Here is a 566,950-nt window from a genome sequence, read left to right on the forward strand (position 1 = left end):
ACAGGTAATGACTCAGACTGGTCCACCCTAGTTTGCCTTCTGAGAACTTGGTTGTGACCTTTTCTTGCTTTCTTTTCCGAAGGGCCCTCAGCAGTGGCTTGGCCATGACTAGTCAGTTTCGCCAGCCCCGCACACCTGTGCCCTGGGTCTGCACGGCCCGCTGCCGGCACTGCTCACCCATTTCAGAGACCTCCGCCCCGCGGTGGATGGTGGCATCCTCGTCCCTGCAGATGCCCAGGTCACAAACTCGGGGCATGATCCTGGACTCCCCTGTCACACGTGCCACATCCAGTGTATCAGTTTCTGTCTTCAAAATACACCTAGCCCCCGACCGCCCTGTCCACTCCAGCACAGCCCCGGCTCTGGCTCAGGCTGCTGCCCCTACCTCAGCCCCTCTCCCACCCTTGCCGTCTCATGCCTGTTTCCATGCAGCAGCCCGAGTGACCTTGACATAGGCTGGGAATAGAACTCAGCTTATGTTACTTCTTTGCTCAAGATACTGCTCTGGCCCCCTGTCCCACCCAGAATCAAGGCCTTTGAGGCTCTGCTGCCTCGCCTGCCCCTCCCTTCTCGCTCCCTCTGCTTCAGCCACAAAGGTCCTTGCCCTTCCCCGAAACTGCTGTGCACACTCGTCCCTAAGGCCCTTGCCTGGCCTGCCCCTCTGCCTGTTCTTCCAGGGTGTGCCACAGCTGACTAACTCTGCCAAGTCTCCTGAGACATTGCCTCGTTGAGGTCCACTCAGCACCCCCCCCCCCCAATTCAAATCCCTCTCTCCCCTCTTCCCTGGCACTTGCAAGTGCCTCACCTAGTCATCCTCTGGGTAATATGGTTTTGTGTCTCCACCTGCTAAAGCGTAAGATTCTACGAACAGAAGCAAAATAGGAGATTTTGTCTGTTTTGTTTGTTGATGCTGTGCGCCCAGCATCTAGACCAGTGCCCAGCACAGAATCAGAACTCAGTAAATACTTGCTGCATATCGACAGATCCTGTCCTGATAACACAGTCGCCCATTTATCAACCCCAACCCTGGGGGACGGAACTAACACTACTGGAAACTTCCTTTAGGTAGGCACGACACCAGGGTCTTTCAAATGTGTTGTGTATTTAAAATTAGCATGTTCAGCTTCACTGTAGAAACGGAGGCTCTGAGAGGTTGGGACTAGCTCAAACCTCAGCAGCCAGAGGCTCTAAAGCCTGGGTCAGGGCCCAGGTCCTCATTCCCCAGAGCCCAGCGGGTTTGGAACTGTTTTCACTCTGACCCATTATTAGAAATTCATCATGATTGAGTTACACGCATATACGTGCAAGAGAAACCAAAAACTTGGCATCAGTCATTACCCGCTTTCTGCTGTATTTTCTCATGAAGAAGCTGCCATTTGCAGTCCACTGAATTGCTCACCAGCCACTTCTGGGTCATGACTGGTAGTTTGCAAAAGGGTGTTCTATGCCCTTGATCTCACGCAGCATCTGGATCTTTATTGCCAGTCCCATCCAGATTCTTTCCTGTGGTTTCTCAGGCCATCTCATCTGCCCACTGAGAGTTCTGGAGAATCAAGGGCCTGAGATTTTGGGCCCTTCAGTAACAGTGTCTGCATTTAATCACAGAGTATGTAGCCAGAAATGTGCCTCTGTTCCAAACACTGGGCCTCCTCACAGATGTCAGCAAAATTCACTCTGGCCTCCACAGCAGGGTTTTCTCTGAGTCAGACTCAGGCTTGAGATTACAACAGTCAACTTTTATTGAGGGCTTAGCCTGTGTCAGACATGTATATGAGTGACTTCAAATTCCCTCAGAAACCTAGTGATCAATTTTCCCCTTTGTACAAGTGAACAAGTTTTAAGAAGTTTGTTTATTGCCAAACCCATAACCATGGCAGTTCCCAGGCCAGGGATTGAATCCGAGCCACAGCTGTGGCAATGCCCGATCCTGATCCTTTAACCCATTGCTTGGGTCAGGGGATCAAACCTACCCCTCCAAGGTGACCTGAGCTCCTGCAGTTGGATTCTTTTTTCTTTTTTTTTTCTTTTTTGTCTTTTTAGGGCCTCACCTGTGGCATATGGAAGTTCCCAGGCTAGGGGTCGAATTGGAGCTGCACCTGCCAGGCTACGCCACAGCCACAGGAACGCGGGATCAGAGCTGCGTCTTTGACCTACACCACAGCTCATGGCAAAGCTGGATCCTTAACCCACTGAGCGGGGCTAGGGAGTGAATCAGCATCCACAGGGATTCTAGTCGGGTTCATTACCCCTGAGCCACGACAGGAACTCCTGCAGTCAGATTCTTAACTCACTGGGCCACAGCAGGAACAACAAATGAAGTTTATTAAATCAGCAGAATATTTGAGTGCCTGCTGTGTGCTGAGCAGGATCTAGGTGTTAGAGGTGCAGCAGTGAATAAGGTAGATAAAAAGCTTTATGAATCTTTATGAAGATTTAAGGGTAGATAAAGACCGTTATGAAGCTTATGTGCTAGCGGGGGAAGGCAAACAGCAGGCAAAACCATTGAGTAAAAGAGTGTGAGAAGAGAAGGGCCAGTGTGGCGGGGAGGGCAGGCAGGGTGTAACGAAAGACTGGCTGCGACAGGCCCTCCTTGCCGGGAGGATGACATTTGGAGGAAGACCTGAATGAATTTAGTGAGAATGAAGCCCTGTGGCTCTCTGAGGGAGGGAGCTGCATGTGCAAAGGCCCTGAGGTGTGAGCATGCCCTGTATCTTCAAGGAACAAAATGAGACCAGTGTGGTAAGAGTGAGAGAGGCGGGGAAGAGGAGGAAATAAGGTGTAAAAAGGAACCAGGTGGAGTTCCCATCGTGGCTCGGTGGTTAGTGGACCCGACTAGGATCCATGAGGATGTGGGTTCAACCCTGGCCCCGCTCAGTGGGTTAAGGGTCTGGTGTTGCCATGAGCTATGGTGTAGGTCATAGACACAGCCTGGATCCTGTACTGTTGTGGTTGTGGCGTAGGCTGGTGGCCACAGTTCTGATTCAACCCCTAGCTTGGGAACCTCCATATGCTGCAGGTGCAGCCCTAAAACGCCAAAAAAAAAAAAAAAAAGAGAAGACTGTGGTCTTGGTGGCCACCACGAGGACCTCGCCTTTACTGCGAGTGAGGTGGATGCCATGGGAGAGTTCTGAGCTGAAAGGTGACATGAGCTGACGCACCTCACGGGATTCCGGGCTGCTGTGGGGAGAGTGGACACAGAGTAAGAAGGGAAGCAGGGAGAGTGGTCTGGAGGCGACTGCAAATCAGGGAAGAGAGGTGGGACCTTGGACCAGTGGTTGCGACGGAGATGGAGGATAAGCAGTCCGTTTGGGAGACCTGTGAAGACGGAGATGATGCCATGTGCTCTCGGACTGGGTGAGTCATGGCTGACTCGAGTTTTGTCCTGGGCACATGGTAGGCCGGGGAAGCTTCGGTGGGGGACGAAGATCAGGTGCTTCCTTTTGGACACACTGCCTTGAATGTCCCTCTTCACAGTTGGCCACGTGAACCTGAGGTCCAGGTGAAGGCTGGCCTGGAGATGCACGTGCTGGGGCGTCAGCACCTTGGCCAGGGTTCCCGGAGGGCAGAGCCAAAGCAGAGGGCTTGTGTACCCTCACTTTAATCGGCAGGACAAATCCAGAGAGACGCAGAGAGGGAGGGGGGCATTGGAAGGAGGGAGTACCAGCAGAAGTGTGCTTGGTGGAGTGGCCGTCACCAAAGGTGACTCTGAGGAGCAATGAAATGGGTCTCAGCATCATTTCTTGGTGGGGATGAAGGGGGCAGAATTTATCCACCATCTCGCTCTTCTAGTTGGTTGAAGATTTGCCATGTGGGGTGTTGACTCTGCATTTCTAGGTTGCATAGGAAAACCCTTGGGTGCCAGTTGGGCCCATGGAGGCGGTGGAGATGAGCGGGGCAGGGCTCAGGCAGGGGGTATTTGGATCAGATCACTCAGCCCAGGCAGAGCTGAAACAAAAGGCAAGTAAGGCCAAGAAGGTCTGAAGGGGTCACCCCTCCAGTTGCTCAGATCTGCTCTTGCCTCCCCCTCTGCTCCCCTGAGGGAAGGATCTAAGTCCCATCCGACAAGAGTCCCCTTCGAGGTGGTACGGCCGGTCGCTCGTCCTCCTGTGCTCTGTGTCCTTGTCCCAGCCAGAGGTGTGGCTGGTCTGGTGAGCTCATGCAGTCCTTCATCCTTGGCTGTCTTGCCCTGGGTGGGCTGTGACTGCCACAGTTGCCCCTTACTGTCACCAGTGGGTGTGGAGACACCAAGAGACACCCCAGGAGGCTCTGGACAAACCTCTGCTTCACTTTGTGCCCGCAGTCCTGACTCCACTCGGAGATGGATGGGAAGCTATTACCCTCAGCAGCACAGCAACTCTCTTCGCCTTCCCCCAGCAGGGGGCCCAAAGACCAGATGATGGTCACATCTTCAAGTTCATGGGGACCCTGGGACCCTGGTTCTCACTCGTGTCCCCTGGCAGAAGCTTCCCATCCCCAGGCCCTGGAACCTCCAACCTGACACAATCAGTGTTTGCAGGGACAGGAAATGCCAATCCCGTCACTGGGAGTACGTGGGAGAGGACCCTGCTCCCACCCTCAGCTTCCTGTCCCCATGTATTCTAGTCAGAGGGGACACAGCAGCAGGGGTCACCTCCCTGGAGAGCAGAGCTGCAGAACACGGACCCTAAGTCCTCAGCAGGACTTCCACTCGGGTGTTGGGGTCCCGGGTAAGATCAGCAGATTCTTTAATTACGTGGTCATGGTCCCACCCGCTTTGCCAAGAAAATGGGTCCCCTGGTGCAAGACATGGCCGTACTGTCATACATCAGGCAGTCTGAAGCTCTCAGGAGGCGGTATGGTCAGGAGAGCCCCTACCTGGAGTGGCATCAATGTGTCAACCCATAGAGATTTTTCCCACCAGGGTCAGAGGGGTTCCGATGTAATGATCCGCCACCAGGTCAATGGCTGGCTGGTCTCTTGGAGATGCTATACGGAGGGCTCGCTTTGGTCCTGCAGACCAGGCGTTCAGCAGCAAGACGCATCTTTGGGAAGGAGCCCAGGCTACTTCACCACCCCTGTTACCTTGGCTGCTCTGTCCCTGGGCCCACTGCACTCACACTGGGGTGGCTGAGCAGAGAACAACTGATTTTTACCACCTGCAGCATCCATTCCGGCTGGCAGAGACCGTCTCTCTGCAGCAGACATTCTCTGATGGATTTGAAACTTGAGACACAAAGCTTCGGTGTCCCCACCCGCTGACGTCATCAGTCCGTCTTCCACTTTTCCCCAGTTCTCCTTGGCTCATCTTCCGACCTTGCTCTTCTGAGATCTGACCTCCAGCCCCTTGCCACTGCTCAGCAGATGTGTATCACCTGCTCCTCAGGCTGTTCATCCCTCCTCACGAAGGAAGGATCAAGTGCACAGCTCACAGCTCTGAGCACTGGGAGGATTAACTTTCATCCTTGCCCTCCAAGGCCACTCCTGAGGGGGCGTTGTGGCGCAAGAGTGGCAGCAGTCCATTTCTGCAGTGACAACACTTGATCCTTAACCTGCTGCACCACAAGGGAACTCTAAAGCCACATTTCTGTTTATTTACTTGCTTCATACCTTTTAAACACGTTTTTTGAGACAGAATCAATATACAATAACTTCCCATGTTTAAAGTGAACAATTTGATAAGTTTTGGCCGATGTACGCACCTCTGAAACCATCACTGCAATCAATACAGTGAATAAGGAGTTTTCGTGTGGTTCAGTGGGTTAAGGATTTGGCATTGTCAATGCAGTGGCTTGGGCTGCTGCTGTGGCACAGGATTGATCCCTGGCCCAGGAATTTCTACATGCCCCAGGGGTGGCCAAGAGAACAAAAAAGTGACCGAAGCCATCATCCCCCGAGTGTCCTCATGCCCTCTCATCATCCCTCCCTCCCACCTGTCTCCAAGCAACCCCTGATCTTTCTCTCACTATAGTTTACGTCTTCTCAGGTTTTACATAGATGGATGGTACCGTTTGTCCTCTTTCCTTTCCACGCAGCATCACTGTTTTGCAATGCAAACATAGTGTGTGTGTACCTGTAGTTTATTCATTTTTATTATTGAAGAGTATGCTTTGCACAGATATGTCACAATTTGTTTATCCATTCACCCCTTGATGGACAACTGGATTTACAGTATATCTGCTATGAACATTCACACATAAGCCTTCATATGGGCAATATTCTTTCCCTGAGATAAATGCCTTAAAGTAGAATAAGTGGGTCATATACATTTAACTTTAAAAATTTATCGAGTTATAATTTACATACCATAAAATTCGCTCTTTTTAAGGGTAAAAATCAATCATTTTAGCAAATTTGTGAAGCTGTGCAGCCCTCCTCCCCACAGTCCCGTGTCGGGATGTCTTCATTACCCCAGAATGGTCCCTCAGCCCATTGGCAGTAATTCTCTGTTCCCAGCTCATATTCAGGGAATCGCTAATCTACTTTATGTCTCTAAAGATTTGCCTTGGAGTTCCTGTCGTGGCTCAGTGGTTAACGAATCCGACTAGGAACCATGAATGAGGTGGCGGGTTCGATCCCTGACCTCGCTCAGTGGGTTAAGGATCTGGCAATGCCGTGAGCTGTGGTGTAGGTTGCAGATGCGGCTTGGGTCCTGCGTTGCTGTGGCTGTGGTGTAGGCCGGTAGCTACAGCTCCGATTGGACCCCTAGCCCGAGAACTTCCACATGCTGTGGGAGCGGCCCTAGAAAAGGCAAAAAGACAAAAAAAAAAAAAAGTTTGTCTTTTCTGGACATTTCATGTAACAAGAATCATTTAATATGTTTTTTTAGTATGTATGGCTTCTTTCACTTAGTGTAATGTTTGAGGCTCATCCACGTGGTAGCCTGGGTCAGTACTCCAGTCCTTTTTCTTGCCAAGCAGTTTCCACTGTCCGGATAGCTCTTTTAGTTCGTCCATTTATGAATTGATGGACATTTGGATTATTTCTCCTTTTTTGTGGCTATTAGGAATAATGCTGCCAGGAACATTCTTGTACAAGTCATTGTGTGGACACATTTTCATTTCTCTTGTGTAGATAGCTAGCAATGTAATTGCTGGGTCATACAGTCAATTTAAATTTATTTGTCTTTTTTTTTTTTTTTTTGGTCTTTTTGCCTTTTCTAGGGCCGCTTCCCGCGGCATATGGAGGTTCCCAGGCTAGGGCCACAGCAACACAGGATCCGAACCGCGTCTGCGGCCTACACCACAGCTCACGGCAATGCCGGATCCTTAACCCGCTGAGCGAGGTCAGGGATCGAACCTGAAACCTCATGGTTCCTAGTCGGATTCGTTAACCACTGAGCCACGACGGGAAGTCCCAATAATGCCCACCTTAAAGCACATTTATGAGGCTGGCATGCACTGGGATATGGACAATACCTGGCGAAAAGTAGGCATTCCCTATAAACTTGCCCATATTTTACAGACTGAGTCTTAAGTTATCCGTGTTCATATCTTACCCACTGTCTCCACTCGCCATGCTCCAGGCAAGGACCTGCCTCCCAGTGTTTAGTGCAGTGCCCCTTGGCACAAAATAGGCACAAACATTCGAAAGAAAGTACGGAAATCATGCGTCTCTAGCTGCCGCCTACCCTCCCGCTCGGAGTTGCATTGCTTGGCTCTGGAACGCAGACAGATCCAGGCTCTGAAACTGCCGCCACTGAACACCAGCTAGCCCGCGGCCTAGTCCTGACCAATGGGAGCTCGCCTCCCCAGGGGCCCGCCCCATTCTGACCTTTGATCGCTTGTATCCGACCTAGGAAGTCGACCAATTAGTTGTTGAGCTCCGTTGTTATCCCCGCCCCAATGTTGAAACTGCTGCTTCCGAAGGCGAAGGTACATTCGCGGGAGCGTCCCGCCTTCCCGCATCTGACCAATCAGAGAGGCCAGATAGGGCCCCGCCCCGGCCGGTGACGCGTGGGGTGGGCGGGGCACAGCTCCCGGCCGCGCTGGCTGCTGCTGGCTGGGCGGTGCCCGCGTTACCTGGTGGTGAGTGCCGGGGCGGCAGGGTCGGGGATGCGGAGGAACGGCTCAGCTGGTTGCCCTCCGTTCGCCCTCATGGAGGGGCCGGGGCCCGCGATGGGAAAGAAGATGGAGGCTGTCTCCCTTTTCCCAGGGTCCCGCTCCTGAGTTCTCCGGCACCACCTCTGGTACTCTTGCTGCCCGGTTTTCCTTTTGAATGTGGCCTTCCGTTTGCGGTGGCACAGCTTTAGCTCTCCAGAACGCGGCCGGAGCTGGAGGAGGGCAGATAGGCTGTTCTCTTTAACCCCGTGCGAAAACGGAGATCCTTGAGTATAGGTCTAGCCCAGAAACACTCGGTCAGATAAGGGCGGGGGCCGGGACTCCTGGTCCTGGGAATCAGGATGTTTGCTCCCCTTGTCTGCACACTGGCGGAGTGGTTTCCTCGAATCTCCACTGCCCCCCACTTAACTGCATGGGTATAGGTGGGGGCGGGTCCAGTGTAGTCTGGCTTCTCTGCTCCGGGCAGGGCAGGTTTCTGAGAGTAGGGGATCTGACTGAACCCAGTGTTAGAAAGGAATAACGTGTACTGGGGGAGACTGAGTTTCTGGTTGGAGGAGTCTGGGCTTGGGGCTCAGAGGGAAGAGGAAGCCCCTTCCCCTAGCTTGCAGAAATCTTTTCCAGATTAGGGTGTATCCCTGAGCCTGGATGGGGTGGTGGGGGGAGGCGGCTTCCCAGGCTCCCCTCCAGGCTCCCTTCCACACTCCTGGGGAAAGAAAGGCTGGAGCCAGATTTGGATTCAAAATCTGACTTTGCCACTTACTAGCTGTGTGACTTGGGCCAAATTGCTTAACTCCTCTGAACTTTGGTTTCTTCATTTGTAAAAATAAAAGGAGGGAGTTCCCGTCGTGGCTCAGTGGAAATGAATCTGACTAGCATCCATGAGGACTTAGGTTCAATCTCTGGCCTTGCTCAGTGGGTTAAGGATCCCACGTTTCTGTGAGCTGTGGTGTAGGTTGAAGACATGGCTTGGATCCTGTATTGCTGTGGCTGTGGTGTAGGCTGGCAGCTACAGCTCTGATTCGACTCCTAGCCTGGGAACCTCCATATGCCACAGGTACGGCCCTAAAAATGCAAAAAAAAAAAAAAGGAAGAAGAAAACAGGGTAGGAGAGAGGGAAGAGTCCCTTCTGAAGTCTGATTTGTGTTAAATCCAAAAGTTATAATGCTTGGAGTTCCTTCTTTGGTGCAACGGGATCTGAGGCGTCTCTGCACCACCATGACACAGGTTTGATCCTCCACTCGGCACAGGGGTTAAAGGATCCAGTGTTGCCCCAGCTTCATTGTAGGTCGCAACTGTGTCTTGGATCTGATCCCTGGCTGGGTAACTTCCATAGGCTGGGAAGTGGCTAAAAAAGAAAAAGCTTTAATGCTTTATTTACATTTGTGGGCTTGCCCTAATTGTCTTAGATAACTAGTCATGGGAGTTCCCTGGTGGCCTAGTAGTTAAAGGATCTGGTATTATCACAGCTGTGGCTCAGATCACTGCTGTGGCACAGGTTCCATCCCTGGCATGGGAACTTCCCCATGCCTCGGGCACAGCCACAAACAAACAAACACTTGTAGTTAAGGATGTTAAAAGGGGATTGTTCTCTTTTGACATGTTAGGAAACACACCCTGGCCAGTTTAATCATAACAGCCATTTATTGAGTGCTTTCTGTGTCCCAAGCACTGTACTAAGATTTAATATGCATTACCTCTTTTCATCCTTACAACAACTTTATGATGTTAGATGCTGCTACTTTCCGTTTGGCAGTTAAGGAAACCAAAGCCCAGAGAGGTTAAATAACTTGCCTGAGGTCGCACAATTAGGGAGTATCAGAGGAGGGATTTGAACCCAGGCCTCTGGCTCCTCCGGGTAGCCTCCTTAGCACTGTACCATGCTGTCTGTCTTGGCTTCAGGTGAGAGAACCCAGCCGTGAGGACACTTTGTGACCCGGGAGCCTGTGACACCTGCCGTGGGAAGCCAGCCGATAACGCCCAGGATGGTGGAGACCAGGGACCTGGTGCAGCTGCGGCAGCTCAACCTGGAGCTCCTGAGGCAGCTGCAGGCCGGGCAGGATGCTGTGCGACGGGCTGTGGCCAAGGCAGCCTCAGAGGTGAGCACCTTGGCCAAGTCCCTGGGCAAGGGAGAATCCAGCCCTTTGGGGTCTTACAGGGTGTCCATTTTACTGATGAGAAAAACTGAGGCCTGGTGTGGGACAGGACTGGCCTGGGACCCTGCAGAGGCTGGAGCAAGGATGACGACCAGGCCTTTGTGCCTGGTGCAGGCCATCTGGCTGTGTACCTGGGCGACCTGGCCTCTCTGTTCCAGTCAAGCCGGGACCCCTGCAGCAGCAGCGACTCAGAGGTGCCATCCTCCCAGGAGACGTCAGTAGCCTTCAGGGCGGCCTGCCCACAGGATGCCAACCAGAGTGACCCCTGTGATAGATCCTGGCTTGGTGGGGCCAGTTCCAGGGTGATCTCTCTCCCACCTGCCAAGCGCCACCACCAGGAGTCCCTGGGCCCACAGAGATCCTACTCAGCTCCCTTGCTGGCTACCTCAGACTCCAGTGACCCAGAGCTTTCAGCAGAGCTGGATGACCGAAGAAGCCGGGAGGCACAGGCTCAGGGGTCCATCCTGGCTTGACAAAGCAGGGTAACTTGGGAGAGTGGGGTGTCGTCCATCGATGGACACTGCCCTAAAAAACTGAGGCCTGGGGTGGGATGGGACTGGCCTGGGACACTGCAGAGGCTGGAGCAAGGAGGAGGACCAGGCCTCTGTGCTCTCATGGGCAGCCTCCCTTCCAGGGTGAGAGGCTCCCAGGAGACACTATGAGTCTCACCCAGCTCAGCCTGAGTGCTTGATAAGTTGTGGCCGTTCGTTTCTCAGACAGCACTTGGGAACAGGATGACCAGCCCCATTATGTAGATGGGAAAACTGAGGCTTAGAGGACAGACTTGTTCAAAGTCACACATAGAAGGCAGCAGAGCAGGGGACAAATTCTTGTCTTCCAGCCCCTAAGCCCTGGGGCCCATGTCAGGGTGTAAGTTAAGCGTCAGCCCCTTTTCTGCCCGCATGGTTAGGTCTCTTGGGGCTGGGCCCGCTGGCCTAGCCCTTGCTCCTCTTCTCCCCTCTCCTCACAGGAATCGTCCGTGCCTGAGACCCCCTTCAACAAGGAGTCTCCGGTGCCAGAGAGGAGCTGGCGCCTCAGACCGTACCTGGGCTATGATTGGATTGCAGGTATGGCCCCACGCCCTGGCTCTCACCTGGGAGATGGGGGTGGAGGCCCCAGCTTGCTTGTGCACCTGCTGAGCCCCCACCAGGCGCTGTTGCTGTTCCCCCGGCTGTTCCACCCTCCTCGCTGAGCACCTTGAGTACCGTGTCTCCTCTCTCAGCCCTTGGCACAGTAACAGGCACAGAAGGTGCTCACTGAGCGTTTGTTGAATGAATGACTGAGTCAGAGCTGCCATATTTTTTTTGGCCTTTATTGTGTGCCAGGCGCCTCTGAAACGCTGTATGTGTGTCATCGCTTTTCATTTTACTGCCCACCCCCCAGCAGCCTCAGCGGCCTCCTGGCTGGTCTCCCTCTGGCTTCTTTCACCCCATTATCCATTTTTGACACGGCAGCCAGGACGAATCTGTCTTTTTTCTCTTTTTTTCTTTTTTGCCTTTTCTTGAGCCGCTCCCGCAGCATATGGAGGTTCCCAGGCTAGGGGTCGAATCAGAGCTGTAGCCGCCGGCCTACGCCAGAGCCACAGCAATGCGGGATCTGATCTGCAACCCATACCACAGCTTACGGCAATGCCGGATCCTTAACCCACTGAGCAAGGCCAGGGATCAAACCCACAACCTCATGGTTCCTAGTCGGATTCGTTAACCACTGCACCACGACGGGAACTCCTCTCTCTTTTTTTTCACTTGCACCACAGCATGTAGAAATTCCCATGCCAGGGATCAAACCTGTGCCATAGCTGCATCCAGAGCCACAGCCGTGACAGTGCTGGACCCTTAACCCACTGGGCCACAAGGGAACTCCCAGAATGAATTTTTAAACATGGGAATCAGATCACGTCACTCAGTACTTAGTAAATTCCAGAATCCTTGTCTAGACTTTTTTTAAAAATTTTTTTGTCTTTGTCTTTTTGAGGGCCGCACCCGCGGCATATGGACGTTCCCAGGCTAGGGGTCCAGTTGGAGCTGTATGCTGACTCTTTGCTCCAGCCTCTCTGGCCTCCTTGCTCGTCCTTGAAGCAGCCTTGTTCACAGTCACCTCAGGACCTTTGCACTTGCCGTTCCCCCTGTCTGGCACTACTCCCCCGGTTCTCCCTGGCTGGTCCCTTTTCTTCATGAGCAGTCAGCTCAAATGATAGGCGTGCCATGAACACCATGTCAGCATGGCTGCCTCTGTATCACTGCCTCTTGCATCAGCCATCAGGAAGTCCTCCTGTTTGCTTGGTTCCTGTCTGACTCCTCCAGTAGATCATAAGCTCCGATGGAACAGGGGCCTGGCTGTCTTTTCATTGCTGTGTTCCCAGAGCCTGAGCCTAGAACGGTGCCTGGCACGTAGTAGGCCCTCAACCCGACACTGGTTGAGTGAGTGCATGAGTGGGCGGGCCCAGGAGGGTGGTGCTGTTGCATCCTCTGTTTTACAATGGAAGGAAGTGACGCAAAGCCGGGGACAGAGAGGTCGAGTTGCTGCTCCAAGACAGGTTCCCTGTGGGGCTCCCAGACCCTGCGGTGGTCTCATTCCAAGGACTTCCCCAGCCACCAGCTCACTGCCCTGCCTCCCATCCCCGGGAGAGTGGAGGTGCCTGCCCCTGCCATCCCGTGTCCCGTGACTACATGCTCCCCTCCCCCCTTTCTGAGCTCCCAGCCTGGCCTGTCCCTGCCTTTGCCCTCTGGTTCACATCCCTCTTGGCTCCCAGAGGGTTTACTCCCTGTAGATCTCTCCTCTGTCCCTCCAGCGTCTTTCTGTCCCATCAGCGTCGCAACACCCCGGAACATCAGTGGGAACTGAGTCCATTGCGTGCCTATCGTGGGCCGGGCGCGGTTCCTTTCCTCTGCTTCGCTCCCATTAAGGCCTTGACTCTCCCCAATAACCTGATTCCGTAGATGCCGTCATGGTCCCCAGTGACAGATGGCAAGGCTGGGGTGCCAGGAGACTGAGGAACTTGGCCAAGCCTCACGCCTGCTCCGGCGACAGCTGCAGCCTGACTTCCCTCCTGATAAAGCCTCGCACCCTTTCTCCTCCCTCTGCTTCTCCGCCCATGTCCTCTGCTTTGCCTTTACATCACGACTCCTCAAAAGGGGCTTCTAGACTCCCTGTCTCCAGTTTCTCTCCCCGACTTTTTCTTAGGTCGGGCTTTAGCCGCCCCTGCCCTGCACCGCCCGCGTGTCGCCGTCCTCAGCCAGGTCATCAGTGACCCCTGCATTGCCGGCTCCCAGCTCAGGTCTCAGGCCTGGCCCTGAGCAGTGGGCACACAAAGCTCCCTCCTGGAGCTCTCGCTCCCCTTGGCTTCCAGGCCCAGGCACTCCCCTGGCTCTTCGCCCCCGAAACCCAGCTGCCCCGCCTAGGCTCCTCTGATGGACCCGCTTCCTCGTTTCGACCTCCAGGCTCCCGGGGGCCCCCACAGTGCCCAGGCTTTGCACGCTCTCTTCTCCGCCACTTTTGTCTCTAGCCTGTGCCGCTCCTCTGAATTCCAGCTCTCCTTCTCGGCAGAGCTCAGTAGGTGTCTTCAACTGGTGTCACAGCCGAAGTCGCCATCCTTATTTCTGCCCACCTGTCCCTCCTGCAGTCTTTCCTAGCCCTGTAAATGACAATTGCATTTATGGAGCTAATGGCCTTCATATTTTTTTTGCCTTTTTTTTTTAAGGGCCCTGCCGTTGCCTGTGGAGGTTCCCAGGCTAGGGGTTAAATCGGAGCTGTAGCCGCTGGCCTACACAACAGCCACAGCCATAGCATGCAGGATCCAGGCCACATCTGCAACCTACACCACAGCTCACGGCAACGCCAGATCCTTAACCCACTGAGCAAGGCCAGAGATTGAACCCGTGTCCTCATGAATGCTAGTCAGATCCGTTTCCGCTGCGCCACAACAGGAACTCCTAATGGCCATAATCTTGACATCAGCCCTGGTGTTTCCTCTCCTTTAGACACATCGTACATCCTGGTAGCCCTGCCTTCAACATATTTGTAGAATGTGGCTCCTTGTCTCCACCATGATGCCTACAGTAGCCTCCTAACTGGTGCCTCTGCCTCCCCTCACCTTGCAGCAGCCAGAAGGGGAATCCTTAAAAGGACATGGCTGATCTGATTGTGACATTCCTTGTCCCCAACCCCTTCCCTGGCTTCCCAGTGTCCTCTCCTCCACCCTCACCCCCCCCTTCCCCATCTCACCTCCTGGGTGTCCCTCAAGTGTGTATACCGAGCGAGCACACGCCTACCCCAGGGCCTTTGCACTTGCTCTTCCATCGCCTTGGATGTCCCCATGCCTCCCTCCCTTCATCAGGTCTCTGCTCAGGTGTCACCTCTGCAGAGAGGCTTCCCCTGGTGCCCCTGCCGTGCCAAGCTCAGTTTCCCGACTCTCTTTTACTTCCAGCAGGTGTCACCTTTCAGTATTTTCACAGGTTTCTTTGGTGACTAGTTCATCTGTCGCCATGTATTAGAATGTAAGCTTCACGAGGGCAGGGGTTTTGTCCAGGTAGCTGCTCTTTCCCCAGCACATAAAACAGTGTCTGGCCCATAGTAGAGGGTCTGGGAAGAATTTTTTTTCCTTTTTCGGCCGCACCCATGGCACATGGACGTTCCCAGGCCAGGGATAGAATCTGAGCCTCAGCTGTGACCTGTGCCGCAGCTATGGCAACACTGGATCCTTAACCTACTGTGCTGGGCCCAGGAATGAACCCGCACCATCGCAGAGGCAATGCTGGATCCTTAACCTGCCGTTCCACAGCGGGAACTCCTAAAAATAGTTTTTGCAGAGATGGTTGGACATGCATGAGGGTAGGCAGACACGGAGGCAAAATCAACAGCTAGATGAATGGAAGGTCCCCTCTAGGTCTGTACGAGGCACAGTGGGGGCACAGCAGGTGGCCTGGCATGGTGGCACCGAGCATCCCCTGTGTCTTGGCCACACAGCAGCTGTTCTGTGCGTTGTCTCCCCCAGGGTCCCTGGACAACAGCTCTCCTGTCACCAGCAAGCCCGAGGCCTTCTTCTCCAAGCTGCAGGAGTTCCGGGAAGCCAACAAGGAGGAGTGTATTTGCAGTGACCCCGAGTGAGCAGGGGTGGGTGAGGGGTGGGCAGGGCAGCTTCGGGGATGTGTCGCCCGGGCCTGCTCACCCTCTCGGCCTCACAGACCCCAGTTCCCAGACCTGCGGGGGAGCGGCGCTGTGGAGAGGGACCACGAATGTGAGTGTCAACCCTTGGTGGCCACCCCTTGGCCCAGCCAAGGCCAGGGGAGGCAGCAGAGGTGTGGGGGACTCGGGGAGGGAGGCCCTGGGTGGGGGAGGGGTGAGTCGAGGCCTGGCCTCCTGAGGAGTGGGGCCACCCTGTGTCACCTGCCTCACCCCTCATGCTCCTCCCAGCTGCCTCGTTTTTCCCGTGTGTCCCCATCCACCTCTCCTTTCTGCACTTGGATCGTCTGTGGGGGTGGGGGTGCCAGCTCAGTCACGTGAGCACCTGACCCCTTTGCACGTGCAGCATGCAGCGGACCTGTGTGTGCATGTGTGTGAGGCATGTTCATGCGATGCACGTGCGTGCGTGTCCTGTGTGTGTGATTACAAGTGTAGCTATGTGCCCGTTGGTCCATGAACGTGACTCTGAAGCTGTGCTTTGTGTTTGCACAGGTGACGTTTGCATGTGAAGGTGCCAGCGTGTGCACACGTGCACGTGTGTGTCATGCCTGAGTAGAGGCGGTGCTGTGTTTTGGCACGTGAGCACGCGTGTGTGCTCTGTGTGCACGTGGGCAGACCAGACCTGGGTGGTCGGGGTCCTGGCTGAGGGGGCTTCTGTGTCTCATGCGTCTCGCAGGTGTCTACTGTTACCGGGTCACCCGGCGCCTGTTTCTCGTGCCTTCGGATCCCGGCGCCCCTTGCCGCCTGTGCAGGACGCCACGGGACCAGCGGGGGCCTGGGACCCTGGCGGAGCCAGTGCAGGTCAGGTGAGTGGCCAGAGCAGGCAGGACACTGGGGGAGCTGTAGGTGCCACTGAGGAGGAGAGCAGAGCCTGGGGCCGCGGTCTTGAGGGAGGGAGAGTTGGGACTGGGGCTGCAGCCCCATGGCACCTGGAGGCACCTGCAGCAGTGTCCCTACTGTCCCTGTGCCCAGGGTGAGCATCCCGCTGTCCATCCTGGACCCCCCGCATCGGTACCGTATCCACCGGCGGAAGAGCTTCGACGCCTCCGACACGCTGGCCCTGCCCCGGGTGAGGATGGGCATGGGGCTGCCCCCCGGCTGGCCCAGGACCCCTGGGTGGGTCCAGAGGCCCAGAGGGGGCCAGGGAGTGTCACACAGTGAGGCTGGGCTCAAGGACCCAAGTCTCCAGAGTTTAGGCTGGGCCACTTGAGTCACTGGCACTGTGCTTTTCCCTGAGGGAGGCCTGGTTCCCCACCCACTCCCGGCTTCCAGGAGGGCACAGACGGGCCCCATCTCTCGTACCCTTGTGTGTTGCGTGCCGTGTGCACAGTCCTTAGGAGGACTGTCTCATGGAGCCACAGCAGCCGAGTGTCGGTTCTGCTGTTCACCCACTTTACAGATGAGGAGGCTGAGGCGGAGGGGAGGTGTCTTATCCAAGGTCAGCCAGGAGGAAGCGCTGGTATTTGAACCCAGGTCCTTAGGCTTCCGAGGTGCCTCCCATAGAGACGCCCTTTGTCTCTCCTCGGTAGAATAGGGGTCAGCAGTGACCCCACTCAGTCCCAACTGAGGCTGGGGGTGCTGGGGTTGGGGAGAAGAGAAGGGCTGCCGAAGAGTCAGTTTGCCCGTCTGTGAGGGGGGTACAGCATGCTGTCCTCAGGTGAAAGGATGAGGCGGCAGGTGAGGGACTCAGTCTCTGTTGGGGGCCGGGGGCGGGGCCTGGCACACAGGACATGCTCCATGGGAGTGGGGGTGCCCAGGTCCTGGGTCAGTAGGATGAGGAAAGGGAGGCCTGGGTAACAGTGGTTGGACATAGGCCCCTGCTCTGGGGGCAGCCTCAGTCTGTGGGGGACACTGTAGCTGTCTAAGGGGCCCCTTTACCTCCATGGGGGTACAGTCCTGTCCTAAAGGATGCTGCCATTCCAGGAGGGGGTGCCCAGTCCGCCGGCAGCCCCGCCCCAGGCAGGTGCCTTAACCCCGTGTTGTCCACAGCACTGCCTGCTGGGCTGGGACATTCTCCCTCCGAAGTCTGAGAAGAGCTCAGCCCCCAAGAGCCTGGACCTCTGGTCCTGTGTCTCCAAGGCCCAGCACCGGAAGCTGTCGGCTGCCGCCACGTCACACCTGGTACGGCCCAGAGTGCCCTGGGAGGGACAGGTGCCTGTGGCCAGCCGGGGCCTGCAGGGTCCCTGGAGGGCAGGACTGGGTAGGAGTGCCAGGTTTGGAAGCCACTCTCTGTGGGATCCCGCCCCACCCTGACCCCAACCCCTGTCACCTCCCTGGGCTCCACTGCTCCCCACTGGCTATATCCCCCTATCCTAGAGATCCAGAAGCGGGTGAGACTAGAGATGGGGTGATCCGTCCTCATGGGGGCCCCCACTGACACCTCTCCCTTCACTGTCTAGGCTGGGCCAACACGGGTCCCACCTCCCATCCCAATCTGGTCAGAACCCTCAGTGTCCCCTCCCTGTGCCCCCCGGCCAAAGCCCTGAGGACTGGCCCTTTGGAAGAGGACAGCGGCCTGGCCATCGTTTCAGCCTCTGCCCTCTGGCAGGGGTGCCCCCAAGAGGGGAGTCCTGGCCAGCCTCAGCTGGAGGTGGGCTCAGGCCCCACCTTCCTAGGCTGGGCAGGTGAATGGATCCAGGCTTGGTCCTTCCTGTGGACAGAGAAGTGGACCCCAGGGTCGGGGTGGGGGATGCTGTGACACATTTGTAAATAAAGTTCAGTGCTCCCTGCAGCGCCAGGTTCCCACATGTGCCGAGTCTGTCCTGCTGATGCCCTCAGTGCTGCAAGATGCCCTGGCCTTGGACCACCTGCCCCTCACCTGGGGAGGGGCACTCTGACGACCTGCACTGGGCGGGGTGGATCCAGTACCCCGAGTGTGGCTCTTTGTGTACTTTCCAGCTCTGGGTAGATGGCCTCCCCACCAGACAAGTGCCTTGCCTGCCTGCTTTCATTTCTCACAAGCATCCTATCTTAATAAATCTATTTCTTACTTATTTAAAAAAAAAAAAAAGCCATCTCAGCAAAGGACTTAGGATCTGTGGTTGAGGGACCCCTGGGGTCGAGGCGGAGCTGTGACGGTGGAGGAAGGTGAATGAGCCCCTCCCGTTCCTTGCACCTGACGCTGGGGTCCAGGGATGGAAGGGTTCTCTTCAAGTCCCTAGGCAAGGTGGCTCTGTCCCTCCTGTCTCTAGCCCAGCCCTAGAAGCCACGGGTGATCCAGAGCCCTGGCAGTGACACATGGGGAAGCAAAGGCCAGGAGGGGGGAGTTGGAGGCAGGATTGGCCAAGAGCCCAAATCTGCCCTTCTGGATGAGTTCTCTGCACATGTTGAACAATATGAAATTCCTGATTTGGGGGGGAATTTTTTTAGGATAACAATGGAATAGATGGGGAACGTGCCCAGGGAAAGCACATGCTCTTTCTGAGATCTCTAGCTTAGAGGGGCGGAGGAGCTAGGGCTGTGGGCTCCTGTGGCTCCCACTTGGAGCTTGTCAAGCCGAGAAAACCTTTCTCTCCCCCTTGTTCATAGCACATGTAGTAGTAGTCAGGATAAACACGGCTATGCTGCACTAACAAACTGATGCCCAGGTCTCAGTGGTTTGATGTAAAGCCTTATTTCTTGCTCACTAGCTCATACTGCCCATCTCTCGTGGGTCATATGGGGTCTCTGTTCTGATGTCTTTTGGGGACCCAGGCTAGTGAAGGCTCTACCATGGGGATATTCTAAAATAGACCCCTTTTCTGTATCTGACCATAATAAATCATGTAAATAAGCCTAGAAGGCCAGCCACAACAAGCAATTTAAAATTACTGTTATTTTGAGGGAGTTCCTGTCATGGCACAGCAGAAATGAATCCGACTAGGAACCGTGAGGTTGTGGGTTCTATCCCTGGCCTCACTCAGTGGGTTAAGGATCTGGTGTTGCCGTGAGCCATGGTGTAGGTCGCAGACACGGCTTGGATCCCACATGGCTGTGGCTGTGGCTGTGGCCGGCAGCTGTAGCTCCGATTGGACCCCTCGCCTGGGAACCTCTACATGCCGTGGGTGTGGCCCTAAAAAGCAAAAAAAAAAAAATTACTATTTTGAGAAAATCAGTTTTATAGTGCTGGTTTTAAATCTTTATAAGTTTGTTTTTTATTTTAACCATTGACTTTTATAGATTGTTTTTCAGAAGTTTAAAATTTTGTACATGTGTACATGTACACCTGTTAGTTTGGGTTCATTTCTACAGTATTTTTTTTTTTTTTTTTGGTCTTTCTAGGGCTGCAGCCATGGCATATGGAGGATCCCAGGCTAGGAGTTGAATCAGAGCTATAGCAGCTGGCCTACGCCACAGCCAAAATGCAGGATCCAAGCCAGATCTGTGACCTACACCACAACTCTCGGCAACACCGGATCCTTAAACCCACTGGGCGAGGCCAGGGTTCGAACCCACGTCCTCATGGATGCTAGTCGGATTCGTTTCTGCTGAGCCACTATGGGAACTCCTCTACAGTACTTTGTAAGAATCAGAAGTTTGCAGAGTTCCTTTTGTCACTCAGCGGAAATGAATCTGACTAGCATCTGGCCTTGCTCAGTGGGTTTAAGAATCTGGCGTTGCCTGAGCTGTGGTGTAGGTCACAGACACATCTCGGATCTGGCATTGTTGTGGCTGTGGTACAGGCTGGCAGCTACAGCTCTGATTTGACCCCTAGCCTAGGAACCTCCATATGCTGCGGGTGTGGCCCTAAAAAGACAAAAAAAAAAAAAAAAACAAAGGTTTTTTGAGCACCTGATTAAAAAAAAAAAAAAATGTTGCTTTAGCCCAGAAACGACATAAAGGTCACTTCTGCTCCTGGTCCATTGGCTGAAACTAGTCACATGGGCTGTGCCCGACAGCAGCAAGTCAGGACCTGGAGGGGGATACTGGGTGAGTGTTACTGTCGTCAGTCACCTCCTAGGCCCTGTGCAGCAGGGGCCCTTTGCAAAAATAACAAGTACTGAGAATTCTTCCCTAAAAGTCTTCCTTTGCTGCATCTGGGGTTCCAACCTCCAGTGCCTCTAGTAGGCAGGCAGGCGAGGTAGGCAGGCTCAGGGCCACCTGGCGAACATACATCCCCTCCCAAGGCTTTCAAGTTCAAGTGCTTCTATGATCCAAACGATATGTGTCTGGGCAGATGCAGCAGCAGGTTGTGCTTGGCCACTTGATTCTAGTGTCTGAAGCAGCAAAGTCGCTTCCATGCACATTTTTTTTTTTTTTTTGGTAGGGCCACACCTGAGGCATATCAAGGTTCCCAGGCTAGGGTCTAACTGGAGCTATAGCTGCTGGTCTACACCACAGCCACAGCAACGCCAGATCCAAGCCACATCTACAGCCTACACTGAAGCTTGCAGCAATGCTGGATCCTTAACCCACTAAGTGAAGCCAGTGATCGAACCCGCATCCTCATGGATACTAGTTGGGTTCTTAACCTGCTGAGCCACAATGGGAACTCCCCACATGTAATGTTTTCTATCAGTTTTTTATTTTTGGCTGTGGCAGCTTGATGTGGAATCTCAGTTCCCAGACCAGGGCTGCAGCAGTGAAAGTGCCAGGTCCTAACCACTAGAGCACCAGGGAACTCCCTTATTTAATTTTTATTTTTTTGGCCACACCTGAGGCATGTGGAAGTTCCCTGAGCCAGAAATCAAACTTGTGCCATAGCAGTGACCTGAGCCACACTGGGTCCTGCCAGGCCACTAGGGAACTCCTCCCTTATCAATTTCTAAAAATGTACGTTTAGTTGTGTAAGAAGATACACCTGGAGTTCCCGTCGTGGTGCAGTGGAAATGACTCCAACTAGGAACCATGAGGTTGTGGGTTTGATCCCCGGCCTCGCTCAGTGGCTTAAGGATCCAGCATTGCCGTGAGCTGTGGTGTAGGTCGAAGACTCAGCTCAGATCAGGCGTTGCTATGGTTGTGGTGTAGGCCAGTAGCTACAGCTCCAATTAGACCCCTAGCCTGGGAACCTCCATATGCCATAGGTGTGGCCCTAAAGAGACAAAAGAAAAAATACACAAGAAAATTTACCACCGTTGACACGTGCAGTTTAGGGGCACTAAGTCCATTTGCATTGCTGTGCAACCATCACCACCAACCATCCCCAGCATTTTCTTCCAAAACTGGAACTTCATACCAGTTAAACGTTAACGCTCTATTTTCCTCTCCCTGATTTTGGCAACCATTCCACTTTCCGTCTCTATGCATTTGACTACTCCAGGAACCTCCTCTAAGTGGAGTCATATAGTATTTTTTGCTTCTCATTTGACTTCTTTCGTTTAGCATGGTGTCCTCAAGGTTTATGTTGTAATGTGTCAAAATCGCCTTCCCTTTTTTTTGCTTTTTCTTTTTAGGGCTGCAGCTGTGGCACATGGAGGTTCCCAGGTGAGGGGTTGAATCAGAGCTGCAGCCCCCGGCCTCCACCACAGCCACAGCAACTCGGGATCCAAGCCACATCTGCAACCTACACCACAGCTCATGGCAACACTGGATCCTTAACCCTCTGAGCGAGGTCAAGGATCAAACCCGCGTCCTCATAGATACTAGTCGGATTTGTTTCCACTGCACCACAACAGGCACTCCCCATATCTCCTTACTTTTTAAGGCTGGAAAGTATGTCATTATATGGATCTGCCCCATCTTGTTTATCCATTCATCCGCTGATGGTGTCTTGAGTTGCTTCTGCCTTTTGTGATTGTGAACAATGCTTCGATGAACACGGGTGTTCAAATGTCTGTTTGAACCCCTGCTTTCAGCTCCTTTGGGTATAAACCTAGACGAGGGATTGCTGGATCATATGGTCATTCTGTGTTTAATTTTTTGAGGAACCCGCTGCCATTTTCCACAGGAGCTGCACCATTTTCCCTTCGCACCAGCAATGCAGAAGGATTCCACTTCCGCCGCATCCTCACCCACACACTTTCTGCTTTTTCAGTAATAGCCATCCAAGAAAAAAAAAGAAAAGGAGCTCCTTGGCGGCTCAGTGGGTTAAGGATCTGGCGTTGTCATTGCTGTGGTTTGGGTCGCTGCTGTGGCGTGGGTTTGAGTCTTGGCCCGGGAACATTTGCATGATGCAGGCTCACATTCCGTCCCTCTCCCTTCCTCCCCCCCCGCACCACCAAAAAAACATCCTAATGGGTGTGACATGGTTTCTCACTGCAGTTTTGCTTTGCTTTTCCCTAATGCTTAGTGCTGCTGAGTGTCTTTCCATGTGCTTATTGGCCCTGGGTATATCTTCTTTGGAGAAATGTCTGTTTGGGTCCTTTGCTCCTTTTTTGAGTCAGGTTGTTTGGTTTTTTTGTTGTTCCACATGTGATTTTAAGTCAGAGCCTGTGGGAGTTGGTGGTTTTGTTGGAAATTCTTCGGCCAGAAGGAAAAGAGAATCTGGAAGCCTTCTGCCAAAAAGTTGACAGCTGAGGTCACCTTCTAAGTTCAGCTGACCCAGAAGAGCAACAGCTGGACAAGGTAGAAAAGGTTCTCCCCCATGCAAATCTAGACTGCCGTGCCGGGTCCATTAACTCGTCAGGGCAAGTGGTTCTTCTGGAACGACAATTCTTTTTGAAAATTTAGGTTTCTGGCTCTGTCTTGCCCGTGCTACCCCTCCAGAGCCACTCCGTATGAATAGGCTTTTGGGGGAATAGGCCTTTTCTTTTTCTTTTTTTTTTTATGGCCATATCTGCAGCATATGGAGGTTCCCAGGCTAGGGGTAGAATCAGAGCTACAGCTGCTGGCCTACACCACAGCCATAGCCACGTGGGATCCTAGCCACATCTGTGCCCTACACAGCAGCTTGCAGCAACCCTGGGCCCTTAACCCACTGAGCGAGGCCAGGGATGGAACCTGCGTCCCTCAAGAGTGCTGTCAGGTTCTTAACCCCTCTGAGCCACAATGGGAACTCCAGGAACAGGCTTTTCCAAACTTAAGGGACCCCAAGGGTGTAGGTCGCAGGCAGAGAGGCCCCTGCACAGAGCTTCACGTCTTCAGCCCTGCCTCCCTCAACCTGCTCCCCCACTGTTCCAGGACTGTCACTGTACCCTCCCAGGCACTGCAAGCCACACCTAATTCTTCTGGACCTCCCCTCCCTCATGTGAAGCTGCCCACGTGATCTTTCTTGTCCCCCACTTCCACCTTCCAGCTCCTTATCTCAGCTGGAGTGTCTCGTCTTTCAAGGGGGCCTCCCTGAACCCCTGGGCCCCTCGGATTCACCCCATCCCACTGTACACTGCATGTGCCCTGTTCTGCTCCATCTCAGCCCCCACATGCCGTCACTATCAGGCTCATGGCTGAAGAGTTTCTCTCTCCTGCCAGAATTTAAGCTCCACGTGAGCAGGGGTGGTGTTTTTTTCCTTAACTGATACTTTTTTATTCTGTTTTCTCAAACATAGTGACTCAACTGTAGCTCAGGATTTGGCTTTTTCCTCCAGGCTGCTTTCCATCCGCATAATGCTTTAATTTCTCTGTGGACACCGTACATGCTCAATAATAGTGTTTTTTGTTTGTTTGTTTGTTTGTTTGTTTGTCTGCTCCAAGTATGTAGCATAAATTCCAAAGGAAAAAAGCAAGATCACCCACATCTTCCAAAACTGATGTGTCAGTCATTTGGGAAGAAAAACAGAGGGTCTTGGAAGTTCCCTGCTGGCCTAGTGGTTAAAAGATCTGGCATTGTCACTGCAGCAACTCAGGTCACTGCTGTGGTGCAGGTGTGATCCCTGGCCCAGGAACTTCCACATGCCACAGATGTGGGAAAACAAAACCAAACCAAACAGAGGGTCTGGGAGTTCCAGACCGCGGATCAGTGGAAACGAATCTGACTAGCATCCATGAGGATGCAGGTTTGATCCCTGGCCTCGTTCAGTGGGTTAAGGATCCAGCGTTGCTGTGGCTCTGGCATGGGCCGGCAGCTACAGCCCAGATTGGGCCCCCAGCCTGGGAACCTCCATATGTCGTGGATGTGGCCCCCCAAAAAAACAAAATAAAAACCAAAAAAAAACCCAGAGGGTCTGACTCTGGCATCTGTGTCACATCAGAGACACAGACCCACACAGGTCATTCATTTATTCTCATTCATTCATTCACCACATATGCATCGAACTCTTAATGTGCCAGACCAGGCACTGTGCCAGGCTCTGCGGGCACAGTGGTGCACCAGACACCTGTGCTGGAGCTAGAATGAACCCACGTATATAAATGCAGCAGGAATGGCTGGGAAGAAGGTGGGAGCAGGGCCAGACCTCTGCTTCCCTCTCCCTCCTCTCACCTCCCCCACCCCTCACAGGCCAGGCTCCAACCCTGCTGAAGCTTGTTTCTGGCTCTTAAGCCTGTTGGCTCCCCTTGGTCCCCAGGCATTCACCCACGCTATTCCCTTTGCCCAAAGCTCTCTTCACCCCCCAAACTCCTTGGCCTCAGCTCCCATGACCGCTCCTCAGAGGCCTTCCCTGACCCCACAGAACTGGCTGAGGCAGCGGAGGCAGAGGCCCGCCTCTGTGCCCCCAGCGAATCCTGTTCTGCTCAGCTGTAAATTTCCTCAAGGGCGGGAGCCAGGCCGGCCTTGACCTCAGCTCCATCCTAGCACAGCACGTGGCATAGGATGGCTGTGCCATGACTGGGTGCTGAGAGAATGAGCCCCCAGGTCTTGGGAAGATAGAGGCCACACAGCTGGGGGATCTGAAATGAGTGTCACCCAGGGGTGCGACCCCAGGGGCGCGCTGTAGCTGCCAGAATTGTTCTTGGTTTTCAGAACACCATGCTGTCCTGGGTCTGGCTCAGCGCCAGCGCCCCCTGGGCTCTCCGGTTGCCTAGGATGGGGGCCAGCTGTGACATCTGCCTCGGCCACCGCAGCTATGGGTCCCAGTCCCTCGGTGAGCAGATGCGGGGGTGGGGGCCGGTGTGGAGACAAAGGAGCCCCAGCTGGCTTCCAAGGGACCCTTCTAACTTCCCAAAGAACAGAAGTATCTGACTGCCACCTGCCCTCTAGGAGGTGGTTCTCCCTGGGGTGGGGGGGTGGGGGACCATTTCCCTCCTGCTTCTCCTCCATTCTGAGGTGGACCCTGCATGGCCCCCAAAACACAAAGCACAGAGTCTTCCAGAGTTATTTCCCCAGATGCCTCTTGAGCATGTAGCACCCTGATGTTCTGAGGATTTACATTTTGTTGCAACAGAAGTGCCTACTCAGCGCGTCCCGGAACCTGCCAGCTCATCTGGAGGGGAGGGGGACCATTGTTTTTTTGTTGTTTTTTCTTAGGGCTGCATATGGAAGTTCCCAGGGGTTGAATCAGAGCTACAGCTGAGGCCACAGCCACAGCAATGGCAGATCCAGGCTGCCTCTGTGACCCTTCACTGTAGCTCACGGCAACACTGGATCCTTAACCCACTGAGCAGGGCCAGGGATGGAATCTGCATCCTCATGGATCCTAGGTGGGTTTGTTTCTGCTGAGCCACAATGCAGGGGGCCGGGGGCGGAGGGTGGGACCAAATTGAAAGCCTGACGTGGCGGAAGGGCACAGAGCGTGACTTCAAAGAGATTGCGGTTCAGACCCCTCCCTCCCCAATTTGGCTTCTTCTTGGCTGTGACCTTGGGCATGTCGTCTCATCTGTCTGGCGCAGTGTCATTGTCTGTAGAGGGTGACAGTACCAGGGAGAAGGAAGGCGATCAGACAGGCGGAGACCTGCTCTTGGGCCGGCCCGAGAAGAGGTTGGCCCCATAAGACATCACAATTGTCATCAGCCCTTCCTGTCCCCCCATCCCACCCTGTCACAGGACCCGTGTCATCCTGACGGGCCCCATGGAATTACGTCTGTTGAGCGCACACCTTCCCTGGGGAGATAAGAGAGAACCAGAAGAAATCAAGTATCAGGGAAATTGATATGGAGACTGACTCTCCCCACCGCTCCTTCCGGCCGAGCAGCAGCGCGGTGACAGTGCCAGCAGTCTAGCACATTAGGGCTTAGGGATTTGCCCACAGGGAGGTGGGGGGCTTAAGTCAGCCAGCAGGGCTGAGGTGACCAGGGCCCTGCCTGCCACCTGCACCTCTGGGCTGTGCGGGTGGCTGCCTGGGGCTGTGCAGGAAGTCGGCAGGGGAAGCCCAGGCCCCACGGGACCACGCTGTGCCTGGTGGGGGGTGGCATGAGGTTGGGCCCTGGTGATGACTAGGTGCCTGATGATGGTTTAGGTGGCCTTTGGGGATATCCCCCTGTCGTGGCACCCGGCTGAGCCCTGACAACAGGGTTTTTCTCCCTCAGGCTCTCATTGCAGCCAGAGGCCCAGAGGCTTCTCCCTCCCTCCCTCCCCAGGAGCTCCCAGCACAGCTCCTGAAACTCAACCAAGACTCCCCCCAACCCCCGACCCCGACGTTTGGCAGGGCCCCCGAAGGATGCAGGCGCGCTGGGCCCCAGCTCCCGGGGTGAAGAGACCATCCTCAGGGACCAGGCCTCGGGAGCTTTGGCACCTCAGCCCTTTGAGTATTTTCCAGGCCTCAGGTTCAGGTGGTTTCTCCAGTAAGTGACGGATGCAGGGCTCTGTCCCAGTGTCCTCACTAGGGTGGGCCCCCAGAGGCCTGCAGCTCTGGGAGACCTGGTTGTGGGGGTGAGAATTCTGCTGGGCTGCAGTGGGAGAGTCGGAGGCCTGGAAACCACTAAGGCCCTTCCAAGAATCCTGGGGTTCAAAGTCTGGGCATGGGGAGTGGGAACATGGCCGCTGTAGGTGTGGGGGTTACACAAGCCTCCCTCTGTCTCCTCCTCTGGGGCTCTTGCCCAGATTTGGCCTTAGCCTCCCTGCCTGGCTGCAGGCTTTCGCCGAACCCCAGCCCCCGGAAGCCTGCCCTCACGGGGCCGCCTCGTTGGCCTGCATCTTCCCGTGTCTCTGGATCTTCATTGGATCTTCTCACCTTACTGGGCTGGGGGACTTCTGCAGGGTAGGGGTCCCCTGCCTGCAAGCCAAGGAGAGAGGCCTGACAAGGACCCAGCCTGGCCCACACCTGGATCTTGAATTTGCAGCCCCCAGGACAGCGAGTCTGTGTTTCTGTGGTTGAAGCACCTGTATTTGTTGGGCGTTGTCATGGCAGCCCAAGCCGACCAAGACCCTGCAGGCCAGGAAATTCCTGGTTGCGCTTGGTGGGGGTGGAGGGGACTGGGGAAACCAGTACAGCCTCCACCTGGACCCTGCACTCCAGAGCTGCCCTGGCCTGGACCGCATTTTTTCTGCCTGGAAATATGAGTCTTCTCAGGTGGACCAGCCTCTCTCGGTCCATGTGTAGAGTTGACAAGATCTCGGGCAGATGGTGGGGGTGGGGGGTGTTGGGCAGCAGACAGGCCTGGGGACAAGGTGCCCACCCCACCACACCTGCCTCTGCCCCGGTCACCCCCACACTGGGACTCAGCCTGGCCGCTCTTTGTGCCCGCAGCCAGGTTCATTCCCACACCTGACACATCTCGGGATCTTATAACCTTGGGATTCACCTGTTCTCAGAACTTATTAAATCCAGGAGCTCGTTGCTATGGCAATGAATAACGGGGAAGATTTATGCTGTGCTTATTATGGGCCCGGTGCTGTTCTGAGAGCTCTGCCTCTCTTAACTCTTTGAGTGCCCCAAACCACCCTCTGAGGCAAGGTTATTATCCCTATTTATAGGTGGAGAGGTTGAGGCACAGAGAGGTTAAGTGACTTACCCAAGGTCACACAGCTAGCACATGACCAAGTTGGGATTTGAACTCAGACCCCTATGAACTCCAGAGTCTTAGTGTCGAAACGGCACCCCAGGCCCCACAAGGACAACCATCCTGGCATGTCTTGCCTCCTGGGGCTGGCTTTGGGTTGGACTCCTGGGGCAGCTCAGCAGGGAGCAGTTGCAAAGCTCGGCCCTTGAGTGTGGTCCCCATGCTGGGGAACCCTTGCATGTGACCTTCCTGCCCTGAGCTTCACCTTCCTCCCCTGGCGACAGGGGCATCTCTGCTCTGGGGCCGCTGTGCAGCTGGGGAAGAGCCTGAATGCTTGGCTGATGGCACACCCTCACACACGTGCAGATGCACAAGCCGCCCCCGCACACACACACCCTGTGCCTGCACACCCTACACAGCCATGCACACGCACGTCATTTTTTCTTTTCTTTTTTTCGTTTTTTGCCTTTTAGGGCCACACATCCAGCATATGGAGGTTCCCAGGCTAGGGGTCGAATCGGAGCTGTAGCCGCCAGCCAACGCCACAGCCACAGCAATGCAGGATCCGGGATCCGAGCTGCGTCTGTGACCTACACCACAGCTTACGGCAACGCCGGATCCTTAGCCCACTGAGCGAGACCAGGGATCGAACCCGAAACCTCATGGTTCCTAGTCGGATTTGCTTCCGCTGCGCCACAACGGGAACTCCATGATCCTTTTCTTTGATCATGTGATACTCCTTTTTTTGAGGGTCCTCCATACTGCTTTCCATAGTGGCTGCATCAGTTCACACCCCCACCAATAAGCACACAACCGGTCCTTACTCCAGCCACACTCCCCCCAACACTTGTTACCTCCTGTCTTTTTTTTTTTTTCTTCTTCTTTTTCTTTTTAGGTCCACACCCGCGGCATACAGAAGTTCCCAGGCTAGGGGTTGAATCGGAGCTGCAGCTGCCGGCCTGTGCCACAGCCACAGCAACGTGGGATCCTTAACCCACGGAACAAGGCCAAGGATCAAGCCCACATCCTATTGGATATAGTTGAGTTCTTAACCCATGGAGCCACAACAGGAACTCCTTGTCTTTTTTTTTTTTTAATTAAAACCTTCAAAGCAATGCTTATGTAACTTTTAAAGGTTACTTTCCAGTAACAGTTTTTTACAAAATATTGGCTCCATTCCCTGTGTTGTACAAGACGTCTCTGGAGCCTGACACCCAATAGTGTGTAGCCACCACTGCCCCCCATCTGGTCCCTCCCCAGTGGTAACCACTAGTTCATTCTATCTGTGCAAACACATAATCTCCAGGGCACATGCCCTCTTACGCTTGTGGGCACACAGCCTCACTCACATACCCTCACATGCACCCTTCCACACGCACACTCGTGCACACACACACACACACACACACACGCTCACATACACACACGTGCTGTAAGGGGGCCCCGTCCTTGTCACCGCGGCCCTAACCCTTAGTCATTTAATAACCTGCTGGGCCGAGTTTCTTTCATGGAAGCCGACATTTGGCTTTTCTTTTGCAGAGATCTTTTCACTCAGTTTCTCTCAGTCTCACTTTTCATTCTGACTAGGAAGGAGTTTTTTTTCATCTCTCTCGTGGTTTTGACGGCCCAGCGCCCGCAGCTCACACCCCACACCTCCCAGCCACGCTCGGCCTGTCCGATGGGTCCACTCTGGGGCCAGGTCCGGGATGGCCCTGTCCCCCCACTGCTGCCGCTGCCGCTGCCCAGCCTTTGGGGGAGCGGAGGGGAGGGAGGCTGGGGGAGGAGAAGTGGCGTCACGGGGGCCTGGGGTTCAGGCAGACCCCCGAGACCTGGGGCTGCCCTCCCACCGCCTCAGCTGGGGGTTCTTTGAGCCCTTCCAGCAGTGCTCGGGCAGAGAGGGTTCCGAGGTCGTCCTGATGTGATGTGGCTGGGGTTGCCCGCTGATCACAGAGCTCTCTGCAGGAGGCCGACACCTGCCGGCCCAGGGGTGCCGCCCCTCCCCCAGCCATCCTGCTTGGGGTCCCCAGGCTGGCCTCCCACCCCCTTCCTGCAGACTGTGAGTCTCCTTTTTCTGTTTTCTTTCTTTCGTTTTCTTTTTTGGCCACCCCCACGGCCTATGGAGTTCCCCAGACCAGGGATCAGATCTGAGCTGCAGTCGTGACCCACACCGCCGCTGCAGCACCCAGATCCTTCCGTCCACTTTGCCGGGCCAGGGATCGTCCTGGTGCTGCAGAGACGCCGCAGATCCCATGGTGCCACAGCAGGAACTCCCACGTTCAAGTCTCCTTTGCTATTGCTGGCAGAGGATCTCTGGGCAAGGTGCTCGTGCCCTCTCGACCTCAGATCTGTCAAGTACCAGAAGTCTTACAACAGTCCCTGGGAGAAAGCGGCCTCCTCCTGCTCTGAGATTTTCAGACCCCAAGTCCCTAGGCTCCCTCTCCTTTTGGCGTTATTTAGAGTTGGGGGGAGGGGCACAGAGAAGTGTGTTATTCACTCAAATTGCAGGAAACTGTGCTATTATAATGCCTAGCTCATGGAATATAGGGGAAAATAAATGGGCTCGTGTAAGTTAGCACAGTTGTGTTCCCCCCAAATCCATATGTTGAAGCTCTGATTCCTAATGTGACTGTACTTGGAGACAGGCCTTTAAAGACGTAAATTAAGGTTATGGGATTTCCTGTAATGAACCCCACTAGAATCCATGAGGACACAGGTTCAATCCCTGGCCTCACTCAGTGGGTTAAGGATCTGGCATTGCCATGAGCTGTGGTGTGGGTCGCAGACCTGGCTCAGATCCTGTGTTGCCGTGGCTGTGGTGTAGGCCGGCAGCTGTCACTCTGACTCTACCTCTAGCCTGGGAACCTCCATGTGCCAAGGGCATGGCCCCAAAAAGAAGGAAAAAAGAGGTAAATTAAGGTTAAAGGAAACCATCAGTGCGGGGCCCATAACCAGTAGGACTGGGTACTTGAAAGAAGAGGAAAGGATCCCAGGGCTGTGTACCCGCAGAGAAAAGGCCATGCAAGGACCCAGCGAGACGGGGGCCACTAGCAAGCCGGAGGCAGAGGCCTCAGGAACAACCAAAGCTGCTGACACTTTGGTCTGGGACTTCTAGCTTCTAGAACTGTGAGAAACAAATTCCTGCTAAGTCACCCAGTCTGTCGCGTTTTGTTGCCGCAGTCAGAGCAAACTTATCCAAGGGCCAGTGTCATAAGGTCTGGCACGTGCCTAGTAACTGCTCAGTAAGCGGTCGCCTATAGTATTGCGAGGAAATAATTCTCCCCGGTGTGTCTACATGTCTCCCATCAGCTTTTGAACTGGACAATCTTTTCAAGGACGTCTGCACAGAGATTGTGTCTTCCAGCGGAGGTCCTGAGATGCCAGGAGCAAGGTGCTCCGGTGTTGAGGTCCAGGGGACTTGGGGGTGGCGTGGCTGCCGGGAAAATGGTGGCCTCCATCTGTTCATGTGGTTGAGGCCCCACTAGGTGGCCACATACTTAGAAGAGATCCTTGTCTTTGTAGGAGTGGGGCAATGAATATTTGAGAGCTTCCTGTGTGCCCAGCTCTGTGCTAAGATTTATCATCTCCTTTAATCTTTGCACAACCCTGTGAAGTGGGTGAAACAGAGGCCCCGGGAGGTTAACCAACTTGTTCCAAGTTGCTCAGCTGTGGTGGGATTTGAACCCAGCTTTGTCTGACTTTTCCAAACGTTTAAAAACAAACACAGACCTGAGTACCTTCAATTGCATTTTATAAGGATGGGGCTTTTCTTTTTCTTTTTTAAAAAAAGAAGCATTGAGGGTCTGAAAAAGACTTTCTGGATGCTGTTCACTTTAATTTTTGTTTTCGTTTTAGGGCTGCACCTGCATCATATGGAAGTTGCTCGATCCAATCGGAACTGCAGCTGCTTGCTGGCCTATGCCGCAGCCACAGCTACACCGGGTCTGAGCTGCCTCTGCTACCTACACAGCAGCTTGCAGCAATGCCAGATCCTTAACTCACTGAGTGAGAGGCCAGGGATCGAACCCACATCCTCATGGATACTAGTTGGATTTTTAATCTGCCAGCGTGGGAACTCCTGTTTGCTTTAATCTAAGTCATGTGGAGGGTGATGGGGACCCAGCTCCTGCAAGAAAGGCTGCCTTGCCACCTGGGCTTTTGCAGGAGTGAGCTCCCAGCACAGGGGGCCCTGGGGGCTGAGCCCTGCCTGACCTGGTCATTCTGAAATTAGGGGCCCCTGCGGGGAAGGATGCAGGCTGGGGAGAGCTGCATAGCAGGCTCAGAATTGAGGCTTGAGATGACTCATTTGCGGCTATTTCTTAACCCATTTCCATTTCTCAGTCTGATTGGGCTGCTCGAGGGCCAAGCCTCCTTCCTTCTGGGTGCTGAGTAAGCAGCCCGGGCGGGTCCTGCCCACCTCTGGCCTCATCTGGAGCCTGCTCTCTTCGCCCTCAGCCACACACGGGCCCCTTGAGGCTGCTGGAAGTTCCCCCCAGCTGCCCTCGTCGAGGTCTTCCCAGCAGCCCTGCTCTCTGCCGGTTCTCGTCCTTCCTCCCCAGCCTGTGTGCTCTTCCTTCAGATCGCAGCTTAAATCCACCTCCTCTGGGAAGCCCTGTCGCAATCTAGTTAGGCGGCCCCTTCCATGTGCTTCTGCAGCACCTGCCCTCCCTCCCAGCAGTCCGTTGGAGGTGATGAGTTAATTAGCCCACCCTCCCACCTCGGCTGAAGGCAACTCTGTCCTTCTGGTTTTCCAGGCCAGATCCCTTGAATCGTCCTCAGTGCCTGGCAGCGAGTCCAGTCCATTCCACCTTCCGAGTTCACCCAGAATCTGGCCCCTGCCCTTCCCTGCAGCTCTCTTCTGGTCCGAGCCTCTATCACCTTCTCTCCTGAATGCTGAGGTCAGCCTCCTACCTGGCCTTCCTGCTTTCAGGCCTCTCCCCACCACCTGTCCTATGTCCAACATGGCAGCCGGAGGGACTGCGGGAAAACCCTAAGTCGGGTCATGCTGCCTCTCTGCTCAAAGCGGACTTGTCCCCGCCCGAGGAAGGGCAAAAGCCAAAGTCCTTACAGTGACCACAGGCCCTGAACAACCTTGCATTGCTTCTCGGACCTCACCCCTGCCAGCCTCCCCAGCTGACTCACGCCTACCTCAGGGCCTTTGCACCGGCTTCTCTATGTTCCCCTCTGTCTGCCTGGCTCCCCACCTCCCTCTTTCTTCATGTTTTTGCTCATAAAATTACTTTCTCTGGGAGGCCCTTCCTGATCACTGTATTTAAATGTGTACTCTTCCACCCCAGCAGACTTGCTTTTTCCGTCCTTTTCTCTTATTTTTCTTTACAGCACGTCTCCCTTTCAAAAATCCCATGCGCTTTACTCATTTATTTTATGTATTGACTGTCTTCCCCTCACCAGAATGGAAACTCTTCAAAGGTAGAGTGTTTTGACTGTGCTTAATGCTGTATCCCCAGCCCCTAGCTCAGGGGCCTGCTACCCACACCCCTGTAGGGTTTGTTGAATGAATAAAGGAACAAAGGCAGGACAATTCCTACCACTTACCCCTCAAACAAGCAGAAATATGTTTCTTTCGTCCCAACATTCTCTTTTATTTCTTTTTCATCCTAACATTCTTGTTCCTGCAGGTGTGTTAGACCCACAACACTGGTTGGTCCCCTGGGAGGTCTTGCTGGGCACCCAGCTCTCCTTGACATGCCCCCCCAGGCCTAGATGGCCAAGTTCTGGCCCCTGGAGCACAGCACGGAGGGCACCTCAGGGGCTGGGAACATAGAGATGGCCACCAGGACCCATGGTGCTGGCAAGTCCTTCACTTGGCTCAGACTAGTGGCTGCTGCAGAGCTGGAAAGCCGTGATGGCTCAGAAAGGCCCCTGATCAGCTGAGCAGCATCCCTCCCAGCTGAGGCAGTGGCCACTCTAACTGCTACCAATCACCAGGGTGGAACGCCATCGAATGTCTGGAGTTTAGGTCTCACTGATGCCGGAAAGTTACCGGAATCTGAGTTCTTGTTTACTCAGTTGAAGAATGAACCCTGCAAACACTCAGGCAGCAGGCAAACAATGCCTTTATTACAGGAAAGCACATAGCTCCCAGGGCTGCTGGGAGTGGGGCAAAGAGCCCCCGCTCTCTATTGTCCTGCAGGGGTTTTTATCCCTTAAAGATGGGCGGGTACCAAGGTGGAGTCCAGAAAGATGTGGTTTTCTCCCATTGACCTTGCTCAATTACCTCTATCAGTTCTTGCCCAATAGGGGTTTTAGGGGTGGAAATGTCCCCTAAGTTTTATGGTTTCTTTGTCCTTCTCTTCCCTTAGACTGAGTCACCCTTCCTCATTCCTTTTCTATCAGTTGAGAAGTGGGTTAGAGATTGAGGTCCATGTCGGGGAAGGCACACTTCCTATGGTAAACAAGGCTGGTCGGGAATTACTCTCTGGAGCCCTTCAACCACAAATGTTAATCAATGGCCATATCAAAGAATGCATCAAAGCCCATGCTCCTACACTGACTACCTGAGTTCATGTTCTGCCTCATCACGGAACACAGGACAGCCGGCTCCCTTTGGGTTATGGAGGCCAATTTGAAATGTAGGGCCAGCCCCCTGATGCACAGACCCCCGGGGAAGTGGGCACGGGGCAGATAGGCGATGTCCCTGACGCTTATCCTCCCTGCAGGGTTTTCTTCCCCAGTAGCTCTTTGGACACCAGGACCGTTATTAGGTGGTGGCTGGATCAGTGGTCCTGGGTGTTTGGGATAGATGTGTGTGTGGTGCAGGTGTGCCTGTAGCCTTCAAACTGCCCGACTGCTCCTCAGTCCCTGATGTTCCATCCACCTCTGCCCACCTCCCTTGCCAGGGTCCGAAACTGTGGGGTCAAGCCTTTGGCCCCCCGTGGCAGACCTGGAGAAGGCAGATGACCCAAAGCCTCAAAGAAACACATTAAAGTAGTGGTAGCAAAGGTGGGGGGCCAGAAGCCTGGGTCTGGGGGCTGTCCCTGTACTAACTACTGCATGACTCTGGCCTCAGGGTCAGTGTAAATCTGGTGGGGGAGGGGTTGCCAGTGGGGGAGGGGCTCTGGGCCATCATCTTCTTCTTTTTTTTTTGGTCTTTTGTCTTTTTAGGGCTGCACCTGAGGCATATGGAGGTTCCCAGGCTAGGGGTCGAATCGGAGCTGTAGCCACCGGCCTACACCACAGCCACAGCAACATGGGATCCGAGCCACATCTGAGACCTACACCACAGCTCACGGCAATGCTGGATCCTTAAGCCACTGAGTAAGGCCAGGGATCAAACCCACAACCTCATGGTTCCTAGTCGGATTCGTTAACCACTGAGCCAGGATGGGAACTCCTGGGCCACCTTCTTATGCAAACCAGAAACTAGTTCATGATGAGTAGCTGGGGGTTGAGGAGGACAAATGTTGGGTTTTCACAACCCAGACTGTGGGACTTCAAGGCCTCTCTGAGATAAAACTCAAAAAGCCTCTGGGATAGCAGGAATAGGAATTACTATTGCCCCACTCATCTCATTGTAATTGTTACAGAGTTCTTTTTTTTTTTTTTTCCTTTTATGGCCACTCCTGCAGCATATGGAAGTTCCCGGGCTAGAGGTTGAATGGGAGCTGCAGCTTCCAGCCTATGCCATAGCCACAGCAATGTGGGATCCAAGCCTGCGTAATGCGGGTTGCCAAGAGGCTGGATCCTTAAACTACTGAGGGAGGTCGGGGGTCGAACCCACATCCTCACAGAGACTATGTCAGGTTCTTAACCTGCTGAGCCACAGTGGGAATTCCTGTAATCATTACAAAGTTCTTGAGCTCCCCTCCCTGTCTTGAGCAACCTAGCCTACTCCTTCCTACCCCCACTGGGTAAGGTATGTGGCCTACTCCCCACCCTGCCCCTATAGGGGCAATATATGCCCCCAACAAACCAGCAAGTGTATCATAAGACCTCTCTTTTCGCAATCAATTAGCAGGCCAGCAGATGTATCATAAGACAACCCCTCTCTCTCCTTTGTTTCTGGTCTATAAAAACAGACATGACTACATGCTCGGAATCAGCTCTCCCTGATCAGCAGAAAGTGAGCCCACTGTGTTAGCAGAGTTTCTTGCCTCAATAAACTCATCTTTTTCTTCACCCTGCTCTGAGTCTGGATATTCTTTTCCAACCTGCACACAGACCACAACACAGACCATGTCCAGGTCTCCAGGAGGAACCCATGGGTACTGGACCTAAGTGAGACCTGAGTTTCCCCAGATGGCCAGGATTTCATGGCTGGTGAGCCCCAGGTGCTCCCAGGCCTTTAAGCCTCGTGGCATCTAGAGAGTGGCGTGGTGGAACTGATGAGGAAAACCCCAGAAGGATTTCCTGAATGAACTGGGCACTCCCATGGGCAGCTCATGCCTGGAACAGGGTCCCTCCTGGCCAGGAGTGTGGCCCACTGCCCACCTGTGGTGACCGCATGGAGGATGGCGGAGGAGGGCAGTGGCACTGTTCTGGGTTTCACTTTCAGAGTAGAAAGCATGTGTGTCTTTACTCCACTCCACGCCTCTGGAGGGAGCCTCGGGAGATAAGACTTGTGTCCACCATCATCCCAGGGCCTCCAGCCTTGGTCATTCCGTCACCGGGAAATATGCATTAAGCCAAGCCTCCTTCACATCAGAGAGTCCCTAAGCTCACAAGCTCCCGTCCTACGGGGAAAGTCAGGCTACTGGCAAATACCCAGTTTCAGATGGTGGTATGATATAAACATGTCCCTTGAAGGGGATAAACAGGGTGAGGTGACGCAGGGTGGCAATATCAGCTTGGGTGGTCAGGGAAGTCTTTTACAAAGGTTTCATCTAAGCCAAGACCTGAAGGCTGAAAAGGGCAGGATTGAAGAAAAAAAAAATTTTTTTTAACAGCTTTATTGAGATGTAATTGACATGTGATAAATCTCACCTGTTTAAAGTGTACCATTTGATCCATGTTGGCATCGATATACATCCATCACCAGGACCAAGATAATGAACACATCCATTACTCCCAAATTTTCCTGGAAGGGGCAAAGGGCTGGGGGCATAGGGTTGAGGCAGAGGGACTGGCAATGGCAAAGTCCCCTGGCAGGGACAAGCTGGGTGGCCCCAGGAGCAAAAAGGAGGCCAGTAGGGAATGTGGCAGGGCATAAGGTCAGGGGTGCAGGAATCCCACCCAGGACCCCTTTAGGCATAGCTGAGAGGCTTGGGTTCGAATGTGGGCGTTCCTCGAAACCCCCTTGACTGGCGAGTGAGCTGCACGTTACTCTTTTTCATCAGACCCTCTGGTCCTCTTCTCCTCCCAGGCTCTTCTAAGAAACCAGCCCATGTCGGTCACCACTTACCAAGTGGTTTCCCCCAGAAATGATTTACATTTTAACCAGGGCCAAAGGAGTGAGTAATGGTGGAATTTCAGGCTGAGGGCAGGCAGGGGGTGGAGCCTCCATCAATCCCTCCTTGGTTTTCTGAGTTCTCAGCCTTCAAGAAAGTGAAGCTGGCTTTCAGTGTTGGAAGTCTGGATCTAAGGACAGAGCACCTTTGGCCCCGTCAAATCCTCCAGAGCTGGTCCTTCGTTGTTTTACCCGGCCTGATTGCCAGACACAGGAGGAAACGGGGACGGGGGAACCCAAGGCCAGTCCCTGTGGAGCAAATTCCTTTACAACTGTCAGCTCTGGGGGCCAAGAGCAGATTCCAGGGTGACCAGGGGGTGTGGGCTGCCTGTTGGCCTTCAGGACAACAGGAAGTCAAGGTGCAAATTAAAGCAGGGAAAACCACCACCCCCGAGAGGGGAGAGGCTCACCCTCCAGTCACAGATTTGGGTCTGAATCATGGCTCTAGAACTTACTAACTGGGTAGCTTGTGCAAATTACTTCCGTGAACAAGAGTTTTCCCATGGAATTTTAAAAAATTGTCACTTTACAGTGCCCTTGTGCCAGGTAAACACCTTCGATTCATTCATTCTGCCTTTTTGGCTCATGCGAGGCACTGAACAGGATGAGAAAATATCCCTGCTCTGGGAGATTCTTTCCCTCCCAAGAAGCCCACAGATCCTGGCCTCACTTTTTCTTTCTATAGCGCGGAGAGAATGCTTCTTGGAAGAGCACGTGGCTCATGAGGATGAGAAGGCCCCTGTGAGGAGTTCCCATCGTGGCGCAGTGATTAACAAATCCGACTAGGAACCATGAGGTTGCGGGTTCGATCTCTGGCCTCGCTCAGTAGGTTAAGGATCCGGTGTTGCCGTGAGCTGTGGTGTGGGTTGCAGACACGGCTCGGATCCCACATTGCTGTGGCTGTGGTGTAGGCCGGCAGCTACAGCTCCGATTAGACCCCTAGCCTGGGAACCTCCATATGCTGTGGGAAGTGGCCCTAGAAAATGCAAAAAAAAAAAAAGACCAAAAAAAGGGGGGGGGGCCTTGTGAGCAGTGGAGGGTAGCCCCAGGCCTTCCTGTAGGGGTACTGGGCACTGCCTTGCACAGACACACCCATGGGTACACACACTCCTCTCTTGTACCCCTGCTTGAGCGGCGGCCACCATCCGTTGCTTCTGTTTCCTTCTTGCACCTGATATGTCTGATTCCGTGATTAATATTGGACTTGGTTTGGTTTCCTGAGAGCCTAAATGACTCACCCCCATTCACAACGGCCTTGCTGAGCAGGAAGGTCTCAGGGAGACAGGACTTCGTGATGAAGACTCTCGGCCCATGGGGTCATCCCTGCCAGGCTGTAGGACTTGGCCAATTCTCTTTCCCTCTCTGGTTCTTGCGTCCTCCTCTGTCTCTCTGGAAGGTGCAAGGAAATACTGGAATACAGCAGCAAGCTCCCCAGCTACCAGTCCCAGGAGTTCATCAGGGGTCAACAGCCACAAGGCGACAGATGAGGCGAGAGGTGCTTGAACCCGAAGGCTAGGCTGTCATGAGAACGGAGGTCCCTCCTGGAACTTGGACCAAGGGACCAGGACTTCCCCATGGTGTTATTCGCCTTGACCTATTGATGCTCATGGCAATGCTACCAAGTGTCCTCATTTCCTTATTGCTTATGAAGAAACAGAGGCTCAGAGAGGATGAGAAACCTGGCCAAGTACATGCAGTTTTCGTACGTGGCAGAGATGGGGTTTGATCGGGCTGTCTGATCGGGCTGTCTGGTTGCAGAGTCCAGACCAGCCCAGGAGAACAGAGCTGGGACAGCCCTCCAGAAGCCCCCCAGGCCCGGCTGGGGGTCCTGGCCTCCTAGCTCTCCCTTTCTTTGGAGTCTCAGGACAAGGGGACTTTTTTTTTTTTTTTTTAGGGCTGCCCCCGTGGCATATGGAAGTTCCCAGGCTAGGATGTTGAGTGGGAGTTGCAGCTGCTGGCCTACACCACAGGCACAGTAACACAGGATCTGAACCGTGCCTGCAACCTACACCACAGCTCACGGAAATGCCAGATCCTTAACCCACTGAGTGAGGCCAGGGATCGAAGCTGCATTCTCATGGATACTAGTTGGATTCATTTCCACTGAGCCACAATGGGAGCTCCAACAAGGGGACTTTCAAGCCGATTGTCATACCCCAGCCCTCACATCACAGACAAAGGTGCAGAGGCCTGGGGAAGAGATGTCACAAGGCTCCAGGCAGACCTGGCCTCAAGCCGGGCCTCCTGACTCTCCACCTGGTCTTTCCACCCCAGAGCTGCTACCTACTGAGCTGGAACCATGACTGAGCCCAGACCTGGGAGCCAGGGGCCTGGGAAGGTCCCCACAGTGGCTGTGGGACTAGCAGGTGGCCTGTGCCGAGGCCCCCACCTGGCTTCACTTGAGGGGCCAGGAAAGATGTCTGACCCTCAAGGTCCGTGCCTGTGGGCCACTGCACCAGTCACCTCTTGGCGGGAACGGTGACTTCCGTCATCCCTGGGGGAGGGGAATACCAGATCGGGAGAATTTCAGCTGTGGTTCCAAAACCAGAGGCTTGGGGCCACAGCAGGGGCCTGTGCGTGGGCCCGAGACGGCAAAGCCCCTATGCTTCTTCCCTTATATCCAGAGGGTGTCCTATGTCCATTGTTTTATCCAGGGCACCCTCAGAAGGCTGCCTGGTCGTGCTAAAATCCATACCCGGCAGAGATGAAGATGTGCCCAGATGAGCCCCACTTGTCTCTGGGCACCCCCACACCTGTGCAGTCCCCCCTCACTTATTTTTTTTTTAATTTTTTTTATTTTTAGGGTCATACCTGAGGCATATGGAGGTTCCCAGGCTAGAGGTCGAATTGGAGCTGTAGCCACTGGCCTACACCACAGCCACAGCAACACCAGATCTGAGCTGGGTCTTTGACCTACACCACAGCCGCAGCAACGCCAGATCCTTAACCCTCTGAGCGAGGCCAGGGATAGAACCCGCACCCCATGGATGCTAGTCGGGTTATTAACCCACCGGGCCACAACGGGAACTCCATAAGTGGCTTGTTTTGGAAGCAAGGTCTTCACCCTGATTAAGCCTTCAGATGGCTGTGACCCCAGATAACCTCTTGACCCAAATCTAGGGGAGACCCCAAGCTAGAACGACCCTGTCAAGTCTCTCCTGAATTGCTGGCCCACAGAAACAGTGTGATACAACACTTGTTGTTTTAAGCTGCTACATTTTTAGGTACCAGGCCATAGATAACCCATACCCTCGGAGAAGAGAAATGACTTGTCCCCAGGTACATAGCCAGGCTAGGACTCCCAACTGTGCTCTTTCTCCTGGGAAAAGCAAGGATGAGAGCGGCCTAGAAAGGAACTAGAAGGCAGCTGAGACTTGAAATCAGACAGGATTGGAGCCACGTCCTAGCCCCCAAACCTTCAAGCTGTGTGACCTCAGGCAAGTTACTTAAATACTCTGAGTTTGTTCATCTATGAAATGGAGAGAGCGATGTTGAATTGAGTGAAGTCCTGTTGCCAGGCTTAAAGGTCTGGCCAAGGGCTTGAGTGATCCCCCTTGTGGGTGTGTATTGCTGGGGTTCACCCAGCCAGCTGGGAGCCCCTATTATGTTGTTTTTTTTTTTTTTTTTTTTTGCTTTTTAGTGCCACACCCATGGCATATGGAGGTTCCCAGTCAAGGGGTCCAATTGGAGCTACAGTTGCTGGCCTACACCACAGCCACAACAACACAGGATCCAAGCCGCGTCTTCGACCTATACCACAGCTCACGGCAACGCCAGATCCTTAACCCACTGAGAGAGGCCAGGGAGCGAACCCATAACCTCATGGTTCCTAGTCGCATTCGTTTCCACCAAGCACAATGGGATCTCCCTCTACTAGTTTTTTTTGTTGTTGTTATTTTGCTTTTTTTAGGGTTGCATCTGAGTTGCAGCTGCTGGCCTACACCAGAGGCCACAGCAACGCCGGATTCTTAACCCACTGATTGAGGCCAGTGATTGAACTCATGTCCTCATGGATATTAGTCGAGCTCATTACTGCTGAGCTACAACGGAAACTCTAAGGGAGCCCCTGCTATTTGCTCCCAACTGTGAGGCCTGAACTCCCTGTCTCTGGCTCTCTGTGGCCATTTTTCTTATTACCTTCCAAGGGGCCTGAGCTGATTGACCAGGATCTAGCTGGTCCTGGGACTCGAGGAGGGAGAAGCTCCAGGGGCTTGAGTTCAAGGCAGCCTGATGCTTACGGGTGAGCAGAGAAGCCTCCACAGGGAGTCCTACTTCCATCAAGGCTCTCAAGAAATGTTCCCAGAGAAATACCATTTAAAAAAAGTTTTTTTTAATAAAAAAAATGTTTATTTTTATTTTTTTTGTCTTTTTAGGGCTGCACCTATGGCATATGGAGGTTCCCAGGCTAAGGGTCGAATGGGAGCTATAGCTGCCTGCCTATGACACAGCCACAGCAACGCCAGATCCGAGCCGTGTCTACACCGGATCCTTAACCCACTGAGCGAGGCCAGGGATTGAACCTGTGTCCTTATGATTACTAGTCAGATTCCTTTCAGTTGAGCCACGACAGGAACTCCCATTTTTTTTTTTTCCTTTTTGGGGCCACACCTGCAGCATATGGAAGTTCCCAGGCTAGGGATCAAATTGGAGCTGCAGCTGGCAATCTACACCACAGCCATAGCAATGCCAGATCTGAGCTGTATCTATAACCTATGCCACAGCTCGAAGCAACGCAGGATCCTTAACCCACTGCACCAGGCCAGGGATCAAACGTGCGTCTTTTTGGTTGCTAGTCGGGTTCTTAACCCACTGAGCCACAATTGGAATTCTGTAAAGTACCGATTTTGATCAGAGAAGAAAAGTCCAGGCATTTCCCCCCGGTTTCCAGCCTCCTACCTGCCTGCTGCTACCTGCGGCACAGAGAATCCTTTTATCTGCTGAGGGTATTTTGGGGCCATTTGGGGCTGGGGTTCCCAGCTGTTGGGGAAGTCCCTGCATTTCCTGAACCAAGTCGGAACCTTGTATCTGGCTCAGCATCCCTTTGGTGACACAGGTTCCTGGTCCCCTTCGGAGAGCTTCCTGCTGCACCTGCCCTCCGCCCCTTTCAATTGAGCTGAGATGGCCCAGGCATCCTGCCTCCTGCAGGCCTGGGGGGGCTTGGCTTCCACAGCTCGCTCTGCTGGGGCCCCCATCGATCCCACAATAGGACCCGCTGCTGTGCCTCGCCGGGCGCCTCGGGACTTCCCCTCCATCTCTTCAAAGCACTTTCACACGCGTTCAGGGGTTCACGAACCACCTGAAACCTGCCGAAGGCTTGGAGTCAGCTCTGTCCCATGCCTGCTCGTCGGAGTCCCTCTGAACTGCCATTTTCCTAGGTTGCCGCAACTTCTCCCGGAGAGGCTGGATCCCTTGCCCCCACCCTGGGAACCAGCCTGTTCCATGGCCACGGAATGCCCCCTTCTCTGGGCTGGTGGGTCATTGACTCACAGCCCTGGGCCATGCACAGGGTCCCTGGGACATCCTGGCTCTCCAGGAGCTCACAGTTTCCTGGGGCAGGTGGATACATGAACCAGTCATTACAAACATGACACAGTGAGATCAATTCTAGAATTGAGGTACCAAAAAACGACAGAAACCGCCTTTCTGCCTGGGAAGATGGCCAGGGGGTGGGGGGAAGGGACGAGAACAGTGCCAGGAAAGCAACAAAGAGGAGGTGGCATTGGAGCAGGTTCTGAAGATAAACAGGAGTCGGAGGTGTGCTCCCATTGGGGGACAGGGGTTCAAAGGAGTGGGGGGGGGCAGCGTGGCCGTGGGTGTTTGGAGTGTGGGGGAGGGGAGTGGTACAAGTGAAGCTGGAGGAGTTGGACCAAGTGAGGTGGGGAAGGGCCCTGAACACCACTGGCTTTGGAAAACTCTAGCCTCGTGGATTCCCTGCCCTGTGCCTCAGTTCTTTACCTGCATATTGGGCACAAAAATTGGAACTTTTTCATGGGGTTTCATTGAGGATTCAAGGAATGCCTGAAAACTCCTAGCACAATGTAAGCACTCAAAAGGTAGCTACTATTATTAAAACAAGTAAATGATCTAAACTGCCAGGTGCTGAGGACTGCTGCAGAAGAGGTTCGGTGAAGGGTCCCTTTATGCCCAAAGAGGGGAAGGACAGGAGGAAGAGACTGATGCCCACTGCATCCCTATAGTTATCTTTTTTGATGGATGTGTAGTATTCCATTAAATGGATGTACCACAATTTCCTTAACTATTCTTTGTTGTGAATATTAGGATATTTCCAAAATTTATAAATAATCTTTTAAGAAGGATGACTATGTTTAGAGTTTTCTGTTTTCTTTTTCCTGTTAAACCGTTTCTTTAGTTTTTCTTACCAGGATGAAATTACAGAGCCACAAGTTGTAAACTTTTTTGGGGGAGGGAAGCGGGGGGCTTTTGCTGAGAATTGCCATGTTGCTTTCTGAAAAGGATTGTAACATTTACCAGCAGAGTATGAATGGGTATTCTGGTTTCACCAGAACTTTGGGGTTGGATTTTACCAAAGTTGTTTTTATAAAGAGAAAAAAAAAAAAAACCCGATGACTTAATACATCTAAAAAGGTATCAAAGTTTGCTTTAATTTGCATCTCTTCAGTTGCTAGAAAGGTGGGATTTTCAAGCTTGTAATTAATGTTAATTTGTATTTCCCCTTGTGTCAGCTGTTTTGATGTTGTTGTCTGGTTGTGTGTGTGTGCGTGTGCGTGTGTGTTGTGTTGTCTTTTTTGTCTTTTTGAGGGCCACACTATGCACATGGAGGTTCCCAGGCTAGGGGTCGAATCGGAGCTACAGCTGCCGGCCACAGCCACAGCCACAGCAATGCCAGATCTGAGCTGCATCTGTGACCTACACCACAGCTCGCGGCAACACTGGATCCTTAATCCACTGAGTGAGGCCAGGGATCGAACCTGCAACCTCATGGTTCCTAGTTAGATTCATTTCCGCTGTGCCATGACGGGAACTCCGTGCGTGTGTGTTTAACCCGTGTTTGTTTATTCAGAGCACCAGCTCTTCCACTGTAGTGAGCTCAGGACTGGGAAGCGGGGATCTGAGATCGTTCCTGCCCCTGCCTGGTTCTGTGGACCTCTTGGGGGTCAATTCCATCACTGCTTGCTTCCTCGTCTAACACAGTCTCATCTCCAGCATCCCAGTACGCTGGGCCTGGAGCACCCAGGGAGAGCCCAGAACTGGGTCTCCAGGGAGTGTGCACGACACAGGCATCTTTCTAAGTGGAATCCAGGAGTTCAAGGAGGGTCGTGGAGACTATTGGGAGGGTCCTGATGGGAGATGACTGCCAATGGGCCAAGGAGATGGAGGTATTTCTGGAAGATGGGAGCCTTACACCTTGCAGGTGCAGAAACCAAGCGTCCTTGGGCCATTCTGGGCTCAGAGAAAACAATTGACAATCTTTTTAAAATTTTTTTATTTTTATTTTTTGCTTTTTCGGGCCATACCTGCGCCGTACGGAGGTTCCCAGGCTAGGGGCTGAATCGGAGCCGTAGCTGCCTGCCAACGCCACAGCCATGGCAACATGGGATCTGAGCTGCGTCTGCGACCTACACCACAACTCATGGCAACGCTGGATCCTTAACCCACTGAGCCAGGCCAGGGATCAAAGCCGCATCCTCATGGATCCTCGTTGGGTTCGTTAACTGCTGAGCAATGAAGGGAACTCTCACCTTTAATCAGACCATCTTTAATCAGAGCACCTAGGAATGGCTACCTGTTTCTGAGCTTTGGTTTCCACGTCCAAGAAAAAAACAGACACAGGACAAGCAAATGAACCCTTGACCTGCTGCCTACCCAGTGGATGAAACAACGATATGTATGGAATGGAGAATGAAAGGAGCAAAGGACCCGTGGGATAGAGAAGCCCTGGGAGGGAAAACTCTTCCGTTGCAAATGAGACCCCAATTCAAATGAGGCTTGTACCTTTTCTTTCTTTCAGGAAAGTGGGCTAGGGTCCCTTTCTAGGCAGAAAACGCTCAGCGGGCAGGGAGACACCCATGGATTGATAACCAAATGTCTATTCTTCTCTCCATCAGTCCATCCAATAGTCAGTCTATCCACATGGCCACCCATCCATCCATCCACCCTCCCACCCATCCATCTATCATCCATCTATTAATTCATTTTACAGCAGATATTGCTAAGTGGGGATGAAGGGTGGATGGCAGCATTCTTGACTCCGGCAGTCCCTCCCCAAGAATCTCCAGGTCAGGAGAGAAGGTCTGGGTGGATGAGAGTATCAGGAGCAGGGAACCTACTCGGGTCTCGCCCTTGGTCAGTTTGATGTGGCACTGCTGTGACCCACTGGAGCCTTCCACTCCCCTATGCGTCACCCCCCTTCCCACCCAGGGGCGGGAGCTGCTCTCCCCGCCCCTCAGCCCAGCTGGGCTGAGCAACACCCCCACCCCGGAGCAGGATTCTGCCAAATCCGGGGCGGGCCATTCAAATAGCAAGAGTGGAGTGTGGCTTTCCTGAGTCATCTCTGCACGTGTTCGCTCCCTTTTGGTCTTGACCGCTAGTAGCTGCGTTCCTGGAAGCAGTCTGGGGTACCTAGTGCGCCTCGGGTGGTGGTGGAAGGGAAGGGTTAAGGCTGAACCTTCGGAGCAGGAGCGTCCACTTTTGAAGTGACTTCACAGCGCGCAGTTGGGCGCCCGCGAGGTGCGCGGGCCCAGGCCTGGCGGCGCGGTGGGTCTTCCCACGCTTGCCGGCTCCCGCCGCTGGCCCCGCACGTGGGCGCAGCGCCCTTCCCAGGCTGCGCAGGTGGGCGCGGTTGGGGAGCCCGCCCCCCCCTCCTCCCCGCCCCTGCCCCGGGATGTGCGCCCTCCGTTTGGTGCTGGGACTGTTGCTCCTGGGGGCGCTCGGAGCCTTCCCGCAGGTAAGGGGGTGCGAGGAGCCGGGGGAGGCGCCGGGGGGTCCCAAGCCCCCTTCTTGCCACCGCTGCTCTGAGCCCCGGAAAGGAGGGGGTGGTGGAGGGAGGACAGGGACGCTTCATGCCTCGTTCCCTGCCCAACGCCGGGGGTGGGGTGGGGTGGGGGGGGGTGGGGGGTGGGGGAAGGAAGGGAATGTGCGAGTATTTCCTAGGTGGGAGTTGCCTAACCGGCTGGTGGCACCTTCCCCCGCCCTCGCAGGGTGCTGGAAGGATCTTTCATTCAGTATAAAATGACCGCAGCTGACTGCCCGCAGGAGATAAGCTGTTTGTGTGGGCCAGGGCCTTGGGTAGATCAGGTGAGGACACCAGGGGTCTGGGCAAAAAAGGTGGGGTCTCCTTTGGCTGGAAGAAGTTGGTGTTCAGGCTCTCTTAAGGTCTAGTGGGCAGGGAGGGAGAGTGGAGTGTGGGTGCGGAGTGGGGTGGTGGTGCCATTTAGCTTCACCGTCTCTGTCAAAGGTTTCGGGCCTTGGAGCATGTGGTGGGTGTCCGCCCAGATAACGGGCAGCGGTGGGGTTGACATGTGTTGTGGGAAGCCCCGGAACCGAGTCTGGGGACTGCTTCAGGCCAGTACTGAGCTAGGCTCGGGATGAGGGTGATCTCAGTTTAATCAGAAGGGGTCAGCTGCCCAAGTGCTGAGTGCAGGGTCTGAAGAGGAGACAGAGGCCCTAGTGGACCCCTGCATGGAACACAGTAAGGTGTTGGGAGTTCGCGTTGTGGCTCAGTGGCAACGAACCCACCTAGTATCCATGAGGTTGCAGGTTTGATCCCTGGCCTCGCTCAGAGGGTTAAGGATCTGGCGTTGCCGTGAGCTGAGGTGTAGGGCGCAGGCGCGGTTCGGATCCTGCATTGCTGTGGCTGAGGCGAAGGCCGGCAGCTGCAGCTCCAATTCAACCCCTAGCCTGGAACTTCCATATGCTGAGGGTGCAGCTGTAAAAAGAAAAGAAAACCAAACAAGACAGTAGGCATGGCTGGGTGCCTGCTGTATCCGGGTCCAGAGGGCAAAGGTGGGAACAACTGCTGTCCGTTGCGGGAGGAGCAGGCCCACCCCATGGCATTTAGTCCCATTCACCCTACCTGAGGGCAGGGGAGGAGGGAAGTGGAGTGGGCATCAGGCCGAAAGGGAAAGAAAATGGGTGGCAAGGAGAGCAAGCAGCTGCCCCTCTTCTGCCTTCAGTGGGACGGTGGGAGACACCTCCCCCCCACACAGCAGAGGGCAGAGGGGGGCAGCTGATAGGACAGAGGCCCTGGCTCGAGAACCCCCCAGCCCTCCAAGCCCTCAGCTGAAGACTGATGACCTGGGGGGAGAGTTAGGGGTGCTAGAGGGGGATAGAGGACTGAGAGAAGGGCTGGGGGGGGGGGTTAGCTAGTGTTTGGTGGATGGAGCTCACGTGCTTCCTTTCTGAAGAGAAACCGCTCTTTAAATAAAAAAAAAGTATTTAGTGATACAAGGAATAGATGAATATATCCTTGATGCAAAAAAAAAAAAAGAAAAAAAGAAAGAAAGAAAAAGAAAAAAAAAAAAGAAACGCCACAGATAAAGCCAAGTCTTCGGGCATCTCCTTATCCTGATTCCTTCGAAGATGCAGCCACCATTATTGCTGTGGTGTTTCCTCTGCAGACCTTTATAAATGCATGCCCACATTCATGTCCATTTGGAAAAAAATATATAGGGTTTTTGCTCTACTGCACCAAATGGAACTTAGGGTTCTTTCTTTGCTTGGCTTTTGCAGTGTCTATGGCGTGTCTTGGAAAGCGTTCCACGTGGATCCTTACAGACGTAACTTTTAAAACGCTGTCTAGTATTCTCCCAAACAGGGGGCTCCATAGTCCATTCATCCGTGTCCCTGGCGGGTGGGTGGTAAGGTTCCGACCATTGCTTGTTGCTTGCTTGCTTGTTTGTTTGCTCTTAACACCGTACATCCTGCAGGGCTGCCTTGGGAGTGCCCGTGCTTCTTTCCCAGAGAAGATGCTGAGAAAAGCATATCTATCGAGGTGAGGTGCGGGGGAACCTGCATTCAGATGCAACGATGCCCCTGAATTGCCTCCCAGGGCGACGAGACACTTTGAAGAGAGTAAGAGTAGCCAACTTCCCCACATCCCAACCGACTTTTGATCTTATCGGAGTTTTTATTTTTGTCAACGTGACCGGTGGAGAGGGCCACGTCCTTGTTGGGTTCATTTGCATTTCCCGCCTATTGGAGGAGCTGAGCGTCCCTTAGTCCCTCATGGTCACGTCTGGGCAGGAATCAGAGTGCCAGTGGGGGAGAGGCTGCCTGCCCAGCTCGGTAACCCCCTCACCGCCAACCCAGCCTTCAAGCCTCCCTCTGCGTCTCTCGTCCCAGTAAAAACTGGGGAAGTTCGTTGTTAAGAAGAAAAACCTGGAGTTCCTGTCATGGCGCAGTGGTTAACCAATCCGACTAGGAACCATGAGGTTGCGGGTTCGGTCCCTGCCCTTGCTCAGTGGGTTAAGGATCAGTGTTGCCATGAGCTGTGGTGTAGGTTGCAGACGCGGCTCGGATCCTGCGTTGCTGTGGCTCTGGCGTAGGCCGGTGGCTGCAGCTCCGATTGGACCCCTAGCCTGGGAACCTCCATATGCCGCGGGAGCGGCCCAAGAAATAGCAAAAAAAAAAAAAAGAAAGAAAAACCTAACCCCCCAAGTCAGGGCTGGAATTTTCAATCTTTTTCTCTTCGCCCCATGATGTGACAGGACTCCATCATTTTGTGGTCAGCTCCTTGCGGCAGGAATGCTTTCTTGCTGTGTGTCACCTTCTGAGGAAGAGGTTTAGCCTCTGATGATGCCTCATCATCTGACCATCTCCCCAAGAGTGGTTTTGTAATGTGACCCAGGACTGTGCTGATGCAAGTCCCGTGGGAATTCACCCCCTGACTGCACCCCTCCCCCACACCACTTCTCCATCCTTTTATCCAGGCGCCCTGGGTGGAGGGGCTGGGGCAGGGAGGTTCCAAGCCACCCCCCCCCATCATCCTCCAGGCCAATGCTGAGGCTACCACAAGCCTCCCCCACAGCTGCAGCCCCCATTCCAGCTCCATTTGCCTCCTGCCAGCTGTGGACCTCTGCCTGCAGTCAGTGGTCCATCCCGCCGAGGAAGGGTCTCAGGCCTGTGTTGCTCCTCTCCTGGGGTCTAGCGCGTGACCCCATCGAGTGGAGGTGGGTGGACACGGACCTGGGATGTGCTGGCCAGAGGGTGGCAGAGGCTTTCGGGTTTTGTCTTGGAAAAGGGCTGCCCCCTCCTGCCTAAGACCAGAATGAGCGGTCAGGGCCCCTGAGGTGAGGAGGTGGAAAGAGGTAGTGACTGGGTGCGAGGCCTCCCCTTCCTCAGAGAGGGGCCGGGGCATCGGGGGACCCCTAGGGGAGCATTACTCAGCCTGAGAGCCGTCAGTGCTGGGAGAAGCGCAGCATTTACTGTAAGTTTCTGCTGTTGCTGCTCCCACTCAGATCTGACCTAGACTTGTTCTTGAGTTGATTGTGATTCATCCTTAGGCTCGTACACACCTTCCCCCACCTTCCCTTCACCTCAAGAAACATCATTAGAAGGAACATGCAGCGGAGGGGATCTGGGGATCCCCAGGAGGCCTGGGGGTCCTTGGCACAGAGGGTTCATTTAGTCCAGCCTGCACCCTGTGTGGCCTGGTGGGGCCCGTGGTGCACTGACCCTGGAGGTGGCTTAGCTGGGATCCTGGTCCCCGTTTTCTAGACGGGCATGCAAAAGCTCAGCGTGAGGGGGGCGGATCAGGCCCACAGACCCCAGGCTGGTCAGGGGCAGTGCAGGACCAGAGCCCCAGACCCGATAGACAGACTGTCCAAAAAGGCAGCTCCCGGCAAAGCTGGTTCTCAGCTTTGCTTCCTCTTCCCCCTCCCGCCAGGAGCCCTTGGGGTGATGGTGGAAAGACTTCATTCCAGAATCTGTGCTGCCTGGGGTTGAAAACCACTGGGCATCCTCCGAGGCCTTGCTGGTAGGGAGGCATTTTTTTTTTTTTTTTGTCTTTTTGCCATTTCTTGAGCCGCTCCCGCGGCATATGGACGTTCCCAGGCTAGGGGTCAAATCGGAGCTGTAGCCACCGGCCTACGCCAGAGCCACAGCAACGTGGGATCCGAGCCACATCTGCAACCTACACCACAGTTCACAGCAACGCCAGATCGTTAACCCACTGAGCAAGGGCAGGGACCGAACCCGCAACCTCATGGTTCCTAGTCGGATTCGTTAACCACTGCGCCACGACGGGAACTTCTCTTTTTTATATTCTTTTTCATCCTGGTCTATCCCAGGAGACTGGACATTGTTCCCTGTGCTGCACAGTAGGACCTCGTTGCTTATCCGGTCTACATGGAATAGTTTGCATCTACTAACCCCAAACTCCCCTCCCTCCGCCCTGCCCTCTGGCAACCATAAGTCTGTTGTCTATGTCTGTGAGTCTGTCTCTGTTTTGGAGGTAGCTTCATTAGTGCGATATTTTAGATTCCACATATAAGTGATCTCATATGGTATTTGTCTTTCTCTTTGTGACTTATTTCACTTAGGATGAGACTCTCTAACCTGATAACATCCATGCTGCTGCAGATGGATCTGAAGGGCGCAGCTGCTCTCTGCCAGGCCTGGCTCCAGGGCTTTAGTCCCTGGTTGCTCTGGTAACAGTAGCCTCTGCTTATAGGCCTCTGGCCCCTTCCCCCCTCCCGCCCCCCCCCTGCCCCCAGGCAGCTCCTACTGCCCTGGGTTACTCTGACATCGAGAAGGTCTTTGTGATGGGCTGCAGTCTAGCTCCTCGAAGCTTCTACCCATGGGTCCTGGTTCTGGAAGCTAGAGCTACATAAGCCAGATGTTTTCATCTTCCTTAGAAATTCCTCCTAATGTGATGAAGACAGTGACCCTGGGCCCCTGAGATGTCCTTGTTGGTCACAGCACCCAGGGCCCCCAACACGGATTCCTTACGTGGCATGGGTGTCAAGCCTGCGCTCACCAATTCCTCCGTTCCACAAACGTTGATCAAGCACCTCCTGTGTCCAGGACTGTTCTGGATGCTGCAGGTGCATCCAGGCCAGCACGACAGGTCTCGCCCTCATAAAGCTGACCTGCTGCCAGGTCGACAGACAGGCAGTGAACGGATGGCGCTTCCTGCAGTGGCGAGGCGTCTCACCGGCCATTGTTCAGTGTGAGCAGGGGCGGCTGCCCTAGGCGAGGAAAGCAGGAACCACCTCTCCCTGGGAGGTGGGTGCAGACCCAGGAGTGAGAGCTGGAGAAACAGGAAGGAGGCCAGCGCTCCAGGGAGCTGTGATGGGGGCATGGAAATAACACGGACCTCTGTGGACTGCAGTGGGTGGCCGGGGCCTTTTGCGGGGGGAGTGACACCACACACGTTTAACAGGTCCTTCTGTCTGCTGGGGGAGGGGCAGGAGGCCCCACTGTTGTTGCGGTTGGGGGGGTGCTGGTGAGTGGAGACACGGGGACAGAAATGTGCTTTGGCGCGAGACTCAATAGGACCTGTGGATGGATGGGTGCGGCTGAATGGTGGCATTTATGGAAGTAGGAGAACTGGGCATGGGACAGAACGGGGTTTTGGAGAAAAGCACAGGTTGTGTTTCTCTCACGTCTGGGTGTCAAGGGGGCGCTGAGTATAAGAGTCGGGGGTCTCTGTAGACCTTGGGCCCCGGATGGGGGGCTCAGGTGCCAGTGCTGCCTGGGCCGGGGCCGAGGAGCATCAGGCCCACTTTGCTTCTGCGGATGTGGGCCGATTCCCCACATCTTTGCGGGCGGAGTCACCACACTACCCTGTTGATGCCTTTCAACCCAAAGTGAGGAGCTTCCATTTGTCCTGGTTACATTTTATTCTATTTTATTTTATTTATCTTTTGTCCTTTTTTTTAGGGCTGCACCCGAGGCACATGGAGGTTCCCAGGCTAGGGGTCAAATCAGAGCTGTAGCTGCCGGCCTGCGCCAGAGCCACAGAAACGCAAGATCCGAGCCACGTCTGCAACCTACACCATGGCCCATTGTCTTTGTCATCTTTTTAAAAATCTTTTTAAAAATTGAAGTATAGGAGTGGCAGCGAATCTGACTGCTATCCATGAAGACTTGGGTTTGATCCCTGGCCTCGCTTCCTGGGTTAAGGATTTGGCATTGCTGTGAGCTGTGGTGTAGGTTGCAGACGTGGTTTGGATCTGTCGTTGCTGTGGCTGTGACGTCGGCCAGCTGGCAGCTACAGCTCCGATTCAACCCCTAGCCTGGGAACTTCCCTAGCCAAAGGTGTGGCCCTGAAAAAAAAAAAAAAGACAATAAATAAATAAATAAATAAAATGGAAGTATAGTTCCTACTGTATGGCACAGGGAATTATATCCAGTCTCTTGGGATAGAACATGATGGAAGGTAATATGAGAAACAGAATGTATATATCTGTACGACTGGGTCACGTTGCTGTACAGCAGAAATTGGCACAACCTTGTAAATCAACTATACTTCAAGAAAAGTAAATAAATAAATTGAAGCAGAGCTGACAACAGCATGAGATTAGTTTCAGGTATCAACATAGTGATTTGATGTTTATACGAAGTACGATCTGATCGCCAAGATATGTGCAGTGACCATCTGTCCGCCCACAGGGTACAGTGTTATTGACAATGTGGTCCCCAAGCTGTACACCACATCCATGTGACTTATTAATTTTAAAACTGGAACTTTGTGCCTTTTAATCCCTTTCACCTCTTTCACCCACTGCGTCTCCCCCATCAAGTCTATTTTTGGGAGACCTTATGGTTAAGTGTCAGCCTGACAAGTTCATACCCTGCTTCTGACACTTACCATATGGTGCTTCTGGGCGGGTTAAGTCATTTCTCTGGGTCTCAGTTTCCCCATCCATAGAATGGGTGTGATTATAGTGGCTATGGAAAGGATTACATGTGATAACAGATGAAAGTGCTGAGACTAGCTTCTGGCAAGTGGTAAGGGCTGTGTAAAGGTAAGCCATTATTAAGTGCCTGCGGTATGCTAGGCATTGTGGATTCTGGACGCAGGTGAACGAGTTACAGTCCCTGCCCTCGAGGGAGGCGACGTGGGACCTGGGACACAGAGGGGAGTGTGATCAGTTCTGTGCAGCCTGGGCTCCTGCCCTCCCCTCCGGCTGGGTGGGAGGGGAAAGGCTTTGGGAGGGAACTGGGCTGCAGACTTTGGGGCAACAGACTCTGCACCATGGTGCCAAGGTCCTCCCTGACATGAATCAAACAGCACATCCGAGAGGGTGTTCGGGGTGGGTCCAGGGCTTGCTCTAGAAGCTCCCTTGTCAGGTTTCACGAGGGGGCTCTGGACCCCCCCCGGGGGGAGGGGCGGAGCGCTTCTGGGGGTATCGTCGCTAATTCATTTCACACCTGCTTTGGGCAACCCAGGGCTCCTGAAATGGCCTGAAACCCCTAAACCAAACCTTCACCTTCCCAGCCGGGATACATGCTCCCTCTGCTTCTGAGTCAGGACAGGGAGCCAAGAGTTCTCTCTGCCCAAACAGCCTGGGGGGGCTGGGCCCGGCCTCCGCCACCTGCAGCCTGGGAGGAGGGGACGGTGATGGTCACGGTCTAGGCAGGTGGGGTGACTCTGGGCAGCCCAGGCACCTCCAAGAGGGGCCGGAAAGCCCGAGGACCACTTATTCTTTAACGCCATCAAATTGTCCTTGGTGCTGCTGCTGTCCCTGGGTGGCTGGTGCTGCTGGGGGCTGCCACTCTAGGGCTGGGGTGGATTTTACCACGTGGGAGGTATGGCTGGGTGTTCTCTGGGACACTCTGTAGCCCCAGAACTTTCAGAAAGACTATAATCTCCCCCGTCTGGGGTTTCTCTGGGGCAGGAGGGGCATCAGTGGGAAGTGAGGGGTAAGCAGTTGCAGAATTTGGACTCGAGGCCAGACCTTGTAATGTTACTCACCTCCATGCCATCCATCTCCTCTTGTATTAGCTGCTCCACAACCTTTAGTGGCTCCCTATTGCCACAAGCGACATTGCCCAAAGTCACCTCTGGAGAATAGTAGTTCCAGGAGGAAAGGGTTCTGTAGCCAACCAAGTTTGGGAAAGAGTTTGTCTCCCTGTACCCACCTCCCACCCCGAACCTTTCTTTGGAGAATCAGGGAACAAGTAAGCACATGAAAATCTCTGAGAAGCCTCTCAAATAGAATCCAGTGATTCTTTGTGTTTTGGTTTTTTGTTTTGCTTGTCACCTGCTGACATTTGGCAGAACCAGCATTTGGTGGAACGCTGTGTGGGAAATGAGAGTCCACTGCGGACCCTCTGGCCTTCAAAGCTCTATTCTTTCCTGCCTCGGTACCTTTGCCTCTGCACAGTCTTCTGCCTGGATGCCCTCCCTGCAAGAATCCTTCCCCAGGAGTTCCTGTTGTGGCTCAGGGGTTTACAAACCTGACTAGCATCCATGAGGACGTGGGTTCAATCCCTGGCCTTGCTCCGTGGGTTAAGGATCTGATATTGCCATGAGCTGTGGTGTAGGTTGCAAACATGGCTGGGATCCTGCATTGCTGTGGCTATGGTGTAGACTGGCGGCAACAGCTCTGATTCGACCCCTAGCCTGGGAACCTCCTTGTGCCGTGGGTCCCTCAAAAGACAAAAAAAAAAAAAAAAAAGAAAGAAAGGAAGAAAGAAAAAAATAAAAAAAAGAATCCTTCCCCAAAACCACACCAAAAATGGAGCCTCTCCTCCAATAAGCCATCATGAATCCCCCAATTTCTTTGTCTCTGCTTATCTCATGATACTTATGTTATTTGCTTTTTGGTGTGTTCACATATTTCTCTGATCTCATTTGTGAAGGTCTCCTTCATTCATTTCATGGGTTGTTATTTTGTTCTTGTTGTTTTTCTTTAAATTTTTTTTTCTTCCCTTTTCTAGGGCTGCTCTTGCAGCATATGGAGGTTCGCAGGCTAGGGGTCTAATCAGAGCTGTAGCCGCTGGACTACCCACGCCACAGCCACAGCAACGTGGGATCCGAGCTGTGGCTGTGACCTACACCACTGCTCACGGCAACGCCGGATCCTTAACCCACTGAGCAAGGCCCGGGATTGAACCCGCAACCTCATGGTTCCTAGTCGGATTCGTTAACCACTGAGCCACGACGGGAACTCCTCAAAAGATTTGTTTTCATTAAAGTATAGTTGATCTATGAGGTTGTGCCAATTTCTGATGTATAGCAGAGCGACCCAGTCATACACATATATACACTGTCTTGGTATATTCTCCATCAGGGTCTGTCCCAGGAGATTGGATAGAGTTCCCTGTACTACACAGCAGTTGTTGTTTTTCCAGAGATTGTTATTTGGTGTCTTCCGTGTGCCAGTCCTGGGAATTGTCTTCACAAAGTGTCACTGTCGAGAGCTGGCTTCTCTGTCGCCCCTAGCACCTCCCCCAGTGCCTGGTTCCTGCTGGGCCTTCGGTGACTATGTGGTTGGAAGTGACTTAGGTTTATTTGTCTTCTCAGGAGCGGCTCTGTTTTAGTTTCTTATTGCGATTGTTGTTACCATAAAATGAGTGGCTTAAAACATCACAGATTAGGGAGTTCCCTGGTGGTGCAATGGGTGAAGGATCTGGCCTAGTGGTGCGGGTTTGATCTCTAGCCCTGGAATTTCCACATGCTGCCGGTGCAGCTCAGAAATAAAATAAAATAAAATAAAAGCACACAGATGATTATCTTTCAGTTCTGTAGTTCCTAAATCCGAAATGTGTGTCCCTGGGCTGGAATCAAGGCGTGGGCAGGGCTGTGTTCCTCTCCAGGGGCTCCAGGGGAAAATCTGCTCCCTTGTCTTTCCAGCTGCCAGAGACCATCTGCACCCCTTGGCTCACCGCCCCTTCCCCATCTTCCCACCAGCTGCATAGCCTCCCTCTGGCCTTGCTTCTATCATCCTCATGTCTCCTTCTCTGACTCTGACTCTCCTGCCTCCCTCTTGCAATTTTAAGGACCCTGGTAATTACACTGTGCCCCGCCCCCCACAATCCAGGATCATGACCAAGGTCACTGATTGGCAGCTGTAATTCCATCCGCCTCTTGAAATGTGACAGTCACAGATTCTGGGGATTAGGACATGGACGTCTTTGGAGGGTCTCTCCCTTCTCGTCTTGGTCCACCCTGGGAGATACTCAGCAAGGATGGTGCTACTCTCATGAGCTTTACCTCGAGAAGGTGCTCACCTGTTCTTCCTGCCCAGGGGCTCCTGGCTCCTTCCTTTGTGGCTCTTTCTTTGCTTACTGTCTTTGCTTTTCTCTCCAGTGATGGGTCTGGGCTGCACGGAGCCATACACGCTCCCCCTCTGCTCCCTGGGGAACACACATAGGAACTGGGTCCTGCAGGCAGGTGTGACAGCCGGGAGGCAGACGGCCAGGACCAGGGCAGGGACTGTGAGCCTGAGGGTGTGTTTATGGTCTGGGAGGAAGACGACTTCAGTTTCATGGGGTCTCCTGGTCTGGAGCTCAGGTGAACCCTCAGGATGGAGGGAGGAGTTGAGGTCCCCCAGGACCAGGAGGCCGTGAAGCCCAGCCTGTTGGCAGAATAGCCTAGTGGTTACTTTACTAGCAGGGCTGTGGTCAGTGGAATAATGGTTCTTTCACAGTCAGCATCCTGGGAGTTCCCATCGTGGCTCAGTGGAAACTGAGCCTTGCTCAGTGGATTAAGGATCCAGTGCTGCTCTGCATTGTGGTATAGGTTGCAGACTTGGCTCTAATGCTGCATTGCTGTGGCCGTGGCCGTGGCTGTGACTGGCAGCTACACCTCTGATTCAACACCTAGCCTGGGAACCTCCATATGCTGAGGGTGCAGCCCCAAAAAGACCAAAAAAAAAAAAAAAAGTCTTCATCCTGGAGTTCCCACTGTGGTGCAGTGGTACAGTGGGTTAAGAATCTGACTGCAAGGGGTTCCCTTTGTGGCTCAGTGGTTAACGAATCGGACTAGGAACCATGAGGTTACAGGTTGGATCCCTGGCCTCGCTCAGCGGGTTAAGGATCTGGCATTGCTGTGAGCTGTGGTGTAGGTTGCAGACACAGCTCGGATCCCTTGTTGCTGTGGCTCTGGCATAGGCCGGCGGCTACAGCTCCGATTCGACCCCTAGCCTGGGAACCTCCATATGCCGCAGGAACGGCCCAAGAAACGGCAAAAATACAAAAAAAAAAGAATCTGACTGCAGCAGCTCAGGTCACTGCAGAGGTTTGGGTTTGATCCCCAGCTCAGCGCAGTGGGTTAAGGACCTGGTGTTGCTACAGCTGTGGCATAGGTCACAGCTGTGGCTCGGATTTAAGCCCTGGCCTGGGAACCTCCATATGCCATGGGTGTGGCCATTAAAAAAAAGTCTGACGCAACTCTGTAAATCAACTATCCTCTGCTAAAAACAAAATAAAAATTTTTAAAAAATCTCCCTGGCACCTGTGACTATGTCACCTTACGTGGCAAAGAGACTTTTGTGGATGTGATTAAGGGTACGGACCTTGAGGTGGGGAGATTGGGCTGGATTATCTGGGAGGGCCCTGTGTCCTCACATGAGTCCTTAAAAGTAGACTTTTCTGGCTGCAAGGAGAGAGATGACACCGAGGAAGAGGGAGATGCGAGAGGAGAAGGACTCGGGCCACTACTGTGCACCTTGCAGATGGTGGAAGGGGGCCATGAGCCAAGGAATGCAGCCACCTCTAGAAGCTGGGAACCCTCTTAGTTGACTCAGCAAAGAGGGGGGACCTCAGTTTTTTGTTTTATTTTGGCTGTGCTCACGGTAGGTGGAAGTTCCCAGGCCAGGGATCAAACCCATGCCACCGCAGTAACCAAAGCCACTGCAGTGACAATGCTGGATCCTAACCCGCTGTGCCACAAGGGAACTCCCAGACCTCAGTTTGAACCATGAGAAAATGGGTTCTCCCCAAAAGCCTCCAGCAAGGCTGCGGCCCTGCCCACACCTGCTGAGACCTGGCCTGGACAGGGGTGGTCAGGCAGGGGGCCTCTGAGGCAAAGGCACAGGTGAGTGAGCTCTGAGGAGGAGTTGGGGTATGCTGGACCAGGGGAACAGCATGTGCCGAGCTGCTAGAGGGAGGGAGGGAGTGGATGGGAGGGGGAATGGGAGGGGACGCCTGGGATTGCACAGGCCAGGTGGGCCAGGGCTGGCCTGGCAGGGTGACTGGGGCCACTGTCGGAACCTCGGGCTTGATGCATAGTTGAGCCGGAAGCCACCTCCTCATCTTCAATGGGGTGGAGGTGGGAGGAGACCAGACCTGTGTTTTGAAAAGGTGGCTCTGACGTTTGCACTGAGAGCGGGATGTGGGGTCGGGGCGGGTGTGAGGAGACCCAGAACGGCCATCCTCAAGTCCAGATGGTGGGGAGGTGAGGAGATACCACTGGCTTTGAGGGTAGAGCCGGGGGTTAGACAGACCAGACTCGGGACGCAGAGACTGGTGCGTGAGAGCCCCGGCCCCTGGCTCAGGCTGAATCCTGCCTCCAGCCCTGCCTGGGCCTGTGATCTGAGGCAAATTTCTTAACCTCCCCAGGCCTCACTTTCCCCATCTGGAAAATGAGACAGACCGTAGGTCTCGGTGAGGCCTGGGCTTCTGCATTTCCAGCAAGATCCCAACTGGTGCCAACGCTGCCAGCTCAGGCGCCTCACCCTGAGTGAGAGAAGAGGGGAACCCATGGCGTGGGGTGGGGCGGGGGGGGAGGCCGCACCTCTCGGCTCTGGCCCCTTTGGGTATTTTGCATCCGATCTGACACCTGCTCACCCCCCACCCCCCGACCCGGCTCTAAACTCTCGGCTCCTGCAGGTGTGGTTCGTGTTCAGTCTCTGCAGCTGTGACCAGGTGGGGGTTTTTAAAAGTGAAATTCACCAGTTTTGTAGGGAAAACCAAACCAACCTGAAAATAGGCCTAGAAATGGGAAGGTTTCAGGCCACTCTCTCTTTATGTTGATGCTACTAAGGCTGGGCCACGGGCCCCTGGTTACACAACTCATCATCCTGTGGACACCTCGCTCTGCCTCAAACCTGCTGGGGAACCCCACCCAAAAGCCCCCCTCCCAGGCCCTGGGCTTCCCCCTCCCACTCTCGCCTTTCTGACCCCCCCTCCCTCCAAGGCCGGGATCAGAGTACGGCCCAGCTGTCTCTTCCCTCTCCGCAGGGGCAGCAGGAGCTGAGAGGGCATCAGGGATCTGGGTCCTTTGGGTGATGGGAATTGGGTGGGGCCAGAACAATTCAGAGGTGGCGGCTGCTGCCTTTGCCAAGCGCTGCTGTGGGTGAAGGGCCGTGTGAGTGGGTCGTGGGTGATGGTGGGGGCTGGGAGGCAGCAGGGCAGATGGGGAGATGGCCGAGGGATGGCATGAATGGGGCTGGGGGTGAGGGCTGAGCCCGGAGGCGTGAGACTGCGCCAGCCTTGGGGGACCACAGACAGCGCTGCAAAGTCAAACCCCAGGGTCCCGATTCCAGTCCTCTCTAGCGTATGGGCTGGGAACACTCTGGGAAGATGGGGTCGTCTCCCTCCCTGGAGGGCGTTCTGGTGCCCTGCTCTCTGGCACACAGTAGGTGCTTGATGCAGTCCTGGCGTGCTCAAGTCAGCTGACCTGGACTCAGAGCCTGACATCACCACGAGGTGTGCTCCTGAGCAGGCCTCGCCCCTCCCCGAGGAAGATTTCTGTGTAATGAGGTCACACAGGGCCCTTAGGGTCAGTCACTGCTGTTGCTCCTTCTACCACCTGTGAGTGTTGCACTGACCCATTTTCTGGGTGCTTGTAAAGCCATGACATCATAGGCCAAAAAAGTCCCCAGTGTCTCTTCCAGAGAAGGACAGCCACAGGGGCCTGGGGACAGCTGGGGTGAAGGCTGAGAGTGGGGTTGAGCTGTGCCCAAGCCTGGACCCCACCTACACCTCTGTGAATAGCTAGGGGGGCGCAGAGCCAGATCAGCCCCTCTGTGGGGCTTGGGTGGGGGAAACCCCTCCCTCCCATAAGCCCACGTGGGAACAGGGGCCCCCAAGTCCTCTACTCTCCCCTCCCTGGGGCCTGGCTAAAATCCCACAGCCCTAGGGTGGGCAAGGAGGCAGTGACCCCTGGTGGCAAACCGTGGATTTACACAGATTCATTGTTTGAAAAAAGCGGTCCTCTCCTTCCTGAGCTCTCAGAACCCTGGAGGTGCGATTATTTTCACATGTGTTTTTGTATCATTGCTTTATGTCTATGTATACACAGTCTTCTTATTATTTTCTTTTGCTGAACCACCTGCTGGTTAGTTGCAGGCATTTTGATCTTTTACCCCTAAATATCTCAGCATGTTTCTTCTCCAGCAAGGACATCTCTCACGTAACAAGTTTTCAGGCATCCAGCATTGGTAGACCAAAATCAGGTATAAAGCTCACGTTCAAATGTCACCAGTTATCTCAATAGTCTCCTTTACAGCAGTATCCCCCTTCCTACCCCAATTCAGGATCCAGTCCAGATGTTGCATTCTGTTATCCTGTCTCTTTGGTCTCCTTTATTCTGGAATGTTCCACAGCTTTTCCTTGTCTTTCATGCATTGGCTTTGTTTTTTCTTTTTAGGCTTGCACCTGTGCCATATGGAAGTTCCCGGGCTAGGGATTGAATTGGCGCTGCAGCTGCTGGCCTATGCCACAGCCATAGCAACAGCAGATCTCAGCCACATTTGCAACCTACTCTGAGGCTTGTGGCAATGCTAGATCCTGAGCGAGGCCGGGGATCGACGTCTTATCCTCACAGAGACCACATTGGGTACTTAACCCACTGAGCCACAGTGGGAACTCCTCATTGGCATTTTAAAAAATTTTTTATTTTTTGCTTTTTAGAGACCCACCCGCAACATATGGAGTTTCCCAGGCTAGGGGGTCCAATCAGAGCTGTAGCTGCCAGCCTACACCACATCCACAGCAACAACGGATCCGAGCCGCCCATTCAACCTACACCACAGCTCACGGCAACACCAAAGGCTTAACCTGCTGAGTGAGGCCAGGGATGGAATCCGCAACCTCATGGTTCCTAGTCAGATTCGTTTCCGCTGCACCACAACGGGAACCCCCCTCATTGGCATTTTTAGAGTTTAGGCCATTTGTCTTGTCGAACGTCCCTCAGTTTGGGTTTATCAGGTGTTTCCCCATGATTTGATTTAGATTATGGACTTTTGGTAGGAAGACCACCAATGTGACGTGGTGTCCTTCTTAGCACATTTTTTATTTTCAGGATGGGCAACCTGAAGCCCAGAGGGGGGACGAGAACTGGAGACACAGTGAAGCTCAAAATCTCTGCTCCATGCTTAGTTGCTGTGTGACCTTGGGTGGGTAACGGCACCTCTCTGAGCTGACATTTCCTCTGTAATGTGGGTGGTGATTTGGCCTCCAGGGCTGGAGGGGCCCAAAGGAGGTGATGTGTGGCTTGGTGGGGGGTGATATACAAAACCATGGGTTCCCTCTTCCCTGCCCTTCCCACCCCTTCACTGACCCAGGGTGAGGTGGCGGAAGTGAAGGGTGGGCATCCGGGCTCCCCCTGCCCCCCACCCCCGACCCTAGGAGAGGGAGCAGGGCCGTGTCCCCCTCAGAGGCCAGGAGAGGAAAACCCAGGCCAAGGACCCCCACACTCAGCAGGCCCAGCAGGGCTGGACCCTCAACCCCCACCAGCCCCCACCAGCCAGAGGCTTCCAAGCTCACAGGGTAAGATGCTGAGGGTGAGGAAGAAGCTCGGGGTGTCCTGACAGGTCCCTGCCCCTTGAGAGGCTCCCCAGAACCTCCAGTTTCCTTGAGAAGAATGAGGTGGAGGTGGAGGCTGGGCACAGGTGGGCAAACAGAGTCCCTCAAGGCTCCGGATTCTGGAGTCCATGAGCCATACGAGTGCCGTGTGACAGGTGTTTGCAAATGTCAGGTTACGTCGACGATGTCAGGGTTACGTGGTGACACTTCGGGTGTGTAACACCCGAACAACAAAAAACCGACTGCAAATTGACACGCCTCATGTCTACTCTCCAGCCCCGCTGACCTCCTTGCTGCGCCCTGCCCAGGGCAGAAGTATTCGTTGAGTACTGTCACTGTCCTCTTGAGGGGAGAGAAGCCTAGGGAATTCCCTGGGGCTGCCAGGCCCCTTCCCGGTGGGTTGATGGCTTCTGCTTTTCTCCCCCAAACCAAGAAAGCCCCGCTGCATTCATCCAATGAGCGGCTCCCTCCTGTCTGCCAGGCATCATCTCGGATGCGGAGGATGCAGAGATGGGACCCAGCTCCCTCCTTCTCCACCTCCCTCCTCCCACCCTCCCTTCCTGGAGTTCTTTCTGTTGGTCTTCCCAGAAACCTGCCTCATGCTCCCCTCTCATTCACCAGGAAGGACAAAGCTCCCGCCCCCAGACTCAGCAGAAACCCTCCTTTCACGAACCCCTTCTAATAAAGGGGCTTCGCTTTCAAGGAGACCTGGGGACATGTGGGAAAGCTTGTAAAGATGCCTCTTGTGGAGTTCTCTTGTGGTGCAGGGGGTTAAGTATCTGGCATTGTCACTGCAGTGGCTCAGGTCACTGCTATGGCGTGGTTTGATCCCTGGCTAGGGAACTTGTAAATGCCACAGGCCCAGCCAAAAAAAAAAAAAAAAAAAAGCCTATTCAAGAAAAGAGTGTCTTGACCACCTACCTCACACCAGGCGTGAAAATGAAAAGGAAAGGTTCCATGATGCCGTGTGGGAAAATATCTAAAGGCATTGTGTGGGCAAATATTTCTTAAAAAGGACATTAGCCATAAAAGAAAAGATTGATAAATTGTACTTCATTAGAACTAAGAACTCTGGGAGTTCCCTAGTGGCCTAGTGGGTTAAGGCTTTGATCCCTGGCTTGGGAACTTCCTCATGCCATGGGAGACCCCCCAAAAAAGGAACTAAGGGAGTTCCCGTCGTGGCACAGTGGTTAACGAATCCGACTAGGAACCGTGAGGTTGCGGGTTCGATCCATGGCCTTGCTCAGTGGGTTAAGGATCCAGCGTTGCCGTGAGCTGTGGTGTAGGTTGCAGACGCAGCTCGGATCCCACGTTGCTGTGGCTCTGGTGTCGGCCAGCGGCTACAGCTCCGATTCGACCCCTAGCCTGGGAACCTCCATATGCCGCTGGTGTGGCCCTGAAAGGACAAAAGACAAAAAAAAAAAAAAAAAAAGTAAAAGACCTGAATAGTTATCTTTAAAGGAGAACATCCTAATGGTTAATAAACATGTGAAAAAGTACCAAACATTATCACCTATCGGAGAAATTCAAGTAAAAGACACAATGAGCTATACACTCACCCAAATGGCTAAAATTTAAAAAACTGGGAGCTCCCTGGTGGTCAGTGGTTAGGACTCCGCTCTTTCACGGCCTGAATTCAAACCCTGGTCTGGGAACTGAAATCCCACATCAAGTCATGCCATGCTTGGCCAAAAATAAATAAATAAATACATAAAATTTAAAACATTAAAGAAAACCCTGACAATACTAAGTGTTGACAAGGATACAGAGCAACTGGAATATATACGGTGCAGTGAAATGTCCATTAGCACAATTTAGAAAACTCTATGGAGAATCAATCCAAGCCGAGCTTACACCTGTTTTCTGACCCAGCAATTCCATTCCTAGGTATATACCCCGCAGAAATGTGTTCATATATGCACCACAGTTCCTCGCGGGGTTATTTATAATGGTCGAAAAGTCAAAATGACCCAAAGTCCATCAAGAGCAGAAATTGTTCATTGTCATAGGATGAAATACTGCAAAGCAGTGAACTTGAATGAACGGTTGCTATTTGCAACAATGCCGATGATTTGTAGCATCAAATGCCGAGTTAAGTCAGTTGGCAGCACGTATGACTCTATGTAAAGTTCAAAAGCAGGCAGAATGAACCTGTGGTGTAGAAGTCAGGTTAGTGGGGGTCTCTCGTGGGTAGAGGTGGGAAGAGGCAGGAGGGAGGGGGCTGGGTAGTCGTGTGCTGCTTCTGGATCTGGCTCTTGCTGGTGGCAAGATGTATTCACACTGTATAAATTCAGTGTGGATACACTTGAGATCTCTGTGCTTTTCTGCGTAACTGTTAGACCTCAACAAACAAGTTTACCAGTGATTTGGGTTGCTGGGTCCATGCTGGGGCCCAAGTAGGAGGCAAGTGAATTTCCAGGGAGAGGGGTTGGGGCCTGGGACCAGGTTGGGGAGGCAGGGATATTGATCCAAAGAGGCTGGGAGAATTTGCTGATGGGTTGGATGTGAGTGCTAGAGGAGCGGGTCATGGGTGGCTCCAGAGCTTTTGGTCTGAGGTATGAAAAGCTGGGGTTGCCACTACCCCCGCCCCCAAGACCCAAGGTGGAGCCGGTTCGAGGAAGTCTGTCTTTTTAAAATTTTATGGCTGTCCCCGTAGCATCTGGAAGGTCCCATGTCAGGGGTTGAATCTGAGCCACAGCTGTAGCAACACCACGTCCTTTAACCCACTGTGCTGGGCTGGGGATCGAACCCACACTTCCGCGGCCACCTGAGATGCTGCGGTCAGGTTCTTAACCCACTGTGCTGCAGCGGGAACTCCTCTGTTTTGACTTCATCGCAGGCCTGGCCTTGACAGCAAGTCAAGGGACCTGAGGGATAGGAGGGAGGGTGGGAGGTTTGGGACTTGCCTGACCTCACCCGTGTGTTCCACCCCACAGGGTCAAGCCCCCATGGATCCCTGTCCTGGGGACCCCAGCCGCTACTATGACAAGGCTGCCGGGGTGTGCTGCCGCCGCTGTGCCCTGGGTGAGTGGGGTGCTGGGGGTGGGGCGGGGTGGGGTATTGTCCTCACATTATAGTACCCTGGGGAAGCTGCTACTTGAGAAAGACTGGAGCCAGCCTCATCTGTGCCAGTGGTTACAGGGTTCTGAAGGCCATCCCTTTGTGAGTCTGTGTTTTTAATCAACCCCTGCCCCTTACTGAAGACTCAGTGTTTCTGTGCTAGTCTTGGGCCTTCACGTGCAGCATCTTCTCGGACACTCACAGTTACTCTTTATCGTTGCCGTTTTGCAGATGAGGCTGTTGGGGCTGGGGCAAGGTGGAGCAACTCACCCAAGGTCCCCGAGCTGGGAAATGGGGGCGCTGATTTGGGATGGAGCCCAGGGTTCCAAGAGCCCAGAGTCTGGGCTGTCAACACCCTCGACTACCTCTCATTTCTGGGTCTACGAGCCCTTTGCAGGCCTCACCTTTTTTCTTTTTTTTTCTTTTTTCTGGCTGCACTTGCAACATATGGAGGTTCCCAGGCTAGGGGTCAAATTGGAGCTGCAGCTGCTGGCCTACACCGCAGCCACAGCAATGTGGGATCTGAGCTGTGTCTGGGACCTACATCACAGCTCACAGCAATGCCGGATCATTAATCCATTGAGCAAGGCCAGGGATCGGACCTGCATCCTCATGAGCACTATGCTGTGTTCTTAACCCGTGGAGCCACTTAACCTGGCCTCGTCTTTTCTGCCCTGGGAACGCATGCAGCCGGGACTGCAGCTCTCTCGGGACCAGCCTCCCACCCAGGCTCCCTTCCTGGAAGGCTCACCCACCCCCAGCGCCAGGATGGGGACCCTGAGTAGACGAAGGGCTCCATCAGGATGTCCTTCCAGAACAGGGATAAGCCTGTTCTCCCACCTTGTGGATGGCCGGGCCCCAAGGTCGTAGGGCACTGCCATTCTCTGTGTTATCAAAAGTCCCCAGGCACATCCAGTGGCCTTAGCTGGGCGGGGCAAGAGATAAAGCCCAGCTGTGGCCTCAGGCCTCCGGCAACAGGGACCCACCAGGGAGAAAAGACATTAGTTATATCAGCAAAGAGTGCCAGGGGCACTGGACCTATGGACCCATTATAACTGTCTGTCACTGTGAGGATGGCAGGCCACTGGAGGTGGGCTGGGGTCTTGGGACCAGTAGAGGGTGGTGACAGGCCACGATGCACCAGGTCACCAGGAGTGTGTGAGCGGAGCTGGGCAGGAACCCTGGTCCATCTGTTCCTAGACCTGCAGCCTCTTTGCTCCACCACAAGGGCAGACCCAGCCCGTGCTCAGGCCACGGAAGGACCAAGAGGAATATTCGGGGAAAGAATGTGATATGTTTTATTTCCAAAAATGATTGTGAGACATCGCTGGCGGGGAAAAAAGTAAAACTTGATTGGACTTTCTCTCCTTTATTTTATGATTTAGGGTGGGTTTCCAGATGTATAACAGGCAGGTGCCTATGCTTTTTTCACTGCTTGGGACTCTGCGGTGCCTAAGTGGCTGGCCCCCCACCTACCTGCCCCCCCCAAGTACCTGCCCATCTCCCGAGCTATCTTTTTACCCCCGCGCTAACCCATCCCTCCCTCCCTCCCTCCTCCTGTCTCGTCCTCCCCATCCTCCCCCCCACCCCGCCTTCCCATTCTTGCTGCCACCCGTGCCCCGTGCACATACCCATCTGTCTCAGTCAGCTCCCGCTGCCATAACTCGATACTGTAGACTGGAGCGGGGGGTTGGGGGGCACCTTTAACAACAGTCATTTGTTTTCTCAAAATTCTGGAGGCCGGGACACCCAAGATCAAGGTGCCGGCAGAGTTTGGTTTCATTTCTGGGGAGAAATCTCTTCTGGGCTTGCAGACAGATACTTCCTCATGGCAAAAGGTGGGGGGAAGATCTTTTTCTCTTCTTTTCTATTTTTTTAAATTTTGGGGGTCTGGCCAGGAATTGAATCCAGGCCACAGCAGCAACCCAAGCTGCCGCAGTGACAATGCCAGGTCCTTAACCCACTGTGCCGCAGGGGAACTCCTCTCTTCCTCTTCTCGTAAGGCCGGTGAGCCTGTCAGATCAGGGTCCCGCTTCTTCTGACCTCAAAACCTTAATTACTCCTAAAAGTCCTGCTGCCAAATACTGTCACATTCGGTGGTTAGAGCTTCAACACATGGATTTGGGGGTACAGCGTTCAGTCCGTAGCACTGTCTCCCCGCCACCCGCCCTCCCCCCATCCTCCCATCCATCCCCAATCCATCTCCCACCTCTTCCCATCCCCCTCTCATCCACTCTTCCACCCGCATCCATCCAGCCGTTGGTTATTGCTCGTTCTCATAGTGAGGTCCGTTGTCACCCTTCCAGCCTTTTCTCCCTTGGCTTTTCTATGGGAACTGCTGTGCTCCATGTCCTCTGAACATACTGAGTACTGTCGGGTTCTGGGCCTCTGTACATGCCTGACGCCCTCCTCCACCACCTCCACAAACCTCACCAGCCCAGCCCTATGTGGCTGCTCACACATCACATTTCCCCATGCGAGCCGTGGTCAGGGTTCCTGAGTGGTGTGGCCTGCAGGGCTCTGTGACTTTCCATAGGACCCACAATCCCAGCGGCAAGGAGACAGACACTTTCTCCCCAGCTCCCCCAGTAACCTTGACACCAGCCTGACGGGGCTTTGATGGGAAGTGGGTGGTGAGAGAGAGAGAGAGAGAGAGAGAGAGAGAGAGAGAGAGAATGATGCCAGCCCGAGGCTCCCTCCACCGAGCGCTGTGACTTGGCAAGAGGGGGCTCCCTTCCCCCCACGTCCTCTCTCCAAGCTCAGTGACAGGGGGGTGACTGAGCACCTCATGTGGGTGTGGTGGGTGGGGCATTTTTGCTGGAGTTTTATTGACCCTGTGCTTCCAGGCATGCAACAGAGGAAAAACGAAAAACCCGCAAAAACCCCTTCCTCTGTCTCCGAGTGGGGGGGAAATTTCTGACATTTTGCCCGCCCCCTGCCATCAGCACGCAGCTGATGGGGGCAGGTTGGCGGAGGAAGGAAATGGGGAGACCTTTGAGACTGAGAAGTTGAGATGTCATCAGATCCCTCCTCCCACCCAGGCTTGTAATGCCTTTTCTAGCATCCTCGACAGCTGATCCCGCTCACACACACCCCCTGCCCTGTGACGGGGAGCTCACTCACTGCTTTGCAACAACAGCAACAATTATCATGGGTGGAGCATGTTCCACGCTAGCCACAGTGCTGAGCCCCTTGCTTCTCTTAGGTCAATGAGCCCTGATGGGAAAGCCGAAGAGGAAACTCAGATATGGCGGGGTTCAGGAATTTGCCATGGTCACAAGCTGATGAGCAACTCGGGGCGGGGGTGGGTGGGTGCTCAGACGTGGCTGTCTAACTAGAATCCTGAGCCCTTGGTCCTTATTTGACCCTAAGCATTGCAGGGGGAGGAAGCAGAGCCAGGGGGAGGGGGGCTGCACCCCTTCTTACTCTGCACCCTGCTTCTTGGGTTAGACTCACCTCCCCAGGAGGGGTCTCTCCTGCAGGTATGGGGGGACGATGTGTACCTGGTGTTAGGCGGAGAGCATCGTCAGTTTGGGGCCAGGTGGGGTACCCCATCTTGTCCCAGGAGCTGAGATTTCTCCAAGGACCATGAGCAGGAAGGAGGAGGAGCTGTCCCCTGCCCTCCCTGCTCTGGCTGAGTTGACTAGCCCACAGTTCCCTCTCCATCGGCCCTTCTTCTTTGGGGGAACAGAGGGGGACCCTGGACAGACATGTTTCAGGCCCACTTCTGAAGCACAAGAAGAAAGCCTCTGATGGCTCAGAGAAAGTGCTGATGTCCCCCTTGGTTCTGCTTCCCCCAGGCCAGGACTGCCCAGGACCACGGCCGGCGGGGACGGGGGAAGATAGGAGAGCTTCAAGGGCAGCCCGTGGGCCAAAAAGCCCTTTGGGAATATGTCAGCTGCCATAGGCGCCTAGCATGCGTGTGGGGCTGCTGGAAGGCGTGGGAACACGCTCCTGAGGGACCAGACCCAGTTGGAACATGCAGCGGGGGCTTCCTTGAGGAGGTGGCATCCAGAGGCATCCTGAGGATGAGCAGGAGTTGGCCGGGCCGAGGAGGGGAGGGGGTGTGCTCTGGTTAGAGGACACAGAGTGTGCCCAGGCCTGGAGGGGGCAGGGACGGGGGTTCAGGAACTGGGAGGGGCTCCATTTGGTGGAAGGGAGGGGGTGGGGGAGGGGAGGGCAGAAGAGCTGGCAGCCCAGACTGGGGAGGAGCAGTTCTCCGTGCAGGAGTTTTGGCTGCCCAAGCAGAGAAGCATCTGGGGCCGGGTTGTCTGATGCTGAGCCAGAGGTGAGAGGTGAGGACCAGCGCTGAGAACATCTGTACTAGAAGACCCTCATCAGAGATTGGGAGGGTCAGGGCAGAGCGACACTTGGCCACCGATCCTGAGAGGCAGCACAACTCCAGGGGCTTCCTTCACCGTTTGGTTTCAGATTCCAAAAGCGATGCTCAGGACCCGTCGTGGCACAGTGGAAACGAATCCGACTAGTATCCATGAGGATATGGGTTCGATCCCTGGCCTTGCTCAGTAGGTTAAGGATCTGGCGTTGCCCTGAGCTGTGGTGTAGGCTTGGATCCCGAGTTGTTGTGGCTGTGGTGTAGGCCGGCAACCGCAGCTCCGATTGGACCCCTAGCCTGGGAACCTCCATATGCCATGGGTGTGGCCCTAAAAAGCAACAGACAAACAAACAGAAAACAAAGACACTCAAAGTAACCACAAACGGAGTGGCTTACCCAGCAGAGATTTCTTCTCTGGAGGCTGGAAGTCCACTGTCGGTGTGTTGGCAGGGCTGTGTTCCCTCTGAAGGTGCCAGGAATGGTTCTGGCCTCTCTCCCAGCTTCTGGTGGTTCCCTGGCCTGTGGCAATTCGCTTCCCATCTTCGCATGGGTGTCCTCTGTGTGTGTGTCTGCCTCTGTGTCCGCATTTCCTGCCTTTTCCGAAGGACACCAGTCAAGCGAGTGATGTACCGTGACGCCAGGAGTCTGCAGGCAGGGGATAGTCACGTGTTATATCACAGGTGAATGGCCTTGGGGACATTCCAGCTGCCTGCTGCACCTTTGCCCCAGGCAGTCAGTGCAACCTCTGGTGTCTTCTATCCCTGCACAGTGGGAGTCAGGCTGGATTAGAAGCCTTATGGTCTAGGGACTGTGTGACCCAGTTCTTGCAATGAAACAGGACTCCCACCAGGAGTTCCCGTCACGGCTCAGCAGAAACGAATCCCACGAGGAACCACGAGGTTGCGAGTTTGATCCCTGGCCTTGCTCAGTGGGTTGAGGATCCAGCACTGCCGTGAGCTGTGGTGTAGGTCGCAGACGTGGCTTGGATCTGGTGTTGCTGTGGCTCTGGTGTAGGCCAGCAGCTGTAGCTCCAATTCATCCCCTAGCCGGGGAACCTCCGTATGCCTCTATGCAGCCCTAAAAAGACAAAAACAAACAAACAAACAAATAAAACAGAAATAGGACTCCTGCCTGAAGAGGTGACCAGGGCTCGTCTGGTGCATACCTGGTGCTAGGGACTGCTGTGACACTGGATAGTGTTTATCTTCATAAATTCTTTTATCATTTCAACAACCCTAGGAGGTGGATCCTATTATAAACTTTATTATCCAACTCTTACCCAAAAAACTGGGTTCACCTCTTGGTGGGTGTCGAGCCAAAAGACACAACCAAGCCAAAGATCAGGAGAAAGGATTTATTATTTGCAGTAAGTAAGGGGAACACCGGGGATCTTTCCCAAAGCAGGGTCTCCCCTCGTAGCAAAACTGGGGACATTTTAAACTAAGGATGCTTCCATGTTATATACATGAAGCGGTTTGAGCAGAAGAGACTTCAGCATAGAAATTGAGGCAAAGACAGGGTCCATGCTTTAGAAAAGGTCAACATTGGAGTTCCCGTCCTGGCGTAACAGAAACAAATCCGACTAGGAACCATGAGGTTTTGAGTTTGATCCCTGGCCTTGCTCAGTGGGTTAACGATCCGGCGTTGCTGTGGCTGTGGCGTCGGCCGGCAGCTACAGCTCCGATGGGACCCCTAGCCTGGGAACCTCCATGTGCCGTAGGTGTGGCCCCCCCAAAAAAAGCCAAAAATGAAATAATAGAAAGTGTCAACATCATGATGCCCTAGGTTCCCGTTGATCTGGTGGGTTCCAGTTAAATCCAAGGGCCGGCCGTGGGGTTAAATTCTGCACAACAGCTCAAGAAAGGGCTTTGACGTGATCTTTACCATCGGAATGGACCAGGAGTTTACCGCTGATTTCCTTTCTTTGCTGTTATGACGTCTCTTGCCTGCTAACAGCCATGTATTCTTTTATTTCCTTTAGGCAGTTATGTCCAAGACCTGTTCAAGGGCACGTGTTGTGGCCAGGCTTAGATCTCAAGATGGCTTAGGCCCAAATGGCTTCTCTTAGGCCAAGAAAGTCCCTCCTGGTTCTCTCTCTTCTCTGGGGACCCCCTGCCCTATCAGCTTACACAATTATTGCTCATCCACGAGGCTCCTGTAACTTGCCCAAGGCCACGCAGTTGGCAAGTGGCAGCCCTGGAATCCCAAGTCCAGGTCACCTCCCAGACCTGTGCTGCTTCTCCCGGCTTCCAGGTGGCCTTAGGCGGGGACTGCCCTCTTGAGTATTACTGCCTCCGCCTGCAGCATAACAGTTAGACTGGCACATTTGGGGGTTTGGGAGTGGAGCTGGGAGGACCTCAGGGATGAGTTGGAGGGTGGTTGGAGGTGAGGCCTTTGCCTGGAGCTTCTCTGATTCTCTTCTCCAGAGCCTTCCCTGTGCCCTCAGGGGCCCACTGACTGCAGGAAGCAGTGTGATCGTGGCTACTACGTGGACACCAACGGCCGCTGCACAGCCTGTGTGACCTGTTCTGAAGGTAAGGGCCCTGACTCTCCAGGGGCTCCTTGCCGGGAGGATGGGGAGCCTTGAGGGTTGGGGGGGGCAGGGGAGGCAGAGAACCTTGAAGGCGGAGGAGCATCAAGATTAGGTGCCTGGGAGTTCCCGTCGTGGCACAGTGAGTTGTGAACCTGACTAGTATCCATGAGGATGCGGGTTTGATCCCTGGCCTCGCTCCGTGGGTTAAGGAGCTGGCTTTGCCGCCAGCTTCAGTGTAGGTCACAAAGGCAGCTCGGATCTGGCGCAGGCCCCAGTTGCAGCTCTGACTTGACCCCTAGCCTGGGAACTTCCATATGCCACAGGTGTGGCCCTAAAAAGAAAAGAAAAAAGAAAAAAAAGATGTGGTGCCATCCTCTGAATTGTCCCCAGAGGCTTCAGTTTCCCCCCGTGGATTTGGAATTGTTATCTGCTGTGATCTTTTGCATCCATGCTTTTTTAAAGGAGAGACTTAGCTCTCATGTTTCCTCAAGGGAGGGACTCACACTTACTGAGTTTGCTCATTGCTAACCTCCTAGCGGAAGAATCTTTTTTTTTTTTTTTCTTCTTTTCTTTTTAGGGCTGCACCTGCAGCATATGGAGATTCCCAGGCCAGGGGTTGAATCAGAGCTACAGCTGCTGGCCTACACCACAGCCACAGCAATGCCAGATCCTTAACCCACTGAGCGAGACCAGGGATCGAACCCGCAACCTCATGCTTCCTAGTTGGATTCATTTCCGCTGTGCCCCGACGGGAACTCTGGAAGAGTCTTTCTTAACCCAGCTTTACTGTGAGGAATCCGAGGCTTAGGGGAGTTAAGGGCCTTTCCAAAGTTACAACATTCTGCTAAGTGGTAGCGCGGCAGCTTGAACTGCTTGTCTGACACCAAGAATTCTGTGCTTCCCCTCGGACCACGGTGGTTCCAGGAGAACTCTCTCAATAAGAGCGTTTATTGTTTAATTTCTTCTTGTGGGGAGCGAATGTGGTTTGTGTGCTAGCTCATGCTTGTATGTTGGGTTTTTTGGAGGGTGGGGTGGGGAAATTTGTTGAGATTTCTTGTGGCCTTATACATTTTCATACTTCTTAGTATGTTTAGTGGGTGAGGGTACATGTGTATTCTGTTTGTTGTGTAAAAAATTCCATGTATACCGGTCTGATCAAGCTGGTGACTTGTGTTCTTTAAAATAACATATATCCCTCATTTATTTTTGTCGCCTCCACAAAGGTTGGTTTTTCAGGTAGAGGCATTAACATCTACCTCCCAATGGTTTTTCGTCAGATTTTCATTGCATTCTATCTATTTTTGCTTCCTAAATGTCAAAGCTGTGTTATTAGGTACAATATTCATGAGTATCATGTTATCTTGGTGGGCTGAAATATATCTCCTTGTTCCTTATAATGTGTTTTATCTTAATTCCATTTTTTTTTAAATTGCTTTTTAGGGCTGCACCTGCGGCACATGGAGGTTCCCAGGCTAGGGGTCAAATCAGAGCTATAGCTGCCGGCCTACACCACAGCCACAGCAACGCCAGATCTGAGCTGGGTCTTCGACCTACACCACAGCTCACGGCAACGTCGGATCCTTAAGCCAGTGAGCAAGGCCAGGGATCGAACCCACAACCTCGTGGTTCCTAGTTGGATTCATTTCCACTGCACCATCATGGGAGTTCATTTTTGTTTTATTTTGGTATTGTCATTCTTCTTTGTTTATGTTAGCATTTCTCTGGTAATTTAAAATTTTTAAAATTAATGACTACATGTTATTTTTCTAAATTTAAAACATTTTTGGCCACCCTGAAGCAGGTGGAAGTTTCCGGGCCAGAGATCAAACCCGAGCCATGGCCGTGACCCGAGCCACAGCAATGACAGCACTGAACCACTAGGAACTCTGTGGACTGCATTTTATTAAACAAAATTTATATGCCTTGTAAAAATTCAAACACTAGGGAGTTTCCGCCGTGGCTCAGGGGTAACAAACCTGAAGAGTATCCCTGAGGAGTCAGGTTTTGATATCTGGCCTTGCTCAGTGGGTTAAGGATCCGGCGTTGCTGTTGCTGTGGCTGTGGTGTAGGCTGGCAGCTGCAGCTCCGTTTGGACCCCTAGCCTGGGAACTTCCATATGCCCCAGGTGTGGCCCTAGAAAAGACAAAAAAGAAAAGAAAAGAAAAGAAAATTCAAGCAATACATAGGCGTAAGGGGATGGGGTGAACTCTGCCCCTCCCCATCAGTGGTTGACGGACACGTCTCTGTCCCTTTATACAGAGAGAAGAAGGGGTAGGTTAGTAGCCAGACAGGCTATACACATAGAGAAAGAAGGACTCTTTAAGAGGATGGGATCATCCTATTTATGGCATTAAAAAGATTACATCTCACTTCATTCAAATATATCAGAGTGAGAAGAAACTAGGTGAAGTAACTGTCATAGAGACAGTAGTGCCTTAAAAAGCCTCTAAAATTGGAGTTCCCATCGTGGCTCAGTGGTTAACGAATCCGACTAGGAACCATGAGGTTGCAGGTTCGATCTCTGGCCTCGCTCAGTGGGTTAAGGATCCGGCGTTGCCGTGAGCTGTGGTGTAGTTTGCAGACCCAGCTCGGATCCCAAGTTGCTGTGGCTCTGGTGTAGGCTGGTGGCTACAGCTCCAATTAGACCCCTAGCCTGGGAACCTCTGTATGCCGAGGGAGCGGCCCTAGAAAAGGCAAAAAGACAAAAAACAACAAAACAAAACAAAGCCTCTACAATTAAGAAAAGAGGTTATGAAAATCCATCAGCGGCTAGGAATCCTTTAAAGAATGACTGCCTCTTGTGGCATCGTCTTAATCTCCTTGTTTCAGCGCTGGGGTAGGAGAGCATCCATTGAGTCCTTGTAAAGAAAAATGAAGTGTTTTTTTCACTCCTTGTAAAGAGAGATGAAGCTTGCAGCCTCGCTGTCCTCTCAGTCTGGGCTTCTGGTCTTCTTTTCTGTGGCCCTGAGGTCCTCGGCCCGTGTTAGCATTACTTGGCTATTGAAATTAATTTATTCACTGCACACTGTGAGTCCACTTACCACAGCTTCTCAGTCCTGAATTTTTCCTTTCCCCCTTTTTTTTTTTGGGGCTCTGCCCACAGCATACCGAGGTTCCCAGGGCCAGGGAGCTCCACTTTGACCTCCAGCCTGGGAACTTCCATATGCCATAGATGCAGCCCTAAAAAGCAAAAAAAAAAAAAAAAAAATTTGTTCAGTGGCTCTAAGGACATTCTTATTTGGGGGCGACTCTCAGCATCATCCAGCTCCGAGACTTTCTCATCTTCTCCAGTAGAAACTCTGTCCCCCTTAAACACTAGCTCCCCGGAGTTCCCGTCGTGGCGCAGTGGTTAACGAATCCGACTAGGAACCATGAGGTTGCGGGGTCGGTCCCTGCCCCTGCTCAGTGGGTTAAGGATCCGGCGTTGCCGTGAGCTGTGGTGTAGGTTGCAGACTCGGCTCGGATCTCGCGTTGCTGTGGCTCTGGCGTAGGCCGGTGGCTACAGCTCCGATTCGACCCCTATCCTGGGAACCTCCATATGCCGTGGGAGCGGCCCAAAGAAATAGCAAAAAGACAAAAACAAAAAACAAAAAACCTCTAGCTCCCCATCACCCACCCCCGGCCCCCTGCAAGCCCTTGTCAACTACCCTTCTACTCTCTGTCTCTCTGAATTGGGCTGTTCTCGGAAGTTCATGGAAGTGGAAGCATACGATATTTATCATTTTGTGACTTATGTCACTTAGCATAATGTCTTCAAGGTGTATCCCTGCTGTAGCATGTCGTGGAATTCCCTTCCTTCTTAAGGTGGAATAATATTCCATTGGATAGGAGTTCCTGTTGTGGCGCAGCAGCTTAAGAACCCAACCAGTGGGAGTTCCTGTCGTGCCTTAGTGGTTAAAGAACCTGACTAGTATCCTTGAGGATGAGGGTTTGATCCCTGGCCTCACTCAGTGGGTTAGGGATCCGGTGTTGCCTTGAGCTGTGGTGTAGGTCGCAGATGCAGCTCGGATCCTGAGTTGCTGTGGCTGTGGTGTAGGTTGGCGGCTGTGTCTCCAATTTGACCCCTAACCTGGGAAATTCCATATGCTGCCAATGTGGCCCTAAAAAGACAAAAAGAAAAAGAAAAAAAAAAAAAGAGCGAACCCAAGCAGTATCCATGAAGATGTGGTTTCGAATCCCTGGCCCTGCTCAGTGGGTTAAGGATCCCCTGTTGCTGTGAGCTGTGGTGTAGGTCGAAGATGTGGCTGAGATCTGGTGTGGCTGTGGCTGTGGTGTAGGCTGGCAGCTGCAGCTCTGATTTGACCTCTAGCCTGGGAACCTCCATGTACCGCAGGTGTGGCCTGAAAATTTAAAACAATCTCATCAGATGGATCTACCATATTTTGTTTCTTCATATCCATGAATAGGGGTTGTTTCCACCTTTTCTCTTTTTAAATTTTTTTTAGTTTTTTTTGGAAGCACCAGAGCATGCAAAAGTTCCCAGGCCGGAGATCACATCTGTGTCACATTGTAACCAGAGCCACAGCAGTGGCAAGGCCAGATCCTTAACCCGCTGAGCCACAAGGGGGCGCCATCGAGTTGGTTCTTCCTTGGGGCTGTTGGGAATATTGTCGCGGTGGATGTCATCGTCCAAACGTCTCTTCAAGTCCCCGCTCTCCTTTCTTTTGGGTATCCGCTCAGCAGCGGGATTGCTGGATCCTGTGGTTGCTCTGTGTTTAATTGCTTGAGGAACTGGAGCTCTACTTCTGACCCTCAGTCCAGGAGCCCGAGGGCCTGGGTGGGGGACAGAGAGCAGCCAGAGATGGGTGTTGTCCTCACAGGTGCAGGGGTGTACCTTCCCTTCTGTCAGATGGTTGTTGTCAGAGCTCCTGATGCCTCGAGAGGGGTGCACCCCACACTTGGGGTGTCTGCTTGTTTCTGCCACTTGGCCTGGCTCCCTGGAATTGGCAAGTCCATGCACCCTTGTCTGCCTCTGCCAGGCCTGTGATGTTCTGTGCAGGCAACTACTCTAAGAGTTTTTTCTTGAGTTTTCCATGGATGTCTACTCATTGCCTGTCATCGGCCTCTCCAGATTTTTTTTTTTTTGCCCACAACATAAGTATCACAATATATGGCTGTATCACATTTTGTTTACCCATTTATCAGTCGATGGACATTTGGGTTGTGTCTGCTTTTTGGTTATTATGAATAATGCTGTCATGAGCATTCACGTACACGTATTTGTGTGGACATGTGTTCAGTCGTCGTGGGCATGTCCCTAGGAGTGGAATTGCTGGGTCATATGGTAAGTCTATGTTTAACTTTTTGAGGAGCTGCCAGGTTGCCTTCCCCAGCTAAGTACTACTTTATTGTTATTTATTTATTTTTGGCCGCCCTCATGGCATGCAGAAGTTCCGGGGCCAGAGTTCAAGCCCATGTCACAGCAGTGACCTAAGCTGCTGCAGAGACAAAGCTGATCCTTAACCCACTCTGCCACCAGGGAACTCCACTTTATATTCCCACTGGAATTTTCTGAGGACCCCAATTTCTCCACGTCCTTGTCAACACCTGTCATTGTCTGTCTGTTTGATTCTCTTCATCCTAGTGGATACGATGTGGTCTGTCATTGTGGTTTTGGTTTGATGACTAATGGTTGGATGTCATGACTAATGACATTGAGCGTCTTTTTTTTTTTTTTTTTGCTTTTTAGGGCCACACCTGTAGCATATGGAAGTTCCGAGGCTAGGGGGCAAATCAGAGCTGTAACTGCTGGCCTACACCACAGCCACAGCAATGCTAGATCTGAGCTGCGTCTGTGACCTATACCACAGCTCATGGCAACGCCGGATCCTTAACCGACTGAGCAAGGCCAGAGATGGAACCCACATCCTCATGGATTCTAGTTGGGTTTGTTACCACTGAGCCACATGGGAACCCCAAGCTTCTCTTCGTGTGCTTGCTGTCCATTTGTGTATCTTCTCTGAAGAGTCTTCTCAAGTCCTTTGCTCATTAAAAAACTTAATAGACTTTTTGCTGTCGTTGGCCCACCCATGGCATGCAGAAGTTCCGGAGCCAGGTATGGAACTGGATCCACAGTAGTGACAATGCCAAATCCTTAACTTCTAGGCCACCAGGAAACTCCTTAATAGGTCTTTTTAAAGAGCAATGTTTGGAGTTCCCGCTGTGGTGCAATGGGATTGGTGGCATCTTTGGAGCGCTGGGACAGTTTCCATCCCTGGCCTGGCACAGTGGACTTGGCACAGTGGATTAAGGATCAGGCGTTGCCACAGCTGTGGTTCAGATCTGATCCCTGGCCCAGGAGCTTCGTATGTTGCAGGGTGGCCAAAAAGAAAATTAAAAAAAAAAAAAAACCAAGGAAAAGAAAATTTAAAAAAGGAAGAGTTTTCAATTCATAGAAAAATTGAGCATAGAGTACAGAGATGTTTCATAAGCTTCTCTTCTCCATCACTCCTCAGTTTCCTTCTTTATTATTTCTTGCATTAGTATGATACCTTGTTGACAGTTGAAGCGATATTGTTACATTATTATTATTATTTTTTGTCTTTTCTAGGGCAGCGCCTGCCGCACATGGAGGTTCCCAGGCTAGGGGTCTAATTGGAGCTGCAGCCGCCAGCCTACACCACAGCCACAGCAATGGGGGATCTGAGCCGCGTCTGTGACTACACCACAGCTCAGAGCAACACTGGATCGTTAACCCACTGAGCAAGGGCAGGGACTGAACCCGCAACCTCATGGTTCCTAGTTGGATTCGTTAACCACTGTGCCATGACGGGAACTCCATATCACCAGAAGTTCATGGTTTACATTCAGCTGCACTCTTGTGGTGTGTATCCTATGGTTTTTGACAGCTGTTTAATGTCATCACTGCTGTGCTCTCATGCACGACAGTGTCACTGCCCTAAGCATCCTCTACGCTCTGCTCGTTCATCCTCCCCCCTCCCACCTGCTACTGAGCTGTGGCCACCACTGATCTTTCTACTGTCTCTGTAGTTTTGTCTTTTCCTACATGTCACATGGTTGGAATCACAGCATGTAGCCTTTCCATTGGCTTCTTTCACTTAGAAATGTGCATTTAATGTCTTTGAGGCCCATTTTACGTTTGGGACATTAATTTATTTTTAATATGATTTTATTGATCTCCAGGGAGGTGGGCTGGGAGCTGGAGGCTGCCCGTGGACCCCACCTATGCGACACTCTTGCCCTCCGCTGGAAGGAAGGGCTGGGCGTGGCAGCCGCTCTGCCCAACAGGTCCATGCTGGACCATCCCGGGGGGGTTTCTGGGTCCCTTCCTTCCCCCTCCCTCTGTCCCTGATTGACCCTTCTCCGTGTCCCGTAGACTACCTCGTGGAGAAGAAGCCGTGCTCGTGGAACTCCTCTGGCGTGTGCGAATGCCGGGCTGGCATGTTTTGCGGGACGTCAGCCGTCAACTCCTGTGCCCGCTGCTTGCCCCACTCCGTCTGCCCCCCCGGGAAGGTTGTCAAGTTCCAGGGTGAGTCTCCCCACAGGGCCATCATCTGTGTCAATACCACCCCACCCCCACCCAGACCTCCCCCTCCTCCTTCCTGTTGGATGGATCACATCTTCTATGCAGACGATGCCCAGAGGCCCCGATGCCACATCCCTGCGCCTTGTGTCCCACGCTCAGGAGGACCCTGGTGGCCTGAGGCACCGACCTGGCTGGAGGAGGTCTTGGGTTGGTCTGAGGCCCCAGGACAGAAATCTCTGATCCCCAATAAACAAGAAAGAAACCTCAAGTTTCTGTCCCGGGAGGTTCCCCAGAAGATGAGGGCTGGTTTCCCCCCTTCACAATCGAGTCATTGGGAGTTAGAGGCACCAGGAGACTGGGCGCCAGGCTCAAGACTGAGAAATGGGTTTCTTTTCCAGTTTGCTGTGTGACCTCAGGCAAGTTCCTTGCCTTCTCTGGGCTTCTAGTTTTCTGACAGTACAAGGAGGGCCTGTGATCAGAGAGGAGATAAGGACCATAGATCCTGTGTGGGTGGCATTGGGGGTGCCTTTCAGAAGGGAGGTGTGGAGAGTGGGCGGGCTTTGGACCACAGCCCAGAAGAGGTGCTGCAGCCACACAGAGGGCAGCGGTAAGAGGGAGTGTCCACTGGGACCGCAGTGCCCACCGAAGCCTGTGATGCCTCCCCCAACTTGATCTTTTTCCGAAGCCTCCTCCTTCCTGCCTTCCCTCAGCCGTCACAGCCAGCCCCTCCCCAGTCCCGTAGATTTTGCCCCCTCGTTCTCTCTTCCTCCCGCCACCCCCTCATTCCTCCTCTCAGAGCCATCCCTGCAAAAACAAATCCAATGGGGTGAACCACACACATACCTGCTAAAACACTTAGCGTCTTCTCATTATTCTGGAGGTGAGGACATGATCCTGTGGTAACAGAGGACAGGCTTTTTAGCGGATTTTTTTTTTAACTCTGGATGCCCTTTGGCATTTCTGGGTGGCCGGCTTATTGGGCTCCAGGTCTGGGAGATACAAAGCCAGGAAAAAACCCAGGGGACTCAGCCTTTTGCCATTTCTGCGTCCCAAGGCCACTCACCTTCGGTCTTCTCACCGCCTTTCAGAGCCTCTGTTTTACTGCAAGTGCAAGGCTTTTAGCTGTACTCCGTGGGAGGAATAGGACAAAGGGTACCCACCCCCGTCTTTCTGGAAGCAGAGTGTGGAGGATGTGACTCTGTGTGGGCGGCCCCGCCTTCCTCCAGCCTCAGCTTTCGGCACCAGCCCCTCCCTTTCTGGGCACTGGCTGGTCTGCTCCATGGACCCACAGTGATTCTCCATCTACCAGGCCTTTGCACATGCCATTTCCTCTGCCTGGGACACCCTTCCCTCCCCGTTCACTTAGTCAACTTGACTCTGCCTTCAGCTCTCGGTCTAAGCATCCGTCCAGAAGCTCTTGACCTCTCACAGGTCCTATCTTCTTCCCAGCATGGATGCAAACGCTCTGTCTTGGTGTGATCGGTGCTTGTCTCCTTCCCTAGGCTGTAGCTCCGAGAGGGCCAAGACCATGCCCATCCCCCCACAGTCATCTCCCTGCTGCCCAATCCAATGCCAGGTGCAGAGGCTGCTTTGCAGAGATACCTGTTGAATGATGTAACAGGAAGATCAGAGCTGGGGGTGGGTGGGGTTCAAATCTGGCCAGATTCTCCCTGGTCGTGCAGAACCCTCCACAGAGGGACACTCAGAAGCCCACCACCTGCAAGCAGGGCCAGGCAGGGAGTGGAAAACCCTCTGGACTGGGCATCTGATACCTGGGATTTTGTAGAGCTTTGCATCTATGACGCATGTTCCCATCCATCTCTGGGGCTCAGTCTCCCCATTGTCATTTGTGGAGGGGTGACTATAAGGCCTTTCCTGGGAACCTTTCTAGCTCAGGAATACTTGTATCTCTAGGAAAGATAGCCTTGAGTTTTGTTACTCCAGCCTGTGGACAGGCTCCAGCAGACGAGGCTCTCTTGATGGGTGTTTCTGAATCTGCCACACGGTGGCGCCAGAGGCCTCTTTTTGCTGCCCTCAGACCTGCCGGCTAAAACAGTATGATCCACCCCTCCGGCCATTGAACAGGAACACTTAAAATGTGGCCAGTTACATTGAGATGTGCTGTCAGAATAGAATATGCACTGGATTTGAAATAGCGTAAAAAATGTAAGCCGTCTCATTGATCACCTATTGGCATAATATTTTAGATATATTGGGTTAAGTAAATGTATCGTTTACATTAATTTCACTTCTTTTTTCTTTGCTTTTTTTTTTTTTTCTTTTTAAAGGGTTGCACCCGTGGCGTATGGAAGTTCCCAGGCTGCACCTCAAATCAGAGCTGCATCTGTGGACTACACTACAGCTCACAGCAATCCTGGATCCTTAACCCACTGAATGAGGCTAGGGACCAAACCTGCATCCTCATGGATACTAGCCTAGTTCTTAACCTGCTGAGCCACAATGGGAACTCCCTCTTTCTGCTTTTTAAAATGTGGCTACCAGGAGTTCCCTTGTGGTGCCATGGGTTAAGTACCAGGTGTTTTCACTGCAGTGGCTTGGGTTGCTGTTGCAGTATGGGTTTGAGCCCTGGCCTGGCAATGTCCACATGCTGTAGGTGTGGCCAAAACATAATTTTTTTTTTTTGTCTTTTTGCCATTTCTTGGGCCGCTCCCATGGCATAGGGAAGTTCCCAGGCTAGGAGTCGAATCGGAGCTGTAGCCGCCGGCCTACACCACAGCCACAGCAACTTGGGATCCGAGCCACATCTGCAACCTACACCACAGCTCACGGCAATGCCGGATCCTTAACCCACTGAGCAAGGCCAGGGATTGAACCGGCAACCTCATGTTTCCCAGTCGGATTAGTTAGCCACTGAGCCACGATGGGAACTCCCAAAAAATAAATTTTAAAAAACGGCTACTAGAAAAAAATTTTCTTTTTCTTTTTAGGTCCACACTCATGGCATATGGAGGTTCCCAGATTAGGGGTCGACTCGGAGCTACAGCTGTTGGCCTGCACCACAGCCACAGCAATGCTGGGTCTGAGCTGCATCTGCAATCTTCACAGCATCCCCTGGCAACTCCGGATCCATGATTCGCTGAGCAAGGCGAGGGATCAAACCCTCTTCCTCATGGATACTAACTGTATTCATTTCTGCTTTGACACAATGGGAACTCCTAGAAAGTTTTAAATGATGTGTGATTCACATATTTTTTTGGATAGCACTGTTATAGAAATGCTCTAATCTTTGGCTGTCAAATCCTGGCTCACTTCTAGATTCCTCTCTGGGTCTTCCCACCAAGCAATTTTCAGGGCCTCAGTGTCTCCAGCTATAAAATGGAGAATAGCTTCTGCCTCAGATTGAGCTTATAGCTAAGCCTTACGCTAAGACCCAGCACAGGCTGTCTCTCCTGAAGTTCTCCAAACTCCCAAAGACTGTATCATTTCACGAAGGAGGAAATTGAGGTTCAGCGATGGCAGGTAATTGCTCAAGACCACAGACTATCTAATCCAGCCTTTGAACCTTATGCAGGGGTCTTGTCAACCCACCACAGCACAGAGAGACAAGATAAGCCAGCATTGCTCATACCTGCCTCCACCAAAACCTTCAAATTCTACTTAATTGAAAACACTATGTGTTTTATTCTTCACTTTACTTTCACTCAGTAGTCTTCAGAAGTCTTTAGCTTGCAAGTTACAAAATTTTTTGGCTCGTATAAACTTTGTGGAGCTTCAGACATGGCTGGATCCAGGAGCTCTGTCTTTTCCCAGCTCTCATCTCTACTCCCCTATGTATTGGTTTGTATGATACCCACCAAGCAGCTCCAGGCTTGCTTCCTACTCAACCCCAGAGGAAAGACAGCTTTTCCTTCGCTCATTCTCAACAGCCCAAATAAAAATTTGAAATTTCATCTCATAGGTATGGTTTGGGTCATGTGCCCACCTGGGAGCCAGTCCATCATGCGCAGAGGCATGGGGTGGATTCATTGATCCAGCTTGGTCCCACAGCAACTCCCGCAAGTGGGGATGTGGGGTGGTCGTTCGGTCCTAGCTCCTCAGCACAGACACTCAGGTTGGGAGGAGAAATTCTCCAGGGAACACTGGGTTGCTTTACCCCAGCGGGGAGCAGATGCTGGTCAGGCACAAACGCCAGAGGGCCACTGTGTTTTCCTGGCTCGTGGTGAAGGGTCCGTTCTCAGAGTCTCTGGCCTCCTCGGTACCAAGTCTGAAGGCATTACCGTCCTCCCTGTAGGCACAGCACAGAGGGACACTGTCTGTGAGCTGCCTCCCCCAGGGGCCAGCCCCGACTGCAGCACCAACCCACAGGACTGCAAGGCCCCCGCCAGGTGACGCCCCGCCCTCTCCTGCCCAAGTCACCTTAGCGTGGGGCTGTCCCACCCCACTGGATGCTCAGGGCACTGCTGGCTGGGGGCGCGGGTGGGCTTCAGCCCAGGGTGGTTTTCTGCCAAGTCCATCAGTGTTTGGAGGCCTGGGTATGTGTCCAGCCTGCCCTGAGCACACAGCAGACCCAGCAGGCCTAGAAAACACAGCCCTTGCTCCCTGGAGCTGACAGCAGGCCTGCCAGAGGCTGAGGGCAGAGGCCCTGGGACCCCGTCTCCATGGGCACGGTTCTCCTAAGCACAGACTTCCCTTGCGCCATCAGGAGAATTGCCAGTCCCATCCCTGGCTTCCTTCCCAGCGGCACCACCCCCCAGGCCAAGCCGGCCCTTGCATCCCCAGCGAGCTCCGAGGCCAGGACCACGCTTCTCAGAGGCACCACCCCCTTCGCTGGGGAAGATGCTCCTAAATCACCTCCCAGCTCTTCCTCCTCCGTGGGGAAGCTCAATCCAGATCCACGTAAGTTCTCCAGAGAAAGGGGGCGATGGTGTCTGATTGGCGGGTGACTGTGTGTGGTGGTCAGGGTCGGGGTGCTGAGCTGTGGGGAGAAGGGGGGCTCAAGGTCTTCTGGGGCCGAGGGCTTTGGGGGCCAGAGTAGGTGATGGAAGGACTCTTGGCTTCACATTCGGAGTGCCTCCTGTGTGCCAGACAGGAGGCAGATGCTGGCGTGCGCAGCCTCTGTAGTGTCGATTTCATGCCCCATTGGTTCCCATGGTGACGGACAGGGCTCTCCGTTCCCTCTTGTTTATTACCCAGCAGCTTATAGGGTCACCACACTTTGTTTATCCAAGCAGTTTTTGGATATTTGGGTTGTTTCCATTTGGGGGCCGTAATGAATAATGAAAAACATTTGCACGTGTGTTTCCTAAAACAGTAATTCTTCATTGACTCTTTTTTTTAAATTTATTTAAAAATTTTTTAAATTTTTTTTTGTTTTTTTTTTTGTCTTTTTCCAGGGCTGCACCCACGGCATATGGAGGTTCCCAGGCTGGGGGTCGAGTTGGAGCTGTAGCCACCAGCCTACACCACAGCCACAGCAATGTGGGATCTGAGCCACGTCTGTGACCTACACCACAGCTCATGGCAATGCTGGATCCTTAACCCACTGAGCAAGGCCAGGGACCGAACCTGCCACCTCATGGTTCCTAGTCGGATTCGTTAACCACTGTCCCACGACGGGGACTCCTGAACCTTACCGTTTTTATTTCTTTTTCTTGCCTTACTGTGTGGCCTACGATCCCCAGGACCAAACAAATAGAAGTTGTGATAGTAGCCATCCTTGCCTCGTTGCTGCACTCAAAGAAAAAGTGGCTTCCACAGTTTTGAGCAGGGCAGCGACAGAGCATTGAGAGGAAAGGGATAAGAAGCGGGGGATCCTGGTTAGGGGGCAGTGAGTGCTCTTCTCCTGTGTGGCCTGAGACATTCGTTCCCTTTCTGAGCCTCAGGATGCCCTCTGAATGGTTGACTGACATGTGCAGAGTTTGGGAGTTGGCTGTGGAGCTGGGCGGGGCTTCAGCCGTGGAGGGGCTGCTGGGGCCTCTGCCAGGGTGGCCTGACCTGAGCTTCTCTGCTTCTTTTCCTAGGGCTGACTCTACGGCAGCCCTGCCCTCAGGGGTCTGCTGACTGCCAGAAGCAGTGTGGCCGCAACTTCTACCTGGACAGGGACGGACGCTGCAAGGCCTGTGTGAGGTGTTTAAGAGGTAGGGGCCTGGTCTCTCCTCCGGGGGCTCCTTCCAGGGAGCAGGGGGCTTGTGGAGGAGAGGCTGAGGATCTGGGAGTGGGGAACCTTGAGTTCGGTCTTGGGTGCCCAGCCTCTCGGAGCTTGGTTCACCTTGCTGGGGTTTCTTGAGTCTAGTGATGCCCCATCATGATGGTGTTTTTTTTGCTTTTGTTTTTTTCCTTTTCTTTTCAGGGCTGCTGGTGTAGCATATGGAAGTTCCCAGGCTAGGGGTTGAATTGGAGCTGCAGCTCCTGGTCTACACTGCAGCCACAGCCACGCCAGATCCGAGCCTCATCTGTGACATACACTGCAGTTTGCGCCAACGCCTGATCCTTAATCCACTGAGGGAGACCAGAGATGGAACCCGAATCCTCATGGAGACTAGTTGGGTTTTGAACCCGCTGAGCATGACGGGAGCTCCATGATTGTGGGTCCCAGTGGCCCTGAGCAGAGCTTCTGTTCACTCACGCTTTCCTTCAAGGAAATGCTTATTCATCGCCTACCTGTTCCAAGCTAGTCTCATTATCTTTTGGACCTTTCCTATGACGCCTGGATTGTGATTGCCCCCATTTAATTTAATTTATTTATGTGTTTTTTTTTTTTAGGGCCCCACCCACAGTATAAGGAGGTTCCTAGGCTAAGGATCGAATTGGAGCTGTAGCTGCCAGCCTACACCGCAGCCACAGCAACATGGGATCTGAGCCACATCTGTGACCCATAGCTCACGGCAACACCAGATTCTTAACCCACTGAGCGAGGCCAGGGATTGAACCCCCGTCCACATGGATACCAATTGGGTTTGTTAGCTGCTGAGCCACTAGGGAAACTCCGGTTGCCCCCATTTTACAGAAGAGGAAACTGAGGCTCAGGAATTTGGGGGACTTCCAAGGGCCACAAGCCCTCGGGAATGGCTGGGCCAGGGTTTTTAAAAGTTTTTTTTAAGGGCTGCACCCATAGCATATGGAGGTTCCCAGGCTAGGGGTCGAATCAGAGCTACAGCTGCCAGCCTACACCACAGCTCACGGCACCACTGGATCCTTAACCCACTGAGTGAGGCCCGGGATCGAACCCGCAACCTCATGGTTCCTGGTCGGATTCGCTTCTGCTGCGCCACGACGGGAACTCCTCCTACATTCCTTTTCTTATGTTATCTTCCCTCGTGTTCTGTACACAATGGAAGATAATATAGGCTATAGCTCCCTGTGCTGTACAGCGGAGCTCATTGCTCATCCATTCTAACCATAACCTTTGTGATGACCCAGTCCTGGGAGTCACACAGCATAAAACCCCAAGTACATTTTGCCTGAAGCGGGGGTCATGGGTCCTCCTTGAAACATGGAGGGAAAATAAATTGTGCTTTTTGATGGGCAGATGGGGCCAGAGATATTTCCATTCTTGGAAAAACAGAAACTGTCCCAGCTGCCCTGTCAGATGGGGGAATAAGAGATGGACTCTGGGCCCGAGAATTCCTTCAACTTGCATAATCGAAGCCCTATAAGGCCATGGAGTAGAGTCTGGGGTTCAGGTTAGCTCTATACTGGCGAGCTTATAAAGCCAAGCAGGAGTTCCTGTCGTGGCGCAGTGGTTGACAAATCCGACTAGGAACCATGAGGTTGTGGGTTCGATCCCTGCCCTTGCTCAGGGTTCCGGCGTTGCTGTGAGCTGTGGTGTAGGTCGCAGACGCGGCTCGGATCCCGCGTTGCTGTGGCTCTGGCGTAGGCTGGCAGCTACACCTCCGATTCGACCCCTAGCCCGGGAACCTCCATATGCCCCAGGAGCGGCCCAAGAAATGGCAAAAAGACAAAAAAAAAAAAAAGCCAAGCAAGTGTCTTCACCTCTTTAGGACCCAGTTTCCTCATCTGTAAAATGGGCACAATCACAGTCTTCTCTCAGAGAGCTGTCCTGGGAGTTAGTAGGTTAAACTAGGTTCTTCTGGATAATTGCATTGTGGTTATATTAATAGAATAGTATGATGAATAATGAGAGGTGCTGTCATTGTCCCAAACCATCCCACTCATCCCTGAGCTGGCTCTTGTCTTTGCACTGATCACCCAAGCCATCCCCAGCTCCCACACTCTCTGGAGTCTGCAGGAAGAGCCCTTGCAGTTCCTTATCTGTATCATGCAAGGCCTCTAACTATCCTGCCTCTTGAGAAATGTCCTTATTGAGCCAGTCACGTTTGTCTAAGCTACTGATGCATCGTTCCATTTCACCTGCAAAGAGAGCATGCAAAATATTCCCAACATATATACGTGCCTTAGTATCCTTTTTCTTTTGCAAAACCACTAATAGGAGGTCCCCTTGTGGCACAATGGGCTTGGCGGCATCTCTGCAGCACCAGGCTGCAGGTTCGATCCTAGGCCCAGTGCAGTCGGTTAAAGCATCCAGCGTTGCCGTAGCTGTGGGATAGGTTGTAACTGTGGCTCAGAAATCTGACCCCTGGCCCGGAAACTCCACATGCTGCAGGGCGGCCAAAAAAACAAACGAAAACCACTAACAACTTGCTTTTTTGATTTTGAAAGAAAACCCCACTTTTCGTCATTGAATATTTCAAACATACTCAGAAGTAGATTGAATCAGGAGTGGTTACGGACTGTCACGCAGTTTTAAAGAATCATCAAGTCATAGCCAGTCTTGGTGCATCTCTCCCCACGCCCACTTATCCCTGTCCTGTGGATTCTTTCCTTCTCATTTTTCTGGCCACACCAGTGGCATGTGGAAGTTCCTGGAAGTTCCCCAGGCCAGGGGTTGAACCCAGGTCACAGCAGTGACCCGAGCCACAGCAGTGATGATGCCGAGTCCTCAACAGCTAGGCCACCAGGGAACCCCTGGATTATTTTCTTTATTTAAAGGAACTTCTATTTTATTTTTTGGATTTTTTTCTTTTCGTAGCTTTACTGAGTGGTAGTGGACATACCATAAAATGCACCTGTTTAAAGTGTGTGGTTTGATGAGTTTTGACACACGGATATAGCTTTGAAACCATCACCACGCTCAAGATAAGTTTCCTCAAGGAGTTCCCGTTGTGGCGCAGCGGAAACCAATCCAACTAGGAACTATGAGCTTGTGGGTTTGATCCCTGGCCTCGATCAGTGGGTTAAGGATCCGGTGTTGCCATGAGCTGTGGTGTGGGTCGCAGACGTGGCTCGGATGTGCATTGCTGTGGCCGTGGTGTAGGCTGGTGGCTACAGTACCAATTGGACCCCTAGCCTGGGAACCTCCATGTGCTGTGGACTTGGCCCTAAAAAGACAAAAAATAAAAAAAAAAGTTTCCTCGAGCTCCTTACCACCCCTCCCCACCATTCCCCGCCCCCACTCCCATTCCCAGGGAACCTTCTGTCACCATTGAAGAGTGTGCATTTCTTGGCTTTTCCTAGAAACAAAGCCATCCTTCCTTGTTGGCTTCTTTCATGTAGTGTAATTATTTTGAGCCCCCAAAGATCTGCTCTGCAGAACTGTCAAAGAGCCTAGGCTCCTGGGCAAATGCTTCTCTGTCCTCTGTGGGTTCTCTGGACCCCCTGCCCTTGGCAGCCCCATCCTTCCTCAGGGCCCTTCTCTGTGTCCCTCAGGTGACCTCGTGGAGAAAACACCATGCACGTGGAACTCCTCCAGCGTCTGCGAGTGTCGGCCTGGCCTGTTCTGTGCCACGTCAGCCATCAACTCCTGTGCCCACTGCGTCCCCCGCCCCATCTGCCCGCCAAGGATGGCCACCAAACTCCAGGGTGAGCGGTTTGCACCCCCAACCAAGGGGCCGAGTTCTGTGTCCCCACAGTGGCACCTCTCCCCACCCCCAACTGGGCAGATGACCTTCGACCCCAGCTGTTAACGAGGTCAGGTTTGGGCTTTGGTTTTTCTTTGAATAGTTAGTTCCGGTGAGTGGGATAAAATCCAAACTTGGCCTTTGGATGAGAGTTTCTGATGACGATTTTTAAATTGTTTTCTAATTTAAAAATTCTTCTTCTCGAAATTGTTGGGCTGGTAAAATTTTGACTTGTTTGCAAGGCTATTTTATGAACGCAAGCTAGATCTATGTACAGTTTATGAAGATGCCTCCAATTTAAATGGGCATTCGCCAGAGTGCAGAAAAGTCTAAACCCTTGACGATGGGGAAAAGAAATCAAACGAATAAAGAGTTCATCGGCAGATGAGTGATTTCAACACATTTTTAGAAGGTAGAAACAGATGGGGACTTCCAGTGTGGCTCAGCAGGTTAAGAACCTGACATAGTGTCCATGAGGATATGGGTTCGATCCCTGACCTCGCTCAGTGGATTAAGGATCTGGTGTTGGCACAAGCTGCAGCTTGGACCTGGCATTGCTGTGGCTGTGGCGTAGGCTGGCAGCTGCAGCTCTGATTAGACCCCTAGCCTGGGAACTTCCATATGCCACACGTGCGGCCCTAAAAAGCAAAATAACAACGATAACCACAAAACAGATGGAACCAAGCGAAGGAAAGCTCATCTCAGACTTCACTGCATGAGGGCTGCAGAGGAATGAGGGGTCACTTGCCCCCAAAATCTTCAAAGAGGCTCTGGATGCAGAGCAGGCAAATAAAATGCAGGATGGGACTGAAGGGGAGAACTAGAAAGTGCAGGAAGCTACAACGTCATCTCAAAAGGAAAAATTAAAAATTTGTAACAAGGCCAAACCAACCAAACAGAAAAAGCACAATCTCAAAACTAAAATAGGAGTTCCTGCTGTGCCACAGTGGATTGGGAATCTGACTGCGGTGGCTCGGGTCACTGCAGAAGCATGGGTTTGATCCTCAGCCTGGTGCAGTGGGTTAGGGATCCGGTGATGCTGCAGCTGTGCTGTGGGTCACAGAGGTGGCTCAGGTTCGATCCCTGGCCCAGAACTTCTATGTGCCTTGGGGGTGCAGCCATCAAATAAATAAATCCATAAATAAATAAAACAAATGAGTGAACATAACAACAACAAAATATGTAACAGTGATATGCCATGGGCACTGATATACCATGGGCATCTGAACAGGTGGTATCTGAGTTTTTAATTCCCTAAGGAAAATGATCGGCTTTTTTTTTTAATCTTTTTTTTTTTTACCTTTTTTAGGGCCATACCTATGGCATATGGAAGTTCCCTATGGGCTAAGGGTCAAATTGGACTACAGCCGCCAACCTACGCCACAGCCACAGCAACACGGGGTCCGAGCCGCATCTGTGACCTACACCACAGCTCACGGCAACGCCAGATCCTTAACCCATGAACAAGGCCAGGGATCAAACCTGGGTCCTCGTGGATGCTAGTCAGATTCATTTCCACTGAGCCACCACTGGAACTCCCCAAAATGATCAGCTTTTTGGCTTGCAACACTGAAGGACTAGGGAGAGCCAATTTTTATTGGCTACTCTGGTACAAAGTCTGCTTTGCTTGTGTATTTGGGCGTCCACCCTGCCAAGAGCCTGATCCTGCTCTGTCACCCTGAAGAGAAGTCTGCCAGCTCACATGACCCACCCATGAACCCAGGGTGCCCAGGCAGACCGCCTGCTCAGGAAAGAGACCCGTCGTGAAAAGGACATCCTAACACAGCAGCTGAAAAACACCACCTGCTGCTGGAATATTCATCATTGTTCTTTTCAAAAAATATGAATGAACAGTAAAGAATCTTCAGACTTATAAGGAAAAACAGCAGTAAGAAGGAGAAAGTCAAGATACACAAACGGAAGCCCTTCCAAAGACAGAGCAATGATGAACCCACGAATGGAAGAGAAAAAAAAAATTAGTGTCCACAGAAAAATTCAAGAAGTTGTTACAACCACAAAATGAGAACAGAGGCAATGAAGAAGGCACAGTGAGAGCGTAGAGGACCAGAACTGGCTTTTAGAAAGTGGGCTTGCAAGGTTCCTGTTGTGGCTCAGCAGAAACGAATCTCATTAGCATCCAAGAGGATGCATGTTCGATCCCTGGCCTTGCTCAGTGGGTTCAGGATCCGGCGTTGCCATGAGCTGTGGTATAGGTCACAGATGTGGCTCGGATCCCACATTTTTCTGGTTGTGGTGTAGGCTGACAGCTACAGCTCCAATTCGACCCCTCACCTGGGAATCTCCATATGGTGTGGGTGCAAGAAAGAAAGGAAGGGAGGGAGGAAGGGAGGGAGGGAGGAAGGAAGGAAGGAAGAGACAGAGAGAGAGAGAGAGAGAAAGAAAGAAAGAAAGAAAGAAAGAAAGAAAGAAAGAAAGAAAGAAAGAGAAAGAAAGAAAGAAAAGAAAGAAAGAAAGAGGGCTTGTTACCAATCTGTGACTTCTCAGGTCCCAGCTCACCCTTCATTCTCTACCTTTTGGCCTGGGTGTGCCATAGGGAATTGAACTTTTCAAGCCCTTTTCCTTGTGAGTGTGATGCTAAACTTTGCCGTTAAGGGGCGCTGGAGGACCATCGCGGGAGGATTTGCTTTTTCTTGCTGCATTTGCTTTTTCTTGCTCTTGCTGCGGAGTCTGTCAGGAGGGACTGTGAGTGGGGACACCGGAGGGTGTCCTGCCCCAGTCATGCTTCTAGAGTGGGCAGTGTCCTGGCAACCTCGCAGGTTCAGATTAGGCCTGGTGACCCCCTTCTATGCTCTAGGCCTCATGTCGGCAAAAGAGCAAAAGTGCCATAATTTCCACTGCACCGCCCCCACCCCAGTCACCATGAGCCTGGGGAGTTCTGCACTGACAAGGTCCCTGTGTGCTCTCACAGGGTGCTGCACTGTTCCCTATAGACCTACCTGAGCTGAAAGTATGAAAATTCAGATGGAAATGACCTTCTAGGAGCACAGCAGGATGAATGAAAATTACTCCCATCTAGACATAATAGATGTGTTCCACCTTTGTTTATCCATATTCACCAGTTGATGGACATCTGGCTTGTTTCCTGGGTAGGCCTATTATGAATCAAGCAGCTACAAACATCCCTAGCGATGGATGGCCAGGTCCCTGTGCTGGCCACACAAAATGTCTCGAGGGCCAGATCAAAGCTGGCCACCTGTTTTACTGGCGGGGGGCACCATGCATAGTGCCAGAGCTGGAACTGCACACAAAGATCCTGAGACAAGCCGAGTCCTCTACGCCAGACCACACCAGCAACGTCTTAGCTGAACAGAGATTTTTTTCTTTTTTTTTACTCCGCTAAAATACAAGAATGTTTGAAAGCAGAATAAAAACATTGTCAGACATAAAAGGGCAGAGATTCTGCTTTTTCCCCAATATCTTTTCTTAGAAAGTTACTAGAAGATGCACTCCAGTTAAATGAGGGGCAAAAAAAAGAAAAAAAGAAAAGCCATGAAATCTAGAAAGCAATGGTTCTATCTCGGGAGAGCAAGAAAGAGAAGTTCCAGAACGACAGCTGTGCTCCAGACGAGTTGACCTTCCTCAGAGCAGGAAAATGAAGGGCTCCAGGGAGTGTCTGCAGGAATGAAAGGTAGAATTGCAGTTGATTTCAGGAATAATAGCATCGAAAATCTTAAGGATTGAGGGAAGGCACATTATCCTTCTACTGACAAGGAAAAGAAAGGCAATTGAAAACTCTAGGAAAAACAAAAATCTGGTGAGAAATGTGCAGTGCAGGAGTTCCCATTATGGTGCAGTGGTTAACAAATCTGACTAGGAACCATGAGGTTGCAGGTTCAATCCCTGGCCTTGCTCAGTGGGTTAAGGATCTAGCATTGCCGTGAACTATGGTGTAGGTTGCAGATGCGGCTCGGATCCCGTGTTGCTGTGGCTTTGGAATAGGCCAGGGTCTACAGCTCCGATTAGACCCCTAACCTGAGAACTTCCATATGCTGTGGGAGTGGCCCTAGAAAAGGCAAACAAACAAACAAACAAACAAACAAAAAACATACAAAGATGGAAATTTCATCTGATTTTAAGCAATTTCTGGGTGTACAAAAAAAAAAAAAAAGATTCCATTTGACCTCAATGCTAAGACCATTCTCCTTTAAATGGCCCAAGGATCAGGTGTTTGAATTGAAAGAGAACTATTTCCCTGTTAAACAATATCTTTTTTTAGTTTCTAAATTGGGCCTACGAGCAAGCATTTCCTCATTTCCCCCTCTTCTAATGGGTCCTTACCAGAGAACACAGGTGGACGAAGTTTGATTGGGTCCCGTTTGTTTATTTTGGCTTTTATTTCTATTACCTTGGGAGACTGACTGGAAGAAAGTATCGTTAAGGCTGATGTCAGAGACCATTTGGCCTCTGTTCTCTTCTAGGAGTTTGATGGTGTCGTGTCTTATATGTAAGTCTTTAAGCTATTTTGAGTTTATTTTTGTGCGTGGTGTGAGAGTGTTCTAACTTCTTTGATTTATATGTGGCGCCAGTATTTCAAATGTAATTCCAATGCTGATTTATAAATAAATAGAAATTACCATAACACTTTGCCTGATCGCCCTTATAGCCTAAGGCCTCTGGGCTTCAATGAATTCAGGCAGTAGTCTGGGGACCACATGGAAAGAAAAAGCATCTCTTTGGAGACACTCCCCACCGCCCTCCCCACCCCCCACCCCCCCAAAAAGAGGAGAGTTCCTCAGGACCCTACTAGTCCAAGAAGAAAATTAATCCTAGCCTCATTTTATCTTCAAAGTATTTCAGGAAAAATCCGAGAGGCATCATGAAAGCTTTTTAGAAGGGAGGTGTGTGTGGGTGGGGGGTTTGCTTTATGCCACCTAAGAGAAAGGGTGCAGCTGCCAGGAACGGGGTGGGGAGGGGTGGGGAGGGCTACTCTCTCGGCATAACCCACTCCAAGTGTGGGCTGATTTTTTCCTGCCTTTGAAAAGCAGTTGATTATCAGCTTGTAGGGAAGTGCTCGGCCCCCAGGCAGGAGCCCTGGGGTCCATTGGAGAGCTCTCAGGCCTGGGACTGAAACCAGGAGCCCTGTTTTCTTGCTTTCTTTTTCTTTTTTTTTTAAGGGCCGCACCCACAGTATATGGAGGTTCCCAGGCTAGGGGTCAAATCAGAGCTGCAGCTGCCGGCCTACGCCACAGCCACAGCAACACCAGATCCAAGCTGCATCTGTGACCTACACTACAGCTCATCCTTAACCCACTGAGGGAGGCCAGGGATCGAACCCGCATCCTCATGGATACTAGTCTGGTTCTAAATCCACTGAGCCACAACGGGAACTCTAGGGAGCCCTGTTTGCTGGCTGTAGCTCTGACGCTCCGGTTCTCTTCATCTGTAAGAGGAGGTGGCTGGTCAGATCCTCGAAGGCATTGAACTGGTCCTCGAAGGCATTCTGTCTGCTTGGCACACTGACACAGCCTCCCGCCTCTGAGGCAGGTACTCAGTTGAAATGAAAGAATGCTTCCCCGAAGACTTGTATAAGAATATTCAGAGCTGCCCGAGTTAAAATAGCTTCCAGTGGGAGACAAATGTCCTTCCAGTGGTGACCAGATAAATAGGTGAAGGTGCAGCTCTACGATGGAGCCCTACTCAGCAATAAAAAAGAATGAGTTATCCATCCAAGCCACATGAATGACTCTCAGAAACATTGTACTGAGTGGAAGGAGCCAGATGCCAAAGCGTCTGCACTGCACGATTCTATCTAAAGAAGTTCTGGGGCGAACCGACCTACGTGACAGAGAGATGGTCGGGTGCCTGGGTCTGGGGAGGATGGACTGCAGAAGGACAAGCGACCTTGGCAATGTTCTAAATCTCGGGTGGAGTTACAGCCACACGGACGTGCAGTTGTCCCTCAGCATCCGCGGGGGACACCAGAATCCAAGGGTGCTCAGGTCCCTTGTCTGGAGTGGCGCGGCTCAGCCAGCCCTCCGTATCTGCTCATTCTGTACCTGCGGGACAATCAGTCTGCAGTTGGTTGAATCTGAGGATGTCACCTGTGGACAAAGAGGGCTGACTATACACGTTTTTCAAAACTCATCAAACTCTACATTTAGGGGACATTTTCCTCTCCGTAAATTAGGCCTCAGTAAAATTGATTTCAGAAGAAAAGAAATTTAAGAAATGAGGCAGTATTTACATATTAGGAGATGTTTAAATTCATTTGTCTACCTTCCTTTCTTTCTCTCTTTCTTCCTTCCTCTCTCCTTCCCTCCTTGTCTCTCTCCCTTCCTTCCTTTCCTTCCTTCCTTCCTTCCCAGCCCACTCGTGGTATGTGGGCTAGGAGTCAAATTAGAGTTGCAGTAGCTGGCCTACGCCACAGCCACAGCAAAGCTGCAGCTTGAGAACAACATTGGATCCTTAACCCACTGAGCGAGACCAAGGATCGAACCCACATCCTCACAGAGACTATGTCGGGTTCTTAACCTGTCGAGCCACAATGGGAACTCCTGTTTACATTTATGTAATCTGATTTCTCATAAATAAAATCAGGAGGTCTGGGGTCACCAGGCCACCTTTCTACATGGTCCCTGTTGGCTGGACATAAGGAGTAGCCTTTCCACTTTGATGGTTTGAAACCACATCTGATCATCTCAGGCAATTATAGCCGCAGGACTAGGAAACCCTCGCATTAGGAAAACCTCAACATGACAGCGTCCATCGCTCACTCCTCTGTGGGTCAGCCGGGTGGCTCTGCGGTCTTTCCTGGGCTTGGAGGATTTGCTGGCCAAGTACTTCTGGGACCAGCTGGAGCTGGCTGCCCACCCCTGGCACCATCTGCTTATGACAGCAGAAGTACAGAAAGGGGCAGTGGAGATCAGATGCTTCTTGGGCCCGGCCTGGAAACCCACACACTGTCATTTCTCTCCTGTTCCACTGACCAGGCAGGTCACCCAACCTGTTCAGGCATCAGTGCAAGTGGGGGACACACAGACACCTGTCTTGACCTGGAGGGGCTGCAGAGTCACCACGCAAAGGGTGTGGGTGTGGGGCAGGATGCAGCGTTGGGACTGCCATGCGACCTGCCACACGGATCCCATCCCATTGTTGATTAAAACCATCATTTTGGGGAGAAAGATCCAATGTTTCAAAACAGCTTTATTGGGAGTTCCCTGGTGGTCTAGTGGTTAGGGTGCAGCGCTTTCAGCTTTCACTGCGGCAGCCTGGGTTCAATCCCTAGACTGGGAACTGAGATCCCACACCAAGCCGCTGCGCGCAGTGGCCAAGAACAAGAACAAGCAACAGCTTTATTGAGGTGTGATTTACGTACTATAAAATCTACTAGTTTTACATGGACAGTGCAGTGGGGTTTTGTGTTTTTTTTGGCTTTTTATTTATTTATTTGGCTTTTTAGGGCCACACCTATGGCACATGGCATATGGAGGTTCCCAGGCTGGGGGGTGAATCAGAGCTGTAGCCACCGGCCACAGCCACAGTCCCGTGGGATCTGAGCCGCATCTGCGACCTACACCACAGTTCGAGGCAATGCTGGATCCTTAACCCACTAAGTGAGGCCAGGCATCAAACCCACGTCCTCATGGATACGAGGCGGGTTCGTTAACCACTGAGCCATGATGGGAACTCTGGGCGGTTTGGTGATTCTAAAGAAGGGTACGGAGCTGTGAAATTGTCAAGCTCGTGCCACCGCCTAAGAAACCTTGTGCTGGCGAGTTCGTTCATCTCATGCCACCTCCAGGCTGGACAACCACTGATCTACTTTCTGTTTCTCTAGATAGGTGTGTTCTGGGCATTTCTAGAAGATGCGTCCTTCTGTGTCTGGCTCCTTTCTTTCTTTCTTTCTTTCTTTTTTTTTAATGGCTGCACCTGTGGCACATGGAGGTTCCCAGGCCAGGGATCGAACCCATGCCTCCACAGTGACCTGAGCTGCTGTTGTCAGATTCTTAGCCCACTGTGCCACGGGGGGGAACTTCCGTAACATTTCTGAGGTCCACTGATGCTGTCGCCGTATTACTGCTTCCTTCCTTTCCCTGCCAAACTCCAGTGTGCAGACTTACTACGCTTGATCTCTTCACCAGCCAAGGGACATTTGCGTGGTTTCCGCTTCTTTGACTGTGAGGAATGCTGCCAGGACCCATCCCCACCGTCCCCTACTTTCTATTTCCTCTGCTCAGAAATCCCTGCCCTGGAGTTCCCGCTGTGGCAAAGTGGGTTAATGATCCCGCTTGCCTCTGTGGCAGCGCCGGTTCCATCCCTGGCCTGACGCAGTGGGTTAAGGATCCGGTGTTGCTGCGGCTGTGGCATAGGTGGCAGCTCCAGCTCAGATTCAATCCCTGGCCTGGGAACGTCCACATGCCATGGCTGTGGCTGAAAATGCGAAAAGAAAAGAAAAGAAAAGGAACCACCCCCACCCCCCCGGCCCCCGCCCCGCTCCCAGCAACCCTCCTCCTTAAGGAAGCATCTTTGGTCGGATGAGGTCAAGTCCACCATCACAAGGACCCCACTCATGTGACACCTGTGTCACAGCCCCTGAGCTCCCGAGGGTGGGGATCTTGTCTGTTTTGCTCACTGCTCTATCCCAGCTCCCAGAACGGTCCTCAGTACACAGTAGGTGCTCAATAAAGAGCTGTTGTGTGGCAGGAAGGGAGGCGGGAGGACGCACGCACGCGAGGAGACAGAGCCAGGGCATAAGCCTGGGTCTGCAGTGTCCTTTGTGCCCACAATGCTGCCTCCCTTGAAGTCACCAGTCCTGCTGGGCAGGACTCCTTGGCACCAATTCTGACCCACTCCCTGCAGGTACCGCCGAGAGGGACACCACCGACGAGCCACCTCCCCCGGGGACCCACCCTGACTGCAGCACCAACCCAGAGGACATCGGGGCGCCTGCCAGGTGACTCCCTGGCCTCGTCTCTCCATTTGGCCTGTCGTGCCCTGTGTCGGGGGGGCGGGGGAGGCAGCTGGCTGGGGGTGGAGGTGGGGCTTGGGCTGGATCTCTGAGCCAAGCCAAATCATTTTGGAAAATGTGACCCTGGATCTATGCTGGCACCATGAAGTGTCTGGCAGAGACTGTAGGCAGAGGAACTGGGACTCAGGCCTCCTCGCCACAGTCTCTATAGAAAGGGAATTCTCGGAGTTCCCATTGTGGGTCAGGGGGTACCACAAGCTGTGTCATAGGTCTCAGAGGCGGCTCGCCTCTGGTGTTGCGGTGACTGTGGCGTAAGACCCCTAGCCTGGGAACTTCCATAATGCCGAGGGCAAGGCCGTGAAAAAAAAATTTTTTTTTTATTAAAAAAAAGAAGAAAGGGAATTCTCTCGGAACCACACTTCTCTTTTTCCATCTCAATCTCTTCTGGCTCCTCTCCCTGCAGCCCTACCCCCTCCCTGATCTCCTTAGCTGGCAAGAAGAGTGGAGGGGGCATCACCCACGCCTGGGGGGACGCCTCCATCTCAACCAGTGCTCCCATCTCTTTCTCCTCCACTGGGAAGCCCACTCTGGTTCCAGGTAACGCTCACCCCCATGAAGCAGGACTTTCCTCTCCGGGGGCCAGAGGGAGGGAGGGGGCTTCTCACTGGGCATCCACTTGGTTGGGGGGGGGGACACCAAAGTGATGCCAGATCTCTGGCTTCTTGATCTGGGGCTGTGGCTCTGTCACTTGCTAGAGATTATTCCTTAATTTTTGTGAGCAGGGCTTTTATTCACAGCTGCATCCCCATGGCCCATAATTACTACTTAGAAAATAGTTGATGAATGATGTCATGACCTTGAATAGTTCCTACTTCCTTTGAGCCTCAGTTTTCATACCTGTAAAGTTGTAGCAGCGTATTGCACACAGGGGAGTAAGCAGTCCATATGCAGTTAGCTCATCACCCACTCCTGTTTAGACCAGGGCCATGCTTTTTAGTATTTGCAGTTCTAGTTTCAGACACTAGGTGGCAGCAGTTCTCAGACCAGAACCGCGAGCGGCTCAAAGAGGTCCCAGAGTTGACATCTGCAACTAGTTAGAAATGACCCGCCCCGCCCCAGCCTGTCAAATCAGAGTCTGCATTTTAACGTGGTCCCCAGGCGATTCGCATGCACAGGAATGTTTGAGAAGCACTTATCTGGCACTTGCTACTTTTTTTTTTTAACACGGAATTTGGAATTATTAACTATATATTGATTCTCAGAAGTGACCAAGGGGGGAGAATAGGCGAGTTAAGTACTAAGATGTAAAGAAAGACCCTCAGAGAGCAGTGAAGAGGGTGGGCTCTGGAGTCCCCCTGGCCTGGCCTCAGATGTGATTGTTACCCTCTGGGTGACTTTGGGTGTATTAATGTATGTGAATTTCGTTTTCCCTCCTTAGTAGAATGGAGGTGATAATGGCGTGGGGCTGCTGATGTGCCCATTCAGGGAACTCTTGCTGAGCGTGCTTCTGTGCAGAGTCGATGTCATGCCTACCCTCGTGGAGCTTCTGGTCTAGAGGGGAGGCTGGGAGTTTTGCTAGACTCACACCTTCACCCTCTTAAAACCGCTCTGCCTGCCAGTGGCCGGGGGCTGTGCACCATGCATGCCTCCTCCACAGTCCCCAGAGGTTTTTCTTTTGGACCTCAATTCCTTCTTCATTCTGGCTCCTCCATTTCTCACCCTTGAGAAATGATTTGCTCTTCTTTCTGCTCTTGAACCACGTGATGGGCTGCCTGGAGCCCGGCGAGGAAGGACAGTGGAATCTGTGTCCAGGAGAAGGAGGAAGTAGTCTGGGGCAGGGATCGTACTGTGTGGTTGTTGTGCGGTCCCTGGCTTGGTACCATGGTGTAGACTTTGGGGGCCACCAGTGCCAGCGTGAGAGCGCAGGGCTCCTCTGTGTTCCAGGACCTGTGCTCCTCTGGGTGGTCTTGATGCTGGTGGTGGCCGTCAGCTCTGGCTCCTTCCTCCTGTGCCACCGGAGGGCCTGCGGGAAGTGGATTCGGCAGAGTGAGTGGATATGTCCTTGGGGGCCTTGGGGAGGGCAGCGTGCTCTGTGCCAGCCTGGCCTGGGTCCCTTTCCTGCCCCTCCCGCTGAGGCTCTCTGAGCGGGCATCCTTAGCCCTCCTCCCACTGTCATTTCAGAGATCCACCTCTGCTACCCAGCCCAGACCTTCCGGCCCAAGCTGGAGCCTGTGGGTGAGTGTCCGGGGGGCGGGGGGCTACACGCGGTGAGACAGCAGCTCTGGACCCGGGCTTGGAGCTCCCTTGGGGCTCCCTCTGGGTGGATTCTCACAAGCTGCTCCTCCTTTCTGCACAACTTAAGGAGTTATCCGTGATGGGAATATAATGTGGGTGGAAACCGTATGCCATGCCCTGTTCAGCGCTGGATGGAGCACTGGCTTGAAGTGGAAAAATCCATCTCGTCTTTCATTCTTGCCTCTACCGTGCCCTCAGGAGAGTCGTTCCTGATGCCCTCCCGTCCTCTCTTCTCTCCCTCCTCCCCCACCTCCCTTTATTTTTCCCTCCCTTAACCCCCCACCCCCTGCTCCTGCTGGCATCCAAGGGCATAGGGGTCAGGAGGGCAGGCTGTTGGGGCTAGAATCCTGATTCTGCCACATACGTGCTACGTGACCTCGGGTGAGTTACTTAGTTCCTCTGTGTCTCAGTTTCACCATCTGTAAAATGGGGATGGTGGGGCCCAATTCAGAGGGTGGGCGTGTGGGTCTGTGGCGGCGGGACTTTCGAGCACTGCGTGGGGCACCTGCACTTAGTCAGTGCTCAGCGCATAGTGGCTGCTGTTGGCTGACAGGTGGCCTGTGTCTGGGGCCTTTATTCTCCCCAGAGTCCCGGGCCTTCCTGAGTTCGAGGTTGTTCTGCGCTCCTCTCTCTGACCTGGCCAGCCTCGAGGCCACCTCTTCCAGGCAGCCTTCCATGCCCTAGCCATCTGGGCAGCTGACTTCTTCCAGCTCCCCCCCTGCAGAGAGGGGAGGCTTCCCTCTTATTCCCCCCACCCCATGCCAAGTGACTCCTTTACCCTGGGCAGCCTCGTTAAAGGCAGGGAGAGTCTTCTTCCACATGCACTGATTGAGCACCTCCTGTGTACGGGTTGGATCCCAGAGGAAGGATCCAACACAAATGGTCTGAGCTTCCCTTTCTGGTTTCAAGGCAAGCTCCCGTAGAGGGTCTCGCTGCCCCAGGAGCCCCAGGGGAGGTGGGCAGATGCTCTTCACTCCATAAAGAGGAGACAAGACCCTCAGTCTGGCAGCGTGTAGGTGCCCCTGCCAGACTCAGGTGCTGTTCTTGAGATTTTGGGGGGGGGGTCTTATTTGTAGAGACCCAGCCCTGTCCCTTCTTCCTTCCTCCCCCTAAGGGTTGTCCACCACGCAGTGCCCACCTTAGAGCCCAGTGGTCAACTCAGACCTCGCGCTTCTCTGCCCAGACCCCACGGAGAGCCCGGCCGCAGCCCGGCCTCCCACCTGGGCCCCCAAACACAGTCCGCGAGGCATGTTTTGGATTTGATGAGTTTCACAAGCAGGTGCTTGTGCTCCCTTGGCAAAGGGGTGTTTTTGTGTTTTGACAGTTTCAAGCCTTTTTCCATGAGCTGTTAGGCTCAGTGTCTCATTGAAACCCGCGTTTGCTTTCTTGACATTTTTCTAGTATTAGAGTTTCCATTGCTGTCAGTTTATTTTTTTTCTTCAAACCTCCGTGATAGCAGTTTTGTCACATACACAAAAAGAGACAGAAAGAAAGACAAAAGCACCTTCCCTTAAGAAGCCTGACCTACCAGGAACTCAGCCCGGGGCTCAGTGGTGGCCACGCTGTTTGGGGCCCTTTCTGGCCTGCTGGCTTCCAGGGGGTCCGTGGGGGCCTGGTTTTCAGGCCCGAGGGGGAAGGAGGTGATGCAGGGCACAGGATGAGAACAGACTGAGCAGGGTGGATGCAATGGATGCTGGAGAGGTGCAGGAGCCTTTTTTTCATTTGTCTTGTCCTTCCTGTATCCACTAAGTGCTCCCTGGCGGTCCTCTGCTGGGTTCCGAAACTGCCCTTTTTTGGAGTTTCTTGGTGGCTCAGTGGGTTAAGGAGCTGGCGTCATGGATGTGGCTCAGGTCGCTGTAGCTTGGGTTCAATCCCTGGCCCTGGAACCTCTACAGCCTCTAACGTGGCACTAAAAAAAAAAAAAAAAAAAAGAAAGAAGGAAACTGCCCTCCCAAGCTTTCAGACCAGCATCAGTGGCCTGCAGGACTAAAGGCAAACACGATGGAAGGGTTGCCCCAACCCTCTCCGTCCCAGAGCTCCAGGGCCAGGCGAGCAGGTGCCCATGGGGTGCTCACCAGCATCTCTGAATCGATTTGACCTTGTGGTGAGTGTCCTGGGGGGGCAGGCATCTCCAAAGCACCTCCTTGTTCTCAGTTCACTGCTCCCCGCGGCCTCGTGAGGCCCCCAGCATTATCCCCCTTTCACAGATGAGAAAGCGGAGGCCCAGGAAGAGGAAGTAACTTGTTTAAGGCCACTTGGTTAATAAACAGTACAATCAGCCAGGATTGGGGTCTCACCCTTGGCATGAGTGACCTCTGGATGAGGTAATTCTTTGCCGTGGGGGCTGTCCTGTGCCTTAGAGGATGCCGGGCCGTCTCCCTGGTCTCTCGACCCACCTCCCCTCTGTGACCGCCAAAAATGTCTTCAGAGAGTGCCAAATGTCCCCTGGTGAGGGGGGGCAGGGAGCAGGGAGTCACTCCTAGTTGAGAAACACGCACTGAAATTCTTTTAACCCTTCGTCCTAAGGGACACGCACGTCGTTACTTTATCTGTTATTTCAGGCAGGTTTAAGTTGGAAACATTTTTTGTTTTGAAACCATTTCAAACAGAAAAGTCTCAAGTAGGGTACAAAGAACCTATTTTTCCTAAACCATTTGAAAGCGGAGTTACTGACGTCATGCCTTATCATCCCTGAATACTTGATGGTGTGTTTCCCATGAGCTGCATAAAAGCATCGGAATCAGAGAATTCATGTGGATGCGTCACCCCCAGGATTCGCGGACCCGTCTCCAGTGTCTCCATCTGTCCCAGGGGTGTTGTCCACGGCAGAAGAGTGCAGTTCAGAACTTCGGGTTGCATTTGGCTGTCGTCTCTCGTGTCTCCTCCACTCTGGATCACTTCCTCAGGCTTTTTCCTTCTCGGTCATGACCTTGACCGGTCATGTCCTTGCCACTTTGGAAGGTTCCTCCAGTGATTCCGTGGCTGCCCCCAACCTTGGGTTTGCCTGGTGTTTCCTGACACTTGGATTCAGGCTGCATGTCTCCAGCAGAAAGACCCCAGGAGTGAGGCATCGACCCTACCAAGGCAGGCTTTTGTCCCTTTCCTTGATTGGGGAGGTGTCTGCCAGGCTTCTGCACCCCGAAGTCCACTCTCCTCCATGGTCATTGCTAAGTATTTGAGGGGAGGTACTTTGAGGCTCTGTGAATAGCTGGTGCCTCATCAACCTTTCCTTCATTTCTGTATTTATATCCATTGGGACTCATGGGTTCCTATCTTACTCTACAGCCATCTTTTTTTTTTTTTTTTTTTCCGTGTCCATGGTATATGGAATTTCCTGGGTCAGGGATCGAACTCAAGCCACAGCAGTGACAAAGCCAAATCCTTATCCACTAGGCCGCCAGGGAACTCCTACTGCTGCCATGATTTAATCTGATGCTTTAATTGTCCCAGGTGGGCCAGTGGGGGCCCCTTCAAGCTGGCTCCTGTGTCCTTCTGTCCCCATCCTTATCTGTTTGGAGCACTTCTTTTCTCTGCCATGTTCCTAGCTCAGCGTGTATGTCCCTGCCCCATCCCGGATTTGAATCTAGGAGTGTCTGTTGCCAAACCCCTTCCTTGGGTCTGTTCTGCTTCCCAGAGTAGCTGGGACCCCAGGCCAGAGAGGGGATGGAACCAAAAGGGGAGAGCGATGGGGATAGGAGGATGGAGACCCCGGGTCCCAAACCCACAGGCTCGGCTTGAGCACTCTTAGAGCAGCCCTGGGATCCCAGGCACTTATCTCCATGCCTGGGATGCTGGACGCTTTTACGAGAAGACCGTTATTATTCCAAAGAGCGAGCAAACCCATCAATGACAACAGTGGACCGAAGCAACCTTTTTAAGGGAAAAGCACTTACAAAATCTGACCTCTGTACTTGGCATGGTTTGTTTTGGGTCTTTATCAAAGGCCACATACAGGTGGTAACACCACCGAAGGCGGAGCTTGGTACCTTCTGGATGCTGCCTCTTCACCTCGATGTCATTTCGTGCTTGTTTCCAAGAGTCTGCACCAAATGCAGGTTGTCTCCTCGGCGGGAGGGAGTGCCGAGCCCCGGGAGCGTCCAGGGGCCCCCCACGGCCAGGCAGCCTCCTGGCCCCCTTCCCTTTTTAATGTTTTCATTAAAAAAAAAAAAAATCCAAATATACTTCAGTTTTTAGAAAAGTTTTAGACTTACAGAAAATTCGAAGTTAGAGTTTCCATAGAGCCCACGCCGTTTCCTATCTTATGAACATCTTACCTTAGTGCAGTGCGTTTGTCACAGTGAACGAACCGATACTGATCCGTTACTGCAAACTAGAGCCCATCCTCTGTTCCGTTTACTTGGTGTTGCCCAGGGTCCTTCGGCTGCTCCAGGATCCCCCCCAGGACACTGCGTTGCATTTAATTTAACAGGCCGACCTCTCGTGTTGGCCCGTGACAGTTTCTAGCTTTTTCCCTGCTTTGATGACCTTGGCGGTTTTGAGGGGGCGCTGGAACGTTATGGTGTGGGGGGCCCTGCTGTTGGAATCAGTCTAGTGTTTGTCTCCGGATCAGATGGTGGGTCTGAGGGAGGAAGACCACCCAAGTTCAGGGTCATTCTCATCCCTGTAAATCAAGAGGCCCTGCTCTCCACTCCAATGGAGCCCTGGGCACCTCTACTTTTGAGATATCATTTAATCTCCATAAAAAACCCTCCAAAGTGGGCGCGATCTGGACTTCGCATTGCGGCACAACGGGACCAGTGGCCTCTCTGCAGCACCAGGATGCAGGTTCAATCCCTGGCCTGCCACCGTGGGTCAAAGGAGCCAGTGTTGCCAAAGCTGCAGTGTAGATTGTACCTGTGGCTCGGATCTGATCCCTGGCCTGGGAACTCCACGTGCTGGGGGAGGGGGCAAAAAAAAAAAAAAAAAAAAAAAGAAGGTGCAGGAATCGGCATGATCTGCCCCCTTTTCCAGATGAGAGAACTAGAGCTGGGTGAGGTGAAGGCCCATTGTGCTGGGCCTGCACAGCTGCTTCATTGTTTGGCTTCATTGTTTGGCCTCTGGCTTGTTTTCAGTTATTTGGTGATTATAAATCCGCCGCTGTGAACAGCCTCGTTGCTCTCTGTCGGGTTATTTCCTAAGGGTGTGTCCCCGAAGAGGGAGGACTGGGTGAAAGTATATGGAGCTCTCATTGCCAGATGGCTCTTGAGAAAGAGGGAACCAATTTCTGGGGCAGGAGCAGCTGTGTTCCTGTTTACACGTGTCCTCTCCAGGATTGCATTTTATCATTCATATTTATTTTGTCTTGTTAACTCTGTCGCATATGTCCCTCTAATGACTTGCTGCCAAATCATAGTTGGCTGTTTGCAAAACTCAAAATCACCCTCAATGGACAAAGATTTGGCTCCACCGCCATCATTTAAAAGAATGGGTCTCTGGCTGGGAGAGCATTTCTCATAGAAGCGGGGCTTGGGCAATGGACAGGGGCCGTCCTGTGGGAGGGAGCCACCGCCTCCCAAGGTGACCGCTCTGCTGGGACTAGCCGTTACCAGACTTGTAACCTCAAGAGCCAAGAATTGTGTCCTTTTACAAATGTGCTGCTTTTGACTGTTATTCTGATCCATTTCCCCTTTAAGGCAAATGACCTGCTGATGGTCATTTCAAAGGTACATGTAAGGGTGTCCCCTGCACTGACTCATGTCCCCACAGCAGGTGGAGGGTGCAGTTGCCCACAGGTGGGGGCAGGCAAGGCCAGGCAGCTGCCAGACCCGTCTTGGTGACATCGCTGCTCTTTTTGTCTTTGCAGATTCCAGGCCTGGGAAGACTCTGACCGTAAGTAGCCCCTCCCCACCAGCTTGTGCCCCTAAACCCGACTCCTTTCCTAGCATGCCCACTGGTTCTGAGAGCTCCCTCCTTCCCGTGGCCCAGATGCAGAGTCCCCTGCAAGTTCAGGCCGGGTCTGCCCCACGCAGGGAGGGCTGAGCACTGCGGGGCTTCGGCCCCACCCCCACAGCAGCCTCGGCTCCTGGCTCATCCCGCTGGGGACTTCCAGCAGGGCTCGCCAGACAGCGGATTTGGTTTTGGCTGCTTTGGGTGCCAGGTGTGGTCTGAGGATGGGCTGTGTTTAATTTCCCCCTTTCTCCCTCGCTCCTCCGTGAGTCTCGCTCGTCCTCAAGCCTGGGATGTCAAAATCAGTAGCCCAAACTTCTGAACTTGAGCTGTCACGTGTGGAGCACTTCCCATGAACTTGGCACCAGGCTTTGGGCTTCCTCGAAACTCTCTCGGTTGGTCCTTAGGACACGCGGAGGCTGGCCCTGTTGTCCCGTCGCCTAGAGGAGGAAACGGGGGCCCAGACAGGCAAGGTGGTTCCAGAGTCGGAAAGTAGATTAACTAGGATTTGAGGTCTGGTTTCTGTGACTCCAAGGCCGGGGCTCTGAACTGTTACGATGAGCTGCCTCCAAGTCAGACCATCCTCACCTGCCTCTGATGAAGGGCTCGCTGTGCGCAGGTGCTGGGCCGCAGGCTTCGTGTAGGTTACGGCTGATCCTGGGATGGGGCTAGGGTTGGGGGCAGGATGGAGCTCCCCATACAGTTGAGTCTCAGGTGTGTATGGTTCACCCACTTTTTTTTTTTCCCCAGTTATCAATTCTTCCTTACTTGTATTTATTCTTTCTTTTTTCTTTTGTCTTTTTAGGGCCGCACCCGTGGCATGTGGAGATTCCCAGGCTAGCCACTGAATCAGAGCTGCAGCTGTGACCTACACCACAGCCACAGCAGCACCACAACTGAGCCGCGTCTTTGACCTACACCACAGATCATGGCCATGCTGGATCCTTAACCCCACTGAGTGGGGCCAGGGATTGAGCCCACATCCTGGTGGATCCTAGTTGGATTCGTTAACCACTGAGCCACGATAGGAACTCCCTTCCTTACTTTCTTTTAACTCAAACATTCACACATGAGAAAGGTTTCCACCCTTTATCTTTAAACATAATAGAGGGAAACACAATTCAAGTTCATTTTCAAATCATGGGCGATCACATTCAAACATGCTTGGGTCAGACAAGTTGCTGTTGCAATACTGAGAAATTTCATGAAAAAAGTATTTAACAACTTGTAAGATAAATATCTTTTGGCCACATGGGCCAACACAGTAATAGTAACTTGTTTAAGACTGCCATCTTTTTCTAGTATCTATGAGGCTGAGGGTTCGATCCCTGGCCTCGCTCAGTGGGTTAAGGATCCGGCGTTGCCGTGAGCTATGGGGTAGGTCGCAGATGCAGCTTGGATCCCGCGTTGCTGCGGCTGTGATGTAGGCCAGCGGCTGCAGCTCCTATTGGACCCCTCGCCTGGGAACCTCCACAGGCCACGGGTGTGGCCCTAAAAAGACAAAAAGATAACTAATAATGAAAAAAAGATTGCTGTCTTTTGGACTTCAAATCATTTTAGAAGAGTATTGAGGATGATGTAGCTATGCTTTCTGAATTGCACAAACGCATCTGTTTTAAAGGCTGAAGGTCAGTGGTATTTACTTTGGAACTTTTCATGAGACCGCTTCTTAGCCCGAAGTAAAAACCAAAACCAACAGAAGTCATTGCTCTTTTTCGAACACATGAGGGCGATCACAGCAGATGGCTGTCCCAGGAGGTCAGGGCTGGGGACCCGGGGTGGGCCTGGAGCGGACACTTGTACACCAGGCGTGACATGTGGATTCTGAAGCGAGATGCCCGGGTTCAAGTACTGGCCTGGACATTTATGAAGTTACTTGACTCCTCTGTGCCTCAGTTTCCTGATCTGGAAAGTGGGGCAAGTGCTCCTCTTAGCCACCTGGCAGGCTGGTTGTCGGGATTATGGTGTATCAAGGGCCACACACTGGGTAAGTAAGCTTCGTATGCAATGAACTATTGTTACTTAGTTCAGGATAGAAGCAACACGGCTTCACGGGGTCACCACACACAGGAAGGGCAGACTATCTAGGCTGAGAAGCCCACAGTCACGTGTGACGGCTGTAAAGCAGAAAGGGAGACGCACGGGGGTCACTAGGGAGAGGAAGACCCAGGGGTTCCCCAGCTCAGAGACTGGAGGAGGCGGGGGCGGCCGGCATCAGCACTGCCTCCTCTGTGCCCACAGCAGGTGACCAGGAGCATATCCGTGGCAGAGCCGGGCACAGAGGAGCTGGGCTTAATGAGCCCCCCGGCTGTGAAGACCTGGCCCAGCAATGGGGGAGCCTGCCTGGAGAGCCTGCGGCTGCTGGAGGCCAGCCCGGCCAGCACCCCCCCGACCCCCACTGACCTTCCTGAGCTCCGAGGGACCACGGAGCACACCAACAACAGGATTGGTGAGTCGGCCTGGCTGAGGGTCCTGGGGTGCTCAGGAAGTGGGAGAGGTGGGCCCTGCGGACCCAAGGGGAGCCAGAGACCCTGGGACGGAAGGCCCTGCAAGGAGGAGGCGTGGGTTCCCGCACCTGCCCTCATATGTAGGAGATGCTTTCTGAGACGGAGTTGAATTCTCAGGGGTACCGTGCAGCTGGCTCCACCTCTTCATCCCAATTCAAATTTCTGTAAAATAGGTACAGCGGGAGCCCTGACCTCACAGGGCTGTTGTGAGAATTCATGAACCGATGGACATGAAATTGTCCTGGTGGGCGGGGGGATGGGTCCCCCAGCCTGCTGCCTGCTGTCATTAGAGGCAGCATGAACCCCAGCCCCCTGCAAAGAGCCCCTGAGGGGGAGGGAAGGAGATGCCAGGGTCGCAAGAGCTGGGGCTTGGCTGGCACATTCGGGTACTGCGAACATGTCCCCTTTCATCACACAGCCCTCCGAGGAGGGGTCTTTCCCTCCTTTGCACAGCCTGGCAAACAGCGTGGGAGTTCCCTGGCAGTCTAGTGGTTAGGATTTGGTGCTTTCACTGCAGTGGCCTGGGTTCAGTCCCTGTCCTGGGAACTGAAATCCCATATCAAACAGCGGCATGTCTCGGCCAAAAATAAATAAATTTTAAAAGTAAAATATTAAAAAACAAAAAAAAGAAATTTCCTTGTGGTGCAGCAGGTTAAGGATCCGGTGTTGTCACTGCAGTGGCTCAGATCTCTGCTGTGGCAAAGGGTTTGACCCCTGGCCCAGGAACTTTCACATGCCATGGGCATGGCAAAAAAAAAAAAAAAATCCACCCCCTAAAATAAATAAATTAATCTAAAATTTTAAAAAAGCAAGTGGGGGAAGAAGAAAAAAAAGAAACAACCAGTCAGAGGGGAGCAGTGATTTTCCGTGTCACACAGCTACTAAGTGCCAGGTGCAGAAACTCGACCCTGTATCTGTGGGCTCTGAGACCCTGGGTTTGTCCGCACCGGCCCCCAGCTGCAGAGCTACCCCAGACTGCAGCCACCCTCCCTCCAGGACAAACCTGTTCCCACAGGTCTCCCTGCCTCCTCTCCTTCTTTCCACCTGGAGTGCATGTTGGAATGTTTCTAGCAAAATGTATTTGTGTCCATCTTTACACCCCTGCGAAGCCCTCCAGGGGCTCCCCGTGACCTTCAGGGTGCATCCCAGGCTTCTTCTGTCAGCCTTGGAGGCTGGCCACAAGCTGCCTCTTCCCCACCAGGCTGCCTCCCGACCCCACGGGTCTGCTCCTCCTGCTCAGTTTCCTAATTTCCCAGTTTCCTCTCTCACTTCTAAGCTTCTCTGTGGGAGCTGCTTCCTCACCTGAAATGGCCAACTCCATCTCCTTGAATCGAGTTAATTCTTGATGTCCTGAGAACCCTGCATATTTGCCGCCTCCTCCAGGAAGCCTTCCCTGCCCTTTCTTCTCCTGTCCAGAAGACATCTCTCTGCTGGTCTCCCCCAGACCCTGGGTCTCTCCACCTCGTGTCCTCAGCACTGAGCAGTGTGACTGTCTCCGCAGCCCCCTTCCGCGTCCCCCCATCACCAGGAGCAGGACCTCGGGGGGCTTCATCTCTGCCTTCTCTTGAGGGTTAACCATCACTGAGAGAATACCAGGGAGGCATTTGTGATAGTCCTGTGCATTTCTGTGGCAGGCCTGGGGGGATGGAACTCTTTGGGGCAGAGACCTTAGCACAAAAATGACACTTTTGGAATTGTAGCTTCCAGGATGTTTTATTGGAAAAGAATGTGTTTGGGGGAAATACCGCTGAAGGCATCTCCTGCGGATTTCCGGAGAAGTCCTCATTTGAACGTTTGGGTCCATGCTGAGTGCAGTGCCTGGAACCGCAGGGCTGGGGCTCTGGGGGTGTTGGAGGGGGAGTGGGGGGAGGCACAGGCTCCCAGGTGGGCTGGGGCTGGGGCGCTGGCAGCCTGGCCTGTAAGCCTTGCTGGTGAGTTGGTGAGTAGGGGGGTGGGGAGGGAAGGCCTGGAGGGTTCTCTTGGGACCTCCAAGAGAGGGTGAGCCCTTGGTCCGGATACCTCGTCCAGCTCCCAAGGGAACTGGAGCCTCCCCTTTCTCCCCTCACGCCCCAACCTTGGGGCACCAGGCAGGGGTGCCCCTCCCCCTCCCCCTCCCGGACAACTTCCTTGGATTCTGAGCCCTGGGTGGGGCAGGAAGTTTAAGCAGCTTTTGGAAGACCCTCCCCCTCCCAACTGGGTGGGGTGGGGGGGTGGGGGCAGCTCTGTGATGGGGGACAGAGCCCCAGGAATCAGGACCTGAGGGATGGGAAGGGACAATAGCCTTGTCCCCAGCTTTGGCTTCTTCTGCCTGGGCAAACCCACCCTGCTTCTGTGACACTACCCCCCTGCCTGGCTCCTCTCTGTCCGTGGGTCTGTCCGTCTGTCTGTCATCTCCTCAAGCCATCTCTGGCCTCCTTTGTGTTGTCTTTCACACAAAGGGAGCCCCCCTCTCCTCCCTCACTACCACTGGTTCCCATCTTCTGCCAGCCCTTCTGCCAGCTTCCAGGGCCAGGGACCTGCAGGCCTTGATGGAGGGTGTGGCTCGAGGCCATGCTTTCTCTCTTGGGGTGCAGGGGGGCTCCCAGCCCAGGGCTTGTTTCCCACTTGTAGCCTCCCTTCTTATTCTTGCTGCTATTTTGAACGCTTCTCTCTTTCCTGAAGGTATCAAAAAGCAAACATTCTGCAATGAGATTGAGGGTACAGGGGCCCCAAGAGTTTCTTGTGGGGGGGGTTCCTCAATAAGAAGGGTGTGGCAGAGAAGCGGGGATCCCGAGCTCCCTGCCCCACCCTGGTTCTCAAGTTCCCTCTTGAGCTTCCCCATTCAGAGTCCAGAGAGGGTTCCAGGGCTGGGCAGCTGGGAGCTGGCACCCTGCCCTGAGCTCAAGGCCCTCAGAAGCTGGGCCACTGGTGTTTGGAGTCAGCTGACCTGGGTGAAGGCCAGGGTCTGCACTTCCAGCTTCTTGGGCAGCTTCCTTAGCTCCTCTGGGCAGCAGGTTGTCAGAGGACCAGGAGGGGTCGTCCCTCTAAAGCACTGGGCTGGGGGTTCCCGTTGTGGTTCAGCAGTAACGAATCCCACTAGTATCCATGAGGACACGGGTTTGATCCCTGGCCTTGCTCGGTGGGTTGAGGATCCAGCATTGCTGTGAGCTGTGGTGTAGGTCACAGATGGGGCTTGGGCCCCATGTTGCTGTGGCTGTGGTGTAGGCTGGCAGCTGTAGCTCCGATTAGACCCCTAGCCTGGGAACCTCCATACGCTGAGGATGCGGCCCTAAAAATCTAAATAAATAAATGAATAAAGGGCTGGGCTGGTTATTCCCCCAAGCGATGCACACCAGCAGCCCTCCTACGGGCTAGGCTGGCACAGAGCAACATGCAATAAACCCCAGAATATACTGGCCTCTGCACCGCTGTCCAGATCACAGGCTCTTATTGATGATTCGCTGGGTTGGGGTTTCTATAGGGTGGGACCCTCCATCTGGAGTGCACTGTACAGGTTCCTGGGACTTGGACCTTTCAGTACCAAAGTCAGGAGCCTCTCAGGCAAACGGGGACATGTAGACCCCCCAGGTTTCTGCTTTAGGCACGTGGATAGGAGCTGAAGGGCAGCCCGGCAGGGTGGAGTTTCTCCTGGGATTTCTGCTAACTAACCTGGTGACCTTGGGCAGGTCATTTAATGTCTCAGGGCTTTGGGTACTTTCTCTGTAAATGGGAAGAATAATAGACTATCTAGGAGTTCCCCTTGTGGCTCAGTGTGTTAAGAACCTGACTAGGATCCATGAGGATGTGAGTTCGATCCCTGGCCTCGCTCAATGGGTTAAGGATCTGGCATTGCTGTGAGCTGTGGTGTGTGTCGCAGACGTGGCTCAGATCCGGCGTGGCTGTAGCTGTGGTGTAGGCCGGTGGCTGTAGCTCCGATGTGACCCCTAGCCTGGGAACCTCCACATGCCGCTGGTGCGGCCCTAAAAAGAAAAGAAAGGAAAAAAAAAAAAAAAAAAGACTATGTACCTTGCAGAAATGATGTGAGAATTTGAGAGCTAAATGTGGAAAGCACTGGGCACGGGCTAAACTCACTGGCACCTCTGGTGCCAACGCCACCCCTGCTTTCTCCCCACAGCCTTTTGCTTTCCCTCCTAACCCTGATCTCGCCTCGCCTGCCCCATCCCTGCAGAAGTGTCGGGAACATCCCAAGCACCTGCTACCTATGGGCCGGTCCTTAACTCCTCAGCACACAGTTCCCGGTTGTTTTATCTCCTTGGAGACTCTGGACACCTGTAAAATCGGTCGGGCTTACTGTGTCTCAGAGGCCGTGCCACCTGCCACCTGAAGCCACACAGCAGGAGTGGCAGAGCTGGGACTGGGACCCGCCTCTGCCTCCCTGCTTCCATCAGCTGGGGCTCTGGTCCCCTTACCGCCCCCACCCGTTTGTCTTACAGAGCACATTTACATCATGAAGGCCGACACCGTGATTGTGGGGTCCGTGAAGGCCGAGGTGCCTGAGGGCCAGGGCCTGGCGGGGCCGGCGGGGCCCGAGTTCGAGGAGGCTCTGGAGGTGGACCACGCCCCCCACTACCCGGAGCAGGAGACGGAGCCGCCTCTGGGCAGCTGCAGGGACGTCATGTTCTCGGTGGAGGAAGAAGGCAAGGAGGATTCCTTGCCCACGACCGACTCTGGGAAATGAGGCCTGGCCCAGGCTGGGGCGCAGAGGGCCGCTGGGAGCCTTGGGGAGGCAAGGGTGGCGCTGGTGGCACCAGGCTGGTGGCAGAGGTCTGTCTGGCCTGAACTGAGGTTCCTGCATCTGGTGGATCCAGCCTGTCAGTGCAGGAGGTTCTCGTGGTCCGTACTTGCCTCCTTGGGGAGCCTGGGCCTGTGCAGCAGAGACAGCTAAGGGGCAACAGATGGCGGGCAGGGCCTGGGCACCCTGCCTCCTGCCACTGCCAAGATGCTCCAGAGCCCTGGGTGTCAGACACACACAGTAGAGCAGAGGCAGCGGCCATGAAGCTCCTACCTCCATGCCCTCTCCTGTCACCCCGGCCTCGGGAGCAATGCCCACCGAGCCTCGCTGCCATGCCAGCTGCCCCCAGTTCTTGTGACGTGGCCCCTGCGGGCACTGAGCCAGCCCCTGTGGTTGTTCTCCTGAGTCAAAAAGAAAGTCAAGAGATGGTTGTCGTCCTTTCCCCCTTCTTGGCTGCAGCCACAACACAGTACTCTGAGCCCACGGGAGCCCCCCAGCCTGGCCAGCCCTGCCTGGGCTGCTGGGACCACCCCCCCCACACACACTCCACGGTGGGCCCAGGGCCTTGGATCCCTGACCCTGCAGCAGGAGGAGGTGTCTCAGGACCCAGGTATCAGCAGACTCTCAGCATCAGAGCTCCTCCCGCCGGAGACCCCGCCCACCCAGTGCTACCCAGAAAGGCCTGCCTGGCTTCAACTGAGGCTTCCTCCCTGCACGGACCAGGGGAACCGTGGGCCCTTCTTGGGTCCTTGACTGCTTCGTAGGCACCATGGGCTCCATCCTGGGCAACGAAGAAGATGCCTCTTCCCCAGATCGGCCACGTGCACAGGCCCCAGTGGCTCCAGCCGCTAAGCACCCCCAATTGGGATGTGGGTTTCAAAAAAAATGGTGTCATGTCACCCAGACATTCTGTTGGAAAAGAAAGAGCATTTAGTAGTTCAATCTGGACTTGAGGATTTTTGCATTCCACACCAAGGAGTCAAGCCCCCTGACGTGGATCTGCTTCCTCATCTCCCCAGGGCTTCCAGACTCAGGTCCGCTAACAAGTGGTCTTGGAAAGTCTGTGGCCCCGGGGCACTGAGTCGCTGCTGGAATTACCCGCTGGAAGCCAAGCCCGAGAAAGCTGCTGTTTACCCACCAGCCTGCTCACTCGCTGGAGGAAGTTGAGGCTGGGTCAGGAATCACAAGGGTAGTTTCTGAAACCACTCAGATGTTTTGGGGAAAGTTGGAGAGAGGCTGGACGCCAAGAGAGATGGTTTACACAGAACCTGAAGTTTATGTGCCACGGATAATATTTGCCAAAATGCCCTGGGCGAGGGCAGTTCAGAGGCTCTGCTCCTTCCTGCCACCCCCGAGCCCCTGTGAAGGGCTCTGCAGCCGTAACTTGAGGATGTTGGCATGTGGTTAATGGATTGAAGGGTTCCCTCACCCAAGGGCCCTTCACAAAACTTTGATCCTTTAAAAATTCATAAAGTCCCTTAAAAACCAATCATAAGAGAGTTCCCACTGCGGCTCTGCAGGTTAAGGATGCGATGTTGTCTCCGTGAAGATGTGATTTTGATTCCTGGCCTCCCTCAGTGGGTTCTGGATCTGGCATTGCTGTGGCTATGGTGTAGGCCAGCAGCTGCAGCTCCAGTTGGACCCCTAGCCCCCAAATAGTTTCCACATGCCTCAGATGCGGTTGTAAAAGAAAAAAAAGAAGAAGAAGAAAAAAACAAAAAACCAATTGTAAGGCTCCAGGATATTCTCCTGCCAGAGACTGGGAGTATTTGGAGTGTCAGTAGGTATCTGAAAAGTCGTTCTCCCTCCAGGACGGAGTCCCCCCTTTACCTCTCTGCTCCAGATACCTGGGCCACCAGCCTCTGGGTCAGGGAGCCCCCCACATGCTGGGACAGCCTTTCCTCCTAGAGGCCCCTCCCTGGGGATGGAGGCAGAGCCTTCCTCTCTGTGACTCCCACTCCCTGTTGGGTCCTTGGCAGAGGTGTAGAGCAACAGGCTTTTGCCCTAAGGCTCCCTTTGCGGATGGCCAGGCGGGATCCCTGGTCCCCTCCAGGCCTTCTTCCCGCTGAGCTGGGCCCAGTAGTCCCACAGCTTGGGGAAAGGGAGTCCCAAAGTAGCGGTGTGAATGCCCCAGCCTTGGCGGGGGGAGAGCCCAGAGAGGACCAGGGATAAATGTGACCCTTGGGCTTTGAGCCAGAGCTGGCAGGGGCCCAGCTGCCTCCCTGATCACAGCTCAGGGGCGTTGTGGGGCCTGTTCCCCTCCACAGGCAGCCCCCTCTGACTGTGGCTCCCCCTGGGGAATGGAGGAAGGCGGCCTCCCTCCGCCTCTCCCTCAGGACTCCGGCGGGGCCTGGATCTCACAGTTCAGCCCGGCTGGTCACGTGGTCCATCCAAGTGCCAGGGTGAAGCTCCCTCCCCTGCCCAGTCATGAGGGGCCCCTCCTTAGCCCCTGGCTGTTTTGATGTCCAGATGGGCAGACGGACGTGGCCCCTGCTGCCCCGGAGTAGCAGTTCCCAGGCTGCAAGGAACCCGCCCACACGTGCACACACGTCTCCCTCAACAGTAAGTGACAGTAAGTGATTAGTGTCTTGCGGAAGCTGTTGCGCTCAAAGAGAGTCCGCTGTTTCCCAAGGCAGCCTTGTATGTCATAAGCTATGCTGGCTTCTTAGAATCTCTCAGGCCAGGGCTGGTCCTTAGGACAAGAGCCTGACTGTGCATAGCATCCTTTGCTGTGTCCTGCTTACCCTGGCCATGAGAACCTGCGATGGTGCCTCCAGCATCTCTGTCCCACCATCACCGGGACCTGCTTTGTGGGGCTGAACAGAAGAGAGAATCTGTGCGGAGAGGAGAGGCAGCTCTCTGGCCGCCCTTTCTTGGGTGCCTTCTCTTCTCCAGCGCCTCCTTGATCCTCCTGCCCTCTCACGTGGAACTGTGGAATCGTGGGGCAAGTGCAGGGTGGGAGGTGCTGGGGCCAGGATGGGTGAGAAGAGGGATTCACAGGCGGGGCCCGAGAAAAACGCTTTACTGTGTCAGTACCCCTGACTGGAAGCCAAGGGGAGAATATCAAAAGCTTCAAGGACAGCTCCTTGGGCCTGGGGAGAAGCCGGCCCAGCACCCCCTCAAGCTCCTGCACCCTCCCCGGGACCACATAATTGGGTCAGTGAACAAACTCATTCCTGGGTCGGCTCGTGCCCTGTGCTACCAGAAGGCTCAATCCGGGGTCCGTGATAGAGTCCAGAGGGCAGGGCCACGTCTAGCCAGGTAGTCAGGGAGGGCTTCTCGGAGGAGGTGGCCTTCGAAAGCTCCACCTGAGCCACATGACAAGTGGGCCTGCAAGCCTCCTGAGAAGGCAGGGGGGCGGTAATGCAAAGGCCCTAAGGTGGGGACCCTCCTGCCCAGAGGTTCGGGAAGCTCACCTCCAGGTGGGGGCACAGCGATCAATCGGGGTGGGGAGGAGGCGGAGGGCTCGGCGGGGCCATTGTGTAGCGCTTCGATCTTATCATCAATATCCTGAGACCATGTCTACATTTATTTCTATTTTCCTCCTCTCAGAACAATAAACATCCTGGTATTATCTCTGCAGTGTGTGTGAAAAGCAACGCCGGGAAGGAAAGGTTGTTCAGTTCTTCAGAGGGAAGCTGGGGAGAGGCAGCGCTCGCTGGTGGCCAGGAAGCAATTGGATGTGTTTTCTCAGAAAGGGCAGAGAACACGACTCCACACGCTCCTGTTTACCATCGCAGCCCTGGGCCCCTGATGCCACTGCAGCGGGTGAGAAGCCAGTTGGTCCAGGTTCCTCTTTCTCTGGGTGTCTTCCAGGAGAGTAAAAACCAAACCAAGAGGTCCTGGGGACCCAGCTGGAGGCGGTTGTGTTGTGGGGGGGAGTGTGGGGGCATCTCGTCATCCAGGCCCGTTCTTTCCTCCCCAGTCCTCTAGCGCCTGCCTCGGTTCCATGTCATCTTCCCTGGCGTCTGGAGATGGGCCCTTCTGGGTGCAACCTCCAGCCCAAAGCACTTCCCCGCTACGTGGCCTCAAGCGAAGCCCTCAGGTGCTTTCAGCCTTGGTTTTTGAATCTGCAAAACGGACATCATAATTTTCTTCCGAGATGCTTGGGAGGCTCAGCAGGGAGGCAGGTAAAGGGCTTGGCCTGATGCTGGACGGATCTCCTATTCAGGAAAGAACATTCATGGGATGCAATGTTGCATGGACTTTAGCGATTGCCCAAGCCTGTCTGCAGTCTTTGGGCTTCACGATAATCACTAAATGTAAAGAGGCTGAGGATCAGTCAGCACTGCCTTTATGACTTGTGGCTCAGAAAGGTAAAGCAACCCGCCCACTGTCACACAGCCAGGAAGAGCCAGAACTAGAGTTCAACCCCCCAACGCTGACTCAGAAGCCCCGACCCCCACCCCCTGCCCTCACAGCCGGGCTGCCTCTGTGGTTGGGGCCGTGTTTACATCGCAGCTATCTGTTATCATGTGGCATCAGGCCCTTTGGACCAGCTTCCTTTAGGCAGGGGGTCAATTTTATGCCTCTTTTATGGGGAGGCAGTGTCAGTAGCGAGAAGCTGGATAAGCCTGTCTGAGATCAAGGGGTATTTCTGGTTCCTCTGACCAGAGAGAGGGGACAGAGCTGACCCAATGAGAGCCTTGTTCCCTGAAGCTGCTTTCCTTAAAAGCGATCTGATCCTGAGGTCAGGATTGACGCAGGGCTTGCGGGGGCAGTCAGGACAGAGAGCCCATCCTGGAGAGCTGTACACTTGGACTCTTCCCCACTTTCAGTAACCCCGTGTATTTGGCTCTCTGCCCCATCCTAGGATCCCGGGAATGAAGATGGACGGGTCAAGAACAGGCCTCCCTGAAGCTCCCGTCATGACTCAGTGGTTAACGAACCCAACTAGTGTCCACGAGGACACAGGTTCGATCCCTGGCCTCGCTCATTGCTGTGGCTGTGGCCGGTAGCTGTAGCTCTGATTTGAACCCTAGCCCGGGAACTTCCATATGCTGCATGTGCAGCCCTAAAAAGCGAGGGGAAAAAAAAAAGAAGTCTCAAGCCTCCCCATTTTACAGATGGGAAAACTGAGCCCCATAGCTAAGGCCCAGCTTGTGCTCTGCGGTGAAACCGCTTCAGCTGTACCGTCTGTCTGGTTACCAAGAATCACTCTTTTTTTTTTTTTTTTTTTGTCTTTTGTCTTTTTTGTTGTTGTTGCTATTTCTTGGGCCGCTCCCGCGGCATATGGAGGTTCCCAGGCTAGGGGTCCAATCGGAGCTGTAGCCGCCAGCCTACGCCAGAGCCACAGCAACGCAGGATCTGAGCCGCGTCTGCAACCTACACCACAGCTCACGGCAACGCCGGATCGTTAACCCACTGAGCAAGGGCAGGGACCGAACCCGCAACCTCATGGTTCCTAGTCGGATTTGTTAACCACTGCGCCACGACAGGAACTCCAAGAATCACTCTTTAGGCCAAGTGAACAGTAAAGATTACTTGCGGATTCTCACTCTTCATTTTCTTTTCTTTTTAAAAAAAAACTGGTGTTAAAAGTAACCATGGTAAGAAACTTGAGTTCTTATTGACAAGGCAGCTTTGCAAGAGCCAACGTGGTCCCCATAATCAGACAGGAATATTGTAAGAAAAGGGCTTTGCAGCTTCGTGGGCATATGGCCTGTGTTCTTCCACAAGGCTCCATGCTTGGAAGGACCACGGGTTTCTTGCTCTGCTGTCATTGTCAAAAAAATTAATAATTTTTGAACGAGGGGCCCTATGTTTGCATTTTCCTCTGCCAAAATTCCATAGCTGGTCCTGCAGAGGGACCAGGAAATTGTCTGTCAGGAATTGCTCAAGGCCAAAGCCCTTTACAAACAAACATCACCACTTAACCTCACAGTGGCCATAATTATAGACGAGCTTGTTCGTCCCCATTTTTCAGGAGTATTGACTGGCTCGTAACTGCCCTTAACTGTCCTGGTTCTCTCGTGCTCCATCATGAACCACTTCAAAACTTTGTGGCTGGAGTTCCCTATGTGGTGTAGTGGGTTAAGAACCGGACTGCAGCAGTTTTGGTCACTATGGAGGTGTGGGCTTGATCCCAGGCCCAGTGCAGCCGGTTAAAGGATCCAGAGTTGCCACAGCTCTGGCGTAGGTTGAAGCTGCAGCTCAGATTCAGTCCCTGGCCCGAGAACTTCCATATGCTGTGGGTGGAACCATTAAAAAAAAAAAAAAAAAAAAATCCCAAACTTAGTGGCTTCAAACATGACCCGTTGTTTATTTTGCTCACAAGTCTGTAGTGTGGTCCGGGCGTGGCAGGGAAAGTGCATCTCTGCTCACGCTGTGCTGGGGACCACATGTCTGAGATGGCTGGCAGACTGGTGCTGGCTGTGGGTTTCTCTCCGAGGGTCTCTCTCTCCCAGGGTTGGCTGGGTTCCTAGAGCAAACAATCCTTTAGGAAGTGGAAACTGACGGGTTCTTAAAATCTGGGCCCAGCATCCTTTTGGCCATATGCCAAGAGGTCACAGAGCCCAGATTCAAGGGGAGGAGATGTAGCCCCCTCCCTCAATAGGAGTCAAAGAATTTTGAGATCTTACTGTGTACCGGGCACTGTGCGCGTATCCCTGAACATACGGCCTTATTCTATCCTCCCAATAATTCCACCATCATTGTTCCCAGAGTTGCCTTCAGGAAGCTAAATAACCAAATCCAAGTTTTGTCTCTAGAGTGTGACCCTTGGTCAGGGGGGCTGACCTGGGCATTCAGGGAGCCAGGCCATCAGAATGCGGCCGGGCCAGAATCTGTCTGGTTCGAGAACATTTTGAAATAATCAGCTGCAAAGCCCTACTTTTTCCAGATGGGGAAACTGAGCCTGCGAGGGGTCTTGTGGGCTTCTGCTGAGAAGGGGCTCAGGGTCTGACATCTTCCACGGCAGGAAGGGGGCCCCCCCTGGGGCTGCCCAGAGCCCGGTCAGGAAGTCACAGAGAGCTGTGGGCAGATTATGCAATAAGACTGTCGCAGGGACATTGTTTTTCACCGAGATGACACTTCACTCAGGAAATACCCGCAGCCTTGGCAGGTGTCGAGGGAGGGTTCCTCGTTTTGGGCGGAAGACCCCCTGTGAACAGTGGGGCACTCTCGAGGACGTCCAGGGTCCCCTGGGCCAGGTATGTCTCGCACAAGTTCCCTGCGTGGCACCCCGTGCCTCTGTGAGCTGGGCTCTGATACCAGAGATTAAGAGGCTCTATCTCTACATCCAGGAAGTCACACATTAGTTGGAAAGATGCTAAGATCTCAATGACTGAGGTTTTTTGTGCCATCTCATTTAAACCCTGCTGTGCCCTAGGAAGTGGTGGCTATGATTATCCTGACGTTATAAGCGAGGAAACCAAGGAGGCACAGAGTAGTTAAGTCATTTGCCCGAGGTCACACAGCTGCTGAGGGATGCAGCCAGGATTCAAACTCAGGCTCTCTGGCTACAGCCTGGGTTCCCAACCACCTGGCCATACTATTCCATCATAGGTCAGGCTCGGGTCACCGTGGGGCTGTGGCCCCAACCCTGGGTCCTAGGTCCTGCAGGACACTGCCCAGGCATCTGCCAGCCTCAGTAAATGAACAGGGAATGGAGTTTGCTTTCTGGCTTCCATCCAGCTTTCCTTTCCAAGGCCCAGTTCCGACCAGGCCATCCTGTCAGAGTTCCTCAGTACCTACAGGCCCAAGTCGGCCAACCTGGCCCTCTCAGGCCTGCCCTGCTACCTGCCACAGCCCCTGTCTCCAAAACCCCTCTGCCACCCCATGTCATCTGCCCAAGTCACCCAATATGGCAGGCCCTTCCCCACTGTGAAACCTCTGCTCAGGGCTCCAGCCCCAAACCTCTGTGCTCAGCTTTCTCCTCCTCCTCCTCCGGACCGCCCCGGGACCAGCCAGGACCACCCAGGACTGAGACCTCTGTTTCCACAGCACGGACTGTGAAGAGGGTCAGAGGCCTGGTTCCAGAAGCCTCACAAACACGGACTTCGGCCTGAAAAGATGAATTTGTCCCCACACTCACTCATTCAGCCCCTCTTTTGGTCACTCAAGCAACGGAACTGTACAGGCACCTACTGTGTGTCAGGAACTGGCTGAGGAATGCAGTGGGACTGGAGGCGGGTGGGGTATACAGTAGGTATGCTCTCGAGGAGCCAAAGCCCAACTAGGGAGGCTGGCCTGAAGTCAGGTGATAGCTGAGGGCGTGGTCACTGCGGTGACAGAGGCGAGCATAGGACTCTAGTGCCCACTGCACGACATCAAGTCCAGATAGGGGGGTCTCCACTGCCTCCCCGGGAGGTTGGATTTTTTTTTTCTCTCTCTCTCTTTTTATGGCCGCACCTGTGGCATATGGAATTTCCCAGGCTAGGGGTCAAATCGAGGTTGCGGTTTGACATGGCATGGCAATGCCAGGTCCGAGACACATCTGTGACCTACACCATAGCTCACGGCAACCCTGGATCCTTAACCCACTGAGCGAGGCCAGGGATCGAACCCACATCCTCGTGGATACTAGTCGGGCTGTTAACCCACTGAGCCACAACGGGAAGTCCAGTAAATTGGATTTAATAAGGACCTATCTCAAAGAGAGATTGCAAGGATTAAACTCATTCATTCATTTGTTAAATATCTATTGAGCTCCAACTGTATGCCTTGCTGGTTGTTGGGGACACAGTCCTGCCCTCATGGAGAGAGATAATGATAAAAAGTACACAAGAGGAGTTCCCGTTGTGGCCTAGTGTTAAGGAACCTGACTAGGATCCATGAGGATGCAGGTTTGATCCCTGGCCTTGCTCAGTGGGTTAAAGAATCTGGTGTTGCCATGTGCTGTGGCGTAGGTCACAGACGCAGCTCGGATCTGGCCTTGCTGTGACTGTGACATTAGACCTCTAGCCTGGGAACCTCCATATGCCGCAGCTGCAGCCCTGAAAAGCCACTGGTTTCTTTGCCAGTGGCAGCGGTGATAAAGACACTCATTGGTGTGTAGGGTTGGGTGTGCAACCAGGGCTTGGGGATTTGGCACAAGTCAGACAAAAGTCTGGAAGGTTGGAGAAATTGGGGACATGCAGGGGCAAGTGAGCAGCAGTGACTGGGGTGTCAGAAATGAGAGTGTGAGTCTGGACAAACCTCCCCTCCCCACCTCTGCGTTTGGTTCATCACTAGGTCCTGGAGGAAGAAAGGGGTGAGGTGATGGAGACAGTTTCGTAGGCAGAAATTATTCTGCAGGCACTGGGAGGGGAGTGGAAGGGCTGGGCTGGGTGGTTGGTGGGAAGTTGCAACAGCCTCGGGGAGAGTCTGGGAACTGCTGTGGAATCAGGGCCCCACGGGGGTTTCCTTTGAGTGTTGAGGGGAAGAGGGAGGCTGAGCACTTCCCCTGCCCTGGGGGAGACCCGGGGCTCCCCTCTGGGGGGCAGACTATATGGCCACCATCGAATTCTGAGTCTGCATTTCTGAGCACCGGCTATGTGCCGGGGGCTGTGGCCTCCCAAACTCTGCAACTTTCTGCTTTCCTGCAGGGGACTTATCTCCTCCCCATTCTATAGTTGAGGAAAAGGAGGCTTAGGGAGATGAAGTGATTTGTTCAAAGTCAAGGTCATGTGCTGGTAAGTGGTCTGAGCTAGACTTGAACCCAGGTCTATGGGGTGGCAAAGGTGATGCTTCCTAGGTGTTTAAAATGCCACCATTCGGAGTTCCCGTCGTGGCGCAGTGGTTAACAAATCCGACTAGGAACCACGAGGTTGCGGGTTCGGTCCCTGCCCTTGCTCAGTGGGTTAACGATCTGGCATTGCTGTGAGCTGTGGTGTAGGTTGCAGACGCGGCTCGGATCCCGCGTTGCTGTGGCTCTGGCGTAGGCCGGTGGCTACAGCTCCGATTCGACCCCTAGCCTGGGAACCTCCATATGCTGCGGGAGCGGCCCAAAGAAATAGCAAAAAGACAAAAAAAAAAAAAAAAAAGCCACCATTCATTCCTAGGGGCTAAAGATTCCTGAGCTCCTCTTTTGGGCACAAGGCTGGAGTGGGATCTCAATGCACTGTGAGTGAAGGGGCAGGAGAACTCTGTCTGGAACACAGTAGGTGCTCAATATTTATGCATGGAGTGAGTTCCCGTTGTGGCTCAGCGGGTGAAGACGCCAGCATTGTCTCTGTGAGGACGAAGCCTTGCTCCGTGGGTTAAGGATCCTGTGTGGCTGTGGTTGTGGTGTGTTGCAGCTGCAGCTCTGATTCGATCCCTAGCCTGGAAAAGGCCACAAGCCGCAGGCGCGGCTGCGGAAAGAAAAGAAGAAACTTACACGTGGAGTCTGCGGGATGGGTAGGGCAGGCCTGGGGCAGAGGGGGGGGCTCTGGGTTCCTGGAGAAGGAAGTCCCGTCCACAAACGTCATGTGGGATGAATGAGAGGTGGCCAAAGCACGGCCACCTACCTCAAGAAGGCCCCCCGCTCCTCGGCTGGGCTCTCCCCATCCCCTGCAAGCACTCAGCCTCCACCTCCCAAGTTCCCACAGGGACTGTGCCCACAATGAGTCATTCCTGCCCAGCCCTGCCCAGCTCTGGCCTGTGGACATGCAATCGTCAACATCCGAATGAGTGAAAACTGGGAAATTAGAGCGGGGAAAACGTACTTATCTCTTCCTCCTTTTGAATTGGGGAAGGGAAAGCTCACCAGGGGAAAAGAAGGCCAGTGACTTGGGCTCTGCTGAGAAGCAGGGCCTCCTGGGCTGCATCTCCCAAAGAGAGAGCAGAGTATTGTGGCAGGGAACTACCCCCTGGCCCTGTCACTCCCTCCTGGCTCCTTGGCACTCCCGCTCTGAGCCAAGTTCTCGCTAGTGAGAAAAAGATGGGCTCTTGACGTGACTGTAGGCCATCGGCGGGGGCGGGGGGGGGGGGGAGAGCAGGTGTGATGTGAGGATCTGGGCGGGGATCGTATGTGCAGGGGTTTGGGACCCCTGGACCTCAGAGCCCCACACAGCCCTTCCCTCTCAGAGCACAGAAGGGGAAACTGAGGCCTGGCGGGGTGAGCCCAAGGTCACCTCAAGAATCACTGCCTATTAGGACCTGGACCCAGGTTGCTGGTGTTTCAAAAGTTAAAACAAAATGGACATGCTTTTATAAAACAGAGAGGTAATTTTGGGGAGAAAAGTAAAAATAGGATAAGTACAGGGAAAATAATAAAAGTTATGTATGATCCCATCACCCATTATAAAGAATTTTTTTTTTTTTTGGCCGCACTCAGGGCATACGGTAGTTCCCGGGCCAGGGACTGAATCTGAGCTGTAGCCGTTGGCCTACGCCACAGCTGTGGTGATGCCAATCCTTAATCCTTAATGTTAATCCAGAGACAATGGATCTTTAAGCCACTGTGCCACAGTGGGAACTCCCTTCTTAATAATTTTTTAAAATTATTTTTTTTATCTTCAGTGATTTATTAATAAAATAAAATCTCCCAACTTTATGGTTATAATTATTATGGGTGGGTGTTCATAGCCCACTGGTAAAGTCATTGTCGCTCTATCATCACACAATTAGAAACCCATAACTTAAGACTGTCAGCATGAACCCCACCTCCATGGAACCCCCATTGAGAGGTTTCGCTTCTGGTGACTCTGAATGGAACTCCTGGAGGCCTCTTGCTTTTAGTTCTTGTTCTTTCAGGTTATTTTTAATTTTTTTTTTTTTTGGCAGCACCTGTGGCATGCAGAAGTTCCTGGGCCAGGGATCAAACCCATGCCACAGCTGTAACCAGAGCCATAGCAGTGACTACGCTGGATCCTTAACCCATGGAGCCACCAGGGAACTCCTTGTTCTTTTATTTTACATACAAGACCTGCTCCTTCTCAACATCTGTGCTAGATTAGGGAATCACTAATCAGATTTCAGATTTCAGATTATTTCCATTATTCTGTAGAGTCTGGATCACAGATCCAAGCTGTGGGATTTTAGGGTTCTGAGGCTATGACTCAGGAGAGAGCCAAGCTAGTGGGGAGCAAAGCTTTCCCAGCCCCCTTCAGCTGAAGCAGCAATGCTTGGGTCTGTCTTATAAGCTGGGTTTCCATCCTGATGCACATTACTATCGAGTGCTTAGAGTGTGCCAGGTACTTTTCCTGTACCACAGCACTTACTCTTCACACCAATCTTAGGAGGTAGGTATAATTATTATTGCCATGCTATAGAGCAAGAAACAGAGGGCTCAGAGAGGTGTAGTGACCCGTCCAAGGTCACACAGCCAATGAGTGGCAGAGTTGGAATCCATACCCAGGTAATCTGAAAAAATGAAGTTGTCGTTCCTTCTGAAATTCCATTTGAACAGAGTTTTATGGCCAAAAAAATCTTTGAGAATCTCTGGTTTAGCTTATTGCACTGCTTCCTCTCCAATGCCAGACTCCATAGAGAGAGGGCAAGAGATCCCTGTGGGCTGGAGAAATCCGGGAGGGCTTCAAGAAGGAGGTAGAGGAGTTCCACTGTGATGTACTGAGTTAAGAATCCAGCCAAAGCAGCTCCAGTCGATGCGGAGGCACAAGTTTGATTCCTGCCCCAGCACAGTGGGTTAAAGGATCTGGCTTTGCCGAAGCCTGATTCAATTCCTGGCCCGGGGAACTTGCATGTTCTGTGGATGCAGCCCTTTAAAAAAAAAAAGAAAGAAAGAAAAGAAGAGAGGTAGAGTTGGAATAGGAAGACATTTTTTTTACTTTTATGGCTGCACCTGAAGCAAAAGGAAGTTTCTGGGCCCAAGGTCCAGTTGGAGCTGCAGCTGCCAGCCTCCGCTATAGTCACAGCAACACCAGATCCGAGAGACATCTGTGACCTTTACTGTAGCTCATAGCAATGCTAGAACCTTAGCCCACTGAGTGGGGCCAGGTATTGAACCCTCATCCTAACAGAGACAACATCAGATCCTTAACCTGCTGAGCCTCCACGACAACTCCAGAAGGCATCCTATTGCAATGTGAGATTGTTTATGCCTAAGTGGGCTCGGGAAAGCTATTTTCCCTAGGAAAGGCCATAAAGAAGATGCGACAGGGATGGCCTCTGCCTCCTGATTAGGCTCGTGTGAAGAGCTGAGGTTACTGACTCAGTAGGTAGGAGCTACTGGCGAGGGGGTGGGATGGGCCCGTAATTCCACCTCCCCCTAAGGGCCAGCCCTTGTTCCGAGCCCGTGACCAAGTTCTCCGTCTGTGAAGTGGAACCTCGTTCTGATGCATGGTACAATTTAAGGGCCACTGCCTTGGGGTCTTAGAAAATCCTTTAGGAAATACACTTCAGATTTTAGTGAGATTTGCTATAGAGCGCTGTGCCCACACTCTGTTGGCTGTGTGGACTAGGATAAACTGCTTAAAGTCATGTAACTTATGGTTACCAAAGGGGAAACGTGGCGGGGGCGGGGGGATATATTAGGAGTTTGGGGTTAACATATACACACTACTATATATAAAATAGATACACAACAAAGTCCTACTGTCTAGCAGAGGGAATTCCACTCAACATTCTGTAATAACCTCTATGGGAAAAGAATTTGAAAAAGGATGGATATTTGGATATCATGAATAAACTGATTCACTTTGCTATATACCTGAAACTAACACAACACTGTAAGTCAACTCTACTCCAATAAAATTTTACAAAAAAAGAATAAAGAACTGTATAAAATTAAAGCAATTTCAAAAAAGAGCAAAAGAGAGTCCCTCTACCAGATACTAAACATTCTACAAATTTCTACTAATAAAAACCATGAAGAACTAGCCCAGGAGCAAGAAGACTGATGGAAAGAATGAATCTTTCAGCGACAGACCCACGTAATTATTTTTTTCCAGACTCATGTAATTATTATATATATATTTTTCAGGCCCATGTAATTATGATCAATGATTAAAGGATGACCTGTTTAGCCAATTGTATAGGAAAGACTGGCTCGCTCTACGGAGAAAAATGACGTTGGATCTCGAGATCATATGCATGATATATAATTGGGTTGTATAAAGCTATGAGTTCTCGTCGTGCCTCAGTGGTAACCAACCTGACTAGTATCCAGGAGGACATGGGTTCGATCCCTGGCCTTGTTCAGTGCTTTAAGGATCTGGGCATTGCCATGAACTGTTGTGTAGGTCGCAGATGTGGCTCAGATCCTGCACTGCTGTGGCTGTAGCGAGGTCAGGGGCTACAGCACTGATTTGACCCCTCGCCTGGGAACTTCCATATGCCATGGGTGCAGCCCTAAAAAGCAAAAATAAATAAATTAATTAATTAAATTAAATTAAACTAATAGAAAAATATAGGAAAAATATTTTAACATCTCATGGTAAGTAAAGACCTTTTGATTAAGGTCCAAATGGCTAAACATCTATGGATTTGATTATATTAAAATTAAAGTGTTGTTTTTCTTAAGTCAACCAAGAACATTATAAATCAGGTTACCACACTGATGACAGAATGGAGAAGTGTTTGTGATATTTTAAAATGACAAGGAATTAATATCTAGAATATACAACGAATTATTGCAAAGCTACAAGAAAAAGACAGGAAATAATAGAAATATGGTCAAAGGATATGAATAGGCAGTTCGCAGAAGGGGAAACCCAAATGAGTAAGTAATGAAGAGGTGCTCAAACCCACGAATATTCAGAGAAATGCAAATGAACAACGGTGCGTTCCGTTCAGTACCCATCGAGTTGGCCAAAATCAGAATGTTGGCTAATGGTGGGTTTGGGGGGAGGGTGAAGAAATAGGACCCTTCTGACCTTGCTGCTGGGAAGCCCTGTGGCTGGTGGCACCATCCTGGAGAAACCTCTGGCAATGTTAGCAAGCTGGGTAGGGGATTACTCCCAGAGCCATTTGGCAGTTCCCTTTCGGAACAACTCAGACGCCCCAAAATGCTACCACGCGCTTTACAAGGACCCTTGACTGGAGATTACGGGGATGGGGGCGGGGGGAGCGGGGCTAGAGGGATGGGGGGGGTAGGGTGGGAATAAAGCAAGAGACGAGGCTTGTAAGGCAAAATCTGGGGAGTATGATTCACGGAACCCGCTGTACCTGAGGTCCAAAACAAGGAGAGCGAGAGAGGTTATGCAAAAAAAGATTCCGTTCACACCAACGACCAAAGTATAAAATAACGAGGGATCGCTTACCAAAAAGGGGAGGGGCTGGAGGAGGGGCTAGTTGAGGGAGATCGGTTCCGACCAGGACCCGGGTGCTGCCCCACCCCCACCCCCGTCCCCGCCCTCGTTTGGAGAACACAAGGAAAGGCGGAGAAACTGAGGCCAGAGTGTGTCTGGGGAGAGCCAGGCAGAAGGTGGATGCCGCTTGTCGTTGGGTCTTTTAACTAGAACGTGGGGACCAGCGGCTTTTTGGCTCCTCCGGGGCCTGAAGAAGAGAGAGTGAGAGTGGGGGCTGGAGAGTGGGCTGGGTGGATGGGTGGCAGCTGGGAACGTAGGAGGGGTGGGCAGCAGGAATGAGGGCAGGGGGTGGAGGGGGTAGGGATGGGGCTTGGGTGTTGGGGGCAGGGGGACTCGCCCTGCAAAGGAAAGGAATAGGTTAGGGCCTTGGGGAGGCTCAAAGGAGGTAGGAGAATTGAAAGCCCTTTGAAAATATCACGGGCTATAAAAACAAACCCGCTGTCTAGATCAAAGGTCCTTGCTGATGTGGGCATCGGGAGGGCTCTCACCTGCTGCTGGTGGGAGTGTACAGCCCCCTGGGAGAGGAATTTGGCAGGACCTAGTGAAAATGAAAATGTGTAAACCCCGGGGGCCTGGCAGTGCTACTTTCTAGGTTTTTGACCTAGAGAAACTCTCCATCCTGTGCTTCAGGAGACAGGTGCCAGAAGTGCATAGGGGCCAGAGGTGCAAACATGGGGACAGTCAATTCTCAGGGCAGCAGGTAGACAAGGAGGGGGTGGGGGTGGGGGGCAGGCCTGTGGGCAGCACCAGGTCTGAACTCAACAACACGGAAAGTTCTCAGAAACACAGCCCAGGGTGGGGTGGGGGGAGGGAAGGGGAACCCAGGGGCAGAACAGCCAGCCTGGTATATTTATACAAACACACATAAGCACACACCTAATACTACTCCCTGTTCTTCCTTTATATGTAAAGGCAGAAAACAGATCTGAGAGAAACCAGAGGACTCAGTAATATAGTTGCCTCTGGGGAGAAAAAGAAGGAACGAGACTGGGAGTGGAGTCAAGAAAGACTTCAATTTTATTGTATTTATTTACTTATTTTGTCTGTTCTCTTTTTAGGGCCGCCCCCTTGGCTAGAGGTCTAATTAGAGCTACAGCTGCCGGCGGCCGGCCGACACCACAGCCACAGCAGCTCCAGATCTGAGCCGTGTCTGCAACCTACACCACAGTGCATGGCGACACCGGATCCTTAACCCACTGAGCGAGGCCTCATGGTTCCGAGTTGGATTCGTTTCCCCTGCCCCATGACGGGATCTCCAAAACTTCAAGTTTAATTACAAAAAAGAATTTGAGGAGTTCCCATTGTGGCTCAGCGGGAATGAACCCGAGCAGTATCCATGAGGACGCAAGGTTCGATCCCTGGCCTTGCTCAGTGGGTTAAGGATCCAGTGTTGCTGCTGTAAGCTGTGGTGTAGGCTGGCAGGTGCAGCTCCGATTTGACCCCTAGCCTGGGAACTTCCATATGCCATGGGTGGGGCCCTAAAAAAGACAAAAATAAGATAAAATTAAAACATTAAAAAAAAGAATTTGAAGCAAAAAAGAAGACAGTAAATATTTATTTAGAGCTTACTATTAAAAAAAAAAAAACCCACGATCAGGAGTTCCCGTTGTGGCACAGTGGTTAACGAATCTGACTAGGAACTGTGAGGTTGCAGGTTCGATCCCTGGCCTCGCTCAGCGGGTTAAAGATCTGGCGTTGCCGTGAGCTGTGGTGTGGGTTGCAGACCCGGCTTGGATCCCGCTTTGCTGTGGCTCTGGCGTAGGCCTGCAGCTGCAGCTCCAATTAGACCCCTAGCCTGGGAACCTCCATATGCCGAGGGAGGAGCCCTAAAAAAGGCAAAAAGACAAAAAAACAAAAACAAAAAACAAAAACAAAAAAAACCCCCACAATCAAATCGATGCCTGTGCTGTTTTCCAGGTGTTGGGGACCCAGCAGAGAACAAAACAGACAAGGTTCTTGCTGTCATGGGGGAGACAGACAGTAAATAAATAAATGACCACTTACTTCTATGAAGAAAAGCAACTTGAGTTAGAGGCAGAGGAGCGTCTCTGAGCAGGTGGCGTTTAAGCAGACTAGACTGGAGTCGGGGGGAGTCACTTGGTGTCTGGAGTGCTTTGCATGTCCAGGACCAGCCAGGAGGTCAGAGAGGTCAAGTGTTAAGGGCATCAGAGAGGAAGGAGGTAGGGTAGCCCTAGTTGTTAATGTTGGTGAATTCTGGGAAGTGGGAATATGGTGTTTCTTATAATAGGCTTTAAATTTTTTTTAATTAAAAGAATCAAGGAGTTCCCTTGTGGCACAGTGGGGTAAGGGTCTCGTATTGTCATGGCTGTGGCATGGGTTGGGTCCCTGGCCCAGGACCTTCTGCATGCTCTGGGTGGGGCCAAAAAACAAAACAAAACAACAACAACGAAAAAAAACCACTGTCAGGTTAAAAGACAGATGGGTATAAAATGTAGCTGCGTGGTTTGCAGTAGGATGAAAGAGAGAACCACTCATCATAGAAGGCCCTGCGTGGGATCAAGGGTACGTCCCCCTCTGTGCTGTTAAAAAGGCCGTGGGTTAGAACAAGCCTCCCTTCTCCCTCATCTTATGGAGTCAGAATCCCCTTTTTTTTTTTTTTTTTTTTGGCTGCACTCGCAGCATGCAGAAGTTCCTAGGCCAGGCATCAAACCCACACCACAGCAGCAACCCAAGCTGTTGCAGTGACAATGCCACATCCTTAACCCGCTGAGCCACAAGGGAACTCCAGAAGTCGGAATCCTTGAATTGTCCGTACAGGATGGCACTTGGACCTAGTCCAGAGCTGACAGAGACCAGGTGATCCGCTGTGGCCACCCCCTTCTGGACCCAGGCCATACCTGGCTACTTGGCCAAGCATCCTTTCTTGCAGAGCCCATGTGCAGGCTGAGAATCCTTCTCCACACTAAGCCCTAGGCAGCCATCACCAAGCAGAGCTGGCACGGAGGCTGAAACCCGCCTGCCTCCCCTGACCTAGTCCAGCCCCCTCATGTTCCAGATGAGGGCCCCCCTCCCCGGCCCTCTCACCGGGAGGGGGCTAGGATGGGAATTCCCCTGAGTCTGAGCTGGCCCCACTTGCTGGGCTTAGAAACTGAGGGTCTTCAGGAACTTGGGGACAGTTTGGGGGACTGTTTCCAGCAAAGAGGCACTCAGCGCAGGGAGGTTTCGGTGGGGGTGGGGGAGGAAGAAGCCTGCCTGTGCCCTCTCTGGGCTCTCTTCCCCAAATTGCCTGGGGTCATCTTTGAGGGCTGCGGGGAGGGGGAGCCGCCCTCCTCTTCTTTGGAAGGAAATGGGGACAGGGACGGGCGGGAGCTGGGGAGTATTTCCCGGTCCAGTGCCCTCCGCCCCCAGCTTGTACGGCCAGCTCAGCCCAGGACGTGATCCTGGGGATGGTGGGAGGGCAGGTGGAAGGGACAGTTGAGGGAGGTGGTTACAGAGCTGTGGCTCATACTAGCGCTACTTCCTCTTTGTGATTTGAAGGCATGAGTCATCAAGGAGCTGGCCCAGAGCATCAGGGCGCTGACACAAGCAGGACAGAGGGATGAGAGAAAACACTGCTTGCCCTGGCCCTGGGCCAAACTGGGGGAGGGGAGGGGGAGGGGGTCCTGCTGGCAAAGCAACCTTCACAAGACGGGACACCCCCCCACCCCCTCCCGCCACCCCGCAACTGCCACCTCTGCCGGAGCCTAGGTCACAAGATTTGAGGGCGGGTTCTGAGACCTCCCCCCAAGTGTAAACTGCCACTCTCAGCACCCCTACAGCTACACCACCCTCAGCCACAGCACATGTTGCAACTGAACCCTTTGACCAGTGTTTCTCAAAAGGTGTCTGTCAGTCGCCTGGGGGCCCATTAAATAGCCAGAGTGTCAGGCCCTCAATAGATTTGGGAGGAGGCCCAGGAATCTTCCTGTTTAACAGATCTTCCAGATGATTCTGATGCTGGCTGAGGGTGCAGAGCTATAGGTCCAAATGGACCACTAGAACACCCAGCACAGATAAGACGTTCAATAAATATGGGTGGACAGACGGGCAGTTCTTTGCACGATGCCTGTCGTGGCTGAGCCTTCCTCTACACCAGCTCGCAAAGCACAGGCGTCAGCTTGCTGGGGTGGTGTGTGCCAGGTGGCTGGTGGGGTGCTCTCTGAAGGCTCTGGGCTGCACTGGGAAGTGAGGACAGGCTCCCAGGAGCCCCAGGGTTGAGATACTGCAGCCCCTGGCCTGGTCCCCATCATCAAGGAGCAAGTGGGCTTTTTCTGCATTGCGGGGCTAGGGGTCCAAGAGATGCACCAGCCTGGGGGACCCAGTTGAGTGCATAGAGCCTGGGAGAGATTGGGCCGGACTGGACTCTGGGGCTTTGATCCCGACATTCCCTCACTCGTTCATTCATTCACTCCTTTACCCTTTCTCGCCTCCTGCAGACACCCATCCTGAATGTCTGCTCATTCACTTCAACTCTGAGCCCCTGCTCCGGGTACCACCTGGTCACCAGGGGAATAGAGGGTCCCTCTGCCCTCACAGTCTGGCAGCCAGCGGAGCAGAGCTCCCTGACCATGTGTTTGAATCCATTTGCCTGATGTTGTGAGAGTTTAGGGGTCATGAGGCTGATGGGAGGGTCTCACCTGCTTGTGAACAATTAAGTGCCCAGCATCCCAGGATTGGCACACAGCAGGTGCTGCCTAAAGGTCGTGACCTGAGTTGGAGACTGTGGCTAGAGACTGGGCTCCAGGGGGGAAGCCAGCCTTGGTCTGTCTTTGACCTACAGTGCCTCCAATGGAGGGAGGAGCCCTTAACAGGAAAAGCCTGGAGGAGCCCCACTCAAGTAGGGGACAAAGGGTTTTATGGTCAGTGCCCCTTAATGGCCATATTTGCTCGACCTCTCTGTTGCAAGACAATGTCTGTTAAGTCATCCGGCCCAGAGGAAACACCCAAGACCTGCAGTATCACAATTACTAAGAGAGGAGAGGGGACAGTCATTGGCCACCCATCCGGAGGCAAGTGTCATGCTCTGGAGGTGAGTGTCATGCTTAAGGTCTATAGAAGCCCCAAGCTCTGCTTGGGTTGCTGGGATGTGGTTAAGGGCAAGTTTCACTGAAGAGAGAGAGTTGGGCTTTGACTTAAAGGACAGCAGGTGATCGCCGAGGAAATAGAGGGCCAGGACATCCCAGGCAGAGGGAGGGACCTGTGTGGACAAAGGCGTGGAGGTGGGGACTCGGGATTCTCCAGGGAGTCCAGGGTGGTTAGCATGTGCAGTGGGGTTCACACTGCAGGAGATCTGCTGGGCAGGCGGGCTGGGCCAGGGCACGAACGCCTCCAGCATCTCAGCGAGGAGGCTGAACTCAATTCTGCAGATTCCCCAAGCCATAGGCAAGGGCACTGGTTCTCAGTCTTTGCACTTTCTTTCTTTCTGTCTTTTTTTGCTTCTTAGGGCCGCACCCGCGGCATGTGGAGGTTCCCAGGCTAGGGGTCCAATCGCAGCTACAGCTGCCGGCCTACACCACAGCCACAGCAACATCAGATCCAAGCCATGTCTGTAGCCTACACCACAGTTTATGGCAACACTGGATCCTTAATCCACTGAGCAAGGCCAGGGATAGAACCTGCAACCTCATGGTTCCTAGTCGGATTTATTTCTGATGCGCTGCAACAGGAACTCAATCAATCTCAGCACTTTCAACGTCTGGGACCAGATAACCCTCTGTCCTGAGGGCTGTGCTGTGCTGTGCATAGCAGGATATTTAGCAGCACCCAGGTCTCTAGCCATGACATGTCAGTTGTACCTCTCCCCTGCAATCGTGACAATCCCAAATGTCCCCAGGCATTGCCAAATGCCCTCTGGAGGAGGGGACAAAATCATCTCTTGATTGAGAATTGCTCAACTGGAGGGAATGATACGACTGCCTCATGCTTTTGAGAGGTGGCCCTGGCCACACCATGGCAAACAGATTAGAGGAGCAGAGCCTAGAGGCCAGGGGACCAGTGCAGAGGACATCAGAGCATTGCAAGTGAGAAATGGCCAAGGCCAAAGCCATGGCCAGGCTGTGGGGCAGGAAGAGAGAGGCCACGTGATCCAGACGTGGGATCCCCATGCTGTATCTGATTCCTCGATGGCAGGTACCATGTGATGGGCCCTAAGATCAAACCCCAACTTGAAGAGAGAGACCTGGGCCACTTTCAACAGGTCATGCTGAAAGACTGAATGTCAAATGGCTTAGCCAGCGTTTGCCATTGTCCACCCCCAGCCGAAACAAGATGCCAGGTTGGAGGAGCCAAGAGAAAGGATTTGCGGGGAAGGAGTCACCATGGTGCCGAGCCCCCCCTGCTGCTTCTCAGCAGAGAGGCTAGGCTGCTTCCCCTTACCCGCCTCGGGCCAAGCAGGAAGGGATATGGGGTCCACTCTGAGAGCTTGATTTTGCAGGAGTTTAGGGACCATAAGATGATGGGAGAGTCTCTCCTGTATGTGCACTACTAAGCGCCCAGCACCCCAGGGCTGGCCCCAGGCAGGTGTTGCCTAAAGGTCGTGACCTGAGTTGGAGCCTGTGGTTAGATGGCCCTGAGGTGGCAGAGCTCGGGCCAGACAGGGGGTACGGGTGTGAGTGGGGTTGCTCCAGGTATAGGGCATGGGTTCCAGGGAGGAAGCCAGCCTTGTTCTGCCCTTGACCCATAGTGCTCCCTGTAGGGGAGGAGCCCTCGGCTGGAGAAGCCTGGAGGGGTCTCCTGTAGGAGACAAGGGGATATGGAAAGCCCTGGCTAGCAGGAGGCTCAGGCATCTTTGGCGCTGGAAAGCCACCATCAGAGGAATCAGCAAGAAGGTCTCCTAGACACCTGCAAAGGTTCCCGAGAGAGAATGAGCCAGAAACTGCCTCTTCCCAGAGGCCCCCGGGGTGGGGGGTGACAACTGTAGCTGCCATGAAACACTGTACCCTTTTCTCCTGAAATCCTTCTCCAACTGCACTCGGCAGAGTCAAGAGAGGAGTCACTGGATCCTTCGCCTTCAAGGCAGGTTCCAGCCTGGGACCTGTGGGAGAAGGGGAGGAGCTCCATCCTGGATGAGAGATGCGAGCGCTACTGAGAGCCCAGGGCCACACCGGACTCTCATTTGAGAGATCAGAGAAGGTTGTTTCTGGACTGAGAACGCCTAGGACCTGCCCAGGACCTGCCCAGGATTTCACGCAGAGACCGAGAAAGGAAATGTTCCCCAAAGCAAATTTAACAGGGAGTAAGACTTTCTCCTTAGACCTGCTGCCTGTTATCTGCCTGGGCTCAGCTCCAGGCCTTGCCATGGTGCCCCCACCCCGCCTCGTTGTGGTGGGCTGACCCCCAGAACGACACTGCCCAGGTTCCTTTGCTAAATGGCTCCTGTTTTAGGTTTGGCCAGTGGGAAGCCCTGATGGGAGACTGGAGGGTGGGAGGAAGGGAGAAGCTGGGATAGTTCCCTCCCTTCTGCTTCACACGAGGTCTCCAACAGTGGCTCTGTCTCTGCTACCCATCCAGATTGCCCCAGATGCCCCGGCTCCTGGCTTTGGTAATGTCACCTCTGCCCCAGGTGATGCCATGTAGGCTGTGTAGGCTGACACAATGTAGGCTACAGAAGCCACTTGCACGGCTGTGGCTTCTTGCAGTTGCTAACCTCAGCGTTGTCTCCCCTTCCCCTAACTGTTCTTTAAATTTCTCTAACATCTTTACAACAAGTTCCTCTGTGTTAAATACAAAGGACCTTGCATAGAGGGTTTGCTTTTCTGCTGGCATGGCTGTCACTCACCTCCTGGAGTCCAGTTGGTGGAGTTGGGATGGAAGATAGGGTCCCAGGAGGACTCTCGCATTTGGTGGTGGGGGGGCATTCACTGGGATGGGGAGCCATTGGAGGGGAGTCAGTGGGACCCACTGGGTTTGAGGTGCGTAGGACACATCCATGGAGAATGGTTTGCTTCTCCTTTCACCGGGTGACACCCTACTCCGGGCCTTTGTTTGTCTCTCTTATGGATCGGGGAGTCCTCCATACTGCTCCCAGACAAGATGGGTAGGGGCCAGAAGAAATCTTCAGGGTAGTTTAAAGGCTGACCCTCTCTGCAGAGTTAAGGTTGTGGGATGTGCTCGCCTCACCCTCAGCGTGGCCCATGGCTCAGAAACGTGTGGAAACCAGGTAGTTTCCCAGTCTCCTGATCAGGAGGTGGGATTTTCCATCCCCCAAGGGTCACTTCCCAGTTCTCACTCAGTGCCTAGATGCATCATCCTTGCTGTCTCCATCACAGAGGTTGGTGGCCCAGAACAGGGGTCCCTGGACCTCTTGTGGCAGCCCGCAGCGAGGGAACAGAATAGCCTCCTGCCACCCTGGCCACCCCATCCCTCAGAAAGGCCCTGTGTCGTAGAGGACTATGTCCTGGTCTTACAGGTCTAGCCCTGGGATTAGAGTTGACGCTCAGAGTGAAGGGGGTGCAGCTGGCGGCAGGAGTGGATGCTCAGTCATTGATATAAACTCCAGCAAAACCAGCCCTCTTGGGTCTTGGTCTGGGCCAGCCGCCCTCTGGGCCCCCACAACTTTCTGGACAGATTTCTGTCCCAGCCTCTGTTTATTTGTCAGCCACCTGGAGGAGGGACTCAAGGAGATCAGGGCAGGGTCTGGCTCACTCTGAGAAAGGCGTGGCGAATGTTTAAGGATAAATGAACAAACGAATGAGAGTCATAACAGCTAATATGTATACAGAGCTTATGAAGTCACTTCTATACTTGGCAAGTATACTTACATAGATAATATATATACGTGTATATATAATCTAACTTGCAGTCTTCAACTATCTCTATGAGGTTAATGCAGAGATTCAGACCCAGGTGGTCTGACTCTAAAGTCTAAATAAATGAATAACCTAGAATGTCCCCGTGAGCTAGTGTCAGCTTTGTGGGAGGTTTCCCCAAATTTGTGCCCCACCCACGCGGGAGTGGGGAGCCTGCGGGAGGTAGGATGGGTCGGTGGACACGGGGCAGGTCGAGAGGCCCAGCCTCGGGGAGGGTGAAGGCTCTCGGAAGGCTGGCAGTGGCTGGCACTGGAGGTCTGGGCTCCGCGCTGGGCTGGCAGGGCTGCGAGTCGGGGTGGGGGTGGGGGCCGGGGGGCGGGGGCGAGGAGGAGGGAGGGGTGTGTCCGCGCCCCGCCCCGCCCCCTTCCGCCCCGCCCCGCCCCGCCCCGTCCTCTGCTCCAGGCCTTTCTCCCGCCGCGCGCCGCCTTTCGCTTTCAGTCCCGGGCGCCGGAGGCAAAGGCAGCGGAGCAGAGGCGCCGGCGCGTGAGGGCGCGAGGGGAGGGCCGGCCGGACCCGCCCGCACCCATGGCACCCACCGCCCTCTGGGCCGCGCTGACCGTCGGACTGCAGCTCTGGGCCGCGGGGCGCGCCGTGCCCTCCCAGGTGGGTGACGCGCGCCGCCTTGCACCCACCCATCCCGGTTGGCGTGAGTCCCTTGCCGGGATGCCCGAGGCGCCGTGATAGGGGTGCGGGGCTCCTGGCCCCCGAGGCTTCGCGCCACCGACACCTGATCAGACCCGCGCCGCACTCCGCTGGACAGTCGCTGGGGACCCCGGGTTTGGCTCACGTGCGCCCGGGGCCGGAACTCAGGCCACCGCGGCTGGGGTCGTACCTGTCTCCTCCGCCAGCCCAGGCCGGGGCTTCGGTGGCCGGCCAGCCGTAGGTAGATCCCAGCTAGACTCTGGACCCCAGCTCTGGTTACCCTTGCGACCGCCACCACGGAAGCCTGTCCTCTCGGGGCGTCGGGGCTTGGGGGGTGGGGCGGGCGTAGGCAGTGATCTCTACTGGGGCACCGACCCCACTGCCAATGCGGGGCGCCTTCTTCAGAAGATTTCGTCCTCTCTGGGCTATGGTTTTCCTCTTTCTTAGAAATACTGAGGCTGCGCGTCTGAAAGAACGGTGCCAGGTGTGCAGTAAGCACCTAATAAGGGCACAGTCAGACTGTGGGCTGTCTTCCGTGCTCTTTGCCCAGACCCCTTCCCCAGAACCCACCGGGAGTGTCCAGTGGCCACTTCGGAGCCTGTTCTTTGTGGACTCTGGGGCGATGGGGAGGAGACAGTGTCCTCCCTTTCCCCTGGGCTGACCTCCCCCTCAGCTCTGGGAACAGGAGGTGAGGGAGGCCTTCTAGGCTAGTTACCCAGGCGGATACGATCTCTCAGGGGCTGCAGGAAAATGGAGAGGGCAGAGTCCTTGGAGCTGTTACTCAGTTCTAACTGCACCCAGCACCCTGGCAAGGAGAATATACCACCCATTGCTCCCCCTTTGCCCCTTGTGGCTGTCTCTGTGGTCTGGTGAGGCAGAGTAACCCCATTTTACAGAGAAGGAAAACTGAGGCCCGGTGAACTCCTTGCACTCATGGAAGGGCATGGGAGGTGCTTTTCCGTCAACAGGGACAGCTCTTCCTGCCCCCCTTGGAGGGAGGAGTGTGCTTTCATCCCGTCCTCTTGACTGTACCCTGACAGATGGGTGTGTGCTGATCCATCTGGACATCTTGACCGTGGAGGAAAGTGGGAGGTGGCGTTGACTCATGTGAGGTGATTCACTGGCTGAGGCTAGAAATGCTTTTCGAGTCTAGTTCTCCAGGACAGAGGATGGAGGCTGTTAGACCAAAACTGACCCAACCACAGAGGGCCAGGGTGGGTCCTGGAGGGGCTGCCCCAGCGGTTGTCCTGTAAACAGAGGAGGTCAGGAGAGTTCAGCTCTGAGACCTGAATGTGGATGCTGGCGGCTGTGGTCCCCAGCCTGACTGCAGGGTTCTGCCAAGACTTGGGCTCCTAGGGTCATCCTCCAGCCTCAGCCAACCCCTGGGGGAGGAGGCGTGGGGCTTCTCTGTGGACAGCAGCCCCTGGTCCTGAGTTGTTGAAGGGGGGGGGGGTCCCCTGAGTCTCTCACTCCCCCATCCTGACCAGTTCCCATGTCAGCTCAGGTTCCCTCCTCCCAGGACTGTCTCCATAGCCTCTTGGCTGGTCCCCTGGCCCCTGCCCCCTCTCCCACTGATTCTCTTTGCTGGCATCGCTGGAGCAGCCATCCTCAAATGTGTGTGCTTTTCTCCCTGCCTGGGAAGCAAAAGGCTCCCAGCGGCCAAGGCACAAACTCCCCCAGGTGCCCCAGGCCAGAGCGAGTGAGTTATCCAGGTCCTTGCCGCCATCTCTCTGCATCTGTCCCCATACCCTGTGAGACTTGGCTGTGGTGCATCAGTGTGGCCTGTGCTGTCCCCTCTGCATGGTACGCCCCCTTCCCCGCATCCTTCGTGGCCTTGTGCACACGTCTTTCCACTGTCCCAAGGAACGCTTTCCTCGCTGTCCTGGTTGGATTTGATCCTCTGCTCTTTGAATTCCCAGCCCTTCAATCCTTGAGGACAGACTGCATTCTGCTTTTTAATCTGAGTGTGTTTATCCACCTTAGTATATGCTAAGTTCCTTGAGAGCAAGGACTGTGGGATCTTCCGTCTTATTGGCCCCACAATTGCAGCCGTTTTTTGGGTTTTATTTATTTATTTGTTTTAGGGCTGCAGATGCAGCATATGGAAGTTCCCAGGCTAGGAATTCAATCAGAGCTACAGCTGCTGACCTGCGCCACAGCCACAGCAAGGTCAGATCCGAGCTATGTCTGGGACCTACACCCCCGCTCACGGCAATGCCAGATCCTTAACCCTCTGAGCAAGGCCAAGGATCTAACCCACATTCTCATGGACACTGGTTGGAATTGTTTCCACTGAGCCATGACAAGAACTCCTAGCACCTGTTTTTTGAATACCTACTAAGTGCCAGGCACTGTGCTAGGACTTGACTACGATAACTGAAACCTTTCTTATAGCAATGCCTAAGAGGTGGTGTTCCCGTTATAGAGATGTGGAAACTGAGGCCCAGAGAGGGAATGACATTTCCCAGGTTAGAGAACTGGGGGTAGGAGGTGGGGAGGTGGAATGCAAGTCTGCCTGATTCCAAAACTCCTTTCACTCTGCCCTCCCTGAGCCCATAGCCCCCTCCTGCCACCAGCGGGTCCCTGGCACTCCGTGGATGCTCAGTTATGTTGGCTACGATAGACAGTATTGCAGAAAGAGCCGCAAGGAGACCTGGGCTGGCCGCAGGTGTGGCAGAATTCCTTTGCCAGCAGGGCTTTTGCCTCCTTTCCAAGCTGTATGTGCCAGAGTGCCAGGTATAACTGGTCATATTCATTCAATGATGAGTGAATTCATCATTCATTCAACCAGTCATCTGCTCATTTGACAAATAAATGCTGGTAAAGCTGGCAGGATAGGTGAACATGGGGGACCACTTCATGGGGATCGGCGGGGCCCCAGAAGTCTGGATTTCTGTTGTTGCTGGGGAGCGGACTCCAGGGAGCCCTACCTGCTGGGTCTGCCTCAGCTTCCCCGGAAGTCCTGCAGCTGAGGAGTTGCTGTCTGCCTCCTCATTACCCAGGGGCCTGGGGCCAGAGCAAGTTAGGGGAGCAGTCGAGGGCTCCCACTTGGCCTGAGGACATTGGCCTTTGGTGGAGATGGGTGATCTTGGGTACCTGCTGTTCTGGGATGTCCCTCCCCCCCCCCCCGTCTGAGATCCCAGAGGGGAACCTGTTCGCTGACTGAGGATGTGGCCCTCACTGCTGTCCTGCGGCCTGGCCAGCTAGCTCCTGGAGCACTGTCCTTTCCCAGGGCTGGGAACGATTTTTATGGCCCCAGTCATTCAGTGCTTCCTGGAGGAGTAGCCAAGATGGTTGGAAGGGGAGTTTTGATGCCCTCTGTAGGGTGTTTGTGTGTGTGTTACATTCAACTCGGTGTGTGTGGCGCATTCAACTCTACACATCAACTTAGTTGGCAGAGCTATGCCATGCTGGCTGCCCACGCCCCCCCCCCAACCCCCGCCTCAGGGCCTTTGCACTGGCTTCCCCCTTCACCTTGAGTGCTCCCCCCACGGATATCTTCTGGTCTCTTTCCTGCCCTCCCTTCTGCCAAGTGAATTCTTCTCAGGGAAGCCTTCTTTGGCCATCCTGCCTAGAAAAGCCCCCTGTCCGGTCCTCTCACTCCCTTGACCCGCTTTGTTTTCCTGTGTAATGCTCACAACCTATCCTACATCTTTCATTTGTGTTGTGTCTTTCTACTGGCAAGTAAGCTCGGTGAGGCCGGGGGCTTCTTCACTGCTGTCAACTCGTAGCCTAAAAAAGGATTTTGCTTTCTCAGTACCTTTTTTTTTGTCTTTTTGCTATTTCTTTTTTCTTTCTTTCTTTCTTTTTTTTTTTTTTTTGGTCTTTTGTCTTTTGTTGTTGTTGTTGTTGCTATTTCTTGGGCCGCTCCGGCGGCATATGGAGGTTCCCAGGCTAGGGGTCGAATCGGAGCTGTAGCCACCGGCCTACGCCAGAGCCACAGCAACGCAAGATCCGAGCCGCGTCTGCAACCTACACCACAGCTCACGGCAACGCCGGATCGTTAACCCACTGAGCAAGGGCAGGGACCGAACCTGCAACCTCATAGTTCCTAGTCGGATTCGTTAACCACTGCGCCACGACGGGAACTCCTCTCAGTACCTTTGACGTTCAGCTCCTGTGGTTGTTGTGGGGGAGGCCAGTAGCACTGGCCTTTCACTTGTGACAATTAAAAATGTCTTCAGATACTGTTAAATGGCCACTTGGGGGGAAATTGCCCCAAGAGAGAACCACTGGTTTAGAACAGTGCCTGAGATGCTAAAAAAAGTCAAGGTCCAGAAATACTCATCTGACCTTTATCATGACCTTGTTTTATGGGTGAGACAGAAGAGTCTGAAAAGCCAGTGGCGGCAGGGCTGCGCTCCAGTTTGGTCTCCCTCTCTCTCTGGGATATTTCTCTGGGCGCTTCCTCTACTGTATTGGGTTTACTGAGGCTTGCGGTGCTCTCCCCACAGGGCTCACCCGCCCACATCGCTGTCCCGGCTCGTGACAGGGCCACTCACGGGCGGTGACTCAGGCCCCCAGGAGGCATGTGATTTGCCCAGCAGGCTGGAGGGGGTGGGGAGGGGAGGGGTGCTGCCAGGGAAACAGGAACAAAGCAGAGATGCTGTGGCTCCCACTTCCGACATCCCGCCAGGCCCCTGGAAAGCCGTTTTGATGACTTAGAGGAAGAGCCCTGGCCTCGGAACTGGAGAGACCTTGCTCGTGTCTTACCTTGTCGTTTATAGGCTGTGTGCCCTCAGCAAGTCTGCGTTCCTGTCTGCGAAATGGGAATGATCCCTACCTTCCCGGGTGGCTGTCAGGTTAAAAGTGCTTCAGAGGCTGTGCAGCCCATGGGCAGCTGTTTGAGCATCCCCGGCTTTGCAGGGCCTGGGAGTCCTTGTGGAGCCACGTCCCCCGTCTCCGAGTGGCAGGGCCCTAAGGCGGGGATGGCAGAGCTCCAGTTGCCCAGAGCTCCTGCCCTGCGTCCCTAAGAACGGTCCCCTCTCGCCCACCTTCTCCTTGATGAGCTTCCTGCTCCACAGGCCCCCTTCCTGGGGCCTCTTCCACCACCTGCCCAACTGCCTGGCCTTAGGAGCTCAGCATGTGACCAAGGCTGCAAGGCAAGAAATCCTCCCCTCTCCCTCCCCACTCCTTTCAGTGAGTAACAGGTGCTAGCTCTTGACGGTGAGCAAGGGGTACATGTGGCATCGTGTAGCAGAGTCTTGTGACCTGTCTGCAGAGGGGATGCAGAAGGCCTCGGCTTTCCCACCTGCACAATGGGCACAGGCTCGTCCCAGACTGTCTCGAAAATCTCTTCACCTCTGACCTCTGACCTCTATGACAGTTCTGTTGACTCATAACCCTGAGAAGGGGAAGCCCCGTGAAGGCTCTTCTGAGGTCTTGCGGTCTACTCCCCAGCCTCCAAGTGACTTCCAAGACAGGAGGGCCCCAAGGCAGGAGCACTGGCCTGGGGGTCAGGAGACAAGTGTTCCCATCTGTGCACTGTGGTCAGTGGCTCACTGTGTGACCTTGCTCAGGTTACATAACCTCTCTGGGCATAAGCAGCCCAATCTACAAAACCTAAGAACACCAATCCTAACACTCCCGTGGAATGTTGGGGAAGTGTCAGCTTTGTGTGTACTTGACAAAGGCCATAGACTTGGGGGTGAGGGGGTCTAAGAGTTTTCCCAGGAGGGAGAGTCCACTCCTCCCTACCATTAATGTTTTTGCTTCCCAGCCTCTCTTCTTGCCGACCCCCATCCCGCTTGCTTTGGCTGGGATGACTTCTTTGACTCAGGCCCCAGTAGCATCGAATTCTCGACTGCCCATCAGCTCATGTCCAAGACAAGATCCAGAACCCTCAGGTACAACAGGAGTCATGGGTTTCCCACCTCCCTGACCCTTACTGCCTAATTAGCACCTCTTAAAGTTCAGACACCGGACCCTTTGGGGCACCGAGCCCCAGGGAAGTCTGTGCTGTGGGCTTCTCTGCCGGGCCTGCTGCCTGGGGCCCCACAGGTTCGGGGAAGCCTTGGGCGGGGAGGGAGGGGTTCCTTGAAGAAGCCTTTGTCACCTGTGATGGGCACACAGCCCTCCCCCTGGCTCCAAGTCCCAGGGCTTTGGGCGTTTGTACCCCTCTGCTGAACTGTTGACTGTGGGGCTGGGACTTGGGAGCCCATGGTCATTTTTCCACCGTGTCATGCTGTGAGGTCACAGGTGGTGGTGACATCACTGTGGTTTGGGGCACTCGGGGTGCGCACCCAGGAAGAGGAAGTGTCTCTTCACCGACGGGGGGTTTGAAGGAGATTTCCATCTGCCCCAAGTGTGAGCAGGGCTGGGCGAGTTGGGGGCAGGCAGCTGTCCAGGAGGCCCCAGACCCCAGCTCTGGCCTGTCTGTGCCCTGGTGTCCTGTTGACCGTGACAAACCACCCCACGTCTCAGCGTCCACGTCCTCTTTGCAGTGGAAGAGGGGTGGGAACAGGCTGCATCTCAAGGGACCCCTGCGGAGGTCAAGGCCACAGGACTGGATTCTGTCACTAGAACAAGAAGACCTGTGAGCCCACTTCCCGGGCCCCCCGCGGGCCAGCTGCCCTCCTGCTCCTGGCAGCAGACACTAAGTGGGCACACGTGGGGACAGTTGGCAGTGTTGGGGGACTTTGAGGGACATGGGTGCATCCCTTTTGAGGGACAGCAAACCCCTGCTCTGTCCCGGGCTTCGGAGCCAAGGCCCTGGGTTGAGGCAGTGCTCTAACCAGAGACAGGGCAGAAATCCCCAGGGGCTTTTGTTTGTCTTCCTTTGCTGTCCAGACAGTGGCCCACCTGTCTGTTTCATTCTGAGCCTGGCCCCACAGGGGGCATGGCTGATGTGGCCGCAGAGCAGGGAACCGAGTGCGCCCACGGGTGAGCGTGGTGCTGGGAGGGCTTCGGGGCAGGGAGGCCATGTACGGGCATCTTCTGGGTGCTCTGTGGAAAGCCTTCTCGAATGCCACTCAGGAGAGATGCCAGAGCTGCAGGAGTGACCAGAGGGTGGGCCTGGGGGTGGGAGTGGGGTTCCCAGGCCCAGCCCTGCTCGGCCTCCAGCTGGGGAGGGCTTGGCCACTTTCCTTCTCGTCTCTGACCCTCAGCTGGCCCAGCCCCTCTAGAGTGGTAGACTGCAGGTGGTGGCGGGAAGGTGGGTGATTTGGGACGGGGGTGGGGTGGGGGGGGTGGCATGTAGCTCTGGCCTCCACAGGGCTCTGGATGAGAAGGCCCAGGTCTGGACTTGACGGTGACTCTCGGGGAAGGGCTCCTAGCCCTTGGCCTTAGTCAGCAGGACTCCCTCTCCTCTGTCTTGCTGAGCCACAGCCCTGCTTCTGTCTGCCACATGCAGAGACCCCAGGTGCTGCCTGTCCCTGGCGAGCCCGTCACCTGCTGCTCTGCATTCCATCTGCTCATTCCTGTCCTGTCGTCCCAGCTCTCTGGAGCCCCGCCGCCCCCCACCTCATGGCATGACACCCCCCCCCCCCCCCCCCCCCCCCCCGCCTCCCAACATCCCATGGCTTCACTTTCTTCCTGGCCTGGCCCCTTGGTGACCTCCTCACCTTTTCTTGTCACCTTCCTGACTCCGTCCTCCACGTCGCTCTTCCTGCAGTGACTGCACAGGGATCTTTCTAGAAGCTGAGCCCTGGAGGGTGGGCAGGTTGGGACTGAGGGGCTGCCAGAAGGAAGAATAGCAGGGGACAGTGGCTAGGCCATTCTAGCTGGAGCACAAGGCTTATTAGGGGGCAGGGATGGCACTTGAGGCCAGAAGCTATTCAGGACTCGTTTCTGGAAATAGTAAATAATTGAAAAATTGAATTGAAAAATGGTAGCAATTGTAGTTTGGGGAGAATTTGCTAAAACACTTTGCGTGTGTTATCTCATTTAATCCTCACAATGGTCCCATGAGGTATATCCTGTTATCAGTTCCGTTCTACAGATGAGAAAACTGAAGGTTTTTAGCCTCATTTATTTAAAAAACAAACCAACAAAGCAGCAGTTCCCTGGTGGCCTAGCAGTTAAGGATCGGGCATTGTCACTGCTGTGGTGTGGGTTCAGTCCCTGGCCCAGGAACTTCCATGTGCTCTGGGCAAGGCCAGGGGGAAAAAAAAAATCTCACTATCTATCTATCTATCTGTGTATATATCTAAATAAATAATAATAAACAAAGCAAAACTCCTTTGATGCTGCCTGCCAATAAGAGGGGAGTCTGTTTTTGTGTTTTGCCTGCACCCACGGTACGTGGAAGTTCCCAGGTCAGGGACTGAACGCACCCCAAAGCAGTGACCCGGGCTACTGCAGTGATGACACTGGATCTTTAACCTACTGTACCACGAGAGAGCTCCAAGAGAGGAGCCTGGATTCAAAGACAGGCATCTGTATTCCAGTGGCCTTGCTTGCGGCTACTCCACTCACGTCCTATCAGGAGTTGAGGCAATGGGGAGCCACTGCTGGTTTTTGAGCAAGGGAGTGAGCAGAGCAGAGGGTGTGTCAGGAAGACCGCTCGGGCCTCAGGGGAAGGACAGATGAGGTAGAGAGACTGATGCAATGTTTTCGGCAAGAGCTCTGGGCTGAGCGAGAAGCAGCAGAACAGAAAGAAAGGATCAGAGGCTTGAGGGACAAGGAGGTGGGCTTTCGACCATACCAAAGACCTGGGGTGGGGTCAGAGGCACTCAGGGGGAGGGTAGTGGTCCCTTCCCACCCCATCCTACAGCGTGAGGCCCCCCTGGCCTCAGCCCCTCCCTTGCCACCTGATTGTGGACAGTGTCAGCCTCGTGTGTTCCTAGCGCGCTTGTGGTCGGCTGCAGGGTGAGCACGTGGCCGAGTAGGGCCGGCCCGCGCATCTCTGACGTGAAATGTGATGGGTCCCCCATGGGCAGAAGGGCTTCCAGGGGGCCTGCCTGACTCTGCTGCCAGAGCTGTGGGACCTTCTCCCTCAGCTTTGCTTTTCCAAAACCAAAGAGGGGATCAGAGGGCCCCTCTCTGTCCCCTCTCTGGGGGCTGGGAGAGCGCAGTGAACCCCGAGCTGGGACTGATGTCGGTGGTGCTTCGCGGGTGCCAGAGAAGGGTCTCATGCGCTCCACAATCCGCGTGCCTTCTGTCTGCCAGCCATGTGGTGGGAGATGCCATCTCATAGGATGTGCATCCTATAGAAGAAGCACACGAGGTGCGGCGGTTAAGCTTTGGGCTCAGGCGCTCAGCTCACTAGAGACAGAGCCAGGATTCCACCCCAGGCACCAGCTCCAAACTCTGTGCTGAAAGTACCGACCGGATATCGTGGTGGTCGAAGTGGTTGTGAGTGGCTCTTAGCTGAAAGCTGCCACTCTGGGGACACCACCCTTTCTCCTGCTAAGCCCATTTCCTGCCCAGTTCTCATGCTAGCCTAGCTCATTTCAGCTAATTGGAAATGAAAACTTTGGTTCCTGTGAAACAATTCAGCGTCTGTTAGGTACCTGCCGTGGGCTGGCCCTGGGCTGGGCGTTGAGCCATGAGTAATAAAAACCCAACGAGTAACGCTCAGCTCCTAGGGCTGCCATGCACAGCGCTGAGCCCTCCAGACGCCTTGGCCCAGTGAATCATAACAGTCCCATGAGGTGGGCACTGCTTTTGTCCCCATTTTAGAGAAGGCAAAACCGAGGCTGGCGAATGGCAGAGCTGAGACCGGAACCCGGGTGTCTGGCTCAGAGCTCACACTGTACAGGGTGCAGACGGGGACCCACACGGAAGCAAATAATTAACCAAAAAGTCGCCTGTGCCTTAGAGAGCTATACCCGGGTTGTCACTGGAACCCTCGGGGGTGGGGGGGACCTCTGACCCCATCTGGGGTTCTGGAGAAGGTTTCCTTGAGATGATAGTGGAGAGGGCTCAGCTCTGCATGGCAGGGTGGGCAGGATATTTGGGCAGAGGGAACAGCAGGAGGAGGCATGGAGGAGAGTAAGGGAGCCAGAGGGGGGGCGATGCAGGGTGAGGTGAAGACGGGGTGAGTGACCTGCCTGGGCCCCAAGCTGAGGACCCTGATCTCGTGCCTGAGAGCCAGACTCGGTGTAGGAAGGTGGTGATGGGTCCATCTAGAAAGCCTGGGGACCAAAAGTGAGGAGGCCGTAGGTGCGGGGAGGCGGGAGATGCTGAGGGCGGGGAAGCAGGGCTGTCAGAGATGGAGGAGGTGATACAGACCGGCCTCGGCGTGTGTGTGGGGGGGGCAGGATGGGGGGCAATGGGAAGGGTTGGGTGTTTTCTGCAACTAGACTGAGGGATTCTGGGGGTCAGGGACCACGCCCTGGTATCCTTTCACCCCCGTGCTTAGCACAAAGCCTGGCCCTAAGAACCGGATAACAGCCTGGGCTTCCTGTCCGCCCCCAGCTCACTTCTAAAGCGACATCACAGGCAGCAGCAGGCTGGGAGTGGGATGTGTCACCCCGGGCCGCTGCCTGTGATGTGGTCGGTCCCCCTGACGCAGATGTTGCTCCTCTCCGTGACGGCAGACGAGCCTCCGTCACCTGGCCCGGCGTCATCCCTGTGTCGGCTGCACCCGGCCGTCCGCTGGGCTCCCGAGAACCCCCTAAGATCGAGGCCCAAATGGCTCTGCCGCCTCCACTGTAGGCGGGGGCCCCAGGGAACTGCCATGGAAATGATGTGGTTTCTCTATTGCTTGAAGCCAGTTTTGGCTGATGGGGGTCCCTGGGTCCTGGGGCAGATGTCTCTGAGCCTTCCCTGTGGCCGCTGCATCTGCCCTGGGATCCGGGAGAGACCTCCGCCTGGGAGAGCCACTGAGCCCACCCACGCCTTGCTTACTGTGTGTTCTCGGGGGAGTCATTTGCCCTCTCTGGGCCCCACTTCTTACAACGAAGGCCTAAGAGGAGATGGCAGGATCTGAGGCCGTCAGAGGACACTGAGGAAGGGGTAGCTGGGACGAGTTCTTTCTGCCCCTCGCTGGCTACGTGGCCTCAGACCCAGTCCGGAATCTCCGGAAGCCTCCGTTTCTGCCTCTCTAAAATGGGTGATGCTGACCTCGTTGTGTGGGTGTGGAGGTAAACTGAGAGAAGAGAAAGCACGTGAGCGTGCCCGGCACATCTGCACACAGTAGGTGCTTCCCCGGGGTCTGAGCAGCCTCTGTCTCTCCCGCCCTGTGAAAAGGGAAGGTTTGAGAAGCACCTGCTACCCCCCAAGCCTGAAGCTTCCCCGCTCTGTGGCCTCCTTCCCACCGCATCCCCTTCCTGCTCTCACCCTGCCCAGGGGGAGGCTGGGAGCGGGATTCCCTCCCAAGATTACTGGTATCCAAAGTGTGTGGGGGGGTCCGCGGAAAATGACAACACCTTGGAACCCCCAAAGTGCTGCCTCAGTGCCAGCAGGAAGGGCCGAGGTCTCTGCAGTGTTAGTGCTTTCAGATGACACCAGCTGGATGGCGGCCACTTCTTCCTTCTTCCCCAGGCCAGTCCTTCTTTGCCTTCCCCTCTGGCAGTCTATTTATAAATAGGAGAAGGGACTGAGGGCCCCCGCCTTGGGGTGCAGGCAGGGTCTTTGTCGGGGAGCAGGGAGGCAGGAAGTCAGCTGGTGCGGGGTTGCCCAATTCCCCGAGAAAGGCTGACTCAGGCTCCAGAACCAGAGGGACCTCTCTGGTGCCCTGGCCCTGCCGCTCACTGGGTGCCCACCTTGAACCAGTCTCTCTGCCCCGCCCCCGGGCTGCTGGCCATGGTTTCTGGTCCTCCAGGGATGGAGGGGAGGGGAGGGGAGGAAGCAGCGGGTGGGAAAACTCGAGCCTGGCTCACCAGGGAAGTCTGGTCTGGCTCACCTGCTTTCAGGGACTCACTGCCACATCCTTGTCCCTTTTCCTGGACACCGTGTCCTCCAGCCATTCCATGGATCCCTGGGCCCTGGGTTTTGGCCGCTTGCTTAGATTCTTGATTTGGGGTCCCCTCACCCCTCCGGGTGTTTCTCTTGAGTAAAGTCTCTTGGAGGCCCCCCAAGGCCCCTAGCCTAGGAAGCCCACACCTGCCCTGCAGGCGTCCCCCTCGCTCTGCCTCGAGGCCCCCTCCACGCTCCCCGCAGCTGGCGTGCCTGGCTCCTGACCTTAGGCTTCTTGAGGAATGGGCCTGGGGCCAGTATGAGGGTGACCCCATAACGCCAAGGGCCCCAGGTCAGCTTCCGCAGACTTGCTCTTTAGGTGGGAGGGAAGCCCCTCCTTTGCAAGGCCCACCTGGTTTGCCCGGTGCCTCGCTAGAGCTGGGCAGCCTGCTGGCAGCGGCTTGTCCTTGCCTGTTCTCAGCTGAAACCAAGGCAGAAAGAGCCCGGTTCTAATATTCCATCCGACACAGGTCCACACTGTGTCAAGGCCTTTGCAGACTCTTAGAGCATCCCCACTTCCCCACTGGTCCCCTGGGAATTTGGGAGATGATAGACTCGAGACCCCTGCCTTGGCACCACCAGCAACTTGCGGAGGCAGGACAAGGGGTTATATCACCCATTTTACACATGACACTGTGGAGGTTTGGAGATAGGAAGAGATGTCCTCAAGTCACCTAAGAGCAGCCTTTGCACCCGCATCCTCTGAATTAAGTCTAGTACCCTTTCCGGTGATGCCAGGTGTCTGTGTACCTGAGAGGGTAGACACTTCCGGCCCCTCTCCTCCCAGAGGCCACCTGCTCAGGCTGTCCCCACCCTGGAGGGGATTTGAGGGGCAGAGCTGGGGCAGGAAAGCCCCACCCGCATCCACCCTCGGCCTTGCCTCACCCCCTGGTCCCCAGGTCATTCAGTTTTTCCACCTCTCATGTGGGTGGGCCACCCACCCACCACATCCTCCTGAGGTCTTGGGAGGGGGCCGTGCTTCTTGACACCCTTCTTTAGGAAGCTAGAGCTGGAAAGGGCTTAGAGCCTCAACCAGGCCATGCCACCATTTTACAGATGAGGAAACTGAGGCACAGAGAAGCCAGTTACCACGCCCGTAGAGGAGACGCTGGAGTCTGGGAGGGAGCTCCTTGGGGTGGGCCTGAGGGGTTGAGATCCAGTTTTCCTGGGGGGAGGAAGAAACATGGGGGTGGAGGCAAGGAGACCTCTTTGAGGCTCCGTCTTCTCATCTGTGACTTGGGAATGAGCATAGCACCAACCTCGTGGCGCTGGGATGAGGAATCAGAGACGGTAATGCACGGAAGCAGCTCTGCACAATGCAAGCTCTTAGGAGCGGGTGCGCCGTTTCTGTCCCCTGGCCTCCTTGTGCTCGCCCACTCTGGCCCTGGCCCAGGGTTGTGCACGGAACCCACTGGGCACATCCTCCCCGGGGCTCCTGGCCTTGGCTTGCTTTTCCCCTTTCCTCAGCTCCTGCTACCCCCTCCTGTGTCCCCACTGGGCATCTGTGTCTCCCCCGCTAGACTGCAACTTCCCAGGGCGGAGACTTGCGTGTGTTCTGTGAGGAGCGCCCGGCACCCGGCACCGCAGGTGCTCGGTATGTTTGTTGAATGAAAGACTGCGTGTTTCCACCTTGGCCCCGGTGTTTCTCCACCTCTACGTGGAAGGTCATCTGAGATGCTCTGTAAGGGTCCTACCAGCCCTGAGCTGCCACGCCTCAACCTTGCCCCCACCTCTGGGCGCCGTCCTCCTTGTCATCAGCTCCAACTTCTCCCTCCAGGACTTTGCACGGCTCCCGATCCTCTGGGCCCACCCTCCCTGCTCACAGATGCCTACCTTTGAGCCTTTGCTGCCCAGCTCCTGCCTGCTGAGGAGCTGCCAGCTCCTGAGAGGTCTGCCAGCTCCAGGCAGCTCTGGGAAAAGCCGGGTCTCAGATGCCTGATGTCCCTGCCTGCGGCAGGAGACAGGCTTTTCTGAGATTCCTGGCTGTTCACCTGGGGGGTCAGGTCGGAGCTGATGTCAGAGGAGGCTGGTCTGCGGCTGAGAGGGTCCCCTGTGCTGGGGTGTGTGTGTATGTGTGTGTGTGTGAGAAAGAGAGAGAGGAAGAAACAGAGAGAACCCATGTCAGCCAGTGCCCATTCCCGCTCAGCGTGGAGGTGGTTGGATGGGGGCTGGTGGCACGCGGAGATGCAGGGAGAGGGCAGATCTCAGGAGCTGGCCTGAGGAGGGGACCAAAGATTCGCCAGTGAGACCAGGGCAAGAGTCACATCCCAGCTCCACCTCCCCCCTCCTAGATGACTTTAGACAAGTGCCTTGATCTCCCTGAGCTGTGACGTGGGCACACGGCCTTCTGCTTGGGAGGTGGGAGTGGGATTCTATAAAGTGCCTACAGCCTGGCCTGGCAAATCCTAGGTGCCTAGTGAATATCCCCCCTCTTTTTTGCTTCCTTCCCAAAGGGCCACAACTGAGAACTTGAGTGACTGGGGCCTCATGGTGGGAGGAGGTGCTGAGTTTGGGGCCCGGGGTCTGTGTCGAGGGGACAGGAAGCTTGGGCCCCCACGAGAAGGGAGGCAGGCTGGGGCAGCGGGCTCGCAGGTCTTCTGGTGTAGCCATCGGTGCGTTGCTTCAGCTCTCTGAGCCCCTGCGAACTGTTGGTGGGGGTCTCTATCCAATGGTGGGTCCAGCCCAGACGGTTGCTCCCGGGACGTAGCAGATGCTCAGTGTGTGTCAGCTGCTCTGAAGGTGTGTCCCTCCTGTCTGGGGAAGAGGGAGCATGGCGTTGAGGAGAGAAAATGGAGCTGCTGCCTCTGATGTGAAGCAACTGAGGCTGAGAGGGGTTCCCTGCACTGGTGTGTGTGTGTGTGTGTGTGTGTGGTGGATGAGGAGTGGGCCCTGCTGGCCCCTTGTGCACAGTCCCCCATCAGCCTTTCACCAGCCTGGTATGGTGCAGAGCCTTCAGGAGACCCCCGGGAGGTTGCGTTTACTTCCTTGCGTTTCCATTTCCCCATCAGCGAAATGGGCACAATCAGATGTGCCTCACAAGTTGGATGTTAGATTCATCCTTCCTTCCCTTTATCCCTCCCTCTCTCCTTCCTTTCAGCTATCATCTCTCTCCCTTTCTTATCTATCCATCCATCATCCACCATCCATCCATCATCCTCCGTCTATCCATCATCCATGCATTATCCATCCATCATTCATCCGTTCACCATCCACCATCCATCCATCCATCCACCATGCATCCACCATCCTCTGTCTATCCATCATCCATTCACCATCTGTCATCCATCCACCAGCCTCTTTCTATCCATCATCCATTCACCATCCACCACCCATCCATTCACCATGCATCATCCATCCATCTATGCATCCATCATCTACCTTCTCCAGCCTCCCCCACCCCCTTACATACTGGGTCACAGATTTCCCACTTGTTAAATGGGAGGTTTATGCTCACCAGTGATTTCCAAATTTTTACCCGGGGACACTGTGTTTTGAAAGATTGGGTCTGCTGAGCATGCTGAGTGAACCCTGAACTACTCAGTTCAGTTCCTCATTTTAAAATGTCAGTCAGAGCTCCCCTATAGGTGGGTGGCGTGTGGATCTGAGCCTCCCTGACACCAGACAAAAGACCTGGAAGCTTCCATAGTCCTGCGTTTCCCGGAGGCTGCTCATTCTGGGGACCTCCAGGGACCCTTGGCCTGTATGACTCCTTTGCTGACCTGAGGCCTGGCTCCAGGGCCATGCTTTGGCCTGGCCTCTGCTCTGATGGGCAGGGCAGTGGAGGGAGTGACCTTTTGTCCTGCTCTGCAAGGGGCTTTCTGTTCCTCATTGTTTAGTGATGACAGGGCTGAGGGTTTTTTTTTTTTTCTGTCCAAGAGGATAAACAGGCCTCCAGATTGCTTAAGGGGGGCTGACCTCCTCTGCCTGCTGCCAGCAGCTGGGGCCTGGAGTCACACAGAGCAGCGGGCAGGAGTGGAGGGAAGGGGCTTCAGAGCAAGATTCTGCCAGGAAAAGACCCCAGTGGGAGGCTGAGAGGCTGCCAGGCAGTGGCCCGGGGACCGTGGGGGTCCGGCTGCCTGCCTTTGTCCAGGAACCCTTGCCCTGTGGGTGGAGAGAGAGCCCAGACTTGGCCAAGGCAGGGCCTTTTCCCGTCAGGTCCTTTGGGCCCTGACAGGAAATCCTTCCCCAGGCAGGGCAGGCGGTCCTGGGCTGCACCCTGGGGGCTGCCGGGGGGGGGGGGGGTCAGGGCCGGGGGGTGGGGTGGGTGGGACACTCTTCTTCCCACCAGGACCTGCCTGGCCCTGGGGCCCTCAGGTCCCACAGATTGAGGGGCTCTTTGGCTACAGGGAAGGGGGCCTGGGGGGAGGAAGCCTACTGCGTGCAGGTCTGCGAGGCCTGTGCCGACTGCCCTGGGGGACTGGGAGCTTGGGGGTGGGGGGGAGGAGGCACGGCCCTTGCTGCTGGCAGAATCCCTTGGGCAGGTTTTTCTTTCTTTTTTTATTTGCTTTTTAGGGCCGCACCCGCGGCTTATGGAGGTTCCCAGGCTAGGGGTCAAATCGGAGCTACAGCTGCCAGCCTACACCACAGCCACAGCCACGTGGGATCCGAGCCACATCTGCAATCTACACCACGGCTCACAGCAATGCTGGATCCTTAATCCACTGAGCAAGGCCAGGGATCGAACCTGCCACCTCCTGGTTCCTAGTTGGATTCCTTTCCACTGTGCCACGATGGGAACTCCCTCTTTTCTTTTTTTTTAAGAGTACAGCTTCCTAAGCCTGCGCCCTTGGGCTTCTGGCTGTTGGTTGGGGTGGGAGTTGGCATCATAGCAGACCCCCGGGGGATTTGAACACAGGCAGTGAGCCCCACCGCACAACTGTGAGGAGCCCCGAAAAGGGGCTTTGCTCCAGGACCAAACGGGAAGGGTAGAAGGACTGGGACTTAGTGTGTGTGTGTGTGTGTGTGTGTGTGTGTGCGTGTGCGAGAGCATGCTCGTGGATATACACACATGTGCACACACAGGCACTTGTGTCGGGTGCGAGGACAAGAAGGAACCCCATTTCAGCAAATGGGATGGTCATTAGAAGGGGCAGATCCTGTGTTGTTCTTTTTTTTTTTCTTTTCTTTTCTTTTCTTTTTGGGCTGCACCTGCAGCACATGGAGGTTCCCAGGCTAGGGGTCCAATCACAGCTACAGCTGCCGGCTTACACCACAGCCATAGCAACGCCAGATCTAAGCTGTATCTGCGACCTGTGCCGCAGCTTGTAGCAACACTGGATCCTTAACCCACTGAGCGAGGCCAGGGATCGAACCCACATCCTCATGGATGCTAGTTGGATTCTCAATCCGCTGAGCCGCAGCAGGAACTCCCCAGAACCTGTATTTAGAGAGAGCCCAGAACTGGAGGAAACTGAATCAGCCTGGGAAAGCTTCCCGTGGAGGCAGCAGTCCGCTGGAAGGATGAAGGGCTGATTCTCGGGTGCAGGAGGAAAGGGGAGGTAGGCTGAGCACAGGCCTCTTTGAGCTGAGCTCTGCGGTTCTCTCTGACCAAGGCCACTGCCTTCTGAGAGGCCCTCAACATCCCCCACCTTTCCTGGGTGCTGCGAGGAGCCCCCCTGCCTCCAGCCTCCTGGCTCTGGGCCTCCACCTGCGGACACGAGGGAGGGCGAGGCGGTGGGAGAAGGCACAGACTACCCCTTCTTCTACCTTTACCCCTACGCCCCGCAAAGGGAGACGCCCCCACGTCGAGATCCCAGCTGGGAGAAGGCCCAGCACTGGCACAGGATGGGGATCTGGGCACTGGAGTGGCAGAATCCACCAGTGGCTGTGCTGATGGCTGTCCTTCTGTCCCCCCTTTCCAGGCCGTGTTCATGCCCTATGCCCCGGAGCCCGGGAGCTCATGCCGGCTGCCCCTGAAAGAATACTATGACACAAAGGCCCAGATGTGCTGCAGCAAGTGTCCACCAGGTGAGGGGAAACCTCTGGGGCCCTCACCTTCAGCCCGGCTGGGTCCCTGGGGGCCAGTGCCCTGAAGGGTGTGTATTGGGTTGGGGGGTCAGGGTCAGGGCCCTTGACTTTTACTGAGCTCCCCCTAGTTCTGTGAATTGACCTCATGCTCCCTCTTGCTTCTGGGCCTTTGCACATGCTGTTCCTTTTGCCTGGGGCGCTTCCCAGCTCTCTTCCCCTAGCTCACTCCTTTTGACCGCTTATCCTTTTGACCGCTGCCTTGATGTTCTCCTCCTCCAGGAAGACTGCCTGCACTGCCAGGCCAGATCTAACTTCTCCTTTGAGCTCCCAGTGGCCCTTGACAATCCCCACGACAGCAGCTCTTTTTCACGCTGGGTGATCATGGCCTGGCTCTTTTGTGATCCCCACTGTGTGCCTCTTAGAATAGGGACTGTGGCTTGTTCTGCGCTGAATCCCAGCACCTGGCACAATACCTGGCACATAGTGGGTGCTCAGTGCATATTTGACTGAATCAGTGACCACCTGCTACCCATTTCACAGATGGTGGACCTGAGGCCTAACTCAATTTAGGAGAGCCAGGTGGCCCAACTCTCGGTGCTGTCCATCCATTTATTTATGTATATGTACATTCCTACAATGGTTTTTTTTGGCATCCATGGCATGTGGAAGTTCCTGGGCCAGGGGTTGAACCTGTACCATGGCAGCATCCTGAGCTGCTGCGATGGCAATGCTGGATACTTAACCCGCTCGGCCACAAGGGAACTCCCATTCCTATAATGTTCCAAAAGTATCTGCTAAGTATCAGGCACTGTTCTGAGTGCTAGGAATACAAGAGAAAGCAGGCAGACAAAATTCTCACCCTCGTGGATTTTGCATCCTAATCAAGGCATATACAAATAAACCAGTAGAGGTTCTGTGAGGTTCTATCAGAGAGTAAGTGCTGTGAAGGAAACAGGCAGATGGAGACAGAAAGAGTAGGACATGCTATTCTGTATGGAGTGGTCGTGGAAGGCCTTTGTGAGGCATTGACGCTTGGGCAGAGACATGCAGGAGGTGAGGGAGTGAGTCATGAAGATACAGCATGTGCAAAAGCCCTGGGGTGTTACCCTGTTTGGTGAACTTGGTGAACAGTGAAACCAGTGCGTAGCCCAGGGTTAGTAGGCAGAAACCATAGTTTAGACTTTATTCTTTGGGGTCCAGAAAGCCATTGGAGAGTTTGGAGCCGCTAGCCTGAGACACGAGCTTGTGCATATGTATCCATCACCTTCCATGGCTGTTTTAAGAGACCTCATGGGAAATGACTCTTCTTTCTTCTCTTAACTGGAGCATTCTCTGTAAGAAGTTACTAGATGAGCACAGCCGTGGCGATGGCGGGATAGGAATGGGGACAGGTGCTCAGAAGAGCAACTTCCTAAATGTTTGCCTGGGTGTTTCGCCATCCCTTGGGTTGCCCTCTCCGCAGGCCTTCAGGAGTCCCATGTTGTCATCCTTGCTAGGGTACCAGGGACAGCCACTGCTATCTTTTTTACCTTTCCCAGATGGAGAGTTTTAGCCAACTCTAAAGAAGAAGGGAGCTGGCAAACCAGTTCTTGCTAAAGTGTTATTGATTAGTAAGATTGAATTTCAATGGTGGAATTCCAGGCATCCGAACAGAGCAGAGAGAAAGATATTTTAGGAGCACTGGAAGGTTTAGCGATGGAGTGACAGCTGGTGCATGCTGGATGGGAGATGAGTTGATGTAGGAGTTGAAACTCCATCAGAGCCTTCCCAGCCGGATCTCAGAGCTCTGGGGCCCCGGGGGAGAGAGCATGAGCCACAGCCACCCCCTCCATAACCCTCGCCCACCCCGTCCTCTGAGACTTCCCACCTTGCTTTCTCAGGCTTCCGAATACAAACCTCATGCAACAGAACCTCAAACACTGTGTGTGGCTCCTGCGAGAGCAGCACATACACCCAGCTCTGGAACTCGGTTTCCGCGTGCTTTAGCTGCAACTCCCGCTGCAGCTCCGGTGAGTGGCCCCGGGGGTAGGGGAGCACCCAACATCCTCCTCTGTCCACCATGCCCTTCAGCCCCTTTGCCTGAGGGCTGGCCAGGATCATCCCAGACCGGCTGCTTTCATGCTCCAGGGAACATGTACAGCTCTTTGCAGGTTATCCGTGGTATTGTCATCCTCTGTCTCCATGGCCTCCTGGGGCGGGCAGGCCAAGGGCAGCAGTGGGAAAACTGTGCCCATTTTGGAGTTGAGAAAGCTGTACCTCGGAAAGCAGGCCTGCTCGCTTATGCTGTGATGGAGACTCTGTTAGGTGGTCTTTTTGCCCCGTCCTGAGGGCGGTTTAGCATCTGCTGGCGATCAGAGCTGGAGCTCTGTGGGTGGGAAGACAGAGTGGGCAGGGCAGTGGGCGGGGCTGGTGGGGCAGGAATGACCCTCTGCCGGCTTCTTGTTCCTTTAGACCAGGTGGAAACTCAAGCCTGCACTCCAAAACAGAACCGCATCTGCTCCTGCAAGCCGGGCTGGTACTGCACCCTGGGGAGGCAGGAGGGGTGCCGGCTGTGCGTGGCATTGCGCAAATGCAGCCCCGGCTTCGGCGTGACCAAACCCGGTATGATGCCAGGGCCATCGGTCCTGGGGGACCCCTGTGGGCCTCTCCTTCCTAGGAACTTTGTCAGTGGTGGCCAGGTGCCCATGATCCATCTGTTCACCTGTCCTGATTCATTGTTCCGCCCAGCACTTTGATCAGGTGCCTGCTGTGTGCCAGGCCCTGGGGAGCCAGAGGTGGATCAAATTAAGCCCCAAACTACTGGCAAATCGGGTGGTACCCCAGAAAGATGAAGTCGCTAGAATTAGTTAAGGACGGACTGCCCATCTGTGTGTGTGTATGAGTGGGTGGGGGTGTGTGTGTGAGTGTGTGTGGATGTGTGTTTCAAGGGGTAGAGGTGCAGACAGAACCCCATGGACTTCCTTGAGGGCTCCAGTTTCCCAAGGGCCAAGGTCTCCCTGTTCCACGGAGAGTACCTGGGTGGGTGACTGTTTCCGATGTTTCCTTGAAGGAACTGCGACATCAGATGTGGTGTGTGCGCCCTGTGCCCCGGGCACGTTCTCCAGCACACTATCGTCCACGGACACCTGCCGGCCCCACCGGATGTGAGTGGCTGAATCCTTTGGGTCTGGAGGAGCGGGGAGGGACTGTCCCTGGGCGATGGGGAGGCCTAGAGCTCAGAGCCGCTGGGCCGCAGTGCCTGGAATCCCTCCCTTGGGTGGAGGCATTGCTGAGCCCTGTCCAATGCCAGGATGAGTCTATCTGACGGTGGGTGGGTCCCCGGACAGCAGGCAGCACGGTGACCAGGAGCCTTGTCCTGGAAGTCAGGAGTGGGTGGGGAGCATGGGGAGGGGTGGGGCGGCCACTGGAAGGGCCAGTCTTGAAAGAGCGCGTGGCACGTGAACTTGCTCTCCTCCTGGCCTGGCCCCCACGAGGGAGCCCAGCCACCCTGAGCCTCTGGTCCTCTGTTGCCCTCTGACCAGCCTCCCTCTCCCCCAGCTGTAGCTCGGTGGCCATTCCTGGCACCGCAAGGATGGATGCAGTCTGCGCATCTGAGTCCCCCACCCTGAACGTGGCCCAGGGCCCAGCCCCCACGAGATCACAACGCATGGAGCCAACGCCGGGGCCCAGCGTAGCTCCAAGCACCGCCCCCCTGCCCCCGATGATCCCAAGTCCTCCAAGTCCCCCAGTTGAAGGGCTCAACACAGGGAACATCTCTCTTCCAATTGGTAAGTCACCGGGGGGCCCATTTGTCCTCCCTCCTATCTCAGAGTCTTACCTAGAACCTGCTAGGGGCTGAACTCTGTATTCCATCCTGGGATGCAAGTAGCATTTAAACTTGTTTTCTTCCTGGAGTTCCTGTCATGGCTCAGTGGTTAACGAACCTGACTAGTATCCTTGAGAACTCAGGTTCGATCCCTGGCCTCGCTCAGTAGGTTAAGGATCCAGCATTGGCGTGAACCGTGGTGTAGTTTGCAGATGTGGCTCTAATCCTGTGTCGCTGTGACTATGGCATAAGCCAGCAGCTGCAACTCTGATTCGACTCCTAACCTGGGAACCTCCATATACAGTGGGTGCAGTCCTAAAAAGGCCAAAAAAAAAAAAAAAAAGGCCAAAAAATAAAAAAAGAATAAAAATAAACTTGTCTACTTCCAAGACTAAGTAATGCTACCAAGGATTCCTGGGTGGGGAGAGGTAGGGTCAGTGTTTTATCCGAAGGTGGAGATGGTTTTCTGGTTGCTGTTTCTGCTGAGCCCATTAGGCTGTAGAGACAGTGGGCTGGGTCAGGTCACCTCCTGGGCTTCCCTTCTGGGGTCAGGACTGTATCAGGCCCGAGTTCTCAAACGCATGGCCCTCGAGCTACATGAGGCCCACAGACATGTTATGTGTGGCTCACAGTTTTGGTTTGATTGTTTTGTGAATTGAGTTTGAGCCTCTCTGGACTGGGTCTGTCCTTTACCTGTGACAGCCCCAGGCATCTTTGGTCACTGGCTTACCCCCCTGGCCCCTGCTCCATTTGAGTTTGCATTTTGCAGCTGTTCTGAGCTTCTCTTTTCCTTCCAGGACTGATCGTGGGTGTGACAGCCATGGGTCTGTTAATAATTGTCCTGGTGAACTGTGTCATCATGACTCAGAAGAAAAGTAAGATTCCATCATTTCTTTTTTTCATCTGTTTATTCACTCATGTGTTCAGGAAGCTTTTCTGGGGCACCTCCTGTGAGTCCAGCACTGGGCACGGCCTTAGGGGTCAGACAGAGCTGGATATGGCAGCCCCTCTTCTTAGGAGCTTAGAGCCTGGGATGGAAGGCACTGCTACCAGCTTAGCGATTAAAAGGCAAGATGCCATCAGGGCTACCCAAGGGGGAAGGAGACCAAGATTCTTGTCTGGGAATCCTGAGGGAGTGAGGCCTTCTGGAGCAGGTGGCATCTGAGCTGGTCAAGGTTTTGATGGGGGCGGGGAGAGCCCATTGTGGCGCAGCAGAAATGATCCGACTAGGAACCATGTGATTATGGGTTCGATCCCTGGCCTCGCTCAGTGGGATAAGGATCTGGCATTGCCGTGAGCTGTGGTGTAGGTCACACACGTGGCTCAGATCCTGTGTTGCTGTGGCTCTGGAGCAGGCCGGCAGCTGTAGCTCCGATTCCACCCTTAGCCCGGGAACCTCCTATGCCACGGGCGCAGCCCTAAAAAGCAAAAAACAAACCAAAAAAGATTTTGATGGGGATATGAGTGCAGGAAGGAATGGGCATGCAAAGCAGAGGGCACAGTATGAGCAAAGGGGCGCAGGCTGACGACGGCTGCGGGTGGTGGAGGGGAGGGGAGCAGTGTTGGGCAGGCTGGAAGGGTGGGTCAGGGGGCTTCTGTGTACCTTGTCTGGTAGGTCATTGCTCTCCCCAGGGCCGGGCCTCCTCGGACTGCTTCTGCTCAGGCCCCATGCCTCCTCCTAGTCAGGACAGACATGGCCTGAGGAAGCCACTCTCTCTGACTTGCCCCCTCTCTCCTCTTTGCAGAGAAGCCCTTCTGCCTGCAAGGAGACGCCAAGGTGGTGAGTGTCGCTCTGCTTACCACCCCCCCCCCCAACCCCCACCTCCCTTGGTCTCCTTCCTGCTGGGCTGGGCTGTCCCCGGAAGCAGTGAATTCTCCAGGTTGGTCTGTCCCGTGTCAGCCACGTGCAGAGCCCTGGAGGCTGAGGAAAGGCTAGCTGGGGTCTGTCGTTGGGGGTTAGGCCGCCCTCGTGGAGTAACAAAGGAGACTGTCAATGTGAAAGGTCACATCAGGGAGCAGAGGGGTTAGTGGTGTCTGGTCATGGCCCCATGGGGTGACCTTGGGCACTTGGAGGATTGCTCATCATTAAACGAGGACGGTGTCTCCTGAGCCCAGTTTTGCAGGGCTGTGCCTGTCACCCAACTGGCCGTAATTCTCAGCATCTCTGGCCTGTTTATAAGCACTTCCTCATGGAGCAGTGGTCTTCGAACTGAGTGCTGGTCTACCCCAGTGTTCCACAGAGACCCTGCCAACGAGTCATCTCTGGGGTTGAGGTGGAGGCCAGGGGGCTGGACCCGCCCGGGTCCTCCTCCAGCTTCAGCCAAAGCAGCTCTGATCTCTTCCATGAAGTCAGGTCTGTGCGGGATTGCTGCTAGAAACGGAACACGGACGCGGTATTTCATCACCGTCAGGAAGGCATTTCCCGCAAGGAACCAAAACCTTAGGGGACTTAAAAGGGCTTTATTTGCTGAAGCCGAGAGGTTGATGGCTGTTGGAATGCTTCGGTCGCATCCTTCTGTGAGACCAGCAGGAGCCCAGGCTCTGCCGTCTCTAGTGTGTTGGCTTTTGTTTTTGTGCTTGTGGCCTGTGTCGTAAGGTGGCAATCGCGTATGCATATGACATCACCACTGTCTACATGACCGTGACCGCCAGGTTCAGGCAGGAGAAAGAGGGAGAAATGGCCAGACAGCTGTGGTGTCTTTTATAAAAAAAATCACTTTCCTGGCAGCCCTGGGTAGACTTCTCCTTTTGTCTCATTGGCCGGACAATGTCATGTGACTGACTGTAGCTGCAAGGGAGGCTGGGAAGGTGAGGTGTGGGCAGGGCACCTTTGCTTTCCTAGCCTTTGTGGCGGAGGAGAACTGGGAGAGGCTTGGAAATGGGTGTGGGGGAGCCAGCACACGGTGTCTGCTGCAGCCCCATGCCAGGTGGGCAGGGCAGGGTTTTTTTTTAACCCAGTTTTACAAGATGAGGAAACAGAGGCGTTCCCTTCATGTTCCCTGTCCTGCTGGGGCAGGGTTTCTCAACCCTGCCTGATAATCCTCTGTCACAGGGGCTGTCCTGTGCATTGCAGGCTGTTCATCAGTATCGCTGCCTCTCCGCACCTAGTAGCACCGCCTCCCAGGAATGAGAACCAAAATGCCTCCAGATGTTGCTGAAGGTCCCCAGAATCACTCCTAGTTGGGAACCACTGTGCCAGGGGAAAGCTCAGCCCTGGTGGCCCTGTGCCCAAGATGTCCACAGGGTGTTAGACTTGGGAGGAACCAGAGATTGATTTCGTCTCCCGACTGTGCTGATAAGAAAAGAGGTACAGAGAGGGAAAGTGACTTTCTCAAGGTCACACAGCATAATGTCTCTGCACGCCTGGCCCAGTGCTCCTGGACCTGCCCTGTATTATTTCAACAGACAGAAACACTGGCTTCGGGGTTCAAATCATCTCTCATCCCCCCAATGTGCAAATGCCACTCCCCTTTTTCTGGCTCCAGTTCATTGATGCTGACAGCTGCTGCCTGGAGGCCCATGGAGCAAGCGCACCCTCTAAGCTCCACTCCGCTGGCCTAGCTGCCACTCTCTCTTTCCTGACTGGTTCCCAGTGTTCAGGGCAGTAACCTATCCCAGGTGTGGCCCGAGCCCCCACCACCCCTTTCCCTTCCCTGAGTTTTGTGAGCAACTCAACTGCTGTTTGTTGAGAGCCATTGCATGTAGAGCCCAGGAGTGAGCTGGTCGCTGGCCCACCAGGTGGGAAAATAACCCTAAATCCTGATTTGTGGTGTTTGCTCTAAACACTCCCATCAAGGCCAATTTCAAGCTACCCAGGCCTTACTGAGTGTGGAGCTGGAAAGAAACACGTACAGATCTGAGCTGCTTCCAGCAGACCCCTGGCTGAGCCCCAGGCCAGGCCCTGCATCCTCCCACACCCCTCATGAGGAGACCAGGGTCATCAATCCCATTTCACAGATGGAGAAACTGAGACTCAGGAGTTCCCGTTGTGGCTCAGTGGGTTAAGAACCTGACTAGTATCCATGAGGATGCAAGTTCAATCCCTGGACTCACTCAGTGGGTTAAGGATCCCGTGTTGCTGTGGCTGTGGTGTAGGCTGGCAGCTGCAGCTCTGATCCAACCCCTAGCCTAGGAACTTCCATGTGCCGTGGTGTACCCCTAAAAAGACAGAAAAGAAAAAGGGAAAAGAAAGAAACTGAGACTCGCGGGGTTCAGGTCCCCGTGTAAGTTTAGACTACTTGGTGAGTGGCAGAGCCCACGTTCAAAACCCAGTCTGAATCTGCAGGCCTTGTCTTTACCCACCATCCTGTTCTCCCAGGGCAGCCATTCAAAACTGTTCCAGGCACCCCCAGCCCCAGCAAGGACAGCCCTCAGAGGCTGGCACCTTTCCCGGTGCCCTTCAGTCCCCAGGCTCCCACCCCTGCCCTCAACCCTGCACTCAGCTGCAGGCAGTGGTCCCTGCTTCCCGCTAACGGCTGCCTTGTAACACTCCTGGCCCAGACGGCTGGGGTTGGAAACTCAGTGACTCAGCACCGCCCTGTCCCTCCTGCTGCAGAAGTGACGACAGTGGCTTCCCTTTATTCAGAAAAGGCCAGTGTATCCACGTGTGTGTGCTCACCCACAGACACCCGCACAGACACCCTTACACCAGGCTCTTGTTTCATAAAGAGGGCGAATGTTTACCAGGTGCTGAATGTGGGCCAGGCAGGCACAGCACTGAGCATTGTTCAGTCTCACAGCTGTGCTCTGACACAGGCAGTAGGATCATTGCCTCAGTTTTCCAGCCCCTGCAGGAACCTTGGGCTCAGAGAAGTTAAGTAACTTTCCTAAGGTCACACAGCAAGTGAGGGTGGCCTGAGACACAGACCTAGGAGCGCCTGTCTTCATCACCTCCAACACACACGCTAATGGCACCACTCATGGACATGCACACGTGCCCCCACACATAGGCACACGTGTGCACACCTCACCCCCCCCCACCTGTACACACAGGTGTGTGAGCCTCAGGAACACACACCCAGACACTCAGACACAGGCCCAGCCCGCGACTCTGCTGTAGTCTTTGCTTCTGCCCATGGCAGGACCGGGCGGGGAGGTGAGCAGGGCTGGCTGGGATCCTGTTTGTTGAATGCATCCCTCGGGTCTCCCGGTCCTGGGGTCCCAGTCGAAGGAACAGGACTCAGAATGCCTCTGCCCCACTCAGAGCCTGCCTGAACTTTGCAGTTTGTGGCTTTGGAGGAGGGAGGCAGGCTGTGACCTTTGTGGGTTTCTGTTCTGCCCGGCCCCAGCCTCCAGCAGAAAAGCCCCTTCTCTGGGGGCCGAGGTGGGGGGTGAGGAATGACATTTGGATGCTTCCCCACCCCATCGCCTGTCCCAGCTCAGAGCAGGGCTGGGGGTGGGGCCCAATACCAAGGTCAGACCATCGGAGCAGAGATGAACTTGAAATGAAATGCACTTGAAGTTCCCTCCGTTCCTCCAAAGCTGGGGCTGGTGAACCAGTGGGGCAGGACTCAGTGGGAAGTGTGCAGCTCCGGCACCTGAGCTGAGCTCTTTATGCCCTGCCATGGGCCCGGCTGTGTGATAACAGCAGGGGACTCACCCTCTCTGGGTCTCCGTGACCTCACGGGGACTGCTTGAAAAGGATCCTTCCAGCCCGGAAGGAGACTCAGTAAGCTGGCCTCAGCATAGGGAGGGCTCAGGGGTTGCTCAGGCAGGGCTGGGGGCTGTGGGATTGGCAGAGCTGATCCATCTGCCCAAGGACCTGGTACTCCTGCCAGCAGTGCTGGGATTATGGTTCCCTCAGGAGTGGGGCCGGGGGGTGGGGGGTGGGGAAATGTCTCAGCCTTTCCCAGGGAGGGGGCTAACATGCCTGTGTCCTGCATTTCCAACCTCTCCCCACCCACCGCCCCCACTGTGCCAAGCCTCGTCCCTTCACTCACCTCAGTTTTCATTCTATCCTGGACCCTCTCGTCCCGGGCAGGGCAGTGGGTGAGCACGTGGCCCCTCTGTCTTCTTTCTTCCTGGAATCCCGCGATTGCCCAGACGCCAAGGCAAGGGCCTGTGGGCCAGTTCAGTTTGTGCGGACAGGCAACTGAGGAGTGAAATTTCTAGGTGTTCCCAGCACAGGTATCTGGAAACAAGGCACCTTGTCTTGAGGCTCTGGGGCTGAAATCCCAGACACCCAGCGCTGTAGATTTTAGCCCAGATGAACCGCATCCTAACTGTGTGACCTTGGGCAGGTGACCAACCTCTCTGGGCCTTGGTTTCCATATCTGCAGAACAGGGATAACCCTGGGCTATTGGAAGGATCAATACAGATCGTGGCTGGAGAAACCGTTCTTAGCTCACAGCCTGTGCAGAAACAGCGGCAGGCTGGACTTGGCCCGTGGCAGTAGTTTGCTTAGCCCTGACATAGCAAAGCCTCGACCAACATTTACTATGTAACAGGCCCTGTTCTGAGTGCATTGCAAAAACTCAGTGCTTTGCTTTTTACAGGAACGCTAGGAGGGAGGTTATTATTCTTCCTATATCGATGAAGAAAAAAGAGGCACAGAGAGGTTAAGTAACTTGTCCAAGGTTGCAGAGCTAGGGTATGATTTGCATGTGGTCTGGTTCCAGAGTTTATGCCCTTGGCTGCCAGGCTGGGCCACCTCACCCCGTGCTGCTGTGGTGACTGTAGAAAAGTCTCTGTCTCTTTCTCTGGGCCTCTGCTTCCTTATGCAAAATGCGGGTGAAAATCCTGGCCTATCTCTAACTCTTTGGTGCAAAGGGCCATGTGGTTGCTCCTCTTAGGCTCACAGTCCAGTAGGGCAGCGATGCTCATCACAGAAGCCACAGAGACTCGCACGTCCTGAAGGTGCTGGGTGTGGCAAGAAGAACGTAGGCGCGGGCAGAAGGGCCGTGTAAACTGGGAAGTGCTGCTGGTGGTGAGCAGGAAGAGGGGACCAGAAGCCGGCTGATGGGCTGACCGCCTGGCCTCCTCTCCTCCCCATCCAGCCGCACCTGCCCGCCGAAAAGGCCCGAAGTATCCCCGGTCCTGAGCAGCAGCACCTGCTGACCACGGCGCCCAGCTCCAGCAGCAGCTCCCTGGAGAGCTCGGCCAGCGCCCCGGACAGGAGGGCACCCACCCCGTCCCAGCTCCAGGCACCGGGCGCGGACAAGACCAGTGGGTCTGGAGAGGCCCGGGCCAGCTCCAGCAGCTCAGGTAAGAGGCGGGGGCCCACCTGGTCCCCCCTCCCGCACCTTTCTTCCTGGTTTCTCTCTGAGCCATTTCCCCAGGGCCTCCCTGCAGGAGGAGGCCTGAGCCCCTGGCGGGACATGGGAGGCCTGTATGCCAGCCTCGCCTCCCTCTGCCCGCCGCAGGTGCCACCGCACCATCGCCATCAGCTTCTTTCTGTTCTCAGGCTCACCAAGTCCCTCCCGCCTTGGCCCTGCGGTTTCTCTCAACTAGGAAGATGCTTCTAGACCATCTCAGCTTGTCCTTTGAGTCCCTGATATGCAGGCAGGGAGTTTTCCTATATATTATAATACATATAATTCCTAACATGTAAAGTAGCATGTAACATAATATCATATATAAGCATTATATTATTTATTAAATATATATTATGTAATATATATATAATTATTAGTATCTTAAATGTAATATATATAATTATTAGTATATTACAACATAAAATATATAAGGTTATATTTCAATATATATAATATACTACTAGTTTATTTTAACTAGTAGTTAAAATTATGGTCATATATTATATGGAACATATTATATGTTATAATATATCATAAGTTTATAATATTCATTATGCATTATTTATTACTATCCCATAGTATTATTATATTGATACCTGTTATATTTCCTTAGCTTATCAGTGGTTAAACAGCTTCCTCAAGGGCATGTCTAGTAAACAGAAGAACTCAGGGTCCAAGATCCCGAGGCAAAAAATGATGAGTAGATGACATCCCGGGGGCTCCACTGGCTGTGGCTTGTTGCGTGGTCCCTCTGGGCCTGAGGCATCAGGACTGCGGGGCCTGTGTAGGGTCTGAGGAGCCCGTGCCCTGTTTACACAGTGTGCATTTTTCCCTGGACCTGGTGTGTGGCCACTGCCACCCCTGGCCACACCTGGTCACATTGAAGGGGCCCCGCTGCGGTCCCCCGCAAAGCCCAGGGCTTCCTTGAGCATGTTCAGTTAGAGAGAGGCCAAGTCCGCTGGCCTGCATCTCTCCCTCTCACCTGGCAGCGCTGGCCGGTGGGTCAAGGAATGACCGTGGACTTGGGTCATTCCCAGTGCCCTCCCAGTCGCTCTGGTGGTGAGAGACTCTGAGCAGGCTCCTTAACCCCGCCGAGCCTCCATTTCCCAGGCTAGAAACGAGCGTGGCAGCTCCTTGGCAGGGCTGCAACTGCTTTTCCTATGCCCCGTGACTCAGGGAGGGGGCTGGGGGTCCCACTTCCAGTTTCCCATCATAGCCCGCTCTCATCTGTGGGCTGTCTTGTCGGTGCCCCCCACCCCAGCCTGAGGACTCCCCAAGGAAGGGCCTGGAACACAGCAGGTGGCCCTAAATATTTGTCGAATGAATAAATGAGATCCGAACATAAACTCTTGATCTTTGTCCAACTCTCAGATCTGTCGGCTTTCTTAGCGACCCCTCTTCTGCCTGCATCCTGGTGTGGCTTCCTCCTTGGCCCCCGCCAGGTGGACCCCTGACTATGTCCCCCACCCCTTCTTCCCTCTGTCCATTCTCTTTGTTCCCCACCTGTCTCTCTGGCATCTGCTCTCCCCTTCTCCCCCCCCCCAACCCCACCACCAGGTCTGTGCCCCATCCTGGTCCCTTCTCTGCTCCCACAATGTCTGGTTCATGCAAAGGCCGTGGTGACTCTGGTTGACATTTGGGTGGAGGCACAGAGTGGAAATTTCCTTCCGGCCCCATGATTTCAGCCCCCAGCCACCGCCTGTTTGGGACTGTTCCGAGCAGAGCAGCTCTGGAGTCTGGAAACAGATTAGATTGGAAAACAAATAGCCGCCCTCCCGGCGCCTCTGGACACTCAGGTCCCCAGAGTAACAGCAGCAGCAACTTTCACTTTTCGAGGCTCTTATGTAGACAGCCCTCTACATTGATCTCAGCCTATCCATCATTCAGCCCCCACCCGCCAACTAGTCAGGAAACTCAGACACCCCCTGCAGGGCTGGGAGAGGAGGCAGGGCTGAACCTGAGCCCTGAAGCCCTTCCCGCCAGCTGTGTTCAGGTCTGTGGGTCCTGCATAGCCTGGTCTCTGCTATCTAGCTCCCGAGGGAAGCTATGAATCAGACTTTTAAAATGTAAACTCCTGAGTTTTAAAAGTCTGTGGCTAATTCACTTAAAAACACTACCTCCACCAAGGACAAAACACGTAGGGGCTGGACTTTTTTTTTTTTTTTCTTTCTTTCATTTTTGGCCAGCCCATGGCATGTGGCGTTCCCAGGCCAGGGGTCAGATCTGAGCCACAGTCGTGAGCTAAGTTGTGACCTAAGCCACAGCTGGGGCAATGCCAGATCCTTAACCCTCTGTGCCAGGCCAGGGATCGAACCTGTGTCCCAGTGCTCCCAAGACACTGCTGATCCCATTGCGCCACAGAGGGAACTCCTGTGGGCTGGATTTTATTCATTTACCTGTGTTTCTGTTTTAGGCAGGAGGACCATAGCAGGGGATGTTTGGAAAGCCCACCTCCTAGGCTCAGGGCCTGGTGGTCAGAGAACTCAGTGAGAGACCCCAAAGATGGATTGTGCAGTGGGGGAAGCTAGGAGGCACTGGGGATCATAGCAGAGGGAGGGACACAGCGAGTGATGATGGATGAGAGGGAGTGAGCCTCTTTGGAGAGGGAAGCCTTGGAGGGTTCTTGGAGGAGGTGGCTTTGGGGCTGAGGCCTGAGTAAAGAAAGGAATGAGCCTTGAAAATAGGAAAGAGTGTTCCAGGCTGAGCGAGCCGCGTGTGCAAAGGCCCTGAGGCTTGGAGGGCTCAAGGAGCTGCAGGGAGGTGAGTGTGGCTGGAAGGAACCTGGCCAGGGTCCTAGACCAGCAGGAGATGAGGCAGGAGAAGGCCAACCCCAGGAACTGCAGGGCCTCGTGGGCCGTGAGGAGGACTGTGGTGTTTGGAGCAGCCAAGAAAGTGACCTGCGAAGTCTGAGGGGGCTGGCTCTGCCTGCAGGTGAAGAACAGACTGCAGAAGGGCCGGGTAGAAGCCAGGAGACAGGTGGGGGCTGTTCACACTGGTCCAGGTGGGAGCGGAAGGAGGTACGGGCGGTGTGCAGGAGAGGTGAACTTGAAGTCTCTTTGGAAGGTGGACCAGGTCGGAACTGCTGGCGCATTCCATGTGGACTGTGAGAGAGAGATGGGTCTGAGGCTTTAGGACTGAGCATCTGGGTGGATGGCACTGAGATGAGGAGGAGCAGATTGGATGGGAGGTGAAGGTGGGAGTCAAGGTGAGGTGTAGAAGAGGTGGTTGGATACTCGGGCTCAATTTCAACACCTGTTTCACTGAGCCTGTCACTCCATCTCTTGGGGCCACGAATAGGACAGAGTCGTCCTTACCTCAAGGAGATGGAGAGGGTCATCATTAGACCCATTTTACAGCTGAGCAAACAGAAGCTCCAAGAGTCGAAGTGACTCAGCTGAGTTTATGCAGGCAGAGCAGGGATTCGAACCCAGGATTATCAGGCTGCAGAGCTCCGGACATCCCGGCCTCAACAATAAGGACAAACAACCACCCCTCCAGGCCACCCTCGATTTCCAGATTTATGAAATCTTAGAGGCAGTTACACGTGGATGAAAAAGATGTGCCGTGAATGAAGACAAGTTCAGGGTCAAGGTTTAATTGCCATAAAGGAGCAATTTCCAAGCCTTTTGGTGTTGACTCCTTGATATAGAGATGATGAGCCAGTGGGATGAGATTCTTGCCTTTTCATAGTGGCTGTAGCCAGGCTGCCAGTGCGTTCCTGCAGTTATGGGAAAGAATCCATCTTCACTGCCTGACCAGTATTCTGTAATAGATACTTCCTATCCAGGCCTGCTTCTCTGATTCTCGATGGGAAGTGTGTTTTGTTCTTAGAACCCCTTCACATGCTTTATATAATTGGTTCTTTCCATCTGTGGGGTGCACTTTTTAAAAAAAAAAATTTTTTTTTTTCTTTTTACAGCCACATCTGTGGCATATAGAAGTACTCAGGCTAGGGGTTGAGTCAGAGCTGCAGGTGCTAGCCTATGCTACAACCACAGCAGTGCCAGATCGGAGCCACATCTGCAGCCTACACCCCAGCTTGTGGCCACGCCGGATCCTTAACCCACTGAGCGAGGCCAGGGGTTGAACCCACATCCTTATGGATTCTATGTCACGTTCTTAACCCACTGAGACACAACGGGAACTTGGGGCAGGGTATTCTTATGGGACAGATGAGGAAGCTGAGGCACATGAGAGTTTAAGGGACTTGCCCAAGTTTACACAGTAGAGCTGGGCTGCAACGGGGACCCTGGGCTCCTGGGCTCTTTTCCATGACGTATTCTGCCTCTTGGGCAGGAGACAGGCTGGGAAGACATCCCCTGATCCAAGACCCCGGCTGATCACCCTCTCCCATCTTGTGTTTGGCAGAGTCATCTTCCGGCAGCCACGGGACCCAGGTCAATGTCACCTGCATTGTCAACGTGTGCAGCAGCTCTGACCATAGCTCCCAGTGCCCCTCCCAGGCCAGCTCCACGAGGGACACAGATGCCAGCCCTTCCAGCTCCCCCAAAGATGAGCAGGTCCCTTTCTCCAAGGAGGAGCGTCCTTTTCAGCCCCAGCCGGGGGCTCCAGAGACTCTACTGCAGAGCCCAGAGGAGAAGCCCCTGCCCCTGGGTGTGCCTGACGCCGGGATGAAGCCCAGTTAACCAGGCTGATGTGGGCTGTGTCCTCTGGTCCTTCTAGGCCCCTCCCCCGCAGGACTCTGGCTCTTTCTGGGCTAAATTCTTTTAGTGGCTTCCAAGCCCCGGGCTTCCTCTCACCTGCAGGCGGAAGCATGAGGCAGGGAGAGTCGTGGTGTGTCCTCTCCTGGTGTGTGTCTTTCTTGGAAGGCTGGTGGACACGGATGTGCTGGGCAGCCTGGGGCAAGCCACCCCCTGCCCCAACCTCAGTCGGTCCTGTGGGCTTGGCTTCTGAAGCCCTTGTCATGTTTGTGTTTTATTTTTCTTTTAATCCTTGGGCTTTACTAGGCTCTGGCTTCCTTCTGGGGACGAGGGATGCTGGGTGCATCATTCGAGGACAAGGGGCAGTGGAGAAAGGGCAGGCCGTTAAATTAACCTGGATGTGAGACTGCAGGACAGTCCCAGCAGGGGTGGCAGGCAGGTTGCCGTCAATCAGATGGTTCTATGCATGGAGAGGGTGGCAACCCCTGTAGGGGACAGGAGTCCTCCAGGTTAGCTCAGGACCCCTGAGAAGCTGCATGTCCAAATCCACTCCTGCGAGCCCCATCTCTTGTATCATGGGGTGAAAACCAGATGCCCAGGGAGCCCAGACAGGCAGCCCAAATGAGTGCTGTGAGCTGGTTAAAATGGCAAACCTCTAACCAGCAAACCTCTAATCAGTCGGAATCTTCCAGCTTTGACGTGGTAATTTAAAAACAAAAAAGTAAGCACCATACAGACAAACAAGGCAACAATGTAACAAAGCCAAAGTCTCAAAGTTTGCATCTGGTGCCTTTGATCTTCTCCCCGCCCCCGTTTACCCATAGCTCTAACCTCCCGACCTCCCCCACTGTCTGGGGTTGGGCTCCAAGGCCACACCTTTTCCTATCACGAACCGGAGGTGACTGAGGCCCCTCAGCCATCTCCTCCTACCTCAGCCTGGACCTTCCTCCTTTGCCTCCCAAGGGGGTGCTCCTGTTTCTTCCCACCCCTGCCCGCTGTTCCTGGAGTTCCAGGTCCCAGTGGATCCTCTGAGCCACTTTGGTACTGTGCCCTCTGAGAGCCGGAGTGGACGTGAGATGCTGAGAGCCAGTCTTGTGTCTGTGTGTCTGTGAGTCTGTGTTGTACCTTGTGGTTCTGTGCAGTCCGTGTTGTTAGGTCAGTGGCCTGCCAGAAGCAGCTGAAGCCAACACTTTTGCCGAGGGATGCTTCCTCGTTAAGGAGCCAGCCCACTCCCCGCAAACACCCGCCCAGGCCCTGCAGGTGGTGGACCAGTGTGGCCTTAACTGGATGTGGGAAGGAAGGGGGATGGGGAGCTCCTTGAGAAGACAGGTCCCAGGTACTTGGATCCCTTGTTGAAAAATTCCACTGGACTTGAACTTGGCAGCTGAACTCTCGGAGGGTGGGAGAAGCCCAGCCATTAGACTGGAATGAAGAAAGGCATCCCACCCTGGGATCCCTGACGACATCCCTCTGGACTGGATGGCAGGCAGCTGGGGTCTCTGCCCACGTTGGACCCTTTGTGGCCGTGGAGCACTTCTGCCCCCTGGCGGACAGTGCTGGGAAGACCTCAGGTCTCCTTGCCATCGCCCCAGCAGAAGCCGGAAACTTTGGAAGGAGACTTTCCTGGCAGTGGACTCATTTTGTTACTTTGTTACCAGACTTGCCAGCCAACAGACTCTTGCTCAAAAGATGCCAACCTCTCTCTTGAATAGGAACTAACACAGACCTTTCAGTTATTGGGTCTGGACCCAAGCCATAAGAAGAAAAAGAAAAAAGAAAAGGAACCAACAGAAACCCAGATGGTGATGAATCTGACCTCCCACAGGTCCCCGGTCCCATCCTACCCTGATTTTACTCCATGAGCATATTCAATGACAGACCTCCCGGTGGCCGTGACCAGAAATCACTAACTGAAAAAGGACAGGAAAGAGGTGACTCCCTCATTTCCAGGAAAACCCTGCCTCTTTTCCAGAAAACTGATGCATTTGTCCCCAGTCATTAGCCTCACTCCTCCCCCGATTGCCTTTACTCCTTAAAAGCAAATCCCTCTGGCCGTTAAGGTCAGAAATTGATTGATGAACTTAAGTTCCTGCTTCTCCATTCTCTGGTCATTGAATAAAGCTTGCACTGCTTGGAGCTGAGCTTCAGTTTTATCTTGGGCTGTGCGAACCCCAATGGAAAAAGAGCCTTTCCCGCCGAGGCAAGGGGCCAGGCTAGGGCCCAAGTGGGGGGGCGGGTCTCTACAACCTAATTCGGTAATAAAATGTTGGCGACTCTGCTGGGATATTGGTTCCTGATTGACTGTTTTGTTTGGTGGACGCAGGCAGGTTTTTCTCTGACAAAAAGCTGGCCACCAGAGCAGGGCGGTGTAGCCCTTGTCCTCAACCTTTGAGTCAGAGGGCGTCGCTGGATTAAGTCAGACTGAAGAGCCGTCAAAGGCCAGGTGGAGGGCTCCTCACGGAAGCCCCCTGCCTGCTCCATCCTTGATGGAGATGCCTGTCACGGAGTGGACGTGGCCTGAGGATGCCCAGCACAGGGGGTGCCGGCCCCACTTTGGCCAATAAGCCAACGTGGTCTTCAGGGGTTGGCTGGCCAACGGGAAGGATCCTGGCCATCTGGTTGGGGGCCCGTCCTCTGGTGAAGGACTGGGCTGGGCCACTGGTTGTCTAAATTGAGCTGACCCCTTGTTAGGGGGTGAGGTGGGACAACTGAGTATCAAGTTGAACTGGTTCCCAACAAAGGGACTGGACTAGATGGGAAGACCCGTCAAGGTCACCCTGCAGTCAGAGCATCTCTTTGTTTCCTGTCCGAGCAAGCCTGTCTTTTTGGGTTTATTGCATCTGTCCAACAGCTTTTAACGTCTCTGCTGCATTTGTCAGCACGGGTGGAGCTCTTAAGAGTCGCTCACCACTTGAAGACACCTGTGAGAGGGTAAGTTGGTGGCTGATCAGGATAGACAAGCACTGGGCACCCTGCTCATCTGAAGCAAACCTCTGTGTTTAACTAGAAACACTGTAAACCATTCACAGCCCCAGCCCCCATGGCACGTCCATCTTCAGGATATAATCCTGAGTTCAAGAGCTTGTCTTTAATGTTAATCTATCTCTCATCTTAATCAGTGAATTTCTGATCTGCGTGTATGTATTTTTTTTTCTTTCTTTTTTTTTTTTATGGCTGCACCTGCAGCATATGGAAGTTCCCAGGCTAGGGGTTGAATCAGAGCTGCAGCTGCTGGCCCACGCCACAGCCACGGCCAACACCGGATCCAAGCCACATCTGCAACCTGCACCACAGCTTGTGACAACGCTGTGGCACAAGCCGTGGCAACCCACTGAGCGAGGCCAGGGAGCGAACCTGCATCCTCATGGATGCTAGTCAGGTTCCTAACCCACTGAGCCACAATGGGAACTCCTGCATGTCTCTTTGGGTTGACTTTTCCCTGTGATTCTTTTTTTTTTTTTTTTCCGTACTCAGCATCATTATTTTTATTTTTTATTTTTTATTTTTTTTAATTTATTTTTTTTCCCACTGTACAGCAAGGGGATCAAGTTATCCTTACATGTATACATTTTTTCCCCCACCCTTTTTTCTGTTGCAATATGAGTATCTAGACATAGGTCTCAATGCTGCGAGGATTTCCTTGTAAATCTATTCTAAGTTGTGTCTGATAATTCCCTGTGATTCTTCACCATTGGTCTCTGGGACTTCCCTTCCTTCCTCTGGGACAGACCAGAACCCTAAAGACATTTGGTTCTAAATTGAGCTCAGGAAAAGATGGCTTTAAAAAATAACACTGTGTGGCCACAATATTCTTTAGACCCTGGAGAAAACTGGCTAAGATAAAATTCTTTTGAGATTCCAAAACTTGTTCTTTTTACATATGCAGTTAGAGAAAGCTGGGAAAAATTTTTTTCTTCAGAGTTTTGACCTTGAGACAATAAAAATAGGAGTTCCCACGGTGGTGCAGTGGAATTGGTGGCCTTTCTACAGCACCAGGACGAAGGTTCAATCCCCAGCCTGGCATGGTGGGTTAAAGGATTCGGAGTTGCTGTAGCTGTGCTGTAGGTCCCAACTGTGGGTCAGATCTGACCTCTGGAACTCCATATGCTGTGGGGTGGTGGAAAAGAAAAAGTATTCCTAGGAGAAAACTTGAAATTATCATTCTTATGTTCTTGAAAAGCTCGCATTGTCTGAGACTTTGGCCTTGGGTTAATAAACAAAACTACAAAACAAAGGGGAGAAGGGGGAAAGGGTCTTTTAAAAATCAAGTGAGAGAGTTCCTCTTGTGGTGCAGCGGAAACGAATCCGACTAGGAACCATGAGGTTGTGGAATCGATCCCTGGCCTCCCTCAGCAGGTTAAGGATCCGGCATTGCTGTGAGCTGTGGTGTAGGTCGCAGACACAGCTCAGATCCTGCGTTGCTGTGGCTGTGGCATAGGCTGGTGGCTACATCTGAGTCGACCCCTAGCCTGGGAATCTCCATATGCTGCAGGTGCGGCCCTAAAAAGACAAAATAAACAAATAAATAAATAAAAATAAAAAAATAAAAATATTGAAAAGGAAGGGTTTTAAAAAATAAAATAAAATAAACATTAAGTGAGTAAACAACTTATTCCAGCTGTTATTTATAGACTAATAAGATTTATATTACAACACCTGATTCATAAATAAGCTTTAAAATGAAGCTATGAGATCATTGGCTGGCTGAATGTATGTATGTTTATGTGTACATTATAAATGCATGTCTTTATCTTTGGATGGTATTACAAAAATTAATTTGTAAATGAGCTCAATTTAATTGGCTTAAAGGAAAGTAAGTGATTACAAATCAAACACTTCTAAATAGAGCAGAAACCACTCAAATGAATTTCAGTTTCATGTTATTTGGGAATATTCAATATTAATTTTTAATATCTGATGTTAAAATTTATTAATTAAAACATTTCTTTAGAGTCATCAGTATTATGTGTAAGAGTTTCTGCTATGGCACAGTGGGTTAAGAACCTGCCTGCAGTGGCTCAGGTCACTGCAGAGGTGTGGGTTCAATCCCTGGCCCAGCACAGTGGCTTAAAGGATCCACCATTGCTGTAGCTGCAGTGTAGGTCACAGCTGTGGCTTGAATTCAGTCCCTGGCCTGGGAACTTCCATATGCTGTGAGTGCAGCCATAAGACAAAAATTAAGTGTAATGTATTTATTGTACCTAGGTTTACGGAAAGTCCATACGTTTGTATTATACCTGTTGCAAAGTTTGTCAGTGAGAAAACTGGTATGATAATATTGTCATAAGTAATAAAATGGAAATATACGGTATAAAAGCTTTTAGATGACTCCTCAGAAATAATTATTTTTAGTTCTCTCAGATTCTTACTAAATCAAAACTTTAGAGTTTTGCTAAAATAAATGATGAAAATTAATTGAAAGTCCATGTCATTTTAGGTTAGAATGAAAATACTAGAAAGCTGATTGATAGATAAGTCTAAGTTTTACCTACCTTTGCCTAGAGAGAAAAACTAAAGATTTTGAATTTATTAAATATGCATCTTGTACCACCTTAAAGAGAGAAATTATGCTATAAGAAAATTTTTTTTAGAGGGTATAGAATATTTTTGTAAGTTTGCCAACCAAAAAAATGCTGGTATAACAAACAATTCAGATACTTGCTTCTTGGATTTTGTTAGAGATTAAAGTTTTTAAGGGTTAAAAATATAATGACTGTAATTAAAACTACTAAAATAATAAGCTGAATATTTCAGTCTGCCAGAAAATTAGTATGTGTGTTTTCAGTTAAAGAAGATATGAAACATGGAAATACATTTGTTAGGAAAAAGGTGAGTGATTTTGTCCTAGAGATGGTTATTTCTGGATGAAAAAAAATTAGGGACAAACTAATTGGATATGGAAAGTTATACAAAGTTTTTTTAAAAAGAGTTTTGTCTGTACTCAGGACCGACTAAGATTAGATTGAATTTAATTAAATAGGTGAATTTTGTCATTAGCATAAGCTGGTACAAGACTGGAGTTTGGCTTTCTCTCTCTGTTAGAAGAACAAAGTTTTCTTGGAATGTGGCTTTTGATAGCAGATTGTATGAAATTTTTACACCTTTGAAAAAAATCTGTATTTGCTTTTGAAATCTTTTGTCACTTTGGTTAAGTGAATAAGTATTGTTTCACAGCAACGTGTGATCCTATTTAACCAAGTGTTTTTTTTTTTCAACTTTTTGATAACTTTGACACACTTCCTACATATCAAATTCTAATTAAAGTCCTTTTTTTTTTTGTCTTTTTGCTTTTTCTGGGGCCACTCCCTCGGCATATGGAGGTTCCCAGGCTAGGGGTCCAATCAGAGCTGTAGCCACCGGCCTACACCAGAGCCACAGCAACGTGGGATCCAAGCCCCGTCTGCAACCTACACCACAGCTCACGGCAATACCAGATCCTTAACCCACTGAGCAAGGCCAGGGATCGAACCTGCAACCTCATGGTTCCTAGTCGGATTCGTTAACCACTGAGCCACGAGGGGAACTCCCTAATTTAAGTTCTTTTGACCTCCACTAACTTTGAGATGCTTCAGAGGCCCCTGCGGCATCTCAGAAAAAATATTAAACTGATAGGATTATTTGGTAGATGAAGTTACATAGAAAGCATTGCCAAATAATAATGAAAAAATTCTTAGGCGATACTGTCTAGGTAAATGTCATTAGTACAAGTGTTCTAGAAATTATATGATGTCCCTAAAATGTAAATATGTCCTGGTGTTATTTTATCCGTCATTCTTCTAGTTATTATCTTTTATTTTGTTCATTATTATCTTTGCTTTTTAGGGCCGCACCTGTGGCACGTGGAAGTTCCCAGGCTAGGGGTTGAATCAGAGCTGCACTAGCAGGCCTACACCACAGCCACAGCGACTTGGGATCCAAGCTGCGTCTGCTACCTACACCACCGGTCACAGGATCTCCAACCCACTGAGCGAGGCCAGGGATTGAACCCACATGCCCATGGATACTAGTTGGATTCGTTTCCGCTGTGGCACAATGGGAACTCCCTAGTTATTATCTTAAAATATTGTATGTCACAGCAATTTATTTCTTTGTCAAAAACATTGTAATCAGATCTTTAACCTTGCCTTTTAAAGTCTTTTGTCATTTGTACACAGTTAAGCTTGTTTTTGCAGTATGCTTCATCTTTAAGAAGATTCATAAAATGTACTTTGAAACGAGTATAGGTTTCTGATAACTTTCAGATCATACCATTGACCTGGGTAAAGAAATTAAAGAATCGTATTGGAGGAGTTCCCCTTGTGGCTCAGTGGTAACGAACGCAACTAGGACTCATGAGGATGTGTGTTTTATCCCTGGCCCCACTAGTATCCACGAGGATGTGCGTTTGATTACTTGATAGTGGGTTAAGGACCCAGTGTTGCTGTGAACTGTGGTTAAAGTCACAGATGTAGGGAGTTCCCATCGTGGCTCCGTGGTTAACAAATCCGACTAGGAACCATGAGGTTGAGGGTTCAATCCCTGGCCTCGCTAAGTGGGTTAAGGATCTGGTGTTTCCGTGAGCTGTGGTGTAGTTTGCAGATGCAGCTCTGAACCCACGTTGCTGTGGCTCTGGTATAGACCACCGGCTACAGCTCCCATTGGATCCCTAGCCTGGGAACCTCCATATGCCTCAGGTGCAGCCCTAGAAAAGACAAAAAAAAAAAAAAAGTCACAGATGTGGTTCAGATCTAGCATTGTTGTAGCTGTGGCGTAGGCTGGCAGCTGCAGCTCCAATCTGACCCCTAGCATTGGAACTTCCATATGGAGCAGGTGCAGCCCTAAAAAGACACACACACACACACACAAATCCTAATGAAACACTGATAACTTCATAAATCTGTTAACAAAAAGGATTTGTTACCTAGGACTGAGTGAACTGATGAATATGGTTTTAATTTGGGGGTTTTGCCTGAAATATTTTAGTTTCAATCTAGGTTTTAATCTATGTTTAAATCTATGTTTTAATCTATGTTTTCCAGATATAGAGAAACCTTTCCCCTTAAGCTAATTATGATTTATAACAACTTGGTAAATTATACCTTTGTAAGTATAATTGAAACGACCACCTTTTCTCTCTACCTCGTTCCTCCGAAAGTTGGAAACTCTTGGGTTCCCAGCAGCCTTATCAGGTAAATAAGAAAGGCCACCTCCTGACAGATGCAAGAATCTCAGGCTATTTGGGGACTCTCCAGAAGAGAAAAATTTACCCAAATCTGTAGACATTACAGGCAGAATCTGTGGCAAGCCCTTGGTGTGGCTACCCTGGCCTTGAGAGTTCTTTTAAAAGTTCAGTTTGAGATTCCTTATGAAAATTTCCATCACAGCCAATTTAAAATAACTTATGTGAGCATTTAACCAGACTTATTTTGCAAGCAGATTAGTCTTAGTTTGGCTATATTTGGTAAACATGAGGGTAACTTTAGAGAGAAAAAGATTATGTGTAAATGAATATTAAATTTTAGTTTTGTTAATTGAAATCAGTATTTACTGCCTGAGACTTGCCGAGGCCAGCTCAGCAGGATGGGGCTGAAGAACGGGTGCTGTGGAACTTAAGGAAAAAAGTTAACATAAAACAAGACACAGAGACATTTATCTTAAGTAAAGGTGGGAACCGGGGGACTCAAGGTCTCAGGGACCCAGAGCCCTGCCTCAAGAAACCACACTGCTTTTATTGTGCTTTTTAGATGAGATCAAGTGAGGAGGGGCTATGGGTGGATCATATAGGGTTTGTTTACTATTATATAAGTTCTTTTACTGTTTTAAAAGCCACTTAGCTGGTAAAAGGTTAAGCTCTTACTCTGACCTCTAGGCACATAACTGTTCTTAAGCTTAAGTCATTTACCAGCACTGTGACTGTTTTTCAAGCAGGAAGATGGGATAAAGTAAAGGACAAGATGGAGTTTTCAAAGAAACGTGTCTTGCAGCAGAGACTCACTTTTTTTGTTTGTTTGTTTGTTTTTTGCTTTTTAGTATTGTACCAGTGGCATATGGAGCTCTCCAGTCTAGGGGTCAGGTCGGAGCTGTAGTTGCTGGCCTACACCACAACCACAGCAACACAGGACCTGAGCCACATCTGCGACCCACACCAAGCTCACAGCAATGCCAGATCCTTAACCCACTGAGCAAGGCCAGTGATCAAACCTGCATCCTCACGTTTTCTAGTTAGATTCATTAACCACTGAGCCATGATGGGAACGCCTGAGACTCACTTCTTAAATAGCTCCTTGTTGCTAAGTTACATTATTATAAAGTTATTAAGAAGATACTCTAAGCTTGTTTCTAAGCCAATCACAGTAATCTATCTTTGGATAAAGACCAATGCCCCATGATCTACATCCAAGGAATCAAGCACATTGGAAAAAACATCATTTAAAGAACAATTTCCAACCTAGATAAAAGGACCCTTGTCAGGTAGTCTTAAGTATCTCATGCACCATGAAACTGAAGGGAACTGAGTCTTTTCTTTTTTTGGCTTTTTGCCATTTCTTGGGCCGCTCCCGCACCAAATGGAGATTCCCAGGCTAGGGGGCTAATCAGAGCTGTAGCCACTGGTCTACGCCAGAGCCACAGCAATACGGGATCCGAGCCACGTTTGCAACCTACACTACAGCTCACTGCAACGCTGGATCCTCAACCCACTGAGCAAGGCCAGGGATCGAACCTGCAACCTCATGGTTCCTAGTCGGATTCATTAACCTCCTAGCCACGACAGGAACTCCATGAAGGGAACTGACTCTTGAATTCCTGTTTCTCACTTAAAAAGGGCTTCTGCATTGGACTGGTCTATAAAGAGTCTGCTGACCACAAATGACACCCATGCCAGGATGAGAAGAAGATGAGAGCCATGGTAGGCAGCTGACCTAAGAATTTGGACTAGGCCTTTAAGGCCTATCATTACTAATTTAATTGAAGTGTTTACCAAATGTTTGTCTCCCTATTAACATTGCAAGTTTTTCCTTCTAGCCATTCTGTTGCCCCCCAATGCTTAGGATGGAAAGATAAGTAGAGCTGTCACAGACAATTCACAGACTACTTATGACATGGGGCACTACCTGCTTCGAGCCTACTGCTTGAAATACATACAGTGTTTGACAATTTAGTATAATTGATAAAGTGAATGGCCTATGAAATACTTCCCCACCAATATACCTCTGTATTTATTTACCATGTTTGATTAGTTTTCTCCAATGTGGATAACTAGGCAAATACATATAAGAACAAAAAGGTGGCTTATTGTGTTGCTGTGGCTGTGGTGTAGGCCAGTGGCTACAGCTCTGATTCGACCCCTAGCATGGGAACCTCCATATGCTGCGGGTGTGGGCCTCAAAAAAGACAAAAAGACCAAGAAATTAAAAAAAAAAAAAAGGCAGCTTAACACTGAGGGACACGATGGGCCTAAGGAAGGCAGCAACCACCCTGGCTTAGAAAGTTAAATATTTTGATTATCAATGCTCTCTATCGGAAGATTTACAATCACAAGGGGAAAATGATGGAAAAAAACTTCTCACATATTGAGGTATGGGAAAGTCCTTCTAGCTTCTACATGATTTAATTTGAACTTTAGGCTAAACAAAATAGCCTGTTGGTGGCCTATTGATCATACCCCATCCACCTGCTTTAAGTGAAATAAGTCAGAAAGAGAAAGACAAATACCATACAATAGCCCTTATATCTGGAGTTTAATAAATGGCGCAAATGAACCTGTCTATAGAAAAGAAACAAACTCATGGCCATGGAGAACAGACTTGTGGTTGCCAAGGGGACAGGGAGAGAGTGGGTTGGACTGGGAGGTTGGGGTTAGGAGATGCAAACTATTGCTGCGGTATTGGATCAGCAATGAGATCCTGCTGTATAGTTCAGGGAACTATATCTAATCACTTGTGATGGAGGATAATGTGGAAAAAAAGAATGTATGTAAATGTATAACTGGGTCATTTTTCTGTACATCAGAAATTGACAACATTATAAATCAACTATAATAAAAATTTTTTAAAAATCGAAATAAGTAACTGTGGATCAGGCATCCCAAATAGGGTCAGATGCCCACTGTGGGCATGGTTTCAGACATGTTCCTTTATTACTGAAAACTTGAATTTTCAGAACTGTACCAAACTTGAGGGCACCACCAACCATTCTCCAAATAAGATCTGCTAGCAGCTGCCAACTGCAACCTTCTGGTTCCAAGGTCTTCTCTAGCGATGAAACCTTCCTCTTACTTTAGGAATAATTGTGACAAACAGACCTCTCTGCCTCCTGTATCCTAAACTGCCTCACATCTTTTATTTTTTTCCATGTCTGCAGCCATGTGGAAGTTCTTGAGCCAGGGATTGAATGCACACCATAGCAGCGACCTAAGCCACTGCAGTGACAACGCTAGATCCTTAACCCGCTGTGCCACAAGAGAACTCTGTGCCTTACACCTTTTGTTTCAAAATGGTTAGAGGCCATTGAGCTTCAGATGGCCGTAATCAAGAGTACAAATTCGCTAAACTGTCTCTTAAAAATGCTTAAGATAATAAATGTTTTTTATTTAAAAAAAAAAAAAAAAGAGTACAAAATCCCCGCGCAACAAGTGGGCGACAACTGGGCTCATCTCAGAATAGCTAGGGAACAGTTTGGTTCTTCTAGAGTAGCCCACAGGTCCTTGCTCCCGACCAATAGGAAATTCTACATCAATGTTACCAATTAAGTTGAGGTAAGTGCAGGAAATCTTCTTACAATTGCAGCCTGGCTAGAAGAATACGGAAAGGACGTTTTAGCAGCCACCATCTGGGAAGCTGAAAACGGAAAGGCTACGCCAAGCTCTACTTGGCTTCTCTAGGCCCATTAGTAAGTATATTCCTGATGGAGTTGCCATCGTGGCTCCGTGGTTAACGAATCCGACTAGGAACCATGAGGTTGCGGGTTGGATCCCTGGCCTTGCTCAGTGGGTCAAGGATCTGCCGTGAGCTGTGGTGTAGGTTGCAGACGAGGCTCGGATCCCTCGTTGCTGTGGCTGTGGCGTAGGCTGGCGGCTACAGCTCTGATTGGACCCCTAGCCTGGGAACCTCCATATGGGGCGGGAGCGGCCCAAGAAATGGCAAAAAGACAAAAAATAAAATAAAATAAATAAAATGGGCAAACGATCTGTAAAGACATTTCTCCCAAGGAGATATACAGATAACAAATAAGCTTATGAGAAGATGCTCAGCATCATATGTCATTAAGGAGTTGCAAATTTTAAAAAAAAAGGTAATTACATTCCTGCTTCTAATTTTTGGTCCAGGCTTGCTTACTGTGTTTGTTTCTTTTGTTAGCAGAAGACTAGGGTCCATTAAACTACAGATGATGATGACCCTCGGGTATAGGCAGCTGGGACTGCAGCCACGTGACAACCAAACCTACTTTAGGTTAGTCAGGCATCACGGAGAAATTAATCAGCCGATTTAAGAAAGAAATGCTAAATTTTATTGGAGCCAAATCGAGGCTCATAACCCAGGCACAGCCTCTCAGAAAGCTCTGAGCGCTGTTCCACCTGTGAGAAGTCAAAACACAGTTACATCAGTCTTTTTTTGAGACAAAGGTCTGTACATTAAGTGACGTATTATTGGCAGTTGACACAGGCCAGATGTAAGCGTCAGCCTGGCCCCTTACAACATCAAGAAGGAATGTTACCTTTAAGGAGTCGTCTTGCTGATGCTGGGAGAACGTCACACTTTATGGTTGAGCAGGTATTTCTGCTGACAGGGGAGGTTTGGTTGATGCATAAGGCAGATACGCAACGCAACGCAACGCATCCTAGATGAGATGGTGGAGGCCAAAGGGCAGAAAAAATTTCTTTTTTCTTTTTTTTTTGTCTTTGGTCTTCTTAGGGCCACACCCGTGGCATATGGAGGTTCCCAGGCTAGGGGTCTAATCGGAGCTGTAGCTGCCAGCCTACTCCAGAGCCACAGCAACGCCAGATCCGAGCCACGTCTGGAAACTACACCACAGCTCATGGCAATGCCAGATCCTTAACCCATTGAGCGAGGCCAGAGATCGAACCCAAAACCTCATGGTTCCTAGTTGGATTCATTTCTGCTGTGCCACAGCGAGAGCTCCGAAAATTTCTTATGTTTATGTTTTTCTTGTCTCACCATAGAATATGAATTTTTATTTCATGCAGTGAAAAATTCCGCTCCCCTAACCCAACGCGTGACAACACCCATGTTTAGCAGGAAGTAGCTTCAGAAGACAGACCTTTGCCCTCTGTAAACCACGTGAATGGATGTGCTATTACCCAGGCTTTGTTGTCGCATTTATAGAGCACAGGCAGAGTAGGATTTAGCATAATTCTTCAGGGCCCTAGGATTTTCAGAAGGGCAAATGAACATTGGCTTCAACCTGATGTCACCGATTGCATTGGCCCCTAACAGGAGAGTCAGCCTGTTCTTTGAAGCTTTTGAAGCGAACCATTGACTTCTCCTCTGTAGCTATGAAAGTCCTAGATGGCACCTGCTTCCAACCTAAGGCTGTTTCATCTACCTTGAAAATCCGTTGTTTAGCGCAGCCACCTTCATTCATTGTCTTAGACCCATCTTCTGGATAACTCGTGGCAGCTTCTGCATTAGGACTTCTTGCTTCCCCTTGTCCTTTGATGTTTAGAGACAGCTTCTTTCCTTCAACCTCATGAATTGGCCTTTGCTGGCTTCAAACTTTTCTTTGAAGCTTCTCACCTCTTTCAGCCTTCGTCATATTGATGAGAGTCGTGGCCTTGATCTGGGTCAGGCTTTGGCTTAAGGGAATGTTGTGGCTGGTATGATCTTCTATCTAGACCACTAGAATTTTCTCCATATCAGCCAATGAGGCCGTTTTGCTTTCTCATCACGCCTGTGTTCACATTTCCTTTCCTTCAAGAACTTTGCCTTGGCTCTCAAAGCTTGGCTGGCTCTTTGGCACAAGAGGCCTAGATTTTCGCCTGTCTTAGCTTTTGACATGACTTTCTCACTAAGCTTCATCATGGCTAGCTTTTGATTTAAAGAGACATGCGACTCTTCCTTTCACTTGAACACTTAGAGGCCACTACAGGGTTTTGTTAGCTGGCATCATTTCAATACTGCCGTGTCTCAGGGAGGAGGGAGGCCGGAGGAGATGGCTAGAGACATGGAACCAAGCAGAATGCAGACAACACGGATCAAATTCCTCATCTTCTATGGGTGTGGTTTGTGACGGCCCCAAACGATTACAATCGTAGCATCAAGTGATCCATCACAGATCACCATTGCGAATCTAATAATAATGAAAACGTTTGAAATATTGTGAGAATTACCCAAATGTGACGCAGAGACACCAAGCGAGCAAATACTGTTGGAAAAATAAATGGCTCCGATAGACTTACTCAATCCATGGTGGCCACAAATTTTTTTTTTTTTTTTTGGCTTTTTGCTATTTCTTTGGGCCGCTCCCGTGGCATATGGATGTTCCCTAGCTAGGGGTCCAATCGGAGCTGTAGCCACCGGCCTACGCCAGAGCCACAGCAACGCGGGATCCCAGCCGCGTCTGCAACCTACACCACAGCTCACGGCAACGCCGGATCGTTAACCCACTGAGCAAGGCCAGGGACTGAACCCGCAACTTCATGGTTCCTAGTCGGATTCGTTAACCACTGCACCACGACGGGAACTCCCACAAATCTTTGATTTGGAAAAAACTCAGTGTCTTCGAAGCACAATAAAGCAAAGTGCAATAAAACAAGGTGTGTCTGGACTTAAGGCCACTGAACTGTTCACTTAGGAACGATAAAGATGGCAGATCTTGGGACTTCCCGGCTGGCTTAAGGGTTAAGGATCTGGCGTTGTCACCAGTATGACTTGAGTCACTGCTGTGGTACAGTTTGATCCCTGGCCTGGGAACTTCCACAGAGAGGGGTGGCCCCCAAAATAAATAAATAAAAGATGGCAGATCTTATGTGCATTTCCCTAGATTACAAAGAGCAAAAGACTTTTGAAAACGAGTCTCCCTCCAGTTACTGGGAGATTTCTCAGCTACACTTTATAGCAAAACATAGAAAATGTTGTCTATGGACATTCTCTGTCTGCAATTCCTCTTCTCCCATTTTCTCCTGCACGCACTCCAGTGACGCTGTGTCCATCTTGCCACTAAAACTCCTATTGACCAGGTTGCCACTGAGGCTGACCCTGCCACTCGATTCACAGAGAGCCCCAGGGCTCCTCTCGCTCCCAGTGTGGACAGCATTTGACCAGAGTGAAACATGCTCCCTACAACCCACTCCTCATGGGCTTCCAGGAACTCACACTCCCCTGGCTCCCCTTCCATCTCCAGGCTCCTGCTGCCTCCGCCACTGCTTCTTCCTCCTCTCAGCCCTTGAGCATCTTGTCCGTCTCCCATTCCCTCCCCTTTGAGTCCCATCCAGCTTCGTGGCTTTAAGTACCACACATACATCCTGCTGGCTCCCAGTGTTTGAATGGACGCGTATCGACCCTGCTGCCACTTCATGGCAGGAGATGCTCTATGGGCTGGGATAGAGCAGACACTAAAAGAAAATGGGTGGGAAGAGAGGCAATAAGAAAACACACAGACAGCTTATAGCAGATGGTACAAGTATTAGATTAGGAGTATTAGATGCTTCTTAATAACATCTGATCTACTTTTTCTTGGAGCCAGTCCACATCCTAGGGTAGAGTTCTCGCTCCCACTCCTGTTCAGGGAGTACTGCTCCGAAGTACAGTGCACCTAAGTCATAGCTGCCCTGGCGTCACTGGCATTAACGAGGAGTCGTGTTTTCTAAAAATGGATTCATGCACACACCCAAGCCATGTTAAAATGTCAATGTAGAGTTTCTACAAAGTCTGTTTCCTTTCTATATGAAGAAAATGAAGCTGGACACAGAGGACCGAGGGCTAGGGTGGGAGGAGGTCCCCTTCTGGAGCAGGACATCAGGAAAGAGACCAGACTGATGATGTGGAGGGAGGGACCGAGCATGACCTGGGACCAGGGTTGGGTGCAGTGAGTGGGAAAGAGGGGGCCCATGTCTAAAGGGCTTCTACTTTCTTGCAAAGGTGGGTAGTGGGCAAAGGGACACACTGAAAACTGGAGAGAGACAGGGCCAGACCTGTGGGGTTTTTTATTACGTAATGAATTTTATTACATTTATAGGTGTACAACTGTCATCGCAAACAAATTTTACAGCATGTCCATCCCAAACCCTCAGTGCCTCCCCACCCCCAACCTGTCTCATTTGGAAACCATAAGTTTTTCAAAGTCTGTGAGTCAGTATCTGTTCTGCAAAGAAGTTCACTGTGTTCTTTTTTTAGATTCCACATGTAAGTAGTAGCATTTGATGTTGGTGTCTCACTGTCTGACTGACCTCATTTAAGCATGATAATTTCTAGGTCCATCCATGTTGCTGCAAGTGCTGTGGTTTCTTTCCTTTTACTGGCTGAGTCATATTCCATTGTGTAGATGTACCACTTTTCCTGATCCACTCCTCTGATGATGGACATTTAGGTTGTTTCCATGTCTTGGCTATTGAAAACAGTGCTGCAATGAACATCAGAGTACATGTGTCTTTGCGAGTCATGGTTTTCTCTGGACAGATGCCCAGGAGTGGGCTTGCTGGATCAAGTGGTAGTTCTATGTTTAGTTTTCTGAGCAATCTCCATACTGTTTTCCACAGTGGTTGCACCAATTTGCATTCCCACCAGCAGTGTACTAGTGTTCCTTTTTCTCCACACCCTCTCCAGCACTTATTGTTTGTAGACTTTTTGATGATGGCCATTCTGGCAAGTGTAAGATGGTACCACAGAGTGGCTTTGATTTGCATTTCTCTAATAATTAGTGACGTTGAACATTTTTTCATGTGTTTTTTGGCCATCCATATGTCTTCTTTGGAGAATTGTCTGTTTAGATCTTCTGCCCATTTTTGGATAGGGTTGTTTGTTTTTTTTGGTATTGAGCTGTAGGAGGTGTTTATAAATTTTGGAGATTAATCCCTTGTCAGTTGATTCACTTGCAAAGATTTTCTCCCATTCTGTGGGTTGTCTTTTTGTTTTGTTTAGGGTTTCCTTTGCTGTGCAGAAACTTTTAAGTTTAATTAAGTCCCATTTGTTTATTTTTGTTTTTATTATCATTACTCTAAGAGGTGGATCTGAGAAGATGTTGCTGTCATTTACGTCAGAGAGTGTTTGGCCTATGTTTTCCTCTAAGAGTTTTATAGTGTCTGGTCTTATATCTAGGTCTTTAATCCATTTTGAGTTTATTTTTATGTATGGTGTTAGGAAGTGTTCTAATTTCATTCTTTTCCATGTGGCTGTCCAGTTTTCCCAGCACCATTTATTGAACAGGCTGTCTTTTCTCCATTGTATATTCTTGCCTCCTGTGTCATAGATTAGTTGACTGTAGGTGCATGGGTTTAATTCTGGGCTTTCTATCCTGTTCCACCGATCTATAATTCTGTCTTTATTCCAGTACCATTTGGTTTCGATGACTGTTGCTTTGTAGTATATTCTGAAGTCAGGGAGCCTGATTCCTCCAGCTCCATTTTTCTTTTTCAGGACATCTTCGGCTATTCTGGGTCTTGTGTGCTTCCAAACAAACTTTAAAATATTTTGTTTGAGTTCTGTGAAAAATGTCCTTGGTAACTTGATAGGGATTGCATTGAATCTGTAGATTGCTTTGGGTAGTATAGTCACTTTGATATTGACTCTTCCAATCCAAGAGCATGGTATGTCTTTCCATAAGTTTGTGTCATCTTTGATTTCTTTCATCAGTGTCTTATAGTTTTCAGAGTACAGGTCTTTGGTCTATTTAGGTAGGTTTATTCCTAAGTATTTTATTCTTTTCCAGACTTGTGTTTTGGAAAGATGTCTCCAGGTGCTAGGGGGCGAGTATGTTGGGGAGTGGGGCTACTGGGACAAGGATGCTCATCTTGTCCTTGGCTCTCATGCCCTCTTGTTACTGGGAGATGAGGAGGTCCCTCCTGAAGCTCTTTGCTCTGGCTGCTTTGGGGGGAGGAAGGGCAGGTTGGAAGCAAAGAGACCAGGGATGTGCTGGTTGTGTAATAGGAAAGACAGAGCTGACTCCATATTGGATCCCTCCCTCCCTCCCTCTCTCTCTCTCTCTTTCTTCCTTCCTTCCTTTCTTCCTTTCTTTCGCTTTTTTAGGGCTGTACCCACGGCATATGGAGGTTCCCCAGGCTAGGGGTCGAATTGGAGCTACAGCTGCTGGCCTTCCCTGACAGCCACAGCGACGCCAGATCCAAGCCACATCTGCGACCCACACCACAGCTCATGGCAATGCCAGATCCTTAACCCACTGAGCAAGGCCAGGGATCGAACCTACAACCTCATGGTTCCTAGTCAGGTTCATTTCTGCTGTGCCACAATGGGAACTCCTGGATCTGTTTCTTTTATTTTAAACTCTGTAGTCTATTGCTTTTGCTACAAGTTAAGAATGTTGCCTATAGCCTGAAATATACAAGTTAGCCCATTCTCAGCGCTCTGACCTTTAAAGGTATAACTCTGGAGCTCTCTTCATGGCTCAGCGGTTAACAAACCCGGCTAGGATCCGTGAGGATGTGGGTTCCATCCCTGGCCTCGCTCAGTGGGTTAAAGATCTGACATTGCCGTGAGCTCTGGTGTAGGTCTCAGCTGCGGCTTGGATCCCACATTGCTGTGGCTGTGGTGTAGCCGGCAGCTGTAGCTCTGATTCGACCCCTAGCCTGAGAACTTCCATATGCCGCAGGTGCGGCCCTAAAAAACAAGCAAATAAAGAAAGAAAGAATAAATAAATAGAAAAAAAAGGTATAACTGTTTTCCATTCGTGTAGAGATCAGAAGTTGTAGAACAGAGAACAACGTTTGTTTTGGTGGAGGTTTATAGGAACTCGATGGGACCTGTTTGGACAGCTGGGAGAACAAAGGATTTCGGCACTAGGAAGTTCGCACCAACCAACCACACCCCTTCCTCTTTTAGTGTAAAATAAACTCGAATCCTAACCCAGGGAAAATGGTTCTTTGAGACATTAGTCTACCATCGCCTTGGTCTGCTGGCTCTCTGAATAAAGTTGCTCTTCCCTTGCCCCAACAACTCTCTTCTCAATTTTCTTTTTTTTCTTTTTAGGGCCCACCCACAGCATATGGAAGTTCCCGTGCTAGGGGTTGAATTGGAGTTGCAGCTGCCAGCCTACACCACAGCCACAGCAATGCAGGATCCGAGCAGCATCTGTGGCCCATGCTGCAGCTTGCAGCAATGCTGGATCCTTAACCCACTGAGCAAGGCCAGGGATTGAACCTGCATCCTCATGGACACTAGTCAGGTTCTTAACCTGCTAGAACTTCAATGGGAACTCCCTGATCTCTCAACTTTTTGGCTGTTGTGCAGCGAGCAATATGAACTTGGACTCTGTGATAGTTGTTCTCCAGTCACACCTCCAGTCCTCGATCCACTCAGCTACGTATCCTGGGAAGCGGCTGCCTTCTGCAGACTGAAGCCCCAGACCCTGGCCTGCCAGCTTCCAGCAGGGTCTGCCTCTGGGAAGGCACAAGCAGAAGGAGCATGGGGCAGGGGTGGGGAGAGGGAGAGCCGTCTGTATTCCCTCCTCCCCACACCCATCCAGTGGCTTCTACTTATGCCCATGCTCTTGCCCTGTTCTGCTGCCGCCTCGCCCCCATTGCCCCAGCAGCTGCCCATCACAGCTTCTCCCTGTGTGCTTGTCAGTACCTATGGGTTCTCTGAATGCTGCCCTCTCCTCTGCAAACTGTCCATTCCCTCGACTTGCCCTGGCCTGTTTCCTTCCAAAGGGCATCACAGCCCTGACAGCTCGCCGCACATTTCTTGAGCATCCACTCTGCAGGGACTGGGGGTTCCTAAGTTCCCAGCCATGGTTCAGTTTTCCCAGCCATGCAATGTGGGTGGATAACAGGCGATTTTGTGTGAGGGCGTGGAAAGCAAACCTTCCTGTGTGTCTCCTCTACTCTCAATGCTTCTGACACTTCCGGTCACTAAATGCAGGTTGTTCCCCCGCGGCCACCAAGGAAGTTGGTGACACCAGCTGGGTGTGCTACAATTTAACGCAATTCTGACACTGTCTACCAGGAGGTAGCATCAACTCCCACAGGTTAAAGGCTCAGTCCCTCCGGACTTGCTTTATGTCACACAGCATTCACAGGACCAGGTTGTCACCTGTGCTTCTGACCGACCTCTTATATGACCACCAACTTGGGTTTGATTCCTTGGCTAGAGTGGCTCATAGAACTCAGGAAAACCATTTACTTATTAGTTTGCCAGCTTATTATAAAGGATACAACTCAGATTCAGGAACAGCCAGATGGAAGAGATGCCAAGGGCAAGGTTTATGTGAGAAGGGGCCAGAGCTTCCATGCTGTTTTGGGGTGCATTGCCCTCCCACCAGCTTCACCTGTTTGGTAACCTGGAAGCTTCCTGAACCTTGTCGTTTAGGGATTTCATGGTGGCGTCATTAATAGCCATGATTGATGAATCACTGGCCATTGGAGATTGACTCAACCTCCAGCCTCAGAGGTAAGGCATTGGGGTGAAATTTCCAACCCTTTAATCACCCGATTCATTCCTACTGGCAACCAGCCCCATCCCCAGGGACTTCCCGAAAGCCACCTATTAGTACAAACTTAGGTGTGGCTGAATGGGGTTTGATATGAATACTAAGACATGGTTTTCCCTCTATGGCTCTGGGGCTATATCAGAAACGAAGACTTAAGGAGTTCCCGTCGTGGCGCAGTGGTTAACGAATCCGACTAGAAACCATGAGGTTGCAGGTTCGATCCCTGGCCTTGCTCAGTGGGTTAAGGATCTGGCGTTGCCGTGAACTGTGGTGTAGGTTGCAGACGCGCCTCGGATCCGTCGTTGCTGTGGCCCTGGCATAGGCTGGTGGCTACAGCTCTGATTAGACCCCTAGCCTGGGAACCTCCATATGCTGAGGGAATGGCCCTAGAAAAGGCAAAAAGACAAAAGGAAAAAAAAATAAAGAAAAAAAGAAATGAAGACTTGAGGACAAATACTAGGAGTTTTCATTGTGGCTCAGTGGTTAAGGAATCTGACTAAGAACCATGAGGTTTCGGGTTTGATCCCTGGCCTCGCTCAGTGGGTTAAGGATCTGGCGTTGCCGTGAGCTGTGGTGTAGGTTGCAGATGCAGCTCGGATCCCTCGTTGCTGTGGCTGTGGCTGTGGCTGGTGGCTACAGCTCCGATTAGACCCCTAGCCTGGGAACCTCCATATGCCTCAGGTGCAGCCCTAGAAAAGACAAAAAAAAAAAAAAAAGAACACTTACTAGAATAAAAGATGCTCCATTGCTCTTATTGCTTGGGAAATTCCAAGCGGATTTTAGGAATTGTGAGCCAGGAACAGAAGATGAAGTATATATATCTTACTATAAATCACAGAACCGCAGTGGGTATGTATATCTGGAGCACTGAAGGCAGCCACCTGCCTGATGGGTTGACCAGTCGAAGCCCCTCCTGCCTCTTTCTTTTCTTTAACTGAGATGGTATAAGCGGTTTCACTAAGGCAGGGTTAGTGCGGATGGGAAGGAGTGACTTTTGGAATCCTCTTCATCTCGTTTGCATCCATGCATGCTTGTCATGGAGAACCCTGGCGATGAGCACAGAAGCGTGGTGGGCTCTCGAAGCCCACCTTTCCTGATGTGAATCCTGGTTCTACCACTTCCTGTCTGTGTGACTGCAGACAAGTTAATGAGCTTCTCTGTGCCTTACTCTCTTTATCTCTAAAGATAAAGGTTAAAATTTTATTTCCCAACAGAGTGAGGGATTACATAAGTTACGACCTATGAAATACTTGGAACTGTGTCTGGCACATAATAAGTGCCTAGTAATAATTACTGTGTGTGTGTGTGGGGGGGGGGGGACCCTGGGGATGCAGCAGAAAGCAAGACAGGCAGGTTCTCTGCTGGAGTTGGCATGCTGGGGGGCTTTGTAAGGAAAGATGTGGAACACTGGTCAGAGCGGCCCTCATTAAAAAGTCTACAAATAACAAATGCTGGAGAGAGTGGGGAGACGAGGGAGCCCTCCTACACTGTTGGTGGGGATGTAAGCTAGTGCAATCACTATGGAAACAGTATGCAGTTTCCTCCGAAAACTAAAAAGAGAATTACCATACGATCCAGCAAGCCCACTTCTGGGCAAACACCCAGACAAAATAATGATCCAAAGGGATATATGCACCCCAGTGTTCACTGCAGCACGACTCACAATAGCCAAGTCTTGGAAACAACCTAAATGTCCACTGACAGATGAGTGGATTTAGAAGATGTGGTATAGTTTCCTTCGTGGCTCAGTGGTTAACGAATCTGACTAGGAACCATGAGGTTGTGGGTTTGATCCCTGCCCTCACTCAGTGGGTTAAAGATCCGGTGTTGCCGTGAGCCGTGGTGTAGGTCGCAGACGCGGCTCGGATCTGGCATTGCTGTGGCTCTGCCGTAGGCCAGCGGCTATAACTCCGATTCGACCCCTAGCCTGGGAACCTCCATAGGCCACTAGTGTAGCCCTAGAAGAGACAAAAATTCCAAAAAAAAAAAAAAAAAAAGGAAGATGTGGGTCAGAAGCTCCTTTGTGGTGCAGTGGTTTAAGGATCCGGTGTTGTCACTGCAGCAGCTCAAGCTCACCTCCTGGCCTGGGAACTTCCACATGCCTCAGGCCAAAAAAAACCAATGGCACATAAACACAATGGAATAGGACTCAGCCATAAGAAAGAACAAAACGGTGCCATGTGTAGCAACATGGATGCAACTAGAGATTATCAAACTAGCGAAGCAAGTCAGCAAGCGAAAGACAAATACCACATGACATCACATATACGGAATCTAAAATATGGCACAAATGGGCCTGTCTACCCAACAGAAATAGACCCACAGACAAGAAGAGACTTCTGTTGCTAAGAGGAAGGGGAGCAGGAGAGGGGCGGCCTGGGAGCATGGGGGTAGCAGATGCAAACTGTCGCATTTGGAATGAATATAAAACAAAGTCCCACTGTACAGCACAGGGAGCTATGGCCAGTTCTCCTGAGAGAAACCATAATGGAAGGGAGTATTTAAAAAAAGAACATCCAAGTTCCCTTGCGGTGCAGCAGCTTAAGAATCTGATGTTGTCATTGCTGTGGAGTGGGTTTGATCCCTGGCCCGAGAATTTGCACATGTCATGGATATGGCCAATAAATAAATAAGAATGTGTATATGTGTAACTAAGCCACTTGGCTGTACAACAGAAATTAGCACAACATTGTAAATTAATTATTCTTCGATTAAAAAAAAGGAAGAAATGTAGGTTATGCCAGTGGTAGGGGCTAAGAAGAAAAATAAAGCAACGTAAGGGGACAGACAGGAGTGGGGGTGCTGCTAGTTTGTAAGAGGGGGTTCCTCTTCTCTGAGGTACTGGCATCTGAACAGAGGCCTTGGGGAAGGGAGGGTGACTCCGAGGACAGGACATGAGGTTGGGAGGGTGGCTTCAGAAGCCTGGGAAGGATGTTGGGTTTTATTTCCTGCAGGATGGGAGGGGTCTGAGTCAGGGAGGGTGAGAAGCTCCCAGCATTGCCTGGTCTAAGAGTTGGGAAACTGAGCTTCTGTTATTTTATCTCCATAATTGCTCTGGGAGATAGGAATGGATAGTGTGCTATCTGTGCTGTGCAGAGGAGAGGCAGGCCTGGCTGGGCTCCATACTTATCTAAGGAGTTGAGTTGGGCGGACAGTCTGTTTACTGTAAGAGGCTCCTGATAACTGGCTCCTGCGAATGTCACACAAAGTCAGTACAGCCTGGATTTTAAGGGGAAGGGCTCTCTCTCCCTGGGGACTTCTTTGCCCTGCCCTGAGCTCTGTATTCAGAAACCAGCAATGAGGGCAGCATCTGGAAACCCAGGAGATTAGGCTGAGAGGCTTCTTGGGGCCCATATCAAGGGTTAGGAGTCCTGGGATTGCACCAAGCTCTGTCTGTGTGAATCTTCTGTATGAACTTGAAGCGGCCACTGTCCCTCTCTGGAACTCAGAATCCCTCTGTAAGATGACGGGGCTGAGCCCTGAGCTGAGGTCTGTCCTTGGTCCTTTTTCCCACAGAGTGACAGTGGCACAACAGAGTCATTTTCACAACAGACTCTGGACCTGCCCTGTCAAATACAGAAGCCACTAGGCCTGAGTGGTTATTGGGGCCTTGAAACATGGAAAGTGCCCACTGAGATGGGTGAAATATGCCTCGATACAGACTACGGAATTTTGAAGACAATACAGAACATATATAAAACAGTTCAGTAGTCGTTTTAATATTGATCATATGTTGAAATGATACTCTTTTGTGGGGAAAAGAGAGTCCCTTCAGCAAATGGTGCTGAGAAAACTGGGCAGCTGAATGTAAATCAGTAGAACTGGATCACACCCTCACACCAGGCACAGAAAGAGACTCAAAATGGCCTTAAGACTTAAACACAAGACATGACACCATTAAACTCCTAGAAGAGAACACAGGCAAAACATCCTCTGACATCGACTGTACAAATGTTTTCTCAGGTCAGTCTCCCAGGGCAATAGAAATAAAAACAAAAATAAACAAACGGGATCTAATCAAACTTACAAGATTTTGCACAGCAAGGGAAACCATTAAAACAAACAAACAAACAAAAAAACAACTCGAGTTCCTGTCATGACTCAGCGGTTAACGAATCCGACTAGGAACAATGAGGTTGCGGGTTCGATTCCTGGCCTTGCTCAGTGGGTTAAGGATCCAGCATTGCCATGAGCTGTGGTGTAGGTTGCAGACGCGGCTCAGATCCCCCATTGCTGTGGCTGTGGTGTAGGCTGGCGGCTACAGCTCCAATTGGACCCCTAGCCTGGGAACCTCCATATGCCGCGGGAGCGGCCCTAGAAAGGGAAAAAGACAAAAACAAACAAACAAACAACAGCAACAACAAAAAAAACAAAACAAAAAAACCAACTGAAAAGACAACCTACGAAATGGGAGAAAATAGTCACACATGATGCAACCAGCAAGGGCTTAATCTCCAAAATATACAAACAACTCCTACAACGCAACAGTAAAAAAACAAACAACTCAATGGAAAAAATGGGCAGAAGACCTAAATAGACATTTCTCCAAAGAAGACATACGGATGGCCAGCAGGCACATGAAAAATTGCTCCACATCATTAATTATTAGAGAAATGCAAATCAAAACTACAACGAGGTACCATTTCACACCAGTCAGAATGGCCATCACTAATAAGTATACAAATAACAAATGCTGGAGAGGCCGTGGAGAAAAGGGAACCCTCCTACACTGTTGGTGGGAATGTAAATTGGTACAACCACGATGGAGAACAGTACGGAGGTTCCTCGTACATTTGAATGTAGAACTACTAGCAAACCCACAATCCCACTCCTGGGCATATATGCAGACAAAACTATGATTCAAAAAGATACCTGCACACGTATGTTGTTCATAGCAGCACTATTCACAATAGCCAAGACATGGAAACAACCTAAATGTCCCTTGACAGATGAATGGATTAAGAAGAGTAATACGTATATAGACACACCACAAGGAATAAAAAGAATGAAATAATGCCATTTGCAGCAACATGGATGCAACTAGAGATTATTATATTAAGTAAAGTAAGTTGGGAAAAAATTACCATATGATATCACTTATACGTGGAATCTAAAATATGGCACAAATGAACTTATCTACAGAGCAGAAACAGACCCACAGACATAGAGAACAGACTTGTGGTTGCCAAGGGGCGGGGCGTGGACAGACTGGAAGTTTTGGGGTTAGTAGATGCCATCTATTACATTTAGAATGAATAAGTAATGAGGTCCCACTTATAGCACAGAGAACTATATCCAGTCTAGGGACAGACCGTGATGGAAGATAATATAAGAAAGGGAATATGTATATGTTATGTATGACCAAGTCACTTAACTGTACAGCAGAAATTGGCACAACATTGTAATCAACTATACTTTAATAAAAAAAATAACTACAATAAGAAAAAAGATATGATACTATTTTGGAAATATTAGATTAGGTTAAATAAAACACTAATATTAATTTCACCCATTTCTTTTTTTTTTTTCACCCGTTTCTTTGCACTTTTTTTTTTTGGCCTTATAGGTCCACACCTTCAGCATATAGACATTCCCAGTTTAGGGATCATATTGGAGCTGCAGCTGCCAGCCTACACCTCAGCCACAGCAACTTGGGATCCGAGTTGCATCTGCGACCTATACCACAGCTCATGGCAACACCGGATGCTCAACCCCGTGAGCAAGGCCAGGGATCAAACCTGAATCCTCATGGATACTAGTCAGATTCGTTTCCACTGTGCCACGATGGGAACTCCCTTTTCGCTCTTTTTAATGTGGCTGTTAGAAAATTTAGAATTATGTATGTGCTTTGCATTGTATTTCTATTGGACAGAACTGCCCTGGAAAGTAAAATGCCTTCCAGATCTGATTAAGTTAATTCATGTTTAAAAGTAGAGCTCCCTCTCCCCTGAGATTGCTACCTCTCCCATGGGACTCTTAACACTGCTTATCACCTTCTCAAATACTGCATAATTTATGTATCTGTTATATTTACTGCTCACTCTCTGCTCCTCCTGCTAGAATGCAAACTCCAATAGAGTTTTTTTATAGACAAAAAAATCTATTTTGCTCAGTGATGTAGCCCAAAGTGCTTAGAACAGTGCCAGGCATATAGTAGGTGTTCACTAAATGGTGAATGAAAGAGCAAATGAATGAATGAATGTAAGCATAGGAGGGTGGGTGGGGCTCTACTGTTGCCAAATTTTCTGATTTTTTTTTTTTTTGTGGCTTTTTAGGAACACACCTGCAGCATATGGAGGATCCCAGGCTAGGGGCCGAATCAGAGCTATAGCTGCTGGCCTACACCTCAGCCACAGCCACAGGGGATCCAAGCCGAGTCTGCGACCTACACCACAGCTCATGGCAACGCCAGATCCTTAACCCACTGATCGAGGCCAGGGATCGAACCCGCAACCTCATGGATGCTAGTCAGAGTCGTTTCGGCTGTGCCATGATGGAAACTCCAAATTTTCCAATTTTTTTCTAAAGAAGCTCCAAATGTAGATTTTCATGAGTATGCTCCAGCTTTTATTTATTTTTTATTTTTATTTTTTGTGACAGACATTTATTCCTCTTTCCTAATATGCTCCAGCTTTTAAAAAGTGACTAATTTCAATTATTTTAAGGCTTTGTGTGGGCCAAAAGGAACATTTCTCCAGCAGTTTTGGCTGACCAAACAAACCTCAGCCTCTGAGGGGAACAAGGGTTGAGATTCTGATGGGTTGACCCCATCTCAAAGGAATCCGGGCCTTGCTTGGGAATGAGTCAGCCCACAGCTACCTTCATTAGCTTAGCATCTTGAGGGTTGATAATCATTATGGTAAATATATACTCTTGCAACCTTGCCAGGCCGTGTCCTGCGCCTTCTGACTTTTATGAGCCTGAAGTGTTCTTCCTGCCCTTCTGGTGATAACCCAAGGTAAATCCTTCACTTAGCACCTTTTTCTTGGGCTAGGCCATGTCTAAGTACTGAAGGAGCATTTGCGAAAGTTAAAATTTCTGCTTTCAGGGAACTTTCAGGGTGAGGAAAGAAGACCGTATTGGTATAAATGAATAAATAAGATAATTTTATCTCAAGTAGCATTAAATGCTGTGAAGATACTATAACAGGGTAATGGATGAGGGGAGCTGTATTTATTTTTATTTTTTTTCTTTTTTTTTCTTTTTTTTGGCCTTTTCTAGGGCCACTCCTGCGGCATATGGAGATTCCCAGGCTAGGGGTGTAATCAGAGCCACAGCAACATGGGATCCCAGCCGCGTCTGCTACACCACAGCCCATAGCAACGCCGGATCCTTAACCCACTGAGCGAGGCCAGGGATCAAACCCGCAACCTCATGGTTCCTAGTCAGATTTGTTAACCCCTGAGCCACGATGGAACTCCTGGAAGCACTTTTTAAGCAAGTGGAATCATCTGAGTTACGTTTTAGCAAACTCCTGCACCTGCTTAAATGGAGGCCCGACTGAGGGCGAGCCGTAGTAAGAGGAAGAATCCTGGGTTCCAATAAAGTCTGAGCCGCTATGGCCTAAATATTATCCTCCCAACCTGCAGCCCCCTCCAGGGGACTGTTTGGGCCTTTCTCCTGCTTCATGCCCAGCACCTGCGAGCCCTGGAGGGGCGGGCAGTTCTGCAGCAGCGGCCGCGGGCGCCAGGGGGCGCCTGCTCGATGATTCGGCGCTCGGCTGGCCAGGCGCTGGCGCGTCGCCCGCTCGATTGGTCGGGTCGGGGCGGGCCTGAGCCACCGGCCAGCGCCATTGAGGAGCAGCGGAGGGGAAGCGCCGCGCATTGCCGGGCTGGGGTGGGCGGCCCGGGACAGCGACAGGTACGGGCCGAGGCGGGGTGGCACAGGGACCCGGGCAGGGCCGAGGGCTTCAGGGAGGGTGTGGGCCCGCGATCGGCCGCTCCCGCTCCGCTTCAGACCTGAGGGCCCGGGCCCGCCTGTGGGGAGCGCAGCGCTGGGAGACCGGGGACCCCGGCGTCCGGCCCTCCGGCCACCTGAGCCCCTTCGGGGAGCCTTGGGGCGTCCGAGCCCCCGACAGCCCCGAGTGCTCTGCCCTGACCCGGACCCCTGCGTCCGAGGCCCCGAGGGCACCCCAGCCACAGGTTCGGGCGTCCCGAGCCTCCTGGGTCTCCGGCGTCTGTGTCCTGGGGAGTCCGAACCCCTGCCCGACCCCGCACCCTTTCCAGGATCGGGGCTGCCTAATGCTCTGGGTTCAGAGGGGTGTTAGCCCGCGTCTCCCCGCCAGAGACTCTGTCTCCACGCGGGAGCCCAGGGTGTGAGCTCCCCCGTCTTGTGCCCAAGATCGAGGCTCCAGAGTGTCTTAACCACCGCCTTCTCCAGGTTTCATGCTGTGGGGTGGGGACATCAGGCCTCAAACCTCGCTTTACCCCTCGCTTCCCGGGGTCACGCCCTGGCTGAGCCTGGGACCCCCGGCGCCGTTCCCTCCAGGCTCTATCTGGAGGTGGGGTCTACGGCCCATGGAGCGCGGACATAGGGTTCCGAGAGCCAAGAGGCGGCGGGCGGGCTGGGGGAGACTCGCCTGCTGGGCAGTCTCCTTCCTGCGGGACCCCGGGCCTGGCCCCCGCCCCTCCCCGGCCTCCGAGCCCCGAGTGCCCGCAGCCCTCAGCGCCGTCGCCTCCGCGCCCACGTCCTGTTGCCAGCCCTTCCTACTCAGGGCTCCAGCCGCCCCTCGAGGGAGCTGCCTGGCTCAAGGTCATGGCAGGCTGTCTGCCTGCCCGTGGGCTGAGCACTGACCCCCCAGTGCCACCTGCCCCACCAAACGGGGGAGGCCACTTGGGGGTTAATGCCAGGCAGCTGCCTAGAAGCCCTGATGGACCGGAGTGTAAACACTGCGGGATTCGGGCCAGTCTGGCGGCTCTTCCTGACACCGGATTCCTTCAGGGAATCCTTGAAGTGGCCTCATGCCTGGTGAGATGCTGAGCGGAGCTAATGGATGACGTCGGGCTTGGGCCTCTATGTACTGCCCAGGGCGTCTTCCAGTTCTCCTCACTCCATCTTCTTTTAATCTGTGCTCTGCCTTCGTCCACCTTCAGGGGAAGTGGGGTTGGCCTGATCTTCTGTACCCACTGACAGTCGTTCCCTGCTGTTGGGAGAGCACTTGTAGGTTGGCCGTTCAGAGAGTTTGTTGGCATTTAGGACCGGAATCAATGGCAGTAACTTCAAAAATAAAGAGTACTCGGACTTTGGCTCTCTGCCTAAGTGTGTTTGGAGTCTACATGGTGAGACTGGATGAGGGGTTCACGTTTTGTTTTCACAGATTTACTAGTTTAAAGTTATAATAAAGAAGTGTTTCCTTTCCTCAGGCAGTTAAACATTTCTTTTCTTTTTTTTTTTTGGTCTTTTTGCCATTTCTTGGGCCGCTCCCGCGGCATATGGAGTTTCCCAGGCTAGGGGTCGAATTGGAGCTGTGGCCGCCGGCCTACACCAGAGCCACAGCAACACAGGATCCAAGCCGCATCGGCGACCTACACCACAGCTCACAGCAATGTGGGATGTTAACTCACTGAGCAAGGCCAGGGATCGAACCTGCAACCTCATGGTTCTTAGTCGGATTCATTAACCATTGCACCACAACGGGAACTCCTAAACATTTCTTATTTTAAGAAAGTTGTTCTTGTCATCTATTCTTTAATAAAGCACCCAATAATTTTTAGAAGATTCCTGGTTTTGCATACAATTTAGCTTTTTTAAAAAAAGGTCTTGGGAAAGGAATCAGTATTTTGCCAAATGCTATTTATTTTCTTAAATGTTTTTACTGTCATTGTAGACAAAAGTTAATCTTGTCTGGGAATGTAAAACACTGTTGACAAATAACAGCCAATTTCTCTTGGAAGTTAACTCTTTCAGTTGGGATAAGAGCATCTTCTGGCATTAAGATGAATCACTGGTGTTCGTGCAAAGGGTTTGGGAAGAATCCTGAAAGGGCCATTTCCAAGTGAGAACAAGGTGCAGCAAACCTGGAGGGTCAGGCTTGGCCGGCTGGCGTCTGACATGCTTGGCTAGAGCAAGATTTGGAGCCCACCGTTCTAGCTAGGACCTGCTTAGCTGAGCAATCTCGGAACCCGGTTAAACTTTTGTGTCTCAAGTTCCCTCAGGTTAACTTTTCGTGGTACTGAAAACAATCTACTTTTTTTTGTAATGCTAATACACACCAGCTATAATGGGCAGTAGTAATTCAGTACTGAATATTAATGCTGTAACTGGAAGCAGAGGAATTCTGCTGTTTCTAATTCCTGGCTAAGGTAGTTCATTTTATCAGCATCATCTGGCATCCAGGTACCAGTAATGCAGTTGCAGGACATTGAAGAACAGGGATAAACTGCTGCTGCCTCCCTTCCATTTATATTATTTTATAGATGGTCCTCCTGAACTAATTTGCACAGTTGACTTTGGGAAGCCTTGAAGAGGATAAGTGCAGAACGTGAAGTTAACTGATACAATCTCTTAGGCCACTTTGCCTTAATCTAGGACAGGTTTTCTCAACCTTGGTACGGTTAGCATATCGGTACCATTAGCATATTGCTTTGGATAATTCTTCGCTGGGGGCAGGGGGACGATCTTGTGCATTGCAGCAAGTTTAGCAGCTTCTATGGTCTCTACTCTTCAGTACAAGTAGCAGCACCCCCACCCCCCATCTCATCTAGACATTGTCACATGAGAAGCTCTGATCAGGACAGAGTACTCCCCTCGTCAGTTATCAAAATCAAGCACTTTAATGATCAGTTACATCAAAAAATTTTGAGATTTTTGTAGGTAATTTTCGGTAAATTTATAAGTGACTCTTCCTTGTAACTGTGTCAAAATGCAAATGTATTGGTTTGGCCCTTCATTTATTACTAAGGGCATCTTACAGTGCTTTTCATCCCGTCTTTCTTCTTAATTAAAGTATAGTTGATTTACAATATTGTGTTAGTTTCAGGTGTACAGCAAACTGATTCAGTTGTATATATACATTTTAGATTCTTTTCTTTTGGTCTTTTTAGAGCCACACCCGCAGCATATGGAAGTTCCCAAGCTAGGGGTTGAATCTGAGTTGCAGCTGCTGGTCTACACCACAGCCACAGGAACACTAGATCCAAGCTACCTCTGCGACCTACACCACAGCTCATGGCAATGCAACATCCTTAACCCAGTGAGTGAGGCCAGGGGTTGAACTTGCATCCTCATGGATGCTAGTTGAGATCGTTACCGCTGAGCCATGACGGGAACTCCCTCAGATTACTTTCTGTATAGGTTGTCATGCAATAATATAATATTGTTCCCTGTTATATAGTAAATCCCTGTTACTTATCTATTTTATATATAGTAGTGTATATCTGTTAATCCCATGCTCCTACTTCATTCCTCCTCTCCTTCCCCTTAGGTAACTATAAATTTATTTTCTATGTCTGTGAGTCTGTTTCTGTATTTGTATTATTTTTTAGATTTCACATATAAGTGATATCATTTAATATTTGTCTTTCTCTGACTTCACTTAGTTTGATGTTCTTTGGGTCCATCCATATTGCTGCCAATGGCAATGTTTCATTCTTTTTTATGGGTTGAGTAGTAGTCTAGTGAATCTACATATACCATATCTTTATCCAGTTGTCTGTTGGTGGACACTTAGTTTGCTTCCATGTCTTGGTTGTCAGTAGTGCTGCTATGAACATTGGTCACCCCATCTTTTCTGCATTCTTCCACCTTCAGGGCAGGTAGAGGAGTAAATCAGTTTGGAAAAATTGTCTGGTGTTTCTGTTCGTTTCATTTTTTTTTTTTGTCATAGATTCTTCTGTGACCATGAGAGAGAGAAATGAATGATCCATGAGCTTTAAACACCTTGTCTTGAGGATATAGACATGTTGGAAGGTCTTGTAGCCTGGGTCCTCAATACCTATCTGGGGAAATACGTCAATAACCTGAACACTGACCAGCTCTCTGTTGCCCTTCTGAAAGGTGAGTACATGTGTCTTCTTGGTAAAGTATGCTTTGTAGATTACATTTCTATTTTTTAATATTCTTTTTGTTGTGTTGAAAATAATAACCCTGGATGGCCAGATGGATTTGTACTAAGTAGTGTAAAAGGAAATAATTTTTTCCCATATGACACCGCTTATTATTACAGGGTAACTTAAGTGTGTAGTTGTTTTGTTGTAGATTTTAGGCAACTATCAAATATTAAAAGAAAAAAAAAAAAAGGACCATACTACTGGTGACTGTGCTTTACCCCGGTTAATTTTTCAGTTTTATAAAGCTTTATGGGGGCAGCCAGGATTTCGTGAGAATTGCATTGGATTTGGCCTCAACTCCTGTGTGTCACTGAACCTGAGCCTCAGTTTCTCTGGAAAAAGATGGTGATATACCTCTACAGAGTTGCTATAAGGATCACATGCAGTGACTGGTAAAGCTTCTGTCCTGCTGGCATATAATAGACACCAGTAGAAGTTTTAAAGTATGTTACTGTGAGATCTTGCAACAGAATTCTTGAGGTCTTGTCCTGCTGAGTAGTGAACTACCTAAAGCTTGAGAGATTTTAGCTTTTATAAGCCGATACTTGGTAAATGCAACCCAGGGACTTGGTGTGGGGATTGGGAAGCTGCTTTCTTCTCCTTCTCCTATGTTCTCTTTGCTCAATTCGAGATGGAATCCTTTAACAATCTAGAGAAAGACAAGTCAGGTTGTAAACATGTGGTTCCTACACCACAGCTCACGGCAATGCCGGATCCTGAACCCACTAAGCAATGCCAGGGATCGAACCTGCAACCTCATGGTTCCTAGTCGGGTTCGCTTCCACTGTGCCACGACGGAAACTCCACCAGCTCTGTGATTTTTAAGCGAGTTGCTTTTCCTCTAAGCCTCATTTTTCTTATCTTAAAAATGGAGAAAATAATAGTATTTCCTCATTTTTGTGAGGATCAAATGAAATTTATATGAAGTGCTCGGCATGTAGTAAGATTGCACTAAGTGAAGCCAGTCTCATCACCGTCGGTGTCATCACCATTATCATCACCTCTGTAGTCCCTGCCCCCAGTGAGCCATTGGCCTGTCTGGGGGACAGAAATAAGGGGACTGTAATACAAGGCAGTATACATATTAAGTTGTTACACTAGAGACACAGGCCTAACGCAGTGGGAAGAGAACCGTTCATTCTGTCTCTAGGACTCAGGGAAGGCTTTCATGGAGGTGGCTTTTGAGTGGGTCTTGATTTTATTAGGTGGCTGGAGTGGGTGGTAACTACAGAAGGATGAAACCTGCAGGGCATGTTTGGGACAGTTTGGGGCTGGAAGGTAGCAGTCTGAACTCTGGGCTGTGGCCATACGTTTAGATTCCCCCTGCTTTTTCTTTGTATAAGCTCTGAGCCTCAGGTTGGCCCTTTAAATGATCTGGAGCCGAGGGAAGAGGACTGAGTAGTCATTAGCTATTACTCTAAATTCATCCTGGCTCTAGTGATTAGATTTCTTTTTCTTTTCTTTTCTTTCTTTCTTTCTTTCTTTCTTTCTTTCTTTCTTTCTTTCTTTCTTTCTTTCTTCCTCTTCTTTCTTTTTTTAGTATAGTTGATTTACAGTGCTCTGTCAATTTCTGCTGTACAGCAGAGTGACCCAGTTATACATATATATGGATTCTTTTTCTCACATTATCCTCCATCATGTTCCATCACAAGTGATTAGATAGACTTCCCTGTGCTGTACAGCAGGATCTCTTTGCTTTTCCACTCCAAATGCTATAGTTTGCATCTCCTAACCCCGAACTCCCAGTCCATCCCCTCCACTCCTTGGCAACCACAAGTCTCTTCTCCATGTCCATGAGTTTTTTCTTTTCTGTAGATAGGTTCATTTGTGCCATATACTAGATTCCAGATAGAAATGATATCACATGGTATCTGTCTTTCTCTTTCTGACTTACTTAGTACGAGAGTCTCTAGTTCCATCCATGTGCTGCAAATGGCATGATTCTGTTCTTTTTTTATGACTGAGTAAGTATTCCACTGTGTATATGTACCACATCTTCTTAATCCATTCATCTGTCGATGGACATTTAGCTTGTTCCTGTGTCTTGGCTATTGTGAGTAGTGCTGCAGTGTGATTAGAGTCTTGTTAATCTGATGTGAAGAGTTTTTGGATGAGAGAGACATGCATACATAAATCTGCAAGTTACCTGCCTGGAAATCAATGAATGTTATCATCTATAAGCTGCCCACCTATGCTGGGCACTCTGAGGCCTGGTCCCTGGGAGGGGCCTTTCGCAGCAGAGCCTGTTGTGGGTACATGTCTGTGTGGGTGGGGAAGCCTTTGGTCTGTGTTGTGTGATGCCCTTGTTTTTGACTTGCTGTAGGCTGCTGTTTCTTCTCATCCTTTCTTCTGGGTCCTCTCCTTTCTAGACCACCTCCTCTGCTCTCTGTGCTTCTGCTGCTTTAATTTTTTGCCGCGTGGATTGCCTATAGTTGCTTCTACTTCTTCGAGCTGGGCAGCAGCCAGAGACCTAGGGCCATCTGCCTTTGTGACAGATTTGGGTATTGAAAAATAGGGCACGTGATTCAAGTTGCACATGTTGCTCTTCAAAAGAGGAAGAAACTCCATACTTTCCTCCCTTTAGTTTCAACTGATAAGGAACATGTTTCGTGTCCGCCACCCCCCCCCCCCCCGCCCCGCCCCCCAAAGATCATTTTCTCCCCAAGTGTGGATGCAGGGTTGTTTCTGGGCTCTCTGGGATATATTGACTTCTCCTTGTAGTTAGTCTTAAGGTATGTGGAGCCCCATGTGGACAGATGTTACTGCAAGTCTGTAAACAAATTGGGTGCATTTGCTCAGAATCTGCCAAAATGCTAGCTTTGGATACCTCTTTAGATGCCGGTAACTCGCAAGTCTTTAAACAGTCATTCAAATGGAAAAATCATTACGTTGCCCATATTAGTTTATCTTCGGAGGAACAGAATTGCTTTCCTTTCTTTTGGGTTCTCTTACCAGTTAATGATTGCTGGGTGGCCTCTGTCTGTACTCCCTGTTCCTGTTCTTTTTTTTTTTTGTCTTTTGTCTTTTGTCTTTTTGGACCACATCTGAGGCATGTAGAAGTTCCCAGGCTAGGGGTCAAATCAGAGCTGTAGCTGCCAGCCTACACTACAGCTACAGCAACACTGGATCCAAGCCACTTCTGTGACCTACACCACAGCTCACAGCAGCGCCGGATCCTTAACCGACTGAGCCAGGCGAGGGATGGAACCCACATCCTCATGGTTGCTAGTTGGGTTCCTTTCCGCTGAGCTACAATGGGAACTCCTTGTACTCCCTGTTCCTGATACCATACTTCAGATGGATTGAAGTGACAAGGAAATTGTATTGCACACACAATTTTGTAAAACTGTGGTCTCCCTGCTCTTTGAGGATGGAGACCCTGCCTTTTTTATATTCCCAGCGGCCAGCACAGCGCTTAGCACAGGGTCAGGGTCAGTCCATAAGTGTGAAGGGCTGGTTTCCGTAGTTGGGAGAGTCCGAGACCTGGCTGTACCCAGCCTGACTGTTCCTTCAGACTGCTCTGGAGACATCTTGTCCTTCTGAGTTTCAGTGATTACAAAAGCTGGTTCTGAAAAGGGCCTTCAGCAGTGGTCCTGTCCATGCCTTTGCTGGCTGATTGCTTCTTACACCTGCGAGTGGAGGCGCAGAGGAGAGCATGGGGTGGTCTCCGGGAGAGAGAGGATCATGCCTCCCGATGACCCAGTTTATTGACCTCTCGTGGGCTCTCAGACCTTGTGTCGAATATACCTGTTTGGGGGGTAGGGGAGGAGAGCTTGTTAATAATTGCAAATTTCTGTTTTAACCCTGGAGATGTCAGGGCAAGGGCCCCAGGAGTCGGCATGTCACCCCAGGTGATTCAGATGTTAATGGACCTCTGAATATTAGTCTAAACAAGGGATCTGTAAATGGGCCAGCTGGCCAGATCCTTCTGCAAGCTGAGGATGGCCTTTCCATATTTAAAGGTTTGTAAAACAAAACGAAAAGAGAAGATACAACAGAAGATGTCAGGCCTAATACATTTACTGTCTGGCTCATTAGAGAGTAAGTTAGATCCCTGACTAAGTCCTTCATCTGTTGAAAGGCTTCAGACCTGATGCGGAAGAGCGGGCTGGTCAGGAGCTTAGTACAGAGCAAGCATGTTGGTGTAGCCTGGGCCGGCTGGGAGACTCTCCCTTTGCCCGTCACTGATTTGCACAGAGAAGGCACCTATTGCATATGTTGGATGAACATGTTACGGTGTTTTTATTTTTTTAGGTGCTGTTGAATTAGAAAACTTGCCTTTAAAGAAAGATGCCTTGAAAGAACTGGAATTACCATTTGAAGTCAAAGCTGGTATGTGGAACAAGGGAGAGGGAGGCAGTTTGGAATGTTATGTTGTTTGGGACATGAAAACTGAAAGTCCTCGGGTTTGGTTTTGTTAGCCTGGAAGAGACAGGGTAGGAAGGGGATAGAGTTCTTTTTTTTTGTTTGTTTTTTTGGCTGTGCACATAGCATGTAGAAGTTCCCAGGCCAGGGATTGAACCTGTGCCACAGAAATGACAATGCCAGATCCTTAACTGCTGGCCAACCAGGGAACTCCAAGGGTAGAGTTTAGATCAGTCTTCAAGTGCGGACCTCCAGGCCACCAGTATCAAGATGATCTTCAGGGTGGCCCTCAGACCTCCTGAGTCAGAACCTCCCAGGGAGTGTTGTTGAACCTGCATGTTTGGGTTTTTTTTTTTTTTTTGTCTTTTTGCTATTTCTTTGGGCCGCTCCCGCGGCATATGGAGGTTCCCAGGCCAGGGGTCGAATCGGAGCTGTAGCCACTGGCCTACACCAGAGCCACAGCAACAAGGGATCCGAGCCGCGTCTGCAACCTACACCACAGCTCACGGCAACGCCGGATCCTTAACCCACTGAGCAGGGGCAGGGACCGAACCCGCAACCTCATGGTTCCTAGTCAGACTCGTTAACCACTGCGCCACGACGGGAACTCCTTTTTTTTTTTTGTCTTTTTGTGGGTTTTTTAAATCCGTATCTTTAATAAGTACTCCAGACGATTCTTATATTTACTAAAGTCTGAGAACTTCTGTTCTAGATAAACGGGGGGTCCTTATTTTGAAATGTAACAGAAGTTATATTTTGTTGTCATATAATTGTCCCTCCAATTAATTTATACTAGAATTGCAGCTGTGCACTAATTATTGTTAAAATTCTTTGTTGTGAAAATTGGTGTATGGTTTCAGTTATGAAATAAATTTTATTGGGAGTCCTCTTGTAGTGCAGCGGGTTAAGGATCTGGCGTTGTCACTGCTGTGGCTCTGGTTGCTGCTGTGGCACAGGTTTGATCCCTTGCCTGGGAATTTTGCATGCTGCAGGCACGCCCCCCCATACATGTATACATATTATATATATACATATAATATAGATATAGTTGTAATACATATGTAATATATACAATGTATTTGTATGTGTATATATAATATATATGTATTATATATATTAAATGTAGAAAGCTTTCATTTTGCTAGATAAGGTGAACACTAAAAATTTTTTTTTTAATTATTTGTTGTAAAGTTTCTTTATTTGTTATTGGATTACCCACCTGATCACTTGATCTTAAAGATACTCTGTTATCTTAAATATAACCTATTGATCCTGCTCGAATTCTTGATCTTAGACAGTAAGGATCACACTCTGATAACATGTGCTGCTTTCAGAGGCAGACCGTTAGTTGGGATCTCTGAAAGATCCGTTAAGACAGTTCACACACACACATATATATATTTTTGTCTTTTTTAGGGCCTTACGTGCGGCATGTGGAGGTTCCCAGGCTAGGGGTCAAATCGGAGCCGTAGCCGCTGGCCTGCACCCCAGCCACAGCAACACCAGATTTCGAGCCGCGTCTGCAAGCTACACCAGAACTCATGGCAACGCTGAATCCTTAACCCACTGAGCGAGGCCAGGGATCAAACCTGCGTCCTCATGGTTCCTAGTCAGATTCGTTTCTGCTGAGCCACGACCGGGAACTCCCAGTTCTCATATTCTTATGCATTATTTCCTAGTGCTGATTTGCCTCTTGTTAATCGAATTTAAAGAAGGCTTGTGTTCTAGGAGGCTTGGCTGGAAGTGGTAGAACTTGAGAAATACATGTCACCGTTCTACCAGGCCATTTAGTGTTCCTGTCAGCCGAGTTGTCATGCAGAATCGGAGTTCTTTCCCCCTAGAGCGCCGCTGCGGTATGGCTTATGTTTCGGATACTGTGATCAGGACTGGACACATTCTCAGTCTGCTAACTCCCAATAAGTACCTATCGACCAGCTAATTAATCATGAACAAGAAGTGAGTTTTGTGCCCACGGGCTTGTGCAGGTGCCGTGGGAAGTTTATGATGTAGTCCAGTTGGGCAGAGGTCGTTTCCAGAGGGGAGGTGTTGCACCTGATATGGTAGAGTCACACGGACCTTTTTCCAGCTTCTAGTTTATCATGCCTCCTTCTTACAGAGCTCAGCCTACTAACATTTGTGTCACATGTGTGAGCACCTGCTGCTTGCTTTCTTAAATTAAAAAGTAAATGGTAAAAATAGTAATACTCCTTAAAACTGGAAGAATATGGAAAAATAGAATTTAAAATGTGTGCAGGCATTTAACAAGACTTTCCTTTTCCCAGGCTTAATTGGGAAAGTAACCCTTCAGATTCCCTTTTATCGCCCCCACGTGGACCCCTGGGTGATCTCCATCTCCAGCCTTCACTTAATTGGAGCCCCTGAAAAAATACAGGATTTCAATGATGAAAAGGAGAAGCTGTTGGAAAGGGAACGCAAGAAAGCTCTCCTTCAAGCCCTGGAGGAAAAATGGAAGGCAAGGCAGAAATCATTTTGCCCGTGGAGCGGTGGTGGTGAGACTCACCAAATGAGTGAAGCACTAGCTTCCACTAACACCTGCTCTTTCCTTCGTAGAACGAACGCCAGCAGAAAGGGGAATCCTACTGGTATTCAGTGACTGCCTCGGTAGTTACCAGAATTGTGGAGAATATTGAAGTAAGTCCTCAGGGCTTTCGGGAACTATGAACGCAATAGGGATCGCTCAAGCCGAAATGATTTCACGTCTTGGTTGCTTGCTTCCTGTGGGTTTAACTGCTAACAGGGTGTCTGCAGAGCTCGCTGGCTGCTCGGGAGTGCCTTTCCTCGGGTGGTGCCACAGGGAAGACCTGAAAAGCAACTCCAGCTCTGGGCAGACACAGGTTTTTCTTGCTTCGGTTAGTGTGAGTAGGAGTTTTCGTTTCACTGACATTTCATTTTCTTTTTGAATATTCAAATCCCACTCGCTGAAGGATTAGCCTCCTAAGAAGCCAGGCCACCCGAGTCTTCATCACTGTAATGTTTCAGGGCAAATCACTTAACCTCTGGTCTCAGTTTCTTCATCTGCGAAAGGGGGGAGGTGGGCTCTGTGGTTTCCAGTGTGTTGTGAACAGCCTAAGATACTTAATCTCTCCCTGATGTATGTGGGGGCAGCTTGATAGTTACAGTTCCAGGACTGTTGGCCATATTTTCTGCTTTAATGACAGTTTTGTTTGTCCCCAAAAAACCAGATCCAAGTCCACAGAAATTTTCACAAATGTCATGAGAGTTAGCCTGTACCTATTACCTCCAGGTTTTCTTGCAATGCCAAGGTGACACAAGCCTTTTTTTTTTTTTTTTGTCTCTCTTTTTAGGGCCACACCCATGGCATATGGAGGTTCCCAAGCTAGGGGTCAAATCAGAGCTGCAGCTGCCGGCCTACACCACAGCCACAGCCATACCGGATCCTTAACTCCATGTTTTTAAGGTATTTCACTTCCCCCAAAATGACAGTCTGAGGTTGTTGGCTTTATAAGTTTCATAACGTTGGTAAAAAAATCAGTACATTTGAGGTGGTGACTGCTTTGAATTCTTTTTCAGACAGTTTATTTTAGCTGTCACTGATTTAAAAAAAAAATCCTCATTATTTTAATTTTATTTTTAGTAATAGCTTTATTGAGATTTATTTCACATCCCATAAAGTTCACACTTTTAAAATGTACAGTCTAGTGGTTTGTTTGTTTTTGGGGGGCATATTTACAGAGTTGTGTATTGCTCACCACTGTCTAATTCCAGAACAGTTGCATCATCCCGCAAAAAAAGCTCCAGACCCCATTAGCAGCCACTTCCAATATCCCGATCCCTCCAGCCCCTGCAACCGCTGATTACTTTCTCTATGGATCTGCCGATTCTGGACATCTCATATCAGTGGGCACTGTGCGGCCTTCTGTGTCCGGCCTCTTATCATAATGCTTTCGGGGTTCATCCATGTTGTGGCATGTGTCAGTACATTATTCCTTTGTGTGACTGAGTAATATACGCCATTGTATGGACTGCCAAAGAGGAACAAAGCTGGAGTGAAGTTAAAGTGGTGAAAAGAGATTTTATTCGGTGACTGCCGACAGTAGGGGACAGAGTAGAGCTCCATTCCAATTTGTACAGAGGTCACCAGGCCTTTTAAAGGGAGAATGAGGGGGTGTGTATGTGGGGGAGGGGCTCAGGTGAAAGATTACAAGGGCTGGCAACTCGGTGTATAGGTGTGATTAGGCCAGTGGTGTCTGCTAGCCACGCCCCCTCCTCCCAGGAGACCAGAGACGGGCCCCTCCGACCTGATGCTTACCTTTCAGGGAAATGACTTTTAGGTCCTCGAGTTGTAGGAGATGTGTGCCCATCCCACAGGGCAGAGGAAGGATGCTCCATAGTGAGCCTTTTTCAGTAAATGCTGAATAAACAGCTCTGAGCTTTTCTAGACAGGAGCTCAGGACTAGGATGGAATGTCCCAGGGACACAGCCTTAGGCTGCTAGAAGCCAGGTTAAAATCTGATCGAGTCTCTTAGTGTAGGGATTTGATGGGAGTGCTCATACCTAGAGTTTTTACAATTCTTAGGTTATACTACATTTTGTTTATCCGTTTATCAGTTGAGAGACATTTGGGCTGTTTTCACTTTTTGGCTGTGAGGAGTATTGTTCTATAAACATTCATGTATACGGTATCATGCGAATATATGTTTTCGGTTCTCTTGAGTATAAACCTGAGAGTGGAATTGTTGAGTCATATGGTAACTATAAGTTTAATTTTTTAATTTTAAAAAATTTATTTATTTGTGTATTTATTTATTTTAGGGCCACACCTGTAGCATGTAGAAGTTCTCAGGCGAGGGCTCGAATCAGAGCTGCAGCTGCCGGCCTACACCGCAGCTACAGCAACGCCACATCCCAGCCGCTTCTGTGACCTACACCACAGCTCTCGGTAACGCTGGATCCTTAACCCACTGAGGAGGCCTGCGTCCTCTGGAATACTAGATGGGTTCATCATGGCTGAGGCATGACAGGAACTCCCTAATATTTTTTAATTCATTGAAGCAGAGTGCCCTTTGTGTAGCCCGCCTTGGGGGCAAAGGAAGTAGATAAGTGCAAAGGGGATGTGCCCTGCTGGTGGTCCTGTGTCCAGGTTTGGGGACACAGGAAGATTAAGATACCATCAGGGAGGGAGGGCCAGTTATCGACTACTGTTTCAGGTGTCTTCTGAAATGATTTTATTCAAAGTATCTTAACTCTTTTCTGGAGATGGCAATAATTACAAAGAAATGCCATGCATGTCCAGTTTGTGATTATAACTCTCTTTGGAGCTTAGAGTATCAGATAGGTGTGTGGCGTTTGTATAAAATGCCTGCCCTGGTTTTTAGTGCCTGAAGGGCAGTTTGACCCTCACCTCTGGTATTCTGCCTGCAGCAGGTATCTAAGTGTGTGGTTTTTCTTTCCCCCTGCAGTTAAAAATTCAAGATGTCCACCTGCGCTTTGAAGACGGCCTTACCAACCCCGCGCATCCTTTCGCGTTCGGTGTCTGCATTAAGAATGTGTCCATGCAAAATGCCGTGAATGAGCCCGTGAGTACCAACTAGGACTGCCACCTGGGAGGAAGGCGCTGGGTCTGGGGCACTGGCGCTCTGCCCATTGTCCTTTCGTGTTATGTCGGTGAGGTCACCTTTCCCCTGTGTACTTTGCTGGGTGTGGATGTCTCTTGTCTTTTGCTGAATAGGGAAATAGTTAATTTTTTCTGACTTGCTGTTATTTCACTTATCCATTCAGTGTTGGTGCATTTTACACACAAGGAAACGGAAGTGCAGAGAGCATTTCATCTTTGGTTTTCTTCTCACGCTGTGCATCTTCTCGGGGGTGGGGAGGGCACTCATTCTGTTCAAGGTTTCTGCTGCCACCTGGAAATATTTGCCAATGGCATCCACGTCTTGAAGTCCATTCTCCACCCCTCTTCTGACCTTCATATTCAAGGTCTCGAACTACCTATAGGGACGCTTTTGTGGCATTTTAGGCATGTCATAACCCAAATGACCTCATCTGCCCATTTTACTCCCCAAAACTTTTTTCCTTTATTCTCTAACATGTTAGTAAATGTTTATTAAAAAAACAAACACTTGAAAACTAACATCTTTAGAGCCCTTTTGTGTGCCAGGCACCGTTCTCAGTGCCTTCCGTGATTTACCTCGTTGAATTCGCATTGCTTTTCCCCATCACTGTTATCCTTGTCCTGCAGCCAAGGATGCAAAGCAGCGAAGGAGGGAGTGAGTGGCGGAGCCAGATCTCGAATCCAGGTGGACCTGCTCTAGATCAGGCAGACTGTGGGTCAAATCCAACCCTGTCTGTTTTTGTAAATAAAGTGAATCACTGCCACGCCCCTGCATTTACACATTGTGCTCCAGTGGCAGAGTGGAGTAGCTACGCCAGAAACCCTTTGGCCCACAAGGCCTGAATGTTTGCCATTTGGCCCTTCCCAGAAGAACTTTGCCGTCCCTGCTCTGGAGCGTGTTCTTACCCACAGCACCGGTTTCTGCAAGCCTGTGCTCATGCTTTCACTTCTCATTCCTCAACGTCCATATCCGTTTGTTCACAATCTCCTGCCAGTTTTTCCTGCAGAATGTCTCAGATGTGGCTCTTCCTGTCGTCCTCACAACTGTCCAGGTTCAGGACCCTGTATCTGCCTGGGTTGATAGAGTCCTGTCTTCCGTGACCTCCTTGCTTCCATCCCAGGCTCTTGATTCAATCTCTAGCAATGATGCTTCTCAGCCTTTGCCACGTCACGGCACAGAGAGAAGGAGGATGGTACTTGGCCAGGACCCTGGGGCCAATGGATGTGGCTGCCAGGGGCTGGAGGTGCTTAGCTCAGAGTAACCAAGTACGGTGGACCCTTGAACAACGTGGGTTTGAACTGTGTGGGTCCACTTACACCCAGATTTCTTTCATTAAGTATATGCTACAGTGACAAATGATCCTCGGATGCAGAACCCGGGTTACAGAGGGCTGACTCTAAAGTTGTATGTGAATTTTCCACTGAGGGGAGGGTGGGTGCCCCTGCCCCCACGTTTTTCAAGGGTCACTATATTCCTAAAATGTCACGATCCTATCATCTTGCTCATTATCTTGACACACTCATGACTCAGGGGGGCAGCTCCACTGTGCACGGTTGCCAGGGTTGTTTCTAAGACACAGGCCTGACCCTGGTGCGTGTCCACATCAAGACCCTCAGCGGCTCCCTGTGCCTTAGAGCATGACACCCAAACTCCTTAGTGTGACACACTTCTTAGTGTGTTAGTTTCCTGGGTCTGAGATAACAAATGGTTGGTTTAAAACAATAGAAGTTTATTTTCTTTAGTTCTGGAGGCCAGAGTCCAGGATCGAGGTGTTACCAGGGTTGGTTGCTGCTGGCAGCTCTGAGGGAGGCCCTTTCCCACGCCTCCCTCCTTGTTTGTCGTGGCTGCCTTGGCCTTCCCCAGCCTGTGAATACGTCTCCGTAGTCTCTGCCTCCATCTGCACACAGCCTTCTCCTCTGTGTGTCTCTTTTCTCTTTTATAAGGACGCAAATGATTAGACTGGGACCCACTCCAATCTAGTCCAACCTCATTTTACTTTCATTACATCTGCAAAGACCCTATTTCCAAATAAGGTCCCATTCACAGGTTCGGGGGTGCAGGAAACTAATCAACTTAGCACCTCGTAACATCCCCAAGCTACTTTCTTTTCTCAACCCTTCACCAACTCTGCCCTCCAAATATGTGTCCACACGCCAGGCCTGCCCCCGTGCCCGAGGGCAGTGGTCCAGTTACACGATGCGTTCGCCGTCCTCTGGGGCCACAGGCCTTTTGTGTCATTGGCCCTGGTCTTTGAAGTGCGTCCCAGTCCTTCCCTCCCCTCCTTTGTCTGAAACTTACACGGTTTTTGACACTCATCTGTGCAGTGACATTTCCCCTTTGTTTGCTTATAGCATTTTCTATATTCTGCTGCTGCGGCTTCCCTCTGCCTAATTGAAATCGTCTGCATCTTCGTATTTCCAGTTAGCTAGATTCTGGACTCTCTTTAAGAGCGAAACCATGTTTTCATTCAGTTCTGTACCCTCAGCACCTTGCCAAGTGGCCGATGTGTGATTCTCCCCAAATGGCCCTTTGAGTGGATTGAGTCCATTTGAGAATAAAGAATCTTGTTTTCCTCCCTGTCTTCCCTCAGGTGCAGAAATTAATGCGGAAAAAGCAGTTAGATGTGGCAGAGTTTAGCATCTATTGGGATGTCGACTGCACTTTATTGGGGGATTTGCCTCAGGTGGAGCTGCAGGTATGGTTCTGGCAGGGCTCTGTTACGATCCAACACCAAAGTGAAGGGGGCTGAGATCACTGCCTCTTACGGTTTGTTCCCTGCGTCTCTGTCCCCATTCTCACCCCATCTCCCTCCATAGGCACACGCCCTTGAGTATGTTTGCTTGGGGTACTTGCTCTACGTGTACCTCTGAACAATGTATGGGGTTTTGTGTATGTTTTACATTTATTATAGATTATAGTGTATTATAGTTTCTTTGTTTCCCTTATTTCACTTAAAGCTCTATTTTTAAGGTGGTTCACAGTGTTGCTGTTTATACTTCATTGCTTCTGACTACTGCATGGTGTTCCACTGCCTGCATTTAACACGTTAGAGTTCTCCATGATCTCTACCGCCATTGTACTGGGCATCCAGATAATCAAAGAACAAAGCACCAGATCTGATTCTTAAAGGAGCAGTTTCTTAACTATGTTTTGTGTTGAAATTTCACCTCTGGTGGCCTTTCTTTAAGAAGTACTTAGAAAGGAGTTCTCACTGTGGCGCAGTGGGTTAAGGATCCAACTACAGCAGCTTGGGTCCTGCTGTGGTGTGGGTTCAATCCTTGGCCTGGCACAGTGGGTTAAGGATCTGAGGCTGGCCCAGCTGGAGCATAGGTCAGTTGCAGCTCTGGCTCCGATTTGATCCCTGGCCTGAGTGTGGCCAGAAAGGATTTAAAAAAAAAAAAGGAAATATTTAGAAAGTCATTATAAATCATTGATTATGAAGTGTTACTATTTGTGGAGGATATTAAAACAAGATCTCAGTTTAATCTTTTTGTGAAGCAATTGTAGATGGTTTAAGTGAAATGGAGAAAACGGACTCATCTCCTCCCCTCAATCACGATTATCTTTGGCTTGCATGCTATTGTGCAGAATGGTTTTTGTTTTGCTAACTTGACTAAATAAATGCTGTGCATCCATACAGTAAAACAATGTGTAACTACCAAAAAATAAAGGCAAAGTTCTTTATGATGAGCATGCCATAGCCTCAAAGACATAGCATTCAGTTTCTCAAACCAAGGCAAAACGGCCTGTATACCGCATGTGTAAGAATGGCTATAGAACCAGAAAATCATGGATTTGCCGGAATATGCAGAACACCTCTGGTGGAATGCATCAGAAACTGGAATCACTGGTCACCTCTGACTTGGTGGCTGGAGGATGGGCATAGGGAGGGAGATTTCCCTTTTTTTTGTCCTTTGAAGTTTTAAACCACGTGAGTGTATTACCTAGTAAGAAATAAAATAAAAGAGCTTGAGAGTCCCAGTTTTATCCTGGTTTTAGATTCTGATGCGCGCTGTAGATTAGGTAACGTCCCCACGTGCGACTTAATCCTGCAAACACGTACTCTAACGACGGGCCTTCTCGTGATGCTCAGGAGGCCATGGACAGGAGCGTGGACCAGCGCGATCATCACTACATCCTGGCGCCTGTGTGCGCGTCCGCGCTCCTGAAGAGAAACTGCTCCAAAGAGCCGCTGAGGTCTCGGCACGCTCCCCGTATCGAATGCGATATTCACCTGGAGACCATTCCCTTGAAACTCTCCCAGGTACTCTCCTCCTGTGGCGGGTGCAGAGCCCACCGTCCTCAGACAGTTGGATCGGCGGCGGGGGTCGGGGGCGGGGTCCCCTCGGGTTAGTTGGGACCTGCTGTGTTCCGTGCTGAGCCCAGAGTACAGGAGCCGGTAAATGTGAAAGCCTCACCGACGGTGGTTCAGGGAGAAATGCCCCTCGAGTTTGCTCTTCCAATTTGTGCTGGATTTCAACCCAGTGGGTTAGCTGATACGAATTGTTCCTGTGATGTATACGTTTTAACTGAGCAAAAGAAACACACTGCTTCTAACCTGTATCTCTTAACCTCCAAAAAAAAGCTGCAATACCGGCAAATCATGGAATTCCTCAAGGAGCTGGAACGAAAGGAGAGGCAGGCGAAGTTCCGGAAATGGAAACCCAGAGTGGCCGTGTCTGAGAAGTAAGGCTTGTCAATCAAGCTGTTGTGTCTGAAACGCATTTTATAGCAGGTTCTTTATTTGTACGTAGATGGGAATGTGCCTCGCTGTCTTTTCAATGTGGTTGGAGATAAAAGGACAGTCGAGGAGCTCCCATCGTGGCTTAGCAGTAAGGAATCCGACTAGTATCCATGAGGAAGCAGGTTCGATCCCTGGTCTCGCTCAGTGGGATCTGGCATTGCTGTGAGCTGTGGTGTCGGTCACCCATGCGGCTTAGATCCTGCGTGGCTGTGGCTGTGGGGTAGGCCGGCAGCTGTAGCTCTGATTGAACCTCTAGCCTGGGAACCTCCATATGCTGTGGGTGCTGCCCCCCCCAAAAGGAAACTATAGTCCATTTTTCAGTCTTTAAAATACCGTTTCTGTTGCTTATCATCGTTGATGTTCTTACTGTATGTTTATCTGGTGTCTCGGGTTGTAGCCTTAGGTCGGGGTGGTGGGATGGAGAAGGACCTCTTGGTCTCACTTAGCGAGGACACTGGCATTGCCCTGGTGGGATCTAGTTGTTAGTCAATACTTTGCAGCACTCTTGAACCGACTGCTGTCTGTCTTTCCTCCAAAGCTGCTTGGTCCCCATTTATAGAGCACACTTCATAACACCTATGGCAAAAATACATCTTTTCATGGAGGTGTGATAAACTTGCCTCGTCAACGTATTAAAACTTTTTAAAGACCCTGTGTGTTTCCAGTCCTTCCTGAAGTATTTCATTGAAACCTGACATAGTTGACTTGTTGCTGATTATCTTGCGGTGGTATTTAGCATGTAGCCACAACTTGATTTTCTGGCAGTGGCGACTTGAGACCAGTTGAGTAATGTATTATTACTGGAGTATAAATTGGGGATCGGTCATGGCGATGTGCTTTGCCAGTAGATTCATGTCCACGCACGCTGAGGTGAGCCTGATGGTACTTGAGTTCGAGGCGTAAACTGCTGGCAGGCAAGAGAAGAAGGTGTCTCGGAGTGGGAGTGGTGTGTTGTGGGTCGCCCTGGGTCGACAGCATTTTTGCCCCTTTCTCGGTTGGTAATCGGACGGTTCTGAAATGTTTCAGCTGCCGAGAGTGGTGGTACTTTGCTTTGAACGCCAACCTGCACGAGATCCGGGAGCAGAGGACGCGCTGCACGTGGGACTTCCTGTTGCACCGGGCCCGCGATGCCGTGTCTTACACTGACAAATACTTCACCAAGTTGAAAGGAGGCTTGCTGTCGGCAGACGACACGGTGAGGGGCTGCTGTCTTGTCTCCCATCAGAGGATAAGAATCTCTCTCAAAGGCAGAAGAAAATGGACTCCGTGAAGAAATCAGGTCTTTGTTAGGGATCTTGTTTTAGCCTTCCTCGGCGAGAACTTCTTGGAAGGCTCGCTTTGTCTTGACAGGAAGCATCTCCCACCTTCTGTTGCTTGAGGAGAGGCCGGCTGTGGTCCTGCCAGGCCTCTGGGCATGCTCCCCACCCCCCAGCTCTGCGTGCAGGGCCCAGAGAGGTTTCTCCTCTTGTCACTCATGTCTCCTCAAAGCCTGATCCTAACTCTTTTCCTCCAAAGTCTGTACCTGATCTCTATGGACTTTCCTAATTCCAGTAGACTTGATTGGATTTGGGGTTTTGGAGGCAGAGGCCCGGCAGAGGGTGTGAAGCGGGAGGGAGGCGAGCCCCTGTGTCACTTAACTGCAGGACCAGACACTCTTGGAACTGGCAGTCCCCAAGTCCCAGCCTGGAGCCCCCTCCTGTCTCTCTCTAGTCTCTCTGCCTCGGTCTCTTCGGGAGGGCAGTGGAGAGTGCTTTCCTCCTTGATTTGTTTCAGTTTTGTGAGTGTCAGTTTTCTCCCATAGCCGTTTAGACTGTTTCCTGTATTTTGCCGTGGGTGCTGTCTCTTCATTAACTCTTTCTCTAGGAAATCCTTCTCAGCTTCCCTCTGGCACCTGTCTTAGCTCGGGTTGCAATACCCGTTCCACCGACTGGGGGCCTTCGCCGGCAGACATCTGTTTCTCACAGTTCTGGAGGCTTCCAGGTCCGTGATCAAAGCACTGGGGGAAGACGGCCTTCCTGGCTTGTGGGCAGCCGCCACTCCCTGTGCTCACCTGGCCTTTCCTGGGTGGAGGCATCTTTCTGCCTCCCCTTCTGCTAAGGGAACTCAATCCCATCTGATGCTCCCACCTCACCACCTCATCTAAGCCTCTTCACCTCTCAGGGCGCCTTCAAGTCCCATCACCAGGGAAGGTTAGGGCTCCAGTGTATGAGTCTGGGGGGGACACATGCAGCCTGAGAGAGCACCCTGCTCTGGTCCCCAGCAGCAGTGCGAATCCCTGGGTGTTCTCACCGCTCCTCACCCAGTCACTTGGCTAATGCTTTTGTCCCCAGGGTCAGGCATGGTCACTGGCACAGAGACCTTATGAAAAGGGCGGAATAAACCAGACCTTTTGTTTTGGCTGATTTTCTTAAAGGCCCAGGCAAAGACATGGAGGGAGAGGAAACTCGAAATCACAGCTAATTTATAACACGTAAACACATATGATCCTCTCTTTCCCAGTGGTAAGGTGGAAGGAACCGCTGGGGCAGCTGACTCTGCTTTGCATCTGCATCTAGCTGGCCACCATTGCTCTCTGCTAACTAGCATAAAGCAGATTAAAATGGCCACCTCCTTGCTCATGAAACAGAAGGGAGCTGGAGGCCCCCACACTTACTGTGTCAACTTGGTCCTCAGTTTCCTCATCCGAAGGGGGAAGAGTCATAGAATAACTAGCCATCTTGCTGACTCAGGTGAGGTATGGAGCACGTGAAGTCGCTCAGTAACCTGTCATTTCTGTGCAGAGTTGGGATATTCCAGCAGCACTCGTACGTGTCACCCATTTGCAACTCAGGGCTCCCTCTCTCGTCACCAGGAGTCTCAGAGATCACGTAGAACCTGCTGGGGTTACATGGAAAAGCTCTTTCAACCAGAACCGTAGCAGTGATGGAACTTTGTATCTGCATTGTGTTTTGGCCTTTGAAATGTTGGGGACCACACGGGTTCCTTCGCGGTATCGGGGTGCTTGGGGAAGCTGTCCGCCTCCTCTGGAGCCGTAATACCTATAGTGCTTGTTTGTTTTTATTTTCACCCAAACAGGAGGAAATGTGTCGGATTGAAGAGGAGCAGAGCTTCGAGGAATTGAAGATTTTGCGTGAGCTGGTTCATGAACGATTCCACAAACAGGAAGAACTGGCCGAGGTACGAGACGCTTTGTGAGGAGAGGTGCCCGGGCCCAGCGTGCTCTGAGTGCCTCTTTGGGGGACAGAGAGCGAGCAGAGGCACTCCCCTCCCTGTTTCTGCCTCTGGCCCCTCATGTGTGTTCCTTTTTGATTGATATAGAGCCTGCGGGAGCCTCAGTTTGAGTCCCCTGGGGACTCTCCCGGAGACCCGGAGAGTGGTGGAGGCGGTGGGATGCTGCAGTACCTTCAGTCCTGGTTTCCTGGCTGGGGCGGCTGGTATGGGCAGCACAGCCCTGAAGGGAGGCCAGGCGAAGGGCTGACAGCAGAGCGGCAGGCGCAGTGGACGCCCGAGGAGATCCTGGGTAAGGTGGGAGCCGGCTGTCCCTTGCCCTTCTCCGCTGCGGTGAAGGGGACACTTGGTTCACAGTTCACTGCTATTTGTGAAACATTTCAGATAAATAAGTAGACATTTGTGAAGCAGTTTGTCTCTTGTTCCTAGAGGCAGGGGAATTTTCAAAAGAGACTTCGTTTGCATCTCTGTTACTGAATGTGAATGTTGGTGTGGCTGCTGGTGGGTCTGAGTGGCAGCAGTCCTGAGAGAATGAAGTCTGAGCAAAAGTCTCAAACTTGGAGCCCTGAATACAGTCCAGAGCCACCTTTAGACCCAGGCTGTCCAGTATGGTAACTGTAGTCACAAATAGCTATTTTACTGTATTAAAACGAAAGGAAAAATTTACTAGCTCAGTTGGCCAGCCACCGCCTTGGCCAAAGGGCTCAAGGCGCTGTGGTTAGTGGCCGCTCGTCGGGATGGTGCCACGTGGAACATCGCATCGCACTGGCAGGGCTGCCTCAGGCTGAACTCGATCGGGAGTTCAGCGTTGTCCTTTGATAGTAAGTTGGTAAGAGCCCTTATAAAGCAGTTCGGTTGTTTTACGTTGATGAGTAGATGTAAATAAACTCCATGACCTTGGAGTTCTTCTCTAAAAAACGGGAAAAATACGTAGTGTCACCAGGACCATAATTGGAGGCTTTTAAACTTTCCCATGTTTTTTTTTTCTTTTCTTTCTTTCTTTTTTTTTGCTTTTTAAGACCAAACCTGTGGCATATGGGGGTTCCCAGGCTGGGGGTCTAATTGGAGCTACAGCTGCTGGCCTACACTGCAGCCACAGCAACGCCAGATCCCAGCCGCCTCTGTGACCTACACCACAGCTCACGGCAACACCAGATCCTTGACTCCTTGAGTGAGGCCAGGGATCGAACCTGCAACCTCATGGTTCCCAGTCAGGTTCGTTTCCACTGTGCCACAATGGGAACGCCCTCCCATGTTTTTTCTTCAAGTCTTTTCTTCCTCACATTCAGGCTCTGAGGAGTTTTTTGACCCCACTGCAGACGCCTCTTGTATGAACACGTACACAAAGCGAGACCATGTCTTTGCCAAACTGAACTTGCAGTTGCAGCGAGGGACCGTGACTCTGTTGCACGAGGAGCAGGGAGCTCCTCAGACGAATCAAAGTGCTTTCATGCAGCTCGAGTTTTCAGGTACTGCCCCAAAGAGCTACCTGTGCTCTTTATCACCTGGGTACCAGTGTCCGCCTGAGTCTCACTGTCTGTGGTAGTTATGTTCTAGAAAGTTGCTGTGAATGCTGAGTTGTTGAATACGCAATCATGGCCCCACTTGGTTAGGTGCCTGTAAGCCTCTGGTCATCACGTTCCTCAGCGGATCAGTCTATGAGCTTCTTAAATGTGTGTTTGCTTAAAGGCGCCTTACTTATATGTCGTATTGATTTGTTAATTGCACGGCCAGCGGCACTGTAACTCCTGCCTCGGTGAAGCTTATCCACCACATGTGTTTCCTCTGGAAGGCACTTCAGCACAGTGCTTGGCGGCTCTTTAAAAGTGCAAAAAACTTGGCACTAAACGGACTCCTGTGAGCTGAAATGCGAAGGCAGAGCGTTGCCTTATTCAGCTCCAGCTGGAAACATGGACCTCAGGGGACTCAAACATTCCGCTGCTCGGCATCTGTCTGCAAGGCACTGCCTGTGTTCTTTTGGGGTGACACATGACGTTTAGTGAGTAGGTGAATTAGCAAATATGGAATCTGTACATTTTGAAGATTGTATTTGAATTTGAATTAAAGGTATACAAGTAAATACTCAGATGTTGGTTTTCTCTTCTCACAAAGAGTTTTATTGCAGTTCTTAAAATAGGCCCCTTATCTGAGGTTCGTCAGTAAAGGCAAATGACCCCCTAAAAAAGCCAGAAGTTTTGTTTTTGTTTTTGTTTTTGTCTTTTTGCTATTTCTTGGGCCGCTCCTGCAGCATATGGAGGTTCCCAGGCCAGGGGTCGAATCGGAGCTGTAGCCGCCGGCCTACGCCAGAGCCACAGCAATGTGGGATCAGAGCCGCATCTGCAACCTACACCACAGCTCACGGCAACGCCGGATCGTCAACCCACTGAGCAAGGGCAGGGACTGAACCCGTAACCTCATGGTCCCTAGTCGGATTCGTTAACCACTGCGCCATGACGGGAACTCCTGTTTTTGTTTTTTGAGAGGCCAAGTGATAGGCAAGATCTAGATTTATTAAGATAGGACGCTTGTGAGAGATGTAAGCGGGCGGGCAAGGAAGCTCTGCCAAGCCAGTTTGTTTTAGACTTCAGCATCTTGCGAGCTGGGAAATCACAGCCTTAGTGTGAGTTAGCAGACTGCTTGAGCTTACCTGTAAAATGCTCTGTTTAAAATTCATTCTGTTGGGAAACTTTGAATATTTCTTATACATTTACATAGATAGATGTATAGGTATGTAGATAGGGTTATTCTAATTTCAAGGAGAACTAGGTCATGATATCTGATAGTCTCCTGTAAAATATTAATGTCTGATACTTTTAAAATACTCAAGGCTCTGACGGCGTATAATCAGCTCTTAACACTTATTTTCTGTAGGTGTAAAACTCCTCGCCGAGTCTCTTCCTCGAAGGAATTCCTCCTTGCTTCTAGTCCGCTTGGGTGGCCTGTTTCTTCGCGACCTGGCTACGGCAGGAACCACATTTCCTCTCCTGGTCTTCCCCAATCCGGTATGTACCGCACTGGGGGCTGATCCATCCAGGGTGTCGGTGAATTGTGGTCTGTTTTAGGCAAGTAGCATGTAACAGTAATTTGATTTGTTCTAACAGTTGATCATTTTGAGGCAGGCTGATTCAGATCAAAGTGGAGTTAGAAATGTCTTTTTTGAATGTGTCAGAGAGCAGGGGGGTAGGGGTGGGGGGATTTATGGCAGTGCCTCCTTCCCTTCCTGTGTTAGACCCTCCTTGGAATAGCTGCTCCGATTTGGAAGATAATGCCGTAAGCGCCACCATTTTCTGCATTTCAAGGTCAATATTTGAATTTCCACTGTATCTGGCAGTGATTTTCATGTACCCTGACCCTTAGTCACTGATAGGATGTGTCATCTTTCCAGAGTTACAAAAGAACCGCCTCGTGTTTTCTAGATATGTGTAATATTTTATGCATAATATTCTTTTTCGATTAGAAGATCTGATCTAAAAGTTGGCAGAGACAGTATCAGAACAGTTGAATCTTTAGCCCCTTGTTCTTCTCATAGTTTTTTGGTGTGGGGGATTGTGGAGAGGGTGGGAGGGCAGAGAGAATGTTAGAAAAGCCACACACCTTTGGTGCCCACTGAGCAGTCATTTGTTCTGTGTGTGGCGTGCAGGCTAGCGCACTGCCTATGCAAGCCTGGGAGAAAGGCATGGGCCGGTGGGCTCGGCCTGAGGGTCTGCGGTCACCTGGTGTCAGACACGTTCTGATTCGATTGTGCTAAGATGAGTGATGCGTAAGGTGAAAATGTGAGAGTGTGTGTGCCCGGCGAATCGGCCCCTCTTGCCCTAACCTTTATGCATTTTGTGTGGGTTCATCAGCAAAAAGAAGTTGGCAGAGTCTCACAGTCTTTTGGTCTCCAGACAACATCTGCAGATAGAAGTGATCATTGCCCTGGTGAGTTGTCATATGTTCTTAAACTCATCCTTAAAAACACAATGAGGGGAGTTCCCGTCGTGGCGCAGTGGTTAACGAATCCGACTAGGAACCATGAGGTTGCAGGTTCGGTCCTTGCCCTTGCTCAGTGGGTTAACGATCCGGCGTTGCCGTGAGCTGTGGTGTAGGTTGCAGACACGGCTCGGATCCAGCGTTGCTGTGGCTCTGGTGTAGGCCAGTGGCTACAGCTCCGATTGGACCCCTAGCCTGGGAACCTCCATATGCCGCGGGAGCGGCCCAAGAAATAGCAACAACAAAAGACCAAAAAAAAAAAAAAACAGAATGAGGGGAGTTCCCGTCATGGCTCAGCAGAAACGGAAACGAATCTGACTAGTATCCACGAGGACGCAGGTTTGATCCCTGCTGTCGCTCAGTGGGTTAAGTATCCGTGAGCTGTGGTGTAGGTCACAGATGCGGCTCAGATCTGGTGTTGCTGTGCCTGTGGTATAGGCCAGCAGCTGTAGCTCCGATTGGACCCCTAGCCTGGGAACCTCCATGTGCCAAGGGTGTGGCCCTAAAAAGCAAAAAAAAAAAAAAAAAAACAAACAAACAAAAAACAAAAAACAAAAAAAACACAGTGACCATAGCTCAGTAGTCTTGGTCCGCAAAGAGGGTGCATGTCCTGCTTTGTGCCCTGTGATTTGCTGTGTGGCCCCGTGTCTGATGTGGAAACTGCCTCATGCTCTCCCCCCACCCTCGCCTCGTGACTGGGGCAACTCGCAGGGCCTCCAGGTCCTGGGTTCCATAATGGGAGCAAGTCCGACAACCCAGCCTGGGTGAGTCCTGTTGAAAATTAGAGCCAATCTTCATTAGGTTCTCTGTTTATAAAGTTGTCATAAGTGAGAACTAATTGGAAAATAATTTAGACAAATGTCTTCCCCTCCCCGCAGAAGTTCCTTGCATGTTATCGAAAATAAGGTAATTGTTTTGCTATGTTCCATTTTCTTTCTCTGGTTCTTTCCTTTAGCTGCAGACCCAGACGACCCAGTTTTTGAGATGCTGTACGAGAGGAACCCAGCGCACAGCCAATTCGAGAGGCGGCTGCATGTCAGCACGAGGCCCTTGAACATTGTATATAATCCCCAGGCTATTAGAAAAGTAGCCGACTTTTTCTACAAGGGAAAGGTTCATACCTCAGGTTAACTTTTTTGTTTGTTTGATCTTATGTGACTTTCTAAAGATCGCTTTCTTGTATTTCTGGTGGACGGGGATTCTTATACATTCAGATGACCTGGCAGTGGTAGAAAAGGGCTCAGAGGAAGTGGGTAGGCTTGTCCTCTGTCACTCAATTGTCCTTGGAAAGTTACTCTTTCAAGAGGAATCGGTATCTGTCATAGTTTCTCTTCCTTTGCCTTCATTTAGCCCACATTTAAAAATACTTCTCATTCCATTAGGATGGTGGTTTCCTTGGCTACCCGGGGTTTTGGGGCAAGTGAGTTTAGGAAGGATGCTCAAGAATTTCCTTCTGGACGACAGCATCAGTGATCTGTTTTACTCGCTTGTGTCCTGCAGAGTCCATCATCACACGCTTCTGTATCATCCTTCATTTAGTTACGCCTGCCTTTGTTCCCCCCAAAGATTTGAGATGTTCAGAAAAAGCCCTTCTATGGACAGGGAAATGGATAAGACAACAGCACTTTCCCAGATGTATCCTATCTCTCCCTCTTGATAATGAGTTGTCTGAGTTTTGAGTCCATTGTTTGAGTCTTTTCATGGAAACAGTAGCCATAGATATCTTGGCCTCATTGCCCTGTCACTGATGGACGATAGAAGGCATATCCTTCTCAAGTCTAATTTCTCTTCCAGTGTAATGTCATGCTTTTAAGGATGTTGAAATAGAATAGTTTGGAATCTTTCAGAAAATGGTTTGAGAAATTCTAGTAAGTTAGGGACCCTCCCCTCGCACACTGCCTCTCTCCCTGTGGCTGTCTCTCAGCCACCTCTGCCTCTTTCCTGTTACCTTATGTAGCACCAGGGTAAGTACAGTACGGAACTCTTGTGGTACAGACTATTTTGTGGCTTTGGTGGAAATTCCCGGTTAGCATAGGTGTAGCAATGCTCTCTTTCACCTGGCCACTTGAAAATTCTGACTCTCTGGCATGTTTCTTATCTTGTAGGTTTTGGTTATCAGTCTGAACTTGAGTTGAGAGTGGCTGAAGCTGCCCGAAGACAGTATAACAGACTGAAGATGCAGACTAAGGCTGAAATCCGACAAACTCTTGATCGTTTGCTTGTGGGTGATTTCATAGTAAGTGGGCGTAATACATACTCTTTTTAGGGGGTGGGAGAAGCGAAAGCCCTTCTTTCTATCAAGTTCTTTACATGCTGTAGATAGACATGCTTGTATCTGTTTACAATAAGTAAACTGAACCTATGAAATACTTACCAGCTGGCCAAAAAAAAAAAAAAAAAATCCAGTGTTTTTATCGTTGGAGTTTAATAAATACTAACAGATGATCGGACTACATCACATTCTTCCTTGTTCCCCTCTTGGAAGACTCTCAAGGCCCATCTTTGCTCCATTTTCTAGACCTGACATTTTATAAGTATTTAAGATCATCTCCTTTCACGTACTGTTATCAGAAGAAAAACAATTGGAATGACACCCCAGCTTTGATTTCTGGGGATGATGATCACTTTGTGATGCTAAGTGACCAGCTGACATGGGGTTAAGGAGATATAGGAGAGCCAAGAAACATCTCAACAGTCCAGCACACCTGGGTCTCTGACCCACTGGCCTGGAGGTGCACTTCCAAGATACAGCAGTAGGTGGAGCAGTTGAGTGCAGTTTCTTTTGGACAGCGGGGAGCTTAAGGGTTGGCAGAAATGTTGAGAGGAAAAGGTATATGGTATGGCATGGAGAATGAGTCTTGATTTTTGTTTTTGTGTGTTTGTATCAACACAAATTATAACATTTAGGATCTTTTGATTATCTTAGACCAAGAGGTTTTTTTGTTTGTTTGTTTGTTTGTTTTTGGCTATGCTCGAGGCGTGCGGAAGTTTCCCATGCCAGGGATTGAACCTGTGCAGTGACAATGCCAGACCCCTTAACTTGCTGAGTCACTGGGGAACTCCTCTTTTTGATAACTTTTTTTTTTTGCTTTTTTAGGGCAGCACCTGCATATGGAGTTTCCCAGGCTAGGGGTCAAATCGGAGCTGTGGCAACCAGCCTACGCCACAGCCACAGCAATGCCAGATCCTTAACCCACGGAGCAAGGCCAGGGATCGAACCCGAAATCTCATGATTCCTACTCGGATTCGTTTCCACTGCGCCACGACAGGAACTCCCTGATAACATTTATATAAATTTGCTTTTACCAAATATAATTGAGACAAAGTTTATTTGCAGGGAAAAGCTGTTCACAAATTCATGAATTGGTGTTTTTTTTTAATCTCAAATGTCACAGCTTACATTTTTCACTAAGATATTTTGGCACGAAAGTTCAGAGTTAGCAATGTCCATGAATAGATAAAAATATTCGGATTTCTACATTTTTTGAATTCCACGGTTTCTACAATAAAGTGTTAAGTCCTATAAATTTAGAAATGTTTAAATCATTTAAACTTATTTAAATGTTTAAATGGTTTCTTAAACCACTGATCATCAAAATCAAAGCGCAGACAATTCCCTGAACCACTGATTTGCACATTTTTTTTTTCCTCCCACTGCAGACATTTGCCTGTGGTGATATCTCAAATCCTCAAGCATTCAGATCCACTTTGGTTCTAAACATTCTGCTGTAATTCCATAGACCATCCGTGACCCTAGCTAGTGTGGCTTTTAGGGAGCCTTGAACCCCCCTTGATGAAGTTGCCCACCGTCAGCAGTTGCAGGTAAAAGTTATTTGTCATTCTTTTTGCAGGAGGAGAGTAAACGGTGGACTGTACGACTAGATATTTCTGCCCCGCAAGTGATTTTTCCTGACGACTTCAAATTCAAGAATCCCGTGTTGGTTGTCGTGGATCTAGGAAGAATGCTGTTGACCAATACCCAAGGTAGAGTGTGAACGGGAAGAAGTGAAGCCGTACCTCGGTTGGACTGACCCTCTGTGCTGAACCCAGCAAAGCTTAAAAAGGATTTTCTTAACACTTTTTAACTCTGAAGTTCACTGGTTACTTTTTAATAATGGCTTCATTGACGTATACTTGAAAATGTACAATTTAGTTGTTTTCAGTATATTCATAAGATTGCACAACTCTGTTATCTAATTCTAGAACATTTTCATCATTCCATGAAGAAAGTCTAACCCATAAGCAGTTAATCTCTATTACCACCTCTCCCAGCCCTTGCCAACCACTAATCTTGCCTTCTCTGTGGATTTGCATATTCCCAACAGTTCGTATGAATGGAATCATGTAATATGTGGCCTCTCATGTCTGACTTCTTTTACTCAGCATAGTGTTCTCAAGGTTTATCCATGTCGTAGCAGGTGTCAATACTTCATTCCTATTTTCGGCTGAAGAACATTCCCTGTATGAGTATGTTGCATTTTATTTATCCATTCATCAGTTGGTGGACATTTGAATTGTTTCCGGTTTTTGGCTCTTGTGAGTAGTGCTGGGATGAACATTCATGTACAGGCTTTTGTGTAGACGTATTTTCCGTCTCCTGGGTTTGTTTCAGTGTGGACTCACTCGGTCATATGATGACCTTATGTTTAACATTTTGAAGAACTGCCAGATTGTTTTCCAAGGAGGCTGCACCATTTGCCTATCTCACCAGCGTTGTATGAAGCTTCCAATTTCTCTACACCCTGGCAACACTTGTTATTCTCTGTCTTTTGGATTCTAGCCATTTTTATGACTATGAAGTCATATCTCACCGTGGTTTTTATTTGTAGTTCTTATGTAATGTTTTGTATTTTAAGAAACATTATTTCTCAGTACATAATTTTAGGAATAGAGATTTAATCTATTTAGGAATATTGGGGACATATATAAAAAGGCTCCTGGAGTGTAATTCCCTTACTATTATTAGATTCAAAAAGTGTTCATTGTTTACTTTGAGATGGAAGGGAGGAAGGAGGATTCATGGGGTAAGAGAGGTCGAGGAAGCTCAACCTTATGTTACTTCACGGAAAGACCCAGAAGAGGAGAAGAGGGTAGGATTTGAGCTGGAGTGGAATAGTTTGGCCTAAGCGGAGTGTGAGAAGGGAATTGCATCTGGAGAAAAGGATTACACAGCCACAGAAAGCACCTACTTGAATTTATAAAAAACAAACAGGGAACAGGGACATAGGTGTCCAAACCCAGTGATGTGATTTTGTGGTTGTCTTGGCGCTGCTCCACAGGAGAGGGGTTAAGAGTGTGAACTCTGTGGCTGCAACGTGACGTCTTGAGCAGTTACTGCTTGCCAAGCACTGCTCTAGGCACGAGGGGTGTTGTGTCGAGGATGGCAGAGCAGACCTCTGTTCTTTTGGAGCATTCTAGTGGGGGGAACAGAATGAACATAGACGAATCCAGGAAAAGGCAAACAAACATGGAGAGTGATGTGGGGGTGCTGGTGCTGGTGGCTCAGGGCAGCGCAGCTCAGGTGGCGGGAGGCAGCTTCCTGCAGCAGGTTGCTGGTTTCCGCACCCTGTCGTGTGTTCCCGTGTCAGCAGGGCTCCATCTCGTCTCATGTTCCTATACTTTGAGTCTTTATGTTTTGACGTCCAGATCAGCAGGTGGGGTCACACTGAATAAATGGTAAATACAGAAGATCATGCTTAAGAGTTTTTATCTATTTTTTTTTTTTGTAAATTGGGGCTGGTCGATTCTGTACATCCTCATTTTTTAAAAAAATGTAGTTGGTTTACAATGTTGTGCCAATTTCTGCCGTACAGCCAAGTGACCCAGTCATGCGTATACATACATTTTTTTCTCATAAGATCCTCCATCATGTCCTGTCCCAAGAGATTGGATACAGTTCCCTGTGCTGTACAGTAGGGCTCATTGCTTATCCATTCTGAGTGGAATCGTCTGCATGTACCTTTCTGAATCGTGACATTAAGGGAAGAGGGAGGAAAGAGCAGACATGTACTTTGAGTCTCCTCTTCTTCCCTCTGCAGATGACACCAAGGGGAAGAGCGGGGATGGCTCAGCATCCGAAGAGAATCAGTTTAGTGATGATGAATATAAGACCCCTCTGGCCACACCTCCGAACACCCCACCCCCCGAGACAAGTGGCAGTAGTGGGGAGAAAACACCTCCGTTTTCTGGAGTTGAATTCAGTGAAGAGCAGCTTCAGGCACAGCTAATGAGCACGAAGATGTATGAGAGGTACTCGCTGTCCTTCCTGGACCTCCAGATCATGGTGGGACGAGTGAAGGACAACTGGAAGCACGTCCAGGATATTGACGTGGGACCGACCCACGTGGTGGAGAAATTCAACGTTCACCTCCAGTTAGAGCGGCGGTTGATTTACACTTCAGATCCCAAGTACCCCGGAGCCGTGCTCTCAGGCAACCTTCCAGACCTAAAGATCCACATCAATGAAGATAAAATAGCAGCTCTGAAGAACTGCTTTGCTCTCCTGACCACCCCAGAAATGAAGACTTTGGACACTCAGTTTAAAGAGAAGATTTTCCCCCAAGGCGGGCAGCGGGGGAGTTTGCAGGACTCCGTGATGAATTTAACCCAGAGCATCGTGACCCTGGAGCAGCACACCCGGGAGGTTCTGGTGGAGTCCCAGCTCCTGCTGGCTGAGTTTCAAGTGAACTGCATGCAGCTCGGCGTTGAGAGCAACGGCCGGTACATTTCTGTGCTGAAGGTGTTCGGTACCAACGCTCACTTCGTGAAGAGGCCTTACGATGCCGAGGTCTCCCTCACCGTCCACGGTTTGCTCCTGGTGGACACCATGCAGACATACGGTGCTGATTTTGATCTTTTGATGGCTTCACACAAGAACCTGAGCTTTGATATCCCAACGGGGAGCCTCCGGGATAGCAGGGCCCAGTCTCCTGTCTCTGGACCCAACGCGGCCCACCTCACCAATGCTGCCACACTAAACGACCAGTCAGCCACGGGTATCTCTCTGGACAGAATTCTCACCAAAGAACAAGAGTCCCTCATTAAGCTGGAATATCAGTTTGTGAGTTCAGAGTGCCCATCGATGAATTTGGACAGCACTCTTCAGGTGATTTCACTACAGGTGAACAATTTGGATATTATCCTAAATCCAGAGACAATTGTGGAGCTGATTGGTTTTCTTCAAAAGTCCTTTCCCAAGGAAAAAGATGATTTGAGTCCTCAGCCTTTAATGACTGATTTTGAAAGAAGCTTTAGGGAACAAGGAGCCTACCAGTCTACCTACGAACAAAACACTGAGGTCGCGGTGGAAATCCACAGACTTAACTTACTGCTCCTGCGGACCGTGGGGATGGCACACGGGGAGAAGTACGGCAGGAAGATTGCAACGGCGAGTATAGGGGGCACCAAGGTCAATGTTTCCATGGGCAGCACGTTCGACGTGAACGGTTCTCTTGGCTGTTTGCAGCTTATGGATTTGACCCAAGACAACGTCAAGAACCAGTATGTTGTCAGCATTGGGAATTCCATAGGCTATGAAAACATCATCAGTGACATCGGCTACTTTGAGTCTGTATTTGTCAGGATGGAAGAGGCAGCCCTCACCGAAGCGTTGAGTTTCACCCTTGTTGAGAAATCGAAGCAGGAATGTTTTCTCAGCCTCAAGATGGCTTCCCTGCATTACAACCACTCTGCCAAATTTTTGAAGGAGTTGGCATTGTCCATGGACGAACTGGAGGAAAATTTCCGAAGTATGCTGAAAAGCGCCGCCACCAAGGTGACCACGGTCCTGGCCACCAAGACGGCCGAGTACAGTGAGATGGTGTCACTTTTCGAAACTCCACGGAAGGCCCGGGAACCCTTTGTCTTAGAAGAAAATGACATATATGGGTTTGGCCTCGAGGCCTCTCATTCTGACACTGTAAAGCTGATCTTGAACATAAACATCGAGTCCCCAGTCGTGTCTGTCCCTCGGAAGCCTGGGAGTCCCGAGTTGTTGGTAGGACACCTGGGACAGATCTTCATCCAGAATTTTGTGGCGGGAGATGATGAATCCAGAAGCGATCGTCTGCAAGTGGAAATCAAAGACATTAAGTTATATTCTTTGAACTGCACCCAGCTGGCAGGCAGAGAGGGTCCTGGGCCTGAAGTAACCCGGGCGTTTTGCCCTCCTGCTGGGTCCGCCAGTGCCAACAGTCAGGAGGAAGCACATTTCACCCGACACGATTTCTTCGAGTCTTTGCATCGAGGTCAAGGTGAGGAGCGTGTGTCTTTTGCCTCATTTTGTTTAAACATTCCGTGCCCAGCTCACGCGGTACTTAGCTTAAAATAACAACAGAAACCTTTCTTAGAGGTATCCCCAGTTAATATTTAAGAAATCGAAATAGAATTTCAGTGGGATATTTGATATTAGGTTGGTATGTTTTCAGCTTTTTCCATTGAATAGCATATTTGGCAAAGTAAGAAGTTTTTTTGGCCATGTCCGTGGCATGTGGAAGTCCCCAGGCCAGAGACAGAACCTTTGTCACAGCAGTGACCTGAGCTGCTGCGGTGACCATGCCAGGTCCGTGACTGCTGCATCACAAGGAAATTCCTAAAAAAATTTTTTTTTAAGTGGCCCCCTTGGGTGAGTGCTCATTTACAGAGATGCTTCAGTGAGTCAATTCTGTTAGAGTATTATTTAATTCGGTCAAATACATTTTTATTTATTTATTTTTTTGGTCTTTTTGCCATTTCTTGGGCTGCTCCCTCGGCGTATGGAGGTTCCCAGGCTGGGGGTTGAATCGGAGCTGTAGACGCTGGCCTACACCAGAGCCACCGCAATGCGGGATCCGAGCCACGTCTGCAACCTACACCAGAGCTCGAGGCAACACCGGATCCTTAACCCACTGAGCAAGGCCAGGGATCAAACCCGCCACCTCATGGTTCCTAGTCGGATTCGTTAACCACTGAGCCATGACAGGAACTCCTCGGTCAAATACATTTGATTTTTTCATTCCTAAGCTGTTGCTCTTTCCTAAGTGATTTTTTTTTTTTTTTTTTAGGGCCACACTTGCAGCACTTGGAAGTTCCCAGGCTACGGGTTGAATCGGAGCTATAGCTGCTGGCCTATGCCACAGCCACAGCAATGCAGGATCTGAGCTGTATCTGTGACCCACATCACAACTCACGGCAGCGCTGGATCCTTTAACCCACTGAACCCTTGACCTCGTGGATATTAGTCGGATTCGTTTCTGCTGAGCCACAACGGGGACTCCCTGATTGAATATTGTAACCTAAGATACCTGGAGAGGTTGACAGAAATAGAATGTGAAATTAAGTCTCTGAATGTTATGTTCTCCTTTTAGTATTCGCCTGTTTTCTGTAATGGTTTGGTCCAGGGTTCTAGGAATAAAATCCCTGTATTTGTGGGTTTTTTTTTTTTTTTTGTCTTTTTAGGGCCGTACCTGTGGCATATGGTGGTTCCCAGGCTAGGGGCTGAATCAGAGCTGTAGCCATTGGCCTACACGACAGCTACAGCAATGCTGGATCCGAGCCACATCTGCATCCTACACCATAGCTCACAGCAGTGCTGGATCCTTAACCCGCTGAGGAAGGCCAGGAATCACACTCGTCCTCATAGATACTAGTTGGGTTTATTACCACTGAGCCATGACGGAAACTCCTGTGCTCTTGAACCGATCTGCTAAAACCAAACAGTTCAATCTATTAGTCTTGGCATCTGCAGAAATCGGGTAAGCGCTAGATGACGTTATTGATTGGTGGATAAATTAATGCCTTTGAGTACTTCCCCTGTGGTTCTCAGATGTTAATTCACTGAGTCATTTACATGTTTGCCAAGAGATTGTTTTCTCTGTTTGGGATAAAAGTTGTTCACTTAGGAGCTCCTGCTGTGGTGCAGTGGGTTAAGCATCCATCTACAGTGGCTCGGGTAGCTGTAGGGGCATGGGTTCGATCCCCAGCCCAGTGCAGTGGGTTAAAGGATCTGGCATTGCTGTAGCTGTGATGTAGCTTGCAGCTTCAGCTCAGATTCAGTCCCTAGCCCAGGAACTTCCATATGCTGTGGCTGCAGCCATTCAAAAAAAAAAAAAAAAAGTTGTTCCCTTAGAATCTTGTATTGTCCTTGATTCTGGTTTAGGCCCAATAAAAGGGATCAATCTATATCTGAAAGCTGGGTGTAGATGAACAATTTGGTTTGGAAAAATGCCAGCTTGGGAGGCTAAGAGAAGCTTAATGTGGATCCTGACCTGGGTTAATGTTCACCACACTGTTTGTTTGTTTGTTTGTTTTTGTCTTTTGTGTCTATAGGGCTGAACCCATGGCATATGGAGGTTCCCAGGCTAGGGGTCGAATTGGAGTTGTAGCTGCTGGCCTGCACCACAGCCACGGCAACACGGGATCAGAGCCTCATCTGAGACCTACACCATGGCTCATAGCAACGCCAGATCCTTAACCCACTGAGGGAGGCCAGGGATCAAACCTGCATCCTCATGGATCCTAGTCAAATTCGTTTCATTCTACTGAGCCATGACAGGAACTCCAACTGCACCATATTTTAAAGCCACCAAATGGAGCATGTCATGAAAATAGTGTTTCTTTTTGTGTATAAGTTTATTTTGCACCTCTGCTTGCTCTGAGTTTTGGTCTTGGGAATAGTTATCGCAGTTTGTCCTCAGTCATAGGCCCCAGGTGCCAGGCTAACCCACCCTCCTGGTCGAAGAGCAACTCCTGGGCTTTGTTTTATGCAGCCTCCACTTTATCAGCAGGAACGCAATAAGTATGAGTGTTTCCAGTCTGTCATTTCCTCTCTTACACCAGCTTTTCACATCCTGAACAACACGACCATTCAGTTTAAATTGGAGAAGATCCCTATAGAGAGAGAATCTGAATTGACTTTCTCCCTTAGTCCAGATGACCTGGGAACTTCTAGCATCATGAAGATTGAAGGAAAATTTGTCAATCCAGTTCAGGTAAACAAACACCTTAATGATGTTTAATCAGGACAGTTGAAGTCATGTAATTGTTTTACGTTTATGTTCTATAAACATGTTTTGTTATATGTTATATATATAAAATGTTGGAAGGAAAAATATATAAATTCAAAGAGGTCATTCGTGTATATTAATGTCGATAACTTGTTCCAATAAACATGGAATCCTTTCACCGTATCCTTCTATCACTGTTCTCCTTCTTCCTGTGGAGGGGGCTGAGTTCTGCAGAGGAAGAGAGGAAATCCTTGATTCCATTGCCATTCGGAAGCGAGGAAAGTTATTGTTTAAAAAGTCAGAGCCTTTCTTTCCCAGGAGGATGTAATTCTTGTCACACCTTTGACATATCTGGCCCAGCTGATAAAACAATCTGATTATCTGAGCTGTTGACAGATCCTTTCAAGGCAGAATTAGTCTTGCCCTCGTTGAAATGAACTGGTCCGGGGTGTGTGTGTGTGTGTGTGTGTGTGTGTGTGTGTGGTGTGTATGTGTGTATATATCTGTCATCCTTTCTCCTTCAAAAGTGTCATTTTTCCTGCTTTCACAGGGATGAGAGCGAAAAGCATAACATTGTAAAACAGCAAAGACAGGCAGGATCTTAGGACGGTGGACCCTGACCTTGGGCACTGATGGTCACTAGTCTGGCAGCTGCTCTGCTGCTCATGACATGTGTACCTTTTAACATCAGTGCTTCCTGGACGTGGGTCTCTGGGTGAGAGAATTTTCCCCGCATCTCTTCCTTTTGGGCTTTTAAGCTTTTGCCTTGTCAGTGGTGGTTACTTCAGATGAATTTCTTCACCTAGCGCATAATATGAATTCTGTTGGGTCATATTGACTTCCTATTTTTATGGTTACCATTGACTTAACTTACCACAGTAAGTACCATTTTTTGCTGAAAATCTTAAAAAATTGTTGAAAGTAATTCTTTAAATTATTATGTAAATCTTAATTTAGTAATTTAAATAATTACAATATTTTATTTTGAAAAATTAAAAAAATAGACCAAAGTAGAATAGTCTAATAAACTCATGGTCCCATCTCTGAGATTCCATAGTTACCAAGACTTTGCCACATTTGTCTTGTCCATCTTTTTTCACCCCCTTTGGGGAAATATTTTAAGGCAAATCCTCGACCTCATCTCATTTTTAACCCTATGTTTTGGAATGTATCACTACAAACTATGTGCATTAAAAAAATAACTATAGGGAGTTCCCTGGTGGCACAGCGAGTTAAGGATCTGATGTTATCACTGCTGTGGCTCTGGTCACTGCAGGGGTTTGGGTTGGTTCCCTGGTCTGGGAACTTCTGCAGCCTGCAGGCAGGCATCGCTGAAAAAAAAACAACTTATAGTTTATATAGTACCATTATATGGTATTATCATGCCTTACAAAATTAATGAAGATTCCTTAGTATCATCTGAATTTTACTCCATTTTAGATTTCAGAGACATTTTTTAAATGTCTGAATCATTTGTTGGAATTTGAGTCATGATCCAAACAAGGTTTTCCCATGGCATTTGGGGTGATACATCTTGTGGTCTCTATTCATTTAGTTTCTCTCCCACCCCTCACCCCTCCATTCTCATTATTTTATTGGGAAAACCAGGTCAGTTGCCCTGTGGGATGTCCCACATTCTGGATTTGGCTGTTAGTTTGTGGTGTCACTGAACCTGTCCCCCCCCCCCCAGCCCCCCATTTCCTGTGCACCATAACGTAACTCTGCAGGTTTACCTGGATTCAGGCTTTTTTTTTTTTTTTTTTGGCCAGGACACTTCAAACGTGGTGCAGTGAAAAAAATAAATAAATAAGAACATCACAGACATGACTTGGATCTGGCTTTGCTGCAGCTGTGGCGTAGGCCGGCAGCTACAGCTCAGATTCGACCCCAGCCTGGGAACCTCCACATGCTGCGGGTGTGGCTGTAAAAAGACAAAAGACAAAAAGAAAAGTGGTGCAGGGTACTTTATATTGTATTATATTAGGAGGCAGATAATGTCTGATTGACTCCATCAGTGATGCTGAAACTGTTGATTGCCTTCAGGGGGCAAGATTGCGGATCCCTCCATCTTAAAGCTCCCTGTCAGTCATTCCTAGAAGGGCTTATCCACTGGTAATTGTAGTGGGATTCATATTTATTTAGGGGTTACAAAATGATCACTTTCCAGTTCTATCTTTTCTGTATCTGTTTGGCATTCCTCTGTTAAAATAATTGTCCTTAAGTAAATAAAAAACTTACTGAAAAAATTTTTTTTTGGCTCTTCCCATGGCACGTGCAAGTTCTGGAGCCAGGGATCGAACTTGAACCACAGCCGTGAACCGAGCCACAGCAGAGACAAGGCCGGGTCCTTAACCCTCTGTGCCACCAGGGAACTCCTGAAAATATTTTTAATAAAATTCTAATTAAAAACAAAATAAGGGAGTAACATAAGTCATCATGGATCATCATTATTATCATTAAAAAGTCCTCTATGTTTGTTCAGCTGTACTAAACATGGATCGTTATACTCATTGGTGGTGATCAGCAAGTTTTATAACCGTGAGTCTTATCTCTCAGTCCTAAGGTGTAACTACGTTGGACGTCTAGCAGTATTCCCTTCAATTTCTGTAATTGTGTTTGCGGGGTTAAAACCAGAAAGAGTGCTTTTGGTGATTCAGGCCTACAATTAATAGCACTAATTGGACATTCACTGTGCGTAGATAATTTCGTGAGGTGCCCGGGGAGGGCCTTGAGTTAGTCATGGGTCAGAGAGGGGTAAGGACAGAAAAGAAGCAAAAGAGATAGTCCTTGCTCTCAACTAGTTTCTAGCCTCTCGGGGCCAAAGCCGTAGAAACCTCCGTGGGTGGTGTGCGTGAGTGCCATGGCGAACGGTGGTGGAAGAACTCAGTCTTTCTCTTTGTGCACAGGTGGTGCTGGCGAAGCACGTGTACGAGCAGGTTTTGCAAACGCTGGACAATCTCGTGTACAGTGAAGATCTGAATAAGTTTCCGGTCAGCGCTGCCTCCTCGCCTTGCCCGAATTCTCCTCTGCCTTCCCTCGGTTCCTGTGGCGAGCCTTCCGTTGAAAGGAAGGAGAATGGATTGTTCAGCCACGCCAGCCTCTCCACCTCTTCTCAGAAGTCCTTGTCCGTGAGGGAAGTCAGATCCTTTACCCAGATCCAAGCCAACTTCTGTATATCAGAGCTTCAGGTGCAGCTCAGCGGAGATCTGACTTTGGGGTCCCAGGGTCTTGTGAGCTTGAAGTTTCAGGATTTTGAGGTGGAATTCAGTAAAGACCATCCTCAGACTCTGTCCATTCAGATTGCCCTGCGCTCTCTGCTGATGGAAGACTTACTGGAGAAGAATCCGGACTCCAAGTATAAGAACCTGATGATGTCTCGGGGCGCCCCGAAGCCATCTAGTTTAGCGCAGAAGGAGTATCTCTCGCAGTCTTGTCCTTCCGTGTCCAACGTGGAGTATCCGGATATGCCGCGGTCTCTCCCTTCCCACATGGAAGAGGCGCCTAACGTCTTCCAGCTGTACCAGAGACCCACCTCGGCCTCCCGGAAGAAGCAAAAGGAGGTCCAAGACAAGGACTGTCCCTTGACCCCACCTCCTTCTCCAACAGTAGACGAGCCCAAGATATTTGCGGGAAAGAGTAAATTTGATGATTCCTTGGTCCATATCAACGTATTCTTGGTGGATAAGAAACATCCAGAATTCTCTTCCAGTTATAATCGAATTAACCGGAGCATCGACGTGGATTTTAACTGCCTGGATGTGCTGATCACACTGCAGACCTGGGTGGTGATACTAGACTTTTTTGGAATCGGGTCCACCGCAGACAACCACGCAATGAAGGGACCGCCCGAGGACGTCCTGCAGAATGTGAAGTCAGAGACAAGCACTTTGACAGAGTCTGAACTCCAGGATCCCGTTAACACCAAACTGGATCTCAAGGTATCAGTTCCCTTTGGCTCCTATAAGTTCTAAGAATGCATTTGGACTTGTTTACCTAAATGCGTTTACTCTAGAAAATAGATCCTATTGGCAGCGGGTGTATATCATTTTTCTGGATGTCTGTTCCAAAAGGGTGGACGATACTGTTTTAGAAAAAGCTTTAGCATTAATCCCATCAGGAGGCAGGGGAAATACATGGTGTCATTAACTTCCTGTCTTTCCTTTGGGCTGTGTAATTCAGTGGAATTATTTAGCTTCTCTCAGGCTGTTTCCTCATCTTCCATCATCTAATTGAGATCGCTGAACGAGGTAATTGTGTCACACACCTCGAAAAGTGTCTAGTCTCGAGTAGCTACTTTAAAACTTGGCTTTTATCATCATCTCCCTCTCACTCACAATACTATTGGCTTTTATTTTTATTTTTTTATTTTTTTGTCTTTCTTTTAGGGCCACACCCACGGCATATGAAGATTCCCAGGCTACGGGTTGAATTGGACCTGTTGCTGCCGGCCTACACCAGAGCCACAGCAATGCCAGATCTTAGCCTCATCTGTGACCTACACCACAGCTCAAAGCCGGATCCCTAACCCACTGAGCAAGGCCAGAGATCGAACCTGAAACCTCATGGTTCCTAGTTGGATTTGTTTCTGCTGCGCCACGACGGGAACTCCCTATTGGCCTTTATGAGGGCAGCAGTATGGGTGTTAAGAATGAAGTCTCAGGAGTTCCCATTGTGGCTCAGAGGTAATGAACCTGACTAGTACCCATGAGGATGCAAGTTTGATCCCTGGCTTTGCTCAGTGGGTTAGGGATCTGGCATTGCCATGAGCTGTGGTGTAGGTCACAGATGTGGCTTGTATCCTGTGTTGCTGTGGCTGTGGCGTAGACTGGCAGCTGTAGCTCCCATCTGACCCATAGCCTGGGAATACCGTGGGTGTGGCCTTAAAAAGCAAAAAAGCAAAAAAAAAAGAATGACGTTTCAAATGTCAGCTGCCTGGATTTGAATCCTGGCATTTTGACTCTTTCTTCCTCAAGTTCATCGATAACCAGAGGGTGTTGAATGGGGCCGACAGCACATGAGGGCTCAGCGAGCTGATGTAGGTCAGAGCGCATGGCACAAAGTAAGCCTTCAGTGAACGAACGGTCCCTGTCATTCCTTTTACTAGTCTGAGGATTGTCACACTTGTAACTTGTCCTCGCTACTCCTAGATGTTTAGAAAACACTTTAAAGACAGCAATTGAATTCCAGGCTTCTTGCTCTGGAGAGCGTCGGCCCGTTGAAGGTGGTACCACTCTAGAGCTCTGGGCTGCCTGTGTGTGCCGAGGATGTACAGCTCTCAGCGAACGTGGACTTGCACCTGCTACTCGCCAGGAGTCAGGAAGGAGAATCATGTTTTATCCAGTGGCCGTTCTTATTTCCTTGGCGGGCAGGAGGCTTTATGCCCGCAGAAATGGAAGAGAGAGCTGAGCAAGCACGGGTTTCAGGACCGTTGCAGTGCCTGTGGCTGCTGCAGCCGGGTGCGGTGAGATGGCTGGGAACTGCAGAGGTTTCCCCATTCCTTTGGACGTCGTGTGTTTGTACCTGGGTTCTTGGGGTGCCTCAGGAACCCTTTGGTGTCGGATGTGGAGTCCCCCGGGGCTTCGTGTGGATAGACGGAGCTGGCTTCACAGGAGAACCAGGACTGGATAAAGGCCCACCAACAACATACTTTTTTACAACAAGAAATTTTGAAAACATTTTCATTGTGAAAAATGTCCATCATATCAGTGTAATGAACCCCCACATCCCTAACCGGTGAGCTTCATCACATTCACCTAATCCACTCCTCACCCCCCCCTTTTTTGGTGTGTGAAAACATTTTAAAGCAAATTCCAGAGAAATCAGTTCACCTCTACATACTTTAGTATTTATTTCTAAAAAATATGGCATTTTGGAGTTTGCTTTGTGGCTCAGCGGTTAACAAACCCGACTAGGATCCATGATGATGCAGGTTCGATCCTTGGCCTTGCTCAGTGGGTTAAGGATCTGGCGTTGCCGTGAGCTGTGGTATATATAGGTCACAAGGTGGCTCAGATTCTGTGTGGCTGTGGGAGTGGCTGTGGTCGGCAGCTGTGGCTCCGATTTGACCCCTAGCCTGGGAATGAATCTCCATATGCCGTGGGCGCGGCCCTAAAAAGCAAAAAAAAAAAAAAAAAAAAAGGCATTTTCCTGCATACCCACAATGCATTGTCACATCTAACTAAATTAACAAGAATTCCTTGGTTTTAGGTTACACCCACCATCCCATAACCAGATTTCCTTGATTGTCTCAGAAATGCTCTTTTATAGGTAGGTTGTAGAGGAACAAATGATTTAAGAAACTTTGTCTCTTCATTGATCTCTACAATTCAGTAGAATACTTTGCTCTTCTAAACAGTGGTTTCCTTTTCTACAAAATGAGCAGAATGACATAAAATGATGTGTGAATCTTTTGAATGGGGATCCAAATAAGGCTCATGTGTTAATTTGCTGCCATGTCTCTTAAACCTCTTCCCAGCCTTTTGCCTCCCAGGCGGTTGTCTGGGGGAAATTGGCTGGGTCCTGCCTGTTTCCTCATGGTGCCGTTTGGCTTCTTTTATCTTCTGATTTTGGAAATGGAAGTTAGCTCTGGAGACTTGATCAGATTCAGGTCCGACTACTTTTTTGGGAGGAGCACCTCATAGGCGGGCAGAGATCTTCCTGCTGCATCATACCAGGAGGTGTACAGCATCTGGGCATCCCACTTCTAGTGTCCCCCAGGTTCATGCTAAGAGTAGGCTTAGGTGGTAACAGCCGGGTTCCTCCAAGCAAAGCATTTTTAGACCCATTTTATATGTTATTTTGGTGATTAGGTGCCTAGAGGTTTTTTACTTCCTCCTTCGTGATAACCTCATTCCTTTGCGATCCTTCTGTCGTCTGTGTCAGAGACCACTGCAAGGGAAGCTCTGTGGCACTGGAGTGGTCCCCAAGGTCATTGCTCCATCTGTAATAGTCCCCTCCTTTTTTCTTTCTCTACAAATGTTCTTTCCCCTTCCTTTCTTCCTATTATTTTCTTTCTTTGACCATTTTCTTTTTCCTTCTAATCATCCATTTGTCAAACATTTACTGAGCACCTACTTTGTGGTGGGCATTAAAGATAAAGGGGGGGAGTTCCCGTTGTGGCGCAGTGGTTAACGAATCCGACTAGGAACCATGAAGTTGCGGGTTCGGTCCCTGCCCTTGCTCGGTGGGTTAACGATCCGGCGTTGCCATGAGCTGTGGTGTAGGTTACAGACGCGGCTCGGATTCCGTGTTGCTGTGGCTCTGGCGTAGGCCAGTGGCTACAGCTCCGATTCCACCCCTAGCCTGGGAACCTCCATATGCCGCGGGAGCGGCCCAAAGAAATAGCAAAAAGACAAAAAAAAAAAAAAGATAAAGGGGGGAGTATTGCTGGTCTCTGCCCCTTGGGAGCAGAGTGTGAATTGGGGTTTGAGCTGTCTCCTCTTCTCTCCTTCTCTTCAACCAGTGCATTATCCCCAGTGATGACACCTGGAGGTACCTGCCTCAATAATCAGTCTTTTTTGTAGTTAAAATGACAGTCTTACAATACAGGATTTATTTGTTTCAAAGAATTCTCTTCCTAAGACAGAGGATTTTAGTAGTTTTCTTCTTATTTATAGTTGTCTGGGGGAAAAAATCTTCGATTATGGTTCTTTTTTTTTTTTTTGGTCTATTTAGGGCTGCACCTACAGATGGAAGTTCTCAGGCTTAAGGGTTCACGGCCTGCGACACATCCACAGCAATGCCAGATCCAAGCTGTGTCTGCAACCTACACCACAGCTCACGGCAATGCCGGATCCTTTAACCCACTGAACAAGGCCAGGGATTGAACCTGTGTCCTCATGGGTACTAGTTGAGTTTGCTACTGCTGAGCCACAATGGGAACTCCCGATTATGGTTCTTAAGTGAAGTCCCAGTTGGTCAACAGGGAAAGTAAATATTTATAAAGATAAACGTATTTATTGTTTTGCTTTGTTAAACTTCTTAGGGCAGATTTTACTTAATGAATCTGTATGAGGAGTTCCCGTCTTGGCGCAGTGGAAAAGAATCCGACTAGGAACCATGAGGTTGTGGGTTTGATCCCTGGCCTCACTTAGTGGGTTAGGATCTGGCGTTGCTGTGAGCTGTGATGTAGGTCACAGATGCGGCTCAGATCCTGCAAAACGCAACTGTCGCTGTGGCATAGGCTGGCAGCTGTAGCTGTGATTTGACCCCTAGCCTGGAAACCTCCATATGCCCTAAAAAGCAAAAAAAATAAAAAAATAAAAATGGATCTGTATGAGTGGTTACAGAATAGTGCAATATTAAAGATGAATGCAAAAATGAGAAAAACTGTTTTATAATGTAACAAACATTTCACTGAATAGATGTTTCATATCTATTCATAGAATATTTCATATCTATTCATAGAATAGATGAGGCAGCCATAGAGAAGACACCACAGAACCTGGGTGTTTGCTTGTCCAGTTGAGATCCTTTCTTTCTTTCTTTCTGTCTGTCTGTCTGTCTTTCTTTCTTTCTGTCTTTCTTTCTTTTCTGCCATTGCTTAGGCCACTCCCGCGGTATATGGAGCTTCCCAGGCTAGGGGTCAAATCGGAGCTGTAGCCGCTGGCCTAGGCCAGAGCCACAGCAATGTGGGATCTGAGCCGCGTCTGTGACCTACACCACAGCTCACGGCAGCACCGGATCCTTAACCCACTGAGCAAGGTCAGGGATCAAACCCGCAACCTCATGGTTCCTAGTCGGATTTGTTAACCACTGCGCCACGACAGGAACTCCGAGATCTTTTCTGATCTGCATTCTCTTCTTACGGTTTGGCTGGTGGGAAAGCTGAAATGAAATTGGCATCAATAAAGTAAAAGCCTTACCTTCAGGTTTCCTGAGACTTTGAGCATCTTCCTTGATACTGTTTGCCTGAAGGACACCTTTTTCCTCCAGTGAGACTTGTCCTGCTTTACCTCCTGTGTTCTTAGGTTCATTCGCTCTCTCTCGTGTTGAATAAGACCACCAGTGAGCTCGCTAAAGCCAACGTGTCCAAATTAGTGGCACACCTGGAAATGATTGGTAAGTGGGGAAAATCAAGATCTGGGAGGAATTAAGGTCCTGCTCGCACTTCTGATTGTCCTCGCAGGCTAAGTAAGGGGTGGCTAAGTGGCTTGATTGTGATTATTGGTCTGGCAGGGATTTCTGGCCGTGGTTCCCAAATACTGGTTTATGGATCAGAATCGTCTGGGGGGCTTGTTAAAAATGCCGATGCCTCATACAACTCCCTTCTGGCCCAAGAATCTGATTCTGTAGGTGGAGCATCTATTTGTGTTTTTTTTGAAAAAAAGAAAAAAAGAAAACCCTCTGGAGTGACTATATAATTTCTCTGTACAAAATTGGGACATTTTTGAGCATGAAAGGGGGCATTATTAATAATGGGAAACACATATCAGAGGGCTGTCCCTGGGAAACCAAGGTCTATGTTCACTTTATTGCCATAAATAGAGGGAGCCACTGATGGTGGCATGGTTTTAGGCAGGGGGGATATTAGAGCAAAGCTGGCATTCTTTCTCTTGGGACTGTGTAGTTTGAAATTCTTAGGAGAGCACAAGCTACATCATGTTCTAAATCAGAGGAATTTATAAGTCCTTCCTTAAGCAACTCATAATGAAATAAGATTACAATGCTCAAATGTTGGCTCTGTAGTAAAATAAGAATGTCTTTTGGGGAAGGAATGAACTGAAATTGAGGTTTCATGCCTGGCATAAATTAATTTATAAAAGCTTCCTCCCGGGGGAGTTCCCGTTGTGGCTCAGCAGAAACAAAACTGACTAGCATCCATGAGAATGCAGGTTCTATCCCTGGCCTTGCTCAGTGGGTTAGTGATCTGACGTTCCTGTGAGCTGTTTTGTAGGTCGAAGATGCGGCTTGGATCTGGTGTTGCTGTGGCTGTGGTGTAGGCCATTGGCTACAGCTCTGATTCGACCCCTAGCCTGGGAACCTTGATATGCCATGGGTGCAGCCCTAAAAAGACAAAAAAAAAAAAAGTTTCTGGAAGAGATAGGTCTTTAGAGTTGGGAGAAGCTTGGGTATTTTTGTTAGAGGACATTAGGAGTCAAAAATAAGTATGTGTCTTCAGTTCATTGGGAGCAAAACTAGCCTGCCAAATATATACCCCTCGGTCATTGTTTTATAATACTAACCAACTATGATGATAAAATTTGTTTTATAGAAGCAGCAGTTAAAAATATTCCTCCTCCGAATCCACACCATGTTAAGAATGACTCATTATAGGTTGACATCCCAGGTGTACATGTTTCAACATTTCTTTTTTGTTCTACCCACCTTCCAGAGCTTTACTTGTGTTATATTAGTTCCAAATCTGTGTCTCCAGTGTCTATCTCATTAATTTTTGCCTTTTAATGAAGTCCCTCTAAAACCCCGATGCAGTGCTGCTTGATTAATTGACATATATCTGACACATCTTCCTTGATTCTTTTATCTATAGTGCAAAATAGACCTATGATATTTCACTAATTCTAATTAGTGGTCTGATCTCAGAAGGGATCACATTTGTAAATGTTTTATCCTTTAAATTGTGTGTGCTTTTAATTTCTTTACCCTTATAAATATTAAAGTGTGATGTTGCTATAGTATTTCAGTCCTTCGATCTTCTGTGTTGAGACTCTTTGAAATAGTACATAAAATATCTTCTTGTGTGTATTGGAATATGACCATTTGCTTTTGACATTTAGTTTTATTAAACAATGTCAGGTCTGAGGCCTGTGTATTATCGATTTTTGTTCCAGACAAATTTAAGATGTGTGACAGAAAAGAGATACCTAAGAATGTGTTCTGATTTTTACCATTCCTAGAGGGAGACCTGGCCTTACAGGGCAGCATCGGGAGCCTGTCTCTAAGTGACCTGACATCCCATGGAGAGTTCTACAGAGAACGGTTCACTACAAGTGGGGAAGAAGCACTCATCTTCCAGACTTTTAAGTAAAAATATTGATCTTTTGTAACATTGTGTCATAATAGCTTGCTTTTTCAAAGTCTTACTGGCTAAACAAAGAAGTTTTTAAAAATCTTAACTTCTTATGTAAAATTGATCTGATGTAGTTGTGAGGAATCCTGATTTATATTAAAATGGATCTGCCTTGAAGTGGGCTGCTCAGCTTTTTAAATAAACGGGGCATAATTAAAATCATTCTGAGCCTTGTTATAGTCCAGTTTCACACCAGCTTGTTAGGTGATTTTGAGCAAGTTGCTTAATCTCTCTCCATCAGTTTTCCCACCTAAATACTGAGGGGATTAAATTAGATCAATTTCCATTTAGCTCTCAAAGTTCTGGAGTGATTTCAGCCTGAGACAGTTGTTGAAGATATAGGTTAACATTGTTCATTTTTCCCCTGTATAAACACAATCTGTATTGAATCCCTTTAATGTTACAATTTAGAAGGCATCTTTGGGTCTGTGTAGTTATTAGAGAATTTTCTCAGAAGGGAAAAAATGGTGTTTTTTTCCAACGTTTTGGGGAGCTGTTAGAAAATATATCCAACTTTGTCCCCAAATATTCTGGTCAGTGGTAGCATTCTTTTTTTTTTTTTAAACTTGCCAGAGTGATTCTAGTGTTCAACCAGAGTTAAGAAAAACAGTCCCTAAAGATGTCTGAGGACTTTTTCTTTCATTTCCAGAGGGAGTATAGCCTACTCTACTGAGAATTTAGATGGATTTTTTTGTATTTTACCCATCACAGTGTCATGTTCTATAATAAATGAGGTAATTAATATAAAACTCTTAACTCTCTGTCTGGCACAAAGTAGGTGCTCAGCTAATATGCATTCCTTTCTCCAGTGACTATGTTTTATATAATAATTTTTTATTATGGTACCACGTTCCACTAAATTAAATTGAAATCCATTTTTAAAAGTTTTCTAATTTATCTCTGAGTGTAGATGCTAAAACTCTTTGGCTTGCAGTTCATGGAGGTAAAGAGCTTTCTGCTTCCAAAGGACAGATTCCCGCAGAAACATGGATCTGTTGCCTAAATTTTTTTACTCATTGTTTCATGGTCTTATTTTTATTATCTTTCAAGCCCATATTGTCATGGTCGTTGCTGGAAGAGTGAGCAGGAATAATCGCTTTTCCTTCAAGGCAGGGAAAGAGAGGCTCAGGTAAAAGGTCTGAACCACGGGTGGCTTCTGAGTGAGTTCTGGAACAGCCATGAGTTCAGCGCCCAGAGCTGTCCCCCTGTTTATAGCTCTGGGATCACCCCAGACTTTCATTTAACATCCTGGCCTGATGCGCAAGCTTAGAAAGGAAGTCGTTACCAGAGTTTACTTTCTAAGACCTGATTGTGGATTTCCATTTTAATGTGTAGAGCTGTGTTCTAGGGAAACTGCCACAGGCAGCCCAGTTTTCTTCTGTTACTGATTTGCATCTGGCTGCTTCTGGCCCTTCCTCACAGATACGGGCGGCCGGACCCTCTGCTCCGGAGAGAGCATGACGTTCGCGTGCGCCTGCAGATGGCCTCCGTGCAGTATGTGCACACCCAGCGCTTCCAGGCGGAGGTGGTGGCCTTCATTCAGCACTTCACTCAGCTGCAGGACGTGCTGGGGCGCCAGCGAGCCGCCGTCGAGGGCCAGGCGGTGGGTACTTTCCTTCATCCATGATGCTTTCTCAGTTCGATCAGCAGAACGTTTAAATCTCTGGAGATCAATCTGGGAAATTTCCCTGAAAAAAGTAAAGATAATCAGGTCATCTTAAGCTTACTGGCGTCCTCCGTGTAGCTGATTACAGAAATTTCACTGTAATCCAAGAGCTTATGTTCCTGACTCACCGTATCTTGTTTTAGTTACCTTTAAAGTTTAGCTTTAGCTTGCTCTCAAAAACATAAGCAGAATTTATGGATAGCACTTGAGACTTCTGGTCCCGAGAGTTCCCATTGTGGCTCAACAGTAATGAACCCGACTAGTATCCATGAGGATGCGGGTTTGATCCCTGGCCTTCCTTGCTCAGTGAGTTAAGGATCTGATGTTTTTGTTTTTTCAAATATAGTTCTCAAACTTCTTAATTCATGGCTCCTTTAATGTCTTGGAAGTTTTTCTGTGATACATCCTAGGCCAAAGGAAACACCTAATGGTCTTTCCACTTTGAAAGTAATTAAGTCTAAACCTAATATGTCCATATGTCCTAACTACTCAGTAGCTCTTTGAAGAAAATAATAACACGTAAGTGAAAGGTAATATTTTTATTTCATTCTTAAATAACCATAATTACTTCCTAGTAGGATGTATGTGCCTCTTGAGCCCTGAACAACTTCTCAAACTTGGAATCAGGTTGGACATCCCAATCCTCATTTCCTGTTCCATGTTTATTTTCTCATGGTCCTTGGTTTTTAATCACAGCAACTGCTGAAGACCCGGCTTCACAAAGATGTGACGACATTGAAAGGAATGTAGCATGAGCTAACATCGAATGTAAAATACTTCAGGCTAGTAGTTTGTGCCAGCAGATGATGTGTTTCCCTCAAAAATTTAAAATGTCCTTGCAGTGCACCTGTGAGTCTGAGGCAGCCCCCGTGGTGTCTTGGCACACAGTTTGGGAACCACAGAAATCGATTACAATGTAGCTTTTTGTAAAACTTGTTATTTGGTTATTTTTAAGCTTTATCCAGTAAAAAATTATAATTTAAATCTTTGGAGTGGCAGCATTTAAAAATGTTATGTTTTGGAGTTCCTGTCGTGGCTCAGTGGTTAACAAATCCGACTAGGAACCATGAGGTTGCAGGTTCGATCCCTGGCCTTGCTCAGTGCATTAAGGATCCAGCGTTGCCGTGAGCTCTGTTGTAGTTCGCAGACGCAGCTCGGATCCCACGTTGCTGTGGCTCTGGTGTGGGCCAGCGGCTATAGCTCCGATTCGACCCCTAGCCTGGGAACCTCCCTATGCCATGGGAGCAGCCCAAGAAATGGCAAAAAGACAAAAAAAAAAAAAGAGTTATTTTAATTAAAATAAACTTGAATATGTTAAATATGTTACATTCATTTGAGTACAGAATCAAGGTGAAAAAGGACATTTGGAGGAAAGTCTCCTCACTTGCCCTCAGCCCCCAATTTCTATCCCTGGAAGCAACTTATGTTTCTGATTTCCTGTGTTTCTTATAGAGAACGCATTTTTATTTATTTATTTTGCCTTTTTTAGGGTCACACCTGTGGCATATGGAAGTTCCCAGGCTAGGGGTCCAATCGGAGCTGCAGCCGCTGGCCTACGCCATTGTCATAGCAACGCAGGATCCCAAGCGTGCATTTTTAACTCCCAAGAGTGCATTTTAAATATGAAAGTACTATAACCATATTATAGGGAATCTGGAAAAAAGAATCAGTCTAATCAGTCTTCTAACACCATCGCTATGTTTTAATTTATTTTTGTTGTTTTTAATTTTTTTTCCTATACATGTCTCTTTGATTATAGTTATGGAGTACACAGCCTTTTTTCCTCTCTTTAGAAATCTAAAAAAAAAAATTTAGTGTTTGGTACATATAAAAGAATATCTGTAGCATGTATGTAAGTTATAAAGTATGATGATAGAAGGAACATCCATGAACCCACCACCAGAATAAAAACTGAAACATTACTATTGTCCTTCCCTTGTCTCATTCTGTTGATGGCTCAGGTAACACACTCCTGATTTTGGGGCCTGTTAGTGTCTTTAAAATTAAAAATTTCTGTGCAATATCTTTTGTTTTCCTTGTCTGACCTTTATAAGAATGGTGTTGAGCTGTCTTCAGTGTTCTGAGCTGCTGTTTTTCCCCCGGGGTTAGTGTGTTCATAAGGTTCATTCAGGTTTATATGTGACTGCATTTCCTTTGTTGTCGCTGTTGTTATTTCATTGTGTGTAACACAGATGACTTAGCCATTTCCCTGTTGAACACATGGGTTGTTTACAGTGTGTTTTGCTGTCGGGGGCTGGATCTCACTAATGCACATGTGTAGGAGCTTCTCTGAGATGTTTAGGAGTGGAATTCCCGGGCCCCGGGCGTATGCACGTGTTTCTCTTTACACGATCATGCCAGGCTCTTGTCCAGAGTGGCTGTCTCAGTCATACGTCTCCATCGGCAGTGTGTAAGAATGCCTTTAATTCCTATCTTGCCAACACTTGTATTGTGAACCTTATTTATCTGGGGCCAATTAATGGGTATAAAATGGTATTACATTTATGGTCGACACATGCTTTTCAAGAAAATGTTTAAACTGAGGAGTAGTGTATAGTACATACAGTATAGCACATGAAGTGTGTTGATTTTATGCCGACGTCCTTGGAATCCAGATTTGTTTCTTAACCTTTGTTTGGTATCTTCAGTAGTTTACTTAACCATTTCCTTCTCTCTTTTTCTTTTTTTTTTGCTTTTTAGTGCCGCACCCATGGCATATGGAGGTTCCCAGGCTATGGGTCTGGGAGCTATAGCTTCCGGCCACAGCCACAGCCACAGCTACATGGGATCTGAGCTGCGACTTCGACCTACACCACATCTCACAGCAAGGCCAGATCCTTAACCCACTGAGAGAGACCAGGGGTGGAACCCACAACCTCATGGTTCCTCATTGGATTCTTTACCCACAGAGCCACGACGGGAACTCCCATTTCCTTATTTCTTAACATTTACAGTGCTTCCAGTTTTTCATTCTTATGAGGAAAGCTTCTTTGAATATTTTTGTGTGCATAGTTTTTTGATTCCTTGAATTATTTTTGTAAGATTGGATCCTATAAGTGGTATTGTTTGGTTAAATTTGTGAAATTTTTTGTGAGTCCTAATATAGCTCTGCTGGATGTTATGCATTAGAATTGTTTCATACATTTAAAACAACTATTTTTACATGTGTGACTTAGATGGTAGTTATCGTGAGGAATCCTTCGGGTGAGGAAATGAGACACGGTGCCTTAGAATTTAACTTTCTGGGGTAAGCAGAATTAAATAGATACGTTTTTAAAATGTCTTGCTTTATCAGATTATATAAAACAAGTAGAGGGTTAAAGGAATGTTTTTCTATTTTGAATAGGGCTAAATATGTGGACTTTTGAAGAAAAGCTGATCTCAAGGATCTTTAATCCTGGTTGTTTGAATTACTTAGATGTGTGGATTTGAAATTACTTTTATTTATGGAGAGAGCAAGAGACCTATTTTTATTTGCTGATAAGAAAATCAGGCTGTTTTGAAGTTTCAATTCTTTTCTCCAAGAAAAAAAGGGTCATTGGAGTTCCTGTCATGGCTCAGTGGAAACAAATCTAACTAGTATTCATGAGAATGCGGGTTCAATCCCTGGCCTCCCTCAGTGAGTTAAGGATCTGGCATTGCTGTGAGCTGTGGTCTAGGTCACAGATGCATTGTTGTGGCTGTGGTGGCTATAGCTGCGATTTGACCCCTGGCCTGGGGACCTCCATATGCCACAGGTGTGGCCCTAAAAAGGCAAAAAAAAAAAAAAATTAGTAATGATGTTACCTAATGAGGTATAGTAGGCAGGTGGGTTATTAACATTTTATAGGTAAGGAAACATAGAAACTATTACCTCTGATTGTCTGGGATGCTTAACCTTGGTTAGTTCAGGATTCAGTGCTTTCCCTATTAACATATACCTGCTAAGGAATGTTAAAAGAGTAAGAGCTATACAGTATGCCAGTAATAGTTTATCCCTTTTGAGGCTGTAAGTTAATATGTTAAACTTTTAAAAATTAAAAAAAAAATGGTTTCCCCCTGTCCACGTTCAGTTAGTTGTGTGTGTACTTGCATAGGTTGAAAGGGTCTGCTGTTCATGTGCTAATAGGAGCTATTAGATAATCACTTTCAGTGGTTTAGTTCTGTTTCACTTAATCCTAACAACAACTCTTGAAGGCAGGGCCTATCATTATTCCCATTTTTCAGATAAGGAACACCCGCGAGCTGTTACGTTGGTTGCAGATGTGGTTTGGATCCCGTGTTGCTGTGGCTGTGGTGTAGGCCGGCAACTGTATCTCCCACTGGACCCCTAGCCTGGGAACCAAAAGAACCCGTCTTGTTCTCGTTGTTTGGAATCTATATTTTTTACAGCTCAGTATATGAGATACCTTGTATTAGTACAGTATACTTTTGTCAGCTCTTTTGTGGTATAGTGCTTACAGTAAAATTACCCGTTTTTAAGTATAGAATTCAGTGAGTTTTAACCATTGCATCCAGTTTTGTAACTATAGCTACAGTCAAGGTTTAAGACTTTTCTCTCATCCCAGAAAGTTTGCTTGTATCCCTCTGCTAATAGTCGCCCGTCGCTAATCCCTGCTTTCTGGTGGCTGTTGGTCAGCTCTCTGTCCCAACAGAATATAGCCATGTCCATTCATCGTCAGGGGATGCTTTTACAGTTGTCTTGCCTTGCCCCAGTTTGTTAGAGATTTTCGTGTTTACACGTCTGAGGGATATTAGTTTATAGATTTATGAAAAGAAAAGAATACCTTTTTCTGGTTTTGGTAACTGGGCAATGCTGACCTTGTACAATGAATTGGGAAGTGCTCCCTCTTTTGTTTTCAGAATAATTTGTATAGAATTGACATTATTTCTTCCTTCCTATATTCTGGACACAAGTCCTTTGATATATGTATTGTGAATATTTTCTCCAGTTTATGACCCCCCCCCCCCAATTTTCTTTCTTTTTCTTTTTTTTTTTTAGGGCCTCACCTGCGGCATATGGAAGTTCCTGGGCTAGGGGTGGAATTGGAGCTGTAGCCGCCAGCCTACATCACAGCCACAGCAACGCAGGATCCGAACCGTGTCTGTGACCTACACTACAGCTCACGGCAACGCCAGATCCTTAACCCACAGAGGAAGGCCAGGGATCGAACCTGCAACCTCATGGTTCCTAGTCGGATTCATTTCTACTGTGCCACAATGGGAACTTCCCCCCACCCCATTTTCTTAATATTGATTTTTGAAAAGCAGAAGTCTTTCATCCTGATGAAGTTCATTATTTTTTTTTCTTTTATAGTTAGGCTGTTGCATTTTGTCAAAGAAATCTGCTTATCACTGGGTGGCGAAACATTTCTCTTTCTTCTTTATTTTTTTAATTTTTAAAATTTTTTTATTTTTTTGTCTTTTTGCTGTTTCTTTGGGCCACTCCCGCGGCATATGGAGGTTCCCAGGCTAGGGGTCGAATCAGAGCTGTAGCCCCCGGCCTATGCCAGAGCCATAGCAACGCGGGATCCGAGCTGTGTCTGCGACCTACACCACAGCTCACGGCAACGCGGGATCGTTAACCGACTGAGCAAGGGCAGGGACCGAACCCGCAACTTCATGGTTCCTAGTCGGATTCGTTAACCACTGTACCACAACGGGAATTCCTCTTTCTTCTTTTAGAAGTTTTATCATTTTAGATCTCCTCCACTTTGAGTTAGTTTTTGTGTATTTTGTGAAGTGAGGGTTGCGATTTTCTTTTTCCTTGTGTGTGTGTGTATCCAGACTATTCTTTTCCTATTGAATCACCTTAGCACTCAACAGAGTCCACTGATCATATAGGTATGTGTGTATTTCTTCATTCTCTCTTCTGTTCCATTTATTTATTTATTTATTTATTTTGTCTTTTTGCCATTTCTTGGGCTGCTCCCGCCACATATGGAGGTTCCCAGTCTAGGGGTTGAATCAGAGCTGTAGCTGCTGGCCTATACCAGAGCCACAGCAACTCGGGATCCGAGCCACATAGGATCCTTAGCCCACTGAGTGACGCATCCTCACAGAGGCAGTGTCGGGTCCTTAACCTGCCGAGCCCTGATGGGAACTCCTCTATTTAAATTTTAGAATCAGCTTTTCTGTTTCTACCATAAAGTCAGCTAGGATTTTGTTGGGATTGTGCTGAATCCGTACGTCTAGAATTTGACATCTTCGCAGTGTTGCGTATTTGGATCCCTTGTCTGTGGTATATCTCTCCGTTTAATGAGGTCTTCTGTTTTTCTCAGCAGTGTTTTGTAGTTTTGACGTTCTTAAACATCTTCTGTTAAATTTATCCCTACATGTTTCATGATTTCGATGCTATTGTGAATTATATCAGTTAAAACATTTCAATGCCCATTTGTTTTTTGGAAGTTTAAGAAATCCTGGGGCGCAGTGGCTGCAAATAGCAGCCTCGTAGGTAGTGTATGCAGCCTGTTGCCTGCATGGGTTGTCCTAAGGGACCTTGGAGACAGCCCTTTCCAATGGACATTCATGTCTGGCATGCTGTCCCAAGCCTGGGTCTCAGACAGGTATGTGTGGTGCCTTCAGAAAGACCCAGGGTACAGTGGCCAGGGACAAAATAAAAATAATTTTCCCTTCAGTAGCAATGTCCCAAACTCTACCACTCATCGTCGTCATTTTTGTTTCCTTCCTTCCTTCTTCACTAATATAGTAGAGGTTTATCACTTTCACAAATAACCAACTTATTGAGGCATGTGTTAGGCCTCTGCATACTCTTAGCGAGTGTGCTCTGTGCGCTTGAAAAGAATGTAAAGTGGCTGTTGGGTAGAGTGTTCTGATTTTTTTCTCTGTTGTTGATCTGTTTTCTAAATAACTGCTTTCTGCTCTTAATTATTTTCTTCCTTTTCCTTACTTAGCTTTATTTTGCTTTTCCTTTTTCTACCTTCCTAAGCTAGAAGCTTTGATTATTGATTTTGTCTTCTTTTACATAAACATTCAATGCTAAACATTTTAAAGTACCCTTTAAAGTGCATTTTATGAATTTTAATGTGCTTTGTTTTCTTTATCAGTAAGGTCAAAGTATGTTTTTATGTCCCTTATGATTTTTTCTGTGACCCATGGGTTATTTAGAAGTGTATAGTCTAATTTCCAGATATTTGGGATTTTCCATTATCTTCTTGTTACTAATTTCTGTTTTAACTTCTTGATGGTCATAGAATGTATTTTAGTTGTTTTATTTTATTTTTTTTAGTGTTTATGCATTTATTTTAATTTTTTATTAAAGTATAGGTGGTTTACAGTGCTGTACCAATTATTTTTGTTGTTTTAGATGTATAAATTTATGAAGCTTTTGGGAACTTGAGGTTATTTGATTGTAAAATGAGGGAATTAATTGAACCTCTGATTTGGTTTTCCTCCTTCTTTCAGGTGAGAGATCAAGCCCAGCGTGGTTCACGGGTTCTCCTGGATATTGAAGCTGGTGCTCCTGTGCTTCTTATCCCAGAAAGTTCCAGATCAAATAATTTGATTGTAGCAAATTTGGGGAAGTTGAAAGTCAGGAACAAGTTTCTCTTTGCTGGTTTTCCTGGGACCTTTACTTTACAGGATAAGGTGAGCGGTCAGCACCCACTGCCTTTGCAATTCACCTGGTATTTGAATACCAGTCCAAAAACTCAGATGTTGCCATAAGATGATTCCTAACTGCTTGAAGAATATTTTTTTGGACATTTTGCAGTATGGGTGGCTTGAAGAATATTTTTTTGGACATTTTATTAATATTTCAATTAACCATTTAATATGGTGTAAATTATAATCCTTACTAACTGGATGTAGTAAATTATTTTAGCAAACAAATCAATAGAACTGTCTTTATAATGCTTTCCTCACAGGCTGAACTCATAGTATTGAAACTTTTTATGGAGTTCCTGTCGTGGCTCAGTGATTAATGAATCTGACTAGGAACCATGAGATTGTGGGTTCGGTCCCTGGCCTCACTCAGTGGGTTAAGGATCTGGTGTTGCTGTGAGCTGTGGTGTAGGTTGCAGACTTGACTCAGATCCTGAGTTGCTGTGGCTCTGGTGTAGGCTGGCAGTTGCAGCTCTGATTCGACCCCTGTCCTGAGAACCTCTGTATGGGTGCAGCCCTAGAAAAGACAAAACAAAACAAAACAAAACAAAACAAAAAAAAAAACTTTGTGCATTCTTTGGCTTTTTTAAGAAGAAATTATTTGGCCCAAGGTTTATTTGAAGCCATTCTAAAATCTCTTAATAAAATCTTATAGAGCATATTGCTTTATAGTTTAAAACTACATTAGCACTTACCTCGTATAACATGTTTGGGGGCAGTTGGGATGAAGAGTGTTATTTTCATTATCTGTGAGCCTGCTGCTTTGTTATTATATTCACTAGTTTGTTGTATTTTTTGAAGACCTCATATATAAGTGATATCATGAAGTATTTGTCTCTTTTATTGCACTTGCATAATGCCTTTCAAGTCCATCCATGTTTTTGCAGATGGCAAAATTTCACTCTTTTTTAATGGCTGAGTAGCATTCCACTGTACTTATGTGTATATGTGTATGTATATGTACACATACCATTATGTATACACATATGTATATATGTATGTATGTACACACACACAGAGCATATCTTTAAACATTTGTCTGTTGAGGGACACTTAGCTTACTTCCATTTCTTGGCAATTGTAAATGATGCTACTCTGAGCATTGGAGTGCATGGATCTTTTCAAATGAGTGGTTTTGGTTTTTCAGGAGTTTTATACCCAGGAGTGGAATTGCTGGATCATGAGGTAGTTCTATTTTTAGTTTTTTGCATACTGTTTTCCACGGCAGCCATGCCAGTTTCCATTCTTACCGACAGTGTACTGGGGTTCCCTTTTCCCCACAGTCTAGGTGGGTTGTTTTATTTATTTACTTATTTATTTTCATTTTTTAAAACTTTTATTGACGTATAGTTGATTTACAGTGTTGTGTTAATTTCTCTTAGACAGCGAAGTGATTCAGTCATACATATACATACACATACCCATTCTCATATAGGTTGTCACAGAATATTGAGTGGATTTCCCTGTGCTATAGAGCAGGTCCCTGCTGACCATCTATTCCATACGCCAGGGTGTGCACATGCCATCCAAGCTCCCAGTCCTTCCCTGCCCCCACTCTGGGTGTGTGTTTTAATGAAACTTCACTAGTTTCCATGGCAGCCGACAAGAATAGTGATGGAAGTAGCCAGTGTTTTTTGGATGCCTGTTATCAGCCTGTGCTAAGCTCTTTACATTTTTGTTCATTTTGTTCTCCTTAGCAACCTAAGAGGTACCGTTAACACCATTTTTCTCGATAAGAAAATTGAAACTTAGAAGTTAAGTGATTTCTTTTGGGTTAACATCTAGTGAGGAGTACAGTGTGGACCTCAGACTTTGGTGTTTCTGCCTTGAATACTCCATGCTCTTAACCATGATATGATTTTATCCCCCAGTATTAGGATTAGATTTCTGTGGGGGAAAGTGAACTGGCAAAGGCTATTCCTGTCTCTCTGGCCCTTTCCCAAATAGCTCTAACTCTTTTGAGTTCCTTAAATTGACTTGGATGGACGATCTCCAGAGGTCGTTACAGAAAAGATGTAACTTTGAGTAGTTCCTGTGCCCTCGCTGTGTATAGGAGGTAAAGAAAGTGGAAGAGAGCTGAATAGGGTGCTAGTCTTGCCAAGCTTTTGAAAGGATCTCAGCTCAGGTAAGAGTAGTAGGAGGAATATATTGTTGGTAATGTCTAAACTCAAGTAATTGTTATTATTTTCAAATGACTGTCTCTCTACTTTTCTTAATTTGTCTTACTTCTCACTCTTCTTTTGACTCATTACTACTCACCTAAACATCCCGAACCAAAACCATTTGATTCATTGAGTAGGAAGGGGTGGAGTGAGGAGGAGAATGACGACGAGGCAGTGAGAACCACGGGAGCCACATTCACGTGTCATAACCTTGGGCTTAGGACCCAGAGTGGGGGTTTTTGGACAGTGGGTTAGAGGGCAGCCTGACCCCTCACTTACAGCTGCCCAGATAAACCAGACTTAGTGATCAGAGCACAGGGCGAGGCCAAAGCGGGAGTGATGAGCGATGCAGCAGGGAGAGCATCACCAGTTCCCTTGGCTCCGTGGCCGCACCTGCAGTCAGCTGATGGAGGAGAACGTGCTGGTTCACCTTCGCTCAGTAGCCCTCCTGTTGGAATAGTAGCCCCTCCGGCCAGAGGGAGAAGTAGGCGTCCGCTTATGTATAGTTTTTAAGACAGTAAAAATTAGATGAATCAGCCATTGGTCTTTCACAGTCGGCCTAGTCTTAATGAAGAAAATCTCTTCATAGTTACGTGATAAGCATTTTGCCCTTAAAGTGGAAATAAAAGAAACATCTGTTTATAAAAAGAAAGGTTGGTAACTGCTTCTTCAGTTTCTTACTTTTCCTTACTGTGAGTGTTTGTAATTAACATGGCCGGGTAGTCAGCAAACATGTCCGAGCTGGTGTTTACACCTGAATGTTGTCCCCGTTGTCACCTCAAGATACTGCACCTTTGTTCCAGCTCTGCTGCCCTCACTGCCCAAGGGAGAGTTGCCTTCCTCCTTGGGAACCATCTTTTGAGCCTGTAGTCAGTTCTTAGGCCTGTATTTGTGTGTGGAAAATCTTTGTTTTAGGCCTACGTTTTTAGGAAGAGATGTTAGAGCCAGAACGAGTGATTGAGTTCATTAATACCATTTGTTTCTCTACGCATTAGAGAGAAGGTAAAGGACTTATTTTCCAAATCAGATGTACCTATGTATGGGCTTATGAGTTGACTCTGAAGTTAGCTTCTGGAGAAGAATTGCCAAAACATTTCGAGAAATTTTTGCAAAAGCATTTGTTTTGTTACTTGGGTCACATGTTTGCTGACTGCCCAGTCATGTTAATTATAAACACTCACAGTAAGGAACCAAATAACAGCGCATAGTTTATAGCACTTTAATGAAAACATTTCCCTGTATTGTTTTTGAGGATTTGATTTTAAGTGGCAGTGCGTACAAGGATGACTTTTTCTTCAAGGTATAAGTATACTTTTTTGCCTGCTGGTTATTTGGAAAAACCTTATGGGATTCAGCAGTCAATTCACATTCATATGCTTAAAAAAGAAAATTTAAAAAAATAATCTTTTAAAATATTTCATTACTTGGGAAAGCCTGCTTATCACTGTCCCCACCCCCCTTTGGTGAGTCACTTACCTACTGTGTAGAGAAGTTCGTAAGCACCATTAGAAGCAATTTCCCCCTTCCTTCCTTCCTCCCTCTCTCCCTTCCTTCCTTCGCACTAGGTAGTACTTTTTGGATGGCCTTATTTTCTTAAATCCTAGAAAAGCCTTGTTTTGTTACATACCAGTGGTTGTTCTGCAGAATTCCGTAAGGGCTGCTTGGAGTGTGTTGCTTGTTAAAGTATTTGTAATCAGGTAAGCTTACCTGTGAAGCTTACCTCTCCACAGGTACAGTCAAGTTCCATGGATCTAGGCCTCCTCGAGGTTGAGTAATTACTTTCTTCGTTGAAAATCACTTTGCACTTACATTTGCCCTTTAATGCATTTGCACGTGTGAGGTTTGTCTAGAATGCATTCCAGTGGTTACAGAACAGGAAATAGTCTGAAATCAAAGCTTGCAGAGGGGTTATTTGCCTTTGAGTTCTGTGACGCCTGTGTGTTTGGAATTGTTTTACATAAGTCCATGTCTTAATGAGTGAGGTTTGAGCTTTTTACATATGCTTTTCCTTTCATTTTTCTCAACCAAAGCTTGTGCTTAAACTGTAATTTCTAAGTCTTTCAAAAGCTTTGAGTTAATCTCCTCAAGCCATTGATTTATTTAAACCAACCACAGAGAGGACAGAAAGATGAATCAAATGAAAGGGCAACAAATACTCTAGAGTTTAAATAAACTAAGCAAGGGGGAAGGGTCTTAATGTCAAAATACTTAAATAATAGCATTTACCTATTAATTTGCCTTGCAAATAAGAATTGCAGAACATAAGAACTGGTTTCTTTCACTGTTACATGTAACGACCATTCAAGATCACTCTGCAGGCCAACAATATTATCATCTCCTTTTCACATGCTGAGAGGAATCCTCATATAAAGCAGTGCTGGAAGGAAAACCTTCTCCCGCTCCTTCCACCTTGCTGGTGAGAAGGGATAGATGAGAACAAACTGACGGTGCTGCGGCAAGCCACGTAGATGCGTAGCTCTGAGCTTGGGTGAAGAAACCATGGGAAGTTCAACGTCAATTATTGAGCCGTTCTGGTGAAAAAGATTTACCCCATTAGCAATTAACTGAAAGTATTAAGTATGTAAGAAATGCATGTGGTATTTTCAATAGAATTATAGAAATAATTTTACACTGTAGTTGTCCTTAATTTTTATGCCCTTGACCAGAAGCATAGTAGAAATGGCTTACCTATGTTTTCCATTTTGCTTTCATTTGCATTTACTTAGAAAGATGAGAAACATCCCACCCCACGAGGGGAGACTTCCAGAAGTGCAAACACATTGCAGTGGCTTAATTCCATATTACTGTTAGGTGCATTTTCTTAGAACAATAAGCCCTTCCTCTCCAGCAATGGAACAGTATATCAAATGGCTGAGAGATTTGCTCTTGTTGTTTGTGACCTTGATTAAACCACTAGTAATTAGTATCTTGACATTTGATTTTAAACCAAAAGGTAAAATGTGTTTTTGCAAAAATGCTACAGTTTTTAGTAGGTGCTGAATTATATGTAACATCTCTGCAAATAATTACATGTGGCAGAAAGTGTCATGACCTGGTTACCCTTTTGTTTATGGGATCTGGGGGCTTGGGAAGTACCAGGTGGTGTAGAGTCTTTGAAGAGTCCAGGGACTGGGGTGGCATTTCCAGGAGAGTAGGTATAGTCACCCCTATTCCTGCCTTCTAGATCTCCTTTTTTTTTTTCTTCTTCCCAGGAGTCTGTGCCTTCAGCTTCCCCAACTGGTACTCCCAAACACAGTGTGAGGAAAATGACAAGCATGGAGGACCCGAAAGGGACTCATTCCGAGGGGCTGTTCATGATGCCTCCTGCTGGAATGAGTCTAGGCAGCCTGAAGAGCGAGTTTGGGCCAAGTACCTCGACCAGGCAGCAAGGACAGCAAGCCACACCTTCTGTCAGCCAGGTTTCGAGTAGCCCAGGTAAAAGAGGAGAGAGGAGCTGCGTGATGAAGGTGGGGAAATTCATGAGACCTTGCAGGGACCTGAGGGGGCATGCATCCCATACAAGCAGGTGCCCACCCCATGGTCGCATGTCTTTGGTGATAATCTGATTTTGATATTGATGCAGAAGGCTTAAGAATCTTAGGATGTAGATTTACCATTGGGTGACTTCTAAAGTAGGGTTACATTAGCAAGACCCAGGAAGGAGAGAGGTTTAGATGGTCTGTTAGGACTTGTATGTCAAGATATTTGCCATCAGATGGTGATAGTATATAGGAGAATTCCTGCATCCCTAAATACATCCTTGCAAGTCACTATCCAGCTACTATCCTTCTGTCACTATTTACTTCTAGAAAAACGAAAAGAACTCTGAGAAAATAATAGTGTGACTTGGCTAACAACAGAAATGCTCTAAGGAACAGTTTTCGAAAGACAGGAGCCACCCAGTTATTCGTGCTCTTCTCTAGAATTTTAAGAATGAGTCATTCCAGATGAGAGTCCAGCCTTCTAGTTCTTAGCCGTGTTCTGGATGGGTGATGGATTGGGTAAGGGAGGTGTTGCCCCAAGAAGTTTGGGAAGCCGAATACGATTAGCCACAAAAATCAGTGGATGAAAATCAGTCCATTATGGTTGGATGTCAAGAGGTGTGGGAACTAGTGGAGGAAGGCTACTGAATGTCTTCCATTAGATGCAAGGAATAGTTAACTCCTTGTCGTACCTCATTGTCCTAGAGGTGACAGGGAAGTGGTTTATGGTTCCATTGGTGATTAAATGAGATGATTGTAATCCTCATCAAAAGACTGATTGTTGGGAGTTCCCGTCGTGGCCCAGTGGGTTATGAACCCTGCTAGCGTCCATGAGGACGCAGGTTTGATCCCTGGTCACGCTCAGTGGGTTAAGGATCCAGTGCTGCTGTGAGCTGTGGTGTATCATTCGCAGATGCAGCTTGGATCCCGCGTTGCAGTGGCTGTGGTGTAGGCTGGCAGCTGTAGCTTTGATTTGACTCCTAACCTGGGAACCTCCGTATGGCTTGGATGTGGCAATACAAAGCAAAAAACAAAAAACGAAGAGACTGGTTGTTGGACATACTTACTAGTGCCAGACATCGTGGCACATTCTTTCCTAAATTATAGCATTTTATCCTCATAATATCCCTATAGCGTTTAGATGAAGAGACTAGGTTCCTTGCCCATACTTATGCTGATGTAGACAGTAAATGCTAGAATGGGCCTATGAACTTAGGCAGTCTGACTCTAGAACCTGAAGTTTTAACCTGCATGGTATTGCCTGTGCGTGTGGATAAAATGAATGCATACAGCATGGCCATCAAAAGTATATAAAGAAAGAGGGTTTTGATCTCTCTTGGTTTTTCTTTTTTAAGGATTATTGAGGTATTTTGTGGGCAGAATGGTTTTGTGAGGCAGACTGGAATTTTACGGGTCTGTCGGAGGGGAGTTTATGTGGTCTAGGCAAGAATGGAGGTGGCTTGGAATGGATCAGTGGCAGTGGAAATAGTTACGTGTGCTATTTACCTGGAAAATTTTGTAAACCTTTGGGTAAGACTATCTCTGTGGGAGACCCCTGTGGGATATCCTTGGGAGGGGTGCCTAGAGGTCCTTTTATTTAGAGGCCCTTTTGGTCAAGGCCTCAGGGCAGCCATGCGACACGGAGGGGGGCGTGGCACGGTTTGTGCTTGTGAGCAGGGAGCAGGCAGGAAGTGAGTGTCCAGCACACGCAGCGTTGTTCAGGGAAGGTCCTGGTGCCAGAGCGAAGACTTCTGGTCCCCCAGCTTTCTGAAGCAGGTACTTCTAAACATTTTCCAAAGACAAAACGAACTTTTTTTTGGCTTTTTAGTTCTGTTCCAGGCCAGCCTTTCCGGGTCCCGTTTTCTTCACTGTCTCTCTCTCTCCTTGGCTCCTTCTAGAAGACCACGTCTGCCTGCTGGATTGCATTGTTGTCGATCTACAAGACATGGACATCTTTGCCGCGGAGAGGCGCCCGCGAGAGTATTCCAAGTCCTCAGAAGCCAGTAGTGGAGACCTGCTCTTCCCCTCCTATTTCGTGAGACAGACAGGAGGAAGTCTCTTGACTGAGCCTTGTAGGCTAAAATTGCAGGTGGAAAGGAATTTGGACAAGTGAGTGGTTTATACCCATATCCCTGTCTGTTGTAAGTAGAATCGTAATAGCTTGGAAATCAGTGCTATGACACCTGAAAGGGCATAGGTATTCACTTATTTTTTTCATCTATGTGACAAATATGTATTGAGTCCCTACTATATGCTGGACGTGAGGGCTCCTATGAGGGAAGAAAAAACTTCTGCCTTCGTGGCGCTTGCAGTTTCATTGCGGGATATAGGAAGGTAAGTCAGTGATTCTAATTCAGTATTATAGTCTGTATTACAGGATCGCGACAGGTGCCTTGGCAACAAAGAGGAAGGGACATGAATTTAGCATGGATTTTGGTGGGAGTAGGGTGGTAGTGGTGGCAGGGAAAGTGTTTTGGAAGAAGTGACGTATGGATGATAAGTTCCAAATACAGTAGATTTGGGACCTGCTGTTGCTCTTTATCTTGGAGCTGCATTTCATCAGAATAACTGTTTAGGGAGTTCCCGTCGTGGCTCAGTGGTTAACGAATCCGACTAGGAACCATGAGGTTGCGGGTTTGGTCCCTGCCCTTGCTCAGTGGGTTAACGATCCGGCGTTGCCGTGAGCTGTGGTGTAGGTTGCAGACGCGGCTCGGATCCCGCGTTGCTGTGACTCTGGTGTAGGCCAGTGGCTACAGCTCCGATTGGACCCCTAGCCTGGGAACCTCCATATGCCTCGGGAGCGGCCCAGAGAAATATCAAAAAGACAAAAAAAAAAACTGTTTAGATGCAGCTTTTTCCATTTCACTCCATTAAGCTACCAGAAGGTACATCATAAAGACTGAGGAACTGACTTTAACTTCCCTTTTCACTGGCCTCACAACAGAGGATGATTAATTTCTGTATTTTGGAGCATGGCTTCGGTTGTCATTAGTTCCACATCTGGCTGGGAAACTTGCTGAAAATAAACATTCCCAGACTCTACCTGAGACTACCTGGCTCTCAGTGTATATTAACCCTCAAGTGTATAAACCTCAGGCATATGTATTTTTCATTTTTATTTGCTTTTTAGGGCCGCACCTGCAGCAGCATGTGGAAGCTCCCTGGCTAGGGATTGAATCGGAGCTACAGCTGCTGGCCTACACCACAGCCACAGCAACACCAGATCTGCTCTGTGTCTGCAACCTATACCACAGCTCCTCACAGCAACGCCAGATGCTTATTGCACTGAGCGAGGTCAGGGATTGAACCTGCATCCTCATGGATACTAGTCGGGTTCGTTACTGCTGAGCCACAATGGGAACTTCCTAAACCTCAGGTGTACATTAGCAAAGTCCTCTGGTGCTTATGCTCGCCTGGCCCCTGCGCATGGACTGGGAGCTGCAGCTGCAGTGTGTGAGGTCTCTCAGTCTGGGGCGTTGCTGTTGGAAAAAGCAGCGACATCTGCATCTCAGCTCCAGGAAAGAGGAGGCTGGCTGTCAAGTAAGGAAAGAGATGTTCATTGGTAGCATTTTGAAAAGCAGCGTCACCACTTGTCTAGGGTGTGATTTTAATCCCTCTTTGGCCTTTCTTTCCCTTTGCAGTTCTTGGGCTTGGGCAAGTCTTTTAATGTCACTTTTTTGTTTCTCTCTGGATTAGTGATACATGTTAGCCACTCTCACTGGGATTTTTGCGTCTCTTTCTTAGTTGTTATTCAAGTGCTCCCTGGCTGGCGTTCAGTCATGGTTGGCATGAGCTCTGTTTGGTTTTACTGGCTTAGAAGTCTGAGGAGAGCTTCATTATTTAGAAATCAAACATTCTGTTTTCTTTTCAAGTAATGCTTTCCAAAAAAAATGCGCTTTGTTACTCTGCTTATCTAAACTTGACCCACTTCTATCCGTGTTTATGTGCAGATAATTAGACTCTGTTTGTCCAGATAGAAGGTGATGACTGAATGCAAGGTATTCTATCAGTTTCTCACACCATAGACACAGGAACCCAGGTTCTTGGTAATCCTTTCCTGCTTTGTTAACTGCGTGGCTGGTCTTTTTTCACCTTCTTCTCTGTAGGTTGCTCTCCACAGACAAAGTGGTTTACTGTATTCCTTTTCCCCTTCAAATCCTAATCCTCTGCCTTATACACTCAGAGCGTAGTGTCTGCAGGACCCACTATGCCCTGCAGAGAAAAGGCTCCTCGCTGTTGGGACAAGATATATTCCCCTCAACCTGGGCATTTTCAACTTGACCCCTGCCCATCCCAGCTGAGTGACTAATTCAGGTTTTCGCCTCATTTCCCATCTGGGTTTATTCTGAAATGCTGGTTTCTTCCATTAGTTATCCCCAAATGAATGAAGAGCTTGTCATCTTTTTTATTGCCATGTAGCTGTTGTCTCTGTTAGTCTGAGGTTACTACATAGTGATCTGACATTTTGCATATCTTATGGAACTGTCACCACAACGAGTCTCGTCACCATCTGTTTGCATACAAAGTTATTGCAATGTTATCGACCATATTCTTTATGCTCTATAGTGTATCCCCATGGCTTATTTATTTTATAACTGGATGTTCGTACCTCTTAATATCCCTCACCCATTTCGCCCCACCCCCCACTCCTCTGGCTACTACCTGTTTGTTCTCTGTATCTCTTCGTCTGTTTCTTTTTTTTGTCATCTTGCCTTATTGCTTTCCCAACTGTAATGTTTAAGCTTCTTCTGAGCCTCATGAGATTTTTCTTTATGAATTGATTATTTAGTTAACTCAGATTAGATTTGTATATTTTGGGAGAAAAGCAGCCTTTTTTAGCTGAAGCTTGATACTCAGTTGTACTAACTTGCTTCATTTGGACCCACGAGGAATTTTTGTCATCGGAAGGTAGAAATTAATTGGTTGGTAATGTAGGAGGGCACATTTTGGCACTTAGAGTTGGGTGTGAGCCATGTTAAGTTAGTGATTTGGCTGTAGAAGTGACCTTTTTTCTTTCTTCTTAGAGAAATAAGTCATACAGTGCCAGACATCTCTATCCACGGCAACCTCTCCTCCGTCCACTGCTCTCTGGATTTGTACAAATACAAGCTGATCCGGGGTTTATTGGAGAACAACCTTGGGGAACCCATAGAGGAATTCATGCGGCCTTATGACTTACAGGACCCCAGGATTCATGTGAGTGGGACGTTCGGTTCACTTCTAACGCTCGTGGTCTCCGCCGATGGTCTCCCCGTGTATCTGTTCCCCCCAGTCACCTGCACAAGAAGATGAAACAACAAGCAAAGTAGATTTCATGATATTTACCCTCTATTTAGATTGCTATCACCTATGACTTGATCCATGTTTTCCTTTTCCAGACTGTTCTGAGCGGAGAAGTGTACACGTGCCTGTGTTTCCTCATTGATATGGTGAATGTCAGTCTGGAGCTGAAAGATCCAAAGGGAAGGGAAGGTGCTGGGTCCCTGGCCAGGTAGGCTTTCATTACACTGCCTTGCTGTTAGTAACGGTGATACACATCGTACGTACATTTTGTGTGAGCGTAGAGAAGAGGCTGCAGGGCGATGATTCACAGCTAAAGGCGGTCGGTCTGCAGAAGACTTTTTGGTTGGTCTGCACGGTGCTTTTTCAGAGTTTAAATTCATCACTCCATCAGTCAGGAAAGCCGAGGTTCTGCTCTAGTAACCGGCCCTCGGAACACCAGCGACTTACAACAGTGATGGTGTTTTTCTCATGTCTCCTGTCCATTATGGTTCTTGGGCTGCTCTGCTTATTGTGGTTTTCTGGCTGACAGAGCATCTGGGTGTGCCAGTGAGAGAAACAGGAGCCCTGCAGTGGTCTGGATTGGCAGTTGAATGCCCTGGTAAGCCCCATGGGGCTGGAACATGGTCTCACATGAGCACAGCCGAGTCAGGCAGTGGTCTGGCCGTGTGTGTGCATTTCGGGGGCCCCAGGGCCATCCGGGGGGCAGCTGTGATGATGGCCTCACTGGCCAACATTTGAAAATTGAGGAATTGCACATAAGAAGGTTGGATTTCGGAGTTCCTGTTGTGGCTCAGTGGCTAACAAATCTGACGAGGAACCATGAGGTTGCAGCTTTGATCCCTGGCCTTGCTCAGTGGGTTAAGGATCTGGCGTTGCCATGAGCTGTGGTGTAGGTTGTAGACACAGCTCGGATCCCGCCCGAGTTCTGTGGCTCTGATGTAGGCCAGCGGCTACAGCTCCGATTAGACCCCTAGCCTGGGAACCTCCATATCCCGCAGGAGCAGCCCAAGAAATGGCAAAAAGACAAAAAAAAAAAAAAAAGATGGTTGTATTTCAGCTTCTTTTGAAAAATTGGAAGCTTTGGCGTTAGTGGGCCCATGTTCTCAATTGGAAGCATCTGAAAACCGAGTCGTAAGGTGGGCAGCCTTTAGAGAAGGTGTGCGCTTACCTAGCAGTTCACTTGTTCATGTCATTTTCTTGGTTAGTGGAGATCAGGGACTTGTGATGACTGGTAGAAAACCCTCAGGAGTGCACTGTATTTTCACACTTCTCATCTTCCTCTCCTGGCAGCCATGTAAAGCTGGGCAGGTGTCAATCCTGTTTTCCAGACAGAGTTTTTGACTAGTGTAAGATCGTATGGCTGGAGAGGTCTAGAAATCTTTCCACAGAAGCACTCCATCTTCTATTTTGCTTTCCCTTGAAAAATTCATCCAGGTCCATATCTAATTCAGCCGATGCGAACTTGGTATATGGTGGGGCGGGGATCCAAGATTGATTATTTTGTGGGTGATTTTTTCTGATGACTGGTCATGCCCTGAGTTTTTTTCCAATATGCAGGAACTCTGTGCAGAGATTATCACGATGGTACTGAATTGCCCATGGCAGTTTTCTCTGTCATGTTAAAAAAAAAACAAACAAAAAAACAAACAAAAAAAAACGAACAACAAAAAAAACCAAAACTGTTACAAATGCAATTTTCTTTCTGTTGGTGGACTCAGGTGCATTATTTCTCTGTATGAAAAGTGTTATTTGTTGTGGCAGTTCTGTGGAAGCTCGAGTGGTCTTAAAAATTTAGCAGATTCTGGAAAGAGAACCCTCTAGGCAGGCTAGGAGTTGACAGAGGAAGGACTAAAGGGACCTTTAGTACCCCTTGGGGATGGTTATAAATATATAGCCTTCCCTTGACTTGGGTGAAAAATGAGAATGCTAAGGAACCAAGAATATAATAAATATTTGATATTGTTATTCCTTATGAGGTTCCTCTGGATGAGACCATCTCCTTAGACATGGAAAGTAAGATTCAGGAGTTCCCGTTGTGGTGCAGCAGAAATGAATCTGACTAGGAACCATGAGGTTGAGGGTTCGATCCCTGGCCTCGCTCAGTGGTTAAGGATCCAGCATTGCTGTGAGCTGTGGTGCAGGTCGCAGAGGCGGCTCAGATCTGACATTTCTGTGGCTGTGGTGTAGGCCAGCAGCTACAGCTCTGATTGGACCCCTAGCCTGGGAACCTCCATATGCTTTGGGTGCGACCCTAAAAATCAAAAGTAAACAAAAGAAAGATACAAGGCATAGTGACACTAAATCCACTTTGAGGAGACTGTTTAAAATCAGTGGAAGATCTCAGAATGAGTCATTCTCCTTCATGGAACTTAGAAATATTCGTGATTTTGTTCTTTTACCTTAAGCATACATACTTTTGTAAAATGGAAGAGTTCAATGTCTTTTCTGCTTTCTCCCTTAGATTTGACTTCAAGAAATGTAAACTGCTTTATGAGAGCTTCTCCAACCAAACCAAGTCCATTAACTTGGTTTCCCATTCCATGATGGCTTTTGACACCCGCTATGCTGGGCAGAAGACCAGTCCTGGCACGACAAACGTATTCACCTGTATCTTCCAGCCGTCTAAGAATAGCAGCACTACCCAAGGATCCATTCAGATCGAACTGCATTTCAGGTAGTAGACCCAGCTTCCTTCCATCCTCCCTTCTTCCCTCCCTCCCTTCCTTATGGAAGTTCCCAGGCCCAGCCTACGCCAGAGCCACAACAATGCAGAATCAGAATCTGAGCCTCATCTTTGAGCTATATCACAGCTCGTGGCAACACCGGATCCTTAACCCACTGAGCGAGGCCTAGGATCGAACCTGCAACGTTTTGGTTCCTAGTCAGATTCGTTAACCAGTTAACCACTGACCCACAACGGGAACTCCTTTCTGGGTTTTTTTTTGTCTCTTTGCCGACTTCCTCTTTCTTTATCAAGACTTTTCCTACTGTGGTCAGGGGGCCAGGACTGCTTTGGCTTTAGAATATCCCAGGACCGAGGAATCATTGAAAAGATAAATGGATAATGCCTTATCAGTGCAGTGTACTTAGTATTCCTATAACCATGCACTTTTATTTATTGGCCAAAAGATGTCTCTGTTGCCTTAAAAAGAAAAGTAGTTTAGAACTACACCATATTCTTAAAATCAGCCTCCCTGTCAGCTATATATTGTTTTAATATGTAAAGCTACTTGGGGAAGGAAAAAATTATTTTTGTAAGGGGAAAAACGGTCTTTTGGTCTATAGAAGTAATAGAGGGAAAGGTGATTTTGACTTGCATTATCAATTAATCTATGCGAGTATTAATGGACTGACTTCTCTGTGTAAAAACAACTTTAGGAGGTCCTGTCATGGCTCAGTGGTAACAAAAACTGACTGGTATCCATGAGGACTTGGGTTGGATCCGGCCTCGCTCAGTGAATTAAGGATCCTGTGTTGCTGTGAGCTGTGGTGTAGCTCGCAGATGCGGCTCAGATTCAGCTGTTGCTGTGGTTGTGGTGTAACCCGGCAGCTGCAGCTCCGATTTGTCCCCTAGCCTGGGAACATCCATGTGCTATGGGTGTGGCCATAAAAAGACAAAAAAAAAAAAAGAGCTTTAGCCTCTTTGAACTGGATTATGTTTTTCTTCCTAGTATTATGGGAATCAGTGTTGTGTATTAAAAGAGCATGCTTTGGAAACATGTAGATCTGGCCTCAAAACCTTGATCAACCACTTTCTTGTAATGCCTCCTAGGACAGGTTCCTAATCTCTTTGAGCTGCTTTTTCAGCTTCTATAAAATAGAAAAGAATAACTTGTATGCAGCTCATAGGGTGGAGTTAATAGTAAAACAAAATAATTCTGGCATACTGCTTGGCACAGATGGGAGCTGTTATTATTATTCCTGATGTAGCTCATGTTGTTTTATGATACGCTCCTGCAAGATTTTATAACATTTCAGGCATAGACCTGAAAACTGAAAAATTAGGTCTAATTGACAGAAATTCAAAAGGAGGCCTTTGGAACCAATGTCAGTTTCATTCTATTAGTGCTTAATGTCATCAGATGTGTCATAAATATAAACTAGTATGTAAAAAGACTGGGAAAAACTTGGTTAGGCAGAAAAGGGAAAAAAATTTGTCAAGATTATTCTTGCATTTATATGCCTGACATTTCAATGTGCTGTACAGTGAATTCCTCAGTGTTGAGATTTTTTTTTTTTTTTTTTCCTTAGGGAGGCTTGTGATCTCCCTATGCCTTTAGGAAGTCTAGCAAAGTAGATATTTAAACTTTTGCATGAATTTTAAGAAAATGCAGTAATAGGAATGCCACTTGCCTTTTACTGAGCCATGCCGTGGGCCAGGTTTACTGACCTTTAATTCTCACCCATCTGTAGAGTGGATTTCTTCTTCCCCGTTTTACAGATACAGATAGAGAAGCTTGGAGGGGGTTAAGGAACTCTTGGAAGGCCACACAGCTAGTAAGTGAGGTAGTCAGAACTCAGACTTAGGCCTCTGATTTCAAAGCCCGCGTCTTTTCTAACAGTTGTCAGGCCCACCACATTTTGGAGACTGGGCTGATTGCAGTCAGATGATAAGCTGGCTGTGATTTGCAGCTCCTTTGTTTGCAGATGATGTTTATTTGAACGGGAGGCTTGCATGTATTGGGTCCATCTGCAGAAACAGTTTCTTTTGGGGTTTGCTTTGTTATTGACCTGGCTTCCTAAATATCAGCTCCTTGTCCCACCTGTCATATTTTTAATATACCAGGAGCCTTTAAAGTATTACCGTGTATACCAAAGGTGTGTAATTTCTTGGAGGCTAATGATAAAGTCCTACACCTTGGCTCTTGCTAACAGAAATACCATCGTTGGTGAGAGGGTTAAAATGTTCTCTTGATTGGAACTTTTGAACGCTTTCTGTGTCTCAAGAAGAATTGCTCTTCTGTTGGGATTTTGTGTGTCAAATATAAATCACTTCCCAGTGTTTAAAGACTTGAAATATTTTCCAGAAAAGGGATCAGACACACTTTGACTTTCCAGTTAGTTCATAGCTCTGATGATCTATGTTCAAAATGGGGCGGAAAATTTTTACTGAGGGCAACATTTTTTCTCTATTACAAAAGGGTAAAGTGTTTCTGTGAAAAACGCTGTGTCTGTATGAAGGAGACATGCACCATTGTGCCCTTTTTCTAGAGGCAGTGAGCCAGGTTTAGTAGGAGAAACAAGAGACTGGAGAAGCCAGCCTAAAAAATATCTCCGAATCCGCTTTTCCTGAGTAGAAGTCCCCTTTAGGGCAGGGAAGCAGGTCCATGTAGCAGTTGGAACCCCAGAAGCCATTTGGCGCTCATAGAGCACAGTTCAGCCCAGAAAACTCTCCCGGGATGCCCCTCCCCCATTTGCCCTCTATCTTACCCATTTCCGGCTCTAATAGACTCACAGGCCTGGATAAGCCCCTGCCCACAGCATAGCCTGCGGCCAGGCCTGCGAGTGCTCCCTGATTTTTCACCTCAAATAGAGAATTTGGGGTAATGAGGGCGACAAATCTGAAACTCTTAGTCCCTCTCCTGCAACTCTGCTCCTAGGGTGCTTGGGGTTGTACCCACAGTAAGTGTCATCCTCTTTGTCCTCCCTCTTTGGCTAAAAGATCTGGACTCTCAGGCCAGTTCCAGTTAGAGAAGCCATCTTGTACTAGGATGTCAACTTGATGTTTGTTAAGAAGTGATCCTAGACATCCGAGAAAGGGTGCCTCATTGAACTGACATGTATCAGGTACCTGTTACGTGCTTTCTCTCTTTCAGTGTTAACATCTCTCATTTTAGAAGTGAGGAAATGGGCTCAGAGAAGGTAGGCGACTTGTCCGAGATAATATACCTTATACGTGATAAGATTTAAGCCCGTGCTCCTTCTACTCCACCAGGATTTCTCAGCCTCAGCACTGTGACTTTTGGGGTTAGATGACTCCATAATGGAAGCTGTCCTGTACACACACTGTGGGGTGTTTGGCCGCATCCTTGGTTTCTAAGCACCCGATGACTCTAAGAACCCCTTTAGTTGTGACAATCCAAAGTGTCTCCATTGCCAAATGTCTCCTAGGGGACAGAATCACCGCTCGTTGAGAACTGCTGGATGCCATACACTTTCACAGGGTGTATTCCTTCTTGTTTAAAGATAGAATTGACTTTCGAAAGCATACGCTGAGTGTTTTACTCAACCAGGGTTCAGAGTTTATTGATACTCAAAGCGGTCAGTTTAGAAAACACTATAGAGTACCTGCCCAAACTGAGTAATACTTTTGCAAGGTCCTATTTCACGTATAGAGTTCTATTTTATTTTTCTGACCTTTCTTTCTTGTAGGTCTACAAAGGAGTCCTCCTGTTTCACAGTAGTTCTCAACAACCTCCGTGTGTTCCTCATATTTGACTGGCTGCTGTTAGTCCACGGTTTTCTCCACACTCCCAGTGATATTAAGAAGCAAAGCAAGGTCACTCCTCGTCACCGTAACTCTAGCAGTGAATCTGCTGTAATTCCCAAAACGGTGAAAAGTGGAGTAGTTACCAAGCGGTCTTCCCTTCCTATGTCCACTGAAAGGCACCTGGAGGTCAAGGTCAACGTTACAGGTAAGTAGATGTAGTTGTGAGTCACTGAGTCTTATTTGGGTGTCAGGCTCAATATTTGTCTTACAGGATGACTTTGCCATTGCTTCTGTATTTTGACACTTAAAACATTTGCATTTTTTGCAGACCGACAGGCGTTGAAATTCTTGACTTCCATTTTCAGGTGTGAATTGCCTGGCCCACAGTGAGGGCTGCAGGGCCTAGTTCCTTTCCTCTGCCAGCCTAACGCATATGCCCAGCTTGAGTACCCGCTTGGGCAGTGGTCTTTTTTCTTAGCGTTAAATCTGGCTTCAGTTTTCTGTTCGATCTCCAGGGCCTCAACAGATGTGCCTCACTGCGTTTAGGCAAATGTGGTTTGTGAGAATCTCAGTGTAGAAGATACATGAGAGGAGTGTTACTTTCTTTACAAAAAGAGTATTTTGCTTTACCAACAAATATATCATGGTTTTTTAACTGGTAGACTCATATAGTACATCTGGATGTAAGTGTGTATTTGTTATGTGAGGTACCCTATCTACTGCTCAGTGGTTTATTTATTTATTTATTTATTGTCCCTTTTTTTGGTCTTTTTTTTTAGAGCCGCACATGTGGTGTGTGGAAGTTCCCAGGCTAGGGGTCAAATCAGAGCTGCAGCTGCCGGCTACACCACAGCCAAAGCAATGGCCAACTCTGAGCCGTGTCTGCAGCCTACACCACAGCTCATGGCAACGCCAGATCCTTAACCTACTGAGTGAGGCCAGGGATCGAACCCACATCCTTATGAATACTAGTCGGGTTTATTACCCCTGAGCTACCACAGGAACTCCAGGCTGCTCAGTGGTTTAGAAGAAGCTGGGTAGTGCCTTTGAAATAGTTTCAGTTTTCAAAGTTTGATTTATACGTGTGTTTTCATGAAAACAGAAAGCACATGTACCTTGTACAGGTGAAGAGAAAACTGTCTGCATCTACTGCTTTCATTAAACTGGTCCACATTCTTGGTAATAAACAACTTGAACAGCTCCGGAGATGACCTGGTGCTTCATGCTGCCTGACCAGCATTAGAATCGGAATCCACTTCCTGGGATTTTAAAACAGGTCATCGCTTGGAGGAGGGATGGTTTCCTGAGCTCCTGATTGTCTATCTGAGCTGCCTCCCAGAAGACCTAGCTTAAAACTATATTCTAGAGAGAAGCCGTCTCCCAGTCTTTCTGCCTGTGCAGTGCTCTGTCGGCTCAGCTGGGCCTGGCCAGACGCAGGGACCCTGTTCAGGGCGCAGTGGAGCAGAGTGTCGGCAGGCATCTCAGAGACCAGATCTTTCGCGCCGATGTGTCATCCCTCCCCCCCAGGAAATGTGGGGTCTGGCGGGCGACAGCCTGCTGCTTTCCGGCCTCCCAGCTCTGGCTTAGCTGACAGTGCTGTCCTTTCCAGGCACAGAGTTTGTGGTCGTGGAAGATGTGTCCTGCTTTGATACCAATGCCATCATCCTCAAAGGCACCACAGTGCTCACCTATAAGCCCCAATTTGTCGATCGCCCCTTTTCAGGAAGTTTGTTTGGCATCGAGGTAAGAAGTCTGTATGTTTGTTGATTGAAAGACTAATGGTTTGGCTCAAGAGAAGAGCATCTGGAAGAGCGTTTTACCTTCTAAACTTTCATTCGGGAAAATAATGGGATTGGAGGACCCTTGCCCTCTTCTTTTCATTTTTTTCCTCAAAGCTACTAGGTTACACTGTCATTCGCAGCAACATGGATTGACCTAGAGAGCATCATACTAAGTAAGTAAGACAGACGGAGAAAGACAAGTAACATTTGCTATCACTTATATGTGGAATCTAAAAAAAAAAAAAGATACAAATGAACTTATTTATAGAAATAGACCATAGACGTAGAAAGTAAATTTTTGGTTACCAAAGGGAAAGAGGGGAAGATAGATAAGGACTTTGGGATTTACATATATATACTACTCCATATAAAATAGCCAGTAAGACCTACTGTATAGCACAGGAAACTTTACTCAATATTTTGTAATAACCAATAAGGGCAAAGAATCTGAAAAAGTAGATTTATATATATTATAGATTTCGTATATGTGTATATATAACTGAATCGCTGTGCTGTACACCTGTAACTAACACCACATTGTAAATCAGCTATGCTTCAATTTAAAGAAAGAAGAAATCTACCAGGCTATTGTGACATGTGTATTCAGTCCCCCAGGGTCAGGCTGTGAACATGCAGAGGGACACTGCCTCTTTCTCTCATCCCCCCCCCCCCCCCCGCCTTTCCTCGGAAGGTTTCAGGAAACTTTTCTAGTCCTACTGCCCCGTCAGGCTCTTTGTTGTGTTCTGTGGTTCTGTAGGTCCAGGCCCCAGTGAATTTGTGAAGCTGGGAAGGGGGTCCTCACGGCTCCTAATCCCCTTCCCCACATTGAGGGCTGTCTCTCCGGAGGCCAAGGGCTTAGTGGTCCTGGACACTTGTGTATAAAAGGTGTTAGATAGCAAAAAAAAAAGAAAAAAAAAAGGAGTTCCCGTCGTGGCTCAGAGGTTAACGAATCCGACTAGGAACCATGAGGTTGCGGGTTCGGTCCCTGCCCTTGCTCAGTGGGTTAACGATCTGGCGTTGCCGTGAGCTGTGGTGTAGGTTGCAGACGCGGCTCAGATCCTGCGTTGCTGTGGCTCTGGTGTAGGCTGGTGGCTACAGCTCCGATTCGACCCCTAGCCTGGGAACCTCCATATGCCGTGGGAGCGGCCCAAGAAATAGCAAAATAAATAAATAAATAAATAAATAAAAGGTGTTAGGGGCTTCCGTAGTATCCTTCTGGGAATATCTGATCTATAAAAGAGAGTCAGGCCTCACCCAGAGGAGGGAGTCTCTGCTAGGGATGCTCAGGGCCCTCGTTTAATTTCACGATGGAGATAATTGGCACTGAGGTGCCTTTTGTAGCCTGAAAATTACATTATATAATATTAGGCAAAAACTGCTCTGCCTCTTTTTAAGTCATAATATGTGGAGACAGAAGGAGAAATGAGGCAGATTCTCTCTAGCAAATGTTCTTCATTCACTGATCTCAGCGCACATTCCTCTTGTTAAAATAGAAATACTTGGTCAGGGTTACTCATCGTTTCCTTCCCATGTATGATGACACTTTCTCATGCCCTGCTCTTTCCAGTGGTAGTTCAGAGGTTGAATGAACAAAACTTATTTTCACTGTCAATAGCATACGGTCCTGTTTTTTTTTTTTCCCTCCTGTTCAGAAATAGCTGAATAAAACCCATGGAGATTTTACTTCTCTACCCCTTGTTTTGCTCATGTAAGAGGCCTCAGTGTGAGAGGAAGGATTTGCATGCTGGTGTGACGTGAGTTGGTCATGAAATAGCAATTCATCTGCTTTCCAATCCATCACCATACCAGCTTTGAATGGAAAAGTTTGCTGATTGATTAATGAACTGTCAGGTACAGTTGGGTTTTGTGTAGCAGAAGTCCCCGAAGAAAGACAGAAAATGAAACTTTCCTGCTCCAGAGTCTTAGAAAAACTACATGGCAAAATATTTGAGCTTCCTGGAAACTCTTTTCTGTCTTGTTCTTCAGGCAGCACAATTGGATCTGAATTTTAAGACCACTCTAATACATTCTTTAATAAATCCTTGCATTTATAAAGAAAGCAGAATGAGTTAATTTTGAATATGACCGAGGACCTTGGTGTCACAAGTTTTCCAGTAGCACTAGAAAATGCCATAAAAGGGGAAGGAGCAAGGGAGACCAAAGCAATGCTTGCTTTCTTCTCTGGGGCCCAGGATGGGAGTCCTGCCCCACCTCTCTGTCCTCATAAATATATTCTATTTTTTCATTATAGAACATTTCAAATATATACAAAGTAAACAGAATAGTATGAAATCCTGTGTGCCTTTCCCTTAGCTTCAATGATTATTTATTTTCAATTCTGAAAGTGACAACTATTTAAGGAAAAATCACCTATGCCACCACACATAATCTCTCTTGACGTTTTTGCATGTTTCTTTCCTTATAGTTATGACAAAATATTATTTTGATTGGGCTGCTTTTTTAAAAAGTATTTTCATTTTTTTATATTTTTTGTCTTGTTTTATTGTTGTTTTTTTGTCTTTTTGCCTTTTCTAGGGCCACTCCTGCGGCATATGGAGGTTCCCAGGCTAGGCATTGAATTGGAGCTACACCCCAGCTGCAGCAACTTGGGATCTGAGCCATGTATGTGACCTACACCACGGCTCGCGGCAACACCAGATCCTTAACCCACTGAGCGAGGCCAGGGATCGAACCTGCAGCCTCATGGATCCTAGTCAGATTTGTTTCCTCTGAGCCACTCCGGGAGCTCCTGGGCTGCTTTTTCACATATCTGTTTTGTAACTGTCTTCCTATCATGGGGTCTTTTTTTAAAAAGTTTTATTTAAGTATACTTGATTTACAAGGCTGTGATAATTTCTGCTGTACAACAGAGTGATTCAGTTATATGTGTACACACATCCATTCTCTTTTAGATTCTTTTCCCACATAGAGTATTACAGAATACTGAGTAGAGTTCTCTGTGCTATACAGCAGGTCCCCATTGGCCAATCATTCCGTTTACCTCAGTGTGCATATGCCAGTCCCAAACCCCAAGTCCATCCCCCCATCACCTGTCCCCTTTGGTAACCATAAGTTTTTCAAAGTCTAGGAGTCTGTTTCTATTCTGCAAATAAGTTCATTTGGATCTTTTTTTTCACATTCCACATATAAGTGATGTATATATTGTCTTTCACTTTCTGACTAACTTCACTTAGTGTGATAATCTCTAGGTCCACCCATGTTGCTGCAAATGGCATTATTTCATCTTTTTTATAGCTGAGTAGTATTCCACCATACATATGTACCACATCTTCTTTATCCATTCTTCTGTTGATGGACATTTAGGTTGCTTTCATGGCTTGGCTATTGTGAATAATGCTACAGTGAACATTGGGGTACATGTATCTTTTTGAATTATGGTTTGCTCCAGAGAGATGCCCAGGAGTGGGATTGCTGGATCCTGTGGTAGTTCTATTTTTAGTTTTTTGAGGAACCGCCGTACTGTTTTCCATAGTGGTTGTACCAGTTTACATTCACACCAATAGTGTAAGAGGGTTCCCTTTTCTCCACATCCTCTCCAGCATTTATTGTTTGTAGATTTTTTTATGGTGGCCATTCTGACTGACACATGGTGTTTTTTGGTTTTTTTAATTGCTTTTTAGGACCCATGGCATATGGAGTTCCCAGGCTAGGGGTCTGATTGGAGCTATAGCCTCCGGCCTATGCCACAGCCACAGAAACGCCAGATCTGAGCTGTGTCTGCGACCTATACCACAGCTCATGGCAACCCTGGATCCTTAACCCACTGAGTGAGGCCAGGGATCAAACCCTCAACCTTATGGCTCCTAGTCGGATTTGTTTCCTTTCTGCCATGATGGGAACTCTGACATATGGTCTTTTAAACTGTTACTTTTAAATGGCTGCAAAATATTTTGAGTAGATGTGATAAAACTTTGGTTGCTCCTTTTTTTTTTTAGGGCTGCATCCATGGCATAGGAAGATTCCCAGGCTAGGGGTCAAGTTGGAGTTACAGCTGCCGGTCTACACCACAGCCACAGCAATGCCAGATCCAAGCCAAGTCAGTAATCTACACCACAGCTCATGGCAATGCCAGATCCTTAACCCACGGAGTGAGGCCAGGGATTGAACCCGCAACCTTATGGTTTCCAGTCGGATTTGAGCAGGAACTTCTCGTTGCTCTTTTTTTAAATTAACTGTTAAATAATTGTCCAGTGAATTTTTCTATATTTTGCATTATTTCCTTGGGCTAGTTCCTAGCAAGAAATAAGCTTACTGGATCCAGGGGTGGGAGATTTTTAGCCTCTTGTTATATGCACGGTTAAACAGCCTTTCCCACGGCTGAGCCACTGTGCTCTTGGCAGTGGGTGAGAGCAACAGCTGCCCTCTTCGCAAGGTTCATTTCAGCGGTTGTTGTGGGTCTTTTGATATTATAGGGCCGACTGCTTCCGAGATAGTCTCTTTTTCTCCTGATGGTTTGACTCTCCGTAAATCAGACATTAATTCTTGCCATATTACATTTCATTCTCTAGGTGTTTTCATGTCGACTGGGGAACGAGCAAGACACAGCTCTTTCAATTGTTGATCCAGTACAAATTCAGGTGGAGCTGGTGGGGAATTCTTCTTATCAGAACAGCTCAGGATTGATGGATGCATTCAACAGTGAGGATTTTCCACCAGTCTTAGAGGTATTGCTGCCAACCTGTCTGACCCTTCAAAGCATATTCGCAAACATTTTCCTGTGCCTCTACTGCTTATTTACTCTGCCAAACCCAACATTTTGGTTATTTCAGCAAATACAAAATAAATATGACATTGTCTCTGCCCTACAAGATTTTCCCGTCTTATGGAGGATAGGAGACCTTTCAATTGTCAGGCATAATTTTGAAGTTCTATGAAAGTTTACAGAAAGCAGAACTCCATGTAGTTGGGAATGTTGATTGTGAGTGAAACTGAAGGTGAGTGAGTCTGATTGGAAGGAGAGAAGGAGGGGTTTCCAGGTTAGGAAACAGCAAAGTCAGGGGCGGGGATGGCCCAGCAAATTGGAGGCTGAAGGAGGTCTCCCTTGAGGAAAGAAGTCTATATAGGGAAGTGGGGCGCGGGGGGGCGAGGCGGGAAGGAAGGCCTAAGACTTTGGTGTCTTATTTCTGTGGTAGAGGCGAAATTAATCAGTAATCCGTTTGAACCATAGGAGATTTGAAAGAGAAAAGCCATTCTGACTTTTGAGCCTCAAAAAAATTTACAACAAGTAATAAATAAAGTGGTATACTCAGACATTCAAGCACACAACCCATTTTTTTTTCTTTTCTTTTTTTTTTTTGTCTTTTGTTGTTGTTGTTGTTGTCGTTGTTGTTGCTATTTCTTGGGCCGCTCCCGCAGCATATGGAGGTTCCCAGGCTAGGGGTTGAATCGGAGCTGTAGCCACCAGCCTACGCCAGAGCCACAGCAACGCGGGATCCGAGCCGCGTCTGCAACCTACACCACAGCTCACAGCAACGCCGGATCATTAACCCACTGAGCAAGGGCAGGGATCGAACCCGCAACCTCATGGTTCCTAGTCGGATTCGTTAATCACTGCGCCACGACGGGAACTCCCACACACAACCCATTTTAAAGTGGTCTTGTGTTGGTGTCTGTACTGCTTTCCCGGTGGTAGCCAAATTGCTCTTGCCTGAGGAAGACTGTATTTTCAGATATATTAATGTGGAACCTGATTCATTTAAGATTTTGTTTACATAAGGAAGAGATAAATTTTGTTGGGTGATCAGTTTGCTTCACGAATTTAAAAGATTAAATGAACCAAAGCAAAATGGATCAACAGAGTGTTGCTTATAGGCTATCTTGTCTCCATCAGAGTCATTCTGTGATCCTCTGCTTTGATAATAAATATACTTGTATGAAAAGCATTCTTGGGAGTTCCTGTTGTGGCTCAGTGGGTTGAGAATCTGACTAGTATCCATGAGGATGCAGGTTTGATCCCTGGCCTCGCTCAGTGGGTTAAGGATCTGGTGTTTCCGTGAGCTGTGGTGTAGGTTGCAGATGTGGCTTTGATCTGGCGTTACTGTGGCTGTAGCGTAGGCCAGCAGCTGGAGCTCTGTTTCATCCTCTAGCCTGGGAACTTCCATATGCCATAGGTGCAGCCCTAGAAAGAAAAAAAAAGAAGAAAAAAATCGTTCTGCTGACATAATGCTCTAGTAATTTTCCTCACTTAGTATTTTTTATTTGGTACAGTTTTACAACATTGGACCTTATAGCTGAGATATCTTACCTCAGGGCTATTAGTGTTTCATGCCACCAATTTCCCCGTCTTCAAAATGAGAAACTTAGTGTAGTTGGACTGCTGGAACTTGAATTAGAGCGGTACCTGTAAGAGGTATGGATACGAAAGCAAATGCAACTTTCAAAACTGCCACCTTTTAAATTTTGTTAGATTCACTTACAAGCCCTGGATATCAGACTCTCCTATAATGATGTTCAGCTGTTTCTTGCCATTGCAAAATCCATCCCAGAGCAAGCAAGCGCTGCAGTGCCAGATGCAGCAGCCCTGGAGGCTCCCTCCTTGAGCGGTCACCTTCCCAGTGCATCTCGAGGTGGAGAGGAGATCAGAGAAGGGACGAAGCATACCTTAGATCCTGTCTTGGGTAGGTATTTCACCATAAGCCCCACTCAGTCTTCCAATAACTCCCCTTCTTCTTAACTTGTAGGATTTTCTTTTGCACAGTGTAACTGTTCAAAGTATAATAGTGTGTCATTAAGAGTAATTTTAAGTCATGAGTCTGACTATCTAATTTTTTTAATTAAAGAAAACATCCCAAACCAACCGTTCTAGCCTACAGTGTTTTTCCTTTTATAATTTCTTCCAGAGATATGAATAATGCTAAGGTTTAGTTTTAAACTTCAGTTAACCTCCAGAGTTATATGGCTAATACTCAGTTTCAGTTTTAAGCTTTTAAAACACAGCCAACATAGAGAAAAGACTTAAAAATTTTGGGGTACACTTGATAACAAGTTTCTAACTAGGAATTTGTTTTGCCTATAGAAGGAAATGTTTGTCACTGGTTTCTGAATTTCTTTTTTTTTCCTCCTTCAATTAGCCTGTAGGTTGATTTACATTACATTATTTATATTTATATACACACACGCACACATACACATTTTTGTTTTCCTAGAGTTACAACTGGCTAGACTGCAGGAGCTGGGATTCAGCATGGATGATTGCCGCAAAGCTCTTTTGGTGTGTCAAGGTAATTTGAATAAGGCTTTCCATGCATCTGTCGTTTGCCTCGAATAAAAGGCTGCCTTTCCATTTCCTCCCCTAGGCCCACAGGGAGCCTTGTAAGTTGGTATGTATTTTGAAGACCTTCGGCGGCTTTCTGTGGGCTGAATATAGTCTTGGGCCAGTAATAATAATGTGGCCAGTAATAATAATGTGGCAGAGTATTTTAGAGCAGATACAAATAATGTTCTCGGGAACTGACTGCCTGGCTTCAGCTCCTTGCTCTCGACTGGCTGCTCGTTAGTGACTTGGGCAAGTTAACTTCTCCATACCAGTGCTTCCTTATCTGTGCCCTGAGGACCCGAGGGCCTCCCGCAGAGGTTTGATATAAAGAAGTCATCTGTGTCCCCCTCATGTCAGTCCTGTAAGTGGCTGCTCTTGGGTACAGAGACATCAAATACCTTGCCCAAGATGCGATGTCCCGTAAGTGCCAGGACTGGAAGCAAGCCCTCTTGCTCCAGAGCCGGTGCCCTTAACCACTGTTACACACACTGGCCTCTGGCAGTTTATACGTATGGGGTTGCATTGCTTTTCTCTTCTCTTTTCCGTTCTGTTCTTCTTCTACCAATCTAGTTGTGTTCGGGAGGCTGTTACTTAACAGTTTTGATTACACACATGGTTGGGAAGACAAAGTATGTATAAAGTAAGAGGTTTGAGAACAATTACAGAGCAGCACATCAGTATCTGCAAAACTACATGGTGAGGACTCAGTACTTTGGTACCGAGTGGCACCTGGAATTTGGACCCTTCCCTTGGCTCTCCTTGCACACAGTTGTCGCGGTAGAGGAAGGATGGCTTCCTGGAGGCCTTTTGAGCCAGCTGATGAAAGGCGCTGTGAGCTTGAGTGGAGGTGTGCAGCACAGCGGGCCTTGTTGTGTCTGTTTACAAGCAGAACTCCTAATGTGGGGCTCTTTTTTCTTTTTTGTGTTGGAGGCTGCCTCTGGCCTCAGTCTGGGGTTCTCTTGGGCTGTCCAAGAGGTCTCTATCAAATGCATTTCTCTGTTTGCTCTCGAAATTGCTCGAGTAGCTCGGGGGACGGGTTGAACGGGTTACCTTTTAATTTCTTGCAAGGTCAACTGAAAAAGGCAGCAAGCTGGTTGTTCAAGAACGCTGAACCTCTGAAGTCCCTTTCCCTGGCCTCTAACAGCCGAGAGAGCCAGGGGGCTGCGCCGGCCCGGCTGCTCTCGGGCGTGGAGATGAAGGCTGAGAGCGTGTGCATCTGCTTTATTGACGACTGCATGGACTGCGACGTCCCTCTCGCCGAGCTCACCTTTTCCCGTGAGTGCTCTCCCGGTTCTCAGGGTCCTCTCGGAGCGTTTCCCTGACTGCTGTCTCTCTCTCTCTGTTTCTTTGGTTATTCATGCTCTCTTGTACTTAATTGTATGGGTGAAATTTAGATAATGGTTTTACATATGTTTTCCATTATTTGGTATTTTAAAGAAATGTGTATTTATTTGCCATATGTGGCCTTCAAACTGTGGCTTGGGAATAAAAGGAATTGTCATTGATGAAATTTCTGTTCTATTAACAGCTCTAGTTAAATAATTCCTGATCTCTCCATTTTGTTTATGTTCTCATGTAGCTAAAGACTGTAGGGAATACCGTTATTAAAGGAATTTAAAAGATAAGCTTAGAAAATAATGCTTTCATGCTCTATGTCTTTTGAAAATTAAAAAAACACAGAGACTTATTAGAAAGCCCACCACAGAGTCCCTTCCTCCGTAGGGCAGGGTAAGAGGTGACACACGGTCCCTCCGAGAGCTGTCCTTCAGCGGAGATGAGGGTAGAAGCACGCTATCCTTATCCGTCCTCGCAGGCGGTGTCGCGTGAGGCTTCTGAGGAGAGGAAATGAAAATCTCGCTGCCCTGTGTACTTTTAATTTTCCACCCTTTTTTTCGGTCTTGCTAAGCATCTTTTCCCTCCCAGGAAAATTTGGTTCTGGGGATTTAATTTGACCTTTACACCTTTTAGAGGTTTGTGTCTTCACTGTGCTTCTAGGCACCATAAGGACCACTTGATTAAAACTAACAATTGGATTTTGACTGTTTTCATGAATATATTTTCTGCAGAGAGTAATGATTTGTGTTTTTTGTTGTTGTTGTTTTAGGGCCACACCCGTGGAGGTTCCCAGGCTAGGGGTCCAATTGGAGCCGTAGCTGCTGGCCTACGCCACAGCCTTGCCAGATCCGAGCCATGTCTGCGACCTATACCGCAGCTCACGGCAACGCCGGATCCTTAACCCACTGAGTGAGGCCAAGGATCGAACTTGTGTCGTGGATACTAGTCAGATTCATTTCTGCTGCGCCAGGAAGGGAACTCCTATTTCTGGTTTGTCTATAGTAATCTTAAAATTTTGCGCTAATCTTTATCAGGGCATGGCTCTTCTCATCACTCCACCTTCTTTTCAGATATTGAGGTAAAAGTATGTTTTTTATGTTCCCAGGCTTGAGACACACCTGGGTTCCAGGACTGGGACTGGTGGGGAGGTGCATCAGGCGTTGACCTCATTTGCAGCATTTAAAGGGGTGCCAAAGAACTCGTAATTAAGACAAATGATATTTTAATGCAGTGTCCTTAAGAAGCAGAATTTGTGTCAAAAAAGAACCCCCACGATGAAGAGAATATCAAATTTCTGTGTGCTCTCCTCTAAAATCATCGCTATTAGCTGTAACCAGCATCTCTTAATTTTATTTTTATCAAGGTACCTCATTTATAGCACTGTGTAAGTTTTGTGTGTAATCGTTATATTTCTGTGTATATATACATTGCAGTGTGTCCACCACCAGAAATTTCTTTAGTGTCTGTTCATCACCACACAGTTGATCACCTGCACTCATGTCCCATCCCTTCCCTCTGGTAATTACTGCTCTGTTCTCTGTATCTATGTGTTTGTTGTTCTGGTATCTCTTAAATATGATTTGTCAGCAAAAGAAAGTTTTGGTTGTTCCCGCCCCACCGTCGCAATAAGATTTGTTTTCATTGCAGGCCTGAATTTCCTGCAGCACGTAAGAACTAGCCCCGAAGGCTACGCCCACTTCACCCTTTCTGGAGATTACTACAACCGTGCTCTGTCAGGTTAGTACAGTTATTACGGGATTTGAAAAATACATGTCAGCATTTGCCTGGGCTTATTTCTTCATGAATTTTACATGAGGGAAAGGGGGAGGAACAGAACGGGGAGAGATGAAAAATAAGTTCCCTGGTGGCTCAGCTGGTTAAAGATCCGGCATTGTCACTGCTGTGGCTGGTGTTGCTATTGTGGTGTAGGTTCAGTTTGTGGCCTGGCAATTTCCGTGTGTCACAGGTGCAGCCCATATAGATATATATATACATATTTGATATATTTCTACTGAATTATTTACAGTTTTGCTAATTAGTTCTTTTTGATCCTGGACTTTGGCTCATTTCAGAACGTGAAGTTGCTCAATAGTGAAGGATCATTTGTCTAGCCCTGATAGTAGCTAAATTTCAAGCCCATAAGCATTTTAAACTTCAGGCTGCCTCACGCCCTACTGGACTCGTTTCATTAGCGTCGTACTGAGTCAGCCACAATGTGTAATCTGCCATACCTACTCCCTCAAGAGAATGTGATTGGTCAGGGCAGGCTGCTTTTCTGAAGCCATAAAGCCTGGAGGTACTGCATGGCCTTTTCAGGTTTCTTTCCTTCCAGCAGCAAGACCAAGGTAAGGGCCTGTACAGATGGACATTAAGGAACCATCCTATCCCAGGGCCAAGCAGTTTGTGCTGTGAGCTTCTTTGCCTTAAGAGAGTGCTTTGCGAGTGTGGACAGAGTCAACCGAGTAGTGCTGTGGAGTCCACCGCTTAGGGTCTTAGGCCGAAGAGTGGTTTCTCCCTTCGATGTCAGAGGAAAACCAGGCTTCAGTGTGTTTTGCTCTGCCGCTGGTTCTAGAGTAGATGCCACACGCGGTTTTCTGGGTTGATTAACATTCTCCCCTTTCTCTTCTGGATTCACGTAAGGCTAACACTCTTCTTTCTTAATTGTTCAAAATATTTAACTTTAGAATAATGGCCCAAGTCTTGCTAGTTGAGGGAAACTTTTACAGGGCATCTGGTAGCTATTTTTCTTTTCTTTTCTTTTCTTTTTTAAATCATTTGTTTTACCAGAGCAGATATTGCTTCCTTTTCAAGTTGTGTGAATACACTCAGGTTATGAGGTGCCAAATGGTGGGAGGAGAAGACTCTGCCTGCGTTGTGCTGGGTTAGATGTGCTTTGCATTGGTAAATCACCTCATCTGTGGCTGGCTGAGCATATTTTAGAAAACTGTTAGAATTTAAGTGGCCTTGAAAACTTGATCCTTTTTTTTCCTAAACTCAGTGAATTTTATTACATTTATAGTTGTGCAGTGATCATCGCAACCCAATTTTAGAGCATTTCCACCCCCAGCCCATCCCCCCACCCCCAACCTGTCTCCTTTGAAAACCATACGTTTTTCAAAGTCTATGAGTCAGTATCTGTTCTGCAAAGAAGTTCATCGTGTCCTTTTTTTGGATTCCACATGGAAGTGACAGCATATGACACTGGTGTCTCCCTGTCTGACTTCACTTAGCACGATAATTTACAGGTCAGTCCATGCTGCTGCAAACGCTATTATTTCTCTCCTTTTAACGGCCGAGTAATATTTCCTTGTGTGTATGTACCACATCTTCTTTATCCACTCCTCTGTCAATGGGCATTTAGGTTGTTTCCATGTCTTGGCTATGGTATATAGTGCTGCAATGAACATTGGAGTACATGGAAAACTTGAATCTTTAAAAACCCACAGTGAGATACCATTTTTCTCACCCAAAAGACTGGCAAAAGGAAGTGTGACACTACCAAGTATGGTGAAGATGTGAGACATAGATCTTTTTTTTGTCTTTTTTTTTTTTTTTTTTTTTTGCTTTTTAGGACCATGCCTGCAGCATATGGAGGTTCCCAGGCTAAGGGTCTAATTGGAGATACAGCCACCAGCCTACGCCACAGCCACAGCAATGCCGGATCTGAGCCGCGTCTGTGACCTGCACCACAGCTCATGGCAACACCAGATCCTTAACCCACTGAGTGAGGCCAGGGATCTGAACCCGAGACCTCATGGTTCCTAGTCAGATTCGTTAACTACTGAGCCACGACGGGAACTCCTAGACCTCTTTTTTTTTCCTTTCCTGCAGCATATGGAAGTTCCCTGGGCCAGGGGTCAAATTGGAGCTGCAGCTGAGGTCTACAGAGCTGCACGGCAGCTCTGGATCTGAGCCGCATCTGTGGCTTATGCCGCAGCTTGTGGCAATCCGGATCCTTAACCCACTGAGCAAGGCCAGGGATCAAACCTGCCTCCTCAAAGAGACAACTTTGAGTTCCTAACCCGCCGAGCCACAGCCGAAACTCCGAGCCACAGAACCTTTGTTTCCTGTGTCAGAATTGTAAATTGGGACAACTGCTTTGGAAAACAATACGACCTATAAGTATACAGGCAACCCTGCAATATACTTCCTCCAGATCTGGAGACGCTCCTGCCTGTGTGTGCTAGGAAACAAGTTCAAGACCACTGTTAGTAGTGGTCTTCCTGGAACCAAGTGAAATGACTCCTGGCAGTGGATGGATAAATAAACTGTGGTTATGTTCATAAGTGGATTACAGTTCAGTGGTGAAAATAATGGCCTGCAGCATATGGCATCAGTATGAGTGAATCTCAAAGACATTTTATTGAGCAAAAATAGAAACTTGCACAAGAACACATACAGTTGGATCATATTTGTGTAAAAATCCTCAACAGGACAAACTAATCTACATATTCTTAAGAATATGTACATGTGTGGTAGAACTGTAGAGAAGAACAAGGAAAGGATTAAAAATTCAAGCTCATGGAGAGGTTTGGTGAGGAGTGATAGGTACTGAGGGGCTTCAAACACACGTGTCATTTTCTCTTTCCCATTTCTAAAGCTGAATAGTGGGTACGTGAGTGTTTCTAGTAATTTTATTCTTTAAACCATACATATATGTTGTTTATACATACCTTTTGTACATAGGGCATTTTAAGATTAAAAATTTTGATATATTGATACCAAATATACTTGGTATATTTCTGAGTATATCTATGTATTTAACCAATGGATTCTTGATGTAAGCAGGATAATCAAACTTAGTAGTTACTTCAGGCCCTGACGTGATTTTTCCAGCCTAAGTCTGAGATGCTGTTTTCAGTCTTGAGGATGTAAAAAATCGATGCCGCTCTTCAGCAGCAGAGGGCACGTACATTTCCTGCCTGGCTTCCTTCCCTCTGGAAGACCCCGTTGGGGTGCATACATGCTCTTCTACTCATGTGCTCTAGAAGCACAGACATCTGTGGGGTGACCTGCAGCTAAAGATGGTACTTTTGCTGTGAAATCAAGTTGGAAAGAGAAAGCTGTTAGCTGTTAGTTTGCCCTGGCTGAGCCTTCGTGAACGGTGTTCCCCTAGAAACTCTTGATATCTGCTCAACAGATGTCTTATTTCCTGTGTTCTTTTAGGCTGGGAGCCATTCATTGAGCCATGGCCATGCTCTGTATCCTGGCAACAACAGGCAGCCAGCCGTCTCCATCCTCCTCGACTGAAGCTGGAAGCCAAGGCCAAACACCGTTTGGATATCAACATCACTTCTGTACTAATGGGTGAGTGGAAAGTTGTCTTTAGAACATGGGTACCTTTCTGGGCATAAGTGCTATGTCTGGAAGGCTATTAACCCTGGCGTAGCAAATACTTGGGTCCATACCAGACATCACTTACTCATCATGGCTGCTTGCCTGATTATCCCTAACCTGGCCTCACGATGCTTCTCAACCCATTGCTGGCTGTCAGTGATCAGCCGGGAGCCTGGACTTCATGGGAATCATCAATGTCCATGATGGACTTTCTCCCCGCGGTGCTTGGTCACTGGGATTTATTCAACATCCTATAAGTGATCTCAGGCTCTTCATAGAATAATTCTTAAAAGGTATAATTTGGGGGAGTTTTCTTGTGGCCTAGTGGTTAAAGATCTGGCAGTGTCACTGCTGTGGCTTGGATTGCTTCTGTGGCTCAAGTTTGATCCCTGGCCCGGGAACTTCTGCATGGTTTGGGCACTGCCCAAAAAAAGGTATAATTTTGATCGTCTTATAGTAGGGTGCGTTGCCTGTGCTGTTTCCCATCAAGTATCATGTTGACCTAACTCTGAAAACCACTGGGTTAAAAGGGCTGCCAAGCCAATGATGTGTGTTCCACAAGTATCTCTGAAATGTACATTCTCTGGCGCGGTGCGTCAGAACCACACTGTGCTTTTCTTTACATCGAAAGAAGAGTAACGTGACACAGTCAGGTAGCCGACTTTCCCTATAAAACTTGCTCACTGTTTGCATTAGTGATCTCTACAATCTGATTTTTGATAACATTGTAGTTCTCTTTGAGTGACAACATACACTAATTGTCCTCAGCATCCACAGGGATTGGTTCCAGCAGCTCCCCTTCACTCCCCCCACCAAACCCCACCACCATCACCAAAATCTGTGGATGCTCAAGTCCCTTATATAAAATGGCCTAGTACAAAGAACACAGTTGGCCCTCTGTATCTGTGAGTTTTGCCTCCCATCTGCAAAACTCATTCTATACTGCAAACCTATGAACTCCCTTCAGTGTGTGTGTTGGAGTAGTTCATAGAATATCCATTGGCTCATTCCATGTCAGAATAGGATGGAGAGACTGTATTGTGAAATGAGACCGTAAGTTTATCGATCCCCAGATTTTAAAGCCACTGTTCTACATTGGCCTATTTCATCCACTAATTTGCTGGATATTAATATCACCTAGGTAATAGGAAATTGACCTTATGAGTTTATACTATTTTGGTTCCTATGTTGTTTTTTATGTAGTAATTTTTATTTTAAAAAGTGTGATACTAGTTCCCTGATGGCCTAGTAGGTGAAGGACCTGGCGTTGTCACTGCTGTGGCTCAGGTTCGATCCCTGGCCCGGGAATTTCCACATGCCGCAAATGTGGCCAAAATAAATAAATGAAAGTATAATTAGTATAAAAGGTCTTTGTCCAGGTGTGGTGCATAATTATTTTAATCTGCTCTCCCAGTAAAAACCACTCCTGAAGAGTTGTCAGCTGGATTTCAGCCTCCTGAATTTAGTGGTTTTTTTATAGCCTCTAACTGGTCTTTCTGTCTCCAAACCCTGTCCCTAAGTGTGGCATGCCATGCCCTTCACAAAGAATATTGTTCTCTTTTCTAGACTTCTTTACCTCAGCATTTGAACCAGAGTCACACAAAGTGTTGTGTTCCCTAATTGGGCCATGTGCTTTCTTCCTTTTTTTTTTTTTTTTTTTTTGCTTTTCAGGGCCATACCCTTGGCATAGGGAGATTCCCAGGCTAGGGGTTGAATCGAATCAGAGCTGCAGCTTCTACCTGGCAGCACAGCCTCAGCGATGTGGGGTTGGGGCCACGTCTGTGACCTACACCACAGCTCGTGGCAACACTGGATCCCCGACCCACTGAGCAAGGCCAGGGATCAAACCCGCATCCTTATGGATATGTGGACACTAGTCGGATTCGTTTACTCTGAGCCCCGATGGGAACTCCTGTGCCATGCACTTTCATGTCTTGAAGTCTTTGCACATGCTTTTGTCTGTGCCTGGAATGTCCCTGATTCTGTAATCCCGTTGGTAACCCTACCTACTCTTCCAGACCCAGAACGAAGGGCCTCACCTCTCTGAAGGTGGCCGCAGGCTTTGATGTGTACTCCGTCACTTCTGCCGAAGCAGAGTAGATCTTTCCCTCTTACGAGCTCCCCGTAGCGTTTTATTTGTATCTTTGTTTTAGCTCCTTTCACGTTGTGGGATGGTTTTGTGGTGATGGTTGTTTTAACATTAATTTCTTCCAGTGGAGTATGAGGTTCTTCAGCGGCCAGCTTTCTCAGAATCTAGCATTTATTCAGGCACTTGATAAAAGCTTATTTTGCTGAATCGAAATGATCTGAATTGAACCCTCATCTTTTTTCTTCTTCTGTTCTTAATATCTTTGTGGACTCTTTTCTAGACCAGTATGTAAGCACCAAGGAGTCATGGATGGCAGATTACTGTAAACAGGACAAGGAAATAGATTCAACCACGTCGGAAGACTGGATGGGCTCCTCAGTGGATCCTCCATGCTTTGGACAAAGTAAGATTTTTCCCTACAGATGTTTGACGAAATCACCTTTGACTTAACGTTTCCTTGAGAAATGCAAATAGAACCCTCCTTTTCTATGGAAAAACCTATAGGAAATTCTGACTGTCTTCTGTAGTTCTATTTTAGTCTTTGCAAGGGACATTTTTCTGTCACAGAATGCTGAACTTTTAATACAAGCTCTAGTTGCAGCGCTGTGGGAGAGGAAGGGTCTGCGGTCCCACGGTTCCTGATTCTGGTCACATTGCACACGAACCGGTGCGTCTGGAGATGCATCCGGATCAGCTGGTGGTCAGTGTGTGTTTTTCTCAGCAGAGCATTCCAATTGCTTGGACTTCTGGACTGGATTTTTAAGGGCATCTTTTTAGTTTCCTAAGTCTAGAGATAGTTTGGATGTATTCTTGAAGCGAGAGAGGGCAGGCTTCCATGTGGAAACAATTGTTTCAGGGAGGGGTGGGCTGTACTGTTAGTAACTTATAAAAGAATCGAATACCCAGCCTCTTGAAGAAAGAGGATCCAGTTTGTTCTCTGTTAACAATGTTTTCTTTCCTTATTTAATGCTTCACCGTGGAGCTCTGGTTTCCTCAGAGCTGGGGAGATTCTGATGGCCAACTGCATGGTCCTTAGTTGTTCCACAAGCCATCGTCATCCAAATTCAGCTCAGCCCCAGCTCTTTCAGTGTGGTTTCTTTGGGGAGTCGTGGCTGGACTTCACGTAGCTCATGAATGCTTAGCTATTCCATCTGGTCTGCAGACGTGTTGCGGGGAAGATGGATTTTCTTAGTATACGAAGTATTGGAACCGGTTCGTCTCTCCTCGGTGTATCAAAGGACTGTCTCTCTGCCTTGTACTTCTAGGAGGAGGGACAAAGACATGTCAGCTCTGCTTGCTCTCTGTCTCCCCAGGCTTTGCTTCCGGGTCTCAAGGCCTTTGCTTAGGAGCCAGGGCTTTTCAGACATCATCAGGTTCAATTCTGGCTCCTCCTCTAACCTCCCCAATATGTGTGTCGAGAGAATGTGACACAGTCTCCCCAGAAGACTCTAAACAATCTGTGTATTATGTAATGCATCCTAGAGAGTGTGTTTCTGAAAATTGTATTCATGCAGAGGGATCTTAAATCCAGACTCTGTGCAAACACTAGGAAGGCCTCATCTTCAGGGTTCTGATGAAAGGTTTTTCTTTTGTCCCTTTCCCACTGCTCTCCTCCCCATTTATTTTAAAGTCTGCTCTTTATTTATAGTTAAGAAATAACTGTATTAATATATTATGGTTAAGCTACCTTATCTATGTTAAATGCTTGTGCTAAATTAAAGCTGGATTTTTATTTACCTACATATTTTTATGGTTCCTTCGGCTTACAAAGGTGTAACAGGTCTTTTTAATTAGGCATAAGCAAATATACCTAAATTTCCAAACCTCTGATTGAGAATTTCTGGACTGTGGAATAGCAGATTATATATATATATAATATAGCTTCTTACTAGGCCTACTAAAATATTTGTTTTGAAAGTCAGTAGGTTTAAATCTTGTTGAACTGATCACAAACCTTCAGCCTTTATTCGAGAATATTTAGTCACATCTCCCTCAGATGTGTGCCTTTTATTCCTATTGACTAGCTTCAAAATGAGCCCTTGAAACAGAGCTTCTTCTTTTTTTTTTTTTTCCTTTTAAATGAAATAGAGGTTCTTACTATGAAAGTCAACCTAAGGAAGCTGCTGATTTCTCACTGTGTCTTTAACAGGGGAAAGAAAATAATGGCCTCATTTTTGGCAAAATTGTTGGCTTTATTCAGTAAGGGCTGAGACTGCAGGTAAACCTGCAGTGACACCTTCCTCAGTTCATTTGTTTTGTATTCAGGGACATTTTATGGAAATACCGAAACTAAATATTCTGAAAATGTCCTTGTTTAATTTTGTAATAGAAGTAATACCATGAGATAACGCCTTAGAGATTGTTTCAGCTTGGAACACAGACTGACTCTTTCCCTGGAGTTTTTGAGACCTGTCAGGGATTAGCATTGTGCTACTGCCTCTTCCCGTTGGAACGGAACAGCTTCCACTAACCTCTGTACTGACTGTTCTTGGTGGCGTCTCTGTGCCATGTAAGAACATACATGCTTTAGGTTAACAGTCCTCCAAAAGCTGGTCATTCTGGCCGAGTGAGTGTGAGTATGTTTTCTTTCCCTGATTGAGAAGAAGGGGCATGTGGTCTGTGGACACAGCCTCTGCCGTGAAAGCCAGCACGAAAACTGTCTCGCTCACCGCATCCACGACCTCCTTAGCTCTTGGGAACCACTGCAGGGATGATCCTCTAAGTGCGTGCTGCTTGCTGTTTTTGTAATGTGCTCTATTTGTGCTATGTTTTGGAGATGAGTCTTCTTTTTCACTGTACTTATGCTCCCCTCTAACTTTGTCTCTCCTGTCTACCAGGCCTCCCCCTTGTCTACCTTAGAACTAGGAGTACAGCCAGTCTGACTAACCTAGAGCACCAGATCTATGCTAGAGGTACAGTACAGCCAAGCGAGGGCTTGCTTTATTTTCCTGTTTTAAGAACTGCCTTGTACATCGATTTTCTGTGAATACGGGAGCTCAGTGGGGATCCACCCAGTTTTGAGAACGGCTTTGCTGGAGTAGCAGGAAAGATCACTTCCAACTAATGGACAACGTGGCGTCTTATATCAGAAGGAAGCGATGTGCAGAGTCTTATTCTGTCTCCTCCGCTGCTTTAAGTCTAGCGGAAATGGAATCAACTCCATCGTGTGTGATGCAGAAACATCCGTTGTCAGTTAGAGGGGATGTCTCAGATTGAAAACGGAAGAAAGCCATTGTCCATCAAGCAGTGCTGCACATCTTTGTCCATAGACTACGCAGTGAATAGTTCTTCTTTTTTTTTTTTTTTTGGCTGCGTCCAGAGCACGTGGAAATTCCCGGGCCAGGGATCAACCCATGCCACAGCCATGACCCAAGGCACTGTAGTCGCAATGCCGGATCTTTAACCCTCTGTGCCATGGGAGAACTGCAGAATAGGAGCTGTAATGATCAGGAACAGAGCTAAGAAGAATTTTTTCAGTAAATAATTGCTTAGACACAAATCTGAATTTCTTTGGAAATGAATTGCGATTCTTGGGAGGTAGAAGAGAGAACAGTCTGTGTTTCTACCTCTGACCCTTTACGGTTCCTTGAGCATTTGCCTGGTAAGTAAACAGGAGAGAAAAACATCACAAACTTCAAGGAGTGCAATTTAATCTGAACGATTCGTGTTTGTCCTTGGCTCACACCACCAGGTCCTGGGTCATGATATATTTTGTGAAAAAGGCCTCTTGAGCTTCCTTAACTAGGCGTTTAGAAGCGGGGGTATTCCTACGTGGGGGCGCTACTCTGTGTTTTTGTGGGAAGGTCTTATACCAGGATGGATGTTTGTGGGGAGGACTCACAAAACCCATGACTGATTGCTGGCTTAGTCATGGATTTCTGCTTCTAAGCTTTTCTGTATCTGTTATTTAATCTTGGGGGCTAAGCAGCCATTACTCCTGTTTAGCTAATGGGGGCAGAGGCTGGGAGAGACTGAGTACTTTGCCTTCACTCACGTGACTAGTTAGTAGCAGCCCTGGGACTCAATCCATTTCTTGCGATTTACAAACGAGGTCCTTTCTGATGGACTGAGCTGCTTAGCATGAAGACTCACCCTGTTTATGATAACGGCCAGACCACCCTGGCGAGTGGGTCCACAGGGTGAGACACTGCCTCGGCCGGAGCCTTTTAAGCTGAACCTGAACGTGCGGTGCTTTGGGTTCTTTGGGCCTGTGAATCGCTTAGGTCTGGTCACTAGAGGAGGTTTCCTGAGGCCAGGCCACCAGGGAATACTGTTCTCTCGGGCAGACTTGAGAATTTCGTTCTCTGCTGCTGTGCCCAAGGCATGTACGCCGTTGACTTGGACCCTAGCGTGGAAGATGTCAGACCTGTCACCGGGTGTTGACTTTGGATTTGTGAGCCCTCCGCGTGTTCTTACCTGAGAAGTGGGCTGCCGAAGTCCCTGCTGCTGTGTGTAATCAGCACAAGCAGCTCCAGGACCCTAGCAGCGTGCCTGCCCCGGGCCGTTTAAATGCAGAGCAATCTACCGGCACTGTCTTTGTACAGACCCCTAGCACTCTAGTCTGTGTTACAGCCCGATCAAAGCCATTTGCCACCTGTTCTTCTTAAATCTAATTTGCAAATGGAAACTTAGAGTCTGGCTCACAGTGGGATATGAAAGCACATCTGGCTTCTTTTCCTCTGGGGTCCATTTTCTACTGTAATAAAGCCGCTCTCTCAGGGAGAGGGAGGTGCCTTTCAAGGTGCCACAGTGAGTACTGTTTACCCTGCAGACAGCTCTTAAACTCTCTCCTCCCCCTCTGCTCTTGTCAGCAGCCTCACAGCTACTCCTTAATTTTCAACTTGGTGAACTCTTTTTTTTTAAAATGAAAACCTTAGGAACTAAGTGAGGCCATGGGGATGAGAAACGGGCCTATTCTAGGCAGAGGTTATTACCTTTAGACATATCTGGGGCATTTCTAAAAGCTAATCATGAAACTGTGGGAACACACTGGAGACTCAGAGGAGGAGCAGGTGTAGACGCCCTGAGCCGTTGTCCTCACCAAAACAGAACTTGCCTTAACCTGAAACGCCTTGTTGTGCCATGTCCAGTGCACCAACTTCTGACAACTTAAGGAGCTACAAAGGGAAGACAAAAGGCGGATTACTTTTAAGGCGTGACACCGACTTAGGACGTTGCCCGTGCCATACGTGAGAGGCGGCTCTGGGGCAGCTTGCCTTCCTGCTTTTGCTGGCAGGAAGCATGTGGTCCTGGAACTGAGTGGAATCGTGCCGGAGTGCTCTCAGCTGGCAGTTGTGGTCACCTCTAGATGTCATTTTCTCCGCAGCTGCAGACCGTTTGGGTCCCGGTCTTTCTCAGGCTGTCTTTGTGCTTTAAGTCTGGACACAGAGGATGACACCTTTCTGTTGGTGGGGCATGTGGTGGAGCAGGTGTGCCAGGAGGCTCCCAGCCCTGGGTGGCTGCTGCCTTTGTGGTGTGCGCTGCCACCTCCCTCTCTGTGTGGTCCTGGTGGGAGCTGGGAGCTCTGTGCTCCCAGCGCTCTCTCCCACATCGGAGCGAGGCAGGTCCCTAGCAGCCCGGGTGCTTGGAGGCCCCCAGTCCCTCCACACTCTGATTGCTTACAGTTGCACAGTCAGGTCAGACTCTCCCTAGACTTCGATTCCTTAGAGTCTCGTATTGATCAGTGTGTCTTTCCAGTTTCCCTGACGAGAAGCTCTTTGGTGAGGGAAATCATGTCTGTGCTCCTTTTGTCGTCCCCACGGCACCCGCCTCCTTGCAGCCGGTGGTGATGTCTGTGTTAGAAAAGAAGAAAAAAACCTAAAAAGTCCCCTTAAAAAGCTTTGGGACAGTGTATTTCTGATCTTCCAGGAAGGAAAGCCTACAACCATTCATATAAAAGCCTAGGAAAGCACGTTTTTGTTAGAATGTGTTAAATGACTCAAGTGTAGCTCATTTAAAGGGAGGCATCCTTGAAGTACAGGTGCTCTGGACGGAGTTGAAACCAGCATGTGTCTTGCTGAGTGCAGGTTATCGATCTAGGGTTTGTTTCCCGGCAGTCGTGGGGATCCACTCCTCTGTCCTTCTTGGTGCCAGCCATGGTAGGCCTGATGCCCTCTAAGACAAGGTCCTTAGGGTTGGAGGAGGCCGTGGGGTGGGAGTCGTCACACGTCACAGCCAGCTGCCTGGGGACCGCGTCTCTCGTAACAGGAGTGGGGGACGTGGAGATGGCCCACTTGTCCTGTCAACACACCTGCGCTAGTTCCTACCCTTTTCTCTCCACCTTCAGCCCTTTGGCACGAGGCGGTTTGGGGGCGCTGTCTCCAGGGGTGGGGAGGGTCTCTGCCACGCAGGTCGAGGCGCCTGCTGATGGCCTTCTCTTTGCTCACAGCAGAGATGAAAGCGCCCAAACGCCGGCAGCCGTTCGTGCCTTTTGCCCTAAGGAATCACACCGGCTGCACTTTGTGGTTTGCCACCCTGACCACCACGCCCACCAGGTAAGGAACACTTCATCAGTCACCTTGAGCTATCGCTGCCACCCCTGGTGCCTGTGTACCAGGCCAGCAGAGCACGGCAGGCTCTTCTGAGTCTCTTGGGATTGAATGCTTTGCATCGATAACTTCACTGTCTTGCTGAGATGTATTATGGAGGTTCTGGTTCTCTGTAGAATCTGTCTTTGGAGAAGTAGGTCCCGAGTATGAAAATCCAAGTGGTGATCTTGATCCTGGTATCCCTTGTCTTTAAAGCAAAAGCCGAGCAAATTAAGGATGGGAGGCCCAAGTCATTCCGTCATTTCTCCTTGGTCCCCATTCCGCCCCTCCCCCCCTTTTAAAATTTATTTTTAATTGAAGTATAATTGATTTACAGTGTTAGTTTCAGGTGTACAGCAAAGTGATTGAGTTTATACACATACGTAAGAATATGTTGTCCATTCCCTTTTAAAAGAATTTGTGTATGGTTATGAAACCAAATGTTTTGCCCAGTTTTCTTCCAAAACTGCTTTGAAAACACCTCATACCCACCTCTAACACACACACACACACACACACACACACACACACACACACACACACACACACACACACACACACACGTATTATCTTCCAAACTGAAAATAGACCTCAGTCCAGATGGAACTGGGTGGAGTTGGGAGAACACATGAGAGTTTACCTAAGCCAAGTGAGGACGCCTTCTAACAACTTCCTGCCTGTTTAGACTTTGGCTCCATTTTCCAAATGCAGGCTGATCTTTCCAGTTTAGGTAACAGAGTGTAGGAAATGAGTAACAGAATCAGTGGATTTGAGACTGTATTTCTTTTGCCTCCACCAAGTACAGTCATGCTCTGGAGGAGACATTTTTGTTTCTTAAAAACCATGCAGGTCTCTTAAATTCCAGGTAGTCCTTAACTACTATTGTTAAAGTCCTAACTTAGTTTACACAGCCGCCTGTGTACCAGACTCCGCTGCTGGAGGCTAGCGCCTATGCAGTGACAGCCTTGGCTGGTTCTGAAATTTCCAGTACGTTGTGATGGATCGTGCGGATAACGCGAGTGGCTGGCCTCTTCCATCCTCATCTTTGGTCCCAGGTTGTGCAGCCTTTCTGCCGTGAACTGCCTTCTGAGAGGGTTTCTGCTTCCAGCTCCAAGCCCTGGGTGAGAGGGAGGCGGAAAGAAAGAGGGACCAGCTCGTATCATCTGATTTGGTTCCAGGGCTGCACTGTCTCACAGCGGAAGTCCAGGGATGGTTCCAGAAGGGGACGGAACACTTCTGGACGATGCTCACAATGTTAGCGAGTGGCGGGAAGTCCTCACGGGTGAAGAGATTCCCTTTGAATTTGAAGCAAGGGGAAAGCTGAGACACAGGTAAAGCATGGTCCGGCCCAAGCCTTGAGGAGAAAATGTAGACGTAATAGGAGTAATGGTCCCTAGCTAGCGTCTTGCCTTTTCTCTTTCCTTTGTTCATGATGTTGTTAATGTGTTGTTTTTAAAAGGTGTGTAGAAAACAAGTCTTTCCTTTAAAACAAGATCCTAGCGGTCTTGCTGTCTTGGAAATGCATTTCTTTCTGAGAATCATCCCTTTATTTGACACTGAGATGGTACCCGGTGTGTTCCATTACTGTTTGGTTGAAGCACAGACCAGTCATAACACTCCGGTTCATTGTATCCTAGCCTGGTTGTCACCGTGTGGCGGTGACATGGTATTCCCAAAAGGTCAATCGAGGCACGTTGATTTCGATTTTAAGATACCCATGTGCCACACAGCCCTTTTAGCAAGCAGCTGGTTTCAGGAAACAGAGCCCGTGGTGGTCAGATATTAAGGAGGATAAGAAGAACTCATCTAGGGAGATGGCTAACTGATCCACTCTTAAAACAGCCAGCCAAAGGACAGGGGTAATTGTGCCAGGACGTCGTGTCTGGTTCCCGAGAGGTCATAAAATGTGCAGTAAAATGTTCTTTTATTTGCAGACATTTTTAAGTGGAAGGGCTGTCCAGTGGATAGTGAATAGGCTAAGATTTTAGCCTCATGATCTGAAATTAAAGAGACTAGCTTCAGCCCTCTGTGTCATAGGCGTTCACGGTGCTTTAATTCTTGGTGGGCAGACCCGCTCCCAAATCAGACACATCTTACTCTACATACGCCCTGCACCGGCGTGCATCCTTCCCTGGTGGCAGGAGTTCTGAACTCGTGGGCCTCCAGTGATTTTCAGGGAAAAAATGGTTTAGGAAAAAAAAAACCCTCTCTGCTGGGCACGTACCTGGAAGCCACAGTAGAATTTCCGGGGATGAGTGCTGAGCATTTTTCTGTTCCACCAAATTCCTGGGGAAGCTAATTATTTCTTAATAAGCACTGCCTCTGTGGTATCAGAAGGGGTTTGGCCCTTTTGTCCTTTCTGTTTTAGTTTCTATGTTTTAACCCATTTCAGGTCGCCCTGTTCTGCTTGAATTCGTCAAAATAAGTGCCGCCTTCTGGCTCTTTCCCCCGCCCCTTCCTTTGGCACATGGTACCCCGCTTCCTGCCTCCCTCCCCACTTCCCTTCCTGTCAGCCTCAAATCGAGTTCCCCATTTCAGGCTTCTGGCTTGAATTAGACAACATCTAAAATAGAAGTAAATGTGCAATTTCCTCCCGTTCCTCCTGTTCTGTTCTGCCCGCTGCCTTCCCCTGCGGTTTCAGCCAAGCGCTTCAGCCCTGCAACTCCGAGGGCTCCGTGTCTCATTAACTTTCTGTAGGACGGAAGCCCAGTGACTGTGGTTCTCAGAGAAGCAGGAGGTTCCACAAAAGAACCCAGGAGCAAATGTCATTTTAAGCATTTCCAAGAGTGTGGTTACATGATTAAATTGCTAGTACAGCATCGTTACCACCCCACTGAAATGCTTTTCCCTGGTGTCATCATTTTATAAAGGTTGAGGTAGAGGTCGTTGGGGTAAGACCTGAGCTAGTTCACAGGTCCACAGGGTTGTATGAGGAAGGGCAGTGCCACTCCTGCTCAGGCTTTGTCAATCTTGCAAAGTATACGACCCAGTTAAAGCATTCTCTTGATTTCCCTCGCATTAGGTCATTGCGAAAAGGCTTAGCCGCCTTGGTTTTTACATCATTATGTAGTAAATCCTGTTTCAGGCCTTGTTTGTACTTCTCTTTCCTTGATAGGATTGTGCTTAATGTCTCCCCCCCCCCCCCCCCGCCCCCCCTTCTGCCCGCCAGGCACACCCATGACCTCCGGATTCATCAGCTGCAAGTGCGAGTAAACGGCTGGGAGCAAGTGAGCCCTGTGTCTGTGGATAAAGTTGGGACTTTCTTCCGATACGCTGCGCCGGATAAGAACTCCTCTTCCTCCACGGTGCGTGGCAATGGGAGAGGTGTTTGCTAGCACTTGTGCCCTGGCCACACCCCCTTAAATCCAGGCAGTCAGATGGGCCTGTAATAGCTGTGCTCTGGCGAAATTTTCTTGTTATTTCTCCCAGCACTAGGAAGAGTATCTAAGATTATTTGGGGCCAGTCACAGGCACTGGCTGTCACTATGTAGATGAGCCAGAGAATGCTGATTTTTAGTAGAAAAACCAGATCTAAATTGGCATTAACACTTACTACCCCACCTGTGCCAGTGCATTTGATACTCATCTGTGCCAGCCGGCAGATTAAGCGTTTGCCCAGCATATATTGGCTTCATTTGACGTATCATTATATTTCCTTTATGTACTGTCTCCCTGACAGGGCTTATAATGCTGCTCCTTGGTCTTTCTAGCTCTGTGTCTCCAGATCCTCCTCCCTGGCCTAAAGACAGATGTCCACTGTGGGTTATTGACTGGCCTTGCATCCTCTCACAGGCCCTTATCCTGGTTTTACCCCAGCCTGCGTTCTAGGGGTAGAGGGCCAGCCTGGGCCATGCTAGCGGGCAGCATCCGTGACCAGAATGTGCAGGTGGAGGCTGGCATCGCAGCCAGATTCTGCCGTCCTTCCTGGGGGAACTGCGCTCATCTCTGCGTAGCCAGTGATGACTAGGACAGCGCAGACGGGCCGCGAGGTTGTAGCTTTCCTCAGGCTTGCTGGCTTCGTTAAAAATATTCCCAGAGAACAGTGTTCTTTGCACCGTGCCTCTCTTGTGCCCCCAGTTTCTCAGAAAAAGACTCTTTCAAGATTACTTTTCTGCCTAAGTTCGTGCCCAATAATAAAAGGGCTAATTCTCCCCAGAGATACCTTTCTATAGTATTGATGCTTTCCGGAGAGATTTTCTATGTATTGAATGGTTGTAAAATGAATATTGCTTTTCTCCTATCTTCCAAAGTGTTTTCTCTTCATAGTAGACCACACTTTACCCAAGAGTGTTTATAAACACCACCTTTTCAAGCAAAGTACACTGTCATTGAATTTAACGATGCCTGTTCTCTTAGGTCTGTACTGACTCTCTGGCTTTTGGAATCTTTTAGATCGGCAGCCCAGGCAGCAGAACAAATATTATTCATCCGCAGGTTTATGTGAGTATGCTTCTCCTGTGTCGCTGTGTTTATTGGGTGTGCACACTGTGCCCGAACCACATATGCACAGATAGTTCTGGAGGCTCCCTGGACCCTAGGACTGGACCTGGTCTCTTCCTTTTCTAGTAATGATGACCTTCCTTTTACAAGAAGCTCACCTAACTTGCTGTGTGAGGCTGAATACTACAGGGAAGGAGAGAAAAGGCAAAAGTTTTGATCCAGGATCTCCTTTTCTTTCCAACCTTTGTAGGGCTGTTCATCTCTTACAGGTTTTATTTAGTTCAAGGGTCATGAACGTAAATGAGAATGAAAAGTACTAAGATTCCCCCCCCAACCCCGCCATTTGACTTTTGAAATATCACCACAAGATGACATTAGAAAGCTGTTTTCAGATTTGTTTTTTCTTATAAGTTGTCCTCTCCCCCGCGTAGTAAGTTTTAAAATGTGACATTTCAGATAAGCTGGGAGGCAACGAGATTGGATTGTAAATAATTGTTCTTGGGCCTTAGCTCCTCCCAAGTGTACTTGGCTGGGTCAGTGGAAGCTTTGGTGATGGTTCTTGTCCCTCTAAAAACACACTAGAAGGAGTTCTCTTTGTGGCTCAGTGTTGACGAACCCAACTAATATCCGTTACGGGTTCAGTCCCTGGCCTTGCTCAGTGGGTTAAGGATCTAGCATTGCCATGAGCTGTGGTGTAGGTCGCAGATGCAGCTCGGATCCTGCGTTGCTGTGGCTCTGGTGTAGGCCGGCAGCTACAGCTCCGATGAGACCCCTAGCCTGGGAACCTCCATATGCCACGGAAGCGGTCCTAGAAAAGGCAAAAAGACAAAAAAAAAAAGAAAGAAAGAAAAAGAAATAATATTTCCAGACACTGTCTCTTTGGTATACATATGTGGGACTTTGTACTGAAAAAATGCCTGGCACATGGTAGCAGCACAAAGTGTGTGTTGAACGTGTGAAGGACCATATGGAAGAAGGAAGCGGTGGCTCCACCCAACACAGAAGTTATTTCCCTCCATTGTCTTGAGTTTCTCAGCGTGGATGTCTGGTTCATAAAAAGAATGATTATTGAATGGAACTTAGAAGATTATTGTGAAGAAGTTTGTTTTTAAAGTTCTTTGAAATATAAATGGGTTTTTTTGGGGGGGGAAGCTTGTCAATATATAGAGTATAGGCAAATTGAGTAAATTGTGTGACATTTAGAAAAAAACATTTTTTTTTTCTGTGAAAGGCATACCAATACAAACACCTGTCTAGTTGGTTGTTCTAATAGTCTGTATTTAGAAGCTATTCACTCCCATTGAAGCTGAGTGGTTTTAGGTTTAATGGCTCATTTCACAGAAGAGCTATATTAATAAGACACCGTATCTTTTTTTTTATTTTTTAAAAGCTGCACCCGTGGCATATGGAGATTCCCAGGCTCGGGGTTGAATCAGAGCTGTAGCCGCCGGCCTACACCACAGCCACAGCAACACCAGATCCGAGGTGTATCTGCAGCCTACACACAGCTCACAAAGGCAATGCCAGATGCTGAACCCCCTGAGCGAGGCCGGGGATCAAAGCCACATCCTCCTAGGTACTAGTCGGGTTCATTAACTGCTGAGCCTCGATGGGAACTCCAAGACACTTTAGATATAGACCTTCTTATCAATATTGTTGTAATTTGCATATTTTCAAAAGCACAACTACGCCATTTCTCGTTCTATCTCTCTCTGCCAGTTCTCTTCCCTCCCGCCTGTCCGGGTGGTCTTCGCAGTGACCATGGAAGGCAGTGCTCGGAAAGTGATCACTGTCCGCTCGGCCCTCATTGTGAAGAACAGACTTGAGACACCAATGGAACTGAGACTGGACAGCCCATCAGCTCCAGACAGTATGTCCTACCTTCTCCTCCTTTTCTCCTGAGATGGGCTGTGGGGTGGGCCACCGTGCCTGGCAGTGCTGACCCGTGTTTCCGTGGCAGAGCCCGTGGTGCTTCCTGCCATCATGCCCGGCGATTCGTTTGCGGTGCCGCTGCACCTCACCTCTTGGCGGCTGCAGGCCCGGCCCAAAGGATTGGGGGTGTTTTTCTGCAAGGCTCCCATTCACTGGACCAATGTCGTGAAGACTGCCGAGGTCAGTAGCAGCAAGCGAGAGTGCCACTCCATGGACACGGAGAAAAGCCGCTTCTTCAGGTATGCCTGGTGCAGGAATGGCTTGTAAATTTTGCCTTTTTTTGTTCTTCATTCTTTCTCTAAGAACTCTTAATGATTCAGTTATGCTTATTTAAAACCCTTAAGTTCTTTTTTTTTTAAACTCTTTTAATGATTTTTACCTTTTCCATTATAGCTAGTTTAGTGTTCTGTCAGTTTCTACTGTACCACAAAGTGACCCAGTCTCTCTCTCTCACACACACACACACACACACACACACACACACACTGTTTTTCCTCACTTTATCCTCCATCATGTTCCATCATAAGTGACTAGATAGAGTTCTCTGTGAAAAACCCTTAAGTTCCTTTTCCTTAAGTTCTTGTGTTGAGTTCATAAGAACTCGGGGGTTAACCAGCAACTCAAGGGTCGTTGCTCATCATCTGATATTTATGGGAGAAACAACCAGCAAACCCACTACTCACACACCTATGGTTAGAAATGTGTCTGACTGCATCAGGATGAGAAGACATGCAAGGAGGGAAGAAGAAAGCAGGACCAGTTCCCTTTCCTAATTGGGAAGTGAAATCCCAGGGCTGGGAGTTTTTCAAATGACAGATTTCAAAGGAATTCTGGTGAGGATTCATGTACTGAGTAGAGGCTTTTCTTGGGGACTTTGACAAAATTATCTTATCCTTTAGACTCCTCTTTGCCCCTCCTGAAGAGTGTTAGTGATATGTTACTCCACACAAGGTTAGAAAAAACTTAGACTTTATACTTACTTGGGTTAGAGATGATCAGCTTTAGTTCCCTTTATAGCCAAGATAAGCATTCGCTTAGTTTAAACTTACAGAAGAGTTTAGAGAATAAGTGAGCTTTATCTGGTAATGTAAGATTAGCTCAACATTTAAACATTGATAAAAGTTTTAAATTGACCGTATTAATAGACTAAAGAGAAAAAGGATCGGGTCATCTCCATAAATGCAAAAAAAAAAAAAAAGACATGAGACCTAATATATTTATCAAGATTTCAGGATTCAAGACCAGCTCATAAAAATCAATTATATGCTTGTATTCTAGCCATGAACAATTGGAAAATGTTATTTTAAAAATACCATTTACAATAGCATCAACAAATTTTAATCAGGAATCAGTCTAAAGAATGAGGTACTAGTCTTCTACCCTAGAAATTACAAAACTGTGCTGAGAGCTATTAAAGAAGACCTAATAATTAAGTGGGAAGATGGTTATCACCAAGGTCATGGATTGGAAGTAGTGTGTTGGGATTTCCATTCTCACTAAATGGATCCGGAGATACAACCCAGTTGGTTATCAACATGATAATGAATTTTTAAAAAATGGTATATTCACCCATTGGCATATGAATGAAATACTGATCATATAACATATGGCTGAATCTTGTTGAAACTTAATGTTTTGCAAAAAAACCCCAGACACAAAGAATAGTACATACTGTATCATGTCCATTATATGCAGTTTGAAAACAGGCACAACTAAGATATAAAGAGAAATATTAGAAAGTAGTTGCTTGCATGATGGGAGAGAATATGATTGAAAAGGGATTCAAGGAAACTTTGAGTAAGAGAAATATTCTCTAATTGGTTTGGAGCGGTGGTTATAGAGGTGAATATAATTGCCAAAATTCATCAAAGTGAACGTTTAAAATCTGTACTTTTTTGTGATTTGATTATGCCGTAGTAAATGTGTTTGGATTGAAAATTGCCAGTATCTTAACTAAATTATTGTACCATTTGAATGTTATTGCTCATACTCAGCCACGGAGACCATTCAAGCTCTTCATTCAGGCTGATGTGTTTACACCATTTTGTCATCCTAGGTTTTGTGTGGCCATAAAGAAAGAGAATTATCCGGATTACATGCCCTCCAACATCTTTTCTGACAGCGCGAAACAGATTTTCAGACAGCCTGGGCATACCATCTATCTCCTGCCAACAGTGGTCATCTGCAACTTGCTGCCTTGTGAACTTGATTTTTATGTTAAAGGAATGCCGATTAACGGGACACTGAAACCTGGCAAGGAGGTGGCTCTCCACACAGCTGATACGTCTCAGAACATTGAACTGGGTAAGGACTTAGTCTGTTATTTGCAATAATTCTGTGAAAGTGTCCGTGGCTATTTTGTGACTATCTGGCAAACATTTTGGAGAAATTGCAGCACATGTCGTATCTCAATAAGCCAGCTCAAAGGAGCAAAACTAATATAGAAAATCATCGAAACAAACAAAAAAAAATTGAGCAAAATCAAAAGATTTACAGAGTAAGCACTCAACACAGCCTTTTTTCTTATGTTGCTCACTTGGTGTGTGACTAAAGGAAGTCATTTTGTCTTTTCAGACCATGCTTTTTACCAGGTGTGGAATGAACAAAATCATCTGTCTCTCCTCTTTTCAGGAAAGGGGGAAATGTTTGCTCAGCTCGTGCTGTGTTCCATGCAGTATGTCAGATACTTTCACACACGTGAGCTCATGTAATTCTTATGCAGTAGTTATGTGTCCCATTTTATGGATGGGGACGTTGAGGCTTGGAATAGTGAATTTTCATTTGTAGGGAGGAGTGAAGTCCAGACAGAGTCATTGTCAATATATTGATAGCACTTATAGCAACAGGAAACTTCTGGATTTGGGACCGGAAGTATGTTTCTTTAAGGCTGTTAAGAGACATAAGGCCTTAGATATGTACCTTTTCACTGCATCATCTCATTTGATCTTCATAACAATGGATGTTTCAGGGAGAGAGACAGCCGTCATCCCCGTTTTACTGATGAGGAACCTGAAACTCACTGAACCTCAGCATTGTGTCCCATGGTGATAAGCTTACATTTTCGAATATGAGCCTAATTTAGAAAAGAAAAATAGGCCAATGCTAGTGGTCTGTTTTAAAGAAAATAAGTCTTTGCTCTGACCTTTAAATATTTCTTCAACAACTATTTATTGAGCCCCTGTGTAGGTGGAGAAGTCCCCCCATCCCATCACTGTGCACCCACAAGCGCTCCTCAACTTCACACTTGTGCTTTACGTGGATCGTAATTTTTAATAAGAAGCCCACGAAGTAGGTACTGTTGTCATCCGCATTTGACAGATGAGACACAGGGAGGTTAAATAGCTGCCTTACATCCCACAGCTGTAAGGACAGACTCGGAGTTTGAGGCCAGGCAGTGAGGCTGCAGAAAACCCTAACTCTTAGCCTATACTTGTCTTTACTGGGTTCAGATGCCCAGCTGAGGGCCTGATGTATAGTAAACTCTTAATAATCAGAGCTGTACTTGATAACTCCTTGGTGCTTTCATTCTTCTAATTATTATGCAGTCCAGCCTCCCTGGTGTGACTTCTAGACCATCTGGTTTGCTTCATATTTATTCTCATCCCAGCCAAAGGAAGATGGCCATTCTAATGAGATTTCTGCTGGTTGAATACAGAGTTAGTGTTTTTCCAAAAGGAATCCAGTTTAATTTGGCTGTGGGCTGTTTTGACGATCAGAAAGACAATAGCTTTTATCTTCTTTAGGGGTGTCTCTGGAGAACTTCCCACTCTGTAAAGAGTTGCTCATTCCACCTGGAACCCAAAACTACATGGTAAGAATGCGACTCTATGACGTCAACCGGCGGCAGCTGAACCTCACCATCCGGATTGTGTGTCGAGCAGAAGGATCTTTAAAGATCTTCATTTCTGCTCCGTATTGGTTGATTAACAAAACAGGTACGTACAGAGGCTGCTCAAGTCGGCCTTCGGAGGCGGTCGTGGGAATTCAGATTTATTCGCTCAGCTAACTAAATGGAGCCAATGCAAACAGATGACCTCAACCGTATAAGCTGCCGAAATTTTCCTGCTTCGCTAAGAAGTGCTTAATCATGGTCAAGACTGTCCTTTTGGACAATGACCGAGCCCACTAAATACATTCAATTTTCATCATCTTTCCCTCTTGGTGATTTTTTTTTTCCTTTCAGTATTTATATCTACCTTGCATATGCTGGGTGGGATTGATATAAACTTTTCCCCTCCTTCCTAAAGGGCTCCCACTGATCTTCAGACAGGACAATGCAAAGACAGATGCCGCAGGCCAGTTTGAGGAACATGAGCTGGCTCGGAGCCTGAGCCCTCTCTTATTCTGCTACGCTGACAAAGAGCAGCCAAACCTGTGAGTACAGTTTTTTATGGGAAGGGGAAATAAGCTCCTCGGGAAGGGAGAAATTAGCAGAGGCTATAGTATCCCCGTGTAAGTAGAAATATGCCGTAGATAACAATCCCGACTTGGCAGGAGAATAGGACCGTGACTTAATGGGATTTCTTCGGATCTAATTTCTGTGTTATTTGATATTGAAAATAAACCATTCAGTTGGTTTCTAATGAAAACCAGTTTTATTTTCCATGTGTGGAAGTAGTGCTATTCATAACTCTGCCATTGGAGAGAGACCTGCGCGTTCTCCCTATCTGCACGGTTTCTCTTCCTCTGGAAGCGCCCGGTGCAGGCAGAGGAGCTGGCACCAGAGGGAGATGGGCTGGCCCTTTGGTAAAGCCTCCACCCCATTCATCCAATCCAGGGTGTTTGTGTAAGGTTTTGAAATCCATCTCTTTTTTGGGGGGTTGAAAGAAAATGTGCCATTTCGAGGTCTCAGAGCACTCATTGCACGTTTAAAGGCAGGGAAAAGCAGCGATTGTGAGGCTTAGAGGACCTGTCCTTTGTAACATATGGCAGGGCGTTAATTCTTGTTTGTTCTTGGTTTTGACACTCTGCTTTTTACAGCCTTCATCCAAAAATATGTAGGCATACCTGATACTGCTAAAATGCCATTATCTGTAAAATACACTGTAAACGGCAGAGGGACTAGGGAGCATTACACACTAGTGTACGCAGGTGCGTGTCTACCAGGGAGGGCCAGACTCCAGATTGGTGCTGGAGTCAAGAGAGAATTGGCCAGGGTGCTTGCCAGGTAGGAAATACAACAGCCGCTTGATATGCTCAGCAAGCCCAGTCTCACTCTTTTCCTGAAAGGATTTTGACAGTTTTAGATCTAAGACTTGACATTCGAAACTGTTTTATCCAGAGAATTCACAGTTCCCAAAGCATTTCCACATGGACCGTCTTATTGGATTCTCCTGTCATCCTAATGGATTTGGCAACACAGGAAATCTTGTTTTGTTTTGAGATGAGGAAACTGAGGCTCAGAGTTACCTGCCCACGGTTACAGTGCCTGTTAGTGGCAGAGCCGGAACACGCGTTTAGAACGTAATGTTTCCCGGATCCATAACAGGACACTGGCCAGCGACATGGTGCTTTGCCATTAAACCCCCAGCCTTTGAAGGAAAGTGTCATTAGCTGTATCTTCTGTACATACTTTGCTTGGATGTTCAGAGTATTTCACGAACCCTTGAAACACCCTGAGTCAGGAAAGGATCAGTTTGCTTTTAATCTTTGTTTTTCAGAGGAGTGATAGACACGGTACCATTTTCCTCATGTTTTAGGCTCGTAGAATCAATATTTCTCCTAAAACGTCTAGTTGTAGATCTTAGTGTGTTTCACATGTTGTTCAGTGAGGTCATCTCTGAGAGTTTTGACCGCTGATTAATTGCCTCGCCGTGTTTGGCAATCACAGAGAGGGAGGAAGAGTCAGTGCAGAGTTCTGCTTTGGGGTGGTAGCCACGGCACTGATTCCCGATTCGGGCAGGTCGATAAGCTTGGTGTACGGATGAATGTCTACATCTTTGCTTTTCTGCCCCACAGCTGCACGATGAGAATCGGAAGGGGGATTCATCCTGAAGGCATGCCGGGCTGGTGTCAGGGCTTCTCGCTGGATGGTGGGAGTGGTGTCCGAGCTTTGAGAGTCATCCAGCAAGGAAACCGCCCAGGGCTGATCTATAACATTGGTGGGTTATATTTGGGGCAGCGGGAGAATTGAAAGCATTGGCCGATGACTTCAGGCATGGAGGGATAAGCTGGCCATACATTTGGGCCTCGCTGCAAGTGCTGATTTTCTCATTTGGCACTGGGTCAGGTGTCTGTTCTCCAAATGCTAGATTGATATCAACACAGATCTATTCTCCTAGGAATCTGAAGAGCCACCTAAACACTGCCCTTCTGAGGTCTGGGGCTCTGTTTAATTTAAGGCTTACCTGTGCAGGAAAGTACCAGTTTGGCTTGAATCCTTGTTTTTGGTGGGAATAATAGGAACTCTTAGAATGCTTTTCCTCCTCCAAGCATTTCCCATGCATTTGTTGAAACTGGCAACCCCTAAGAGGGTAAGAAGCATTGTTCTCCTTGAAATTGAAGCAGAGAGGTTAAGTGGCTTGTCCGGAGATAAAGGAGAAGTCTGGGTTAGAAGTAGGACATGACTGGGGTGTCCACATTTGAGGCCAAAAATGTAAAATGCCCTTGGTGGTTAGAGTAATTAGAAGCCTTTAAGCTGGCTTCGCCTGAGGAGGTGCGGGGTGGCGAGGGAAGGGGAGGCTGCCGTGCCTCTAGATGGCATCACCACCTGGGGCACTCCAAAGGTTTCCCGAAGGGTTAAGACCAATTTGATAAACATATCTCAGGTTTAAAATGGTAGCCGTGCCTCCTTCCTTTAGTATGTAATTTCCAAGGATCTCAGGGCACTGCTTAGCAGTGGATGTTGGGCAACCATCCATTGGCCTCTCTGCACCGATGGAGATGCTGGTTTGTACTGTCCAGTACGGAGGCGCTGGCCACACGAGGCTGCTGAGCGCTTGAGAGTACATGCCTGAGAAGTGTGGTAAGTGTGACAGAGGAATCAGATTTTTCACTTTATTTCGTCTCAGTGAATAGAAGTGGTCATGTATAACTGGTAGTTGCTCTTTTGGACAGTGTAGACGTAAAGAGTCATGTTAGAGACAGAAAATTTGAGATGGTGTCCTTTAGCTGTTGACCTTGAATCCTGTGGAGGCAGGGATATGTTTAAGAGTTTGAAGGTTTATTAGTAAGAGTCTCTTCCAAATATAGTTTGCCCTTTGTGCTTTTTGTTTTAGATACGAATTTGCATGCATTCTCGCTTGACAGCAAAGCTGTGGTTTTTTTGTTGTTGGTTGTTTGTTTTTCACAGCTAACATTAAGATGTTAAGAGAAGAAATATAAACTCCATCCGATCCTCCAACTGAGGATCCTTTGCTTTGCTTTTTCTCACATTTGTTTGCTCCACCCTTTGAATAGGCACAGGCCACCTCACGCTTAGTTTGGCTTTCTGCTGGGGTGTCTTGTCATGTTAGAGTTTTCAAAGCCAGGTGGTACTCCAGGTCAGCTGAAAGCTGTAGTTGGGACAATTGGAGGGTAAATGGTGTCTAGGCCTTTGAAAGCAGTTGGCACTAAGGCACCGCACAGAATTCTTGCAGATTGAACTGTCCAGTGGAAATATGCAGTGGGCATGCATTCATTAAAGATTATTACTTTTAGGGACTAGGCAGAGATTCCAATTTTGTTTTTACACCAAAGAAAGGAATAGAGAGGCTGGGCCAAGATGGAATTTTATGACTCCTAAGGATCAGGAGATCTTGGCATTTATTATCAAGGGAATTTGTGGAATCTCTTTATATGAATATTTTTGAAGGACTGGTTGGATAACTAGCTCCCTACCAGGAAAGTTTAAAGCACAGTCCTAAGTGGAAAAGCCAGCAGGGCTTTGCCAGTTATCCTTACATGTACCTCCAAAAGGAGGGATTTTGTGCATTTTGATTTTATCAGCTTTTCATTTCTTAGGGATTTACCAAGACAAGCCTAGATGAAAAGGGAAATAAAAAAAAATCAGTCCCCCCCAAATTCAGTCTTGATACTGTAGCCTCTTTTAATAATATCAAATATATATATATATATATTTTGTCTTTTTTTGTCTTTTTGTTGTTGTTGTTGTTGTTGTTGCTATTTCTTGGGCCGCTCCCTCGGCATATGGAGGTTCCCAGGCTAGGGGTCGAATCGGAGCTGTAGCCACCGGCCTACGCCAGAGCCACAGCAACGCGGGATCCGAGCCGCATCTGCAACCTACACCATAGCTCACGGCAACGCCGGATTGTTAACCCACTGAACAAGGGCAGGGACCGAACCCGCAACCTCATGGTTCCTAGTCGGATTCGTTAACCACTGCACCACGACGGGAACTCCTCAAATATATTTTTTATAGGTAGATTTTGATGAGTTGAGATTGGCTAGCTATGATAATGTTGATTTCAGAGTTCCCGTTGTGGTGCAGCAGAAACAAATCCAGCTAGGAACCATGAGATTGCGGGTTCCATCCCTGGCCTCTCTCAGTGGGTTAAGAATCTGGCATTGCCGTGAGCTGTGGTGTAGGTTGCAGACGCAGCTCGGATCTGGTGTTGCTGTGGCTGTGGTGTAGGCCGGCAGCTACAGCTCTGATTCGACCCCTAGCCTGGGAACCTCCATATGCCACAGGCGCGGCCCTAGAAAGACAAAAAAAAAAAAAAAAGTTGATTTCTGACCATTAATACCTTTCTGTATGGCATAGAAAAGGGACAGGATGCATCGCCCTGTTCCACTATCTCTTAGTATTTCTTAATTGCAGAGTTTCAGTGATTTTGTTTTTGTGTTTTGCTCAGGCTTTCAGCTGTTTTTGAGACTTAAGTAAACACCAGTGGAAGTGAATTATGGAGTTAACAGAGTGGAGTATTTATCATTGGAATTGCATTGGGATATCCAGGACACCTAGTTGTCACATCCTAAAGTCTCTTCTCTTTTTATGGTCCTTTGATACTTGACTGCTGAGTACAGTCCTTGTATTTGTCCCATCACCATATGAGCAAGGACTCCCCAGGAAGGCTGCCTGTGTTTGAAGCCAGCGATGCCACCTACTACTGGCTGCGTGACCTAGGGCAAAGTACCTACTTTCCCCGCCTTAGTTTCCTCATCTGCAAACATGAAGGAATGAAAATACATAACAACTCATAAGGTTGTTATGAGAATTAAATGTTGAGCCTTTGGATTAAGAGTTCAATAAATATTATTATTTCTACCATAATGTTTTTATCATTGTATAACCAGAACTCAGCCCAGTACTAATGAATATAGCTGTTATATTCATTGTCTGAATGAATGAATGATTCATCCACTGAGTTTCATATTTTTAAAAGTTGTTATCAGAGTTTCTAAAATAATTCAACGCTATTTTCTTTTTCTTTCTTGGGACCTGATGTTTTGAGATTTCCTTTTGATTTTTTATGACGTTCTCTTCTTGGTATGCATTTCGTTTGCTATTTTTGATTTCAGTACCTAGTAGGTGCTAAAAGCACTTATTTTATGAAGGAATAAATTCTATAGTATTTACTGTTATGTTTGAGCTGAATTCTTGGACAGTGGGCTTAAAGAAATTACTAGAAGAGTCCACTGAGTTCAGGGAAGTCGCAGAATCCAGTTAAGTAATAAGAAATTTCTAGTATATTCTGTAAAAGGGGCAAGTTCTCTAGGAGGAAATTTCATGTCCCATAGATAAGCAGAAATGTAGCAAACTATCTTAGTAGTCAGCTTCAGAAATGGAAATCCAACTGAACACCTATGTGTTTTAGTGGCTATTGTGGTTTTACACACTTTCTGAAGAAACTAGCAATTATGGGGATATTGATGTTGCTATAGAGATTTTTTTAAGCCATTAAATGGGAATAAAGAATAATAATTTGAGGGTAATTCTGTTTTTACTCCATTCTTAGAAGGCTTGGCAGCTTCTCTGGGTGCCGTGATTGTTTTCGCAGAGAAACGAAGTAATCGTGAAGCCTATTTAATTATTTTAGGCCACAAATTTTTTTCCTTCTGACTAATTCATGGAACTGGTTCTTGTTACTTGTAGGGATTGATGTCAAGAAAGGCCGAGGTCGATATATTGACACCTGTATGGTCATCTTTGCCCCCCGTTACCTGCTAGACAATAAATCGTCTCACAAGCTTGCATTTGCGCAGAGGGAATTTGCCAGGGGACAGGTAAGCTGTTTGCCTTTTTTTTTTTTGTCTTTTTGTCTTTTTGCCTTTTCTAGGGTCGCTTCCAATGGCATATGGAGGTTCCCAGGCTAAGGGTCTAATCAGAGCTGTAGCCACCAGCCTACGCCACAACCACAGCAATGCTGGATCCAGGCCGCATCTGTGACCTACACCACAGCTCACGGCAACGCCTGATCCTTAACCCACTGAGCAAGGCCAGGGATTGAACCCACAACCTCATGGTTCCTAGTCGGATTCGTTAACCACTGTGCCACGACGGGAACTCCTAAGCTGTTTGCTTTTGAAGAATGACTAGTACTTATTTAACAGCACAATGAGTTTAATGCCCCAGCTTATCTCCCCATCAACACTAAGTCTTTTGACGTGAATAAGCATTTTGTGCCTTTGGTACCCTAAATAGCTCCTGGTAGAAGGCAAGGCTTAGAGTGAAATGGATACTCAAGTAAACAGTTTCTGTCTTGACTCGTTGACCAAGGCCAGTGGTCCTGTGTGTTTCAGGGAACAGCCAATCCGGAAGGTTACATTTCCACCCTTCCTGGTTCCAGCGTGGTGTTCCACTGGCCTCGGAATGACTACGATCAGCTGTTGTGTGTCAGACTGATGGACGTCCCCAACTGTATTTGGTCTGGAGGCTTTGAAGTCAACAAGAATAATTCCTTCCATATCAACATGAGGTAAGTTCAGAGATTATATTTAGTCAAAACGGTACATTTGAGGTGCAGTGATGTAAGTAGGAAGCTGTAAATACCAAATACATTTCAAATAGTTATAAAGCTGTCAGCAAATAATAAGACTACTTCTTCATGAAATGGGCACATTTATTTCTGGCTCAGATAAACGTCTTTCTTAAAACTACAAAGACCAGGTAAACATGGTGAACATTTGGCTGGAATGAGTTAGATGGAACATTGACAGTTTCGACCATTGTGCACATGCTCTTATCTGAGGTCACGTGTTCAGGGGGTAGCATTGAGCTCATGATTGCCGCATCTGCGGCATATGGAGGTTCCCAGGCTAGGGATCTAATCCGAGCTACAGCCACCAGCCTATGCCACAGCCACAGCAATGCCACAGCCGAGCCAGGTCTGCAACCTGCACCCCAGCTCATGGCAACGCCGGATCCTTAACCCACTGAGCCACTGAGCGAGGCCAGGGATCGATCCTGACCCTGATGGATACTAGTCGGGTTCGTTTCCACTGTGCCACAGTGGGAACTTCCTATAAATATATTTGTCTTTTCTTGCACACTGTACAAACTCTTCTCTTATTTGATACCATTTCAGTAAATCACCTGGCCTTTGCCTAACCCAGTGACCCTCAGGTTCTTGTTAAGAAAATCTGACAAAATTCAGCCTCAACTAGCACAAGATGATGCTCTTCTCTCTGCTTTCATCCAATGATTTTTTTTTTTTTTTTTTTGCTTTTTAGGGCCATGCCTACAGCATAGGGAGGTTCCCAGACTAGGGGTCGAATGGAGCTATAGCTGCTGGCCTACACCACAACCACAGCAGTGCAGGATCTGAGCCGAGTCTGTGACCTACACCACAACTCAGGGCAATGCCAGATCCTTGACCCAGTGAGCGAGGCCAGGGATAGAACCCGCAACCTCATGGTTCCTAGTCGGATTCATTTCCACTGCGCCACGACGGGAACTCCAGCGATTTTTTAAAAAAATGTATTAGACTTTTAAAAATTGTGGTAAAATACACATACCGTGTGAGAAAGGTGACGTAAAGACCTAGAGGTTGTTCTGTGGTCCTCAGGCATATAGCATAAAATTTGCCATCTTAACCATTTTTAACTTCACTAGTGTTAAGTACATTCATCTTTCCCAACTGAAACTACACCCACTAAACAACAACTCCTCGTTTTCCCTTTCTCTGACCCCTGGCAACCACCCTTCTCCCTTCTCTATGAATTTGACGAACTCCCTCAGAGAAGTGAAACCCTCCAATATTTGTCTTTTTGTGACTGGCTTAATTCACTTAGCATAATGTCCTCAAGGTTCATCCATGTGTCAATACGTCATTCCTTTTTAAGGCTGAATAGTACATTCCATGTATGTAGCACATTTTTCTTATCCATTCATCCACTGATGGACACTTGGGTTGCTTCTACCTCTTGGATGTTAGCAATAGTGCTGCCGTGTATATGAACGTGCAGATATTTCTTTGAGTCCCTGCTTACAGTTCTTTTTGGTATATATTCAGAAGTAGAATTGTTGGATCATGTGGGCATTTTAATTCTTTGAGTAACTGTTACATTACTTTCTTTCTTTTTTTTTTTTTTTGTATTTTTGCTATTTTCTTGGGCCCCTCCCTCGGCATATGGAGGTTCCCAGGCTAGGGGTCGAATCGGAGCTGTAGCCGCCGGCCTACGCCAGAGCCACAGCAACGCAGGATCCGAGCCGCGTCTGCAACCTACACCACAGCTCACGGCAACGCCGGATTGTTAACCCACTGAGCAAGGGCAGGGACTGAACCCGCAACCTCATGGTTCCTAGTCGGATTCATTAACCACTGTGCCACAATGGGAACTCCTGTTGTATTACTTTCTGTAGCACCTGTACCATTTTTCATTCCTGCCAATAGCATACCACGGTTCGAGTTTCTCTACAGCCTCACCAACACTTGTTATTTAATTTAATTTAATTAATTAATTTATTTATTTATTTGTCTTTTTGCCATTTCTTGGGCTGCTCCTGCGGCATATGGAGGTTCCCAGGCTAGGGGTCCAATCAGAGCTGCAGTCACTGGCCCACTCCAGAGCCACAGCAATGCAGGTTCCGAGCCGCGTCTGCGACCTACACCACAGCTCACGGCAACACCAGATCGTTAACCCCCTGAGCAAGGGCAGGGACCGAACCCGCAACCTCATGGTTCCTAGTCGGATTCATTAACCACTGCGCCACAATGGGAACTCCTGTTATATTACTTTCTGTAGTGCCTGCACCATTTTTCATTCCTGCCAATAGCATACCGCAGTTCGAGTTTCTCTACATCCTCATCAACACTTGTTATTTTATTTTATTTTATTTTATTTGTCTTTTTGCCTTTTCTAGGGCTGCTTCCTGTGGCCTCTGGAGGTTCCCAGGCTAGGGGTCGAATCGGAGCTGTTGCTGCCAGCCTACACCACAGCCACAGCAATGCCATATTGTGTGTATAGTTTTAAATTTTGGTGTAGTCCAAGTTATCTCTTTTAACTTTTGTTGCTTATGCTTTTGGTGTCATATCCAAAAAATCATTGCAAAATCCAATGTCATGAAGTTTCCCCCCATGTTTTCTTCTTAGAATTTTATAGTTTTAGCTCTTACTGTAGGTCTTTAATCCACTTTGAGTTAATGTTTGTACGTAGTGTGAGGTAAGGGTCCAAATCCATTCTTTTTTTGTGGATATTCAGTTGTCCCAATACCGTTTCTTGAAAAGACTTTCCTTTCCCCGTGGAATGATTTTGGGGAAAAATTATTTGACCTTATATGTGAGAGTTTATTTCTGGGCTTTGTATTCTATTCATCTATATTATGTTGTTATGCCGATATCACACTGTTTTAATTACAGTAGTTTTATAATAAGCTTTGACATTAGGCAGTGTGAGACCACCATCTTTGCTCTTTTTCAAGACTATTTTGGCCATTTGAAATCCCATGAGATTCCATCTGAGTTTTAGGATGAATTTTCTATTAATTGGGAAAAAAAACCCTAGGAATTTCGATAGGGGTTGTGTTAGATCTGTGGATCCACTTTAGTGGCATTGACATCTGGACAACATGAAGTCTTCTAATCCATGAACATGGGATGCCTTTCTGCTTCTTTCTCTCCTCTTTAATTTCTTTCCTCAAATGCTTTCGAAGGTAAAGACTCTGAAATCAGTGTTATTTCAACATATTTGGGAGCAAAATTTAATCATTTATGCCTATGGTTAATCCTCCATGGAGAACACTATTGTAAGGGAACATTAAAAATGGCTAGTTTAATAATAGTGACCTAAAACAGTGTTTATATTTGACACAGACACAGACACACACACACACACACACGTTATGATCACATTACTGATCTCCATTCTACAGGATTCTTCCTCACCTTCCCTCATCCTACAGAACCATCCATGTTTATCAATAACATCAATGTATTAGTTTAAACCATATAAAATTCCTCTTTTCTAGGTCAAAAATAGTCCAATATCAACTTTTACGTAGTTCACCCCATATTGACTCATTTGCTGCACTGACACAATGGCCTAAAACAAACCCACTGGGTAATATGTGTAGATCTCACACAGTTATGACGCACTGTTCAGAATGAATCCTTTTTGCTTGAATGAATTGTTTTTTACTATGTGATTATACTGTCAATTTCTGCTTGTCTAATGTGGTCAAAGACACAGTGGTGAGTGAGAGACATAGGAGAGGAAAGTGAACCGAAACTTGTTCCCTCCATTTTTTGCAACCTCTTTTATTTCCTTTTTCTGCAGAGATACTCTGGGAAAATGCTTCTTCCTGCGCGTGGAAATTACTCTGCGAGGAGCTACTTATAGGATCTCATTTAGTGATACAGATCAGTTACCCCCACCTTTCCGAATTGACAACTTTTCTAAGGTATCAAGGGAGGTTGAGAGCCAGTTGGGCTGTCTCACACGTGGGAGAGTGGAGTAGGTACTGCCCTTAAGATAATAAGGGAATAGTACATTGTTAACACAGGTTTAAAAGAAGCTGTGCGGGAATCTTAGAAATCCTTGCTACTGGGAGGTGGTTTCTGCCAGTGATTTTGATTGCTGGGCAGCCTTGTCCAGATGTGACTTCTCAGCTCCCAAAACTTATTTTGACTAGATTGATTGGTTGGCACAGTGCCCTCCAGAGACATTCCATGTAAACAGAGGACTCAGAATCAAATTGACAAAGGCCAGTAGAATGGGCATTTCTACTGTTGCTTAGTTACAGTGAGCTTTGTATAATCTTTCAAGTAAATCCAATATGGAAATCATTAGATTCTATTTTAAATTGTGCCTTTGAATAGCAGTGTCTTATAATATGTGATTTTCCATAGCCAAATTCCAAAATTTTTATTCCTTTCTCTATTCAAAGCATATTCCAGGGGGGCAAGGGTAGACCAGCTGCCATTGATCGGACAGGATTGCTTCCTCTAGGTATTTGGCGTGGCAGAGCTGCTCAAAACCTTTTACCCACCAGGCCGTGGCCTGTGTCCCTTAATTGGTGGTCTTTTTGCAATTTTGAAGATGATTAGAAAGGCCTTTGAAGAGGCCAGCTGATGAGCCTCACATGTGGTTATGCCCTGTGTAGGATTCATTTGGGAAGGCTCTGGAACTTCAGCCTGGGAGGCCCTGAATCACTTGCCAACAGCAGCACTCTGAATGGACGTCCTCTTTATCCCCTCTGCCCTTATTCTAGGTCCCGGTTGTCTTTACTCAGCATGGCGTCGCTGAACCCAGGCTCCGGACCGAAGTGAAGCCCATGACTTCCCTGGACTATGCCTGGGACGAACCCACCCTGCCACCTTTTATCACTCTGACTGTTAAAGGGGCAGGCTCCTCTGAGCTCATCTGCAACATGAATGATTTCCAGGATAACCGGCAGCTTTATTATGAAAATTTCATTTACATCGCTGCCACGTATACATTCTCTGGGTAATTCTGGGTTCAATTACTGTTCTTGTAAGGCAGAAAGCTCTAATTATTAACTGGTTTTAAATTTTAAGCGGTTCTCAGGAAGCTGAGGGACGAAGGAAGATTCCTTCCATTCTTTACCAAATCCCAGGCTCAGGGTCTGTCTTGAGAGGTCTTTAGTCTAAACCCTTGTCTTCTGGCTCGACTAAAATTTATTCAAAGAGACAAGACTCCTCTTTTTAAAGATCTGTCTAATAACCCATTCTGGTATGGAACAACTCCTCTCCTGAGCTGTTAAATTTCTCTTGCTTTAGAGAAATTTCTTATGTATATTTCTTATGTATTTTTTTAAAAGTTTCTTGCTGCTATTTCTGTTTTACCTCTTTCCTCATTTGAAACTGATGAATCTTCACCCGTTTTACCGCTATTCTGACTCTCTCCTTGAAAATACTGATTAAACAGACACTTCAGGGTCTATCTTAAAATTCACGTAAAGGCAACTTGACAATAATTCCAGTTGCTTAGAATTATGATCTTCACTGTTGTCTGACGAGTTAGTTGTATTTAGAAAGAAAAACCAGGTGAGGAATGGCAAGCTTATTCTAATTCTGTTTGATTGGTACGTGGAGATTCAAAACGTTGGGCTTTCTGAAGGTAGTCATTCCACCAACATGTAAATGCAGTTTGTTGTTTCTGTGCTTGTTATAGGGCCAGTTGTTGAAGTTTATCCGCGAGGAAACTGGGAGAATAGCTGAATCTTTCACATTCCAAATATAAGTCCCCTGATTGAACGAAGTCATATTCTTCTCCAAAGTGTTCTGAATGATTTTGCTTATGAAATATTTGTGTATGTGCCTGAGGCCCGCAGAATAAGCTCTGAGTCCAGGGGGTGTCCTTCTCATCGGCCTAGACCCCAGATTTCACTAATAATGTGTTGAATGGGGCATCTTTGCTTAGAATAGCCCTTCTTTTCCTTGTTTGTTGCACTTCTTTTGATATGCTTAGAATAGCCCTTCTTTTCCTTGTTTGTTGCACTTCTTTTGATAAAGATGGTGCTGGGCTACTTATTTTAATTAAGTCAATCATGTTTGTTTCTTTTTAAAGATTATGGCACCAAACGCTATGACATGCTTAAGGTTTTGGTGCCTGAAAAACCAGTCCTTAATCTGATTGCTTATCACGGTTTTTTCCTCTTTACTTTCTTATGTTAAATTCCAGTAGTTCAACTAAGCTTTTTAACTGAAGAATCCTAATGGAGAATTATGAGTTTAGTAGGTTGATCGGATATGGGTAGAGAAAAAGAGAAGCTCCTGGGAATCTTAGTATGCCGAGAGGTTAAATCATATTTTGGTGTGTAGTAGATCCTGTTTCTTTGCATTTTTGGAGCGAACTTTGCATTTTGGCGGTGAATGAGACTGGTTTTGTTTTTGTTGATTTTTTATTTTAAATTGAGGTGAGGTTTATATAACATGAAATTAACAATCTTAAAGTGATCAGTTCAGTGGCATTTCATTTATTTGTGAGATTGTGCAGCCACCAAGCTATCTAGTTGCAAAACGTTTTCATCACCCTAAGCTGATTAAGTAGCTACTCCCCATTAAACCTCTTCTCCCAGTCCCTGGAAACCACCAAGCTGCTTTCTGTCTCTAAGGATTTACCTAGTGCAGATAGTTCACATAAATTATCATAAAGTATGTAAGCCTTTGTGTCTGGCTTCTCTCACTCAGCATAACGTTCTCCAGGTTCGTCCACCTCATAGCGTGTATCAGCATTCATTCCTGTTATGACTAAGTAATATTCCATTATGTGTCTGTTCCACAGTTTGTTTGTCTCCTCATCCTTTGAGAGACATTTGTTTCATCTCTACCTTTTGGCCGTTGTCAACACTGCTGCTATGTGCATGTCTATACGTGCATTTGCTGAAGTCCTTGATTTTAATTTTGTGTGTGTGTGTATACCTAGGAGTGGAATTACTGGGTTCCATAGTAATTCTGTGTTTACCTTTTGAGCAACTGCTATACTATAGACTCTTTTCCATAGCAGCTGGTGGGAATCATTTTACATTCCCACCAGCCATGTGTTAGGGTTCTGATTTCTTTACTTCTCAGCAGTGCTTGTTGTTTTCCACTTTTTTTTCTTTGCAGCTACCCTGCTGGGTAGGTAGAAGTGTCTCACTGTGGTTGGGTTTGCATTTCCATAATAGCTAATGAGAATGAAGATTGTTGTCATGTGCTGATTGTCCACCTGTATATCTTTGGAGAAATGTCCCTTCAAATCCTTGGCTCATTTTAAAACTGGATTTTTTTTTTTGCCTTTTTATTTTAATTTTAATATAAGGCATTTTAAAACACCTTATATCATATGGATACAGATCCCATATCAGATATATGGTTTGCAAATATCTTCTCCCATTCTGTGGATTATCTTTTTGCTTTCTTGATGATGTCTTTTGGAAGGACGAAAGCTTTAATTTTGTTGAACCCAAATTTTTTTGGTCACTTGTGCTTTTGGTATCATGAAAACTAGATTTTAACTCTGAATTTATTAGTCCCTTTTTGATCATAGAGATTAGTGGAAACAGGAGAATAATCTAAATAAAATCTCATCGAAATGCTCTAGAGTATAGTTAGGCTGCAACATTCCTAAAGTTTACGGTTTTTAAACCCCAGAGAAACACAACAGGGTCGAATTGGAGGAATGTGGTATGATGAACCTTTGTTTTCTTTTCGTCATTAAGGGACTTCTGATTTCTTGCTAGGACTTACAGATGCAATAATGCTGATTATTTTCCTGGCAGAGAATAGAGCTGATTCTTGGACCCTTGGAATGCCTGGCTTAGTTTTTGTCTTGTTTTGTTACCCTGAAGATATATAGTCATCCTTTTATGTCTGAATTTTAAGCCACTGAAATTATCAGGAGGGGAAATGTCAGTTTGTCTTCTGACAAATGAATCTTTGTGCAGGAAAAACAACATAACCTTGATCTTCTGCAACTTGAGTCAGACTCTTTTTTTCCATAATTAAAAAAAGAAAGTATCATCTTTATAGCGTAGGTTTAGACCTTTGCTTATGAGTACTTGCATACCTGCATGAGTACACGTGTATGAGCCATGCATGTCTTCTGATTGTTACTGTCTTTCCACCTCTAGCTTACAGGAGGGGACAGGACGGCCTGTGGCTTCCAACAAAGCCATTACCTGCGCAGAGCTCGTCTTGGACGTCTCACCAAAGACACAGAGAGTCATTTTAAAGAAGAAGGTAAGCGAGCTTAGAATTTGGAATTTAGAAGAACAGATTTTTAGCCCTGGAAGGGACTCAGGCCATGGATCCAACCCCTCGTGTTGCAGATGAGTAAATGGAGACTTAGGCCCACCCTTCGGGTGGAACTTGGATGTCTCGACTGCTCCGATTTGTGTTCTGACCCTGTCCCGTGGTACCTGCTCTGTGAATTCCAGGCCTTTCTTAATGTTCGATACCTTTTTAAGAGAACTTAATTCTTTTTATTTTTTTATTTTTTGGTCTTTTTAAGGCCACACCTGCATATAGGGAAGTTCCCGGGCTAGGGGTTGAATCGGAACTGCAGCTGCCAGCCTATGCCACAGCCGTAGCAATGCCAGATCCGAGCTGCAGCTGTGACTTACACTGCAGCTTTTGGTGACACTGGATCCTTTAATCCACTGAGTGAGGCCAGGGATTGAACCTGCATCCTCATGGATACTAGCTGGGTTCTTAAGCTGCTGAGCCACAACGGGAACTCTGAGAACTTAATTCTTGAATTTATTTTTTTTCACATTTACAGTTTGTCATTGTCATTATTCTTTTCTCTTTTAACATTCCCCTCACCTGCTCTTCCCTCAACTCAATGGAAAAAATGATCAAACTTGACAATATTTTCCACTTTTATGACAACGTTCTTTTAAAATTTAATTTAATTTAATCTTTTATGCCAACATTCTTTTTGAGTCAATTTAGGGCAATTTTTAGGCTAATAGGCCTAGATATTGAGAGAGAGAGTAAACTTTGATCAGAAATATTATAAGTGACAGAAGGACTGGTAATGAATAGTTCAGGCTTCAGAATGAAAGATGTTTGAGAACGCAGGTGCAGAAACCATTCAGAGGAGATAGATCACCAGCTGTAATTATTTCATGTGCTCTGTTTGTTTTCAGTTTCAATGTACATTAAAAACGAACAATAAAAAGTAAAAACTGCCATACAATTTTTTTGTTTTGTTTTCAATTTGTTTTCAGTGCCAGTGTAAGACCAACTGTAATTATTTGAAACACATTTATCTGAGGGGTGTGTTCTGGAAAATTTTGCATAATATAAATCATATAATCCAAAAATAACCCTAAAAGAGGATGTGTGGCCCTAATGCTGACAAAGGATGTCCTTTGATCACCTAAGGTGGTGTCACATGTGACAGGAATGTCTCTGGTTTGTGCTTCATTTGGCTTTGAGGTTTATACAACTCATCACATTTTTATTTTTATTTATTTATTTTTGTCTTTCTAGGGCTGTACCTGAGTCATCACATGTTTAATTGTGGGGGTTAGATTCAAATCATTTCAGACTTTGCACATCAAAAGGAACTTTATATTTTTAATTCAGTTTTATATTTTTAAATAGCTTTATTGAGATGTAATTCTTTTTTTTTTTTTCCTTTTGTCTTTTCTAAGCCTGCACCCACGGCACATGGAGGTTCCCAGGCTCCGGGTCTAATCGGAGCTGTAGCCGCCGGCCTATACCACAGCCACAGCATTGTGGGATCCGAGGCGCATCCGCGAGCCACACCACAGCTCACAGCAACGCGGGATCCTTAACCCACTGAGCAAGGCCAGGGATCAAACCTGCAACCTCCTGGTTCCTAGTCGGATTCATTAACCACTGAGCCATGATGGGAACTCCGAGATGTAATTCATATACTATACAAATCACCCATTTAGAATATACAATTCAGTGGTTTTTAGTCTATCCATGGTATGTACACCCATAGCCACACTCAATTTTAGCACATCTTCATTACCTCCAGAAGGAAGCCTGTATCCTTTCATGATCACCCCTACATTCCCTTCCCAGCCCTAAGCAATCATTAATCTACCTTCTGTGACTATAGGCTCCCCTCCTCTGGGCTTTTATATGCGTGGTCTTTAATAACAGGCTTCTTTCACGTAGCCTAATGTTTTCTTTTATTCTTTTTATTTTATGATTTTTATTTTTCCATTATAGTTCTATCAGTTTTTACTGTACAGCAGAGTGACCCAGTCATACATATTATACATTCTTTTTCTCACATTATCCTCCATTATGTTCCATCACAAGTGACTAGATACAGGTCCCTGTGCTCTACAGCAGAACGTCATTGCTTATCCACTCCAGATGCTATAACTTGCATCTACTAACCGCAGACTTCCAGTCCATCGCACTCCATCCCTCTCCCCCTTGGCAATCACAAGTCTGTTCTTCAAGTCCATGAGTTTCTTTTCTGTGGAAAGGTTCATTTGTGCTGTATATTAGGTTCTGGATATAAGTGGTATCATATGGTATTTGTCTTTCTCTTTCTGACTGACTTCAGTTAGTATGAGGATCTCTAGTTCCATCCATGTTGCTGCAGATGGCATGATTTTGTTCTTGTTTATGGCTGAGTAGTATTCCATTGTGTATATATATATACCATATCTTCTTAGTGCATTCATCTGTCAAAGGACATTTAGATTGTTCCCATGTCTTAGCTGTTGTGAATAGTGCTACAGAGAACGTAGGGGTGCATGTAGCTTTTTCAATGAAAGTTTTATCTGGATATATGGCCAAGAGTTGGATTGCTGGGTCATATGGTAATTCTATATTTAATTTTCTGAGGTACCTCCATACTGTTTTCCGTAGTGGTTGTACCAATTCACATTCCCACCAACTGTGTAGGAGGGTTCCCTTTTCTCCACACCCTCTCCAGCATTTGTTATTTGTTGGGTTTTTTTTGTTTTTTGTTTTTTTGTCTTTTTGTCTTTTCTAGGGCCGCTCCCACGGCATATGGAGGTTCCCAGGGTAGGGGTCTAATTGGAGCTATAGCCGCTGGCCTATACCACAGTCACAGCAACATGGGATCCGAGCCGAGTCTGCGACCTACCCACAGCTCAGGGCAACACCGGACCCTTAACCCACTGAACAAGGCCAGGGATTGAACCCACGACCTCATGGCTCCTGGTCGAATTCGTTAACCTCTGCGCCATGACGGGAACTCCAGCATTTGTTATTTGTTGACTTGCTAATGATAGCCATTCTGACAAATAGGTGTGAGATGGTACCTCATAGCAGTTTTAATTTGCATTTCTCTAATAATTAGTGATGTTGAGCATTTTTTCATGTGCTTGTTGGAATTTATCTTAATGTTTTAAAGTTTATCTCTCTATTAAGCTACTAATACTTCTATGTGTATTTTTACATAGCAGCAGTTGAATGTCATATAATTCAAGTTTGCTTAAAATATTATCATATACATTTATTTATTTATCTTTTTAGGGCCACATCTGCAGCATATGGAAGTTCCCAGGCTAGGGGTTGAGTTAGAGCTGCAGCTACCAGGCTCTACCACAGCCACAGCAATGTGGGATCCAAGCCGTGTCTGCGATCTACACCACAGCTCATGGCAACACCGGATCCTTAACCCACTGAGCGAGGCCAGGAATCAAACCTGTGTCGGGAACTCCTCAGTGCCAGATCCTTTAACCCGCTGCACCAGGCCAGGGATCAGACCTGTGCTTCTGCAGTGATCTGAGCCGTTGCAGTTGAATTCTTAACCCACTGCACCACAGTGGGAACTCCCTATGAAATAAGATTTGTGAGTGGTGATGAGTAAAGCGACTGTGAAGCATAGTAATTAAAAGTGAACCCCTTTTTTAGACTTTTATTGAACATTTTGAAAAAGGAAATTTTGAAAGGCAATAATCTAAAAATAAAAGAGTCTGGTAGAAATCAAGTTAACTGGGGGGGAAACATGCAAGGGCCCTTGGAAATGATGTTGCAGGTGACCTTCACAGGATGTTCAAGGTGATGAGGATGTTAGGGTGACTGAAAACCAGCTCGGGAATCACGTGATTTAAAAGTGGGATAGGATCACCGGGTGTGCTCAGCAAAACACGAATAATAACTATACATGTGATTTCCAAAGGCTGGGTGACGGTTAAGTAGACAAAAAAACAGATTTTTTTATTAAGGAGCAAAAAATATTTTAAGTAAAATTTCATAAATTTTTTTTTTTTTTACATACTTTCACAGTTGTTAATGTCACTTAATGAGGATGAAAACTGGCAAATGGAAGGGTGGGTGATAAATGAATTGTACTGACCTCTAAAACTAGGCAGAGTTCTTTGCATTGGCCTTAGGCAGTGGACCTGGGCGCTTGAGTTAGAAACCAAGAGTGGAAGTTTGATACCTTATATTTTTGTTTATTTGTTTGCTTGGTTTTTCTTTTTTTACTTTTTATTTTGCAAGAATCTCAAATTTACAGGAACGTTGGCAGAAATTCTGTAGAAGTGATGCTGTCATTTTGATTTGTCCTGTTGCTGGAAATAGTAACTTTAGCGCTTGCTGCAGGTGGGTCTGCCAGCCTTCTCACTGTGAAGGGAAGTTTTTCCTTTCCCTTGCTTTTAGTAAATATTTTGTGGAGTGGTCCTTTGGGACCATGTGAGTATCCTGTTCCACATCACATTGTCTACGTGTGTATGTGTGAGCACGCGTGCATGTGCATTAGCCTGGGTTTCCACAACCAAATGCTGTAGACTAAACAGTGGGAATTTACTTCTCACAGTTCTAGAGCCCGGGAGGTTCGGGATCAGGGTGCTGGTCAACTCGGTTCCTGGAGTGGGTCCTTTGCTTGCTTTGTGGACTGCTGCCTCCCTACTCTGTCCTCAGGTATTAGAGAAGAAGTTAGGGGGCAGGGGTGAAGGGAGAGGAGAAAGCAAGCTTTGGCACAAGGGCACTCATCCCATCAGGAGAACCCCTCACTTTTGACCTCCTCTAAACCTAATTGTCACCCAAAGGCCCTGCTTCGAGGTACCATCACAGCTGCCGGTTAGGCCTTCAGCGTAAGAATTTGACGGGGCGCAGTTTGGTCCATAGCTTTGCGTATGTCACTGTGGCTCTCTGTGTTACCTGTGACCGTCAGGATTTCTCTTTATGCTCAGTTCTCATATTCGGCCAAAGGGAGCATCTTTAACCTTCTGTGTCCTTTGGACATTTGCCCCTCATTCCTTGAGCATGTTCTGACTTTCTGACACAGCAAGTTATTCAGGGCCCACTTTGTACTTGCCCTGCAGCATTCTTGGAATTTGCCACTTCTTTCAGGAGTCTTGGTCCCTTTTATCAGAGAATGGAGTTTAGAAACGTAAAATAGGAACACCTCGTTGTGGTGGTGCTGTTCCCAGACTCTCAAGGGACAGACTTAGGGATTTTTTTGGATACATGACACATATCTGCACACACACACTTGCACATACTGTATCTGTGTATGTGCATAACATGTATGCATGTGCAATACATGTCTTATGTGTGTACTTATTTATTACACATTTCTCTCTCTCCTCTTTTTAACGGAAGTATGGTTGATGTACAGTGTTGTGCCAATTTCTGCTGTACAGCAAAGTGACCCAGGCATACACATATATAATTCCTTTTCTCATAGTGTCTTTCATCATGTTTTATCCTAAGAGGCCTCCGTATGTTAAAAACCAGCAATTCACACAATCGTTCTCATTCCACTCCAGCATCATAAAGTTCATTCTGATTTCTTCCCTCTTCGTATTTGTGATTCCTTTGTCCAACACTAAGAACGTCTTTACGAATTTGATCAGTTCTCCCGAACACAACCCATCTTCTCTGGCCCCCGTGTGGACACACCTGTTACCGGCATAGGCTTTGATCTCCAACGTGCTGGGCAGCTCCCCTTCCAACCTCCACCCCTTGCCGGGTGGCCATCGCCATCTCTCTTTGTCTCTGACAACCACACAGGGCCCGCCTCCCCAACCCCTTGATAGGGATCATCACCCACCTTGGGTTTCAGCATCGCACTCTGGGCTGGGCCCCCATGGCCTTCTCCCTCCCTCAGTTTCATCTGAAGGGTTTAGGACTCAGTCATGAGGGGAGGGGGCAGGGGAAGGGAGCTAGAGGAGAATGGTGGATCTCAGATATTTAAAAGGAGGTTTGGGTAGTTTCCAGCAATGGTGAGCCTGTATGTCTGGGCAGGAAATAGAGGGATCTGTGGTTTGATTCCTGCTCTGGAGCATCTCCAGGAAAATGGAGTTGCTTTTCCATGCGGTTTTGGTGCTGTGGGTAGATGTATTCTCTGACTGTGAACAGAGAAGTAAAGCTATGGGGATCACAGGTGTAGAAATGCGGCTCAGTTTCATCTCTCTTCACAGACGTAGGAGGCAGTAGCACAAGTAGAAAGAGCACCGTATCTTCTAGGTTTGAGTTCTGGCTTTGCCACTTAAAGATTATGCTATCTGGTATTTCACGTTCCTCCCGAGCCTTGTTTTCCCACACTGTTCTCCCAGGTTTGTGAGGAGGATCAACTAAGACAGTGTACATAATGTGCTGTGTAAAGAGATGTAATCATGATAACATCGCAGGCGTTTATTTTTTATTTTTTTATTTTTTTGTTAGGGACGCACCCGTGGCACATGGAGGTTCCCAGGCTAGGGGTCTAATCAGAGTTGTAGCTGCTGGCCTATGCCACAGCCACAGCAATGCCAGATCCGAGCCACATCTGAGACCTACACCACAGTTCACGGCAACACCGGATCCTTAACCCATTGAGCAAGACCAGGGATCGAACCCTCAACCTCATGGTTCCTAGTCGGATTCGTTTCCACTGCACCATGACAGGAACTCCACAGACGTTTATTGAGGCATCGCCCTGTGCCAGGCATGTGCTAAAAGTGCCTTGTACTTACTAGACATTCTGTAAGAACCCTAAGAGGTAGCTTCGTTTCCCCATGTGATAGACCAGGAAACAGGCTCTGAGAGATTTAATACCATTTCCAGGGTCACTTAGCTAGCAAGCGATGCAGCTGGGTTTTAAATCCCAGCATTTGTCTCCAGCATTCACATTACTTTGTAGAATGTAATTGGGAAAGCTGTCTCCACTGCAGGGCAGCATGTGGATGCATCTGTGGTGCCCAGAGGGTCTGCTGCTCCAGTGGAGCTCCCACCTGGCGAGAGAGGATGTGATCCTGGAGGGTCTAGCTGGAGGATACGTCCCCACAGAAGGAGTGTTCTCAGTGGTTAGGTGTTCCTGAAATGAAAGTATATGGGTTGTGTTTAAAAAAAGAGAAAAAAGATAGGGTAGCAGAGTGGTTAAGCATGTGGCTCTGGACCCGCGTTGCAGGGACTCACATCTTCCCTCCGTCACCTGCTGGAGAAGTTTCCTTACCTCACTGAGCCTTAACTTCTTCATTTGTAAGTAAGAGTAATGACAACATATACCTCATTGGATTGTTTTGGGGGATCAATGAAATACTACGTGTAAATCACACCGATCCGTGCCTGGCGCAGTAAATAGTCGAGGAGCGTCATTACCGTTGTTATTATTACTTCTTGTATATAAGGGATTATGTAGACTTTACTGGATTGACCTGGAAGTCCAAGTGCTGTTTGTAAAACTGCTCCTAAGGAGAAAATATGTTTAGAATCCAGAGCAATCTGTTTAGTTTGATCTGTGAACACAGTCAGCTCCATTGAACACAGAAACTATCCGAATACATGCTTCCATTATAAACACGGAATGGGGGAGAGCTCTGGTAAGTTCTGGTTGTCTCCCAGCTATGGGGATAGCCACGTATGGAGAATATCATACATACTTTATGTAATTGGATCACCCTTTCAGGTAAGAGGGTCACCATCCGGAACAGCAGTTATCTTGGGCCCAGAGCTAGTGGAGGAGATTATATTGAACCTTGACTAATTAGTATGCTCAGAAAGTATGACGTATATGAAAAAAATAAATTTTTTCAAATTTACAGTATTGTCATTTGGAGTGGTTTGGGTCAAGCGTTTAGCCTTTCATCCTAGGGGCAACTAGAGATTGACTACACTGAAAGTTTGAATTAGCATTTATATGATGTAGAAAATGTCTTTTAGCACAGTTCCTGCTTGAGAACTTATTCAGCTCCTGTATGAAGCTCTCGAAACCCTGTGGCTGCACACGAAGCCCTCTCTGTCTCTGTCCAACAGGAACCGGGGAAGCGTTCCCAGCTGTGGAGGATGACTGGCACAGGCATGCTGGCCCATGAGGGCTCTTCCGTGCCTCACAACCCCAGCAAGCCCTCGGCCGCCCGCTCCACCGAGGGCTCTGCCATCCTGGATATCGCAGGTCTGGCTGCGGTCACTGACAACAGGTAACGTTCTAGGCAGCTTTTGAGTCCGGTTCACTGGCTTCAGATTCAGACCCAAAGAACATTGACGCCAAAAAGCAAGAATCTATAAGTGAAGTACGAATTCTCATTTTTCTTCACTGACAGAAACCTGTTGTATTTCTAACGATGAGTGTTGGATTTCTATTTTATATTTTAAAATTATTGTGGAAATGCCCATGGGGATTTTAAAAAATATCAGACAACAAGAAGGATATGTTATGAAAAGTGAATGTCTTTTCACCCAAACTTCTATCCACCATTGCTCCCTAGAAATGAATAGTTTTTTTTTTTTAAATCTAAGAATTCTGTTAAATCCTTAGAAAGCAAGAATAAACTATTAAGAGAATAATCAAATGTGTTTTTATGACTAACTCCTTGGGTTGAAATGAGGTTTTTAACTTTGAATACGTTATTTTATCAGCCTGTGCCTCAGTTTCTCTATGAAATCAGTGTTTGTTTTCAGTTAATAGCTCAGGTACTTTCAGAATGATGACTTACAAGTTAAAACTCCATATAAAATAATAGTATTTGGAAATAGAACAAAGTTTTTTTCTTTCCTTTTTTTTTTTAATTGTCTTTTTGTCTTTTCTAGGGCCGCACCTGCACCCGAGGCACGTGGAGATTCCCAGGCTAGAAGTCAAATCGGAGCTGTAGCCACCAGCCTACGCCAGAGCCACAGCAACGCGAGATCCGAGCCATGTTTGCGACCTACGCCACAGCTCATGACAACGCCAGATCCTTAACCCACTGAGCAAGGCCAGGGATTGAACCCGCAACCTCATGGTTCCTAGTCGAATTCATTAACCACTGAGCCACGACGGGAACTCCCGAACAAAGTTTTTTTCAATTTTATTTCATTTCATGTAAAACATTTAATTCTGAAGTTTAGTTGGTTTACAGTGTCGTGTTAGAAAAAAGATTTTTGAAAATATTTTAAATACCCTTCTCATATCGCATGACAACTTGGACAGCTTGTCATTGTGAGGGAGTAAGACCCTGTATCACACGCATTAAATTATAAATCCTCAAAATATTAATACTTGTGTCCTCGTTGGTTTCCATTTTGTTTTATTCTCTCCTCCCTGAGCGGTGCCTAGCTGCCGTCAGAGTCAAGCTAACTGCTCATTAGATTTTAAGTGCGGAGGAAAGAAGAATAAAACCACTATCCTGATACTCTCTTCAGGCCTAAAACATTTGACTCGGAGGACTCAATACATTTTCCTTTCTTCCAGATATGAGCCACTGATGCTAAGAAAGCCCGATCGCAGGCGAAGCACAACCCAGACCTGGAGTTTCCGAGAAGGCAGACTGACCTGTGGGCTACACGGCTTGGTTGTCCAGGTCAGTAGTTTTTGACACCCCCAGTTGCAGCAAGCAGTGGTTGAGTGTTTTTTTTTTTTTTTGAAACAAAGTCTCGATTAGGATATACATAGATGTTGAATGGGAAAAAAAGATAATTTTTTCTTTTTACGTATTATTTCATGTTAGTCAGGAAAGCCACTTTGGTCGTGCCCCCGTGTGTGTTTACACGGGAAATGTTCCTGAAGGTGAAGTGTAAGAAACGTACCAGGGATGGTCCCCTCTGAGTGGTGGCTCCTCCCCCGCCCCCTCAGCTTAATCTGGAGCTTTTTTTTTTTTTTTCTTCGATGAGATAAATTGCCTATGTAATTTTAAAGAGAAAGAAAGAAAAATGTCAGCTAAAAGCCCACCACTAAGTTAGACGGATTCGTTTTAGACCTGGGGAGTTAAAATAGTCTTTTATAAAGTGTTCAGGGAGATGGTGAGCCATCATCATGGGCTCACGGGCTCTGCATGCTCTAGATTTGTTTACTTCTGCCTTCTTAGTGGTGTTCACATTAACATTTAATTGTTGTAGCAAATGTCAAAGTGAAGATTGCTCGGCAGTTTCCCCTGCCTTTGACTCAGCCAGTCCACCCCATGATAAACTCCCAGGTACTTTATAAGCAAATGGGTGTTTGGAAAATTACCAGGAGTTTAGATTTTCTGTCCTTCTGGCTTCAGGCCAGGAATGAGACCATGGGTCTGAGACGAGAGGGTCGGAAGAGGTCTCAGAAGTTCAGGCACGGAGCAGAACAACACGTGTGACTGTGTGTGCCGTTCTGCCTTAGCCTGGGGTTTTACCCAGAAGGAGACACTAGAACGTCAGGCCCAGGCTAGAGAGCCCTTAGCATGTTTGGCCCTGGTGGAAACCAGGCAGTCTTTCCATAATGGAAGATTGTTCTCCAGGGCAGCGAGCAAAACTGTAAGGAGCCTCTGACTGCTGCTTGGTGAGATTTATTTTCTTTATCTCTCTTGCCCTGAGCTTTTTTCATCAAAGACAAGCTGCTTACTTATTGGAGGCACACATCTGGAATGGATTTGGGATTTTCAATTAGCAATGCAATTCAGACTTCTAGAGGCAAAGAGGGCTTGTCGTGATAGTTGGGTTCCGTGTCTGACCCTGACTTGACTTCTAGTTTGTTTCTAAAGCCCATGTAATTCCAGTTCTCTTGGAGCATCATTGCCATCCCACCCCCGAAAGAAGTCCCTTTCTGGTGTTTGTTGTTCCTCGAATCGATTTCATCATTTCTCTGGTTGTAAGCGACCCTATAACAACAGTATTCAGCAGAGCAGAATGTGTTTTGGTTAGGGAAATAAGCTTGTTGCAGTCTTATTATTCTGAATAAAGTAATTGAAGGCACTAAAACATTTTCTGACACTGCCCTTATAAGGTTGAGTAGGCACTTTCTTTGTAAACTTGAAATAGTCGTAAAAGCTTTCTCCATGTTGAAATCTGTACTATAAACCCAGCTCAAATTTTCCTTTTCATTACTCACTATTTAAAACTAACAGAGGGGAGTCCAGACGCTCTAGCGATTGTCTCCTCTCGCCCTGTATTCCGTCTCCCAAAGGCATCATCCCACAGAGCTCCCTTGTACCTGGGGCATGTAACGAGAAGGTGCTTTCCTCCAAAGGCCTGTATAACTGGCTCTCAGATGCCATTCACAGTTCCCTATTTCATTCTAGAGGAGGCACCCTCTTTTGAATATTTGAGTTGATTGTCCCGCCATATGCCTGTTCAAGGAGGTTTTCAGCTCTAGAATTTGCTTTTTCTTGGAAAACTGAGTGACAGTGATAATTTTGAAGTTTTCAGATTTTTAAGCATGCCCTAACAAGAATACTCAGAGACATGGGGCTTTTCGTATATATATTTTTTAAGCTTATCTTAATGACTAGAAGTTATTACTAAGCCAATATACTATATTCACAGAAATTTATCTTATCCAGAACTCCCTAAGTTCATTTAGTATAAAGTTCCATCTTGCTCAAGTAATCCTACTATTCTTTAGCATCTGTAAAGCTGAAAAAATAGTAAATGCTTTGCTATATATTGACAATCACCCATCAGAGGGGAATTTAAATTTGGTAAACTCTTTCAAATAACATGTTACATTGTCGAAGTCAATGCCTTTGCCTTTGCCTTTTCTTATACACTTTAACTCTGTCTTTTAGGCCAAAGGAGGGCTTTCTGGCTTGTTTGATGGAGCTGAAGTTGTTCTTGGTCCTGACACTTCCATGGAGCTTTTGGGGCCAGTTCCGCCTGAACAACAGTTTGTTCACCAAAAAATGCGGCCTGGTTCTGGAATGTTATCCATCAGAGTCATCCCAGATGGCCCAACTAGAGCCCTCCAGGTGATAATTTATCCTACGATCTGACACGAATCTCAGTGTGCTCTCCCCCTGCCGTGGTTAGCTGTGCAACAGACATTCATGGAACTGCTTGTGCTGGATATAAGGATATGGTGTTCTTCTATATAAAATGTGGATGAAACCCAACTCATGAAAATGTCATAAGAATTAAAGTATAAGTAAAACGCAAGATGATATTTTTGAAAAATTTAAGAGTTGAAGATAATGCCAAGAACAGTATATATTATTTCTATCAGTGTCGTATATATTTATTATGTAAATGAATAATTGATCTATTAATGACGTTAACAACAAGAAGACAAATGAGGTCTCTAATCAGACACTTGAAATCTGTGTTAGGAAAGTAGGAGTGGTGGAAGTTATGAGGCATATACAGAAAGGATTGTATCCCTGTATTTGGAGACTGGCAGGGGCTTTCCAAGACGGAAATAATGCTTTAGCGGAGAGCTCAAGGTTAACTGAAAGGAGTTAGCCAAGTCAGGAAGCAAAGACAGAGGGGCTGTGCCCTAAGAATGAGAGTGTTCATTCAACAGTTACTGAGCACCTATTAGAACCAGGTAGGGTTCTAGGTACTGAGCCTAGACTAGGGAACAGACAAAATTCCCTCTGTTTATGGGCTTATGTTCTAGTGGGGTAGACAAACAATAAGCAATAAACAAAATTAGGCAATTATGTATATTTGGAAAGCTGATAAATGAAGGCCTGGAGGTAAAAGAGAGTGATCCAATTAGCACATGGAATATGCTAAGAAATTGGTGGGGAGCAGAAGCAGGGGCCAGATCCTTAAAGGCCTGATATTGCTAAAGATTTTGTGGTTTTTCTGTGGCAACACAGAGTCAGGGTGTGACATGATCGGCAATGTGTTTTAAATTGCTCACTCTGGCTGCAATGTGGAGGATTGGAATGGAGTAAACTTGGTGATGAAGAAAGACCCATTAGGAGGGAATTGGATGCGATTATGGTGACCCGAATTAGAATAAATGGCAGGGGTGGGCCTGAGGAGGTTGGGGAGAAATGACTAGAGATGAAAGCTTAGTAAGGAGTAGAGGCAGTCAGACTTAGCAATTGATTGACTATGGGAATGAGAGTGAGGGAGGCCTCAAGAATGGACCTCAAGGTTTTGGTTTGGGTATCTAGGAGGATGGTAATCTCCATCAGTAAGAGATGGACACAAAGCAGACCTCTGGAGGGAAACGAGGAGTTCGTTTTGGACTTAGTAAGTGTGTGATATCTGCATGAAGGTGTCCAGAAGTCCATGTAAATGTGCTTTGGGTCAGGGAGAGGTCTGTGCTGGCGATACGGATTTATGAGGTCATGGCGGATTAGAGCGCTAAGTCTAAAAGAAAGGACGGTGGTGGGAACAGTGAATCTCTGAGATAGTGCATCATAATCCACACTGCCTCTTTCAAAAGTACTCCTCTTTTAAGGCCAAAAATGAATGTCATGATCCTGAGGTTTGGATAGTTGCCTTGAGCTCTGATTCCAGGTCACCCACAGAGGCCTAATCCCCACTGTGTGCATCTCTCAGGATCTCCAGCTTGGTGTTCGTCATACAGACTCAAAATCAAGTTGACTTCGTTTTTTTATGAGTCTTACCTTAGCAGTGCTTTGGAAAGCATTAACTTGCATAGGATGCTTGAGCATACAGTAACTTTCAACTCATACAGTTGGTGTGGGTTGGGTTTCACTATGGAAGTCTGCGCCCTCTCAGTTAAGTCGTGCTTTATTGGACCTCAGATAACAGATTTCTCCCAACGAAAAAGTGACCGTTCATCATATGAAGTGGATGAACTTCCTGTTACTGAACAAGAGCTGCAGAAATTAAAGAATCCAGACACAGAGCAGGAATTGGAGGTAAGTTTTAACTACTGCAAGGCCATTTCTTTTTTTCTTTTATTCTTTTTTTTTTTTGTCTTTTTGCTTTTTCTAGGGCCGCTTCCCGCGGCATATGGAGGTTCCCAGGCTAGGGGTCGAATGGGAGCTGTAGCCGCCAGTCTATGCCAGAGCCACAGCAACGCTGGATCTGAACTGAATCTGCAACCTACACCACAGCTCATGGCACCGCCAGATCCTTAACCCACTGAGCAAGGCCAGGGATCAAACCCGCAACCTCATGGTTCCTACTCGGATTCGTTAACCACTGAGCCACGACGGGAACTCCAAGGCCATTTCTTTCCTACAAACTTCTTTAGAATTTTGCTCTTTGGTTTTCTCAGCTTAGACCTTCTCTCTGCTTTCTGCCCTCTCTGACTTCTAGGTGTAGGTGTTATTTCAGAGTACTTAATGTTATCGCACCATGACTGTGTGAAAATGTTAGTTCAGTGACAGCTAAAGTCAAGGCAGAATGTAACAAAGGTTGCTCAAGTAAGATGAAAATAAAGAAAACTAAACTCTTGGAATTTAGATGGGACTGAAGGTTGAGAATCAGCAAACTTGGTTTTATCTTTTTAGTGCCCAGTTGACTCTAACATCTTCCTTCTGCTCTCCCTGTGTGGACATTGGAAAGAAAGTGCAAAGTTTGAAAAGGAACATGAGATGAGCATGAAAAGGCAGACTTACTTCGTATTTATTCAGTCATCCTAAAAAAAAAAATGTGTGTGAAGCACTGTTGGATGTTCTGGAAATTCAGTGAATAACTTAAGAGCTTGCCTCCCAAACAGGGAGAGAGATTCTCCAACAGCTCTTTTCCTGTAATGAAATGCAGAATGCCCTCAGAGCTCTGGCAGAGGCACTGGCAGAGGCACTGTCGTGTCACCGTGGAGTTCTGGTGGGGGAAGGAGTGTGCCCGGGGAAGAAGGCTTCTAGCGAGATGCTGGGATTCAAGCCGTCCAGGTGAATAGCACGGCTCTCCTAGGTGGTTTTCATCTGCTCAAAGGTCCAGTGGAGGGATTTAAAGCCATCATTTCCTTGTGCTTGCGTGGCTATTTTGAGCTCTATTTTAAACTGTCAGTGTGCCATATTCTGTTTTCCTTTCAGGTGCTGGTCAAGTTGGAAGGTGGCATTGGGCTGTCTTTGATTAACAAAGTCCCGGAAGAACTGGTCTTTGCAAGCCTCACGGGAATCAGTGTGCACTACACGCAGTTGGCCACTAGTCATATGCTTGAACTCAGCATACAGGACGTTCAGGTGAGGGGAGAGGTGCAGAACTTGTTGATCCCCTGGTGTTCCTGCTGGGCAACTGACCAGATCCACTGCCTGATGCTGTAAAAACTTTAATGCTTCGGTGCAAATTTCTTGTGGCCTTTAGAAAGTCATTGTGTGAAAATAATTGTTCCTACCTATACTTGTCTTACTAATTTTTCTGTACAGCAGAATTCTGAATATAGTAGCTAGTCTATCCATAGATAACTTAGTCAAGGTGGCAAGAAGGAAGGTAAACCTGTGGTTCCCCATTCTTGCCAAGAGAACAAACAATGGGAGTTCCCATCATGGTGCAGGGGAAATGAATCTGACCAGGAACCATGAGGTTGCAGGTTCGATCCATGGCCTCTCTCAGTGGGTTAAGGATCTGGCATTGCCCTGAGCTGTGGTGTAGGTCACAGACGCAGCTTTGATCTGGCGTTGCTGTGGCTGTGGCGTAGGCCGGCAGCTACAGCTCCGATGAGACCCCTAGCCTGGGAACCTCCATATGCTGTGGATATGGCCCTAAAAGGACAAAAAAAAAAAAAAAGAAAAAGAAAAAATAGAGAGAGAACAAACAATGGAAATCATCTATCATTTTGAGGAAATAAAGTTCACCACATGGAGAAAAACAGTGGAAGTGGACTTGGGCTTCTAACCAAGATGGAGTAACAGGGACCAAATTTACTCTCCCACCTGGAACAACCCTCAAATCCAGATAAAATATGGGGTCAACAGACTTAAGACACTGCACATTATGCAACAAAGGACAGTGACCCCTTAGATGTGGGAAACAGAAGTGGGGAGCCCTGCAGTCACCCTAGCCTCTGCCGTGGAAAAGTTTCCAGGTCATGACCCTGGGAGGAAAGACTGAGACAGAACCCAGCAGAGTGGATGAGCTGAACAAGCAAGGCTGAGAGTCCTTGGGCCCAGGCAGCCAGAGTTCCTTGCACAGCAGACCTGGGAGGAGCACACTGCACAGGAGGGAATCTTGGGAGATTTGCAGAGGGCCCCGTGAATATTCAGCAGAGGACAGATGGGTGGTCTCTGTGGGGAAACTACCATCCGAACTATCTAGGAGGGTCACAGGGACAGTGCCTGCTGCTCACCCCAGCCACACTGGGAAAACTAATAATTTATGGGACTTTGGGACAGTCTGAGGCCTCTGTGGTGAGCTGTGAGCTCTAGGCTGAGCACTGTTCCAGCCTACCTAACCGGTCAATCATATAAAAGGAAGCTCTGAAAGGATCGATCTGTTCCCAAGTAAATTAACTGTATCCCTGAACAAAACTCAAGATTTAATGGAATACAGAAACATCCAGCACCCAACAAAGTAAAATAACAATATCTGGCATCCTATCAAAAATTACCAGATGTGCAAAGGGGCAGGAAAACATAATATATAATGAGGAGAAAAATCAGTCAAAACCGACCCAGAACTAACACAGATGTTAGAATATTCAGAGAAGGATGTTAAAACTTATTCTAACTGTATTCCATTCTAAATGTTCAAAAAGTTGAGACATGGAAGATATAAAAATCTCAAATCAAACTTCTAGAGATTAAAATGAAATGAAAAGTACACTGGATTTGATCAGTAGCAAATGACAGTACAGAGAAAAGATTGGGATTAGTGAACTTGAAGCATTCATAGTAGAAACTGTCCAAATTGAAATACCCAGAGAGAAATAATCTAAGAAAAAAAAACCCAAAACACACAGAGATCAGCATCAGTGGCCTATGAGAGACTCCATGTAACCTCATGTATGGAAAACCAGTTTCTCCACAGGATAGAAGAGAGGAAGGGACAGAAAACAACATTTGAAGAAATTTTGGCCACAATTTTCCAAACTTAGTGAAAACTGTAAACAAAGTACGTCATCACCAGTGACTCAAAACCAGTGACAAAGCGTCCAGATTAAAAAAGCCACATTTCTGGCAAGGAACAGAGATGAGAGTGACACCTGCTTTCTCCTTGGGAGACACCATACGTGAGAAGACAGGAAGCAACATCTTTCAAATGCTGAAGGGAAAAAAAACCCTGCCAACTCAGAAGTCTGTGCCCAGCAAATATATCTTTCAAAAACAAGGCTGAATTAAAGGTGTTTTTAGATATTCAAAAACTAAAAGAACTCATTTCCAGCAGATCCACACCATAGAAAATGTTAAAGGGTGTCACTGAAGCAGAAGGAAATTGTGCTTCCATCCATGCGGGGACCCATTTTCAGGAGAATTTTTCCTTTATCATATTTCACAAATAGCAGAGTTTGGGCTAATTGACATCCCACTCGTTTGAGGACAGATTCAAAGTTAGTATGTGCCTCTATTTATTCGCCTTTTTTGGTCTTACAGAGAAGATCCTGGGAGTCTTCTGCTCTTCATTAATTTCATTAACTTTTTACTGTAACCGAGAAGTTTTTCCTATAATACTGCTTGATTTAATGCATGCTGTTAATTGTAGCAGATAAACAGATTTGAGAGTTTACTGTGATTACAGTGCTATGAGGAAGAATTTCTTTCAAAAATAGAAAATATCAGAGTTCCCGTCGTGGCTCAGTGGTTAACAAACCCGACTAGCAGCCCTGAGGACGTGGGTTTGATCCCTGGCCTTGCTCAATGGGTTAAGGATCTGGCGCTGCCGTAGCTATGGCGTAGGTCGAAGATGTGGCTTGGATCCTATGTTGCTGTGGCTGTGGTGTAAGCCAGCAGCTACAGCTCCAACTGGACCCCTAGCCTGGGAACTTCCATATGCTATGGGTGCAGCCCTAAGAAGACAATAAAAACAAAAAAAGTGTGTGGGGAAAGAGCAAAGAAAAGGTCAGGATAAGGTGGGACTTTATGGCCATTTCATCTGTTGGCTGTGACAGGTGACTCATTCAGTCATTAATTCTTACTGAGCTGTAAGCCAGGCTTGGAGTCAGGCTCTGGAGATACTGCCATGACTCAGATGAAGAAGCTACTGCTCTCTGAGCTGACAGCCTAGGTAGGGAAGAAGCCAGCCAATAGATGAGCAAGCAAGCAAGCAAATAAATAATTACAGCCTGGGATAACTGGTCTGAAGGAGTAAAGGGGGTTGATGCTGCTTTGGGTAAAGTGCCCTGGGAGGGCTTTCCTGAGGAAGTGAGAGCTGAGCTGACCTTGGAGGAGGAGAACGGACAGCCCAGAGAGAAGGATACTGGGGGTGGGGGGACGGGTTTTTGCACTGGGGGGAGGTTGGAGAGGCAGGCGGTGTCCGGATCAAGTGGGTCCCAGGCCCCGGAGGCTGTGCCCAGAAGTGCAGTTCCTGCCCTAAGGGTGAGGGGAGCCGCTGCAGGGCGCACAGGCAGGAGACAGGGCTTGATGTGTGTTTTGGAAAGAGCGTGTTGGCCGCCCTCTGGAGAGCACGTGGCAGGAAGCAAGGACGGGAGTAGAAAGCCATGCCCTAGAGCCAACAGGACGGCCTGCAGCCACTGACACGAGGGTGCTGAGGAAACTCAGGCTGCGAAAGAGAGGCCAAGGGCCGGGTGCCAGAAACACCTGCATTTGACGCCCGCCTCTCCCGGCTGCCCGGTGAACTGGGCAAGGGAGGACCTCTGCTGAGCTCCTTACTGGTAAAATGGGGAGGAGTAACACCTCACCTCCAGGGTCGAGGTGAGGGCTGTGTTCGGCCGGCGACGTGTGGGAAGCCCACTTGCGGGTCCTGGACACGCGTCCTCCTCCTCCTCCTCCTCCTCGTGTGGGCCGTCAGGGTGACGCGGGACGTGGAGGCGGCTGCTCCCTGCAGGGAGCTGTGCACGTCCGTAAACTTGCTGAGTGTTGGGGGGCGCTCCCGTGATGGTGATGGTGCTGCCGGTGCCATGCGTGAGCCCTTCCCCACGCCACCGCTGTCATCCCATTTCTGGGAGGGAGCTGACTTGAGGGTGCGCAGCTGACGCCATTTGCTGTGGCTTCTCTAGGGTTAGTTTCTTCAAGGAATTTGGAGCGAGAGAGAAGCCTTGTGGTTAAGAGCGCCAGCTTTGGGGACCAAAGGATGTCCTTGTCCCGTCACTGACTGGGCGCACAGCCTTAACCAAGGGCCTCTCTTCCTTGTCTGTGCCAGGAGAGGGATGTCCTGGGGAAGGTGGTGGCGAGGGTGCGACAGAGCCCGAGTGTGGTGCCTCTGACACCCTGGCTCTCATGGGGCTTAAAGAGATAAAGCAGGTGAGGGGACTCGCTTGGTGGTTGGCACACAGGACTCACCAGATAAAGTAGAGCTCCTGCCGTGGTCACTGCTATTATGACTGCTGCTCTAGTGAGAATGTATTTTTCCAGAGCTACTTTCCAAGTGACCTGCATGCTGTGGGACCCAGTCAAAGGGAAAAATAAAAACTGAACAACTTGTCTGTTTTTGTTTCTGTTTTGCTGCTTTTTTGTGTCCTAGGTGGACAATCAGCTCATTGGCACCACTCAGCCCTTCATGCTCTATGTGACTCCGCTGAGCAACGAGAACGAAGTCATTGAGACAGGCCCCGTCGTGCAGGTGAACGCGGTGAAGTTCCCCAGCAAGAGCGCGCTGACCAACATCTACAAGGTAGGCGGGTGGGCCTGATGGGATGCGGAAGGTTGGTTGGCTCTCCCACAGCCAAGGCTCAGAGCAGCAGTGCAGGCTGCAGGTAGCGTCCCGAGAGGGCAAGGCACAAGTGACTCGAGGCATTATGTCGGGACGTTGATGGAAACTCCTCTTCAAACGTGCTGTTCTCAGTCGTGTTGTTGATGACTCTGCAGGTGACAGTGCTAGACCCACAGGGGCCAGAGTCTGTTATTCATCAGTGTTAAGTCTCTGCAGGAAAGCATAGCATCTTTTAGAATGAGCGTGACCAGGCACGATCTAGATATATTGTTAGTAATGATGCAAGACTACCAGAAAAAGGGCACGAGGGGCTGACCTTGGGACAGACATCCTCCTGTGTAAGCTGCCACACTGTCTCCTGAGAGCAGATCATTCAGAAGGGATAAACTTTCTTCTCTGGGGAAGTCTTTGTGTACGAGCTAACGTTACGACACTGAATTCTGGGGAAGTGAGAGCTAAGAGGTTGCTTCTCAGATTTCTGGTCCTTTGTCCCCAGCTCCAGTCGGGGCCAAGCCTGCATATGGTCCTCAAATTCATAACCCAGTTCTGCTCCTTAAGCTTAGCTGCCCTCTCTGTGAGCTCAGCCCCATAAAGCTCATCCACCGCAGTGCTTCTGAAAGTGTAATCCTTTCTAACCAGACACAGATGCCCCCAGAACCAAACAGTAGGCTGGTGACTCGCCTGCTAAACACCTTCTGGAATTTTTGGTTTGTTATAACAATGTAGAGAGAGACAAGCCAGGAAAAAATTGGGAATATGATTGTGAAATCACCTAAGTAAAGAGACCATGTCATATCTTTGGGACCTTCTTTTGGAATGGATGAAAGTTCCCCTGGCGTTCACACTGTAAATCAGAGTTTCTTTGTCTCTAGCATCTGTTGGTCACGGCTCAGAGATTCACGGTGCAAATTGAGGAGAAACTGCTCCTCAAGCTGCTGAGTTTCTTTGGCTACGATCAAGCAGAATCAGGTAACGTCGAATGTTCTAGGTTTGTATTTGGGAGTTGGCCTGAGGTTGGCATTTTTGAGTCTGCTTGTGAAAATAGGTAGCCTCTGGATCCCTGGCCAGCTCCCTTTCCATGTGGTAGTCTGAGCTGGGAGGCTGTGGTTTGTGGTTCCGTTGTCCTCTAAGTATTGCTGGTCGATGGGTATTGAGGGTTTCTTTGCACGAAGGAGGCTGCTCCGAGGGCTTCTGGATCCCAGAACACCAGGGGAGGCCTTTGGGAAGCAGTATACTGTTCCTCTTTGTTTTATGTTTTTGACTCATCTGCTTCAGGACAGCAGAAATGCTGTTTGTCATGCAGCAAACCACTTCGTTTCCTAACCCTTGTTTGTTTTTTTTGTTTGGCTTTTTGCTATTTCTTTGGGCCGCTCCCGCGGCATATGGAGGTTCCCAGGCTAGGGGTCGAATCGGAGCTGTAGCCACCGGCCTAGGCCAGAGCCACAGCAACGCGGGATCCGAGCCGTGTCTGCAACCTACACCACAGCTCACGGCAACGCCGGATCGTTAACCCACTGAGCAAGGACAGGGACCGACCCCGCAACCTCATGGTTCCTAGTCGGATTCGTTAACCACTGCGCCACGACGGGAACTCCGTTTCCTAACCCTTGTTTGTTAAACAGAGTCAGGGCCAAGAACCAGAAATCCCTTTGGCAGTTCCTTTGGTTCGGTTGAGGAAGAAAGTTGGCTCGCCCAACTCCCTAACCTCCCTTCGTCCACACCCGTGTGCCCGGTGTCCTGACAAAGGTTTCTAGTGACTTTACTCTTCTTCGGAGAGGGGAGTAGGAGAAGCTGTTGAAAGACCTAAAACTTCCAGCCGTGCTACAGAAACGATTTAGCTGTTGTCTCTTTATTTTAGATTCCTCCTCGTGGCCTTTGGGAAACTGTATATACAGCTTAGAATGAAGTCAGTAATGCTTAGTCTTTTGAAGACTAAACTAAATATTGGGCCTGAAGAAATGATAAGATAGAGACTTTTAATGTTTATCTGCCCATGTTGGCTAGAGGGGGGGAAAAATCCCTCGGGACCCGTGTACATATGTGCATATGTGCCCACAATGCAAGAAAAATATTTTTGCTCTTTTTATCCCAGACGTAGAATTTAAGCTTTAGTGTGTGTGGAGCAGGAGCACAAGTCTGTCTGTTGAACGCTGCGTTCACCACTCGGGGCTGGGTACGCCAGTGTTTATTTGTATTTGTGCGGCCACTTGAGCCTGCCTGCCAGGTGTCTGTTCTCCTTTGGTACCTTCCTGGGAAGTTTTACTTTAAATTCGATTGGACACACTTTTCTTGTTACTCTGAATAAATTTCGCCCCAAGCATTGTCTAGTGGATTTAGCCTTTGGTCAAATCCTTGCCTGCCTTTCATTGAGGAATCTCCTCCGTGTTTCTCTAACTATTCCTGTTCCCTGAATACAGATAAGCCTGTCTCTGTTGCAGTATCTTTTTTTTTTTTAAAACCAATTCCCTGTTTTCTAGAAATAGAACTCAAAAAGCTTTCGGTATTGACCTATTTGCTGTGTGGATGTGTACAGTCTCTGGTTTCGTTTCAGAAGCAGGTGATTCTAGGCAAATAAGCTGCCCACATGGGTGTGGGGACAGCATCACGCTGACGAGCACATGGCTATGTATTAGCCCACGTTCCTCCTCTTTGCTTCGGGAGACAGCAAGTGAGAAGCCTGTCGCCACTGTGCTGTTGAAGCGATGCCCACTCTTTGAGAGAGAGCGACCGCCACGTGTCATGATGTCGGTTCTTTACGGCCCACAGCCTCTCTCTTTCTAAAGCATTCTGTTCTGCTCAGATCCCCCATTTAAATGGTCGTGTTGTCCATTATGACTCAGACTATGCTCTGAATGCTTATTTGGATATCATTTTATGAAATAAATTCAGATGATCTGGGTCGTTTATAATAATAACAACACGGCTGTGTTGCCAGCAAGCACGCCCGTGACCTTTGGCTTTCCCACCTGGGTCGTTTTTTCCAGAGATGATATCTGCCAGATGGCATAGAGTCGCAACTCAAAAGATTAAGCTATTGTACTTTTTTGATAAACAACATGAACCAGATCTGCTTTTATAAAGAAATGGCATCAGGATACTGTACGTATCACTGAACCCTGAAAAGCTAAATTTAGAGGAGTGGATGTTTACATTTTTCTGTGAATTTTTTTTGCAATGCGAATAAAAGTATTTGAATCATGTGACTTCAGGAGTTTATTTTTCAAAAACAACGCTTCTGTCTTTGTACCAGAGGTGGAAAAATACGATGAAAACCTTCACGAAAAGACAGTTGAACAAGGTGGGACACCAATTCGATACTACTTTGAAAATCTCAAAATCAGCATCCCCCAGATCAAGCTGAGTGTGTTCACCTCCAACAAGCTACCCCTGGATCTCAAGGTGAGCTGACAGCTGGGTAAGTTTGAAAAATGACATTTTGGAGCTCCCGCTGTGGCACGACGGGATCAGCGGTGTCTTGAGAGCCACGGGGCACTCGGGTTTGATCCCCAGCCAGGCACAGTGGGTTAGGGCCCTGGTGTTGCCGCAGCTGTGGCTTAGGTCTCGACTGTGGCTCCAATCTGATCCCTGGCCTGGGAGCTCCATATGCTTCAGGATGGCCAAAAAAGACCAAAAAAAAAGATGACTTTTCCATGGGAAAGAATGAGCGTTTACTCCTTGCTTTTTCTGTCCAGCATCATCATTTGTAGCAGATATTTTTACCGGTTTCGTTTTTTGACAAGGTTTATCAGCTCCCGTGTATATGTCCATGTCTACAGCTGACCCTTGAACAGGGAGGGGGTTGGGAGCTCCGCCGCTCCTCACAGTCAAAAATCTGCACGTGGGTCACAGTCAGCCTTCCATGCGTGTGGTTGTGCGTCCAAGGGCCCCATGGTAATTACTGTTGGGGAAATCCACCTGAGTGGACCATGCAGTGCACACCCGTGTTGTTCAAGGGTCAACTGTGTATTTCCTTTTTTTTTTTTTTAACGTTTAAGTACGACTTTGCTGAAGACTAAAGAGTAACAAAAGCGAGTAAACACAGAATACTATGTAAAGCCCCATGTGCCTTCTGCTTAGCTCTTGGTTCTTCTCAAAGAGGTGAAAGCCTCCTTTCCTGGGGCCGCTCCCAGACTCCAGACACACGCTGCCACCCAGCTGTTATCTTCCCTTTGCGTTCCAGACCTGCCTGCCCTCCTTCTCTCCCCCTTCTTAAGTAGCCACCTCTTCTCGAATGGTTGGCAGTAGAAGTGTCTGCCTGCTTCGAGGATGGGGCCACTGGCCCACTGAGACATGGCCTCCCCGACGCAGGAGGTGTGACACTCCTGCAGAGCCTCTGCACGTGCGCTTGGCAGATGCAGGTGAACACCGTCTTTGTTTTCTGCCGTCCAGACAATGGCAATTAAGGGGTGGGGCTGGACTTGAAATCCAAGCCTGTCTGACTCTGAAGCCCATTTGTCTTTCTCCCTTTCCTGCGGTGCCCCCCAGAACCTAAGGAATGGGGAGGTGAGAGCTCAGTGAGTCCTTCAGCATCCCCTCACTTGGTGCCCAGGATGTTGGAGTTCTCAGGGTTTTGTCACGGATGCCTGCGGAGACAGGTCATGATAGGAGCAGGAGTAGAACCAGGGGGTTTTTGGGGAGTCTTTGCGTAGGTGGAGTCTACACCTGCCCCCCTGCAGCTCGCACCCCTTCCTCCCGGGTCTCTCCTCCATTGCACTCGAAGACGGTTGTCGAGGCATTCACCTCCCCACTAACCACCAGCCCAAGACTTGCCCTCTGCCCATGCTGCCTCCTTTAAGATGCCTCAAGGTGCTGTCTCTTTCTGAACAGGGATAGCTCAAGCCGTGCACAGATAAGTGACAGACGTGCCTCCAGGGGCTGGGCCAGAGTGCCAGCCAGGGGGCCTGGCTGCAGAGTGCCCTCGCTTCACCTGAAGGGGGCAGCGCAGCGCAGCTCCAGCCAGCGTCTCAGGGTAATGGGAGCCCAGTGTTGCCAGGCCTTTGGAATTTTAAAGTGAAGCCGGAAATCTGGATTTTTATGTGGAATCTCCTGGTTTTAAATGTTGGCAACCAATTCGAATGTTTTTATTTTTGCTTTTAAACCTTGTGGGCCTAACAAAACCCATGTGTGGGCCCCATGGGGCTCACGGTTTGCCACGTCACAGCTTCTAAACTAGACTTCCAGGTAACAGTAGTCTGGTCACCATCAGCTCATATTTGGATGAGAACAGGGCGAGGGGGACTGCCTCCTTAAGGCAGCACACAGGACGGGCAGTTGGGAGTGCTGGTCAGGACCAGGGAGAAACAATTGCTTCTTCGACCATCCTGAGAACTGTGCCTTCTCGACGGACTGTCCTATCTTCTTAATTTGCTTTAACTTCATGTTTCCCAGGAGACTAAATATACTTATAATTAGCATGGGAGTGGAGGGAAAGCCATGGGAAAACCACTATCTTGCTAATATCCACAAGTATCCACTTGACTTGTGTGACCCTTTGGAATGGGTTTATTTGATAAAGTGTATATTCCCCCCAGAACACTTGGCACTCACCCAACAAACCAATGTCAAGCATTTCCTGAGAGCTAAGGACTTCTTGTTTTTTAAATCAGCTTACTAAGAAACGCAGACACCTAACCATTCCTCCCAGACTGCTCCCAGTAGAAAACATACCCCTAGACTGATGAATGCGGCATGGTTTTCCACAGTCAAAACAGCTCCGGGTGTTCCCATCTTGGCTCAGTGGAAAGGAATCTGACTAGCATCCATGAGGACGCATGTTCAATCCCTGGCCTCACTCAGTGGGTTAAGGATCCGGCGTTGCCGAGAGCTGTGGTGTAAGTCGCATATACGACTTGGATCCCCACATTGCTGTGGCTGTGGCTAGGCCAGCAGCTATAGCTCCAGTTCGACCCCTAGCCTGGGAACCTCCATGTGCTGTGGGTGTGGGCCTAAAAAGACAAAAAAATTAAAAATTAAAAAAATGAGAAAAAAGAAACAGCCAGACCCCCAGTTACATGGTATTGATGTTTACATGATATTCTGCATCGGATACACTGGGACTCGTTTAGGCTGAATGTTTCACTTGACACTATATTGAAGGGACATCGTCAAGGCGTTTTCCAAACGGCTGCTAAACAAATTCAGTGGAGCAGCCACGTTCTGAGGTGTGGGACGGGGGCACCCTGGGTGTGGCACGTTCCTATTTCACCCAGGGTGCTGGGAATTGGGACATCAGGGTGAAGTTCTCAGCTTATGGAAGTCACCGTTTTATCGTGTCTTGAGTTCTCCTAGTGGAGTCTGGGACTCATAAAATAATGTCATTTATTCAAAGAGTTTTCTAACAGAGTAATATCCCTTGATTAGTAGCTCTTAGGAAGAGCAGTCGGCTCCTTGAGATGAATATGTAATGGCTGAAAGTATGTGCTTAGGAAATGGAATCCTGTCCCAGAACAGGAATCACAAGAGTCTGACTAAAAGGTAACCATGTCTTTGGTGTTGAAGGAATAATTATCTTGATTCTCTTGACTCCAGGCCAGAAGCGGGGCTGTCAGAAACCTCAGAGGGAAATCTCTTCAGGTTTACGCCGAGGGTACGCTATTGCCAGATAGAGTGTCTGTTCAGAAGGACTCAAAGCAGCTTCACGTCTGCTCTCTCAATTGGATTCCTTACTCTGTGCTGGAAGGAGAGGGAGATAATAGTTCCATCTCACAAATGCAGAGACGAGAGCATCGATTCCAACCGCCCGCCCCCCCCCGCCTCCGCCCGCCCGCTTCTCCATTATTCTCCCGAGGTTGCATGTTAGAGAGTAGCAGAGTAATATTGAAAATGCCAGGTAGTTTATATGCTCTTCTGGCTTTTTTTTTTTAAAGATCAAAAGCGTCCAGGAGCCTTTAAAAGGTTTCACAAGGTGGCCTACAGCAGTCCTTTTCCCATTTAGAGCATTGGGGTATTACAAAAGAAGGGCTTTAATTGAGCAATCTAGTTTGGAAGAAAACCCACATTTTAATGGTCAGAGAGCAAGAGGGTGGGGGTGAGGGGGAATTTCAGACAAAGACACTATTTAAAAAGCCTAAAACTGTCTTCTCAAAGGCTTGAAATAATTTGTTGGGAAACTTCAGACCCTTTACTTTTTTCCTCCCCTCCCTAAATAAAAACCAGATTTGTTAAAAGGAAAAAAGATTCAGTATTGTTAATTGTATTTCAGAAAGTGCCAGAGAGGGAAATATCCCTGTAGTTTTAAACACTGTCCCAAGAGGGAAATGGGCAAATACCCTGCTTCACATAAACAGTCTCTATGTACCATAAATAAACCTTTAAAGAATGAATTCCAGACAGTTTTGTTTAGTGCAGGATAAACTAAGAAAGGAAAGGACATGGCCCAGGGACTAGCTTGTGATCCGAGACCTGATGCAATATGGGCAGGTATTTCTTCTTTCAACTCCATAAAGTTTCTGGAAGACTTCAGCAGGTTTTTGTCTGGCGGAGGTAGGAATGGACAGTTTCCTATTTTTATTAGGAACTTAGGAGCACAGATTGCTTTCTCCAGAATCCATTTTATAACAGGAAACCGTCTGCTACTTGAGTAAATAGGCATCAACTTTGTATACTACTGTATTTGATTAGTCATTTAGTCACCACGAGAAAAAGCCCTGTTGGGTCCTTCCCCTCCCTCCCTTTGACTCGCCAAAACAACCTGAAGGTGGCAGAGTAATTCACAGCAACCCGTCCTGTCTCAGCGTTTTCAAATGCGGGAGGCCCCAGAGTGGCACCAGGTCAAGATCGTTTTCTACCGAAGGGGCCAGAACATCTCTGTGGTTCAGACAAAGCGCAGCCACTCAGAAAGGGGCCAGTGTCTTTCCTGAGGGTTTTGACCGCTCAGTGGAGGTTTTAAAGTCATTGTATCACTTGTGGCTCTTCTTCCTCATCTGGCTGCAGGGAGGAAGTTGGGGTAAAAGCTTTGGCCTTTTGCCTTTGTTTTCATCTCATCTCCTCTTCTCTGAGAAGAAAGTAATGCTCCGAGTTGTACCGACAAAACCAACAACGGCTGAACTGATGTCAGGACCTGGCTTTCCCAGCACATTTCTTGTGCGACTCTGAGCAAAGTGCTTAAGGCTTCAGGGCCTCAGTTTCTCTGTCAGTCCAGTGGGGAAGGTCGTGCCTGCCCCCCTCGTCATGCACCATGTGGCTGGGGGAAGCATGCAAGAGTGAAGAGCAGCGAGTTTTCCAGGAGAAATAAAGTAATTCTCTAGTCTGGTCTTCCTGCCTTCCACCTAGTAGGTAGTTGCTGTTGTGGAAACGAGCATGTTCAAGTCCAGAGTCTACTCCTAACTCCTAACTAGCTGCAGGGATTTAGGCCTGCCACCTAACATTTCTCTGGTCTTATTTATTTAAAGAAATGGGAGTGTTAGGCTGGATTAATTTGAGGATGCTCGTAATCTTTGAAATGCTTTGTTCTGAAATTGTTTAGTAGGAGGTTGCTAAAGACTACCCAGGGCGCCGGATCCAGCGGCCTATTGGCTCATCTCTGTAGGGTCCTCAGCTGTATTGGATGTTGCCGGCCTCCCTGGTCTGGATGTCTCTCCTTTCTGGTTCTTCTGTTACTTTTATGTTTGTTTTTTCTCTTCTCCTGACCACATGTTTATTAAAAAGGGCCTTTTTTTTTTTTTTTTTCCCCTCTGTGGATAAATTGACTGGTCATATAGCATGTCCTTTTCTGTTTTTTTTTTTTTTGGCCACACCTGTGGCATGTGGAAGTTTCCAGGCCCGGGATCAAACCTGAGCTGTAGTTTTGACCTGTGCCACAGCTGCAGCAGTGCCGGACCCACTGCGCCTAAGGGAACTTTCCACTTGCACATTTAAAAAATCATTTTATTGGTCTCTTACCTAATTTTAGAAGCTCTTTATATAAGTTTTGTCTTTGATATAAGTTTAGAAGACAAATTTTAGAAGCTCTTTATATAAGTTTCGTCTTTGATATAAGTTGCAAGTATTTTTTCTTTGGTTTTTCATTTGTCTTTTTATTTTGCTTTTGGTGTGTGTGTGTGTGTGTGTGTGTGTTTAAATCATACAAAAGTTTCTTATTTTAAATTGTAAAATGTATCAATCTTTTGCCTTTTTTGATCTGAATTTTGAGTTACAACAAGATTTTTCTGGGAGTTCCTGCTGTGGTGCAGTGGGTTAAGAATCCAGTGTTGTCTCTGAGGCAGCTTGGGTTCAATCCCCAGCCTGGTACAGTGGGTTAAGGATCCAGCATTGCTGCAGCTGTGGCATAGGTTGTAGCCATGGCTTGGATATAGTCCCTGACTGGGGAACTTCCATATGCCACAGTTGTGGGAAAACAACAACAACAAAAACAATAAAAAGTTTTCCCGCTCTTATTTTAGAAAATTTCATCTATGTTTTCTTCAGTTTCTTCAACTAAACGTGCTCGTGTTCCAAAAGAATTTAAGGCAGACATGCTAAAGGATTAAAAAATAAGTGAGAAAGGAAAAGAGAAAGTCTATTAAATTGCCCATGAGATTTTAATGTAAAGACACTTTAATTCACTGGGAAATAAATAGATATTTTAATAAATGCACTTAGACTAGCTAGAGAGCCATATGAAAAAATAGAAAATTAAGTTTTTATTTGCACTCTACATAAGGATAAATTCCAAGTGGATCAGAGACTTACTAACATTATTAGCATGAAAAAGTGCTTTTCCATTCAAAAAAGATCATTTGGCATGCTCTCTAAAATCCTTCAAATGTTGACCATGTTAAATAAAAATATAATTGAAAACTAGACTGTATCCATAAATGGTTAACTGGCTTATAGCAGACCCAAACCAACCGAAAACTGAAGAGAAAGCTAGATTGAAAAACCCCAAAAAGTCTGTTTGAAGGTATTGGAAAGCTACCAAGACAGCCAGTACTTGAGGGTCCACGATTTATGAGAAGAGGGAAACTTGATAAGGTGAGCCCAGCATTTGCTCTGATTTTATTTTTGAGACAGTTGTAATTTGTAAGTGGTGTGAGGAGAAAGGTAGAGAAGTGAAGCCGAAAGCAGCTGCCAAAAGCCAGAATGTGAGTAAAGCTTTGGGCAGTCTCTTGAGGCTGGGAAAGCAGAAGTGAGACTCCATTGCTGTTAAGAGAGGTGGTAATTTAAGGACTCATATCTTTTTTTTTTTTTTTTTTGGAAATATAGTGGATTTACAGTGTTGTGGTAGTTTCATGTGCATAGCAAAGTGATTCAGTTATACATATGTATATGTATTTTTTCATATTTTCCCGTTATATGTTATTACACGATATTGAATATACTTTCCTGTGCTATGCAGTAAGACCTTGTTTATTTGTTTTATATATAGTGGTTTGTATCTGTTAATCCCAGACTCCTGGTTTATCCCTTCCCCACCTCCTTTCCCCTTTGGTAAACACAAGTCTTTGAGTCTGTTTCTCTTTTCTAAATGGGTTCATTTGTATCATATTTTAGATTCTCTACATAAGGGATATCATAGGGTATTTGTCTAACTTGCTTTACTTAGTATGATAATCTCTAGGTCCATCCATGTCACTGCAAATGGCATTATTTCATTCTTTTTTGTGGCTGAGTCATATTCCAGGGTGTGTGTGTGTGTGTGTGGGTGGGTGTACGCGTGCACACACGCACATGTGCACCCATGCGCACACGCCCAAGCATATCTTCTTTATCCATTTAGCTGTTGATGGTAATTTAGTTTGCTTCCATGTCTTGGCTGCTATAAACACTGAGGTGCATATAGCTTTTTGAATTAGAGATTTCTCCAGATATAGGCCCAGGATTGGGATTGCTAGATCATATGCTAACTCTGTTTTTAGTTTTTAAAGGAACTTTTGTACTGTTTTCCATAATGGCTGCATCGGTTAGTTTCGCACCAGCCGTGTAGGAAGGTTCCCTTTTCTCCACACCCTCTCCAGCATTTGTTATTTGTTGACTTTTAATGATGGCCATTCTGCCTGATGTGAGGCAATACCTCATTGTAGTTTTAATTTGTATTTCTCTAATAGTGATTTTGAACATCTTTTTATGTCTTTTCATGCCTATTGCCATCTGTATGTCTTCTTTAGAGAAATATCTGTTTAGATCTGCTGCCCTTTTTTTTCGTGTAAGGTGATTTTATTGATAGGCTGCCTTGCTTTCAGTAATTCTTTTCTTTTACTGTGTATTATGTTTTCTTTCCAATTAATATGGTTCTTGACCTTTCATTTATTTAAAAAATTTTATTAAAGGATAATTGATTTACAATGTTGGGCCAATTTATGCTCTACAGCAAAGTGACTCGGTTATATATATTCTTTTTTATATTATTTTCCATCATAGTCTATCCCAGGAGATTGGATACGGTTCCCTGTGTTATACAGTAGGATCTTGTGGGTTATCCTTTCTAAATGTAGTCGTTTGCATCTACTAACCCCAAACTCCCAGTTTATCATTCTCCCCCAGCTCGGCAATCACAAGTCTGGTTTTTTTGTCTTTGAGTCTGTTTCTCTTTTGTAGATAGGTTCATTTGTGTGATATTTTAGGTTCCACATGTAAGTGATATATGGTGTTTGTCTTTATCTTTCTGACTTATTTAACTTAGTATGAGAATCTCTAGTTGCATCCATATTTCTGAGAATGGCATTCTTTTGTTCTTTGTTATGGCTGAGTAGTATTCACTGTTATATGTACCACATCTTCTTAATCCATTCATCTGTCAGACAACCTTTAGGTTGTTTCCATGTCTTGGTTATTTTGAGTGTGCTGCTATGAACACAGGGGTGCATGTATCTTTTTGAATTGTAGTTTTGTCTGGATATATTCCTGGAGTGGGATTGTGAGATCATATGGTAGTTCTATTTTTAGTTTTCTGAAGAACCTCCATGCTGTCTTCTATAATGGTTGTACCAACTTACATTCCCAGTGTAAGAGGGTTCCCTTTTCTCCACACCCTATGCAGCATTTGCTATTTGTAGACTTTTAAATGAGGGCCATTCTGACTGGGGGTATGAAGTGGTTGGACCTCATTATAGTTTTGATTTGCGTTTCTCTAATAATGAGTGATGTTGAGCATCTTTTCATGTGCCTACCGGCCATCCATATGTCTTCTTTGGAGAAATGTCTATGTAGATCTTCTGTCCTTTTTTCGAGTGGGTTGTTTGGTTTTTTTGCTGTGGAGTTGTATGTGTTGTTTGTATATTTTGGAGATTAAGCCCTTGTCGTTTGCATCATTTGCAACTGTTTTTCCCCTTTCCTTAGGGTTTTTTTTTTGTTTTGTTTTGTTTTGTTTTGTTTTAGGTTTCCTTTGCTGTGAAAAAGTTTGTAAGTTCGATTAGGTCTCATTTGTTTTTGTTTTTATCTCTGTTGTCTTGGGACACTGACCTAAGAAAACATTGGTGCAATTTGTGTCAGAGAATGTTTTGCCTATGTTCTCTTCTAGGAGTTTTATGGTGTCATGTCTTATGTTTAAATCTTTAAGCCATTTTGAGTTTATTTTTGTGCATGGTATGAGGTTGTGTTCTATTTTCACTGATTTACAACTTTCCCAGCACTACTTGCTGAAGAGACTATCTTCTTGCCTCCTTTGTCAAAGATTAATTAACTGTAGGTGTGTGGGTTTATTTGCAGGCTCTCTTTTCTGTTCCATTGATCTGTATGTCTGTTTTTGTACCAGTACCTATTCCATTGATTCGTATGTCTGTTTTTGTACACACTGTCTTGATTACGGTAGCTTTTTTGTATTGTCTGAAATCTGGGAGAGTTATGGCTCCTGCTTTGCTTTTTTTCTTCAGGATTCCTTGGGCAATTCTGGGTCTTTAATGTTCCATATAAATTTTTGGAGTATTTGTTCTAGTTCTGTGAAAAATGTCATGGTTAATTTAATAAGGATTGCATTAAATTTGTAGGTTGCTTTGGGTAGTATGGCCATTTTAACAATATTAATTCTTCCAATCCAAGAGTGTGGGATATCTTTCTATTTCATTGAACCCTCTTTAATTTCCTTTATTCATGTTTTATAGTTCTCGGTGTAATAAGTCTTTCATTTCATTCATTGGCCAGGTTTATTCCTGTTCCCCCCTGCCTTTGGTGAGTTTTTAAAAGGTACTCTTTTTTTTTATTTTTTACATTCCCTTTCTGATATTTCATTGTTAGTATACAGAAATGCAACTGATTTCTGAATGTTAATCTTGTGTCCTATTGCTGACTTTATCATATCTAGTAGTTTTTACGTAGCGTCCTTAAGGTTTTCTATATATAGTATCATATCATCTGCATAATAATGACAATTTTACCTCTTCCCTTCTTTTTTTTTTTAATTATTTATTATTATTTTTTTCCCACTGTACAGCAAGGGGGTCAGGTTATCCTTACATGTATACATTACAATTACATTTTTCCCCCAGCCTACCTCTTCCCTTCTAATTTGAATACCTTTTATTTCTTTTTCTTGTCTGACTGCTGTGGCTGGGACTTCCAATAGTATGTTGAACAGAAGTGGTGAGAGAGGGCATCCTTGCCTTTTTCCAGATTTTAGCAGATTTTAGCAGCTTTTCTCAGTTGAATATCATATTGGCTGTGGGTCTGTCATAAATTGTTTTTATTACATTGAGCTATATTCCTTCTATAACCACATTGGTAAGAGTTTTTAATCGTGAATGCTTGTCAAATGCTTTTTCTACATCTGTTGAGATGATCATCTGGTTTTTGACTTCTGTCTTGTTAACGAGGTGTATTGATTGATTTGTGTATGTTCAACCATGTTTGTGATCTTGGGATGACTCCTGCATGGTTGTAGTATATGATCTTTTTTGTGTTCTTGGATTTGATTTGCTAGAATTTTGTTAAGAATTTTTGCATCTATAGTCATCAAAGATACTGGCCTAGGAATTCCCTTGTGGCACAGTGGGTTAAGGATCCAACATTTTCATTGCAGAGACCTGAATTGCTGCTGTCATGCAGGTTCAGCCCCTGGCCTGGGAACTTCCATGTGCTGCAAGTGCAGCCAAAAAAAAAAAAAAAAAGACACTGGCCTATGATTTTCTTTTCTTGTGGTATTGTCTGGTTTTGAAATAGGGTGATAGTGACTTTATGGAATGTCTTTGGGAGTGTTCCCTCCTCTTCAGTGTTTTGGAATAGTTTGAGAAGGATCAATATAAGTTCTTTGTGGAGTTCCTGTTGTGGCTCAGTGGTTAACAAATCTGACTAGGAACCATGAGGTTTTGGTTTGATCCCTGGCCTTGCTCAGTGGGTTAAGGATCTGGCGTTGCCGTGAGCTGTGGTGTAGGTCGCAGACATGGCTCAGATCCTGCATTGCTGTGGCTCTGGCGTAGGCCGGCGGCTATAGCTCCGATTCGACCCCTAGCCTGGGAACCTCCATATGCCACGGGAGTGGCCCAAGGAAAAAAAAATGGCAGACACACACACACACAAGTACATATATACATACATATATATATATATATGTGTGTGTGTATATATGTGTATATATATATATGTATATATATATGTATATATATGTATATGTGTGTGTGTATATATATATATATGTATGTATAAGTTCTTTGTATATTTGGTAGAATTTGCCTGTGAAGCCATCTCATCCTGGACTGTTTATAGGGAGTTTTTTTGTTATTATTATTATTATAGATTCTCTTTTACTTCTAGTGATTGGTCTGTTCAAATTATCTATTTCTTGATTCAGTTTTGGTGGGCTGTATGTTTCTAGAAAGTTGTCCATTTCTTCTAGGTTGTCAAATTTGTTGGCATATAATTGTTCATAGTATTCTCTTATGGTTTTTGTATTTCTGTATATCAGTTGAGATTTTTCCTTTCATTTCTTATTTTGTTTGGGGGAGGTTCTCTTTTCTTGGTGAGCCTTTATGCCCCTTTTTGGATTGGGTTTTTGTTGTCGTTGATATTGAGTTGTATGAGCTTCATATCATATTTGGAAATTCAGTCCTTGTTGGTCATATCATTCACAGATATTTTCTCCCAGTGCATAGGTTGTCTTTTTGTTTTGTTTATAGTTTCCTTTGCTGTGCAAAAGCTGAGAAGCTTGCTTAGGTCCCATTTGTTTACTTTTGCTTTTAGTAATTCTGTTGCCATTGGAGACTGACCTAAGAAAACATTAGTATGGTTTACGTCACTGAATGTTTTGCCTGTATTCTCTTCCAGGAGTTTTATGGTGTCATGTCTTATATTTAAGTCTTTAAGCCATTCTGAGTTTACTTCTGTTTATGGTGTGAGGTTGTGTTCTAACTTCAATGATTTACATGCGACCAGTACCACTTGCTGAAAAGGTTATCTTTTCTCCATTTTATGTTCTTGACTTCTTTGTTGAAGATTAATTGACTACAGGTGTGGAGGGGCTCATACCTTACAGAGAAGGGACAGGTAGAACAGAGATCCTGATAGTCTGAGCTCTTTTATTTCTTGAGGCTGGTGCCAATTTCTAAGCAGTCTGAGAGAAGCCATGCAAAAAGTAGCAGCCAAGAGGCTAAAAAAAATCTAAATAGATCTTTTAGTGGTTTTATGGTACCCTGGAGATTAAAAGTGGAGGAATGGAATTGGTCTTCAGTTGAGACTGCTGAAGTGTCATTCCAGACCTTATAAAGACTGAAATAGACCAATATTTACAAAGACTGAAATCCAGCCTTAAAAGTACTGATTGGATTAAGCCCATTTAACTGCCTGCTGGAAGCTACAAGACTCATTTAAACTCTGAGTTCTTACACGAAATGCAGCATTTAATCACAAATTACCAGGCCCATGAAGAGAATAAACATCCGCTAGAAACAGACCCACAGTTGTTGACATTATCAGACACAGAATTCTAAATAACTGTAAATTTGTTCAGGAATTTTCCAAGAAAACTATTTGTATATTTTGAACACAAATAATAAGGGAATATTATAGAATAGAATTTTTTCATGAACATAAAAGAAAGAAATTTGAACAAAGTGTTATCAAATCAAATATAGCAATATATAAGGAAAATACAGTTGACCCTTGAATACCATAGGTTTGAACTGCATGAGTCCAATTATACTCAGATTTTTTTCAGTAAAGACATACTATGGCACTACATGGTGATGTTTGATTGGATCTGTGCATGTGGAGGGCTGACTACAAAGTTATATGAAAATTTTTGACTTCGTAGGGGGTTGGCACTCCTAGCCCCCATATTGTTCAAGGACAACCGTACATCGTAACCAAATCAGGTTTTCTGAGGGTGTAAGTTTACTTTATCTTTCCAAATAAATCATGTCATTCTCCACAACAACAAAAGGAATTTTAAATATGATTATCCCAAAAGTTTCCCAGAAGTCTTTAGACACAATTCAGCATCCACTTTTTCCTTTTTAGGGCCGCACCTGCAGGATATGGAGGTTGCCAGGCTAGGGGATGAGTCAGAGCTGTAGCCGCCGGCCTACACCAGAGCCACAGCAACACCAGATTCAAGCTAGGTCTGTAACCTACACCACAGCTCACGGCAACGCTGGATCTTTAACCCACTGAGCAAGGCCAGGGATTGAACCTGCAACCTCATGGTTCCTAGTTGGATTCTTTTCTGCTGAACCACGACGGGAACTCCTGCATCCACTTAATGATAAGAACTCAGCAAACAAAAAGTAGGGGATCTGCCTTAATCTGATAAAGTGTCTCCATAAAAAAAGCTACCCCCAACATTATTCTCAGTGGTGATACATTGAACACAGAGAAGGATGGCCATTATCAATACTTCTATTCACTATTATGTGGGAGATTCTAGCCAGTGTGATAAATAAAAGAAAGAAAAATGATAAAAATAGGATAGGAAAATGCAAACTTTATTATTTGCAGAGACCATAATTATATAGAAACTAACAGAATGTATAGCTAAATTATTTGAATGAATAAGACAATTTAACAAGGCCACTGAGGACTTGTACAAAAATCAGTTGTATTTCTACATGTCAGGAACGATTACAGAGAAAAGGAAAGTCTGAAGGATATCATTTATAATACCATTAAGAAAACATTAACTAAAATATCATCTTCTATTACTGTGTAACGGATCACTCCAAAACTAAGTCGTTTAAACCAGTCATTTTCTTTGTTCACAAACCTGCGGGTCAGCAATGTTGACAGGACTTAGCTGGGTGCCTTGTCTTCCGGACTCATCCGGTTATTCATGTGGCCTCAGTCATCTGCCAGTCAACTGAGACCACATGGCATAAGATGACCTTATGTGCATGTCAGACTCTCGTTGCTGCCTGTCGGCACAGCCCCCTCCACACCGTCTCTCATCTTCAAGGAAGCGAGTCGCAGCTTCTTCGCATGGTGGAAACATCAAAAAGGGCAGAGCAGAAGCTCCAAGGTGCTTAGAGATCACACAGTGTTACTTCCGTTGCACCTTATTGTTTGAAGCCAAGTATGAGGTCAGTACAGATTCAGGTGGCGAGGAAATAGACTCTTCTAAGGACGGAAGATGCAAAGACTTTGTGGCCGTTTTTCATGCACCACAGAAATCTAGAAACAAACCTGACAAAGTGGGTTCAAGACCTCTACACAGAAAGCAGTTAAACATTATTGAGAGAAATTTTAAAAGGCCTAAACAGATGAAGGGACACACCATATGAATACACTGGAAGATTCAGTATTGTAAGGTTGTCATTTCTCCTCAAAATGATCTATAGATTCAGTGTAATCTTGATCAATTCTGGCAAGTTTGTGGGTGTGTGTCATATTGACAGGGTGATTCTAAAATATTTTTAGAAGTGAAAAGTATAAAGAGTACCCAAGGTAATCCTGAAAATAAAGAACAAAGTTGGAGAATTTACACTGTTAGACTTCAAAATCATTCTAAAACTACAATAATTAAGACAGTGTAGTCTAGGCAGAAGGCAGGACAAAATGAAACATGAAAGAGAATCTAGAAACAGGCACATAAGTATAGGTACTTGACATATGATGAAGTTATTGTAATGCAATAAAGGAAAGGATGGTCTTTCAAGAAATATTATTTAGGCAATTAGATATCCATCTGGAAAAAAATGCTTCTTGGTCTCTGCTTCACAGCATATATAATAGTCACGTTCAGGTAGGTTGTAGATTTTTTTTTTCTTTTTTTGTCTTTTGTCTTTTTAGGGCCACACCCACAGCATATGGAGGTTCCCAGGCTAGGGGTCTAATTGGAGCTATAGCCGCTAGCCTACACCGCAGCCACAGCAACACCAGATCCAAGCCGCATCTGCAACCTACACCACAGCTATGGCCACACCGGATCCTTAACCCACTGAGCAAGGCCAGGGATTGAACCTGCAACCTCATGGTTCCTAGTTGGATTCTTTTCTGTTGCGCCACGATGAGAACTCCCAGGTTGTAGATTTAAATGGCAAGAGTAAACGATAAAAATTCCATAAGTAAACGTATGGGAATATCTCTATGACCTTAGTGTAGATAATTTCTTATCTATTAACACAGAAAGTTCTGATGATAAAGAGAAAGATTAAGTTAGGTTTCATTAAAACTAAGAAGGTCTGCTATAAAAAAAATAACCACCAAAATGTGGTAAGACAAGTCACAGCATTGAAGATATTTACAATATTCATTCCACAGAAGACTTATATTCAGAATGTTTAAGAAAAACTACAGAACAGTAAGGAAGAAATCAAACCATCCATTAGGAAAATAAGAAAAAGACCTGAGTAGGCACTTAAAACAAAAAAGTACATCCACGAGGCTGATGTGAGTATTATCGGCTGCTTAATCTTGACCTTCAACAAGAAAATGGAAATTAAAACCACCCCGAGTTACCATTTCACGCCCAGCAGAGTATTTCTTTTTTAAAAAGCTATCTTTACCAAGTGTTGGCGAGGCTGTAGAATAACAGGAAATGTCACAGCCTGCTGAAGGGAGCATAAACCAATTCAGCTGCTCTCGAAAACTCTCTGGCAGCATCGGCTGAGGTTGAACATGTACATTCTTTATGACCCAGCCGTTCCACTCCCAGGTAGATACTCGAGAAAAATGCGTGCAAATGTGCCCCAAAAGGCCCATCCAAGAAGCAGCGTTATTCATAATAGCAAAAAGTTCGAAACAGCACAGCCCATCATCAACAGCGGTGGTTAAATTGTCTTTTACGGGCGTGTTGGATACAGTGTAGCCCTGACAGCCGATAAACTGCAGCTGTGCAACAGCCCCGCGGCTCCCACAGACTTACTGTTGATGTAAGGAGCCGGGTACAAGCAAATACAGGCTGATGGCTGCCTTCAGATAAAAGTTCAAAGCAGGAAAACTCGTCTGTGATAGAAGTCAAGATACTGGTTACCTTAGGGGAAGAGGGAGTGGTGGCTGGGGGTCGACAGAGGAGGGCGGGGTGCTGCCAAGGTGGGGATGCTAACTGACTTCCGCTCTGGGGGTCGGTCACGCCGTTTACGCCGAGAAAAATCACCAAACCCTCCATTTGAGCAGTACATCTTTCTGTGTGTGTGGTGTGCCTCAGACACAAAGTAGAACATGACAGTCATACAGATAACAAAACAGATCAGAAAGACTTTCGCTGTGAAGCTAATAGTGTTTATGTCTATCCTTTAATATAGCTACATATCTATAGCTCTACAGATAGTCCTCATGTTTTGTGTCTGTAATGACTGAGAAAATCCTTGTTTGTAACTGTCATAACCTCGAGTCTCGTGGAAAGTTAACGTGAGGTGTGGCTTTCATGGGATCCAGAATCACGGCACCCGGGAAGGCCGTCACACAGCTCAAGTGCATCCTTTCCTCTCTTCCCTAACTAGGCCCTAAAAAGCACCTTGGGATTTCCACTGATTCGGTTTGAAGACGCTGTGATTAATCTGGATCCATTCACCCGCGTACATCCCTATGAGACCAAGGAGTTCATCATCAATGATATCCTCAAACACTTCCAGGAGGTGAGCTTTGGAGACCTGCTGGGTGGCTGCAGCATAAGCAGCATGTTTGTCGTAGTCGTTGGGCAATCTGGTCCCTAAGACAATACTGCCGAGTTCAGCTCTGATGGCTGTGATACGGGTCGGGTCACAGCCCGTGAAGTCCACGCACGTCGTGAAGATCCCCAACCTGTATGTTTGATTTGTGAGATGTCAGTCTTGTTTCTCACAGCTAGTCTCGGGGGCTACCATTGGATTGGTCACAACTCCCAAGGGTTAAGTCGATGCTTTAATGAGAACCCAAAGCCTGGGAACTCTGTTTACCAGGCACTGGCCTACGTTCAACCACCACACCCGTGTTCTTGGAGCCAATGAGATCCAGCCAGAGAGTTGAACTTTAAATTTTTTTTTATCAGGTTAGGCATTTTCCATTTTGTTATGCATCATCCAGACGACAAAGACCAAGATGCAAAGCCAGGGCATACTCTTCAGTGAATAGACAGGTCAAGATCATACCAAATGTATTGGCTGCCCGAGTTAAATATATCCTATTCTTGTTCCTTCTTGCCCCCCTCCCTCCCATCTCCCTCTTTTCTGTCTTTGCTTCCTCCCCTGACTCCCCTCATCGGTGGTATGAGGAGGGTGAGATCGTGGGCACGTGGATACCACCGGGGCCTGGAGGTGCATGGAGAGTGGGGTCCACTGGGTGTGTCCGAACCCCCCTGCTAAGGCGCCGTACTTCACAGACTCAGGGCGCTCCACATCTACCCCTGCTTTTCCTTTAAAAACCCTCCCTGCTGCTGGTTGATCCCCTACTTGCAGGATGATGGAAAGTGCGACATATACACTAGTAAATATTTGTGAAGACTCTTCCCTGCTCCCTAGCTTTTCTTCTTCAGGACGGCTTTGAAGAAGACTAATGAGGCTATTGAAAGTCATCTCCAGGATGTGTGTATTGGCAGAGGGTTAGGGTGGCGCTCATGGAAGGGCAGGAGCTCACATTTGATAAGGGTTAAAAGGTCATTGTTGGTGGGGGTGGGGTGGAGGGCAAGACAGATTTCTAACCCTTTCGCCGGGGATGCTTGATGTGCAGATATAAACAGGTGCCGGTTTTCTTCTTCTCTCCTTGCTCCATTCTGACAGGAACTCCTCAGCCAGGCAGCTCGGATCCTGGGATCGGTGGACTTCCTTGGCAACCCCATGGGGCTCTTGAATGACGTTTCCGAAGGGGTTACGGGGCTGATAAAGTACGGAAATGTTGGTGGCCTTATCAGAAATGTTACACACGGAGTATCAAACTCTGCTGCCAAGGTAAGGACATAGAGGTGAAAGGCCACTGAGATTCGCCTCAAGAGACCTCTCCGTTGCTGGGAGACCCCTTCCAGTTAATAGGTTATGGGGAGTTACGTCCGTGGCTTGTGCTCCTTCCTTCTCCCTGTTACCGCCGCCTTTGTCCAGGCCCTGGTTCTCATCCCTGGGCCACTGTCGTAGCCTCCTGCCCGGTGGACTTCGTTGCAGCTTTCACAATGCCACCAGAATGAACTCACATTTTAAAACATAGAATTAGGTCATGCCATTCTCCTGCCTGCAATCCACAGCTTCCAGATAAAGTCCAAACTGAAATAGAGCCTTCTAGAGTGAAGCAGCCCTTTATGTCATCTGAGTTCAGCGGTGGAAGGACAGTGGGGTCCTGTGTCTCACTGTTTAGTTGGCTTTTTTGTTTGTTGGCCTCCTGTTTGGTGGACGTTTTGTTATTCCATTTTAGGCCACACCTGCAGCACATGGAGGTTCCTAGGCTAGGGGTCTAATCAGAGCTATAGCCGCCGGCCTACACCACAGCCACAGCAACACCAGATCCGAGCCATGTCTGCGACCTACACCGCAGCTCACGGCAATGCCGGATCCTTATCCCACTGAGTGAGGCTAGGGATTGAACCTGCGTCCTCATGGATACTAGTCGGGTTTGTTACTGCTGAGCCACAAGGGGAACTCCTGTTATTCCGCAATGTAATTTTTGGCAGGAGCTGATTTTGTCTGAAGCCGAAGGTGAGGGTCGTCGAAGGGGGGAGTTGCTATTTGACAACATATAAAACGCATCCAAAGACTCTGCCTTCCTCCCCTTCCTGTCAGCTTGCAAAGTTTTCTTCTTGAGATTGACCTTTTCGTAAGTAAAGCGGGATCGGAAGAGCATCTGTGCTCCCGCTTGCTCACATCAGAGCGTTTGTTGCGGTGAAATCGGAGGTGTGCTTGTGCCGTCGCCACCAGGATGTAAAAGGGATGTTTATGCTGGCACCTAGGAATTTATCCTGAAAAGCAGGTACGAAAGTGGACCTGAACAGCAGCATTTCTGCACAGCATGGCGTTCTCGGTAATGATGCGTGAAAATTGACAATTTATTCCTATTTTCCAAAGTAGAAATGAGATGACGGTGCTTTCGTCAGAACAGTTTATTCAGTACAGACATGCCTCCTTTTATCACGCTCATAGACACTGTGTTATCTTTTTTTTTTTTTTAATATTTTGTTGTTGTTGTTGTTGTTGTTGCTATTTCTTGGGCCGCTCCCGCGGCATATGGAGGTTCCCAGGCTAGGGGTTGAATCGGAGCTGTAGCCACCGGCCTACGCCAGAGCCACAGCAACGTGGGATCCGAGCCGCGTCTGCGACCTACACCACAGCTCACGGCAACGCCGGATCGTTAACCCACTGAGCAAGGGCAGGGACCGAACCCGAGACCTCATGGTTCCTAGTCGGATTCGTTAACTACTGCGCCACGACGGGAACTCCGACACTGTGTTATCTTACACATTGAAGGTTTGTGGCAGCCCTGCGTGTCAAGCAAGTCTGTCGGTGCTGTTTTTCCAACAGCATTTGTTCACTTCATGCCTCTGTGTCACACTTTGGTAATCCTTGAAATATTTCAGGCTTTTTCATTATGATTATATTTGTCATGGTGACATGTGATCAGTGATCTTTGATGTTATAATGCAAAAAAGATAATGACTCACTGAAGCCTCAGATGATGGTTCACATTTTTTAGCAACAAGGTTTTTTATTTTTAATTTTATTTATTTTTTATTTTTATAGTTTTGCCTTTTAGGGCCACACCCGTGGCCTGTGTAAGTTCAGATCCAAGCTGCATCTGTGACTTACACCACAGCTCATGGCAACACCGGATCCTTAACCCACTGAGCAAGGCCAGGGATCGAACCTTCATCCTCATGGATACTGGTCAGGTTTGTTACCACTGAGCCATAACGGGAACTCCTAGCAATAAGGTTTTTAAATTAAGGTGTATATGTTATTTTTTTGAACGTAGTGCTGTTGTGCACTTAAGCAACTGCAGTGTAGTGTAAACATAACTTTATGTCCACTGGGAAACGAAACACTTCCTGTGACTCCCTTTGTTGCAGTATTCACTTTATTGTCATGGTCTAGAACGGAAACCACAATCTCTCCTATACTGGACTTACAATGGATGGGACCAAAGATACTGTTTGGCTTGTGAATAGGCAGCACTCTTACTTTTAGAGAAAGGGCGGAAGGTAGGCAAGAGGCTTTTTCTTTTCTTTTTTTTTTCTTTTTGTCTTTTTTTGCTATTTCTTGGCCCGCTCCCTCGGCACATGGAGGTTCCCAGGCTAGGGGTTGAATCGGAGCTGCAGCCACCGGCCTACGCCAGAGCCACAGCAATGCTGGATCCGAGCCGCATCTGCAACCTACACCACAGCTCACGGCAACGCCAGATCGTTAACCCACTGAGCAAGGGCAGGGACCGAACCCACAACCTCATGGTTCCTAGTCGGATTTGTTAACCACTGTGCCATGACGGGAACTCCAAGAGGCTTTTTCTAAATCACAGTGTGGAAGGTGAGATTCCGGGTCACCGTCTGCATGAATGTGCTTATTTCACACCTTGAATCATTTCTTCTGCTGCCCCTAGACCTTTACCCTTGATGCCAAGTAAAACATCACATTAGTTCTTAAGCTTGATATAAACAGATGAGCTGAAACTATTTAGTTGTAAACACCCATCGCTTATGTCAGGTACGTCACTAGAGTTCAATAAAAAAATTTAGCTGTAAGTTCCCAGCTTAAAGATTTTATTTAATTTTATTAAATTCTAATTAACACCAGGACAGACTCTCTGGTTTTGAAACTCCTCTCGCCCTTGGGCTTTGTTTTAGTTTGAAAAATGAAAGCACTTAGATTTATTGAGAGGCCTTCTGAAACCTGGAATATGCATTGACTTTATAGCGTACTGTGAGAACAAAATGAGGTATGACATTTTGAAACATGTGGACCAAACAAGAGAAATAGGTTTTCACTTTGACTGTTCTATTTGCATCCGTGTAAAACGTTCAGACTTTAGCCACCAGGAAACCACGAACGCCCTTGAATGGAAGCCGGTGTATTATAATCCCCGCAGGTGGTATGTGTCCGGCTCGAGGAGTGGCACATTCCAGCTCCCTCTGGGCCGGTCTGGCTGTTAGAACCCTGGAGGTAGCCTTGCAGGTGAGAGCAAGGACACTGGGCCTTGCCTGTGACCTCTCCACAGGTGGGACCTTGGGTGGGTTTCTCCAGAGTTCCCCTGCAGTACCCTGGTGGGAAGGGTTGGCCCTTTCTTCATCCCCCCTCATTCGTGGAAGTCTCCTTCATCTCCTGGTTCTTCTCTTTCCCTTGGAAAGCTGTTTCTGGGCATGAAAGTATAGCTTTAGCCGAAAGAAAGGGCAGGATGCTCCTCCTCTCCCTCCCACCCCCCAATCTGGATGAAGGCCGGGGTGACAGGGATTGTAGGTTTTGCTGGGTATCTTGCTTTTGGTTGTTGTTGGATTTGCATAAGGCTGCTGTTTTCTAGGACCTGAAGTCTCGTGGGTGGGAACCCTGATCCCCCTGTGGCTGGCGTTCTTCTTCATGTATTTCTCTTGCCTTTAGTAAGCTAATTAGTATTGGTGTCACAGACTGCCACTCAGAGGAATTTCTGTGTAATTTATTTTGATACCAAGAACCCTGGATGTGTTATAACAATTATATATCTGTCATGAGAAAGCAAAGAAACTGAAAATTACCACTTTAAATGGAAATGGTGGTACCAAACGCCAGGTCTATCAACTATATACCCATTTGGGTCATCTGTGATTCTGCGTATATGTATTTTGGCTAAAGGTCTCCATTTTCTTGTAGCTTTGTGGGTTGAAACCAGACCTTTAATGTTGCTTTGGGGGCATGTTTTGTTTTGCTTTTCTCTGCACACAAGAAGAGTTTAAGGAAGTGCAGATGACCACAATAATCCGCTGTCGGCCTGTGGGAAGTACTCCTTTAAAGAGGGCCCGAATTGGTTAAAGAAGGAGGCCAGACGATATAGAACTGTATGTACCTCACCAAGCCCCAGCCAGCCAGCCCCACTTGGCTGCAAAGACCAAAGGGCTTTGACAGAGTGGAGAAGCTCCATAGACCTTTTGAAAGTTAATTATAAATACTGTGTATGTGTGCACTTTCCTGGAGCAAGGATCTAGTTTTTGTTGGATTATCAGAGAGGTTCATGCTTCTGAAAGAGCCCAAGTCATTGTTTTAGGCACGGGTTTGAGCACTGTGGGCACTTGGGGCTGGTAGTCAAATACCTGGGTTCTAACCCCATTCCCACCTTTAAATAAGCTTTTGTAATTTGATCTTGAGGGATTTGGTTTTGTTTGTTTGTTAAAAAAAACCTATGGAGGGTGATGGTAATTTCCTTTGTCCCGCTGATCTGAGGAGCAAAAGAGATGACAATATGAAAACCCAGTGTAAAATTAAAAGGGAATTCATTCATAAGAAAGTAAGACTTGGAGTTCCAGTTGTGGCTCAGTGGAAACAAGTCTGACCAGCATCCATGAGGACATATGTTCAATCCCTGGCCTTGCTCAGTGGGTTAAGGATCTGGTGTTGCCGTGAGCTCCGGTGTAGGTCGAAGACATGGCTCGGGTCCCACGTTGCTGTGGCTGTGGTATAAGATAGTGGCTACAGCTCCAATTTGAGCCCTAGCCTGGGAACCTCCATATGCTGCAGGTGTAGCCCTAAAAAGACAGGAAAAAAAAAAAAATGAAGGCTGAGATTTTTAATTTCAGGTGTGTCATATCCACTTCTGGAATTTCTCATTACATTTTTAACTGTTATTTAATTTATTTATTATTAGCATCAAGGAACTGCAAGTAGTAGGTAATCTATGCCCTTTGTTCCCTTTTTTCTTTAATCTTAGCCTTTCCTTCTGACCTCCACCCCCACCCCCAAGAAATCAGCTTATGATTCCAGATCTAAGGTGATATGATTTAGGGATTAGCTCTCAAACTGTGAGCATCTGTCCCATGACCCCTTTGCTTGGATCTTGGGAAAAAGACTAAGACTTTGAGTAGAAGCTCAAACATTTGTTCCTATTCCTAAGGCCGTGGCAAGATGCTTGCTCCAAGAATCTTTTCTGGGATTGTGATTTATTTAAGAAACGCATAGCATTTCAAATTCCCAGACTGTGTCAGGGGAACAGGTTTCTCTCTGCAGCATGAGTTGGAAAAAAGCATACCTTTCCCTAGTTGGGTGTTATTTGAATATCCACAAGATCCTCTTTGAAAGCCAGAGAATTGAGGAGATAGATGCCCACTGAACAAATTCCCTCTCATATATATGCTGTCATTTCCCTTCCATCTCTGATTATTGTTTGATTATTTTCATATTTACAGGAAAATTACATAGTTATTCTTAAACTAGGAAAATAAGTTCTTTTCAAACTTAGAAAATCTCAGAAGTTAACAGTGGAACAAATGATTCCATTCCCTTTCCTGCCCCTGTGGAAACTCAGTGTTTTCTCTGTACAGCTGTCATCTGGTCTTCCTGAGGGAAGAAAGCCAACAGTGTACTTGCTTTCTTCCAGCAAAGGAGAGGAGCACTTGTGATCCTCGCTAATGGAACCTTTGCTCTGTTCTGTCCTACTTCCCACCCCCTCTGTGTCTTTATCAGGCACTATAGGATGCTTTTGACCTCGGGTACTTTCTTGATCCCAGATATGTTTCGACTGTAAGCTTATGAATGCAGACATTTTAATAATTCTCCGTGTTTTTTCATCAGAGTCCATTGTTGTTCATGGCATTAGAATCCATGGTTCATTATTTGGTAAATGTTCATTTTACTGATAAACTTTTGCAGTTGTATGACAGGCTTATTTCTTTCTCTTTGGCTTTCGAGCATTTATTTCTACCAAGCCCAGGTGTCCGAGCTCAAATTCTGTAGATTTAAATTTTTGTCAAGAATATAAAAATTTTCTATCAGTTTTAGTTTTACTTATTTATTTAGTTTTATTCTGTGTAGTTTTAGCCCTTGTTTCCTTGGTGCAAATATGTTTTATTTATGTGTGTAAGGCTTTCTTCTAGGCACTGTGGAGAACGTGAAAAACTAATTCCTGCTAACTTCCCATCAGAAGCCTATCATTTGACACCCCTTTGTTAGCTTTGTTGTCGCATCATCTGTGTCACAAGGCAGAAAGCAGGCCCTCAGGCAGTGGGGCTGGTTGGGTCCTTCTTGGGTTGGCCATCACCATTAGCAGCTCCTTTATAGACAGTAAGGACTTTGGTGATTGCAAACATGGTTTTTCACTCATGCGGTAGCACTTGATCATAGAATAACCGGGTCAGTAGATGGGACAGGCAGTATTAGGCCCAGTACGTAAATGAAGGAACCGAGGCCCAGAGAGGCAAGGTGACTTCCCTAGGGTCGGCCAGGTAACTGCGGAGCCAGGACCTGATCTTCTGCACTAATGTCTCAATTTTCATTTTCAGTTACGCTTTGAGATATTGCCAACTGCTTGATTTGTTCTAGACATGCCTCTGTGTATGTTAAAAAAACCCAAACCAAACAAAACAATGAGAGAAACAAAAAACCAACAAAAAGCCCTGCCTCCACTCAGAATCAATTTCGATAGCTTTTAGGGAAACATCTGAAGATAAAAACAAGCAATTTAAGTGAGGAAGAGTGAGAGGGGAATTGAGACTGACTGGATAATTCAATGGAAAACCTAGCTGGCACTTGAGATAATATTATGTCTTTGATCTCTGTTTGGGCGACTGTGTGTGGAGGAGCCACTTCTCTTCTAAGAGAACCTTTTGCTGGCCCTTTGTGCCCAGGAAACCAGGTCTGAAACATAGCAGTGATCCAGTAGAAACTGGCTTTGTGTCCCTGTAGCCAGAGCTTCTCAGCCAGCCCCTGCCACTTGCCAGCCCCCTGGCATATATATTGTGACCTGGTTGAGGGCCAAGGGGTCCATCTGCCTTTTGTTTAAGATAAACAACATTCGTTTGTATTTGTTTTGTAGGTAGTATATCTATCAGGCTCAAATGAGACTAGGCCACTGTTTATTCAAGGCAAAAGTTTTACCTTTGCACAAAAGAATGTACCGAGTACCTGCCTGCACGGCATCTGAAGGGGAGAAGGCAATTTATGACTTGTATCTGTTTTTGTCATTATGTATGACTGCTCCATTTTATAGTTGAGCTGATTATCCCCGTAATAGCTTTTCCATGTACCTATAAGCAAGTAAGAAGCGAATGCCTTCTTATAAGCATTGGGGTTTTAGTGTATTTAAGTTGGCACAAAACTTTAGGTTAAATGAAATTCACTTCAGACAGTGATCTATCCCTTAGAGAATGTAGAGTTTTCTGTTTTCCAGAAGACTTTGATCCGAAATAAGTCACCCAGGGGATTTCTTTTCCGGCCAAGAGGAGGTGCCTTCAAGTTGTTGTATGTAGAGAAATGACTCAAATTCTTGGCAACAGAGTTTTTGTTTTATTTTCCTCTGATAACCTTGAATACTAAAATGATTCCCTCCGTCTGAGCTCTTTTTGGTTAGAGGCAAATTTTAGATGCTGCATGACCCAGCAGTGACCTACCCTAACTTGGTCAAACCTCAAGTATCTGTGGGAATTGGACGTGTGCTGGGCGCAGGCGGGGGCCTGGGGCAGGGAGTGGAGTGGAGGCATGAGAACCCCACGAGTGAGCAGAATTCCCAGGCGCCCCCACCTGCCCTGCTGAGCAGCCATGAAGGGGCCTGGTGAGTGGGGCGGAGCTGTCCTCTCCTTCTCCCCTCATCGGGTAGCTCGGTAGCCAGAAGTAGCAGGAACAGCACCACCAATGAAGCTCTGATTTTGAATCAGAACGGCTGGAAAAGTTTAATATTTGTCTTCATTTCCTAGTAGTAGTTCAATTAAGAATCCATTCTTTAGTGACCTTCTTAGACTGAGCATCTCATGTTTCAGAGGAATTCACTCTATCTTTCAAAACTGCCGTCCACACTGGTGGAAAAGTATGTTCAGTTGCTAAATCAAAAAGACAGGAAATATTTGTGTCCCCTGAAGAGCAGTGGTTTTCTGCCCCAGGATAAACATGGTGAGTCAAAGAATAACAAGTTCAAGCTTTGCTTAGGTTGACCAGTTACCCCAGAGATGTGGTGGTTCATCCCCTTTCTGCATTTCAGTGTTATTCACATCAGTGTCTGGCTTTTCTTGAACTACTGGGACAAATGTAAGGTGAGAGAAACCATAACCCGTTTTATAAACCCATGACATTAGAGGTCAAGTGCTAATTCTTGGCTGTAAAAGCCCTCTTTCTGCCCTGTAATTGTTAGGTCTCTCTCCACTTTTGAATAAACGCTAAATCAAAGTGTTTTCTTAGGAGAAAAAGGGGGTTCCGTGAAACCTGAACATATATTGGGTAGCTCCTGAATGTCGGGCCAGGAAGAGCTAGGAGCTTACAAGTGCCAGCTCATTTCATTTTCACATGCCCACCATGAGGAGGGAAGCATTGTCTCCATTTTACAGACGAGGAAAAGGAGGCCAGAGTGGTCACTTACCTTGATTAAAGTTTAATACAGAAATGTGACTGATTTCCGATTAGAGTTTAATAATGAGTGCATGTTGGAGCCTTAAGTTTTAGGAAGAAGTGATTTGGGAGAGTCTTCCTGGGAATTTCTCCTCCACATAATAATACAGCTTCTCAGATATAATCTTCTACCAAACCCAAACCATTGTAGACGCTAAAACATAAGTGATCTGAAACAACAGCATTTTAAAGTAAAGCTCAAACAGTTTTCCATTCATTCCCAACTTTTTCCCCCCCCCTCTGTGCTATCTCAGGATTTTCCAACTGTAATTTCTAGGCTTTCTAAATTAATATTTTTTGTTGTTGTTATTGTTTTGGGTTGTGGTGGTGGTTGTTTTGCTTTTTAGGGCCACACCTGCAGCATATAGAAGTTCCCAGGCTAGGGGTCAAATCAGAGTTGCAGCTGCTAGCCACAGCCACAGCCACTCAGGAACCGAGCCACATCTGTGACCAACACCGCAGTTCATGGTAATGCTGGATCTTTAACCCACTGAGCGAGGCCAGGGATTGAATCTGAATCCTCATGGACGCTAGTCTGGTTTATAACCTGCTGAGCCACAGCGAAAACTCCCTGTATTGATCTTTACTATCTGGGAATCCCTAATTTCACATTAAAAAAAGATTGAAATGGGAAAAAGGATTGAAAGAGTTTTCCTTACCAAACAGAAAATGACTCAAAGGCATTGGAGGAAGCTGGCTGTACTTTCTCATATACCTGATGTGCTGAGCCCAAGATATATTCAGATTTAAATAATTTGATTTGCATAGTCAGACCTTTCCTCCTGCTTTGCCCAGAGAACAGACCAGAGCTTCGGGGTGTGCATTCGCATGGCCAACTTCCTCCAAATGTACATCTTAAACTGTAATTTCCTTAAGCCGTTTCCTGAACTTCACTGCTTTAAGGATTTCTAAGCAACTAGGAAGTCATTTAAAAATCCTAAGCTTTCAGCATAGAGTTTGTGAAAAGTAGGGAGACTTGAGCTTTCCCACTATCAATTGATGGCTGAAAATAAACTCATTCTCTCCCGTAGCCCTTTTCTTTCCTGGCTCACCCCCCACCCCCCAGCTCTGTAGTACAGCCTGTCCAATTTAGGGGAGGTGTTTGTGTCTGAGTTCTGCTGCCACACTGGTGTTCCCATGCTCAGGGATGCCATTGGTACAGCTCGGAAGCTGGATGGAGAATGCTGGGGACAGTGTGTTGCTGCTGAGAGCTGCAGGGTTAGTTCTGTTGTGCCGACCTGGCGTTTGCTTCCTGGAGGAAAGGAGACGTAATATTAACTTCATAGAGTTTAATCATTCCTTATTAGGACAGTCATAATATTGCTTTATATTTGTCTCGAATTTTAGTAGTTGCTGAAGCTTTTCTGTACCTCTGATCCCTTCTGTAAGCCTGAAAGCAGGCAGCTGATGCTTTTGTGACCACCACCACCTCCTCCCCATGAATAAACTGAAGCCCAGTGGAAGGAAGTCACTGGCCCAGGATGACCAAACGGAAAGTGGTGGTACTTTGGGCTTCCTCCTTGGACTCCGACTTCCAGGACCTTGCTGGACAGGACCTCTTCAGTCTTACCAGATACTGTGGAAACCCGCATCTCCACGTCAGTCTTGGTTTTCTGTCGTTGGTACTGTGTGAGCCGTCCAGCATGCCTTCCCTGTGGAGTGGGTACCAGCGAGCACGGGTGGAGGAAAAGATTGCTTTCCTGCAGAGGCTTACTGACTCATCCATCATCCAGGGTGCTGTTTGTGTGAAATATTTGCCGGCTGACAAACACAAAGCGTGATGCTATCAGTTCTTGGAGCAGAGTGTTTGGTAGAGTGGAGGTGGTGGGGAGAAACGTTTAAGCTTATACACCAAGGCATTAAGTAATTTCTGCCAGGAGGGGATTGGAAGTAGGAGAGACCACGGAAGAAAAAAGGAAGATTGCTCCAGAGGGTGAGAGCCTGGCTTTGCCCTGGCCTCCCGCAACCAGACGAGGCCGTGTCCAGGCCTGACCCTCAAGGGGGCCCAGCAGGCCTTGAAGCAGCAACCTGGAGGCCCAGCTGGTCAGCCAGTCGTGGCAGCGGCCACCGCACTTAGGTCAGACCGGCAAATGGGGGTGACGGCCTCTCATTTCTTTTCTACTAAACACCAGCGGGGAAGCCCTCCTGTGTCATGTGTAAGAACAAAGGAAAGGTCCCAGTTGGGCACACGAGGAGGGCGGAGATAAGCCTCAAAACTAGGAGCAAACTGAGGGGAAAGTGGCCGACAGCTGCTGCCGGGCCGTTTTCCGCTTCCCCAGCGGGGCTGGTCCTCGCCTCACCTCCGAGCTCTGCTCCTGACTTGACCTTCTTGCGAGGCTCTTCTCCCACCTCCGGCCAGATGGCTGAGTGTGTCAGGTCCAGTCCCCGGGCCCCTGAGGGTCTCCTCGCTCTGAATTCCCTGGCACTCTGTGCTTCTGTTAAGGCCACAGCCGTAGTTTTCCTTGGAAACTAGTTCCCATCAGGTGCTCGTTCCTGTGGCAAATACTTAGGAAGGTAGGACTTAGAAAAAAATGTTTTTGAGGGAAGTAGAACCGGTAAAGCAAAAAAGAAGTGCATAAGCATAATAGAGAGAGAATAAGTAGTGAAGCTGGGGTCTGTGCATGGTGTTTGCAGTTTCCTGAGATAAGTGCTGTGGGGGCCAAGGGGACAGAACATTCTATTCTGCTCAGGGAGGAGAGTGGCTTGAAAGGAAATGTTTGATGCAGTTATCTGTGTATTCTTTTGCATCCTGGAGTAGACCTAAAGCTCCTGGAAGGCAAAGACCAGATCTGTCGCCAGGCGTTGCCACCGACCCCTGTAACCAGCCGTGTTTGTTGCAAGAGATTTGATGTGATCCCAGCGGTGCCCGTGTGGGCTCTTCTTTATCCCGCGCAGCATTTTCACCTGGTGCACATTCAACAAGTAGTTATTAAATAAGTGAGATAACGGCTGGATTTTTAAATTATACTTTATGGTTTTATACAGAATCAGCAGAAACTTTGAAAAAGTTTATTTGTGACTTTCCTCCCAGATAGATTTGTGCGCTGCCTGAGATGCACAGTCATGCTCTGCATGTACAGCGCAGAGAGGGAAAGGCTCCCGACTTTCAGGATCCTCTCCCTTCGCTGCCCACCCCTCATATCTCAGACACTGACCTGGATGGAGTGAGGCCAGGCGTACGTTATGGGATCAGGGCCAGGCTCCTCAAAATAGTAGGATGCCTTGGGAAACTGTTAGAGGGGAAAGAAGGGAAACCCCAGTCCCTCTTAAGGTAATGAATTAAAATAAGATTTATGGGAAATATCTGTTTGCTTTATTAGAAGAAGATGTTGAAGTAAACATTTCCTGCAAGCTATTGAATTTGTATCGCAACATGTTAGTTTGGAAGCAGTGACTTCAGAGTTTTCCCTGAAATGAAAATTAAGGAGATCCTACTTCCAAAAATGACCCATTGTTTCAGCTTTGCTGTCTTTGTCATGTTTTAAAGCAAGATATTTTGGCCAGCTGGATTATTTTCTCTTTATTGGTAACTTGGAAATTGGCAAGGATGATGCCAAAGTTAGTTATAAAAGAAGAGCTATGGAGTTCCCATCATGGCCCAGTGGAAACGAATCTGACTAGCATCTATGAGGACGTAGGTTCGATCCCTGGCCCCCCTCAATGGGTTAAGGATTCGGTGTTGCCGTGAGCTGTGGTATAGGTCACAGACACGACTTTGATTCCCGCCCGCCTTGCTATAGCTGTGGCGTAGGCCTTTAGCTACAGCTCTGATTAGACCCCTAGCCTGGGAACCTCCACATGCCGCAGGTGCAGCCCTAAAAAGACAAAAATAAATCCATATATAAATAAATAAGCTACTAATAGCTCCTTGTAGTTTTGCAGAAATGTAATCTTTGTGGCACACAGTCTACGGCAGTTTGATCTTCACAAACATGTATAGTGAGGAGTACGAGTATTATCACTGCCCCTTGGCAGAAGAAACTGAGTTACCGCAAAGGTAACTGACTCCTGGAGGGTCAGCAGTTCAGGACTCAGGGCTTCTTTACAGCCCCAGGCTCTTTCCCATAGACCCACTGCCGCTCTAGAAAGCACTCTTTCCCCCTCAGGAATTAGAGCACTTGCACATCTGTGATGGGAAATTCAGCCATACGAGTTGAATGGTTTTGCCAAAATTGTATGGTCAGTGTTGTCACCAGTGGTGCCCAGAGGTCAGAAGTCTAAGCTGCTGCTTTTCCTGCTGGGCTCAGGCTCCTTCTCTGATGTGGGCCGACAGCCCTGGAAAAGCCCTACTTCCGAGAGAGGGCCTTGCTTTTCTGGCACCCATGCTAAGTTGTGGGAGTCGCTGGTCCTAAAAATCTCGAACGAACATGCAAATCCTAGTCCCAGGATCCCTGAGGAACAAAGCCAAAGGGGCAAAGCCAGAGGGATTTTATCAGGCTGCTTCTGGGGATGCGCCTACCTGTCTGTGTCCAGTAGCATCAGCAAGGGAGGTTTCCTCGCTTGCTGCAGTACTTGCTTAGAAATCAATTGGCAGGACAAACTGAGGGGCCTCAATGAATCAGTTATAAGCAGAAAAATTCTTAGGATTAAACACAGCGAAGAATTTGCCCTTTATTTCTCTTCACAAGTTAAAACAAACAGCGAACAATGTCTAACCTCGGTTTTATTTGCTTTTAATTGTGCTCTATGCCGAGAAGCCTCGTTTGAATAATGTTTCACGTGGTAACTTAACCCTCTAACCTCTCCCTTTCCATCCAAGCGCACCTTGTATTCTCCTAAGAGAGGTCCCGAGCCTAAATCTCTTCTCACTCTTTCAGAATAAACTTTCCCAGGTTTGGACTCTGAACTGAGATACTCTTGTAGAGACTCTTAGGACCCAGATCTGGGGAAGAGTGGGAAGATGAGCTTTTCACCCTCTCAGATTACAGACGGAGAAACGAGATCCCGTGGGGTTCGCACAGCTGACTGGTGCAGGGCCGGCTCTAAAACTCCGGCCTTCTCGCTTCAGATCTGATGCCATCTTTGAGAAGGGTCGGCAGCCCGCTGTGGCTACCTACTCCCTGTCCCTTCGGAAACAAGGGAGAGAAAAATCAGTGGGGCTGTGGTGTGTGCAGGACCTCAGAATTCTTTATCTTGATTGTATCTGTCATACGTCTGTGAACAGGGGACGAAGTCAGAGTCACCTTGGTACTTTGAGCCCCAAGCACCATGTGCCTGGTGAGGAGAAAACCCTCCAGGGCCTGCTGAGCTGAACCAGTCTGTTTTGGGCAAAGGTCAACCCACCTGAATGGGGGGGAGTGTCGCTCCTTTGAAACACCTCACCTGTCCTTCACCCTGTCACATCCAACCAGTCAACCCCTGTGAGACAGCACCTTGGCTGAAAACAAAACAAGACCCACCCTTCCCCCCCTCCCCCACAGGACAACCAAGCAGGAAGTCCCTCCGTAATTAGATGTAGGTGAGGAGAGATGGAGATAAATCTTTGATGGACACACAGTCTTTGGTTAAAGCCAAAATCAGCATAACTCTCCTGGTTAACATTTTCAAAGTTTCTGCATGTGTTTATATGCTCATCTGCATGTTACTAATTACGGTTGTTGTCATTGGGTTTCCTCTAAAGTTCTGGGTGCGTTAAGAGAGAGAAGAGAAAAGAAAAGGGAAAAACGGGACCCTCCTGTACTGGGTGCACCTAACCAAGGGAAGGAAGGGCTACTTGCCATCCCCTTGGGGAGCCCCGCGGATGCCAGGCTCCATGGCCCCTTGGCCAGCCCGCCCAGAAGAACTTCATTTTTAGAACACTTGGGTTTGAACTTGTGCCTCCCTCTGCTGAATCCTCCTTCCGACAGTGGCTTGCACGCTGACCAGGGTGAGTGACCGAGTTTGCCGGGATAGGCCAGCCAGCCTGGGGGTGCGGGCTGGCACCAGCCTCACTGGAGTGGGTGCATGCAGTCTTGCCTGGTGCCTTTTTACTTTAACCCGGAGCACTTCAACATGACGGCTGACCAAATGGAGCCTGAGTCCTGACCCTTCGCCAGGCCAGATGAAATCCCTGTCCTTCTGTCTCAGACTCTTCATTTGGGTCCAAACCCTCAGCCACACAGTGGAGTCCCTCCACTTGGTTGTCGGAGGAGCAAGATTGCAAAGAGTTAACACTTTTGCTTTTTCGGAAAGTTATCTGTGAAGAGTATTAGTTGTTTAATAAAGCGTGCCTGCCCTCCCGGTGAACCCGCCAGTCACTCTGCAGCTGGGGTCATTCCAAGTTCACGCGGTGGACTTTTGACTGCCTTCTGTGTCTGTGAAAACAGTCGGCAGCTCCTGCGGGGATCATTCATTCAGGCCTGTAACACAAAACTATTGCCAATGGGCACCTGCTGGGGCGGCTTCCCAGGAGGCCTGGGCGGGAGGATACCAGCTCTTCAGGCGTCTGCGGAGATAAGAGCAGCAGGGGATCCTCTGGGAGCTTCAAATCGGGCTGCACTTAGGCCCCTCGGCCTGGCCCGCAGGCTGGCGTCAGGATGTATGAGGGAGCCCTGGTCCGATAGGATGTGAGCTAATTAAAGGCGGAGGGGAGAGGAGAGTGCGAGCAGGAGGAGGGAAAGGAGGGTAGGTGCACATTCCCCAAGTTTCCAGTACATTCTTTAATTCCTCCCTTTTATCCCTCAAAGGAGAAGAAAACAAATGGAAAGAATCTAAACGTGGTTATTTCTAATCTTAAATCGTCTTTCATTCTGCCTGATACTATATTGTTTTTAGCTATGTAGAATTACAAAGACCGTCAGAGGTATTTGCCACATTTTCCCCAGAGACACACTGCTCCTGAGACACCTGGCTGGGGAGACCCGCTGGCTGGGGAGACCCGCTGGCTGGGTCGGCTGCTTGAATTTTGCTCCCCCTCCCGATCCATCTGAGCAATAAGTACCTACCGTGGCCTGGCCTAGGTTTTCCCCTTTTCCTCGGAAAATCCACTTGCCAGCTGTGGGGGGTGCTGCTGGGAGGATTAGGGAAATTAACACGCAGTAAATGCTCTCGTTAAGCGCTGGCCGGTGCGTTGGTGCGACGGTGCGACAGAGTGGTTTGGAATGTCAGCCAACACCGACTGGATGTTGTGAAGTTCTAGCTTAATTCACATCATAGCCCCACTCGTGTCAGGAAAAAAAAGGTCACCTGAATATTTACCTGCTCTTTTGTTGACTTAGCCTGAATACCTTCTCTTTCGTAACAAGCAGTAAAGTAACTTATTTATAGACCTAGGGTACTTTTACATCTGTGGTATTTTCTTAATCTGCCTGGTAACGAAACATTTCTTAAAAGCAGTTTTGTTCACACACAAAGCCAAGCCTTTATTATATCACTTCTGATACATTTCACATAAGCGTGACTTTGTGCAAAGAAACACTTAGATTAATCCTGTACAACATGGTAACAATCCGAGGAAATTCCAATCAAGAGCCAGCAACCTGTTTCCTTCATTCTGGACTGTTGGTGTATCTGGCTTTGTCTGCGTTCTGATAAGCAGTGACCACAATGTTAATTTTGTATTTCCTTGCCTTTTGTCTCACATAATCTGTTCTCAAAGCTGACCAGGAGGCTTGTTCACTGTCATGCGATCTGTGAAAGAGCATCCAGTAATGAGCTTGGCCGTGTGGAAGAAGTCCGTGTGTTATGTAAAAGTATTTCAAATATGAACTACATGGATCTTGATTCCTCAGTGTTGCTGTATGGAAAACATGGCAGAGACGCTATACTGATGGCACAGTTGAGGGGAGCTTTAAATTTAAGCTAACACTGACTGACTCCTTCAGTGGGTCCCAGGTACTGTTCTGAATCTTCACAAATGGACTTATTTAGTCCTCACGAGGTGCTGGTCCCATTTTAGACACGAGGACACCAAGGCTCGGAGGAATTAACTTGCCCAAGGCTACGCAGAGAGCCGGGCTAGGATCGAGGTTCTCTGACTCAGAGCCTGTGCTCCTAGCCCCGCCCGGTGCCACAGTTGCACCCTGGACGAGGCTGTAATGCCATATTTGCAGGAATTAGCCATGTCAAGCTGCACTCTCAAGGGGGTGCCAAGAATTTGAGTCACCGGTTAAAATCCTTCCGGTAGTAACCCTCTGCTGTATGATGAGCTCTTTTGTAGATGTTGCACCGTCCAAGCCAAAGCCTGTGGCTGAGAACAAGGAAGTGCTCCAACCCTGTCCGAGATACTTAGTGAAGGCATTGTAACCTCGTTCTGGCTCCACACCCACAGCTGACTAAACCTAGACTTAGGTGCAAAAAGCATAACCTCAGATTAACAAATCTGTCATTTATCGAGCCGACACAATAGGTTCACAACTGTCTATGAACAACTAAAAACCCTAGGCTCTCAGTGTGAGGCACGGGGAAGACAAACAGGAATAAAACAAAGGTCCCCAAGCCCCACACAGGTCACAGTCCAGCGTGGGAGAGGGTCCCGTAAAGAAACGTGTGCGTGAGGTGTTCCCGTTGTGGCGCAGCGGAAACGAATCTGACAAGGATCCAGGAGGATGCAGGTTCGATGCCTGGCCTCACCCAGTGGGTCAAGGATCCAGCGTTGCCATGAGCTGTGGTGTAGGTCGCAGACACAGTTTGGATCCCATGTTGCTATGGCTGTGGTATAGGCTGGCAGCTGTGAGTCGACCCCTAGTCTGGGAACTTCCATATGCTGCAGGTGCAGCCCTAAAAAGACAAGAAAAAGAAAAAAATTAATGTGTACACGCAAGTGCCAGGTTCCAGGACAGAGGTCAGCGGGGCTGGCAAGGCACTAACGCGGGACTGGGCCTTCACACCTGGGGAAGGAAGGCCTGCACCAAATCTTAGAGTCAAGGAGATGCTTGCCACGTGGACAGGCAATGGTGGGCACAGGAGGGCACACAGGACAGCCCAAGCAGGAGGGGCTGAGGGGTGTGGTGCAGCAGCACTTGGGGAGGTGGCTCTGTGGCACCAGCGCCGAGGCAGTGGGCCACTGGGACCAGAAAGCATGCCACTCCATCAGCTGACCTATCTGGGAGAAGGTTGGCCTGCCCCTTCCTCTCCCCTCACCAATTATAAGTGAATTTCAAAGGGAAGAGACTAACTGACTTTTTCACTGTTTAAGCCTAGTGTTGTCATGATCTGATCATAATCTGCTTACATAAAATATTAACCGTTAATTTTTTGCAAGTGTTTCTATGTATGTGAGTAGAATAGTTGCATCTCTGACAGAGAGGGCCAAAACAAAATCAGCAGCCCCCAGAAAAAAACAAATCAGACTCGCTTTTTATATAATGAGAGCTAAAACCAAATCACAGCCTATTCATAGCAGGTAGATTGCAAATCCAGCCAAACCATTCTTGCTGGCCAGTGACGGCGTCTAGTACAAGGTCATGGACGGCCTCCAGCCTCTCCAGTTACCCTGATGTCTCCATCTAGAGGTAGCAGAGAATCACCCTCCCGGAGCCTAGACAGACCAACTCAGGGTTCTTGTTTAGGGGAAAGGAGCTGTTTAGATCCCCACTTAAAACAACCGGGCTAGAAAGGCAGGGAGAAGGGAGGTGTTAGGCTTGTTCTTTATGCTTTGCTGCATAATTTGGAGCTGGGCGGATGGAATGTTGGCCATTGATCCCCAAACCATGTTTTAGGAAGTTCACTTATCTGACTCCCCTTGATCAGTCCATTAAGCCGTTTCCTCATTTTCTTTAGACAGAGTATAACAGGCATGACCTAAACTGTGAGGGAAGAACACGTTACATGCCGGAGTGCGTTTCCCCCACCTACCCTGCCCCACCCCCTTTCCCTCCCCCTCCAGTCCGTACATCTTTCCCTGAAAAGCCCCCCCACCCGCCCTTCTTGTTTTCCTTCAGGCAAATGAGTGTCCACATCTTGATGTGGATTTTAGTTTTTCGTGTGGGATTCGCACGGGCCATTTAGCTTGAGGATGGCACGGCCACGCGTCTCCCCCAGGGCTCTGATGCGGCGGCCTAGGTCTCCCATCGACGCTCCGGCTCGGGTTCTCCCTCCGCTCGCAGTCCCCGCGCTGGACAGCGTCTGCTGGCCTCCCCGGGTGGGAGACGGTTGGGGTCCTTGGACTCAGGATTGAACTCAGCTTGGGCTGCCTGGCAAGCGTGGTCAAACAGAGGCCCTTTGAGTGACACCTGATTAAAATGTCCATCAGGAGCAGCATCTCCTGTCCCTCTTTCCCAGCTCACCCTGTGCCTGTCCTGTGGTGGCTTCGCCAGCCTCGTCCTGCAGAGCTTGAGCATTTGTGAGCTGCCCCTTGTGTCCTGGCCTCGGTCACTGGGTCACTTTCATGGGGGTGGAGAAGTGGACAGATGACACAGAAGGCTGTTTCTCTGCAGTTTTCCTGGGTTCTCACCGCGTGGCTCATTGCTCTTGTCCACGGACGCTTTCTGTCAGGTGGGGAAACGTGCTTCTGCGACCAGCACCCTCTGACCACGTGAAGGCTGGCATCGCACCCCCTCATCCCTGACAGAGGGCTGATTAGAGGATGAGATGCACCCCATCTTCTGGTGGACGTTAATCAGTGTTGGGGTGTTAGCACCGTAGAGCCAGCTGCCCGGTATGTTCTCCTTTGACTTTGCTCTGCAGACACTTCCTAGCGTTAGTCTGGCCTCCCAGCCCCATTTTGGGTGCCCGGGCTCTGAATCGGCACCAGAAGTTTTAAACGTAAAGGACTAATATTTGGTCACTTGCCATGAACCGGACCCAACGCTGGGCCCTTTGTGCCATGGTGACCTTTCTAATTCATTCTCCCCTCTGCCAGTCGCTCACATCCCTGGGGGTCATCCTTGACTGGGCACCTCCTGGTTGCACCGCCTATGAACACACCCATGCCCCCCCCCGCCTCCCGGCCTGCTGCTGCCCCGCCAGTGCCCAGCCCTCCCATTTATTGTACGGCTTCTGGGACGGCCCCCCTTCCTCCCCCTGCTCCTCTCCTGGGCCCCCAGTGCAACAGATATAACTCAGGATGCATCCCTTGTCCACTCAGCACCCCCCACACCCCGGCCCGCCCTGGGCTTCCCATTCTGTGCAGTGATTTATAAGGGACAAGTGGCTTCTGCCTCTGCCCCCACCCTGCCCCATGCTTTTCTAAGCTCGTCTTTTACACACATGCCACTCCCCACCCCCATCAGCTCCCTCACACCCACCTGCTCGCAGGTGCTCAATTCTCTGCCTCAGGGCCTCTGTACCAGCCATTCTCTCTGCCTAGAATGTTCTATAACCACATGGTTTTCACCTGCATTCTCTTCATCCAAATGTCACTTTGTCCCGTGAGGCTCTTCTGGTGCCCCCACCCCCCAATCTAAAATCGCAACCCTCTCGGTCAATACCCTTATCCTCCCTTCCTGTTTTATTCTTCACTTAGCATTTATTACTGCTTTCATTTGCTGTATTTATATTGTTTATTGTCTATGCAGCTAGAATATCAATCCCCAGAGGGCCACACATTTTGTCTCTCTTCTTCACTGCTGCAGCCCCAGCCCTTAGAACAGAGCCTGGCACATAGTCGATGCAAAATAAGATTTTGTCAATGGGAGGGAGGAAATGAAAGGAGGAAGGAACAGACAGACCCTGGGAGTCAGACCTCATCTCAGTCTGCAGACAGGACACTGAAAATTACTGAAGACCACACAGCCAGTGAAGGAAGCCAGAATTCACCCAAATATGCGACTCCAGAACTCTGGCTTCCTCTCCTGTTTTCCTGGATGTCTCAGCCTTGCTGTGACCATCATAAATATAGACTCTGAGAATAACGTGCACAAACACAGCAGCACAAACACATTAAAACCCGTCAAGAGAATACTTGGCCTATGTCTCTTGGTCCCCTTGATATCCGCCGGCGCTTAATATATAGAACAGACGAGCTTTCAACCAGATGCCCTCAACACGAGAAAAGAGATTGGCACCCAGAGCTGCAGGGATGGAAAGGAGCACGTTTTAGAAACAGACTTTCACGTCAAAGCGGTGAGCAATCTTTTGGGTCATTTATTCCTGAAGCTCCTGTGGGTTCACTTGGGTTCGCTCGCGAGACCAGCACCTGTCTGTTCCCAAGTTGGCTCTGTCGTGTGTGTATCCACACGCAGGCCCAGGCCCCGTCCCCGTCCCTAGTCCTGGGAGACGGAGGTGGGCCGGACAGCCCTGGGGCCAAGCGTGCCCTCAGTGAGCTTCTCTCCCCTCCAAACGTAAAGGGCTCCTTTCAGGGAGCTCCTAGAGTGGGTCCCCCCCACCCCAACAAGGAACAGTCTCCCAATTTTATTTTCTCATCTTGTTCCATAAAGTTGTGAAGTTCATTTTCAGTCCATTCGACCCTCTTCTTTTGCTAACCTAGGAAGTTGAGTCATTTATCTGAAGATTGAGAAACATCCAAGGCAGTGAAATCCTGTTTTCCTGTCTCCCTGACCCTTTGGTAGACTTGACAGCAGTTGTTAACCTTCAGGAGCTTCTGAGAGACCCCCCACTTCTTGTGCATTGGCAAAGCTGCAGGCACCCTCTGCAAAGACACAGAAGCGGTTCCATCCATCTCCGGGAGTTCTGTCTGTCTTGTTTCCCACCTTTTGCCTTGGACCCTAGATGGTGTCCGTTTTCTTCCCTAGATGCTGGATATGCCCTTAAGCTCATGTTCCACCTGCAGCCCAGAAACATACCTGGGCTCCCCCTTCTCTGAGAGGTGCTAAGAAAGCGGTCATCTGCTGCTACTAATTATGTTCCCCTAAGTTTCCAGTTAGGCCCAGCATATGGACACAAAGGGATACCGTTATATGTCTTGATCCCTGATTGGTGTTATTTGCTCTAGGAACCTGCCTTCAGGACCTTCACTTAACACAAAAAGAAGCAGAGGTGGCAAAAAGCTTACAGCACTCTTTTGAAAGATACGGCAAAAAAGGGAAGAAAATGGATGAATGATGCCTTGAAAGGAAAGGAAAGCGAAGGAAGGCATTTTTAGGTTTGAGCAGGTTCGATTGTATTCTTCATTCTGAGAGGAAGAGGCCAGAAAGATTGAAGATGCAAGAGAAAAGCTGATTGGGCAATATCCAAGACATGGCCTTTTAAGCACAGAGGCAGGGTCTAGATGAAGGAAATCGTTGCCCACTTACTCAGGTTAAGGTGGGGAGAAAGAAAGGTTTTGTGGGGGTTTTTGCTTTTTCCCTCAGTGAAGTAGAATCTTAGCGTTTCTGTGAAGTGGGAATGGGGTTAGGTGCTAGGGAGTTGAAAAGGCGTGCAAAGCAGATCTTTATTTTGCTCTAACAGTGTCCCAGGTGGTGATGGTACAAAGACAACCAAACCTTCGTGGCTCCCTGTCACTAGAGCATGTGCGCCAAGCCTCTTAGTGTGGCCTGCTGCAGTCCACACAGCCTGTGAGGAAAACGGATGCAAGCGTGTCTGCATGACAGACACATGCTGATAACGCTACACTGAGACACATGCTGATAACGCTACACTGAGACGGCGCACAGGAGCGGTAGCCCTGCGGGTTTGTGAGCCGGGAGAGGCCGTGCCAAGGCTGCAGAGGCATCCGTGACTGCTGACCTGGCCTTGAAAACTCCTAGGCTTGGAGCCATTCCTGCGGTTGGGGGAATGATAAGTGTCGAAGCTGTTGGGGGTTTGTCCCTGCAGTTAACTTTCTACACACCTTCCTACTCGGTACTTCCAACCTGAGTAGCAAAGGCCTTTCTTCCTAAATCCAAACTTCTGCCTTCCATCTATTATTCTCTGCTCAAGGCGAGAGCAGCCATTTGTAAGATATTATTGGTTGTCTAGGGATTAACCGAAGTTTAAGACTTGGGTATCCTTTGAGTTTAATTTTAATTTCATAAGCTGTGTCGTTAAACATTTTATTTTAGAGTCAAACCTCTTAACCAGCACTCTTCAACTGAAATATAACTCAAGCCACATTTGTAAGTGGAAACGTTCTAGTAGTCACAGTTATAAAAGTAAACAGGAACAGATTATTTTTAATATTTTTATTTAGCCCATCATATCCGAAATATTATCATTTCAACTTGTAATCAATATGTAAAAATCGAGATGTTTTGCATTCTTTTTTCCACCTCAAATCTTTGAATTCCAGTATTATTTCATCCTTAAACCATAGCATAACTCCTCCTGATCACATTTTAAATGCTCGGTAGCCTTCGGTGGCCTGTGATCACCCTACTGGATAGTTCAGCTCTAAACTAAGAAACGAAGCTAAAGTCGTGTGATGCCAACTTGTGTCAAGTGTTTGAAGAGGTTCTTTCAAGACTTGTAGTTTACTTGATTATGTGACTATGCAAAGCTCTCATTTCTCTCCACCCCTTTTTTTTTTTTGGCTGTGCCCACGATATGCCAAAGTTCCTGGGCCAGAGATTGAACCCTTACCACTGCGGTGACAATGCTGGATCCTTAACCTGCTGACCACCAGGGAACTCCTTTCTCCACCTCTTTTTAGTCAGCTTTTTGTCCTTTTGCTGAGCGGTTCGTTTCTAAGATGTTCCTTGCTTTTTTTTTTTTGCCTTTTTGCCTTTTTGCCTTTTTGCCTTTTTGCCCTTTAAGGGCTGCATCCATGGCATATTAGAGCTGTAGCTGCCGGCCTACGCCACAGCCACAGCAACGCCAGAGTCTTAACCCACTGAACAAGGCCAGGGATCGAACCCACAACCACATGGTTCCTAGTCGGATTCGTTTCCACTGCGCCACAACGGGAACTCCAATGTTCCTTGCTTTTAAGGGAGGAAGGTAGATATTAAATTGAGAGAGGACATTTATACAGTTTGCTTTTGTCTCCAGCATTGCAGTGAGAAGTTTCCCACAAGATTTTAATAAATAGCTGTCCAGATTGTCTTTATTTTTTTCCTTAGGTTGTTTCTTTCTGCTTTTTCTCTTTTCCTGCCTGCTTGTCAAAATTTAGAAAACATTCTGGTTTTTATGTTTTTGAAAATGGTGGTGTTTCAAATACATGCATAATTTTTTTTTTCCTTTGTCTTTTGTCTTTTTTTTGTTGTTGTTGTTGTTGTTGCTATTTCTTGGGCCGCTCCCTCGGCATATGGAGGTTCCCAGGCTAGGGGTTGAATCGGAGCTGTAGCCACCGGCCTACGCCAGAGCCACAGCAACTCGGAATCCGAGCTGCGTCTGCAACCTACACCACAGCTCACGGCAACGCCGGATCGTTAACCCACTGAGCAAGGGCAGGGACCGAACCCGCAACCTCATGGTTCCTAGTCGGATTCGTTAACCACTGCGCCACGACCGGAACTCCTAAAGAAGAGGTAATTTTTTTTTTGTCTTTTTGCCTTTTCTAGGGCCACTGCCGCGGCATATGGAGGTTCCCAGGCTAGGGGTCTAATCGGAGCTGTAGCCACCGGCCTACACCAGAGCCACAGCAATGCGGGATCTGAGCTGCGTCTGCAACCTACACCACAGCTCACTGCAACGCAGCCAGATCGTTAACCCACTGAGTAAGGGCAGGGACCGAACCCGCAACCTCATGGTTCCTAGTCGGATTCGTTAACCACTGCGCCACGATGGGAGCTCCTCAAATGCAGGCATAATTTTTAAGAAGTTAATTTTTATTTTTAAAAATGAATTCTGCCTTTGGTGGCATACTTGGAAAACAAGTTCCATAAAAAACTTAAATTTTTTTTAAATTATAAAAGAGTTAGTATATGGAATATTATATAGCATATGTACACTTTTAATACTAGGACCTACTGTTTAGCATAAGCAGTGTGATATACGAATAGAGCACACCAGAATGTTATATTAATAGAATGTGATATATTAGTACGTTCAAAGCTTCCCTGATCCCATTTCCTTCCTTTACTTCACACCCTGAAGTAATCTCTGTCTCCAAGTTGGTGTTAGTATGTCTTTCTTTTCTGTACATAGCTTTACCATATTTGCATGTGTCACCAAACAACATATTTATAATTGTGCCTGTTTTGAACCTATATACAAAATCATACTAAATCTATCCTAATGTGACTTTTTTTTGGTTCAACTCAACATTACATTTTGGAGATCCATTCACGCTGATAGGTGTGTGTCTGTAGTGCATTCATTTTCGTGACTGTATCATATTCCATTGTGTGAATATGTCACAATTTATTTAGATGTTTGGACTGTTCTGGTATTTTGCTATTATGAACAGTGTTGCTAATAACGTTCTTACTCATGTTTCCTGGCACACGTGTGCAGTCTTTCCATTAAATACTGAGGAGCAGAGCTACTGAGTCATAGAGCATTTGTTTGTCCCGTCTTACTCTGTTTCTTATACAGTATTAGGTCCTTATAGCCCCCCCCCCCGACTTTTTTCCCTGAAAACATCTTTATTTCACCTGTGTCTTTGAAAGGTATTCCTACTGAATCGGAAATGAGGATTGGCAAATTTCTTTCAGCCCTCGAATGATACGGTCCATGTCGCGCCATCATTCTGTTGAAACAGCTGCCAGTGTTATTGCTGCTCTTCTGAGGGTGTTAGTCTCTTTTCTTGTGACTCCTTGTCTTTTGGCTTTAATGATAATGTGCCTAGGTATGGTTCTGCCTGGGATTTGTACAACTTCTTGAATTTGTAGATTGATGTCTTTTGATGATTTTGGAAAACTCCTGGCTTGTGTCACTTCAGATATCGCTTCTGCCTCTTTCTCTCTTTCCTTCTGTGACGCCAATTAAATGGAAATTGGACTTTTTGTAACCACGTCCCATGTATCTCGTACGCTCTTGTTTGTCTTCATGCTTTGATCTGGATATTTCTGCTGACTTACTTTCTTGTTCACTGATCTTTTTTTGAGTTCTTGGGTAAAATCCTAATTTGAGTTCTTGGGTAAAATCCTCCCAACTTTCTATAAATTTTTCGAAGGGTCCTATCATTTCTATTTTAAACTCTACATTTAATAACTCTGATGTCCAGATCACTGGTGAGTGATCCTGTCTGGGATTTTTTTTCTTAGGTTTTGGTCATTTTGTTTGACTTGCATATCTGGTCATTTTGATTGAATGCTGGGCATTGTGTAAGAAAAGCTGTTGGGGCGCTGCCTGATAATTCTTCCACTATGGAGAGCATTTCTATTTCTTCTTCCTTCTACTTTCAAGTGCCCAGTGCTTGGATTTCCCCTCATGTCTACCTCCCTGCATAGCTCATGTTCTGAGCTTTTCATTCGCAGGGAGGGGTATCTGACAGCAAGAATTTCCCAGACGGACTTATATTTCAGTAAAGATCAAAGCTTGATGCTTAAAGAGAAGAACTGTGGGGAAGGCTGGACTGTAGAAGAGAGCGTGTGGGAGTAGAGGCAGTATCAGCCTTAACCACTAAAATTATAACAGAGGTCCTTGAGGAAACTTCATCCTCAAGAATCAGGTAAATCTTTTTTTTTTTTTTTTAGCAAACAAAGCTTAATTAGCTCTCTTCTAAGTAGAAAGTATAGTGAACTAAAGCCCCTATTTTTCTATCTTTCTAGTAATTGAAGGTTTCTTTTAAAAGCAACACAAGACATCGGAATAGGCCCATTAAGGCACCTTTGAAAGGGCAGCTTTTGAGTTAAATGGATTGTGTTTTCTTCCTCATTCCAGGACTTGTTTTTTAGACCTGAAATCTGTTGACCTGGGAATGCCTAATTGAGCAGGCTTTAAAAACACCAGAGCTGCAGGAAGTACATGGGTGTGAATTCTAAACTCCCAGGTCATCCTTTGTGCCGTTGGAGGGTAGCAGAGGTAAGACTGCCCACTGAAAGGCCAGTAAGGCATCCAGGGGGCACCCCAGGAAGATACTAGAGGTTTCTGAGGAGCTAAACTGTGGTTTTTAAATATCAATCCATCTGAAGGGTGGGGACATTTGAGTCTGTTTTAAAAAGGACCTTCTTGTGGCCTCTCATTTGAGCCTGGGATGGAGCCAGGTCTCAGGAGAAATGAGATAGGACTTAACTACCCTGGAGCTACACTGCCTTTGTTCACATCCCAGCCCCCCAGGAGAGGCTCAGCTAACCTTGTTCTCACTCCCAGAGGATGAAGATCAGTTCCCAGTCTCCATCTCCTCTAGCACGCATCTCACTTGCTAAACACCCACCCTCCACCCCTGACAAGTGAAGTGTTGGCCTTGGTTTATCCAGCTCCATCCCACCCTCCTCCCCCCATACAGTTAGTTACCCCCAAACAGAACCTTCATGTCCCCTGTGAACCTTCCTAGGTAGGGAAGGTGGGCTTGGGGAAGAGCAGTCGGAGCAGTCAGAGCAGTCGGAGAGGAAGGAATGAAGCCTGAGCTGGATGAACTGTTCTCACCCCAGCAGCACTGTTGGGTTTTGCCCCTTCTCTCGCCGGAGCCCTCTTTGCTTTCGCCACACATCAGTCACGGGTACATGAAACAGCCCGGCCAGAGCAACACCTTCTTGCTGCAGTTGGATTTGCTTGACCAGAAGTCCATCTTTTAGCTTTAGTGCTCTAAGCTTCTGCAGATCCTTCCATGAGAAGGTGGGTGGGAGGGTAGACCTCTTTTGGGGCAGGAGCTCTTGACATCACTGGTCCCAGTCCCCACCCCAGCTCGGCCTCCACCTTTCTTCCGCTGTAAATGGTACCCCGAGCACTGTGACCTGGTGTGGTATAAGGTGACCCACACAGTGGGTCCTCACAGAACGTCCTCGTTACCCAATGTGAGGGTGAGAGCTTTGGGGGGAACGGGGAGGAGGATTTAGGTCCCTGGCCCAGGGCAAAGCATGGGCGATGGAAAGGCTAGGGTGGCTGAGTTGGGGTTTGATCAGGAAAGGGGGTTGGAGCCTGACTTTCTTTCATATCCCGGGATGTGCATGTCATTTTTGGGAAACATCTGCACTTCTCTCAGCTTCCTTGCATGGTCATCACCACTGCTTGGCATGGAAGGATGTCTACCTGGGCTCTCTAAGATTTTCACTGGCAATCAAGAAGGGATTTTCCACAGAGACAATAACAAGAATCACAGTTGGGTTGTCTCCATCGATCACTCAGTGTCAAGCGTGTGTAGATACTTAGCGGCTTAGCAGACTTTTGTTGGAGATAATCATGGTCTTTCTAGTTTCTTTCTTTTTTTTTTCTTCTTCCAGTTTTATTGAGATATAATTGACATATGGCTCTGTGTACAGCATAATGATTTGGCTTACATCATACAATGATTACCAAGTAAATTTAGTGAGCACCCATCATAAGACACAAAGTAAAAAAAAGAAAAATCATGTTTTCCCTGTGATAATAACCCTTAGGATTTACTCTCTCTCTCTCTCTCTTTTTTTTTTTTGTCTTTTCTAGGGCCACACCCTCGGCATATGGAGGTTCCCAGGCTAGGGGTTTAATCGGAGTTGTAGCTGCCGGCCGACACCACAGCCACAGCAAAGTGGGATCAGAGCCATGTCTTCGACCTACACCACAGCTCACAGCCACTCCAGATCCTTAACCCACTGAGCGAGGCCAGGAATCAAACCCGCAACCTCATGGTTCCTAGATCAGATTTGTTAACCAGTGGGCCACGACGGGAACTCCAGGGTTTACTCTCTTAGCAGCATTCATATATATTCTACAGCAGTGTTAATATATGAACCATATTGTATGTTACATGTCTGGTACTTACGTGTCTTCTAACTGGAAGTTTATACCTCTTGACACCTTTGTCCAGTTCCCTCTCTCGCCACCCTCTGCCTCTGGGAACCACAAATCTGATCTCTTTTCCTTTAAATTTGTTTGAGTGTTGGCGTGTAATTGACGGTTCCTGGTGTACACCACGGAGATGTGCTCTTTCTCTGCATTTCAAAATGGTCCCGTTCAAGTCTGGTTATCATCTGTCACCACAAAGATATTACATGATTGACTCTCTTCCCCACGCGGTACCTTTTATCCCTGTGACTCACTTATCTTGTAACTGGAAGCCTGTACCTCTTCACTTCCCTCTCCTGTTTCACTCATTCCCTCCACCCATGGTCTTGCCAGTTTCCTCTGTACAACTGGGTAATAATAGAATCCGCTTCATAGGGTGGTTGTGAGGGTTAAACTAATAAACGATTTCATAGGTGTCAAAGCCTTAGAACAATGCCTGAGACCCAGTAAACACCGCTGGCCTGTGCTTACAGTTCTCGAAGTTATCCTTTGGCCTTCAGCACGTTGAAGCTCTCCTTTACCTGGTCTGCTGCGTGCTCACTTAAAACTTCATTTATTTGAAGAAACCAGTTAGGGAAAGACTTCTTTTCTAAAAAATCTTGTCAAGATATTTCAAACCCTTGGAGTTCCCATCATGGCACAGCAGAAACGAATCCGACTAGGAACCATAAGGTTGCAGTTCGATCCCTGGCCGTGAACTGTGGTGTAGGTCACACATGTGGCTCGGATCCCATGTTGCTGTGGCTTTGGTGTAGGCCAGCAGCTGTAGCTCCGATTAGACCCCTAGCCTGGGAACCTCTGCCTCAGGTGCAGCCCTTAAAAAAAAAAAAAAAAAAAGATATTTCAAACCCTTGAAAAACACAACCTGACTCTTTTGGTAAGAAGCTCAGCTTAAACGGGTGCCTGGCATCTATGATTACAATTTATGATGTCACCCTCTCCTTTCTTCCCAGCCTTTGGCATTAAAGAGAATATAGCTATTCATTTGAAATACAGCGTGCTTTACAAGAATTAAGTCCTTGTGACTGGGAATGAGATAAGTTGGAGCTTCTTTTCTATTGTGAAATGTTCCGTCTCATTTCTAAATTTCTGCATTTTGAGATGTTCGTCTATTTATAATTGACTTCTTTATGCTTTTGCCTTTGTTCCAGAATGGGTGTGAGGTGACTCCTATATTACAGGATGAGACATGCGGGACTCAGCTGGGGAGGGCGGGGAGAGGAAAGGAAGAGATGTGCAGGAATAACCCTTGACATTTGCACGTGGCTTTGTGCTTTCTCCCCCCAAGTATTTTTAAAACCACGGTCTCTGAATTAACCCGGCAACACTGTGGGTGGCGTCCTCCTTGTCTTAGAGATGAAGATGCTGATCCCTGTCGAGAGTGTGTGTTTTGCTCAAGTTCACCTGGCTGATACTGGGATCTGGACTCCTTACTCCCCAAAGCCTGTGTGCTTTCCTAGTGTTGAAATAACTCATCTGCCAAGTCAGGCGTGTGTATAACCATCCTGGAGAGATTTATCCCCCCGCGGCACGGCCCCTCTCACGCTTCAGTCCTGAGCACAGGCCATCTCTGCCCATTGGACCTTGTTGGCAGATGGAGGCCATGTGGGGTGGGAAGGTGTATCCCCTTGACCAGCACCCATTGTAGGGAAAGCGCCTCTGACCCTCCCTCCCCGCCCCACACCCCGCATGCTTCTCGGGGTTTTCAGCTATAGACAAGCGGATGCTGGCTCCTCAATGGTCCCCTTCCCCTTTTGGGGGGAAGCCGCAACAAGGCCTGGCTGAGTAGAGCTAAAGCCAGGACACCATCACACCCACAGCCAACTTAGAGATCTGTCCTTCCCACGCAATGCTGCATACCCAGTGTGGGGAAAACGGGGAAAATTGGACTTGACTAAACCATGACACATGTCTGTTGCTGAAAATCAGTCTTCCTGTTGCTACCTGTGTGTATTCTATTTATTTCTGTGCCTTTAGCCTTACTGCAAACTCTACCAGTCCTTTTCAAAAAAAAGCAAAATCCTATTCCCAGAGTGCTTCAAACCACTCCGAGCTTCTAGATTAATCTGAAACAACATCTGAGTTCATAACTGGGTCAGCATTGCAGAAGAACAAGAGAGACTTGCCAATTCAGCAGGCGTGTGTCTTGGGCTTGTTAGGAACCGGGACTGTCTTGAGGTCTGACTTGTTGCTTATGTTTAGACCTTGTGTGCTGAGATAATTCTGGGTGGTTTAGGATGACTTTGTTTCTTAACTGAAAAGGAGTGTCTGTTGCCTGATAAGTGTTCACCCGTGAAATAGCAACATGGTATATTTCTTAGGGTAGGAGGGCTTTTTAGATCTCCAGAGGCAACCCCCCCAACCCCCTGCCACCGGAAAAAAAAACAAAACAAACCCAAGGTCATTGGCTTAGGCTATTAACTGGAGTAGAATGCCAGTCCTAGCTTTAAAATGTCCACCATTCTTATTCAGGGTCTCTTTGGGATTCTTTCTTATTTCTCTTTTTACTCTCAGGACTGTACATCATTATAACCAAGTAGAACTGAAAACAGACAAACCTGCCCTACTTCTAGTGGATAGAGATCTGGGGTCCAAAAATACCTCTTTCTTGCTAAATCGCAACTTGTGCCATGCCTTTTTTTCCCTAATGCCAGCCCCTAGTCCCAGCGCGCCCCTCCACCGTTAGCTAAGTGAGGACCAGCTGTTTGGTTAACCCTGTGTCATCAACAGACAGCCACTGCTTGTTGGATCACGTTCTCCTTTAACCCTGCCCTGATCACAAGTACCACCAAAAGGGTTTTTCGATGTCAAGGCAGAACTCACATTTCCAGAATCCTTTTAAGCTTGAATATGTTAACAATATGTGTGAAGTGCTGAAGACATCAGTTTTGAAGTGACTTAGATCTTACATGACTTGAAGGAGGTTTTCCTACCAGTCAACTGGCAGAGTCGAAAATGACTCTGAAGTTTAAGCCTCCAGATTGCTTGTAAGAAACTTGGGACAATCCCTGACCCCATGTGTGCTAGACACTGTGTGGGCATTTTGCATGATCTCCTTAACCCTTCAAGGCAGCCCTTTAGACTCGTTTTTTCAAAACTGCACTGAGGTTCCAATAAGTTGAGCAGCTTTCACCAAGATGCATATTTGGTAAGTGGCAGAGGAAGAACCTGACTCTTTGCCCCTGCCTTTGTCTGTATCCGGGCAGCCCCCGCAGAGTTCTCGTCAGTGGACTTCCTTCAGGCACAGGGTCGCTAGGGGTTCTGGGTTTCCACCTTCTAGCATCTCTTGTTGCAGGGGATGCTGATCAGATTTGGGGCTATGCTGGCGACTGAGTCCTACGGCTGTACAGCCTCCTGGAAGAAGGCAGCACTGTCCCTCACAGGCAGACTCCTATCACTTCTGTTCTGTGGTCACATCTGCCCTGGTGACCAGAAAGATGCTGTCACCAGCAATTCCTCATGGAGCAAGGATACTAAAGAGGAAATTTCCATTAGGTAAATAACTGAAAGAAGAACCCCAGAGCTGGGGAGAAATTCAAGCCCAGGCTCCTGTGACACTGGCCAAATATCTTTGGCATCTCATGCTTGCAGAATATCCTAAAAGGGCCAGGGAAACTGATAGGACCAAACAGAGGGACGCAGTGTGAATTTTTTTCTCTTGCATCACTCCAGCATCTCCTTGAATTTCAGTTTTATAAATCACCTGTTCCGAGCCAGGTCCCAAACCCAGGCTAATTTGTCGTGGCTCCATTTCTGTAGGCAGTGGGATTATTTTTGGAAAGGGGGGTACTGATCGTAGCGTGTGTCAGCTACACAGTAGAACTGGCATCTTGAGATATTTTTGAGATTTTTACCCCCTTGCTGAAAATATGGCTTTACAGAAATTAATGGCTTTGGACTGTGGCCAGAATTCACAAGCGTGGTATGTGCTAAAGCGTCCTTCAGTGGAAGAAGGGGGAAATCAGTGCTGTCTTTGCCAGGGTAATAGCAGGCCCTCTGAAGGACATTCCATTCCTCGGAGCCTTTCACTGTAGCTAGGACAGTGTTCACTTGCAGCCTTAAGTTTTTTTTGTGGCCTTGAAATTGCTACCAAAAGAGCTCTGTTGACTTAGGTCCCTGCAAACGCTCCTCTGGTGTTGAGGTGTAGTTCATACCAACTGGAGTTACAGAGCGGCTACAGATTACCCTGCCATCACTGGTCCGTGCTCTCTGCTCTGGTGCTTTTACACCCACTTGACTGGGCATGCACCTGCCAGAGGCTCTACCCGCCCATCCTCTCACTTAACCCTCACAACAGCCCCTCGGAATCTGACTTTACCCACTTCGCACAGGAAGAAATTGAAGTTCAAGTAACACAACACCATTTTTATTGACTGCCTCTTGTATCGGGCTCTGTGCTACGTGCTGCACGTGTATGATCTAATTCTCACACATCCCTGTGGATGGCTGTTCTCACTCTCGTTTGACGAGTGAGAACAGAGGTGAAGTCACTAGTCTTGCAGCTATCAGATGTCACAGTCAGAACCCAACTCAGGTGTCAGTGTCTCACTGTTAAGCCACATACCCATCTTCCCTCCTTGAAGGCGGGAAGCAGAAACCACTTCTGATTTATGCTTCTCATTCACGAGCCTGCCACAGAGCAGGGGTTCCATTCGTGTGTGACTGATTTGCTGATGGACGGGGTGCAGAGCCCAGTTGTACTTGCTCGCATCCTGATGCTCTGCAGTGCCTCTGGGATTAGTTTGCGTTTGTCTGAATATCTGCCTCCAGGCCTCGTTTCCCATTTGGAGCATCTGCTGTGAAAAAGTTTCAACACGAGTTTGATTTTCAGCACATTTTTTGGCTATTCTTTTAAAATGCAGAGGCAGAACTGGGACGAGGCAGTGAAGGATGGCCTGCACCGGTCCCTCCCCCATGATGACATAGCTCTTACGGGGATCTCTGCTCTGCTTCCATGATCATTTTCAAAGTCAAGGACGTGGGTAAAACACTTGCCAGACTTAGGGAAGACCAGTTCCGGAGGGCACCCATCTAGGGTGCTTACTGGAGTCACCTCCCTCTCCAGCCCATGTTTTCTCACCCTGTCTTTAAGGGAGAAATAAGATGCAGGGTGTGATTTCCTTTCCACCGAGGTGGGGAATGAGAGATGGCATTAAGGATGACTAAGTGCTCCCACAGTGAGAGATGGCCACAAGCTTGGTGGTGCCCTGGATTCAATACCCAGAAGCCCGGTGGACTGGCCTCAAGCCCAGCCTTTGACTCTTCATCTGACTGGCTTTGGCTTAATTCCTATAAAACATCTCTCCCCGTAAAACCTTTTTAACCTCTCATCAGAACGGGTTTGGTTGGATCACAGATTTCTCCTTTGTCACAAGTTTTCCACGTTCTCAAAGTCACATTTTTAGGGGTGAAGGCTTTTGTAGTCGTTTCCTGTTAATACAATATCTTCGTACTCTTTACGTCCACTCCCAAGAGGCCAAGGACAAGTTCAGTTGGCCTGCACAGTGGTGGTTTAATAGACGAGAGGTGGGCATTCAGGCGGGGGTCCTGGAGTAAGCTGAGAAGGTTAGGCACCTTCCCCCGCAGTGGTGAGGGCCCTGAGAAGCATGTGGGTGAAGCCCCCATTGAGAGGGAAGAGTGGTCTCTTAGGTCATCTTATCCCATCCTCCTGAGGTCAGCGTGGGTTCTTGTACGAGAACACCCAAGACCAGTCGGTGCTGGGAGTGTCATGGAGGCCTTGAGGCATGGGCTCAAGCGTTGGCATGGGCTCACTCATAAGCCTTGGATAGTAAACTTGTTTTATGGATGGACAGGGGGCAGTTAAGGCAGAGGGGTTGGTTTGGGGCAGTTTGCCTAGATTATTCTCCCATGTTCTCTTAGGGGAAAAGGTATTATGAGGTCTTTAACTTCATTCTGGTCAGCTGCCGGAAATAAGTAGACAGGACCTTCACTTAGTATCTCTCCCAAGAAGATGCTCTCTTCTCCGGGAGAGTGAGAGTTGAATCATCCTCTCACCTCCTTTGTGATGTCAGGGAGAGGCATTTTCGTCTGGCTCTTGAGTGAGGACCACGGCACCCTCCATAATCCCACACGCACAGAGGCGCTTTCCAAAACAAGGCCCGCGTGTCTCCTTCCCTCTCGATTCCCAAGGGCGTACGGTACAGTTTGCGTCCCGGGCTCTCGGTGCTGGCTGTTCTGTGTATGGCCTTGTTATCTCCCCATGAGGCTGTCATCCTTAAGAATGGGTCCGAGGCTGCTGTTGTTTGTATCCTCTGCAGCACCTACATCTGTGCGGGGCCCAGAGAAAGTGCTTAAGAAAGACATTCTCACTTGGACCACGGATCACAGGCTTCAGAGCTGGAAAGGATTTTGGAAACCACCAAGTCCAACACTCTGATTTTATAGATGGTCCCACTCCACAAATTTACTTTGGAGGCTGGTGTTTATCCACTGGAAGGAGAGGGGTTTTTGTTTTTTAACGTGAAAGCCTAGTGTAAATGAGCATAATGCTAAACCTTCGAAAGGCTTTCTTCAAATGGTGCGGGATGATCCTCCTTGGACTGGTAGCTGACTAATAATGACAGTAGGAATGCTAACTAGATTCCATACCCTGAGCCACTGTCACTAATCCTTTCAGCCACGATGCCGTACCTCCAGATGCCGGGAGGGAGGTACAGCAGCCGGCCCCTGGCTCAGGGTCATGGAGCTGCTGGGATGGTTGAGACGAATCCAGTTTGGCCAGACGCCTGAGCTCATGGCCCACAGTGCCCCTCAAGTGGGGTCCCTGCAGAAAGCCCCTGCTTGACATAAAATCCTGTGGTGTCTCTGTCCTAAAGGAAAGTATATAATTAATTTTCATTAACTTCAGTTCTGTGATTAGACAAGGAGTGACAGGGAGGACTAGGCAAAGAGAAAGGGACGCTAGGGACCGCATCCCCAGAAAGGTCCGTGATCACTACCCTAGATGGTGAAAGCATTTGGTCAGAGTAAAGGGACCGAGCTCCCGTGACCTGCTCCAGGGACCGTGGCTCTACATGGAATTGCTGGTTCTTCCTCTGGTCTCTCTCTGTGCCCGGAACTCACCTTCCCTCATCCCCAGGGTCAGAAGCCTCAGGATCGATGGCTTCTGGGGCAGATCGGTGTGCCTCTGCTCACTAAACCAGAGCGAAGTGGCCTTCCCCTGGCGAGGCCACCAGTGCACCGGGTCTTCGCGGCGGGCTGTTTGCCCTGAATCTTTCCTCTGAGCTTAATATCTAAATAACATTCCTGTGAGTTTTCGAAAAGGTTAGTCCTGGGTCATTGGCACTTAAACCACTTGTTTTGGTAGATCCTTCCCGAGAAGGTTAATTATATATTTGATATCCTCCCCTTTCTGTGCCTGAATGATGAGGATAAGTACCCTGTGGTTTATTAACTGTCACGTTAAACCTTTTCAAATTGTCGTGTGACAAAACAGAGTTTTATGTCCTTTTTATCCAGCCTTGATGGATGAGACAGCCTCTCTGGTTAAAGTAAGCCAGGATAAATAAAATCTCTCTGACTTGTCGGGGAGGACTTTGCACTTGAAGTCATGAGTTCAAGTCCGCCACTTCATATGGGCGGTGACTTACCTGTTAACCTTTCCAAGTAATTCATTTTTTCTTTTGACAAGCGGGGCTGGGCACCTAGGCACTTGGTAAACTCTTGAATAAGTGAAAGAAAAGGCATGACTTTGGAGCGGTTCGTATCTCTAAAACTTTGGATGTCAGGTCCTAAAGCAGCAGTTCGCCACATTTCCTATTTTGAATCCCGCTTTTTTGGGAGTGAAGAGCCTCTTTCTTTAGCGTTACAGAACCCAAAGCTCACCTCTCCTCCCCCGGGCCACTTGGTTATACCCTGACTTTTTCAGTAAGGTTTCCGATAGGAAGGTAAATGTTGTCGTGAATTTTTAGTAGTTGTTTGCAAGTCCACCAGTAGTTGTAAACATCCCACAATTCGATCTGTATCCAGTGCTTGAAATAACACTCTTCTGGGACGCACGGTGTATGTAATTTGGCAGTTAATCTCTCTTTCTCAGCCAGTATGTACTGAATCCCAGCTAGAAGCAAGGGCAGGTATTTATTTAAAATAATTAAAACAATCAAAAGAGTGCCAGGGCTTTAAAACTCATTTCCGTCTGTCTTTCGTTCACTCCAGTTTGCAGGGACGCTCTCGGATGGCTTGGGGAAGACGATGGACAATCGCCATCAGTCGGAGCGGGAGTACATCAGATACCACGCGGCCACGAGCGGTGAGCACCTGGTAGCTGGCATCCACGGCCTGGCCCACGGTGAGTCATGTGACACCAGGCTGGAGGAGACAGGCTCTTTGGCCAGGGCGCCTCCGAGGCGCCTCACAGCCTGCCCAGTTGCAGGAGGAAATCCTAGCTTGGTGTCTGGGTGTGCCTGCCAGCCTTCCAGCTTCTCTTGCAACTGAGATGTTTCAGCCTGTGAGGACTCTTCATTCCTTTTCAGACTGTTGTGCACGTTGCAGTCCCTTCCTGTTCTCTGGCTTCTGTCCCCAAAGAGTCCTGAGGTGGACTCATCTGAACTCCTCTTTAGCATGTAGGACTGCCGCTTCGAGGCATGCCTTCTGCTTCCCCATCATTCCTTCCAGAGAAAGCCAAGCATGAAATTGGCTGCCAGGTTGGTGGCCCAGATGTTGTTGAGTCTTGTATAAATGTACATTCACAAGGATTATAAATCCATGTGCCCAAAAGATGGAGGTGATGGCATGGAAAGAAGTCTCTCTATTTGTCTGAACTTCTGACTTCGAATGCTTTAATCTGACTCATTTGCCTTTTGTTGCGGCAACAACTTCTAAGCCTTGCGTTGAAGGCCCTAGGAAAGTAAACGCCACCAGCTCTTCCCGCCCATGTCCCCCAGCTGCACTGTATTTCACCACCCAGAGCTGCGTCCTGCTCCCCAGACACGCCTCCAGGTCCTTGCCCACCCACGTTTCTTCTGCCATCCCCTCCTCTGCTTCACAGCCTTGCCTATCAAAATCCTGCTCAACCCATAGTTCCAACACAGATGTCACTGGCCAGCGCCACTGTCCCCAGCTAGAATCAGTGCTGATGAGAGCACCCAGGGCTCTGGGTTGTGGGTGTAGCCAGCTGGGTGGGCTCTGCTCTCCTGATAGACAGTGAGGCCAGGAGAGCATGAAGACCATCTCATGTCCACCTTGCTACTTGTGGTACCTCACCTGGTAACTGGTATATGGCTCATGCTCAGTGTGTGGACCAGATTCTTAGGCATAGTTTGGAGCTTATCAGAGTTATGTCAAGATTAATTAGTTAATTAATTAGGGTTTGGGGGGGTGTTTTTTTAGGTCCACACCTGCAGCATGCGGAAGCTCCCAGGCTAGGGGCCGAATCAGAGCTATAGCTGCTGGCCTACACCACAGCCACAGCAACACGGGATCCAAGCCGGATCTATGATCCACACCACAGCTCACTGCGACACTGGGTCCTTAACTCACAGAGTGAGGCCAGGGATCAAACCCGCATCCTTAAGGATATTTGTTGGGTTCGTAAACCACTGAGCCACGACGGGAACACCTGATCAAATCTTGATTATCTGACCTTGGAGGAAGAAGGAATGTACATAATAAAAAAATCATTTTTTTTTTCTTCATGCTTAGGACAGAGTTTTTGTTTATCAAATTTCCTAATGGTGAGGTTTGGATCAAAGTGCCTCTGCTTTTCCTAAGCCTGCCCAACCAGAAAGCACGGAGACATTGAGCTACAAGTAAAATTTAGCTGAAATTAATCTGTTTATGGACTTGAAAAGTTGATTGTTGCACAGTCATCTGGAATAACAATTTAATCATTCTTCCTAGTAACTGTAATGATATGCGTCAGACTAATAGAGGACTGACTTTGAATGACTTTTAAAGTGCTTTGCTACGTGTAATTGCCTTTATCTGTCCCACACCCTCATGGTGCAGAGAAAGCCCGGCCATCCTCACTTTTTAGATGGACGTACCAGGGTGCAGGGAAAATGGGTGACGGGTTTGAGGTTGCAAACCCTCTTCCAACCAAGAATCTCCCAGATGATATGTGCAACACCTCCAGGTTCCTAAGACCAGGAACCCGTGGCATCATCCAGGGAGGACCCCTGGGCTCTGGGTTATACGAAAGCAGCAGCCTAGAGTGAGATCCTTCCTTCAGGATGAAAAAAAACCCCTTAAAAGATAACAACCAGAATCGGTTCAATCCCTCTGGTTTAAAGATTGGGAGTCAGGCTTCGTTCTCTCTGTAGGCCCTGCTGGCCCCGGGTTCAGTTACATTCTGTCTCTATCATCAACTTTGTCCAAAAGTTTGGGAAAGGCGTGTCGCCTCACTGGAGCAAATGGACCCAGAATCCAAAAGAAATGCTGTGACTTGTTAGTGCATTCTCGCCCAAGGAATTTCCTTTACCAATTTGTCTCACTAGAGCTGAAGAGTCTAGAGAGCGTCCTCCTCCCCCCACCGGCAAAGGGTAAACATCCTGTGAGTGTCCCTGGCACAAATCCTGGAAATGCATCTTCTGTGCAGCGCCTGTGTCCTCTCCAGCCTCTGCCCATTTCTGGCCGCTTCGAGGCTCTCTAAGGTCATTGCTGTCAACTCTCAAAAGGGAATGTCTTCTTGACCTAGTCTAGTCCTTTGGACCGATCCATCGAGGGTCCCGGCTGGCTCTGGCAGCTTGGCGTGAACCCTTCGTCAGGGCAGCACCCTTCACTCCAGTTGCCTGCACCTGTCTTAGCAAAATGGGCAGTAGCTTCTACTCCATCTCAGGCATTTGGTGGTGGTGGCCACTCACACAGTATTCCTTGAAAACTGACGATTTATATTTAATTATCTCCCTGCCTTATATTTTATAGGATCCCAGCTTTCCCCAAGGGCCCTCTTTGCCAGTCTGTTGATTTAATCCTACATCCGCACCCTCTCCTGATTGCCCATATGCTGTTCAAGCTCTGGAATTAAAAAGTAGCCACTGTGAACCTCTTAGCTGTCCAGAACACTTTACTTCTGACTCATTTGTACTGTCCATTCTCTAACTCTAAACTCAGTGGGCACATCTGCACACCTCCCTATCTTGAGTTGGCCCGCCTGTGGCCTATCAAGAGAGGGCCGTTCTGCCCCTAAGTTTACCTTGCTGGGTGCTTGGAATTGAGGGGTTTGGCTTTACATGCTTTTGCTTTTGTCCTTGGCCAGGTTACAGTGGCCCTTGTCTTTTTTGCTAGGTATCATTGGTGGACTGACCAGTGTTATCACCTCGACCGTGGAAGGTGTGAAAACAGAAGGGGGTGTCAGCGGTTTCATATCTGGCCTTGGGAAAGGGCTTGTTGGCACTGTAACCAAGCCAGTAGCGGGCGCCCTGGATTTTGCATCAGAAACAGCCCAGGCGGTGAGAGACACAGCCACACTTAGTGGCCCCAGGTCAGTGGTCGTGGGGTGGGGAGTGGCTTTTGCAGTTTCCAGCCCCAGGTCTGCTGCCTCGCCTAATCCATACTGATGTGTTTAATCACACACTGTCTGACTTAATGATGGGATTTTTAAAAGTTTTAATTCATGTAACCTGACCTGCCTAATGTAAATACATGAAAAATCTGGCGTAAATGTTTCCAGATCTATACTTAGATAAATCTGTATCTGTCTATCTGTATCTGCATATACTGGATATACGTGTGCGTGATGTCATTTTTCTTCATCAGAGGAGTCTGAATTCTGATTGCACCCTTACAGACCTCCCCTGTTCACCAAACCAGCTAGACCCTCATGCGCCCATTAAGAAACTCCCAGGCCATGGGCTGTGTCTTGCCCACACAGCTCTGGAATCCCCACAGTTGCGGTTCACCACGCGGGTCTGTCCCTTCTTGGTTCTCCCTCCATCTGAAAGGGCCAGAAACTCCCCAAGGACGCTGGCAGTTCTTCCGTGGGATGCTGTCTTGCCTGGATACCAGCTGAGACAGGAGATCAGCGACAGCCCATGTGGCTCCAAATCCCATAGAGTCCGGCTATTTTAACTTTGCTATTTGTGTTAGTGGCCTATTTTAGCCTCCCTTTTTCCGAGTGACTAATTGGGGATCTCATCAACAAAGGGCATAGTGAATGTTACAGTCCCCGGCCAAGCTGGACTCCACTTAAGCCCAGAAGGATTTTGCTGCTGCCTGGTGAATAGATATTCCCTGAGTGAGTTAGTGAGCCTTTTTCAAATGCCTCGGGCCTGGGCCATCCACACCCTGTCGCTCCTGCAGATAGAATTTGAAGCAAAGTTGTCCCCAATTAAAATGAATCCATTTTCTGTCACCAGGAAACCTTCCTGGTAACACATTGCTGCAGTAGGGGAAATGCTTAGGATTGTAGACTGGGACCACGTAATATGTTCTGCCAGAATGTCTTCCATCTGGAAGCAGCTGCTTTTAAAAAAAAAAGGGTCTGTAGAGTTTACTTTAGTTAAGCTACATTCTATTCTCAGACGCAGAACTGAAACAGGGCTCGCGTATATTGTGAAGCATTTATGAAGCTGGGGAGAGGATCAGTAGTGAGGCTTCAGAAGTATTTCCAGTTAATTTTTCCACGTCTGCTCAAAGCTCAAGAAGTCCACCTCTAGTATTTGGTCAGGACAGTAGGACCCTAATGAGGCATGAGCAAATCCAGGCCCCGAAGAGACTCCAGAAGATCCATCCTTATCCTTAAAACCCCAAAGTGGTCAAGGAGCTGAGTGATTTGTTTCCTAAGGGGGTTGAGGTATACCAGTTAAGTTTTAGAAATATTAAATATTATTATTTTGTGCTGCAAACTTAAATGATGTTGAGCAGAAGGCAATCACTTGCATTTTATACAAAGTCAGTTTGGAAGTCTTGATAAAGCTTTGTTTGGGTTCTTAAGAGCCACAAGAATGGCACAGAATGGTTGCTGCCAAAAGAAAGGTGTTATTGTCATTTTTGCCAGTTGTCCAGCTTTGCCACAGAAGGTTCTTTTTGGTGTCAGCCAGTGTATATCCATCACACTTTCATTTTCAGTTGGTAAATATCGATGGGAAATTGCCTAAGAACTCGGGGCTGGGAATATAGCAGAAAGCAAGGCTGTCCCTGGTCTTAAATAACTTCCAGTTGAGAAGCAGCAGACATAAAGCCAGCAATCACATGAATAATTATTTGCTAAAACTGTGATAAATGACACGGGAGATTTACAAAGTGCTGTGAGACTCTAGGACTGCAAAAGGTGAGGAGTTGAAGGAGGTTTGCTAACGTCTGGTCATTGGGGTCAAGAAAGCCTTTTCTAGGGAAGTGATGTTTGAGATGAAACCTGAGGTATAAGTACCAGTTGGCCGGGTGAAGGAAGAAAGAATCACGTTCCAGGCAAAGGGGGACAAAGCAGCTCTGCAGCTCGCCTCAGAGCAAACAGCCATCAGGCCGTCTAACTGAATTTGCTAGAACTGCTATCTTCCACTCACTCCTCCTAGAAACAAAGCCATAGTGATGAATGAGGAGCAGCCAGGTAGCCATGGACCTGCGGACATGGAAGCTCAAAGGCAGGGAAGATAAACTGCCGCCTCTCCTCTCTGTTCCTGGAGGAGCCGGAAGGGGGAAGCCATGACCGCAGTTAGCACGTGCTAGACGCAGGCTAACTGAGGGCCTCTAAGAAATCTGGCCCTTTAGCCTTGCACTGAAAGGCATTACAGAGTCTTCTGAAACTCTTTAACCGATTTCCCGTAGTCCATTCATCTAGGTCCAAAAGTAGGGTTATTAATGAGGCATCATGCATTAGAGAAAAAAGAACACTTGACCTGGAGAACAGTAGCACTGGGTCCCAGCCCTCTTGCTTATTAGCTTGGGGCCCTTGGTCAAGCCTCCTAGCTGCAAGAAACCTCAGTTTTTTCTCTATAAACTGGGGATAAATATACCTGTTTATTTATTCTATTTCTGAGATATTTAAAGCCCAACCAGGAGTTCCCATCGTGGCACAGTGGTTAACAAATCTAAGAACCATAAGGTTGCAGGTTTGACCCCTGGCCTTGCTCAGTGGGTTAAGGATCCGGCGTTGCCGTGAGCTGTGGTGTAGGTCGAGGATGCAGCTCAGATCCCGCATTTCTGTGGCTGTGGTGTAGGCTGGTGGCTACAGCTCCGATTAGACCCCTAGCCTGGGAACCTCCATATGCCACAGGAACGGCCCTAGAAAAGGCAAAAAGACAAAAAAAAAGCCCAACCAGAGCTCTTTTAATATGGAAACTATAAAGAACTATAACATGCTGGGTGATATTACTTTTGAAAGTCACATTAGAGGAGCACAAAGAGTTTTGCAGGTGGAAAAATGTTTCAGTGCCTTCAGGGTTTGTTCTGATGACACTGTGATCTCTTAGAAACGTACTGGTTCTACCTAGGGATAAATCACCCTGATTTCTTGGAAGTGAGTTCTAACCATCTCCAACCATCCCAGTTGATTGAACAGGATCCAGGGGTGTTACTCAGGGTTTTTCCCCACTGTTTAGACAACAGGGACTAACAAATGATTTGAAGGGATTAGAAGTGAGATTCTGACCGAGGGCTGACCTGAGCCTAGGGACTGAGCCAGGGATAGAACCCAGGAGTCCCAGGGCTCAGCCTCCAAGTCTGCTCTTGGAATGAGACTTTCTGCTTCCTTTGTGATATTTCATCCAAGTGAAGGCTTAGATCTTAGCATCTATGTTTTAAATGACCCAAATTTTAAGCAGATGATAGCAAAGTGAGCCATAAAACTGTGAAAGACTATTCCTTCCAGTAATCCCTCTGAAAAGTGTCCTTACAGGAAATATTGGCTCCTTTCTGTGTTTATTTGAACATGATTTTATTTATAGGGAGTTCCCCCCCCCAACTTGAGTTCTATTCGATTAAAATACTTCCAGGTTCCTCTCCCTGTTGGAGTGTGCAGGCGTTCCAGAAAGACAGCCACCTAGCTTTTCCCCGAAATTTCCACGCCATCTAACAGTCCTCGGGCAGGCAGGTGGGGGTGGGGGAGAGGCGAGGGCGGAGGACAGCAGAGCCTTTGGCCTCAGCATGAATGCTGGGACCAATATCCCCTGCTGCATTTGTTAACCGTGCAAGTATGTGTGGTTTGGAACTGAAGTAGGAAGCCTTTTCCAAGGCAACGTTCTGCTGGCTCAGGTTGCATCTTCTCGTCTACGTGTATCAAGCCACATTTGTCTGTTCCCAAGGAAAGTTTATGAAAATGGCACAGACACAGCCACACTCGCAGTGCCACTGAAGCCATGTAGAAAAGCCCGCCGCCCTTGACGAGACCTGGCCAGAGCAGGGCAGCCGTCGGCCTGCACGTCCCATTCTCAGCTGGTGTGGTGCTATTTGCTGGGAGTCTTTGAAATGATACTTCGTTCAGAAGCTGCAGAGATCCAGGAGCAGCCATTTCACAATAGGAGGCACCAACACCGTGGAAAAGAGAGGAGGGCCTGACCCTGAGCTGTGTATTTGCTTGTTTATTTCTCTTAATACCCTGCACGGTGGACTGTGGGTCATGTGCCATTTCAAGGAAGTAGTAGATGAGGATTTATGAAGCCGAGACCCTGAGGTTTCCTCCAAAATACTTCTTCACCTTTTTCGTCAAGACCCAAAAGAGGAGGGGAGAAGTGGGAGTTGGCAGGACTTGAAATATTTAAACTAATTTAGCAAAGCTCAGGAGTGTTGGAGCTTATCTCATTATTTAAGTTAGATAAGGAGGAAGGGGGACTCTGAAGGAAAAGGACAGATCTGTCTTTACGAACAGAGCCATCAGACTCTGAGAATGTTCTGGAATCCCAGGACCCTTGTACGGTGCACGTAGACGTCAATCCCCGTTGCTCTGAGAGCTATGGAGTAACCTTTTGGTTGCTCTCACAGAAAAGACTGATGGTGAGCATATTCGATTTCTTCAATGAAAACACTCCCAAGATGCCACCAAAAATTTGTTGGAAATTAATGGAGACTTTCCACTAATGGCCTCATAGATGTGAAAATGAAGTGTTTTTTTTTTGTTTTTTTTAAGGAAAAGCCCTTTTTGTTACCCTGTTTGCATCTTACCCAAGATAAAAGGGTTAAGACCCCTATGGGTCATCAGAGCCTGAACGCTGTCAGGCTGGACAGGTGAGAAGGAAGTCAGCAAAGGGATTTAGGAAAGGCATCCCCTGCTCTTAGTCCGGCAACCCTGCTGCTAACTGTTCTGCTCTGAAAGCAGCCATTTATTTGCTCTTCTTGGTATTACATGTACCACATCAAGCAGAATTGGTTTGAGTCAAGCCTATAGGGAACTTCCAAAAGTAAAATAACTAATAAAAATTCACGTTTGTTATGATGTACAGTGCTCTCAATTTTTTCCACCAGTGTTCCCTCTAAGGCAGAGGAGGGTGGACTGATACCCCACATAGCTGGAGGCCAATCAAGTTCATCATCTCTTGGAAAGTGTCTCTTTTATCTTAAAGCTATAAGTGAATTTTACAGTTTATCCCATGTTGGTTTTAATAAGGTACTATTTCTCATTGGCGCCCAATAAAATTATCCATTCAGAAAGATATACCAGGTCATCCCATAGCCACTGCCTCTTGCTCATTTAAGAAGTACAGGATACCCTTCTAGATGAGTTCCATAGACCCTCGTAGCACTGCTATAAAGACACAGTTATTGGTCTGGGTGAAAAGCAAGAGCCTAGCACAGGTTCGACCCCGAGGCTCTGTTTCTCATCTTGGGGTGCATCTGTCTATCGGCTTGGTCGCCATCTGCTGCTGGGGGCAGCCAGTGCATGAGGTGACATGTCACTTTTATCACGAGAAGGAATTCGATTTCAGTGAAACTGAAAAATGAGTTTTGCATCCGACTGAAGGGAAGGGACTGTTTGTATCTGTCCTGTTGTCCAAAGGGGGCACCGTGGCTCTAGGGGAGCCCCTTTGTCCTCTCCTCCCCCCTGGGTGTGCGCGAGGTGAGGGCCCCGTGTTCTCCTGATCTCGCCACACCAGGCCCTTCCCAAGAACACTGGAAGGCAGATGGACCCTTTCCCCCGCTCCTCCTGGCAAACCCAGAAGCCACAGCAGCGCTCAGAGCTGTGTTAATGGGGTTCAGTGCCTCACTCGGGCCTGATGTTAAGCTGATGAAGTTACAGGATACGGTATTTTTAAGAAACATCTTAACAATCCTTCCTGCCTTTTAAGTTAAAATTCCTGTCACAGGAACACAAGCACAGAAAGCTTATTTAGTAAGACAGACTTCTTCCCTCTTGCTGAACCCTAAACACTGTGCTCCCCTTTCACTCAAAGGCTCCAGACGATGCATTGCTCATTATAACTTATGGAAAGCTCAAATCTGTGGATGGGAAAAAAAAAAAAAAGCGTGTGTGTGTGTGTTCCTGCACACACATATTTGAGAAAAGCCTTTCCATTTCTGAAATCCCATGACTCATTTGTATGCAAGATTATCTGTTAGGGAAAAAACCACTTTTTTGGTCATGGTACATTATAATCGTTTCTAGAAAGGAGAACGTCTATTTTTTGCCATTTTTGGCTTGCAGACATGGCTGGCTTTATGAAAACAGCACTATCCTGCTTCCAAAAGTAAAAATAAATTGAATTCAGGCATGTACATTTTTAGTATACCATCCTGGTATCTCAACTAGTAGGTCTTGGCTTGAAGACAATAGACTGGAAATTGTGATGGTTTTCTGACTTTGGTTTCTTCCACTTAAAAATGAAAGCGTCTAGCCCTTGAACATGTAGTCACTCCTTCCTTGTTCAGTGACTTGATTTTTAAAACTCTGGAATGGCACCCAATCTTACCTATGTAAAATATGCATTTGAGATTTTTGCTTTGAACTTCAGAAGAAACAGAAGAATATTGCTCCCTGAGAAAAATGTGTATTAGAGAAGAACGAAAAGCCACTTACTGTTGGTAGAATTCCTCTACAGAGGCAGTGGGTCTTGATGGCAACCCTATGTCTGTCGTGGTTTTCCCTTATAAAATCTTCCTCTTTGCTCAGGATGAAATTGGGGTCTCCCTTAAAGAGAGGGTCCAGGTTTCCGTTCATATCCCTGGCTCCTGGAGCGCTTTGACAGTAAGAGGATTCTGCGCTACACAGAGGCCAGGGGGCTAGCGGAGAGCCAGACAGCAGAAGGCCGTAGCATTGTTTTTCAAATAAAGCGTTGTGGAGTTCCCTTGTGGTGCAGCCAGTTAAGGATCCGGCATTGTCACTGAAGCACCTGGGGTCACTGCCGTGTGTGTGCAGGTTCAGTCCCTGGCCTGGGAACTTTCACACGCTGTGGGCACAACCAAAAAAAAGAAAAAAGAAAAAACCAAAACAAAGATACAAGTAAAGCCTTGTAATCTTCGGTGGAGAAAAATGTAGGTGTGAGTGTAATCCAGCCTGACTCTCTTGGCCCCTGTACCTGTATTTCGTATTCTTTTGCCAGACTGCCTCTCAAAGACAGACTTTTGCTAAGTTTCTCACTAATTTGTCAAAGGGAGGGGAAACGAGATTGAGTTAGGAAAACATTTTAATCACAGTTGACCCTAGAAAAAATGTTTTATATTGATTGGGCTTATAGAACTCAAATCAGGTTAACAGTGTTACCAATCTATATCCTTAGTGGATTTACTGTAATTCATAGAGGAAGCTTATTTCTAATTAGCACAAAATTTATACATATGGATCCTTTTAGAATGGAGTCTCTCAAGATATGATCTAAGGACCCCTGAGGAACCCCTAAACCTTTCAGAGATCTGTAAGGTCAAACCTATTTTTATATATTTATATATTCATTCATTCATAGATAGATAAACAAGTATTTTTATAATAATATTCTCTGATGAATGCACAGCAGAGTTTTCTAGAAACTATACAATATGTGATATTGCAACAGATGGGGTGTGGAAGCAGATAAGAGAATGCAGCTGTTTTCTATTAAGTAAGACTTAAAGAGATTTTTCAAAGATGTAAAACAATGCCACTCTTTGCACCTTCTGTGACCCCATGAATATGCCACTGGCCAACAAATACCTGTCCCTGGTTCATTTCCCCGACAGGCTGTACTGTTTGGAGCTCTGGTGATGATCTCTCACCCGGCTGATAAATGGCACATATCGGCATTGGTGGATTAATGTGGATTCAACTGTAGGAGCCGCTGTCATGTGATGCTTCACTTTGGCTTTCTGCCAACAGTTGTCAGCCCTCCTGGTTTGCTCCCAACTTTTACTGGGTTTCTTGAAGTAACAATTGGAGAGATTTTATCACGCATCAGAAAGACCTCTCACAATCATTTACCTAATTTAATCCTTCACCTTAACCTACCATCCCAATAAATTTTCACTTCAGCAGCAGGTGAGTGCACAGCAGATTACTTCAAAGCGCAAAAGGTCCATCTTGTCCAAAGGCCACCTGGTTGTGGCAGCAGTGCCCTGAGTGAGCGCTCGCAGGAAATCGAGAAGGTGTATCTCTGTCAGAGTTGACTTGGCAAAACCTCCGTTTTTCACCCTAGCAAATTAGGTGGAGCAGGATAAAGCCTGACTATTTGGATAAGCTCCTTTGAACTCCTTGTGGAAAGTGGTTTTTATGGGGCAGTTGTTCTTTGTTAACACCAGAGACAGCTCCTCGTCGATTTTCCCCAAACATACTTCAAACATAGATAATGGCCGGGGTGACCCAAGCTGTATCATAAAATCCCAGGGGCCGCTGAAAACTTCAAAGCAGAGTCGGAGCGAAACTTCTCATCTCATGATGAGGGGTACAGGTCACAGGAGTCCTGGCTCACCCTGGTGGGTTGGGGCTGGTTGAATCCAGTGTGACCTCACTGAGTACCTCCGGCCTGGACAGAGGACAGGGCTCCTTGGTCCGCAGATTGTACTGAGCATCCCCAGCAGCACAGTGAGGGTAGTAAGACTGGCACCTGCCCACTTCCCAAGGCATCAGAGGCCAAACTACCATGGATGAACGCTTTCATATCCTTACTGAAAAGATGCGAACCTCAGAGTTTTGATGTTTTGTTTGCGCTATTGAGAGGCCCCACTAATTCAGCGGAGCCAGTTTTGAACTCGTGATATTCTGACCCGATTGCTTGGTGAGCTCAGTGGTTCATACGGAGGTGAACTGACAGTAGAAATTCATCAAGCGGTGAAGTATTGACTGCCTACTGTATTCCAGGCATATAATAGGTATCCGGTACGGAGAAGATTTAAGTACTAGAGGACAGACTGCTTTGAAGACTCTTCTAGATTTCTGAGAATCATCAGGCTGTTAGTGGTTAATATTCTTAAGTTAGTCTTATCCGTTCATTAAAGCAAGTTCCCTATACCTTTCTTGAAGTAGCCCTTTATTAGTGCTTTGACTTGCTATTTGTTCCTGAAAGCAACAAAATTCCGTTTGTATGGTGGTGTATATTGTATGTGTGTCTTGATTGGTGTCTATTTGGTACTTACAGGCATTTTTTCCACATTATTAGGTCCCCCACAGCCCTTTCAAAACAAATCATTGCTGTTTGACCAGTTGTTTACAACTGGCTAATGACCTCTTGATTTTTCAGTTGTTCTCTCACTGTTTACATATTTACCAAATATTCTTTCGTTTCTACAATTAATAAGAACAGTGTTTTTAAAAAATCATTTTGACCATAATGTTCTCCCTGTACCCATTTTTTTTGTCTTTTTTTTTTTTTTGTCTTTTTGCTATTTCTTTGGGCCGCTCTCACGGCATATGGAGGTTCCCAGGCTAGGTAGGGGTCGAATCGGAGCTATAGCCGCCAGCCTACGCCAGAGCCACAGCAACGCGGGATCCGAGCCGTGTCTGCAACCTACACCACAGCTCACGGCCATGCCGGATCGTTAACCCACTGAGCAAGGGCAGGGACCGAACCCGCAACCTCATGGTTCCTAGTGGGATTCGTTAACCGCTGCGCCACGACGGAAACTCCCCTGTACCCATTTTTAATCTTTTCTAAATTTTATTTTATCAAAGTAAATCCATAGACAGACACACTTTTAGAAGTCGAAAACTTGTGTGTCTGAAATAAAAAACCAACTGCCAGTGGCCCTGTTTCCTACCTCTGATTCCTGGGCCCCTAGAGGCAACCGCCTTCAGCACCTTGGCTGTTTCTTCGGTTTGGAGGCATTTATCTCCATGTTCCTAAACAGGGGGAAAAAATGAGGATAGTGCTATTTCTTGACAACATTTGACTTCCTATTGCTCTATATACACCCCTGCCCCACTTTTCAATGTACTGTGGTTATATCATCCTTTTCAGGTAGATCAGGATTCTGTTTTTTCGCAGTATTGTGACTACGTAAGTGGCATTCACAGAGAAGCCACATAGGGTTACTCTGACTATGTTTCCTTTTTGGTTTAACTTTCTAGTTTGTTTTTTCTCCCTGGAATCAGTAACCACTTTAAAAAAAAAAAAAAAAAAGATTTTTCCTCTGCCTGTTACTGATACATCCATACACTCTTCTTTTTGCTTTTTTTTTTTTTTTTTTTTTTTTGCTTTTTAGGGCCACACTCATGACATATGGAGATTCCCAGGCTAGGGGTCGAATTGGAGCTATAGCTGCCGGCCTACACCACAGCCACAGCAATGTCAGACCCTAGCCTCATCTGCGACCCACACCACTGCTCACAGCAACACCGAATCCTTAATCCACTGATCAAGGCCAGGGATCAAACCTGCAACCTCATGGTTCCTAGTCAGATTCATTTCTGCTGCGCCACAGTGGGAACTCCCATACCCTCTTCTATAGGTGTTTTAAAATGTATTTGATGGAGTTCTCTTGTGGCTCAGCAAGTTAAGGATCTGGTGTTGTCACTGCAGTGACTCGGGTCTCAGGTTCAATTCCTGCTCCAGGAATGTCCACGTGCTGTGGGTGTAGCAAAAACATGTGTTTAGTAATTGATCTGTTACATCTTTTCCTTTGGAAAGTTATCCCTAGATGCCCCCTGCCCTCTAGTTTCTCTGCGGAGCTAGCACCCTCGTCCTCTCCCGTTAGTTTTTTTGGTCTTTTTCTTTGCTGCATAGAGACAGTTCCGAGATATCTGGTGCTTCTTGACTGTCCATTCTCCTCCTATTTAAAACTGAGGTACCAATCAGCACACAGGGTTGGGGGGAGAGAGGGGGGCTCTCTCTGGGGACCCTGTTGATGCTTGTCTTCTGCTGGAGGGCAGACTGCGGGGGTAGGGGGAGAGGAACCTCAAGTCTCACTGCTTCTTCTACAGACTTTCAGCCAGTCCTGCTGCTTTCACCAGCTCACCGCTTGCCTCCCTGGTCCTCCCTGATGCCCCAGGCCTTCCCAGCGCCTCGGTGCCTCCTTCTTTCGGGTTAACACGCTCATTGGCTCACTGTTTTGCGGCTGCTACTCCCTCAGGCTTACATCTCAGCACCGCTTGTCCATCTGCTCTTCAGCTTCTGAAATATTGTTGACACCTTCTCTTTATCCTGTTGGATCCGTGCCATTTATATCCCTTTGCTTTCGCTTTAGAGGGGTCTCTGGACTCAATCTGTCATGTTTAATCAGAAGTCCTATAATTTAGATTTTTCACTAATTCATTCATCTTTTCTTGATGTCTTTTCTCCTCCACATCCAACCAGTAGCTCTGAATTAATGTGGCTCTACTGAAATCCACATACGTTGTTTCTGCTAAAAGATTCTTTTCGGTTTGATGGCGTTCATAAATAATAACATCATTGTGAACATTTTTAAACCTTTACTCTGAGTGTTTACGATGTTCTGTGTTCTTTACCCGCATTATCTCATTTAATCATCAGGACAACTTTTGAATGGCATCCGCTTAGGTGGTCAGTGGCCCTTCTTTCCCGGGAAGATTGAGAATGCATCTGGAGAGAGGTAGTTGCTGGTCCCAACCCCAGCTTTAAGTCTGGTACCAGTCTTTAATCGCTCATTCTGTGTGTTGTAAAGAAACAGGTTGTGGAAGGCTCTTGTCAGATGCCAGGAACATGAAAGAAATAGCACACCCCACGGTAGTGACATGTCCCTGTCACCACCCCTCATTGAACCATAAAAGCTATTCAGAGGGGCCGGCAGCTGGTGAGCAACTGTACTTAGATCCTGGGTGCTGATGGGTGTTTTGTAGTTTCCAAGGGAAGTTGCTGAAAGTTTTCTTATCTTGACACTCCAAGGGCAAGAGGTCCTTCTTCAAAGGGAAGCGCTTGCTTCAGAAAGACGTGGAAAGAACATAAAATCACCGGTCTTCCCCAGTTCTGGAGAAGAAACAGGAAGGAGCCTGGCGGTAGCCAGGGCAAAAAGAAAGCAAGCATTCGCAGGGACCAAGAAGGGGCTCCCACAGCACTGCCTGCTTCCCATGTCTGCAATGCGAGGTCAGAGGGCAGGCCCCGGGCTTGAGTCATCTCGCTGCTATTTCTTAGCTATGGCCTGGAGCATGTCCTTCCCCCTGCTGTCTCCGAGGTGAGATTCCTTTGACTCGTGTGGAACAGGAATAATAATGCCCACCTTAGTGGGGGGGGGGGGGTTCCACGGATTCGATGACATAATGTGTATAAAGCCCTTGGCATGACATGTGGTGTGTAATCAGGGCCCCCGACATGACATTTGTGTCGGTGTTCTCTCTGAACATGGGGCGCTGAGCATGAGCGAAGCGGGGATTCTATCTTTACCTCTTACTTTTACCCTTTTCTGTGAAAACTTGCCGACCCCTTGCGGTCGTGCCAGGACGGGGAGTTCATGTGCTTTGTCGGGCTTTTGTCTTTCCCATTCATTCTCTTTCTTTGCACCAAAATAGCCAGTTAAATTCAGGCCTCCAAACCTGTGCTAGTCACATGGTTGGGATTCTGGGTGGAGGAACCCACCTGGGCGCTCAGGCTTTGTGGATGAGAACCTCACTGGAAAAGGTGTGTGGAGGCCACGAACTTGCTCTGAACCCGCTTGTGAAGAGCAGGTGATCCCAAACTATTGTTAGTGTCTGCTGTAAATGATATGCCTCTGGGTTCGAGCAGAGTTCAGCCAAAAGCCCCACATGACATGGAAATCTGTCCCGGAGCCAGGCTTGTCGGGTAAAAGTTATGTAGCGAATGCCTGCAAACATTGGCATCTGTTGTCTGCCAGAGGCCGGACAGCCGAGAATGATGGAGCGCTTACGGAAATTCGGATGGGGCATGCGACCCTGTAGCAGCTGACACACTGTTTCAGGCCACTCTTGCTCATCCAGCTCTTTTGATAAACAGCTTTAAAAGCATTACGTGGTTTGGAAAGCATTCTTCAAAAATGGTTATATTTTCCAGACGCATGACAGTCCACTGTTTAGTATTGTTGAAGGGTTTTGAATTGTGGAATCAGATCCCCCTTCAGTGGGGCTTTTGGAACTGCCGAGGGCTTATCTGTCTGACTCCCGCGAGGACAGGTTTCGCAACAGTGTTATCATGTAGGTCCCAGTCCCCATCCCTGGTCCCATGGGGTCTGCTTTAAAAAAATGCTCTTGGGTTCAGGGTAGAGTTTGAAAGGAAAAACGCCTTTGTTCATTTCTAGCTCGGTGTGATGAGCTCTTTGAAACATTGTTCTCAACGTGCACCCTTTATTTCATGGTTTCCGCATAAGGAAATTAGGAGAGAACTTTGGCTATTATAAAGCTTTAAGTCTTCTTGGAAATGAGTTTTCTCTAGGTTGTAAATGTTCATTTTGTAATTCATTTAAAAACTCATCTTCCCATCTGTCCTATTTCCAGAAATTTAGCTCCTTTAGGAAATTCTGGGTGTTGCTGGGTGAGGGAGGTTACCCAGGCTGGGCTGTGCATTTGGAACTTAGACCTACGCTGACCATGTGATAAATAAAAAGTGCTCTAGTGACAGATTTTTAAGATCCTTTAATCGAAGACACTTTTTAGTTTTCAAGACACTTTTATTTATACCATGGGTCTTTTTTTTCTTTTCTTTATGTTTGGAGATAGGATTCATGGGGTTTTATTTTTATTCCCAAAGTGCCCTGGTGGAGCTGACAGAGTTGCCCGGCACATCTTTCTGATTTATTGTGTTGAAGGGATAGCAGCTCGCATTCTTTTGCTCCATCCGTGTAGGATCAGTTCCTCTTTGACACGAGCCTCTGTGATCAAAATAACCTATCTGTATGTTCCCTTTGGGTACTGGATTATCAGCTATGAGACCAGAACCCTGATTCCACCTCTGACACTGCTTTGCTTTGTGGCCTCCTGCAGATGGCTTTCCATCCCCCCCCTCAGCTCCATCTTCCCACTTCAAAGGGAGTGAGGGTCAGCCTGGCCCTGGTCAGTCTGCGTGGCTGAGGTGTAATGCCCTGGAGGAGTGGCACCAGGGGCTCCGCTGGGGCCAGGCTGCACCCTCAGGAGGAAGCTGGGCACTGGGACAAAGAAAGCCCAGGCCAGATATATGAAAGCTTGATGTTTTCTAAAAATAAAAAAGCAGTCGGTGAGTCTGAGGCAGCATGTACCTAAACTCTCCCCAGCAGCCATTTGCTGGTCCAGCCCCAGCCCAGCTTGGCATAGCCCCATTTAAATTGGTTACATCTCATCCCCCGAGGCATGAAATCTGTGGCCAGGTCTGCTCTGTCACTACCTCAGCCCTCCCTCTCATTTCACCTCTGGGGAGACTAAAGGGCCCCTAAACGTGACAGGCTGGCTCACACAGGGTGGGAAGACTCGAGGGCAGCCTCCGTAAAACCCTTTGTCAATGGACCACTTCCCACGTGCTCGGCACTTTAGAAGAACTTGAGTGTTCCCAGTTTCTTCTAGCTGATGGCCAAGAAATCAAGGTTTAAAAACAAAACAAAACCAAAAAGCCTTGACAGGCCATTTTGCACCAAGAATGGGCGTGTATGGTGTGAAAAAGCACATGTCAAAACCTATTTCCTGGGAGTTCCCATCGTGGCCTCAGTGGAAACGAATCTGACTAGTATCCATGAGGACACAGGTTCAATCTCTGGCCTCACTCTGTGGGTTAAGGGTCTGGCGTTGCCGTGAGCTGTGGTGTAGGTGGCAGACGTAGCTGGGATCTGATGTCGCTGTGGCTGTGGCTGTGGCTGTGGCTATGGCCAGAGGCTATAGCTCTGATTTGACCCCTAGCCTGGGAACTTCCATATGCCGCCCATGTAGCCCTAAAAACAGACCAAACCCCCCATGTTTCCTTTTTATTTCCCAAACTAGCCCTTCTTAGTCCTGCCCTCAATGCTGGAGGAAACAGCAATGCCAAGTAGCTCATGGAGAAGGCAGTCCGGAAAACATAGGAGAGAAGTGAGCATGGCCAGTTCTGGGCAAATGTATCAGCTGTCGCAGCTACAACCTTTTTTGTAAGGGACGTGTACTCCTGGTTCACTTAGGATTTCTTTGTCCCTGGAATATGGTCATCAGGGTTACCCTGAGATGGAGAAAATCCAACAGGAGGTGGGGGCATCCAGGTCATTGTCCCTTAGTTCTCAAAGTCTGTCCTGGCCTGTAATAGGGTCCCACTCTCAGGAATAGGTCTGGTTTTCCAACTTTTAACATATCAATGATTCTTGATGCCTCTGGGCTCACGATGGGCCAAAACTAAGCCTTCAGGAGCCTTTCTATTATGCACTGACCGTCGGGGAGACTGGACTCCTTTATCAGTATCCGGGAAGCTATGATAAGTGTGTGCAAGCACTCTGTAGATTGTCTGGGAGATGTGAGGTATTGTTGTAACCAAAGACTTAATTGAACCCACACTGGTATGTGAATAACTAGAGACAGATTAAACGGATTACACATTTTTCTTGGGGATTTCCTAAATTAGCCTACCTAGCTTTTTCTTGCCTCTTCTTTCCTGATGTTAGTGGTTCTCTATAATGTGTGTGTGTGTGTGTGTGTATAATCTATACATACATACATTTGGCTGCACCCAAGTCATACAGAAATTCCTGGGTCAGGGATTGAACTCAAGCCACAGGTAGTGACAACACCGAATCCTTAACTACTAGGCCACCAGGGAACTCCTATAAACCTACATTTTTAACAAACCAGAACAAATAGTACACAGTAGAAGAATTCATAGAGAAGAGGGACTCTCCATAGCAAGAGATGATTTTCTACAGCCCATTCATTCCATGGCACCTCCTATCTTCCCCCACAAAGGTGCTTGAGACTTTGGAATGACATTCATTGCCGTATCTTTTAACATCAACTCGGTGGATAAGGGAGCCTTCTGAGGAAAATGCAGGAATTTACAGTTTCCATTCAGAAACCGTGGCTACGTTGAGTCGGGAAGCACCATTTTCACCTGCAGATTGAACCAGGCTCTGATTGGAAACAGGCCACTGGCTTCAGAAGACTCAATCAAAGAAGCCCGCCTCTGCCCAGAATCGGAAAATGCTTTAGTGCAGGTTGTACTGGTTTTATTTTTATAAACTAGCTTGGGCCTTAGACTTGTGTTCCTAACATGGCTTACAAGACTGAACTGACAGGAAAGCGCTTACAACGTCAGCAGTGATGCCTCTCAAAGGCTTACCTACCGGACCTTCTCCTCTTGTCTTCACTTTGGGGTTTGCTCTCTCTGTTCCTCATGCTCCCTCTCCGTCGTGCTCGGGCCTTGCCTGGAGAAGTTCTGGTGATCATCCCAGACTTCCACAAGTCAGCCCAGGAGCTTCGTTTCATGGCTGGGCCGCGAGGCACACGAGACGTACGCGGTGAACCACGGACTCACAGCTCCTCCCGTGGGGAGCCTGGTCTCAGCTCCAGGATGATGCGCCTTTGCAGCCGTCGGATGGCATCGTTTGGAGCCAGCTGCCCACGCAGCCCTCGAGAGCCATTCGTGGATCACACTCCTCGTGGGTTAAACTCTAAAACTAAAGTCAAGTCCCGTCCATCAGGCTGCTTGTTTAACCCTCTGTGCAGCAGTCAGAGGGACTGAAGATCGCAAGTGAAAAGCAACCGGGCCGACTCCGCGGGTCTGTTGCTTCCGGGAGACCCAGTCCTCTAGGGACGCCGCCCCTCCACGTGCGCATGCGCACACGCACATTCAGCGAGGGCACTGTAGCCCCCTTGAAGCCAAGACTTGAAAATACATTTACTTTTTTCTGTATGAAGGTTAAAAATGATCAGGTACTAATCAGTGCAGTATTCAGAGCCCCATCCCCCATGGGACCTGGCAAGACTGGGGGATGTTGCCCAACCATGGCTCCCTTTGCTTTCTTGGCTGCGTTGGGGCCAGCGTGCCTGCCGGTACCCGAGAGCCCACAGCTTCCCGCGAGGTGCGCCGCAGGAGGGCCTGGCTGCTGCGCCACCGTTTTATCAGAGAGCAGGCCAAAGAGCCTGCTTTTGTGAGCATAGCGTGCAGCCGTCCATTCAGGAGCAGCTCAGGGCCAGTACGTAGGGGCCCAGGGCCTGCTGGGATGGGGTTTTACACTTGGGCTGTCCTTCTGCCCTTCCACTGAACTCCTTTCATTTCAGTCATGAGCAAACAGTCAGTGCCTGAACTAACAACCCTGCAGCCCTCCGAAGCACGGCTGGCTTACAGTACCGAACAAAGGGAGGGAGGGCCGCGTGGGCCGGCCCAGGCCGAGGAATGCGGCTTCAGGGTTCTGCTCCATAAATTTAACCAGCACGACGAAAAGGAGATAATATGAGCCTTCGTGATGATCTGAAGGGGGAGGTTCTGTGTCCCATTGATTGCGGTCTGGCCCAGGGCCAGGCCCAAGCCTGACCGACAGTTGAACCATATCGTTAAGGCGTGTAATACAGCTCGAGTCTTGTACCGCCGCCAATGAGTACATATCCACAGGGCAAAAGTTTATAAAGAGTTGAGGCTGTCCTGTTTAACCCTCTCACACTGCGTGTAATAGACCCAGCTGCCATTCAGAACTTGCCCATCTGAGGTCATAAAGGAAAGCCAGCACGTTTCTTGTCTTCAAACAGAGCTTTTCAGGACCGGGAGAGGGAAGAAGCGCCGTCTAGAGAGGTCACGGCGCGGCGATGCTTCTCTCCGGAGAACTGGGGAATCGGCGGTGCTCAGCCTCCTCGCCTCCTCCCCTCCTCCCCGGCCAGAAACAGGACACCTTAGAGCTTTATTCAAAGTAGCTCTCTGTTTGCAGGATAATGTTGCTGAAGGAAATGGGGCTGACACAACAGGAAACCTACCCGTCTCCGTGCTGGTGGCAGAGGCGGTTGGATGCCGCCGGCGGGGCGTTCTTGTCGCGTTGCTGAGATCAGGATGGTTCTGTCTGCTGTCCCTGCCGCCCAGCCTCCTCGAAGGCTGGTGAAAGCCTCATTTTCTGGCTTTCCACAGCCGAGCCTAAGTGCCAGACCAGAGCAGGGGGGAGGTTGGCCCACGGAAAGCCTGTTAGGTCAGCAGCAGGCTGCCCTGTGGGGCCGCTGCCCCTTCAGGTCCAGGAGGGCAAGGCCTGGAGGAGCCTGGTTCTCACAGCAGTGCCACACTGAGTAAACGGACAGACAAACAGGGCTTTGGCTTAAGTACAGGCAGAAAGGACGGTCTGTCTTCGAGGACCTTAGAAGAAAAGTGGGCTAAGGAAGGGTGCAGCCTATTGTGTCCTTTGACCAAACTGGGAGCCTACCTGTCCTTTGTCCGTGCTGTCCAGGAGGACATGTATTTCTGTCCCTCCAGAGAGCTGCTTGTCCACAACAGACAAGGCACTTTGGGTGACACTCCAGATTTTCAACATGTACACATGCCACACACTGTTTAAGCATTTTGTGTGTATTACTGCTTCATCCTCCAACATGTCTTTGAGGTGGGTGCTGTGTTTTCCCCATTTTAAAGATGGGAAAGTTGAGGCACAGAGAAGGTAGATAACTTACTCCAGATCTCAGAGGCTATCAAAGGGGAATCAGAACTCGAACCCTGGCAGTCTGAACGCAGAGCACCCACTCCTAACTTCTCTGCCATTTCTGCATTAGCTCCTGGTCTCTTCTATCAAAAGACCTCATGATGGGTTCCCCTTGTGGCTCAGCAGTAACAAATTCGACTAGTATCCATGAGGATGCAGCGTCAATTCTTGGCCCTGCTCGGGGGGTTAAGGATCTGGCGTTGCTGTGACTGTGGTGTAGGCTGGCAGCTGCAGCTCCAATTTAGCCCCTAGCCTGGGAACTTCTGTATGCCATGGATGCAGCCCTAAAAAAAAAAAAAAAAAAAAAAAAGATTTAAACCTGAGGCCTCTTACCATGTCTCACTCAGATCCACTTTCTTTTGATTCTTGGGTGTGGAAGGTGGGAATCGCCTCCCACCCTCCTATGACCCAAAAGATTTGGGAAAAGATGCCAAGGCAGTTGGTGGGGAGAGGTGCCGTCAACTCTGGACCTCGCAGCCTGAAGGGTGCTTGTCGCATTCTTTTACCTCTGCTGGCTTAACCCAGAGGCTGCAGACAGTGTTCCTGGAGCACCAGGCCACTGAGCGCTCTGTCCAGGAGCTGTGCTGTGCCCGGTCCTCTCTTTTGCATCCCGACTCCCAGCCCTGGTTGCTCCCCAAATGATCAATCACTGTATCCTTCCACTTTCAGAATTCTCTATTTTCACAAAATAGCAGTCACATGTGTTGGTTCCAGCTTGTCTTTTGCCATCCAGCCAAGGCCATCTTCCCCAGCTGGTGGCCTGAGAACTTCGTTTGGGACACAGTACAAAAAGCCTTGGAAGGAGAAGAGAATGTCCAAATATGTGCTGAGTGTGCTGTGACCTTCTTTTGATGGCCAAGGATATCTCCTGTTTATTTTGGTGCTGGGGGGCCTGAAGGAAGGGTTCGAGAGAAGAGACTGAAGGGCTAGCTGCCTCTGAGATTGCTAGTTAGTCTTCTGCAGTCAGGGGGTTTTAAGAGCCTAGAAGTAGGCTCCAGTAGTCCCTGGAGGCAGCTAACTCCATGCTTTGGAGTCCAGGAAATGATTCTAAACCCAGAGTTTAGCAGACCTTGGCACTGGGTATCTTTTAATGGGGCACCTGCTTGGGATTTCTCTTTGTCATTTATTTGGGCTCATTTGGCATCAAGGAGCTATGCTATGGCTAGTCTTTTGGGATGCGAAGAGAGAAATGCTTGGGGGAGAGTGAGTGGTTAAATTGTAGAAAGAAATTCTGCTATTCTTTTGACTCATTTTTGTTCTCTTTAACAATGATTAAAGATGCCATGAGGTAGCCAGATGATCCACAAACCAGCCTTTATAGAGATTCTTATCTGCAAAAATTTTAAAGCAGCACTAGAAAGTTCCAGGGCTTTATGTCACATGCAGAAGGAAGCCTGGTCAGATCTGCTTGCATCTGAGCCATCCTCCAGAAAGGGAGCAGTGAAGAGCAGCAGCCCAGACTCATCTCTTGCCTTGTGTGTGACTCTCCCTCCTCTGTCAGCATCAGGGCTGTCCCCGGCCTACCTGTTTCTCTCCCCTCCAAGGAATTTGTTCTCTGGAAAAAGCCACATGCTCACCCTCCCTAACTGCCTCTGCCCCCTGGGTCCAGAGGGAGAGACAGACAGTGCCCCGGCTGATGGGAGAGGCTAGAGGTGAGGTCTCATGTTCACTGTTAACATAGCAGGAAGCACTGGAGGCCTTTGCATGGGACAGGCTCCCGGATGCACCTGCTCTTTCCAGAGGCACAGTGTGGCCCAGGCAGGAGGGCCAGCGCGGCTGTAGGCTTGCGTCCCAGAACCCGGGGAGGCTGATTGCAGAAAGCACGTGTCGGAGCATGAGCACTGGCTGGCACCAGGCCTGGGGGGCTTTCTTCCGCTCCCTCCTCAGTCTATAAGAGTCTAGTATCTTTCCCCTCTGCCACCTCGGCTCTCAAGTTCTAACCCGTTTGGAATCCACATTTTTTTCTCCTCCTGTAGAGGAAAGCCCCAGCCCAGCCACTCATGTGGATTTAGTCTCACTGGCTCTTGTTTCCTAGGAGGACAAGTGCTCTGAAGGTTCAGCACCAGCTTTGACCAGGGCGAGACTCTGATTTTTATGAAGGCAGAGAAATGCACCTGAGATGACCCCTTTTCTTTCTTTTTTTTGACTTCTCACCACCTGGACCATTAATTCTGCTTTCAAAGAGGGATCGGGAAAGGAGAGCATTTCAAAGCCAAGCTGATTTGGGCTCTGAACCAGCTTGTCTTCTAGGTTGTACTTCACCCTGATGAGAATCAGAAAGGACAGTCTGTAAGCCCCTGAAATGCAATTTCCAGCGAAACACGAACTTCACTCTAGTGGCTCTGCAGCTGGAGAGCCTCGCAACCAGGTCCAGATGTTCTCTCTCCCTGGGTGAGCAGGAAGGGGATTTCAGGCAAGCTGGGAGGCAGAGTGCTTTTCGCTTTTACCCATTCGTGGAGGTACCCCTTTTGCAACCGGAGTACCCCTTTTGTAGTTTGGGTCTTGCCTCCTGGGGCTCTTTAGGGTAAATGCTATGAGCACCCTGGTCCCTTTTGGCCCTGCTTTAGCACCCCCCACTCGTTGCTCTGAGCTGGCCATTGACTGCAAGCAAGAGAAGACCTGGCTCCTGCGGTGCAGGTTCAGAAAGCCAGACAGTGCTGGCAAGGTGCATCAGATGGCCTGGAAAGGAGGCCTCCCTCAGAGACCCAGTGTAGCATGGGACCATGCCTCCGGTCCTTGGGAGAAGCAATAGTAATGGTCAGTTTGTGGCCCTTTCCTTTGGAGAAATCCTCGCTCAGATCGCCCCTTATCAGTCGACAGCCATTCCAGACGAAGTCTGCCATTCTCAGGCCTTCCCTAGTCTGCGCCCACCTGTGCTTGTCTATGCTATGTCATCATGGGAATTTGTACTCTCTGCTTCTTAAGTGCGCTGTAAACATTTGGGTGTTTGTGCCTGAATGCTCCCTGAATTATCTTTTTAAAAAGTAGTTCTAGGGGTTCCCTGGTGACTCAGCAGGTTAAGGATACGGCATTGTCACTGCTGAGGTGAGGATTTGATTCCTGGCCGGGGAATTTCCACATGCTATAGGTGTGGCAAAAAAAAAAGTTCTATTGTGTGAGTGTAAAGTTATGTACAAATGTGAACTGTTCTGAAAATTGTAACAACGTGTAAGCACGTAGAGTGTATAGTCAGTGTTCCAAGGAACTTGCACAAATTCTTTCATTCTTACAGCAAGTCAACAAGAAGGGTACTATTATTTTTAAAAAGAAAAGAAAAATAACTCAATCCCACTGGCCATTCATAATCACCAAAGAGGTGGCTAATAACCCTACCAGATATCTCCGTATGCGTGTATATGTGTGTGCACACACATGCACGTAAATACAGTGTGTATGTATGACTGTGCATTATCTAGGCACAACTACCGATGCCTAAAAAGTGAATTATTTTTAACATTACTGTAATGTTAGTAAGTCATTTTTAACATATAATATTAAATTGCACATATACAACAACATCCTTAACTAGCCCTTTCTTGATGGATGTTTCCAATATTTAGCTATCCTAAGCATCTTTTACATACATCTTTGCTCCTGTGTCTAATTCTCCCTTTAGGGTAAATCTCTAAAAATAAAATTTCTGGGTAAAGGGTAAATAAATGCATTTCCTATTTTGAAACACATTACAAATCACCTTCTAGGAAGCTTCAACAATTTGTACTCCCACCCAGGCTGCTTGAGAAAGACCATTTTCTCCAGCCCTCCCCCAGCCCCCCTTCCACCTGGCCATTCATTGAGAATTCCATGGAGAATGTTAAGTAGATACTCTACTAACAGCAAGGCGTTGTTACTCTTTGAAGTCTCTGCCCATCTGAGTGAATGTTTCAGTGCTAACACTTGCATTTCCTCCGTAACTAGGGTTGTTGTGTCATGTTTTCATATTTTATTTGGCCCCTCAGAGTTGTTTTGTAAATTATCCTTGTATATTCTTCACCCCACCCCCTTTTAAACCCTTGAGGTCAGCATTTGTCTTCTTCCTCATGTATTTGTTTTTGTTTATTTGTATCTGTCTTGGTCCCTACCCTTCCAGGGGTCGTAATTTCATCAGTTTCTCATCCACATTAGTACCTATCTTTCTTCCACATGTTAATAAAATGTGGATTAGTCACTTGGTGAATTCCATTCATGAAGTTAATGTCTGCAGCATGACTATAAAAGGAGAGCTGGCACTGCTTACAATTCTACATTCAATTGCTTTAGCTTTAGGAATGAGGCTTTCTTTCTTTCTTTTTTTTTTTTTTTTTTTTTTTGTGTGTGCTTGTGACATGTACAAGGTCCCAGGCCAGGGATCAAACCCGTGCCACAGCAGTGTCAATGCTGGATCCTTAACCTGCTGAGCACCAAGGAACTCCAAGAATGAGGCTTCAATTAGATGTTTTTAGATTATATGTGATGTGGTCTGTTAACCGGCTTTTATCTTATTTGTTTCCTCCTTTTTTATTTTTTGCTTTTTTAGGGCCTCACCCATGGCATATGGGAGTTTCCAGGCTAGGGATCGAATTGAAGCTGCAGCCACTGGCCTATGCCACAGCCACAGCAATGCAGGAGCCTCAACCCACTGAATGAGGCCAGGGATAGAACCCGCAACCTCGTGTGTACTAGCCGGGTTTGTAACCTGCAGAGCCACAACGAGAGCTCCATGTTTCTTCCTGTTTCTGAGTATTTGTCTACCACTATTTCCCATGGTAGAACCAGGCAGATGAGTACCGATGCTGTACATTGTTGTCATAAAAAGCTTGTCGTGCCTTTTGGCAGGGCCGAGCTAGCCTTCCTAGGAAGCCCGTCTTGCCCTCTGAGCGTGTAGACCTCCTTAGCTCTTGCGTCACTGACACGGGGTCTAGGTATCTTCCCAGTTGGATTGCAAGTTGCTTGAGCACTCGCTGTTGCCTTCAGGTCCTCAGATTGCTTAACACAGCGATGATCTCAGAGGCCTTAGTAAAGAAATCTCCGTCAACAGTCATGCTGATAAGAAGTTCACTGTGTCCAGGAGAACCAGAAAGACCCAAGATCAGGTTTGGCTTTGCCACTAACCTGCTGAATGGCCTTGGACAAACTTCCTAATCCGAGGCCCGGCTTCCTCCTCCGTGACGTGCAGTGCCAGTGAAACATATCCTCTATAAGCAGTGAGGCTTAGAGAGCCAGGGAGTAGTCGCCGCTCGGTAAATGCAGCTGTAGAGACAAACTGTGTCCCTGGTGACCCAGTGCTCTTAGTCCTGCTGTCTTTTCGCCTCGAGTTGTAAGAAAGCGGGTTGAGGTGGCCACATGCTGTCCTTAGAGGCTCACATGCTCCTCTACTTCAGGACTCTTTGTTGAGTCTGAATCTGTTTTTTTCCAACATGGAGCCTTGTAATCATCCAGAGACTCAGCACGATGCCACAAGTTTAAAATACACTAATTTCTGTCTTATGCTCTGCCAGTTTTTCTTAAATGGTCAGTATGAGTGCCTGCACGCATGCATACACATGTGCGTGTATGTTCCCGCGTGCATCCGTGCATGTAAAATGCTTGGAAGAAATAAAGAAGGGGTCACATTTTGCCTGGCACAGCAGCTGACGTCTCTGGTAGCCTCGAAGCATTTTGCCAAATGGACTTAAATTGGTTTCCTTCTGTTCTATTTTTATTTTGTCATCATTTAGTATATAGGGAGCCAACTCCTTCAAATGAGACATTTTGTTATTCAAACATGTTATTTAGTTTAACTGCCACGGGCCCAGCTTCACTGACATTGAGGACTGAGAAGGAGGGTTCTGAGCCGTGGTTCTCTCATGACCCGGCCAGAGCCGTGACCCTCCAGTCTGCAGTGCACATGGACCCAGACCGAAGCAGGCTGGCAGCCAAGTGTCGTCGGCATTGTGGGCTCAACTTCTGCCCCTCCGAGCCTGCCTTCGGTGGCACTCAGCCTGCTGTGGCATGTGGCATGAGAGCACTTCTGGCCCACGTCACCCCTGTGTGCTGATTAGACAGGAATCCGCAAATCTGTTGAGTGCGTGTTTAATGTGACACAGATGTGGGACATACTGCAGATCTTTCTGCTTTACAAATTTTCAGCTTTTTGCGTTTCATCAGTGTTGCTTATTATTTACAGAATGTAACTTGAGACAGCAGAACAGATTGTAATTTTTAAAAAAGGTTTGGGGGGTGATGAGGCCGCAGGGGATCTGGGAGGAAAAAAAAAAAAATCCAGTAGTGTGGAATGTTGTTTGCTGTCCAGACCAAACAAACCAGTTTGCCAAGGGTTGATGGCCTAGGGCAACCAGTCCCATTCGTGTTCACACTGGCGGCACTTAACTATCAGGCAGCTTGACCTCCTTATCACCAAATAAAGAATCCTCTCTTGTCACCAGGTTGAATGTCATAGCACCAGGCAGAAACATACCTGTTGTTGAGGCCCTGAAGGGTATCACTTCGCTGCCAGCTCGAGTTCTGTTTCCTTCCTGCCCAAGAGAAAGGACCCCATTGAACCCAGTCCCCATTCAGACACACGGATGTTCTCTTTGCCTTATTCCTGCCCTGACTTTACACTCGGGCACTGTGACAACAGCCAGAACAGAGAAATCTCTTCTTTTGTCTAAAAACTCCAAGGTCCTCTTGAGAGCATTGGAACCATGGGCTGGAGCTGGTTCAACCCAAGTTGGAAGGGCAGGTGCTGTGTCTTGTTTGCAGAGGACAGATTCGCCCTGAGGTGGTCTTGGCTTCTGAGAAACCTCAGCCATAGGTTCAATTTGAGGACACACAATAAAAAAGCACCAGCTGATCAGAAGAAAGGTGAGGAGGAGTGGGTGACTGTGATTCCCTTAAGTTTCTAGGTCCAAAGAACCTAAAACTTGGGGCTGAAAGCATGCAAGCCATGCAGGAACCCTCCTTTGGAGAAATTCTCCTTGGAGCTCAGGCTAGCGCAGAGATCTGATCACCATGGTCAGAAGGTTCCGAGCTGCTCAAGTGCTGAGTGTCATCCCTGGACTGGAGCATCCCTAGGGAGCCAGACCCCTGAGCGTTTCCAGAGTTCACCCCCCCCCCCCCCCCCGCTCTTCTCCCTCCTGGAAAAGTGCAGGTGGTGCAAGTTCCCCCGAGGCCCCCAGGCGGCTCTTCACTGCCCCGGGAGAACATCGCCCAGGTCAGTAAGTTGCTAGTGTCCCTCCAGGATGGAATGACCAGCATTCCTGTGCCCCAGGGGTTCCTGAGTTCTTACCAGCTCCCCGCCCTTCCCCCCCGACCGGTTCTGGAGGAGGAGTTCCACGGCGGCCTGCCGTGGAACTCCTCCTCCTCCCCTCCCTGGGCTGCAGAAGCAGCAGCTCTGCCTCTCCTGCCATCGGTCCTGCCTGGCCTTTGTTCTCTTCGTCTGTTGTCTGTGTAGTGAGCACCCACTGGGTGCTGGGATGCAGCGATGCGTACAAGACAGAAAGCCCTGGCTCCTCTTAGCTTCCATTCGACTCTCGCCACACTCCCCAGGCCGTGGCTTGGTGCAGAATGCGAGGCTCCTCCCGTTCTGAAGAGGTTGCTGGCTGGAAAGAGGATGCATGCTATGTCGCTGACACTTCCAGGGCCTCAGTTTCTCCCGCTACCACCTAAAGTCTAACCTCCGGGCCTGAGATAGATCCTGGGTGCAAGGCTAAACTCTCTTTCTCATGGCAGCTGCTAATTTTCGATGCTTTCCGTTTTTGAAGTATCTTCTCTTGTTCCCTCTTTTTCCTTTTCCATCTCATCTCCACCTGATAGTAAGAGGTTGTGTAAAACTTTCAGCCTGATGAATAGGTGATCTTGAAAAAGCAAACAAATCCCAAAGCAGGCAGGCTGTCAGAGGACTGCAGCACCCACACCTGCCTGGCTTTGGTCATGGGTCAGGGTTGTGGGGGGGGTGGTAAACCACTTTGCTCCTAAATTCCATCCTCTTTTAAAAGAGATGAACTTTTGGAGAATGTGGATAACGTAGAGATTAAAAGAAGAAATGATGTAATTATTTGCCAGAAATCAATGGGAAAATAATCGGGTTTATTTCATGTAATCAGCTTGTTATCATTAGACTTTGTACTTCATAGCTACAGAATCACTTTACCAGGAATTGTGTATTTTGGCACATGGGAGCTAACTTGGGATCAGTATTTTAGAGGTGACAAGGTTAGCGAGGAGACTGACCGTGGCTTGAGTGATTCCTATACACACTGCACTCTCTGAATCAGAATGGTGTACTCAGATCATAAATGAAGCTTTGCATTTGTAGATGCCTGGTTTTTGGAGGGATATTGAAAGTTGCAAGCCACTTTATAAATACAATTTATACTATTTTTTTAAAAAACAAAGCAACCCCAGAATGCATGCACAAGCTAGGCCTTTTAGGAAATCCAGGGCCATCAGGCTGTAAGCTCAGGATAACATTATCCACTTGATTAGAATTCTGTATGAAGCGAGTCTGCCTCCCCCTCCCCCCAGCTTCACGAACAAGTAGTCTCACCCTGAGGCCGTTAGTTGACTAGGAACAAAAAGGCTCTTCATTAGCTTTGTTCTTAGAGTTGAAATCCCAATAGGCATATCTGTTGGCATTAGTCCTACCAGCTGTCACAGTTGCAATGTCATGGGGTCCCCCAAACATGTGTTAGGTTATAGGAAGCCTTGACCCCTATAAACAAGTCAGGTGTGAATCCCACTGACAGGAGAAGGCCCAGCCCAGGAAATTCCATCCCCACTGCAGGATGTCCCATTACTAAAAACTTAGCAGTGATACTAATATAATTTCTAACAATTTTATGAATCAACATCTTTCTCACATCTTCAGTTGTATTGTTGGGATTTTATGTGTCGTTACTCAGATGACTTCAGAACTCTAGGGAGGGGTAAGTAGAATTTAACCAGAAAGCAAAAGAGAAAGTTTGAAGCAGTTTCCCCGATAAGAAAACTGAGAGACAAAGACTGAATGTTAGATCCTAGCCTATCTTGGCTTCCGGCCACCCCGGCTAAGTTAAGTTAGGGCCCTTCCGGTTCACCTGTGACACCCTCTGCAGAGACCACATCATCATGGTTGTCATCAGCATCAGCAGCATTTTATTGAGCACTTATTATGAACCAGGCACTCTTATAAGCACTGTACATGTATTGGCTGCCCTACTCCTCACTGGTATCCCCATTTTATGGATGAGGAAACCAAGGTTCCAAGAGATTACACAACTTGCCATAGGTCACAGTTTGTAAATGGTGGGTCTGGGGTTCAGATCCCAGCAGCCTGGCTCCAGAGCCTGTCCTCAGCCATCACTTTGCACGGCCTCCATCCAGGCCCCCTGCTGCATTGCAGTCGCCCGTTCTGTTTATCCTCCATTAGCCTCCAGGAAGCTCCCTGGCAACTCGATTCATCCCTGTTCTTCTTAGAGGCCTGGCATGGCCCATGCTCAGGAAGAGTTCGCTGAATGGGGTGGGGATGGGGAGGCAGAGGCAGACACGAGCCGGCTCAGGGCTCTCAGTGTGCTTCCTCCGTCAGCACTTTCCCTGAGGAACCAACGGCTACTGATAGACAGTTTCTTTCTGTCCAACGTTTTTTTCCCTCCTTCTTCTCACGTGTTCAACCTCCAGACTGTCATAGTAGATGTTTGGTACAGTTTTCTTGGTTCAGGATTTAATGCAGCCAGAGCTCAGTGGTTATTAATTATTAAACCTCTGGGTGGAATATTATCTCTGAGTAGGTTCTGGAAAGTGGGATTCTGTTTGTCAGGGGACTATGGGGAAGAGTTTCTCAGGTAAACTGGGCCAGACTTTCCAGGATTCCATCCTCTGCCCGCGTCTTTGATTGCAGTCTGCGCTGAGGGGAGTAAAATGTGTTTGTGGAGAAGAGCTTTTCCACTTAGTCTCTGCAGGTGGATGCAGTCGTGAGGAAAGGGCTGCAGGTCAGAGGTCAGGCTTCTTGCCCATCCAGACACTGCGTTGCAGTGTGTCTCAAAGGAAGTTGTAACCAATTCAAATACTCCGGTGCAGAGAGCACGGTTTAGATAGATAGACTGTTGAATTCCTTTTAGAGAGCTGCCAAATGTTTGATCTGAACCATTCATCAAGAATTCTGGTATCTGGTAGCTGTCATTCATTAGCAGGTAGTATTTAAAGAGACAGCCTAATTGTTTGTGCTCGGTCGAGCACAGTACATATCAGTAAAAGATTTAATTGAAACAAAAGTCTTGGACACACACACACAAAAGTAGATGCAAGCACAATCCATCACTTTGTTGGGGTCAGGACACACAGCCCCTAAGGAAGATGGCAGTCATCAGGTGAATAAACATTCTGTTCTGCTAGGAAGTCACATGTTTGACACACACGCTTTCTCCCCATTTACTGATTGTTTTTGAACCTCGCTTGGTTGATAGACATTGGCCATGACATTCCTCAACCGACTAATATCTTCACTCAAGCTGTGCAGGGGTACGTGTATGTGTGTACAACATCTGTCTTCAACTAATAGAACTATGACATAGTTACTCATCATATACGCGAAGAACAAATAATAGCTGGCCAACTGTTAACCCTCGGGCTGAAAGGCAAGATCAACCAAGTGGAATTGGTTACATCTCCCTGGTCACCTTGTTTGGATTTATTGTTGCTTAAAGAGAATGACATGGGCTGTTTTCATTCCTCCGATCTTTGGTTTTGGCCCCCAGCGTACGTCCGACAGCAGTGGCCAGATGCAGCCGCGTTCTGCATTGATCTCCCCGACTCGGTGCGTCTCTGCAGTGTATCAGCCACTGTATCAGCAACCCCTTCCCCAGGGGGAGAGGCGTCCGTGCCGCACAGCCAACTCCCTGACATGTTCATGGAGTTCAAAGCTCCAGTTGGGTTGGTGCTGACATTTTGGATTAGCTGGTTGACTGGAAGGCCTGCTTCTTTCTATACGCTGTGAAATTTATAAACCGCAGCCGCCGAGGGCTTGAGAGGGCCGACAGCCCCGCAGCTGGCAGCAATTACGAACACCGCAGACCTCGCGCCAAACAAAGGTTCGGAGGCGGTGTTGCTGCACAGGCACTAAACAGATGCATGCTGTAAACTCCCTTTTATGTCGAGTGTCAGTGAGAGATGCTGTCGATGAATGGGAGGTGAGCGGGTGAAGTTTTGCCACCTCTTGTTTAATGACCCGTTGTCCCCAGGATCGGGGTACCAAGACCCTGCCCAAGAGGCAGCACGTCTTGACAGTGAAGGTGATGATGAGAAAAGGAGCAGAGCAAGCGGGGGAAGCCCGAGCAGGATCCAAGGATGGTCCAGCAGTGATGGGCGGGAGCAGCTTGGAAGCAGACCTTTCTGCTCTGGCACCCATGGGCAGGCTCCATGTCTGCTCCACTTTTTTAATGTATGAATACACCATACATTTTTTCAATGGATTCCTTAGGCTCTCGGTTGAAAGGAGAAGGTGGGCATGAGAAGACGGATCCTGTTTTATACCCATTTGAGCAGCAAAAATTGAAGAGACTAGACCAGCGCTTTCTAATACGCAATTTACATTTAAGTTAATTTAAATTAAAAAGTTTAAATTCAGTTCCTTAGTCACGCTAGCCACATTTCAAGTGCTCAGTAGCCACGCGGGGCCAGCGGCTATGTACTGAACAGTGCAGCCCCGGACAATACCGAGTGTTGGAAAGGACATAGATCACTAGGCTCTCTGAGATGCGGTGTTGGTGGGAGCGTAAATTGGCCCAGCCACTTTGAAAACAGTTTGAATTATCTTTGTTAGGTGAACACGTATGCCCTGTGGTCCAGCAAACACCTCCTAGATAAATACCCAAAGAAATGCTTGCCCAGGTTCCCCGGGAGACGAGTACAGGAATGTACACTGCAGCGTTTGTGATGGCTCAACCTGGAGATGATCCTTGTGTCATCAGCAGGAAGATGGATGAATGATGGTACATTCATCCAGTGGAATAATTATAAGCTGGTACAATAAATGAATTATAGCTGCACACAAAAGAATGGCTGAGTCTTAGCAATATGACTTCGAGGAGGAAGAAATGAGTCCTAGAACATAAAAAGGCAGTGCCATCCTTTTTCAAAATCCCAGAACAGTAAAAACCAGAGAATGTAACCAGGCTGTATCAGAGCATACTTTGACATGTGATAAGACTAGATGCAGAAGAAAAGTAAGGGAATGATAAATACAAGCCTCAGAGCTGGAAGAGGATCAGGGAGGGGGAGGGAAGCGCCAGAGGACCACACAGAGTCCAGTTATGGTCGAGTGGGGTTTCTGTGCTAGGAATAGTGGTTTCACAGATGTTTGTTCTGTCATTTAAAATAACTAAAAGGCCAATGATGGTCGTGACCCCTGAACTGAGGATAATGATGAGTCTAGTCCTAAAGCCCAGTTTAAAGCCAAAAGGAACAGAGTGCTTTCCTTCCAGATGCTCAGAGGTTCACTGGAACACACATGAAAGCCACTTCAGAACGGTCACTTGAAAGTGGACACACCACTTTACTGCATCACAGAGTGAAGAAATTTAGGATTGCCGTCACATAGAGTCAGACTGCTTTCAAAAGCCTATTTGAAGTTTTAGTTCCATCATCCGTATGTGAAGAAAACAGGTCCCTCACGCAGTGGTGTGCTCTGAAGTGCATCACTTTTAAACTCTTTGCTGGCTTCAATTTGGGATGAAACTTCTTCGCCTATAATGGTTTTAACCCCCACACGCCCCAACCTCCCAACTTGGACTTCAGAAGTTCACATTTTAGTTGAGTTTTGGAGAACTCACAGTCTTTTAAGTACCAACAATGATAAGGCAGTAGGAGATTGTGGGAAGAATTCCTTCAGTCCAATTCTGTTTCTAGTAAGATATACCTAAATCACTCCTTGTAGAAGCAGTCCCCATATTTATAAGACTACAAGAAACAGCAAGGTCCTACTGTATAACACAGAGAACTATATCCAGTACCCTGTGATAAACCATTATGAAGAAGAATGCATAGGTATAACTGAGTGGCTTCGTACTCAGCAGAAATTAATACAACATTGGAAATAAACTGTACTTCAATTAAAAAAAAAAAAAAAGGGATGGAGTTTCTGTTGTGGCTCAGCAGAAACGAATCCAACTAGGAACCATGAGGTTGTGGGTTGGGTCCCTGGCCTCGCTCAGTGGGTTCAGGATCCGGCATTGCCATGAGCTGTGATGTGGGTCAGAAGATGTGGCTCAGATCCGGAGTTGCTGTGGCTTTGGCGTAGGTCGGTGGCTACAGCTCCGATTAGACCCCTGGCCTGGGAACCTCTATATGCCATGGGTGCAGCCCTAAAAGGACAAAAAGACAAAAAAAGAAAAAAAGACTATAAGAGAGATGGCATTTCCTTTTATGGTACAATCGAGCTTTCTCTCCTGGGTCTGTGTGACCAATGAGCCTTGAAGGCCACAGTGAGCTCCCCCGGGCAGCAGGACCTGACCACCGCATCCAACTTTCGCTTGGTGTGTGATCAGTCATGGAGCGAGGACCCTGGAAATGGGAAGATGGTCTGCAGCCTCTTGGGAAGACAGACGAGAAACTCGATGAATAGGCAGTGCATGCCCAGGAAGGAAGAGCTCTGCTTCTGTATTCCCTGCTTCTGGGTGGGTTTACAGATTGCAGGTTAGAAGATAATGCATTAAGAGCGAAGATGAGATTGGATCACGAACTTTTTTGGGGAAAGTCTGGAGGGAGGCCACTGAGTCAAGAAACAGCTGTATGCACCAGGGAGCTCTTGATAATGTGCCAGTGTGGGCCACGCTGACTTATAGTCGCAGCAACTCTGTAGTTGTTCCAGGATGCGGGACCCAAGAGCTCAGGTCCAGAAACTGGTCCTTGGCTGCTCTGGCTCCCTTGGATCTCACCAGAGGAGGTAGGACTCTTACTCAGCTTTCTCCTACTTGGTAGCGTTCCCCCCCCCCCCCCCCCCGTTTTGGTTGCTAACGAAGATGATTTCTTTTAAGGAAAGTATGTGTCAACAGAGATGTTAATGTCTTGTCTTGGCCTTCATGCCCCATCCTTTGTTTTGATCAGTGGACTGGACAGACACACCCTTGACCTTTCTGTCCAGAAGTTGGGATTTTAGCTGGTTCACATTTTTCTTTAACTTTGTTGACTTTCCAAGTCCAGAATCTGTCATCTGTAATCTCTCCACCAAAGTTTGCGTGTCACCATTCCTTCTTAGCTCAATAGTCCAATGGTCTGTGTATCGCCAACCCCCTCCCCCATCCCTCACCAAATACCTCCGTTCATTTATTCAACTCATATTTATTGCTCCTCTACCATGAACCCAGCAGCAAATGAAACAAAGTCCCTCTTCTCATGGAGCTTACATTCCAGATGGGGAGCCAAGCAATAAGCAAATATTTTATCTAAAATATTTGGGATGTGAAGCAAATGTGTTTCGAGCTCATGACCAGTTTCATCTAACTTGTTTTTGAAAGGATCATTCTCACTGCTGTGAGAAGAACAGATAGGCGTGGAAACAGAATAAGTTGTAAGATGATTGTAACAGGCCAGCACAAATCCAGAGATCATTCGTTAGTCGTGAGAAGAATGGAGAAGTCAGTGGATTGGGGGTGTATGTGGGCGAACCCCCCAATAGGTTGGGGAAGACGTGGGGAGAAGAGGCAGAATGAAACTGTATATTGAGGACGAGGAGGGGGCAGACCTGGGGGGCTCGGGGCTCCTGCTGCCATGCCCCAGTCTCTTCCGAGAGCTTTAGGGCTGACGGAACAGTAGGACTGTCTTGAGGAAAAGATGCTCTTTGGTCTGTCCTGGGTAGATGTTTCCCTGGGCACAGAGATAAGAACAGGACTCACCTCCTTGGAAAAGTACACGACCCTCCATCCCCTAGTTCTTAAAACAGCAGTTGTCAGGCTTCTCCGAGAGGGATTAACAGCAGATCCCCTCACTGCCCTCCCTACTTCCAGCCAGTCGTTGGGGTCTCAAAAGCCAGCAGGGGAGTTCCCATCGTGGCGCAGTGGTTAACGAATCCGACTAGGAACCGTGAGGTTGCGGGTTCGATCCCTGCCCTTGCTCAGTGGGTTAAGGATCTGGCATTGCCCTGAGCTGTGGTGTAGGTTGCAGACACGGCTCGGATCCCGCATTGCTGTGGCTCTGGCGTAGGCTGGCAGCTACAGCTCTGATTTGACCCCTAGCCTGGGAACCTCCATATGCTGCGGGAGCGGCCCAAGAAATGGAAAAAAAAAAAAAAAAAAAAAAAGTCAAAAGCCAGCAGGACCTGAGTCCTGGAGAAGGAATTGAGACTGCACAGCAGGAGTGGGCGACTAGATGATAGCAATAAAATGGTTTTTTTACCCAGTCCCTTAGCACAGATTGCCAAGACTTCTTTTTAGTCTTACTTGAAGAGCACAACAAGTAGTACTGGAGGCATCCTTACTACTGAACTTTTAAAAAAAAAATCATCCCTGGATTTCTGGGTTTCCAGCTCATGGCAGACGTTACCCAGGCCCGAGACTTGGGAGAGCCTGGCCTGATAGGCCAAGTGCTGACGTGGGTCCAGGAGGGCTCTGAGTCGTCCCAGTTTTGCAGCTAATCCACCCTGTGGCCTGTGCCACGTTTCTGACTGTTTCTGTGCATATTTCTACCCTGAAATGCCCCCAGGCCCCATCTGCCCCTGCAGGTAAGTCTCCATACTGCTGTGAGCACCCGACTCTGGCTGCTGATTCCGGGTGTGAGCCTGGCCATCGCTTTTAGATGTGTCTAGAGAGGGTGTTTTGCTTCAGTGGAATCCAGGAACAAATAATGAAAAGTACACCAAGTACAAGGCCTGGGACAGACCAGGCACACTCTTATCAGTCATCTGAAATATGCACAGCCTTTCCAAAACAAATATGGACTCCTGTTTCTAGGAAAACACCAAAAAGTACTTATCCATTACCCTGTATATGGTTTGTGGAAAAAGACAACACCAGCCTACCCTGAAAGCCATAGCAAAGCAGATTCCTTTGGGCAGCCGACAGCTGCGGGCCACGGCTTAGAGCCTCTGCAGCATCCCAGGCTGTGGCCTGGGACCCGTCCAGAGAGCCTTCTTCTCCCTCCCCTGATTCTGTGCCCCTCATCCTACACCCAGGCAGCTGAGCTCATCCTGGAAGGAGTGGAGACGCTCTGTGTGTGCTTACTAATGCCCAGCATCCTTCCCTCTTCCTCCCGACCCTTTACAAACCCAGAGGTGCCTCTCCCAAAGGCATTCCTAGAAAATAAAGTGTGGCCACCTGCAAGTCCAGTGGTAGGAACAAGGACAAGAGCCACCGTTGGTGGGCAGCCCACCTCTGTCAGCACGGGCTGGATGGGCAAGATTTTATTTGACCTCACAGCACTCCTGTGAGGCAGGTGTCATCACCCTGTTTACAGAGAAAACTGGAACCAAGGGTTGAAGACGCTAACTGACGTGTCCATGGTCACACGGCTGGAAAATGGCAAAGGCCAGATTCCCGTTCACAGCCGGAGTCCTTGATCACTTTCTTACCGTGTGCTTTAAATCCGGTCACCAGCTTTAGAGTATGTCCTATGTCAGGTGTGCTTTCGTCTCACACGAGGAGGGACGGGAAAAGGCTTTAACGCTAAGCCCTCACCTCTTTGCTTTTTGTCCCTCTCCTCACCTAGGACTCAAGCCCAGAGGGTCCGGAAGCCGCGCTGCTGCACCGGGCCCCAGGGCCTGCTGCCCCGCTACTCCGAGAGCCAGGCAGAAGGCCAGGAGCAGCTCTTCAAACTCACAGACAACATACAAGATGAATTGTAAGTCGGAGCCACAGGAAACCAGGGCCTTGGGTTCACCAAGTTGTATTTGCTGTCTTTGAGTCTGAGAAGTTTCTGTCTGATCCAGGTATCATCATGACTTTCAGACCTTGGAAATGGGCCCAGATTCCTCAGCCCAATTGTTTTATGGATTTAGATGGAACAGTGATTCTCAAACTGAGCTCCATAGCAGGATCTTAATGTTGGCAGTCTCCTAATTAGTTCAAAGAGAGAAGAGAAAAGGTTCTCACTCTCTAAAGGGTTTTTGCCCTGTAAAATTTTCCTGAACTCTGGTGTTCTGTTGTTTGCTGGTAAAACAAAACAGGTAAACAAATAACAAACAACCGGTTCCTGAGAATTTTGGAAATGCAGTTTCCTTAAGTTTGTTTTGTTACTCTTTGAATGTGGAGGCTTAGATACTTGGGATCTTGTTGTATTTTCAATTAGTGAAGTTTTTCCTAGCTGATGTGGTAGAATTCAGTATATCACTATTTTAGGATAGCCTACAGAGACCCTTTTAGCGTAAAATGCTCTGTAACCTAAATAGATGTTAGAACCACTAGGCCAGAGAAGGCAATTCATTATGGCTGATAAACAGCAAGATGCTAGTGTAATTTCTTTCACTGCTTATATAGCTCCTTTAAAATAAAGCAAGCTAGAGAGGGTTCAGAGGCCCATGAATGTGTTTTGGTTGGTGGAGGAGTATCTGCAGTAGAGCTTAGCTCTGAGAATAGCCCTCGGCGCAAAGGGTAGACACAGTGTTAAGCTGACCTCACCTGTTAGTATTCGAATGGGGCTGTCAAAAGCTGAATCTCTAATTCATTTGGTGCTTGCTGCATAGGATGACATCTTCCTGGAGACTCCCTGCAGTGTTTCTGGAAAGTCTCTTAACGATGTCCTAGTCAGCTCAACCTGCTGTAATGAAATGCCATAGGCTAAGTGGCTTAACCAAAAATTACTTCTCATCGTCTTGAGACTGGGAATTCCAAGATCAGGGCACCAGCTGATTTGGTTCCTGGCGAAAGCTCTCCTCCTGGCTTGCAGGCCGCCTTCTGGCTGGATCCTCACGTGAGCAAGATCTCTGGTGTCTCCTCTAAGGACACTAATCCTGTGGCCTCATGGCCCCACCCTTATGACCTCACGTGACCTCAGTCAGTCCCTTACTTCAGATAGTCACACTGGGGTGAGGGCTTCAACAGGGAATTTGGGGCGGGGGGGGTATAATTCTGCCCAGAGCATATATCTGTCTGCTCTCTTTGTCTCTGGCCATGAATCCAATACCCAGGATCACCAGCACTTCACTTCAGGGAGGACTTTATGTTCCTGGCCGCCTTGGGCTAAGGATTGCTGCCGTGGCCACCCTTTATACTACTCTGTTGATGAAACTTTCAGCCTCTGGATCAGAAGCCCAGAGAGTCGTTCCTCAGGTCCAGCAAGGCCTGGTGCAGAGTCTGCTAGAATGGCAGCTTGACGAGGGCTGGACTTTTTCTCTGTTCCACTCACTGAAGAATCCTCAGTACATGGAACAGTGCCTGGCACATACTAGGCACTCAGCGAACATTTGTTGAATGAATGATTGTTGGATAGTTACCGTACATTGTACTTTTAATTTTCTCCCCGACTCACCCTATTCAAGGCGAACCATCTCTGGTCCTTGTGAAATTCATTTTCAATCAAATGGCATATGCCAAAAACCCAGGGAGAAGCTGTGTAGCACAGCTCCCAGTGGAATGGCCTGCATTGAAAACAGAGCCATGGAAAGCTGAGAGCTGGGATCAAAATGAAGTCCGTAAAAAAGAGTTCATGAAACTCTTGAAGTTCGTATGAACATGGAAGAGATACTGGCATGAGGGACTTTTGATGCTAAAGATGAAAACCATGTGACTCTACCCAAGTTAGTGGGTTCAATCTTGCCAGCGAATGTGGAAGGGGACCCGTGACCACGGCCTTCCCCACGGAACAGCGAAGAAGTCACCGGGAAACCTGGCAAATGGTTCTCCGAAGTAACCTCGGGTTGTCAGGCTGGGTCCTCACGGCGACGTGAGCACTGGGTCTTGGTCATTTGCAAGAACGAGGTTCTCAGGAAAAGCGCAGGAGTGCCATGTTATACCTCTGACTTTTATCCTAGAGTTGTAATTAAAAACATGTTTACAGACCTAATTATTTGCATATTTTCCTGCAGAGTTAACCCCTTAAAAGGACTTTAATACCTTGCTCTACTGTTCTAACTAAATGTTTCCACATTTTTTTCCAGTTAGACTCACTGTTTCACTTCAGGAAAATACTGTGTAATTACTTCCTGATGTAGTGAAAACCCCACAAAGTCCCCGGTGCCATGGTTACTTCAACTTTGTTCTCCCAGATCAAGTTGCATTTAATTTTTTATTTTATTTAATTAATTAATATTCAAAAGATAGCTACTGACATATGATTTAAAGTCTGGCCAGCTGAAAAGGCTTCCGTTTCAAATGAATCAAATATTTCTCTGATATGTTGCAAAATGGCCCTGGCTTTCCATTTTTCTTAATTTGGGCTCTAAAATAGTATCCTGATAAGATGATATTAAAGTGGAATTTGTCCTATTTGACTAAATTAATAATTTTCTTGGAGTTCCCGTCGTGGCGCAGTGGTTAATGAATCCGACTAGGAACCATGAGGTTGCGGGTTCGGTCCCTGCCCTTGCTCAGTGGGTTAACGATCCGGTGTTGCCGTTAGCTGTGGTGTAGGTTGCAGACGCGGCTCGGATCCCGCGTTGCTGTGGCTCTGGCGTAGGCCGGTGGCTACAGCTCCGATTCAACCCCTAGCCTGGGAACCTCCATATGCCGCGGAGCGGCCCAAGAAATAGCAACAACAACAACAACAACAAAAAGACCAAAAAATAATAATAATAATAATAATTTTCTCTAAAACTAGTGTCTAAGCTGTAGCTGGAAACCTCATTTTCCCTAAAAAAAGAAAAAATTACCTGTTTTATTTCTAATACACCATCACAGACCAAGCTACATACTGGCCATGTAAGCACTAGAGCGGCATCTTACCTTTCCAGAAAAGTCGCTTATGCATATGGCCTAAGTAGCTGCCCTAACATACTCCTTACTTGACACCTAGATTATATTTTTTAAATGTAGTTTTAGGAAATTACGTTTATGAGGGTTTTTTAAAGATGTTATTTAATGCTTTAATAAAGGAGCTTTTAGGGGGAGTTCCCATCGTGGCTCAGTGGTTAACAAACCCAACTAGGATCCATGAAGACATGGATTTGATCCCTGGCCTTGCTCAGTGGGTTAAGGATCTGGCATTGCCGTGAGCTGTGGTGTAGGTCACAGACATGGCTCAGATCCTTAGTTACTGCAGCTGTGACCTTTCATATGCCGTGAGCATGGCCCTAAAAAGACAAAAGACAAAAAAAAAAAAAAGCAGCAGCTTCTAGGGCGTTCTGCTGTGGCGCAGTGGGTTGGGAATCTGACTGCAGTGTGTGGGTTGCTGCAGAAGTATGGGTTTAATCCCCCACCCAGCGCAGTGGCTTAAAGGAGCCAGCATTGTTGCAGTTCAATCCCTGGCTTGGGAACTTCCATATGCCATGGGTGAGGCCATTTAAAAAAGTACTCTATCAAAATTTTAAGTAATTTTTTTTTTTTTTTTGCTTTTTGGGGCTGCACCTGAAGCATATGGAGGTTCCCAGCCTAGGGGTCCAGTCAGAGCTACAGCTGCCGGCCTACACCACAGCCATAGCAACACAGGATCCCTAACCCACTGAGCAAGGCCAGGGATTGAACCCACAACCTCCTAGTTGGATTCATTTCCCCTGCTCCACAATGGGAACTCCTTAAGTAATATTTGCATAAGTGTATTTACACAGAATTGATTTCCCATGTCAACCTAAGTGTTTTATTTTATACATTTAAAAGGAGCATTATTCTTAGAAAGGATCATGGGTCTCCCCAGAATGCCATAGTGGGAGTCCTGGATCCACAAAAAGTTCAGAGCTCCTGTTCTAATTGCAAATTGGGAGCCTTTTTAGATGTTTGAAAATTTTAATTATTAATTATTTTTTAGTATTGTGACTGTGCTGACAAGAGAGCTAATCCTTTAGAGAAATATGCTGGTATATTTACAGATAAAAGGAAAAGGGATGAATTACCAGCAACAGCTAAAAACCCTTGAGGGGCAGCAAGACCTGGGAAGTGGCTCCACATGGCAGGGTTCCTGTGCGAGACCTTGAAGGTGGTGTTTGCCTTTTGGCAAAACTTGAAGGTCACCACTGTGAGACCACTTGAGTCTAGTCAGTATCTTGGAAGATCCCATTGGGTTCCTGGGTCACTGGATCTCAGCTGAGCCGGGCAGGTCCCCGGTCCCTTTGGGTTACGCACTGTTTCCATCTTTTGGAGGCTACTCCCCTCTTTTTCTTTTGTCTTTGTTGAGATCTTTTTTTCTTAACATGGAAAAGTATGAAAAGGAAAATAAAAATAGCCTATAAATCCACCAGCCAGATTAGTCCTTTCTCTTTCTGATGGAATAAACTCATGTGCACAGTTAGCAAAATTCAGAGTACAGAAAGAAAGAAAATCAAAAGTAAAATTCTCCCTTCTTGCCCCCTTTGTAAACATACCGTTTGCGGTATTTTGTATCTTGTCTATCCTTGAGAAATTGCAGCTAGAGATAGAAATCAGAATTTTTTTCTGAGCATGGGTTGATTCTATTTCTTTTATTTTTTGACCACCCGTGGCATGTGAAAGTTCCTGAGCCAGGGGTCAAACTGAAGCCCCAGCGGTGTCCTTAACCACTACCACGAAGGCATTCCTTTAGCTGATCCTAATAGCATATCATTGTAAATAAAAACCTTAAAGTAACATTTGTAGTCTCAAAACAAAAGCAAAAGACCCGAACTTTTGAGGAGTGGGATAGAATCTATTGGCTTCCATTTTCTAAACCAGGAAATATTCTCTTAATAAACACTGACCCTTGGGAAATTGGACGTTCTTCCATAGACCCGTAAATGACAACTTTCATTTGGTCATTTATCTGGCTCTTCAGAGAAGAGCTAATGGCGTGTCTTTGCTGTTCCCTTGAAGGTCACACAACCTCGTACATCAGCTGCATTTTAGCTAAAAAGAGAAGAAGGGGAGTTCCCGTCGTGGCTCAGTGGTTAGCGAATCCGACTAGGAATCATGAGGTTGCAGGTTTGATCCCTGGCCTCGATCAGTGGGTTGGGGATCCGGCGTTGCCGTGAGCTGTGGTGTAGGTTGCAGACGCGGCTCGGATCCCGCGTTGCTGTGGCTCTGGCGTAGGCTGGTGGCTACAGCTCCTATTCGACCCCTAGCCTGGGAACCTCCATATGCCGAGGGAGCGGCCCTAGAAATGGCAGAAAGACAAAAAAAAAAAAAGAAGAAGAAGAAGGAAGGGGTGAGAGAGAGGAAGGAAAGAAAAGAGAAGGCAGGGAGGAAGGAACATTGATGGCTTGCTAAATCTTTAATAAGATAAATGAAAACTTCCGGGAGAATTTTTTTAACTTTACCACTGGGTGAAATAAACACCCAACACCCAAAGTCACTTGTGCCCTGGTAAATTCCACTGGACCCCGCAACATAAATGCATTGCTATTTTCTGAGACTACCTAACCCATGAACTTACTGAATCCTGCTCTGTGCCAGGACAGGTTCACGGTCTAGCAGGGGAAGCAGGCTATGTTACTAACCATCTGTAAACATGTGATTGCTTTAAAAATATGTGTTCGGAGCCCACGAGGGCAAGTGATTGATTTGTGCCTGGAGAGTGAGGGAAGGCTATGGATAATTGAGCTGGTCCTGCAGGATGAGGAGGTAGAAGCCAAGGAGAGAGGAGAGGGAGGCGTGGCCTCAGAGAAAAGTTCGGGCAAAGGGTGGAGGCGGGAGTGTTAGCGACATTTCCGGAGGGTGGCAGGTTAGTCGGGGGTGGTGGCAGCACGCATGTGCGGGGGGAATGGGGGTCGGAAAGGTGGGTTCCGAGGCCAGGTTTGCACACTCAGTGTACAACCCTGGTAGCAGCGGTGAGATTTTTGCAGAGGCTCCCCCTCAAAATGACATGAAAAATGTAACCTTGACAGTAGCAGAGAGATGGATCAGAGCTGCAGGGACCGCAGGCAGGAAAGTAGATAGGAGGCCCCCGGAGTGGTCCAGGTCTGACCTGGGATGGTCTCAGGTGGCCAGGCCTGAGGGCAGGATGATGGTGAGGAGGAGGAGGGGACCAGAAAGTGCAGCAGAAAGGTGCTCAGTACAGGCGGAGTGAAGAGCCGGCTGGAGCTGAAGGTGCCGGAGGAGCAGATTCGAGAGGCGGTGCTGGGTGTGAGGGACCCTGGGGATGCGTGTGCCGAGACACTCTGCAGGACACCGGGCTCGCAGATGTGGGGTCACGCATGGACTTGGAGGGGTGACAGCAGGGGAGGAGTCTGTTCTAGAAAGGGGCTCTTCTGATTTTGAAATGTCTACAGAGTGCAAAAAATATAGATATATAAAATAATAAAGCAAAAAATAAAAGAGTGGGAGGAAAAAAAGCAATCAGATTAAAAGAAAGGGGTCGTTGAGGAGTCCCCATTCTGGCTAAGCAGGTTAAGGGCCTGACATAGTCTCCGTGGGGCTGTCGGTTCAATCCCTGGCCTCGCTCAGTGGGTTAAGGATCCAGTGTCGCTGCAAGCTTTGGTGTTGGTTGCGGATGCAGCTCAGATCTGGTGTTGCGTGGCTGTGGCGTTGGCCTGCAGCTGCAGTTCCGATTCGACCCCTAGCCCGGAAACTTCCATATGCTGTGGGTGTGCCTGTAAAAGAAAAGAAACAAGATGGGTCATTGGAAACTCGGGCAGATTTCTCTCTCCCCAAGGAGATTGATTTGTCCTGAACCTGTTGCCTTGCGGCCTCTCAGAGGGATACTGCTTTCTCCATCCTGCTGAAATGTGGGTTTGCAGACTTGCACGAGGCCCTTCCCCACAGGATCCGGATAACTTGGCATCTCTTCTCCACAGAAGAAAGACATAACAATAGGCACCATTGTTCGAGCATCTTTTCTGTGTTGGGCGTGGAGATCGGTTCTCGTGGTCACAGTGGCCCCATAGAGTAAATACGGTGATCCTTGCTCTACACATGGTGGCAGGGCTGCTCTGAGCCACGCCACGTGGCTAGTGAGTGACAGGCCGAGCCAAGGGGCACCTGGGATTGCTGGGTTCCAGTGGCACGTTACCACCTGCCACAGAGCGAGGGGTTGAGCTGTTTTGATAAGGCCGATGGTATTGATGATAAAGCACCATGGTTCATGATTTTGGATATTGTAAGTAAATCTTCTAGCCAAAGTCTAAAAATCCTGTTTCTTATAGAATCATTTACAGTGTTTGTGGAACAGCGGGTGGCTTCTCTAGTTTTCCATATTTGAAGGGTGCAGCTTATCCAGATGCTTTGTGTCTCAGGCCACATTTTTTCATTCTTCCTCCCTCTTGAGTTCATAATAGGTCAGAGGGTAGAAGGATGCACTCAGGAGCCAGCTGAGACCACGTGGCCTTCCTCCTCTGTGTCCTCCCACGAGGGCTGGCAATGGTCCCTCCCTCTCGGGCCAAGAGCAGCCCTGTGTGAAGGTTGGGGATTCAGGGGATGAAGAGCAGAAACCCCATGTCTAGACTCAACTCGTGTGCAGCCATGGCCACCGCGGTTCTGGTGGCAAAACCCTGAGCCCCTCAAGCAAAGCAGATGAAAGCCTCCTGCAGGGTCGGCCAGGCAGGGAGGGAAACGCACAGGGATGCCCTGAGCACTGCTTTGAGCTGGCCTCTCGTCACCCCGGCATTTGGTTCCTCTCTGAGTGATGAGTTTGGGATTGGCCTTCCTTATACAGGAGGGACCCATAATCCGGAGCTCAGTGTTACTTATTCTTGGTTTCCAGATTTCATTTTTTAAAGAAGTATTCTATGGTGAAGTGCCAAGCCTTGGTCATTGGTCACGGGAGTGCTGGGTGGTGTCAGGAGGAAAATGAAGAGACAGCTGTTTGCTTAGTTTTTGCTCGGACCCTGGCCCTCCCACTGAGACCTCACTGTCTCCCTCCTCTTGGTTATATCCTTGGCTCTGATCTGCTTCTGATTTGAAAAGACTAGAACATTTCCTATAAATGTCCAAACGGTACCACCTGTCTGAGCTTCAGGGTGTGGGGCCCCTGGGCTCACAGAATAGAGCCCTGTGCATGTTCACAGACTGCTCCTCTCCCCTCATTTCTCTAATGGTCATGCAGTTCTTGGACTTTGAATTTTGACCATGGATTTACTGACTTTGTGATGGAGTCTGGCAGGTAGTATCATCTCTATGTAAAGAAACAGAGCCACAAAGACATCAGCCAGTCCAGCCTGGTGGGTCTCCCTGGCTGCTCATGCGGGCACCCTTCCGTAGATCATCCCAGCTCCGAGGCACCTGCCTCCTTCCTCCCGCCCGGAACAGAAGCTGTTGTGGCTGATGGAGGACTTGCGCCATCTGCGGCCTCTTGGAAACGAGTCTATTTTCAAGCCTATGAAAGCGGTCCAGGGTGGAGAGGGCACTGATGATGTCGGCCACTCAGCCCCGGTGCGAGAGCAGCTGCCTGGATGGAAAGGCCGTGACCCTTTTAGAGGCTGTGCTGGACAGCGACATGGCGACAGCGGGGGCACGGGTATGGAGGAGAAGCACCCCATCCTGTGCTGCTAGAGGACAGAGAACCGGCTCCACTGCATTGTTAATGCACGTCCTGCTCTCACCCCAATGTTGGTGGCCAACTTGGCGGGGGGGGGTCTCCTTTGCGAGCCTGTCACGGCCTCAGTAGCCATGCACCCAGCCCACCTGTGCTGAGAAGCTGTGGGCCATTTTCCATTTTTAAGCTAGTTGCCCAGCAAGTTGCAGCTGCCCTGGGACGCTTTCTCTCTGTGCCAACCCTGTGTCTGTCTGTCTCTCTCTGTCACCTTCGCGTCCCCTGGACCAGCTATTTCAGATTCCATTTGGTCTCTTGAAGGGAAACCGCTGCCCCTCTGGTACTGTCAGAGCCTGGGAGGGGAGCTTCTGTGCTCAGTGGCCTGGACACCCAAAGCTGCCCGGCACTTCTAATTTGGGCATTGAGATTTCACAAGACTACATTCTTGGCCTTGCCAACCAATTGGAATAGAACAATAAACCCCAATTTTTGTCATGCGAGGCTGTAATTAAAATGGCACCTGGAACCAGGCGGGTTTTTACTGAGTACTGAGGAGGTGGCCAACTCCGCGGGTGCTGACTCGGGGGTGTGGGGTGTGGCCCCCACCCTTACATCAGCTTAGTCAGAGAGCTGAATACCCATCCAGGAAGCAAAAAGAGAACAAACAGGTGCTTGGCAGTGCTCTTGCAGGTAAGCAGCGACGCATTCAGAGGTGGGGGCGAAGCTGGAGGGTTTCTGGGGATGCTGCCCAGGGAACTGGAACTCAGGCTGGGGAAGACGACCTGCGGTATGTTCTGAGCGGGCCGGGGGCCGGGGGGCTCTAAGCAGAGAAGTGGGGGGGCCTAGCCTGCGCTCGGAGCTGAAAGAGAACCAGCCTGTCCCGCAGCAGCAGGCGGGCCTGCTCCATCCCCTCAGAACTTTGCAACTGCTGAGCGGGAACAAAGATGCCCTGGGACCCGGCCCGAGCCGTTCCAGGGGAGCCGTGGCTCCCAGCAACTGCCGTGTGGAAATTCCTCTAGGACATCAAGTCCCAGGGGGCCGGGGCATGACAGTCAGCTGTTAGCATCCTTGCAGTCATCCGTTCTCCTTCGCTGTCCCCCGACGTGGCCTCCCCGTCGTGGAAGGCTGTCTCAAGATGTGCGCAGGCAGCCAGGCCTGGGAGAGCCATCCTGGAGGGTTTTCCGGGGTCACCGTCTCCATCCACTGGCCAGGCTGAGAGGTGTGACGCACACAAATTCCCACCTTAAGTCCGGGTGTCCAGGAAGAAGAGGTTTTTTTTCCTGAGTGGCCCAAAGCCCCTCAAAGTGATGACTGTGAGTTAGGCACATCGAGATTACAGCTTTACTGAAGAAAGCACCGTGGCTCAAACTGTGGCAGTTCTCAGAGCACAGTGCGGGTCTCCTGTCAGCCCCCTGTCCCTGGAGGTGTTTCGCTGAGACCGGCGACCTCTTATTAGAACTGGGACCAAAAGGAAGTAGACACAGTTGTGCAAATGGAGAGCGCGAGCCGTGCTTACACGTCATCCAGTTTGCGGACTGTTTATACCGCCCCCTCCCCGCCTCCATCACCCCTGCCCCCTCCGCCCCTCCGCCACCCTGGGGCACCCTTCTCAGCGGCTCCTTTAGTCTGCACTTAGCACCGTGCGCCCTTCCTCTCTTCTGCCCGACGGCGCGCGGTTACACTTTTCCCTGAGCCTTGGTTTGTGTAAAGGCCATAAAACGCGGTCCCTCATGGATGCAGTTAGTGGTGTTTGTGGAACCCCTGTCCAAGGGCCGTGGGCTTTATACCCCGGCCTCTCAGCCGCCCGGAGAGGCCACGGTCACTTTTCTTGCTGATTTACAAACAAGGAGAGGCGGCTCAGAGTGAGCGGACCGCCTGCCCAAGGTGTGGGGAGTGAGGGAGGCTGGGTTCAAGGTTGGGCGTCTGGCGAGCGGGGCCTCTGCCTCACGGCCCTCTCTGTCTGCAGCTTCATAGCCGTGGAGAATGTGGACAGCTACTGCGTGCTCATCTCCTCCAAGGCCGTCTACTTCCTGAGAAGCGGAGACTACATCGACCGAGAGGCCGTCTTCCTCGAGGTCAAGTACGACGACCTCTACCACTGCCTCGTCTCCAAAGACCACGGGAAGGTGTACGTGCAGGTGACCAAGAAAGCCGTGAACTCGAGCAGCGGCGTGGCCATCCCCGGCCCTTCCCACCAGAAGCCGATGGTGAGCGCGCCCTGGCCCGAGTTCCCAGCACCCTCCGCCCAGCTTATAGTGGGAAAACCTTCGCAGCACTTCAGGCCGAGGCCGGGCGCTCCCGAGGCCCCGGGTCCGGCCAAGTCCCGAGTGTGCGCAGAAGGCACCCCATGTGTGCTCCTGGAGCGATGCCGGCCTCCCAGCCCCACCACCAAGGGCCCCGGGCCACACCTGGGCCTCAGTTACCTGTCCAGGTAGCGTGGGCAGGAATACCTGCTGTAAGCAGTTCTCAGGACCAGGTGATGGGATGCATGCAGGTTTTATTCCTAAAATGGGACTCTGGGGCGCACTGGGTCTAAGGAGGTGTTAGAGCAGACTTTAGTTTCTTCATTGTTTCCCCTACGCAGCAGTTGGAAATCGGTTTTCTGCACAAAGAAGCAATGTCTAGCATAGGCTCCTACCCAGGTTAAAAGCCCAATAAATATGTGTAAATAAAACTTATACTTTGCCTTCAAAGGGTACAAGATATTGTTATAACAGGACCTTTAAATATTAACGTTCCAGCTAATAACCAAGATTCACTGAGGGCGTGCCATGTGCCAGGCTGGATTCTAAGTACTTATTTAATGTTGTACCATTATTGTCCCCACTTGATGGGGAGGGAGGCTTGGTGAGGACAGGTGACTTGCTCAAGGCCGTGCGGCCCACACTGCACGCTTCTCACCTGGTACACCGGGATTTTCAAGCCTGTATTTGAGAACGATGGGCCCTTCAAAGTGGCTCTGCCTGCCTCAGTCTTTGTGCAGCTCAGAAGCAGCAGCCAGCCTTCGTGGGCCTCTGTCCCATGACCTTCTCCCTGCCAGGAATGTGCTTGGGTTTGGTTTGGCTTGTGCAGGCTCCCCTGGGGTCCCTGGCTTGGGGTAGGGTGGTAGGTTAATTGTGTTAAAACCCAAAAAGTCTGAGTATGTCCACAAGTTCCTTTTGGGGGTGGGGAGCCTTGCTCGGCTGCACCTTTGCCCTTTCAAGGCAAGGGACTATCTTGATGAGAAAGCCCTCGAGGCATTTGTGTGCTTTGACCCGACTTCAGATTCGACTCCCCGCTCTTTGTTCTCACCCTTAGTCTCACCTTGGCTGCACCTCACCTTGGAGCTGAAACTGCTTCTCGATCACAGGGAGTCCCAAAGGTCAGGTGTTGGTGGGTTGGCTACACAGTCACCTGGGGAATAGATTAAAGATACGGACTCCAGGGATCTACCCCAGACCTCAAGTCGACATTAACTAGGAGTGGGGCCCTGGGAATCTGTTTGTTAAAGGCACACCCATGCCGTCCTGACCCGCAGCCAGGCTGGGAGCTGCTGCCGGGGTGAATGTCAAAGCCCGGGGTCCTGTGACTCTGCCTGGTTTCCCACCTCGGGGGCAGATTCCTCATTCCCTTCTTTTCTTCAGGTCCACGTGAAATCAGAGGTCCTCGCTGTCAAGTTATCACAAGAAATAAACTACGCAAAGAGCCTTTACTATGAGCAGCAACTCATGCTGAGACTCAGTGAAAACCAGGAGCAGCTGGAGCTGGACTCCTGAGAAAGGCCAGCTGCTGGAGGGCCGCCCCCGGACGCAGACCCCAGACCACTCAGGAGGAGAGAGGCCCGAGGGCTTGGCTTCAATGAGAGGAAACCAGAGTAAGGTTGGGGTTGCTATCAGGGAACCAGGGAAGGTAAATCCTGATGAGGGGGGTGCAAACGGTATGAATTTGTGGGCAGGGGATTACTTTAGATTATGGGGAGGTAATTTTTCAAAGGCATTGGTTAAATAACGTTTAAGAAAAAACTGTCCTGAGATGACTCTAATTTTAGATCACCCCGTATTTTGTTAACGTGTATATATGTACAACTGGGTGTTTGTAAATACCTATGAGCGTTTCCGACCAGGGCCTGTGATGCGTGTAAAGGTTTGGTAACTGTAAAGTCATATACAATTATATTGGGTCTTCTATTGCACTGATCCTGCACATCTACTTCAGGGTCCTGTCTGTGAAAAGGGACTCTGGCAAGTGGCAGAATGTTCCGTCCAGCTGTGGGAACCAGTGTTCACAGTCCCGGGGTCGGTGGTGAGGGGCAGGTGCCCTTGGAGCCTGCCTCGCCAGGACAGAGCCGTGCACCAGAGTGTCCACACCCAGAGCTGGCCCTCCACGAGGCGGAAGGGGCCAGCCCGGACACGGCTTTTATTGAATTGTCACCCCGTTTTAAAGATAGTTCTCAGTGTGTCACAGATTATTTTTTAGCGGCCTGTCTCTTTGGCTCTCTCCTGACTAGTCTTGCCACTCTGAGGTAAAGTTTGGGGCTGTGTTCACTTTCCACGCACACCAGCCTTAATGTGTTTCTTGAGTTGTTATCACAGAAGTCAGTTTGAAATGGTAGGTTCTGGTAACTCAGAAGGAAAAAAGAAAAAAAACCCATCGAACTGCTTAACAAATCAAAAATCCACAAATGTATCAAAAATCCTGAATGTTCTCCCTCCTGAGCAGCAGTGGCAAGAAAGGCCCTAGGACCACCTTCCTTTTCACAAAGCCCCAGGCAGACCCCCAGCGCCACAGCCCGGGAACCGTGTCGCGGTGGTACCACTGGGATGAGACAGGAGAGCGAGGGCCTTCCCGGGTCTTGTTTTTGTTGTTTCTCCTTTCCGTCAGGAACAGCCAGGTGTGCGGGCGGGCAAGGGGGTGGGGGGGGGTACTCACTTTAGAAGGAATGACTAGCCTTGTGATTTTTAAATTTAAAATTTCCACTTTTATTTTAATAAATCAAATCAATTTCTACAACCATGTCACCTGTAGCTGAGCTCTGAAAGGACTCAGGGGGCCAGCAGATGTGTGGAAGGTTTTGGTGTTTGTAACTCATGACCCAAATCCTTCTAAGACACAGATGAAGCTCCCCTGTCTTTCTTGCCCTGCTCCGTGTGTTTATGTGTGTGTATGTGTTTATGTGTGTGTGTGTGTGTGTGTGTGTGTTTATGTGTGTGTGTGTGTGTGTTTATGTGTGTGTGTGTGTGTGTATTTTCAAAGAAGCAGGAAGGGAGCTTTAACACAGTGCTTAGTGTCTGGCTAAACAGTGTTTTCTAGGACCATCTGGAACTCCAAGGACAGTCTTCACTGAACTCTGTTCGTGGGTCACACCGTGGAAACCCAGCCTTTCAAGGGTTGGGGGTGTTCTTGGTCACTTGGCGAGGGGGCAGTTGCTGGGCCGCAGCCACGATGCCAGCTGCTGCTCCTATAGGTCTCTCCTCTTCCTCACCAGCCCTCGAGTTCCCCCCCGCCCCCCGCGCCCTGCACCCCACAAGCTTGGCTTGTGGGTCTTGTCATCAGTAACCCACTGCCTGAGATCACCATCTCTTAAAGATGGGATTCCCAGAAGGCTGGACTGTTTGGGTCCGTGAGCCTTCTGTCACCTTCCGGAATGAAGTCACTCGGAATTTCTGTTGGATGGAGGAGGAATTTCAAGTTGGCATACGACCAAGACAGCCTGCGTTCGGCCCCCAGTAGCAACTAGTATTCTCTGCAGCTCTGCCCACAGGAAGCTGGTTGAGGGCTGCGCTGTGGAATGGAGCTTCCAGGAAGCCTCCAGAGGGGTGTTCTCATGCCTTTCTCCCACCTCCTCTCTAAATTCAATCAGCTCTCCAAACAGTCACTCCTGTCCCGATTGCAGGACCCCTCTCGGCCGTTTGCACCTTAGAAGAGGCAGACATTGACATGGGATCCACAGGCCAACGGGGCCGGGGGTCGGAGGGCCAACTCAGAGCTTCTCAAGCTCCCTGTGCCCGCGGGGCCCTCCTGCCAGGCGTGGTCATGAGGTTTCAGGGGCCTGGACATGTTTTCCTGGTTTGCCAGGGAAAAATCCGAAGCTTTGGAGGACGCAGGCCATGGCTCTGGCTCCTAATTGCCCTGTTCCTTTTTAAATTGGTACTTACAGAGTTCCCTGGCGGCTCAGTGGGTTAAGAACCCGATGTTGTCACTGCAGCCGCTCAGGTCACTGCTGTGGCTTGAGTTTGCTCCCTGGCCCACATGCTGTGGTGACAGCCAAAAAAATAAACAATTGGGGTATTTAGCCAGCCAGGGAATAAGGGGAAATTGGGCAGGCAGAAAGCAAAGCCAGGTTGATTCCCTGACCCAGCATAGCCGGCCGTGGCGCTGCCTGGCTGCAGCCGCTTTGCTTCGCCCTCTGGAGGGGCTGGTCTGAGGCCACAGCTTCTCACACCCGGGCCCACTGGCCACCTACCGAGACACAGCAAAGCACCTCACCGCACGGTAGGGACTCACCTCGGGGTTCGGAAGGCTCCTGGGCCCCTTTGTTTTTAAGCATCATCTGTGCCTCAAAATATCCTAGTAGCTGCTTGATAAAACTCTGAGCATAAAGTATCTGGGTCTCCACCACGTGAGCACCCTGACAATCACCAGTCTGTTGAGACTCTTGGATCTGGTTCTCATGTCAGAGTCGTTATTTTTCTTCCTGTGGAATAAAAATACTCTGTTGACTTCCAAACATGTTGTTTCCTTTTGGTTTCTTGCTGTCCCATAGATTCTAGAACTATCGCCAATGACAAATGCCAAACGGATTACAGCCTTCGCAGTCCCACGCAGCCTTCCCCTTGCGCCGGGGAAGCACATTCTGGGCCAGCCCTGCACCCTGGGTCTTCCTTAGCTTCCCTTCCGCCAGGGTTGGGTTTTGTGCTGGCTGCTGCTCGCCCCGACCCGCCTGGGTCACTGGTCCCGGCCCTGGCAGGATGGAAGTTGTCATTTCTGAGAAGGGGACTCCAGGAGGAGCAGCTTTGGAGGGCACCTTGGGCATGTTAAGTTCAAGGTGCCTACCTGATGTCACTGGACAGGCCGAGAAGGCGGCTAGGCGTTCGAGTCTGGGGTTGAGCCATGAGTCCAGGCCAAAGGTTCAGGGTTGAAAGTCATCATGTGAGTGACAGGTGGGGCCTGGATGACATCTTTGAAGGACTATGGGAGGACAGCAAGTAAAAGTGGTCCAAGATCTGAGTCCCAGGGCTCCTCGATGTTTAAGAGTTAGGCAGGTGGAGAGGAACAGCAAAGGAGATGGAGCAGCAGCCTCCAGAGACGGCCGTGCAGCCAGGAGGCCGTGGGTCCTGGAAGCCGAGAGCATTTCACAGAGGAGGGGGATTAACTGTCAAAGCTGCTGATATGCAGGATGAGGACCAACTGTTAATATTGGATGTACAGCATATTTCTAAGAGCCAGAGTCAGGAGGGTGAAGGCTGGATACATAGATTCAAGAGGTAAATGTAGAAAGCTCGGAAAAAGTGAATGTCGACACCTCTGGAGTCATCTGGCCGTAAACAGGAGAGACCTGGCCGGTGCTTCAAGGGAGAAGGGGTGATGGTCATGGGGAAGGGGGAGCCCGCCGGCCGGGAAGGTGGGCAGATGAGGTTGAAACTGCAGGGGATTCTCATTGGCTTTCTTCTCTTTGCCCAGGGAGGCCAGCAGAGAGGGAGTCCAGGGACGCGGGTGGGGGTGGAACGGCGATGTGCAGAGAGGGGGAGAAGCAGAACACAGTCATGCAGGGGAAAGGGAGAGGGACCCGACCTGGGAGGTACAGGATGGCTGCCAGGCACCACGCGGGCCCATTCGAGGCTGTCGATCAGGAATTTAAAGTAAGACCAGGCAGCCTGTGGTCTTTTCCTCCAGCCACATCCAGCTGCACAGCCCTGCATGGAATAGACAAAGAATTAAATTTAATCAAGAAATGCCAGGAGTTCCCATTGTGGCTCAGCGGAAACAAACCCAGCCAGCATCCATGAGAACTTGGGTTTGATCCCTGGCCTCGCTCAGTGGGTTAAAGGGTCCAGCATTGCCATGAGCTGCAGTGTATGTCGAAGATGCGGCTTGGATCCTGTGTTGCCATGGCTGTGGCATAGGCCGGCAGCTGCAGCTTTGATTTGACCCCTGGCCTGGGAACTTCCATGGGCCGCAGCTGTGGCCCTAAAACAAAACAAAACAAAAAGAAAAAAAGAAAGAAAGAAAGAAAGACATGCCCCCACCACTGTTCAAATACCCCATCCGCCACGGCCCACTTGCACCCAACAGGAACCAGTCAGAACCAACCATCAACCAGGAATCTATGCGCTTTGAGACAGGAGGGCCTGTACTTTCCCCAAAGCACTAAATCTAAAGAAGCTGCCTCTTCTAAGTGGGAGGGACCTGGGGCTTACACCCCGAAATGAAAGCACAGCTAGAATATTTCAGGGGCTCCCTGGGCAGGGAGCAGCATCTGGAGACAATTCAGAGTTCAGAGGCACTGTGGGCACAGAAGGGGCGTGGGCACGCTCCCCCAGACTCGGACACGGAGTCACCGGGTCCTGAGTCAACCAGGTGCGGATCCAAGCTGCGTCTCTGTCGAGGCAGCCGAAGCAGTGGTAGACACCGAAGAGAGAAGAAAGGAACTTGCTGCAGAATAATCCTGTTGAAACGCTTCAAAATCAGATTTTACTTTTTTTTATACAGATGCAAACCAAAAATGTAATTTCATGGGTATGTTCTATGAGAGCAGCTCCTGCAGTATCTTCCCCTTTGTGCTTTTCAATATCGCCCCTCTCGACTCCGTCTCGAGACCAGTCCCCTCGTGGAGAGCCTGCATTCTCCCTGTGCCCGTGTGATGACACACAGGCATGAGAACACAGATTCAGCCATTGTTCCCCCCCGTCTGTTTTCATATAGTTGGAATCATCTACTTTTCTGCACCTTCTCAGTGTTACCTTTGAGTTGGTATAGCTCTGTTCTCTTAAAAAGCAGCATAAATGGTGGTTTGAATGTTCTCTGTGGACTCAACTATTCCTGTATGGAAGGCCATTCACTTCCTTCTCAGCCCTCCCCTCCCAGCCCCCCTAAAAACAAGGCTACAGTAAGACACCCTCTATTTATGTGCTTAGGTACTAGTTTTATTTCTGTCATAATTTCACAGGAGCCAGTTGTCTCCAAGGATACATACAACGTCTCTTTCCAAAGATGCTGGTGGGGCTGTGGATGGTGTGGCCCCCCTGGGTGCCCCCCAGCCCCTGCGCTTCCACCAGACACATGGACCCATCTAATGGGACCAAGTAGCATCTCATTCTTACTTCCTTTTGCATTTCCCCAGCAGTGAATCTGACCAGCTTTTCATTTGTTTGTAGGGATTTAAATTGGGAATGGCTGCTGAGTTACAACAGAAGCCCTTTCAGCATCTATTGTTATGACCATAGTGTTTCTTCTCCTTTAATTTTTAAAAAATATGATGCATTATATAGATAGGTTTCCTAGCATGCCCCCCCCCACCCCCGAGTCCCTGGAACAATCCTTATTTGGTCATAATGTGTTAATTTGTTGTTCTTTTGATACATTTCCTGGTTCTTTTAGCTGGTATTTTGAGTCTTTGCATCTTTATGGGGAGAGCAGGTCTGTAATTTTCTCTTTTCATAGGATCTCCATCAGATTTTAGAATTAAAATTATGCTGCCTTCCTAAAATGGATTGGAGAACTTTCTACCATTTTCCATGGCTTGCAAAACTTAAATTGCATTAGAATTTCCTGTTGTGGTTGTTAAAAATTAGATGAAAATAGGCCACAAACCCACTAGATTCTAGACTCTTTTTTTCAATGACTCCCTTTAATCATCACCGCCCATGCCCTCTCTGCTAATTGGAATATTTAAGTTTCCCATTGCTTCATAGGTCACTTTGGGTAGCATATTTGGTTTTTAAAAATCATCCAATTCTATTAGGTTTTTTGTTGCCATACACTTGTGTATATTCTCTAAAGATTATTTTATTTTAATACCTTCTGTAACTGGTTATTTCTCCTTTCTCATTCCTAATCTTGCATATTTTTACCCCTTTTTCCCCCATAACTAACTTTTTGAGGAGGTTGCTATTCTTTTAAAAGAACTAGTTTGGGATTGGTATCTCTTTGCTGCTTTGTTTTTAATATTCTCTTGATTGTACCTTTAATCTTTTGTTCCCCCACCTGCCTTGTTTTGATTTATCTTTATTGTTCTTTTCTTGCTTTCCAAGTTAAGTATTTAGTTTCGTTCTGGTTTTTTTTTTCCATCTTTTTGAATAATGATGACATTTAGAGTTATAAATCTTTTTCTAAATACAGCTTTTTTTATCGCATTGATTTTGGTATTAAGATTTTTGGTTCTTCAATGGCTGTGTCTTTTTTTTTTTTTTTTTGCTTTTTAGGGCCACAATCGAGGCATATGGAGTTTCCCAGGTTAGGAGTCAAATTGGATCTGTGGCTGCCAGCCACAGCCACAGCAACACAGGATCTTAGCCGCGTCTGCAACATACACCACAGCTCACAGCAATGCCAGAATCTTAACCCACTGAGTGAGGCCAGGGATCGAACCTGCATCCTCACTGATGTTAGTCAGATTCATTAACTGCTGAGCTACGTCAGGAACTCTGCTTTCTGTGTCATTTAAAATTGACTTTTGATGTCTTCTTTCCTCTAAGAGCTACCTGGGAATGTGTTAGTAACTTCTAAATATTAAAAAGAAAAAAAAGGAGTTCCTGTTGTGGCTCAGTGGTTAGCGAATCCGACTAGGAACCATGGGGTTGCGGGTTTGATCCCTGGCCTTGCTCAGTGGGTTAAGGATCCAGCGTTGCCGTGAGCTGTGATGTAGGTGGCAGATGCGGCTTGGATCCCACGTTGCTGTGGCTCTGGCATAGGCTGGAGGCTGCAGCTCCACTTCGACCCCTAGCCTGGGAATATCCATATGCTGCGGAAGCAGCCCAAGAAATGGCTAAAAAGACCAAAAAAATTATCCTCCTTAGATTAGCTGTTTTGAATTTATTGGATTATCCTCAGCAAATGTGACCTGAAGGTTTTTACATTTTAAGAAAGTCTGATGACATTTTCTTTCTGTCCAAGTACTTGACCAATTTTTGTAAGTGTTCAATGAGCCTGTGAAACTACAGTGTATTCTCTTTGAAGCATGTAGAGAAAGGTAGGGAGGGAGGATAGAAGTATGGACGGACGGACGGATGGACGGACAGACAGATGGGTAGACAGACACATACGTACTTAAAGCCAGAAGTTCATAGACTGTATTAATCAAACCCCATGTGATTTTACCTATTTTTCTGCAAGAGTTCTGACCTACATCATCAGAGTGGCTAGAGAAGCAAGTTCTTGGTCCTCCTAGAACAGCGAGTAAAGTCAAGTCGAAGAAAGGAGAAAACACAGTAGCCTGAGCCAAGCTGCCTCCAGGTGCTCCAGCTGGAGCTCGAGAAGGGTTTGACCCAGGCAGAGCGGCCACCCCGCGCCCACCCACTCCATGCTCTGAGACAGGCCAGGACCTGTGCGCCCACAGCTCTTACCCAGGCGGCACGCCCAGAGGAAATAGTTCCAGGGGGTCGTGAAGCTTCACGCCTCACGCTCAGTCTGCTCGGACCCCAAAGCCTAAAAAAAGCAGGGGCGCGTTTTGCCTTGGAACAAACGTGAGCCCTGATAAGCCTGGGGAAGGGAGCCTGGGCAGGGGCTGGCCTGAGACTCCCGGGCAGCTGGGCCAAGCCTGCAGAAGCCTCTCGCTGCTCTGTTTGATGTTTGTCCACAGAGACCCCTGCCCCCATCCCCAGGTGTTCCCAGACCACGCTGGTGACTGCTGCCAGAGCCACTAAGCTTCTGTCCCTCCAACCACAAGGAGGCCGTGAGCATCTACGTGGGGCCCAGGCTCACAGGTGATGAGTAGGGTGACATGGTCACTGCCCTCCCTGGGCTGGTGGACATCAGGGTGGGCCGGGAGTCGGGGCAGTCTGAGTCCAGATGGACCGAGGAGAGCGAGCAAGGCAAAGAGGAGTAGGCGGGTGCCCATGACATCCCGGAGGTGAGGAGCTGCCGGCACAGGAAGGGCCATCTCCGGATTGGCTGCAGAGCAAAGAGACGAGGCTGGAGAGACTGGCCGGGGCCTGGTCCTGTTGGACTTTGCAGGCCCTGTGGGGACAGGCTGTAAGCAGGGGATTTTACTAGGGTTGGCATCTCCAAAAATACCTCTTTGGCTGCAAAATGGAGAATAAGCTGAACGAGTGAAGCAGAAGGCGGCTGCAGTCGATGTCTGCTTGAGAAGCGATGGCGGCCTGGACCGGGAGGTGTGGGGGGGAGTGGAGAGGGGTCCATAGAGCTGGGATCTGTTTTCGAGGAAGGATGGGTGAGACGGAGGGGTTGATTTAACGTAGAGGGTGAGGGCAAAAGAAGTTTGCTACCAAGGGCCATTCCTAGGTTTCCAGCTTAAGTGACCCGGTGACTGGTGAGGTGATGACCAGGAGGGCAGAACATTGGAGGAGGAGCTGGGTGTCTATGGCTGGTGTCCGTTCACTGAAAGTTCCTTATTTGTTGAAGGACAAATGAATAAATGGATGTCTTAGGGTCTGGGCGTATTTGGTTTGAGATGTTGGTGACCTGTTGAGCGGAGATGATAAGGGGGCAGTTTAGAGACTGGGGAGTTCCCATTGTGGTTCAGTGGGTTAAGAACCCAACTAGTATTCATGAGGATGCAGGTTCGATCCCTGGCCTCGCCCAGTGGGTTAAGAACTCAGCGTCGCTATGAGCCGTGGTGTAGGTCGCAGATGCAGCTCGGATCGGGTGTTGCTGTGGCTGTGGTGTAGCCCAGCAGCTGACAGCTCCAATTTGACCCCTAGCCTGGGAACCTCCAGATGCCGCAGGTAAGACCCTAAAAGACAAAAACAAAAGAGAGAGAAAGAAAGTGCTTGCTCGTGAGTAGTGTTTGGCGTGATGGGAGTCGATTCGACTCTAGTGAGCGCATCACGTGAGAGAAGAGGGGCCAGACCAGGCCTGGGGATGCCAACATTTAATGGGCAGGAGCGTGAGCCGGTGGAAGAAATTGGGAAAGAGCGCCTGGACACGTGGTGGAAAAGTAGAATGTTTCCAGAAAGAGGTGTGGTCAGCCGGTCGGATGGTGGCGTTGGATCCAACGGTGGGGGGGGGGGGGCGTCGCCTGTAAGAAAAGTTTTGTTGGGACTGTGGAAGCAGAAGCCAGATGAGAGGGTGGGTGAGGTGTGGGTGGCTGGTCAAGTAGAGACAGTGAGTGTCCTTCCATGTGACAGAGTGGCCATGGAATGGTCACCTCATGACGGTGACGTGCTAAAAGTAGGGGGTGGTTGCCTAGCTGCATGCAGACAATTAAAGACCCATCAGGAAATTAAGTCTAAAAGCCAGTCTGCTTTTTATCACCATGCATTTGGCAATTCTAAGCATGATCTGTGATAAAAGTCTCCACGATCTTCAGTGGGTTTGAGTTCTGTTGAGTTTTAATAGTATATCTGAAAGCATCAATTGAGTGCTTTTTTTTTTTTTTTTTGGCTTTTTAGGGCTGCACCCACGGCATATGGAGGTTCCCAGGCTGGGGATTGAATGGGAGCTACAGCTGCCAGCCTCCACAGCCGCAGCTACAGCAGATCCGAGCCACGTCTGTGACCTACACCACAGGTCACAGCAACGTGGGATCCTTCATCCACTGAGCAAGGCCAGGGATCGAACCCGCAACCTCATGGTTCCTAGTCGGATTTGTCAACCACGGAGCCAGGACAGGAACTCCCAATTGAGCACGTTTACACGACTGACTACTTATCCTTTAAAGCTTGAATTCTACATGGAATTAATTAATTAATGCTGCGAATCAGGTGTGCAGTGGGCCCCAGCGCACACAGACTCAGCCTCACCCCTTCACTTGGAGACGAAGTTCTACTGATTTGGAGCAGTTCGAGCCCCACTGTATGGGGCAGAGTTCAGGTCTCTACCCTGCATATCCCTGCATTTAAATAATGCATTGGAAGCAAATGAAAATAGACCGTGATTGTAAAAATGAAGCAACAGAACTTGAATTGCTCCAGCTCTGTCCTTCTGGGTACACGCTTGCAGTTTTTATTGGTATTCAAAATTGTAGGAGTTCCCATTGTGGTTCAGTGGGTTAAGAACCTGACCTTGTCTCTGTGACGATGCAGGTTCCATCCCTGGCCGCCCTCAGTGGGTTAAGGATCCGGTGTTGCCGCAAGCTGCAGCATAGGTCGCAGATGTGGCTTGGATCTTGTGTTGCTGTGGCTGCGGTGCAGGCCTTCAGCTGCAGCTGCCGCTCGACCCCTGGCCCAGGAACTTCCCTATGCCATGGGAGCAGCTGTAAAAAGAAAAAAAGAATAATAAAATAAAAATTTTAAAAGTGAAGGAGAGTAGATGATGAGGTGTAATATTTTTGTTTAGAAAGTGTAAATTTTAGCTCGGAGTGAAACATAAAAGCATGATAGACAATTTATTGTTGCCCAAATTGTACCTTTTACAGATGTCTTGATTGTATTAAGATTCACATGCTATTTACTAGACAATTACTTAAACATTTTTATATAGGCTTATAATCTAATCAAAATTAAAACTATTAGGCAAATGTATACATATTACATACATATAAAAAAATTAAGTAGTTGTGCCCCATTTTGTACTACAATACTTATTTAATTTTTACTGGCATAGTTATGTGTTTTTAAAGTTCAATAAAACTTTTTCACTGTCTGTATTTCTTGTTGCTATTATTTCGTTCATAATTATTGCTGAAGATGATTTTGTCCTGTTGAGGAGGGAGGTGCTTAAAAAAACCACCCTCTGGGAGTTCCATCATGCCTCAGGGCTAACAAACCCAACTAGGGTCCATGAGGATGTGGGTTTGATCCCTCGCCTCACTCAGTAGGTTAAGGATCCAACATTGCCGTGAGCTCTGGTGTAGGTCGAAGACGCAGCTTGGATTCTGAGCTGCTGTGGCTGTGGCTGTGGCTGGAGGCTGCAGCTCCAATTCGACCCCTAGCCTGGGAATTTCCATGTGCTGCAGGTGTGGCCCTAAAAACCAAAAAAAAAAAAAAAAAGATATTCTGGGTTTCAAGTACACCAGGTACACACCAGCCCAAGGTCAGGATGCTCAGAGATGTCCAGCTCTGCATCTGTGCAAACGGCATAGGAGTTGGATCTAACTCCCAGGAAAACCCGACTCAACCAAGGCCCTTAATGATGCTAAGAAGAGATCACTGAAGGGAGTTCCCATCGTGGCGCAGTGGAAACAAATCTGACTGGGAACCATGGGGTTGCAGGTTCGGTCCCTGGCCTTGCTTGGTGGGTTGAGGATCCGGCGTTGCCGTGAGCTGTGGTGTAGTCGCAGACATGGCTCGGATCTGGCGTTGCTGTGGCTGTGGTATAGGCCAGCGGCTGCAGCTCCAACTGGACCCCTAGCCTGGGGTCCTCCATGTGCTGTGGGTGTGGCCCTGAAAAAGGACAAAAAGGGAGTTCCTGTCGTGGCTTAGCGGTTAACGAATCCGACTAGGAACCATGAGGTTTTGGGTTCGATCCCTGGCCTTGCTCAGCGGGTTAAGGATCCGGCATTGCCATGAGCTGTGGTGTAGGTTGCAGACACAGCTCGAATCCCGTGTTGCTGTGGCTCTGGTGTAGGCCGGTGGCTACAGCTCCGATTAGACCCCTAGCCTGGGAACCTCCATATGCCATGGGAAGCGGCCCTAGAAAAGGCAAAAAGACAAATAAATAAATAAGGACAAAAAGACAAAAAAAAAAGTTCACTGAAGGATTGAAACACGTCTACAGTGCAGCCTGAGTTGGGGCAGGGAAAGGCATGATGAGAGAGGTGACATCTAGCAGGAAGGACTCTGACCTGAACTTCGTACGACTTGAGTGAACTCTTTGCCATCCTTTGCCCCATCAGCCCCACCCCACACCAATCCTGTCCACAGAGGCCACCACTTTCAGCTCTTCTCCAATTTCTTCTTGTATTTACCTCCATTGTTTCAAATACCCTGTTCCTACCACCTGTCGTTGATGTCTGTCCATCAGAGGTGTTATCTCCTGACTTCCTACTGTGGACAATTAGAATTTGGCTCTTTTCATCTCCCCTGACCCCCTCTCCCCAAAACTCCACAGTGAAAACAAAAAAACGACATATCACAGATCCCACAGACATTGAAAAGATAACAAGGAAATATTATGAATAACTTTAAAAATTTAAACCTGACAACTCAGATTTTTGACACATTTCTTGAAAGGCACATTTTACCAAAAGGGATAGAAGAACTAGAAAATCTGAATAGCCTTATATCTGTTATAGAAACTAAATTCATAATTAAAAACCTTCCCACAGGAGTTCCTGTCGTGGCGCAGTGGTTGAAGAATCCGACTAGGAACCATAAGGTTGCGGGTTTGGTCCCTGCCCTTGCTCAGTGGGTTGAGGATCCGGCGTTGCCGTGAGCTGTGGTGTAGGTCGCAGACGTGGCTCGGATCCCGCGTTGCTGTGGCTCTGGTGTAAGCTGGCAGCTGTAGCTCCCATTCCACCCCTAGCCTGGGAACCTCCATATGCCACGGGAGCGGCCCTGGAAAAGGCAAACAAACAAACAAACAAACAAACAAACACCTTCCCACAAAGAAAACTCCAGGCCCGGATGGCTTCACTTAGGAATCCCATCAAACTTTTAAGAAAAAGTTAATATCTATCCTGCACAAGTCCTTTTAGAAAGTAGACGAGAAAGCGCTTTCCAAATCGTTTTGGGAGATAAGCATTACTGATGGCAAAAATAAACAGAGCTTTTACATGAAAAGAAAACCAAAGACCAATAGGCCTCGTGGACATGGGTGAAAAATTTCTTAATTTATTTTTTTAGCAAATTAGTACATCATGAAACCCAGTTGAAAATAAGCAAACATCTCAACAAACATTCACTGAAGAAATACAGAGGGAGTTCCCATTGTGGCACAGCCATAACGAACCACACCGGTATCCATGAGGATGTGGGTTGGATCCCTGGCCCCATTCAGTGGGTTTAGGATCTGGTGTGGCTGTGAGCTGTGGTGTAGGTCACAACTGCGGCTCAGATCTGGTGTGGCTGTGGCTGTGGCTATAGCCGTGGCCGGCAGCTGCAGCTCCAATTTGACCCCTAGCCTGGGAACCTCCAGATGCCACAGGCAAAGAAGGAAAAACAAAGATGGACTTCTATTCAGCAAGAGACATGAACGAACTACTGACACACAAAACCACAGGGATGCATCCCTGACAGCATGAATCCTGACATCACGCTGAGCGAAAGGGTGATATCCACGCCAGGCTTTCGAAAGAGAACTATTGGCGATCTCTGGCAGCTCAGTGGATTAAAGATGAGGCATTGTCACTGCTGTGGCTCGAGTGGCTGCTGTGGCTCATGTTTGATCCCTGGCTCAGGAATTTCTGCATACCATGGATGTGGCCTAAATAAATAAATCAAAATTAACTAGAGAGACAACTGTGTCACTGGCGTGGAGGATGGATGGAAGGAGAGTGACCAGAGGAAGGTCTCCCTCGGGAACTAGTCCAGGCAAGAGAAGATAAGGGAGTGAACTAGGTAAACTAAGGAAATGGAGGGAAGAAGAGACTTGGGAAAAGCATCCACCTGATACGTTGACGGGGGTACGTGCCTGGGAAGAGGAGGGTTGGGGGTGATGGCGGCACGTCTTAGACGGGACGGGTGGACGTCAGCCTCTGTTGCCCAACCAGGATCAGCTCTCCCTGGACTGCGTATGATCCACCTGCTGATCAGGACAAAGCTCTCCCTGGGCCCAGGGATTGGGCGTAGAACAGGTACGTGGTCCCATCAGAGGGAGTCCAGAGACTTGGGCAGAAGTTACCAGAAAGAGAGTCTTTCTTTCTCCTGGACTTGAACCTGCAAGCTAGGAGCCTGGTGCATCTGGGAACTAGAGCGTGGGGCGAGCCTGCCACGGAGTGAAGCAAAAATGGAGAGAGGCCAGGTCCTGAGGACACCCCCTGAGGCCCTGAGCTTTGCCCAAGTCTATTCAAAGGGCCAGTTACTTGCGTAAGTCACTTGCATCCCCTGCCCATCTTCTCCCAGCTTTCCATCTTCAAGAAGTGTGGTCAAGACCCTTCCTGTTACGGGTTCATTTTGGACACACTGAACTCGGACCCTGGGGGCCCCCCAGTGAGCAGGGTCGGAAAGTGAGAGATTTGGGAGTCATTCCTCGGAGACATTGGTTTAAACACAGGGTGCAGGAGATGACGGAGCTGAGAGGGCGGGAAGTGAGGAGAGACCTGGGCTGGGGCCGGAACGGGGGAGACTCGATGGAGGAACTGGGAGAGGAGGAGGCTCCAGGGAGGGTCAGGCAGGAGGTGAAGATGACAGATCGAATGTTCTGGAGGGAGTCCCGGCCATGGTATCCAGCTCTGCTCTGAGGTCAGGTTGAGCAAGACTGAAAAGAAGCCAGTGGATTTGGAAACTAGGCCTCAGGTAACCTGCGCCCGGCAGATGCAGGGGCGGGGGTGGGGGATGTGGAAATAGGACCCAAAGGGGAAGCCATGAGTATAAGTCACGTTAAGATTTGTCTGTAGGAGAGAAAGAGTGAGGTGTGAGTGTGGGGAGGTTTGTTTGTTTGTTTCCTTGTAGATGCTTTAAAAACAGCAGGGAGGTGGGTGTGCTTACGGCCAAGAAAGGAGCAGGTAAAGGGGACAGGGGGCCAAAGGGTGGAAGTGGGATCTTAGAGGCCTGGGCAGAAGATCTGACAGCCAGGAGCAGGCCTCCTGCTTCCCACGTGTGTCCAGTTGTATTTTGACACATTAACCAAGGTGTTTTGTGTTCTCCGTTTTGTCTTTCGGGGTGTTTTTCTTTCTTTTTAGGGCTGCACCTGCAGCATGTGGAGGTTCCCAGGCTAGGGGTTGAATGGGAGCTACCGCTGCCGGCCCTACACCACAGCCACAGCAACTCGGGATCCAAGCCGTGTCTGCAGCCTACACCACAGCTCAAGGCAACGCTGGATCCTTCACCCACTGAGCGAGGCCAGGGATCGAACCTGCCTCCTCATGGATACTAGTCTGAATCTTAACCCGCAGAGCCACAACGGAAACTCCTCCAGTGTTTTTCTCCCAATCAAACTAGGCCGAGGCTTTGGTGCCTCTGGAGGGCGGGGCAGCAATCAGTGGAAGCAGAACCTTGGGGTTCTTAGGGGATCGGGTTGTGTCACGGGAGTCGTGGTGGTGGGAGGAGGCCAAGGACTAAGGAGGGGCCTGGGGCCTTTGGAAGGTTCTTGGCTCTTAGCAGCTGCCCTCTGAGGGTTTGCAGCAAAGTGTCTGGGGTCTTTGTCACCGAGGCGGCTGTCTGAGCTGAGAGCTGCCTGCAGGACAAGAGCAAAAACTGACTGACGGTCAGCAGTCAGCTCCCCAAGGTCTGTCTCTCACCACCTCAGCCTAACAATGACCTTGAAAGCACAGTGGCGCTGCTCACACTTACCTCCCAAATCTCACGCACCCTCCCTTTGAGCAAATCTGCAGGAGGCGGGGTCCAAAGTTCACAGCTCTTAGTGCTACCCAGCACTGCCCCACAGAAATACAGGGCGAGTCACATGCATAAACTGTTCTAGGAGTCACATTTTACAAAAAGGAAGAAGACTTTGAAAACGAATTAGATTGAATTAGTGATATATGTAACCCCCACTGTCCAAAACAGTATCATTTAACGTGTGATCAGTGGACACAATCACTAAGGAGCTACTTTGAGTGTTCTCACTCGGTACAGCACCTTCAGTGGAGACAAGACGCAAAATCTACTGTTTTGGTGCCTGAACATTGCCTCTTACTTTGCAGACCTTGCTATATTGGCTGTCTTGTCCTTCCTGGGCTTTAGGGAGCTCCTGGATGAATATACTAGACATCATGGGCTTTAGATGGGAATTTGCACAGCTTGCGTTGTAATTCTTTGGTTCTTTGCCCTTTCTTCCCTTTTTTCCTTCTCCCTCCCTCTCTCTCTATATCACTCTTTCTTTCTCTCTGTTTGCTTTTAAGGGCAATACCCGAGGCATATGGAGGTTCCTAGGCTAGGGGTCGAATGGGACCTGTAGCTTCCGGCCTACACCACAGCCCCAGCAACTCGGATCTGAGTCGTGTCTGAGACCTATGCCACAGCTCACGGCAATGCCAGATCCTTAACCCATTGATCGAGGCCAGGGATGGAACCTGCCTCCTCATGGATACTAGTCAGGTTCATTACCACTGAGCCACAACGGGAACTCCCAGTTCTTTGCTGTTTCTAGTAACACATAGCATGTTTTTCTTTGGCTGCACCCATGGCGGGCAGAAGTTCCTGGGCTAGGGATTGAACCCACACCACAGTAGCAACCCAACCAACTGCAGTGACAACACTGGATCCTTAACCACTAGGCCACCAGGGAACTCTCATAGCTATAATACCAACCTACCTCCACCGCCCCTGCCAAAACAAGTCTGGCATGTGTTGTACACTCAGCATCTCGGTTCATATTAGGCACAGTTCAGTAATCACGCTAGCTGCAGCTGCCCCATGGGCCAGAAGAGGATGGTAGCACAATCCAGCATTGGCCTCACACAGAAATACAGAGAAAATGCTTCCGAAGTGTCCAGACCCTGGGCCCTTGGAAAGCAAGCCTGGGACTTCATGTGAGGAGTGGGTTCACGGCCTCCATCTGTGGTCCAGGCTGAGGAGCTGCCTTCATTCTTCTTGGCCAGCACATCGCCGGCTCCCTGTCCTGTCTGAGAGAAACCAGGGGTGGCCCAAGACGGTGACCCTACCTGACTCCTCACCTGGTCATCACCCTTTAGAACAGATCAGGACACTCGCAGGCCCCTCAAGATGGATGTGATACTGGACGTGGGGTTGGGGGGGAGGTGGTTCCAAAGGGCACGGATGCCCTTTCCTTCTCTGGATGGAGCCGAACCAGTGGGACAGTGGTGGGTCCCAGAGTTTGGACAGAGTCTCATGGGAAGGCTCCTCTGTCCCAGGCCTGCCCGGGTCCCCAGCCATGACTGTAAAGCCCCCCATGGAGTTTCAGGCCTCTGAGTTAAGGCCTTGGCACTCGGGGAGTTTCCTAGTGGACAAAGGGCAGCTTGCCTTCAGATGTTCCCCTTTGGTTTGCAGGGTCCTGCATCTGTTTCATTTGGGGGCTCTGTGGGAACACACATCTGGACAAGAACTCTCGAGAAGGAGAGCCAGGCTGCCAGGGAAGAACACGAGGCCACAGGCTCCTCGTTGCCAGGGCAGCAGACAGCACCGGGAGAAGGAGGGCGTGGAGGCCAATAGGCAGCCAGCTCCCAGCCCACAGGGTGCCCAGGCCACCCAAGCAGAAGTGACCCGTTGTCTCATCTGGACACCCAGTGTGGGTTGGCCTGGCCCTGCTCCTTCCCCTCTGAGGACTCCCCGTCAGCGTTAGGGAAGGTTAGTTTAAGTCTGTCTGACCATGAAATGGTGGGAGCGTCTCCTGGTGCTTCTTGGGTCCGCTGGGGTCAGAAGAGGCCAGAAGGCCTCTGTTTCTCGCTGGTTTGGCCTCTCAGATCCGGGCTTTGTTTCTAAACACCAATGTCAGATTAGGCAACTCTGCAAGCAAAATCCAAGGCCCCTGGCCGGCTGCGCAGGGCACATAAGGTCCCAGGCACAGAGGCCAGAGGTGTGCATGTGGGCACATCCCACATGACACAGGGCGGGGGAGGGCAGACCGGCCCAAGGCCTTGGTGGCCAGCCGGATGCAAAGGCCCCCACCCGGGCCCATCTGTTCTGGGGCATCACAGCCCTGGACTTGGCTGTTACTATCTATCATCTGTCTTTTTATCTATCCAGGGCAATTACATATATATCTATAGACTTTCTTCACTCTTTTAATTTTTCATTTTTAAAAAAATTAGCATGCTACTCCCTTACCTTTTTTATAACATGTCATGGGTATCATTCCATATCGACACATAGAGAGTTTCTGCATTTCTTAGAGAGCAACGTGATGGCCGTGGCACAGACACACCGTAATTTATTTAACAATCCCTCACTGATGGTCATTTAGGTTGTTTCCAGTCTACTTGCTGTGACAAAACTACAAAGAATCACCTTGCTCAGACCTGGGGTTTTTTTGGTCATATAAGTTAAAGTCCAAAAGAGGAATTATGCACAATCATAATTTTAATAAATGTTGCCCAATGACCTTCTTTTTGCAAAAAATTGAAGTGCATTTGACATACAATACAATATTGGTCTCATCTGTACGACACTCATCTGTGGGGATGTGACATTTGTAAACAGGCGGACCTCAGAGATGGTGCAGGTTTGGTTCCAGACCATCACAATCAAGTGACAACTGCAATAAAGCAAGTCACACCAATTTTTTGGTTTCCCAGTGCATATAAAAGTTACATATCTTCTGTACTGTGGGCTCTTCAGTGTGCAAAAGCATTATGTCTAAAAAGATAATGTAGACCAAAAAAAGAGATCATGCAAATACCTTAATTAAAAAGTACTTTACTGTTGGCCTGCCTGCTGTGGCTCAAAGTGTTAAGGACTGACTGCAGGGGCTCAGGTCGCTGCGGAGGTGTGGGTTTGATCCCCAGCTCAGCAAAGTGGGTTAAGGATATGGTGTTGCGGAAGCTGTGGCATAGGTAGTCACAGCTGTGGTTCAGATTTGATCCCTGGGGAACTTCCATATGCCCCGGGTGTGACCATTAAAAAAAAAGGACTTTGCTGTTAAAAAATGCTAACTGGAATTCCCGTCGTGGCGCAGTGGTTGACGAATCTGACTAGGAACCATGAGGTTGCAAGTTCGATCCCTGCCCTTGCTCAGTGGGTTAACGATCCGTTGTTGCTGTGAGCTGTGGTGTAGGTCGCAGACACAGCTCGGATCCCGCGTTGCTGTGGCTCTGGCGTAGGCGGGGGGGCTACAGCTCCGATTCGACCCCTAGCCTGGGAACCTCCATATGCCACGGGAGCGGCCCTGGAAAAGGCAAAAAGATGAAAAAAAAAAAAAAGCTAACGAAATCCCATCTCCGTTGCCTACTCAGGGACGATGCACCTGCAACTGTCCATTCACGGTCCTGCATCACCAGTACCACCCCAGCCCCCTATCCCCACTAGAAGCAAGCGTACTGTTATTTCTCCCATCTTAATCCACCCTTGACTTCAACCAGCCCCTGCTCAAGTCTCTGCTCTCTTTAAAGTAAAATTTCTCAAAAAATTCAGATTTGTCTGCATATCCTCCTCTTACATTCTTTTTCAAACCCTTTTATGTCCATATTGATTTGTTATGTCTGCTTTCTGTCAATGTCTCAGAAAGGAGTATTAAAATCTCCAATTATTGGAGCTCCCGTCGTGGCACAGTGGTTAACGAATTCAACTAGGAATCATGAGGTTGCAGGTTCGATCCCTGGCCTCGCTCAGTGGGTTAAGGATCCAGCGTTGCCGTGAGCTGAGGTGTAGGTCGCAGATGCAGCTTGGATCTGGCATTGCTGTGACTCTGGTGTAGGTTGGTGGGTACACCTCTGATTCCACCCCCAGCCTGGGAACCTTCATATGCCGCGGGTGCGGCCCTAGAAAAGACAGAAAGACAAAAAAATAAAATAAAATTTTAAAAAATCTCCAATCATCACTGTGGGTTTGTCGATTTCTTTTAGTTCTGGCAGTTTTTGCGCATGTATTGACGCTCTATTATTAGGATTATTAACGGAAAACAAGATTATCACGTCTTCTTGATGAACTGACTTTTCATTATGCAAAGTCCTTATTTCTGGAAATATTCTTTGTCCTAAAGTCTTCTTGGTTTTATATTTACACAGCAACCTCGGCTTTCTTTTGATCAGTGTTTCCAGGGTAGACCCTTTTCCCGTCCTTTTCCCTGTTTCATCCATTTACATTTAATGTAATTATTGGTGTGGGTGACTCTCAGTCTAGCAATTTTCTTTTTGTTCCATCTGCTCTTCTTTTCCTTTGTTTTTCCCCTTTCCTTTCTTCTTTTGGATTGAGTATATTCTAGAATTACATTTTATCTCCTCTTCACTTTTTAAAAAATAGATTTTATTTTTTAGAGTAGTTTCAGGTTCACAGCAAAACGGAGGGGAAAGGGCAGAGTTCCTATATACCCCTCTGCCCCCCAACATCCCAACATACACAGCCTTCTTCGCTATCAGCATCCCACTCCAGAGTGGTGGTTTGTCATAATTGATGAATCTACATTTACACGTCATCATACTCTTGGCTTTTGAAAAACTGATGTATAATTGACTTGAACATTCTCTTCATTTCAGGTATACAACGTGAACAGAGTGATTTAATATTTTATGCATTAGAAAGTGATCACCAGAGTTCCCACCATGGCACAGTGGTTAAAGAATCCGAACAGGAACCATGAGTTTGCGGGTTTGATCCCTGCCCTTGCTCAGTGGGTTGGGGATCCGACATTGCTGTGAGCTGTGGTGTGGGTCGCAGACGCGGTTCGGATCCCACGTTGCTGTGGCTCTGGTGGAGGCTATTGGCTACAGCTCTGATTAGACCCCTAGCCTGGGAACCTCCATATGCCACGGGAGCAGCCCTAGAAAAAGGTAAAAAGACAAAAAAATAAAAATTAAAAAAAAAAGAAAGTGACCACCATCTTCCTTGCTTTTAAACTTCCTTTTTTTGTGTTGCTCTAGAGATTATAATATTTATCCTTATCACTTTGAATTACTATCGATCCCATCTCCTATTATGCAAGATTTTGGACAGCCTAATTTAATTTATACCTTTCCTTCTCTTTGTGTTATTGTTGTCATATATTTTATCTTTACATTTATTATAAATACCACCATACATTGTTATTATTTTTGCTTTAACTCATCAATAGTCTTTTCTTTTTTTCTTTTCTTTTCTTTTTTTTTTTTTTTTTTTTTTTTTTGCTTTTTAGGGCCGTACCCGCAGCATATGGAGGTTCCCAGGCTTGGGATCCAATCAGAGCTGTAGCTACTGGCCTACACCACAGCCACAGTAATGCCGGATGCAAGCCAAGTCTGCAACCTACACCACAGCTCGTGGCAAGGCCGGATTCTTAACCCACTGAGCGAGGCCAGGGATCAAACCTGAGTTCTCATGGATTCTAGTCAGGTTCGTTAACCACTGAGCCATGGCAGGAAATCTCTTGTCAATAGTCTTTTAAATAAACTTTCATCAACACCTACATTTTAACCATTTGTGGTGCTCTTTTTTCCTTCCTGCAGATTTATGATTCTACCTGGAATCAGTTCTCTTTGGTCTAAAGAACAACCTTTAGAATTTGTTGTAGTGACAGTCTACTGAACACAAATTATCTGTTTGTGTTTTCCTTGATAAAGACAATAACTTTGTCTTGAGTTTGATGAGTTTGTGTTTTCACAAAGAATTCTAACTTGGCATTCTTCCTTCGGTGCTTTTAAGATGTCATTCCAATTTTTTTTTTTTTTTTTGCTTCCAATGTTTCTGATGACAATACAACCTAATTCTTATTTTTGCTCCTATTTTTAGAAATTTATTAATTTTCTCTTGAATGTTATGCCTCCCTTTTTTCTCTAGCTAATTTGGAAGAATGTTCTCTTTATCTTTGAATTTTAGTGGTTTGACAATGATGGTGTAGGTATGATATTTTTGTATATATTCTCCTTCAGTTTGTGCTAAGCTTCTTGAATCAGTGAGTTGTTATCTGTCATTTATTTTGGAAAAGGTTTGGCCATTATTTCTTCAAATATTTTCTCCATCCCATTTTCTCTTTCATTCTGGAACTCCAAATATATTAAGCCATTTAACATTGCCCTAGAGTTCTCAGATGGTTGTTCTCTCTTGTTTCAGTATCTCTTTTTTTTTTTTTCCACTCTGTGCTGTACCTTAGTTTGGATGATTTCTGTTGACTTGTCTTTGAGTTCACAGACCCTTTCGTCTCTATGTCCAGTATCTTGTTAAGTGATTCCAAAGAATTCTTCGTTTCAGATACTATATTTTTTTCAGTTCAAGAATTTCTATGTGAACATTATTTTTCTATGCTGAATTTCTTCATCTGGGCAAATGTTTTGCCCATGTTTTCCTTTAAATCCTTTAATACATTTATATATTTAAGTTTCTGCCTGCCAGTTCCAACATCTGGAATACACTGAGTTTGCTGCTATTGACAGTTTTTTCTCTTGATTGTGGGCCACATTTCCTGTCTCTATGTCTAGTAATTTTTAAAAATATGTTGGACATTTTGAACATTACATTTTGGAGATTCTGGATTACAATATCATCCCCTGAAGCGTGTTTTTTTTTTGTTGTTGTTGTTGTTTTCAAAGTTCTGGTAGATAGTTAAATAATGGGAGGATGATCTCTATCTTACTGAGGACTGATTTTAGACTCTGTTAAGATGAGTCTATTTCAGTTTTACCTTTAGTCCTAGGGTGAAACCTTTACTTCTAGGCTGTAGTTCTTACTGCAAAACTAGCCTTTATGGATTCGCAGCTGAATTCTCAAAGTATTCACAAAGGTCTCTTCTCTTTGGATGACTCAGAATTCCAATATCACTCCAGCACTGAGACCTCTGAATTCTCTAATCAGCCCTCATCCTCCAAGCATATTTTCTGCTTGGCCTTGTGGAGTCTTGCCCCATGTGTGAACACCTTAGGATTCAGTTATGGACCTCAGGGAATCCCTGTGGAATTTTGGGATTCCATCTCTGCTGTTTCTTCTCTGTGGTTCCTTCTTCTTCGGTCATCTCCCCACAAATTCTGGCTGTCTTAGCAACCCTGACACTCTCACCTCTCTTGACCACCCATTGAGACTCTAGCTCTTTGCTTGGAGTCTCCTTCTATTTGCCACACTTTAAAAATTACCCCAGGCAGGAGTTCCTGTTGTGGCTCAGCAGGTGAAGAACCTGACTATTATCCATGAGAAAGCAGGTTCAATCCCTGGCCTTGCTCAGTGGGTTAAGGATCTGGCATTACCGCAAGCTGCGACATAGGTCTCGGATGCTGCTCGGATCCCAAGTTGCTGTGGCTATGGTGTAGACCTGCAGCTCTGGTGGAACTTCCATACACTGCAGGTGCAGTCTTAAAAAGAAAAAAAAAAAATTAGCCCTGGCAGAAAGCCTCATGAGCTTCCCTTCTCTTCAGGATCATAGCCTTACATCGCCTGTGGTCCAGTGCCTGGTAGTTTGTTTCATATATTTTTGTCCAGTTTGTTTCATACTCATTTATGATAGGTAGATAAATTCAATACCAGTTACTCTGCAATAGGTAGAACCACTTTTCTCTGAGTCCTTTCCAATTAAGCCTTTATCTTTAAGGCTCCACCCGTTTCGGCATCATAATTGACCTCCACTTTGCCAACTCTAATCTTTATTATAAGGTCTCTTCTAACCTGCAGCATTCCCCATTGTTGCTCACTCTCTTTTTTTTTTTAATTTTTATTTTTTAAAGCAGAACCCGTGGCATATGGAAGTTTCCAGGCTATGGGTCAAATCAGAGCTGTAGAACCTGGGTCTACACCACAGCCACAGCAACTTGGGATCTGAGCCATGTCTGAGACCCACACCATAGCTCACAGCAGCACCGGATCCTTAACCCCCTGAGTAAGGTCAGGGATTGAACCTGCATCCTCATGGATACCAGCCGGGTTCATTACTACTGAGCCATAATGGGAACTCCAGTCTCTTCTTAAAACACTTTTCTCCCCCCACTTGGCTTCCAGGAAATCATTGTTTTTTGCTTTTTCTCTGACTTCAGTGATGGCTCCTCTTTGGTCTTCTTGGCTGGTTCTTCCTCATCTTGGCCTCTAACTGTTGGAAAGCGTCAGAGCTCACAATCAGATCTCTTCCTACCTCCATCCACACTCTCCTTGGTTATCTCATTGAGTCCCTGGGCTTTAAATACCCTCCACATGTTCAAAATTCTTAAGTGTATGTCTCCAGCCTGGATCGCTGCCCTCCAAGGCAGGCTTGGATTTCCAAATGCCTTTTCAACATCTCCACTTAAAAATGAAGCATTTTCAAGAAAAGCATCCCAAATTTAACACGTCCAGAAGAGAACTCATGATTTCTTCTTCACAAGCTTGCCTCTCCCTTGGTCTTACTCCAATAAATAACTCCAATCTTCCAGTTGTTCAGGCCAGCAATTTTGGAGTCATCCTGGGAATTTGTCTTTTACTCAAGCCCCACATTGGATCCACCAGAAAATCTTGTTGGCCCAACCTTAGAAACTACCCTCCATCACCTCTCTTCTGAATTACTGAAATGGCTTCCTAAACATCTTCATTGCTTCCACCCTTGCCCCCTGAATCCGTCAGGGGCACAGGAGCAGGGTAGAGGTGGCACACTCAGAGGATACACTTTCAGACAGATCATCAAAGGAGCTGATTACAAGCTGTGGGTAGTGTCAAGGGTACCAACAAGAGATGGTGAAACATCCTATTACCACCCCTAGGACAGGTGAGAGTTACAGAAGCGAAAAAGGGCCATCTGATTGAAGCCATGGCCTTTGCAGAAAAAGGCAGTTACTGCCAAACTACAGCCCAACACAGAGAGAGCCAGAGGAGTCTCTGACTGCCTGCTGCTGTCTCCCATTGGCTGAAACTGACTGCAAGCCAGAGGGTTGGGAGTCCTTTGATGGAGTCCGTAGAGGTTAGCTTCCCAGAGCCGAGAGTAGGGTGGGGAAAGGGACAGTGATTTAAAGGGCACATGGGGGAATATCTCTCCAAACCCATTTCCCCCACCGACATACGCACACACCGTGGCCCATTCTCCACAGAGCAGCCAAAGTGATCTGTCCACTGTGGCCAACACCAGAGGGTAGAGTGGAGCGCCAAGATGGACAGAACCTGGGTCTACGAAACACGAAGTGGAGCACCGCTGCCTGCCAACCAGGAGGTCTCACCTTGATTACATCAGCGAGAAAGAGACCTCTGTTCGATTTGAGTTAAAAAATATTTGAGAGTCTATTTGCTTCAACTGTTTAGCCCACTTAAACTGATACTTCTATAAAACAAAGGTCTCAGGAGTGCCATCCCCATAGGGTTGTTGGAAAAATTAAATGCAATTGCTCAGGGCAATGCATGGCATGTTGTTAGGTTCTCAAGTCATGGTAACAGTGGTTATTTAATATTTGAAATGAATACAAAATCACCCTGTCCATCATTTAAGAAAAAAATGCCTTGTTATAGGGGATTTTTCTAGAGAATGGATGAATTGTGGAGGGTGTGTGTATAAATGGGAGGGGAGAATTGCAGCGTCCCCCCCACCAAGACGCTCCTAGCCTCCTTGGCCTCCAGGCAAGGACCCCAGGAGAAAAGAGAGTTTGTTCCACCCCTTGCCTGAGCCAAGCAACCCCATTGGGATCATGCTGTGATAACCAGTCTCCAAAGATGGCAGAGAGGGACCACACCTCCCAGCATCCCCTCCCCCAGTGTCCACTCCCACTTTTTCTTTTTGGTCTTTCTGTCTTTTCTAGGGCCGCACCTGTGGCATATGGAGCTTCCCAGGCTCGGGGTCTAATCGGAGCTATAGCCACCAGCCTACACCACAGACACAGCAACACCAGATCCGAGCGGCGTCTGTGACCTACACCATAGCTCACGGCAACGCCGGATCCTTAACCCACTGAGCAAGGCCAGGGATCGAACCTGCATCCTCATGGATCCTAGTCAGGTTCGTTACTGCTGAGCCATGACGGGAACTCCATCCCCTCCTACACTGGATCTGGGCTGGCCCTTGATTCACCTTAGGATAAGGTATGCCTGCTCCTGGTCACAGCCTCAAGAAGGACCAGCATCCTCCTCTTTTGCAATTTGGGGAGCCCTAAGTCATGGTAAGCAGGGCAGCCACCTTGTGGGAGAGACCACGCGGAGGGGTCATGTGGACCGGGAGAGACCCCGAGACTCTGTAAGGATGGAGAGAGAAGGCCAGTCATCCCAGTGAACCAGGTGAGCCCAGCCTTCCAGGTGTCCCCACGAAGGTAAGAGATTGGTGCACAAGCCATCCGGAAGCTCTGTGGCCCAGGGGGGCCCCAGACAGTGGCCACCCCAGCTGGCATCACACAGAGCAGAAGATTCACCCCGCTGAGCCCAGTCAATGCTCGGATTCAAGCGGTAATAAAATGGTGGTTGTTTTAAGCTGCTCGGTTTTGGGTGGTTTGCCAAGTGGAAGGAGGTACCCACGAGCCACCCAAGCTGGCCCACGTGAGCAGCACTGGCTGCCTTGAGTTTCCAGCTCCCACAGCGGCTCTCAGGGCAGGGAAAACGGAGCGAGATGTTGCAACCAGAGGCGGGGGATGGGGTGGAATTCTCCAGGCGCTCTTTGGTGGGGGGGGGGGGAGTCTGGATCCTGCCCCCTCGCTGGCCTGGCCCGGCTGGCTGGGGAAGCTGGGCTCCCCTGCTTGTCGCCATTCCTCTTCTTGATTGGCACTTTAATGAGGGCAGAAGGGGCTGACCCCCTGCCAGGGGGCCAGTTCATGCCCCGTTTATCTCACAGCTCCAGGAAGACTAGAACAACACTGCAGGCGAGCGGCCGGCCAGGAGCCCCCGCCCTCGATGATGGATTGAGTGACCGCGGCGAGTTGGCAGCTGACGTGTGTGGTGGCTGCACCGTCCTGTCAGCGTGCAACAAAGGAGCCCGGCCTGGCCCAGCCTGGCCCGCCCGCTCGCCGCCGGGCTGGGGAAGAGTGACAGCAGCTCCCAGGGGCCCCGTTCCCTCCGCCTGCCCTCCCCCAACGCCAACGCCAAGTTTCAAACGACAGGCCTGGGGATGGAGCCCAGGATGCTGCAGCAAAAGGGTGGGGGGTGGAGGTGGGGCGGGGAATTCTGGGCTGGCAGGATTGTGCAAAACTGCCGCACAAAGCATCTTCCTCCCTGGCTCCTGACCTCAGGTTCCAAGACTGGGCTGGTTCTCAGCTAACGCCCCCCCGGCTCTTTCACAGATGGGCCCCAGGGTCCGACAACCTGTGGGGGAGCCAGGTTGGGCCTTTTGCCCAGCTGTGCAAACGTGAGTGAACTCGACACCCTCTCTGAGCCTTAGAGCCCGCATCCACAAGAGGGTAATTCTGCTTCTGCCTCCATCACCACAAGGTTCTTGTAGGGACGACATGAGGCCTGTGTGCAGATCCTCCTGCTAGAAGACGGGGTCCCACTAGCCAGGCTTCAGTTGGCCTGGTTTGGCCTGAGACCATCTGCCTGGTACCCAGAGCTGCGCTGAATGCCCGACTGAGAGCAGCCGTGGATGGCAAAGCACCTCTCCTTCCTCCGAGCTCTGTCAGGAGCCGTCACCATCCCCAGGGGCCATACCCACAGTACCACACCCCACAGGGTAGGGATGAACCCATTTTACTTATGGAGAAACTGAGCCTCAGTGGATAAATCCACCCAGCATGTGGCAGAGGATAGAGACGGGATCAGGGATTCCGAGCCTGGGTTGTCTGGTGCCAAAGCCCATGGAGATGTTGCCAAGCGCCTGAGTTATGGGCTGGAATTTCCCGGCCAGGACAGATGGGAAGCCAGTGACAGACCCTGCGCGCTTGCAGGGCCAAGAGCCACAGGCCGGTTCTTAGAACAGGGTGTGGACACGGACGGTGAAGTGTCACGCTCATTGTCCTGGTGCCACGGTCTGTACCTGGAGGGGAGTGGGGGCTGCCCAGGGAAATGCAGCCCCTTCAGCTCAGGGGAGTCACAGGAGCCTGGATTCAACCCCAGGGTCCCTCGGTTTGCAGTCCTCCCACCAAGCTCATGCCCAGGACAGGACAGGCCTGGGACAGGACAGTCCCCAGAGCCCCAGCTTCTTGGTCCCTAGAGCTGTGGAGGAGAGAGGATGGAGCTGTGTGGACGGCTCTTCAGATCCCAGTGAAGCCTGGAAGGAGAGGAAGGGGCCTTCCCAGGCCTTCCCAGGCCTCCCGGGAGGGGAAAGAACCAGCCTCCGTTTGGAAGAAACTTCACCTCCCCGTGAACTCGCCAAGGCGGGAGGCCAAGCCCCAGCTGAGGTCAGAGAAAGTAGCAGGGTGACTGGGGGCCCCACATGGCCCTCCCTGCTCTCTGCCACGTGTCCTCCCAAAGTGGGTGTCGGCCTTCTGCTCTCCTGACACCTCTCCCATCCATTAGGTTAAGAGAGGAGCTGCCCAGGTGAGGCAGGAGCAGATGAGGCCCTAAGGGTGGGCTGGTTCAAGATCAGGGTCCCCTCAACCCTGACCCTGCCTTTCAGTCCAACTCTGACCCAGCAGAGTGGAGGCTTAGAACTGCTCTTCCCGGAGTTCCCATAGTGGCGCAGCGGAAACAAATCAAACCAGTATCCATCAGGACTCACGTTCGATCCCTGGCCTCGCTCAGTGGGTTAAGGATCCGGCGTTGCCATGCGCTATGGTGTAGGTGGCAGATGCAGCTCCAATTCGACCCCTAGCCTGGGAATTTCCATATGCCGTGGGTGCGGCCCTAAAAAGACAAAAGACAAATATAATAATAATAATAATAAATGAATGAATTTGCTGCCAGAGAAAACAAGAAGCAAAAACAACCACCACAACAATATCAAAAAAACTTGACCTAGACGGGGGCAAGACTGCCCACCCCCCCAGAATGAGGAGATTCTGAGGCCTTTCGTTTCAAAAGAATTATTGCTCATGCTTCAGTAAGCCCAGTTCCCAGGGAAGCTGACATCAGGAAAGGTGACTGAGCCTGCAATGAGATCAACTAAATTACCGAGACTGGTAAACCTCCAGACCCGCACTTCTGTGCACTCGGTTCCGGACAGTGATGGGGAAACGTGAGTCTAATCCCTCCCCACCCCCAGGACAACGCTGATGTCAAAAATCATCAACTTTTCCCATAGTCTAAATTTTGTGAACAAAGTAAAACGCCAGGAAGCATGAGGTTAAGGAAGAAGGGCTGCAATATATAAAGAGTTCCTTAACATAAACAAGAAAACATCAAGAGCCCAATACATGTGAGCAAAGAACATGGCAAAGTTGTTCACATACAAAGCAAAACCCGAGGCAAGCAGTTGGCATGAACTGAGCACTTTAGAATTTGCCCTGTAACAGAAGTACAGCAAGAAAGTCCTACCAGCCAAGGCAGAGTTTGGCGACGGTGACATGTTCCTAATTTTTTCTAGATCATCTGCGAAATGCCGTAATCCTTTTGGGACAATCTTTTTGTCCCAAGAAGACTCTAGCATTCCTGTCCTAATTAAATCTCTCCCACCAAGCAGGTTTCTGCAGGATATAATCCTTGCGTTCAGGTGTGAAAGTCTAGAAACTATTTACATATTCACAAACCCGACAGCTGTGTCTGGAATAAAATTCATTTCTTTCTGAGTTGTCTGGGTTCTGCAGATTATGTAATTACAGGCATACCTTGTTTGATTACACTTCACTTTCCTGCACTCCACAGACACTGCGTTTTTTTACAAATGGAAGGTTTGTGGCAACCTTGCATTGTCAGGTGATGGTTAGCATTTTGTTTTAGCAATAAAATATTTGTATTCATTATTTATTCATTTATTTTGGCCATTCCCAGGGCATGCAGCCATTCCTAGGCCAGGGCTTGAACCTACACCCCATCAGCAACCCAAGGCACAGCAGTGAGAATGCCAGGTCCTTAACCCAGTGAGCCACCAGGGAACTCCATAATAAGTTTTTTTTAAATTAAGGTATGTACATCATTTTTTTAGACATAATGCTATTGTGTGGGAGTAGACTACAGTTTAATGCAAACCTAAGTTTCACATGCACTGGGAAACCCAAAGTTCATGTGACTTGCTTTATTGAGATATTTGTTTGATTTCAATGGTCTGGAACTGAACCTGCAATGTCTTGGAGGTCAGTCTATATTACTGTCTATTCAAGCTACCCTTATAAGACTCATTTAGGGCAGTTCTGAGAGATACTGGAAATATGAAAAGAGATTGTAAGCTCTCTGGGCAAAGACCATGATTTTGATATTTGGAAACTATTGCCTGTGCTCAAGTTCCTATAAATATGCAAATGAAAAGAAAATAAGGGGCTGAATTAGGGGGAAAAAAAAGAGCACACCAATGCCATGAGGAAGTGGTGTGACCCTGTTTACGTCTGAAGGTGTGGGGCTCTCCTGCTCTGAACCACTGTGTTGGAAAAGGTTTATCCTCACTGATAATCTAAGAAGAACAGATTAAGGCAATACCTCAAGACTATGTTTATTAAGTTAGCAAAAAAAAAATGTTTCAAGGCCACAACCAACTTGGAAAGCACGCAGAGAAATTCATGTCCCTACTCTGTGGCCGATGGCATAGCAAACTGCTGTCACCCTTTCAAAAAGCAATGTGATGCCACTCAGAGAAAAAGCATAAAACTATTTATGTTCTTGGGTTATATAACCCTCTATTGGAATTCATCCCAAGGAAAAGGTTTAAAAGATGCAAAAGCTGGGATGCCCGCTGTGGTGCCCTGGGTTAAGAATCCAACTGCATGGGCTCAGGTCACTGCAGAGGTTCGGTCTTTTGGGTTTTGTGGTTTTTTTTGTCTTTTTCTAGGGCCGCACCTGCGGCATATGGAGGTTCCCAGGTTAGGGGTCGAATCAGAGCTACAGCTACCGGCCTACTCCAGAGCCACAGCAACGTGGGATCTGAGCCATGTCTGTGACCTACACTACAGCTCACGGCAATGCCAGACCCTTAACTCACTGAGCGAGGCCAGGGATTGAACCCGCAACCTCATGGTTCCTAGTCAGATTCGTTAACCACTGAGCCATGATGGGAACTCTGAGGTTCGGGTTTGATCCCTGGCCCAGCACAGTGAAATAAAGGATCCAGCATGGCCACAGCTGTGGCGCAGGTCATCACTTTGGCTTGGGGTTCAATCCCTGGCCCAGGAACTTCCATGTGCCCAAAGTGCAGCCATAAAAAAAAAATGCAAGAGCCACAGCTGCTAAAATATTCATGGTTGCATTGTAGTCCAGGGTGAAAAATTGAAGACAACCTATATGTATCTTAGAAAAAGAACTTACCAAAAATATGGGCGAGCCATATGAAGGAATAGTATAAAGCCATTAAAATGATTTTTTTTTTCTTTTTATGGTTGCACTTACGGCATGCAGAAGTTCCTGGGCCAGGGGTGGAATTAGAACTGCATCTGCCAGTCTACATCACAGCTATAGCAACTCCAGATCTGAGCCTCATCTGTGGCATACACCACAGCTTGCGGCAATGCCTGATCCTTAATCCACTGAGCAAGGCCAGGGTTCAAACCCACATCCTCATGGACAGTATGTCAATTTCTTAACCCGTTGAGACACATTGGGAACTCTTAACGTGATCTTTAATGGGAGACATTTGAAGATTATCTAGAAATTCAAAAAACATCTCTTAAATTGCTAAGAAATAATTGTAAATTATAATTTAAAAAACCTCTGATTACATACAAATTTGCCTGTGTCAGGTCCCAAGTACCATTTGCAGGCAAGAAAATAGTACTTGCACAGGCAGTGGGTAAATGCCCAATATCTATTTGTTTCATCTTTTTCTTTCTTGTCACGACATCGTCTTTTTAATCATACTCAATAAATATTTGAAAACAATGAGCCCATGGACAGACCATCTGCTCTGGGAAGCCCCTGGCTTAGGAACTGTGAGAAAGGCAGGAAGTAGAAGGTCACCAGGCCCCAGGGAAATCCCGCTGCTTGGCAGGCCTGGCCTGAAGGGGAGCCTATTTCTTTGGGGGGCAGGATGCTCATGGCCACGATAGCCCATTTTTAAATAATTAGGCCTTTTTGACAGATCCTAAGACTGTATGCCCTCATTCACCCATTCACTCCCTCCCTCCTTCAACCTCTCGGAATAGGGCATGTCTCCTGGGACAGTGCCAACTGCCATGGGGCCACCAAGGGAAGGCAGCCCTGATGTAGAGAGATAGCTATTGAGACCTGAATGCCTTTTATGTATTTATTTATTTTTGTCTTTTTGCCTTTTCTAGGGCCACTCCTATGACATATGGAGGTTCCCAGGCTAGGGGTCTAATTGGAGCTGTAGCTGCCAGAGCCACAGCAATGAGGGATCCGAGCCCTGTCTGCAACCTACACCACAGCTCATGGCAACGCTGGATCCTCAAGCCACTGAGCAAGGCCAGGGAATCGAACCCACAACCTCATCGTTCCTAGTCGGATTCGTTTTAACCACTGAGCCACAACAGGAACTCTGAGACCTGAATGCCTTTTAATATCACTTTAGTTTTTAAAAATAATGAGTACATATTATTTTATAATCAAGAAACACAGACCTAGGAGTTTTGTTTGGGGCTCAGCAGGTTCTGAGACGGACTAGTATCCATGAGGATGCGGGTTTAATCCCTGATCCCGCTCAATGGGTTAAAGAATCCAATGTTGCCGGGAGCTGTGGTGTAGGCAGACCTGGATCAGATCACGTATTGCTGTGGCTGTGGTGTAACCCGGAAGCTGCAGCTCCAATTCCACCCTTGGGCGGGAAACTTCCATATGCTGCGGGTGTGGCCCTTTCAGAAAAAGCAAAAGAAAGAAACAAAGACAGATCAAATTTCACATGGGAAGACAAAAGTAGGGTGATAGTTCATAGAATGGCAGAAGGTTTTCCTGAAATGGGGGTCTCTGTAATGTAGACACATTTTTATCCTTCCCACCCTGGGCCCAGTTCCCTGGCCCAGGTCCATGGTTCTGGTCTGGGATTATGGGGGATGCCCCTGGGGTCCATCCCCAATAGCTCCCTGTCCACCAGCTGCCAGGCTCCCAGTCCATCCCAGAAGGACAGGAGGGAGGGAATGACTCTGTGAGCAGATGTAGCTGTTGGGGACCCATCTTAAAGGGGACCAGCTTCTTGACATGATTGGACCTGAAACTGGATCTGTTTGTTTAATGGGAAACACAGCTGTGGGTCCAACAGAGGAGCAGGCAGCTTCTTAGAGTCCACAGTCACAGACAGATGCCCGTCTTCCCTTCCTAAGAGGCCTCAGGCGAGAAGCAGACACAGAGAGCCGGGGCCACAGAGAGCAGGTCCCACCGATGGCAGGGACCAAAGCACTCTGGTTTCCATCTCCTCCACGGGGTGTGGACCGCGGTCAAACATCTGTGGTGACGCGAAGACTGGGGGGGGTTGCGTGAGGTTGTGGGGGGCAAGGGTTCCAGAGTTCCTGCCGCCGAGCCGCAAGCTCACGTCTTCCCATCTACCCTTTCCCCAGAGATGCTTCCTCCCCAGGCAGCTGCCTTCTTTGACTCTTCCTCAGTCTTTGACAAGGTTGGTATGGGCTTCCCATTGGACAGAGACAAAAACCGAGGCTCCGGGGGCTGAAGTCAGGGGCCCACACTGCACAGACGGCAAGCGACAGAGCCCAGGCTCCATGCGGACCACCCACCTCCTACAGGGCTTCTCATTTCCTGACCCTTCTGCAGTGGGTAGGACCACATGGGGGGCCCGTGGGGAGGCAGACACGCAGAGGATGACCCATCAGGAGGGCCAAGGGCAAATAGAAGATTGCAGCCTTGACCTGGGCTCTGACACTGCCCCTCGGTCTTGTGCTTTGGATGTCCAGCTCTCCACCTCACCCCACACCACTCCCCTTTACAAGGCTGTCCCCTCCTTATCATCCTGACCTCAGCTCAGATGTCACCTCTTCCTTGAGGCTGCCCCTGACCCATCTCCTCACTGCTCTTTGCCCTGTGGTTGGTCTGTGTACCTGTCTGTTGGTTCCCCACCTCTGGCCATCTCTCTGTCTCACTGACCATCCCCACTCTAGCTCTGCCCCGCGATGGTAGGTCCCCCGCCCAGCCCACTCTCTCTGTGTCTCCAGCACCAGACCCAGTGCCCAGTAGGCAGCAGGCATTCAGTCCAAACGTGCCATGGATGGAATGAATGCCAGGCCACTTCCAGTGCTGCGTCCCAGCTGGAAGGCTTGTCCTCCGCCTCCTGGTCCAGCCCACCCCACTCAGGCTGTCGGGCCATGCATTTACTCTGGACGCTACCTGCGTGTCCAGGCTGGGCAGCCACCTGTGACCAGAACCACGGGACTGAGTGACTTGGCCTTGGGAGGTCCCCCTGCTCTCCTGCAGACCCTGTCCTGTGACCTACCCTGCTTGTACGCACTTTGGACCCTGATGGTGTGAGGCCACTTCTGTCCTTGGGGAGGCTCCAAGAAGGCTCCTGTGACTGGCCCCTGCCACTGGGGACCCCTCGAGCCCACTTTGCCAGAGGGAGGGCCTCTCCCTCTGCTCCCTGCAGATGGGGCTGGCCCCCTGAGGGGTGGTTCAGGCTGGAAACAAGCAAAGACAAGGTGGGCTGGGTAGAGGGTCCCTATACCTCCAGGGCCACCTCCAGGTAAGACGACTGCCCCTCTTCCAGAATTGTGTGTGCCCTGCCTGGGGGGAGGGTGCTGGGCGAGGGAGGGAGGAGGTGGTTGGTCTGTCCGTCCTGCTCGAGTCTCATCTTCAGACTCAATAGACGTCGGCCCCCTCCTCGCCAGGGCCCTGGACTCGACCTGGGTGCTCTCTATCTTCACCCTCTCACCTGGGGTGGCAGTGGCAGTGGTTGGGGAGGAGGCAGGTGACAACCCCCCCGAGAGGTGACAGCCTCAGGGCGGGAGCTGCTGCCACCTGAGAGTGGGCGACGAGCAGGTTAGCGGGTGAAAAGTTCACCGCGAGGGGAGCTGTCTGTTTCCCTGGCTTAATTTATCCACTATTTGGCTAACCTTGCTCTGAACCCAGGCCCCGAGACCCCTCTCCCCTCTCCCCCGCCTTCCCACCGGGCTTCCGAGCCTCGCCACCAGACCTCCCGCCCTGCGCCCAGAGGCGGGGGCCACGCTGGCCTTGAAGAGGCCTCGGGCCTGTGGCCACCCCCAGGGGAGAGGCTGGCGGCCTAGCCAGGCAGTTATTTATGACCAGAACCTTCCCATCCTTAGTAACCAAAATAAAGTCCGGTTGCCGGCGAGGTCCAGGCTCCCCAACATGGGCCAAGAGAGCGCTCAGAAGGCGCCCCACCCCGCCCGCCTCTGCCAAACACACAACTGCTTCGGGGACAGTGACCTTTCCTTGGGGGGCCATTTGTCATCCTGGCCTGAGGCAGGAGCCGGATGCGAGCACCAGCGGGTCGCAGAGGGGGGGCCAGCCTCCTGCCCTGGCCCTGGGGTGGCCCCTGGGTCCTGGCCTTCCACTCCTGGCCTTCTGCCTACCCTGGCCTTGCTGGGGGCTAGTCACAGACCTTCCTCATCCCAGCTTCCTTCTCATAAGGGGTGAGGACGTGGGGGAGGGAAAGTCAGGGACGCTGCGGGGAGAGGACAAGACAGCCATCAGGGCAGGAACAGCCACCCCCCACGCCCCGACCCGCGCTTCCCCAGAGGGCTCTCCCCACATCCACGTGGCAGCCCCCTACTCGCGGCTGAGAAGACGGGCTGGGATGGCCCGAGGGGTCCTCCAAGCTGGTTCACAGCAGAGCAAGGATTCCCGCTGGGGTCACTCTGACCCCAAAGCCAGTGCCTTCGACCGCCGCCGCCCTACTCTCCCTTTCTCACTTCTCATTCTTTCATTCAAATCCCTTTTTAGCAACTATAAAGGTAACACGTGCTACAGCAACTGGTGGAAACACGAAGATGAAGATGCGTAAGGAATGAAGCGTCCCACCCAGCCCTCCCCCTACCAGGGGGTCTGTCCTCTGCCATCGCTGTCGTGTGCGCAGACGCACAGCGACTCGCAAGGCATGGGCGTCTGCGCATGCGTGGGCTGTGAGCCGACCGAGAATCCCCTCTTTGTGCGATGACAGCGACGTCACAGGTACGCTGCACGCTATAGCTGCTGTACTGACAGTACAGAGTGGGGGCAGCGCCTGTCTGTCCACCCCCGGCAGTGCCTCAGGTCACGGGCTTCTTTCTATACCCTCCCACCCCCGTCCTGGGTCACCTTCTTCCTCAGCCTGATTGCTGAAGCTCCCCGCCTCTGCCGGTGTCCCTTGCAATCGGTTCCCTCTGGATCCAGAAGGACGTTTCTAGAATGCACACCTCCTCACCGGAATGCCCTGCTTTAATGCTTCTCCCTTGGGAGAAGGTCCCAAATCCTTATGGGCCCCATCATGTCCCCTACGGTTTGGCCTCCTTGACTTCCAGAACCGCTGTGGTCCCCACCTGTGTACCCCGCACGCCAGCCTCCCTTCACTGCCCTAAGCGCCCTTTAGCTGGGCCTTCCCTCCCTGCTTCTCCAGTGGGAGCCTCCCCTGGGTCTCAGCTTACACCTCAGCTCTCCGGACCATCACGCCCACCCCGTCTAACACGTCAATACGCCAGCCAGGCCCCTGCCCCATGCGCTGAAATCTCCGTGAGGAGAAGCCCTGGCAGTTAAGTTCACTGCCACCCACCGGTGCCTGACCCATGGCTGCCTTTCAGAGTTATTTGTTGGAAGTTGAATGACACCAAATAAGCAGGGGGAAGCCCCCACCCATTCTAATGTTTCCTGAACCCCGTCATTCCAGGACCACTGCCCCCTGGCTTCCAGAGGGCACTATTGGTCCCAAATGGCCATTTGCTGCCACTGGACAGAGGCTCCTGTCACCACGTGGGGTCAAAAGCCTTTTATAAGTTGCCCCAGACTCCCTCTCCCGGGGTGGGGGCGAAGGTGCCCCCAAGAAGGGGCGGAGGCGGGGCGGATGGTGTCGACCCCGCGGATCTCCCCTCCCAACCTCAGGCAGCCCCGTGACGGGCTGCCAGATAGGATTGGGCAACTGCCAAGCACTGCGCCGGCCGACTGCCCACTGGGCAGCCCGCTGACTGCCAATCAAAGGCGCCAGCAGTCAGGAAGGGGCTGCCAACTGCCTGTCACCTCACCGGCCAACTGTCAGTCAGGAGAGGCCAAAGCCCCGCTTGGGAACTCAGGACTGCCCATCAGCTGCCACTGCCCAGGGGCAGGTCAGGGAGTGCCCCTATAGTCATTCTGGTGACAACTGTTCTTGCTACCCAGGGTCCTTACATCCTTCTCCTGGCCAGGGCACCTCACTGGACTTTTAGGGAGCCACCCCTCTCCAACTCTCAGCCTAAGTATTTCAATGGGCTGGATTCCATCCCTGACTGCAAATATAGATCACATGATTCAGGACTGGCCAATCCGAGTACAGATTTCTTCTGGCCACTGTGATTGGTTCCTGCGATCCAAATCAAGCCAACCATAACCAATCTGAACTAAGTGGGAATTCCATGTGGCTCAGCATGTTAAGGATCTGGCAGTAGTCACTGCTGGCTCAGGTCAGGGTTGCTACGGTGGCACAGGTTCAGTCCCTGGCTGTGGAATTTCCACATGCTATTGGTGAAGCACCCCCCACCCCCAATGAAGAACTAACTCTGAATGACCAAGGAGAAACCCTCTCTCTTCTTTTCTTTTGAACCTGGAAGAGTGTGAGGCTGGAGCTGAGGAGCCAACTTATCATCATTAGAACAAGCTATATGAGAATGAAGCCAGCCCAGAGGGGTGTGGAATTGAGTGACAAACGGGGCTATGAACCAAGTTCTGGAAATGCCGATTGAACCTCTGGATCCAGCCATACCTGAAACCAGTTATCATTGGGCTTCCCATTTATTTGAACCAATAAATTACCCCATTTTGCCTAAGCAAGAATCATTATGGGTGGGTCCAGTAACCACTCAGGGAATGCCAGTATCTCGTGCTAGTCAAAGGCACCAGCCCTTTTCTGAAGCTCAGAGACACCTTTGTCTGAATGACAAACAGTCTCTATATTTGCTTTCCCTGCTCTGGCTGCCGAGGTGGGTCATGGCATGATGACTCTAACAATCGTATGTTCCCCTCAGCCTTTGCCTCCTGCAAGCGAGACAGAGAAGTGGGGTGGGGGTAATTTCCTTCAATGGTGGCAGCAGCAGGGTAGCCCAGGAGACTTCCTGTGGCAGCATCTGGGGGCTGGGGACCATCTATATCCCATGGTCTCTGTCCAGGTTTTAAGCCCAGGTTTTGACCTGCCAGGTGGCATTGAGCTCCCAGCATCTGCTCCAGAAATTCTGCAGGTTGAGTCTTGTGTCTGTTGCTGGGGACTTGGACAAAAGAAGCCACTAAGCCTTTGTGCTGGGGACTGGGATAAACACAGAAATGCACCCCAGCTCTGGGCTTGTAGATTCCTGCCTGGTTCGCCACTATTCACACCCTAAGCAGGCACTTAGTCGCTCAGAGCACCTGGCAGAGTCCTGGGACCATTTTATGACCTCAAAAATTGGTTAAGGCGGAGCAATCCGCCCCTAAGCCCCGACTTTGTGCCCCTGGGGCTAGAGTGTGTATCTGAAGAAGGGCTGGAGTGCCAAAAAAATCCATGCCCCCTCCCTCCCTTCCAGGCCCGTGGTCAAGAGGGCAGGGCTGACCCCAGCAAGCTCTGAAAGGAAACCCCTCACCCTTTGAACAGGTCTGATTCTCACCTGAGGCTGGTCTACCTTGGCCCGCCTGCAACCGGTGTGAGCAGCTGGGCCAAGAGGTGCTGGAATCTAGCAGTGACAGGGCTGTGGATCAGCCAGGAAGAGGCCTGGCTGCATGGCCAGATAGCGATGTTGGTGAATAATAGCAAGCATCATACGCCACCCTTTTTACACACCTGTCATCCCTAAATATCCACGGGGAATCGGTCCCAGGACCCCATGGACACCAAACTCCTTGGGTGTTCAAGTCCTTCCTATAAAATATTGCACAGACCCTACGCATATGCTCCTGTATCCTTTAAATCATCTCTAGATGACTTATAATACCTAATACAATGTAAATGCTCCATAAATACTTGTAAATATAATGTAAATACTACTCAAGTAGTTGCCAGGCATAATAGCAAATTCAAGTTGTACTTTTTGGAACTGTCTGGAATTTTTTTTTTTCTTTTGATCCATGGTTGCTTGACTGTGGGGAACCACAGGTTCGGAAAGCCAGTGGTTATTCCAGAAACCAGGAAGCCCAGGGGTTAAGCACAAGGGCTTTGCAGCTAGACCCTGGGCTTCCCATCCCAGCTCTGCCATTCGCGAGCGGGGTCATAAGCCTTGGGCGGATGACCGTGTCTGTCCCTGTCTCTGCTTCAGTGTTGTTAGGTCTTAAGGATTAAATGCATAGGAAGCCCTGAGGGTCTCTCGTGTACCAAGCACAGACACTCTATTGCATTTATTATAAAATACATAGCATATAAATTTGTTAATTTACTTGGTGTTTATTTATTTGCTTTGTAGGGCTGCACCTGTGGCACATGGAAGTTCCCATGCGGGAAATGAAGGCCTTCCTGATTTATTTTTGCACTCAGTATCATAGAGCATGCTGGGGCTGTTCCCACCAAAGCCCATGATCCACCGGAGGGTGATTGTGTGTGTTTTCACATCTTTGATCTCAATTTCCAGAGGGTCTGGGGCTCTGTGTGGTCAACAGAAAACTCAGGATGAGTTCAAACACCTTTGAGACTCAAGACACAAGTGGAAATGCAGAGTGTGGCTTACGAAAGCTTCCTCAGCTTTGACACTGGCCAAAAGTTGTTTTTTTTTTTTTTTTGGTCTTTTTTAGGGCTGTGCCTACAGCATAAGGAGGTTCCCAGGCTAGGGGTCTAATTGGAGCCATAGCTGCCGGCCTACACCACAGCCACAGCAACGTGGCATCTGAGCCATGTCTTCGACCTACACCACAGCTCATGGCAACGCCAGATCCTTAATCCACTGAGCAAGACCAGGGATCGAACCTGCGTCCCCATGGATGCTAGTCAGATTCATTTCCTCTGAGCCACGATGGAAACACCAGATGCTGGCCATAGTTTTTTACCAGGAAGTATTTTTTTTCCCTAATCCCAATTTAGATGGAGAAATGTCACTTTTCCAAAGTCTGCCAATTCTCATAGCACTTATAAAGCTAGACCAAACCTGGAGGAATTTTTATTTTTTTCCTTTTTAGGGCCACACCTGCGGCATATGGAGGTTCCCAGGCTAGAGGCCCAATCGGAGATGAAGCTGCCATCCTACACCACAGCCACAGCCATAGCAACATGGGATCTGAACTGCATTTCTGACCTACACCACAGCTCATGGCAACGCCAGATCCTTAACCCACTGAGCAAAGCCAGGGTTCAAACTGGCATCTTCATGGATACTCATTGAGTTCGTTACTGCCGAGCTGCAACAGGAATTCCTTGGTATTTATTAATACAAAACACACAAGCATTAATTATTACTTTTATTACTACCTTGAATTTCACAAACAACTCAGTAGAGGAGAAGGCTATTGTTCCCATCCTACAGACAAGGAAACTGAGGCCCAGAGAGGTTAAGCTACCTGCTCAAAGCCCAGGATTTGGAATCTCAGCCCCATAGGGCTGGCTCCAAAGTCCAGCCTCTCACCTTCTCTGCTCCCTCCAGGGCTCTGGCTCCCCGAAGCTTGTGGCTGGCCTTCAGCCAGTGCAACCCAGCTTGGCCAAGATGGTGGGGGGCAACCGATCACCCAACCGGGAGCCACTGCCACGGGCAATACATTATGGCACTTGGGGGGGGGGGGCGCTCTGCTTCGTCTCACTCTGCAGAGGACTGTGTATGTTAGCATGCCCCCCACCCCAGCCCTGGGGTTTGGCTCTGCTCGAGGTTCCTGGTGTGACCCCCCCCAACCCCCAACTCCCAAAGAAGGATCCAGTTACATGGAAGCTGCAGTGAAGGAACAAACACAGCTTGTGCTTCCTCCGAGTGATTATTTCCTTTGTTTTGTGAACATTGAAAAATGAAAAGAATGATAAGGATTTGGTGTGGGGGGGGGTAGGCAGCCTGGAAAATTCTGCAGCATTGGCTCAACTCGCCAAGAGGGTGGTGTGAGGGAGTTTTCAAACCAAGGAAAGAGAATGTCAAGTGGCAGCAAGGCCAGGGGAGGGTCCAAGGCCTCCTGGGTCCCTGGCTCCCGCGTGGGGGTCAAGGGCCCACCCCTGGGGGCAGAGGCTTCTGGTCTCGGTTAGGCTGCCTGCCTCCCCGTAGTCAGGCCCGGCACCCCGGCCTCAGACTCCTCTGCTCTTCAATGCCAGTAATTCCGGCTCCCACTGCTCTAGATTGTGATGAAAAAGAAATGAACACATGTGTATAGACCCTGGGGTTCTCTGCTAGGGGCAGCTCAGCTCCCTGGGGATGGTTTGGAAATATCTTTGGTTGTCACAACCGAAAAGGAAAAGCCATATCGGCGTCTTGTGAGTAGAGACCAGAGTGGCTGCCAAGGGTCCTACAGCGCACAGGACAGTCCTCTGTCGAGGACTGATTTTTTTTTTTTTTTGGCTTTTTAGGGCCACACCCATGGCATATGGAGGTTCCCAGGATAGGGGTCAGATCGGAGCCGTAGCCGCTGGCCTACACCACAGCCATAGCCATGCCAGATCTGAACCAGGTCTGCAACCTACACCACAGCTCATGACAGCGCTGTATCCTTAACCCACTGAGTGAGCACAGGGATCGAACCTGCATCCTCATGGACACTAGTCGGATTTGTTTCAGCTGAGCCACGATGGGAATTCCCTGACTGAGATGTTGATGGGACCACAAGGCAGACGCTGGGGCGGTCCCTGAACGCTTCATCATAAGTGCTGGTTCGTTATTCAGGGGGCCCGTGTGGGTGTACCTGGGACAGTGGCTCGGAGAACAGCCTGTGTCGGGATATGCTGGCTGCCTCTGACAAAGGTCCTGCCCCTTCTCACTCAGATGCAAATTTTATTATTATTATTATTTTGCGTTTTAGGGCTGCACCCGAGGCATATGAAAGTTCCTAGGCTAGGGGTCCAATTGGAGCTGTAGCTGCTGGCCTACACCATAGTCACAGCAACTCGGGATCCGAGCCATGTCTGTGACCTGCTCCACAGTTCACAGCAACGCTGGATCCTTAACCTCCTACATGAGGCCAGGGATCAAACCCGAGTCCTCATGGATACTAGTTGGTTCTGTTACTGCTGAGCCACAACAGGAACTCCCAGACATAAATATGCACCGCTCCTCAAACTCTGCTAGGTCCTGAGAGAAAGCGGACCTGCCCCTGGGCTCCCGGAGTGGCTGGTTGAGTGGGGAAGAGGGAGCCAGACAGGCCAAGAGAGCGAGCAAATGACAACAGCCTCGATGTCTTTCGAGAGTGAGGCCCGGGGAACGGATGTGGTGACACATCCAAGGAAAGACGGTTTTTGCTACACAGAGGAACAGAGTCCTGACACAGGCTGCAGCTCAGAGGATGAACCCTGGAAACATTACGCCAAGTGAGAGAACCCGGGCAGCAAAGACTGCATCCTGTGTACATGCTCCAGAAGCTGTCCTTGGTGACGATGCCACCATGCTATGAAGACACTAAGCGCCGTCGAAGCGTACGCGGTGTCTGAATCTGACCTCCATAAAGCTGCTCTGGATGAGAATGACAGTCAGGGCCAGTGGTGAGACAGGTGATGAATGAAACGGGGGAGGGCTGAGGCGGAGCAACCAGGCCTCAGTGGGCACGTGGGGCGTCTCCTGGAGGCCAGGCCTGAAGGGGGCAGGTGGGGATGGCAGGTGCGTGCAGAGAGCCTGTGTGTCCTGGTCTGGAGGGGGGTCTTGGGCCTGCTCGTGCCTGCTGGACCTGGTAACCTTGGCCTTCTGACCCTGGAACTCAGGGCCCTGCAGAAATACTGCTCGCAGCTCCTTGGGTCCAGAAAAGTCAGTGGCCAGCCAGGTCACCCTGTGAGTGAGTTTGCGATGGTGGCTCTTTGAGGCTCCTGCCATCCACCCAAGGGGATCCTGTGTCCAGTGCAGCTTCCCAGCAAGGCAGTGGCCATCCTGCCACCCCCTACCACCCCCAGCAGTGCCTGGGGGCCTTCAGTGTTTATTCCCCTCCCGAGCCACGGAGGGCTTGGGGTGCAAAGGGCCTGCGCAGAGCCAAGAATGATGGGAGGTGCCAGAGAAGGGTCACTGCCCCCCCGCCCTGCACCTGCTGTGTGCAGGTGGACAGGCCCCTTTGCTCCACCCTCCCCCCAGGGCCTCCCCCAGCCCCTGCATCCTCTGCCCATGTTGGGGCCTCCTGAGCCACACTTTCCTCTCACCCCAGCCATAGGGGAGCCAGCCAGATTTCAAAGGACGCCCCTACCCCAGGCCAGGCCAAGTCTGTAACCCCAAGAGTCCTGAGGGGCAGCCAGGTCCTGGCCGGGAGCCGAGGGAGCCACCAAGGCTCGCAGCCTCCCCTGGGTTTCCCAGCCCAGGAGCCAGGAGGGCAGGAACATCTGGTCCTTTCTGCAGGTTGGAAAGGTGACGTCACACACAGGCGGTCCCAGGGCCAGTGGGCTACAGAGCCTGGACTTCTCCCCCACATAGCGAGGTCTCCCACTCCTGGGGAGCCTCCTGTCCTCAAGGTGGCCTGGGATAAGCTGGGACTCAGGGGTCTGCTGGGTTGGTGGAAGCTGAGGGCCTTGTGGGGGGCATGAGGGGTGAGTGACTAGGGCACAGTGGGGCCCTGCATGGCTGAGGGCTGGGGCTGCCCAGGCCCGGGCTCTGGTCCACATCAGGTGGCCTTCGGTTTCCGAAGAGAAGTGTGTTATGGACTGTCAATAAATCGAATTGCAATGTAACAGCCCTACTTGAAGGGAGGGCAGAGCTGGGGTGACTACCGGCTGTTCCAGGCCGTCCTTGAATTTCAATGGACACTGTTACCTCCTGGCTTTACCATGAGGCCAGGGATGTCTCTGTACAGACACTCTCTTCACAGAGACCTCTGGGCAGTTATTAATGATTCCCCCCCTTTTGGAAGGCCTTTCCAGAATGTTCCAGAAGACCCCTCAGAATTCCCCGATGTGTGTGGTGGGAGGAAGTCCCTCCTCAGGGGCTCTTTAATGACCCCCCCCAGTCCCCACTTCTCTCTTGCAACTGTTCTTGTCCCTCTATGCTGCTTGGCACTTGGGCTGCAGGATTTGGCTTTTGTGTAACCTGGTTCCTTTTCTTGTCCCCATCAAACTGGGGTAGCCCCATGGGCATGGGCTGTCTGCCCCAAGAAGGGCTGGTGGGTGGGTGGGGGCGCTGGGCTGAGTGCCACGATCAGCCAGGAGCATTTGGACACCCTGGTCCCACCCCCCACACACACCCGACCATGGGTTTGGCCCGAGAAGAGAGTCCACTTCTCCAGGCTTCCGGCCCCGGGAGCAGGACGGTGGCCACAGGATTCCATTCTTGAGCACTCGCCAGGCCAGATCGCCTGGTCGCCTGGAGCCGTACCGGGATGGGCTCGGGTCTGGCGCCTCCCCGGGCTCCATGCCCACCTCCACCTCCAATCTGGTTCTCTTTGGAGATGAGAAGGAGCCCCAGGCAAGGCAACTGTGTCCTTTCCCAGGGCCTAGGTCGGCTTTGTCGGGTTGGCACAACCTGTCCTGCCCCGTGGGGGGGTCAAGGTGCCAGAGTTCAGGGCTTGTCCCTCTCCTTTGCTGGGCGAAGCTCAGGGACAGAATTAGCTCTGTGCTTTCATTCTCCAGGCTCTCCCAGTGGCCAAACCATCCGGGGGAGGGACCAGGCCTCGGCCTCCTGGGAATCCGCCCAAAGGCTTTTTCCCTGGTTCCTCTGGGAAAAGATCCAGAAAAAGACTGATTAAAGTATCCCAGCGCAGAGGGAGGGGGCAGGGGAGCCCAGGCCCTGCCCAGCTGTCAGGAGAAGCCCTTGGGGCTCTGGGAAGACACGAGGTCCCACGGCAGCCAGCACAGCCCCTCTGTCCCCAGTGGGCCTTGGGGAGGGCTGGCGGGGCCTCGGCGCTCCCAATCCCCTCAGACCCCTGAGCCCCTCCCTCCCTGTGTGCCTGGCCTGCCGGCCAAGTGCCATTTCACGGGAACCTCGGGAGTCAGATGCTCTCTCAAACTGTGAGCCAGGCTGTGAGCGTGGAGATGGGCTTAGAAAAGTCGGGGCTCAGCAGACAGGACCCCTGCCCCTTCCTCATTTATCTGTGCCCACCGAGAGATGCCACCCCCAACCTACCTCCCATGACCACCAGTGGTGGGCACCTGGCCTGTGACACCGGGACAGCAGCCCGGCTGGCCATGCCCGGTGGACCCACCCACGTTGTGTCCACAGGCCAAAGTGGGGTGATTGCCTGAGCATGGACTTTCTAGGCCCGACCTCCAGGGGCTGGACCCCTTCAGCAGCTCCCCTCCCACATATACTTTGGTGACGTGTATCCTCAAGGATGAAAGTGAAAGGGACAGGTCTTAGCTCGGAGTCCCCATCACTGGCTGCAGTGAGTGAAAGGGTCAGGTAGAGTTAGGGTCAAATTCTAGTCTGGGGCCTACAGCCTTACAAGCGTGGGCAGGCAATTTCCCGGCTCTGAGCCTGTTTTCTCACCTCTGAAGTGGTCTTGCTAATACCAGCTCCCCCCACTCAAAAGGTCAGCATCTCTTTGAGGCTCTGCCAGAACCTGGAGTGTATCACCTGGAGGCCACCCGTCCCAGGGCAGTGTCCATCTGTCCCCCTCCCTCCTCTGCCTGCATTTCCATGTTTCCTTACATTCGTGTGGACAGCTCCTTCCACGGTGTGGCAGGTTGTATTATTGTTCAAAATAACTGACCCCTCCTCCAAGGAGATTGCTTGCGCCGTGGTGTCCTTGGTAGACTTGACTATGGACCTGTCCTGGCCAATGGAAGGTGAGAAGAAGTGACGTGAGAAGTGACAGCAACAGAGGCGCGTTGTTTCCGGGCAGAAAACGTCCGAGCCAGCGGGGGTTCCCAGGTGGATCTACTTCTGCCCTGAGATGACATCATCCAGACCGAGGCTCTTCCGCAGCTGGGGTCCCAAAGGGAAGAGGACACAGAGCAAGTTGCAGCCACCCTCCAAGGACAGGTGACAGTCATAACACAAGCTCCATTGCTGGAAGCTATGGACACCTGGAGGTCATATTTGGTCTGATACATATTGTGGCCCCTGGAAGTCTTTAAAGGGGTTCCGGAGAGCTGACTTTTGGTCTTCAGATGCTGCTGGGTGCAGTGAATAATTAACAGTTCAAATGTTATTCCTTGGCACCGGGCGGCCACTCAATAAACAGGTGCTCAATAAACAGGGGCTGTAATTGTGATTGGGCATTTTGGCACACTCCAGACTGAAGACCGTTTGAGCTTCTGGGCTAATCTTCCTTTCCTGTGAGCTGTGTGAAGGTGCAGGCTTTGTGTAACCCTCCAGCAAGCTCCTCCATAGAATTCGTGCCTGAGGCCTTCTCCGTCACCTCCTGGAACCACCGCTTGCTCTCCTCCGCCAGCCTGCCCCCCACTTGCAACAGAGGTGCCTTAGATGAGAGTCCATTGTCCACCTGTGCCCTGCGCCAAGGTCAGGTTTATGGAGCTTGAGTAGCAGGGGAGAATGCACACCAGGGGGACCCTGGGGCATCTCTCCCCGTGTCCCCTTGGCCATAATTCTTCCCCATTGACTGAGCCCACGTTGAGGTCCCCTCTGCCCTTTCAGACTTCTGGTTCTCCTCTGCTATTTTGCTTCTATCCTGTGTCATCAAATCCGGCCCGGGGAGTCCACTGCACCCCTTTTAGCCCTGGCCTAGTTGGGCTGGTGGTCTTTGAGTTGTGGCTTCTCAGCACATTCCCCTCTCAGCACCCAGCACATGCTAGGTAGACACCGGGGCCTCCGTAAAGCCTGGTTCTGCTCTCCTGAGTTGGTGGCCTGGTGGCTTGTAGGGCTGTGGCAGGGCAGAGGACAGCCCTCTGCAGACCAGTTCATGATGGTCCAGCCAGGGATGCAGGTGGGAAGGCAAAGTACCTCCCAGCCTATGACTGGGCTGGCAGGAAACCATGTCCCCTGCCTAGGCATGGGCTCCAGTTTATCTCCTGATCTCTGCCTCCTTCTCACCCACTCCACTTCTGGCAGCTGGGGACCCCGAGGAGACCAATTCTCTCTCTCTCTCTTTTTTTTTTTTTCTGTCTTTTTAGGACTGCACCCACGGCACATGGAGGTTCCCAGGCTGGGGATTGAATTGGAGCTACCGCTGCCGGCCCTACACCACAGGCACAGCAACAGCAGATCTGAGCCACGTCTGCGACCTACACCACAGCTCAAGGCAATGCCGGATCCTTAACCCACTGAGCAAAGCCAGGGATCGAACCCACAACCTCATGGTTCCTAGTTGAATTCATTTCCACTGCACCACCACGGGAGCTCCAAGACCAATTCCCTCTGAAAGGGTGGGCTGCTATGGTTGGGCCAGGTTCTCCCCACACCCACTTGCCCGCTAAGGACCAGACATCAAGGATATCAACAAAGGAACTCGCAAAAGCCATCTCTCTTTATTTTGTGTTCCTGCTGTTCAACCAGTTTGCACAAGCTGAGGATGCGTGGATTTTGGAGGGGGAGGAGGAGCACATGGGCACAGAGCCTCCTGGAAATGTGCATTAGACTCGAGAAGCAATTTAACAATAAACTCTAGAGAATCAGAAACATACAAAAGTGTCAAGGCGGCTGCTGGCTGGTTTCCTGCCTCCCCACGGGTGTCAGAGTTATGCCCATTGGTCCTGTGCAAAGGTCCTGGGGCTGGCCTGGGGGTACTGCCGGATTCTTCCCCAGGACAGGAGCAGTCCTGCTCACCCAGCAGAAGTGTGCCAAGGGGCGGGTGCGTGGGCGTGCGCCTGGGTGCCCAGTCCCTGCTGGTTCCGCAGCTTTCGAGCCCGTCCCTGCGTTCTGCTTTTAGGTGCGCCCTTTGAAAGTGTTCATGCAGGTGTAGGTTCCTGAGAATCTGTGGATCTCCTCGAGGGCAGCCTGTGGGAGTATGCTGGGGAGGGGGAGGGAGAGGAGGAGATGGTCAGTGGGGGACCAGTGGCTGGGTAGCAGAGTGACAGGTCCCCTAAGCCTACCGCATCCCCTCTCCGACACACACCAGGTCCCTCCACTACCCGCCCCCCTCCATGGAGGGAGGGCTTTCAAGTAAGTGGATAAATAGCTGTTTACAAGGTACAGGGTGGGTGATAGAAACAAGCTTTCAAAGCCACATTCTTTTTTTTTTTTTTTTGTCTTTGTCTTTTTCTATGCACCTGCAGCATATGGAGGTTCCCAGGCTAGGGGTCTAATCAGTGCTATAGCCGCCAGCCTACACCAGAGCCACAGGAACGTGGGATCCGAGCTATGTCTGCGACCCACACCACAGCTCACAGCCACGCTGGATCCTTAACCCACTGAGTGAGGCCAGGGATCGAACCCACAACTTCATAGTTCCTAGTCGGATTCGTTAACCACTGAGCCATGACGGGAACTCCCTCAAAGCCACATTCTTAGCATTTTAAGGCCCGTTAGGTATCTCAGAGCTCAATTAACTCCAAATGCCACTTATTCAAACCCTATGTATTATGTGGGCCTGAGGAGTTAGGTACTGGGTGTCACCTCCTCCAGGGATACCTCCCGGACTCACCCCTAGGCCTTTCCTGTGCTTCTCAGTGAGCCCTGGGGCTGCTGTTTGTCAGCCCCTTGAGTGCCTCTGGGGTAGATATTTCACCTCTGACCCCAGCCCTCAGCACAGGGCCCATCTTTTGAGTCAAATTGCACCCTAAGTGCAGGATAGGAAAGCCTCATTTCCAGCTGGAGTGATCTGGAAGGCTGCCCGGGGGGTGGTGGCACTAGAGTTGAGCCTGCAGATTTCTCTCGGGGGAGGTGACGGGGCCCAGCGCAGGCCATGGGGAGGAAGTGGCCTCTGTTTCCTGTGGGAAAGTGGTGTGGGTAGAAAAGAAATGTAGGCTGAGGTTCACTGCGGAGACTGCTGAGGTGTTCTAGGCAAACCAGCTTTTTTCTAGAAGGTTCCCAAAGGCATCTAAGAAGCTCCCTGAGGTGGACGGTCAGCTTGGCTTTGGTGAGGATCCCAGTCCCTGGACTCCTAGAGGCTCCCGGAGGCACACAAGGAGCATCTCAGCAACAGTCAGGATGCGCTGAGGGAGGCCGAGGAGTCGCCTGCATGCCCGGGCCTCCTGTCCCCACCAGAGGGGAACCTGGTTTCCCGGGGGCTGATATCTGATAAAGGCACTCGGGTGCTTCACTTCCCGGAAAGGCCTTTCAGGTCAGAGGGGTTCAGTCAGCTGGGGGGTGGGGGACCCAGAGGAGCCAAGAGACCACGGGCACTCGGGGCTCCAGGCAGAGGCTTTCCTGGCAGCATGAGAGGCCCAGGGAAACTGAGCTTGGGGCCCCTGGAACGGCCCCTTCAGTGGGGGGCTAGAACGTGCAGGGGTTGCTGCCCAGAGTCTGGAACATTCTAGGGAAGAGATGCTGGGCAAATTCTGGAGGGTGGTCTCCTGTGTAAAGCCCACCTCCCAAGGTGGCCTGCCCTGGAAACCCCCACCTGACGAGCACGGCGACCTTTCTGTGACTCCTGAGCCTTTGACATTGAGACCCCTGTCCTCCCCACCCCATTCAACTTGCCAAGGCCTGGGAGTTCGTCTCTAGAACAGTAGTTCTCAAAGTGTGGCCCAGGAACCCTTGGAGGGTACTTGAGATTTCTTCAGAGTTCTGTCTGTGAGGTCAAAGTATTTTTGCTTTTTTTTCTTGCTTTTTAGGGCCAAACGTGCTACAGCTGCCAACCTACACCACAGCCATAGCAACGCGGGATCCAAGCTGCGTCTTTGACCTACACCACAACTCACAGCAATGCTGGGTCCGTGACCCACTGAGCAAGGCCAGGGATTGAACCCACATCCTCATGGATACCAGTCAGATTCAGTTCCACTGTGCCACAACGGGAACTCTCAAACTATTTTATTATAATACTGAGATGGGATTTGACCTTTTTTTTTTTTTTCCTTTGGCCTTGCCCATGATATGCAAAAGTTCCCTGGCTAGGGATCAAATCCCAGCCACAGCAGTGACAACACCAGATCCTTAACCCAGCGAGCCACCAGGAAACTCCGGTTTGACTTTTTTACCCTCATTCTCTCACAAGTATACAGTTGAGTTTTCCAGAGGCTCCACAACCTACAGCATCACAGACTAAAATCAGAAGCAGATATGAGCATCCATTTGTCTTCAATTAAGTCAGATAATAAAAAGCTTTGCAAAAAATGTTCAGCAATGTTATTCTTTTACTACATTCTTTTTTGAGAGGGAAATATACTTACTTTTCATAAAAATATCACTTATATTACCCCTGAATAGATTCATGATTGCTACTTACAAGTGAATAAATGTATAAATCCTATAAATCTTTTTCTCGGTTTTAATTTCTAATGTAATAGGTACAATTCACATACACAAAACTCTTTGGGTTCTTCAATAATTTTTTTTTTAATGGTCGCATCTGTGGCATATGCAAGTTCCCAGGCCAGGGAATGATTCCGAGCCACAGCTTTGGCAACACTGGATCCTTAACCCACGGCACTGGGCTGGGGATTGAACCTGTGCTGCCACAGAGACAATGCCAGGTCCTTAACCTGCTGAGCCACAGGGGCAACTCCCAGGGTTCTTCAGTAATTTTCAAGATGGTAAAGGGGTCCTGAGCCCAACATGTTTGAGAACTACCGCTCTGTTGTAAGGACAGTCAATCCATGCCACACAGGCCGCCGCTCCTCTTTTTCACGCCCACAGCAGACATGACTAATTGATCACAGGGCACTTGCTCTTGCCCAAGGCCTCTTCTCCACCCGAGTCTGTGTGGAGCAGGGGAAACGGCCAGCACGAGCCTGACCCAGCGCTTCCTCCCCCGGCCCCGTACCTTTTCAAGATAATGAGGACATGCATGGTCCACGGGAGCAGGAGGAGGGTCTGATTGAGCTGCACAGCTTCCACCGTCCTCCGGGCCACCGTCTCCGGCTTCAGGGGGGGGAAGAGGTTGGGGAACCTGCCCGCAGGAAGAGACAGTGTGGGTTTCTCCTAAGGAGCAGGTGCTCCCGCTGTAAGACCCCCGAGGCGCCCATGTCAGGGTCATGGCTCTGGCTGCTCCCGAGTGGGAGACCTGAGTCTCATTTGGAACACTCTCCCTGCTCCCCAGCCTCCCCCAGACATGTCAGGAGCCTCTCACCCCTCCTCCCAGGGAGTCTCCCCTTGAGGCCTCCCAGCCCACCCACCCTGGCTTCTCAGAGCACTTCAGAGGGCTCCTTAAGGCCCCACTCCTCCTGTCACTGCCCTGCTCCCCCCGCACCCCCTCCCCGCCACCCTGTCTTCAGCCCTTTTCCCTCTGGGCCCCACTGCCCTTCTCACTCTGCCCCAGCTGTCCCGGCCTATACTGTCACTTAACATCGTTCCCATCTCGGGGCCTTTTGCCAGTTGTCCCATCACCTTGGCTCTCTCCTGCTGTCCACTGAGAGTGGCCTCTGCTCTTGTCCCCGTGATAACAGGGACGTATCACATCTAGAATGACCCTGCCTGTCTGCTTGTTTCCTGGGAACGGCCTGTCTCCCCCAGCAGCCCGTGAGTTCCCCAGGGCCAGAGGTCTGGTCGGTCTTGCTCCCTGGTGTGCGCCCTGGGTCCAGGACATAGCAGGTGCTCAATAAATGCTTGCTGAAGGGGTGGAGGACGTGGCGTTCCCCAGCTGTGTCCGCCCCATCCTGGAGGCTGGGGCTCTGCCAGGGACACCCTTTTCTGCCCTGCTTGCTGGTTCACACGCTCACTCCTTGATTCATTGATTCATTCACGTATTTGCAGAGCGTATCCCCGGGGGGGTGAATGAATGAATGGCTGAATAAGCAAACACTGGGGACTTCTCACACCTGTTCAGAGGCATCTGACCTGATGCCCAAAGGGGATGCTCCCTCAGTGCCTCAGTGCCTGGGCTAAGTGCTCAACAGGCATCCTTTGCTCCAATCGACAGAGAAGGAAGCTGAGGCTCTGGGGAGCAGGTGGGGGACTGGGGATTCAAACCAGGTCCAAAGGAGCCCCAGTTCAGTGCTGTCCCTGCCCTCCCCTGCCTACTGCTTGTCCCGCCCCTCCTGGACCTCCAGGTGCAGGGCTGAGGCTGCCGGCTCCGACCTTGGTCCCACAGGGGCTGGTCAGCTGCTCTGCACCAGGAGGACTGAGGCTGAGGAGTCCCCTGGGCCTGATGTCGCCCTGAGAAAAGGCGACTCCGGGACCCCTGGTGTGAGCTGGGTTGGCCTTAGAGTCCATGGAGCTCACCCTCCACGCTGGGCTTCCTTGGCTGTCACCATATGCTGCCAAGACGCCCAGGACCTACCGTCGGCCACGGCCGGCCTTGGGGGTCTTGTGGTGAGGAACGTGTGAGGCGATTCATGACACAGGAACCCCATAGACACCCTGGACAGTCTGGGTTTCCAGCCCCCACCTGGGCCAGTCCCGCTGCCGGGGGGTCAGGAAGACAAGATGGAGAGACCAAGGTCCCTGGGTTCAGGGCACCCTTCCTGGTAACCCCTACCCCGGAGAACCTAACCCAGGGGATGCCTTTTTCCTTTCTCTTGGCAGTGGGTGGGGTGTCTACACAGGGAACTGGCAGAGCCATTAACTCCCACAAGGCAGCAGAGACCCCTGAAAGAGTGCACTCAGCCGGTGTGGCCTTGAGCAAGTAGCCTCAGTTCCCTCATCTGGGAAATGGGGATAAGGGCTCTCACAGGGTTGCAGGTGCGGGTTGAGGGAGTGGGAAAATGCGGCAGGGTTTGTAAAGCTTTGGTGTGGCTGGAGCATAGATGATCAGTAAACAGCAATTTACAAAGAACAGCCCCCTCCAACATGGCCACCCTTGCCAGGAAAGCCCATCGGTTTTGTCCTAGACCTCTGCCTCCCACCCTCAGTGCTGGGAAACAGCTGAGCATGGTTGGGGAGGAAGCCAATGCTTTGTTTTGCTTTTCCTTTCCTTTCCTTATCTTATTTATTTATTTATACTTATTTTTATTTTTTTGCTTTCTAGGGACGCACCCGCAGCATATGGAGGTTCCCAGGCTAGGGGTTGAATTGGAGCTGCAGCTGCCGGCCTACACCACAGCCACAGCCACAGGGGATCCGAGCTGCGTCTGCGACCTACACCACAGCTCATGGCAACGCCGGATCCTTAACCCACTGAGCGAGGCCAGGGCTCGAACCCGCATCCTCATGGATACTAGTCAGATTTGTTTCCGCTGTGCCACGATGGGAACTCCTCTTTTCTTTTCTTTCCTCCTTTCCTTCTCTTTTCTTCCTTCAGGAGGAGTTGGCTAAGCAGTTGATTCACACCTAATCTGTGAAGCAGGGGTACTGTTATCAATCCCTTCTTAGAGACAAGGAAACTGAGGCACAAGAAAGCCAAGGAACTTGCCCAAGGTCACACAGAACTGGGATTCGGCCCCTACAATTTGGGCCCACATGCTGAACAACTGTGGAAAAATGACTGCAGGTGGGTGGCCCTCGGATTTCCTTCTTTTTTTTTTTTTTGTCTTTTGTCTTTTGTCTTTTCTAGGGCCGCACCTGCGGTATATGGAGGTTCCCAGGCTAGGGGTCTAATCGGAGCTGTAGCCACCGGCCTACACTGCAGCCACAGCAATGCCAGATCCGAGCCGCATCTGCGACCTACACCACACTGATGGAGAAGAAACTAGGCCAGAAGGTGAAACGGGAGCAGGGATGAGAGGTCTGTGAATGCCCTTCCCACTTCTGTGCTTAGGGTGCCCAATTAGATCCACGGGTCGCCACTGCTGCACTCCCATCCAGTATGCATTTATTGAGCACCCTCTGTATTCTCAGATGAAAAGAAAACAAACCAGGACCTCACGGGGGAGAAACCAACATGGAACACGAATCCAGCCTCCTCTAAATTCAGAATCTATATGCTTCCATGACAACCAAAGATACGTTCTGCCGGGGAGATTAATGACATATGTGCTGATGAGGATGTTTATTGTTAGTTAAAAATAATAAGAGCAACAGTTCGCTACTGAGTATCTCGAGTGCCCTGAGCTTTGCACTAGATATGTTACATGTGTTATTTCTAATCCTCCCTATAATCCTACAAGGTAAATATTATTTCCACTGTTACAGATAAGCAAAATAGAGCTCAGAGAGGTGACAAAACTGAGTCAAGATTTCACAATCACACGGTAGTTGAGGTGTGATTCAAAATTTGTCTTTTTAGTGCTGCACCTGCAGCATATGGAGGTTCCCAGGCTAGGGGTTGAATCAGAGCTGTAGCTGCCCGCCTAGCGGGATCCAAGCTGTGTCTGTGACCTATACCACAGCTCGAGGCAATGCCGGATGCTTAACCCACTGAGCAAGCCAGGGATTGAACGCAAGTCCTCATGGATACTAGTTGGGTTCATTACCGCTAAGCCACACGGGAACTCCAAAACCTGGTGTTTTGATTCTTGATCAGCAAAACCACACTCAGCAATAATAACTAAGGTATACCGAGCAATTATCACCTGGAGAGCTCTGTTACATGCCTTCCACCAACTGTCTTATGAAATTCTCACGATGAACTTTCTACGCCATCCTCATTTTTAAAGAAGCTTAATGCACATAATTTAGGAGGCCAATTAATAATGTATGTTGCTGGGAGTTCCCATTGTGGCTCGGTGGTTAATGAATCCGACTAGGAACCATGAGATTGTAGGTTCGGTCCCTGGCCTTGCTCAGTGGGTTAAGGATCCGGCATTGCCGTGAGCTGTGGGGTAGGTTGCAGACGTGGCTCGGATCCTGCGTTGCTGTGGCTGTGGTGTAGGCTGACGGCTACAGCTCCAATTGGACCCCTAGCCTGGGAACCTCCACATGCTGCAGGAGAGGCCCTAGAAAAAGGCAAAAAGACAAAAAAAAATGTATGTTGCATTGCAAAAAACAGGGAAAATAGTTTTTGGATGATTCCCCATTTTCATCTATCTGTAGCCCCATGCTCCTTTACAAGTGCGCATCATTAAAGCACCCTTTACCGGGAACATACTACGTAGCACATAGGGAGCTGCATGCCTGATCCCGTTTCCTCCCGATCACGAAACTCCAAGGGTAGACTATCTCGTCATCATCCCATTCTACAGATTAGCAACCGAGGCTGGAGCTCGAACTAATTGGATCCGTGGTCACATACATCCCAGGGGCCTGGCTTCAAAGCATGAGCTATAAACCAGTGATTCCCATTCCTTGGATTTAACTCATCTGGAAAAGGCATGGTTGGGCTTTGGTATTGCTTTAAACTACCATAAATATATGATAGTTTATCATATATGTATAATATATATAGAGAGAAAGCTTTAATTTGCATACAGCAAAAGGTATACATCTTAAGTGTACAGTCTGATTAACTTTTACCAAGGTAATCCCCATCAGATCGGGAAGAGAGAACATTCCTAAAAACCTAGAAGGTTCCCTGGTGCTCCCTGTCAGGCTATGTCCTCTTCTCTCTAGGGGTGGCCGTCGTTCTGATTTCTACCCCCTCAGCCCAGTTTTGCCTGTTCTAGAACTTCAGAGCGATGGAGTCATGCAGCAGGCACTCTTGTGTCTCTGGCTTCCTTCACTCAGTGTAATGCTTTCGAGATGCATCTATATTGCTCAGGTATCAATGCTTTGTTCTCTTCTTATAGCTGGCTAGTGTTCCACTGCATGCACTTAGCGTGGGTACTTTGTAAAGCCCCCTGACCTGAGAAGCGGACCCTAAACCACTAAAGCATCCCACTGCCTCGCAGATGGAGAATGAGATAGGAGACCCAAAAGCCAGAGATAAAGGGCTTCTGGGTTGTTGTAAAATGTTCTCTCTCTCTGGGTGTATAAGAGCCTTCCCCTGGTCCAATCGGCTGGAGGACTTGGCTCGGGGCAGGGGAGCGGGGCCCCTCCCACTGACCTGACCCTCATGCCCTGAAACATCTCGGTGCTGGTGTGGAAAGGCAGCACGGTGGTGGCGCTGACCCCCGGACAGTCCAGCAGCCCCAGGGTCAGGCTCTCCATGAAGGCGAAGGCTGAGGCCTTGGACGTGCAGTAGTCGATGGCACCGGGGATGGCAGAAAGCGCCAGCACGGAGTTGAGACACACGATGTGGCCGTTCTGCAGCTCCAGCATCCGCGGCAAGAAGGCCTTGGTGGTCTGAGGATGGGCGGGGAGGTCAGCGTGCAGCAGCCGCAGCTTCCAGCAGCCCCTCTGCCCGCTCTCAGGGAGAACACACCATCCTGGACACATAACCTACTCTAGCGACTGGGTTTTCCTGGGATGGGAGGGGCAGGGGCCCAGGACACTGAGCCCCACATTCCAGAAAGTCCAGATGCCTTCTGAGCCGGCCTGTCATTCCTCTTGTCCAGCCACCCTACCCTAGGACAGTCCCCCCACCGTCCCAGCCTGAGCCCAAGCCCTGGTGAGCCTCACTCCATTACGGCTGCCAGGCTCCCCGGAAGTAAGGAACACGTCACTGCCACGTCCAGGGCCGGCTCTGGCTCAGGACAACCTTACCCAGAACTGGCCCAGGGTGTTGATATGCTGGGACTTGAGAAGGGCATCGTCGTCACTGTCCATCAGGCTCTTCCCATGGACCACAGCGGCATTGTTCACCAGGATGGTGATGTCACCCACCTGTGGGTGAGAGAGGGCCATGGGGCCGTTAGGGCAGCCAGCCCCAGTGGTCTGCACCTGGAGGGGAGGGACCTGGCCTCGGGCAGCCACATCACCTCTGGGAGTATCAGTCTTCATTTGTAAGATGGGAGTTCCCATTGTGGCTTGGCAGAAGTGAACCTGACTAGTATCCATGAGGATGCAGGTTTGATCCCTAGCCCCACCCCAGTGGGTTAACGATCCGGTGTTGCTGTGAGCTGTGGTGTAGGTCACAGATGCGGCTCGAGTCCCCGCATTGCTGTGGCTGTGGTATAGGCCAGCAGCTATGGCTCTGATTTGACACCTAGCCTGGGAACTTCCATATGCTGCGGGTGTGACCCTAAAAAGATTAAAAAAAAAAATTGGAAGATGGGGCTAATAACCATACTAGGGTTGTCCTGAGAATCAGAAATAATGTGTGGCACATAATACACACGGCACAGAGCACATCTGTAATAAATGAGCTAATGGCTACGTAAGCACATTTAACATTTACCACGTGCCAGGTAACCAACAGGGTGGTTTCTGCTCTCTTGGAGCTCACTGGCACACTCAGTCTGAATAGATGGTTGGAACTGGGTGGATTTTCCCAGAAGGCAATAGGACACTTGCCACCCACGATCTAGGACAGAAACTAACAAGGTCTAAACTTCCAAAGGAGACAACAGATGACTAGTCCTGTTGTGTAATCAACTATGCCCCTAGTCCCTGCCCCCTGCAACACACACACACACACACACACACACACACACACACACGCACACGCACACATGCAAACCCAACTTGGGCCAGCTTCATAGAAGAACCCCCCCTCCCACCACACACACACAAGATGCCCAGCAAACAGCCATTCTGCCATAAGCAGAGTTCTCTCCCAGGCCATGTGAGAATGCTGTCTTTGGCTGGCATTCCCCTATGTCCAGCTGAGCTGAGGCCAGACCCTCCCAGGCCACTCACCTTCTCCCGGACAGCTTTGGCCGTCTGGTACACCTCTTCCCGGTTGCCCACGTCGCAGATGAAGTAGTGGCACTCGGTGCCCATCTGCCGAATCTCCTCCGTCGTCTCCTTCAGGCATTTCTCAGTCCGGCCCCAGAGAACAATCTGGAAGGAGAAGAGAGCAGAACTGAATGGGCGGTCAGTAAGGAAACCATCGTGATTCAACGATGGCCATCAGAAACGCAGTATTTCAAGTAATTCGCCCCAGGACTGGCTTCCCTGATTCCTTGCAAAGACAGAAGGCAAAGCAAAGTTACAATGTGATTGTTTTCAAAGGGATACAGCCTATTCTGAAGGGAACCAAGGGTTTCTGAGCCCATTTACGACCCATTTCATTGATGGATGTGTCCTCCAATTGCAAGACATTCTTAGGTATTCCTTCCAGGAGGACGTCTCCTGCCAGCCCAAGTCAGAGTTTTTTGTGCAACGTTCCAGAACCCTCTCAGCTAGGAACAAGCTGGCCTTCTCACCAAGGCGTCTACAGGCATGTTTACGAATGGCCTGCAAGGTTCTGGCCATGAGATGCCTGGAGGCTGAACAAAGCCTGCCCTTCCCCCCAGCGGTGGTCATAGGCAGGAGGAGGAGGGCCAGGAAGACAGGACCCCACGCTCCCAGTGGGAAGGAAACACGAACTCCCCCTGCAGCTAATAAACTCAGGACATACTTCGCCAGGAGGTGACCCTGGCCAGCCCAGGAATTTTTTTTTTTTCTTCTCTTCTTATGGCTGCACCCGAGGCATATGGAAGTTCTCAGGCTAGGGGTCAAATCAGAACTACAGCTGCTGGCCTACACCACAGCCACAGCAATGCCGGATCCTTAACCCACTGAACGAGGCTAGGGATTGAACCTGCATCCTCATGGACACTAGGTCAGATTCTTAACCCGCTGAGCCACAACAGGAGCTACAAGACATGACTTCTTAAAGGAGTCGGACAAATTTATGAATGTCTGGCCATTCAAGGTGAGAGGCTGGTCTAATTTTCAGCCTTGACCTCTGGGAGATGACACCCCTTGCCATGACACATTGCTGGGTCCCTAACCAGGGTCGGGTAATGTGGAACCAGGAACCCAAACGGAGGCCCAGCTTAATCAGCACAGAGGGGGCTGGAGAGAATCAGAGACGGAAGAGATAAAAGCCTCCTTAGGGATTAATCTAATGGGTTTCTATTTTTGGTTCTTCTCTTTCTTTTTAAAATTATCAATGAAGTTCCTCCTTTCAAAAGAAAACCTGACACAGAAACCCCAATATGTGAAACCAGTCAAAGGAATAAATTACACGTCCAACTCCCTATTTGCTTACTCTAAAAGTGACAGATGAGAGCAGAAAGGCTAAAGGCTGTGCTGGGAAGGCAAACATTTTCAAGGGAGTGGGGGATATAACTCCACTCACACCAGACCAGAATCTAACTGATTTCTCTCTTTTGCTCTGGGACTCGGTACAGAGAAAAGTCACACAGATAAGCAGTTGCTGGTGATAACGGTTTATCAGTTGTTTACCTTGAGGTCTCTGAACTTTCACATAATCACGAAGGGCACAAAATGGGTGGGACCCACAAAGGCGTTGGTGGCCCCCACGATTTGACTTTTTTTTGTATTAGTTTTTAAAACTTTCAAAATATTTCTTAAAGGAAAATAAAAGTGTTCTTTCAAGCCCTGAAACCTCTCTAGGAAAGACCAGTTTGAAAACCCCCACCTTGCCTAACTGCTTGATTTCTTTTAATTGAAGTCTTGAAGTACAGGAAGGGCTTTAGAAGGGAGAATTCCATCAGCCTCTCTCCATGACCACAAAAATCCGTCAAGAGCAAACGGACTGCAATTAGACAGGCTCCAAGGGACACTTTCTTGTCTGTTGCACTCACATCAGACTTAGAATGTGTTCCCCCAGGTGAGGCTGGGGCGATTCCCTTCATGGAGAAGAAGGAAAGAAAATTCCGTTTTAGGAAGGCAATTGGGGATAAGAGCCCACTGTTGCCATGTCATCATTGTCACCCAAGTTTCCATCCATCCTCCTTTGTTGGTTTGTCTACTCCTCCTTCCCCACATCCATCTATCCCCCCACTCAATCCATTTTTTCTTCCTCTCAACTTTCCATTCATCTATCCACCCATCCGTTCATCCGCCCACCCACCCATCCGCTCATTCATCTATTCCTCCATCCACCCACCCACCATGCATCCATCCACTCATTCCTCCATCCACTCATCCATCCTTCTATCCATCCATCCACCCACCCATCCATCCACTCCACTCATCCATCCATCCGTCCACCCACATCTACCCACTCATCCATCCATCCATCCATCTGCTCATTCATCCATCCACCCACTCACCTGCTCATCCATCCATCCATTCATCCACCCACTTATCCATCCATCCACCTGTTCATTCATCTATCCACCCACCCACCCATCCACCTATCTGCTCATTCATATATCCACCCATCCACCCACCCACCCACCCACCCGTCCATCCACTCATCTATCCATCCTCTCATCCTTCTATCCACTCCAACCCACCCCATCATTCATCCTTCTAATTTCTGAGCATGTCACACTGAGGTGAAGGTCCTTTCTCCTGCTTTGGTCCCTGCCTAACCCCATCCTGCCTCCAGCTCATATGGGAACAGGACCCCAGGGTTTGTATGGCTCTGGCTGACACAGAGAGGTGCCTTCAGGGCTCTGAGGACTCATGGATAAGTTGGAGGAGAAGGGAAGCTTAAAGTGGGGGTGGCCGCTTGTTGGATGATGTGGGCACCCAGACGCCTGGGAGCATAAGGAAACGGCAGACAGGGGCCCGGGGAGGCAAGCACTGTCTGCATGGCTGGAAGGATGCCCTGGAAGGGGAAACAGGGGCTGGAGTGAGACTGGTGAAATGAAGGCTGTACCCCTCTGTTATCCGTGTGTGGGGAATTCACTCAGGCAGAACACTGAGGTTTGGCCATTTCCTTTCGGAGTCTGTTGAAAATGCCCCTGGCAGTCTGGATGACAGGCCTCCTCATGTGCTCTGCTCAGAGCCCCCACCCGTCCCCGGCACTGTGACAGGTCTGCTTTCTGTCCTTCTCACGCCACCCCTCTGAGCTGGGAGCTCCCTAAGGGCCTTGATTCTGCCTTCTTCATTTCATATCTCAGTGCTGTTTGTTGAGTGAATGAATGAAAGTTCAGGGCTGCAGGTGGCACAGGGTGGGAGGTGGTTAAACAGCCTCTCTGAGATGGAGATAGGCCCAGTTTCCTTGACTGAGCCATGTAGAGATCCCGAACCTTCAATAAAGAGGCTATTTAGAACAAGAGTCAGTGAGACCTGAAGTTTCATCAGGGCCCCAGAACCAGCCTGGGCGGAACCACGAGGACAAGAAGCCAGGTTGGAGGCTGGGACCCTTGAGGCAGGGCAGGGGGTTAGCCTCTGACAAAAACAGGGTTTAGGCTAGTGTGTGTGTGCCTCGCCGTGTGTCCCTTCTGTGCGTACATGTAAGCTCGTGTGTGTGTGTGTGTGTGTGTGCACATGTGCAGCCTTTGCATTGCTGTGCATTTCCTCCAACCCCTGAGGGCTGCTCAGAGTCCTTGGACATGTTCCCATCTTAGGACCCAGGCGCTTCTCCATGGTGACAAGATGACCAGGGCTGGGCACCTTGACGGATCCTTCAAATAACTGAGCCATTGGGGTGGGAGCCGAGGGAGAGAGCCTAGTGGAGGGAATGGAGGCCCTTCTTGGGTAGGTGCTGCTGGGCTGGAGCTGCTGCAGCCACTGTCCCTCTTCCTCCTCCTCCAGTCCTGTGCCCAGACCCCTCTGGGCACCCAGAGTCACCGACCAGGAAACGGGTAGGTACAGCTCAGCAGGCCTAGATGTGACCCCACACAGCTGACAGGACAGGAGTCCCACCTGGTGCCTGAACGGGGGTGAGGGCTGGGCAGGCGGGAGGCAGGGGTCTGAGAGGGGCATGGGGTCAGCAGCCCTCCCGGGGAGGGGACAGATTTATGAGCCCTTGGAACCCAACACGGAGGCCTCTTAATTGACTCCCAGGACAGGGAGCAGCTGGGGAGGGTCAGCAGCCCAGGGATTTACTCTTAAGCCAGGTTTATAAAATAAGAGCTCAGGGGGCTTGACACCTCCTGGCCTCTCCTCCCCTTGGGGGCAAAGGCTAGCTTCTGTCCCCGTGAGGAGGGAAGGGGGACCCCCCGCAGGCGGGAGCCACACTGGACACGGCTGCCCTGCCCAGTCGGGGGCTCCTGGCCAAGATTGCACCCTCTTCTCCCTCGGAGCTGTGCCCAAAGCTGAAGGCTCTCATGATCCACTTTTTGCGGCTGAGGACACTGGCTCAAAGGAGCTAAATTCAGTTGTCCCAAGTCACACTCACTGGGGGGCAGGGGGCTGGAGACTTTGTCCTCCACAGATGCACCCCTGAAACCCTAGGCACCATGGGATTTTTCTTCTGAGCTTTGGGAATTCTGCTCCCAAATCCCAAATGTCCTCAGACCCATGTTTATTCCCACCCATCCTCAGCTCCTCTCCCTCCAGGTCCACAGCCTCAGGTGTCTGCTCATCAGCACATGCTGTGCCCTTGTGGGGACTTCACGGAAGACAAGACAGATACAGCCCTTGCTCAGGGAGGCAGCAAGGGAAGGAGCAAACAAGATGAAGAGTAAGTGGGGGAATGCCGCTGAAAGTGAGGCGTTTCTGAGGTGGCTATATCATGGCCATTGTATATCTAAGGAAACTGTACCTCAGAGAGGCTAAGCAACTTGTCTGAGGTCACACAGCAATCAAGGGGCAGAGCTGGGATTCACAGTCCTCTCTTTATAGGGTCTTGTGGGGATTAGCATGCAGAAGCGGTCACCCACCTAGTGTTCAGCATGTGCTTTCTGTTATCATGTCTCATGGAGAAGAAGAGCTGAGAAAATCACAGCACAGCCCCTTCATATACTCGCTTCTGCAGCCACTAGACTGCTGAGAGTTCACGCCACGGCAATAGGTCAGAAGGAAAGGAGGCAGCATTATCCGTGGAAGATAATCTCTGCTCTAAAAGCGTAAAAAGCAGGTGGATGTCACCGGGGTACATAGGAACAGGGGTGGTCTCTGGTGGGATCAGAGTGCTGCTTCGCTACACTTGTCTAAAGGACAGGTACCATCACTGATGTTCTTTTATTTTTGCATTTTTATTTTATTTTATTTTATTGTCTTTTTGCCTTTTTTAGCGCTGTTCCTGCGGCATATGGAGGTTCCCAGGCCAGGGGTCGAATCGGAGCTGTAGCCGCCGGCCTTCACCACAGCCACACCAACATGGGATCCGAGCCGCGTCTGCGACCTACACCACAGCTCATGGCAATGCCAGATCCTTAACCCACTGAGCAAGGCCAGGGATCGAACTTGCAACCTCATGGTTCCTAGTCAGATTTGTTAACCACTGCGCCACGATGGGAACTCCCATCACTGATGTTCTTAAAAAAAGAAAAAAAAAAAAAAGAGGACAGAATAAAAGCTACCCACAGGTCATTTCCAAAACAGACCACTTCCACATGGGCGAGCCAGAACTGTGGGTCCAACTCCCACTTGCTCCCCAGGCCCCTGGCAGCGCCTCTGCACACCTCCCATCCATCGTGAGGTAACTGTCTGCTTGCAAGCCCCTCCCCAGGGCTGAGTGAATGTATGAAGGAGCTCTCTGGAGCTCCAGGCTCCCTGGTTTATATGCATTCATTACACACTGCTCTTGGCCCTGTCTCACCATTGTGAGTCTACATTCTGTTCCTGGGAGGGCAGGAATTAAATCTCTCCCATCCCAGGTTCTCTGCCGCCCAAGCCAGTGCCCAGTACAGACTATTTTTCTCTGTTTCAAATGTCAAGGCTACTTGTGGACTCCTATTCATCCCGCAGAACCCCACTTGAATGCCCCCTCAATTCTGAAGCTTCCCTGGCTGTTCCTTCCATCACCTCTGCAACAAGAACACCACTATACAATGGCTAACATCTACTGAGCCCCTTTCATGGGGCAGGCACCGTGCCTGCCAAGTGTTTTCTCCTCTTATCCTCACAATCCCATGAGAGGTATGATTACTTCTTCCAATCTACAGGTGAAGCTCAGACAGGTACAATGACTTGCCCAAGATCATACCGCTTCTAAGCAGAGGCGCAGTGTGACTCAGAATTCATGTTCCCAAGTGCCAATGCCAACCCTTGTTCATACCGTTAATAGTGCACAGGTGTGAGTGTGCTGGGTCTGTTTGTGGACACCCCTGCCTCCCCCATGAGCTCGAGAGGACCTCCAGAGGGTCCTCTTCATCTGTAACCTCGGCATCCAGCTTGGGCCAGGTACAGAGTAAAAGCCAACGAGTGCTATCCCATGGCACTGGCCCCAGGAGACCTCTAGAAAAACCTGCCGACCAAAGAAAACTGAATGCCTCCACCCGCCTTGATGTTATCACCCAGAGGGGCTCACGCTAATGCCTGGCCCTGGCACTCACGGCTGGACCTCAGCTGTGGCGTGTAGTCCCACCAAAGACATGAGCTGCGTGGTCTCTGGGCAGGTCCCAGGAGGAGCATCTGTTTATAATTGGCAGCCCCTGAAAGATCCAAGTCCCTGGATAGGTTGTCCCACGGGCCCCGTGCTGGGAGCAGAGCAGTGCTGAGTTGGCTTCTCAGAAGGAAAGTCCCCACCAGGGACCCCCCAGCCATGGCAGGGTGGGTAGGGGTGAGCAGGTCACAGCCTGGAGGACAACAGCTCTCCTCCACGCTCAGCACCTCCAGCAGGAGGATGCGAACAAAAACCCATCCCGTGGCCAGATGGGAAAAGCACGCAGCAAAACCGATGCATGTCGGCTGAAAGCAGAGCGGCCACGAGGAGCTCAGTGGACGTGCCTGAGGGCGGGCAGGTGATATGTGAAACACCAACACGCACGTGCTCAGCAGGTGTGCGAAGAGTGTAAGTTACATCCCGAGCTTTCTCCTCCTTCGCATCCCTATGTACTTCCAAAAAGAGACCTCCCTCTCTCTCTCTCTTCCTCTTTCCCCCTCCTAGAATGAGTGGCCTAAACATCGGCTCAAGGGCCAGACTGCCTGCCTGGGTTAAATTCTCTGATCTACCACTTAACACAAACTTGGCAAAGCCATTTAACGCCTCTGTAAATTAAGGTGACAAAGCCCCTGCTTGGAAGGATGGCTGGGAGGATGAAGGAAGGACCTGATAAATGCTGGCTATTATTTTCAGTACTACTGCTACTATTATTATTAACCTAGGAACAGAACTAGATCCCCCTTTGCTCGCAAGAGATCCCATTAAACTCCACTAAACTGGAGTCACAGGGGTGAGGGGTGCCTGGAAGACCCCACCGGGGGCTTCTCTGCGTCGCCTGGGGACACAGGCTTAACCAGGGCTGAACTCCAGAATCTTGGAGACCACCCCATTCCTGTCCTTCTATGGGACTTAGAAGACCCCCCATGGTCCACACTGTTGGCCCAGGAAGGAGGAGACCAGCATCAAAAGTATCCAGCTGCAGGAGCTCCCTGGTGGCCTAGCAGTTAAGAATTGGGCACTGTCACTGCTGTGGCTCGGGTCCCTGCAGGTCACATCCCTGACCCAGGAACTCTGCATGTGCGTGGCCTAGGAAAAAATGCCCAGCCGCAGAGTGGGCTGTGGGTCCCCCGCTAGAAGGACTTCTTGCGGGGGAGGTTTTTATGCTGAGATCCAGGGACCCTGGGGGTTCTAGTGAGGAGCCTCGGGGGCATCTGAGGGGTTTGGGGCTTGGTAGATGGCATCTCGGCCCATCCCACCCTCCAATTCTCCATCATCTAGAGCAGCGGCACTTTCATCAGGCTTCTAGAATAGTCATTGTAGTCATTTCCACAAAGATTCTGTTGCTCAAATAAGTAAAGTTTGAATGCTACCGCTCACAGCCTCGTCCTCTCTAGGGCAGAAGCTTTTTTCCCAGCATTGACCCTCAGCTGGACACTTCTAACTGTCACCCACTGGGAGGGCCGGCCTGTCACCCCCGCATCCCCATTAAGCCTATCAGCATTTTTTTCTTCCAAAAGAAAGATTTTTCTTTCAAAGATTTTTTTCTTTCAAATCCATGACCTCGATCAAGTACCATCTCCAGCTGTCTCCTTCGAGGACCTTCTTTCTGCCTTTTCTCCCAGGTGCCCTGTGTCTAGACTCTACAAGGCCTGCCTCTCTGCACCCTGTCCTTGGAGCAGCCTCAGATTCATTACCTGTGTCCTGCTGTTGACCTGTGACCTCAGCAGGTCACCACTGGGCCTCTCTCTTAGGGTCGTAAGCTGGAGCCCATCCTCCCCTCCTGTTCCTGCACTGCTGAGCTCCCAGAGCGGCAGGCAGGGCTTCCCACGGGCCATGCGTGGTTGGAGCACACTGGCTCGGCTCCTGCCTGCGCCTGCCGAGAATGTTCTGGCTACTGCTGGCTCAGCTGTTGGAGAGGACTGTTTTGAAGCTCCTCAAATTAGATCACCCAGCGGTGTCCTCCTCTCACAAGTCGCTGACCACAGCCTGGGGCCGGGCAGGGACTTCCAGCCGCTGTCCAGCCTGGAGCCAGTCCCTCGGGAGGCACAGGGAGGACGGCGGAGTATTCCAGACCTGCCCATGCCGGTCTCGGCACCTGCCGCGGTCTCTCACCTCCGCCTCTGACAGCTCTAGGAGGGGCCGTTGTACTCATTTTGTCCACGAGAAAACCGAGGCACAGACGCCTGTGCGATGCACCCAGTTACTCAGCCTGTAGGCGGCAGAGTTGGAAGCCCAATCTGTGCGGTCTGGTGCCCCCTCCTGTGCCCTCCGCCTCTCTGTCTTTCACTGGCAGGAACACAGCGATGCTGTAAAAGGACAGATCCATTCATTAACTGGGTGTCACTGAGCACAGGCCAGGGGACAAGGACTGGACAGCGAGAGGCCCACGTCCTGGGGAAAGATGAAAAGACGCCACCCTGTCCTGGTACAGTGCCTGGCCTTGCTGAGCAAGTGTTTGCTGTATGAGTGACAGTGACGATCCTCCCCCTGCTGCTAGGATCCTGGGGGTCTTCAGAAGCAGAGGTGGAAGAACAGGTGGGGACAGGAGCTGTGCCCCTGGGCTCCGGCTGGCCTGATGCCCAGGCTGGTGGTTGCGGGTCTGTGCCAAGAGCATCCTCGGTTCAGTCGTCTCCTCCATTTCTGCTACCACAGGCCTCTCTGCTTTGACCTGGGCCCCGACCGCTGCCTCAGTCTATTTTCAACACAGCAGACAGAGAGATTCTTCTAGAATGTAAGGCAGGCCCTGTCACTCTGCTCACAACTCCCAGGGGCTCCCAATTTCACCCAAAGTGAAATCTACATTGCTGACTGCGACCACAGGCCTCTCCTGCTGTGAGGTTCTCCCCTCGGCTCTTCCCCCCAGGGCTGACCTATCACCCCAATGGTCTCCTACTTTGCATAACCACTCAGCCCACTTCTACCTCAGGACCTTTGCACCAGCTCTTCTCTGTCCTCTTGCCCCAGGCAGCCCTCTCCCCAGCCCCTCTCTTTTTATAGGTTCTGCTCGTGTCTTTTTTTTTTTTTGTCTTTTTGCTATTTCTTGGGCCGCTCCCTCGGCATATGGAGGTTCCCAGGCTAGGGGTCTAATCAGAGCTGTAGCCACCGGCCTACACCAGAGCCACAGCAACGTTGGATCCGAGCCGCGTCTGCAACCTACACCGCAAGCAGCTCACGGCAACGCTGGATCGTTAACCCACTGAGCAAGGGCAGGGACCGAACCCGCAACCTCATGGTCCCTAGTCGGATTCGTTAACCACTGCGCCACGAAGGGAACTCCTCAAGTGTCTCTTTATCTGCAAAGCCTTCAGGTAAATCCTCCTGGCTCCCACAGACAATTGCTCCCCAACACCACCCCTGTGTTTTAAGATCATTTAAAATATATATATATATATTTTTTTTTTTTTTTTTTTTTGCTTTTTAGGGCCACACCCACAGCAAATGGAGGTTCCCGGGCTAGGGGGCTAATCGGAAGCACAGCTGCCAGCCTGTCCCACAGCCACAGCAACGCAGGATCTGAGTCCCATCTGTGACCTACACCGCAGCTCATGGGTACGCCGGATCCTTTACCCACTGAGAGAGGCCAGAGATTGAACGCTCAACCCCATGGTGCCTCATCGGATTGGTTTTCGCTGCGCCATGACGGGAACTCCCTAAAATTGTTGAAATGAATAGCCTTTAGGGTAGTTTGAAATTCATAGCAAAACTGAGCAGAAGGTACAGAGTTTCCATTTAACTCCTGCCCCACACCTGCACAGCCTCCCCACTCTCAACACCCCCACTGGATCGGTACATCTGTGTCACTGATGAGCCGACCTTGGCATGTCATTATCACCCCCAAGTCCCTAGTTTACATTGAGTTTCACTCTTGCTATTGTACCTTCGATGGGTTTTAACGGTGTAGGATGACCTGCAGCCACCCTCGTAGTATCAGAGAGACTCGATCCACTGCCCTAAAATCCTCCTGCATTCCCCTCCCTCCCCCACCCCCTGATTGTTTCAATTTTCACAGTTTGGTCTTTTCCAGAACGGCAGATTGTTGGGATCCTGCAGTCGGTCTGATGGGCTTCCTTCCCATAGTGACATGCATTTGAGGTTCCTTCCTGTCTTTTCGTGGCTTGAAAGTTCCTTTCTTTTCAGCACCGAATAATATCCCATTGTCTGAACGTTCCACAGTTTATTTGTTCATTCACCTACTGAAGGACTTCTTGGTTGCAAGTTTTGGCGATCATGAAGAAAGCTGCTATAAACATCCGTGTGCGTCCTTGCTTTTGTAACTTCCCAGATCTCTGCTTTTTCAGTCACTGAGACACACGTCTCTGTCGGTGATGAATGCCTCATGAGCCCGAGGACAGAGGGCACCCTCCCTCCGCCCACCAAAAAAAAAAAAAAAAAGCAACCCTAATAGGGCCACCTGCCAAGAACCACAGCTCGGACACCAAGTGTGACAACTCAGCTCAAAGTCCCATCTCAGCCCTGAGCGCGATTCTGGTGAACCTTTTTGGTTTTGAGACCACTGGGAAAACCCTCCAGGGAAAGTATCTCCAAGGCTGACGCTCTAGGAAAGCAGAATAACTTCTCACATCCAGCCAGAAGCCCAAGGGCTGTGCCTCCCCTGTCTGCCCTCAGACCACACTTGGCACAACGTGGGGGCGGGGAAACTGGGGCCAGAGTCACTGGGCGAAGCCTGTGACCGCTGCCCCAGTTCCTCCATCTGGATCTTCTGCTGGAGAACGCCAGGTGACCTCAAGGTGGGGGTGCTGAAGAGGGGAGAGGAGAGCCAGAATTTGCAGACCACCCTCCATCCAGCCCCGTGCATGTTTTCAGTATTACCATCCTGAGAAATGGGATCACAAGTCCAGGGGCTGCCTAAGGCTCAAACAGGCTGAGTAGCCTGGGCAGGCTGGACAGCCAGAAAAGTTTCAGAACAATACTTGAACCTGGACACCAAAGCCAAGCTCTACTCCCTGTCCTGCCTCATTCCCTCGTTTGTTCTCACTCATTCACTCAGGAAGTATTGACTGGGTGCTGACTGTAGACTGGGCCCTGCCGAAGGCCCCGGGAAACAGGAGAAAAGAAATTCACCCCACTCTCCTGGAGTCTGCTTTCACGTGTGTATAGGAAAGAAGGGACACAAGAGACAATAAACAATTGACCATACACTATATGAAGGTGGCTTAAAGTGTCTGGAAGGAACGGGAAGCTTTGCAGGGAAGCGGGATGGAGTGATCATGGGGTGAAAGCGGCATTTGGATGGGAATGGGCATTTGGGGACAGGGAAAGCCTCTCTGATAAGCTAACACTTGGGCAGAGACTTAGGGGACGTGAGGGAGGGAGCCATGCAGACACCTGGGGAAGGAGCATTCTGGGCAGGGGAATGGCCAGTGCAAAGGCCTGGGGGGGGGGGGTGTTGGGACGGCAAGGAGGCCGAGTGGAAGAGCTGAGTGGGAGAGGTGAGGTTGGGGGCTGCAGCCCTGGGTGCGGGTGGGGTTTGAATTCTACCCCCAGTGAGATGGGAAGTCCTTTGGAGGGTTGTGGGCAGAGAAAGGACAACTCTACTTGGCTTTTGGAACGAGGCCTGGCTGCTGCACTGTGGGTATGGCATGTTGGGGGTGGGGGTGGGGCCGGGGCAGTGGACCAGGGCTGGTTAGGAGCAGCTGCTGTACCCGCAGGTGACCCCTGTGAGAGATGGAGGGGAGCGGGGCTGGTGCACTTGGCAGAAGCGATGGAGGAGGAGGAATTCCGCACAGCTGCAGGTTTGGGGGGCCCGGAGGGGCGCCAAGAGGACCCTAAAGGGTTTGGCCTGAGAAAATGCAAGAACAGGATGGCCAGGAACCCAGGCGCGGAGCCTCCCTCCCCTGGGAAGGCGGGCTGTGGCAAGTCCCAGGTATGGGGAAAGCGAGAGATCCTGACTTCTATCCGCAGATCCCTTCAGCTTCCAGAACACTCGGCTTAAGCAGAGGGAGGGGCGGGGCCCGGAAAGAGTTCCAGGTGGCAAGGGCGGGCTGGGCAGGAAGAGGGTGCCTGGATGCGGGCCGAGCAGGCCAGCTACCCACCTAGCGCGCCGGGGTAAACACACCAGTTTCCAATAACAAAGTGGCGGGCCAACCCCGCCCGCTCGGAGCCGGGAGGCGGGTCTGCGCTCACATGATGGGGTGAGGGGGTGGCAGGAGGAGCCGCCGCCGGGGAAACCTCAACGGATCTGGCAGGAGGCTCCAGGAAGTCCTTCTGAAAGTGGGCCCAGGGACAGGCGGAGGGTGGGGGCCCGCGGGGGTCCCGGGAGGGGGGTGGGGCGGGGCCGGGCTGGAGTCCTGGGTGGGGATTGGGCTGGGCTCCCATTTGGCGGATGGGGAAGGGGTAGGGGGGGGCGGGAGGGAGGTCGATGGGGGGTGGGTGGGGCGGGGCTGTGTCCGGAGGTGCTGGGTCGAGAGGGCTGTCGCGTGGAGGTTCCGGGCGCAGGTCGGGGGTCGTGGGGTGAAGATGAGCGACGGATTGGGGGTGGGGTCGGGGACTCGGCAGGGGCAGGGGCAGGGGGCAGTGGAGAGGAGAATGGGGTCGGGGCGTGGATGGGAAGGGGAGGGCTGGGGGCGGGACGCGGATGGGGCGGGGGCCAGGTTGGGGTCCGGCGCCGGTGGCGGGGTGCGGAAAGGGTCCCCTCCCGCGGCAGGGACCGCCCGCGCTTCCTCCCTGCGGCGGCCGGGCGGTAAACAAACGCCGTGATGTCACCCGCGCCGCTGACCTGCGGCTGAACCCGGAGCTGTAAATGAGATGCAAGGTGCCAGCAGCCTCCAGGCCGCGCGGCCTGCGAGCCACACACGCTCCTCCGCTCCGGCCCGAGGTTACCCCAGCTGCGCACACGGACAGGATGCTGCAAACGCCACAAGACATTGCAACACGCAGCCAGTCTGCTGGCCGCAGCGTGAACCTTCCCGCCGCCTCCTCCGCCGCCCCCTGGGCAGGCACCGGCCCAGCTGGAGCGCGGCCTCCCTCCTCCGGAGCATCCCTGGGGGCTGGCAGCTTCCACTTCTCAGGCGTCAGCCTCTCCCCTAGGCACCCATCCCTTGCCTCCCCAGGGGGCCTCCGGACCCTAGAGCTGAGTGTTCTGGGTCAGATTTGGGCTTTCCGCCCAACAGATTGGGGAAGTGCCTGCCTTTGCTCTCGGCTTTCTGGGAAGCTCATTCTTCTTCTGCGAAGCCTGGGCGCTGGAGGCCCTTTTAAGCAGATGTCAAAGTGTCCCATGGCTGCCCACCAGCCACTCCCCTACTTCACAGGGCAGGGGGCCACCGTGTCTTCCAGAGAGCTCCCAGCGCGGCCCTGGACTGCATGCATCCCCTTGGCAACCGCAGGCTCTGAAGTGCCCTTGGGAATGGAAATCAGCTTGGCTGGGCCAGGCAGGCCAGCACCCTGCTCTGGAGTTGATTTGCTGTGTGACTTTTGAATGAGTCACTTGGCATCTCTGAGCCTCAACATCTCCCACTTGGGGAAGTGGGGAGGGTTGAAACTGGCCTCCTTCGCTGGTGAGGGGAAGGTCAAAAGTGCAAGGAACCCTCATGGGGCTGCCAGCGTTGGTTAGAAGCCTCAGGTGCAGGGCCTGGCCTGGTGAGAACTTGGAGCTGCTCAGAGAATTCAGGGCCAGCCCTCTCCTCACTCCTTTTCCCCCAAACTCAGCCCTCAGCCTTTACTTCCCACCCAGAACTGCCCAGGGAGGCCCCCTACTGGCTCCCCTACTTGGACCCCACTAACTCAAGTCCTTTTAGCAAGTCGGGGGGGTGTCTTTAAAAAACACCCCAAGAATGCAGCAGGGCCCAGCTAAACCAGAGCTGCTTCCAGCTTCCCTTTCACTGAAGTTGATATTTAAACCTCTCTCCCTCACATGATCCTGTCTTCGTTTTATTTTATTTTTGCTTTTTAGGGCTGCACCCGTGGCATATGGAGGTTTCCCAGGCTAGGGGTCGAATTGGAGCTGCAGCTGCTGGCCTACACCACAGCCACAGCAACGCCGGATCCGAGCCATGTCTGCAACCTACACCACAACTTATGGCAATGCCAGATCCTTAACCCACTGAGCAAGGCCAGGGATCGAACCTGCGTCCTTGTGGATACTAGTCGGGCTCGTTTCTGCTGAGCCACAACGGGAACATCCACCCTGTTTTATTTTATAGCAATTTGTCACTATCTGAAATTGTAATAGTTATTTGTTGTTTCCTGTCTTTCTCCCTCCCCCAGTGCAACGACACCCTAAAAATGCAGACTCACTATGAGTTCCCAGCACCTGGCTTGATAATCAGTCGCCTCGTGTGTCATGTTGCCTCCCCTGCAAAACGGGCCATAACATCCCTGGAGGGGACCTTGGGAGGGATGAATTTGACAACCCAGGTAGTATGGCTTCCATGAAGACCAGCCACATCATTTGTGAGGCCCCGTGTGAAAGGAAAAGGCGTGGCCACCAGTTGAATAATTATTGAGGACTTCAAGATGGCAACGGCAGGGCCTTAACAAGTGCAGGAACTTGCTGAGCAAGGGGTCATGTGGGACAGCTTGGGTCCCACACCTAGGTGGAGAGTGTCGGGCAGGGGAGACTGAATGCCAAGTCTCAGGCCTTCCGCGCCTTCCTGGGATCCAGCAGAGGCGCTCCTGCTGCAGAATGGGCATCACATCCCAAACAGACAGCTGCCAACAGCCAGTTAATGGAGGGCTGCCTGGGGACCCACTGGACACATGCAAAAAAGCCGAGGCAGCAATTCAGAGGTATCGTAGATTTAGGTAACAAAATAACAGTCATCGCCGGGGTTAGTGGTTATTCAGGAGTTTTCTAAGGTGCTACAGTGAGGCCCACAACCCCTTAGCTTCACATCCAAAATCCAGAAAGCTCTATAATCCTTTTTCCACCCTTCAATTGACCCATGCACGTAGGCAAGTCCTCAGGGGCTGTGGACCTGAGCTGTTTGCCCATTTTAGAGATGAGGCACTGAGGTCCTAGGTGTGTCAAGGCTACCGCAGGGAGGCCACTGAGCTGGGACCCCCAACCCTGGCAACGCTTCTGAGAGCTGCTGGGGTGGAGGTGAAGATATAGCTGTTGTTTGGGGTAAAGAAAGACAGTTTTTTAATCAGGGTAACTAGCATCTCCTTCCCACCCCGAACTGAAGCTCGAGGCCCTTGAGCTGGTGTGTCCCAGGGAGGCCTTCAGCTAATTAAGTGTTATTTATGGACCAACCTCCCCAGGACAAGCTTTAAATTACTTGCAGGCTGTGCCAAGGCAACTATTCTACAGGCTATTAATTAGGAATCGGTTGAATCTCTGCTGGACGAAGGTCAAACGCTATGGAGTTGACCCTTCCGGCTGGCTGGCGTCGCACTATCAGCCTGGGGATCTGGGCCCAGAGGGCTGGGGGGCTCAGGGGAAGTGACAGGACATTGCAACAGGAAATGACCTGGTCAGCACATCCTGCAAAGGCCAGGATGCTGAGAGCAAACCCACATGAGCCTCGGCCCAGGAAGCCAGGCGAGGCGGGGTTTCCCTTTTACACCAGCCTGGCAGAAAGTTGATTTCGGGGTCCTCTGAGAGTGACCCAACTGTCCAACATCAGAGACGCCTGAGGGAAATTCAGGCTTCCCTCAAATGCCGTTAACCCAGTCTGGTCAAGCATCCTGGGGGAAACTTCTGAGGTGCCTCCTTAGCGTTCTTCGAATCAGGTCTGAACTCCACCCCTCGGCTGCCAAGCTCCCACCACTCTCCCCTCGAACCTCTGCTCTAGGCTAGATTCGCTCTTCCCCTCTGCCTGGACTGCAGCCTCCATGTCATCCTTGATGTGTCTGTCACCTTGGACCCTACTCGTAGCCATTGCCAGCCTTCCTTCCCCAGAAGCCAGGCTGCCCGGGTTCAAATCTCAAGACCGTGTGTGCTGGTAGGCGAGTATCTAACTGTACTGAGCCTTAGTTTTTTTTCTCTCTCTCTTTTTTTGGCTACACCCTTTGGTACATGAAGGCTCCTGGGCCAGGGATAGAACCTACACCACAGCAGTGACTGGAGTCATTGCAGTGACAACGCTGGATCCTTAACCTGTTGCGCCACAAGGGAACTCCTTAGTTTTCTCTCTCTTTTTCTGCCACATCAGAGGCATATGGTAGTTGCCAGGCTGGGTATTGAACCCACACCTCTGCAGAGATTATTAATCCACTGCAGTGAGGCATGAACTCCCAGTTTTCTAATTTTTATTTATGTATGTATTTATTTATTTATTTTTGTCTTTTGAGGGTTGCATTCACAGCATATGGAGGTTCCCAGGCTAGAGGCTGAATCAGAGCTGTAGCCGCTGGCCTATGCCACAGCCACAGCAATGCAGGATCCGAGACGCATCTGCGACCTACACCACACTCACGGCAATGCCAGATCCTTAACTCACGGAGTGAGGCCAGGGATCGAACCCGAAACCTCATGGTTACTAGTCGGGTTCGTGAACGACTGAGCCACGACGGGAACTCCCAGTTTTCTCATTTTAAAAGTGGGGACAGTCCTGATGTTTCCCTCATTGGGTTGCTCTCAGGAGTAACTCAGATTGTCCCTGGAAATCACTTACTCTGTAGTGATTCACAGCGATGGCACAGACTGCTTGGACCCCGCCCTGTGCTCACAACTGCTTCCCACCACAGTTTGCTCCATCAAAATACCGTAGTGTCACTGAGTCACATGCCACAGTGTCACTGAGAGTCACAGGTCCATTTTCCTAGCCAGATCGAGGATGGGACCCGGAACCCTGTGTATTTTTTCCCTGCAATGCCACCTGGTCCCCGTGACCTAGGAGAGGCCCCCTGCACGCCCCTCCCTGCTGTCAAATCTACTGCTATGAGAAGGCTTTGGGAAGGACCCCATGTTTCTGTGGAGCAGCTGCCAACCCAGTGCGGGGTCAATTAAGGTCCCCTGTTGCTGTTTCCTCTCCAAGGACAAACCCTTCAGAGGACGATCTACTGCCTGAGGTTCTGTGGCAGGGACTGTGACATCTTCCATGCCTGGTGACTCTGGGTGGCATTTGAAACAGAGTTTTGCATTCAGGTGGTGCTCAGGGCAGATCCAACCAGCATTTTCTGAGCCCCTGGCCAGCATGTTTGATAGTCTGGAATCCTCCCAATGGCCCTGGGAGGTTGGGAGCAGCACTGTCACGTGAGAAATGAGAGACCGAGGCTCAGAGAGTGTGACCAGCAGAAGAATGGCCTCCCCCCAGGACGCCCATGTCCTAATGCCCAGGACCTGTGACTCTGTTAACGTACGTGGGAAAGGTGGACTTAAGGCTGCAGATGGCATTACATTTGCTAATCAACCGACTTTAAAAGAGAAAGATTGACACATGCACCCGAATGTTCATTGCAGCTCTATTCACAATAGCCAAGACATGGAAACAACCCAAATGTCCATCAGCAGATGACTGGATTAGGAAGATGGGGTATATACACACAATGGACTACTACTCAGCCATAAAAAAGAACAAAATAATGCCATTTGCAGCAACATGGATGGAACTAGAGACTCTCATCCTGAGGGAAGTCAGTCAGAAAGAGAAAGACAAATACCATATGATATCACTTATACCTGGCATCTAATATACAGCACAAAGGAACCTTTCCACAGAAAAGAAAATTATGGACTTGGAGAATAAATTTGTGGTTGCCAAGGGCGGGGGAGTGGTATGGATGGGGAGCTTGGGGTTAATAGATGCAGACTACTGCCTTTGGAACAGATTAGCAGTGAGATCCTGCTGTGTAGCACTGAGAACTATGTCTAGTCACTTATGACGGAGCCTGATCATGAAAAAAGAATGTATACATGTTTGTGTAACTGGGTCCCCTTGCTGTACAGTAGGAAAAAAAAAGTGTACTGGGGAAATAACAATAACAAAATTAAAAAATAAAAATAAAAGAGAAAGATTATCTGGGTGATCCCAGTGTAATAATGAGGGGCCTGAGAAGTGGCAGAAGGAGACATGAGAGAGGGAGAGGGGACCACAGAAGCCGGGTCAGCATCACTTAAAACAAACCCTCTGTCATAAAGACATGCCCCAGGAGCTTGTGTAGAGAGTGCAGGAGCGGGGTCACAGCGGAGGGTCAAACATGATCCCTAGCCTCACCGGCATGGCCAGGACTCCCCGTGCATTGTCTCATGGAACCCTCACTTTACAGATGAGGAACCCGAGGCTCAGAGAGGTCTAGTAACTTGCTCAGGGACACTCAGTAAGTGAGTGGGAGGGCCAGCATAAGAACTTTAGTTTGTTGACTCCCAAGCTCAAAGTCTGAATCACTGCTCTATACTGGCTCCTTGAGAAAAAACAAAACAAAGCAAAAAACCCAGGTGCGCAGGTGCGCGTGCACACACACACCCCCTTGCTAAAAGAAGGCTCAAGAGGTGGCCCCCAAAGCAGGAGTGTGGGTCAGCTAGCCGAGGAGGCGTGAGCCCTGAGGGCACATGGCATTCCCTGCCCACACTGCCACATGCCCCTGGCCAACCAGGAGGACTGCCATCCCCTCTGCTGTGGGGTCAGAGGGAAGGGGCCTGGAGACCTGAGGCGAGCCTGCCCCTTTGCCAAGTGAGACATGGACACGGCATGTGGGAGCCAAGGGTGGCCTGACTCCACGTGGCTGTGTCTGGCAGGACTGCCTGCCTGCAGGAAGGTCAAGCTGCCCTCTGTGGTCACGCTGGCCTCAGCTCCCCATGATGACCTGCAGCGGGGTCTGTGAGAGGTCAGGGTAGGCTGGGCTGGCCAGCTGGATTCGAATGCATCCGCCAGGTCCTGGGAGTTCTAACGGGACCCAGAGACGCTGTGTCCCACCTTGGAAGGACTTGGTATCGGCTTCCTCTGCCGACCCTCCTGCAGCCAGAAAGGAGGGAAGCTGGCCTCTCACACCGGCAGCACCACTGTGAACAGTGATCTAGCAAACAGGCTTCCTCTACTCCCCTATCCAGGGGCCTTAAATCCTCTAGAAGAGTTTACAGAGAAAGTCTGCTGACAACCTGCTCGACCACTTTGAGTGGCTGTTCATGTTACCTTTTGAAGTACAAACTCTCTGAGGGCAGAGCAGTTTCAGCTCAAGCCTGAAAAGTCCATTCTGTCCTTTAACTGGTGCCAGTAAATGACCTGATAAGGTCTGCAGAACTAGATGTAGGAAAACTGGCTAACAGGCAGCCCTGGATCTCCTGGAAGTTTCTGCCTGAGATGACAGAGAACTGGATCCATCCTTCCACAAGGAGGAATAATAAACTTTTGCTCCTGACCCCCTTGCTCCTGGTAACAGCAGCCCAATGTCAACTTTCACACACTGTGGCTTGGCCTGCGGAGACAGGCTTGAGACCCACAGCGGGCCAGCCAATCATTGAGCCAGGGATTGCTTTGGCCCAACCCAGTCACAGCCAGAGGCACCATTTGAGCCCTGAGTGTCAGCTGGAGTTAGATCCATCCAGGACCTCCTGGTCACCCAAGTCCATAAACCAGGCTAAAGGACTCTCCGGACTCACTGCCGGAAAAGTTTGATCCATTTAGACTCCTGGCTGCTATAAGCATGTGCCGCGCTGACTCTGCTAGGGGCTGTCAACGTGATCTAGTGTGTTCTGTAGAATGATTAACTGAGAGGCAACGAAACTCAGTGGTTCAAGGGTGGATGCCCCGGGTTCAAATCCTACTTGGTCACTCACGAGCTGGGTGATCTTGGTATTGACCCTCAGAATCTTGACAGGTGAAAAAGAGGCTGGTAATAGTACCCCTGCTAGAGCCCACTGTGGGGAGTAAATTACTTTATGACACATCAAGTGCGGGCACACAGTAGGTGCTCAGGAGACACAGGCTCTAACTAGTTAAGATGGGTTGGTCGTGCCTTCGCTCAGGCACCCAACGGTTATTAAGTGCCTACCGTGTGCCAGATACTGTGCCACATGCCTGGGACACTTGGTGAGTCCGAGGACGTGTCCCCTGCCTCCCAAGGACCTCACAGTCTTTTGGAGGAGACACATGGCAACGAGCAGCCACAAGCATGGGGAGTTGCCATGGTAACCCATGACTTTGGCCTCACCACAGCCCAACCCTGACCAATTGAGCTACTTGGATGCAGAGATGAAAATGACTCATGGGGACACTGGGTGGCTGTCAGGGGAGTGGGCAGCCAGGACCAGAGCAGAGGTCCGGCCCTCCACCAGCCTCTGTGCCTCCGCTGGACAAATGCCTGCATCAGACCAGCCCCTGTCCGCCAGGCTCTGAGCCCTCCCTGTGGGGGGAGTGATTCCTGCTCACTGATTTCTAGAAAGAGTCAAGAGCTAACATTCTCAAGGGCTTCTGTGGCAGGGACAAATTCACCTCTTCCTGTGGAATCCCGGAACCAGGCTGAGTCTGGCCAGAGGGTTCTTAGCCTCTTGTCCTTGTGCCCAGCAGAGCACCCGGTCCGATAAACACCAGGTGCAGAGCTGAGGCTGGGGGGTGTCCACTTTACCCTCCGCTCCCACCCTGACTGGCGGGAACCATCGTTTCTTGCAAATGCTCTCCTGCTGAATTGGGTTTACACAGGTTATTTCCCAGGATGTCCATCCCCTCATTTTTTTCAGATGGGGGAACCCCAGAGAGATCCTTACTTGTCCAAGGTCACACGGCCGGTCGCTGGGAAACCTCCTAGGATTGGGGGATTAGGAGCTGGCTCCCAGCAGCCCTGGCTGGCATTAGGAACTGCAGGAGTGCTCTGACCAGTGGGCTGGCCTCTACTATATGAAAGAGCTCAGTGGCCGTGACACTGCCCATGGCCAGCCCTTGCCTCTGGGGCTGGAGTGGCCAAGTCGCATTCTCCCAGGGCCGGGAGCTGAATTTGGGCTGGGTTCCCTTTTGGAGGCTGTCTCAGTCCTGGTCGAGTAATTAGGGCTGTCAGCTCCTGGGTTCCCTGGTGGTGGCTGAGGGTTGGAGTGGAGGTGGGGGTCAGGGTTGGGGGGGCCTCTCCCGAGGGGCAAAGGCACAAGCTAAGAGCAGGACGCTTCAGTCCACAAGCTTCCTCATATTGGGGTAAAGAGCCAAAAGCTGAGAACCCCGTAAGATGACATTCGGCAGATCCAAGTAAGGTGAGCGGCTGGGCAGAGGTGAGTGGCTAGAGGGGCCCCCTGTGTTGTAAAGGAATGAAATACAACTGTGCTGTTTTCCTGCTTATCAGTGAGTTGTTATTTCCTAGAACAGTTACTTTCAGGCCTTTTTTTCCTTCTTTTTAAGGTAATGACATTCTTTCAAAATGTACACAAACATCCTACAGGGAATGCTAAGCTCCAAGACATCAGTGAACCTGATCTGGTTAAACAGAGGGGAAGGGCCCTCGGAACCCAACCTACCCCACCTCCCATAGGGTCCCACCGTCTTGGAACCCCTCAGACACTCTGGAACCCAGTTTGAGAACTTAGCCCTAGAACTTCAACTGGTGGGGCTTTCAGGGCTCAGATAGGCCAGAGATCTGTAAGAAGAAGGACATGCCCACAGGAGACAGTTCTCTATAAATACCTACCAGGAGTAGGTTTCAGTGTGGACAAAATAATCATATGGTTCATTGATCAAACTGCTGTTCCAGCCCTTTCCCTGCAAAGCCATTGCAAAGGGAATTCAAGGTTGAATTCCCCAAAGCAGGACATGGCTGATGGAGTCTGGAAGGCTTGGGCCTGGTGGCCTTTGCCAGGCTGACTCTCATTGGCATGAAGTATCACAGGCCACAAATCTGTACTGTGCACCCTGGTTTGGCTGTAGTTTTGGGTCGCAGGACACCGGAGTCCCCTGCCTCTGACATAAGCATCAGTCCTAGGACTGAATCTGAGGCTGAAGGAGTCAGATGGTTTTGATTGCATCTAGTCTAAAGCTTCTTAACCTGGTGTCTATGACAGGCATCGAGGGGCTGGGGTCCAAGGACCCCTTGAAAATTTAAAAATGTTTCTTGTTGTGCATTCTTCTGAGACAGAGTTTATCCTTTCTTCAGATCCTCAAAGGGCTCCACAACCAGCAAAAGATGAAGACTTCCTGCAAACCCTTCAGTTGCCACCTCCTTCGAGAAGCCGTCTAAGGTTTCCGTAACTTAACAGGGATCCCTCTCTTCTCCGCGTTATCAAAGCTCCCAGTCACCTGGGAGGGGGAGGATCCAGCTTGGTGACCTGAGGTTTAGCTGGCAGGAGCCGCCACTCACTCCTGCCTCCAAGCTGGCTCCACGCTGGAGGGGCCTCCCTGTGTTGTAAATGAATGAAATACAACTGTGCTGTTTTCCTGCTTTATCAGTGAGCTGTTCAAAGCAAACCCTGATAACCAATGACTACCTTATTCCTTTGGCAAGTATCCCACTCATTGTATGCAAACACTGCTGCTGGTGCTTAAAAAATGTTTGGGGGAAGGCAAACTTAACTACATCCTGTTGACTCTTATCAACCTTTTTTCCAGAACCCTCTGTGTACTAAGTAGTCCCCATTACTAAACAGCTTGTATCTTGACCTCTCCATAACCCCAACCGGGGGAGGCCAGGCCAGGCTGAGATTAAGTGACCCAGGGAAAAAGGATTTTGTTTTGAAGTTAAAATCCTGGGTTCAAAATCGGCTTTAGGCCAAGCATTCTGGGCAACGCACTTCACTTGTGTCTTAGATTTGGGCTGCTGGGAGTTCCCTGGTGGCCTAGGGGTTTAAGGATCTGGCGTTATCACTGCTGGGGCTCTGGTCATTGATGCGGGGCAGGTTTGATCCTGGGGCTGGGAACTTCCACATACCATGAGAGTGGCAAAAAAAAAAAAAAAAAACAAACCAAAAAACCAAAAAAAAAAACAAACAAAAAACAAACCAAAACTCGAAAGAAAGAAAAAAGAAAGAAAGAATGAAAGAAAAAAAGAAACAGTCTACTGATCACCACTATGGAAAATAGTATGGAAGTTTCTCAAAAAATTAAAAATAGAACTACCATGTGACCCAGCAAGTCCACTCCTGTGCATGGATCCAAAAAAAACCCCAAAACACTAATGTGAAAAGGTACACGCACCCCAGTGTTCACAGCAGTATTATTTTATAATTGCCAAGACACGGCAGCAACCTGAGTATCCGTCCACAGAGGAATGGTTAAAGATGTAACACACACACACACACACACCAGAATACTACTCAGCCAGAAAAGAGAGTGACATTTTGCCTTTTGCAGCAACATGGATGGGCTTGGAGGGCATTACACCAAGAGCACTAAATCAGACAGAGAAAGACAAATACTACCTATGTATGTGGAATCTAAAAAAATACAGCAAACTAGTGAATGTAGCAAAAAAAAAGAAGCAGACTCACAGATATAGAGAACCAACTAGTGCTTTTACCTGTTGGGTGGAGGGGCTATACAGGGGCTGGGGAGTGGGAGGCACACACTACTGGGTGTAAGACTGGCTCGAGGATGTGCGGGGAATAGAGCCAATATTTTGTCATCACTGTCAATGGAAATTGACCTTTAAAAATTATATAAAGATTTTTAAATTTTTTAATGGGAAAAAAAAAAGAAATGGGCTGCTGATCGTACCTGCCTCTGGGCCTGGGCACGACGATGAGTGTGAGAAAGCACCGTACAGTCTTGAAGGTACCACAGTCGCGTGGGGTATGGACCACAGTCCCCTGTTGTATGAAGAGCCCAAGGAAGCCATGAGCATCCAGCTGGGGTCTAAGTAACTAGTGACATTCAGGGTGAAGGATGTGAACATGGGCCTGGCCCGCGCCCTCCCTCCTCCTCCTCCTCTCCCTGGTGCCTTAAAAAAAAACCAGGACAAAGGAATAGCCCAGCCGCTGAAGGACACCCTGAGGTCAGGCTGAAACATTTTAAGTGTTGGCTGTTTGATGCTGGTGGTGTATCTTCCTCCTGACCCCTGACCTCGTCCGGGTCACGGTCCTTGCGGTCATCCCTTTGCTCATCATGATTCACAGAATCTAAAGGTTGGAAGGGACCCAACCTCGCCTGAGGCAGGAAGCCACAGCCCCGTCACTGCAGCCCTGCTCTGCAGAAAGCTCCAGAGGGTGGTAAGACGACGTTGGTACCGACCCCTATAACCTGGTGTGGTCCTTCCACCCCACCTGGAAGGCAATGTCTCCAGCCCCCGAAGGGGTCCACCAAACGCTCACGGGTCTGCCACCGAACCTAAGTCATGGCTTCTTGTCCTTGTCCTTTGGGGCCTACACCCTGGATGCCCTCCAGTTACTCAAGGACCCACTCAAAGTGTTGACCGATACTGACCACAACGCTCCAGAGGTCCTTCCACCAAGTAGGACAGAAAAGCATTCCTTTCACTCTGGGCACCAATACAGTTCCTTTTTTTTTTTTTTTTTCCTTTTTAGAGGAGTTCATTTTTGTTGCCATTAAAGTCATCTCCCTGGAGCCGACTCCTGTCCAAAGCGTCAGGGACTTTATCTGGAGTCGGTCATCACACCGGGTCCTAAGTGCCACCAGAGAAAACCTTGTGATGCCCTGAGGCTGCTCCAGGCCTCGCTTGCTGAACTGATGAAGGCATCTGGCCTAGCCACCATTACCCCGGAACTGTGTCACCCTGGAACTGGCTGTCATTTTTCACCCAAGGCGTCAGCAAGAGCAGATCACGACTTGGGGAGCACGGGTCTCTCCAGTTGACTCTGAAGCCTGGGTCCCGGACGACTTGCACCCACCCCTCCAGGGCCACACCAGCCTACCCAGATCCCCCTTCGACCCACACACTTCCACTGGACTGTAGAGACACCAGAGGGGACTGGCAGCATCTTCTAAAACCCACGCGCAGAGCTGAGAGCAGGCCCCGAGCTTTGGGATGCTCTCAGAAGACGGCCCAGCCAGTCTGGCGCCCTGTACTCAGGGGAGCCTCTCCTGCCCCTGGCCTGACACCCCCACTGTCTTCCCATCACAGCAGCCAGGTGACCCTGCCAAGACTTAAGTTAGATCATGTTCTTTCCAGCCTCAGAACCCTCTAACAGCTCAAAGCCAAAGCCAGTTCTAGAAATTATTGGGTCCCACCTGCCCGACCCTGCTCCCCCCACCCATCGCAGGCACAGCGCTCCTGCCCCTTGCATCACTCACCCCCACCCCCACCCGCTGCCCTCTTCCTCTTGGCCCTGGCTCACTCTGCTCCAGCCACACTGACCTCCTGGCGGTTCCTCAAGCATCCCGGGTACGCCCTCTCCTCAGAGCCCCTCACTCTTCCGGCTGCTTGGACCACTGCTCCCTGCACTCCTACCAGGTCCTCTCCTGTCCCCTGGCTTGTTTGCTCCTTAGCACTTACTGCAATCGAACGGGCTCTTTTCTATATCCTGTTTATTATCTGTCTACCCCACCAAACTGTCAGCTCTACATGGGGTGGGGACTTCTGCCTTCTTTGCTCACCACTGTATCGCCCCTGTGCCTAGAACTGTGCCCAGCACACAGAGAGTGTGCCGCAGATTTGAATGAAGGAACGAATGAATGAGTCCCACCAACCACTCATTTGCTAAACTGTTGTGGTATCTGGCACTCTTTTTGGAGAATCCAGAACTCTTGAGATGTCACTTGTTTTAAGGGACCTCACGCATCTCTCAGCCGATGAACGTGCCTTGAGGAAGGCTGGTGTCTAAACAGATCTGCTTGTCTTCTTTTCGTTTGGATTCAACTCTTTTCTGACCTTTGTGGTTCACCTGAATAATGCGTTTCCCTTTCAACTCTCTTATCCACGATATCAGCCTTATACACCTGGAGGGTCTTTTCGGTGGTGTCCTCTGAAGGCATCAAGGAGAACCTCCCCTTACAAAGGGGAAGGTGTGGCTGTGCTTCTGCACGAGGATACAGAACAAGCTCGGTCGGAATCTTTCCTGCACAGGTGCCCAGAACCAAGAGGGATGCTGACAGTGGCGTGTTGGGTTAAGGCTTCCAGGGACAAGCTGCAGTGGTTGGAACCACCATATCTCTTTTCCAGGGGGGTGGGAGGGAGGGCTGATGCCTCCCTTCTTAACAATAGGGCTGAGATCCTCTTCTCAAAATGATGAGAATCATTTTCTCAACAAGTCACAGGCTGGAGACAAAACAGAGAAAGCAATTCTCTTGATAAAGGGATCACACGGGCTCTGTGTGGGAATAAACCGACAAACAGTCCTGCAAAGCAGACAGAGCAAAAGAGCCTGGAGTCCGCACAAGAATGAGCCGACTGGCAGGTAGAGAGATGATGGGCTTCCTGACTCAGGCTCAGTACTTCTAGATCTCGGGAGCCTTCTCAGGTTTGGGGATAAAAACCGGAAGTCCCCCTGGACATGCTAGCTGGGAAACATGGGCCTCTCGTCCCCTTGAAAGCTACAGGTTGAAGACACCAACATCTCCTGCAGCAGCTGAAATAAATCCATGGCCGTCAGCTACCTGGTGGCAGGAGGTGGGGAGGAAGCTGTTAGAAACGGGCCTGGGGCCTCCTCTGGACTAAAGGCACGTTTTCCGGCTCCAGGCTGCCTCTCGTTTGTTCAGCGGGATCTGCTGTGCAGCAAGAAAGGCTGAGACCTGCAGCGATGAGGACCAAATTTTTTTTTTTTTTTTTTTTTGACAGCAGTCACCTTCTCCCAAAGCAGAGAGCTTGGCACTCGGTTGCTGTCCTGGGATGGCTGAGCCATGATATGAGAATTTTAGGGATCCTAGGGATCCTTCTGCCCCTCCCGCTTTCTGGGTGTGGTTCTTCGCGGCAGCCTGGAGAAGGGGCAGGGTCCTGGCGAAGTCAGGTCTGGAACCCAGGTGAACCAGGCCACAGGGGGTGTGGCCCCAGATGTGGGCGGCTTTGTTCCCCCGGGGAAGGGGGGAGGCAGTAAAAGGGCGGTGTCTGTCTACTCAGGAGACAGCCCCAACCATAAAGCCCATTGTCTAAAGCCCATTGTCGGAAACCCAAGGCTGCCAGCTGAGACTTTTCCTAGAAGCCACAGGCAGGACAGGTAGCCTACCTTCTTGCTCCCAGGCTGCTTCACATGGGAATCTGGTAGTTTTCTGAGAAATTCCCAGCAACGGCTACAGTCAGGGTGGGGATGGAGGAAGGGAGCCGCTGCTGCCTCCCGTGCCACCCCGGCTTCGTGACTTTCATCAGACATGAGTTGTTTAGCAGCTCTTTGGGCCTGATGAGTCTCTGAACCCCAAAGTTACCTGTCTAGACCCTTCTCCCTTCTTCCTCCTTTTTCCTGTTCTCCTCAGTACTGACCTAACTCAGAGTCTGAGATATAAACCGCTTATCTCCCCTGACCCCCAATCCACTCTGCATCATTTCCGTTCTCTGCTGTCTGCCTCCCTTCTCCAAGCAGCAGATGGGCATGTTGGCGGTTTCTCGCCCTTGGGTTGCCCGTCTCCCATCCCTTCTGGATGAAATACTTGGCCCTCTTCAAGGCTCACTCAAATGCCACATCCTTCATGAAGACTTCCGTGCACCTTGGGATAGCTAAATAGCTCTGGGGTGCTTCTGTGTAGCACCCACCCCCGCCCCCCCACCCAATTCATATCTACCTGGAACCTCAGAATGGAACCTTACTTGGAAATAGGGTCTTTGGAGATGTAATTAGTTGAGGATTTCAAGATGAAGTCCCACTGGATTTAATGTCTGCCCTAAATCCAATGACTGGTGTCCTTATAAGAAGCCAAGAGGCTGCAGAGACACAGAGAGACAGAGATGACAGGCCCATGAAGATGGAGGCAGGGCATAGAGTGATGGAGTGATGCTGCTGTGAGCCAAGGAACGCCCACCAGGAGTCCCAGAAGCTGGAAGAGGCCAGAAAGGAGTCTCCCCAAGAGTTTTGGGGAAACTACCAACACCTGATTTCAAATTTCTGGCCTCCAGAACTGTGAGAGGATCCATTTCTATTGTTTTGAGCCATCAGGTTAGTGGTAATTTGTTATGGCGGCCAGCAGAAACGAATACACATAATAACAGTAATTTGTGCCCTGACTGTAAGCACCCAGCCGTGTCTCTGCGCCTCCTTCGTCTTTGTTGTACTCACCCCGCTCCAGGCCCAGAGTTGCATCAAACACCTGTCAGGTACCTGGGGCAAGTTTCCCGGACTGGGTCTTTCAGAAATGTTTGTCAAGGGATCGTTGAGACCCCGACGGCCCCAGTGCCAGGGATGTAAGGATATGGAATTTGCTGACCAGATAGGAATTTGCAGCATAGGACGACACATCTCCACCAGGGGCTAATTCCTGGTGAGCTGCTTGAGGAACAAGGCTACAGCCCCACAGACGGTAAGTCCACTAACAGCAAAGCAGGTGCACCTCTGAGCCAGCTTGCATACCAGCTCCCTGAAATGCGTCCTGAATTCCAGCTCCACCCCGCCTCCACGTAGAGGTGTGTGGCCCCTGGTGTGTCGCCCCTGCCTCCAAGGGGTCTGTGGTCATGGTCCCGGGCTCTAGGCTAGCTGCTGGCCTCATACTGGACCAGAAGCTGGAACAGCCACTGCAAATACTTCCAAACAAACAGTGCACATCTCTCCTCTGGGGGACTCCTGCTCAAACCATGTCAAGGTCAACGACCGGAGGCTGGGCCTGCCACTCACCCACCGGCCAGGAGTCTAGCTGGGAAGAGGAGTGGGCCCAAGCTCTCTGAATGCTTTCTGGAAGGAATTCCAGGAGGACTTAGAAAATAAAAAGAAGAACCAACTACCCAGCAAGAGCCTTCCCCTTAGAGACCCTGACCATGACTGGCCCTGCCAGGTTAGCCTCATACATGGGTTGGGGGGGTGGTTAAGCACAGTGAGAAACTGCCAACTCCTGGAGCCTTGGTGCCCCTTTGAGAAAAACCCTCATTTGGGTCACCTTTGCAGCCTAAGGTGCACCACGGCCCATAAATACGGCCAAATCCTGTTTGCCGCAAGGTGGTTATGGGAAAGTAGGTTCTCTCTCCCCCCAAAAGTAAACAGACTTCTTTCGGATGTGCCAGCTGTTGCAGAGACTCTGGTTCTCCTCCCCTCTTTCTTTTTAGGGGGTCTTTCCCCTCGGGTCCAATCCTACCCCAGTCAGAGGCAGCCTCTCCCTCCACCAAGGAGAGGAAGAGTTTCCTTGGGGGTCCACGGAGGTGGCCCATCTCACATTGCTGTGGGCTGTGGGGGGGTGTCACGCTCCGCAGCTCTCTCTCCCCAGCTGCTCCAGGACCACCAGAGCCCACCATTCACACAACCCCCTCCCTTCAGGTCCCCACTCCACGACACGTGGCCTTTTGTCCCCAAGCCCACAGGCCTCCAAATGCTCCCTCCCAGCTCTGGGGGGTTGTCCTAGGACTCTCTCTCTCTGGGCTCCAGAAGAACCTGGGCAGGAAGCTTTGATTCCAAATTCCCCACCCTGACTGTGAGCGGAAAGCTCATTAAAAAAGTAGCTCCAGTAATTGGTCAGATAATTACAATTTATAGGGAGCGCGACTGGTCCTCCTGATTGGTCCAAGGGATGAACCCAGGGTGAGCAGCACTGGAAGTTTTACAGGCCCCGTGGATCCTGTTTCCTGACCTGATACCAATTTCAGACATATTTCTCATTGGCCCTGAGTTTATCTGGATGAGGCTATCCCTTCCAAGTGAGATGGGACATGGTGCCCCGAGTATGGACCTGCAGGGTGTCACTGTCCACTCTTCTAACCCCTCCCCCCTCCCGCGATACCTTATTCTTCTTTCAATTTAGGCTTGTGGATAGTCAGTCAAGTTTTTCTAGATTGACTGAAAAGAGTTCTTCATATGCCTACTGCAGCCAGTGAAAGAGCAGTGAAAAGAGATCCAGGACTTGGGCCAGCTGGAAGAGTCGGAAGAAAGTTTCTGTGGGATGCAGACAGCTAAGGAATGACAATGACATGCGACTGTCCCAAACCCTACATCCCCTCTGCAGGCAAGGACATCCCCCCCACCATGGGGCATTGCCTCGAGGAAACGAAACTGCCAAGAACCACTTTTTACTTCTCCTTTTTCGGTGTGTCCAAGGGTTAAAAACAGTTCCGAACTTCCCTTCCAATTGCAAGGTCAAGCAGCTGTCCAAACCACCCAAGGAGAAGCAGGAGCCGGGGATGGCCGACCCCAGCAAGCTTAGCCTTGACAGCCCCCTACCCCTCCCCATCGCCGGGCCCCGGGGAAGGAAGAGTTAATCGGCAATCGGCTTTGGCCGATAGTTCAGGCTCCAAAGTTCAGTCCCAGTCGGAGCCACCCCGGAGGAATTGTAAATCTCAGGGCAGCATTTAACAAAACAAAAGCAACCTGGAATTACATGCAGGTTTGGTTTTCTACAGTACATATTTACTTAATCCCCTAGGTATGTGGCTCCGTGTCAGATCAGCTGGCTCTGCCGGCCCCCCCTCGCCCCGACCTCGCTCAAAACAGTTTAAATTTCAAACTAATTCCCTGTTTTTGCTCTTCCTCTTCACAGGGCTGGCTGGAGACAGCCCAGCCTGCTGGCCTCAAATCTCTCTCTCTAATGCTCTAGTCACTGGGTGAGTCAGCCCGACTTGGGTAGGAGTTGGGTGACAGCTGGCTCACCCTCCCCACTCACAGGCACCAGGTCTGGGAAAACTGGAGGAAGAGCTTCTGGGACTACCAAAAAGTGAAAGGCAGCGCTTGGGTGTTGTGGGCGTGGGGGGGCTCACCACGGGGTCACCCCCCCCCCTTTAAAGGGAAGAGATCCTCTTTGAGGCTGGATTTGGGGTAGGGGGCAGAGGCAGCATTGAAATGAGAACAAGGGCTCTTTATCAGCAGCTGGTCACCCCTGTCCCTTCTTTCCAGATTTCCAAACACCTGGGCCTCCGAGTGCCTATCAGCTTAGGCTAGACCATCCAACACTGCTTCCCCCTTTTCAAACCCAAATCAAGTAGCCCCACTCTTCCAGCCTCCAGAGCTGCAGCCGCCCAGGTTGGGGCTGGGAAGCGAGCTGCCAAGGAAAATACGAAGCACCAGCTCGCAGGCGGCTCTCTGCTCTACCCAGGAGCGCACACACCCTGCATTCACCAGCGTGGCGGTAAAAGAGGGAAAGGCGAGAGGGAAAACACACCACCTTCCTTCGGGAGGGAGGAATGTGGGAAACGGGTGAGTCTGCTAAGTTTCGAAGCAGGGCTGAACAGCCAGCTACAGAGCCCAAAGGAGCTGGTCAGCTCCGGACCTGCCAAAAAAGACTGGCTGGTGCCCGGGGAAATGTACAAGGTGAAACTGACTAGCTCAGCACTCGCGGGTGGCGCAGAAAAGTAGGGTGGCCGGCGACTTTCAGACCCTGCTCCCTGGTTCTGGCAGAGGCGGCAGGTGGGCGCACCCTCTACCCCCGAGGTCGCCCTCGCCTTCAGCCCCCACCCCCTGGAGTTGCGGTGCCCCGGTACCTTTCTGGCGCCGCGTTCTGCGAACTCCCTAGCGAGCTGGCGCCCGATGCCTCTCCCGCCGCCGGTGATGAGGACGTTTTCCCGCGACAGGTCCCGCAGCTTGGCGGGCAGCACCAGTCCGATGGCAGCTTTCACCACCAGATAGATCATCTGCAGAGGGAACACTACCAACGCTCCCAGCCATTTCCACACCATCCTCCGCGCCGCGGAGCCGGGCAGGGGTGGGGGGGCGAAACTCCCCGGACAGAACAAAATAGGACTTAAAAAAGAAAATACCCCCCCCCAACAATAATAAATAAACCAAATAAGGGGGAAGAGAGGCGTCCCACCTGGCCACTCTAGAAATCACCTCTTCCCAAATGCAAAGCAAGCATCGGGTGGGAAAAGGGGAAAAAAAAAAAAAGAGAGAGAGAAAGAGATAAATCCTCGGGAGGAGAAAAAGCGTCTCAGAAGGTTGGGACAGTAAGAGAGGTGGAGGGGAAGCCGGAGGTGGAAAGTTCTAACAAGAACTTTCTTGCCCCAGCAGCCGTTTCGGCTGGGGAATTCTCAGGTAATGTTTACAGGCTGACAGAGGAGTTTAGGCAGGGAAGGAAAAAAAAAAAAAAAAAAAGCACCAACCACACGCGCGCACCCTGCTACAGTCCCGCGGTTTCAAAGTGCAAGACTAAAAAAAAAAAAAAAGAGAGCCGTTTCCAAATTGCAGCGCCCCCCACCCCTTCTTCAGGGGAAAAAACAGTGTGTGTGCTGGGGGGCGGGGGGGGGGGAAGTGCTTGTAGCTCCCAATTTCAGTCCGCAAAAGTCTCCCGACTCATTGCTATTCTTGGGCTCAGGAAATTGCTTAAAAGCGATCTGATTGCCAGCAACGTGCAGGAGAAGTGGGGGGTCCGGGTGTCAGTTTCTTTACGTGCATGGCTCGCCCTCGCGCGCGCTCGCTCTCTCCGGCTCCCTCCCTCCCTCTCTCTTCCAGCGGAGCCTGGGAGTTGCCGCTCGATTCGGCTCCCTCTCTCTCCCTTGTAAGCATTTATTGCCTTCTTTTTGTCCTTTCCAACTTGGAGAGGGCCCGGGTGCGGAGCGCGCGTGGATCGGACTCCCTCTTCTCCGGCGCCTTATCCATTCGCTCCCGGGGCAGCCGCGGAGAGGAGCAAGAGGGCGCCCCCCCCCCCATTTTTTAAAATACTCCATTAAGTCTGATTGACAGTTAAAGTTGTTCAGAGGCTTCACTACCGTTCCTGTGAGTGGCTGCCGCGGGCTCCCCTCCCCCTACGCAGTCTCGGGGCGCGCGCGCGGGCGCGCACTCGGGCTCGCTCCGACTCGCGCTCTCCCCCGGCCGGCTCCCCGTCTCTGCAGGCCAGGGCTTGCCGGCAGTGTCCCTGAGGGCTCGCCGCCGCAACTCACACACGCCGGAAACGACTCCTGCGAGCCGGCTCCCTCCTTGAGACATTCCTCCCTGCCTGGGATGCGATCTTCCCGAACAGAGGCGCCTGCAGGCCAGGTGACCCCCTCTGCGTGCCGGGCAGGCCCAGAGGAGCTCGCGCTTGCCTCAAGCCATCAGGTCGCCCAGGGTTTATTTCAGATCCTTTGACCATCCCCTGCTTCCAGGTAGGACCAGGAAGCCACTTCCGACCTTTGCCCAGAGGCCTCCTGTCTTAACTTTAGAGTGCACTTTCTAAACATGCCCCGAGTTCTTCAAGTAGCTGGGGTGGGGGGGAGCAGCTGGGGAGTAGGGTTTTGCTTTGAGGGGCAGGGGGTGGGCAGGGTAAAGGAACCTCTGCCCCCAAGGTGCCAATAAAATCCCCGAAAGATTAGCTGGGAGCGTATTTATTGCTCATCTGGGCTAGAATTACCTTGACTGACAGCAATTTCCTTAATAACAAAGGCCTGTAAACAAAATGTGCTAAACCTGTGCCCCCTGTGCTGTGCAGGCAGCAACTCCTCTCTTTGGGGCACCCACCTTGGCACCTCCTGTTTTCCCCCCAAACAAGAAGGTCTCCTCTGTTGGGGCTGGGCCCGCTGGGGTGTGTGTGTGTGTGTGTGTTGGGGGGACCTGACTCTATTTAGAGTTGTCTGTTGCAGGAAGTCTGGGAGGTGAGTCACTAAAAAGCAGTCCCAGCTAAAAGTGCTGATGGGACTTGCCTCCTGCTGCCCCTGATGTCCCAGGCCAGGAGGAGAGAGGGTGGGCCAGGCAGCTGCCCTGTAATCTGGGGCAGCCCTTCTCCAGCAAGAGGCTTGTTCAGACGCGGAGTGCTGGGCCTCACCGTGCCCCAGACGTTCTGATTCAGCAGTGCTGGGTGTGCTGGAATCAGTGCTCTGCCTGCACGATCTGCTGAGCATCTGGTGAGAAAGGCGTATTTGGGGGAGGGGGTGGCTGGGGTTTACCTCCTCCCTGGGCTGCAAAGACCCTTTAGTTCTCGGGCCTGGTGTGAGGGGGGGTGTTCTACAGGCCGGCTCATCCTTCCGGGTGAATTGGGAAAATCGTTATCTGGACCACTGGAAGAGCTAGAAGGGTTTGGAAGAGGGGCTGGATGAGAGACTGAGGGCTTAGATTCTGAAATTTAATCTTCCCACTAACCTGAAAGGGGTATCATTAACCCCATCTGCCAGGTAGTGTGGGAGAGAGGGATCCAAGTCCAGACCGGATTCCTCTTCCCACCCCACCCCACTCGGGACCCTCCTGCCTCCCTTCTCCTGCCTCCATGCAAGCCTCCAAAAGTAGGACCGAAAGGCAGGCCATGAGCTTCAGACTCAGGCCACCGCTAAAGGCTAAAGGCAGGACTCTGTCAAAGTGATGGCCTCCTCCCCCTTTGGAGGCCTGTAAAATGGGGAAAAAAAAAAAAAAAAATCCCAACCCTGGGGAGACAGGCTCTTCCCAGCCAGTAGTGGCTGGTGTCTGCCCCCACCTCCGCTGCCTAGAAGACCACTGGTCGAGTCTGGAGCCGGAACCCCTGTGCTCAGCCTGTTCTCATATGTTATCCTCGCCGCCGCCTAGTGGTCTGGATGCGACACGGCGCCTCCAGCCTTCTGTGTTCGTACCAGCTCTCATTTTTCTTCCAGGCTTTTCTCCCCACCTAAGGTTAACACTCCGAGCCTAAAAGGGCTTGTGAAGATGATGGCTCTACCTCTCCACACACTCGCGGCTCCGTGGAGGAGGAAATAGAAGCACAGAGACGTGAAGCAACTCCTAAACCCACAGCCTGCTGCTCACTTAAGTCCCCCTGATCCCCGACCAGCCACCCGAGCCTGTTCAGAAGCCAGACCGGCTGGGTGACCCCTAGGCCCCACTTACATTTGCCCTGGGTGTGAGTTTGAGTCGGAAGGGGTTTGGGAGCCCACACTGACCTTCAGCATATCAGGCCCTCAACACATATTCTCACTTGATCTCAACAACCTTTGAGTGTGGGTGCCACTGCCCAGAAACCACGGGTCCAATCAGCCGTCTAAGGAACTGACCCAAGGCCACACAGGGGGCTCCCCCGACCTCTCCCAAACAGCAGATTCGGGGTGAAATCACAGTACAAAGGACCATGTCAGGCAGCCCTAAGAGGTTTGGGGTTGGACTGCGGCTGGGAAGCAGACACCTGTTTTCTCTTTATTCTACCTTCATTCAGGATGTGGGTTTTTTGGCCCGGCATCCCATGCGGCTCAGGCCTCTGCCATCATCAGCTGCCCAGAGAGATGCTGTCTGTCACCACCTATGTCCCTCAAGTTCCCTGGGAAGATGAGACGGGGAGGGGAGGCGTTGGTGGGGGGGGGGAGCCAGGTCCCTGTGACCTGGCTGCATGAGAATGACATGGGTCATGATAGACATGGTGCCCTGCCCCTCTTCCCAAACCTCCCCCTGCCTGTGTTTTGCTCTTGGTAGCCACCCACCCCCCTTAGCTGGGCGCGCGGGGTGGGGAATTTAACTCCAGGGAGAAGTTTGAAATTTCACATCCCAGCCTGGGGAGAGGGCCCCACAGTTTTCTTCCTGCTCCTGAAAATGTGAAAGGAGCCTTTGTGGACTTGATGGAGGAGGGAGGTGAGCTGTAGCCTAAAGAACTAACTTTTTCCATGACTCAGCCCTCCTGGTGTGGGGCGGGCTCAGGAGGTGCGAGGACTCAGCAGGGCAGCCTGGAGCCGCCTTCCAGCCCAGAGCCAGTGGCCCAGTGGTAGAGATGGGTCCCCAAGAGCACTCAACTGGCCCCACAGGGGAACTTGCTGGCCCTGGATGGGCCACCAGGCTGTGACTGCCCCTGATTCTCCAGACTGAGTCACTTTTTTTTGTTTTGTTTTGTTTTGACCAGGTTATATGTATTTTTTTTAAAACTGAAGTGTAGTTGATTTACAGTATTTCAGGTGTAAGCAAAGTGTATATTTATACTTTTTTTTTTTTTTGGGTCTGTGCCCATGGCATGTGGAAGTTCCCAGGCCAGGGATCAAGCCTGAGCCACAGCAGTGACCTGTGCCGCAGCAGTGACAATACTGATCCTTTAACTGCTAGGCCACAAGGGAACTCCATATATATATATTTTTTTGTCTTTGGGGGCTGCACCTACAGCATATGGAGGTTCCCAGGCTAGGGATCAAATCAGAGCTGTAGCTGCCGGCCTACACCACAGCCACAGCAATGCGGGATCCAAGCCATGTCTGCAAACTACACCACAGCTCACGGCAACGCCAGATCCTTAACCCACTGAGCGAGGCCAGGGATCGAACCAGCGACCTCGTGGATACCAGTCGGGTTCGTTAACCACTGCGCCACGACGGGAACTCCATGTTCTTTTCTCCATTATAGGTTATTACAAGATATTGAAGTTCTCTGAGCAATACAGCAGGTCCTTGTTGTTTTTCTATTTTATACATAGTAGTGTGTATCTGTTAATCCCAACGTCCTAATTTAACCCCCCCACCTTTGCATCTTCAGTGCCAAGAACACAAATGCTCCTGTAGAATCCTTTTACCAGGAACTTTCCTCATCACCATCTCAGCTGAGAGCTGGAAATACAAATTGGTCTCAGGCCTTGCCTTCTATTTATCTAAGGCTTAGAGAGTCAAAAAAAAAAAAAAAAAAGTCACTTAAGATCACATAGCCAAGAGATGGAGGTGGGATTTGAGCCCTGGTCAAAGGCTCAGCTCCATCTGCTTTATCCATGGATATCTTCCAGAATGTATAGGATCACCCAGGGGACGTGTCAACATGCAGGTTTCTGGGCTCCCAGCCTCGATGTTCTAAGCTAGCATCTTGGGGTGGGGCCCCAGGAATGTGCATGTGGGCCGGTGCTGCAGAGCCTCCCCGTGCCGCCTCTCCACAGCCCCTCCACACCCAGCCCCTTGCCTTTCCCACCACCGAGCGCTTAGGCTGTGTTGTGGCACCGAGCCCTCACCCCTGGGCTGCTCAGCGCAGGTGGTGGCTCCACAGGTACCCGGTGGGGAAGGAGACAGAAGCTGGAGAAGCAGGGGGAGGCCTTCAGGTAGTTGGTGATGGACTGTCTCCCTGGGCCCACCCCTTGCAGGGACCACGGGGTTGGGGGTAAGGCAGGATGGGTCAAAGGGGAGCAGTAGGGTGGTGATCCTAGCTTTGGGGTTGGGCAGCTCCAGTTCAAATCCCAGCTCTGCCCTTGCCCCTCCCGTCTCCAGTTTGCTCATTGGTAAAGGGAGGATGATAATGAGGATGAGATTGGCTGCTCATAAAACCCCATCCCAAGAGCTCAGTAAGTGCCAGCTCTCGTTTCTTTCTTTCTTTTTCCTTTTTTTTTTATGGGGGCGCGGTGCCTGCCTGCTGAGGATGGAGATGCAGGGCTTCCGTGAGTGGGGTTCCCAGATGGCCCCAGAGTAGGGCTTCTGGACTAGCCCATGACAATTGGCCTCAGCTGGAAACTTCCTCATGTCACCCAGTCACCCCCCACTCCCCCCATATCTGCCAACACACTTTCTTCAGGAGCTTTTCTCTTTGGTCTGGTGAACCCCTGTTCATCTTGCAAGGGTTCCTTTAGCTCATGCGTCGTTTTTTTCCAGGGAGCTCTTCCCAGCTTCGCCCCAGTCCCCAGGGCCTGCCTCCCCAGCCAAGGCTGGCCCAGGGGGTTCTGCTCCTGGTCCTGGTTTCCCTCCCTCCCAGCACAGTCGCACTGCCAGCAACTGCTGGTTTTCTCTGAATCTCACGGAGCCCTGGGAGCTTCTCAAAAGGAGGGGCTGGGCCGGTGTGGGAGGCCTGTGACCTGGGCAGTGGAACAAGCATGGGTTGATGCTCTGCCATCCCCACCTTGAAATCGGTCATTTCGTCTTTACCTTGTGTTTGGGGACCTGCTCTCCCTGAGTGAGGAAAGTGAGTTGCTGGCACAGAACCTTGGGAACGAAAGCAGTAAAATATTTCAAAAGGGTCCTTCCATTCAGTTATTCATTCATTCATTCATTCATTCATTCACTAAATATTTATTGAGCAGTGACTTGGTGCCAGGCTCTGCTCTAGATGGAGAGACAGCAGTGAGAAGGATGGCAAAGTCCCTGCCAGCAGGTGAAGAGGGCCAGGAGGAACATAGGACAGAGAAGGATGGGGTGGGGGGGAACAGAGAGAAGGGGTGGGGAGATGGGGGACAGAGAGAGAGAGATAGGGGTGGGTTGGAGACACAGTGTGGGTGGCAGCTGTTTATGTAGGGTGGCCAGGGAAGCCCACTATAGTGAGTGACTCTGCAGCAGACGCCTGATTGGAGTGAGGAGGAACCCAAGGAGATCTGGGTGAAGAGCTGGGTGGAGGGACAGGAGGTACCATGGTGGGGGCGCCTGGTGGCTGGAGCAGCGGGGCGGGGGGGCAGGTGGGGGGCGTTGCTCACCTGGGGCCTCCATGCTCATTGTGGTCCTGGACTAGCAGCATCAGCACCCCCCGGGCGTGTGTGGGAAATGCAGAATCTCGGGCCCCAGCTGGACCTCCCAAGTCAGAGTCTGCACTTTATTTATGGGGACCCCCAGGTACTTTTTGTGCAGGCTGTGACCCTTGAGTCTGCAATAGAGGGACTGTATGGGGACAACAGTGGGTTCCATTTTCAGTATGACAGGAGCAGAGGGGAGACAAGGTGGGTCTGTATTTTAGAAACAGCATCCAGAGCAGCCTGTGGGGAACCAAGAGTGGGCGCAGGGTGAGTGGCGAGGAGGCCGTGGGATGTTAGGGTGTGAGGTGGCTCCAGCTCAGGTGACAGTGACACCTGGAGGCTCTGCTGCCTTGAGCACCAGCACCGGGACCTTTGGGGAGGTCCCTGCCCTGCGAGGGACACTCCGGCTGAGCAGGGTTTTGACCAATAACTTGGTTTATGGACACAAGGATACACACATAGACATACACACACATATGGCGACACACAGATGCAGAGATACAGACAGAGATACGCACACACACATACACAGACACACGTCCCTACAGACACAGAGGCCCAGAGACACACATACATACAGGCACACCCCCCCCCACACACACACACAGACATACACGTGACTTTATTTGAGAGTTGGTGACTTTGCCCCAAGCAGAAGAGCTGGCAGCGTTGCCTGAGGGGATTGGATCCGGAGAAACTTCGGTCAAGTGGAAACCAGGGTTCCATGGAGTTCAGCTGGGCTGCTGCAGGGGGGCGGGGGCAGGGATTTCATGGAGGCAGATGCCCAGGAGGGCAGGGACTTGGTGAGAGGGCCCTCTGTCTGCCCAGCCAGAGGAAACCAAGAGGGGGAGGCAGGCCGCTCTGCGGGGAGGAGGTACTCAGAAACCTCAAAAAACACCTCCCATTTCTAATACAAAACGTTTGCCAAGAGGCGCCCTTTTCTCCTTGGCCAGGTCTAGCTCATAGGATGGGAATTTTTTTTTTTTTTTTTTAAAGCAGGTATTAAGGCTCCTTTCAGTTCCAGAAAAGCTCTCCAACACAGGTGAATGTTTTCTGTGGACGCAAGTCTCTCGTCCCGTCCAGGGCCACCATCCACACTTGCCCCCGGGTTTTCCTTTCCATCGCTGTCTTGGAGCCCAGGCTGTGGCCCAGGGAGGCGGGTTCTGGGGCTCCGTATGAGTGGACGCTGGGGCAGGCCGTGTTTACTCTGGCTGCCAGGCTTGGGTGGAAACGCAGGCAGGAGCCAAGCCTGGGAACATGGTAGGAACACAGACCCGGGTGGGGTGGGGTGGGGTGGAGTGTACGCCGAGAAAGCTTGGGCTGAGGCCAGGAGAGCGCCCAGTGGTCCTCACCTGCCTCCCTTCTGCCTCTCATTTGGTGGGTGAAATCGTTCTAACTTGGAGTGTGGGGTATTACGTGAGGGGGCTCTGAGGTTGGCAAGGCTGGGTTCAGACCCAAGATCTGCCACTTATTAGCTCTGCGAGCATGTTTTTCCCCTTTCTGAGCCTCAGTTTTGTCATCCCTGAAATGGGAATTCTACCACCCACTGAGATGACGTCTTTGAATGGCCTGGCGTTGGGCTGCAAGATGATGCTCGCTGCTCGCCCTCCTCCTGGCTTCATGTCCCCAGGGAATATGCACTATCTGGGGGGTGGGGGTGAGGAGCCTGAATGACGAGGGTTCTGTCTGGGAACAAGAGCTGGATGGAGCTGGGGCCATAGGAATGCTAAATCCTCACCCTCGGTCAGAGTTGGCGAATCTTTTCTGTTAAGGGCTTTGCGGGAGTGTGTGGTATCTGTTGTGCCAACTCAAATTTGCTGTTGTAGCAATAGATGCTATGTTGATAAAGACAACATGCAAAGAGCTGATCTGTAAATAGGCAGTATGTAAATAACATGTAAATAGCGTGTAAGGAGCTGTAACACCCCCTCTCCAGGGAGCAGGGCTGTGTTCCCATAAAACTTTATTTATGGACACTAACATTTGAATTTCAGGTACCTTTCACACATCCCAAAATATCATTCCTGTCTAATTTTCCAACCATTTAAAAATGTAAAAACCCTTCTTAGATGGCCCACAAAAAGGCAGTGGGCCAGTCTCTGCCTGTGGACTCTAGTTTGCCAACGTCACCACCATCAAGCCCGCATGAATCTCTCAAGACCTCAGGAATAACTGATGTCTGAGCTTCAAAAAAGTAGGATCTGTTTTCTTGCCCTCTTTCGGGAACTGTATTCACAGGGACTGACCCAAGGTCACGTCCTCTTTAAGAAGCGGAGGGTTTTTGGAGAAACCAAGTTCAGTGAGAAATTAAATAAATCAAAGCAGTAAGACATGAAAGTCTAATGATGGATTGAAGTCATCGGGACAGAGTGACATTTACTGAGTGCTCACCACACCCTGGATGCTGTTTCCAGATTCTTTAGTCCTCACAGCTGGGCCAATGAGACCTCAGGGGTGGAGTCACCTGCCAGAGGCCGCAGGCTGGTAAACATTCCAGCAGGAGGTAGAACCTACAGGGTCTAACTCAGCATCCCAGTGACTACCCTTCACTGCCTCTCGGCAAAGAACCTCCCGTGAGGTGTCTTTCATCTCTGCACCTTGTTAGGACAAGGAGAGCCCAGACCCCGCCTTCAGGTGGGGAGACAGACAGGAGGCCCCCTGGCTCTTCATGTGCATCCAGACTCTGGGGACCCCTGGCTCCTTTGCCACATCTGGCCTGCTGTCTCCCAGTGGGTAGATTCGCAGAAAAGGGATGCCTGCCAGCTCTGGCTCCATCACTGAACAGCCCTGCTTGGGCCATTATTTCAGTGCGTGTTGCCTTAACCAGTTTCTAAAAACAAGCAGGAAGCAGACAAATGAAAGAGTATATAGTTAACATATGAAGATCATGTCTCTTCAATGTAAGACACTTAATAATACTTGTTATTGTTTTACCTTTTACTGAGCACTTATTAAGCACCGGGTCCCACGCCTATGGATTCCCTCTCATGGCCATCAGAGCCACCTGCTGAGGGGACATTGTTGCATCCTCATTGAACAGATGAGGAAACGGAGGCCCAGAGAGGAGGAGTAATTTAATGAAATCGTGCAGCTTTAAGTGCTGCTGGGAGTTCCCTGGTGGGGCAGTGGGTTAAGGATCTGGTGTCACTGCTGTGGCTCTGGTTACTGCTGTAGTGCTGGTTCGATCCCTGGCCCCGGGGGACTTCTGCATGTTGCCAGTGTGGCCAAAAAAAAAGGGGGGTTGGAACACAGAATAATCTCATCTTCTGGATGTTACACATCTGTGGCCTCCTCAGTCAGGGGCTAGTTAAGCATGTCAGGGGCTAGTTGAGCATGTGCTGAGTGGTCAGTTAGAAAGAAAAGATTACAAACCAAACCCCCAACGCGTGTGTACGATATTGACAATACACTACATCTTTAAAGAGAGCGAGATGTAATTGGGAACTTTTACTTTTTTATTTGGGCTTGATGGGACTAGATGTCTGTTTTCCCACAGTTAAAGCAGAAAAAAACCCTTAACGTGTTTAGGATACAAATTTGTGTCACTAGGATGATTTCACTTTTGGAAAGAAAAAGCCTGAAGTCCATCTTCATATTTATTTAGTTACCATTTGGTAGGGATTAACTGAGTGTTAGGCAGCAAACTAAGTGCTTCATATTCATTTAATTTAATCCCATTTAATCCAAACTGCTCCCTTGAGGTAGGATCTGCAGTCCTCATTTACATCTGTGGAGCCAAAGGTCCAGGAGCCTGGCCAAGGTCATGAGCCAAGGAGTAGCAGGTATGGAATTAAAATTTAGCTCACTTACTTCAAAGCCCATTCTCTCTGGTCCTTTCTCTTTCTGCTCTGAACCTTTGTTTCTCTCTCTCTCTCTGCACGTGCGCGCACACACACACACACACACACACACACACACACGCGCGCGCGCGCACACACACACGCACGTGCATATGTGCACATACAACCACATAGAGAAAGAAGACAGAATATCAGGATGTTAACAGTGACTGCCTCTGGATGCTAGCAGCACATGTGATTTTACCTTTTATTTCTTTATTCATTTATTTTTGTCTTTTGTCTTTTTAGGGCTACTCCCACAGCACATGGAAGTTCCCAGGCTAGGGGTCCTATCGGAGCTGTAGCTGCTGGCCTACACCACAGCCATAGCAACTCGGGATCTGAGCTGCGTCTACAGCCTATACCACAGCTCATGGCAACACCAGGTCCTTAACCCACTGAGCAAGGCCAGGGATTGAACCTGTGTCCTCATGGGTACTAGTTGGGTTTGTTAACCACTGAGCCACAAAGGGAACGCCTCATCTTTCTATTTTTACGTTTTTTTTTTAATTAAAAAAAATATTTTTTGGTCTTTTTAGAGCTGCACCCATGGCACATGGAAGTTTCCAGGCTAGGGGTCGAATGGGAGCTGTAGCTGTCAGCCACAGCAACTCAGGATCCAAGCCCTGTCTGCGTCCTACACTGCAGCTCACGGCAACACTGGATCCTTAACCCACTGAGCAAGGCCAGAGATCGAACTCGTATCCTCACAGATACTAGTTGGTTTCATTACCACTGAGCCATGACGGGAGCTCCTTATTTTTACGTATTCTTAATATTCTTTTTCTTTTCTTTCTTTTTTTTGGCTGCATCCAAGGCATGTGGAAGTTCTCAGGCCAGGGATCAGACCCAGGCCACAGCAGTGACAACGCTGCATCTTAACCGCTAGGCCACCAGGGAACTCTCATTATATATTCTCAATGTTCTTTAATGAGTTTATATGAAGAAAAGTCCACTCAGTGCTCTTTTTGTACAAGTATGCTTGTTTTAGAGTCAGCAGGATGTGGGAGTTCTGGTGGTGAGGCTGCAGAGCCCCTGACCATGGGGCCTCTTTAAAAAATCTGCTAAAAAATAAGACAGGGGCGCCAGAACCTTTGCTTCTTGGAATGCTCTAATCCGTCCTATAATACCTTGCTTTGTAGGAAAGTTCTGTGCATAAATCCCATAAAATCCCATAATGTGGAGCTGACACTGAGCCTACCCAGAACGAAATCTGCTAATGATCACAGCTTGCCAGGAGCCTGCGGAAGGCTCAGACGTGTCACAACCCCCGTGCCTGCCTCCCGCCTCAGCCCTTTCTAATAAGGACTCTTTTCATACGTTTATAAAAACACTTTGTTCGGATCAAGTCGGGTCTTTATTTCACCTCCCCCGAACGCTGAATGTCTGGGGGCCGGAAGGGGCTGAGGCTGGTCCTGAAGTTTTGTGACCCAGAGAAAACCACAGATTTGTCAGTCCAGCCATAGTGACCTGCCTCCCCCCCCAGCCCTCTGCCCCCTGCCGGACTGGCCCTTCTCTGGGCTGTTTTGGGTGGTGAGGGTGGCAAAAGGGGGATGGAAATACCAGCTGCCACCTGGTAGTGGTGTCTGGGAGTGGGATCTGCCCTATGAATCCTGAAATGACTTTGGTCTAGACAGTTACACACACTGTATCTCCATTTCCTCAGACTGAAAATGAAGGTTGGCAGTTCCCACTGTGGCTCAGTCGTAAGGAACCCGATTGGTGTCCATGAGATTGCAGGTTCAATCCCTGGCCCTGCTCAGTGGGTTAAGGATCCGGCATTGCTTTGAGCTGTGGTGTAGGTCACAGACGTGGCTCGGATCCTGTGTGGCTGTGGCTGTGGTGTAGGCCAGCAGCTGCAGCTCCCATTTGTGCCCTAGCCTGGGAACTTTCATATGCCGCACATGCGGCCCTAAAAAGAAAAAAAAGAAAGAAAATGAGGGTTGTATGAATTACCTTGCAGGGCTGTTGTAAGACCATAGACGCTGCCTGACACTTGATAGGTGTCCTTCCGTCCCTCCCTTGTCCTCATCATCTTGCCCCTGGATGTTTACCTAGTCTTAGGTTTTCATAGCTCCATGTTTAAAAGTTTTTAAGCCATAGGTCTGAAAAGACTTAGAGGAAAGTTGTAAGGATGGAACCAAGAATTCCTGTGTACTCTTGACTTATGTGTTGGTTAGCATTTTACACTCACTTTGTCCATTCATCCATTGGTCCGTCCATCTGATCCTCCATCCTTCCACCCAACCATCTATTATCTAGGTTATTTTTGGAGACTGCACTGGGACCCTTACTGCTTGGTGGTCCCAAATACTTCAGCGTATACTTCTTTTTTTTTTTTGTCCTTTTGCTATTTCTTTGGGCCGCTCCTGTGGCATATGGAGGTTCCCAGGCTAGGGGTCGAATCGGAGCTGTAGCCACTGGCCTACGCCAGAGCCACAGCAACACGGGATCCGAGCCGCGTCTGCAACCTACACCACAGCTCACGGCAACGCCGGATCGTTAACCCACTGAGCAAGGGCAGGGACAGAACCCACAACCTTATGGTTCCTAGTCAGATTCGTTAACCACTGCGCCAGCCACGACGGGAACTCCAGCGTATACTTCTTAAACACAAGGAGTGTTGTATATATGCTATAGGACTTTTTAATCAAAATCAGGAAGTGGACATTGATACAATACTATTGTATCTATGTAATCTACCAGCCTCCTTCAGATTTTGCCAATTGCATCACTAATATCCTTTATAACAACAACAAAAAAAACCCAATCTTTTCTGGTCTGGGATCCGGTCCAGGGGCACATGTAGCCCTTACTTGCCATGTGTCTTTGGACTCTTTCAATCACTGCTCTTCTACCTTTCGTTCTTTCATGACCTTGACAGTTTTGAAAATCACAGGTTGCTATGGGCCGAACTATGTCTTCCCCAAACTTGTATGTGGAAGCCCTCATCCCCAGTACCTTGGGATATGACTTTATTTGGAGATAGGGGCTTTCAAGAGGAGATATTGTTGACATGAGGCTGTTAGATGGGGTCTAATCCAATCCGTCTGGTGTCTTTAGAAGAAGAGGAAATTTGGACACAGAAAGAGACCCCAGGGATGTGTGTTCCCTGGGGAAAGGACCCTGTGAGGACGCAGGGAGAAGGCAGCCACCTGCAACGTGGGACTTCAAGGTCCTTTAAGGAGAAAGAAGTCAAAGATTTTGGCGAAGACAAGAATGATCAGACCCTTATCATCACTTCACCCATCTCATTGTAATGCCCTCCTTCCCCCAAGCAAGCTGGCCTACTCCTTCCTACCCTCTACCAGGAAAGGTTCGTGGCCCACTTCTCACCCTGCCCCTATAGGGGCAATATATGCCCCCAACCAATCAGCAGGTGTATCCTAAGACCACTGTTTGCGCAACCAATCAGTAGGCCAGCAGATGTACCATAAGGCTTCTCGACTCTTTCCCTGGGCTATAAAACAGACATGACCACGAACTTGGGGTTGGCGCCCCCTGATGGTCAGGAAGTCATCCACTGCATTAACAGTGGCTCTTATCTCAATAAACTCTTCTTGCACCTTGCTATGCTGGAGATTCTTCTTCTGACCTGTGTGCACAGACCACGACAGCAATGCAAGCCAGAGGAGGAGCCCTCAGGAGAAACCAGACCTTGATCTAGGACTTCCAGACTCCAGAACTCTGAGAAAATACACATCTGTTGTTTAAGCCACCCAAACTCTGGTATTTTGTTATGGTGGCCCGAGCAAAGTAGCACATAGGTTAGTTCTATTGTAAACCATCCCTCAAAACTTGGTCCTGCCTCATTTTTAGTCATGCCTTCTTGTCATCCTGGATACTCCTAGATGTTTCCTTCAACTTCAATAAAAACTTCTTCCTATGTGCTAGGCTGGGCTGAGGATGTTACTTGCATGATCTCAGAACCCATTGAGATATATGCTATTATTGTACCCACTTTACAGATAAGGAAAACTGAGCACAGAGGGGAGGAGGTGGAAGAGCCAGGCAGTTGTGCCCCAGAGTCTGTGGGCCAGAAAATATGAGTCCAGGAAAGGTCTATCAATTTGTGTTACGTAAAGCAGGTGAATTCACAGCCACAACAGTCCAGTAAATCAAGGGCAGATTTTGTCTCTGTAGGAAACACACATCTGTATCTCAGTTGAGCCAGCATCACTTCTAAGGAAGCTGCTCTTTGAACATCTTCCCCCGAGTTTGTCATTCTCCCCCCACTTTTTAGGGCTGCACCCACGGCATATGAAAGTTCCCAGGCTAGGGGTCAAATTGGAGCTGCAACTGCCAGCCTACGCCACAGGCACAGCAATGCCAGATCTGAGCTGCACCTGTGACCTACAGCACAGCTCACAGCAATGCTACTACACCACTGAGCGAGACCAGGGATTGAACCTGCGTCCTCATGGATACCAGTCGGGTGCGTTACCGTTGAGCCACAATGGGAACTCTGCTTCTCCCCTTTTTGAACCTATGGAAACCATCATAGCTATTCTTTATTATTCTTTATTGGGGATCTGTTATATACTGGTTTCTGTTCTAGCAGATTTATAAGTATAATTCATTTGTTATAGACAAAAACCTCAGGCCCAAAGTGGTGTCACTTGTTCTAAAGCCCATGATTCCAAACCTAGACTTAATATCTGGCTTAATAGCAATTTCACCCTTCCCCAGAAATGTAACCTTAATCAACCAGCTTGGAATTTTCTGTATGGCACCATGGGGGTATTGTATCCTGTTGGCCCTCTCCACCCCTCCATCTCCCAACCCCCTAAGAGCAGGCAATCTGCATGATAAAGACCCTTGTCCTGGCCCCAAATAACCCTTTCTTTCCTTTTGCTAATGACTTCCTTGCCCTACCCTCCTTTCTATAAAAGCCTTTCATTTTGTACCACTCTTTGGAGGCCCCTTCTAGTGGTCAGACACCCAAATCACTAGTCATTGGATAAAGTCAATTAAATCTTCAAATTTACTGGGTTGAATTTGCTTTCTTAGCAATTTAATGCTCACAGCAACCCGATGCGGGAGAGCGGGCATGAACCCAATTTACACATAAGGAAACTGAAGACCTGAAATAACCTGTCCCAATTTACATCAGATTGGGAGCTCCTTGAGGGTATGAGCTGGGTCTACTTCATGGGCATGTGACCCGTGCGGTCACCTGGGGTCCCACACTTGCTTGAATTCTCTACTGTTACTATCTTTAAATCGTTAATAATTCTTTTTTTTTAATGGAGATTCCCAGGCTAGTGGTCAAATCAGAGCTGCAGCTGCCGCCCTACGCCACAGCCACAGCAGCATGGGATCTGAGCCATGTCTGCGACCTACAGCACAGGTGACAGCAACACTGGATACTTAACCCACTGAGTGAGGCTGGGGTTCGAACCTGCATCCTCATAGGTACTAGTCAGTTCAATACTACTGAGCCACAACAGGAACGCCAATAATTTTCGAACAGGGAAAATGCATTTGCATTTTGCACTGGTCCCTGCAAATGATGCAGCCAGTCCTTTGTCTGGCTCCTGAGACCTTGCACTGCCTTGGTTCTGAGAGGGATGGAGGAGGATATTTACACAGGCAGTTGTAAAAGTCCCAGTAAGGGACCATAGATAGAGAGGGAAACCTGGGAATCTTTGGGAGACCACTGTAAGCTCATAACTGCTCAAGATGGCCATCAGAAGAGGCAGACAGGAGTTCCCCTCTTGGTGCAGTGGTTAAGGAATCTGACTAGGAACCATGAGGTTGCAGGTTTGATCCCTGGCCTCGCTCAGTGGGTTAAGGATCTGGCATTGCTGTGAGCTGTGGTGTGGGTTGCAGATGAGGCTCGGATCCCAAGTTGCTGTGGCTCTGGCATAGGCAGGGGGCTACAGCTCCGATTAGACCCCTAGCTTGGGAACCTCTGTATGTTGCAGGAGCGGCCCTAGAAAAGGCAAAAAGACAAAAAAAAAAAAAGGGAAGAAGCAGACTTTCTTGACTAGTGGAGGTGTGAGATATGCCTCAGGTCATTTGGTGAGGAATGGGGTGAGGCTGCACTCAGGTTTAGACCAAGGGCCAGAGTTTAAGGACCTCCCTTCTGCTGATTTGAATAAGCACCATGACCATCCTAGTCTGACCTTATAGGGACAAATACTTTCTTACTGGATACCAAGGAGGTGTTACTACTCCTTGAAGAGGATGAGGTGGGTACCCCCCCCCCACGCCGCCCCAGCCCTTTCCCCTTGGATGATAAAACTACAGCCCACCTAATCCTCGGGGCAGAGTCTCCTTGCCTGCCTGCTTACATCTCTCACAAGCATCTTATCTTAATAAATCTATTTCTTTCCTATCACTTTGTTTCACTGAATTACTTCTGCACTGAGGCATAAAGAACCTGCACCTCAGTAAGTCTAGACACTGGGCTTCTAGAATTAGTGATTCTAATATAAAAACTGTGGGTTCAAGTTCCAATCTGGGTTCTGGCTGGGTTCAGGCTATTGGTGCTGTCAGTGGCAGTTCTGCACCCTGAAGACTTTGTCAGGGGCCCAGAGTCCTTTTCACGGCATGTTTTTACCCACACGTTGGTCTCCCTGACCAGCGTGGGGACTTCGAGGGGTGTCCTTGGCACCTGGCACAGACCCTGGCCCAGCAGAGATGTGCTGAGCAAATGTTCATTGAGGAAACTGACTAATGAATGAACAGATTATGGATTCAATGCTAAAAAAAAAAATCCGAATATACAGAAACCTCAATTAAATAGAGCCGGGAGACCAGAAGGGTGCGCTCTTACAGCTTATAGGACAGCGGAGGAAAAAGACTTTGCTGGCATCAAGTCAGCCAATGAAAAGCCATGGGATCTTTGTTTGTAACAGCCCCTCCCAGCTTCCTTTTCCCTCTATAATTTCTTTCCTCCTACTACCTTTAGATCTTGTCCGTTCTTCTCTCTCTAGCTGCTTTAGATGTAAAGTTAGCTTATTTATTTGAGGTTTTTCTTGTTTCCTGAGGTGGGCTTGTATTGCTATAAACTTTCCTCTTAGAATGGCTTTTGCTGCATCCCATAGGTTTCAGAGCATCATATCTGTGTTGTCATTTGCTTCTAGGTATTTTTTAATTTCCTCTTTGATTTCTTCAGTGATCCATTGGTTGTTTAGTAGCATGTTGCTTAGTGTCCATGTGTTAGTGTTTTTTGCATTTTTTTTCTTGTTGATGTCCAGTGGTATAGCATTGTGATCTGAAAAGATGCTTGATATGATTTCAATTTTCTTTTTCTTTTCTTTTTTTTTTTTCTTGTCTCTTTGCCATTTCTTGGGCCGCTCCTGCGGCATACGGGACATTTCCAGGCTAGGGGTCGAATTGGAGCTGTAGCTGCCAGCCTACACCACAGCCACAGCAACATGGGATCCGAGCCGCATCTGCGACCTACACCACAGCTCACGGCAACGCCAGATCCTTAACCCACTGAGCAAGGCCAGGGATCAAACCTGCAACCTCATGGTTCCTAGTCGGATTTGTTAACTGCTGCGCCACGATGGGAACTCCTGATTTCAATTTTCTTAAAGTTACTGAGGTTTGATTTGTAGCCCAGGATGTGATCAATCTTAGAGAATGTTCCATGTGCACTTGAGAAGAATGTGTATTCTGTTGCTTTTGGATGGAATGTCCTATAAATATCTATTGAGTCCAACTGGTCTAATGCTTCATTCAGGGCCTGTGTTTCCTTATTGATTTTCTGTCTTGATGATCTGTCCATTGTTGTAAGTGGGGTATTAAAGTTCCCCACTATTATTGTGTTATTGTCAATTTGTCCTTTTAAGGTTGTTAGCAGTTGCCTTATATATTGTGGCGAACTTATGTTGGGTGCATAGATATTTAAAATTGTGAAGTCTTCTTCTTGCTTTGATCCTTTGATCATTATGTAATGACATTCCTTGTCCCTTAAAATATTCTTCATTTTAAAGTCTATTTTGTCTGATATGAGTATTGCTACTCAAACTTTCTTTTGATCCCCGTTTGCATGAAATATTTTCTTCCATCCTCTCACTTTCAATTTGTATGTGTCCCTAGAAGTGAAGTGGGTCTCTTGAAGATAGCATATATATGGGTCTTGTTTTCTCTCCATTCATCCAGTCTATGTCTTTTGGTTGGGGCGTTTAGTCCATTAACATTTAAGGTAATTATTGATATGTATGTTCTTATTGCCTTTTATTAACTGCTTTGGATTTGTTTTTGTTGCTCTTTTTTCTTCCCTTCTTCTCTTGTGGTTTGATGACTATCTTTAGTGTTGTATTAGAGTTGATTTTTCTTATTTGTTTGTGTATCAATTATAGATTTTTGGTTTGCAGTTACTCTGAAGTTTTGGTAATAGTCTATATATATATACACGAGATTGTTTTAAGTTGTTTGTCTCTTAATTGCAAGTGTGTCTCCTGTGTCCTGCATTTGTACCCTCCTTTTCTCATGATTTCTGATTTTGGTGGCATAATTGTGTATGGATGATTTTGTTCTTTACTGTATATATACCTTTACTGGTGAGCCTTGTCATTTGTGGTATTTTTGTTTCTGGTTGTGGCCTTTTCTCTTCTGCCTAGAGAATTGTTTTAGTATTTGTTGAATTCTTAGTGTTGCTGAATTCTCTTAGCTTTTGCTTCTCTGTGAAGCTTCTTATTTATTTATTTATTTATTTGTCTTTTTGTCTTTTTTTGTTGTTGTTGTTGTTATTTCTTGGGCCGCTCCCTCGGCACATGGAGGTTCCCAGGCTAGGGGTCAAATCGGAGCTGTAGCCACCAGCCTACGCCAGAGCCACAGCAACGCAGGATCCGAGCCGCGTCTGCAACCTACACCACAGCTCAAGGCAACGCCGGATCGTTAACCCACTGAGCAAGGGCAGGGACCGAACCCGCAACCTCATGGTTCCTAGTCAGATTCGTTAACCACTGTGCCACGACGGGAACTCCTTATTTTTTATTTATTTTTTATTTTATTTTTTTGTCTTTTTGTCTTTTGTTGTTGTTGTTGTTATTTCTTTCTCTGTGAAGCTTTTGATTTCTCCTTCAAATCTGAATGAGAGCCTTGCTGGGTAGAGTAATCTTGGTTGGAGGTTTTTTCCTTTCATCATGTTAAACATATCATGCCACTCCCTTCTGGCCTACAGAGTTTCTGCTGAAAAATCTGCTGATAACCTTACTGAGGTTCCCTTTTATGTTATTTGTTTCTTTTCCCTAGCTGCTTTCAGTATTTTCTCTTTGTCTTTAATTTTGGTCAGTTTGATTAATAAGTGTCTTGGGGTGTTCCTCCTTGCATTTATTTTATGTGGTACTTGTTGTACTTCTTGGATTTGAGTGAGTGGTTCCTTTCCCATGTTAGGGAAGTTTTTGGCTATTATCTCCTTGAAATTTTTTTTTTGGTCTTTTTGCGATTTCTTGGGCTGCTCTCGTGGCATATAGAGGTTCCCAGACTAGGGGTCTAATCGGAGCTGAAGCCGCCGGCCTACACCAGAGTCACAGCAATGTGGGATCTGAGCCGCATCTTTGACCTACACCACAGCTCACAGCAATGCCAGATCCTTAACCCACTGAGCAAGGGCAGGGATCGAATCCGAAACCTCATGGTTCCTAGTCGGATTCATTAACCACTGCGCCACGATGGGAACTCCTTTTTTTTTTTTTTGTTCTTTGAATATTTTTTCTGTCCCTTTCTCTCTCTCTCTTCTCCTTCTGGCACCCTTAAAATATGGATGTTGGTGCATTTAACGTTGTCTCAGAGTTCTCTGAGACTCTCTTCATTTGTTTTCAAACTTTTTTCTCTTTTCTGTTCTGCATCTGTGATTTCCACTCCTTTTCCCTCTATAAAAGCATCTCCTTCCCTTGCTGTGGGGAGACTTGCTCATGGCTCACTACAGCTGCAGACCCTGAGTTGTGATTCTCTGCTGATCCTGAATAAACCATCTTTGCTGAAGAAATTTCTGACAGTCTCTTTGTTTTAGGTCAATATAACCAAGACAAAAGGCCAGGTGCCCACACTGGGGGTTTTCCTAAGGCTAGCCTGGGAGCAGAGCACCAACATACCATGTTTTGTTCTGCCTCTTTCCTGCCCCCCAGGTTCAGACTTTCAAATTAGTTCCTTGCCCCTGGCTGTGGCAGCTTGGGGAGAAGGGAGAGGAGAATGAGCTTGGAAGAAAGGCTTCATCCAGGAAGGAAACAGACTTCTGTGGTGGACAGTGGAGGGTGTAGAGCAGGGCCTTGCACCCTGCTTTGCATAAAAACTCAGCTCACCAAGGCCTCAGGGCTTCCCCAAAAGCAGCCTGGATTCAGACAACCTGGTCAGTTTCCTCAAGGACTCACGTAGGTCCTCCTTTCAGAAGGTACAGAAGCCATGGGGACCTCATCCCACCCCCATTTTGCACCTCCACACTCTATCTCCTTCTCCACCTTATTTTTTATCAGTCACACTTCTCATCTGACTTACTGTGTTTAAATGATTTTCTGTTTATTATCTGGGTCTCTCCTTTGGGGGTCAGCTCTCTGAGGGTAGGAATTTGTCTGCAGATCACTGTTTTGCAGTGTCCCAGGATTTGGAACAGGGTCCAGACCATAGTAGGGGTTCAATAAATATTTATTGGGAAGGTTAACTCCCATTTACAGGAATGAGGAAGCTAAGGACTGGGAAGGTCTAGTTGCCAGGCCAAGTTCACGTGGCTGGTGAGGGCAGTCAGTCTTTCATTTGAAACCCATATGGACCTCAAAAGTTTAAACATGGAGTTTCCATATGACCCCACAATTCCACTCCTGGGCATATACCTAAGAGAAATGAAAACATATGTTGACACAAATTTTTACATGAATGTTTATAGTAGTGCTATTCACAATAGCCAAAAAGTAGAAACGACTCAGATGTCCATCAACTGATGAATGGATAAAACAAATGTGGTATGTCCATTCAATGGAATATCATTCAGCCATAAAAAGACATGAAATCTTGATATATAATGCTGCATGATGGATAAATCTTGAAAACCTATGCCAATTGAAAAAGTCAGACACTAAAGACCACATGTTATAGGGAATGCCCACATTAGGCAAAAGCATAAAGATAAAAAGTAGATTAGTGGTTGCCTGAGTTGGGAAGGAGGTTGGAGAAAGTGATAGGGTGACTGCTAGGGGGTATGGAGTTTTTTGGGGGGAGGTGATGACATTGTTCTAAAGTTGATTGTACTGAGGATCATAAAACTCTACAAACATACTAAACACCATTGAATTGTATATTTGAAATAGGTGAATTGTATGGCATGTGAATTATGTCTCAGTCAAGCTGCCATTAAACCAGCAGGGTGTTGGAGGGCTAAGATGTCCAGTGAATGTGAGCATGGCCTTGTAGTGAGAGGCAGAAAGAAGTCAATGGTCACAAAAGCAAACTCACACCTGTGGGGGTGTCCCAAGGGAGGAGAGGTGGGGGCAGGTAAGAGGAGGTTTGCCCAGGGCAGGGTAGAGGGGGTTAGAGAAACCTCAATGGAGGTGAGAAGACCTCCTAGGCTCCTGGTTCCCAACACTTAGCAGGCCCAGGCTATACTGTCCCCACATGACCAGGCATATCGTAGAAGTAAGCCTTGTGTGTTTTAAGCTCCCCCTGGGGCAAGCAGGAGCCCCTCCCAAGGGGGTGGCATCTTGGGCACCTGTAGGAATGCTTTATGCTTTTTAAGAACGTGGGTGATGGGGTGTTCCATTGTGGCTCAGTGGTAACGAACCCAAATAGTACCTACTAGGACTAGGATTCAATCCCTGGCCTCACTCAGTGGGTTAAGGATCTGGCATTGCTGTGAGCTGTGGTGTAGCTCACAGATGTGGCTAGGATCTGGCATTGCTGTGGCTCTGGCATAGGCTGGCAGCTGCAGCTCTGATTAGACTCCTAGCCTGGGAACATCCATATGCCATAGGTGTGGCCCTCTAAAGACAAAAAATAAAAAATAAAACCCTTGGTGTAAGCCTGACTGATTCAGATCCTACTGCAATGAGTTGAAAGGTACTCTCCACTGCCCCACATGAAAAAAAGATATGTCTTCATCCTAACATCCAGAATGTGGCCTACTTTGGGAAAAGGGTCTTTGCAGATGCAATTGCGCTATGAACCTAGATCGTCCTAGATTATGCCAAGGGACTCCAAATGCAATGATCTGTCCCTGCAAGAGAAGAGAGATACACAGGGAAGAGGATAAAGCCTCGTGAAGACAGAAGCAGAGACTGGAGGGATGTGGTCACAAGCCAAGGATACCTGGAGCTGCTGGAAGCTGGAAGATGTCAGGAGTGATTCTCCTCCAGAGGCATCAGAGGGACCGTGGCCCTGCACATACCCTTTCTCTTGGACTTCTGGCTTCTCGACAGTGAAAATAAATTTCCATTGTTTTCAGCCACGTAGGTGGTAATTTGTTACAACATCCTTTGGAACCGAGTACACCTGCCTTCTGCTGCATTTGTTTACTGGCTTCCTCACCTAGAACATGTTTCTTTCTTTTTTTTTAAATTTTTTTTTTAAAGAGAAACTCATTATCCTTCAGTCTTAAATCTTTTTATTTATTTATTTATTTTTGTCTTTTTTTTTTTTTTTTTTTTTTTTGCCATTTCTTTGGGCCGCTCCCACGGCATATGGAGGTTTCCAGGCTAGGGGTCCAATCGGAGCTGTAGCTGCCAGCCTACACCACAGCCACAGCAACGCGGGATCTGAGCTGCGTCTGCGAGCTACACCACAGTTCACGGCAACGCCGGATCGTTAACCCACTGAGCAAGGGCAGGGATCGAACCCGCAACCTCATGGTTCCTAGTCGGATTCGTTAACCACTGCGCCACGACGGAACTCCTAGAACATGTTTCTTAATGCTTCTGAACCTTGACTTCCACATCTGTGAAATGGGGACACCTCAAATGCCTAATCCCCTTAGGGGATGTGCGGGGACTGGATGAGATGGCGTGGGTAAAGCTCTCAGAAAAAAGCTGGCACCCTCCTCAAGGGCCCCTCTCTTGGGAGCGAGACTTAAGCTTATATTATCCAACAGTCCTGGTCCTGACCAGTTCAGTGTCTCTGCAGGGCACAAAGGGACTTTGGAAGCGCCTGTGCCAGCCTCCACTCATGGTCTGCCACACCTAGCACAGGACCTGGGCTCATCCGGGGTGGTCAAGGCTGTGTTGTGGGGATGATGCTCATGACCCCTTGTGTTTTTGGCTTTTGTTTTTTGGCCTATGGATTTCCCAGGCCAGGGATCAGATCCAAGCTGCAGTTGTGACCTACGCCACAGCTACAGCAATGCTGGATCCTTTACCCCACTTCATTGGCCAGGGGATGGAACCTGCACACCAGTGCTGCAGAGATGCCTCTGATCCTCTTCCACCACATCGGGAACTCCTGTGATGTTTTTCAATCCCATTAAGATGGATGGCAGGATCTCACAGTGGTCAGAGTATGGAAATTGGTGGTAATGACACTCCAGGATATAATTTTTAACATCCCATTAAAGGGAAGGCAGGATCTCCCAGTGGTCAGACCACAGACTCGGGGTCAGACTCCCTGAGTTTAGATTTCTGCTCTGTGACTCACATGCAGTGTAACCTTGGACGAATTTCTTAACCTCTCTGTGCCTTAGTTTCCTGATCTGTAAAATGGCCATGCTATTCATTATGCTACTACTTAGTGTTTAAACTGGTGCCAGAAAATGCCAGGGAGTTCCCGCTGTGGTGCAGCAGAAACAACCTGACTAGTATCCATAAGGACACGGGTTCCATCCCTGGCCTCAGTCAGCGGGTTAAGGATCCGGCATTGCAGTGAGATGTGGCGTAGGTCGCAGGCATGGCTCGGATCCTGAGTTGCCATGGCTGTGGTGTAGACTGGCAGCTATGGCTCCGATTCGACCCCTATCCTGGGAACTTTCATATGCCATACCTGTGGCCCTGAAAAAAAAACAAGAAAAGAGAAGAAAGAAAGTGCCATGTGGTGGTTAAATAAACGTCAGAGTCAAGAAAGAAGACATTCCTTTGAATTTGAAACCTAACCAAGTTTCCACTTG

The 566,950-nt window shown here is 49.1% G+C and overlaps 5 protein-coding genes and 1 pseudogene across 16 annotated transcripts; 5 read left to right on the forward strand and 1 right to left on the reverse strand.

Moving 5' to 3' along the window:
• Nucleotides 1–8,009: 8,009 nt before the first annotated feature.
• On the forward strand, nt 8,010–18,101 carry MIIP (migration and invasion inhibitory protein). Its single transcript, XM_047791856.1, is given in 10 exon segments — nt 8,010–8,164; nt 9,936–10,132; nt 10,348–10,671; nt 11,160–11,256; nt 15,183–15,291; nt 15,373–15,425; nt 16,047–16,176; nt 16,343–16,439; nt 17,360–17,491; nt 17,770–18,101. Coding segments are annotated over 9 exon segments (1,143 nt in total). The 5' UTR covers nt 8,010–8,164; nt 9,936–10,018; the 3' UTR covers nt 17,857–18,101.
• A 27,861-nt stretch (nt 18,102–45,962) lies between these two features.
• On the forward strand, nt 45,963–118,659 carry TNFRSF8 (TNF receptor superfamily member 8). 5 transcript variants are annotated; one of them, XR_007136517.1, is made up of 16 exons: nt 45,963–46,368; nt 65,060–65,147; nt 71,946–72,053; nt 79,389–79,541; nt 83,791–83,884; nt 84,238–84,395; nt 85,520–85,636; nt 89,226–89,378; nt 98,237–98,330; nt 98,809–98,942; nt 100,290–100,391; nt 100,527–100,580; nt 106,444–106,469; nt 108,771–108,975; nt 113,467–117,533; nt 117,691–118,659. XR_007136517.1 is itself a non-coding variant. In XM_047792409.1 (15 exons), the coding sequence occupies exons 1-15, from the start codon at nt 46,306–46,308 to the stop codon at nt 113,709–113,711; spliced, it is 1,833 nt and encodes a 610-aa protein (XP_047648365.1). In that variant the 5' UTR covers nt 45,964–46,305; the 3' UTR covers nt 113,712–117,587. The 5 variants fall into 5 exon arrangements, 1 of the variants encoding a protein (XP_047648365.1); XR_007136516.1 differs by having other exon boundaries at nt 108,768–108,975; nt 117,691–118,658; XR_007136514.1 differs by having other exon boundaries at nt 45,964–46,368; nt 84,202–84,395; nt 108,768–108,975; nt 117,691–118,658.
• Nucleotides 118,660–138,170: 19,511 nt separating this feature from the next.
• On the forward strand, nt 138,171–174,051 carry TNFRSF1B (TNF receptor superfamily member 1B). 2 transcript variants are annotated; one of them, XM_047791862.1, is made up of 10 exons: nt 138,171–138,348; nt 156,090–156,195; nt 158,076–158,204; nt 158,647–158,796; nt 159,245–159,338; nt 159,733–159,962; nt 160,798–160,875; nt 161,746–161,780; nt 166,997–167,204; nt 171,623–174,051. In XM_047791862.1, the coding sequence occupies exons 1-10, from the start codon at nt 138,271–138,273 to the stop codon at nt 171,898–171,900; spliced, it is 1,386 nt and encodes a 461-aa protein (XP_047647818.1). In that variant the 5' UTR covers nt 138,171–138,270; the 3' UTR covers nt 171,901–174,051. The 2 variants fall into 2 exon arrangements, with proteins under 2 accessions (XP_047647818.1, XP_047647819.1); XM_047791863.1 differs by lacking the exon at nt 138,171–138,348 and adding an exon at nt 143,007–144,233.
• Nucleotides 174,052–200,264: 26,213 nt separating this feature from the next.
• VPS13D (vacuolar protein sorting 13 homolog D) lies at nt 200,265–455,761 on the forward strand. Of its 6 annotated transcripts, XM_047791889.1 has the most exons (70): nt 200,265–200,370; nt 204,335–204,504; nt 208,812–208,889; nt 211,205–211,395; nt 211,494–211,574; nt 214,364–214,480; nt 217,110–217,214; nt 218,613–218,783; nt 219,105–219,205; nt 220,290–220,458; nt 222,339–222,440; nt 222,582–222,783; nt 223,781–223,960; nt 225,363–225,493; nt 226,337–226,412; nt 227,419–227,589; nt 228,569–228,699; nt 230,315–230,447; nt 232,502–234,715; nt 237,279–237,430; nt 240,352–241,383; nt 246,415–246,505; nt 248,302–248,428; nt 249,897–250,077; nt 257,545–257,727; nt 263,117–263,339; nt 265,285–265,495; nt 268,411–268,582; nt 268,765–268,877; nt 271,131–271,343; nt 275,042–275,304; nt 276,709–276,842; nt 281,410–281,565; nt 283,308–283,518; nt 284,047–284,121; nt 285,225–285,431; nt 287,139–287,228; nt 290,658–290,798; nt 293,198–293,320; nt 295,755–295,829; nt 299,306–299,411; nt 300,623–300,775; nt 302,614–302,749; nt 303,837–303,884; nt 305,604–305,754; nt 305,845–306,055; nt 307,873–308,120; nt 309,560–309,751; nt 310,064–310,190; nt 311,775–311,917; nt 315,850–315,980; nt 316,497–316,672; nt 320,472–320,595; nt 321,406–321,641; nt 324,769–324,877; nt 332,846–333,009; nt 334,260–334,368; nt 336,541–336,720; nt 338,476–338,592; nt 339,715–339,864; nt 344,258–344,407; nt 345,319–345,415; nt 347,697–347,845; nt 364,225–364,359; nt 365,479–365,646; nt 402,007–402,139; nt 405,076–405,271; nt 440,260–440,391; nt 451,022–451,262; nt 452,679–455,761. In XM_047791889.1, exons 2-70 carry the CDS (start codon nt 204,408–204,410, stop codon nt 452,808–452,810), a joined length of 13,167 nt encoding a protein of 4,388 aa, XP_047647845.1. In that variant the 5' UTR covers nt 200,265–200,370; nt 204,335–204,407; the 3' UTR covers nt 452,811–455,761. The 6 variants fall into 6 exon arrangements, with proteins under 6 accessions (XP_047647845.1, XP_047647840.1, XP_047647841.1 ...); XM_047791884.1 differs by lacking the exon at nt 295,755–295,829; XM_047791885.1 differs by lacking the exon at nt 295,755–295,829 and having other exon boundaries at nt 299,309–299,411.
• LOC125134782 (uncharacterized) lies at nt 256,506–256,630 on the forward strand (annotated as a pseudogene).
• Nucleotides 455,762–500,246: 44,485 nt separating the features above from the next.
• On the reverse strand, nt 500,247–543,358 carry DHRS3 (dehydrogenase/reductase 3). Of its 2 annotated transcripts, none has more exons than XM_047791906.1 (6): nt 542,235–543,358; nt 510,392–510,535; nt 509,297–509,416; nt 508,698–508,936; nt 503,664–503,789; nt 500,247–500,747 (listed from the first exon to the last, which is right to left on the reverse strand). In XM_047791906.1, exons 1-6 carry the CDS (start codon nt 542,427–542,429, stop codon nt 500,663–500,665), a joined length of 909 nt encoding a protein of 302 aa, XP_047647862.1. In that variant the 5' UTR covers nt 542,430–543,358; the 3' UTR covers nt 500,247–500,662. The 2 variants fall into 2 exon arrangements, with proteins under 2 accessions (XP_047647862.1, XP_047647864.1); XM_047791908.1 differs by lacking the exon at nt 542,235–543,358 and adding an exon at nt 518,627–518,648.
• Nucleotides 543,359–566,950: the final 23,592 nt, after the last annotated feature.

Source organism: Phacochoerus africanus, chromosome 8 (genome assembly GCF_016906955.1).
Source record: "Phacochoerus africanus isolate WHEZ1 chromosome 8, ROS_Pafr_v1, whole genome shotgun sequence".
Lineage (NCBI taxonomy): Eukaryota > Metazoa > Chordata > Mammalia > Artiodactyla > Suidae > Phacochoerus > Phacochoerus africanus.

Bases quoted from the DNA above. Each gene is read 5' to 3' on its own strand.
- TNFRSF8 (XM_047792409.1), top strand. From the start codon at position 46,306: ATGTGCGCCCTCCGTTTGGTGCTGGGACTGTTGCTCCTGGGGGCGCTC. The intron at 98,331-98,808 runs GTGACTCCCTGG...CTCTCCCTGCAG, and splicing joins GACATCGGGGCGCCTGCCAG to CCCTACCCCCTCCCTGATCT. The intron at 100,581-106,443 runs GTGAGTGTCCGG...TTGTCTTTGCAG, and splicing joins GCCCAAGCTGGAGCCTGTGG to ATTCCAGGCCTGGGAAGACT.
- TNFRSF1B (XM_047791862.1), top strand. From the start codon at position 138,271: ATGGCACCCACCGCCCTCTGGGCCGCGCTGACCGTCGGACTGCAGCTC. The intron at 138,349-156,089 runs GTGGGTGACGCG...CCCCCTTTCCAG, and splicing joins GGCGCGCCGTGCCCTCCCAG to GCCGTGTTCATGCCCTATGC. The intron at 167,205-171,622 runs GTAAGAGGCGGG...TGTGTTTGGCAG, and splicing joins GGCCAGCTCCAGCAGCTCAG to AGTCATCTTCCGGCAGCCAC.
- DHRS3 (XM_047791906.1), bottom strand. From the start codon at position 542,429: ATGGTGTGGAAATGGCTGGGAGCGTTGGTAGTGTTCCCTCTGCAGATG. The intron at 503,790-508,697 runs GTCAGTGGGAGG...TCCTGCGGGCAG, and splicing joins TTTCAGGGCATGAGGGTCAG to GTTCCCCAACCTCTTCCCCC. The intron at 500,748-503,663 runs GTACGGGGCCGG...CCCCCTCCCCAG, and splicing joins GTCCTCATTATCTTGAAAAG to CATACTCCCACAGGCTGCCC.
- VPS13D (XM_047791889.1), top strand. From the start codon at position 204,408: ATGTTGGAAGGTCTTGTAGCCTGGGTCCTCAATACCTATCTGGGGAAA. The intron at 295,830-299,305 runs GTACAGTACAGC...CTTTGCTCACAG, and splicing joins GCACCAGATCTATGCTAGAG to CAGAGATGAAAGCGCCCAAA. The intron at 344,408-345,318 runs GTAGGCGGGTGG...CTTTGTCTCTAG, and splicing joins CGCTGACCAACATCTACAAG to CATCTGTTGGTCACGGCTCA.